General features: G+C 53.9%; 27 protein-coding genes and 7 long non-coding RNA genes across 95 annotated transcripts; 18 read left to right on the top strand and 16 right to left on the bottom strand.

Annotated features, from left to right (window-relative positions):
- The first annotated feature begins 532 nt into the window (after positions 1–532).
- On the top strand, positions 533–28,506 carry LOC116441941. 15 transcript variants are annotated; one of them, XR_004239289.1, is made up of 6 exons: positions 21,996–22,689; positions 23,672–24,906; positions 26,143–26,344; positions 26,579–27,241; positions 27,320–27,504; positions 28,080–28,506. XR_004239289.1 is itself a non-coding variant. In XM_032104456.1 (5 exons), the coding sequence occupies exons 1-5, from the start codon at positions 685–687 to the stop codon at positions 28,101–28,103; spliced, it is 537 nt and encodes a 178-aa protein (XP_031960347.1). In that variant the 5' UTR covers positions 589–684; the 3' UTR covers positions 28,104–28,506. The 15 variants fall into 15 exon arrangements, 5 of the variants coding, with proteins under 5 accessions (XP_031960343.1, XP_031960347.1, XP_031960346.1 ...); XR_004239288.1 differs by having other exon boundaries at positions 27,317–27,504; XM_032104456.1 differs by lacking the exons at positions 21,996–22,689; positions 23,672–24,906; positions 26,143–26,344; positions 26,579–27,241 and adding exons at positions 589–746; positions 5,355–5,446; positions 6,747–6,920.
- A 2,404-nt stretch (positions 28,507–30,910) lies between these two features.
- On the top strand, positions 30,911–59,001 carry KIZ (kizuna centrosomal protein). Of its 2 annotated transcripts, none has more exons than XM_032104407.1 (13): positions 30,911–31,158; positions 32,012–32,074; positions 33,364–33,520; positions 35,480–35,572; positions 38,973–39,300; positions 40,495–40,711; positions 44,110–44,244; positions 44,728–44,892; positions 46,071–46,206; positions 46,907–47,042; positions 50,827–50,926; positions 57,143–57,186; positions 58,760–59,001. In XM_032104407.1, the coding sequence occupies exons 1-13, from the start codon at positions 30,926–30,928 to the stop codon at positions 58,861–58,863; spliced, it is 1,911 nt and encodes a 636-aa protein (XP_031960298.1). In that variant the 5' UTR covers positions 30,911–30,925; the 3' UTR covers positions 58,864–59,001. The 2 variants fall into 2 exon arrangements, with proteins under 2 accessions (XP_031960298.1, XP_031960296.1); XM_032104405.1 differs by having other exon boundaries at positions 46,901–47,042.
- Positions 59,002–62,394: 3,393 nt separating this feature from the next.
- XRN2 (5'-3' exoribonuclease 2) lies at positions 62,395–94,900 on the top strand. The gene is made up of 30 exons (XM_032104374.1): positions 62,395–62,534; positions 66,777–66,904; positions 66,994–67,105; positions 67,390–67,501; positions 68,254–68,312; positions 68,392–68,481; positions 69,466–69,538; positions 69,631–69,681; positions 69,839–69,996; positions 70,386–70,460; positions 70,553–70,686; positions 70,773–70,830; positions 70,920–71,027; positions 71,681–71,725; positions 72,023–72,154; positions 73,169–73,287; positions 75,467–75,602; positions 77,154–77,261; positions 77,348–77,437; positions 77,919–77,991; positions 78,772–78,855; positions 79,495–79,592; positions 79,677–79,756; positions 80,894–80,950; positions 81,505–81,573; positions 81,673–81,807; positions 82,648–82,775; positions 86,370–86,430; positions 90,794–90,932; positions 94,128–94,900. Exons 1-30 carry the CDS (start codon positions 62,460–62,462, stop codon positions 94,188–94,190), a joined length of 2,850 nt encoding a protein of 949 aa, XP_031960265.1. The 5' UTR covers positions 62,395–62,459; the 3' UTR covers positions 94,191–94,900.
- A 2,450-nt stretch (positions 94,901–97,350) lies between these two features.
- On the bottom strand, positions 97,351–98,536 carry NKX2-4 (NK2 homeobox 4). Of its 2 annotated transcripts, XM_032104421.1 has the most exons (3): positions 98,164–98,533; positions 97,572–98,059; positions 97,351–97,538 (listed from the first exon to the last, which is right to left on the bottom strand). In XM_032104421.1, the coding sequence occupies exons 1-3, from the start codon at positions 98,531–98,533 to the stop codon at positions 97,398–97,400; spliced, it is 999 nt and encodes a 332-aa protein (XP_031960312.1). In that variant the 3' UTR covers positions 97,351–97,397. The 2 variants fall into 2 exon arrangements, with proteins under 2 accessions (XP_031960312.1, XP_031960313.1); XM_032104422.1 differs by having other exon boundaries at positions 97,351–98,059; positions 98,164–98,536.
- Positions 98,537–117,652: 19,116 nt separating this feature from the next.
- NKX2-2 (NK2 homeobox 2) lies at positions 117,653–125,545 on the bottom strand. 3 transcript variants are annotated; one of them, XM_032104433.1, is made up of 3 exons: positions 125,335–125,545; positions 118,878–119,638; positions 117,653–118,503 (listed from the first exon to the last, which is right to left on the bottom strand). In XM_032104433.1, exons 2-3 carry the CDS (start codon positions 119,131–119,133, stop codon positions 117,944–117,946), a joined length of 816 nt encoding a protein of 271 aa, XP_031960324.1. In that variant the 5' UTR covers positions 119,134–119,638; positions 125,335–125,545; the 3' UTR covers positions 117,653–117,943. The 3 variants fall into 3 exon arrangements, with proteins under 3 accessions (XP_031960324.1, XP_031960325.1, XP_031960326.1); XM_032104434.1 differs by lacking the exon at positions 125,335–125,545 and adding an exon at positions 125,229–125,320; XM_032104435.1 differs by lacking the exon at positions 125,335–125,545 and having other exon boundaries at positions 117,653–118,092; positions 118,195–118,503; positions 118,878–119,759.
- LOC116441962 lies at positions 119,723–121,540 on the top strand. Its single transcript, XR_004239312.1, has 2 exons — positions 119,723–119,804; positions 120,530–121,540. It is a non-coding gene; the product is annotated as an uncharacterized LOC116441962 (long non-coding RNA).
- A 21,807-nt stretch (positions 125,546–147,352) lies between the features above and the next one.
- Positions 147,353–149,420, top strand: LOC116441958. Its single transcript, XR_004239308.1, has 3 exons — positions 147,353–147,481; positions 147,944–148,026; positions 148,120–149,420. It is a non-coding gene; the product is annotated as an uncharacterized LOC116441958 (long non-coding RNA).
- A 4,321-nt stretch (positions 149,421–153,741) lies between these two features.
- On the top strand, positions 153,742–159,500 carry PAX1 (paired box 1). 2 transcript variants are annotated; one of them, XM_032104420.1, is made up of 5 exons: positions 153,742–153,812; positions 154,598–155,203; positions 156,476–156,621; positions 156,835–157,048; positions 158,916–159,500. In XM_032104420.1, exons 1-5 carry the CDS (start codon positions 153,809–153,811, stop codon positions 159,005–159,007), a joined length of 1,062 nt encoding a protein of 353 aa, XP_031960311.1. In that variant the 5' UTR covers positions 153,742–153,808; the 3' UTR covers positions 159,008–159,500. The 2 variants fall into 2 exon arrangements, with proteins under 2 accessions (XP_031960311.1, XP_031960310.1); XM_032104419.1 differs by lacking the exon at positions 153,742–153,812 and having other exon boundaries at positions 154,452–155,203.
- An 85,947-nt stretch (positions 159,501–245,447) lies between these two features.
- FOXA2 (forkhead box A2) lies at positions 245,448–247,753 on the bottom strand. Its single transcript, XM_032104413.1, has 2 exons — positions 247,667–247,753; positions 245,448–247,194 (listed from the first exon to the last, which is right to left on the bottom strand). The coding sequence occupies exons 1-2, from the start codon at positions 247,751–247,753 to the stop codon at positions 245,941–245,943; spliced, it is 1,341 nt and encodes a 446-aa protein (XP_031960304.1). The 3' UTR covers positions 245,448–245,940.
- Positions 247,754–265,739: 17,986 nt separating this feature from the next.
- SSTR4 (somatostatin receptor 4) lies at positions 265,740–268,306 on the top strand. The gene is made up of 3 exons (XM_032104410.1): positions 265,740–266,083; positions 266,404–266,544; positions 266,942–268,306. The coding sequence occupies exons 1-3, from the start codon at positions 266,011–266,013 to the stop codon at positions 268,204–268,206; spliced, it is 1,479 nt and encodes a 492-aa protein (XP_031960301.1). The 5' UTR covers positions 265,740–266,010; the 3' UTR covers positions 268,207–268,306.
- Positions 268,307–268,874: 568 nt separating this feature from the next.
- Positions 268,875–272,449, bottom strand: THBD (thrombomodulin; the record flags this gene model as incomplete). The annotated part of the gene is made up of 1 exon (XM_032103933.1): positions 268,875–272,449. A coding segment is annotated over one exon (1,761 nt), but the record flags the coding sequence as incomplete, so codon positions are not given.
- Positions 272,450–272,531: 82 nt separating this feature from the next.
- Positions 272,532–273,396, top strand: LOC116441961. Its single transcript, XR_004239311.1, has 2 exons — positions 272,532–272,584; positions 273,170–273,396. It is a non-coding gene; the product is annotated as an uncharacterized LOC116441961 (long non-coding RNA).
- Positions 273,397–275,201: 1,805 nt separating this feature from the next.
- Positions 275,202–279,430, bottom strand: CD93 (CD93 molecule). The gene has a single exon (XM_032104408.1). It carries the CDS (start codon positions 279,025–279,027, stop codon positions 277,282–277,284), a length of 1,746 nt encoding a protein of 581 aa, XP_031960299.1. The 5' UTR covers positions 279,028–279,430; the 3' UTR covers positions 275,202–277,281.
- A 16,805-nt stretch (positions 279,431–296,235) lies between these two features.
- LOC116441920 (GDNF-inducible zinc finger protein 1-like) lies at positions 296,236–305,126 on the top strand. Of its 5 annotated transcripts, none has more exons than XM_032104396.1 (8): positions 296,236–296,254; positions 296,677–296,857; positions 299,061–299,972; positions 300,560–301,423; positions 302,246–302,340; positions 302,880–303,047; positions 303,579–303,736; positions 304,559–305,126. In XM_032104396.1, the coding sequence occupies exons 3-8, from the start codon at positions 299,062–299,064 to the stop codon at positions 304,796–304,798; spliced, it is 2,436 nt and encodes an 811-aa protein (XP_031960287.1). In that variant the 5' UTR covers positions 296,236–296,254; positions 296,677–296,857; position 299,061; the 3' UTR covers positions 304,799–305,126. The 5 variants fall into 5 exon arrangements, with proteins under 5 accessions (XP_031960287.1, XP_031960289.1, XP_031960284.1 ...); XM_032104398.1 differs by lacking the exon at positions 296,236–296,254 and adding an exon at positions 296,294–296,397 and having other exon boundaries at positions 300,560–301,387; XM_032104393.1 differs by lacking the exon at positions 296,236–296,254 and adding an exon at positions 296,294–296,397.
- Positions 305,127–305,240: 114 nt separating this feature from the next.
- On the top strand, positions 305,241–314,935 carry GZF1 (GDNF inducible zinc finger protein 1). Of its 2 annotated transcripts, none has more exons than XM_032104403.1 (6): positions 305,241–305,375; positions 306,577–307,855; positions 311,598–311,692; positions 312,162–312,329; positions 312,900–313,057; positions 313,430–314,935. In XM_032104403.1, the coding sequence occupies exons 2-6, from the start codon at positions 306,591–306,593 to the stop codon at positions 313,739–313,741; spliced, it is 1,998 nt and encodes a 665-aa protein (XP_031960294.1). In that variant the 5' UTR covers positions 305,241–305,375; positions 306,577–306,590; the 3' UTR covers positions 313,742–314,935. The 2 variants fall into 2 exon arrangements, with proteins under 2 accessions (XP_031960294.1, XP_031960295.1); XM_032104404.1 differs by having other exon boundaries at positions 305,242–305,375; positions 306,580–307,855.
- A 478-nt stretch (positions 314,936–315,413) lies between these two features.
- NAPB (NSF attachment protein beta) lies at positions 315,414–323,471 on the bottom strand. 2 transcript variants are annotated; one of them, XM_032104425.1, is made up of 11 exons: positions 323,292–323,471; positions 321,427–321,506; positions 321,014–321,130; positions 320,247–320,293; positions 320,093–320,170; positions 319,396–319,451; positions 319,103–319,187; positions 318,450–318,554; positions 318,155–318,223; positions 317,893–317,943; positions 315,414–317,059 (listed from the first exon to the last, which is right to left on the bottom strand). In XM_032104425.1, exons 1-11 carry the CDS (start codon positions 323,387–323,389, stop codon positions 316,955–316,957), a joined length of 891 nt encoding a protein of 296 aa, XP_031960316.1. In that variant the 5' UTR covers positions 323,390–323,471; the 3' UTR covers positions 315,414–316,954. The 2 variants fall into 2 exon arrangements, with proteins under 2 accessions (XP_031960316.1, XP_031960317.1); XM_032104426.1 differs by lacking the exons at positions 320,247–320,293; positions 321,427–321,506; positions 323,292–323,471 and having other exon boundaries at positions 321,014–321,073.
- A 591-nt stretch (positions 323,472–324,062) lies between these two features.
- Positions 324,063–333,165, top strand: LOC116441912. Its single transcript, XM_032104354.1, has 8 exons — positions 324,063–324,294; positions 324,445–324,660; positions 324,797–324,977; positions 325,121–328,297; positions 328,829–329,071; positions 329,333–329,505; positions 329,765–329,882; positions 330,893–333,165. Exons 1-8 carry the CDS (start codon positions 324,080–324,082, stop codon positions 331,151–331,153), a joined length of 4,584 nt encoding a protein of 1,527 aa, XP_031960245.1. The 5' UTR covers positions 324,063–324,079; the 3' UTR covers positions 331,154–333,165.
- On the bottom strand, positions 332,893–346,054 carry ZC3H6 (zinc finger CCCH-type containing 6). The gene is made up of 12 exons (XM_032104363.1): positions 345,885–346,054; positions 341,936–342,116; positions 341,525–341,650; positions 340,722–340,977; positions 340,384–340,505; positions 340,176–340,292; positions 339,108–339,219; positions 338,473–338,582; positions 337,734–337,987; positions 336,772–337,274; positions 336,139–336,378; positions 332,893–335,310 (listed from the first exon to the last, which is right to left on the bottom strand). The coding sequence occupies exons 1-12, from the start codon at positions 345,974–345,976 to the stop codon at positions 333,809–333,811; spliced, it is 3,615 nt and encodes a 1,204-aa protein (XP_031960254.1). The 5' UTR covers positions 345,977–346,054; the 3' UTR covers positions 332,893–333,808.
- A 2,935-nt stretch (positions 346,055–348,989) lies between these two features.
- On the bottom strand, positions 348,990–354,291 carry FBLN7 (fibulin 7). Its single transcript, XM_032104412.1, has 7 exons — positions 352,959–354,291; positions 352,689–352,859; positions 352,179–352,304; positions 351,959–352,096; positions 351,413–351,550; positions 350,206–350,344; positions 348,990–350,112 (listed from the first exon to the last, which is right to left on the bottom strand). Exons 1-7 carry the CDS (start codon positions 353,227–353,229, stop codon positions 349,740–349,742), a joined length of 1,356 nt encoding a protein of 451 aa, XP_031960303.1. The 5' UTR covers positions 353,230–354,291; the 3' UTR covers positions 348,990–349,739.
- A 1,205-nt stretch (positions 354,292–355,496) lies between these two features.
- On the bottom strand, positions 355,497–372,127 carry MERTK (MER proto-oncogene, tyrosine kinase). 3 transcript variants are annotated; one of them, XM_032104371.1, is made up of 19 exons: positions 371,863–372,127; positions 368,185–368,506; positions 367,972–368,072; positions 367,684–367,857; positions 366,463–366,549; positions 365,775–365,890; positions 363,376–363,559; positions 363,004–363,155; positions 360,683–360,836; positions 360,254–360,407; positions 359,084–359,169; positions 358,896–358,991; positions 358,629–358,709; positions 358,402–358,494; positions 358,196–358,314; positions 357,878–357,987; positions 357,551–357,710; positions 357,127–357,263; positions 355,497–356,034 (listed from the first exon to the last, which is right to left on the bottom strand). In XM_032104371.1, exons 1-19 carry the CDS (start codon positions 371,930–371,932, stop codon positions 355,560–355,562), a joined length of 2,871 nt encoding a protein of 956 aa, XP_031960262.1. In that variant the 5' UTR covers positions 371,933–372,127; the 3' UTR covers positions 355,497–355,559. The 3 variants fall into 3 exon arrangements, with proteins under 3 accessions (XP_031960262.1, XP_031960264.1, XP_031960263.1); XM_032104373.1 differs by having other exon boundaries at positions 360,254–360,374; XM_032104372.1 differs by having other exon boundaries at positions 360,683–360,833.
- A 4,834-nt stretch (positions 372,128–376,961) lies between these two features.
- ANAPC1 (anaphase promoting complex subunit 1) lies at positions 376,962–402,456 on the top strand. Its single transcript, XM_032104353.1, has 47 exons — positions 376,962–377,287; positions 378,073–378,234; positions 378,389–378,440; positions 379,006–379,115; positions 379,288–379,370; positions 380,208–380,281; positions 380,517–380,662; positions 381,291–381,511; positions 382,080–382,289; positions 382,586–382,681; positions 382,926–383,016; positions 383,106–383,171; positions 383,324–383,461; positions 383,791–383,931; positions 384,168–384,228; positions 384,517–384,704; positions 385,107–385,181; positions 385,603–385,868; positions 386,080–386,171; positions 386,474–386,622; positions 387,619–387,697; positions 387,776–387,812; positions 387,903–387,973; positions 388,088–388,266; positions 390,193–390,419; positions 391,598–391,716; positions 392,153–392,424; positions 392,965–393,199; positions 393,922–394,013; positions 394,154–394,288; positions 394,410–394,492; positions 394,610–394,688; positions 394,956–395,030; positions 395,508–395,584; positions 395,777–395,867; positions 395,958–396,011; positions 396,280–396,473; positions 396,693–396,779; positions 397,181–397,298; positions 398,041–398,118; positions 398,374–398,441; positions 399,408–399,546; positions 400,108–400,194; positions 400,654–400,749; positions 400,913–401,111; positions 401,568–401,702; positions 402,175–402,456. The coding sequence occupies exons 1-47, from the start codon at positions 377,075–377,077 to the stop codon at positions 402,288–402,290; spliced, it is 5,856 nt and encodes a 1,951-aa protein (XP_031960244.1). The 5' UTR covers positions 376,962–377,074; the 3' UTR covers positions 402,291–402,456.
- A 1,304-nt stretch (positions 402,457–403,760) lies between these two features.
- Positions 403,761–460,723, top strand: LOC116441940. Of its 15 annotated transcripts, none has more exons than XM_032104447.1 (19): positions 403,780–404,069; positions 408,375–408,594; positions 448,459–448,589; positions 449,975–450,140; positions 450,614–450,693; positions 450,771–450,843; positions 451,932–451,970; positions 452,074–452,115; positions 452,210–452,263; positions 452,357–452,400; positions 452,482–452,521; positions 452,604–452,644; positions 452,754–452,792; positions 454,006–454,128; positions 454,525–454,665; positions 455,701–455,993; positions 456,643–456,847; positions 457,459–457,551; positions 460,596–460,723. In XM_032104447.1, exons 2-12 carry the CDS (start codon positions 408,463–408,465, stop codon positions 452,610–452,612), a joined length of 810 nt encoding a protein of 269 aa, XP_031960338.1. In that variant the 5' UTR covers positions 403,780–404,069; positions 408,375–408,462; the 3' UTR covers positions 452,613–452,644; positions 452,754–452,792; positions 454,006–454,128; positions 454,525–454,665; positions 455,701–455,993; positions 456,643–456,847; positions 457,459–457,551; positions 460,596–460,723. The 15 variants fall into 15 exon arrangements, with proteins under 15 accessions (XP_031960342.1, XP_031960338.1, XP_031960339.1 ...); XM_032104448.1 differs by lacking the exon at positions 460,596–460,723 and adding an exon at positions 457,654–457,900; XM_032104441.1 differs by lacking the exon at positions 460,596–460,723 and having other exon boundaries at positions 454,528–454,665; positions 457,459–457,521.
- LOC116441957 lies at positions 406,435–408,779 on the bottom strand. Its single transcript, XR_004239307.1, has 3 exons — positions 408,526–408,779; positions 408,215–408,298; positions 406,435–406,582 (listed from the first exon to the last, which is right to left on the bottom strand). It is a non-coding gene; the product is annotated as an uncharacterized LOC116441957 (long non-coding RNA).
- On the bottom strand, positions 416,404–427,587 carry BCL2L11 (BCL2 like 11). Its single transcript, XM_032104459.1, has 3 exons — positions 427,137–427,587; positions 422,428–422,540; positions 416,404–419,485 (listed from the first exon to the last, which is right to left on the bottom strand). Exons 1-3 carry the CDS (start codon positions 427,564–427,566, stop codon positions 419,396–419,398), a joined length of 633 nt encoding a protein of 210 aa, XP_031960350.1. The 5' UTR covers positions 427,567–427,587; the 3' UTR covers positions 416,404–419,395.
- LOC116441954 lies at positions 421,225–425,736 on the top strand. The gene is made up of 2 exons (XR_004239304.1): positions 421,225–421,927; positions 422,256–425,736. It is a non-coding gene; the product is annotated as an uncharacterized LOC116441954 (long non-coding RNA).
- On the bottom strand, positions 432,314–495,387 carry BUB1 (BUB1 mitotic checkpoint serine/threonine kinase). 6 transcript variants are annotated; one of them, XM_032104364.1, is made up of 26 exons: positions 491,975–492,008; positions 491,356–491,415; positions 491,081–491,245; positions 443,718–443,862; positions 443,205–443,401; positions 442,692–442,732; positions 442,337–442,431; positions 441,981–442,027; positions 441,688–441,878; positions 441,362–441,510; positions 440,614–440,951; positions 439,890–439,942; positions 439,240–439,380; positions 438,377–438,472; positions 437,975–438,065; positions 437,524–437,599; positions 436,818–436,998; positions 436,261–436,339; positions 435,634–435,857; positions 435,073–435,213; positions 434,394–434,509; positions 433,604–433,765; positions 433,324–433,481; positions 433,064–433,241; positions 432,792–432,898; positions 432,314–432,617 (listed from the first exon to the last, which is right to left on the bottom strand). In XM_032104364.1, exons 1-26 carry the CDS (start codon positions 491,989–491,991, stop codon positions 432,422–432,424), a joined length of 3,444 nt encoding a protein of 1,147 aa, XP_031960255.1. In that variant the 5' UTR covers positions 491,992–492,008; the 3' UTR covers positions 432,314–432,421. The 6 variants fall into 6 exon arrangements, with proteins under 6 accessions (XP_031960255.1, XP_031960258.1, XP_031960257.1 ...); XM_032104367.1 differs by having other exon boundaries at positions 440,614–440,804; XM_032104366.1 differs by lacking the exons at positions 491,356–491,415; positions 491,975–492,008 and adding an exon at positions 495,358–495,387.
- Positions 445,727–448,313, bottom strand: LOC116441953. Of its 2 annotated transcripts, XR_004239303.1 has the most exons (4): positions 448,067–448,313; positions 446,482–446,595; positions 445,988–446,106; positions 445,727–445,818 (listed from the first exon to the last, which is right to left on the bottom strand). It is a non-coding gene; the product is annotated as an uncharacterized LOC116441953 (long non-coding RNA). The 2 variants fall into 2 exon arrangements; XR_004239302.1 differs by lacking the exon at positions 448,067–448,313 and having other exon boundaries at positions 446,482–446,761.
- LOC116441955 lies at positions 459,450–462,578 on the bottom strand. Its single transcript, XR_004239305.1, has 3 exons — positions 462,277–462,578; positions 460,569–460,683; positions 459,450–459,999 (listed from the first exon to the last, which is right to left on the bottom strand). It is a non-coding gene; the product is annotated as an uncharacterized LOC116441955 (long non-coding RNA).
- A 360-nt stretch (positions 495,388–495,747) lies between the features above and the next one.
- Positions 495,748–507,306, bottom strand: LOC116441919 (two pore calcium channel protein 2-like). 12 transcript variants are annotated; one of them, XM_032104383.1, is made up of 21 exons: positions 507,205–507,306; positions 507,009–507,091; positions 506,327–506,441; positions 505,107–505,235; positions 504,781–504,897; positions 503,960–504,078; positions 503,715–503,816; positions 502,945–503,071; positions 501,855–502,056; positions 501,031–501,175; positions 499,792–499,977; positions 499,472–499,536; positions 499,094–499,181; positions 498,790–498,859; positions 498,667–498,706; positions 498,021–498,240; positions 497,706–497,796; positions 497,336–497,423; positions 496,842–496,960; positions 496,352–496,672; positions 495,748–496,230 (listed from the first exon to the last, which is right to left on the bottom strand). In XM_032104383.1, exons 1-21 carry the CDS (start codon positions 507,223–507,225, stop codon positions 496,141–496,143), a joined length of 2,538 nt encoding a protein of 845 aa, XP_031960274.1. In that variant the 5' UTR covers positions 507,226–507,306; the 3' UTR covers positions 495,748–496,140. The 12 variants fall into 12 exon arrangements, 9 of the variants coding, with proteins under 9 accessions (XP_031960274.1, XP_031960276.1, XP_031960280.1 ...); XM_032104385.1 differs by lacking the exon at positions 496,352–496,672 and having other exon boundaries at positions 501,031–501,226; XM_032104389.1 differs by lacking the exons at positions 496,352–496,672; positions 496,842–496,960 and having other exon boundaries at positions 501,031–501,226.
- A 1,381-nt stretch (positions 507,307–508,687) lies between these two features.
- NPHP1 (nephrocystin 1) lies at positions 508,688–522,562 on the top strand. 3 transcript variants are annotated; one of them, XM_032104401.1, is made up of 21 exons: positions 508,688–508,781; positions 509,199–509,263; positions 509,992–510,052; positions 510,526–510,662; positions 511,001–511,190; positions 511,374–511,475; positions 511,961–512,052; positions 512,174–512,213; positions 512,493–512,577; positions 513,156–513,250; positions 513,805–513,933; positions 514,767–514,841; positions 515,112–515,222; positions 516,148–516,230; positions 517,102–517,178; positions 517,457–517,556; positions 517,664–517,776; positions 519,071–519,144; positions 519,250–519,294; positions 520,701–521,004; positions 522,478–522,562. In XM_032104401.1, exons 1-20 carry the CDS (start codon positions 508,713–508,715, stop codon positions 520,977–520,979), a joined length of 2,022 nt encoding a protein of 673 aa, XP_031960292.1. In that variant the 5' UTR covers positions 508,688–508,712; the 3' UTR covers positions 520,980–521,004; positions 522,478–522,562. The 3 variants fall into 3 exon arrangements, with proteins under 3 accessions (XP_031960292.1, XP_031960293.1, XP_031960291.1); XM_032104402.1 differs by lacking the exon at positions 522,478–522,562 and having other exon boundaries at positions 517,460–517,556; positions 520,701–521,032; XM_032104400.1 differs by lacking the exon at positions 522,478–522,562 and having other exon boundaries at positions 520,701–521,032.
- Positions 522,563–522,697: 135 nt separating this feature from the next.
- On the top strand, positions 522,698–525,179 carry MALL (mal, T cell differentiation protein like). Its single transcript, XM_032104463.1, has 4 exons — positions 522,698–522,813; positions 523,824–523,991; positions 524,178–524,306; positions 524,652–525,179. The coding sequence occupies exons 1-4, from the start codon at positions 522,712–522,714 to the stop codon at positions 524,712–524,714; spliced, it is 462 nt and encodes a 153-aa protein (XP_031960354.1). The 5' UTR covers positions 522,698–522,711; the 3' UTR covers positions 524,715–525,179.
- Positions 525,180–525,192: 13 nt separating this feature from the next.
- Positions 525,193–538,640, bottom strand: ASB3 (ankyrin repeat and SOCS box containing 3). Of its 2 annotated transcripts, none has more exons than XM_032104418.1 (10): positions 538,563–538,640; positions 531,822–532,032; positions 531,359–531,520; positions 530,477–530,589; positions 529,982–530,117; positions 529,635–529,812; positions 528,119–528,316; positions 527,155–527,406; positions 526,264–526,397; positions 525,193–525,708 (listed from the first exon to the last, which is right to left on the bottom strand). In XM_032104418.1, exons 2-10 carry the CDS (start codon positions 532,015–532,017, stop codon positions 525,461–525,463), a joined length of 1,617 nt encoding a protein of 538 aa, XP_031960309.1. In that variant the 5' UTR covers positions 532,018–532,032; positions 538,563–538,640; the 3' UTR covers positions 525,193–525,460. The 2 variants fall into 2 exon arrangements, with proteins under 2 accessions (XP_031960309.1, XP_031960308.1); XM_032104417.1 differs by lacking the exon at positions 538,563–538,640 and adding an exon at positions 535,523–535,691.
- CHAC2 (ChaC cation transport regulator homolog 2) lies at positions 532,659–537,408 on the top strand. Its single transcript, XM_032104460.1, has 3 exons — positions 532,659–532,837; positions 534,653–534,688; positions 535,460–537,408. Exons 1-3 carry the CDS (start codon positions 532,703–532,705, stop codon positions 535,841–535,843), a joined length of 555 nt encoding a protein of 184 aa, XP_031960351.1. The 5' UTR covers positions 532,659–532,702; the 3' UTR covers positions 535,844–537,408.
- Positions 538,568–546,786, top strand: ERLEC1 (endoplasmic reticulum lectin 1). The gene is made up of 14 exons (XM_032104409.1): positions 538,568–538,847; positions 539,355–539,459; positions 539,551–539,631; positions 540,057–540,134; positions 540,250–540,313; positions 541,389–541,429; positions 543,128–543,351; positions 544,438–544,567; positions 544,895–545,056; positions 545,338–545,397; positions 545,492–545,616; positions 546,052–546,129; positions 546,315–546,390; positions 546,531–546,786. Exons 1-14 carry the CDS (start codon positions 538,587–538,589, stop codon positions 546,600–546,602), a joined length of 1,557 nt encoding a protein of 518 aa, XP_031960300.1. The 5' UTR covers positions 538,568–538,586; the 3' UTR covers positions 546,603–546,786.
- Positions 546,787–547,090: the final 304 nt, after the last annotated feature.

Raw genomic sequence — 547,090 nt, 5'->3', positions numbered from 1 at the left:
GGGAGAGGGTCTCACGGCAGCGCTGGGCAGGCTTGGGAGGAGTGCGGGGATGGACCTGTGCTTGTGGCGCATGGGGAGAAGGGAAGTAGGGATGGGAGCAGTGTTTTCCCACTCCGTGCGTGAGTGGCGAAAGCGGAACCATCCTGTTTCGTTAGCTGGGTAAAAGAAAGGCGAAAAAAAAGGGAACAAAAAAACCCCCAAAACCCAAAACCCCAACCAAAACCCAACCAAAACCCCAGCCCAAAACCCACATCAAGCAAACGAGGGACACACGAAGCACGCAACCCCTCCAAAGCACCGAGCCAACCTTGCTGGGATTTCATGGAATGCTCGCACCGGTGGCCGCAGACGCGTCCAGCTCCGGTGAGCGGCCGCAGCAGCCGGGAGCGTTGCGGTGCTGCCGCGAGCCCCTCTCTCCCTGCGCCGGCAGAAATTTTATAAACTTCGGCTACTTAAAAAAAAAAAAAAAATCTTTGGGGTCAATTTTCCACTTGTGCCTGTAGCTCTTGAACAAGTACTTTTATGGTTCCTCCTAGCACACAGGATTTATCTGCAGCTCTGTGAAGGGCTTTTACATTTAATCCAGCGCTGAAGTAGTAATTTGTCGCCGGCGCTCCCTAGCAGGCTTTTCTTTTAACTTAGCCGGGATGCGGGCCCTTTGTGCAGGCTAATCTGCGCCGCACAATGCCGGGCACCTCGGCGCTGCACCTCAGATGTCCTCGCCGGCCGAGCGAGGGGACGTGGCGGTGAGTGCCTGGCGGTGGGAAGGGGCTGGGGGGCCGGGGCCGCACCCACCGGCGGCGCGGGGAGCCCCGGCACCGCCGCGCTCCCGTCCCGACCCGCTCGGGAGCTGAGCTCTCTTTCCCACGTGTGCGCACGGAGCCGTCGCCGCACGGAATTCAGAGGAGCTCCTGTGCCTTTTCTGCAAAGCCTCTATATTTTGGGGGGTTTGTTTGCCCCCCCCCCGTCCCCCCCAGTCCACTTGGATAACCACGTTTTTATATCGAATTTAAAGTTCCTCTTGCTTTGGGGATAGAGTGTTCGGGTTTGGTTTTGTTGTGGTTTTTTTTTTCCTGGAGGAGGCAGTGCTTTACAGGCTGTCCTTACGTATTTTTGTGGGGAGGGAGGGGGAAAAAATCGTGGTAAAGGAAGAGAACCTTTTACCAAATCTTTATTTTAATTGAAGCATCACGGTTTTTAGAATAATTTTTAAAGCGAGAGCTTCACCCTTCTGCCTTGCAGATGCCCGTCTTCTTTATTAAAAGTAGTACTGTTCCGATCCCAAGTGATGGATGAATATTTTATTCCAGATACGAAAACATCTCGGGGACGTGTTTGGGCACAGTAGCAGCGCGTGAAATAGTGCCCGACAAATACGAAATAGTCTCTCATAAATAAAGACACAGAAGCCACGGTATTAAAAATGGGAGCAGCTCTCCCTGCCTCCCTTCAATCACGACGTTTCTGAGCTAGACCGGTGTCACAGGAGGCTTTCTGGTGACGGCTCGGGCAAGAAACGCTGCTGTATTCCCATGAATTATGCCCCCCGTACTTCGTACTCTGTCCGGGGGTAACTGGGTCCCTTTCCTGCGTCGGGTAAACGCCGGCGTCCAGCAGCGGCACCTCCCGCTCCTCCGGCGGCGCTGCTAAAAAACTCCCACGCCGCTTTCGGGGGCCGTGTGCCCCAGGCGCGGGCAGGGACAGTGGCCCCTCTGCCCTGCCCGCCGCCCTGGCACGGGCACCCCCGAGTGACACGGCCCGAGGCAGCCGCAGATCTCCCCGCCAGCCGCAGGGAGAGGGGAGCCCGCAGGTAGGGCGGCACGTGGGGAGCTTTATGGGGATGATTTAGTGAATATGAGAACGTATTTTGTGCTCCATTGTTTAGACTCAAGAAGGCATAAAATCTTTAACATCTATTTATCATGTAGCTATTTTAATGTAAACATTTGTCTATTTGGATGAAGTGTTTTCATTATTAAGCTAATTTCCACATGTTTCAGATAGACTGATGAGTTCGAAGCAGAGCACTTGCTGATGAGAAACGAAATTCGGCCGCGGCTCAGCCTGCTGTCAGATACATCTTCATTAGTTTTTGTCATTCACTGATGGCAAATGCTCTATAAATGAGATGACGATCAGGTCCGCCTTGATAACTTGCCTTATCTCATTAGTTTTCACATCAAAGTTAATCAGCAATGTGAATTGTAATTGCTGGAAGAGACAATGCAATAGATCACTCGGCCCTTTTTTTTTTTTTTTTTTTTTTCCTGCGTGGCATCTTGAAACATCGGCAGGCTGGTGTGAGTAGATAGGCTCCGAAGGAAAATGATGTGGAAAGCATAATAAGCAAGCTGCTCGGAATTAATGAGCTTACCCAATAAGAAAAGAATGACCAATCAATGTGAGCTGGGCAAATATAATTTAGGAATAATTGCTTGATTGGTTGTCTATAGTAGGCTGATTTGACCACACACAAGGATTAAGAATTAAGATGTCAAGGCAAAAAAATAATTTGGCAACTGAGGGCATGTAATTTTTTGTTCCCCTCCCTTTATGACTGAAAGCGATTGCTGTTTGATATGTTATTCCCCGGGAATGAAAACATTAGACGGACGCGCGCCGGTGGGTGGGGTTTTTCCTCTCCTTTATGCTCCTTTTATCATACAAGGTCTTTCAAACCTCGCCGGGGATATTGCGGTACGGGACGTTAAAAATGAATAGAGGAGCGGGGGGGCGGGGCGGGGGGGGGGAATAAATAAAACGACAGAAAAGCCCCCAAACGTCTTCTTCGTCTGTGGGCGCCGCACGGAGAGGAGAGGGGGGCTGCGCAGCCGGCGCCGTGCCCGGTGTTTGCGGAGCCCGGCCGCCCCTCGCTCCGGATCCAAATCCGGGGCGCGATTCCTGCGCTACGCACGCTTTCCGTGTAATTTTTCCCCACAGCCATTGGCCAATTAGTAAAGAACCCTTATATTCTTCTATCTAAACTGTGGGGAAGGTTCAGCCAGAAGGTAAATTTGCTTTGATCTACATTACACCTAATTGAGTCACCACCAATGTCTCTATCCCAACATCAAGAAATGTGAAAATGTTAGATTATTTCACTGGGGATTAAACCTAATTTTCGCGTGTTCTGCATTAACCTATTAGGCTGACTCATCTGCATTGCTAATGCGGCTCAGGCAGCTGTCACCGCTAAAGAAAAACATGATCATGCAATCCTTGAACGAATGATTCCAGCTCTGATTAGTGTTAGTGAAGTTAGCTGAGCCCCGGCGATAAGGCAGGAAAATTCCCAGGTTGCCAATAGCTTTGAAAATTATCAGACTCCGGGCAAAATGTAGCCGGCGGCGCGCGGGGCCTCCCTCCGAAGGCGGCATTATTTAAGGCCGTCTCTTTCCGGGCTGCTCGCGGGAACGTGGCCGCTGCGGCTCCTTCCGAGGGGCTGATGCCAGGGGGTACGGATTTAAATGCTAATGGGAGGCGGCCCGGGCGCGGACGGGCCGCCGCGGGTTTTTCCCTGCCTGGCTGCGCTCGGGCTTTAACCGTGATTTCCAGACGGGGAGCGGCGGCGATGCCGGAGCGGCTCCAGCCGGGAGAAGGGGCTCGGGGGGCCAGCGCCAGCCACGGCCCCGGGCTGGGCTCCGCTCTTTGTTCGCGGGGCGCAGGCAGCGCCGGCAGCTCCAGCCAGTCCTCATTCTAGCCATCAGATTTAAATAGGGGGGAAAAGCGGGGGAGGGGGAAAAAAAAGCAACAATGGCCCATCCCCTTGAGACGGGAAAAAATTTAGGAGTGAGTTATCCCCGAGCGGTAGAGCCGGGAGCCAATTTAATCCGATTAGCGCCCGCCGACAATGGATGCTCCTCGCCCATTGTGGACAGAAGCTTTCGCTTTATTTGTTTCCATTAGCCAAGCGTCCAAGATATCGGGAAAGTGGAATTTTGCCCCGACGGCCGACGAAGAAAACAAATTGAGAGAAATCGTCTAAAGTGTCAATATTGATCTTTCGGCCCTGACTGTGTGCGCAGAGGACTCGCTGAGTGCCCAAAGTTCGCGGCTCCCCTTGCTGTGCGCTCCTGGCGCTTCCCCGTGGCAGGGGGTGGTGGCGGCGGCATGGTGGGAGCGCAGGGCAGGAGCTGCCGGGGGGAACGGAGGGGTTTCGGGGCGGAAAAGACTCCGAGCTTTGGCCCACCGAACCACAGCGCGGACAGGGAACGCAGCAGGGCTCGGAACCGGTAGGCTCTGTCCGCTCCTGCAGCTCCCAGCCCCTTGGCGAACGCAGGCGTGGGCAGAGGCTCCTTGTGTGGGGAGAAGCTCCTTTTGGCCCACTCGCCGTGCCTCCTGCCGTGTCCCGGCTCACCGCCCGGTGTGGCCCCGCGACAGCTGTGGCATCGCTCGGCCTCGCCGCGGCTCCCTGCTCCCTGCGTGACCGCGGGGCCCTGCTGCCTGGGCTGCGTGTGGCGCTGCCGGGATTCCCTCCGGCTCAGGTCGGCTTCGTGCTGCCCCTCGAGGGCCCTCCGAGAGCACCGAGCTGCTCACGCTTCCCTCTGGGCCTGCTGGGTCCCGCCGGTGGCGTGGCCAAAGCGGGCGGCTTGCCATGACCAGCCCTGGCTTGCTGCAAGGCCTGCTGCGTTCTCCTCGCTCTCCGGGAGAAGCAGGATGCCCCTCGGTGCTGCCCTGCGCATCCGAACGCCGCAGGCGTCTGTCCCCAAGGGCTCTGGGAATGCCACACCGGAAATGTCCGAGCCCGCCGGGCAGCGAGGGGCAGGATGGAGGTGGACACCGAGGTCAGCCCAGGGTGACCTGTCCCCTCCAGATCAGCACCGCTGGCGTTCGAACACGACCTTCGGAGCCCCAGGGAGTCCAAGGGGAACGGGAGGAGAGGGGCGCATGGCAGCAGGGGAGCACTCCCTGCCCCAAGGGGCCTTCCTGGGGGGCCCCCACCATGGGCGGGCAAGCGCCGGCCGGGGCAGCTCGGGTGGTGCGAACCACAGGATGTGGGGTTTTACCCCCGAGCTCTTTGCTGCCTGGAAAAGCAGGGACCCGCTGAGAAGAGAGCTGTGCTCCCGGCGAAGGTGCCAAACTGCAGGTTGGGAGAGGCGCGTGCTAACATGCCGGGCTCCCGGAGTAGCTACAGACCGGGATCCTGTCCTGATCCGCATCCTCACAGGTCGGGGGGGAGCTTCCCTGAGCACCCATCCCTCTCCCCCCCGGGCGGTGCTGCCCCGTGAGCGACAGCCTTGTCTGGGAAAAAAGGGTCGGGGGGAATGGTTCCCCAGAGCTACGCCACGAAAGGTGCTTCTTATCCTAAAATCGGATTTTTTTTTTTTTCTTTTTTTCCCTCCCCTCCATTCCAGTGAGCGGCTGCAGGTGTCAACTGAGCAAAGTCAGGATCAGCTGCGGTTAGTCCAGAGTACACTCCGTCCACGTGCAGAATGTTCCGGAACAGGTATTATTTCACTTTAAATTCACGTCCCGTCTTATTCCAGAATGTTTTCCCCTTGTGGAGGAGCACTTGGCTGGGGTCTCTGCTTGCTGCCGTGCTAGTGATAAGATGGATTGGCTGATCTAATAGGTCTTTTCAATCTCTGATTTTGAAAGCTAAGATTGGGAAATTAATTTCAGAAAGGTCAAAACAGAGCAAGGCTATCCTGCTGCTGTGTGATGGATCCTATTTTTTTTTTTTAAATCTGCCTATTGAAGGGGAAGGTTAGTTATTCAGCATCCTGCAAAAGAAAGAAATAAATAAAGCGAGCCGAGGCACACAAAAGTGTATAGATCTGCTGACCCATTCGCAATCCGCAGCTAATGAGAGCGCCGGCGAGCGGGAGCGCTGAGAGGCTGCCGAGCCGGGGGCACCGACCCCGCGGGCGGCGAGCGGGGTGTCCCCTCCACCCGCCCCGCGCGTGGCCACAGCCCCGCGGCCGCGGTGGCCTGAGCCTGGGAGGTCTGCTCCCACCCCGAGGAAATCCCAGGGGTGTTCACAAAAAATCCAGCCCGGGGCGCCGGGGGGGACGGAGAGGGGCAGCGGCGTCACGCTCGGGTCGCGGGGAGGTTTGGGGGGTTGTGCCGTGGGTTTTTAGTGTGGAGGCAAACAGAAAGCTGCGAAGGAAAGGTGGGGGGGAAGGGGAAAACCAAGGCTTCACACAGGTGTTTCCCTGGTTTTCACTCGTTTTCTTCCAACAGTAAAATGGAAAGTAAATTGCTTCAGTGGTTTTAAAACCCGGGGAGCTTCCTCTCTCCCCTTCTCTTCTTACGGATGGGTATGTGAGGGTGGGTTTTGGGGAGCAGGGAGAAATCCTCCGGTTTCCATAGCACCCATTACAGCCTGCCCTGTCCCAACAGCCTGGGGAGGTTGTGCCGTGCCTGGGAGCTGCCACCTGCGAGAGCCCAGGTGGCTGCTGTGCCTGGGATGGCCGTGCAGCTCCGCATCCCAGTGGGATCCCGGTGGGGTATCCCCCAGGGGCTGTGGCAGGGAGCGCCGGGGCGAGGGACAGGCCGAGGCAGTTGAGGAACTGAGCTGCAGCCAGTCCAGGCCTTGCTCAGGGCCCCTTTCCCTGATTTAAGGACAGGCTATCATCCTGTGAGCACTAACCTGGCTCTCCTCGGAGCAAACCCAGAGAATTCCACTCTGGAGATGGGATCCTGACTGGAATACCGAGCCACCACAGCGGTAATTAAAAAGGCAGCATTAATCATCTCCGGTGTAATTCGCCCCCGAACCTGTATGAGCCAGTGTCACTTCACAGTTCCCTCCTTACAGACAAACGCGAGACCCACATGGACCCGGGGGTGTCCCAGCCGTCCCTGGAGCTCTCCACTTCCCGCCTCTCCTGTTGCTCTCTGCGGTCAGCTGAGCAACAAAACCGAAACAGGAACCGTGGGTGAAATAACTCTTTCCCAAGGAGGATTCTGCTCCCAAGGTCAGTAGTAAGTGGTAATCATTACTTACACAAACGACTCGATTTCTTTAACACACCAGGCCACACACTGGAGGTGAAGGATAACTGGGGCAATGGGTTGCACGTCTCATTCTGAACACCAGACGCCAAGGAAAACGCTGGGGCGCGCAGACCCGTCTGGGTTATCCTTTACCGGCAAAGAATCCCGAGCAGGTTTGACTGGACACCAGGGCACTTCTGTAAACAGGACTGAGCTCCCCGCAGCAAGGGCTGGGGAAACTGCCAGGCATCACTTGGCCCGCCCTTTCCAAGGTTTCCCTCACCGCTCCTTCCAGAAGCACTGGGGGCAACTCGCACAGGAAGAGGCTTCCATAGTCCCAAACACATCCCGCTTCCCAAAGCCGATACCGGAGTTAGGCGCGGATTCATCCTCTAGCTCCCAGTGGCTCGGGGGCTGCTCGGGGCCGCGCGTGGGGCCGGCCGTGCCCTCGGGGCGTGCGCTCAGCTTTGTAGGGACGCGTGTGTGGTCCCCACACGCACGGACAGGGCGCTGCAGAGCCCCCCGGCCCGGAGCGGCTCCCTGTCCCTGCAGCGGCGTTCCCTCCGAGAGCAGGGGCTGCGGTGGGAGGCAGGAGGCTTCTAACAGCGGTTTTGGCTCTTTACCGCTGCCTAGGCAGGGCTCGTTCCTCCCTGCCTGCGGAGACAGGGCCAGGGCTGCCACTGAGCAGGGTTCTCCCCGCATTTTTGGTCTTTCGGCCTATTTTAAAAGCCCTTCTGTGATAGAGAGGAGCTGGGCAGAGCTCTCGTACCGTGGGATTTCTTCCTGTAACTTTCAGAGGAGTTTTCCCCAAGTCCTCGTATTCCTCCCCTATGAAAGTGCGTCATTCCCTGCAAGAGAATCCGGTACTCAAGCTTAGGGTCAGAAAGGCGCTTGAGGCTTTACTGTCCTTTCTCTTCTTTTTGTGTGTGTTGTGGACTTTTTCAAATTCAGCCGCTGCTGAACTGTACAATTGGAGCGTTTTATTATCGTTAACGTAACACCTTCACATCGAGCGTGCGCTGGCACGGAGAAACACGGTAATTCCTGGCGAGGGAGCCACAAGGGCGTGGCTCTGTTGGCACGGCCCGGGGACGAGCAGCGTGTGGGCCACGAGCTCCCCAAAAGCCATCCTTGCTGCAGCACGTGCTGGCTTGTGGCTTGAGCTGCTCCATCGGGATCCTTCACCCTGGGAGGGTCCCAGCTTTCCTGGGAGCCCTGCCCTGGCTGCGGCCCCCACCCCAGCGCTGCTGTGCGGGCGGTGGGTCCTCAGCCTTCGGCAGATCCCGGGAACGCCGGGGGGAATAGCCATAAACCCCATTTAAATAGGGAGCTGGTGGGAGGGGAGAGGGGAACATTTATTACCATCTAATCCCGCTCAGCTTTTCTACACCATATGTCTGAGCGGCAGAACATGTGAAATGTGTACTAATTACTCTGCCTGTGTCATGTGTGTATATTTTATATGCAGTCCCTGACCTTTTTGTTAATAACTTCACATTATATTCATTGACCTGAAACAAATTGAATTCAGTGGCACTCACTCCAGAATTGAATTACATAGTCTTCTTAATTGGTCTCTTATTTAAATGTGGAAAAGTAACAGTTTACCACCTGTAATTATTTTTTTCCTTAAGAAATTCCTGTGGAGAGCGCCCGTGTGCGTGCCCGTGCACGCGTGCTGGGCTCGCGTCCGGGGGGCAAATTCTCATGGGGACCCCAAGCCCGGCCGGCACCGTGGGGCAGAAAGAGACCCCCCGAAAGTTCCGTCCCTCCGAAGCGAGACCACCCGTGAAAGCGCGTGGAGGCCCCGGCACAAGCTGCCCCGCTGGGGGAAAGGGCAGCCCCGGGCCAGCAGCTCCGCCCAGCCCCCAGGAGCCAGCATTCCCCGCTCTGCCGGGTCCCATCCCGGCGCCGAGCACGGCGAGCCGAGGTGGGAGCGCAGGTGCTGCTCTGGGAATGCCGACCCGCCGTGGGAGAGAGCCCGGCCGGCTGGAGTCTGCGCTCGGCTTTCATCCTTCCGAGGCTGAGTTAATTGCCGAAGCCGCGAGGAGGAGACTTACTCTTTACTTACTATATTTAACTTAAAAATGCAAATGTTATTAGTGTCCCGATCAGCGATAAGAGTGCCTTTGTGCCAGGCTTTAACCTCCATTAGGGGGGATTAGGAGAACGTATCCACATTGGCATTTTCCAAGTGTCACTGTGACAGCACTTGCTGCACAAATGCCTGGCTGTCACACTGAGGTTTATCACCAGGTTTTTTCCTGCGAATGCAGACTAATAAGCCCAGAAATTACAATTGCCTCCCTGCCGAATCTGTGATAGGCGGAAATAATGATATCAGTGCCCTGCTAATCTCCTGCCTCCGCGCTTGGCACCAGCCTATTGAGTCACCTGTCATACGCCGCTTTGATGAGGCGAATTCAATCTCTCAGCTATAATGACAATGGAGCCATTTTAATGTTTGGAAATGATTATGTGAAGGTTTCTCTTTGCTCTGTCTTGGCAAGCAAACCGGGTCAGCGTTCCGGCTGTGTCTCCCGCCGCCGCTAACGACTTGGAAGGAGCCGGCCTGTATTAAGTGAATATGCCAAGTTATTAGAAAGGAGATGCTGAAGGCAGCTGGAGGGGGGAGGAGACTCCCTTTTTATTTCCTTTCTCACAGCGAGCATGAGCCCGAGAAGACGCTTCACACGCACACACGAGCGTCTCCCACGCGTCCGCGGCGCCTGGCGGGCCACGAGAGCTCCGCGCGCGGGCAGCCGCAGGCTCCTCGCCCCAAAACCCACCCGGGAATCGCTGGCTGGCTTTGCACAGCAGGCTGCAGGGAGCTGGCTCAGCCAGCAGACCGAGCTCCCAGACCTGCTGCAGGCCCTGCAGCCTGCTGGTGTGTTGGGAAGGGGGCTGCTGGGGAGCTGCAGCCGGGCCTGGCTGGGCAGCCACGGAGAGGGTCTCCCACACAGGATCCCTGCCTGGCTGCCCCCATCAGTTCAGTTTGTGGCAGAGGCTCCGAATTTCTCCTTCTCTCGGGTGTCTCTGGGTGTGAGACCGGGTCACAGCCCGCCTTTGAACAGCAGCTGAAACACTTGGTTTGTTTATCTGAATATGAAAGGAAAATAACTGCGTTTCCTCAAGCTGCCAGAGCTCCCAAATTCACGGAGGAAGGCACCTCCAGCTGGACGAGGGCTTAAGTCACCTTGGAGGAGCTCAGGGTCTGTCAGAACCTGCTGCTGGAATTTCACAGGTTGGGTACAACCTGGGGACTCTCCATGCTGCCCAAACTTCCAGCTGGATGGGCTCTCCCTGGTGTGTCTCTCTGCCAGGATCCCATGATGGGATGCGGGTGACGTGGCCACGGCCAAGTCCTGCAGAGAGGCTGGCACGTCCTGGCGGGAAGCGACGCTTCCCACACGGTTCTGCCGCCACCGCCCCGAGGGAGCCTCTGGCACTGAGGTGTGGCAGCCCCAGGCTGGGCGGGTGATCTCCGCCACCTTCCCTCCGGCCTCCCCTGCCAGGGCACAAGTTTTCATGGATACGACATTGGTTTTCCGGGGTCTTGACCAAGTCTTGGCCAGGGGAGGGATAAAGCAGCAGAATTTCAGATGTCAAGCTTTTATTAAGGCCAGCGCTTGAGGCCGGCCCTGGATGGGTGCTCTGGGCCGCTCTTCAGCGGGTGAAAGGCAATCGTTGGGCTGGAGAGAGAGGACAGAGCGGAACCCCATTGACCCACGCCGTGCCGGGAGCAGCGCCGAGCCCCTTTCGCCGAGGGCCCTTGCGAAGAAATCTTTTTTATTAGAGCTGAGTGCTGAAATTATTTCAAAGAAGTGATTATCTGCCTAATAACCGTGCCCGCGCGAGCGACTGCCAGGGATAGAATTACGGCAGCGGATTTGGAGAGGGGCTGAGCAGGCGTCGAGCCAGCGGCGGCACGGGCGCACGGGGCCGTCGCCTCGTGCGCGTTTGTAGGGATGCTCCCGGCGGGAGCTTGGCTCTGGTCGCTGTGGCGGGAACGGGATGGGCGGTGGGCTCGATGCCGGGACGCCCTTTGGTTTTGGGTGCATCCTCGCCATCCTGGAAGAGTGTGGCTTGGGCGTCACCCCGCTCCCCTGCCAGCCTCGTGCCTGCATGGCGGGGAGCAGGGTGCCACCAGCGCCACGCAGCCCCACATCCGTCTCCCCTAATTAAGGCAGCCAATCTAATTAGGGCGGCGCCCCGCGCGGCCGCCCCGCGGGGGCGCATCAAAGCCGGCGTGGGGCGCGCGCGCGGGCAGCGCAATTACCCAAGTTAAGAAAACATCCCTGTAATTAGCCAGGCAACTCCGAGCACAAGGAATGGAAATTAGTCACAGCGCAATAAATTAGTCGGTGCATATATTACGTGCCGGGAGCACCCCGGGGGCCTCCTGTTTGCAAGGCTTTGGTTTGCAGCCCCATGCCTCTCAATAAAGCATTCATCCCTAGGTGATTATGTGCCGGCAAAAGGAGTTTTTAACTGAATTACAAATTTTCTTTTCTAATTCTTTTGTAGGCAGAATTGGGATCCCTCACTTTTCTCTCTCTCTCGCTTTTTTTTTTTTTTTTTTTTTTTTTTTTTTTTTTTTTTGAAGGTCCGGGGAGCAAAGCCACTTCCCTCTCCCCCTTCAGCTAATAATTAATTTTCAGCTTTTCAGGGTGCTTCAAGACCCTGCATTGTTTGCTTTAATTAGGAGCGGTAGTTAAGGAACTATTTCAGAATCCCTCCCCAGTTTTGAACTATTTTAGCTGTCGTTTCTTTCCTGGGGGAAGAAAAGGGGAGGGCAAAGCAGGAAATTGGACTGTAGCAGCACATAACATTTGCATCAAAATAATACAGCCGGCAACAGAAAATCACAATCACATCACTCAGAAGGAAGGAACAGAATACAAATTAAAGGAATAATGTAAATTTTTTGCCATTAAGCTTCAATGACCATTTGAAATGGTGCAAGGCACAAAGGTTTTGATGAGCATCATCCAGTTTGATTATTCATACTTGTGCTTCTGCTTGAATTAAAGTAGGAGTGCTAGAGCCTGTTAGAGCAAAATGTTTGAATTGGTAGTGAACTCTCACCTTTACTTGCATCCATTTACTTTTCAAATGAATACCAGATAAGTTAGTGCATTTTATAATCGGCCTGTTTTCCAGTGAGTGCTGTCATTACATACCAATTTCTTTTAGAAGTGCTTCCTAAGAAACATTAAATACTTACAAATAAGGATGTGTCCATCACCGGCAGCAGCCCTCTCCGAGCGGGGCGCCGCGGGCAGGTTGTGCGTCCTCCCTCCCAGGGCCCTGTGTGGCTTCTCCGGCCCTGTGTGGGGCTGCCGGTGGCGTCTGACCCGGGTCGGGGGCTGCCTGTGGGCTCCGGGCAGGGGTCCAGCCCTGCTGCCCACACCCTGCCCGGCCAGGATGGCCTGGCCTGGCTGCTGACAGGGGTCCTGGGATGCTCTGCTCTGCTCTGCTTGTGTCACCCCTGTGACAAACAGGGCAAGGGCCCCAGCCCACGATCCAGAAGCTCCCGGTTTCACAGGGAAGCGCTGCCCCGGGCTCAGGGAAGGCAAAGGCTGAGCCAGGCGCTCCTACTGATGGAGGTGTTGGTGTGCGGGTGCTGCAGAGCCCCGTGCAGGAACATTCCTGCCAGGCTCTCCAGCAGCAGCTATGGGAGGAAAGAGCACGGCCAGGAGCTCTCCCTCCACTCCCAGCCTGCAGCTTTCCCCCCTGAGCAATTGCTGCTTTATCCCGGTTCCAGCACTCGCAGACGTGGGGCACGGATCGCTTGCAGAGCGGACAAACGAGAGGAGAGACCAGTACTGAATGTGGGTTTTCAGGTGAAAATTCACATTCATCCATGTCAATAACTATGGATGCAGGGGAAAAGCAAGGAGCAGTAGGGCCAGGTAGCAGGAGCCAGCCTGGAGAAGCTCCCCTGGGGCCTGGTCTGACCAGTGTGAGGGGCTGGCAGGTTTGCCGGGTGCCCCCAGAGCAAAACCGGCCAGATGTCTGTCTGTGGGCTTAATGGCCTCAAAAGTTGCAGCAGGAGAGATTTAGATTGGCTATTAGGAAAGGTTCCTGCCCCAGAAGGGCTGCTGGGCCCTGGAACAGGCTGGCCTGGGCAGTGGGGGAGTCACCATTCCTGGAGGGGTTTAGCAGGGCCTGTGCGGACGTGACACCTGGGGATGTGGCTTAGCGGTGGCCTTGGCGGTGCTAGGGGAACAGCTGGACTCGATCTTGGAGGGCTTTTCCAACCTAAATGATCCCGTGGGCTCCTGGAAAAGCCAAAAGGCAGCCTCAAAACCAGCGCAGAGAATCCCAGAAAGATTTGGGTTGGAAGGACCTTAAAAGCAGGGACTCCTCCCACTCGCCCAGGCTGCTCCAAGCCCCATCCCAACCCTGGCCTTGGACCCCATTCCGGGGATGGGGCAGCCACGGCTTCTCTGGGCAACCCTGATTTGCTCAGTAATAATTAGGTTACTGCTGGCGCTGCCGCTCAGAGACATCCTCCGGCTCCATGCGCTCGGAGATGTCAGCAGAGCTCCTGTGGGCTGGCAAACACCCGCTGCTGGCCCAGCGGGAGCTGCGGGATGTCTCACCCTGCCCCGCTCCGGGGCTCTATAAAATGCCTTTTATTGAGATGAGGGAGGGGGAAATCAATGCGAGCACACATCAAACCCGAACAAACCTCCGGTTCAGCAATCCCCGAGCAATCCCTCAGGAGCCAATGAAGGCCGGGTTATTTAAATGAGAAAGGCCAGGGATGAATGCCTGCCTTTGTCCGGGCGCTTCCCCAAGGTGATCTGGGTTAAACCCGTGCTCTCAGGGTTAATTATCAGCTGCTTTTCTTTTAAAAATGTTTTTTTCCTTATTGACACAGGGGGGCTGATTTATGTAATATCCATCATAATTCCCAGATTTCTGTAGATTACAAGGTTATCCCCACGCACCGCTCTGCCGGCGGAGGGGCTCCGCGCTGGCCTCCCGCCCCGCTCCGGCCACCCCCGCCCGCCCTCCCGCTCCCTGGCCCCTCTTCATGAGGGATGTTTAAGACGCGGGGGTCCGGGGTGCAATTAAAACCAAATAAAACAAAAAGGCGGCGCGGAAAAGCGCAGCCCTGCGCTTTCCTTCCGCCTTCTCCCCCGCCTGGTGTCCGCGCTGCCGCTCCAGCCCGCCAGGGATGGCTTCGGGGGACCACCAGCCCCGGCCCAGCGGAAGCCCAATCCCGTTTTCGCCCCCATCTGGGGGGAATGGCCCATGGGGTCACCTGTGGGGTCACAGCCCTGCACACGAGCCTGGGGCAGCTATGGGGTCTCTCCTGTCCCCGTCAGTAGTTCGACAAACCAGCTGAGATCCCGACTGGGATCCAGCTCTCCAGAGCAGGTGTCCCGAGCCTGAACACCCCGGTCCTGGGGAAAGGGAGCGATGCCCGACCCCGCCAGTCCCGGAGGTTGGAGACGCCCCAGTAGTGCTGAGGTGGTTTCCCAGTGCCTGGGCACCGGGAACAGGAGCAGGGCTGGGCTGGCAGGCGAGGGGAGCTCCTGGCACACGCGGCACCACGGAGACTTCGGGAAGGAGCGTTTCCTCGGGCCTGGCTGCTCCACGTTACTCGTCTCGCCATACTTATTTTTCCTCCCCCCATCCTCAGGTTTTCTGCCACTGCCCTCCCTGCCCAGTGCTTCAAAGCCACGCTGCCTTTCCAGGCCCTTTTCCATGTCCTTGTTTTCCGGCCTGCATGTGGGCAACCACAGATTTCTGACAAGGCCGAGCGCGTCCCTGCCGCAAACGGCAGCTTTCAGGGATCATTCCACTCGACTGGCTGAGAAGAAAACTGCTCTGGTAGAAACTATGTCATAATAGTTGGGAACTGGATAACAGCACCCCGCTGCCAGGCCTGGTCTATTCTCCTGCGCCAGCATGGGGAATTGGTCTCCACCAAAGCAGAAAATGGAGCTGGCTTTTCGGGAAGGTTTAAAATCCAGAGGCTCTGGAGTCACCAGGTGATTGTTTCAGTAATATTTCTGTGTCCAAGCCAGCACTTTCATTCCAGGCAGTGCTGGTCTGCAAAGCAAACGTCCCACAGGATCCAGCCAGAGCTCCCCACTAAGGTTTGACTTCGGCCTTCAGCTCCCCACGGCAGCATGGCTGCAGGTGGGGGGGAGGGTGCCGCTGCCTCTCAGGAGTGACCGAGTGGTGAAGCCTAAGAGCAGCAGCCTGAGCGATGATGAGAGGAGTGACCCATGCTCTGGATCTGCTCAGAAATCGAGATCTGCCTAGGTTTGCCTTGGAAAGGCAGGAATGAGGGGGCCGCCAGAGAGTGAGGGCTGGGCGTCGCCGGTGAGGGCCTGGCACAGGGTGGCAGAGCCACTGGCGGAGCAGGGCCGGAATAAACCCACGTGCCCGTGTCTGGCTGGCACATGTGGCACTCCAGCCCAGCTGGCACCCCGGGAAGGGTGTCTGGGCAATCTGAGGAGTTGGTTTAACCCCGGGTCTCCCGCTCGCAGCGGGTCCCTCCCGGTGGCTCCTGGCAGCATCCCAGCTGGAGGCCACTGGAGAAGTGACGTTCTTCCATGATCCCACGCCAGCTCTCCTGGATGCTGCAGCCATCCCCGCACAGTTTGCCACCTCTCCCTTTTCCTGGCGCGCTTTGCGCAGCTGGAGTTGGCTCGTGCGATAGATGGACGAGGTTCAAAAAACATGACTCCTCTGAACTTTTTAACCTTACACGGAAGGGAGGAATTCTAAGAGCAATGGGTAAAATTCAATTAACTGAGATGACAGAAAATAATCTACTGAGCGCGTACATCAGGCAATTGGAGGCTTTCATACCTTTCAGAAAGGAAATAACCTATTTCTTCCCTTGTTATCTAATGACACAGGAGTTTATTTCTCTGGAAGCAGTTACAAATCTACCTAATGGGGCCTAAATGCTGTTGCCAGGCAATTAGGGGGTTCATTGTGTGCCTAATTCTTTCATTTCCGCGGCGGTGCGAGGGTGGTGGTGGTGGCGGGCGCGCCGTCCCTGGGCCACGCTTGCACATGGGCACGGGGTGTGCCCCCCGAGCCTTCCCGGCGTGGAGCACACCTCTGGCTCTGGGCGAGCCTGTGTGTGCTCCATGGCTCTGCCCGGGGCACTCCTGGCTTTGTCACGCTGACTTACTCGGTGTCTGATCCCTGAGTTATCCCGCTCCTCTGAGCTGACTGCCTCTAAACGCTCCTGGCGCGAACCCTCCGTGCAGCCCGGGCGGCCTTTGGTTATGAATGAGCGTGGAGACACACGCAGGGGTATTATTTATCTAAAATATATAAGCAGGAGGAGTCTCCATAAATCACAGGCTGCTATTATGCTGGGTTCATGACAGCCATATCTTTGTTTTTCTTTTGCCACGGAAACCCGGAATACATTAAACACGCCAGGCCTTGGAAAGGGACCTTTCAAACCTGTACAGTCGCTCTATTTATCCCATTCCTTTAGCATCCAATATCTGACGTCTCTTCTACAAAATCGATCTTAAAATTAGGATTTAAGCCAGAATTTATGGCAGGAAGCTCCTGTATCTGCCTGTAGGAGTATTGTTGTTTACAACCTGAGGAACGGGGTGGTTAATCCTGGAGGAAGAGCCTTTGGAAAGCTGCTTTACATTGGGCTCTGCTCACATCAGGCCTGCTGGGGAGCACTGGCAGGCATGTAGGCAAGGCTGTGCCTGGACCAGGATGCTGCAGGAGGCCCGGGATGCTGCGGGCGCGTCGCTGCCCTGCGGTGGCACCTCACGAGATGGTTCCAGAAGGCCCCTGCTTGGGCTGCGCTAATCAAGGGCTGTGCCCAACAGTTTACTGCAGCATTTAATTAAACAAATTTACCTTTCGAGGGAAAATCCACGGCAAGCAATTTGGGTTCTGGTGTATCAGAGCCTTTTTTGAGGTTACTAGTGCTTTTAACCACTGTCTAAAGTGCAGGCGGTGTTAATTAGCATATTTAGGATTAAGTAGATTTAGCATGCAGTAATCATTCCCTAATTCAGTAAGAACTATCTCTGGTGAATAGTGGACATTAATGACAGTTGCAAGAGCTTAGATATTACATAATCACTAATTACATTCTGCACAATTAGCGGAGACTCCTCAGCGTGAATGGCTAATGGCTGATTTGTGTCAGCAGCCTGTTCTGGCTGTACAGAAATATAAACAGTCTGCATAATGTTCTGAGGGAATTAGCATAGGGAAGGAGGTTATCTGCAGAGGTGGGAGGCCGGGGGAGCACTGATGGATGGGGTGAGCCTGGAGCCAGCGTCGTGCCTGGACACACGCCTGCCCTTCCTCAGGAATGACCTGAAAATGCCGCCATGCGCTTCGAGGCTCTCAGCTCTTGTGGGCGGAGGGCAGATCTGGCACCCAGGCGCCTCTGAGGGAGTCTGGGGTGTTCCGCTGAGTTCTGAGTGAAGGGGTGCAGAGCCGGCCCCCGCAGCCGAACCCCGAGTCCTTGGAGGCCTCGTGCTCCAAGCTGGGGAGGGAGCAGCTGGGAGTGACACATGGCCAGCCAGGGCAGGAGCGGGGAGCAGCGACCTGGAAGTGCTGCTTGGTTTGTTTGGGGGATTTTTTCCATCACTCTGTCTCCGGAAAATACAAATGTGGCGGTGCCTTGCCCTGCCGCATTCAGCATTTCCTCACCATTAACCATTTCCCAAAAGGATGAAGAGGCTGAGTTTTGCTGCGCGCCCATCACGTGCGCCGAAACTGCCCCTCAGGGAGAGGGCCTTCCCTGGGCAAACCTTTCAGGGATTTGGCGGCGGTGAGGTGGCAGGCAGGGGAACCAACCCGTGCTCCATCGATTCTTAGTGGTGTTTGGATCAGGTCCACGGGTTCTTACGAGCAAATTCAGGCTCCCACGTTTGTTGTGTGATTAAAATGAAGGAAAGCAGTATTAAGCGGAGGGAATTGTTTTGGACAAATCCCAAGCTGGAGACGGGCACTGGGGCCCTATACCTTGAGGTACTGGGTGTTTTAAATTAAGATTGCATGCGGTTTTAAAAGGCATTGTCAGAGCAAAAGCAATTTAACAAAAGGCAATGTATCTGACGGCGACTCTCCTGTCTGCCAAGTGCTCTTCTCCGCGAGCGCATTGTAGGGACGCAGATTACATCTCCTGAATATTTTTGTCTGTCGCTCGGTTCATTTTCATAATAATAACTCGCATCCGTCTCCATCCTTTCATGTTGAAGGGTTGCAAACTATTACACAAACACACCACCCGCTCCTGATGCAGCCGCCTCCCTCCAGGGGACAGCCCGGCGGCTTTCTGCAGCGGGGAACGGGCCGTGGCCGCCCGGGGGGATGCTGACCCCAGCGGCCTCTGCTCGGGGTGGGGACAAGGCGTTCTGGGGAGCCCCTGCCTGCAGCACACCCCACCTTGTGCCTCCAGCACGGACCTACGGGTGCGTGGCTGCTGGGGAAGCACGGCGTGGGTGAGTCCCTGTCCCGCCTGTGCCTGGGGGGGCCCGCAGAGGGGACACGCGGTGCCCAGAGAAGCCGTGGCCGCCCCGTCCCTGGGAGCGTTCCAGGCCGGGTTGGAAGGGGCCTGAAGCAAGCTGGGATAGCGGGAGGTGTCCCTGCCCGTGGCAGGGGGTGGAACGAGCCAGACTTTAGGGTCCTTCCAAGCCAGACCGGTCTGGGATTCCGTGTGTGAACGAAAACATTTCCTTCAGACACATTTCATTCAAAGCCCCCGCAGCCTCAGCGAGGCTGCAGCACGCAAGCAGCTGTGCCCCGTTCCACGCCACCAGGCAGGGATCAGGGAGGCTTTATAACATCTGCAGTGCTGTTTCCCGACAGCTGGGACGTTCAGAGCCGAGGCTGAAAATACTGGCCTTTGGGTGCCTCGTGTAGAGACCCCGCTTTTTCACCTCTGCAGGGCTGGTGGCCGGACCGGTGTGAGGTGGGGGTGAGGCCAGCAGGGTTTCTCCTCGGTGCGCCGGGGAGGAGCAGCTCAACAGGGCGGACGCAGCACGGAGAGCATCGTGTCCAGTTGGGGATCGCTCAAAGCCACGCTCCTCGGTGGCACCGGTGGCTTCTCCGCAGCAGCGACCGCGCGCGGCATGTGCTGCGCCCTGCCCGCCGCCGGCCTCGGAGCCTCCGGGCTCCTCCAGGCCTGGTGCTGGGGGCTGGGGACGAGTTGCAGGCCATGGCGTGGGGCAGCATTTCCCTAAGTGCTGTTTGCCGAGGCTGGTGCTATTCCTTACATTATCGCCAGGACATTTAAATCCCACTGATTGGCATTGTTGTCTCAAAGACGGTGTTTTTCCTGCTGAGAAACTGCATTAGATCGGCGAAACGGAGCTCATTTCCATTCACTCAGCAGTCTCTCTAGAAATGACATGCAGTGCTTGAAACTGTTTATTTCCAAATTCAGGCCTCCTCCGCATCAGTCATCAGCTTCAATTACCAGTTTTCCGGAGCCGAGCCATCAGGCAGTCTGACACGAGGGTCCAACCTAATTCCCACCTTCTCCAAAGTCAAGAGCATAATGTGCAGATGAAAAGGTGGAAAATAGCCTGGACTTCATTAGCATGCAGAGCCCGGCTGTTCATTTGCTTGCTGCGAATGGAAGTTCTGACACTCGGCGCCTTCTGCAATATGAGAAAAGTCCTCTTCAGAGTATATGATGTCCTCGCCAGCCAGCAAAGGTCATCAAAAAGGCAGGCGCTGACCTTGCTCCCTGCTCTTCATGACTAGTTTATTGATTCCAGGAACACCTCATTACATGCCGGATCAACATATTATTGCCATGTTCAGCGGCTGAATTGTTTACAAGTGTCTTTATAACCAGCAAAAAGCCTTCCGGATGATGCATGACTACACTCATTTGGATGTGACCTGCCAATTAGATGTTATCCGATCCGGTGCCGTGTGTCCTGATCCCTGACCGGGCCCGCTGCCCTGCATCAGCGCGGGCCCATTTACTACTTCTTTCGAACGGCTCTTTGGCAAAGTGTCCATTAGCCTGTCAGTCTGTAAATATTTTATTTTTTTTTTTGCCTCGGCGGCAGAGGCGCCGCCAGCGCTCCCGCTCCGTCATTTGCTATGCATGAGGTTGATAATCAGCTGGGGGAGGTGAGGGGGTGTTTTATGGCGCCGTCTGATGGCCCACCCCATTTGCAGTCAGCGTGCGTGGCCAGCGCTCCCGCGCCGCGTGCCGGCCCCGCCACGGGGACCCAGCGTATTTTATTTCGGCGCTGGCACGGCGAGGCTGCTGATTTATTGCGGCAGCGAACCCCCCCGCGGCTCAGCCTTCCCCTGCCCTGCCTCCAAAGGCCCCATAACTTACCACCCAGCAAATGCATTTCCCCCTTCCCCACCTTTTCTGTGCCCTGCATCCTCCCTCGTTAATATATTGTGCTGCGTTATTCATCCCGGCCCGCAGCCGGGCGGCTCGGGGTATTTACACGCCCGGAGACGCGAGAGCCTCAAAAATAAATCACGGGGCACGACTATTATTTTAATCTCTCACTACAGACACTTCTGTGGCTCCATAAAGAAAAGAGTGGCGCGGCAACTCGACGAGCGAGTCCGTAAAGAGACAGCTTCGTGCCAAAAAGCGGCGCCGGGATCGCGGCTTCCAGGCACCCGCCTGCACGGGCTGGGTTTCTGATTCTTCTGCCTCAGCCTTTGCTGGTGGTGGCAGTGGGGCGGCTGAGATACCAAAGGGAACTCCGTGCAGCCCTGGATGTGGCAGTGCCGGGTTGTCCGTGGGGTCTGCGGCCTAGCTGGGATACGATGAAACGTTCACGCACATGGCACCCTCTGCCCGCAGCGCTGCAGACATTAATTAAGTTGCCCAGCGCCCCTTGGCAAGTGTCAGTGCCGAAATCCCCTTGCTGGGGTTAAATCCACGGACCAGAAGGGCTAAAGAGCTGCAAGGGTGAACCCGCGGCCCCAGAAACGCCACATCTCCAGCATCCCACTCTCCAGAGCCAGCATTGCATCTTCCCAATCCCAAAACCCACCGTGCCAGGCCCCAGGCTGCCAAACCACGGGAATGTGTGAGGAGTGAGGGATGCCCGTGCTGGGTGACAGAAAACGGCTTAGGGGTCCAATTCCCTCTTTACAACATGGAGCTTTGGGAACTGGGGGCTGGGAAAAGGGGGGTTTGAATTCCTTAGAACAGCACAATTAGCTTCCAAAATAAAAACTGGAATGTGTTTTTTCAATTAGAGCAGAGGCGGAATAGACTCTCAGGTCAGACCAGCCTGAGGCTCCAGAGACAGCACAGCACGCTGATCTGAATTTTGGAAAGGAGGGGGGAAAGCGTCCGTTTCCTAGCAAATCCCTGGCTCTGGGCAGCCCTGGAGCTGCTGGCATTGAATATTCAGAGGGCTGATTCCCCGTGGTGAGCTCGGAGCCGGTGCTGCAGCCAGGTACCAGCGCGGGCTGGCACAGTGGGAAGGGAGTCTGGGAGCCCAAATCCCAAATGTGGCATCTCCACCTGGGCGCTGGGATCTCCCTGCCCCGGGGCAGGTGCCAGGTCCTGGCCTGTCCCACAGCCCTGGCGTGGGGTCTGGCGTTATTTTCCCTGTGATAAGCCCACAGTGCTTTATCAAGCCCCAGACATCCATCCAAATTTGGCACCTCGTCCCTTCGCTTCTGTTCGTGTCCCTGTTCCGGATTCCTGTTCGTGGTGTAAATTCTCTTTTTATAGGGGAGAAAAAAATCAGCTCTTTATGACGGTGAACAGGAAAGTCGCATGACTATGGAGAGGAGCATTAACCTTTCCTTTAGCTTGGAGGACTTAACAATCTTTTAAAAATCAATTTTTTATTAATTTTGGAGTGATGCTTAATGCCTGAAGGGAGTGAGGCGCAGCGGCATCGCCAGGGGAACTCTTTGCCGCTCTAACTTAAGGTCAGGCCTCCAAGTGCTGCTGGAACCACGGCCCATGCAAACATGGAATCATGGAGTTGTTAAGGTTGGAAAAGCCCTCTAAGATCACTGAGCCCAAGGGTTCCTCCAGTGCTGCCAAGGCCACCATTAAGCCGTGTCCCCGGGTGCCACATCCACACATCCTTTAAACCCCGCCAGGGATGGGGACTCCACCGCTGCCCAGCTCCAGGCTGGCCAAGCACCACGTCTGCCCATACGGCCCATGGGGGGTGAATTAAACTGGTGGTGCTTGGCCAGCCTGGAGCTGGACCTCTGCATCCGTGCGGGTGGGGATGAAGGAGCCACCTCAGTTTCATTGTAAGATTCAGCGTCCCTGGGAGAAAATCAAGATGTCCTTCGTAGGCCGAAATTTAGATTTAGCAGGGCAACCGTCAGCCATTCCTCCTTGGAGACGGGGGCAAGGAGACAGCCAGGAGAACCCGTCCCCTTTCCGGGGGGCTGTGTAGGGAAGGAAGCAGCTGAGGGGCTGTAAATCCTGCGCCCAGCGAGAGCAGTTCATGGGGCCACAGACCTCACACGGCTCCACCTGGAGCCCGGAGCTGGGGGATGGAGCCCGGCCCTGCGGCACGCGTGAGCCTCTCCGCGTGGTGGGCACACACAGGGGAGGGCGGGCTTTCATTAATTACTGGCAATTACTTATTTTACATATTGTTCTCCACGGGGTTTTGCTGCAAGGAGCTGCTGGTATTTTAGGGATGAGCAGGGTGAATCTCTGCCCGCACAGCTGAATCCCTGGGACGGGGCTCTGAAGCCGCTGGAGCAGCCCTCGCCGAGTGTTTCCAAACTGAATAGTCATTGGGTTGGCAGGTAATTCAGAAACTATTTGTATGAGCTGTTTATCAAATTATTAACTGCACAGATGTTGTTTGGTTGAAGAGCAGCTGAACCTTCTCTCTGCCAGCCGCGGAGACAAAGGTCTGCAGGAATAATTGGAGATGTGCATGGAATATTAAATTAATTTACTGCTCTTAATTCTTATGCAAATCCTGACCTCTGATAGAGCCTATCAATTACCCTGCACACAGGGAAAAGAAAGGAGAACAGTTTCTTTCTTTTCTTTGCCCCCCTCTCCTTTTTTTCCCGTTGTTCTCCAGTTTGGGGTTTTGTTTCTTTGTTGTTGTTGTTTTTTTGGGGTTTTTTTTTCCCTTTTGAAAGGGACCTTGGGAAAGGAAATATTTGTGGGAGGAAAAAAAAGCCATTTATTTGTGGGAGAAGCAAAGGGCCAGGATTATTTAATTGAATCTCCCGGTCGCAGCGATGTCCCCTGGGAGACAGGGTGCAGTTTTTAACATTGTGGGGTGCTGGGGGGAGGCCTGGGAATGGAGGCCAGAGCCGGGCTGGAATAGCTCCACGTGCTTCCCTAGGAGGGGCCCCACTCTGCCAGCACCGTGTTGGGTCGCAGTGGGAGAGAGCTGGAGGCCCGGGCTGATCCCCGCTGGGTTTTGGTGGGGTCGGGGGCAGGAAGGGGCCCCTCGCTCCGCTGGGATCTAGCCGGAGCTCGGGTGGGTTATCAGGGAGGGCTTCCTGCCCCGGGAGTGGGGCTGATTCTGCCAGTAATTACCAGGGAAGAAGAAAGGGAATTTGTTGTCACGTCTATTGTGAGATCCCAGGTAAAATGAAGCAGGATTTAATTGGTCCTCGTTAAACAGAGCTGGGTTTCTAATATGGAGAAAGGCCTGGTCCGGGCAGTGTTTAATTGGGGCTGTGCATGCGCTGCTCAGCCAGCGCTTAAAGGAAGACACCGGGCCCTGCTCTTTCATCCCATTTTCTAATAAGGATAAATAAACAGGATGAATAATGCCATCGGTCTCTGCCCCGGCCCCCGCGAGACCCCAGCAGCGCAGTGCTGTTCACCCCAGAGCTGCTCCCTGAGATCCGTGAATCCAACGCGAGTGGGATCCCTCGGCACGGAGCGCCCGGTGCCGCACCGATGGGCTCCATTAGCAGAACCCCCAGTTCCAGCTACGGAGCAGCTCGGGGAATTCCTTGGTTAGTGGCTGTCAGAGGGGAGCCCCAGGAGAGGATGGGCCTCAGGGGGCAGGAGGGGAAAGACGGGAGAAAAGGACAGAAAATAAAATGATGTCTTTCCTTTTTATTTTTCCTTTCTTATTTCTTCCCCCCGTAAATCCCGGGAAGTGCTGGGAGACTGCACTCCCCCTCCCACGCAGCCCACTCGGGTAATTTCATTTATCCTGCAAATCTAATTAGCAATCCGTGGCTGACATTAATACAGATCTAATGAGGCCGGCGATGACCAGATTATCAGGCGAGCGCTGACACAGCCTTAAAGGCACATCGAGCCCTGCCATCGGTGGGACCCGGCAGGGGAAAAACTGCTTTAAAGGGGGAGAAGAAAAAAAAAAAGAAAAAAAAGAAAAAAAGGAAAGAGAGGAAAAAAAAAAAAAAGACGAGGGAGGGGGAGAAAAACACGAGGAAAAACAGTGCGGGTAGGGCTTGGCTGCTTGGCTTATTAAGGGAGTTGGAGCTTTGCTGGATGCAGTTTATCCACCAGCATTGGGCCTCTGTCCCTGCCTCTCCCGAAATACTGTTCTGCAGAGGAGAAAAAGGAGGGGGGGGGGAAAATAAGGAAGGGAAAAAAAAAAAAAAAGAAGAAGAAGCCAGAGCCCAAGGAGTCGCTGTGCAATTTATTCCAAGGGGTGGCTGTTGAGAAGGCGGCAATTTGCGGCGGCCGGGGGTTATTTAGTGCGATATGAAATCAAATGATCCTATTGCTCAAATAACAGTGTCTGGGAGGAGAAGCGAGCGCGCTCCAAAGGTAATTGTCTCCAGATGATATTCCCATTATCCCCCGATCCCGGCCTAAACGCTGCCAGCACCGGACTGGAATCGATACGGGGGGAGGACCGGGAGGATCCCGGGGCCGGGGGGAGCCATTCCCGGCACTGACCCCCCTCGGAAAGGGCGGCAGGGCTTCGGGAAGACCCCAAATTCCCTGTGGCTGCTGCCTATCCGTGCCTCGGCGGGAGCGGCAACACCGGCGGGGGAGCCGAGCCCGGAGCCCAGGTAAGGGACCTGCGGGGGGACGGGGAGAGGAAACCCGGCCCCTTGCCTGCCCCGGCGGGCAGCCGCTCTCCGAGCGGACCCTTCTGCATCGCCTTACCCCAGCCCAGGCTGTCGGTCCGGTGTGACCGCCCGCGGCCCCGGTCCAGCCCCGCCGCGCTCGGTCAGCCGCTGCCCGCGGTCGCTGCCGGCCGCGGTCGGTGCCGTTTGCCCGGAGCCGCTGGAAGAGCAGCCGGACCGGGGCCGGCTTCACTCTCAACGCCCGGGTTGCGGATGGAGCGGCGGCCCCCGCTGCCCGCGGCGCTGCCCGATGGTAAAATCGCCGGAATTCAATGGCTCGAGGAAAACGACGGGGGAAAATCCAAGGGGACGGAAGGCCGTGAGCGAGGGCGGGGGCGAAGCCAGCGGCACCTACCTGGGCGGGGGTCCCCGGGGCGGGGGTCCGGGCTCGGTCCGCGGCCGCTGCGGCGGCGGGGACCGCGCGCTCCGGGTGCGGCACCCCGAGGCGAGTGGCGGCCCCGCAGCCGCTCCCCGAATTCCGTCGGGGCGTCCCCCGCGCCGCCCGTGGGGCGTCCCGGGTTCCGCCCGGAGCTGCGGGTGCTGGGACGGGGCCTTTCCCCTTTCCGCCTTTCTTTGTCAGCCCCTCGCCCGGGCGGGCAGCGCGGCCCCGGCGCTTCGGGCACAGAGAACAAACGCGCTCCTGCCGAAAGAAATGACGGCGGGTACTGGGGGAGCGAGACTCCGGGCTGGGGCGCTCGGGAGCATCCCGGCTGGGGCAGCTCGGTGCTCCCCCGGCTAACAGCGGGAGGTGGCTGTGCTGAACTAGGGGGGACACTGCGGGCAGCGGCAGGAGGAGAACGCTCGGGATCAGGCGCGCCTCTCTCAGGTCAGGTCCTGACGAGAACAGGGCGCAGGTCACCCCCGGGCCGCCGGGAGAGGCTGGCACGGTTTGCGTGTCTGCAAACGGGCAAAACACTCGGGACCTGGAGCCTGGGGGTGAGCCCCAGCCTTCGCCTACTCGCGTGTCCACCCCACGCTGCCTTTCAGCGCTTTTGAGCGCTGTCAGAATGCACTGTTGGAGGGGTTTTGCATCTCTGGCCAAGCCTCTTTGTCAGCTTCAGGTTCCTATTTCTGTTTGGTGTGTTCTGAACGGAGTGCAGGGCCCAGGGGTGCTGAGTTCCGAGCAGATACGGCTTAATTCATTCAATAGTCCTGTGCTTGTTCTCCTGCTTTTTACAGACAAGTGAGCAGTTTATTTGCATGGATCCTTTCATTCACCACCAGAACAATCCTCTGCACAGGACAGGGGGAAGACGGCTAATCAGTCACAGCAAACCAGCACGGTGCTTTGGGGTGGGAAGTGAAAAACACCACGCGCACTCAAACCTGGGTTTCACAGAACTGGAGCACTGGGAGAGGCAGTGCGCGGGAATTGCCCCAGGTGAGACCTGGGCTGCCTGTGCAGGCAGCGCTTCCTCAAAGGCAAGCCAGCTTCCCCAGCACTCCCAGGCCCTGGCACTCAGCTCCAGACCTCCGGCAGAAGTGAGACTGGAACAGAGGCAGCCCCCCAGCAGTGCCCAGGCAGGAGGAGCTCGGGGTCCCCCCCGCCCCCCGCTCTGTGCTTGCTCTCCTCCCGTGCGGCCCTTTTGCTGACCCGCTCGCTTTTATTTCCCAGAGGCACTGCTGACCTCCAGGTGTTCCTGCTGAGACACAGCCAGGGTTTGAGCGCTGGGCTGTGAGGGGGTAGGGGTCCTCCAGGGACCCCGTGCCTGTCACTGTGTCTGCCCCAGGAGCGGCGCCCCGCTGCCGTGCTGCCAGACCCCGGTTCCCGGCCCCACGAACCGCGCGGCTCCCCAGGTGCCTCCCTTTGTTTCAAACCCTTGGAGCCTGGAGCACCTGTTGAACCTGAGGAGGAGCGCATCAAAGTGGCTGACAATTAGGAAACAAACACATACCATTTGAGGCGTTCTTGGGTGGAATCCAGTCGTACATAGATGGGCTTGTTGCTGTCGTCATCATACCGAATATTCTTCACAGTTGTGACATCTGTGCTGCGCAGCAGCGTCCCCGGCACGGCAAACACGGCATTATCTCGCTGTGCCAAGGCTTCGTTAATCAAACCAGACAATGGGCCAGACGCATCCCTTTGAGCCCGGCGCTGGGATCCTCCAGCCTTTTCACCTTGTCCAAATGCAGGCAGCAGCTCGTCAGAACTGATGGCTCTGAACTGTGGGGCTGGCAGGAAAACACGTAATTCAGTCAAAAGAATTCCCAGTTATTTTATATCCTCCCTTTAGTTTTTCGTGACTCGCAGAAGCTAAACTTTTTCAGTCTTTCGGTGGGTACTTGAGATCAATCCAGTCATTTGTTAGAACACTAATGAGGGAGCCTGACAGATGTGTGTCCTTTAAAGCAGCAGCAGCAGCAAGTGCTGAGAGCAAGCAGGATGGAGTGGCCTGGCCGAGCCGTGGCCCCACCGGCGGGAGCTGCGGAGTGGACGGCGCAGGGAACAAACAGCGTGGCCGTGAAGGTGCCGTTCTCCTGAAAGAGGATCCCGGCAGAAACACGGCTTGGTGCAGGGGCCAGCATGCCGAAGGCGAGGTAGGACACTGTGTGCTGGGAACAGGTGTGGGTGCAGTGTGCCCTTTTCCTCACCGCGGCACCACCTGCTCCGGGCACAGGGCAGTCGGGCACGTGGCGTCCTGAGAGCCCCTGGAGGGATGTTCTCTGTCCCACGTCTGTAAGGAGGGGAGCTCGTGGTGCTCGTGTGGCAGGCTCTGCCGTGCGCCGGGTTCTGTCACCCCGGCTCAGGCTGCAGCTGAGTGGGACCCCAACGGGCCCCTGTGGCACTGAGCTTGGCTGTGTGTTGTGAGCCGCTCCTCCCGCTTGCTGCCTGGTCACTGCAGGCCTGAGGGAGACATTCCGAAATACTCTCTCCTGGCACAGAAATATGCCAGAGCTGGTTCAGCTTGAGGAACAGCAGTTACAGTGGCACCGGGCGCTCCCGAGCACGAGGTGTAGGTGCTTTCAGGGAAGAAGGGAGTTGAGTCCTTTGGCTCTGAGTGGGCTGGTTCGAACTCAGCCTCTTGGCTCATATCTCAGAAAACCTAAATTCAGTTCCCATTTCTCCAGGGATGGGGAAGCTCAACACTGTCAATCTCCTCTTTCCTCTTCAGAGACAGCAGCAGACACTTGAATAGAGACTCCTTGTGGTTACAGCCTGGTCACGGGAGTGACCGAGACCCGAAATCTCCCTGACATCCATCCCCTCTGGATGCTTGGCCTTGGAACAGCCTCACTCGGGCCACGCCTGCTCCATTCTGCTCGTGGAGCCTCCTGTGCTGCGTGGGACACTGGAAAAGCACTTGGAGATGGCTGGAGAAGGAGGGAGGCTTCCTGGCAAATGGTCTCTAAACAGGGCCCTTCCCCGTGCCGTGGCTTTTCTGGGGCTCGTTAACATCAGGGGTACGTGCTTGTATCTCAGTTCTCCAGGACTGATTCAAAGCCCACGGGCAGGGACGTGCCTGGGGGCTTTTCAGTTGTGTCACCTGGCTTCGGCTAAGGCCCCCACACTGTTAATAAACATGCCGTACTTGTCACTGCTGCAGTCTCCAGGTTTTTGTTTACTCGGCCGCTGGGTTCTGCGTTCCGGGCTCCTGCTGGAGGAACTCTGTCACCTGCCCCAAGGCAGCGGATCCCAGGGCAGACGTGGCGTGCGCCGCTCGTGCATCAGAAACGAGTAATAACAGGTTTCGAGGAACTGTAACACTTAATAAAAGCGTCTTATTACATTTAAATGTATTAAAATGTAAACATTAAATTCAGCACGTTAATTACTGTTTCCAGGCGCTGCCGCTGACAGGAAATGGATCCTCACAACTGCTCTGCTGAGATCGCTCGCTGCCGTTACTGCCTCTGGTTCCTGGGGTGTTATTAGTGCTCTGCATTTGGGACTCGAGTCATTAACAGCCAGGACTTCACTGGGCATTATGTAAATTCTCTGTTTGCTACACAAACACACAGCTACCAGGGCCTGCGTTACGTGCTTAACTGGGAGAAAGGAAAGCAAATGCTTTTTCAGCTCGGCCCTGACTCGTGGGTGAGCTCACTGTGCTCTCAGGGATCAACCCAGCACCGAGAGGGAAGGCCTCTTCCCAACGCATCCCTGTGTTTCTGCAAATCCCTTTCCAGAGCAGTGTGTGTCCCCCCACCTGCTGCGTGTCCCATGACAGCCCGCCACGGACACCAGCAATTCCTGCTCTGTAAGGAGGTTTTCCCACTTTCCTGGGAGCGAGGGGCATCCCATCCCTGCAGCAGGTATGTGCAGCACGTGGATCCGTTGCCCTGGAAAGCTGGGAAACCCTGCCAGGGGTCTCTGGTAGATGAGAGGCCTGTGGCCAGGTGCCCAGCTCCGTGAGGCCAATCCCACGCCTTTTGGGATACACTTACATGCCAGAGGAAAGCCAGATGCTGAGGGACACGTGGCTGCCTCCCTAAATGGAAAAGAGAGCAAAGCTGTTCAGATCAGCGCGCATCAACCCCTGTGTGGGAATCAAGAGATGCTTTGGTTTGGCAGCTACCGGGGACAAAGCCACCATCTCATTCAAAGTGCGTTTAACGCGACAGAAGGAGGCGGCTCCCTTTGACAGTTCTACAGCTCTTATCAGACTACATCAAAATTAAATTAAAACAATCTAAAAGAAGTGTGAAGTACTGCGGGGAGAACACAAACCAAACACTCCTCTTTGTAGGCTTTCAGGGAAGGGACCGCATCCCTTATCAGGGATGGGAGGATGGAGATTATTCTTGAGTCAATTATGAGCCGGGGAGGGGGGGGGGGGCTGCGGTGAGCACCGAGACACGGAAGAAAGTGGGAAATACGTCGTTGTCGGGGGGCACCGGGCTCAGGCTCCTTAGCTCCTTATTTTTTTGTTAAATAAATAGCAGGATGTGGAGCCCTGCCTGCAGTTCAAGACCCTCGAGCCCCAGCCCGAGGTCCACAGCGGGGAAAAAAGCCCTCCCAGGGCTTTGCCTGGAGAGAAACTGTGCAGCCCGAGGGGTCAGGGACCATCAGCCACCTTTCCACTAAACCCTAAAACTGCAGTTTGGGAATAGGGCTTCCAGCGTGCTCAGGATTTTAGACAGTGCTGGAAGCGCTCAGAAGTTTTTGTGCTCTTTTAGGCGTTCTTTTAGCAAGCACCAATATTTTTGGAAGCAGGCCCAGGAACGCTGGTGGATCACTAAACCCAGTCTAGGAACCCCAAAAGCCCCTGATCCCCCCCAAGTCCCCAGACAGAGCCTCCAGCTCCAGCTGAGCTTTCATATGTTGGTTCTCGGCCAGAAGTTCTAACGAAGGCTAATTACTGTGATGATCTTGCAGTAATTGTACACTGATTGCAGTCCTAATTATGCTTAAGCATTTCACTGCTCTCCGCAATTTTGTCTATTGATGTTTCGCTTCTCCTTCATTTCAATTATTCCCGTGGTATTCAGATTTTATTGGGGCCCTGGAATTTAAGCGCTCATTTGGCAACTTCCTTTCAAAGGGTTCGAAGTTTTTATCTGGAAATGAAAGGCAGGCGTTCTGTTTTCATCCTGCAGCTGGAGATGCGAACGCAGGGCTGGGGGTGACCGTGGCTTCTCCCACCTGAATTTTGGAGAGGTGACAGCACCAGAGGGACACAGCGGCACTCCAGAGGACGAGGAAGCGGGGTTTTTTTTTCCTTGAAAACCATGGAGTACAATAAACTTGGTAAAACCAACTGTAACTGTTCAGCAGCTCCCAGTTATTTTTTGAACTGGCGCTTTGCAAATTTCCCCCCTTTTTAGGGACGCGGATCCTGCCTCGCCCCAGGTGCCCTCCAGCACCGAGTCGGGGGCTCATCTGGGCGAACGGCAACACCCGAGGTAACAAGGTGGTGGCGAGAGACGGGGCAACGATAAAGGACGGCTAAACAACGACAAACGCCTTAAAGGCTTCCGAAGCGCCCCCGGGCGGCGCAGGCCGCGCCCGCCCGTCCCCATGGCAACGAGGGGCGGCACTTCCGGGGTCCCGCGCGGGGCATGGCGGGAGCCGCACGTGGGCGCCGGCGGAAGCCGCGCGGGGCGACCGGGATCGGGATCGGGAACGGGATCGGGATCGGGAACGGGAACGGGATCGGGGAGGGGAACGGGGCCACTGGGACCGCCACCGTGCACCGGCACCACCGGGACGGACACCCCGCGACCGCCGGCCCCGCAGCCGCCCCGCGCCAGGTGAGCCGGGTCCCCCCCCCGCGGCGCGGTTGGGGTTCGGTTCTCGCCCCGGGCGGGGGGATGCTCGCTGGTGGGGAGGGGAGGGGCTTGGGGGAGCTGAGGAATGCCGTGTGCTACCTGCAGGATGGGGGAGCGGGAATGGCATCGGAGCCAACGGGTGCTCGCATCCATCGGCGTCCCCATCCCTTAGGGTACCGGTGTTCTCCGTTTCCGAGGCACGAAAATTGCTTGGAGAAGTGTAAAAACAAGATCTCGAAACTGGCGCTTGCTTGGCTGTCCGTGGTGCAAGGGGAAATTGAAGGGATGAGATCCCGGACGGATCGTGGCTATTAAATTGCCATGTGCACGACGCGAAACCCTAGTCCTGCTCTGGGCGCTGGCAGGATCCATCCCATGGCTAAAACCTTGCTCTCAGGCGGAGCAGCGGGAAGGGCTTTTCCTGGCTCCCCTCCCTGCAGGGAAACTGGGAGGTGCTGTCCGTGTGTCCGTGTGTGTAGGGAGAGCCCAAATGCACGGAGAAGGGTGCCCAGACGTGTTGGGGTGTGTGACGTCCCCTTCACTCCCGCAGCTTCCTGGGGTCTCTGGCTGTTCCAGTGGGTCCCCTGTGGATGTTCAGGCATCTTTTGCCTTTCCAGAAACCCTGTTCCAGCGAGGAACAAAGAGAGGGGTGAAGGCTTGGGAGTTGTTCTGCTTAGTGCTGAGCTGGGCTGGCAGATGAGTCTGTAGCTCCCAGCGGAGCTGAGCTCTCTGCTCAGCAAGGGCTGTGCTCTGCAAAACCCCTTAGTTCTGGCATTCGGAGGCTTCAGGTGGGGAAATGTTTTTATCTTGCTGTGTGTTGTTTGTTTTCTTCCAGTGGAGCCAAAAGGCTGGAATTAGGAAGGCAGCAGATGGAACACACGGTGGCTGATCCATACCTGTAAGCCCATTCAAAAGCTTCTTGGGGGTTATTTCATTTTAGGTACAAGGGTTCTGTTACCTTGGAAAGCCTTTACGATGTTGTCTGGAAGGTCTGTCAGTAATAATACATTTATATTTGTATGTTAGGTATAATGTAAAATTCATGTCTTCAAGTTACTGATGAAATAACTGCAGCAGTAGCATGAGTGCCTCATTCTGTGGACACTAGAATCTTGGGAGCAACGAACGTCTGGGTTGGCTTTATCCTACTTTTACAAAGCCACCACAGCTTAGTCTGTGCTGGAGAATCCCAGGGTCTTAGAAAGTGGAAAGCCTCCAGAAGCCCTGGGGGGTGTTCCAGGTTCTGGTCCTGCTCCTTGGATTCTTTCTGCAGCATCTGTTTAACGGAAGTTGCACGGACAGTCTGTACCAAAAAAAACCCCAACAAACCCAAACCCTAAACAGCAAACCGAAGCAAAAAAAAAATCCTGAAGTCCCAACAGCCAAAGAGGACTGAGCAGTGTCTTCCAGTGCTGCACTCCTTTCCTCAGAGGGGTTCTGTAAAGCTCCAGGGACTGAGGGCTGGGTGCTGCTGGAAGGGGCAGAAAATGCCGATACAAGTTGAGGAGGAAATGTGTGGACAGGCGGGGCAGCATCACAGGTACTTTGTTTCCTGGTGTTACTGGCTTTGGTTTGACCTAACAGGTTTAGGACCGTGGTTCCTCTGAACGTCTTGGGGGCTGTGGGGTGCAGTTTCCCTCCTGGCTGAAGCGGAGAGCTGTGAGCCAGGGGCACTTCTGGGTGCCCATTTCCCTGTGTTGGTGTTAATGCCGGGTGGCTGCCCTGGGGAAAGAGGCCTGGCTGGAAGGGAATCTGTAGGTGGGAGAGAGCTGGGTCTGATGGCTTTCCGGTGCCCCTCTCGGTGGCACTGTGGGCTTAGGCAGCTGTGAAAGCTCAGCCTCGGCGTTCCCGCTCGGATGGCTTGCGGAACATGTTCCTCTGCTACGGCTTCCGTTTTGATTTAACGGGATCGGCGCGACTGGAACGCAGTCCATGTAAAACACGCTTAGAGGAGATCTGTCATGTATTTGCCCCTTCGGAACACCAAAGCCCCTGTGTAAATCTTCAGGGAAGCGGCACGTGTATGCCTATATAAATACAGGTGTGCAGAAGAACGAGTCTCCTCCTTTTGGGGTCTGGGCAGCTCACCCTCGGTGTCGGGGTCTGTGTGTCTGAGGCGGGGCGATTGTGCTGGATGCTTTTGGTTTATTTTCACGCCTCTTCAAGTGCCTGTTGTTCTCCCTGCAGGGTGAGACTGAAGCACCTGAAGCTGCAGAGGCACCTGGCAGCGGTGTCAGCGCGGCAGCAGCTGGCCCTGCGCCGGAACCGGGCCCTGCGCCGGGAGTTCCTGCAGCTGGAGGCTCACATGGAAACCACGGGCTGGGAGAGCATCCGGAAGATGGAAGTAACTTTCTATAAGACTTGATCGGGGGTGTTTGCCGCTGTTATGCAGGAATCTCTTGGTATGTCCTAGAGCTGGAAGCAAACTCCATCAGGGTCCGTGTTTCAGGCTGTAGAACAGACAGGTCTGAAGTACCCCAGACTCAACAGGCTGCTGTAAGAAAAAGCCAAGCCCTGAGGGTTTCTTGAATCGTATTATTATTATTGTTGTTGTTGTTATTATGATGTCATGCTGTTCCCTAAAGTTCAGTTGCAAAGTGATGATTCCAAAATCCCATTTCAAAAATGGGATTGCGACGTCTGCTTGTGGCACTGCCGCACGGAGCCAGGTTTTTGGGGGAGCACAGTCTGGGAGGGAGCTGTGTTCGTTCCTGCTTTCCAAGGGCAGCGGCGCTCCTCGGAAGCATTTGGCTGCGCTTGTTCCTCACACGGCTATAGCCTAGGTAGCGCCTGTTGGATCTGGTGACGTTCCCAGAACATCTTTTCCTGGCTGCAGTGCAGCAGCCCGGAGTTCAGAGCCTGTCCCTGGGGTGTGTGATTCTCTGCCCCTGATTTTTAGTTGTTACCTGAAGCAGAGCAGGAGAGGGGGCTGTGCTGCGGTGCCACCTTTCCCCTGCTGGTCTGAAGGGGTTTTTCTTCCTCAGCTCACCAGCCTGCCCAGTGTCAGGGCCGGTGGCTCTGACCCCTGCTGTGAGTCCCAGTCAGAGTGCCACAGGTGGGGCTGCACGCAGGGTTTTTGTTCAGCCCTCCCATTTTGATGTTCCTGTGCCATCCATTTTATCTTTGCCAAGTTGCGGTTACTTTTTGGAGCTGCTGAACAAATGACATCTCCTCGGTGTTAGTTATGGAGAGCAGGAGAGTTATGGAGCGTGCAATCATTCAATCTATCGTGGGAGTACACAGAAAGAAATTATTGCCGTTTTCTCTCCTCTTTTTCCGTACAGAATGCCCTTTAGGAGCGCTTCATCACAACGCTGTGCACATTTATTATGTGGCTGTAGCTCACAAAACTCCTATTGTTTCTGAAAGATGCACTTTTGCTCCCTGTGTTTGGTCAGTAATTTTTTAGGGTATATATAAATAAATTCGCTGCAGCTTTCAGCCAAATCCGGGAGTTACATCTGAGTTTCTTTCGAGCATCTTGACCCCTCAGGTGGTGAGGTTTTGTTCCTTACGGTTCCACGTTCGGGGGTTTCCCGAGCAGCCTCCTTCCTACCTGGGAGCCGAAGGCGGCGCCGCCGCCGGAGCGAAGGGCAGGGGCGGGCGAGTTAATTGTGTGAAGGGTTTATTCCCACGCCTGTTCCCTGCTGCAGCTCAGCTCCTGGAGTGCTCCTAGCCGGGCTGTCCCAGCGTGCTGCTGGGGGCTGCAGTTCGGATTGCAGGTGGTGCCCAGCCCCACTCCCAGCGCGCTGCCGCCGCTGCCGCTCCGTTAAACCCTGGAGCGGGGAGAGCCGGGTTCGGGGCAGCCAGCACGGAGCCTTCCTTCCCCGCTGGGCTGCTCTCTGCAGCATCTGCCGGGGATTGTTCCTCACGGCAGCCCAGCCGTTGTAAGATGGGGCGTGAAAAACACATTGCGGAGCTCGTTTTCATCCTGAAGCAGCCGAGTCGTTGTCCGGAGGCAGCAGCAGTAATTCGGTGTTACAGATGCCGGTTGGGATGCAATAAATATGAGTCAACAAGTTACTGCTGTTCTGTAGGATTCTGAATGATGAGTAAACGTGTACGAAAGCCCTGCAGCAGGTTGTGTACAGGCCACGCTGCTTGGGCAGGGGAGCGGAAAAGCAAGGAGAAAATGAGATCTCCGCTTTTAAAGACAGCCTGAGTTAAAAAGGCTGCGGGGACTTTGCATTTAAAGGTGCGCGTTTTGCAAAGTGCATTTTGCAAAGTGGTGTCTCTCGGGGTGGGGGGGTGGGGGGTGGTTGTTTGGCCTCCAGTTTTGTGTGACGGATTTGTTCCCGTTTAGGAATGGTACGGAAGGGAAATTAAAAACCTGTTATCCCTTCAAGAGGGCAGCTTGTCAGCAGGAGGTGACAAGGAGGAAGGATCCAGCGAGCAGGTAATGGGGTGGGGAGGGGGGGGTGGAAATGGGCTTCATTGCAGCGCCGTGCTCTCCTCGGAGCTGCGCAGCCTTTCTGTGGGGATGGCGGCGCTGGCACGTGCAGCGCGCGATTGTGTGTAGTGCCCGGGAGAAGGAGAACCACCCGGGTAAAACGTGCGATTATTTCATCCGAAGAGCTGGAATTAAAAAAGCACTCGGACTGTTTACGCACGTCTTCCTGTTGGCTTTTATAATTCCTGCGCCGGGTGGTGTGGAGGTGGTCGTGACCGAGGAGGAAACGTTGCTAATGAGGGATATTTGCGGAACTGCAGCCGGGGAGCCGTGTGCTGTGTTTATAATTTTGTGTGTTCTGACCTTTCCTCAGAAGGAGCAGAAGGAGATTGCATATCTGAGGAACAGACAAAAAGACTGACAAGGAATACTTAAATATCTGCTGCCATATATCTGCAGTAATGCAGGCTCCTAATCCCTCCTCCTATCTCCATATAAATGATACAGTTCAAGACCAGAGCTGTTTTCTCCACTAAACGCAGCAAAGCTCTTTTAGATGAAATGTCTAAAAACATCTTGTAATAACTTGGAGCATGCTGGCAAGAGTAGTCACTTGTGACTGTGTGTGGAAGCCCCTCAGCCAGCCGGCGCCGGAATAGGCAGGACGGGAGCATCACTCCATTATTCCGAGGAGCCAGCAGCACGCGCGTCCCTTAGGCTACAGCATTCATTAAGGAAAGCTTACTGGGCTGAAAGCTGGGAACAGATGATAACGGGATATGATTTTCATATTTAATGCATTCCTTGGAAGAGTGTGTGTGCTGCAGATTGATAGAAGAATCAACTGCTACTTTACTAAAAGACTTTCTAGTTTGCCCTATAGCTACCGATGGAATCATTCAGCCAAGAAATTAACTTTTTCCCCTTTTACCTGCTTTATGTATCTGCTAAGCAGGCTGCTGGCTGCCAGGGAATGTTATTATGCAGTTAAATGTTTGGTATTTAAGACTCTTATCAGAAAAGAAACAGAGGCCACACTATTTTGTTTTTATAGTAGGAGGAAGGTTTTTGGTTTCCTTTCTTCAGTGCATTAGCAGCCGTTAATCTGAGTTTATAGGAAGTTTTCCCCGTAGATTAAAAAGTTAAAAACCTTGAATTTAGAGCATTCTTTAAACTGTAATACACAAAGCAGTGAACCCGAGCAGCCTTGACCCATACAGGCAGGCCTGTGGCAGGGAGCAAACTGCGGTCTGAACCGGGAGGTGTTGTGGGGAAAGGCGGGTTTATTTTGGAATGTGAGCTGTCCAATTAGGGCAGGCGGTGTGGGAGATGGGATTTCCATCCGATGGAGAAGTTGACATCAGTGCTAGGGCATCAAAGGCTCGTGGTGTGACTCGGGGGTTTAAACACTGTGAGCAGGTTTTGGACAGTACGAGAGTGTGGCGTGTGCCCAAAAATGTCACTTTGTGTACAGTAATGGAGTTGATCGTGGACTCCCTTTATTCCCTGTCCTCCTCCTCCTCCTCATCTCCCTCCTAAAATACAGAGGTAACTTCAGCTACACTGTGCATCTTTTGCCATGTCCCTGGGCTGTGCTTCAGCTCTTAATTCTGGTGGTTTTCTTGGCTTCAAATCTGCTGGTTCTCCTGTCCAAAGCACAGGAGTTTGTTCTCAGTGTTGCTGCTCCGAGTCAGTCACAGAGAGCACGCAGTCAGCGCGTGGGATGTCCAGGACGCAGCTCATGGAATGGGTTTTATTTCCCAGCACTGGGATTGGGATGGCTTCCTTCAGGCTGGTTGGGATGCAGTGACTGTGTGATGGCCCCCTCAGAGACAGCGTGGGGGGTCATCTCTGGGCCTCGGGGACCCAGAAGGACAGTCCCAGAACCAGCCTTCTGCAGACGGGCAGTATCCCAATGCTCAAACACCATCAGGAATGTCTGGCATGTTCTGTGGCTGACGTGTGCCCTTTTGGGCTGCCAGCTTCCGGAGGAGTCCTTGAGCTCAGAAGTCCCGCACTGAGGAGCTCCTTCCCGGCTGGCAGAGCTGTACAGCCCCGGCTCCCGGATCCTCTGTGCCGTGATGCACTTCCTTGGAGCCTTCAGAAGATTTTGGACTCGGGCATGCTGGAACCTCCCAGGAGCCTCTTCCCTGGGAAAGGGATCGTTAGGGATATGTGCTGTGCTTGTGCCCGTTCGAAATCCGTTTGTTTTGGGGCACTGCGTCCAGGAGCTGCCAAAGCCACGCAGGACTGGCTGGAGGCATTAGAAGGCACCAAATCCAACGCCCGAGAAGTAATTAGGAGGAACCTGAGAGCAGTGGCGATGGAATAAGTGGTGAATTTAATCTGAGTGGCAAACCTTTACTGCTCCTTAAAATGACTTCATGGCTTTTTGTTCTGCTCCTTGTTACGTGGAATTCGAGCTTTTTTAAGGAACCTTGGCCACAGACCAGACAAGATGCCTTTGTTTCCTTTCAGCTGGGCTTGGCAGCTGACTTTGTGTGGGAGGAAGAGGTCAGGCAGTGAAAGAGAGGGGAGAGGTGTGGAGGTGACTGTAAATTGTCCTGCTGGGATTTGGGGCTGGAGAGGAAGCCCTGCTTAGTGTGAACAATGGCATTACGATGGCTAATTTTGGCTTTGCATAAACCGGCGGTGACCCTGCAGCAGTCGTGGTGGCAGCGGCCACTCCTCCCAAATTGTCCTGATTGAGTAGGCTCGCAGAGAAAGAGAGGCAAGTATTAAAACACTGGGGTTTAGCAGCAGAGCGGTTGTACTCCTGGAGCTGGCTTTGTGCGAGTTCAGCAGTCCTTGGAGGAGAGTGCCATTTAAAATGTGTCTGCTCCGTGTCCCACGTCAGCTGGTGGGAAAGGCGATGTCACTGCCATGGGAAGAGCAGGAGGGAGACGCTGAAACTGAGTCTTGCCTTGTTCCATGATGTGAGGGAAGCTGGACCTGCTGAGTGATTCACACATGGAGCACGATGGTCCCTCTGGGCTCTGTGGCATTGAAGGCAGCTCTAAGCGTTGTGCTTTGGTCCAGGGTCTCCAAAGTCTGTGTAGGATCCCAATCTCAGAGGTCAGACCCTTTGTAAAATCCAGTCACCTTTTAGGTGGGTTTGAGTCCTTGGTGTGTTCGGGTCCTGTTGGGCCGGGCTGGGGGTGCAGGCAGCTCCTGCCACTGGGTGTTTTGGCTCGTGGAGCTTTAACTGAGGCCTGGCCCCTCGTTTCACACTGGGATGCACGGAATGTGTGCCAGGGGTTGTGTAATGTTGATGCCATAGCAAACCCTTGAATTCTGTGGCACCTTTCTCTTCAGAGCCCCGCGTGGCACCTGGAGAAGCTCCGTGTGCCACGCACAGTTTGTGTCCCGTTTGTCTCCTTCAGCCACGTCCCACCGTGTGTTTCAGGTGCTGCAGGCTGGAGAGCAGGCGGGAATTGGCACCAGTACGGCCGAGCCAGGAGAACTGGGCCTTCCAGCAGCAGCCTTGCTGGGCTGCCCCACATCGGCCGCCTCGGCCACGGGAGGCTTGGGCTCCCAGCAGGACCCGCCTGAGCGCTCCACGTCCCCTGAGGGGCTCGGTCCCGAGGCCGGCAGCGCTGCTGGAGAGGGTGAGGAGGGAGCAGCGGGACACGGGGACCTGGCTGCCGGTGAGGAAGGCTCCGAGCAGCTCATCTCAGCTTCTGGCGCCGGAGCAGCGCCCTGCAGGCAGGGACAGCGGCAGGGAAGTGTCCCAGGTACGGCAGTGGGATGTGTCCCTGTCTGCCCCAGCCAGAGCCATGCCCGTGTGCACCTTCTCCTGCACCTCTGGCACTGGCCTTGGAGTGTGGTGGCCCTTATTCCTTTTTTCTCTCTTTGTCTCTTTCTTCCTTTCAACTCCGTTTCCCCCCCAGGCCGCTCACAAAGGGCGTGCTGGGCGCTGATCCTGGTCGGGGGCGCCGTGAGGGAAAGTTTCCTCACTGCTGTGCCCACCGAGGCCCTGGCGTAGTCTGAGCCTCATCTGGAGAGGTTTAATGTGAACCTGCTTCATCAGAGGAGTCACTTCTGGTTCGGGCTGGTTTCCATCTCCCTCAGAGCTGGTGCACAACAGCTGATCCATTTCCAAACTGGGATTCAGCAGTGTGGGTGGGTTTGGAAAACCCCTCGATTCCGCTGCATCCCCATTCCCCAGCAGGCAAAGGAGTTGGGTTTGTTGCACACCCCTGCTCCAGAAATTCAGACGCAAGGCCCTGGTGCGGCTCCTGTGGGGCACAAACCTGAGGTGATTCAGTCCCAGTGAAACCCCATGACAGAGCCAAGCAGGAGTGCTGGGGGCTGTGCAGAGGCTGGTTAATTTAAACCTAAGGTGAATTTTATGGAAAACTGGGCATTTCTGTAGCAATCCCAATTTGTTACGGCACTGGCTGGTCCACTAACTGTTGGCAGTCTGTGAAAAGCCGAGCAGCGCGTCTGTGTCGCCCCAGTTCAGCCTCTCAGAGCCTCCAGGCGAGCATTCCTGCTCAAAGGTTTCCAAAATGGGTGCAGTAGGAGCCTCTTGGGGTGCACTTTTTTTAGCCTAAGAGATGTTTTCTCCGGCTTCTCTGTTTGATTCCTCCAGAGCTGATTTGGTCAGGTAGCTGGTCTCTGTGCCAGCGTGGTTTCTGAGGAATTCATGGTTTGTCCCCAAACCCCGAAGGCTGCAGCCTCCCTGGACTCCCCCTTGTGAGAGGAGCATGGAAGGACAGGGGCCGTGGGCAGGGAAGCCCACAGACAAGGGGAATAGAGGGATGGAGGGATGGAGGGATGGATGCTCCCTCACACAGGGTGAATAGTGTGGGTAAGCTTGGTTTCATTCCCTACGCTGTGATCTACTCCATAGTGCTGCTAGTGTTTTGAGAAGAATAATTACTGGTTTTATATCTTTGATGCATTATTTTTTGTTGTTGTTACAGGGGCAAAGCCTGGCCTGAGCAGCTGGCGGGCTCACAGGGAGGGGAGCAGTGCTGAGCTCCCGGTCCCTGCTGGTGCTGAGGAGGAGGCGAAGCCGAGCATTCCCGACACGCGGCAGGAGCAGGGTGGGGATGCCCAGACTCCGGAGGGCTCCCTGCTGCCACCCCTGAGCCCTCCTGCAGCCCAGGAGGAGCCCTTGGACAGCTCAGCACCACACAGGTACCACTTCCCTGTTTCCTGGATCAGCTGGGCTGGTCGGGGCACCAGAGCTCACACAAAGTTCTCCCCTGTCCTTTAGTACCTTGTCCCTGTGCTGGGCGTTCAGGGGCTTCGGGCACCTCACTGGGGTCAGAGCTGCCAAGCGAAGGATTTGTCATTAAGGTGCAGATGGATGTTCTTTAAATGTACACAAATCTTATTCCAGTGACTCTACTTGGGTAAAACTTCCAGGGGATTGAACTGTTGGAGCATTTTGTTTGGAAATAGAGTCAGAGAGAAGGAGGACAGTGCGCTGCAGACACAGGGCCTGTCCTCTGCTGCCAGGTGACAGCGGCAGGATTTTGTGGCCAGCAAGTGCAGCGCCAGGGCGTCGGCTGTAAGTCCATCCCAGCCGGATTTTCGGCCCCGCAACGCCCTCATGAGACAGGGAAGTGCATCCCTGTCCCGGCAGGGCCGTGCCCGCCGTGAGATGGTCCCCGGGTCTGGCCCGGGTCGCCCTGGAGGGCTGGCAGGGCTTTAGTGGGACATCATGCAGAGGAAACGGCACTTTTAGCCCTGGAGAACAAGTGCTCCTGCAGAATGAATTGTCCTCTTTTGCCAGTTGGTTGGGTTTTCCCGTCTTGGTTGTTTGAGTGTTTAAATCTGGTTAAGGCCTGTTCTCCCCGCGTTCCTGGGCGCCTTGTCCTGGCGGTGCTGACGTCAGTACTGGTTCGGGTGTTAACCGGTGACACCTGAGCAGAAACTGGGGGCCAGCAGCAGACACTTCTGCAACTTTAGCCTTTCCATTTGCATCGGGCTGTTGCTTGCTATGGAAACATCCTCTGATTTACATGTAAATAGCTTCCCCCCAGTTTTCCCTTTGTATCCCACCTGTTAATCACAGCAGAGCGAGAGGAGTCAGAGCTGAGCGCCGGCAGTTTAACCTTGTGTTCCCTCCCCGGCGAGGCCTCGCCTCGCTGTGCAGCGCCTGATGAGACATGGAGCAGCTCTCGAGGCCCGGGGAAATTATACACAAGGTTTGAGCGCCTGCATTGTCCCCGGGGCACGGCTGGAACCGCGGCGCAGAGCTCTCCTCCCATTATGCCAAGCTGAATGCCTCTGCTTCTCAAGGCCGTGGAAGTGGGATCACCACTGCTTGCTGGTGCTGCAGAAAAAATACAGATTTTAATTTGCTTTACCTGAAAATGAAAAGGCAGATCAACCGGCAGGAGTGGAGGAGCAGCCGTTCCCTCGTTGCGCTCACGGCCGCGTGGGCTTTCCAAGGCACCTGGAATGCGGCGTGCATGCCCGAGCCTTGCAAAACAAATGAGCCAAAAATCTTGTGGAAAGGCTTGCAAGCGATTAGCACGTGAATTTCAATTGTACAAGTCACCCAGACCATGGGAATGCAGCTTCCTTTGCTCTGTCACACCACGGATTCACAACATGCGATGTCCCTCCAGCCCCCGTGGTTTTCTCTTGTGAAATTCCTGCGCTGACTGAAGACATGTGCTGAAATTTCCCAAATTCTGTGTATTTGTTGCCTTAAGTTGAAATGCGTGTAGCTTGGGCTCTCCCACTGCAGCAGTGTCGCTGTGGCATCGGAAGGAAGCACTGATCCTACGCTTCTGGTGAATTATCTGAAATGAGTACGAGGGACGGTGTTGAAAAGAGCAGAGACCGTGGCTGACTCCAGAGGCAACGCTAGTCCTTGTTGTGTGCCAGGAAGCCACAAGTTTTCATCTTTGGAGCAAATGCCTCTCCTGTCTTACTGCAGAGATGCCAGTCTGGTTTTTTCAGGAATTTTGGGTTTTTTTCCCTGCAGTGAACTGTTGGCAACAGGGAGGGAGATGTTGTTGGGAAAGGTGATTGAGCAGAAGGTTTGCATCTGGTTGCCGGTCACAGTAGGGTGCTGCAGCTTCGCTGCCTTGGTTATTAAAACCGGTGATGGGTGGGAAGTAGCGTCGGTGTTCCGGCAGCTGCGGGCGGGGGCACCCCTGCCTTCTCACACCCCGCCCCGCGGGAAGAGCCCGGGAGGGGTTTCTGCCAGCAGCCCCCCGGCACACGGGGGCTCGCTGCGCTTGTGAAGGCTCCTGGCCTCCCCTCCCTTGGAGCTGCTGATCCGAGGGGAAAGGCTCCGTGTCCTCTTACCATTCCCTGCAGCACCCGGCCCTTTCTTTGAGGGCTTAAACCCGGGGGGCTGGCGGCGGGGGGGAGAGGGTCTCTGAGAATTAGCGTGGAGAAAGATGATGACTATTTTAAGGCCTGAGCTGAGGGGGTGGAAGAAGGCAGAGCTTATGCCTGTGCTGCTTCAGCTGCATTGAGGAGGACTTAGCACAGATGGATTGTGCATTACAAAATGTAACACATAATTCAAGCTGTCAGCTTAATCAGACTGTTTCCAGGAAGCAACCTGTAAAAGAGAAGGACCTCTTGTTTGCTGACCTCTGATCCGTAGCCTGCTGCAGATTGTCATACATTTTGTTTTTCTTTATGTTGGTGTCCCTTCCTTCCCCTTCCCTTTTTATTATTGTATCCCTCTCGAGTGGCACCCTGGAAGGACCACCCAGCGGGAGGAAAACAATGGGAAACGAGCCGGCCGCTGGAATACAGGGTTTGTAAGGCTGGGGGAAAAGAGAAAGCACTGTTTAACTGCCTATGTGATCTCCCTGGCATTGTTTTGCTTATTAAATGTCTAGGAAACTCGACTAAAGGCACGGCGGCCCCCACTTAATTGTTCGCTGTTGCCCAACACTCGGAGGGAAAACACAGCTTTGGGCACAGCTCAGCACGAGTGTGCAAATGCTGCGAGTTTTTGTGCACAGAGCTTCTCCCTGGAGGCAGAGCGAGCCGGGGTTAGCTGCGGAAACATGTCAGCTCCTGCATGTGGGGAAAAGAAAGAGAACTCTCTTTTGCCCCAGCTGGGGTGTTCATAGCTGGCCGAGACCTGGGCTGGGAGCCCCACAAAGCGGCAGCGGGGACCTGAATAGCCATTTACACCTCTGTCCCGGGATTAGCCTGCGGCATTGTTTCAGTGGTTAAGTCCTCATTTGCATCATTATAGAGGTGCAGCCTCATCAAAACCCCTCTGAGGTCCCAGGGCTGTCCCCATACCTGTAGGTGGTCACCAGATTTGTTTCGCTTGTGGAGGTGAAGGAATTAAAGTGCTCGCCACGGGGGTAATTTCCATGCGGCCGCTCAGCCCGGGCTGATTTTTGGATGGTTTGTTTGCTCGTGTGCTTTTTTATTTTCTTCCCCCCCACCCCCCTTCCTACAGAGCTCAGAAACGTGGTTTTTGCTGTTTGCTTTGGAAAGCTCAAACGAGGCTGTTTGTTTTTCCAGGGGGTGCGATGGGAATGCACTGACAAGCCCCGTCATCACCCCTCGGGTCACTGCCAGCCCTGTCTGTCTGTCCGCAGGTCCGGCGGGATGCTGGCCGAGCTCTCGGAGCTCTGCCGTGCGCTGCAGCTCCTGGAGGACCTGGTGGAGACGACGAGCCCCCAGCACCGCGCGCTGTACCAGGGTCAGCCCTCGGGGACAGCGGAGCTGCCCAGGTGAGTGAGTGGAGCCCGGGTGGCAAGTGGACCGTGCCAGAAAAATGGAGTAAATACAGTAAGAGAGCAAAGGGAATCACCAGAACCGGGGTGTTGTCAAAACCAGTGGCAGAGAGTCCCGGCTGTCCCTCCTCAGCCTCCGGACCCCTAGGTACGAGAACTGGGAGTTGTTGGTAGCTGTACTGACAGTGATGCACAGCCTCCACACACTTGGTGACGGGAGGATTCCTCGGGAGTTAGGAAGAGGGGCCCCAAAAAGGCCTGTCCCCCGGCCTGCCACTGGAGGGGACGTGCTCAGCTTCCCTCTCCCTGGGAGGCTGCACCTGGCACGTCCCAAGTGCTGAGCGCGACCTCCCTGTCCCGTCCCACATCTGTCACCGAGCACCACGGATGTTTGTCCCTCTGGCTGTCCCCTGGCTGTCCCGTCTCCAGCCTGGGATGGGCTGTGCTCACGGGGCCCGTCCCCCCTGCTTTGTGTTGCAGTGCTCACGGTGAGGTCGGCGAGCTGACTCAGGGCGACCTCGAGGTGATCGAGGCCGTGGTGCTCCGGCAGCTCCTGCTCGTGTCCCGGCGCACGTGGAGCGGGAGCCTCCCGCTGGAGAACACCGGCGGGGCCGCGGGCAGAGCAGGGCACGAGGAGTACACCAGGTATGGGAGACACCAGGTATGGGAGACGCAGAACCCGCTGGGGGTGAGGAGCATCCTCCTCTCTGCCCCCGGATCCGTGCCGCCCCTCTGGCACGGAGGCCACTGGGCCCGCACCTCGTGGCACTCGGAATGGGAGCGTTCGGGAGTTAATTTATTTCCCTCCCATTCCCCAGTGGGGACTTCTGCTCCACAGGGCAGCCTGGGGGCCCCCCAGCCCATCCAGTCCGCAGTGTCTCCCACCCCAGGCCCCTCTGGCAGGCAGGGAATTGCAGGAACTCCAGACACCTCTCAGCCAGTCATTGCCGGGACCTGCAATGAGTCTCAGGCACGTAAGGAGGGGAAATGTAATTTTGAGAAGGAAATTACTTTGTGTGAGACAGAAGATGCACGTGGCCTTTAAAAACAACAAAGTGCAGTTATTTAAAATGGGCTTTTTTTTCCCCGTGCATATGCCACAAGGACAAGTGAGAATTACTTTTTTTTTTAGGTCTCTTTAACCCAGAAATGAAAACAATTTCCACTCTGTCTTGCTTAGCTTCTGTCTAGACCTCCCTCCCCGTCGCAGGCTCCGCAGTGCTCAAGTGCTGGCAGGATCGGGGCACTTGTGAGCGCTGCAGAAGGGTCTCTGTGCCGGTACCTGCCTCTCCTGCGAGGCTGATACGCCTGCGAGCACCAATATCTCCTTGTGTCTCCTGAATGGTTTCTTAGGGACAAACACTCATGGAGTTAATTGGAATTCACTGCTCTGAAACTTCACTGGAGCAACAGCAAAAACAAACATCTTTGGCAAACAAAAGGATTGCAGGATTGAGATTTTCTACGTTAAAAGACACCTTCTTTTATTTTTTTTTTTCCTTTCCCCTTTTTATTCTTTCTGAGCAAAAAACAAGCCTGAGGCAGTGGGTGCCCGGCTGTGCCCCAGGGAGTGAGCAAGGCCACGGTGCTGAGACAGGGGTTGTGTCTTTAGATCCTGAGCCTCAGGACAGGGCAGGCATCGTGATGATGATGGTGGTGGTCACTGCTGCCCATCTCCCCCACATTAGCAGAAGTTGCAAGTGGCTTCTTACATTTTCCCCTTTGAACATTTTTAAAAGGGAAAGTGGGAATTAAGGCCCAAATGGGTGGTGGTTTTTGCTGTGGGTGGGGTGTCCCACTGACGGTGCCGGTTTGTTCCCCAGGGACACGGACGCGCTGCGGACTCGCCTGAGCCACCACGGCTTGTTCCTGAAGCAGCGCCAGGTTCGGCTCCCGGAGCAGGTGGCAGAGATGTTTGAGCAGCTGCTGGCTTCGGGAGAGGACGCACAGGACGGCCAGGTGGGCACCAGCACCGCACTGAGACTCCTCAGCACCGCTACGGCTGTGCCCTGGCGGGGTGTGGCTTTCCGGGCAAGGACAGGCAGTCTGTGGTTAATCAGCCCTGGGGCCCCAGGAACAGATGTCCAGTGCTTAATCCCAAAGGAAAAGGGGCTTTTTAAGGTCCCCACCCTTCACCTCAGTGAGGCATTGGAATGAGCTCACCCCTTTGCTCTGGTGTGAACCATCACAAGGCTCCTATCTTTCTGTGACTTTTTATCATTAATGATGTATTTTTACTTTTTTTTAAGCAGAGTGGGGTTCGGTGCTGAAGACAGAGAGCATTTTATAAATGGTGGTGCACTCATGGTTTCTCGAAGCTAATGCAAAAGGTCATAGCCAACTCTTTAAATAAATAAATGAAATTGGCATTCCAGAGGCTGCGAGTGCCTCAGCCTCTTCCTGTGTTGTTAAACAACTGCTCTACCAAACGGTGAGAGAGTTAGGGTAGAACATCAAGTAGATTTTACAGACTCAAGTCCATGTTTCTGTCCCAAAACGGGCCCCAGAGCAGCACCCTAGAAGTAAGGTAATGGAACATCTAACAGAAACACCTTGGAAGCAGATTGCCCCGGGGAGTGCGGATTAGCCTAAATGTGCGTTGGAAAACACTCGAGGGGGACAATAATGGAGCTGTGACTGTTTTTGTTTTGAGTCTCAGGTGGTGCTGGGAGAGGCCCTTCTGGGAGAGCAGCGTCGGGATGGGTCACCTGTCCAGAGCGATGAATCCTCGCTCAGCCTGCCATCGATCCCGACCAACGGCGGGGAAGGAAAGCAGCTGGAAAGCAGAGAACCAGGTAACGGGCGTTCCAGCTCCAGGTGCCTGCTCTGGACATAGGGGTGTTCTGTCCAAATCCCCGGGGGCCTGTGCCATAGCCACTGTGATGGATCTGGGGGGGATTTTCCTAAATATCTCAGTATCCCTTGAGATTCTGGTTCCTTCCCAAACTAAGTAATGCCTGCAGTGGCAGGTTTTTCTGCGGGAGAGGAAAAGGCCAAGCCCTGTGGCCGCTATAAAATGGATCTGTGAGTTCCGTGTGCACGTTTACAAAACATCTCCTGTTTAGGAACTGGGGGATGCATTTGCTGCCTTTCCTGACAAAGCCGGACCACAGAAGGAATTGCCCAAACGAAAGGGTTCGTGCGGGGCCATTTCCCAGCTCAGGAGGTGCCGGTGTGTGGGAGAGCCCAGCTCATTCCTTCACACAGGGAGGGAATACATTATTCCAGTGACGGCAGCTCGCTCACCCTGCTCCTGGAGCACCCCTTCCATCAGAGTCTGCCAGCAGCAGGCAATTAGGCTGCCGTGGTCTTTGCACAGCAAATGCAAACAGGCTGGTCCAGGCTCCGAAATCCACGCCACTCTTGCGTGCAGAGGCGACCGGACTTTGATTTAAGCTAATTTCCTGCAGTGGGTCTGGCACACACCGCCGCCGCCAGGCCTTGCTGCAGGTTGTTTGTTTCCCAAATCCATCGGGTCTTCAATTCCTCAAGACATTTGGTTGGCTTGTCCTTCTGTGAGGAAGCTACAGAGGCAGGGTGGCAAGTTCCCAGTGGGCGCTGCTTTTGAGAGCGGTAATGGATAGTTTAGATCAATAAACAAGAGATAACAAAACTGGGAAATTAAAGGGAGTAGGGCTTAAAAGCAAGCAAACCAGTCTGATGGCTGCCGCTTTGAAATGGTTTCATTACGGCGTGTTCACATCCAGAAGTCACAGGCTGGAGTGAAGATGAGAGCGGGGAAGAAAGCATGGTGGGAAAGATTCCCATTACAGGTGGAAGGGGTGGCTGCATATTAACCTCAGGCCCAGCATTGTCTGGGTTATATAATCACACCCTGGGGCTCAGTGCCGGGGGCGGCTTCAGAGGGAGCAAATTCAGCCGCTCGCACCGAGCGCAGATTAAACGTCAGATCACAGGGTCCACGCTCACGTTGGCAGAAACAAAGGTGGGGAGCAGCAGCGCCTCTTTAATTCCTTGTAATCATGTTCCACATTCACCCTGTGTGAACAGCCTCTCCTTGAGCCCACCGGGGCCCGCTGTCGGTGCTACCGGGGTCAGTCTCCATGGGGAAGATCCAGTAATTATATGGCCAACTACAGAGGTTGCTGGTTCGATTCTTTCCATGAGTAATGGACCAGGGATCATTAGAATAAGCGTGGGGCAGATCCCTGCCGGACGGGAGCCGTGCCTGTGCCAGCCAGGAGCCTCCTCTCTGCCTCCTGTACCAAAGCTCCCCCAGCCACTGCCATCACTGAGACTTCCCGACCTCTCCTGGCTCTCCCACGGAGCAGACGTGCAAGTGCTAATGCTTCCTATGTGTAAAAATGCCAAGAAGCTCCTCAGCCAAGCCCAGTAACTCCAGTTCCAACCCGTCCCTTGCGAGGGAGCTGTCTCTGCCGTTCCTCTGTCTCCAGAAGAGAGGCTTCTCACACCTCACTTGAAAGCCAAGCAGCTCCTTTCAGACACGATTCATCCTCAGCCCTCATCCTCAGCCTGTGCTCCTCTGCGGGCTCCTTGTTCCCCTCCCCTCCTCTCCCTGCCAGGCAGCTGCTCGTTCCCTTTTATCGTCACCATTTGCTGTGGCCCCAGGGCTCTGGAATCGTTCTGGGCCTAAAATAGAAGCCACATCTCTGCATGTTGGCTTTTGGGCTCAAACAACTTGTTTTGAGGGGTTTAGATGAACTGGTATTTGATGTCCATCCGTACGTGATTATTTTGCCGTGTGACTTTTTCTGAGCTTAAGGGATACAGATTTGGGGTGGTTCTTATTTCAGTAGCTGCTGCATTTTTAAAGTGCTGGTTTGAAATACCAGAAGCCTTTTGGGGCTTGATGGACTTCACTGTGAGAGATGTGTGGATACACCTCCAAACAGTCTTCAGGATGGCTCTCCTGGAGATTCGGTTTATTTTTCTTTTACTTCCGTTACATAAAAAGAGAACCAAAACATTTATTTACTTGAATATTCTGTAAATATTCCAGAAGTATTTGTGTTGGTTCTCTAACACCCTGTCTGGAGCTCGTGGAAGGCTGGCTGCGGATAATGGGCTTTAAAGGGATTGTACCTGGTGCACGGCTCGCCCAGAGAGGAGCTGGCTGATAACAGCAATCTCCTGTGATACCAGGCTGTGTGAGGATACAGGGGGAGATCTGGGCTCGTTCTCAGCTCCTCCATGGATGCTTTGTTTTTTATCGGGGCAGACACGTAAAAGCGGCTGTTCCTGAGGTAGGCGAATAATGCGAGATTAAAAAGGATAAAACCCATTATTTCTTGTTTTGCTGGATGGCTGTTTAAGAGTCTCATTTATGAGTAGGAAATTGCTGATTTCATTGAAGGGGCAGGTTTGTTAAATCTTTAACAAAACCAGATTCTCTCTCTCCCCTTCACGCGTGGCTTTGATTTGAGCAGGCGTTGAGGCTGTAGAGGATTTGAATAAAAATGGCGTAACCGCTCCACTCGTTGGGCTCTGCTTTTACAACAGCTGGAACGTCACCCCCAGCCGCTCCCCGGGTATAAAATCTCCAGCGTAGGAATAAGGAGGAAAAGCCCTCTTAAGAAGAAAAAATTAGCCTTTCTTTATATATCATACAGGAGCATGAAAGAGCACGAGCTGGATTCTGCTTCCCTTTTTGGGCCACCTTCAATGAGCCAACCATCCTGCCACCGCTTTTCCCATGCCCACGTGTCCTTCCCGGCGAGGTCCTCCTTTGAGGATTCCGAGGCGCTGCTTGCAGTGCACCAATCAAGGCATTAATAAATCTCACTCAACTTTTTGCTCTGTTGGATATCATCTGATATGTTTGGGATGGAGAAAATTCCTCGGGACAGCACCAGGTTGGACACTGCACTTAAGTCCGGCTGGATGACGCCCTCCGGTAGCTCATGTTGGACACTTAAGTTCCTAAAAGACCTTGGAGTCTTTCTAGAGTTGTGAATTCTGGGTGGAAATTCTTCGCCCGTCTTTAAAGCAGAGGCAGCCTCAATGTGGACAGAAAAACTGAATGGTCCCGGGCTGGGACATTGGTGACAGCAGGGCCTGGTTATCGTTGCAGTGCTATAGATAAAAACATATATATAAAAAATATATATGCAAAGCAGCCTTTTAGAGTGGGATTTGTGCTTGAGCATCGTGTGCTTTGGAAACTAACACAAAGATGAGCAATTGTCTGACTCCAGTGAATGAATCCATTTGCCTCTTTTTTTTTTTTTTTTTTTTTAAATCAATCTTTACAGAATGGAAATGAGATCCACAGAGCAGGGGGAAAGGAAAGAAAGGAAAGTGTGGATAAAAGGTTTTGAAATAGTTGGGTGTTTGGCTGTTTAAGTCATAAAAATCTCAGGATAAGTGTTTAGTTCGATTTTTATTGGATTTGTTATTTTACAGAATTTATTTATTATTGTCTAATAATTCATCTAATTCAAGAGAATGGCTGAAAACAACTGAGGTATCAAATAATATTGACGGAACTGTAACATTCCAAAATAATCTACATTTAAGGGGAAGGAGAACAAAAACAACCTTTCTGATTAATGTAATTGGGAACCTGGAAAGTTCACAGTCCCTGTTTTTCCTGCACAGGCTGGGATCGCAGCCACAACAGTCCCAAAGGAAGTGACAGCCTGGAAGCGCATTCGGGAAGCAGCTCCTTGTCGGATGGAAGCGCTCCTCCCTTCTCCAGGTAAAGCTGTAACACTGGGAATGATTCCATGAGGGAGAAGCCCCGACAGAAAAGGGCTGAAGCTCCCCCGATTTATTGTTTTACCTGGACCGGGGTTAAGGTTGGTGTTTCCGTAATCAAACACTGCAGGTTTGGAACACCTCAGGTCATGAGCTCCTCCTGCGTCCATGACGCGGATTTTTAGGCTGCTGTGGGGGAGGCCAGTCCCAATTCTGCAATTGCTGTTAAACTCATAGAATTTCTGTGATTCAAGCACAGTAAATGCGAGCTGTAAGCCAGCATCGATGACTGGCGCTCCTGCTTTTGTGTGGGACTAATTCTTACCACCTTAGGTTCAATTGTTTTCTCTTTTTATATTTTCTGGAACTTTGAGAATGATGAGCCAAGTTACCCTGCCTTGTGCTATGAAATGCAAGGGTGTTCCTGTAGATGAGTTTCTGAAATGTTACATTTTAGCCCTTCCCTGAGGCCCGGGACAGCAGGAGGAGCAGGACGGGGCCCTGAGGACTTACTCGCAGGATCAGTGCAGCTGAATAAAATGTGTAACTTAAAATTAACTATTTTTTTATTTGAAATAAAAGCTCTCCAAGCTAAACCCCATTGCTGCTGCACTGCTGTGTCACGGTGCCTGTGGCCACTTCTGCCTTGGTTAGATGCTGTACAATTTTTTTTGCCTTTTTTCCCCCTCTTTTTCCAATTTTGACTTGTAACAGATTTCAGATACTTCCCTCTGGTCTCTGTAATTCCGGGCCTCTTCGGTGCTCAGCAGCAGCACAGGGATACGTGCAGGGATACGTGCTGATGCTGCTTTAAAAAGCCACCGTAACAAACCTCTAAGTCAGCGTAAGAGTCAGTTTTTGCAAATGGCTCAGGCCCAGCCTTCCCAGCGCGGGGTTTGGGAGCAGCCCTCGGTGCTGGCTGCCCGGAGTGCGGCACAGGGAGGAGGAAGAGGCAGAGCTGTTTGCAGCCGTGCCGTGCCGTGCCGTGCCGCGCCGCGGCTCCTCGGCGCTGCAGCTCCGCTCCCGGCAGCCACTCCTCGGGCTTTATTGCTTTCACAAGTGGTCTCAAACCCACTACTTGAGAATAAACATCCCTGCGAGCTCGGCCGTGGCACTTTATAAATTCTCCTTTGCCGCGTTTTGTCACTGAGCTGATGAGTGACCTCGGCGCGGACCCCGCCGGACCGGAATAAAAACCGTGGCTCCTCTGATGTCCCCCAGACAATAATTATCATGTGCCAGTTAAGCCCAAACTACAGCTGAGGGATTTTACTTTAAAGCGGAGGCTCGGGCGCAAAAATGCATTTATAGCTCTTTGTCTGGCACCTCATTATGTGTGGGCCTGATTCATTAAGTAATTGGTTTGCAGTTGTTTACATGAGTATTAAGGCTTTCTATTCAGCAGCCTTTGAGATACACATTGTGCAAATGTTGCATGTTATGAATGCGGAATGAGGGGCCGGGGCCCGGCCCTATTGGCTAAACACTGCGCGCTGTTGAAAAGCAAGAGAAAGAGATTGGGTGCTGCTTTGCATAGCAATGACTTTCTTAATAAGCTTTACAGATTGATACACACAAGCTATAAAAGATGCAAAGAGATACTCTTAGCACATTTATCCATGCTCGTTTCACTATTATGGGCCTGGAGAAGGGAAGAATTGAGGGCTTTCATACTCGGGTTTTCAGTGCGTGTCTTCAGTGCATGAGACTTAATAGAATCCGATGTTTATTGTATTATAAATCATGGGGAAGTAGGCAGATCTGCAACAGTTTATTATTAAAGATTCTTTCAATGTAAATCTTTTTCTGCCATTGTATTTCCTACAGCAAAATCATTTTGTGGTTGAGTGGGGATGAAAGGCATAATGTACGACGGAGTGAGTCTTAATAGGAAGCTGCTCTCCGAGTAAAGACCACTTGTTCCCTTTTGTTCGGCGGTGCATGCCAGAGCTTCCTCTTCTCCCGCAAATGCCGCCTGCTCTACCTCCAGCGAGAGAACTGCTTTTCCCTGGCTCCTTTACTTTCCCCGGGGGATATTTCCACGCACGGAGATGCGCCTTTGGGTGGGGTGTTGGGGTGGGTGCTGCAGCAGGAGAGGGGGCGTTAGATTGCACGGTCCTGGCGGGGGAGGAGGTATCAGAAGTCAGGGCCGAGGCTGCCGGCGAGCGCAGGCGGGTGGGCAGCGATGTGTGTGGCATTCCGGGGGGCTGTAGCGATGGATGCAGCCAGTGGAGGTCACTCGCTTTCTGGGAATTCCCCATTTCGGATGCGAGCGTTTTATTTTCCTTTGACTTGTTTGTGCTGTCTCGTTTCCAAGTAATCTGGAGATTAAAGGTGCGTTATCAGCTGAGAACCAAAGCCCGCTTTGGATTTGTCAGGACACCAACACGGTGTAAAGTATTTTAAACTTTAATTAATCTGCTGGGAGGACTCTGGGGGGGGTCTCTGAAGGCCGGTTTTCAGCCCTGTTGCCCAACACAGCTGTAGTGACATGCAAATAGAAGTTGGCAGAGTCGAATTAATCTCTTAATCATTCCTGGGCCCGTTGGCTTTGGCCATCGGGGGGCACTCGGGCTCTGCGCATCCCCCGCTCCCCCCTTCCCGAGCCAGTCCCGGGCACCAAAAACTCCGCTGTGCTCTGAGGAGGCATCCCAGGGCTTCGGGGCTGGCAGTGCTCAGGACACGCACCAACGCCGTTTCCCTTGAAATTCCAGGGAAAGTGGCACCGTGCGGGTCCGGATTCCTGGGACATGCACCCAGAAACCAGCCAGGATCCGATGGTTTTATCTCCCTGATGTACTCCCAGTTGTCAAATGGCTTCTGTAAGAAGCTGGCTGAAAATTCCAGCGGGATTCTCTGCCGCTCCAGCTGTTTGCGTGAGCTTTGTCTCCTTCGGCTGCACCCGCAGCTGCCGCAGAAGCAGCGCTGTTGGGGTGGCGATGCCCTGCCGGGTTTGTGGGGAGAGGCACCAACATCTGCCGGCCGAGCACAGAGGGAACAGTGGGCGTTTTGGCACTGCCCCTGCTCTCCCGCACAGCTTCCTCGCAGCGCTGTGATGCATCTTTGTGCCAGTGGGGGTTTTTTTCTGCAGCGTGGTGAATCTAAACAGAGAGCGGTCTTAGACACAGCTCGATAGAAATCTTTGTGTCCTGACATAAGGGTCATCCTACTCGCAGTGTAATTACTGAAATTCAGTGTTATTACTCCAGCTCTGGCATGATGAATGGACTTTTGAGTTTATACTGCCGATGTAACGCTGTGCAGAATATGTACTGTAGATGCTTGGTTTTCCAGGGCGGGGAAATCCCTTGGCATTTAGGGTATCCCAAATTTTTTGGGTGTCTTTTTCTCTTGACACTAAAACAGAGAAGTTCAACAGGTGCTTTAGCAAAAAGACACTCAGGCCACGGTAAAGGTTTTCTGCTGTTTTCCAGCGAGCCCCCTTGATTAACTTGGTTCTTGTTGTGCTGGCATTTTCCTCTTAATATTAATTTTCTTTATAGAGGGAAAAATATTTTCCTGGAGCTTTTTCATTTCTTACTGTTGCAGCATCTTCGGTACAAAAAGCCTGTTTCATCAGAGAAACGGAGAGATTAAAAGGCCCTTTGAAGTGAAACTGGTTTGGGTTTTTTCTTTGTCAGAGCCTGGGTTCAGTTTGGAATTATTTTCGGGAAGAAGCAAATGTGTAAATGGATATCGGAGGGTCACGGCGGGGGATTAGTGGAGGCGCTGGGACCGGCCTGGCTCCATTTATGCCCCGAAATGTCTCGGCGGAGGTCTGTGCCCATTGTGTGCTCCCACTGCCGGGGGAGCGCTGCCGCAGCCGGGGCTGCGAGCGCAGCTGCTGTGCGGCGCAGAGGTGTGCCGCTGCATCTCCCAGCTTTGCCTAACGCTGCACACCTGATCCTGGACTTCATTCCCTGCAGCGTTTTCCAGGCTTGGCCTGGGGGACCTGCCGTTTCCCCTCTGGCCTTTCCGATGTGCTCGCTCCGTTTTCAGTATCTGCCCAGCGTTTCCCTGTGTGGCAGCTCTCCTGCCGAGCCTTTGCTGCCACCCTGTCCCCATCTCCCTCTCCGGGGATGGCTGTGTTTGGCTCTGGGCTCCTTGGGGAGTGAACCCCATTCCACGCATGGTGGATTAGTCCTGGGGAGATGAACCCCAGGGAACGGATGGTGTTTGGTAGAACACAAACATCTCTCTCCCTGCTCTCCTGCCAGCTTTGATCTTTCTCTTCATGGGAAGCTGGGGTGGGTGGCAGTGGGAAGGTCTCCAGATCTTCCTGCAGCCGCGGTGGTCCTTTCTCCACAGATCCTTCAGCTGGGTCTGGAGGACCAAGCCCTGGAGACCTGGTCAGTTGTCCCTGGTCATCCCTCAGCACCGGACCCAAAGCACTGGCCCGCTGGTGTTTGTTGTGGGGTTGAACCACGGAGAGCAGTGGGACAGACCTGACAAACTTGGTTGTCAAATGGCTTTTGTGAGAAGCTAACTGAAAACCCCAGGAATCCCACGCTCCCTTCCCAGCAGCAGGCCGAGCTGTGGCCGAGGGGAAGCGGTGGCTGCTGCCCCCTGATCGGCTCCTCGGCTGCTTGAAATGGCTCCTGTGCCAGCATCCGCAGGAGGAACCCCCACCAGCTGCAGCTCAGCAACAAGTGCTTCTGTGCTCCACAACACAGGGAAAAACAGCGCAGCCTCTTGAGCACATTTTGATGGGCTGAGCCTGGGATGCTTGGAGCACCTCCTGGGAAGTGCTGAGGGCTAGGAGATCTGGCCAAAGGGAGCGGGTGCTAGGGGTGTTCAGCGTACTGCAGGATCCGCCCGGAGGCCCCGGCTTCAAATCCTCTGGGTAGCCTGTCGAGTGAATGTCTTTGAAAGAGAAGTGAGACTGTGAGGCAGTGCGGGGTTTTGCTCGGAATAAAAGGGAAAGGCGGTGGGATGGCGCACTAAAGGAATGTTGGAGAAACCTTTGAAGCCCACCGGTTTAAGGTTTTTACTGAACAAGGTAATAACGAGTTACAGCACTGTTAGTACTCTGCTAGGGCTGTCACTTGGTACTGGCATTTCTGCCTTGGTGGAACTGGGGCTGTGTTTAATAATCTGGGAACTTCTGTCTGCAAAGCGGGAGCCTTTGGAGAGGAAACGGGATTTAAGCAGTGGGAGCTTTCTCTGGGTGAAAAGGAAAAGTGGCTGCACCACTGGTAGCTGCAGTGTGTGAAGCTTCACGTGTGGCTTTCCAGCTGCAATCCCAAATTCTGACTGAATACTGAGGGTAATGCAAGCAAGGAATCATCCCTGCTTTTTTTTGTCTCCTCCACAAATGCCTCCACAATAGTGGAATATTTGCAGCTCCCCACTTTAGGCACTTTTGTATTGGCTGCCGTGTTTCTAAATGACATGCAGCAAATCAGAGCCATTTCAGAGAGTCCTGTTGTGACCGAGGTCACAGCTTCAAACCGCACCTTGACATTGGCTTATATTTCACTGGTTGGCCCAGTGATGTCCCAAATATCTCCTGTTTGATCTTCCTTATTAAAATCAGCTGAAGCTTTATTTTTGGAGCTTCTTGCAGGACTGCTGCTGTAACAGTTAATTCTCCCCCGTGTTTGCCCCCGTGCGATTATTCCCCAGCCCCAACACAATGCACGCGCTGCACACAAAAGATCAAAATGATTCCAGCTTGTTTGAGAGATTCAAAAGGGCCTGTGATGCTCCAGACACAAGAGCGGCCATTTAGCAGAGCAGGCTCGGGCTGCACACACATCAAGGTAGATCAAAGGCAGCGGAGATTGCACATTTCCATGGGGCCGGGGCGCAGCGCCGGGATCCGGAGGAGCGCGCAGGGAGGAGGCGCAGGGAGCAGCACCGGGGGGGGTTTATTTTTGTTTGGATTTTGTCTCCCCGTACTTTGCGTGCTCTGAAGGGCGGCAGCAGCTCGACAGGGCCCTGCTCCTCTGCACCTTAGCTCGGTGCTGGCGTAAATCAGTGCGGCTAACAGGGAACGATGCCAGGAACAGCTGGACCAGTGTCCCTGCTGCACATGAATTTCTCCACCTTTTAGGTGAAGAAGCGCATGATTAAATAGTTATTTGGGGGGGAGGGAAGTAATTACAGAAGTTCCCGGGTTGTTGTTTTTTTAAACCATTCCGCAGTATTTTTTTTTTAAGTCGCTTACGTTTTTTTAATTGCAGACGTTGTGCTGATTATTTGAAATCTTTTACAGGACTGAATTGCGGAAGGAACCGGTAACTGTCATAAGATCCAAAGGTAAGAGACGAATGTTGCGCTGCGGAAAATTAGTGTCTTTCTAGTGTAATTTATACTGTAGAAGCCCTCCCAGAACCACGTTAGGACCTGTGTAAAGTACAGACGAGGGAAAGCATGGAACGTCCCTGACTCAACGTGGGAGCCAGCAGGGAGCTGAGGAGGACAGATCCAGGGCACAGAGGACGTGTTTGTGGGGCGGGTGGTGTGGAACCCAGAGTCGGGATCTTTGCAGGGTTTAATCAAACGCCACTGAACAGCAGGTGGAGGGAACGTGGAGAAGGAGAAACCTGAGGGTTCCTCAGTATTCCCTGTGACGTGGGTGCAGCTGGATGGTTTTGTCTGTGGCCAGGCTGGTTTTGTTCTGAATTGGTGTCTGGGCCCTGCGTGTTTTCGCTCCCCACACACTCCAGTTTCCCCTTCACCCCCTGCAAGGCCCGCCAGGGCCCACAGCCGCCTCTAACGGAGCCTCCTGCCAGCAGGGCAGCGCTAGCAGCCAGGACCTCCGCCTGGAGCCCTGCTCGGGGTGCCCGGCAGTCTGGAATGGCCTGGTTTTAGAGGCATGGCATGGAACTGAGGTACAGATGCCATCAAGGACGGCTGCTTTGGTGGCACTTGAAAGGCTCTCGCGTCCCCGGCCCCTTTCCTCAGAGCCGTTCGGCGTGGCAGCGAGCGCGGGGCTCGCTCTGATGTTCCCGGTGGAGTGCAGCTCCGCGGCCTGGGGGGCCGGGGATGGAGGATGAAAGATGCAGCTGCTGCATTTGTAGATAAGGTGTTTATGGAGCTGGTGCCGTCAGAGGCACCAAAGTGCCTCAAATGCGAGCCACAGCCTCTGTGAGTGTGACAGCCTTCCTCCTCCTGCTGTCCCTGGCCGAGCCCTGGGCCTCGTCCCGGGCACTGCGGCTCCCACGCTGCCTTTGGACAGCCAGCAGCCTCTGGAATGGGTGGGAACAGAGAGCACGGCTCTGTCAGCCGCTGTGGCCTTCACTGCGTGTGCCACGCATCCCGTTCTGTTCTATCCGTGGGTCAAATGAACTCACATCTCCAGAAATCTCTCAGGCACTCTGAACTGCCGTGGGATTCTGCTGCTGTCAGTGAAAGGGTTTGCTGATTCCCAGAGCCTAAGGTTAAAGCTACAAGATCAGGCCTGCCTGGACCTGATCTGATCTCAAAGTGGTGGTTTTTCACACGTGACGTCATAGCCGTTTTTGTGCCAACTCTGCGATGTCACGGCCTGCTGGTGACTTCATCGCAGGGTCAAGTAGTGGGAGAAAGGGGAAGAGACTAGACAAAGCTGTGATTCAGGCAGCAGCTGGTCAAGTAAATTGCTTGGAGTGGAAATGTTCTGCCCGGCTACCTTGCGGCACAATGGAGTGGGAGCACTGAATGAGGCCGCTGTCCGGGCACAGCCACTTCGCTGCCGGACACCGCGCTGGACACGCACACCTGGGGCCGGGGCTCCCAGCTCCCACTCCTGGGTCGGCCTCGGGGGAGCTGTCCCGTGCTCACGTCCGTGACAAACGGCATCGCCACGGAAAAGGTTTTACAGCTCTGCTTTCTGTCTCCCCACCCGCAGCGTTCTGGGGCGAGTCTGATGACAGCAGCTCCGAGCTTGAGGCTGCTCTGCGCCCACAGACCCACAGCACAGGTTCAGACGACTTTGGTGACTTCTACGATTGAGATTCTGGCACTGGCTCTTGGGAAGAAACAAACTCTTCTTTTCTTTTACACGGTGAGCGTGCCGCGGGCCGAAGCGCTGCTCGTCCCTTCATTGGCAAAGAAAATTAAATACCAAATAAACATGATGGGTCCCATACATCTCGTGTGTGTGCTCTCTCTCTGACGTGCAAGTGTCTTCCTGCCCCCTGACAGTCCCCTCCTGAGGCTCGTCTGCATCCCAGTATTGGGACTGCTCCAGCGCTAGACGGGGTTTGGGAAGAAGCAGACAAGCATTGTGGGTATGCAGACAGGCGCTGCTGGGGCGGGCTGGCACGTTTGATCTTTTATCTTCTTCTGCAACAGATCAAGAAGAAGAAATGCATAAAATGCCCATTTGTAATTCAGCACATTTTGGAACAGAGCAGCATTTACATGCGGCGAGCCCCAGTGCTTTCCTGCTTTTCTCTGCTTTGTGAAATCCGTGGTGGCGTTGCTGCGTGGACATCACAGTAATTGGATGACTCTAGGAGCTTCATGCATTTTTAATTTTCTTCTTTTCATTCCTTTTATCTAAAATTAAGTTCATTAAACATGAGATTTTCTTTGGGAGGGAGAAACCAGGGGACATATTAAAAAAAAGCTGTTCATAATGACGACAAGTTCAAAAGCAGAAAGCAGCACCCCAATTAAGCCATGCTGTGCTGCAGCCCCGCATCTCCCAACACGGGCACCAATCTCTGCACCCCATCCCTCAAAACCCCGCTAGAAATGGGAACAGCGTTCAGTTTAATGCGAGGAACGCGTAGGCTGAGAGCTCAGCAGCACAAAGCGAATTGCAGAAGGCTTGGAACCGAGCAGGAGCCCTGGGCACAGCCGGCTGCTGTGGGTTTCAGTCTGCCGTCAGTGAGGGTGCAGCCTGGAATGTTCTGGGAACCGGGCAGTCTGCTGCACCGAGGATGGAGCTGGGTGAGTCTGTGACCAGGGCTGGCATCCTGGGACACATCCTGGGCTCGACTAAGGGACTAAAGCCGGACTTTACTGAGGGCTTTAACGTCCTTTCCACCACACCAACCCCCCCCGTCCTGTGGGACTGCTGTCCCCAGAGAAAGCCCTGCGCTGTAGGGTGGGCACGTTGCTCAGGGGCTGGGAGGTGCGTGGAGAGGAGGAGCAGCAGCCCTGCTGGACAAGTCCAGCAGCCCGCGCTTCCGAGGAACGTTGCCTGAGCTGCGCGGTTGTCTTTGCAGCTCTAAGCCCTTCCCCAGTGACTCCGGGCTGCCAATGTCAGCCTGCTTTCTGTCTGCTGCATGACACCAGGCTGCGGGGCTTTCCGTCGCCGCAGTCCGGCTCAGCCCCAGCCAGCGGCCCGTGACAGGTGACAGATGGCTGCGGAGCCGTGCGCAGGCGATCTCTGCCTCTCGGCGTCGGAGCGATAGCCGAGTTCCTTCGCAGCGTTATTTATGATACTCTTATTGTGCACAGACTCATTAGATGCAAAACATCCTGCCAGTCAACTTCCCCGTGCTCCTTCACAGCTGTCACGCCGCCAGCCCGGGGCTGATGGCAGGTGACGCTGACGGACAGGGGGACTGGAATCAATACAGCCCCAACAGATTTCCATCGGCACGCCACTCATCCGCGGGAAGTGCCTGAGCGGGAAGCCTTCCCTGCTCCTGCCGCGGGTGCGCCGCGCCGCTCTGTGCTGTGCTCACGGATGCACAGTTTGGGGGCAAGGCCCGGGCTCGCGGCCCGGTGCAGCTGCTGGTGCTCAGACCGACTTTCCAAGGAATTGTCTGTTGCAGTATTAATTTTTCCAGCGCTTGTTTACCCAAGTAATTATAAGATAAGACGACCGCGTTCCGTTTGCATCCGCCAGCCTTCTGTTTCCTTCGGCATTATCAGAAAAAAACTGACTGCTCATCAATACAAACAAAATGTTAATGCTGAGCTGCCGTGCTCCCTACAAAATTCCAGGAGGAGAAGCACGACAAGAGGAAGCTTCAATCAGGGAGCGTTTCGTCAGGAACAGACAAAGGACAATCTTCAGCTGATAACCACAGGTGTGGCGCCACTACAAAGTTGCAGGCAAAATTTATTCAAGTCACAGATTTTATTGAGAGGAACGACAACAGAAAACGGCTTAACAACAGCCAAGTGAGGATAAGAATAATGAGAGACACAATATTGGGTTAATTTGTTCTACAGAGAATTAGCCAGGTACCAAGGTTCCCCTCCGCTCCCCAAACCGGCAGCGTTGACTCGGCAAGCACTGCTGAGATTTTGTTATTTTAGTTAATGACTCCCGGGCCGCTCTTCTCTGTCCTCGGCCCCGTGGCTGCCCTGCTAACTGAGCTGGTGTGCGGGGACGGGACGCGGCGGAGCAAAACCTGCCTCGTGTTAATCCCGTTTAATTCTCGACCGTTTGATTCCATTGCGGCGCCGTCAAACGGCCATGAATTAACAGTATTTGCTTATGCCACGGGCAGAGCGAGGGGACGGGGGCTCTTTGCCTCGTGCCGCTCTCACGGATCACACCGAGCCGTTTCCCACCAGAAACGTCCCCTCAGAAGGCACAGAGCAGCCATGCCCTGAATCGCTCCTGTTGTTGCAAAATGCGGAATATATCGGAATTGTCTGAAGTCAGGATGTTCTTTAATGGACGATCTTTGCGCACTTTCGCGTAGAGACCTAATTAGCGCATCCTTTCCTCAAGGACACCCTGGAGCTACCAAGCTACTACTTTCGAGGACGTAGTAAACCCAGATGTTGAGGCCTGTCTTTGTGTACGTTCCTAACTTGTCGAAACACTCCAATCAATTCCGTGTATCCTATAGCTGAACCATGTTCATTGTCACACTAAAACTCACACCTCCAGGTCAAAAAGAGGTGCAGACCCTTCCCCTGAGCATGAGGAGGAGTTGGCTGGGGTTACGTAACTCATGTGGAAATTACTGATCAATCCTAAAGGAAGGGCTGTGTTTGGGAGGTTTGCAGCTTTGGATTTCTGTGTATAAATAGTGGTGGTGGAAGTCCGGTGGTTGTGCTGGATTTATGGAACACACCGAGCACCTGGCTCACACAGCACTGAAATAAATCATCGATGTCTCTCTTAATTACTGCCTTGTTGGGCAACACTGCTGCGTGTGCGGCCAAAGGAACCCCACACTTGCTTTTTATTAGCAAGGGAGGGTGTTTTTCCTGTCAAACTGCTCGTTTAAGGCTGGCTTTGGAGGGAAGTTGTCACACTTTGTGTCCTGGCTGAGTGTGAGGGCGCCTCAGGAGTTGGCATTCCCTCAGGCTTTGCTTTTCCTCTTGGATATCACTTTTGTGCCCTCAGGCTTTGCTTTTTCCCTCTGGGTGTCCCTTTCGTGCCCCAGGAGCTGCCCAGACACGTTTTGGGGGGGGCCGTCCCCTCACGCCCCCCGCTTCCCCTCAGGCCGCCATTGCCGTGCCCTCAGCCCACACCTAAGATGGCGCCGGCGGCGCCGCGGGCGCGCGCCCCACGTGACCGCGCGTCCCGCCCCCGCCCCTTCCCGGCGTGCCCCGCGCCGCCCCCCGACCCCGGAAGTGCCGCCGGTGCCGCCGGTCCCGCTCGCCGCGGCCCGTCCCGGTCCCGCGCCATGGGGGTCCCGGCCTTCTTCCGCTGGCTCAGCCGCAAGTACCCCTCCATCATCGTCAACTGCGTCGAGGAGAAGGTGAGCCGGCCGCCCGGCACGGCACGGGCCCGCCGGCGGCCGCCCCGGGGCTCGGCGGGGCGGGCGCGGGGGGTCGGGGCCGGTTGGGCCGCAGCGGTGCAGCCCCCGGTGCTGAGTCCCCGCCGGGCCCCCAGGGGCTCCCCCGGGGCTTTTCCAGGGCGGCTCGGTGGGTGGGCGGGCGGGCTGGGGCTTTGTTTGGGTGTTGTTTGGGGTTTGGGGAGGTTTGGGCTCTCGGAGTTCTTTTCCGGAGCTGTAATCCCGGTGGAAGCGGCCGCTGTGCGGGAGGAGTTATCCCAGCCCCTCGCTCCTTCCCGCTGGCGCGCGTGAGCGCTCCTGGGAGGAATGCGCACGTGGAGGAAGTGGGAATGGGCGCTCGGAGCGGGAACCGGGCTTCTCCACTTTCCCCCCTCCAGCCGCTTCGCTGCAATTCCAGCCCTTCCCGGCTCTGCCTTCCTGCGACTTCGGGCCGGAAAAGTGGGATTCGTGGCGTTGGTGAAGCTTGAGTAGGGAACGGGGGGGGGTGCTTTTTGCTGTTTCCTCTCTGTCTCTCACAGTCCCTGCTTTTCCACAACTTTTTTTGGGAATCAGAAGCCGCAGCAAGCTTCGGGAGCGCAGCTGCCTGTCTTGGAACGAGTGAGAAAACGCCAAGGAAGTGGTTTAAAGCAGCCTGAGGGTCTGGAAGCTCCTCAGCCTCCCTGTTTCCAGGCGGATCCTGCTCCAGGGATGGGCAGCACAAGGAGGCAGGGCGGGAAGGGGACTTTGGAGGGGGAGCTGAGCTGTGCCTTGGAGCTGCAGGGGGTTCTTGGGATACCCACAGGCGCTTCCCCGCTTCCTCGGGCTCTCAGCCTCCTGACTCTTGCGTAATCCCCACAGCCGCGTCATTTGCGGGTCTTACTCGTTGTTCTGCAGCTCCCTGCTTTTCCCTGGGGCTTTATTGTTTGGAGAACCGCCCCAAGCCTGGAATGTCACACTGCATCCGAGCAGGTGCTGGCGCTCTGTAACCTGGAGCAGCCTCAGGGCAGGCTTTGTCTCGTTGCTGGTGTGTTCTAGCCCAGGATAAACATCTCCTGGCCGGACAGGGAGCTGGTTGTTCCAAAGGCATCCTCTGAAACCTGGCTTGCCGTAGCAGCAGGAGGAGGTTTCGGTGAAGGCTGTGGCACAGCCTTGCTGCAGGGTCCCACAGGTGCCTTTCCAGGCAGTATTGCAGCTGAGATGATGTTCGTTTACGTGGGTTTTTGTGGGCTGGTTCCTTCAGGCACATCCCTGCAGCCGCGGGAGTGTTGTGCCATCCTGTGGGACACGGTGGGAGGGGACAGGGAGGATGGCAGTGGGGGGGTCTCCCTTGGATTTACTGTGCCCTGAGCATGGCAAGTTCTCCTCCTCAGGGCTAACTCAGGGTGTTTCTGAGAAGGCAAGCTCTGGAGTTCCTGCTTCCCAAACTGCTCCTCCAAATAATTTGTGTTCTCTTTTGTTGGGTTGTACTGGCTGCGTTCTGCCCTTCCCGAACACTGCTTTGCAAAGTTCAGAGCTTGTGCCAGGGCTTCTGCCTCTCTGCTCCTCCTTCCAAGGTGTGCCTCCCCTTGGGGAAACGCCTGGGAAGGAGATGAAGTGTGGGAGCTTCACGGTGGAGGAGATGGGGGAAAAGAGGGCAAAGGGATGGAATTCCATGTGGAGGCTGCGGAGGTGCCCGGCCTGCCTGCAGCAGGATGTTCAGCTCCGTGCTTCCCCAGGGCGCTGCCGTGCTTCGGGTTCAGGCAGCGAAACAGAGGAGGTTTGGCTAAAATTGTCAGTTGCTCTTGTGGTTTTATTGCAGCTGTGATTTCAGCCCCTCTCAGCAAGCTGGGAGGTTTATCTTACCTGTCGCTGCAAGAAGTGAATTTTTAATGGGGGATAATTAAGATCTAAGAATCTGTCTGGAAATTTTTATAGAAAAAGGAGGGGGTTGTGGGCTTTACAGTTTTTTCCCTTAATGCTGAGCTCCAGCAGCGCTGGCTCTGCTGGTCTCTGCACCAGACTCCTGGGTTGTGTCATCCCTGCTGTGAGCTGTCCTGAGGCTCTAGGAAGCCCCCGTGCAGGGGCTATGGTGGTGATCCAGCTCTTCCTGGATAATAACCCTTCCAGACCCGTCACCTGAGAGCAGCCAGCATTTAAGCAGCAGTTACATCCGTAACAGGTCAGGGCAGTTTCCTCTGAGAGCAGATTTGCCCTTTTCGGCACATTTGTGAGTGTTTAGATTTATCTCCCTGTAACCGAAGCTGCTCTCACATTTAGGCCAAACAAAGGTTTGTGTAGCCCTGGTTTTACTGATGGTGTGTCCCCTTTTTTTCGGTCTTTGGTAACTGAGCTTGTAGCAGCCGAAGTTCTTTGTTAAGATAAATGGGGGGACACAACCAATTCCTTGGGTTCGATTTGCCGCCAGTGAAGCGGCAGCTGCTGCTGTCCTCATCCACGTTGCCTTGTTCCAACTCAAGAGCACGTTGCAATTACAGCCAGGACAGCACACGGATAAATCACATTCATTAACATTTTTTTATATTCAAATCTGGTCATAAATCTGAGAGTGGACTAGGACAGCAGGGAGAAGCTGTAGTTTGTCTTACTGTAGATGAATTTAAGCTTCTCTCACGATGTCATCAGCTCCGTGTGTGTTTTAGGATTGCTGTAAATCTCTCTAATCAGAAATTTTGTATCTATCTTTGTAGCTTGTCTCTTTGAAATATTGAAAAGTTGATCCTTGTTCTCTTACCTTGCTAGATTAATCAGATTTAAGAAAAAGAAATAATCTTCTTCTTAAGCTGAGCAGGAAGAATGAGAGGAAGATCTTGAAGATAATAAAAAATCCAGGAGAGAATATTCTTAACCAAATGGACAGGAATTAATAAAGCTGCAACTAAAGTATCATGTTTGAAGATCTGTTTTCAATGGTTTCAATAGAGGCCGTGGATGAGAAGCGAACAGTTTAGTTATATCACAAGAGATATCGCTGCCAGATGCTTCAGCCTTCCAGCAGGCTGCTGCATGAAAACCCCCACGGGTTTGTGAAGGGGGGCTTGTTTCCTGCCTCCCGGGGCTGCCATTCCTTCCGAATCCCCTTTAGCTCGGGGGAGAGCGTGGGGGGGGCATGCAGGAGACCCCGGGGGGTGGCCTGCAGTAAGGTACAATGTTTGCACCCAACACTTAGTTTCTGCTAAAACCACACCACCTGAGAGTGTGTGTGTGTGTCCAGAGAGCTCAGCAGAGGGAGCAAACAGTGCTCGGGGATGTCATCTGCCAGCATAACTGGGCCAAATATAAATACCAGAGAAAGGCTTTGGAGGGTTTAATTTTGGCCTTTTAAGAGGGGGATAAGCTCAGCCAGTCCTGCTGCTGCTTTAAGCAGGAAAATTGTCTGAAGTTGACAGCATGATCTGTAAGTTTTGGGGTTTTTTTCCTTCTGAATCCATGTTAGAGATGTGGGGAACTCACTCAGTGAGTAGCAGGCAGTCTGCAGGCAGAAGTTCAGGGAAGTGCTTGATGTTGGCTCGGCAGCAGCTTCCAAACTCCATGTGATGGGAGAACCGGCGGTATCCCGGTTTTCCCTGTCCCATGCAATCCTGGGACCATAGCCTTCACCTCAGAACACGCCACTCATTTTTAAACTTGGCTTTATGCCCAGCTGCTCAAGAGCCCACTTTGTTCCACCTTTGTGGTGCGTTATGACCCGTTCCAGCCAGAATTCCTCTGAAAACCATCAGGCTTTTCCTTGCTCGGCTCCTGTCACTTCCACACTGTTGGGATTTAATCCAGTGTGTTACAGGTGTGGCTGGTGGTGTTGCCTTGGAAGGGAGAATCAGAGTGTTGCTAACTGCCTTTTGACCAAACTAACCACAAAACCCAGCCACAAACCCAACAGCAGCAAAGGCCCAGACAAAACAAACCTGAAGTTAGGGTGAGGAAACAAAAGTGACCGTGGTTGTTGGGGGTGTTGAAGGATCCACTGCTGAAATAGTTCAGACACGCGGGTGGCTCCGGGTGGTTTGGGAGGAAGGAATACCGAGGGACACGGGAACTTCTCTCGTCAGCAGTGCTTTGTGGTTGAAAGCAGCTGTAGGAAGCGGTGCTGTTTAACAGTGAAGAGTTCCAGGTGATGTGGCTGCTCACTGCGATCTTTTCCTTCTGCGGCCGAAGTAGGCTTTTGTGAACCTGTGTGAGAATAGCTGCTGGTTATTTGTGCTGAAATCCTTGTCCTGACTGCGTCCCCAGGCCAAAGAGTGCAATGGTGTCAAGGTCCCCATCGACACGAGCAAAGCCAACCCCAACGAGGTGGAGTTCGACAACCTCTACCTGGACATGAACGGCATCATTCACCCCTGCACGCACCCAGAGGACAAGTAAGGCGCTTTGTGGGGCTCTTCACAGGTAACGCCTGCCTTCACTGGCGGCGTTTCAGGGGTTAAATCGAGTTTGCTCTGTGTTTTAGGCCGGCGCCCAAAAACGAAGATGAGATGATGGTGGCGATTTTTGAGTACATCGACAGGATCTTCAACATTGTGAGACCCAGGAGACTCCTTTACATGGCCATAGATGGAGTGGTGAGTATGGACACCTTCAGTTCCCAGCCGTAGAATCCTCGTCTCCCCTCAGTACTGCAGAGTTGTGGAGCAGCTTGTGCTGGAGGGGACCTTAAAGATCGCCTGGTTCCGCGTGGGCAGGGGCGCCTTCCACCGGCACAGGTTGCTCCGTCCAGCCTGGCCTTCAGTAGGTCTGATGAGAAATCACCTCTGTCAATAACTTGTAGCCTGAAGCAGCTCTCAGGACAGGAGACATTGTCCGGGTGTCCCAGGTGACCCGAGGTTTTCCATACTTTTCTTTTCAGGCTCCACGTGCCAAAATGAATCAACAGCGGTCGAGGAGATTCAGAGCCTCAAAGGAGGGCATGGAAGCTGCTGAGGAGAAGCAAAAAATCCGACAAGAAATCCTGGCCAAAGGTAGGGCAGTGACCTTCTCAGGGGCTCTCCCACGAGAAGCACCTTGTTTGATCGCCGCGGCAAGGTTTCGAACGGGGCTGCGCATGTGCGTTGCCGGGAAAAGGGGAGAACAAGCCCGGGGAAGGCTGGATCTGTGTTTTCCAAAGTTAAGAACTGAGACAAAACAAAATGTCATCTTTTTCTTCTTCGGTTTCCTGCCTGAAATGAGTTTGTGTTGAGTGCTCTTAATTCCTTTTGAAAATAGATTGAACAGAAGAGCGGGGATAAATGCAGTGGGAAACAACCGAAACCCTTATGGAAGGAAGTACACATTTGTAGGGCTTGATGAAAGGAGGATTGAGGCTTAAAAGCAGGGATCGGATGGAAGTACTCCCGCACAGGGTTAATGAGCTGCCAGCAAGGGGAGTTACTTGACAGTGGAAGCTCTAAATTCACTGAGGAAACAGAAGTCAGAGCAACTTTGAGGGTGGTGGTGACACAGCTGGAGTGAGAGGGGAGTGTGCTGCTGCTGTCTGGGCTTTGAAATCACTTTGCTGAAGTAACAGCGTTCGTAAACGTGGTAACACCTGTAGGGTGGAGGAGATAGTACAGTGGTAAGAGCTGGTTTCGTTTTGTTTTGTGGGAATTTTATTAAACAGACTGGTTTCAGTGAGTTAATTATTCCCAGGGGAGCTGTCTGGGTTTCCTCATGCAAAAATGTTGGCAAGGGTCCATCTGGACGTAACTCAAAAACTCTGTTTCTGTTGCTCCAGGTGGCTTTCTGCCTCCAGAGGAGGTGAAGGAGAGGTTTGACAGCAACTGTATCACCCCGGTGAGTGGCCTGGCCCTGTAGCCAGCGGTTGCCAGGGGCTGAATGAAGGTTTAATTTCTTCCCTCCCAACCCTTTTTAGGGAACCGAGTTTATGGACAATCTCGCTAAATGCCTCCGCTATTACATCGCCGACCGCCTGAACAGCGACCCGGGCTGGAAGAACCTGACAGTAAGTTCGCCACTTTCACCCTTGAGGGAAATGAAGGAGCTCTTTGGGATCCAGCTGAAGAGCAGTAGAAATTGGACAGGTTTGTCTCTTGGCCTGGCTCCGAGCTGTTACTGACAGCAGGCTGATCTGCACGTCCTGCTGGGACTTTGGAGGTCCATTTCGTGCTGATAGCTCCATCTCCCAGCACCATTTGCTGTGATTTCACTGAAGGGCCAAGGTGTGCTGCTGAAAGCCACAATTTCCCTTCGTGGGAGACAGGGCTTGAGGAATACTTTTTCGGCTGTCAGGGAAAGTGTGAAGATACATTGTAGTTGTGGTTTTGGCGCTGTTTTCTCTTTTCTAGTTGCTCCCTCAGCACGGCTGCGTTTTCTCTGTGGCTCTAATGGCAGGCAGTGAAAATAACACACGTCAGCTTTCTGGGCTTGGAGATTCTCCCCTCTTCTTGTCTAACCGCTGCACTCCCCCGGTTCTGTGCACACAAGGAGCAGAGCAGGCAGGAAATGCAGCTGCCTGTGTTATTTTGGCATGAGCTGACCATTCAAGTGCTCTAATGTGAGGGGCGGTTGGCTCTGCTCGATTCCCCCCATCAGATGGGGGTTTGTGGACACTAATGCTCGTCAGGATGGCAGGGAGAGGAGGGGGTGACGAGGTCATGTTCCAGTGCATCAATGAGCTGAATCTGCGAGTTCTGCAGTGCTCGTTTCGTTGCCCTGATGGTTTATCAGGACACGTCCAAGGTGATGTGATTGTTTCAGTGGAATTTGAATCAACGTCAGCTTCAGCCTGGAACTGCCAGAGGAAAGTGAGGGTCTCTTCACTGGTTCCATGCTTGTAAAATAATTTCATCCTAAGTCACGTTATTTTAGTTGAGGCCACAAATTAGAGTTTCAGGTATTCATGAGTCAGGTGCTGTGTTCAGTGCATACGTTACTGGTTTTTTCCTGCGGCATCATTAGTTGCCGACGTGGTTTGGATGTTTTTCAGGTTATTTTGTCGGACGCCAGTGCTCCTGGTGAAGGGGAACATAAAATCATGGATTACATCAGGAGGCAAAGAGGTAAAATTCCAATTAATGTGGACATTTTAAGGTGCGGTCAGTAAGAACTCACTTGGCACGACTTTGACAAAATGCAATTTTCTTTTGTGCAGCACAACCAAACCACGACCCGAACACTCACCACTGTCTGTGTGGGGCTGACGGTGAGTTCCCTCTTGCTTTTGTGGTTTCTGGGTGATCACATCAACGTCTTGGTTGAGGCAGAACCTACTTTGCTTGTAAACTTTTTTCTAAAAAAAGCCCCAAAACTCAATGATGTTTATCCTTCATCACGTTTTATTGTTCTCTCTTGCTCGGTAGCTGATCTGATCATGCTTGGCTTAGCTACACACGAACCAAACTTCACCATCATTAGGGAAGAGTTCAAACCAAATAAACCCAAGCCGTGTGCTCTCTGTAACCAGATGGGGCATGAGGTTAAGGATTGCCAAGGTCTGCCCAGAGAAAAACAAGGAAAGGTAAGAATTTTGCTGTTTCTAGGATTTTTTTAAACTGTAGTGTAGAAGGCGATCCTCAAATCGTTCTTGCTGTTGATTTTGGCTGAAGCATGGTGCGAATTGTTATTGGGAATACCTGGCTTTCCTCTTGGAAGTAAAAACACAAAAGTATCGTGCCAAACCTGACACCCTCCCTTGTGGTGTTTTGTCGTTCGGGGGTTTTCCCACCGAATGAGAAAAAAGGATCAAGAACTAAACGTAGGTGCAGAGCAGCAAGGTACACGCTTGGCACAAGGGCTTGGGAGCTGGTTCTTGGATCCCTGTTAACCCCTCTCTCAGCAAGCCGTGAAAGTGGGGCTGGAGAAGCTCTGGGATGCGCTCGGATCTAACGCGAGTCCCCTCTGTTTTAGCACGATCAGTTCGCCGACACCCTGCCGATGTCGGAACAGGAATTCATCTTCATCCGCCTGTGTGTCCTGCGAGAGGTGAGGTGCAGCAGCCGCTTGCTGTGAATGCCACTTCAGACCCTGGGCTGCGTTTCCTAAGCTCCTTTCTCCTGTGTGCGTGTGTGTTGCAGTATTTGGAGAGAGAGCTCACGATGGCCAGCTTGCCTTTCACCTTTGATTTTGAAAGGAGTGTTGATGACTGGGTCTTCATGTGCTTCTTTGTGGGGAACGACTTCCTCCCTCATCTGCCATCTCTGGAGATCAGGTACATGAGAATGTGTTTTCTTTCCCTGCAAGAACGGCTCCTGTGCTTTTAACTGGCGCCAGTCTCACCCTGTGGTTTGTGTTTAGGGAGGGAGCGATCGATCGCTTGGTTAACATCTATAAAAACGTGGTGCACAAAACCGGGGTGAGAGTCCTTCCTCTTCCTTTAAAAATACCCGCCTGTGTGCTGCAGAGCGGGCTTGTTTCTCACCTCTCTTGTTCTCTGACCTGCAGGGCTACCTCACTGAAAGTGGGTTTGTGAACCTGCAGCGGGTCCAGATGATCATGCTGGCTGTTGGGGAGGTTGAAGACAGTATTTTCAAAAAGAGGAAAGACGACGATGTAATTATTTTGTTGCTGCTCTTACGTTCTTGGAGTTCGGTTTTAATCGCTTACTGTTAGCCAAAGACACTCCTTTAAGAGAATAAGGAGAAAAAAAAAACAAAGCCAGGTTTTGTATTTTCTTTGTTATAATCGCTGGTGAATTCTTCCATGCTCAAAAAATAATCTTGTGCTTCCAGCTGAGCTTCTTTTCCTGGAAATGCCAGTTTGACGTTCAGGTTTTCAGTTGGCCCAGGAATCACAGAATGAAAAAAACCTTTTCTCGAGTTCTCTTTCCCTGTTTCTGAGACTTTAATGTGTCTTTGACACTTTCTTTGGGCAGCTCTGCACTGCAGGCAAGGAGTCTGTGTCCTTTGACACTGCTGTCAGCCCCGAGTAAGGCTACAGCTAAATTTAGCAGATGGTTTAAGCCATTACCAGAGCTCTGGGGCTTTGAGTTCCCAGCTGGTTTTTTTCCCCCATAGATTTTCAGGGTAGGGTTAGGAAATTCCATCCCATTTCTGTTGGGTTTACAGACACAAGAATTGACCTGTGTCTCGTTCAGAACATTCCCTGAAAACCTTGTGGCATGGTCAGTTGAGGATTATAAGGAAACCATTTTCCAAGGAATTTGTGTCCTTGACTGACTTTATTTCACTTTGTTCTTTGTTTAGGATAACTTTAAAAGACGGCAGAAAGAGAAAAGGAAAAGATTGAAGGTAAGTGAACTCCTTACCCAGTGCAGAAACTAGCAACAATTAAAATGTCTACTTTTGTTTCTGGAAGTTGGAACTGCAGGTGTGATCATGGTGTCTTCTGGCCTGCGTGTGAACTATTTTGAAGTTTAAAAATTTTAAATTACGTTGAGTTTTTTTTTCTATTTGGATATTTTAAGAATGGGCCCTTGTGTATTCAGTTCCACGTAATGTTAGTCTGACAGTTGTGGGAGAGCATCACCTCAGTGCTGGGGAGATCACACAGCTCTTTCAGCAGCCTCCTGTGTGTTTATCTTGCAGAGGGATCAGCCTTCCTTTATTCCTGGTGGCCAGTTTTCCCCTCAAGCCCTGGGAAATCGATCCAGCCCACAGGCAATCAGTAACCCTCGACAAGCTGCCTTTGAGATGAGGATGCATGACAGGCAGAACTCTGTGAGTACATGTTCAGAGGTGTTGGCACAGAGAAAGGAAATACTCCAGGCACCTTTTTCTCTGCCCCGTCGGGTTTTCTTGAAAAGCTGACACCTAAAACATTATTCTTCGAGGAAGTGGCTTTTAATGACTGATTTTTCTAAGCCTGCTTGAATAAAATTCTCTTCTTCATTCCTGCTTGGAATGATGCTTTTCCCTGGGGAAAGGAGAGACTCGGATGAAGTTTTGGGCAAGGTGGTGTTAGTGAGGGAAGACAGGGAAGAAGTGCTCTGCTAGAAGTCCTGTTCACTTTAAATAACAATTACGACAAATATTTTCTTTCTGGGTAGAGATCTTCATCCAAGCAGCGACCAAATTAAAAGTTCTTTTCATCACAAAGATGTCTGTTCTGTCTCTGAAGTCAAAGTACAATGTGCTTTTCCAAAGTATAATTTGTGCTGCTCTTCCCTTTTAATCCCGAAACGTTTTTTGCGCCTGAGTCACGCAAATTAGTTCCCTTATGGAACGGGAGACGTTTCTTTTAGGCCCTAATATTAAAATAGGTAAATCTGAGAGGTGTTTGAAAGACCAGCTGTGAAGGAACTCAGAGTATTTCTGGCAGTTCTGAACACCTTAGAAGCACCTTTTTTTTTTTTTTTCACTAGTGCTGCAAAAGGAAGTTGTAGCAGAAGCTGCAGCGGTGCTCCAAAATCGGAATGTATCCGAAATGGCATTTTTAAATCAGTTCATACTGTGTTGTTTACTGCATCCTTTTCTCTCTCCAAACCAGTGGCATCTTTGCCTCTGTGTATCAGTGCCTGCCTTTTAACAGGGATGAGTTTTTCCCTTTTGCTCCTTGACTCGATGGGTTAAGGGGTTGTGCAGCCTTTGCCTGGAGTTTTTTTGGAGCTGAAGAGAAGGCCCGTGATTATCACAGAGCTGTTAATTTTAACTTGAATTTTAAAAGCCTCATAAATCCTCCTCTCCTCTCCCCGCCCCCCTCCCCCTATTTATCTGTAATAATTCTGATCCTAGACAACTTCAGCATCTCCAAACACCAGCCTGACTCCTGATGGCAGCCCGTCCCTGGGAGGAGGAATTAAGCGGAAATCTGAGGATAGCGACAGTGAACCTGAGCCAGAGGATAATATCAGGTGAGGCCATTTTTTGTAGCACTTTGTTAGCAAATTGCTGAGATAGATGCAGCCTAATTAATGCCATTTAGCTCAGTGCAGCAGTGCCTTTGGATGCTTTCCTATGATCTTTTTATCCAGCAGTAATTAATGTGGAGGGTGAGAATATCCAGTAAATTCCGGTGAGATGGGTGAGCTCCGGCTGTTAAACCCAAGTATCCAGATTAGTATGCGTGCAGGTTTGCAGCCTCCAAGCCACTGCTCCCTCCGAGACCGAGCTTGGCGAGACATTCCCTGATTATGTGAGCGGAATGCCGCTGTTCCCTGGAATCTGGCAGCTGCTTAACCCGCGCGTCTCGGACTGCTCGCGTGGGCAGCAGCGTTTGTCCTCACTTCCAGTGGTCTCCTCCATCTCTGGTTTGCAGCAGGCCCGGGTTTGTCTCTGAGTTCTTGCACCGTCTTAGGAAGGCTGAGCCTGGGATGGTCGAGACAGGAATTTTCTGAGCATTAAGTACCAGTGAGCCTGCACTGGTGAAGGGTTTCAGTGAAGCTCTTGCTGTTTGAGTCGAGGGTGAAGGCCCTTGCAGCTGTTCCTGAGAAATGCAGCCACGGGGATTTGGTGTCTGTGCAGTCAGGCCCTGGGTGGACGTGGGAAAACACCCAGGGTTGTTTCCTTGTGGAGTTCTGGTCACAGTCACCACAATGTGTTTGTGACATGTGGCCCATCAGCTTTGCCAATATCACAATTCTAGCTCTCATTCTTATTTTCTTTCCCATGTGTCTGTATCTGAGGGGACTGATTTTTTTTTTTTTTTTTAAATCAAGCAAGCAGAATTTTTATATAAAATCAGGATAACTGTTAATATTCCTTTCCGTCTGAGCGTCAGCAGAGGGTCTGAAAGAAGCTTGAACAGTGTGAATGAACTGTGGTGCTTTACGAGCAGCAGTGGTTCTGACAGGGTTGGTATTGCCAAGGAAGAGGATGTGCTACATTCAACCACAGTTCTTTAAGCTCTTGTAGCTCAGAATATTTTTCATGTCCTTTTCTGAGTGGAAGCTAATTCTATGCTTGGCATTGTAAATAAAAAGAACTGCATAGATGTCCTAGATACGGCCAGGCTGTTTGTGAAAATATGTTCTGTGTTTAGAATGACTTTGAAACCAGAACAAATTGTTGCAGTCGGCTGCAGATGGGTTTTATGTCACAGGAAGGTTTTTTGAATTTATGCGAGTGTCTGTCTGCCAGGCAGCTCAGAGCCCGCAGATGTTCTTGACTGCATCCCTCAAGCCTTCGGTGCCAGGAGCTCTGTCTCTGCTCACCTGCTTCTCTGGAAGCCTTGAAAACATCTCTTGGCTTCTCTGCCTGCCCATCAGTGTGAATCATCTTGGAAGGGTTTACAAAGGGTCCCTGTCCTGAGCAACTGTCTCAAGACAGAAGCGAGGGAAGATCCTCTTCGCAGAGCCAAGGGGATGCGCATCCCGTAAGGAAGCATGACGAGCTCATGGCTCTCTCCTGCAGCTCCACACACAGGAGTTAGGGCTCTGGGAGAGTCTGACCAGTGCCAGCTTGAGGTGACCTCTTGGAGTTGTTTGGAACAGAAGTCTGTTTAAGAAAACAAATCGTTATTAAGGGATTATGTGGTTTAACCAGTTTGGTTCTTTGCTGACGTGATACAGCAGAGCTGCAGGGTGCAGGTGCCCCTGTGTGAACGAGGAACAAGTGTTTGTTCTCCCTGCCCCATCTGTGGACAGACGTGAGGGGGAGCTGTGTGAAGGAAGGACGAGCCGTGGCCGAGGTGGCTGCTGTGATCCCAGCGTCCATCTCTGGCCTGAGAGACTGAAAATCCTGGGCAAAAAGGAGCTCATCTGATGTGAGGCAGCAAGCGCAGGGCGCTGAGCTGCAGAAGTGCCTCTGGTAGTCACAGCTTGTCCAAGCAGCAGCAGAACACGGACATTATTATTACTGATTTGCTTGCCTTTGTATTTGGAGTAGCGGGAAAACACTGTCAGTTCTGCCAACAGTCACATTTTATTCTGTTGCTGCTGAGCATCACTTTTTCTGCATTCATTCAAACTGTATACAAATGGCAACTGAAGTAGCAAGGGGCTTGGTCTTACATTGTAATTCAGACCTGCAGATGTGCATCTGTTAAGGTGTCCGTCCATGGAAACGTGTTATCCGTGCCTGGTTGTGTTGCAGGTTGTGGGAAACCGGTTGGAAGCAGCGCTACTACAAAAACAAATTCGACGTGGACGCGTCAGATGAGAAATTCCGTCGCAAGGTTGTGCAGTCCTACGTGGAAGGGCTTTGCTGGGTTCTCAGATACTACTATCAGGTACCCCAGAGATTGTTGTCTGATTTTGTTTCGGTCTTGGAAAAGCCGTGGGGTTTTGTTGGAGATGTGAAATAAATGTGTGCCCAATTCTGTTTGACTCTGGGGGTTCGAATGCAGTTTCACCGTCCCTGGAGCTGCTGAAGGAGCAGCTGGATGTGGCACACACTGCTCTGATCTGGTTGACAGAGTGGTGATTGGTCACAGGTTGGACTCTGGTCTCAGAGTCTCTCTTTTCCAGCCTCGATGGTTCTGGGATTCAGGTTCTCCCATCAAGTGCCCCACCACTTGTTGGTGCAGCAAGAACTGCTGCTGTTTTCCCTTTCCCAGAAACAGTGACATTGCAGGTGACTAAATGAGGGAACAAAGGACAAAGCCTGTGAAATGTGAAATGCCAGTAAGAATTTGCAAGGGACAGAGTTGTCAGTCTCCTCCGTGGATTGTAATGCTGTTCCATGAAGTGTGTTGCGACTGAAGTAATCTGGATCCGATTTAAATCTTTTGATAATTGAGATGTCAGATTGGCAAGAGATTAGTGGGCCGTGGTGGGGTTTTGTCGCACTGATGGCTAATAAGGAGCTCCGTGCCCTGAAGGCAGAGTCAGTCAGATTGGCTGTGTGACCTGGGAGCACAATGTGCTCCAGCCTGTGCAGTTTGTCTGTCTCAGCAGGAACTCGGAGCTTCCGCATGGGGCTGTGTTAGGAAGCCACTGGGCTGGGGGAGCTCCAAAATAGGGTTGCTCGAGGGTCTTTGTTTGGCTTTTTTTCTTTTCACCACAGTAAAAACTGACTCCAGTAACTGCTGCTGGCTGTCTGTAAAAGTTGTGCCAGAATACATCATGTGCCTTTCCATTCCTACAGAAAGCTGATGATGCAGGGCATGTCCCACTAGTGGGAACATCTGTTTGGAGAGGGGGGAGAAAAAAGGGGAAAAAAGAATGAAAGCAATCCACCTGGCTTTTGAAACATTTGGAGTCTGTCTGAAGGACTGCAGCGAATAATTATAGGCGCTGTAATTTTGTACCAAAAATATCACTGGAGGAGCCTCGTTGACATTTAATTGTTCAGAACTGGAAGTCAGAATAGTAGTGGGCTTTTGTTTCAAGTGATGCTGCTAAGAAAAATAGCTGAGGAGGTGAAAGCTTGACTTAGACCTCCTGGAGCCACGTTTCCTTTACGAGGTGCATGGTGTTCTGGTGTGTTCTGAGTTTGCTTGATTTTCTCCTTCCTGAGGACACGCTGTGTATTCCCCACTGCTCAAGGCAGGAGAACAGAAGGGGAAGAGCAGAGTGCTGCTCCAAGTGTGCGCTAGTGCCGGTCCTGGGGAGGGAAGCACCAGTTAGAACCAGGATGCTTTTCAGCCTGCGGCAGATGCTGGGTGTCTCTGCTCCCCCACGCCGCCCCGGGTTAGCAGCGGGATTTTGCTGTGTGCTGCAAGCTGGGTGCTGCCAGGACAGTACTGCTCCCTGCCCTTTGGTCATGTTTGGTGACCGGCCTGCATGGTTTGAATTTGCTGCTGTGCCTGATTTTGTGTCTTCTCCCCTCCCTGCCCCAGGGCTGTGCATCCTGGAACTGGTATTACCCTTTCCACTACGCTCCCTTTGCCTCGGACTTCGAGGGAATTGCAGACATGCCCTCAGACTTTGAGAAGGGCTCCAAACCGGTAGGGCTCTTGGTTTATCTGTTCGTTCACTGCTGATTTACCCTCCCGTTAGAAGTGTCCCACATCTGCTTGTCTGCTTTCAACAGTTCAAGCCTCTTGAACAGCTGATGGGGGTGTTCCCGGCCGCCAGTGGGAATTTTCTGCCGCCGACGTGGAGGAAGCTCATGACAGACCCGGTGAGAATCCATCTTGTATTCCTATCTGGAAGCTCAGGTCATCTTGCACTGGTGTGAACGTGGCCTGCTGCTTCTCACTTCAGGCAGAGAAAATGCTGCAGAACGGGAGGGCAGGGGTTTGGTAGGTGGCAGTGGTTCTTCAGAAATCCTTAGAAGTGATTTCTTGGAATTCAGATGACATTTCCCAGCTCTCTTACACTTCAGATGGTCTCGTTTCTCACAGAAACCTTCCAAAACTTAGTTGGGGAGCACATAACTTATCCTAATTAGCTCTCCTCCTTATCCTAATTATTCTCTCCTCCCTAATTCCTTATTTTAAATCTCTGAGTAACGCAAATGCCCGTCCTCCTCGCTTTGGGCTTAGATGGCACTTAATGAAAGACGTTTCTGTTATCAGAGATCTTTGTGTTTGGTACCACGTGACATTCTGAACCCGTGCCAGAGTTGGCTTTAAAGGTGATTTTTGCTTTCTCAACTCTAGGAATCAAGCATCATTGACTTCTACCCTGAAGATTTTGCTATCGATTTGAATGGGAAGAAGTACGCTTGGCAAGGTGAAATTTCAGCTCTTTTTTTTTTTTTTTTTAATTCTTAGACATTAGTCTTAAAAACCTTTAAAAATAAAGAGAAATTGGAAAATCATCTCAGTGAGAAAACACTGCAGCGAGTCACAAAGGTAACTTGTGTTACTTGTTGTGGGGACAAGCGTTTTACAGCAGGTGTATTCTGGGAAAAAAAAAAAATCAGCGTTAAGAGCAAATTACAGTTCGGTACCTGGTTTTGGAGTTTGGCAATGATTATTGGTAATTTCTGCAGTTATTCTAGATTTGTTAATTTGTCCTGAACTAGATTAATCATTCTTCTGTTTTCAGGAGCCTCAGTGTGTAATTGTCTTTTGTCTCCTTTGCATTTAATTAATGGATCTTGTTCTGCTCAATCAGTGGCTCATCAGTACTGTGCCAAAAATGCTTTGAGGAATATAGAAATATTTTGGAGCACACAAGGAATGGAGAAAAGAACTACAGCATCTATGCAGCTTTTCCTTTCTTTAGAGAAGGTTAATTTTCAAGGTCTGCCAGATTCTCTGGCTGGGTGTCATTTACACTGCAGGTAAAATTTTAGGTTTTCAGTTTGAGGGCAACAGGTTTTTTGTGAATAAAGGCACAGAAAGATCTGATTTCTGAAGCAAAAGTGCAATTTGAATCAGAATCACTCTGCTGTAGCTGTTTCTTGGCTCAGGAAACCTACCAGAGTGCGCCATCCTGGTGTCTGTTTTTGGGGTTCTTCTGGGTTTTTCCAACAAGCATGAGAGAACACTGGTTTGGTTTTCCCAGGTGTGGCGTTGTTGCCCTTTGTGGACGAGCGGCGCCTCAGAGCTGCCCTGGAGGAAGTGTACCCTGACCTCACTCCTGAAGAGAGTAAGAATTGGGGTGCTTTGTTAAAGAATTGGGGTGCTTTGTTAAAGCATTGGGGTGCTTTGTTAAAGCATTGGGGTGTTTTGTTAAAGCATTGGGGTGTTTTGTTGAAGCATTGGGGTGTTTCGTTGCCACCTATGTATTTCACCCTAAATGAACAAGGTGCACTCGATGTTTGGTTGGGACTCTTCCTCATGGGTGCTGCTGGTAGTTGGAGGGATCCTCAGTGGATTTGCTTTTGTAACTCTGGTTCAGCTTATAAAGGCCAGCATTTGTTTCTCTGTGTGCAGAAATAACATCTGATTCTTGGGGGTAAACTGTGGGAGATGTGTGGGGTTTGGGGCTGGATTTTGTCAGTTCTGTCTGTATCTGCAGTGTTCCTCTGTTCTAAACTCAGCATTTCCCCACTGAACACAAGATTCCTATTATTTTACTGCCTGCCAGCTGTCCTTGTGACCAGGCACGTCCCGCTCTGGGCAGACATTGTCTTTCCTACACTCTCAAGGAGCATTCAAGGCTTCCTCCTAAATCACAATGAAACTCTGCTTTTGTGGAGGTGTCACCAGGGCAGTGGTTGCTGGTTTGCTGCGTTCCTTCTTTCCTTCCCTCTGAACTCCTGCCCCATGCCCATCATTTTTCCAGGCAGAAGGAACAGCCTTGGCGGTGACGTTCTCTTTGTTGGGAAGCACCATCCGCTCTGTGACTTCATTGTGGAACAGTACAAGACCAAAAACACAGAGGTGGGTTGCACTTGTTGCTCGGTGGAAATGGTCAGGTGGCAGGGGTGGTGAAGTGCTTCAGCTGGAGAACTCCCTTCTCCGCAGGCAGTGGATATCCCGCCGGAGCTGTGCCACGGGATCCAGGGAAAGCTCACGCTGAACGACAACGCCGTCCTCCCGGATCAGTGAGTGTGGCCTGCGGGGTGGGTTCCTGCTGCTCAAGGACCTGGCCTGCACTTAGGGCCGTAGAAATATTTGTGTGCCCACGAGGGGTGAATGAAAGCTCCTGCCGAGGCCGCGTGCGTAGTTCCGAGGGTTCACAGCAGGCCTGCGTTACCTCCAGCATGGGGGAGACCCCCAGCAAAACAGTGAAACTCTCCTTCTACGATCCCATCCTTTTAACCTCACAACTCGGCTTTTAAAGCAGCCCCAGATGTCTTTTGAACACGCCAGTGCATTTGTTTATTTGCTGAGGAGTCTTTGTTTGTTTGTCGTTTTGCCAGTGGAAGGCAGATTTTTCGGTGTTTAGTTATTGTTTTAATGAGGTAAACAAGGCCTGGGTAATAAAAGTAGTAGTGCTCTGTGGCCTTGTTCATGTTTTGGCTTCTCTGCTTTTGTGTGGATGCTCATGTGGGCTGATGTGACTCCCCGTTAGTGCACATTGCCTAAAAACCCCAAAACTCTGCTTTTTATATGCCAACCTGCATTACATGAAAGAAAAATCCAGGTAGTGATAGCTTAGATATATTTTGTCCGTGTCAGTTTAGGCTGTAGCACTAAAATCAGGGCTGTTCCCAGCTGCACGTACGAAGAATACCCATATTTTTAGTTTTCTAGAGAATGCATCCAGTTTGAGGAACAATCAGTGTAACCTTCACCTTGTAGGGCACACACTCGTTTCTCTGACCGTGCCCAGAGGCACAAGCAGCTGTTCAGTGCCTCGTTTTTGTTAAGTGCACAAACACTGGCTTGGTCGGACAGAAAATGTACCCCAGGTCCCACTAATAGGCATTTCTCTGTTCTTGTCATGGTTGTGAAAGAATACCAGCGAGTCAGAGTTGTTCTTGGAGGGAACAGGAACAAGAAACCCCTTCTGGCATTGCCTTCCCTAGACAGACCCTAGAGAATCCCCACACAGCAGCTGCGAAACAAGCGGCATCACAGAACAAGGATTCGGTCGCTCCGGTGCTTGCAGAAGCACTTGGTTTAGGGGAAGGGCGAGTTAACTTTGGAATAAGTGTTTTGCAGGCTCAGTTGGCAGAGCAGCAGATGGTGAGAAATGCGTTACATGGTGTTCTGACAGAGGTTTTTCTCTTGGCCAGGGTGGTGGAGTCTCCTGTTCCCATGCTGCGGGACCTTACGCAGAACTCTGCAGTCAGGTCAGTAAACTCTGGGCTTTGATGTGAGGGTGCACAGCATGCAGCACTCAGAGCCCTGAAAACCTGTGTCATTTTTATCTCCAGAGGCACGGCTTGGTTCAAGCAGAACGGCCGTGCAGAGGCGGTAAGAAATGCCGAGTCGTGCCATGTCAGGACGCTGTAGGAAGGATGTCCTAAATGGGGGTGTTGTTACTGGCAGTGATGAGTTAAAGGAAGGGTTCAGCTGTTCCATCTGCCACTGTCAGGAGGCTGGAATTGTTCTGTGCTTCTCCCTGCCTCTCTGTCCCCAGGATTTTTCTCCCTGTCTTTGGAGATGGTATATGAGCAGTCAGGATGCTGCTCTTCATCTTAGGCTGAACTTTCCAGGGAGCCATTACTCTCTTTCCTTGTAGCCTCATTCTTTCTTGGTCCTGGAAACCATGAATTCCAGCTGGAAGAGTGAGGTTATTCTGCTCATCTCTTTGCTTCTAGCTTTCCTGGTGATAAAGCAGCGATTACTGTTTCACTTTGTCCTTGTTATCCAGTGAACCTAACCCTCAAATACTTTCTTCTAGCATCTCCTTCAAAGACCCACAGTTTGCTGAAGACTTTGTTTTCAAGGCTACCGTGTTACCTGGGGCAAAGTAAGTGTCAGCTGCCAGCTTTCGAGTCATTCCAGTCTGATTTATTGCTCTGACTGTTTGCTCCTGGTGAGTGCTTATGAAACTGTTGTTATTGTTAAGGAAACCTGCTCCCGTTCTGAAGCCAGGAGACTGGGAAAAAACCAACAGTGATGGCAGGCCTTGGAGGCCGCAGCTTGGCTTCAACAGGGACAGGAAACCAGTGCACTTGGACCAGTCGGCGTTCAGAACCTTGGGGTAAGGCTGTGGGGTGACCGCTGCCTTGCTGGGGGGACTGCCCTCCTCGTTCCTTTTTAAATTCAAGCAGGAAAGGGACGGGCCTGGAGTGTCCGAGCTTAGGTGCTGGTTTTTCCATGCTGGACACCTCAGGGTGGGATATTTGAATTCAGTATTGCTGAAAACTGAACGGTTTTGCAGGAATGCCTTGCTTGCTTCTTGATGTTTCCCCCGCCGCCCCCTAAATATTTCTAGCTCACTTTCCTGCTGTTTTAGGTTTTTAAAGCTTGTTTGATGAATACTTCCTAGAGGGTACGATGAGGATATTGTGCACAAATGATAATTACGACTGTTAATGAAGACAGGAATGTCTTTTATGCTTTTAAAAACGAAGAAGCTTCAGAAATGAAATGGGTTTCCAGACCGGAGAGTGCAAGGAGCCGTGCATTTATCAGAGCCAGAGAAGGGAATGTTTTAAAGGAGACTGTAATACTGGCAAATAAAGTTAGACTCTGGAGTGTCTCCTTAGGAAGAGAAAATACCTTCTTTATCTTATGCCTCTGGAGGAGCTGCAAGAAGGAAAAGCACCTCCTTTTAGGAAGGAGAAGCGGGGCTGTCCTGGGGCTGCACTTGAGAACCCTCTTGCACGTCACAGTCACAATAAAAGGCACAGCTGTGGCGTTGGAAACCCAAGCATTTCCCTGGGAGCAGCTCCCAAGGCCTGTGTGTGTCGGGACGCGCCTGGGCCCCGATCCACCGGTGCATCCCTGGGCCGTGGGATGGGCTGGGAGGCAGCTGTGCTGGGAGATGGAATCACCACGGCATCCTGACCTGCTCCCTTGCCATTTCTTCCCCTGACAGCCACACGATGCCGAGGGACCGGGGCATGCCAGGCATGTATCCCAACGCCGTGCCGCTCGGAGCTTACGGCAGCCCCTACGCCAGGCCCCTCATGGGCGGGCAGCAGCAGATCCCCAAACTGCTCTCAAGTAAGTGGGCTCTGCTTCCTGCTTCTCACAGCTGGGTTGGTCTAAACGTGATCTATATGTATTTCACTTATTTATCTGTGGTTCAATACGCCGTGGAGAGGAGAACATGGGGAATGGGAAGGCAGAACCGCCAGTCAGGCATTGCAGTTTCAAATTCATCTCCAAAAAGAGAGTATTTATGTGGGTTTGGGGAGTTTTTGAGGAGCTCAGCAGTCCCCGTGCTGCTGTTCCTGCCGAGTCCTGGTGCGCTGTGGGAAACGCTCCAAACTGCTCTGTCTGTCCCACGTCCCTGGAGCCGATCCTGCCCGCGAGGCGCTTCCCGAGCTCTCGTCCCTGTGGCTCCCGAGCCCCTTGTGCTGAACAGGCAGCACTCTGCAGGCAAATGCCCCCCAGTGCCATTGTCTGGCTCAAACTGGGGAGGTTCGGAGCCGCTGGTGGATGAGAAACCCCAGTCCATCTGGTGGCCTCGGAAGACTGTCAGGTGGCTTTCCTTGGCGCACGCCTCCTTCCCCTTCAGAGCGCCGCAGCCGTGTTCTGCAGGTGTGCCTGGCAAACCTCAGAGCAATTGGTTGGGCTCTTCTTCCCTCCTCGTTGTGCTGCTTTTTCCACGGGGCAGAGGTTGCTGTCCTGCTGTTGTCTGGAGCAGCAGGGAGAGGAGCCAGGTGGAGCCGCCTCATGGAGGCTCCTTCACTGCACAGGGCCGCGCTCCCCGGAGCCGCTTCCCGGCGCGCTGCTTGCAGGGACACCGCAGCGCTGCACGCTGCAGACGTGCTCTCTGCCACTTCACTGGGTTGTGTTCCTCCTCCTCTTCTGCTGAGACGCTGAGCTGTCCCAGGAGACTGGACTTAGACTCTAACTAACTTCTCATTTGCGTGGACTGCCGTGTGAAATCTTTGCAACTGATTACGGCAGAGCTTGACACAGAATTTGGAGATTCTTTCAGTGCCTCATTACTTGAGGCTGAGAACAGCTCATGTCCATCAGGAGGATGGATCCAACTGCCTGAGGGCTGCGTAGCTCCCTAGAGCCATTCCCCAAACCCATCCTGCTGCCTGGCGGGAGGGTCAGGCCCCAGCCTGGCCCAACTGGGACTGTCAGTGCTGAGTGAACCACATGTGCCTCAGCTCCTCTTTTACCAGGCAGAGTCAGACCTGCTTAAACCCGTGTTAGGAGAACACCTCCAGGTGGCACGGCCCCAGATTTCTGCTGGGATCAGCCTTTTGGATGTTCACCTGCCTCAAGACTGTAACACATCCTGGGTTACGGTTTGCATGGGTCTGGTGCCCAGCAGGCCTGTGAAGGTGAGGAGTGTCAGCAACTCCCCAAACCTGGCTGCAGGGAGGCTCTTGCTGAGTGGGAGCAGTCTGCCTGCTTCACGAGCACTTGGGCCGGTTTCCCCCAACAGCGTTCTGCCTGGACCCCAAAGGTGTTCCTAGGTCTGGCAGGACAGCCTGTTGCCTTTTGCAGTCCCCCCCGTTCAGCCTCCAAGTGTCTCCATCAAAGCACAGGCACCTTCAGCTAGAAAATCGAGTTAGAAGAAACGGGAAGGCCTCTTGGATAGCACAGTCTCCTGTGTCCGAGTTGTGTTCATCAGCTGTACCATTGCCAGAGAGCCGCTGTTGTGGCGTGGCTGGACTGGGAAGCATCCGGAGCCCACACATCCCCGAAAAACCACAGCTGATGTGGTCAAAATCCCCCACGTTCAGTGGCACTGACGCAGAGCAACTTTCCCCGGGGCGTGTGGTATTTTTCTACGCACGCTGCGGTGAAATCAGCCTCCGGAAGGGCGACGCGGTCAGGCCAGGAGCCACCTCCTCCTCGGGAGCCGGCTGGGGGTGTTCCTCGCCGGTGCTCCCTGATTTGCCTTGGACGTGCCAATTTTCAGCTGATGAATAATTGTCTGCGCTGATAACTTGGGGAGTCAAGTGCGGGGTGGCAGCGCTCTGGGAATGGCGGGTTTGGCTCCTGCAGCACAGGACATCTGATTTATGACTCACGTGGCAGGCAGTAAACTTGTCAATTAGCTGCGTTGGAAAAGTGGTTTTGATTAGTGCAATCAGTAAACACGAAATCTCCTCTTTGATTGCCACCCTGATTAGATAAATTGTTGCTTGAGGAGCTGCTGGAGGAGGCAGTTTCTTTGGCCTTATAGCTCTAGGAAATGCCTATGTTTTGCAGCCTAAAGAAAATGTTAATTGTCATTCCTTCTCCCACTTTGTACCTTTCTGAAGTGCAATTCACCGCTCCAGACTCTCTCCCTCCAAGGTTGTTCTGTCAGCCGCACAAATGAATAGTAATAAGGGGGCTTTAAATGTTTTGATGATGTTTCCACGAAGCCTCGCTTAAACTGAGCTGCAGAAAGGTGTGGTTACAGCAGGAGAGCTGGGCCCTTGCTCGCATGGAGAGGGAGGGTCTGGAAGCAGGATGCTGCCTGTGTTTCCGTGCTGCTGCTGCCTGTGAAACTTGGAAATTATCAGAAACAGAGTGTGTCCGTGTGCCGGCCATTATCCAGCTGCTGGAACCAGCTGTTGGAATTAGGTCACACTTGAAGGCCATTGAAAGCCATCAAAGGTGTCAGTGAAACTGGAGCTTTTGATTGACGCTGGCCCCGAGTGCTGGGGGCTGCCTGGGTGCTATTGAGGAGCTGCTGCTTTTATCCTGTTTGCTGACCAGGTTATTTAGAAGGACAACAAGCGTTTAATTGCGGGCCCTGTTAAAGCAATGTTGGTCCTGCCTCGCCTTTGTGCAGGGCTGGTTTGGGTGGCACAAACAATGGACGAGTGGGTGGTCTCCCGCACGCCAGCGCTGGGGCTCTGGCCAAGGTTTTACCCAGAAAGGCTTAATTCAGTCTGATTCCATTATCTGAGACATCATTAATAGGTTTTTATTAGGGTATTATCACTGGCCACGTTAACTTTTAAATGCACCTTTACTATCTCTGGTGATAATGTATTTATATTTCATTTTAATGAATTCTTTGTCTTTTGCATCCTAAGTAGAACTGTACTTACTTAAACTGTGAGTAAGGCAGAACCGCCGATGTTATTCCATGCTCTGGCCATTGTTTTACTTGCCTTTATGGAATAATTCAGCCCACTCAGAGGGAAACCGGCCCGCCTGTGTTTTGGCTTTGACATCGTTGTTGGTCACAAACACTTGTCCAGGGGCGACACAGTGCTGGGTGCGTATTTTTAATGTACCGATGAACGCACTGCTGAGAGATACAGATATTAAATGGAGTTGTTAGGGTGACAGACAAGGTCTTGCATCTTCAAAAACTCAAGAGGAGGCACCTGGGCAGCATCTAAGCTCTAACCAACGCTAGCTCTGGCAATTAAAATTTGTAATTCTCTATTATGAAGCTTATTGGACGTGCTAAAGCTGAAAAAGTTGCCTTTTCTCGGCGGGCAGCAGGACTCTGTCCAAGGCGGCAGCAGGAAGCCGTGACTTGGGGCGTGTTTGCGCTTGCACGTCCAGTCTGAGCTCTCCTGTTCTGGCTTCCCAACAGCAGCTCTGGGGCACGCAGAGGAGCGGGGCACAGCTCTTGAGCTGTTCTTGCTCTCTCTTATTTGGCCGTCTCGTTTCGCCCTCCAGATCTTCGACCCCAGGAGTCCTGGCGAGGTCCCACGCCCTTGTTCCAGCAGACGCCGCAAAGGTAAGGCAGGAGGGACGGGAAACGTGCCCGGGAGGGTGGACTGGGCTCTGCCAGCCTTGCCAGTGTTTGGTTTTCCCTCCTTTGTTTGGAATATTGTGGTTTAAAATTGTGGAAATGATGCTGCGCGGCAGGTTTTTTGAGTTAATTAATGTCCGTGATTTATTGATGTTTTGAGAGCCCACTCCGTGGTGTTCACCCTTTAAAAGGCTCGAGTACTTTGTATTAAAAAAGACGAGGGAAAAACACTTTCCATTAAAACTCGGGCTTCAAAATTAACTTTACTGTTGGTGCTTTGGTACCGTTCTTGGTTCTTTGGCCTTTATCTTATTGAAGCTTTTGAGGTACTATGAAATTGAACACAGAGAGCTTAAAACTGCATTAGATTTTGGACAGGCTAAACAAATTTCTTTTTAGGAGGGCTGTGGAGCTTAATGAGGCATAACTAATGGTGTTCCACTTTTATCATTCCTGTGCCGCAGCCGCAGCATTAGCACAGACCAGCCATTGATTCTTGCTACAAACCTCTTGAAGTCCTAATCAGCTTCTTTGGTACAAGTTTTTCAGGCCTGACAAGCCCATTGTAGGGCAGTGTCACTGTAGGTCAGTAGTTATTAGTTGCCACTGAAAACAGTTTCTTTAACTACTTAAGGCTGAACTGAATTAAATGCAGAAGGGACTCGGGGAAGGATTATGGAATCTGCAGCCCAATAAGTGCCATCGAATAGAAGGAATGTGACATGGTTTGATAATCAGGGATGTTTTACATGCGTCCCCTCATTGATGGCTTGTGTGTGTCCTTCGGTGGGGTGGGCTCAATAAACCCGGGCTACCTGTGGCAGCCATGAATAATGACATTTATTTTTATGGTTATGGAGGAGGGAGGGAGGGAGGCAGGGAGAGAAGTTTCTGCTCTGAGGCGCAGCCTTTCTCCCTTGGGTTTATTTGCAAATGTTTCGCCATTGAAAATACGGGCTTTGGGGGAATTTAGCGAGCTCTCCACAGTCACTTTCCATGGCAACCATCTTGATCCCCACTGAAGTAAGCCTGGCTCCCTTGTCCTGTGCCTCATCCGTGTGGAATATTGTAAGGCAAGATGCATTCATAATGCAAACTTTAATATTGCTTGGACCATGGGAGTTGCCACTCCCACCCCTTAATTAAAGCCAATTTATATACTTTTATTTGTGAAGGACTGCTGCAGGTCTGTCACTTGTCACCGCCTTCTCTTTGTTACACCGTGGAGGGTTTATGAAAAGCTCTGCCAGCACTGAGGATAAGTAGTTTTGCCGTGTTCTTGGAAGGTTTTGGATTTGGGGAGCAGATCAAACGTGCTTAGAGCTGATGCTGAGCCTCTGTACAGAGGCAAGCGCAGAGACTTAAGCAGAAGGTTAAACACAGAGACACTTGGTGCAGGAAAAAACGTCTGAACCTGTTGAAGGCATTTTGAGCTTCCCGTTCGTTCCCTGAGAGCTGCTGGTTCCCCAAACTGCTGCTCCCCCTCTTGCTGCTGCAGCTCCAGGAGCAGTAGGTACCACGGGGGCAGAGCAGCCAGGGATTTCTGCTCAGGGAAGGGACTGACTGAGGGAGAGGCCAGCCCTGCTCCAGCCCCGGCAGACGGAGGGGCTTGGCAGGGCGCTGGGATATCCCAGATTCACCACATCAGCGAGGGATAAGCAAGGAGCCCTGTCCCCCTGCCAGGAAGGCTCGGAGCCTTTGTGCTGCTTCAGGGATGGAGTGGTGCAGCAGGGGCTAAACCAGCTCTTCCTTCCCAGGCCTGGGGGGGAACAGCCGGGAGTGTAAAGCTGCTTCTCCGTAATCCAGCCAATCCTGTCTCCTGTGGAGGGTTTCTTGCTTTTAAATCTAGTGGTGCACCTTGGTGTGCAGCAGGGAAAGTGAATTTTGAGGTCCCTCCCCGCTGTCCTGACGTTCCTGGGCACTGCAGAGATCCTTTCCTGCTCTCGAGCCAGTCCAGAGTTTACAGAGAGAGATTTGCCAGTGGAAACGTGTCATCTGGTAAAGCAAACCCTTTTGCTTAACCTGTTCATAGAGGAGACATCCAAAGTGGCTGAGGCACGAAGATGGGAATGTTCTTCTGTGTAAATTCTCCTGAATTTAGCTGACCTGGCTGAATGTGTGTGAGTTACCTGACTCTGTGGGTAACTGTGCCAGTGTGAGCTCCTGGGGTGTTCCAAGTGGCACAGTTCCTTTTTTTGTACAGATCTCCACCTGAGGGTGGTTTAAATCGCCAATCAGTGGTGATTTAAATCACCTGAGGGTGATTCACAGCAAATGATGTCAGTGATATTAGTGGTGGTGTGTTCGATTTGTTAAATGTCTCAAATTTTCACTAAGCAGCACTTTAAAAGTTGAAAACTTCGTGCCAAATAAATATCAATGTCAAATGAAATTTGTGCCAAGCTTCCCCATTCCAGGCGTGGAGGAAGTGCTGGCCTGTGACCCTCAGTCATATTTATCACCAGCACTTGTTGTAGAGGCAGAATGATTGTTAGTGAAAGCCCCAGAGCTGGGGCTATATAGGTAATTCCCAGTAGTTTTCCTTATGGCTGAGCAGTGTGTTTTTCCTGGAGACACTGCTGTTTTCTAGGAATCATGTGGGGAAAAAAGTTAGTACTCAAAACACTTAATGAAAAGGAGCAAGTATGAACAAAGTGTGAGCTTAGTTCATTCCACGTATGAACTTGGGAGATCGATTTTGAGTGTTCAGCGTGAAGTGCTCTTAGCTGTAACTACAGCATTGCCCCTTCTGGGGAGGGTCTGGGGAACGTCGTGCACTTCTGGAGTGGAGAGCAGAGCACAGAGCCCGCTGTCACCGCTTAGCCTTTGTGCACGTCCATTTTGATCAGGTGGGAAAGTGCTTTTCCAAACAGGAAAGGAGTTACTTGTTTCCAGAGTTTGGCAGGGGTTCCTTCTGCAGGTCCTGCTGTGCCCAGGTGGAGCAGCTGTCTTTGCAGGCTGTGCTGTGGCACCACAATGCCTTCGCATCCAAAATGCCCGTTTTCGTCCATTTCATCGTCCGCCCGCCCGTCTTGATTCCAGCTCAGCCTCTGCTCCAGCTGCTGGGACGTGTGTTTAAAGGCCTTCCCCTCCCAGCACCTCTCCCTCGGCTCTCACAGCTCCGCTTGCCCCGCTGTAGTGCCGCTGGCTGGGAATCCTGGCCAGGAGAGCCGGGACACCTCCCGGCGCTGATGGGGTGTTTGGTGGGAGTCTGGCTGCCTCGGTAGAGAGTCTCCAGGGCTGAAACCCAGCACAGCTGGCCAGAGGCTCTCTGGAGAGGCACAGAGTGATGTGCAGTGCAGCAGGTAAACCTGGAATGCAGGGCTCGCCATCCCAAATCTGGGATGCAGAGCCTCTGCTCTCTGCTGTCCCCATATCCCTCCAGGCTGGCCCTGCTCTGCTCATCAGAGTCCCTCTTCAGCAGGGCTCAGGAAAGATTAACTGTCTCCACTCTCTGTGTTTTTTCCCTCACAACATCATATTGTCCTGCAGGACCCACCTGCTCCGGATCCTTGAAGCAATTGTCCCTCCCCCGTGCTCAGCTGTAACAACCAGGTCACGGCCGCAGCATTTCCCTAAATATTTTGAATCAAACAGCTTTGGACGTGTTCTACCTGTTGCTTTCTAATTGTCATGTTGGAAGGGGCACTCGAAGGAAATGAAAGCATTTCTTGCTGTGGGTGATCCAGGATGGCAAACTGGGCCATAATGGATGTCGGATCCGCGTTCCCATATAAACTGTACACCAAATGTCAGTCAGCCCGTGCCAATTAGTGCTTACGTTGCTAGGTCACCGTGGTCAATTGAAAACGGCATCAATAGAACTTGAAAAGGTTTCTTCCCGATCAGACCTCCTGACATATTGAGCAGAATAATGGATGGGAAAAAGCAGCCAAGGCCCCTACCCTAGATTCCGAACGCTCGCCGTAAGAATTCATTTGCAACCTGCAATTAACTGGGAAGAATGGACTCCCAGAAAGAGTCTGGGCGTTCAGAGAAGAAAGCCCCCGGCTCCCGTGTGTGGCACATGTTTACTCCTGGGGTGCTGGGGAGCCTTTGGGATCGGCAAATCCGCCCCTGGGATAAAAGGTGCACGGAAGCCTTCCAGGGAATTGGAAAATTCTGCTGCGTGCGGTGCAGCGGCGGTGCAGCTTTCAAGCTGTGACGAAGGAGAAGCGGTCGGCAAAGCGGCCTTTAGGGGGATGTGGGAAGATACTCCCTGCTCCCGGTTTCCCTCTGGCCCGTGGCCGTCCGTGCTCGGCTCTGAGACAGATCCCGGCCTGGGTCTGTGCTGTGGGACTCTCTCCAGGAGCCACGTTCACACTGTGGTGTTTCTTTCCTTGCACAGGGCTGCCGGAGCTGCTCCTCTCCTTGCCTGGAACCGCATGCTGCAATCCCCAAATCAGTTCCAGCCGGCCCAGTACCAGGGGCTGGGACCCATGGGATACCCACAGCGACCCGAGGATCGCATGGACAGGGGCAGACAGGTAGGAAAACAGGGCCCCACTGGGTGCACTGCGTTCTCCTTCCAGGAAGGGCTTCCTTCTCCTGTGGCTGGGGAGAAGGGAGCGTGGCATGGCAAGGCGCTCCTGGGCTGGTTTTAGTGTCACTGTGTCACCACACACACGGATGGGGGACTTCCCAGCCTTGTCCAGCCCCGCTGGATGTACCCCTGGCGCAAGGCCCGTGCCGAGACTGCACCACCAGTGTTCATTAGCACCCATCAAACGTGGTCCCAGGTCACACACTTCCTGCAGCCTGAGGCAAGTATTCCCACCGGCCTTCCTTTCCCATAAGGAAGTCTGCCCACTGTACCTCTGGGGTTCTCCCTGGTGTGTTCAAAATGTACATCCTTACAGCTTCCCAAATTTCTCCCCTCAAGTGTTTACTGGCTTTCTCTGAGCCGAAAAAAGTACTTAATGCAAGTGTTGGATTTTCGTAGCCAGAGGAATAAACACGTGGAAATAGCTCTGTGTGGTTAAAAAGGAAACAAGCGAGCGTGAGGGGAGAACCTCATCCAACATTACAGGTGACTTGGTCAGCAGTTTGTGAGAATGCCACAGAGTGAAATTGCGGCTGGAAAGCAGCAGGTGACTTTGCCTAGGGAGTTTCTGCGGGGGTGCGATGCCAGTAAAACACAAATTGTGTATCCTGTCCTACCAGACTGCCAGGTGCTCACGCTGCTAAATGCTCATTTAAAATAAATTCCGGATACCTAGGTTGAACTCCTAGTTCTGCTGCTGTTTGGGGAAGTCAGGACTGTGGGAGGGTTACCAGGGAGGAGGAGGATGGTGCCAGCCCCATTGCCCCATCCTTTGTCCGCAAAGGAAGGCACAAACCGTTGGAAATGTGCCTTCTGCTGGGGCCTGATTCAGCTCAGGACAAGGCACTTTTTAGTCACTCCTACTTGGAATTTTCTTCCTCCCAGCCTGCCCGGTACCCAGCCATGTGTTACATGGCGCAGCACCAGTACAGACCCTGCCAGCGCTGGTTTTGGCTGCAGGCAGAGCTCAACAACGTGGGTTACAATCACAGGGAAATAACGGGGCCTGACCCTTGGCCCAGCCGGTGGAGCTCTAAAATACATTTTAAAGTTGGGTGAGGTGCATTGATAGGGTCAGTTTTCAGAAATCTTTCATTTTGTGCTGCACACGTTCACCCAAAACCGCAGAGCCAGAGGAATAAATGCCTGATTGCACTAATCCAGGCTGCCGTGCTCCTGGGGAGAAATCGGGGGAGGATCTTTGTGCCGCTGGAGCCTGGGCAGAGTTTAATTAGTCTGGGAAATGGACACTTGATAAAGTCTGTCTGCCGGGGCACACCCTGCTCTGCCTTCATCCCAGGCAGGGTGCACTTGCTAAAGGAATCTGTGCTTAGAGCAGTTCATTGCCAGCCTTAAATCCTGGTGCCCAACAGCTGGAATTGTGAGGGGGAGCAGGAACAGTCTCCCTGCAGGGCTTGCCCTGGGGGCACAGGGAGGGTGTCCCTGTTAGTTCCCGCTTGGAAAGCTGCCTGGGAGCCTTGTGGACATCCACAGCCTGGGGCACGCTGTGGGCTTGCCCAGAACAGAATTGCCCCGGTGGTGGCCTGGACCCACCTGCGGGTGCAGGAGGCACTGAAACCCACCGGTGACAACCCTTTTATTTTTGTTCACCTGCATGAAGAGTTCACGATCAAAGACAAGTCTTTTGGCTCCAGTGAATCTGCTTCCCTAAAAAAATTCCCTTTGCAGTTGTGCTGTTTATCTCCCTGTTAATTTTAAATCTTCGTTGCCGTGCTCTGTTGTTGTTATTTTTAAATGAACTTTCAGATGTCATCATTTCCTCCCAGCTGGAGTGAAATGAGAAGGTACCTGAAAGGGTTTAGGGTGCCAACCTAATCATTGAATCTGGCCTTGCTGCCTGAAAATTTCAAAGCTTTAAAGCCTTGAAAAGGGATTCAAGTGGAAGTGGTGACACGTAGCAGCATAAATAATTATCTTTGGGCCCTTTCACCTCTGAATTCTTTTTTTACAGCATACAGAACATGGTCTGAAAGAGGTTAATAAACGTGCTGCCGCAGAGTGCTCACAAAATTAATGCAGCTGCCATGGATCTGGGGGGCTCCCCGGGAGCAGGGCTTTGCTGCCTCCCAGCTCTCCCAGAGAACCAAAGAATAAACTTGCTGGGCTGCTGCAGGTGTTGGGCAGTTGTGTCCCAGCCTGGAGCAACACACAGCGGAGCGTCCAGAGCTCGCGCAGGCCTCCGCTCTGTCCTTCCCTGCTGCTGGTGTGGAAGGGTTTTTTAAGGGTTATGCAGCCAACTTGTTTCCTTTTTTAACTGGGCAACCAAACCTGGAAACAAACCTTCCCTGCATGGCCTGGCTGCAGGAGGCTCCCTGGCAGGTCAGCCGGCCGGCTCCGTGGTTTCTGTGGTTATCTCGGCTGCCGCAGGCTGGATAAAGGTGGATTTCTCTTTAAAAGAAAGGAAAGGAAGCCCCTTTTTCCCTCCACACCAAAAAAAACCCCGAGTAAAGAGCAAACCAAGCCCGTAGCTGGTGTTGGTGCACCACCTTTAATTAACTTGCTGGTCTCTGCAATGTACCAGGTTTGGAAATCATTTTATGTGCTTTGGGGGGGGGGGGCTCTGAAGTTTTCCAATGGATTTCTTCACCGGATACTTGATGTACCAAATGGCTGGATTAAAGTGCGAATACACAGCTAACTTGGAGTCGTTTCCAAGGTGGGATTTGGGTCTCTTTGGCCTCTTATGGAAGCGAAGGAGCGCTGGAAAACGCCGCTTCTGCAACAAATGCAGCTTTGGTTTTCCCTTGGAGCACTTCTGTGTGAAAGTACTGAGCGTGAGCTGCCCCACGTAGCGCTGTCTGTCCCCGGCTCCAGCACTTGTCCCTTTGCTGCAGACAGAGCGCAGCAGAGGTGCCACAGGTGGTGGCTGGGGGTGGATTTGTTCGGGACTCTGGAGCCGCTGCTGCGCAGCTCCTCTCTGCTCCAGGGCTTCCAGCCCCAGCCCGTGTTCTCGGGAGACTCCGCGGCCGGATGAGGGATGCTCAGCGCTGCCCCTGGCACCCCTCCGTGCGGAGGATGTTTGGTCCCCGTTCCGTGTGGCGCCTCGAGCTCGCTCCACTTGTTTACTTGTGCTGCTAATCCCAAAAATAAACGCTTGCTTTTGTTTGTTTGTTTGCAGGCGTACGGTCCCGGGAGGCCCTACCCGCTCCCACCTCCCGCAGGAAGGTACAGCTGGAATTAGCTCCTGCCTCCTGGGTATTTTTTTAAAAAACATGGAAAACGTCCGAATCTTCTTGCTTTTGTTCTTTCTATTATTTGTGGGGCGAGGGGGGAAAAAAACCTAAGTCGTTGAGCGCCATCCCTGTAGTTTTTAAACCGATGCCTGTTTTAAATGTGCCCATTTCTTACGGATGATTTTTTGGGAGGGACGGGAAAGAGCGGACTGCCGTGGGGCGAGGTGGGAGCGCTGTGTTTGTCCTCCCTACCACGGACCCAAGCTGTGCCGAGCGCTGCCTGCCACTCTGAGCTCCAGACGTCCTCTACTCCGCACACAAGAGCCTGAAAACAGAGCCGGAGTTGGAAAGAATGCCCAGAAATGGGATTTTATGAACTCCCGGGGCAGACCCAGCAGGCAGCCGGCGGCGCTGAAAGGCACGGCCCTCGCTGCTCCTTGTCAGACGCTTCCTTCAGTTCCCCGCAGAGAAGGGGTTTTTCGGACTCTGAAGTAAAACATTTCAACTTCTCCAGCACGTGCCTGTTCCTGGCGTGGGTTTTGTCGTGGCATAACCAGGCGGCGGCCGTGGATTTGTCTATTTGGTACCTAATTTAAAATAGCTGCAAAGGGCAGAGGTTCCAGTCGTTTTTAGCACTCTTTCCAGGGGTTTTCTGTGTGAGTGTACCAAATCAGTAAATATTTTTATTTGCTTTATAAAGTGGCTTTTGAAATTCTGAGTGGTGGCGCGTGGTTGATTTCCAACCCCCTGCAGAGCCTGTTCCTGTCTTTTACCTGCGTGCACACATTCCTGTTGATTCCTTGGAAAATAATTCCACCCAGCCTCTACCCCAGCACTTAAAATCATTATTTGGTATTTAAAAAAAAAAAAAAAAAAAAAGAGGAGAGCATCCAGGTCAGCTTTCCCTTTGGACTTTTTCCATTAAATCCAGGAACTGTGTAAATCAGTAAAGTTCCCGGCCCCGCTCTCACCCTGACTCCTCCTCGGTGCAGGACTCGGTGCTCCCTTCCTTCCAAACGCCCAGGTGTTAATCACCAGCAGCGAGGGAGAAGCCAGACAGCCCCGCGCGTAACCTCGGGAGGAAGAAATCATCAACCTGGATTCGTTATTTTCAAGTGATTGAGGGTGGAGCAGAATCCTTCATTGTGATGCAGCGTTCCCGGGGCTGGGAGCCGCCGGCCTTCTCCCTCGGCCGGGAAAAGGCTGGGGGCTCAAAAAGAGCCAATTTTCTTTTTCCAGCAGGGCAAAACCAGCAGCGAGGGTGAGTTCTCACGGGGAATGGGCTGGAGGAAGGAGTGGGGTGGGCCGGCTGCGTTCCGAAGGCGGATGGACCCGCGGTGCCGGTGGCTTTGTCCCTCGCTCCCCTTTTTTGGGGCGTGAAAACAAGTCTGGATAAACATTTGGGGGGGGCTGCTGTGGGAAAGGCTCATCCCTGCGGGCTGCCCTTTGCCCCGCCCTTCACTCCCTTGCAGTCCGACCCCGAGTGGAGCCAGGCTCGGCCCTGGGAGCGGCGCTGCCCGCTCGGACCCTTGAAGCGATGCCGGAGCAGCACGCTGGCCCGGGGGCTCCGTTCCCTCGGCTCCGTGGGGATGCAGGGCTGGGATGCAGGACCTGAGCGGGGAGCACCACCCCCGCCGCCCTGGGGCTCTGCTCGGGGCCTGGGGGTCACCCTGGGACAGCGTCCCTGTGGAGCTCCCGAGGCTGCTGCAGGTACGGTTTTGTTTTTCCCAAGCTGGAGCTGAGCCTGACGTATCCCCTTGGATCTAACAGAGTTGGAGGGGGAAACCGCTCACCAGGCCGGGCTCAGCCCCACCCCAGCCGCTTCCCGTGGGAGCCAGCAGGGAGAAATTCTCCCTCATGGAAAGGGCAGGCAGCCGTGGGGGTCCCCGTGTGGCACCTGCCGGGAGGGGAAGGAGGTATCTGCCGAGAGCGGTGGGGACCCCCTTCCCCTCCAGGCCCCCGCATGGGGCTCGGGAAGGGGTCTGGGAGCGGGTCCGTGGTCTCCCAGAGCCCCAAATCCCGATTTTCCGCCTCAGAATCGTTCCCTCGCAGCACAGCCGGGAGCGGAGCAGGGCCCGGCGCTGCCCGGGAGCCGCTGGGGAGCCCCGCCGGGGCTGGGGTTCAGCGGGTCCCCCAAGGATGGGGGAGCCTGGCAGAGGCGGCGGAGGGGGGGCGCGGAATTAAACGCTTGGCAGCCGAAAGGCCGGCGGAGAAAAGGGGATTTTGAGGTTGTCCCTCGGTCCGTGCACCGAGAACGAAGCAGCCGACTCGTGAGAACAAGGCTTCCTTTTATTGTTTAAAATAAAATTAAAATAAAAAATAAAAATAAAAGAAGGAAAAATTGCCGGAAAGTCCCGAGGAGCGTTTCCCGACGTGCGGGATTTCCTCGGGAAGCGGCGCGGGGATAAACCCCGCTCCGGCGCGGCGCATCCTCCGGCCCCGGCCGCTGCGGGGCCCGATCCCGGCGGGAAGCGGGGTCCAGCCCCGGGAATCCCCGGGCTCCGCTCGCCTCCGCAGGTCTCCGAGCTCGTCGGGAGCCGAGCCAAGGGCCGGGGGCCGCGGCGGCTCCGCGCGCCCCGTCCGCACACGGACGTTCAGTAACTGAGCGGTGTTTAATAACAACAAGGAGAAAAAGGGAGTTTTTCCCCTTAAATCCGAGCACCGGCGCCCCGGCGCTCTCCTGCCACGGCTCCCGCCTCGAGCTGTGACCCAGTTTACCTCCGAGGGGGATAAGAAGGGAATGGCACTTGGGGGCACCCCCCCGGAATTAATTCTGCCGAGATGAGTGGCGCTTCGGAAGGTTTATTGCGGCGCTGCGCGGGGCTGCCGCGGCACACGCCGGGGCTCCCGGGCTCCGCTGCCGCCGGGGAGCGGGGCCGGGCCGGAGCGGAGCCCCGCGCTGCCCCCGGCCCGTCGGGAGGAGCCCTGGGCGGACGGGACCCGGCGGCGCGGACACGCGCGCACACCGACACCCTCACACACGTTCGCGCTCGCACGCACGCACTCGGCGCTGCCGTCGGGGCCGCTTGTCCAAAAACCGGAGAGACTTAAAAAAAAAAACCCGAAGGGAGGCCGGGAGGGGACCGGGGGCGGGGCGGCCGTCGGCGATCCCCGCGGGCACCGGGCCGGGCCGGGGCGGCCGTCGGGGCTGGGAGCGTCCGGTGCCGGAGGAGCGGGGCTGTCGTGGCGGCGGGGGGACACACGGGACGCACCGATTACCACGTCCTGCCGTAGAGCAGGTTGGGGCTGACCATGCCGCCGTTGTAGTCGACGCCGGCCGAGTCCAGGGGGGCCAGGGGGGCCACGGGGCCGTGCAGCGCCGGCGGGCTGGGCGACAGCTCCTCCAGGTCGGCCGCCTGCCCCAGCGAGCCGGGGTGCGGGTGCCCGGCGGGCGCGGCGGCGGGGGGCGCGGGGGCGGCCTGCCCGGGGCCCGGGGTGCCGCTGCCCGGCGGCGGGCAGGGTTTGCCGTCCTTCACCAGCACCGGCACGGCCACGCGGCGCGGCGAGGGCTGCTGGCACAGCCCGCCGCCGCCTCCGCCGCCGCCGCCGCCGCCGTCGGGGTGCAACTGCTGGGCGGCCGCCTTGTCCTTGGCCTGGCGCTTCATTTTGTAGCGGTGGTTCTGGAACCAGATCTTCACCTGCGTGGGGGTGAGGTGGATGAGGCTGGCCAGGTGCTCCCGCTCCGGCGCCGACAGGTACTTCTGCTGCTTGAAGCGCCGCTCCAGCTCGTAGACCTGCGCCTGCGAGAAGAGCACCCTCCTCTTCCTCCGCGGCGCCGCGTGCAGCGGCACGATGCCCTTGGCGCCCTCGGCGATGCCGCTCAGGCCGCCCATCCCGGCCACGTTCATCCCCGCCGACGGGCCCATGAACCTGGAGACTGAGCGGGACGGGCGGCTCAGCGCCGGCGGCCGCCCCGTCGGGGCCGCGGCTCTCCCCCCGCCCGGCCGCCCCCTCCGCCGCGCCCCCCGCGCCCGCACTTACTGCTGGAGTAGCGGGGGTCGCCGCCGGGCCCGTACCAGCCGCCGCCCGCCGCCGCGCCGCCCCGCATCCCCTCGGGGTAGGCGGGCAGCTCGCCCACGTTGCCCAGCCCGCCGTTGCAGTAGCCCCCGACGGCGCCGTGCGGGAACTGCGAGACGCCGTGGGGCATGTGGTAGGCGGCCGCGCCCGCGGGGACGTGCTGCGGGACGGCGGCGGCGGCGGCGGTGGGCACGGGCGCCTGGCGGTACGGCCCGAGGGGCGCGCCCAGCCCGCCCGCCCCGTCCATGCCGCCGAACTTCTTGTAGCTCTCCTCCATCGGGCTGAGGATGTCGGTGACCGAGAAGGGCGTCGTGTGCTTGGGGCTCAGCGACATGGCGCGGCGGGGCGGGACGCGACGGGGCGGGCCGGGCCGGGCGCTGCCGCCGGCACCGCCGAGCCGTCCGCGGCGGCGGCCACCAGCCCCGGGCGCCGGTAGCTCGCCGGTTCTTTTAGCCCGGCGCCGGGTTTACGCCAGACGCGGGGGGGCGGAGCGGCGGCGGGCGGCCCCGGCCCCTCCCCGCCTCCCGCCGCCCCCCGGCCCCCTCCTCCCGGCCATTGTCCTGCGCCCGTCCGACGGCTCTTAAGCCCGGCCACCCCGGGGGCAGCGCCGGAGCGGCTCCGAGCGGCCCCGGCCCCGCCGCCCTCGCCCGTAAGTACCTGCCCGTTCCCCCGATCCCCTCCCCACGGTGCGCGGCGACCCCCCGGGCAGAGCGTCCCGGGGCAGCGCGGCGGCCCCGGCCCCGACGGCAGGAGCCGGGCAGCCCTCTCCCCTCTCCGGGCCGGGCCCCGGGCCTGCGCCGCTCCCGCCCGGCCCCGGCCCCTCGGAGCCGCCGCCGCGGGGTGCGGGGCCGGCGGGGACCCCCGCGACACCGGGGCCACTTTAGGGCCGGTGCTTCGTTTGCGGTTGTGTTTCGGGGCTTTCTGCGGTCGTTCGTCGTTCGCTCGTTGGTTTTGGCACAACGAAAGGCTCCCCGGGGAGCGGCCGCGCGGCTCCTGCCCCGGGACCCCGCGCCCGTCGGGGGCAGCGCCTGCGGGGCTCCGGCCCGGCCGCGGGGCCGCTCCCGGGGCCGCTCCCGGGGCCGTGGGGGCTGAGCGGGGTCTCCGCCGGGCTGAGAGGCCGGGGCGCTGCCAGACGCCGCGGCCGAAGCTGCCCCCGGCTCCCCGGGCCGGGCACCGCCGCGACGGGGCGGGCGGAGCCTGTGCGCGGGGAGATGCGCTGGGTGCGCAGCCGGCCGCGCCCGGGCCGCGCGGGGGATCCCGCGGGGCTGCGCCTTCCCCAGGAATTGATAAAACTCTAGGTGCGTTCAGTGAGCGGCACCCGCGCCTCCCCGCAGAGCGGGCAGCCGTTCCCGGGCTGCTCCCGGTGTTTGCTCTCCCGTTTTGCTGAGGCCCATTTTGGGGAGCTGGGCTATCCCTCACCCTCCGGGCTGGTCCCTTCCCTTCTCAAACCCCATCTTTTCCCTGATCTCTTCGGTTCTTTCTGGGGGCAGGGCACGTGCAGCTCTGTGGTGATTGTTAAAAATAGGATATGAAAGATCAGAGCGAGCACAATTTTGCGTTTCAAAGTTTGTGCTCCCCGCTGAAACTCTGAGAGCCCGGCGAGGCTCAGGAGTTAAACGGGTCCCGAATCCCCACGCACCGCCATCCGAATCCCCCCTTTCCGCCAGTTCTGTTCAGCTGCAACCTTCCCACCGTTCGGGCAGAATTCCCGGCACCTCCATCCCTTTTCCCGGCACCTCTTTTCCCCTCCCCTGCTCAAAAAAAAAAAAAAAAAAAAAAAAAAAAAAAAAAAAAAAGCCCGTCTCCATCCCTGTGGGAGCAGCACGGGTGGGGACACCGCTGCCCCTCAGGGCACTCCGGGGAGGGACACAGCTCTGTGCCCGGGGTCGGGCCCCCAGCACAGCCCCCGGTGCCCATGGATGGATGTCTGGATGGATGGGCAGGCAGAGCGTGGTGTCCCTGCTTCCCGCCGGGAAGGGAGAGGCCGCTCCTGGTGCTGTAGGGATGATTCCCTGCAAGCCCCTGGGGCAGTCTGGGATCTCACCGAGGCTTCGGTGCTGCTTTGGGGACAAACCAGACAGAGTTAGGCAAAGGGCTGAGAGGGACTGGTCCTGTTCGCGTCAGACCGGCCCTGTAAGCCGGGATTTGGGCATGTGGCACAAGCGGAGGGGTTTGTAGGGGTTCAGGTGCAGCACCAGAGCCTGCGGCCTCTGCTCACACCCCAGGACGCTGCGCTGGGCACCTGGGGCACAGGGAGCAGAATCCAGCGAGTGTGCCCCGGGACAGCAGCCCGGGAAGGGGGAGCCGGGGGAAAAGGACCCCGAACGCCACGGCTGCCCCAGACTCCTGCTGGAGGAGCGATGTGGAGCTTCCCTGCCGACGCGGCTGGGGCAGGCTCTTGAGGGCTGGGGCAGGTCTGGGGGCTGAGCCAGGTCCCTGCCCACTGGGACACCACTCACCCCTACCCTGGGCGCAGAGGCATCCCTGCATCCCTGCCTGAGCCCAAGGGGAAGCACAGCCCGAGGGGAGCTGGTAGAAATGCAGCCAGCAAAACCCCTCATGGCCATTTTGCACCGAAAACACCCCAGAATTCTCCCCACATCGGGAATGTGATGTTCGGGATAAAAAGTGTCGCATAAAAGCATCCCCTCGTTTTGTTGGTGGGTGTAAAGAAGATCCTTTTGATGAGGCAGATGTCTGACCAAAAAAAAAAAAAAAAAAAAGAGAAAAAAAAAAGAAAAAGCCCAATTTGAAACCCTCGTCGCTTATAGAATGTTTTTCTGATTTAACCCTCCATCACCTGGAGGTTCTGTGCAAAACAGGAATTCTTCCTTCCCTGTCCTGGGAAGATCAAGCTGCGGATTCCAAGTGAAGTAGTTTAAAAGCAAATTTAAAAAAAAAAAAAAAAAAAAAAAGAACAAAAAGACGTAGGAAAGGCAGCAGCAAAGCGCCAAGGAGCCAAACTCCTGGGTTTTAATTTCTGGGGGGTGATTTTCCCCCGCTCCCTGATTACCCTCATTCCGCAGAAGGCCGCCCGGCTCGCGGGCCGTGCAGATGTTATTTCCAGGAGTGCAGATGTCATTTCCCAGCCCGGCTTGTCTCCCTGATCATAATGACACATTTGGGGCCCATTTCCACACGCGACTTGTCCTTCGCCGCGCCAGCCCGCGCCGGTGGCGGCGGCGGCGGTGTTGACCCCGGTGAGCCACAATTGACACGGAGACGGAGGCTGGGATGTTTTGGGGGGGGGGGGGGGGGGGGGAGTTTTTCAATAACCTGGTATAAATGCTAATCTATTTCTGGCCCCGAAAGCGATGGTTTCCTCGAAACGCTCGGCGGCAGGCTCTGCGGCGGCAGCTCGCCTCGATTCGGCTCTCACCGATAATTTGCGGAGATTAAAAGGGGCTCGGGAGCGGAGGCTTAAGGAATTGCTTTCCAAAGACGTCGCGAGATTGGAAAAGGAACCCGGGGTTTCCAGCGCACTCTAAAACCATTTCCACGCAAAGCCCGGAATTAGGAGTCTGAAGTGGCACTGAATGGGCTGGTCACAGGCGAGGCGAGGAATTAACCCGGCGCGGGGACACCGCCGCCGCCTCTCCCCCGCCAGGGGAAATCGAGCCCTTCCCGAGGAGCTGCGGGCTGGGATGCCCGGCAGGAATGCCCGGCGGGAATGCCCTGCGGGAATGCCCTGCGGGAGTGCCCGGCAGGAGTGCCCGGCAGGAGTGCCCGGCTGTGGCGCGGCCGCGCCAGGAGAGCTTGGGGCAGGTTTGGGGGGGTTGCCTACCCTAAAGTCAGGTTTAGGGAGGTGTTATCTCCCTGTCTGCCCTCAGGGTCCCCTGCCCCTCTTTCCCTGGTGATGACTGTCATGACATAATGTTTATCCTTGTCCTGCAGGTCTTCCTTACGCTGCTTTTTGGGATAACTCCCCTCCCCCCCCAATAAAGATATTTGTCGGGTGTCACGCACCCTTCCCGGGAATTCCTGCTTGCCGGATGGACGTGTTTTCCCGTGGGGCTCGGGGGGCGGAGCGGGGACAAGCCAGCTTTCCCCCTGCCTGGGGAAGGGGACGTTTCCAGCTGCTGAGCCCCCAGGTAAGCGTCCTGTGTCCTCAGACCCAGCTGGGAGAAGTTGCTGGGATGGGAGCAGAGCCGGTTCCAGCGCGGGCAGCAGGAAGGCAGAATATCCCAGAGCTGCTGTTAAGGTTTCCCTAAGTATTGAGGCGGCAGAAAATACACTCCTGTGGCATCTCCTCCAGCTTTTCCTCGGATAAGGGAGCCCAAATATTTCTCTGGCACCGCAGCACTCCGTGCCTGGATCCCTGATCCCTGCCTGCTCCCGGCTGTCAGCGGCGTGTGCCACCAGCTGCTTTGTGCTGGGCCCACTGCCCCCCTCCCTTTGTTGGGGCCGCGTTTTTCCACGTTGTTTTCCCGGTTTAATTTGTGGGAATAGCAAGGCCAGCTTTCCCTGTCGCTGCGGCGTGGGCAAGGGAACGCTGGGAAAACCTGGGCTCCTGAGTTATTCCCAGGTTCACATTCCCTCCAGGTGCTGCTCCTGCCTCTGGAATGGGAGCCCGTCTGCACGGCACGCAGACGTTTTCCCATGGGGTGTACCTGGCCTGGGCTGCGCTCGGCGTGGGCAGAGGGATCACCGTGGAGTTCCCGCCTGGTTCGGGGTGGAAGGCACCTAAAGGATGCCGGCACCGGATTAGGTTGCCAGGGCTCCGTCCAACCTGGTGTGGAGCACTTCCAGGGTTATCCGAGGTTTCCTGGCAGAGCTGGATTCACGCGAAGCCCCCAGACAAGCACAGGGGTTTTCCTGGGAAAGAGGGAAACTAAAAAGATGGAGAAACCTCCATTTGGGTGAGGTTCAGACATGGTGTGAGGAAGTCATGAAGTAGAGAGACTTCCTGAAGGATAATCTCCGCGACCTTTGAAGTTAGAGCAATGCTCTGCGTACAGCCAGGAGTAACCTCAGCGACTCGGGGCCCTGGAGCACCAAAGCGGGGAGGAATCCCCTCTTTTGGAGGAAAAATCCGTCCCTCCTTTCTGTGCAACCCTGGGCAGCAGGGTTGTGTCTGATGGCTGCAGGACCCGACAGGGGAACAGGGAGTGTGTCACTTCCCAGGGATATGGAGAGCCAGGGGAGGTGGTCCGGTGGTGCAGTTGGGGGTGTGAAATGGGGATCAGCTGGGATTTAGGGATGTTTATCCCCCCGCCAGTGGCAGCTGAGGAGCAGCTTCAGGGCTTGCTCCCTGTCCCTGGAGCAGGAGGAGCCAGAGCCCAGACATGGCAGAGGTGGGATAAACCCAGGATAAACCTGTGGGAGCTGAGGTTCTGCTGTGGGATCGTCCCGAGACAGGGTCTGGCGAAGGGCCCCTCATGCTCCTGGACTTCTCCAGCCCTCCCAGAGCATCCACAGGCAGATGTCGACTCCTCCTGGCCCTGCCGGGTCCGGCCAGCAGCTCCAGCCCGTGCAGGGCTGGGAAAAACGGGGTGGGCATCCTTGAAATGTGACGGAGGGACCCGGGGAGCTGCAGCGCAGCATCCTGTGGTTTGTGGGACGGCCTGGTGTGGAGGCGATCCAGATCCCGGGTGGGGGATGGCCGGAGCTGGGAATAACAAGACCGGGTCAGGAGGAGTCGGTTAAAGTGAATTTATGAAGGATGTGACCCAGAGGGAGACGAGTGGTTCTGCTCTCAAACGAGCTCGCGGCGGTGGGAGGCACCTCCCAGGCTGCCTCCCCAGAAATCCCTGTCGCTGTAGCCACCTTTGCCCGGATCCAAAGCTGCTCCACAGGGAAAGTCCCTCTGGGCCGTGGCAGGCAGGATGGGTGTCCTGCTGATGCCTTCCCAGCGCCGGGAACTGGCTGCTCCATCCCGTGCAGAACTCCGCGGTGCGCGGTCCCTCGCGACTGATGGACGTAACCGAGCCCACCGAGTTTTGGGGCTCTCGCCTGCAGGAGTCAGGGAGAATCCCTGGAAACATCCCGTTGCTGAAGTACTGGAACGCGGCCCTCCTGGAAAAGCAGCGGAGAAGTTTCCCGCTCCGAACAAAGCCCCCGAGCAGATGTTGGAAAGGTGCTGGCCTCTTCCAGATGCTGTTAATGCAAGACTTCTCTAGGTTAAAGAAAGAGGAAGCTGAAGTTAAGGACCTTCTCCCGCCTGCCGCGCGTTTTCTCCTGCTCAAGGCCATCCCTCTTCCCACAGCCCGGGCTCCTGCTCCGGCTCATTGTTCGCTGCCGGCGCTGCCGTGCCGGCGCTGACCCGCCGGTGTCACGGCTCCCCGGCGCTGTTTGTCACCATGGAGTTGGCTCTGCGGGGCAGGAGCGGGGCTCCCATCGCCCACACCGGGCTCAGGCAGCGGCGCTGCCTTCCCCGCCCGGCACAGCCCGGCGCTGGCTCCGGGGCCATCCCGAATGGATGCAGGGCTGTGGGCCTTCGTCCCTCGCTGTGCTCTTTCTCTCCTGAAGGTCTCCTGCGGGCGGACGGGGAAGGGAGTGGGAGCTGAGGGAGCCGAGGATGGGAGGAGGCACGGATGCCTTTAAGTCGTCCCTCTTATTTTCCTGCAGGAATCTGCCCCGCTCCGGAGGCAGGGTTTGAGGTGTCCCGTGGGGAGCTGTCCCCTGCTGGGCTCCAGGTGTGCGGGATACAATTCCCAGTGCCCGCCAGCGCTGGCAACGTCTGCTCAGGGAACCAGGGTGGGGCCGAGAGTTTTCTCGAGGAGTTCTCGGGATTTGGCTCTTGCCAGGAGCCAGCCTTGACGGTTTTGTTTGGTTTGTTCTTAATTTGTGTGGCAGGGCTGGTGCTGGGCTTGCCCCAGGCCCGACCCCTGCTCTGCCTGCCTCGGTGCAGGGGGAAGCTGGCGACTCCGTGCTGCTGGGCCCCTTTTCCACCCCCGGGGAAGGAATTGCTGCCCGTGGGAGGCGAGCGACAGCTCCGGGTCTCTGTGCCAAGCACACCCCTGTCCCCGCCGCGAGGGCGGTGTGGGAGGGGCCGGGAGCGGCCTCGTGGCCACCGGCGGGGCCATCCTCACCAAAACCACGCCAGCGGAAGGTGCCGACGGATGGGGAGCGCTGGGATGGATGTTGTCCCTGGAAAAGAGCAGGGCCTTGGGGCTGGGCGCTCCCCGCGGCGGGACGGGGACGATCCCGGCCTGGCGCGGGCTTGTCCCTGCCCAGCTCCACAGGGGGACGCGACGGGCTACTCCTCATTTCTCCGGGATTCCAGCTGAGCTTCCCGCAGCCTGGGGCTCTGTGGTGTGGATCCCAGAACCACCGAGGCTGGAAAATCCCTCCCAGCCCATCGAGTCCAAGCTGTGCCCGGTCCCACCTCGTCCCCAGCCCGGAGCACTGAGCGCCACCTCCAGCCCTTCCTTGGACACTCCAGGCATGGGGACTCCAAACCTCCCCGGGCACTTCCAAAGGGCCTGACCGCCCTTTCCATGAAGGCATTCCCGCTGCTGCCCAGGCCGGGTGTCCCCCAGTGCCTGGCCCACGGAATGCCCGCGCCCCGCCCCGCTGGAATACCGGCGGCACCTCGGCCGTGCTCGTTCTGGCGTTAAACCGCTAATTAATTATGACATTTGTGCTGCCGCTGCCTCGTTCTGCGCCGCGGCTCTGCAGAGCCCGGCAGGCAGTTAATTAGCTCTCTCTATGCAAAGGATACTGGGGAGAAATAATTGCTTGGGGGATCGTCACGGCCTTCCCTCGGCAAGGCCCTACCTACGAGCCTGCCGGAGCCGCGCTCCGAGAGGTGCCTCTGTCAAAGGGCAATCCTCTGGAAGAGAGATTTGAAGGAAAAGGTTATCTGGGAGATGGCGGCTCGCCGGGTGTTATTTAGTGCTCCTAAGTCCAAGGGAAATCAATTATCTAAACAACTCCCGTCGGGGAATGGGTTTCTTTATTCTTTTCTAAATACGTGCTCATCTTTGCCTGCGCGGGGATGTGTGCAGCCAGCGGGCCTGAGAGCGAGGGAGGAGCCCCGGCCTCCCGCGGCCGCTGCCTGGCCAAGCCCAGGGGCTTCCCCACCTCCCCGGCCACAGACCTGCCAAACCCTTTCAGGGCCTTCACTGGAAGCGCTCCCGGGGTGGTGCTTATGGTGCCTTGCACCTGTGGGCAGATCTCGGTGCTTTTGGGGGGGGCATTTGTCCCCAGGGCCCCCCTCGGAGGGAGGCAGGACCCCGGGGAAGCTGCTCCTCTGCTTTCCCCACGTTTGCTACTGCTGGAACAAGGGGCTCGTTCAGGTGCCTTCAATCCCGAACCATTCCACGGTTCTAATCCAGGTTTGGTTTTTTTTCCCCAGCACACCAGGCACTGCTCTCCCCATTTTGTGCCTTCTCTGACAAGGATGGGCCCGTGACCAGCGCGGGCTCGTCGGGATGAAAGGCGGGTTTTTATCTGGGGGCCGACAGAGGCGACGAGGACACCCGGATAATGAAAGTGGTGTTTGTGCCTGCGGGGATGAACAGGAATTTTCTTAGCCAGATTGGAACCTCCGGCAGGTAACCTGCCCCCCGCTCCCCCTGCGAGGAAGTTGTTTTATTAGCAGACAGTTCCACGGTGAGGCTGCCACAGGAGCGGTGCGGTAATGGAGTTGACATCTATATAATGGAGTTGACATTTTATTCAAAAGGGAGAAGAAAAAGCCTTTAACAAACAGGGGTCCCCCCCTCCCCCTGCCTTTCTTCCCGTGCTTCGCTGCCATCGATCGCGTCGAGCCGCACAAACTTTGAGCGGCCGCCCGTGCTGGCAATTTAATAAAATTCCGTGCAGCGGTGGGTGCTTCAGGGACGGGGGGATAATCAGCCTGCTGGGAACCTCAACTTGGCTGAGGAATCAAGGCAGGGCCTTTGTTCGGCAGCGGAGCGCCACGATCCGAGCCGGCTGCTGGCAGCACGCACGTGGCAACGCCACACGCTGGGTCCCAGCAGGCGCTGGATGCTTCTGGGATCGGGATCTCTTCCTGGAGGATGGGGATTGCTGTCCAGACCACCTCGGGGACGGGCGGCTGCTGCTGCCGCGAGTTCTGGGGTGGTTTGGGTTGGAAAGGAAACCCCTCCCATGCCATCAGGGTCCATCAGGGCAGGTTTGGGACAGGAGGGACAAACAGGCCCAGCTGGGCTTGCGGAGGCGACGGAAGAGGCCAGAACCAGGGGCCCAGAAGGATCCCTGAGGGAAAACACCAGCTCCCAGCTCCCAAAGTGCTCCGGGGAAGGAGAACATTCTTGATTAGCTCAAGTCGAAAGTCCCTTGGTGGCACCTTCCCCCAGTGTGTGATTTCAGTCACATGTCTCCTCTTCCCCCTCCTGACGGCCCGGTTGCTGCAGCCCGGTTGACATTTGTGTTCCTGATGTAATAACCAGGTGCTAAAACACCGAGATTACACTTGGATCAACACATTTGGTTCTTAAACCCCGAAAGTAATTATCTTTTCTCATCTACAGTGGATGGAAATATTATTCCGTTAAGCGGCTCCGAGCGGTGTCACCATTGCCATGGCTCCGTGGATCCTAACCTCAGGTTTTCCCCCCCTGGCTGGAAACTTTCTGGGGAGCTCTGGGTGATCCTGGAGAGTTTGCAGGTGGGAACTGCCTCAAGTAGAATGAAGGTGTTCAAAACCGGGCCTTGAGCATCTCCAGGGATGGACACCTGCAAAAATCACCGTTAAATTCGTCTGGGTTTTCCTTGCAGGAAAACATGTTGCTGGAGCCCGAGCCAGTGAGCGCTCTCCATCTCCTGGTGCAGCTGGCTCGGATCCCTGCAGAGCAGGGCCGCGCCCAGGGCCGCTCGGGCACCCTTTGGAAGGCATTCCCGGGGAGGAAATTGATCGGGAAGTCAGGAGCGGCTTCAGCTCGGGGCTGGGAACCCTTGGGAGAGCTCTGGCCACAATTAAGTGCCTAATGAGGAGAGAGCAGTGATTTCCCAAGTGCAGAGCCACAGATGGGAAGGGAAGGCGTCTCTGTGGCAATTCAGATCCGTCCTGCTCAGAGCTTGGGAATGGCCTCGTGGAGTGACTTCTGTTGCACCGTGGATGCTGGGAATTGTCAGGAACACAAACCTCGGTTCCTCAGGCGCCGCTCAAGGAGTAAGACTGCTCCTCCCGTGCCTCCGTGGCTCGCTGCATCCTCTCCTGCTGGCACTGCTGTCCCCCCTTTGGAATAACAGTTGAAATTGTCTCTTCCCCAGGTGCTGGCTGGAGACCCCACGCGAGTGTTCCAAGGACAAGAGGCTTTCCAGGCAGTTTTCTGGATGCAGAGCCGCCTGAGGAAGGTGCTGGTCCCCCGGGAGGCTGCTCTGGGGCGCCTGCCCTGCTGCTCTGTGTTGTTTTGTGTTCCTCCTCTGTGCCGCTGTGGGTGTGGGCTGGACCGATGTTCTCCCTGCTCCCGTTTTTCCCTCCCCGGGAGCCGCTCCATGCCCGAGCTGGGCCAAACCCGGCTCCCTGTGTGCCTTCTCTGCTCCCACCCTCCCTAACCCCAGAGTTTCCAGGGCAGATCTGGGAGGCACTTGGTGCCCTCTCCGCCCGTTTCCCCCTCGGTTACAGACGACGCTGTCCAGGTTTGCTGGTGGTGTTTTTCTGTTTCACCACCTCTGCGGCCTCTCGGAACTCCTTGTTCCACCTCCAAACGCTGATGAACACGGAGCCTGTCACTGCCAGCCTGGCTTATCCTCCTTGGAGCACCTGAGTCAGAGCCTCCTGAGGGCGCTGGGAGTTCTTCCAGTGGATCTCGACTCGGGGCTCCTCCAGGCTGGCGCTGGCTTTGATGGGCTCGGAGAGCGGCACAGGCGGCACAATGGGATCCTTGTTCCTCTCGAGCCCTCCGGGAGCTGTACCGAGATGCTGAAGTCATCCCAAATAAACGCAGGTGGAACCCTTGTCGTTGTAGGGTGGCGTCTGAAGGGGCACAGGCACAGCTCTGACTGCGATTGCCTCCTGAGCGTGGGCGGCTCAGGAGGCGGAGGGAGCCTGGAGTGGTGGGAGTTATTCCTTGAAATCCGGTGATACGGACAAACGACGTGTCCGAGCAGGTAGCCGGGATAGTTCTAGAGATTTGGGAGCACCGCCGCGGTGTCCATCCCCGAAGATCCCTAAGGCAGCCGCTGGAGGAGTCGAGGGTGGCTTTTCCCCGCTGCTGCCTCCCCCGCTGCAGCCAGGCGGGGCGGATTGAATCTCTCCTCGCACACGGCCGAGCCAGAGCAAGCATCGTGCCGTGGCTGAGCGGCAGCCCAGACAGAGGCGGGCGTCCCGCGGGCCGAGGCAGGAAGCCTCGGGCTGCAGACCCCGAGGCGCGCTAATTTAATTTGATTGTGTGTTTGATGGCTGACTGCAGCGGCCGTGAGGCGCTGACGGCGAGGAGAAAAGCTGCTGCTTGACCTTAAAACCGAGCCGGGGAGAGCAGAGGCCGAGTATTTAGGGGCATCGCTGCTGCTCGCACGGGGCACGGGAGAGGTCCCAGCTATCCCTGCTGGTGGCCGGGGGCAGGACACGTGTGGAATTCTCCCTGCCTGGTGATTAATGGTTGTCACCAGCTAGGGAGCAGGGGAGCAGCAAAGCTCCTCAGCTCCCCCGTGGCTGAGCTGGAGCGGGAAAACCCCACGCCCAGGTAGGTGCTGCTCCCTCAGGGTGTGAGCAGAGCCTGGCTTTGGGACAACGGGGTGGAGTTAAACAGGGATTGCCCCCGGATTCCCGCTCGAACCCCGGCACACTGGCAGCAGCCACGTGGAAAATCCGGGCTAATTCATCGTTTTCTTTATGCCAGTGGTAAAACCCCGACGATGTGTCCGGCCAGACGGCTTCAGGCACGCCGCCGAGCTGATTTATCCCTTTACAGGTGCCGGGGGATCCGGGAGAAAACCCCCACATTTTCCAAAGTCAGAGTCTCCCAAAGGCAAACGAGGTGAGCCGGTGCCCCTGGATCAGCTGGAGGGGCCCCCCCACACACACCCACCAGGATGGACGGATGGACCGATGTGTTCCAGAGGGGCTTTGGACGGGCCAGATTCCAGGCAGGTTTCTGTCAGGCGGGACCTGACACAGCGCTGGGGCTGCTCTTCCACAGCCAGGCGTTTATTATTGGTTTGTCACTCGTGGGTTGCAAACCCTGGGCTCGAGAGGAAGGGAGGAGAATAAAAATTTGTCCTGAGTGCCCTGGACTGCACCGGGGCAAAATGAGTTCCGGTAGTCCCATTCCTCTGACTTTATAGGTGCACTGCGTGATCCATTTAGTGATTTATTTGTCCCAAGACTTTTTATGTGAAGGGAGTTTGGAGTTCCTGTGTGTGGGATGCTCCAGGATGCCCCAGGAAGGGATTGGGCGTGCACTGAGTGACCATTGCTCCTCCTCTCCCTCCCTCCCTCCCTCCCTCCTCACCACAATCAGCTCGGCTTTGCTCTTGGATGGCTCTGGGCTGAGTTTTATTTTCGCCTCTTCCAGAAACCCTCAAGAGAACCAAACTACAAAAAGCTGGGGATGTTTCCAGTGCCTGTTCTCCCGGTAATGCGGAGTTTTAAGTGGCCTCGCTTGAGAGGCATCGATCTCTGTGCTGCCTGAACCCCTCAGCAAACAGCTGCCACCCCAAGTCACCGCTAACACCGGCACCGAATTCCCTTTTGTCCGGGGTTCTCATCCAGCTGTTCCCTAACTCTGAGAGGGACGTGGAAGGCGAGTCCTGCCTTCATCCCTCGCTCCCGCGGGCCAGGAGGCAGTTCTGCCCTTTAAGGCCTTTGGGTATTTGGTGTGTTTAGGACTTGCAGGAGGGGTTTCCATCCTGGCTGCGGTGTGGCGGGAGGAGCTGGGTAAGATGCCTGGCACCGCCAGCACTTCCCACAGGTGTGGAAATCCACGGATCTAGCACAGACGAGAGCACACGGATTGGGACGGTCCCGATGGACGAGCACCCGCGGGGCCGCGGATCCGTGAGGGTGGAGAGGGCAGCAGGGAATTCCCGACACCGTCCCCTGGGAGGAGCTGAGGCGGCACGAGGGAGGGCTGGGGTGGTGGCCCCTGCGTCTGGGGGTTACGTCCGAAATCACTGCCGAGCCCTTCCCTTCCTCACCTGTGACGGGGCTGGTGCGCAGCCAGGGCCTCTCTGCCTGCTGGGGGAGTCCCAAACCCCTCTGGATGCACGCAGGGCAGCATCTCCTGCCTTAGGGCAGAGCAAGGCCAGCTTAGGAGCCACTGGGTTAGTCCTGGGATCCTCCATGGGCCGTGCCCCGCACCTGCCTCAGCCACGGGGCCCCGAACCCCTTTAGCTGGGTTGCAGTGGGATTTTGGGAACACGCCTGGGGAAAGAACCTCAGGGGTCGCCTCCCCGCAGCTCTGTCTGAAATGGTTCAGGCTGATCCCTGCCAGGCCCTCGGAATTCATCACATTCCTGCTCCAAAGGGGAGGAGCAGGATGAGCAGAACCCTGGGCCTGGGCTGCTGCAGCCCCGGGGAGCGCCTGCCCTCCGCAGGGGCTGCACGAGCGAGGGTTGGGAGCTTGGGTTACCTGTGGTGCCCAGAGCTCCCCCGTGGTGTGGCAGAGGACGGAGACGCATCCCGAAGATATGAGGGGTTTAAGGCCATTTGCACCGAAAGTTCACCACTCGGTCTGATTTTGGGTTATCCTGAGTGGTGCTTTATCCCCTTGAGGAGTCAGTGACTTTTTGTGGGAGAACTCTGACTGAAGAGGGGGGAAATAATGACGGGATAACAGCCGGGAAGTTCCACGATGGGGGGAAATCTTCCAGGGACTTTTGTTTTTGGACTCTGGCACAACCAGAGATGAACTCTTTTCCTCCAGGCCCCTCTCCCCTGCAGGGTGTGTGCGTGGGGCGGGAGGAGCAGCTCCATCCCTGCACGTCCAGAGACACAACCACTTCTTAGAGCTGTTTTATTTTCCCTGGAGCTGTTGAGCCTGCTTGGACAGACCCGACAGAGCGATTCGACACAATTTATTTCTTGTGGTTTTTATCTCGTGGAGAACTTTCCCCCCGGACTGGGGCTAAATCCCACGGAACGCAGCAGATCCCGAGGCGGGAGCAAGGCACTCTGCTTGTCCAAGCGAACCTGGAGCTACTCCAGGCAGGTTGGTCTGAGCTCCAGGATTTTTCCAGCAGATCTGGGATGTTTCATACCAAGAGCACGGACGCCACTCCCCCGTGGTTAAATCCCAAATACACCCGTGGAACTCGGGGGCACTGCAGGAACCCCACTCAAACTGCCCAAAGCTTTGTACGACCCAATAAAATACGTTCAGATTTTGATTTTTGTGGCTGGTGAGACTTGCGGGGCCTGCGGGGTTCTCTGAGCCTGCTGGCTGTTTAAATTTCGGGGAGGGAGAGGAGGTGGCGACAACCTGCACCAGCCACGGGCAGGAGAGGGAAAGAGGCAAAGAGGGAGAGAGGGAGAGGGGAACGGAGGGAGGCTGCTGCCTGCAGGGGCCGCGGGGGAGCTCAAGGGAGGGGTCTCTCCCGCGTCTCTCTCACCGGAGAGTTCCCGATTCTCTACGTAATTAACCGCTCATTACCGGTACCGTGCGAAATGCCGCAAATTCGCCAGCACCGAGTTAAACCCAAAATTCCCTGAGGCGTCCCCTGGTGAGGGAGAAGCACAGGTACCCCGTGCCGTGCCCAGGTGCCTCGTTCCCTCTGGGTGTGCAGGCTGCACCGTCCCCAGTGTCCCCAGTGTCCCCAGTGTCCCCGGTGTCCCCGGTGTCCCCGGTGTCCCCAGTGCAGGGAGGCAGCTGCCACCGCCCCTACGGCTCCCTGTGGGGCGGGAGCGCCGGGAAGAGGCCGTGGCTGCGCTGCCCCATCCTCTCCAGCCCTCCGGAATCCCACGCTGTCCTCGCCGTCGGTTTGGTTGTTCTCCCGGTGTGGAAAAGACAACTGAGCACCAAACCCTGCCCGGGCTCTGGGGACGCCCTGTTTGCCCCAAAGGCGGGGTCCTGGGGCTTGGGGGGCTGCCGGGGGCAGGAGGGGTGGCACGAGTCCCTGCTGCCGCCGTGTCCTGCCCCCCGCGGGGGTCAGGGGCCAGATCTCGTCACGCCCCGAGCTCCGCGCTGGATTTCAAAGCGATGCCCCCGGACCCGCCGGTTTAGGGCCGAGGCCGCTCCTCCCGCAGCGGGGCCAGGAGGCGCTGGGGGGGAGCAGGGGGGGGCTGTCCCCTGCCCCCCGGGGCTCTCCCCATCCCTGTCCCGGCCCGTCCCCCCTCTCCGTGTCGGGACCCCCGGGGGCGGGCCCGACGGCGCGTCCCTTATCCGGCAGCGCCGCCGCGCGGCCATTCCGGCGGGGCAGGGGGGCGGGGAGGGGTGGTGGATTTGGGGACAGGGTCCCCAGAGCCTCGGGGCTCCCCCCCTCTGCCATGCCCGGGGGCGCGGAGGGGCAGCGCAGCCTCCGGCCCGTCCAGCGCCGGGCTCCGCGGGGCTCTGCTGCCTCCCCGCGGCCGCTCCGCGGGCTCGGGGGGCCGCGGAAAACACGGCCCTCGGTAGGAAAACCAACCCCATCCCCTTGTGTAGAGCGAAAAACCCCTCCGGGGGTGCTTTTCGGGGAGGTCGGGGGTCGCTGTTTGCGGGGCAGCCCGCGCCCAGGGTCGCGTCTCGCCGCTCCAGCGCCGTCGCGGGGCTCCCCCCGCAGTCCTTCCGCCCCCGCCGGCTCCTTAATGAACCCCGCCGAGGATTGCCCTCGTGCTCGGTAAATATTGGCTCAGCTTCCCCTTGAGCGGCTCCTCGAGCAGCCCCGAAAAACCCACAGCGCTGCCGCCTAAGCCCTACGGTCAACAGGGGACGGGGGGAAGCCACCGCCGGGCTCGGGGGCTCCCGCCCCGCGCGGGGGCCCCGCGGCGTCCCGGAGATCCGGCCGGGCGAGAAAACCGGGAGAGGGGGGGAAAGGAAAGGGAGCGCGGCCTGAAGCTCGGGCTGGGCTCCCACCGCCCGCGGCTGCCCCGGATCGCGACCCGCGGGCCGTGTGGCGACCCAACCCCGTCCCGGCGGCCGAGAGGGGCTGCCCGGGGGCCGGGGGCTCTCCGGGGCTGCGGGGGGGGGGGCGGAGGGGCCGGACCCCGCCCCGGGGAGCCTCGTCCGGGACCCCGGAGCCGCTGCGGGCACCGCAAGGATCCCGCGCAGCGCTGCGCGGCCCCCGCCCCGCCTGGGGCGCGGAGGGTGCCCGGGCTGCGGGCTGCTCCCCGCGCTCTTCCTCCTTGCCCCGCTATTTCCTTTCCCCCCGTTATTTTTCTTTTCCTGCTTTCTCAGGTTCTTTTTTCTTCCTTCGTGTTTTCTTCTTTTGTTTTGTTACCTTTTTCTTTTTCCTCTCTTCTTTTTTTGTTTCTTTTCTTTTTCGTTGTCTCTTTTTCCTTTTCCCTTTAATTTTTCTATTTCATTTCCCCTTTTTCTTTTTCTTTTTTCCCCTATCCATCTTTTTTTTCCTTTTTAAATTTCTTCTTTCTCTCTTCATTTTCACCCCCGTTTTCGTTATTTCCCCCCCTTTTCTTTCCTTCTTTTTTTAGTTAATTAATTTATCCCCCCTATTTCATTTTTTTTTTCCCTTTTAAATTTCTCTCCCTCCCTCTCCCTCCCTCTCTCCCTCCCTCCCTCCCTCCCTCGGCCGGCCCGCCTTGCACAACCAGGAGCGCGGACAAGAAAGGGCCGTTTCTCCGGGGGGCAGCGGGACGTGCCAGCCGGGCTGGCGGTACGGCCGGGCCGCGCAGGGAGGCGGCAGCTGCAGCCCAGCCCGCCCTCAATGCAGCCTTGTTCTGCCCCGGCCTCCGCGCCGCAGCGCGGCCGCGCAGCGCAGCTCCGCGGGCTCCTGCGGGGGGACGCGCTCGGGGCTTTTAGTGCGGGGGGGGGAGGATTTCCTGTGAAATGAGAGAGAAACTTGTCAGCAGGGACGGGAGAAGAGGAGAGTCTCTGTTGGCCTTCAAAGGGAGAGCAGAGAGGGAGGGGAAGAGAGCGGGATTCTTTTTCCTTGCGCCCCCTCTTTCTTTCCCCCCCCCTCTTTTTTTTTTTTTTTTTTTTTTTTTTTTTTTTTTTTTTTTTTTTTCTTTTCCAGAATAGATATAGCACGAATTTTTAATTCGCCTGCCTTTCACGGACAACAATGCTGGGTTTGAAAGCTGGGCACAATTTGGGTTTTGTGAGGGGTCCCCGGCCCAGCTGGCCATATGGGATACAACATGTAGAACATGCCGAACAATGAGCGCGAGTGACAGCCCGAACAAAACGCGGAGGACACCGCTCCCTGACTCCGCGCTCCGCATCAATGCCGAGCCCCAAAAACAGCCACGGCCGAGGCAGGGAAGGCGCAGGGAGGGCTTCCCCCCCTCCCGGACCGTCTCTCCCGGTTTTTCGCCGGCTCCTTTGGCTCCTTTGGCCGCGGCTCGTTAATATGCACGCCTCTAACATGCTCACCTCCCTGCCTCCCCCATTGTGCTGCTCTCTGAAGTCTACTGTATATTGTGCAAAGATAGACTGGCCCGGCGGCACGGCAGATATAAGGCCACGGGGGTTAGGGCCACACAAATGGTTTGATAGACTCGGCACAGCCCGAGGGGAAGGGGAAGGGAAAAAAAAAAAAAAAGACAGAAAAAAAAAAAAAGAAAGTAAAAAAAACCAGAAAAGGAATTGGGAGGAAACAAATTTAAATTTAAAAAAAAAAACAAGTAAGAAGAAAAAAGAAGTGACAATTTTCCGTCTCTCCGCTCCTGGCTCGCACGCCGGGCTTGGAGAAGGGAAAACCGGCGCTCGTCCCTGCGTTCCCCTCGGGTCCGGGACAGCAGCGGAGCTTCCCAGCGTTCGGAAGCGGAACGGCCGCGGCTGCTCCTCCGCTGCGCGGAGCCTCGGTGGTTTGGGGAAAGGAGACAGGGGAAGGAGGGACGGGAGAGGAGGAGAGGGGAGGAAAGAAGTGCGAAAAAGATAAAAAAGCCCCAGCCGAGGCTGCGCGGGGATCCGCGGCCGACGGAGGATGCGCTGGGGCGGAGGGGCGCGCCGGGCTCGGCGGGGCCCGGGAAGAGGTTGATGTTGTTGGAGCGCCGGGATTTGGCAGGATCGGGATGCGGCGGGGCCGGGAGCGACCGTCTCTTTGGCATTGAACTGCCCCGTCCCGGCCGGGCTCAGCCCCGCGGGACGGGGCGGGCGCTGCCCCGGCCCCGCCGCTCCGGACAAAGGCTGCTTGGATTTGTTTTCGTTTTTTGAAGCATCTCGAGCAGCCTAAAAGCCGCAGGGGCGGGCGAAGGAGCCACTGCTCTGCAGAACCCGCTCCGAGCCGGGGCTGCCCCTGCCCGGTCCCGGCCGGGCTCGCTGCCGGTCCCCGTTCCACCCGGCAGAGCCGCCCAGCCCCGCCTCGTCTCTCTCTTGTCCCCTGTCCCTCGTCCTCCGGTTTTTTTTTGAGGGGGACGGGGTGTATCCCGGTGTTAACCCTTTCCCCCGCCCTGCCTGAGCCGCCGGCGCATCCCCGAGGGCTGACGGCGAAGTTTCCGCTGTGCCTGCCGTTCGCAGGGCCCCCAGCCCGGGGAGGGGGCACGGCGGCGATGCCGGTACCCAGATCTCCGCAGCGCTGCGGTGTAGAAAAAGCGCACTCGCAGACAGAAAGCAGGGAAACAGAAATTTCCCCCGCTCCAGTTTGCCGCCGGCGGGATGGAGCCGACTGCTCCCACCAAAAAAATAAAGCCGTTTTCCCCCGAAGGAGAAAGAAAGAAGTCCGGCGGGTGGAAGGGGGTGCGCGGGGCCCTGCTCGGCCGTGTCACCCCCGCGGGGCTGCGCCGGGGGATGCCGAGAGGCGGCCGCGACGAGAAGTCGCACAAAACCCTTCCGTCGTTGTTATCGCTTCCTTCTCTACTATTTTTCCTCGAAAGGCAGCTTTGAAAAAAAATTTAGATTCGTATTAAATGGCGGGGCGGGGTGGCACGGGGAGCCGCTCTCCGGGCGGGGTGGGTTTCAGCGTGCGCGGGGCTCCTTCCTCCGCTCGGGAATAGTTGAGGCGGCCCCCAAACCGGAGAAGAGAGAGCGGAGCGCCCGGGCCGCGGCTCGCGGCAGCGACAGCGACCGCGACAAGGTGTAAAAACACCCCCGCTGGCGGCTGTCGGGGCCGCAAACCGCGCTCGAAGGGCCGCGCTGGAGCTCCCCTTTTGGGGTGCCCGGCGCGGCGGCCGCGCCCCCGTTCCTCACAAAATCACAGGAGCAGCGGGGGGGGGTTTTTTTTTTTATTTTTTTACCCTTTTTTTTTTTTTTTTTTTTTTTGTTGTTGTTGTTGTAATTCTGACGATCTTCCCTCCCCCCCTTTCCCTTTTTCCTCTTTTATTTTAATTGTAGGTAGACAGGACCACTCTGAATGGCGCAAAAAATTTCTGTAAACGACGCACAAAAAACACCTCCCCTCCCTTGCCCCCCGCCTCCCTCCCGAAATGAAACCGAACCCCCCCCCCAAAAAAAAAAAATGGAGGGGAAAAGAAACGGCAGAGGAAAAAAAAACCAAAACCAAACCATAATAATAATAATAATAGCAATAATAATAATAGCAATAATAATAATAATAATAGCGTTTCCCTCTCCATTCCTTCCCCAGCAGTTTCGATTTTTTGTTTGTTTGCTTGTTTATTTTCGGAGCATCAGTCTGTCTCCTCCTCTCTCTCTCTCTCTCTCTCTTTCTCTCTCTCTGTCTCTGTCTGTCTGTCTCTCATCCTCTGTTTGTTATCTCAGGGTTTTCCTCCGTTTTTGGGGCGTGCGCGCGTGCGGGGGGCGCGTGTGCGGGGTGTGCCGCGCTGCCCGGCGGCCCTCACTCACCAAGTCCATTGCTGCGCCGGTACCAAGTGGTGCGCTGTGGGGTACTGGGGGCTGCCGGCCGCGCTGTACTGCGCGTTGTACTGCATGTGCTGCAGGGACTGCGCGCTGTACGCCGAGAACGGGATGCCCGTCTGGAAAGTCGCGGCTGCCAAGTCCTGAGCTTTGAGCGTGTGGCAGGGCTTGCCGTCCCTGACTAAGACCGGCACGGCCACCCGCCGCGGGGAGGGGAGAGGAGTCACTTCCATACCTTTCTCGGCCCGCGCCCGCTTCATCTTGTAGCGGTGGTTCTGGAACCAGATCTTCACCTGCGTGGGGGTGAGGCGGATCAGGCTGGCCAGGTGCTCCCGCTCCGGCGCCGACAGGTACCGCTGCTGCCGGAACCGCCGCTCCAGCTCGTAGGTCTGCGCCTTGGAGAAGAGCACCCTCCTCTTCCTCTTCTTGCCCGCGTCCCCGCCGCCCGCCGCTTCCTTCTCGTTGTCGGGCGACTCGTCGGCCGACGGCTCCGGGGACTTGGCCGAGGGGTCCTGGCCGCCGCCGCCGGCCGCCAGCCCGTGCACTGCGGACAAGCCGTGCCCGGTCAGCGGGGGGACGGGCCGGGCCGGGGGGTGCCCCTCCGCCGGCCCCCGCATCCCTCCCGCCGGCCCCCGCATCACCCTCCCGCCGCTCGGCCGTGTCGGGATGGAGGCCAGCCGTGCAGAGAGGCAACCCCCCCCCCCATCCATCCATCCGTCCATCCATCCGTCCGTCCATCCGTCCGTCCATCCATCCACGGCCCCCCAGCTCCCGCCCCGCCGCCGGGGGCAGCTGGAAGCGGCGCTGCCCCGTTCCCGGCCGGGACGAGCCGCAAGGCCCCCGCCCCCCGCCCCCCATACCCCGTGTCCACCCCCCCATCGCCCCCGGTCCCCGCTGCCCCGTCCTCCCGGCACTCACGGGAGTACTGGATGCCCTCGGCGCTCGCCAGCCAGCGCGTGTAGGGATTATCGCTGTTATCGTAGAAAGGGCCCTTCAAAGGCAGCGTCGGAACAGTGTCCAAGGGGGTTTGTCCCAAAACTCCCGCTTTCCTGGGCGGCTCGGGCGCCTCGCTCTCCTCCTCGCCGCCCTCCGCCGAGCCGTCCTCATCGTTGGTGTCGGGGAGGTCCAAAATGTCCTTCACCGAGAAGCCCGTCTTTGTGTTGGTCAGAGACATGTTCCGGCCAAATTCCGGCTGGGAAAGTTGGAGCCGCAGCTTGGCCGAGCCGCCGGGTCACGGCTGGGCACGCACACGCCGAGCGGCGACAACGACACCGCGCAGGGACACGGGGAGCAAGGAGGGGGCGGGGGGGGGACACGGCACGCGTGGAGGAGGGAAAAAAAAGTAGAATAAGAATATGGATTTATAGAAAAATAAGCGGCGGGGGTTGTGAGGGAGAAGCGGCCGCAGCGACGGGTCTCTGGTTGTTCTGCCACGGGGGAAAATTCCGAGAGCGGGAGTAGCAGCTGGTTTCGGGAATAGTTTGTAACTCCAGGGAAAAAGGGGGAAGAGACGCCAAAGGAAAAAAAAAAAAAAAAAAAGGGAAAAAAAAGAAAGAAAAAAAAAAAAAAGATCACTTCTGGATCTTGTTCAGCCGCGCCGAACCCGCGCCTGCCGCTGGAAAATCCCGAGCCATTGCTGGAGCGAGGAGTCCGTATAAGGCTGGTCCCCACACATGAACCTGCCGAGAGGAGCGAGAAAAAAAACCTACATTAAACCCAGGAAAGGTTGGCCACGTGTGGGCGGGTCTTGGAAGTCAAGTGGATGAAGACAGTGTTTGCAGATGTGAAATTGCGGGTTTTGGGCGAGCTCCGAGCTTCCACCATTGGTGATGAGTGGTATAACGTGTCAGTTAATTACCGGCGCGGGGAGGGCCCTCGGCGCGGGGGGGGCGTGTGGCGGCGCCGGGGGGGAGGGAGGAAGGGAGGGAGGGAGGGAGGGAGGGAGAGAGGGAAGGAGGGAGGGGGCGACTTCCCAGCTTTTTTTAAGGGCACTATTTACATACAAAGAGCTCCGTACCAGCCCGGCGCTCCGCACGCCCCAAAGTGCGTTTTCCACCCGTGTTTTCCTCCGGGCGAGGGGAGAGAGGAAAAAAAAAAAATTAGAGCAATAATAATCATAATAATAATTTGGGAGGGGGGCCTGTGGCCGCAGCTCCGCAGCCGCGCAGCCCGCGCGGGACCGAGGCGGCTCAGATGGCAAGAGCCCAACTTATCTAACCCGCCTAGGTCAATATTTTGGTTGGGGCTTAGGGATGAGCGCTGGAAATTAAACAGCGAGTAATTGATTCTAGTTTGCTCCCAAATTAAGCGAACTGGCAAAACGCGATCGCCAGGCGCGACCCGGCGAGATCCGGGCGGTGATTATTGGGGACGGGGCGGGGGCTGGGGGGGAAGTGTGTGCTTATTTGAAGAGGTCTCATTGATTTTGCCACCTTCTTCCAGGGGAATGAATCCAGCCCGTTGGGATCACTCGATGGGCTGCAGCCCGATGGAGTCGTACAGGACTGAATTCTCTTTTTTTTCCTTTTCTATCTTTTTTTTTTTTTTTCCTTTCTTTCTTTCTTTTTCAGGACCTGGGGAAGGATGGAGACGGGCAAAGAAGGGGGTCCTTCCCTAGGCAAGGCCGGCCCCCCAGGTGTCACCACGCTCGCACACAACCCGCGGAGCCCGCAGCATTCCCGGCCGCGGGTGCGGCCCTGGGGGCTCCCCCTGCCCGGCGCGGGACGCAGAAACCTCCCCCCAGCTTCTCTCTGTCTGCCACCAACTTTGATTTTCATTTCCTTTCTCCCTTCCTTCCTCCTGCTCCCTGCACCCGCCCAGGAGCCTCGGCCGTGCGCACCCTCACGGGGCAGGGCCCGGACCGTCTTCCTTTCCCCCTTCTTTCCTTCCTTCCCCTTCCATCTCTTTCCCTCTCCCGTCCCTTTTCTTTTTCTCTGATTTTCCATCCCTCTGCCTTTCCCGAGCCCTTCCCGGGCCGGGCCGGAGCGCGGGGGTGACGAAGATGCGCGGGGGTGACCGAGATGCGCGGGGCGACGCGGGCCGCGGGGTTTGTGCAATCTGGGAAGGAGCTTCCCCCCAGCGCCCTCATTTCCGGGCGGCAAAAGTTGCCCGAGTTTCCCTCCCCGCGTGGTGGGGGGAAGGAGCCGCAACGCCGCGGGCCGCGCTGGGGAGACGCCGCCTCAGCCTTCCTCCTCCGCGCCCGGCCATGGATCCGCACCTTCCCCTCGTCTCCCTCGCCGCTCCCCCCACTTTTGCTGCCCCAGCCCCCAGCCTGCCTCCCATAAAGTATGTGATGTGGCTGACAATGCCCAGGGATTTTTCCCCCCCCCCCCCCCCTCCTTTTTTTTTTTTTTTAAGCGAGCCCCTGCGCGCATCCTGGGTGGTCGGCCCCGCGCAAACACAAATACAACCCGACGGCTAAGCTGGGGACAATGTCCGCAATGTAGACAAATGTCCGGCTCCTGTTGGAACCCTTTGTCTCGGCGCAGTTTTTGCATTTATTTCAGTGGCGAAATAATACGTGATTGACGCCCTCTTTCAGCGCGCCCTAACTGTTGGGAATAAATCTGAGGTTGTTCCTAGTTGTCATGGTATTCAACCGCGCTCAATGGCTATCTCTTCATCCATTGCGGAGCCCTCCTCGATATCGAGGGAACCCCTTCGGCCCGGCCCCCTCCCGCTCCTCTGCCGGGCACCGCCGATTCCCACTCAGTCTTGGGGTTACCCACGGATTTACGCGGCCCCCCGGCTCGGATGGGGGTTTTATTACGCCGAAGGGGAAAAAAGAGCGAGGAGAGCGGCGATAATCGGGACAGTGGCGGGACGGAGGACCCTGACAGAAGCCGAGCCCGGGGAGGGAAGGGCAGAGCACCCCCGGGGCAGCCAACGCGGGCCGGGCCCCGCGGGGCGGGCCGGGGTTTAATAATAGTAATAATAATAATAATAATAATAATAATGATGATGATGAACACTCCCGAACCTGAACCCATGCACAAACCCCACGCCACGGGCAGAGCGTCCCTCGCGGCGTGGGGCTCTCGGGAGGAGGCCGGACACAGCCCCGGGGGTCGCGGCCGGACACAGCCCCGGGGGTCGCGGCCCCTCCCCACGCTTGGACCTCGCTGGGCTCCGCGGGTGCGGCCCGGGACGCCGTGACGTCACCGGCGGGCGGTGACGTCAGAGCCGCGCGGGCCCTCTGACGCCAGGAGGGGTCGCGGGGCCGGGACGCTGCCCCGCACTGGGGTCGCGCTGCGCGGGGGCAAAACCCGACGGCAGCGCCGCGGCTGTCGCGACAGGGCCTCGGCCCCCCCCCCGGCCGGTCCCACGCGTGGCGGGGAAGCTCCGGCCCTGGGACAGGCGGTGACAAGGCCGGGGGGGCCGCGGCCCTCCCGCCCCGGCCCCCGGAGCCGCGGCGCGTGTGGCGGGGCCGAGCGGCGGCCGTGGGGGACGAGCGGCTCTGCCCGCGGGGCCCGATTCCCTCCCTGCCCGCCTTCACTGGGGGCTCCCCCCCGCCCCTCGCCCGCGGGCTTAGAGCTGGCTCCTCTGTTTTCTAGGAGCGGGGAAGGGGCAGGAGAGGGGACAGGAGAGGGGGCGAGGCCTCCCGAGCCGCTCGCCGCAGTCCCGCGTGGGCCCGGCCGCCGCGGATCCCGGCGGGCAGAGCGGGCTCCCGCCGCGCCGCAGGCGGCCCCTGGGGCCGCTTTTGGGCGGCTTCCTCGCCTTTCTGGCTCCCGGCCGCGGCCCGAGGGTCCCGCTCCCCCGCACGGCGCAGGGGACCCCCTCTGCTCTAAGCCGGCGGCTCCCCGGGTCCTCTCCCTTCTCCGCCGAGCGGATCCTACGCGTGTATCACATACGGCGCAGTATAACTGTGCTGCTACCGAGTGTAATAATGCACATTATAGAGAGAAATGCGGGAAACCGCGCTGGGCAGGAGCCTGTCGCTCTCCCTCCCCTCCCTGCCCGCTCCGAGCTCGTCTCCATTGCCATTCCCACCGCCGCTCCCGACAAGTGGATCAATTTATCGTCTGATGGAGCCAAAGATGCCAGATATTGTTTTCCCTTCGCTCCAGCCCGCAGACAAACAAACGGAGCGGGGCTGCACCTTGCCGCTCGGCCTGGATTAGCGGAGCCCGCACAAAGCCTTTGTTAGGGGACAGGTTGATTTTATCTCCCAGAATGAGATCCACTTGGAACGAACGGGGAAAGGGAAGAGCAGCCCGTGTCCTGGTAACTGTCACGAGGAGTCTCACCTCGGGAGCATCCCTGTAAGTAACACCCTCTTTGTTTTAAAGTGCGGCGGAGGGAAGGACAGCGGCCACATGAAAGGGGACAGCTCTTCCCGGCCGGAAAAATCAAAATCGAAATTTTAAAAATCGGAGTGAAACGATGGCAGTGAAAGAACCCCTCCGGCCCCAAGAGCCGCGCACGGAGGGGTTCAAACCGCATTTTCCAGCGCTGGAGAGAACACTCTGCGGCTCGGCGGCGACTCCGGCTCGGAAGGGACCGGCCACGCCAGGCCGTGGGCACGGAGCCCACGCCACGGGATCGCCTCGCACACCGGCAGCCCGGCCAGGGAGCGAGTGAGAGAGAAAAAAACAAACAAACAAAAAAACCTATTTCCTAAAATCGAGGGTAGCCACCAGAGCCTCCTGAACCCTCCGGCGCTTGCAGGAACTTAATTGTAACGGAGTTTCTGCGGGCTGAAATTCCCGGCTCGTTTCCTGGCTGGAAAAAATGGCATTGGCAAAGGCGTTAAGGATGTTCTGGGGGGAAAGAAAAGGAAAAAAAAAAAGGCGGGGGGGGAAGGGGGGAGAAAAAGGGGGAAGATCGCCCCGCACGCGGGAAGGGAGTCAGCAGCAGCATTCCCAATGGAAGCTTCAGGGAAAGCCCCCACCGCCCCCCAAAATCCCGGCGCCGGCCTGCCTTTCTCCATCGGACAATTAATTCTTCTCCAGGACATAGGAATCTAAATGAGCTTCCCTATTCTCACGATTGCTCTATCTCCTTCCCCCCGACGCTTCAAAGGCGGAGAAATCCTTCCAATTCACCGATATTCCTTATAAATCTGTAGATGTGGATCTGCCCCGCAGCCAGGCTCCCGAGGTGGCGAATTGTCATAGAAATTGGGATTTCCTCCCGCCCCCCCCCCCCCCCCCCCCGCTCCCTGGGGGCCGGCGGGGTTATGGCAGAGCCGGAGGGCACATGTTAGGGCTTTGATAAATGCACTTTAATGAGATTTTGGAAATTATTGCCCACAGCGATGGAGGCAGTGGGCTCCGGGCACAAAGCCGGGAGCCCGCAGCCCCCCGACCCACATTTCGTCTTATTTAATTCCCCCCCGCCCCTGCGCTCGGGGGGAGCCGTAAGCCCGGCCTGGGGCTCCCTTCCCCTTTCCAGTCTATCCTAAACCGGTTTATTGGCCGGACGGACGGGGGTCTCCCCCGCCCGAAGCCCCCCGGCTCTGCCCGACCCGTCTCTATTGATTAAACGTGTCCCGACGAGATTAAGCTTTGTCAGAAATGATTTTTTTCTCCTCGGCAAGGAAACCCCGGCCCGCTCGCCCCGGAGCGAAGGGAGTGCGGCGGCGGGATTTACTCTCTTATCTGGATCCGCTTCCCGCACCCGCCCGCGCTCCGCGGAGGTCTCCGCGCCCCGGTCACCGCCGGGTGCGTGTCGGGGCTGGGGGGTGCGGGGACCCTCCGGGGCGCCCCGCACGGGGCGGGGGGAATCAGCGCTGGCTGGGGACGGGTCCAGCCGCGTGGGCTCGGCTCCAGCAGCCGGGGCAGAGCCAGGGGCACACGCGTGGCACGGGCAGGGAAGGGAAGGGGTGAAGGAGGAGGGGGCCACGCCGGGGCCGGGGGCCGGGGCCGTTCCCTGTCATTCCCGGTCCTCTGGCGGACTCTGCCGTCGCAGCCGAGAAGTGTCCCGCGGCCGGGGCAGGGGGGAGCGCCCCGGGCTGCCCCTCCCCGCGCTGCCCCGGCCCCGCGCCCACCCGCGCCCGCGGCCGTGGCCGTGGCGGTGTCTCAGCCGCGCCGTCGGGGCCGGGGCCGCGTCCCCTCGGCGCTCCGCACCAGCTCCTACCCGCGCGGACCCCTCCCCAAAGCCCCTTCCCACCTGCTGCTCCCGCCCTCGGTGCCCCCTCTGTCCCCTGCGCCCCGGGGCCCACCCGGCCGGGGGCTCCAGCTGGGGTCCCCCCGCTGCCTCTCGGGGCTCACCCGGGCAGGTCCCGACGCGGGGGGCTTGGGGGGGGCCTCGCCGCCCCCCGGGGCTCACCTGGGCGGGGATCCCTCGGCGGCGGTGTCCCCCCGCCGTCCCCGGGGAGTCACCTGGGCAGGGGTCCCCGCGCGGGAGGGTCCCCCCGCCGCCTCCCGGGGCTCACCTGGCCGGGGGTCCCGAGGCGGGGGGTCCCTAGGCGGGGGGGCTCCGGCGGCGGCCCCCCGCCTCCCGCATTGTCTCCGCCGTGTGCCGGGGCCGCTGCTCGTCCCTCCGGCCTCACATCCCCCGCGCCGCTCGCTGCCCTCCCCGGCGGCTGCCGCCGGGCGGAACACCGGCCATACGCTCCGCGGCCATAAATTGGGAAGAAGCGCAAACACGCCGGTTCCTGGGTGGCTCTTTTAAGGCTGAGCCGGCCCCTCTCTCCCCCCGGGGGGCAGAGCCCTCCCCCCGGCCCCCCTTCCCCAAAGGAGCCGCTGGCTGCGGCCCCCGCCGGCCCCCCCGCGCCCACCGCCCCGCCGCTGCGCACCCCCCGCCCGGGCCGGGTCGGGCCGGCCCCGCTGGCCGTGCGCGGATGGCTCGGTAGCCAGGGCGCCGCACAGCCCAGCCGCCAGATGTGGCACGTTATTGATGGGGGGAGGCTCGTTTACATTAGATACGCGGCTGATCCGGCCGCTGATAGCGCCGGTGTGCGGGAGATTAGAGCTGCGCTGCCGCGGCCGCCCCCAGCCGCCTCCCCTGCCCCCCTTCTTTGGGGTCCTTTTTTGGGTTTCAACATCAATTTTTTAAAAATCGTTGCGAAGAAAAGGGGATGGAGTTGGTGACGGAGGCTGGTGCTGCCCAGCTTCCCTGAAGCCAGGGATGAAGAGCGGTCGTGGAATCCTGGGGTATCCTGAGTTGGGGCTCATCGAGTCCGACTCCCGGACAGCCCCAGAAATCACCCCACGTGCCTGAGAGCGTTTTCCAAGCATCCTGAGCTCGGTGCCGCTGCCGCTTCCCAGGCTCCTTGCCGCAGAAGGTATGATCCCACCGTGATTCCAGAGAGGACGGAGAGCTCCCAGCCGGCCGGAAGGGCTTCCTGGGCATCCCACGTCCCTTCCAAAGGGTTCCTGGGTGACGCACAAAAGGCGGGGGGGGGGCACCAGCAGTGGCACCAGCGGCGGGCAGAGGGAAGGCGACAGAACCCCTGCTCCATCCCACCCGAGCCGGATCCCCACCCCGCCCCCCCAGCACCTGCCCCGCTCCTGGAAAGACCTTGGAGTCCCGTGTGAAAGTCGCAGGGGCCGGGGACAGATAGGGCTCAGTGAAATCCCCCGGTCACAGGCAGAGCTGCCCGCAGATAAAGTGATTGATCCCCACCCCGGTCAATAAAGAGCTTGTTCCAGGCAATTAATAACTTCGCCAAGCTTGTTTTGTTGGGACAAAGTGCCCCGATTGCTGGGCGAGGGAATGAAACCGGGGGGGGTGGGGGGGAGAAAATAATCCCGTGGTTTTACGTCGCCCACAATAAAATACCCATTAAATGACGGTGATTTACAGACATATTTATTTGCATGAAGAAGCCTCACTTGCGTAAATCTGCAAAGTCTTTGCTCTCGCAGCATGGAATTCCGGGTGGATGCCCAGGACATGTCTCTGTCTCTCTCTCTCCATCCCTAGGGAACGCTGCACAGAGGGATTGCAGCTCTGCGAGGGTGGTAATAAACCAGCTCCAGCTCCTGCCTCCCCACATCCGGGAAGGAGGGGAAGTGCAGGAAAAGGCAAGGGAGCAAGAGCTGCCTTTGGGGCCCCACAGGTGCTCCTCGGGACAGCTGTCTGTGCTGAGAAGCCCGGGCCGTGCTGGAAACCGGTTCCTATTTTATGAACAAAACCTCCGTATTTTTACGAATTAACCCATTTTCATTTGTTATTTTTACTAGGAGGGCGTTTTGGCGCCTGATGCGTGGATCCCGCCATCCCCCAGAAGCGCTGGACCCAAACCGGCAGGCCCGGGGACAGAGAGAGAAGCGGGTTTCACTCAGCCTTGGAGAGTCAGTCCTTCCTGCTCCCCAAACACCCCGTGTGGAATCTCCTGGAGGGGCTGGCTTTGAGGCGCGAGGTCCGGACCCCAGGCTGGGGAGGTTGGGATCGGCTCCGCCTCGTGGCAGGGTGGTCATTCCCAAGTTTTTGCAGTCACTCGAGCTGGCACCACTTTGTGTCCTGGGATTGGGAGAGGCCTGGGAGCTCTGGGCTTGGAATGCCCAGGCGAGGAGAGACACCCCCCCCAAAACTCCCTGGCTGCAGGGACAGGCTCCCACCCGCCATCCACAGCCCCCTCCCAGGAGTGAGGGAATCCAGAGCTCGAGAAGGCGGCACCAGGACCTGGCAGGGCTTGGGAAGAGCAGGAGCTGGGAACTCTGGGCTGAGGTCCTCATTCCAGCCTGGCTTGCAGAGGGAATTAAACAGGTGCCCAGTCCCCCACAGCAGGGAGTGTGAGGGAGGAGGTGGGAGTGGGACGAGGGGCTGGGAAGGCACCCCCACACCCCACTTTACGACCCCGCTCCGTGTTTGAGGAGCCCAAGCCCCGTCCCTGCCCAGGCCGGGCACACACCTGGGGGTGACAGATGGCCACGGGCTGTCCCCGGGCTGAGCACACAGCGCAACCTGCTGCAGTTCCAGCACCTGGAACAGGGCAGGGAAGGAGGCAACCTGTGCAGAGGGAGACGGGAATCGCCCCGTCCAGCCGGGTTTCGGTTGGAAGCAGGCACCCGCTCCTCGTTTTGTAAAATACGGAATTCAATTTCACCTCATTTCTCCTCATTCTGCTCTTTTCCTGGGTGTTGCCCTGGGACGGAGCAGGAGCAGGTGCTGGTGGGAGCTGCTGTGGGGACACAGCAGCCCCAGGCTGCGGCACCGGCTCGGACAGCCCATGGGAGTGGTGTGGGCTGCTGGGGGCCCTCTGACAACAGCACTTTTGGGGACACCGTGGCCTTGTCTTGTTTCACCTGCCTGAGACATCTCCCAGCATCCCAAGTGGAGGTCCATGTTCCTGGGGAAGCAAAGGGAGGGGGAGGATGTCCTGGTGACACCAACGACTGATTTTCTCCTCCCCTCCTCACTGTCTCCACAGCCAGCCTTGGTCCCTCCATGCGTACCCAACTTTTCGCATGGAATTCGCCGCTCGCTGCAGCGTTGGGCTCGGAATCCCTCCGGAAGTTGCTCTGGGTGGATTTTGCTCCCAGCAGCCTTCCGTGGAAAGCACCTGCTCCGACTCCCCCACGTCCACCCGCACTTACGGATGCCGACTTTTGCCCGGGGCGCTTGGCCCAACTCCTCAAATCTCGCAGGTGAAGCAGATTCCCTGGTGGGAAAAACCAAGCAGGTTGGGAAAGAAAAAAAGGCAACCCAAGTGACAGTGACGCCGTAAACCCTGGGAGCGACGCGGAGCCACCGGCGAGGCGCAGATAAAGGAGCGCTCACGCCGTATCGCGGGCGCCCCATCAATCACGCGTCCGTCTCCCGGCGCCCGGACCCCGGGAGCGGTGGGAATGAGCGGTGGGATCACTGTCAGCCGAGATCAGCCAGGCTGCGGTGGGAACGCTGCTGACACCGCGGCGGTGGCGTCGGCCCCGTCCGGCGGCTTCCTGGGAAGGGAGCAGGCAGGGTTGGAGCCGGTGCTGTCCCCGGTGGAGACAGGGCCACGGGGAGGGGCTAGGATGGATATGAGGGTGGTCAGGAACCGGAGCAGGCTCCCCAGGGAATGGGCACGGCTCCAGCCCAACTCAGGGATGCTCCAGGTGGGAGTGTCAGGGCATCTGTGCAGGGCTGGGAGTGGGAACGGATGATGCCAGTGGGTCCTCCCAGCTCAGGGTATTCCATAGTTCTGTGACACTCTGGGAGATCAGGGTGCTGCTTGGCTCATCTTCCGTCTGGACTTGCCCATCACTGAAGGCTTCCACATGGAAATCCTTGGTGGGAGCAGTGGCAGGAATTCCCTGCGCGCCACAGCAGATCCCAGCGGGAGCAGGCCAGCACTGCCACGTGCTCCAAGGACACTCCTGGGAAGACCCTGCCACATCCCCAGTGACAGCGTGGCAGAGACGCTGCAGGGGCTCCTCAAAGCTGGGCTGGGAGGGCCTCATTCCTTCCCAGGTTCTCCCGCTGCTGTGGGAATTATGGGTGGTAGGAAAAGGGGAGCCCCGGTGGAACAGGGCAGCTCTTCTGGGGTGGGAGGAGGGACGAAATCTGTCCCTGGGGTCCCTGTGCCTCGGAGCCCAAGCCTGAGGGAAATCCCTGCCCCAGCTGTTCTGCCAGGAAAAGGAGAACCTGAGGAGGAGGAGGGAAACAGCCAGGTCTGCCGCTGAGGAATAGGAACAGGACATCCACTTGTGGGAGACACCTGGGGAAGGCACGGAGAGCCAGGGGGCTCTGAGCAGGACCTGGCGCACTCAGGACGACCTGGGAGCACAGTGCCGGAGGTTTCCCTCATCCCTGACCCAGGGGCAGGACCCTCCCTTGCCCCCTGGCCACCCCGTGCCCCCTGAGGGGCTCAGGAGCCCAGCCTGGGCCCGGCTCAGGTTTGGTGCCTCCCCAGCAGCTGCCGGCAGCAGAAGGTGAGGAGGCAGAGGTGGCGGAGCTGTTACACATTAACCGGGACAGCGGCTGCTCCTTCCTCCTCTGTCCTGGAACCATCCCCGGCCCCGGGCTGCCCTGGCTAATGTGTAATCCCAGAGCTCGCTGCTCCTTCCCACCAGGATGTCCCAGTAGCTAGGCTGGCCCGGGGAGCTGCGGCGCGCAGTGGAGAGTATTTGATGTTCTCGGGTTTTATGGATAAATGTTTTTCCAGCGCCCCTGAACGCTTCCTTGTGGGCACAGAGCAGCCCGAGGGACAAAAGCGCCGAGCCCAGCTTGCGCAGAGGCCGTTTTCCCGCTGAAACCTGCTCGTTTTTCCGGAAATGGCGGGAACTGGGCTGCTGGAGCTCGCGCTGCTCCCTCGGGATGCTCGCTCAGCTCGGGGTGTTGGGCGGTTGCTGCTCACCCACACGCTGCGGCACAGCCCTGCCGCAGGAGTAGCTGAAAACCACCTGGACTGGCTCCTCTCCTTGGAGAAACTCGGACTTTTGGGGCTGTGGAGGTGCCCTTAGGGATTTGCACCTCTTTTCACCCCCTCATACTTGAAATCCTGGGATCCAAGCCCAGGGAGGAGTGGGGATGGGATCCTGCGGTCCTGGCAAGAGAAACGTGCCCGTTTTGACTGCTTTCCTCCACCTTTTTTTTTTCTTCCTTTTAAAATAAATTTCGTATTTCTGTTTGATAATGCCCGCCAAGGGTTTGTTTTCCCCTCTCGGCACTGCCAAGCAAACTCTTTTGCCGGGGAGATAGCGCTGCACAGCCCGTTTGTTGCACCAGTAGGTCACATTTGTGCTAAACAGGATGCCGAATGCCGCCTCCGATCCAAAGTTTTCCATCAAAGGCGAAGACCTGAGTCAAGTAATGAATATCAGGAGGGTTCTGCTCTTCAAAGGCAGAGAAAAATTGATTCTTTTTGAGATAAAACTCGCTGTTTAAAAAAAAAAAAAGATTGGAAGTGAAGCTAGATTTCCTTGTCGCCAATGTTATCCACAGCAGTAGCAGGGTCTGGTTTCCTCCCCCCCGGCAGGCTGGGAGCTCACAAAACCCCGATTTGAGTGAGAGACAGAGGAGAAATTGGCTGGATTTGGGATTTTCCAGGCCTTTGAGGGCCTTGGAAATGCTCCTGGCTGGGAGTGTGGAGGGGCTGGTTCTTGGCTTTGCTGAGAGGGGAGCGGCGATGGCAAACCTGGCTCCATCCCCAGGGATCTGCTGGAGACTTTGGGGGGAACAGGGAATTCCATCAGCCTTCAGCTGCTGTGCAGGCAAAGCAAGGCAGGAGGGAGGCCTCAAAACCGAGGAAAATACACGGAAAAGAGGGGGAAGAGAACAACCAGCACCCTGTGAGCTGCATGAGAGATACCCCTGGATCCCTGTGAGTGCCCGAGGCCGGCTTGGACTTGGCTTGGGAGCAGCCTGGGGCAGTGGAGGGTGCCCCATGGCACGGGGTGGCACTGGACGAGATTTAAAGGCCTTTCCAATCCAAACCCCTCTGGGATGATTCCTTGAACTCTGCTCCAGGCCAGGCTTTTCCAGGGAGTGGGGGTGAGCAGGTGAGCTGCTGCAGCTCCTGGCTGGGGGTTAGCTGGGTGCTGAACGCCTGACCTCTGCTGGGCTGAGGGTGATTACTGGGCTGCGCTGGAGGCAGGAGATTCCTGGGCTTCTCCTCACCGTCCTGAAGCCATCTGGGATTTTCCCCCTCCACACCCCAACGCGGTGGAAGGAAACCGAAGGAGCCTGGAGCGCCCGTCGTGCTCCGCCTCTGTAACCTCGGTGGCGATTTCCCGAGCCTCTCTCCCCTTTCACGCCCCACATCTCGTGCTGAACAACTCCTCGGGCTCGGTAATTTCAGGATCAACGAGGGCACTGGCAGTGGGGAGCAGATGACACAGTGGGGAGAGGAGCGCGCAGCCCCAGCTTTGTTCTGTGGCGGGTGTGTGCATCCCTGATCCAAATTAACGCCGGGATCAACTTTCTCCCCGGCTGCTTGGGCTCGGCTTTGCGCCAAAGGCAGAGGCTGGGCCGCGGTGAGTAACTGAGAGCACCCGGAGCTCCACGTGGCCGCAGGGGGGAAAGGGCAGGCTCTCTGGGAAAGGGGGAGGCTGGGGAAGCAGGAGAAGGGGCTGGGCTAAAGCCAGGTTCCCTGCTCCCAGCAGGATGGAGCTGCTGGATGCTTCCACTGGGAGCGGAGGGAGGTCTGTGGATGCGGAATCTTGGTCTTCCTTGGATACAGAGCTGCTCCAAGATCAGGGAGGCTCAAGGGGGTGTTTTATGCCCAGTGGGGACACCCTGTGGGATACAGGTGCTCGCTCTCCGCCCTCCCGCCTTGTCCCTGAACCAGCAAACCGGACGAGGATCGTTATTTGTAAAAAAATAACCCAAAAAGCCCCCGAGGAACCTCAGCAGAGGCATCGCCCTCAGGGGTCACAGCCCAGGCTCGCCTTGGGTCGCCGTGCTTGTGGTTTTTTGTGTTTCCAGTGCTCAGAGCTGCTCCTGAGGCACAGCCACCCCAAACCGGCCCTGAAACCCCCACATTTTGGGGGCTGCAGCCCGGGCTGTTGCTCCCCACCCTCTGCCCCCCCTGGGGAGGTGTCACTCAGGTGAGCAGCAGGGTTAGGAGCAGCATCCCAGGGCTCCTCTCGTCACCCCGCAGGCCGCGGGGCTGCTTGTTATTCACCGAGGCAGGAGCCCGTCTGCAGCCAGGCGAGCCCGAGCAGGAGCTGGCAGCTCGATGGGAGAGGTTCAGCGGCTCCTTCCTCACGTGCTGGCCACCTGGAATATTCTCCTTGAACTTCTCGCCCTGGCTCCCGAAGCCCCGCGTTAACTTCCTGAAGGACACCCGAGGCTGATTTTATTCAGCACGGAGTGGATTCTGGGGCCGTCCGCAGGAGAATAAACGCGAAGACTTCGGCAGCCGAGGACGTGGCAGCACACCGCGGCGCCTCGCTGAGTACGCGGCGAGTCCTCCCTCAACTTCAGCGAAGAGCTTGAAATAAATCTCGTCAGCACGCCAAAACAAAAAAAAAAGAAGAAAAAAAGAAGAAAAAAAGGAAAAAGTGAAGCGAGCGGGTTACCGGGGTGGCAGGGTGTCAAGCGACGCGGCGTTTCGGAATCCTGCTGGATTTGGCCCCTGTGGCACGGCCAGAGAAGTGCCGGTGGGATGAGGGAGCTGCTGGGTGCTGGTGCTCCCGCTGGTGAGCAGTGTGGGGTGTCCCTCGGATTCCTCTGGAGGCCGGGAATTTCTGTGTGGTTGGAGTGGCTTGGGAAAAGGAGTTGTTTTGGGTTTTCTTCCGGGAGGCAGATGCACGATGATGATGCTCCCAAATGATCCAGCGGGAAGTGTTTTCCCTGGTGCTGGGGGGGTGGGATGGTGACCAGCAGAGCCGCCCACGGGTGGATGCTGGCACACGGCGGCCAGAGGCCGCTGTGGGTCACCCGCTGGTGGCACTGGAGCTTCCACCAGCTGGAAGGATGGCTGGAAAACTCGGGATGAGCTCCAGCTCCGGCGGGATGAATGAGCTGGGGCTGGAGGAGCCCACGGCAGGCACAAAGCGGCGGCTCCTTTGTGCCTGCCCGGCTCGGAGCTCTCGGCATCCGCCGCGGGCTGAAGTGGCTCTTGGGCTGTTTAAAGGTTGAGTGCTGCTGCTCCGAGCGACGCGAGGCAGATTCGGTTAAATAAACACGGCAGCTTAGAGAGAAATTGAAGGTGACGCGCAGAGCTGGAGCGGAATTTAATGTTGGCAGCCGCCTTCCGGCGCGGCTCTCCAGCCGCATCCCTCTGGAATGGGCTGGGACGCGTTCCCTGGAATGCTGGGGAGGGGGAGCCCGGCGCTCGGAGGGACCGGGAAGCCGCTCCAGGGGACCTGTGCTGGTGTTGCTGGTAATTCCTGTGCGTTTTCGCATTTTGGGAGGAGGCCGCGCTGCCCTCCCGGGCCCGGTCGCGCTGCAGAGCCCTAAAGAAGCCATCCTGTCCCTCAATCGCTCCGGGCGCTGCTTCAGCGCCCAGCAGATCGTCCGGGGGTCATTCCAGCGGGATCCATCCTCGCCCCCCATGAACAGGTGCTGTCCCGGGGTTGTGTTTGTTTGGGCCGTGAGGGTTTGGATGTGGACAGGGCTTTTCTCGGGGGCTGGGCCCCGGTCTGCGGTTTGCTCGGGGTGTGGAGCAGATCTCCCTCCTGCTCCCTGCCCCGGGAGCACATGGAAGCAGGGAGAGGAGAATCCCAAAGGATGAACCAGAAGCTTGCCTCCCTCTGCAGCGCTTCCCCGCCTCTGGCCCAGGTGAAAAATCCCACTAGGTTTTCCTGGGGGGAGAACTTTCCAACCCCGATAATTGGTGGTGTGGAAGCAGAATTGCCTCTCTGCTCCGAGGTACAGCCCTGGTGCAGCCTGCTCTGTGCAGTGGCCGGGTGCCGGCGGAATTCCGTGGTGGGATTCTCCGGAGTACAGCACAGGGCAGGGATAACGCAGGGAACGGCTGAGGGAGCCTGCTCTCATTCCTTAAGCGCCATGAATGCCTTGCCTGAGGAAGTGTAGGCACAGATCTCGGCCCTTCGGGTGCCTTGGGCGGGAAAACGGAGTTTCGGTCAATCCCAGATTCCCGGAATGACTGCAGTGCAGGGAAAGGGAAGTTTTCATGGAAGTTTTGGGCTTTCCTTCCATCCAGAGCTCATGGATCGCTCCTGCCTGGTGCGTGCTGCTCCTCGGAGCAAAGCCCAGGGCTCTGCTGCTCCTTGCCTTGTGCCAGTGCCTGCCGCTGATGGATTCTGTGTTTTCCAAGCCTCGGGAGTTCTGGTGCGCGGGGAAGGAAGGACCCGCAGGATTCCCTGTCTTGGGAGGGGCGGAGCTGGGGAATCTCTCGGTAACAGTGCCACTAAAAATCCCATTGAAGGAAAAGGCTCGGAGCACCCTGGCACGGTGGAACTGCGGCAGGGGACAGGAGGAACGAGATGAGCTTTAAGCTCCCTTCCAACCCGAACCCTTCCGGGATCCCGCGCCAGGGAGAGGTTTTGGTGCACGGAAAGCGGGCCAGGGCTGGAATTGCTTTGGGAACGCGGCAGCAGAGGGTGGGTGGGACAAGGAGCGGAAGGAAACGTGCAGGAAGAGGGCCGGGGGGCCTCAGGATAACCACACCACGGAGGCGATGCTGCCACACCTGATCTGTCCCTGGTTTGCGACCCCACCCGTGGCACAGAGGGGACAGCAAAGCCCCGTGTGCCTCAGCCCCGCTGCCCCCTCATCCTGGCGACACCCGCGCCCCCACGTCCCCCTCGGCGTGGCCGGGGGCTCCGCACGAGGGCTCTGGCTGCGGGGCCGCGGATGTCGCGATCTGCGCTGACACCGTGTGGCCGCTCCCCGCATCTCGCCCCGGCGCCCGGCGAAGAGGATTTCAGCCCAAACAGCCCCGGAACGTCCCCCGGAGCCACCTCCGAGCGCAGGCAAGCGTCACCCTGCGGAGGCAGGAGATGGCCCTTGTCCCGCTGCCCTGCCGGCCTCGCGCCTGGATCCCTGCATCCTCCCAAACGGGCCGGATTTGGGGCGCTTCCAGTGGCTCCAAATGAGCTGGATTCAGGACTTTTCGCGTGGTTTTAAACTCAGCTTGGTTTAAAACGAAACAGGGTAAATTTAGGTAAGACACCAGAAGGGATTTTGACCGTGGGATTAGTGAGTGCCCAGAGCAGCTGCGGCTGCCCCTGGATCCCTGGAAGTGTCCAGGGCCAGGCTGGAGCACCCTGGGATAGAGGAAGGTGTCCCTGCCCGCGGCAGGGGGGTGGAAAGAAGATGAGCTGCTGCAAAGGTCCCTTGCGTCCCAGATCGTTCCGTGATTCCCCAGAAAGGCCTGCCTGGCCCTCGTCCCTCTGCTCCAGGATATTTCCAGTTCCCCCCGTTCCTGACAGGCAGCTGATGTGGGGAGGACAAGGACCTTTTACCTCCCCTTTGGGCAAGCACGAGGCTCTGGAGAGGAGCCTCGGAATTCAGGGACTCTCGGAAACAGCCCTTTCTCCTCAGCCTTTTCCAGCCGCCGGGATTTGGCAGGGAGGAGCCCGGCTCTGCCCGTTTGGGGGCAGGGCCGCGGATTTTGGGATGCAGGCGGATGGGGCTGGGGGCTGGAGACAGGCAGGGCTGGAAAAGGAGGTTATTCCCGATTTCTCCAGCACAACCCCACGGACACAGGCAGGGAGCTCTTTGCCCAGCGCTCCCAAGCGGGGCAGAATTTTGGGATAAACCTCCCCTGGCCACGCCGGGAGCCCCGGGGGCGCTCGCTGTGCCCGGAGGGTGCCCGTCCCCTGCGGGCCCCGGGGCAGGCGCGGAGCGAGCCGAAGGAAGGCTTGGCGCTCAGGGAATAGCCCCAACAATGGACAATGGGGCCATTTAAGGGACAACAAACAAGTTTCTGCCCTGGGAGTTGGTCCCGTCGGAGTCACGGGGTGAGGCAGGGCATGAATGGGGGCTTGACTCGAGGGCGCCGGGCTTTGCCCCACCGCGGCCGCCGCGGATGCTCGCGCGTTTATTCCTTGTCACAGGATCAGGGCCGGAGGAAGAGCGGGGACAAAAGCAGCGCCTTCGCTGTCCAAAAAAAAAAACCAACAAAAAAACACCCCAGCACAAAACCGAAAAAAAAAACAAAACCAAAAAACCAAACCAAACAAAAAACAAAAAACCAAAGAAAACCACAGAAAATAACCAAACCAAAAAAACCCCCAAACAACAACAACAACAAAAGAGAAGGAAGGAAGGGAGAGAAAGGGATTTCAAATGGGAAAATATGAATATTCCAGGACTGAACCTCTCCCAGCGAGGCTGGCTTGGAGCTGGAGAGCTGGGGAAGCTCCTTTTCCGGGGAATTCAGGGCTCGGAGGGGACGTGGTAGGGTTGGGAAGCTGAAATCTGTGCCCTGTGGATTGGGGGGGTGTCCGTATCCAGCACACCTCTGGGTCAGGAGCCTTTGGCTGGAGCAAATCCTGTGGGGAAAGGGGCTGCAAGGGCAGAAAGTTTGGGATGAAACAGCTGCAGGATCTCCTGCTGCCTCCCTGGGCTCTGCCTCCAGCCCAGCTGGGGTTCGGTAGCAGCTCTGGGCAGGAGCCCTAACGAGGTGACAGGAAGACGGATCCTGCTGGAAACGGGGAACACGAGGGAAAGATCACTTCCTCCCGAATTCCAGGCCTGGCTGCCAGATGGAGCAGGCCCTCGCTCTCCCTGGGAGCACAGCCGGGTGCTCGGGTGAGAGGTGCTGGGGCTCCCGGGCTCCGCCCTGCTGCATTCCCCGGGAACGAGCTGCGAGACTTGGAGAGCCCGCAGGAAAGTTAAAGGGGTTTGTTCCTGCAGTTCGGGAAGCTCAAAATAGAAATAATGCCGGAGGAATAAATAAAGACACTCAACCGGCCAAGCCAAAACTGAGCGAGAGCAGCACTGGGAGGGGAGAGTGGGGGGAAATGTGCTGGACTGGGATGTGCTGCCGGCCCTGCTTCCTCTGGGATTTGGCTTTTTAAGGATTCCAGTCCGGGGTGCTGTAGGCCCGAGGCTGATCCCACAAGCGGCTGCTTCTATCCAAGGGAATCAGCACTGGGAAGGCCTTTGGTGTCCGTGAGCCCCACAGCCCACCTCCCCCCCTCCCCCTCCCTTTGGGATCTGCGCGTGACGCTGCCACGAGATGGGCCTGGACGCCAGCGGGACAATCCGGGGATGCCGCCAGCCCTGGAGCTGCTCCTCCCGCAGCTGCTCCGTGCGGGCGAGAGGTTAATGAGCGCAATTAACAGCAAACGCTCTAATTGCAGCCGTTCAGAGGGAGACTTTCCGAGCATTGGTTGTGCCCAGCGCGCTCCGGCGCCTGTCCCTTCATTAATGGGAATCGAGCTGTAATTAGTCGCTGCCTTATCCCGGCGCTGCCAGGAGGCCTCGGGGATGCGGCATTCCAGGCTGAGGGGTCCCTGGTGGATCCTGCCCTTCCCTCCTCACCTGAGTGAGGCGGAGTTTGGGGTGACTGAAGTAATTTTGAGGTAAAATCGACGGGTTTGGGAGGGAAATCTGCTCCAAGCAAGGTTTGTGGGCACCCACAGCACACAAAGCCTTGACATCGCTCTGGAGCAGCAATTCCATCAGGGATATTGGGATGCAGCTCTCTTCCAGGCGGAATTAGTGCCCGCGTTGTCCAGGGTGGCGCCGCGACACTGCCCCAGAGCTCCAGCCCCGCTCCGGGTGGCACCATTCCTCCAGGTTTATCTCCCCCATGGATCCGAAGCTTTTCCCGATCCATACCAAAGCCCTTCCTTCCCGTGCATCCCACATGAATAATGGATGCTGGTGCAGCTTCCCATAAATCATCGCCGTTCCCTGTGCCACGGCTGCTTCGAGCGCAGACATCTGCATTTCAGACCACGGGGAACACGGAGAATCCATCTTTTCCCTTCTTCCTGGTGGGATCGCGGGCTCGGTGCCCCCAAGGGAAGGGTGACTTCAACCCCATCCTTGGTTTCTGAGGCCGGAGAATGCGCGCTCCTGGCTTTTCCGCGTTGCTGGGACACATCCCGGGGCTGCTGCTCTGGGAGCTTTTTCCATGCGCAGCCGACGCCCAAGGTGTTCCCGGAAAGGCCTCGGGAGCTGGGAAGCTCTTTACTCCCCAATGGAATTTAGGGATTGGAGGGAGGTTGGAGCTGGGTGGTTCCCGGCCTGGGAAGGGGTCGGTAGAGGCCCAAGCCACGCTTCCCTCCTTCCTTGTGGATCCATCCCTCACCGTCGGGAGCAGCTGATCCCTCCCGCCAGCCAGGGCACACCCACCCACACCCCGATCTGCTTTGCAGAACAGATTTTCCAGGGAAAAGCCACAGCATTCCCTTTCCGGCCCATCCTTTGGGGGTCTACAGAGCGCGCCTTCCTTTCCCCTCTGGCGCATGCGCGGGTTCGAGGGATTCTCCCGCTCTTCCCTTTCGCCTCGGCTCGTCTTTTATCAGAAATCGTTCGGAAACTTCTTCTCTTTTTCTGTAATTTATGAGCTTTTATTGCGGCGCCGGCACCGCGCCGAGGAGGCCGCTCTGAAGTGTTCTCGAGGCTCCCATTGTCCCTTATCGCGGGATTGTATCTCGCCGCAATCCATCCGCAGCCATCCTTCGGAGGCGCGGGGCTCTCGCGCGAGGCCGCTTTCATCCAGGCGCTGACAGCTCTTGAACGCTTCATTACTTGGCGGCGGGGCCGGGAATTGTGATCATTAGGCGATTTTTCCAGCCCTAATCTGATTTTATAAACTGTTTCCTTCCAGTGTCTCCAGGCGGCAAACACTAAACGCATCTGTCTGCCGAGATCCTGGCCGATAGCCGCCGCAGGAAAACCCACTCTGGACATCTCGGGGAGGGAGCAGCCCGGATGTTTGTCCTATATTCCCACATCCAGGGGTTATTTAGGCTGGAATTCGCCCGGCAAAAATTCCCCACTCTTAACTCGTGCACAGCTGTAGCCCCTCAGGTGCATTTTGGGTTTGGTGGACTGGCATTTGCACAGTTAAAAAGGGGGAAAAGAGCGGGAAGGTGGAGATGTGTTTCCACATCCCAGAGATGTGTTTCCGAGCGGGTTTTTTGGGAATGAGTGTCCCCTTTCCCCTCACAGCCACCTACATAGTGTGGGTTCCCCAACGGAGACGATGTTTCCCATTTAAAAACTTTGGTTTTTTCCTTTGTAACGATGGAAAACCCAACCTCCATGGTTCCTTTCCCCTCAGAAACTTGGGAGGGGCAGCCAAGCTGCTGCGATGGGGCTGGATCAAGCCAACGTGCCCCTTCGTTAATTCCCTGCTCCTGGAATGTGTGGGACCAGGGGATCCATCAGGATTCCAGCCCTCCCGGCCCAATTTTGGGGTGGAAAGGTCACTGAACGCCAACGTGGCTCCGTCACCTGCTGGGTTTGTGGCAGGGACATCGGGCTGGAGCCTCCCAGGGGCGACCCTTTCCCCGTTTTTTTTTAGAACCAGCCCAAATTCGCTCAGAGCTGGGCAGGGTGGGGAGACTCCCTGGCTGCGTGTCCCTGGGATTCGGCACAGCCTCTCCTGCCCATCCCAGGGATAAGGAGAGCTCCAGAGGTCCCAACCCCATCCCTGTGCCCTCCTGTTCTGCTGTGGCTGTGTCTGCACACATCCCACTCCCCCTTCCAGGGGCGAGAAGAGTGAGGGGGATCCCGGGAAAGCAGAGTTTGGATCCCCAGGCTGCTTTTTAACCCCATATTTACTTCTAGAGGCAGCACTGGGATTAAACAAGGAGCGTGCTGTGTCCATCCCCTCCTCCTTTGCCAGGAGGGGAAGCACGCCCTGCTCCTCCAGCCCCCGTGGAAGGGAGGGAATGCTGGAAATCCGAGTGAAACTCCCCTTTTCCTCTCCCTTTGCCACAAAAGCTGGGCCGGGATGCTCCAGCCCAGCAGAGGGAGGCGGGCAGGAGGGGAGAGGGAAGGAAGGAGGTTTGATGTCTCACTTAGCCCGGCCGCCGCCAGCCCGCAGTGACAGGATCCAATAAAACCGTGTTGATCCAAAGCTTAGTCCGTGGAGCCGCTAATCCCGGGGCAGATGGCAAACAGATAACGGGGACACTCCAATTTCCCCCGCTTTGCTCGGGAAGAGGGAGGCAGATAAGGCAGCGCAGGGTAAACACCCGTTGCTGCTGCCAATGCGGGAGCAAATCCCGCTCCTCTGGAAAGGTTGGAGCGGCATTTCCCTGCGCGGGGCCGAGCTGGGAGCTCGGCGGTGTCACGGCTCCATCGCGGGCGCCGGGAATGCCGTGGGAAGAGGGAGATTGCCATCTCCCGGCGCGTGGAGATGCTGCAGCGCTGCTGGGAGCGGCCTGGCCGGGCTCGCATCCCGTGGGAGCACCCACACCCCACCCTCCGTGCTCTGGGAAGCTCCAGTCCCCTCCCGGGTCTGTTTGTTTTCCCCCCACCGCCAGCTGCCGTCCCTGGGGGGTGCTGTGCAGGGAGAGGGAGGAGATGGAGCCGGATGGAGACATGGATTCCATGAAATGGAGCTCTGGGAAGGCCTTGGAGCGGGAGCATCCCCCAGGGGGCACAGCGGGATGGGGCTGCTCCTCGCGGGATGGAGATCTGGGATCTGGGAGAGTCACATCCCTCAGGGCACAGCGGGATGGGGCTGCTCCTCGCGGGATGGAGATCTGGGATCTGGGAGAGTCACATCCCTCAGGGCACAGCAGGATGGGGCTGCTCCTCGCGGGATGGAGATCTGGGATCTGGGGGAGTCACATCCCTCAGGGCACAGCGGGATGGGGCTGCTCCTCGCGGGATGGAGATCTGGGATCCGGAGCAGTCCCTGAGCTGCTGGAAAATGCCCTGCCTGTCCCTTGCTCCACGGTGACCGTCCCCACGGCTGTCCCCGTCCCTCTCGCTCGGAGGGGACACGGATGGGACAGTGGGGCAGAGCTGAGCATCCAGGTGGATCCAGGAACGCCGAGCTCTGGCCTTGGACGCTGCACCACGGATTTATCCCAGCTCGGGCAGGGCAAATATTTGACGAGCCGCGCTTGTGTGTGTCGGCAGGGACACGGGGACACAGCCGGGATGTCCCCGGGGCTGGGACCTGTCACTTCCCACGGCTTTAACACTTCCCGAGCTTTGCCACGCCGGGATCCGGGCAGGAAGGCCAGGCCGGGCAGGGCTGAGGGTCCCCGAGGGTCCCCGCTCTGGGGTTTGGTGGCACCAGCTGGGAAAGGGGCACCCAAAGGTGTCCTGAGGGCTGGGGCAGGGAATGCCTGGGGCAGGGAATGCCTGAGGAGGGCCCCTTGGCGACAGCTCTGCCGGCTGTCCCCTCCCGAGCTTTTCCCGCTGGGATGAGAGGATCCCCGGTAGCTCTGGGAAGCGGCACTAGAGGGAGCCTCCAGGCTGGCAGCTCATTCCTGCCTCTTCTCCCGGTTTCCCCCCCGCTTCTTTTCCCACTCCCGGGGACTTCCCAGTCGAGGATTCTGACACCTGAGCCGTCCAGGCACATCCTGCTTCCCATTGGAGCCATCCCAAAGCTTCTTCCCAGAAAACCCGCGCAGCCCTGAGCTTCTTTTCCCCTCCAAAACTATCTTTTGAGGAAAATTTACTTTCCTCCCTTAGTTTAAAAACCTAAATCTTTGCTGAAAATGCACGGCTGGGGGGGGGGGGGGGGGGGGGCAGCGCTGACGATCCATCGATGCTTCTAATTTTTCCAAAGAAACCCCTGTGAATTTCATCGCCATTCCCAAATTTCAGGTCTTTACATCTCCAAGAACGACGGCTGATAGGATAAAGGTGCCTCTTTCACCTCTGCTGGGCCGTTTTTCCTTAAATCCAGTAACACCTAAAAAAAAAAAAAATCCCAAAAAACCTTTAAAGTAAAAACCTGTATTTTTACACCTGTAAATATGGATATTTAAAAATTTTAAATACAAAATTTGCATTTAAATTTTAGGTGTTTAAATTACATTTAAATGCAATTTTTTGTTGTTTGTTGGGGTTTTTTTCCTGGAGACTTTTAAAGAAATAAACAACTTTTCTTGCTCATGCTCGAGGCCGGCTTGGACGGGGCTCGGAGCAACCTGGGATCATGGAAGGTGCCCCTGCCCATGGAATGGGGATGAGCTTTAAAACCCCTTCCCACACAAGCTGTTCTGGGATTCTTTGCAGATTATTCTCTGTGTCCTGCTGAACCCAAGGAGCATTTTAGGAATTTAAAGGTATATAACGTCAGGAACACCCTTATGGAGCAGCTCCAGCTCTCCCACACCTTCCAAGGGTCCTGTCGCCAGGAATTTTCACAGGCACACGGCGAGATGCCCTTCCGCACAGGGCATCCGGGTGGGATTTTTCCATGGAAAGGGCCGGGCTCCTCTTGCAGCAGCACTTGTGGCACAACCGGTTCCCCTGGGCGCCGAGATTGGCATCAAGTTTGAAGTTCGGGCGCTGTTGACAGAGACTCTGTCAACACAAAGGTGTTGAAGGACGGGATATTTGTGGAAGAAGTCACCGGGAGGTGAAAGATATCCCCTTCAGGGGGCCTCGTCCTGCTCGGCAGGTCCTGGCTCGCCGGGATTTTCCAGGAGAAGCCAGAGGCAGGGATGTGGTGGCTCCATCTCCTCCCGGGCCAGCGCGGCTGTGCTAACATCCACTCGGGGACGGAGTGGAACCAGAGCCCTCAGAGAGCGGATCCATGCTGGAAAACGGCCTTGGAGGCTCCACCAGAGGGTGTTTGGGAAGCAGACATCCTAAATTAGGGATAGGGAATTGCGGCTCAGCTCAGTGTGGAGATACCACAGGGGCTGGTGGAAAGGGGGATTCCCTGTGTTCTCTCTGGCTCTTTTTCCTTTCCCCCGTTCCAAATACATTATCCGGGGATATTTGCTCACCCTTCCCGGGCTCACCATCCCTCTTTTCCTGCCTCTGGAAGGGCTGTGGGAAGCACCCACAGGCAGGATGCTGGCCAAAGCCTCTCCAAAGAAAATCCCTCTGGACAGAGAGATAAGCAGCTCTGGAGCCTTCTTCCACGTGCTGGCGGCTCCCAGAGGGAGCCCCTTCCTTGGGATAGGGACACAGCTTGGGGTGCTGTCCCACTGGGAGGAAATGGAGATTTTGGGGGTTGAGACTGGCCAGGGGATGGTGAAGAGGGTGGGCACAGAGCCATGGGGGCCAGAATGAGGGATGGATGGATGGAGGGATGGATGGATAGGGAGGGATGGAGGGATGGAGGGATGGATGGATAGGGAGGGATGGAGGGATGGATGGATGGATGGATAGGGAGGGATGGAGGGATGGATGGATGGATAGGGAGGGATGGAGGGATGGAGGGATGGATGGATAGGGAGGGATGGAGGGATGGATGGATGGATAGGGAGGGATGGAGGGATGGATGGATAGGGAGGGATGGATGGATGGATAGGGAGGGATGGAGGGATGGAGGGATGGATGGATAGGGAGGGATGAATGGATGGATGAATGGAGGGATGGAGGGATGGATGAATGGAGGGATGGAGGGATGGATGGATGGAGGGATGGATAGGGATGGAGGGATGGAGGGAGGGATGGATGGGTAGGGAGGGATGGAGGGATGGATGGATGGATAGGGAGGGATGGAGGGATGGATGGATAGGGAGGGATGGATGGATGGATAGGGAGGGATGGAGGGATGGAGGGATGGATGGATGGAGGGATGGATAGGGATGGATGGATGGAGGGATGAATGGAGGGATGGATGGATTGATGGATGGATGGAGGGATGGATGGATGGATGGATTGATGGATGGATGGAGGGAGGGAGGGATGGATGGGGACGGATGGATGGAGGGAGGGATGGATGGATGGAGGGATGGATGGATGGATGGAGGGATGGATGGATGGATGGATGGATGGATGGATGGATGGAGAGGGAGGGAGGGATGGATGGAGGGATGGATGGAGGGATGGATGGATGGATGGATGGAGGGAGGGATGGATGGATGGATGGATGGAGGGAGGGATGGATGGATGGAGGGATGGATGGATGGAGGGAGGGATGGATGGATGGATGGAGGGAGGGATGGATGGATGAATGGAGGGAGGGGTGGATGGATGGATGGATGGATGGAGAGGGAGGGATGGATGGATGGGGAGGGAGGGATGGATGGATGAATGGAGGGAGGGGTGGATGGATGGATGGATGGATGGATGGATGGATGGATGGAGGGAGGGATGGAGGGAGGGATGGAGGGAGGGATGGATGGATGGATGGATGGAGGGGTGGATGGATGGAGGGAGGGATGGAAGGAGGGATGGATGGATGGAAGGAGGGATGGATGGAGGGATGGAGGGATGGATGGATGGATGGATGGATGGAGGGATGGATGGATGGATGGATGGATGGATGGAGGGATGGATGGAGGGATGGATGGATGGGGAGGGATGGATGGATGAATGGAGGGAGGGATGGATGGATGAATGGAGGGAGGGGTGGATGGATGGAGGGAGGGATGGAAGGAGGGATGGATGGATGGAAGGAGGGATGGATGGATGGAAGGAGGGATGGGTGGATGGAAGGAGGGAGGGATGGATGGATGGATGGAGGGATGGAAGGAGGGATGGATGGATGGAAGGAGGGATGGATGGATGGATGGAGGGATGGATGGATGGATGGAAGGAGGGATGGATGGATGGATGGAGGGATGGATGGAGGGATGGATGGAGGGATGGATTGATGGATGGATGGATTGATGGATGGATGGAGGGAGGGATGGAGGGAGGGATGGATGGGGACGGATGGATGGATGGAGGGATGGATGGATGGATGGAGAGGGAGGGAGGGATGGATGGAGGGATGGATGGAGGGATGGATGGATGGATGGATGGATGGAGGGAGGGATGGATGGATGGATGGAGGGAGGGATGGAGGGATGGATGGATGGATGGATGGATGGAGGGAGGGATGGATGGATGGATGGAGGGATGGATGGATGGATGGATGGATGGAGGGATGGATGGATGGATGGAGGGAGGGATGGATGGATGGATGGAGAGGGAGGGATGGATGGATGGAGGGATGGATGGATGGATGGAGGGATGGATGGATGGATGGAGGGATGGATGGAGGGATGGATGGAGAGGGAGGGATGGATGGATGGAGGGATGGATGGAGGGATGGATGGAGGGATGGATGGATGGATGGAGGGAGGGATGGATGGATGGATGGATGGAGGGATGGATGGATGGATGGAGGGAGGGATGGATGGATGGATGGAGAGGGAGGGATGGATGGATGGAGGGATGGATGGATGGATGGAGGGATGGATGGATGGATGGAGGGATGGATGTCCCCTGCCACTCTCAGTCCCCTGGAAAGCTGCAGGAGCCACTCAGACTTTCAATGGAGATGGGAAGGAATCCCAGAGGATTTGAACCATAGGGCTTTTTGAGGAAAACCAACCCTGCTCAGGTTTGTTGGAGGCTTTGTCCATCCCAGGGTGAGGAATTTTCTGCAGGGGAGCAGATCCCGTGGGGATCCCCGGCTCTGGGCCTCCTCTCCATGCTGCTGCTCGGGGGCTGGGCAGAAGGAAGGAACTGGAGGTGTTTTCTCTCTCGGTCACTGGAGCAGAGACAATCCCGGGGCGTTGTGTCCTGCCGAGATAAGGATCAGGCAGCCGCTGTTCTCACCTCAGCCACACCGGGATCGGGTAACCCGGCACAAACGTGGCTTTCAGGCTTTCCTGGGCTCCTCCTTCCTCCAGGTGCCTCCTTTAACTTCCTTCGCCCCTTACTTCTCCCCCCCCCCCCCCCAGTTTTCTGCCAGGATTCTGGGGGAGGATGGCCGCGGCCCCATGGAGCAGCACCCCCTCATACCACAGCTCCTTCCCGGGCAGGCTGAGCCCTGCCACTCCCATTTCCCAGTCCCGCATATCCCACTTAACCCAGTGCGTTTCCTCTCCATCTCACGTCGTCCCCGCAGCAGCCAGGCCTGACCCTCCTCTTGTCTAAGCAGGGCAAGAACCCCATTAAAAACCCCCAAAACCTCCAGGCAGCTGCGAGGAGCGCCGGGGCTGCTCCACGGGGTTGGAGTTTTCCCAGGGATTCACTGGCTGCCATCCCACCGTGCCCCTAATTGCATTGTTTCTGCTGATCCACAAGGAAATTATTTATGGGCACCAGGAGCCTGCCCGGCTTCCAGAGCCTTTCAACTTTACAGGAGTTTTCCATGGCCTTGTTTGCAGGTCCGGGTTATTTTTACCCCACAATTAGTGGGGGTTGCTTTCCCTCCCTCCCTCCCTCCCTTCCTGGCGGGAGTGTTGGGTCTCTCCCTCTCTCCCGGCGGGATGGGATGGGATGGAGAGGAGAGGGGCCAGCTTTGGCCTCAGCTCGTTTCTCCCCGCTCCCCGCAGAAGCAGATCCCGTTTTTCCTCTGCTCTCCCGGCCCTTGGCACGGCTGATGGATTCCCAGCCCCCCTCTCGGAGCGGGGTTCCCAACAGGCACGTCCGTGCCCAAAGCAAACAATCCCCCCGGAATGGTGCTGGAAAGGCACATCCCAACCCCAAGCCTCCATTCCCCGGGAGCAGGAGCTGCTGGAGCGGGGGCTCCATCTCCTCTGGCTCCTTTCTAACGGGAACTTGACACCCAAAGTGATTCCACACCGGGAAATTTGCTCCGAGACGTGGAACTGCCCGGGATAGACCCCACCGCCAGCAGCTTTCCTTCCCATCAGGGGAGTCTCTCCAGGCCGGGCTCTGCTCCCCTTTAGGATCCTCCTGTCCCCCAACCCCTTTTCCAGGCCGCGGGAATGGCTGGGTACCCTCGGGAGGAGGGAACGCGGCCTCATCCCGGTCGCCTCCCGCCTGGAAGTTGTTTTCCGTGCTCGCACGTCGGCGGGTTCGGGCACACAGAGGGTTTTTTTCGGGAAGGGAGCAGCCTGTGTGGCGGGAATGAACCATCTGAGGCTGCTTTGCGCGGCCCTTGGAGCGGGGCCAGGAGCGCAGGCAGGGAAAACGCTGGGAGCCTGCTTTAATTTAGTGGTGTTGAAGTGTTCGGCTGCAATTAAGCAGCTGCAAATTAAACAGAACCAGTCATTAGGGCTGGTGGGACAAGCCCGGCAGACCAGAGGAGATAAATTATTTCCAATGGGGAATGCCAGAGCCGGGATCGGGAGTGGGGATGGTTGCCCTTTTTAGCCGTCGTCTCCTGGTTTCAGGCAGAGGAATTTCATCCCGGGGAAGTGAATCCCCGCGGATGTTGGATCTCGGGGCAGGTAAGGAGAGGGAGAAGGGACGCTCCTGTGCTCTCCCAGTCCCTCCGTCCCAGGGAATTCCTTCCTCTCCCTGCCTGAGCCGGGTTTTAGCTCCCAGCGTTATTCCCTGCTGTTGACGCTCCCTTTCCCTGGATCCAGCTCCTCCCTCACGGAGGGATCCGGCTCCTGTGGGACCAGCGTCGGGTCACTCCCGGGTTTGTTCTGGGGGACAATGACCCGACCCAGGCCGTGTCCTGGGGGAATTCCTGCAGCCCCTGGGCTGCTTTGGAGGAAGGATTTGGGGCAGGAATTGGTGCCTGGATGGAATGAAGGTGGAGAGGGGGAAGAGCGGGATTTTGGGCTGGGAATCCCCCACCTCCCGTGGGGAAATCACGGCTGAGAGGGGAAGGATGGGGCAGGCTCTCCAAAAACTGCTGGCTGGGTTTATCCATGGTGTTTATCTGGATAATTCCTGGATGTCAGCGCTCCCAGGCAACGCAGGGGGTCCACCTGGATCCCTAAAACTCCCAGCATCCTGCAGGATTCTCCTCCAAGCCCAGAGCCAGGTAAGCCCAGAAATGCTCTGTTAAATCCCTCACCTGCCAGCAGGAGCAAGAGTTACTTAAGCCTGGCCTTAAAGTCAAGCCCGGGTTTTTAAGTACGTTCCTGGGATCTGTTGACGTGAGCGGGAAGCGTCTCCCTCGGCTGCAGCGGGATTTTGCCGGCCCGAAATGGAGTCCAGATCTCCCGAAAAAAATACCCCCTGCTCCGGAGCCGCGGAACCACACGGAGCCCCGGGAACGCTCGCTCCCAGAAAAGGATCCAGCCCATTCATCTGCCCGCATCATGTGTGTTAAATTCTCCCGACATCTCCCAGAATTCCAGGAAATAAATGGAAACCAGTGCCCGGGGAGCGGTGCCCCGGGATGAGTGGCAGGAGCATTGTTTGTGCACAGCCTTCCCGAAGGGAGCTCCCCCATTTCCCTCTTGCTGGGACAAGATGTGAAGTTTCGTTCCCATTTTACCCCAATTATCGGCCTGGAATTCTGGCACGGAGCCCTCCTGATAACTCCAATATCCCTGGTGCTTTCCCTATGGGAGCAGAGCTGGGTTTAGGGGGGGAATTCCGCTGTGTTCCCAGTCCATGCTCCCCACCCCGTTCCAAGGCTCCATCCCACCGCTGCTCTCCCAGGAGATCGACACCATTCACCTGATGGAAAACCATTTGAGCTTTTCCCAAATGAAATTTTCCAGCCACTTTCTCTTATCTGGGAAAAAACAAGCAAACAAACCCAAGTCTGAAACCCCAAATCTTTCTCAGCTCGGATTATTTTCGTTGAACCCCACACACCTGAAAAAAACCAAAAAAAACCAAAAACAAAAACAAAAAAAACCACCAAAAAACAAACCGGGAAAATCCCATTTTTCTCCAAAGAGGTTTTTCGCTCCTGGAGAAATCAGTGACAACAAGTTATAAGGCCATAAATAATCGTCTTCTGGTTTATTTGGACGGTCTCCTGCGGATTCAGGGAGGCAGAGCAGGGAGGAAAAGTTCTTTTTTATCCCAGTCATCTTTAATTTTGAGGGCCTCGTGCAAGGAGGAGCTGCCAGGCAGGAGCGGGGAGCAGAGGGAGAAGGACTTCTGGGATGAAGGAATCGGGCGGAGAGGACAAGGCAGCTCTTCGCAGCTTTAAATCCCGTTTTACACCCCCTGTTCCCACACGGGGAGAAATAAGCGGAGTTTTGCTAGGCTTATTCGGGAAGGGGGAGAGGGGAGGAGGGGTTTACGATGGTTGTAGCGTTCTGTGCTGCTCCCCTCGCCCCGCATTCTCACACCGAGCCGAGTTTCTGCGGGGAAATGAGCCCTGAAAAGAGTTCACCCGCCTCGAAATGGCTCCAAACCCTCGGGAAATCCTCCGCAGCCGCACCGCGGAGCTCCGGGATGGCTGGAATGGCACTCTGGGCAGTACTACCAAATCCAGTATTTGTTTGTACGTTCAGCACTGTCAAATTCAGCACTACTGAATTCATATTCAGCCCGACAAAACGTTGGATAAAATCCCTTTCCACCATCAAGGCCAAAGGACCTTGAGGAAAACTATCGGGGGGAGGGAGGTTTCAGGTGTTTTCTTCCTCCCTTTTCTGGCCGAGCAGCAGGGCAGGTTCAGAGCCATCCCTGGGGAAAACAATTAATCCCGCTTTGCAGGCCACCCTCGTGTACATCCCGCCCTTCCTCCAACAAGACCCGCTCAACGAGACGAGAAGATCCTGCACCAGACGGTGCCGGATGGATCCGTGCCCTAAAGCCTGACTCCAGCATTACCAAATCCCACGGGATCTGCTCCCAACTCTTTTCCCGGAGGAGCAGATTCCCTGCTCTTCCCCGCTCCCCGGACGCCCCGTGCCAAGGCCAGCGAGCTCGCGGTGCTATTCCAGCCTCGCCGAGGTGGCCGGGAGCAGGGATCCGTCCCGCCAGGACAACACCGGGGAAGAACGGCTTCAGGAGCCCCCCGGCCCCAGCACATGCGGGGTTTGTTTGCAGAGCTGGGCCGGGGCCCGGGAGCCGATCCCGCCTGGATTTACACCCAGGCCAAGGCTTCAGCGTGGGCTCAGCCTTAAGCGGGACCTTAAGCCCAAGGGAAGTGTTTGGGAGGGGGTTCCGTTTCTCTTTCGGAGCGCTGCGGGAGCCAGGGAATATTCCCCAGGGAGAGAGAGAGCTGCCAGCGCCAGGCTCCGTGGTCCCGGGGGGCTTTTCCGGCCCCAAGGATTCCGTGATTCCGTGATCCCGGGGCATCTGAGGAGGAGACGAGGGCTCCATGCGGGACGGAGCCGCTCGTGTCTCACGGCGCCTCCCGCTCCCGCCAGAGGCTCGAGCCCTGCGCGCTCCCAGCGCCCCTGGACGAGCTCCGGTTTTCCCGGGAATGCCGGCAGGGAGAGGCAGGAGCCTGGCGCTGTCCTGCCGCCACATTCCGTGCGGGATCCCGGCTCTCCAAGCCCTTTCCAGAGGCAGAGGCTGCTCCTGCCGGCCGGCCCCTCCTCGCACGCGGCTCCCAGATGTCCCGAGCAGGATTTGCAGGGAATAACCTCCGATCCCTCCTCCTTCCAGCCCCAGGCTCCGCCGTTAACCGGGATTCTTCCCAAAATACTCGGTGTTTTTAAATACCACCCCCTGGGAGGGAAAGGCGATCCCTGGGCGCGGGCACCTCCAGAGCTGCGGGATGAGGCTGGAGCTGCGCATCCCCGCGCTCCGCTCGGGGCATGGAACGGGATCCCAAAGCCACCGGAACGATTCCCAGGCGGAAAAGGAGGAGAAAATCCCGATAAAGAGAAAAGCAGGACGGCTGCACGCGGTTTATTGCGGATTTTCATCGCTCCGTGTTGCCCTTGCACCGGCAACGTCTCCCACCAGGAATTTCGTATTTAAAGGATCCGCGATCCCGCTCTCGTTTTCACGTTGGGAATCTCCGATCGCGGAACGTACAGGGTGGTTTGGGGGGGGGGGGGGGGGGGTGAGAAAATAAAAATCCCAACGGGAAAACTCCGCGGGGGTTCGGTGTGGTTTTAATCCGGGGGGGGGAGGGGGGTTTACGGAGGAAAATCGCTTTTGACAAATATTATTGTAAATTACTGAACATGTGGCCTTGACAGAGGTGCTCGGAGGGAGCTTCGGAGAAGGATTTTATTCTGCTGAGCCCTCAAGCGCCCTTCCTCAGCAAGCGGGAAGATGTTCTGGGATCATCCAACTCCTTGCTTTTGGGCAAAAGGCTGGAGAAAAAAATCCCGTTGGAATTGATTTTGTGATTAATTCAGGCTTAGGCACCCAGACAGAATTGCACTTACTGGGCGTTTTCAGAGTGCCTGATCCCACAGGATTCTCCAGTTTGGATTGATCCCGATGGAAAAGGAGCTGCATGAACTCCTGGAAGAGCCGCAGCATTCCTGAATCAGTAATTAATAACAACAACAACAACAACAACAATAATAATAACAACAATAGGATGGAAGTATTAGATAATAATATAACGATATGTTATTGTTATTATATAATAATTTAACAGCACCATCTAATAAAATATGATGTTATTTAATTATTTTATAATAAATAATTGGGAATAAATCCTGGCGAAACACCCGGGAATCCCTACTCTTAACTATCCTAACCTCCAGCTGCTGCAGCAGAGGAACATCCTCGACATTCCTATCCCACATCCTTGTTATTTCTATCCGATATTCCTGATATTTCTATTCTTAAATTAAAAAACAAAAAGCCTCCAGAGCTCCCTGCGCCGCTGGATTTCACTCAGCAAAATTAACGATGTAAAATCGCGCCTCTGTCACCCGAGGCTCTGCCCGGCATAAAAACACCCGCAAAATTCCGGCAGCTTTGGCACAAACAGGGAAAATAGGGGTTTTAAAAGACTTTTCCACGCCGGATCGTGTTCAAGCGTGGAAAGAGGGGCTGGAGAAGGGAAAGAGGAGCCGGAGCAGACGGAAACCATCACGGGCAGGGCAGGGCAGGGCAGGGCAGGGAATGGCCCGGGGGGGCAGGTTTGGGGTCCGGGCAGCGCCCGGTGCTGCTGCTGGAGCTCCGCAGGGAGCGGGACAGGGAGCAAATTAATTGGGATGTTCCTGCCACATCTCACCTGAGCGGCCGCGCCTTTCCTTTTCTTCCTTTTCCTCTCTTTCTTTTCCCTTTCCTTTCAATAATTTTCTATTTCCATGTCTTTTTCCTTAGTTCTTTTACTTTACCCCAATTTTAAAAAATTATTATTTTATTTTCTCTTTTTATTCCCCGCCTCCGTTTTCCTTCACCTTCTATCTCTCTTCCCTTCTTACCTTTTTTCCTGCGTCGCTTCCTCCTTATTTTGATTCCCCTCCTTCTCCTAATTCCCTTCCTTCGTTTCCTCTCCATTATTCCTCTCCCTCTTCGTTCCCTTTCCGTTTCCCTCTGCTCCCTTTCCATCCCCGCTGTATCCAGGCGCACATTCCCGCGGGGGCCGCATCCCGGTGGTGTCCCCCGGGTGCGGCGACGCGGGTGGGATCCGGGGAGCAGGTGGAGGATCTTTTCCTACCGGGATCTTTTCCTCCGAAAAGCCTCATCCCCAGGGAGAGGGGGATGCTCCAGCGCCGCGGCTCCTCCTGGGGAAAAAGGCTCCTCCGCCGGCTGCAGGGGACCCCCAGACCTCCCAGAAAACCCATCCCGAGGGATCCGCGGGGCTGGGAGAGCCGCACCTGCCTTCCCCGGCCGCTTCTCGATCGCCGCCTCCCCGCGGGCTGCGGCGGCCGCTCCCCGGGCTGAGCGCGGCGAACTCATCGCGCCGGGGCTGCCACGGGGTGGGCACCGCGGGCGGGGGGCACCCGCGGGACCCCCAGCCCTGGGCGAGGCTCAGCCCCCGTTTAATCGATCCGCTCCCTTTCCCCGGGGCTTCCTCCAGCGCTCGAGCCCCGCTTGGATTCGGTGCCACGGCTCGGGCCCGGGGCTGCCCTTCGTGCCCCCCGCCCGCGCTGGGGGACACGGCGGTGACCGGCCCTGTCCGTCCCCCCCCCCCCCCCGCGAGTCCCCCGCGGGAATGTGCGCCTGGATACAGGGGTCTTTCCACACGCTGCTCCCCCCCCGAACCCCCCACCCTTCCAGTCTTTTGCGGGAAACACTCACGGTCTTCCCACCGAGCTCTCCATGAGGGGGGGGCAAAAAATCCCGGGAATCCCGCGGCCACTCGTCCCATCCGCGTTTGACAGGGCTGCTCTCGGGCGCGACTTTTTGGGGCCGAAACAGACGGATTTGGTGGCCGGTGGCCGGGCAGCAGCGCGGCCGCGGGGGAGCCCCCCGGGGCAGGGCTCCGCGCCCCCCGAAACGCGCCCGTCCCGTCCCGCAGCCCCCGGAAAAGCCCCTGCCCGCGGGTCCCGGGGGGCCGGAGGCGGGGCAGGTGCGTGTCCCTGTCCCGCGGGGGAGCTGCCCGGGGGGGACCCGGGGACCCGCGGGGAGGGGGCGATGGGACCCCCGCGCTGTCCCCGCCGTGCTCTCCCGCGGCCCGGGAGTTGCCTGGGGGGGGGGCCCGGCGGCGGCGGGGCCCCGAGGGGGCGGGCAGAGGGGGGCGGCCCCCCCGGCCCCGCCGGCCGCGGCCATTTAGGAGCGGGCGGGAGCCAATGGGCGGCGGCGCCGCCGCCGTGACGGCCGCGATTGACGTGATTCCCACGTCAAATTGATCCCGAAGAGCGGCGGGGGCTCCCCGCGAGCGGGGCTCGCTCCCGGCGCCGCCAGGACCCCCCGGCCCCGCCGGTCCCCGCACTCTCTATGCCGGGGCTGCGGAGCGGCCGCCCGGCGCTGCCCCCTCCCCGCGCCGGGCCATGGGTGAGTGCGGCCGGCCCCGGACGGGCTCCGGGACGGCTCCGGGACGCGGAGCGGGCCGCCGGGAAGGGGCAGGAGGCGGCCGGGGGTGCCGGGGTGCCGAGCCCGGCCGGGAGGGCTCCGGGCTGCCCCGTGCTCCCCGCGCCTCCCTTCGCTTTCGCTCCGCTCTCTCCCTGCGGCTCCTTCTCCGGTTCCCGTTCTTTCGCCTCCGCTCTGTCTTTTGTCCTACTCTCCTTTTTTCCTGTTCTCTTTTTCCCCCTCCTTGTTCCTGACTTTTCTTTTTCTCTCATTCTTTCCCCGTCTTTCCTCGCCCTTCTTTTTTCGCTGTCACTTTTATCTCTTTTTTTTTCCCCGTCTCTGTTTCTCCTTCCTCTTTCCTCTTTTTTTCTCCTGCCCCTTCTCCCTTCCCGCGGGCTTTTTTCTCTCTCTTTCTCGCTTCCCCTCTCATTCTCGTTTTGCTTTTCCTTTTCCCCTTCCTTTTCTCCCCTTCGTTTTTCTTTCTTCCCTTCCCCCCCCCCCCCCGTTTCTGTCCTTTCATTTTCTTCCCTTCCTTTTCTTTTCTTCTCCTTTTTGCTCCTTCCCCCCCCCCCCCTTCCTTTTTTCGTGCCCCGCTTCTCCCCTTCCCTTTTCCCCTTTCCCTTTCTCCCCTGTTTTCCCTCTCCCCCTGCCCGCCGCAGCGCCATCCCCATCCTGCGGGCCACCGCCGCCGCTCCCGCGCCGTCCCGATCCGTGCCGTTCCATGCCCGCCCGTGCCGCGCCGTGCCATCCCGTGCCCTCCCGCCCCGCAGAGCACACGTACGGCGAGGTGAACCAGCTGGGCGGCGTGTTCGTGAACGGGCGCCCGCTGCCCAACGCCATCCGCCTGCGCATCGTGGAGCTGGCGCAGCTCGGCATCCGGCCCTGCGACATCAGCCGCCAGCTCCGCGTGTCGCACGGCTGCGTCAGCAAGATCCTGGCCCGCTACCACGAGACGGGCTCCATCCTGCCCGGGGCCATCGGCGGCAGCAAGCCGCGGGTCACCACGCCGGCCGTGGTCAAGCACATCCGCGACTACAAGCAGGGCGACCCCGGCATCTTCGCCTGGGAGATCCGCGACCGCCTGCTGGCCGACGGCGTGTGCGACAAGTACAACGTGCCCTCGGTCAGCTCCATCAGCCGCATCCTGCGCAACAAGATCGGCCCGCTGGCCCCCGCCGGGCCGCCGCCGGCCGCGCTGCCCTGCGCGCACATCTATCAGTACCCGTACCCGGCCGCCGCCGCTCCGCCGCCCGCCAAGGCCGCGGGACACCCCGCGGGACACCTCGGGGCCCCCCCCGTGGCCCTGCCCCGCTCGTGGCCCTCGGCGCACTCGGTCACCAACATCCTGGGCATCCGCACCTTCGTGGAGCAGGCGGGTGGGTACCGGCAACCCCGCTTCCCCCCTCCCCCTTTTTTGGGTGTTTTTTTAGTCGGTTTTTTGGGTCGGTTTGGGTTGTTGTTTCTTTTTTTTTTTCCTTCTTTTTTTTTTTTGTCTCTTTGTGTTGGCGGTTTTTTGTTCGGCTCGGTTGGTTTTTTGTCTGTTTGTTTGTTTGGAGGGTTTTGTTGGTTTCGGGCTTTTTATTTGTTTCGGGGCTTTAGTTTGTTTCGTGCTTTTCGGCTCGTTTGGGGATTTTTTTCTTTTTTCGCCTTTTTATTTGTTTCGTGCCTCTTCGCTCGTTTCGTGCCTTTTTGCGTCTTTCCTGCTTTTTTATTGGTTTCAGCTCCTTAGTTTATTTCGGTTTGTTTTTTTTTTTTTCTGATTGTTTCTTTCGTTTTTTGCTGTTTCAAATCTTTTTGTTTATTTCGTGTATTTTCCTATTATTCCCCCCCCCGGCCCCCTTTTCCCCCTTTTTTTCTCCCAAGGGCCTCCCCCCCGCTCCACCAGCCCGTCGGGGCGGCGGGGCCAGATGCGGCCTCGGCTCAGCCACATCTTGAACTTTTTATGAAAAATGTGGAAAATATTTTCCTAGGGGATGATAGATTGCCGACCGCAAATTCGGAGCCCTGAATTTCGCTCCGCAAAGGGGGATTTAAAAAAAAAAAAAAATAATATATATATATATAAAAGTGTATGGAAAGGGTGGGGGAAAGAGGGAAAAATAAGAGGGGAGGAAAAAATCAGAGGGAAAAGGGAAGAGGAGGCAGCTCGGATCCGGCCTCCTGGATTCTCCCGAGGAATTCGGGAATTCTGGGGAGCGGCGGCAGCGCCAAGCTCGAGCCCCGGCGGCTCCAGGGGGGGGACAAGCGGGCCGTGGCAGGGGGTGCGGGTCCTTTTATCCTTCCAAGAGCCCGAGTAAATCAACCGCGCGCGTTTCCCCCCGCGCAATCATTTATCCTTAAAATTCCGATGTCACTTCCCTAAATCCCCTCCGTCAGGAGAGAAATTGGGGCCCCTAAATTATCGGGGACTGGGAATTGCGAGAGGGAGGAGGGAGACGGCGAGGGGGGGCTTGTGGGGGGCCAACCTTCTCCCCGGGCTGTGATCCCGAATTTCGGGATGCTGCAGGGAACGCGGATTCCTGTGCCCCCAGTCCGCGGGTTTTACACAACCGGGCGTTTGGAAAAGCGGGAATTCCCTCTGTTTCACCCCAAAAGCTGCTCGGACGGGCCGGGCGCGGGGCGTTCGGGGCTGACGCTTTGTTCCCCAGGGGCTCTGGCTGGCACCGAGGGGGCCGCGTACCCCACGAAAATGGAGGAGTGGCCCAGCGTGAACAGGAGCGGCTTCCCCGGGCCGGGCCAGGCGGTCAACGGGCTGGACAAGGCTGCCATGGACGGCGACATCAAATACCCGCAGGTGAGGGCTGGGGACACGAGGGGACAGGGAGGCGACAGGAGCGGGGCTGGAATGGGGCAGGGGAGGACAAGGCAGGGGGGGCAGGGAGGTGGGAAAAGAGGTGGGAGGAGAGGACAGGGAGCCCCGTCCGCCCCCGAGCGCGACCCCCCGCGCCGGGCGGGCTGTTCTGAGCCCCCTGTCCCTGTCCCCCCCCGTCCCTGTCCCTGTCCCCAGCCCGGCGCGGGGCTCTCGTCCATGGGCACTTTCCTGCCGGCCTGCGCCTACCCCCCCTCCAGCCAGCCCGGCGTCTACGGCGGCTCCCCCGGCGCCTACATCGCCCCGGGCCCCCCCTGGCAGCCGCAGGGGACCCCCCTGGGCCACCACGGCCACGGCGTGACCGTCCCCGGCGGCGACCTGGCCATGGCCTTCAAGCAGCCCGGCAGGGAAGGTGAGCGGGGACAGCGCGGGGACAGGGCCGGGAGGGAACCCCAGCCTCCGGAGGGGCTGCCCCGCTGCGGGTCTGAATGATCCACCCCATTCTCCCATCCGGCGCTGCCGTGGATCCCCGCCCGTTCTAAGCTGGAATTTCCCTCCTCGCTCGCTGGGAATCGCCAGGGGATGGGGAAGATTCCCGCGCTGTTCATCCCCCCGGGAATGAGGTGGGACAGGGCAGGAGCCTTTCCCCGTGTGTCTCCCCCTCCCCCCCCCCCCCCCCCCCCAGATTAACACCGGGAGCCTTGGAATGACGCGGAAAGGCAGGAGTTGTGCCCGGGAATCATTAACTCCTAGTGATTACCTACTAATTATTAACTGCCGGCAATTATTTAACGATTTGTTCATAGTTATTAGTTATCATAATTAACCGTTATTTTATTTAATTGGTTCCCGCCATTATGAATGAATTATTTCCCGCCGGGAGTCCCACGGGAGCAATTTGGGGCTGTCAAAGGGGCGTTGCTTTTATCTCCTGTTAATTATTTCTCCTCATTAATAGAGCTCGATTCCCTCGTTCTAAAAATCCCGATTTTCCCGGCCCTGGCTATAAAATCCCCGCCGAAATTTCCGTCATTTCCCCCGCGGCATTTCACTTTCTGTTATTTTAATTAATTTGCAGTTAATCCGTCCTTTTTTTTTTTTTTAATGTTGTTTTTTCCGGGGTTTAAAATTTTTGTTTGGTTGTTTGTCTGTTTTGTTTATTTTTAATTATTTTACCATTTCTGACCTGCTGCGAGGTGTAAGGTCGGCTGTGCCGGGGAGGAGCGACTGAGAGTGAAAACAGAGAAATTAAATTTATTATTTAAAGGTTAAAAAAAAAAAAAAAAAAGAGAGAGAGAGAAAGGAAAGGGAGAGAAGTAAGGAAAAAAAATAATGAAGAAAAAAAAAAAAACCAAACCAAAAACGAGAAAGAAGGAAAGGAAAAAAAAAAAATAGGATATAAAACGACCGGAGCCACCTTCGCATACTTAATGTATTTTCGAGATATTTAAAATTATGTTGAGCCTGATTTTCTGATTTCCCAATTCTTAAGCTGTTTTGTCCCCAGACTTTCTCTAAACCTTTGTGTATTTTTGATTTTTGGTGGGGTTTCTTTGCTTTGTTTGCGTGGGGTTTTAAACCGATTTTTATTTTTCTCCTTTAAAGCTTTTTTTTTAAAAAAAAAAAATCCCTTTTTTTTTTTCTTTTGGATCAGTGTTCTGGTTCTGCCACTTATCTGGGACGAGGGAAATATTGGATTATCCGACGAAAGAGCTGGAGGAGGAAGGGTGGGCTGGGCTGGGGGTACCTGCGGCGAGTGGGAAAAGTGGGAAAAGGATGGAAAGAAGGAAGGAAAACCAGCCAAACCCAGCCAGGCAGTTCCAGCCCTTTCCCGATTTCCTGGCTTTTCCCTGAAAACTCTCCCTGCCCATCCCAGTGTCTCCAGCAGCCCCGGGATGAACATCCCGGTCCCCGAAGGTGGAGTTCCCGAGGGCTGAGCTGGGCTGGGATGGTGCTCAGCAGGAATTTCATCGCCCCTGGAACGGTGGCGCGGTCCTGTCCCCTCCTGCTCCCCGGCACCGTCCCCTCCGGGGCCACCCGAGATTTTAGGAATTTTTAGGGATGTGTTCTGTACGTGGCTGGAGCTGGTCGGGGCCACCTGTCCGGGTAGCCCCATGTCCCTGGCAGCGCCACCAGCGCTGTCCCTGTCACTGGGGGGGACACGCCCGCTGTTGGGGGGACCCCGAGCGGCTCTGGGGGCGGTTTTTGGGGTGTCCCCGTGCTCGCAGTCCCTCCATCCCCTGCCTGGTCTGTCCTTCTCCCTCTCCCCCTCCCTGCAGGGCTGGACAGAAAACCCCCGAGCCCCGCGGGGAAAGCTCCGGAGCCCCTGAGCGCCATCCATGGAATCTCCATCCCGACCTCTTCGTCCTAGAGCCGCCGAGCAGCTGCCCAGGGACTCCTGGGATCTTGGGATCAGCTCCTGCAGCCCGGCGTGGGGACAAGGGGCCAGCCCGGGCGGTGACAGGTGACTTTGTGCCACGGCAAATCCCCGGCAGGACATTCCCGGAGGGACGCTTCGCCTCCATTGGATCGGGATGACGGAAGACACTCGAGCCTTCCTTCCTTCTTTTTTATTTTATTTTATTTTATTTTATTCGCCCCCTCCCCCCCTGCTTTCAGTTTTTCCTTCTTTCCCAAATTCCCGAGGACTGTTGGATGCGGCGATTCCCTCCGTCCGCAGGCGCTGCCGGGAGCATTCCCGGCTCTGTCTCAGCCCGGGGGAGCAATTCCTGGCTTCCCCATGGAGCACCCGTGCCGGAGCCCCTTTTCCAGCCCCTTTCCGGCGCCTCTGCCCCGGGACGGAAACGGACCAGGACTTTTTATGGGATATTTTTCTGATAAGGAACCTTAATAAAAAGTGACAACCGCGGGCACGCTGCGGTGGCCCCCCGTCCCTCAGGGCGAGCCCCATCCCTTCTCCAGGGCTCTCCGGGAGCGGGAGGACGCGCTGGGATCCGTCGGAATCGCTGCCAGCCCCGTGCGAGTGCACCGCAGCCCCGCTCCCTGCGCTTCTTCCCGGGATTCTCCCGCGCTCCCGGGGCTCCGTGGCCACCTCCCTCCCACCTCAGCTGGCCCCGGGGGGCTGCCAGTCCGCCCCCCTCCCCCAAGGGACTGTCCCCGTGTCCCCCCCGGCCCGGGCAGCCAGCTGGGACGCGTTCAGGATGGGGTTTCGCATTCCCTGGCTCCTCCAGCCGCTGCCGCTGGCGTCGGTCCCTTCATTGTGTGGGAAGGGGCAGGTCGGGAATATCCTGGCGGGAGAAAACACGCCGGGACTTCTGCGGAGAGGGCGGCTCGGTGGGAGAGAGGGAGGGAGGGAGGGAGGGAGAGAGGGAGGGAGAGAGATGCCAGACGCATCCCACCCGGGGAAAGGATTCTGTCTCCAACCTCGGCGTGGCAAAACTCGGTCCTGCCTCTGCTTAAGCCGGGCTTTGATTCCCGCTGCAGAGCTCGCAGGGAGAGCGGGGAATTTCAAGGAGGCGGGAGCACGGTCCCAGGGCAGGATCTGCAGCCCGGCTGCGGCTGAGTGGGTGTTAGGGGTGTGAGGATGGGGGAGCCACCTGAAGGCGAGGAGGAGCAACCCCGGCCCGTCTCCTGCAGGGCTTATCCATTAAAAGCCGCGTTCCAGCGTGGGGAAGAGCAGCTTTGGGAATGATGAGGGGCAGCAGAACCCTGAAAATGTGGCACTTGCAGCGTGCCGGTTTTCGCTGGGACCCCTCCTTCCTGCATTCCAGACAGGGATATCCCTGAGGATATGGGATGGGGGCTCTGAGACGAGTAAGGCTGGAGTCAGACCCTTACCATTCCATTCCTGCCGGGATGGTGCACGAGCACCTGAGCTATTCCCTTCCAAGATGCCGAGGACCCGCCAAAACCCCGACAAACCGGCTGGATGCTGAGAGTCCCCCACAGCCCCAGGGCAAAGGCGGCCATTCCCGGGCACTCCCGGGGCGGGGTGATTAAAAATTCCATTTCCAGGATTTCCAGCGGAGGAGGGATTCTCTCATTAAACACCCCCAAAATATTTCCCCGTGCCCAGCGGAATTCCCGGGACAGGCAGAGCCACCAAAAACCCCAGCCCGGTGGCCCCAAACCGGCTGGCACCTGTCGGGGGGTGCAGGACATCGTGGCTTGGGGTCCCCAGGGAGGAGGGATGAGGAGAAGCTTTGCTAGGTTGGAAAACCCCGTCGGGACCTGTATTCCCACGGGCGCACAGGGAAAACCCCTGGGGGAATTCAGCGCCCACCTCAGCTGGGAGCAGAGACCCCGAAAAATCCCCCAAATAAATAAAACGGGGTTCTTAGGCAGGGCGAGGTGAGGCGCTGCTCTGCCTCGCCACAAACCAGGCAGCCTGACAGAATCCAGGGAAAACCGGACTTGATGGGGGAAGAACGTTTGGAACCGATGGGAGCGAGGCGAGGGGGTGGAAACGATCGGCTCTGACGCCTCTGCAGCCGCGCTCCTGTCAAAACCCATCCCGTCCCTCGGAACGCGGCGACTCCGAGGGAATGGGGTTCCCGTGCCGGAAAAAAACGGGGCTGGAACTCCATCAGCTCTACCTGCCCCACGTATCTCTAGCACCCTTTGGAGAGCACGGAGCGGGATGGGAAATGTTACTGGAGACTCGCCGGTGGAGCCCGGATTGATTTTCTTCCCGGCGTGTTTGGGATCCTAAGGATTTGAAGCCATCCCTCTGCTGTAGGAACGGGCTGGGGGAAGCGGGGCTCGCAGATGTTTGGCACCAGAGCAGGATCGGCTCTCCCGGGATCCCAGCGCTCCTCGCTCCGAGTTGCGGCCGGAGACGCGGGAAGGGGCTGGAGGGGGGGATCCCCTCGGAGCTCAGGGATGGCCCGGGGAAGATCCAGGCTCATCATCCTGTGGGTGATCCCAGGATCCCAAAGGCTGGGCCCTCACATGCCTGGGCTGGAAAAGAGCCGATCTAAAATTCCCCGAATCGGATCGGTGTCAATCCTTTGAGCTCTTTGGAGCTAAATCCTCCTCCTTCTCGTGCAGGAACTCGGGAAAATCCGTGCCCAGCTCTCCGGAGAAGCTGCAAATCCCCACCTCGTTCGCAGGGTTATAAACCTGCCCACAACTCCTTAAGTTGCGCTTGGAAACGGGAATTTGATTCCCAGCTCCCTCAGGCACTTCATAACGTTCCCTCTTAATGGAGAGTTTTTCATTTTCGGGGAACCCAGCAGGTTTTTACCACTGGAAACCTTCCCCAAAACTTTTCCTCGCCGCTGCCAGCCCACGGCCCGGGAAAATCCCACCTCATTTCCCAGTGAGAGGCTGGAGAAGGGGCTTTTATTCCCTGGAGCTGCCGGGAGAGGTTTGGAACAGGAAGGTTTCGAGGGAAAGCATCAAGGATCGGTCTGGGACGCATGGGATCAGCCATTCCCGGGGATTGAGCGGCCGTGGAGGAGTTTTGACAGAACTCTCTGTAATTTGTAGAAAACTGGGGATGATGAATGGCAGGAAAAAATTCCCCGAGCCCCAGTTAGAGTTTCACTCCACCACCGAGCAGCTCTGTGGGTTCGGGGCTCCTGGCAGAAGCTTCCGATGGATTTTGGAGGAATTTTTTGGGAAGGAAGATCAACGGCAGGGCTGACAAACCTTTTCTTCCTTGTTATTACTGATAGGAATTTAATCATTCCCGTGGGGAAAACCTCCCTCCTCCTTCCCACCCCTCCTCCTGCAGCAGGAATATGAAAGTCCCTTTAATCCCGAAGTTATATGGACCTGGCAAGGACCAGCGAAGCTTTTGCTCCCGGAGATAGCCCCGTTCTGGCACCGTGATCCCAGAAAATGATGTCATGCGGGATTTCTGTGCCAGAGTTTTCCCTTTCTTCTTTGGATTTTGCGGCGATGTCAAAGTTCCTCTCCGGAGCAGGTCTGGTTTTAATATTCCGTATTTACGTTTTTCATTTCGGGGCTGGCTGGAGCCTCCGCCCATCCCAGCCTCGCGGGTGCCGCCGGAAGGAGCGAGGAAGAGGAGCTGGGATGAATTGGTGGGCACCGCTGGATTCCCAAACCTTGGGAGGCGGCCCTAAAAGAGTCCCTGCTTATTTCTCGGGAGCTGCAATTCCCTCTGCTGCGCCCTGCCGCTGCTCCTGTGCCCCTTCCCACAGGGAACACCTCCCTTTGCCAGGAAGGAGCTCGGAGCTGATCCCAAACCTCATGAATCCATGAAAAATCCCTGGGAAGCGCAAGGCCCAAGGTCCCAGAGTACCCATGCCCTGTGGGATTAGAGAGGAGCAGAGTTTCCCAAAGATTTTCCTGATCTCAGGAGGAGACCGGAGTCTCATGGAGATGGATCCACATCCCTTGGGCTGCTCGGTGCTCCCATGGGATAAAGTGGGAATAAATCAGGCAGCTTTGGCCAATCCCAGTTGCCCGAACCTTTTCCTGCAGGAACACTCCGGAGCCAGCAGCGAATTTGTCCTCGGGCTCCCTGGGATTGCCAGAGCCATATTTTAAAGTTGGGAATGGTTGTCAGCAGGCTCCAGGCACGGCCCCCAGAGCTGGTGACTCAAATGTGACAGGAGGTGAGGTCAGGTTGCGGATGAGGCCGCTCCAAAGCCTCTCCCGGAAAACCAGGGATTTGGGGAAAGGGATGAAATGTGCCGAAAGAAAATCCCACCAAAGTGCTGGAAACCTGCTGGAAAGGGAGAACAAAATTCCCTCTGTCAGGAGCTCCATTGCTCTCAGAGTCAGCCGGTGAGCTCTGAAGCCAACGCTCCACCAGCAGCAAAGGGCCCTGTGTCCGTGGGGCTTGGAAGTAGGTCCAGCTTGGATCCTGGGTGAATGCCATCCTGCCAGGACAGCCTGGAGACCTGAAGGGGGAGGTGAGAAACGGCCAAGGAAGCCCATGGAAGGATGGTCAGAATTCCCCAAGTTTCACCTGCCGGGTCAATCCCAAGACGCTTCCAAGGAGTTTTGCAGCTCCAGGAACTTCCCTGCCTCGTGGACATTCCCTTTCCTTCATTCCACCTTGGATGAGGCAGGGCCACTTGGCTCTATCCAGCCTGGGAATCACCTCCAGGAAAAACTCCATGCCAGAACGAGCTCCCAGAGCCAGAACTGCCAAACTCCATCTCGCTCCGGGATTAAATTCCCTCCCGTCTCCCAAGCAATAACAAAACACCAACGTTACGGAAAAGCTGTCAGGAACCCCATTGTTTTCCAAACACCACAGACCCCTCTCCATTTCAAGGAACGAGCAGGATTGCTTTTGGGGCTGGAAGGACTGAGTAAGCACCAAGATTCCCAAACAGAACTCCACTGTCCGAGGGAACAGGGGAGCAGCTGTGGGATAGGAGTGTACCCTGAACGCGGAATTTTAACTCCAAAGAAACCCCAACCCCGAAAAGAGTTAAAGGAACAGCAAACATTTCATCCCGCCTAATGTGAGGTTGGAAAGGGACCGGCTTTTAAGGGAATTGCCCATAACCACAACAATATTTGGGGGCTGAGCAGGGCCTAGATTGGGTGCAGATGTTCCGCTGGCATTCGCATGCATCCCGAAGGAAAAAAATCCCCTTTTTTCCTGGAGTGCCCGGCGCTCTGGAGTCGCTCGAGCTTTACAAACGGATTATGAACACCAATTACCTGCTCTGCCGTAAGGCTGGGCCCACTCTTGGGCCGAGCTTTACAAAGCCCAGGCTCAGGCCTGGCCCGGCTCCTGCTCCTCATCCAGACGTTTTTTAGGAGCAGAATGTGCTGATTTATCCAAATCCCAATTCCTCCGTTAACCCTCCCGCTCCCGTTCCAAGCATCCCACGCCAGCTGAGGCTGGAATATTTTGGGGGATTCTCTGGGCTTTCGTTGCTGTGGAGGAAGGAGGCTGCCTTAACTCTTCCCTTTGCCTTCTCCCATTGATTTTTCCATGGAATTCCCGGGGGCTCAGACTCCGGATGAGGCAAAGAGGGTTGGGGGTCACCTTGACAGCACCAACGTTGTTTCAAACGGGTTGTTTCAAATACTCCCATTCCAAGGCTTTTTCCTGTTATTCCTGCAGGGAATAATGCTGGAGTAATGCAATCCAGAGGAAATATTCCCATTTAAACAGAGCCTGGGCTTTGGGAATGAAGGACCCAGCAAAGACCGGGAAAATCCAGCTTGAGGAACCCTTTTATGGGAGGCATTCTGCAGGGAATGGCTTTGGAGCGGGAGAGGGATTTCTCACTCTATCCACAGTATTAATTCCAAGGGCTGGGAGAGGATTGGAGCCTGGAATGTGCTTCCCAGGTTAATAAATCTCCACAGGTTTATTGCTCGGGATAAAGCCCATTTTCCTCAGCAAATAACCAGGATCATTCGGGGTTAGAGCCATTCCTCAGGAAACGCTTCATAACCAACGTTTTTATGGGTATCCGAGGAAATTCCTGCTCCAAGGAACATGGCCCCGTAACTTTTATCTGCCTTTAAAACAAAATCTGTTATCTTTTACGGCCACTTCCAGAGAGTCCCACTATCACTTTCTATAAAATTCAACAACATTCCTCCTCCAGCCTGGAAAATCAAGACCAGAGCTGGGGGAAAAGTGAAAACGCCTTTTTTTTTTTTTGGGAACATTTTAGGAATTTCGGAGCTATTTCCATTTCAAAGCCTCTGCGCCCGGCTGGGGCCTGGCAGAGCCCCCTCAGACGCTGCCGCCGATTCCTCCAGAATTGCTTCAAAATGGTTTTGGAGGATGAGCTTTCCACAATGTCCTCAGACTCAATCACAATCCTGCTTTTCTTGCTGTGTGCAAAGTTCCGAACAAAAGCATTTTCACCTGGGACCGTGTTCCAGGTGAATCCACGGATCCTTCCCTTAATCATCCCCTCGGTTCTTTGCACAATCCCTGCTGATCCCTCAGGTTTGTGGTGGGATTCAGCCTTGGATCATTCCCGTCACAGGTTTCCTGCTTTTTGGGGAATTTTTGCCAAGAAATTACTCCCTTCTCCAATGCCACCACAAACCAGTGACTTTCTCCCTCTTTTTTCCCCTCACCCCCCCGTTTTTTGGAATAGAAAGAGCCTGATATCCCATTCCCACACAGCTCTGAGCACGGCAGGGATCCCGCTCTCCTCCAGAGCCATTTCTCCATAGCCATTAGCCAATCCTTCACGGAACCACCCCATAAATAAGCAGCCATGGGGAGGGCCCGGGAGCTCATTAAATCCATGGAAGTTTCCTCCGGGAAGCCAGGATTTTACTCTAGTCCTTTGAAAATCTTCAGCAATGGCTCGGGATGGGACACAATTAACAGGAAAGCTCCCGAAATATTCATTTTCCTTGTTGCAATTATCCCACCCAGCCGGAGCCTGGGCCAGCACCCACCAGAGAGAATGGATTGGATCCCTCAGGAATGGGAAGAGGGATTGGAGCCCCGTGTTTGTTTTTTCAGGAAGAGGTTCAGGGATTGCTTCCCAAAATCAGCCTCGGGGAGGGGGAGACTCCCACAAACCTCCCCTGCTCCATGGAAAGGGCTGGAATGGAAGGGCTGCTCCCTCTCCAAGCAATGCTTCCCCCCAAAAATATGGAACGTTGAGCAAGGATAAAAAAATCCAGGCAGTTATTGACGGGAATGAGGATTATCTGTAGGAAAGATTAATCCTTGATTCACTTCGTCCTCCAAAGGTCGCTGCAACCTCCGGAACATCCCGCAAAACCTCGGACTCATCGCTATTGGAAGTGATGGTTCAATATTCCACAGAAAAGATGGAGCCTCCGAGAAAGAGATTGGGGTGGGGGGGGGAGGGGGGGAAGTTTTATGGAATTGTAAAAAATGCGGCGTTTCCCCAGCCAGGAGTGCGATTTATGGAGTGAAAGGCAGGATAGATGGGAAATAGGTCATTGATAAATCAGGAAGCAGCTCAGGCAGGACATGGAAAAATGCTTAAGTGGGATGAATTTTCCCAAATTAAGACAGGCTCTTAAATTTCCTTGGATCCTGGTTAATAAAACTGATATGCTGGATATTCCAGGGGGGATGGATTCCCAAGCGGAACGCGCTCCATCCGCTGGAAAATCTGGTGGGAGACAGCTCCAGGGTCCTCAGCCTTCCACAGGGAGAGGTCAACCTTCCATATAGATAGGCCCTGAGCCCTGGAATTCTCTGCCTGATGGGAAATGAGGGATCCAAAGCACCAGAATGTGCCCGCAGATCCCAGAGATTTCCTGGATTTTCTTCCCTCCAGAGTGGGGCAATCAGGGAATGTTGAGGATGAGAAGGGGGTATGGATGGGAAGATGGGATGGTGATGGTCCATCACAAGACCCTGAAGGAATTCTGGCTAATCCCTGGAATCCTGTGGGAAATTTGCATTAACATGCCCAGGTGCTTGCGGAAGCCCTTCATCCATAAACGCTGGGAAAAGGCAACGGAATTCCAGTTGTCTTAACTGGCAACATCCCAGTTCATATTTTAACTGGTGTCATCCCAGAATTTATTTTAATAGGGATATATATTAACCAGGAATAAAATCAGATTATATTTAAATGTTAATTAATTAATTCATTAATCCAACGTAATTTAACATTTTCCATCATTTTTGGTATGATTGATTTAAGCATTACTGGGGTATTGACTCACCTGCTCCGACTCTTCCCTACGATCTTCCCACTTGCAAGGGAAAAAACATGCCGGGAAAATGGGGAAATGCTTCCTAAAGCTTCCTGGGACCAAAACTGGGATGGGCCGTGCATTCCCGGATTCCAAGGTGTCCCAGGAGCACTGGAGTTAATTAAAGCACCTGGAAGGAGCTTAAAATCCCTTGAAACCCTGGGAAATGCCAACAAGAAGTGCTGGGAGGAGCTGGGATTCGTTATCTCCCGGGATTAAATTCCCCCATTGATCCACATGGGAGCACGGTCGGGATAATCCCTGAATCCCGGAGGGGATAATCCCTGAATCCCGGACCGGTGACACAGGGGCGGAGCTGCCCTTTTAGGGAAGGATGGCTTTCCGCAGGAAACGTTGCCGGCAAAGGGAGCTTGGGAATCACGCTTCGGCTGAGGTGCGTCACTTCCCGCCTGGAATGACGCGGATTCCCGGGAATGGCGGTACCTCCGATCACCACAACGGTGTGCAGGGAATCCCAAATGCAGGGAATGGGAAGGACCTTAAAGCTCTTCCCATTCCATCCCACCACGGACACCTCCCACTGTCCCAGGCTGCTCCAAGCCCCAACGTCCAACCCGGCCTCAGACACTTCCAGGGATCCAGGGGCAGCCACAGCTGCTCTGGGAATTCCATTCCAGTCCCTCCCCACCTTCCCGGGGAAGGATTTTTCCTTAATATCCCATCAAACCCTGTGTCAAGTCCCCTGCCTCTCCACTTCTGTGTGTTGTCCCATCATCCAAGAGGGCTCCTCTCCACCTCCTCATTCCCATCCCAAGGAAGGGACACCGGGATCTCCAGCCACCACAAAGGCTTTGGAAAAGCTGAGCCCATAATGGAAATTTTTGGCCAAAAAACCCCAGCCCATGTGGAATCCCAACGCTTTTTGGGGAAAATCTCCAACCCCAACTGTGTCACTTTGGGTCAACCTGAACCATTCCGAGGGCTTCGTTTGGTTTTCCCGGATAATTGAACTCTTTTGTCCCTTAATTTGGGTCAAACCGGGAATAAACAAATGCTTTTGGGAACAAAAGGTTCTGCTTGAGAAATGTCAAATGTTTCACCGAGCCTGCAGTGAAATGTTTTGACATTCCCTCCAAAAAAGAAAGGGAAAATCCGTGCTTTTCCCGAGCTGGAATCAATAGCTGCGTTTGACCCCAAAGTGTGAAGAGTTTTTCTTTTCTTCTGCAATCCTGTTTTTTAACGGAATTGCTTTCTGTGGCCAAAGGAAAAATACCCTAAGCCGAAGGGTGCTTCTCCTCCAGAATCCCTGTAAAATTCCAGGTGGGATCTCACCAGAATTCCCCCTCCCCTGCTGCGGGATCAGCCCGGGACTGGGGGATTTCTGAGCTGCCAAAAAAAGCGGCCCGTTGGCGACACATTCCCATCTTTTTTTCCCCTCTCCCTGATTTTTTTCCCTGTGCTTGACAAATGGACAGAAATCCCTGGATGAAAGAGAAGGACAGAGGGAGAGAAGGGAAAACAAGGAGAGCTTTAAGGATAACAAACAGAATAAACCTCATCAGGAAATAATCAAAGGGAATGTCCCTTGTTCCAGATGCTGGAATGTTTGGCAAATCCCATGGGAAGGGAAAGGTATCCTGGACTGAGTTGCCTCCCTCGGGATGCTGGAGCTTTCCAAGCTGCAGAGGTGGATTTGGGGCTGGAAAACCCTGCAGGCTCGGAAAGCTGGGAGGCAATTCCCGGTGATTTGGGATATTATCCTGGATCCCAGTGTTTTGCCAGGTACAGCCACAGCAGGTGGGGCTGAGGATGATGATGGGTGTTTTCCTCCCCAGAAAACCCGGATTCAGCCCTTTTCCCTGGAAAACCCTGCTGTGAAGGAGCACCCCCCCCATTCCCAGCCATCCCAGTCTCCCCAGAAAAGCCGGGAGTGTTAATTGGATTTTTCCAAAACTTCATTTTTCCCGACCATGACATCATTTCCTCGCTGCTTTCAGCAGACGGATCCAACAAATGTTTCCTATTTTTCCTCAGGATTCAATCCCGAGATGGGCTCCGGCCTTGGCAGGAATTGAAATTTATGGCATTTAGGGACATTTATTTTCATTTCCAAGGAAAGGCCGAGCTGCACAAACATTTTTCATCCCATTTTTTTCACTCCGCGCGCCGCTTTTCCCTGCCGTAGGAATTATGAGACGTCTGCTTCCAGAGCCAGGGGAAAAAGGGGAAAAAAAAAAAAAACCCTGTTTTTTCAGGGGGAAATGTGTACAATTAATATCAGTTTACACATCTGGAATAACATCAAACATCTGCATCCCAGGGATTCCTCGGGACATAAATCCTGGAAGGGCCATAAAGAGTTGTTTAAGGACCTTGTAACAGCTTTCGTTAAGGAATATTATCCAATATGAAAGATTTGTGGGAGTAAGAGCTCTGGAAGCGCTGCCGGAGCTTCCTTCACCCAGGAAGCAAATTTTCCCAATAAAAACGAAGAAGCTGGAGCAGATTCTTGGCCAGTTCCAATGAAGAGTGGCTGCTCCAGCTTATCCGAGCTGGATAAGCTCTGGAAGAGTTGCTGGTGAAGGAATGTCTAAGCAGGGCTGAAAATCCCAGGATGAAAAAGCAGGAGGTGCTCTTCAATCCCAGAGAAAACACCTGGAAGTGTTCCAGGCCAGGTTGGATGGGGCTTGGAGCAACCTGGGATAGTGGAAGGTGAAACTAGGTGGGATTTAAGGTCCTTTCCAACCCCAACCATTCTGGAATGCTGGGATTGCAACCCCTCCGCGCTGGGAATTCCCATCTCCAGCCAAGGGATTTCCCTCCCCAGCCCCTCCAACCCGGGGCTCTAATCCCACCTCAATTCCTGAGGCTCCAGGCCATCAAATCTGGGATTTACCTTCCGAGGAAAAGCAACTGAAAGCGCTCTCAGGAATCCCCCTGTGTTCCACAGGGTTTATTTCCCTCTTTCCTCCCTTGCAGGATTTGGCTCCCTGAAGGAAGGGGGGTAGGAATTTCAGTGCCAATAAAGTTTTACATCCTTTCCCTAGTATCTACTTTTTTTAACTTGGATTTTGTTTTCCAGCCATGGGGTACCTGACCCTGCAGGGGCGTAAAGGATTTACTGGCAAGTGTTTGGGATGGGGGAAGAAATTCCCCCCTTTTCCCTCCTCGTAAAAGTTTTAATAAAATCAAATTATGGAGCATTTAGAGGGAAATCGATCTTTAATTTTACTGGAATACCGGAATATTGCCAAGCTGGCTCAGCATCTCCAGGAATCAAGGAGCGAGCAGGGGAATAAATGGGTTCAGCCAGGCTGGATTCCCGAATATCCCACTGCCCTGGGGGAGGATGGGAATGCCGGCCCCATCCTGAGCAGGAGCCAGGGAAAGCCTGGGCTGGAGACTGGGATCCGCCAGGGAAAGCTCCTGCCCCTCATCCCCTTCCCATCGTCCGTGTGCCAGCTGTCCAGGGATCAGTATTCCTGGGAGTTGTGCTCCAGAGTTGCCCATCCAAAGTATCTCTGGATTCCTGATCCCTCTCATGGTCCTGGTGGAAGACCAGCATCTCCCAAGGATGATCCCAGCTGCCCTATGGAATCACCCGTCTTTCCCAAATAATTCATGCTGAGCCAAAGCCAGGTGACATCCAGATGATCGTGGGAATGAGGGGCTGGAATTTTCAGCCGCAGGCAGGAAAAGGTGGATAGCTGAGGGGATGGATGGTGGGGAGTAAATCCACCCGGGACAGGGAGATTTTATTCCTCTTTCCTTTAACAAAGAATTCAGGGATTGGGATTCAGGCATTGCAAGGAAGCTCTGCTGCAGAGCCAGGGCTGAGAAGAGTTCCAAGGTATCCCGGAAAAAGGAGGTTCTCTCTTCCAGCCGGGAGAGGAGGCAGAACTCCTGTCAGCAACCACATGGATAGGGAAGATCCAGTGGCAGCTCCAGGCAGGTGGAGACAGGATGGTGGAATCATGGAATGGGTTGGACTGGAAAGGATTTAAAGCCCATCTCACCCCAGTCCTGGCCACGAGAAGATATTCCCATCATCCCACAGTTCTGGGACAGCAGGAATTGGGAATAACCCCCAAACCAAGCGCCGCCCGTGGGTGCTTCAGCCTTCCAACCCAAATTACTTCAGCCATGAAAAAGGGAAAAGCTGATCTGCCTCCTGTTTCCAATCACAGCCTGTTTTGGTTTGGGAAATCCCAGCAAAAGCCATTCCTTATTTATGGACTGCAAACAACTCGCTTGTGTTATGGTCCCGAAGTCATTAGGCATCACATTGGATATTCAGATGGATTAATTCCATATATTCCGTGTATTCCATAAAAACTAGGGGGGTAGCAGAGGGGCCCGACTCCAGGCTGCCTTTGCAGATACTGGCTGCAGATAATCCAAGCTTTTTTTGATTAAAAGGGAGAAGAATTTGAATAGGAATGCATTGTTTGGAATCCATTTCCATCGGGCTCCGGAAGAATTCCTGCTCGGAGATAGATGTGGTTCCACTTAACAGGCGAGGGATTAAAAAAAGCCCCGGGGTTGGGGCTAATTCCTGTCATTATGTATTTTTGGGGAGTATAAATGGATTCGGTGTAATAGGGCTGATTGGAAAATGACCTGGTTGGGATGGGAAAAGGAAAGGGGCTGTTGGAAAACTGTTGGGATTCCGTGGGATGCTGAGGGGCCGCCTCAATCCAAACGCTGATTGGAAAATTGTGGCTTTTCGCAGGCGGGCATTTGACCCATTAAAAGTGGATTGGTTTAATTCCCGATGTTTTCCTCGCGCTGGAATAGCATGAAATGAGCATGTGTCGGGCATTACTCAGGATAAACACGGGGAAAAGGGAGCAGGGGAGGGAAGCAGCGCCTCTAATTGGGAAAAGAAGCCGGAATAACCCAAAGTGATTCCACGTCACACTGGTGGCACCGGGAGGAGGATCCGGCCCCCGGAATGTGGCGATGGAAAAAATCTCGGCTTTATGAGCTCAGCCCATCCAAGAATTGTTCCGCAGGGACCGGGCAGAATGGCTTTGTCTGGCCCGCATTTGCGTTATCCCGGGGACAGGGATCCTCCGGCTTCCCTCAGAGGACTTTTCCACATTCTAATTGTTCGGAAATTGTTCATAAAATTAAGGAGCTTGGAAGCGAACGAGGGAAGCCGGGCGGAGGCGCTCCATGGAAAGAGCCGCGGCCATATGGAATGAGTTAGGCGGGGAAGGCAGCGAGGAGCACAAATGAGTTCAAGAGACATCCCGATTTATTTCTGGAGAAGGGAAAGGCACTGGGAGCATGGAGAGAAGCGGGAGCTGGCTTTAGCAGGGGTTTAGGAAAGGAAGGGAAGCTTGGAGCGAGGACATTTACAGGGAGAGCACTTGGAGGATGTTGTTCCAAGGATTTCATTGCCTTTTGTAGTGTGGGACGATCCCCGAAGCACAGAACCCCAGGGAAAATTCAGCCGGAAAAACGCTTTATCCAGTGGCAGCACGGCTTTTATCCTGCTCCTCTCCCAGCCTTATCCAGCGCCGTGGCCAGGCGCAAATCCTGGGAATTCCCAGCTTGCCACAAAAACCTTCACACTGAGGACTGGGGCATCTCCAGCCATTCCCGGTGTCCAGGAGGCCACTTCCAGTGCGGTGGGAGCTTCCAAAGAAATCCCTGCCACTCTCCCTCCTTGGAGAACAGTGGCACCGGGAAAAAGGGGGAAATGAGCTGGAGGTATCCCAAAATCCCTGGATTGAGTCCAGCGTCCCGCAGGGACCTGCGACGGCTCTGCGGGGGCATCTGGTGGCCAAAAGATTCCCAGGGATTCACCTGGCAGCGGCTCCTCCCGACAGGGCTTGGGAATCCTGAAGGATGGAGTGGGAACAGAATTCCAGCACGTGGGAAGGGATTTATCCCGACCTCAGGAGAAGGCACTGTTGGAATGGTTAACGGGAATACAGAGGGGATCACGGCATCTCCTGAAAATCGGGATGCGTTGGAGCTGCATTAAAGTGGGAGCTGATGCTGCTCCAGGCACTTCCCAGCTTCCAGCCCCATTCCCAAACTGGCTCGTTCCCACTTAGATTCCTCACAAAGTGGAGTAACTGAGGATTTTCAGCCCTTCCAGGTGAATTTGAGTGAATTCCGCTCCCTCCGAAAGTTGCCCGCAATCCCCTTGGAAGGAATCCTAAAAAAATCAAGCAATGACACCTTAAGCTTTAAAATCCTTGGAATGATTTCCTCCCAAGCCTTTCTCCAAACAGCTTAACCTCCCGTTGGAAATGGGAGCCACTGTTTACTCGGGTAAATAAAGCATTTTCCATGGATCTCCCGGCAAACAGATTAAAGGATTATGCTAAAGACCTTTCCAAATTTTCCTATCGGGGTCCCGGAATCTCCGTGTTTGATCGCGACCCTGCTGCCAGGGTGGAAGGGCATTGTTTTCCCATCAGGTGCATCCTAAAAAAGGAGATTTTTTAAGGATTTATTTAGTTTATCCTTCCTGTTCCCCCTTCACACAACATTCAGAGCACGAACGGGACTCAGCCACGAAGAATTCCCGTTAAAATTCCCAGTCTGGGAAGAATTTATTGGATTTCTAATAATAAATAGAACATTAATAAAGCAGAGGAATAAATTTCCCTCCCTGTCAGGGGCGTTTTGGCACTTGGTAATTTGGGTCCATAAATGGCTTTCCAAATGATTAATGGGATGTGGACGTGGAGAAATATTCCTTGGATTTCCAGGAGCCGGGATATTGATGTTGTGGCGTTTGAAGGGCTCCATCCCGAGGAGGGATTGTCCCATTTATAACCCCTCCAGCCAGGAATGAAAGGGCTTTGATGTAAAATATTCCTTAAATGCTCTTCTGGATGGAAAAGCAGCGTTTTCCCCTCATTTCTGGCTGCAGAATTCCTCCCTGGAGCTGTTGGAGTGGTGGTTTCTGGAATGGGCAGAGGAGGAATCTGGATACCAGTGGCTTGGTTTATCTCTGTATTTTAGGATTTGCAGCATTCCCAGTAACTTCGGCTTCCTTTGGAGTAGAGGGAGATTCCAAACAGCTGGGTTCAGCTGGATTTAGCTGTCGGATTATGGAGCTGCGGCTGCCGCATCCCTGGAATTCTTCAAGGCCAGGTTGGATGCGGCTTGGAGCAACCTGGGATAGTAGAAGGCGGATGGGATTTAAAGTGCCTTCCACCCCAAACATTCCTTAGATTCTAGGATTCCCTGCCTTTTGGAAATAGCCAAAAGAAAAAAAAAAAGCATGGACAGAGCAGGGAATGGGGATGGAAAGCCTGGAATGCTGACCTGGAGCAGCTCCATCACAAAACCAATAGGAATATTGGGATGCAATGGTTTGAAAGGAGCCATTCCCACTCCTATCCAGGATTTCCATGAGCAAATTAAAGCCAGGGCATATCCCAAATTATCTGGGATAAACTAGAAGGAAAAAAAAAAGATGGGAGAAAAGGATGTCCATGTTTGGATAGAGTGAAATTCCTCAGTTCACTCCTAATGACACCAGGCTGGTGCCCAGCTCCACACTTTTCCAGGATCCACACGGAATTCCCCCAAAACCGTCCTAATCAGTGGGTTTTCCTCCAGCTCCAGAGATTTTCCAGGCCTGAAATCAACCACCCCTGGGAACGCTCCTCCCTGAGGGCCCTTTCCATATTTTATTCATTATGGACTATATTTATGAATAAAAATATATTTTTATTTCATAAGATTACATTTTCCCTGTATAAAATAACAGGATTAAATCCCCAATGGACCAGATTTTCCATTAAAACTCCCTCCGTTTTCCTGGGTGAAATTATCCCAGCCCAAGATATCTCCCAGAGAAATTTTTATCCTTTAAAATTGATTTAAAAAAATAATTAAAAAAAAAAAAGCTTTGGAGCGTGCAAAACCTGCCCTGAAATAATCAGCTTTTAAGTGGCGTTGGAAGCAGCCCCTAAATCCACGGGAGACAGGATTTTTATTGGAATTTGGATAAAAAGATGGAATGGTTTTTAATCTACGGGAGGTTAAAGTCGCCATCTGAAGTTGGTTTGGGTTTTTTTTTTTTTCATATCCCAGGTTTGTTTTTTTTTTTTCCCCCTCTTTAAACAGATCCCGCTCATTTAAAAATTCATAAATAAGGGAAGGTCGTCAGAGCCCACTCCATAAAATATTTGGGTCACCTTCCAGGGAGCTGCCGGAGCCTTTTCCAGGGTTTTTTGGGCAATATTTTACAGGGCTGTCAGCCTTATTACGGAATGATGGCCACTGGAATTCCTTCGTCCATAAATTCCCCTCACCATGGACATTTCCACCTTCATTAGGAGGAGAAGAAGGAACCGCAGAGGCTTTTGATGAACTGAGGCTGAAGGGGGAAAATTCCAGCAGGGCCGGGTTTGGGATGGTTCGATCCCAGATATTCCAAGCTGGAGAAGCTCAAAGCGTTTGGAAATTTATTGGTCAGGTATTCCAGGGATTTTAGGCTGGACGAAAGCCTGGAGCAGGTCAGGGCTGGGCAGTGCTGGGGAAGTCAGCGGAGCCACTCCGATTTACAGTCCCAGGACAATATTCCAGAGGGCTAGATATCCATGATCATCTATCCATATATCCATGGATTTAGGATCACATTTTGGCATCTTGGGCATTTAAGGCCCGACAGTAAAAAGAATGGAAAAGGAAAACCCAGAAATTCCAAACTCACAGAATTATCCCTAAAATCCAACACCGTCCACTTTTCCCAGGGAGCAAAGAGCCTGAAATTTGAAGAGCTCCCAAATACAAAGCAGGATATCTTGGAGAAGCTGGAATTCCACGGATTATTCCAATTGGCTGTGCCAAAAATAAAGTGCCCTCCTGTGTTCCATCTGTGCTCCCATTTGGCTGGAATCCCACAGTCTGGAGAATCCAACCAAGTGCCCTCTGAATAATTATTTTAAAGTCCATTATTCCAGGTTTTAAAGATAATTTGGAGAAGTTCAGGAGGGGAAGCCTCTGGCAGAGGATGAAAAGCTGGAGGCGGGATGGAAGAGGAGCTGTTATTGCTGGAAAACCAAGGAAAACAAACAATGAAATTCCCACAAAAATAAGTGATGACATTTGCATCCATCACTGGGAATTTGGCCACGGAACTTGTGGCTCTGCTCCAGCCCAGAGCGTGCTCGGGAAGGATGGAGTCCATGATTGGGAAGGATGGAATCCATGGCTCGGGAAGGATGGAGTCCATAGCTTGAGGAGGATGGAATCCTTGGCTCAGGAAGGCTGGGATCCATGGCTGGGGAAGGATGGAGTCCCTGGCTTGGGAAGGATGGAATCCAGGGCTTGGGAAGGATGGAATCCAGACACCTTGGAGGGACCAGGAAGGAACAGGCTGAGCCCCAGATCCCTGTCCTGCTCCATGGAAGGAATAAACCTGGATTAAACTTCCAGGGATGTGAGTGGTGGATGCAGAAATCCCTGGAACTGTTCCAGGACAGGTTGGATAGGGCTTGGAACAACCTGGGATAGTGGAAGTGTCCCTGCTTCCATGGATATGGAATGGGATGGTCCTGAAGGGCCCTTCCAACCCAATCCCAACCTGTGCCAGTGTCTCACGGATGATGGAGAGGGATTCATCCCTAGGGAATGGGGGTTGGAGCTGGGATACATCCAGCCACTTGTCGCTAATTCCTTCCACCGGTGACGGAGGCAAGAATTCCCAGGAAGGGGCTCTGCGGTGGGGCTGGATGAGGAGACCTCTCCACACCCTTTCCAGTCCGATTTGTCAGGGATGCCTCCCGCGCGGAGAGCCAACCTTCTGGAATGTTTGGATAACTCCACAATTCCCCGCCTTGGCAGCCGTTCCCGACTGAAACACCGACAGCTGGATCCCATTTCGCCGGGCTGGGAAGAGGAGAGAGAGGTCGGAAGATGGATGGACGTGAAAGTTGGGATGAAACGAGTCGTTGGAATCGATCGGGAATCGGCCGGAGCTGAATTAAAGTCACTTAAAGCTGATTTAAGGGAGCCTCAGGAACACTCCTGATTTAAGGCCCTGCCTCCGGAGCGGGCTGGATGAGGGACTGGGTTTGTCAAAGCCGAGCCCTTCCAGCCACAATATTCTGGGATTTACGGAGGCACAGGGAAAGCTCTGGGTGCATTTGTAACCACCCACCCCAATCCAGGCCATTCCAATGATCCTGAGGGCCAGACAGGATAATTGGAGCATTCCAGCATTCCAGGAGAAAAATATCCTATTTACTGCCCGGTTTTCCCACTCTTCCTGAAGTTTTCACGCTCCTGCGGATCCTTCAAGTCCTGCTTAAGCTGCAGCTCCAAATCTTCCAAGTCCCACTGGCTACAGATGGAAAAGAGGATTTTCCATCCTAATTCCCTTGGAAAAGCCATCCCTTCTATCCAAGGGATCACCAAACCACTGGGATTTTCCCCAGTTAGACTGGGATATTTGGGTGACATCGAGAGGCAAGGGATACCTTTGGATCTCTTGCACATCCCAGGGAGCCACCGTTCCAAAGGGAAAAAACCCCAGGGATGAAGTGTTGAGACAGGGGAGGGAATTCATCCTTTGCAAGGGGTTTTTAGGGATTTCGGTTTTTTGGGAATAACTTTTGGGTTGTGTTTTGGAACAGGTTCCCAGAGAAGCTGTGGATGTCCCATGCCTGGGAATGTCCAAGGCCAGGCTGGGCAGGGCTTGGAACAACGTGGGACAGTGGAAGGTGTCAGGGTTGGAATGGGATGGGATTTAAGGTGCCTTCCAACCCAAACCAGTCTGCAACTCCATTATTCAAATCCTCCAGTTTGCCACTAAATCCCTAAATTCCCACGGAAATTCCCCCCATCCTACACCCAGAGCCCTCCATGTGCCTCACACTCTGGGAAACCACTTCCACGCCCTGCTCATTCCCAGAAACCTTCTCCATGTTTCCAGGCACCGTCTACCTCGGGATCAGCCCTGGGACCATGTGTCTGGAATATTTCATCGCTCCGGCACAGCTGAAAGCACTCGGTGTTCCCTAGGATTGTCCTTGGAATTGCAGCCTGGGAGGGAACAGCAGTTTGGAGGGAAAGGGATCCCACTGCCGGGGGTTTTACCCTTTGGATCCATTTCGGGAAGATGCTCCACTGTTTTCTGGGATGACTCATCTCCGTGGCTGGTTGGATACAAGCATCCTTCTGGTGTCGGATGCCTGATATTCCCGGCACGGTAATTCCCAGGAATGTCACCTTCCTACGGCTCCAGCCTACAGGACCGTGCCCTCGGATGGTTTCCTGACATCTTGGGATGTACTCCAGCTTTTTTATGCATTTTGTTTATTCTCACTCATTGTCCAGCTACCAAATAATTTAAAAATATTCCCAGGCCTCATCTTAATCCATAAGAAATCCCATCCCACATTTCCTCATCCCTGTGATGCCCAGCACGCCACAACCCACCCTCCTGGCCACACTCCAAGGTGAGGGGCATCTCAAAGGGAATTCACCCCCTCCCAACCACGGATTTAAACTTCCAGAGCAGCAAATCCCTCTCTTTTTCCCTATTTTCCACTGCCCCGCCAGGAATATCCCCAGTCCCACTCAGTGCTGTCAGCACAGTGAACACTCCCGGTGGGATGGAAACGCCGCTCCCATGCCGTGTCCCAGGCAGCTCCCGATTCCCTGGATACCCCGGGAAGGTTCATTAAAGCCGTCTCTGCTTTCCCCTCGTCCCCGTGTCTGTCTCCTGGAAAAGGGCAGGGAAAATCTGTTCCCTTTCCAGACCACACAAGTGCAAAAAGGGGCTGGAAAACAACTCCCTCTGCCCTCTGCCTCCATTTTAACAGCTCTCCAAGGAAAAAAGGTCAGGAGTTCACGGATGGCAGGAAGGACCTACTGGGGACTCGGCTTATCCCAAACATTCACTGCCCCATTCCCGAATTATAACAACCTCCAACAGGTTGAGCTTTCCCCCCTCGGAGCTGGATGAGTTTTCCATCTGGGATGTATTTTTAGTGCCTGGAACTGTCCTCTCCCCGCTCCCAACATGTGTCGGGAGCTGCTCCGCGCTCCCGGATCCCGATAATTATTTTAGCGGCTGTTTGGGAGCACCGGGAAGCCTTGTCGGTTCAGCCCAAATTGATCCCGGTCAATCAAACGCCTGGAACAGGCTGTGGATAAATCCATGATTTCATCACCTCCAGCCCGCCGACCCCCAGGAACGGGAGTGATCTCACTCCACGCGTTGATGTGTCCCGGGAATAAATGAGCTCCCGAGCCGTGCCTCTGGAATAAAAGAAAACAATCGGAATGTGCAGGAAGGAAAACACTGCCCGTGGCGAGCTCTGCTCCCCCGAACCCACGGCTCGGCTGCTTCGGCCATAAATTATCCCTAATAAATCTCCTTGGATGTTTAATGCCATCGGTCCCCTGCCAAAAGCAGGGATTCGGGAACGGGCTGGACGAGGGGCTGAAATTCCTTGGGAATGTGGAAGCCTTTATTTGTTTTCCTTCCAGGCCTTTTAAATATCCCTACGCCATCCCTCAAGCAGATGTCCAGGGAGAGGCTCCTGACCCATTTAAACCTCTTTTTTTTTTTTTTTTTTTTTTTTTTTTGTGGAATAAAGTCCACTTTGGGCTTGGATTTGCTGGCCAGCACCTGGCAAAACTCGGGAATGGGAACGGGGAGCTTTAATGGCTCCGGGGTGTGACTTTTAACGGCCACGCCAAGGAAACGAAGATAAATTAAAGCCTAATTGGGGCCGTTAACGGCTTTCCCAGCCCGCACATCTGGAGCCCAGGAGAATCCTTGGAAAAACGTTACACTCAGCTCCTGTTGCACAGCCTGGCCACCTCCAGACTCGTTCCACGCTTTTTTTAGGGATAAAAATCCATCTTTCAGTGTCCAAAGCCAACATGAGGATGGAGGTTTCGGTTTTAATCCTTGGCAGACCTGCAGCTTTACAGAAACTATCCCAAATCCACCCAACAGTCCCAAATTCCCCTTTCCCAAACTTCCAAGCCGCCCCAGCATGGAAAGGCCGCACGAAGACACTTCCCGCTCCTGAGGCTGGGAATGGAAGAGTAATTCCAATAAATAAATAAATACAGGGAAGTGCTTACAAATATTAGTTGAGCCCTGCTTAGTGTTTCCCACCATAAAATCCCAGTCCCCAGAAAACCAGTGGATAAAAGCGCCTGTGTTATGTCCAGGAATGGACACATCCCTCTTTTCAAGCCAGTCATGGATCTAGCCTGGAATTATCCCGTGGAATTGCTGCAGAATTCTGGGATGCTGCTGCAAATCCATCCATAACCTTGGATCCATCCCCTCCAAGTTGGATTCCTGGCACAGGTGGATGAGAACAGCCCAAATCCTTAAGATTGCAAGGAAAAAGCAGAGCCTTGTAGGATGGGAAATGGGAATAAAAATCTGGGAAAGGAATAAAAGCCGGGGAAAGTCACCTTCCAAAGCCTCTCCAGACATCTTAATTAATTAATGGATGAGTTAGTCAATTAATATTCCCTCACCCTCTTTATTCTCCGGTGGTTTTGGGGCGCCACAGTAAATAAATCCAAGGAAATATCTGGTTCTTGGGAAGCAAAACAGGGCAGCAAAGGATAAACGGGAGCATCTCTGACACTCTGCCAGAGTGGGAAAATTTAGGGACTTTTAGGCCAGGAAATGGAGTTTAGGATAAAATTTGGGATAAGCCCAGTGGACTTATTCCTAGGGCTTGGGATTTGCTCCTCCAAAAGCCATTCTTGGGAAAAAGGAAGATTTTTCTCCATCTCCTCTTACTGCCTCCAGCTCCAAGGACCAAATCTGGACCCTTCAGCATTCCCGAAATTTTTCCAAACTTCCAGAGCCACCAAAAAAATCACAAACCGAGGTTTTGCAGTCCTGTAGTCCATGATTCCTAACAAGAACCCTGGAGAAAAGCCGTGGATTTCCCGGTTCCTCCCCAGCGTTCCTGGCAGGTTTGGGAATGTTCTGTACTTTTGGGACCAGGTCCAGATTAGTTGTGTTGAAATGGAGGAAAACAGGGATTCATCCCAAAACGTGGGGATGGGGAGGAGCAATCCAGGTCTGTCCTTGTTTTTCCTCACTAAACAAAGGACGTGGAGGGGCTGGAGCATGTCCTGGGAAAGGAAAGGAGCTGGGAAGGGGCTGGAGCACCAGGAGGGAGCTGGGAACGCTCAACCTGGAGAAAAGGAGGCTCCAGAGGGACATTCCCACTTCCCACAATCCAGGTGCAGCCAGGTGGGATCAGAATCTGCTCCCAGGGAATAACGGGACAGGAGGGAACAGCCTCAAGTTGCTCCAGGGAAGCTTCAGGTTGGATATTGGGAAAAATTCCTCCAAAAAATTGTCCAGCCCTGGATGTGGCACTTGGGAATGTGATTCCAAGATTCTCCCACCTCATGCCATGGGAATCTTCTCAGCAAACCCAGGCACACCCCAGCTGCCGGAAAATCCGGGAAGAGCTCCAGGCCCCGCTCCCTCATCCCACAGAATTCCTGGCTGGCTCCGTTTGGGGTTAAGGATTGTTGGTTTAGCCCTGGCAGCCCCAGGAGTTCCAAAAGCATCGGCTGCATCCAAGGAAAACACAAGGCAAGCTTGGAATCCAGGCAAGCACAACACTAAAAATAGCAAATCCTGGACCCTTCTCACTCCTCTTCCCATCTTTTATTCGGGGTCTCCAAGTTTTTCCCTCCAGTGCCACATCCCGGGGGTTTGATGCTGTTCAAACTGGTTGTGTGCAAAAAACATGGCCCAAAATCCAGGGACGTGACCCAAAATCCAGGGATTTAATCCAAAACCCACCCAAGGAATTTGCTAAAGTGTCCAAAGCTGGGACTGGGACATTCCCAGGAGTGCTCCAGCACGGGAAGGGGGTGGATTTGTGGGATCGGTGTTTGCACTGGTCTGGGTAATCCCAGTATTCCTGGAAGAGCATCCCAAGAGTCAGGGATGCTGCAGACATCCCCATGGAGCACCGCCACAACTCCCTGTGTCCCTGCTCCATGGAATCTCATGGATGGACCCAGCAAACAGGGACCAATACCCAGCTCCCGGGTGACTCAGGAGCACCTGATCCATCCCTGTCAGCCTTCCAGGCTCCTCCACCTGCAGCTCCTGATGGAATGTGAGCCTTTGAAACAGGCACTGGGACACATCCCGCGCTTCCCGAGAAAATAGGACGGAAGGAATGCGGGAATGAGATATTCCTTGGCTCTGCACTCCCACCTTCCCTCTAAATAACACCTGCTTCCCAGACAAACACAAATCCCTTGGCACGTGGATATTCTTGGGATGGATATCCATCATCCCTCGGAGCCAGGGAAAAGCTCCGGCATCCTTTGGCACTGGCATTCCACAGCTGTGCTCCCCTGCTTCCATCCCATGCCGTTGGATCAGGGTCTGTCTTTCCAGCTCCGTGGAAAGAACCCTTGGAGAGGTGGCAAACGCCAGCCAGAGTCTGGGAAGCAGAACGCCGGAGGAAAAACTCGGAAGGGACCTTAAAGATCCTCTCGTTCCAAGCCCTGCCGTGGACAGGGGCACATTCCACCACCCCAGGTTTTTCCAAGCTCTGTCCCACCTGGAATTGGGCACTTCCAGGGGTGGGGCATCCACAGCTTTTCCAGGGCCTCTCCACCCTGACAGGGAAGAATTCCTTCCCCCTATCCAATTTATTGGATATTTATTGGAACGAGTTAATATTTAATTCCGGCTACGGAAAACCTCAGCCCTTCCCCTCCTCCTTGATCCATCCATTGGTGCTCCCAAATTTTTATGGACAGCAGCCAGGCAAAGGCACCTGCCTGGAATCCTGAGAAACCTCTCCGACAAGGAAAGATCAAAGGCTCCATTTCCCCCCAGAATATTGGGCTCCGCGTGCCAGAGGCGGGAGAGGACGGATTTACAAGGAAAAGGATGAACTCCAGCCAGTGGATTAATGCAGCACTCAATTCCAATGAAATCCCAGAGCGGGAGCCGACACATTCGGGATCACACGTTTGGGAGGGGCTGGAGAAACTGCCAGAAGGAACATCCCGGGAAAACAACGGTGACATGGAAGAATTTGGGAATAGGACTGAAACAAGCTTAGGATGAGGTGTTCTTTGAGCTGTTCCTTGGGAATTTTTATCTGCTCCCAAAGATCTCAGGGAATTCTGGGCTCTGCTCCCCATTTTTCCCGTGTTTTCATTTAAAGGGATCCATCTGGAATGGCGTCCCTTGACCTCGGCACGGCCCGAGGCCAAGCACAGCCCATTCTCCAGCAAAAATCCAATTTTCGAGGAAAATTCCAATTTATTTCCATCCAGATGTTTTATCCTCATTGTCCTTCAAGCAATTCCCTTTTCAGTCATAAAAATTCCAGGAAAATCCAATGGATTTGTTCCCAAATCCCAAGTTTTGTAGCTGAGGCATCCCAAACCTTTTTCCTTTTCAAGGCACTGGGATTATTTTGTCTTTAAATTCCTTAAAAAACCCCAGACATTCCTAAAATTGGGGTTTTAATCCAGCCTATCCTGGGGTTCAGGAAGGACCAAAGATGGCCCATCCCTGGAATGTTCCAGGCCAGGTTGGAGCAACCTGTAATGGCGGAAGGTGTCCTTGCCCATGGAATGGGATGAGCTTTAAGATTCCTTCCAACCCAAACCATTCCAGGATCCCAAGATTTTCCCCAACTTCTCCATCAGTTCTGGGGTAAACCAAAAGCCTCCAGGGGGACACAGCAGGGAGGCAGAGTTTGGATTCGGGAGTGGTTTTTAGTGGGAATGCTCTAAAAAATCCCAAATCCCAGAAGGATCCACCCTCCTCCCTCCCAAATTTTCATCCCTAATCCAGCTTTTTCCATCCTTTATGGAGTTAAGGAGCGCTTTGCCCGTTGGGAGCATTTCTGGAGTGACTGAACATTCCAGCTTCCCACCAGATTTTGTGAAGCTCGGGAGAAGGAGGAAAGCCAAGGTCTCGGCAGGGACACAACCCCGGGAATGCTGGGACTGAGGAGACTGAGATTGATTTACACCCTGCCAGGACCCATTCCAGCTCCGGGAGATCCAGGAGGAGCCGTAAATCAGGGAAAAGCCGGGCACAGCCACCCTCCAGAGTCTGGCACCTGAGAATTCCAAAGGCAGGAAAAACCCCGAGCCCTCACTGCAGTGCTAGGAGCTCGAGGCTGCTCCTGGAGCCGATATAAATCAGTTTTCCCTGCCTCGCTCCAGACAAAATTCCAGCTGCTAGCTTGTTTGGATTTGGATTCCCCCTCCTTCTCCTCATTTTTCCAGCCAAGGCACCCGGAATGAAAAACAGAGCCCGATGTGCCATGGCAGAGCTTCCAGGCATTGCTGCCAGGCAAAGGAAAAGTCCTGGGAATAACCCCCCTTGGATCCCTGGCCCAGGGTGGCAGCGCAATCCCAGATTTTGCTGCAAGGCGAGGAAAAGCCCGTCCCAAACAAAGCCGGGATGGATGCATCCCCCATCCCATTTCCTGTAGCGTGGCGGAATCTCAAATCCCAAAAATCCCATGGAACCAAAGCCACACCAAGGAAACAGGGAAACAGGACAACCTAGATTCTCCTCTGATCCCAGGTGATTTTAACTCTCTGGATTAAACACACCCGGATGTCAAAGCTTGGGAAAAGGGAATTTAACACTCAGATTTCCAATGGATATTCCTGTCCCCAGCTGATGGATGCGGCACCCATTCCCTGTCTTGTATCCCTGATCATTCCCAGTTGGGAAAAACCAAACCGTTCTGAGCGCAGTTTTTTTCAGGAAAGGGGAATATTTACACCTGCATAAATATGGTCATAACACCTGAAAGCAAGGAAAAATCCAGCTTTTTTTAGTGAGATCTAACAGTTCCAGAAGGGAATCAAACAGCCTTGGAATACAGGTTGGAATCCCAAGGGCAGGGAGAATTTAGGGAGGTGGTGGATGCCTGGAAAAGGGGGAAAATCCCATCAAATCCCAGTTTGGAGTTGCCATTCCAGCTGAAAACAAACCCCACTCCCCCCTGCTTTTCCAGCCTCCAGGATCCCAGAAAACTGGAGTAGCTTGGGATAAATCTGTTGTAGCCGAGCGAAAAGGGAAGGAATTCCTTTTCCTCCCGAAAAAGGGAAAAGTTCAGCTCGGGGAAACGTGGAATAAAACCAGGAATTGTTCTGCATTATCTGCAGCATTCCTCCTTTTCCCACCCAGTTCTCCCTTGATTCCTACAGCAACAGCGGAATTCCCACCGCCCATTGGGGGCATCCGAACTGGAAATCATTACCTGGGATTTTGGGAATATTGGGTGAGGGGAAGGAAAAGCTGCCACGGCTTCCTTAGGCGGGGATTTCGGGATGTGTTCTGCATTTTCCCGATTTTCCACACTTTCCTCTGGTCTCCACTTGGGACAGGGGGGAGCACTCCAGAGGCACTGGGAATGGCAAATCCGGAGTGGCAAATCCGGAGTGGGCATGAAAGCGGAGGCACTTAGGAGCTGGGGAATTTCTTTTCTTATAAATCCCAAATTCTGGGAGCCTGATCCTTAAATCCCGGTGCTCCAAGGGGATGGAATGGGGACATCTGGGACAGCTGGAATCCCAACACTGGGATATCCTACGGCTGGGGGTGGAATGGGGACCAACACCCGGATCCAGGATTTTGGGGCTCCTTCGGATGCTCAAGCAGAGACCACTTGGTTATTCCCAGAATTCCCCCTCCAAATCCTCGGACACCTCCAGGGATGAGGACTCCAAACCCATTCCAGTGTTTTTTCTATCCCTCAGCTCCAGGGTTAAAACGATTCCTGGGATTTTATTTCACTGCAATCCCAACGCTTGGCTGGGCTTTTCCTTGGCTTTTTTCCTGCTTCTTTTTTTTTTTTTTTTTTTAATCCAACTGACTGAAAAACCCGGAGAGAAATAAATAACATTCCAAGGCCATCCATCAGCCAGGAATGAGTTCCCTGGAACTCCGATTCCTGCCGGTGGCCGAGGGAAATCAGCGCTTCCCATCAATCCCAAAGTCCATTTTTCAGCTTTAATGAAGACGTCGTTTTCATGGAAGCGGAGGGAACATAAACAACCCGAGCCACGGAAAATGAGGAATGAACTGCCTGGAAAACCTGGAGCTCGTTTGGACTTCTCCAGCTGAACAGGGCCAGAGGCTCCCAAGTTTTTTCGGCTGTGGTTGGGCGTCAGGAAGGTAAAAAAAACACCAGGGAATTTTAGAAATAGAGCTCAGAATGAGCTCCAGGAGCATTTTCCATTGGTTTTCTCCCACTGGATTTGGGAATTAATTGGCCGGGTGGGCAGGGGGCACGGGCACCCACGGAAATCCTTGGAAAGGGAGGGACAGTCCCAGAATTAGGGAACTGTTCAGGTGGGAAAAGCCCTCTGGGATCAGAGCCCAACCTTTTGCCCAATTCCCACATCCAGACACTCCCTGGACACCTCCAGGGAAGGGGACCCATCCCATTCCAATGCTTTACCATCCTTTCCATGAAAAAATTCCTCCTGAATCCAACCCAACCCTCCCCTGGCACAGGCCTGAGGCATTTTCCTCTCATCCTGCCACTTTTTCCCTGGAAGCAGAGAGACCTTATGGATCTGCTCCTGGATGGATGGAAAACACTCCAAGGGAAGCCATTCCACGCTTTTCCTTCCTTCCAGCTGAGGAGCTGAGAATCCCGTGGGATCCCAGCTTGGGAAACCATTCCCACTGCACTGCGGTAGCACAACCCCAAAAGTCCATCATTCCCAGGAAAAAAACCCCAAAATCACCTCAAACATGGAAGCGAAGTTGCCCTGAGATTTCTCGGACAAAGGATTCACCATTCCAAGAATTCCTTGCTTATTTCCTTCACCTAATCCTCATAGGATTAGTGGGAAGGTCACAAAAAAATCTACACCTGGGAATTTTGGGGCTTGGAATTCTTGGATTCCCACCCAACTCCTCCATGGAAAATGGGAATGTGGCTGCCAGAACTTTGTCCGATGTAATTCCCACCATCTTGAACTGGAGGTGGAAAAAAATAAGGAAAAGTATAAGTGGGATACTCAAAATTCCCTAAATTTGGATTGGGATGGGTTTGGTGCCACCCAAGCCAGGAATTCCCGGGAAAAACCTGGAGCTGCCAGTGCTGGTGGGAATGATTTGCGGCAGCTTGGATTCCATGCGGCTCCCACACACTTCCAAGGATTCCCGAATCCTCAGATTACTGCCAGGCGTGGGAGCCTTGCCTTTGAATACAGGGCTGGCTGGAAATAACTGGGATTGGGAGCTCCTAATCCCGGGAGCTGCAGCCCGGAGAGGTCCGTGGGGTCTGGAAGCACCGGAGCCGGAATTCCAAGCCAGGCAGAGCTGTGCTTTCCATCCGGATGCTCCTCATCCTTCTTTTCCCAATCAATTTGTGGATAGAATTCCAGCAGGATCCTGGATCTCCATCGGTGCTTCCCTATTCCCCCTCCTGCCAAGAATTCCAGCTAATTTCGCTTGTCTCTCTTCCCAGTCTCGCTTTTCCCGGCTCCTGGGAGCATTCCCGAGGCAAATATTCCTTCCTAGAAAGCCTCAACCATCCAGGGATTTCACTGCTCCTGTTGGGAAGCTTCATTTCATCCCACGGGAAAAATAATCCCACATTTTCCCTCTCCCGATGGGAGAAAAATGACGGCACAAAGATATTTTTGGGACGACTTTGCCATCCAAGCCTCTTCCCATCCCCGGAATTCCCATCCCTGGACGGGGCTTAGAGCAACCTGGGATCGTGGGAGGTGTCCCTGCCCACCCTCACGGGATGGTCCTTAGGATTCCTGTGCTGGGAATCAGCTCCCTGTGTTGGAATACCAGGAAATAAATGCTGAGGACTGGGAGGAAAAAGTTCCCGGTGCTGCATCAGCCTCCGGAGCAGGAGGAGGAAGGTGTGGAAAATTCAGGAGCTGCTTTATGGCTTCGCACCTCGTAAACGCGGCCGCCGGGAATTTTACGGGAGCCGTGGGGGTTCTGTTCCCTGGGAAAAGGGAATTCCAGACCCACGGTGCTCCGGTGCCTTCCCAATGCAGGATTATTCCAGGGAATCACGGGAATCAAAGAGAAAAATCTGGGTTTTTAACTGATTGGGGGAAACTGGAGTGATTTGGGTTGGGAGGGATCTTAAAGATCACGGAATTCCAAGCATTCCGTGGTTCTTCTGCACTCCTGGCGGGCAGAGCTGTGGAATAAGGGATTCCCTAAAGATAGATCCAGGATGTTCCTGGTGCACCTCAGCCATGTCCAGGCGCTTTCCCGGGATCCCCCTTCCCATTATTCCTTCCCCCCATGCTGGGATCCATCGGAATGTCCCTTTCCAGCGCTGTTCAATCCCAGAAATCCTGTGAACCCACCATCCCGGAGCACCCCTTCCCTGCCCATCCCGAGGGAAAGGCGGACCCAGCCTGGATCCATCCAAGTGGACTTTCCCACCATGCCCTCCCTTCCCTCCCTTTGCTTTTCCATCTCCAACAGGATTTTTGGGAAGAACTGGGATGCTGATGAGTGGGACGGATTAATTAAGTCAAGAAAACACGGGACTCAGCCAAAAAAATTCCCAAATATCCAATTTTAATCCCTGGAAATGAACCACCAGCACCTTCTCCTCCCTTCCCATCTCCCGGGGTTTTGTCCATCACTTCCAACATCTTTTATCCAATTTTTTTCCCCTGCTGTGTTTTTCCAGCAGGGGAAAAAAATTAGGTTTTTTTTTCCCTCAGCTTTTTTAATTCCAACCTAGAAAATTCGGGATGACCTCACTTGCCCAGGAATGTTGTTGTTACCCTTGGAAAAGCTCCTTGCCTGGAGTTGTATATTTGCCTTGGCTACACCCGGCTCGGATCCGACTCGGAATTCCAACCCTCCCAAACGTTCCTGAGCCAGATCCGTCTCCCAGGCATGCCATATATCTCCTGCTTTTCCAAACAGAGATGGATTTCTCCCGGATTTGTTTGGTAAATCCCGGCCCACATTCCCAGCTGGAGCTGTCGGAGTTCCTACTGTTTGCTCCGTGTTGGTGGCCAAGCCTTAATCACCCAGCGCTTCCCGGGAGGCCATAAATCCCGGGAATGAGCCGGCCTTTGTGCGGGATTTGGACAGGGCTGAATTTCGGGATTGTTTGCAGAGGGCCGGGAAAAGCAGAGCCGGGATTTACGATCCTCCGGGGTTGGAGGCTTCCAGCATTCCCGGCCGTGTGAAAACAGATGGATGCACAGAGACTCCGGCACATCCCGCTGGACCTGGAATCCCCAGCGCTGCTTCCAAATGGGAGCCAGATGCCTGGAGAGGTCTTCATTATCCAGCCTTCCCACTTTTCCTTCAGGATTCATCCAGAAGGATTGCCCTTGGAAGGGATCATCCCATTCCAACCCTCCGGGACACTTGGGAATGAGCTCGGAACAGCCCCAGCCCTGCCCATCCCACCCCGATCCCTCCCTTACCCAAAGGGGGCTTTCCTGGTGTATCCCCGGGATATGCAAAGGGATGCACCCAGGTGCTTCCGGAGTCAAACCCCGCTCCCGCTCTTCCCTGGCAAATGGGATCAAGGTGCCTGGAACAGGTGCTTGGAGCCTCCCAGATTTCCTCGTGCCGCCGGAAAACCGGGAACATTTTTGATTGTTGCTCCCAGCAATAAAATCTGGAGGATTTGAACCAACGAATCCCAAGTTTCAGCCCAGCCCTTGGAGCAAAGTGTACCTTCCCAAGGCTGGGAATTCCGCGTTAGGAATTCTTTTAGGGAGCAATGGGTGCCAGAGGCTGCGGCACCCTCTGGGATGTGGCTTTGCTGCCGCGGGAGCAGCATCCCTCCAATCCATCTGGATTTCCTCAATATCCAGGAATAACAGAATTAGGATATTAAAGCCAAGCATTCCAGCCGGATTTAATATTTTAAAGTATCCAGCGATTTCACTGCTCCTGTTGGGAAGCTCCATCTCATCCCAAGGGAAAAAATAATCCCACATTTCCCTCTCCTGATGGGAGAGAACCGACGGCACAAAGCATTTTTTTGGGATAACTTTCCCCATCCTGGGAAAAACGGGACTCCTCTCCAGAAGTGGGAACTCCCCGGGAATGTTTTCTGGCCTCTTAGGAGGAGGATTGGGCATCTCCAGAGCACCCCAAGATGGCGGCGCGCTTTGGCTTTGGGAACTCCCTTTGCTTTTTGGGGGGCTTTTTGGCTTCAGGCTTTTTGGAGAGGTGGCTTTTGGGGGGCAGAGGGGCTTCTGGGTCTTGTGCCTTTGGCTTTTTTGGGGACTGGCTTTTGGGCTGGCTGCTTTTGGAGACGGACCTGCTTTTTTTAGGACTGCGCTGTTGCCCCCGAGGCTTGGCCAGCAGCAGCGCTCTGGGGCAGCTCGGGACTTCCCTGGGAAGCATTTCGCCCCTGTATCTGGAGCGTGTAGCTCCCGCGGTGATTCAAGCTGCATCCTCTCAAGGAATGCTCTGGGGCATTTTGGAGGATTTTTACGGGGTGTGGCCCTCGCTGGGAAGTGCTGCGAGCTGTGTCCTCCCGGGGAGAGCTTTTGGGGGCTTTTACGGTGGGACCCTGCTCGGGGAAGCTGTTCCACCCCTTCTGTGGCAGTGTGCCAAGACAGAATGTGTGAAAAGGTGTGGCCCTGCCGCAAAGCGGCACCTCGGCTGTGTTTTCCGGGCGCTGCTTGGTGCTGAAACACGAGCCCAAAGGCCTGCTTGTGCTGTGGCGGCAGGGCGGCGCGGAAGCCCGTCCTTCCCGCCGTCTCGCCTTCCGGCACAGCTTCAGAGCTCCAGGCGCTCCGTGCCAGGGCTGGAGGCGGCTGGGGAGCACCGGCACGCCGCTCGAGGCGACACAGACCGGGGCAGAGGTCGAGGGCGGAGAGGCGCACAATGGCGGCAGCGCTGCGAGGCGTGCTGGCCGGCGGCGCGCCCCGATGGCGTCATCGCGCAGCGCCGCCGCTTGGCTTGGCGGGCTTGGCGCTGCTGCGAGCTCTCCCTCTTCCGGGGTGTGCGGGAGCGATGGCGCTGCGCGATGACGTCATGGCGCAGACCCGCGGCAGGGGTCGGTCTTGCTGCTGCCGCTCTCTCTCTCTCTTCCGGGTTCTGCGAGGGCGGCGGCGCTGCCCGATGGCGTCATCACGCAGCGCCGCGGCGGGGCTCGGTCTTGCTGCTGCGGGCTCTCTCTCTCTTCCGGGTTCTGGGGGAGCGGCGGCGCTGGCAGATGACGCCATCGGGGCGCGCCGGTGGCCGCCACGCGCCCCGGAGCTGCGGCGCGCCGCCATTGACCGCTGAGGCGCTGCCTTCGACAGCTCCGGGGCTGGGAAGGGAATTCCGCCGGAGCGGAAGATGTCTTTGGTGTTTCCTCAAGCGGGGGACACGGTTCCTGTGGTCCCGGTGTTTCCCTGGCTAGCGGAGAGCGCCGGGCACCGCGGGCTTTGCCTCAGAGAGCTGCGCATTGGGCGCTCTCCCCTCTCTCTCTCTTCTCCCGCCATCCCTTTCCCATTTTCCTTCTTTTCCAGCCCTCTTTCCTCTGGGCCACTCGTTTTCCTTTTCCCTTCTGTTCCCAATAAAGGCTCCTCAGACACAACGTTGGCCCCGTGTGGCTGCATTTCGTTTCTGACCGTCCGCCCCAAAAGAACGCCTCGCTGTTTCCCTCAGCGGAACAGCTGGGAATGGGAATTCTCCCGGGCAGTTGGGTGGCAAAACGGCTTTGGAGTGACTTCTGTCTCTTCCCAGTCTTCCCGGGGGATTTGGAGCTGGATGTGAGGCTGCCGTAGGAAAAAATCCCAATCCAGGGGGATTTTCTGTCCCTCTGCTTCCTCGCCGTGGAAGAGACACAGAAATCCGGGAAAACGGAGGGGGGAAAAGGCAGGAAAAGGAGAAAGAGGGGGGGAAAGGTGGAAATCTCTTTAGGGTTAAGAGTTCCTGGAAAGACGGAGTTTTGGCTAGGAACAACCTGGAAGCACCAGGTGGCATTGGAACTTTGGGGTTGTCCTGAGGGATAACACAAATCCCAAGGAATTCCCAACTGGTGGTTGGGGAATTACAGGAATGGAAAGCTCTGGCAGTCCTTAACTCGGATTTTCCAGCCGTTATTCCATGCAAATCCCACAAGACCCCTTCCCTCCATTTCTTTTCCCATCGGGTTTCCCGTTCCTGCAAGGCTGAGATAAAACCAATCCCAATTTCCTAAAATCCAGGAGATTTATAAATGGTTTAAAATGTCGCCAGGAAATTCCCAGCTTTGGAGGCAATTTCAGCTTTCCTCATTCCTTCGGGGGGAGAGGTTCCATGGAAGTGAAAGGAGCCATTCCCAGATCCCAAAATTATTAAAAACAAGGCTTTAAAATAAAAAATTATTTAGAAATTAAGAAAATTAATAAAATATTGAAAATTATTAAATAATCATTGAGAGTGGGGAGCTCTGAAATTCCCACTGGGATTTATCCCAGCAGTCCCAGGAAGGGAATTTTAGCTCCTACCTGGATGCGAATTTTAATAATGTGGGCAAAATAGGAATTAATTTAAAAATTAGGAATAAATTAATAATACGGCTCTTGGTCTAAATTAAATTGGGGCTTTTTTCTCTGACTAATTGAATTAATTAATTAAAATAATTAAATAATTTAATTTAATTAGTTAATTAACCATGATTGAATTTATCACTTTAAAAATTTATATTATAAAAATAATAGATTTTATTACAACATAATTAATACCCAACAATTTAATAAAATATGCCTAATTAATACTTAAATGTAATTAAAATTAGATTAAATAAAACAAAATTTATTTAAAATGTAATTTAAATTTAATTTTATTTCAGCTTAAATTTAATGAAATTTAATTTAATGAAATTTAATTTAAATGAATTTCAAATTTAATTTCAATTTAATGTCAATTTAATTTAAAATTATTTCCTATTAATGTATGTTTAATTTATATTTAAATTTTTTCTGAAGTTAATTTAAAATTATTTCAAATTAAATTCAAAGTTAATTTTATTTTTTTACTCCAATTTAAAATCATCAATATCCTTTAAAATCAAATTCCTCATTAATTATTTTTTAACTAATATTTCCTTATGTTTTTCCATTTTCCCACGTTTTAAAGGAATTTAAAGATTAACACCCTAAATAATTATTTTTAATTAATTTTCCTTATTTTATTCCGTTTTCCCATGTTTTAAAGCAATTGTAAGTCAAATCCCTTATTAATTATTTTATTAAATTAATATTTTATCCTCCTGGTTTTTAAGGGCTTTTAAGGGCAAACCCTTAAAATTCCAACTATTTCCTGATTTTTCTTATTTTTTCCCCTCTCCCTGCCCATTTTTCCCAGTGATTCCAAACCTTGGGATCCCTCTCCCTCAGCGATTCCAAGCCCCGGGCCCCTCTCCCTTTTCCCTTCTCCTTAACAAATCCTTTATCCAGACCCGCTGCTTCCTGAGAAAAAAAAAAAGGATGGAAAAATAGAAATAATAGAATAATAATAGAATTCCCCTTTTCCTGTCAATAAAAGACGAAGATGACCTTGAAATTTTGCGCCGGAATTATTGGAATATTCCACCTTTTACAAGCGCCTTTAAAATCCATCTTTAGGGTCGGGAGATTGGAACCAGCACTCAGGAATTGTTTTGGGGGGAATTATTGGAATTTTTATGATGAGAAATCAAATCCAGGTGGGTTCCTCCTCAGCCGCCCTCCAGATTTTAATAAAAAGGGAAAGTTCTGGCACATCCCGGACTCTTTTGGGGGGGATTTTTTCATTTCCAGCCGCTCTTTGGTCATGGATAGGACACAGCTTTATGGGGTTGTGCCAGGAATAGGATTGGGAGCGCACTTCCCTATGGATTCGGGAGCTTGGAGTTCGTCACCCTGACATCTGTGAGCTGGGTATCCAAAGGAAGTTTTGGAATCACCTGAAATCCCGCAGGAAAAGGCAATTCCAGGCTGGGAAAGAATATTCTCCTCAGGGAAATGATGTTCCAGGCTGGGAAGGAAAATTCCCCTCAGGAAAGGGATGTTCCAGTCCTAGCAGGAACATTCTCCTCAGGGAATGGATATTCCAGGCCGTGAAGGAATTTTCTCCTCAGGGAATGGATATTCCAGGCCTAGAAGGCGCTGCCCTTCCCGAATCCCTTTCCAGGGAGCGGGAGGATCCTGCCTGACATCCACAAAGGCACTGGGAACATCTGGAGGGAATCAAACCTCCACAAAATCCCTGTTCCCAGAGTCGCCATTCCCATAAAACCGATCCTCTGGGAGCCAGGTGAGATATCGGGGAGGTGTTCATGGATTCTTTTCCCTGCCTGCAGGAATGGGAATTCCGGGGGATATTTTTCCAGCCCGGGAAGGATGCGCTCCCTGGGTTCATCCCATTCCAGGCAAATCCCGGGATGGGCAGCACCTCCTGCATCCCGTGAAATGTTTCGCTTTTGCCTTGGGAATAGCAGGAGAAGAACTCGATATCCAGCAGGAGTTAACAGAGGGAATTCAGGGATGATCCAGTGGCGCTGGAGCTCCGGAACTTCGGCAGCTCCACGGATCAGCTCCGTGAGTTTTCCTCACTGGATAAATCCGGAATTTCAAATGGAGCAAGAGGGGAAAACCCAGCCTGGAGCAGAGGGAAAGTTTATGGAATGATAGGACTCCAGGGCTCTTCCTTTGGGAATGCTGGGGAGATGGGAAAGCTGGGAAAGGCTTCTCCCTGTCCAGCTTTTTGTCCTTTGCAGGGATAAAAGGGATAATTTTGGGAAAATCTGTGTTCGACGGGATGAAAGCCCGCGAGGAATTCCGTGTTCCTGGGAAACACCCTGCCCTGAAGGAAAAAATTCCCCCCCCCCCCGCGCTTTTTTTTTTTTTTTTTTTAACTGAACTAAAACCCGACATTTTCAGAGAATTCCGTGAAAAAGCCTAGGGAAAGACCCACAGAAAGTGGACGAGGAGTAAAGGGAAGACCAGGAATTCCTATTAGAGTGACCACGGATTTCCACGACCTGGCCCAAATCCGGGAATTCCAGCATTTTTTACCTCGCCGGCAGGACCAGTCCTTTCCCGCCCTCAGCCACCTTTTTTCCCCTTGGAAAACCTCATCATTCCTGGGATTTGTGGCCGCTGCCCACCTTTATTCCCGGGCACAAATCCTGGGATGAAGCCGATCCAGAGGCGCCCTCCACCCCGAGCCGTCGCTCTGCCAGAAATTCGGGATTTCAAAAAGCCTGGAAAGGCGGGGGAGCGGGGGGGAAGGCAGCAGCGGCATTCCCGACTTCCACGGCTTTTCCAAAGGCAAAGGATGCCTTAGGCCGCCATCTAGTGACTTTTAGCGAGAGAGCACTTCCAGAGGGAGTTGCGGATGAGTTTGCTCACCCCAGATGTTGGAATTCCCCAAAAAAACATCGCCCAAAGCCGCCGAGGGAGCGGATCGCGGTCCATGGCCTCCCTCTATCCCGCTTCCTCCTCCTAAATCCCGGTTTCCCACTGAGTCTGGGCTCGGGATGAGCTCGGGAAGCCGAAGGATCTCCTGGTTTTCCGGAGAAACCTTGGAATGTCCCTCACGCCATCCATCCCTGTCCCCTCAGCCACGAATCCCTGGATGTGCTTCCCGCCGTTCCCGAACTCCCGGGATGTGGGAGAAAACAGCTGGAGGGAAAAAAAGGCCCAAAAACGAGAATAAAGATTTGGGATAGACTTTTCCTTTAGGAATCGCTTCCCTTTGTTGTTTTAGGAGCTCGGAATTCCGTGGCGCTGAGCACGACAGGCGCCGTTTGCATGATTTTTGGATGGGAATAACGTGGAAAGGAGCAGAGTGGGGAACGCTGGGGTTTTCCCGGGAGGCTCCCCCTGATCCCAAGGCAGCGGCACTCGGTTATTCCAAGGCGCCGCTGGATTCTGCCGCTCCATAAAGCGGCCTTTATTAAAATCCCGGAGTTTTCCGGGATTTATTTGGGACAGGGACGCGTGTCCCCAGCACCCCATAACTCCCGGCACCCTCCGCTCCCGGTGACAGCGCTGGGGGAAAGCGAATTCCTGAGTGGAATGCGCCTCATTCCAATGCTTTATGGGGCGCGGGTGACACGAGGGGTGACACGGGGGTGGCTGCGGCCGCGGGAATTTCCCTTCCCGGGATAATTAAATCCCGGGATCTGCTGTAATGAGGCTCATTAGGACGCCCCATTTAAAGCCCCATTTAAGCCAGGCTTCAAAAAATTCCTCGGGAAAAAAAAAAAAAAAAAAAGCAAAAAAAAAAAAGCAAAAAAAAGCAGGAGCGGCTCCGGAGCCCCAATTAGAGGTGGCTGCTGATGGCCCTTCCCAAAAAGTGCAGGAATGCGTCTCCAAAGGCATCGGGAAAACAGCGGGAATGGGGGGGAAACCAGGCAGAGCTCCCAAACACGGGAATGAGGAGCGGTGGGAATACGGGGAAGGGGCTGGAAGTTGACCAGGGGGATTCCAGCGGGATTCCAATTCCAGTTTGTCCCCAAAACACCGGGAATGGGCGGGATCGGGAGGAGCGGTGGGAATACAGGGAAGGAGCAGGGAGGGGGTGTTCGTTCCCTGGATTCTGGCTGGAAACTGCGTGGATCCACACAGGATCCATCACTCCAAGAAGAATCCCATGGATCAAGCACGTCTCCCCCAAAAAAGGGCTGGAAAAAAAGGAACGCAAAATATTCCACAAAAAAAAACAAACAAAACAAAAAAAAAACAAAAAAAAAAAAAACAAAAAAAAACCCAAAACCCAAAAAACCGTATGGGATTATTCCCACATCGCCCCTGGCGCGGTTAAATCCAAACCCCTGGAATTTCCCTGCGCTCCCGTCGCCGGCGCTGGGATGCAGCAGGAGAGAACGATCCCAGTTTTTGCCAGGAAATTACGGCGGGATCGGGGAACACCTGCTTTCCGCTGGCTAATAATTCCAGGCTCCCGCTGCTCCGTTTGCTCTCCCGCAAATGATTCCTTGTTCTCCGTTGACAAAGATAAATGGTGGGATTAAAATTTATTGGAGGAGTCCTGGCAAACAAGCGGGGAAAGGGGACGGATGGATGTTATTTCCCTCAGGCAGCGCAGCCCAGACAAACGGGATTAGCAGGAATTTGCTGTGGGAATTCGATGCGATCAGGAGCCATTAGCGGCGACGGCGTTGATGGAAATTGCCTTTTTTTTTTTTTTTTTTTTTTCAAAGGAAAATTCCGCTGGCTTTGGATACCTGGCCGAGGAGGGGTTGGTTTGGGGGAAAAGAAGGAAAATTAGGGATCGTCAGTTGGGGTGGGATAGGGAATAAGGTAGGGAGAAACAGTAAGGGAAGGAAATCACGGAATTATTTAGGAAAAAAATCCAGGATCGAATCCAAGCCGTGCCCGATCCCCACCAGAGCTCTGAGTACCACATCCAGGAATTCCCTGGACACCTCCAGGGATGGAGATCCATCCCATTCCAATGCCTGACCTCCCTTTCCGTGGGGAAATTCCTCCCGATGTCCAATCCCGGCCCAGTTTGAAGCCGTTCCCTCCCATCCCATCCCATCCCATCCCTTACTCCGTGGGAGCAGATCCCGGTCCCACCTGGCTGCTCCCTCCTGGCAGGGAGGTGTGGGAAGTGGGAGTGTCCCTCTGGAGTCTCCTTCTCTGCAGGCTGAGCCCCTTTCCCAGGTCCCTCCTGGTATTCCAGCTCCTTCCCAGCTCCATTCCCATCCCTTCCCAGATGATCCGAGTGGAGCTGCCTCCTTATCCCGCTTCATCCAAATGATTCCCACCCTTGACGGAGCCTTTGGATCTCAAAACCATGGAGTTCCGCAGGCAGCGGGATGCTCCCGCGTTAACGACAATCCCTATCCCACTAAATCCTGCGGGAGAGGGGAGTGGGATCAGTGCGGACGGGGCTGTGAGATCCCGGGAATCATCCTCGGGATCTCCTCACATTCAGGTGGGGTTTTTTTGACAACTTCCCAGGCTGTTGTTCCAGGAATTGTTTTGGGACCCCGGGATGGAGACATGCGGATGTCGGGAGCACCTCTGGCCCTCTTTTCCAAAGACTCCCACTTTTCCTGCCCCTTAAGGAGGCACAACACTCGGTTTTTAAGGAATCCATGGTGGGTGTTCCGAAGAGTTTTCCCAGGGAATTCCATTCCCCCCATCCAGTGGGGAAACTGAGGCAGTGTTTTCCCGCTGGAATGCTTGGAGCAGGAGCGATGCCCCTTCCCAGAGGGAGGAAAATTGTGGATCTGCCCCAAAATCACCATGGAAGCGGACAAAAGTCGGGACAGAGGCTCCTGGAAATCCTTGGGATCGATCCGGGCGCCCCCCCGCCTCCCACCCCCGCCGCATCCCGGCACGCTCGGTATCAGCATCCCGCCTTCCCTGAGGGCTTGGAAAACAATCCTGGAAGTAATCCCTTTTGATCTGCTGCTAATCCCAGATAATTGCTTGCAGGCTTGATGGGAAAACGGCGTTTTCTTGGGAAGGGGGGAAGGCGGGGGACGGGAATGGGGAAAAAGCGTGGATTGCGCTCCTGCTGGAGGTGCTTGTTGGAGCAGAGGGAGCTCCATTGTTCCCGGGAATGCGATGCCAGCAGGAATGACAGAGGCCGTGATCCCAAATTAAACCCGTCTGGCGCTGCCATCCCGCACATGGACACGGCATTCCCGTGAAAACAGCCTCTTCCTGAGGCGCTCCAAGCTGGGAAGAATTGGCTCTTTTAGGGAAAGCGGGATAGCGGCTGCACGGAATGCTGAGGGTTAGAGGGAGACGGGATAAATCCATGGATAAATAAACACATGGATGACACTCCCCACGCACACCTCGGGCTCGCCGTGTCCAAGAAATACCCCCCTTTCCCAGGATCCATGGATTTGGGATAGATCCAACCTCCTCAGGCACCGTGACCCCCCCTGCAAGGCCAATTCCGAGCCTGGAGCACTCCATAAATCCCGAATCAGGAGAGCATTCCAAGCACAGTGGCACTTTACCGGGAAGGCTGCCTTTGGATGGGTCACGGTGCTCTCCTGGTGTTCCTCCGGAATCCTGGAATGCTGCTGACCGTGGCCATTCTTCCCGCTTCGCTTCCCAAATCCCAAACAATGCCTTTCCCATTGTTCATTAACCAAACATTCCCACTGGCAGCCGCCGGTGTTGGGATTTATGAGCAACAAGGAAGGTTGTGGCCGTTCCGAGGTGGCAAATCCAGTATTTTTCGTGGAATATCGGCTCTGCGAGGAAGAGCTGGTTTGGGGTGGATTCTTTAGGAAGTGAAATTCCCAGTTAAGGCTTGGAGGGGGTCGCAGAATTCCAGGATGGATTGGGTTGGAAGGCATCTTAAAGGGAATCTTATTCCAACCCCAACACCTTCCCCTACCCCAGATTTCTCCGACCCCACCCAACCTGGCCTTGGACGTTCCAGGGATGGGGCAGCCACACTTTCCGTAGGGATGGATGAGTGAGAGATCCTAAAAAAAGTGGAATTCTATCGTGGAAAAGCAGTCGGAACCTTTGGATGTCAATCCCAAAGTGCTCCCAGCTCCTCTGGAAAACCGGAGCATTCCTGCTCTGCGGCCCTTCGCCCACTGGAGGGAGCATCCGGCAAACCTTTGGATACTCGGGACCCGGGCTGGGAAAGGGTTGGAATTTAAGGAAGGCTGAGGAAAAGACCTCGCTGGATCCGAGGAATATTCAATCCATTAAAAACGGGAGAGAAATGCGATTTGTTTCGTGCGGGGCTGGGATTTCACCCCTTTCCAAGGGTTTTCCAACCAGGAAAACTCTCAGCAGGGAAAATCCATGGAGTTTTCCCTTTATTTAGTGATAACTCGGTCACCAAGAGTTAATTAATTTTTAAATTAAGAGTTATTTTAGTTAAAACTCAGCACTTTAAACAAATAAAATCCATGGAGAGAAAAGGAAATCCACTGAAATCCTGGGTGTCTCCGAGTGGGAATGGGAAAAATTCCAGTACTTTGCAGAGCCACACCTTAAAATCTGCTCCAGTTTTCCCCACGGGGAAGGGAAAAGAGGGAGACGAGGAGCAGCATTCCCTAGTTCCCACCCTGCCGCTCTCCAGGAACTCTTCTGCTGCTCCAGCGGCTCCCAAATTTATGGATCATCCTATAATGTGCACAGGGAAGAGGGAGCAGAGGGAAAAGTTTGGGAATAGTGACCAGGACCTTCATAAATAAAGAGCCTCCATTCCTCTTTTTTATCACTTTTATTGGGAGAGGAACATGGAATATCGGATCCTAAGGAAGTGGTGGGGATCCCCATCCATCCAGCAGCATTCCATTATTTTTGGGGTGGAATTCCAGCTTCCTTTGTCCATCCCACTTTCCTTTGGAGGTTTGGTTTTGGCTGTGGCCAAGCCAAGGGAAAAAAATTCCCCCCAACCTGCTTCAGCCATTATTAGAATTCCAAGGATTTGTGGTTTTCCAGAATAGTGGAATTGTGCCCTCCTGTCATTCCCTGACTCAGGAAAACATTCCCAATCCCAAAGAGCGGGGTTTTTTGTGGTTGAAACATCCACGTTTGGATTTCTTTCTTTGGATTCTTCCAGGTCACTTCTCCCTGGAGACAGTGCTGCCGCCAGATCCAACTCCACTGACACCTTTCCAGGGAATTCATGGCACCGGGATCATGATCCCCAGGGCTGTATAAAGTGGGAATTCTAACACAGCCTGGTTTTATTTGGGATGGGGGATGTTGCCCCAATATCCCCGAAGTGCTTCTTCCCTGGGATTCGCTGGGGATGGAGCCAAGAGGGAATATGCTGGATCCATGAAATGCGCATTCCATGAAATCCAGCTGGAATTCCAGGCTTCCCTTCCCAACCCTCTTCCACTCCACCCCCTCGCCGGGCTCAGAGTTTTGGAGGTGTCCAAGGGATTTCCAAGGGGATCTTTCAGCACCTGGTGATTCCTTGATGGAATCCCCCAGGAAGTTTGGTTGGTTTAGAACCAGCCAAGTCTGATCATGGATAAGGTTCCATTTTCCAAGGATGTGCCAGGAATTACAGAACCATTGGATAATCACTGGATGGGGCCTGGGGCAACCTGGATTAATGGAAGTGTCCCTGTCCATGGAAGAGGGTTGGAATGAGATGGGACTTAAGGTCCTTCCAACCCAAACCATTCCAGGATCTTATAGGACATCTCCAACAGGAAGGGATCCTTAAGCATCGTGGAGTCAGCTCCAAGGAGAATGGTTTCCACTGGATTTGCCTTTTCCATGACCAATCCCACTGGCTGGGATGAGGGAACCCCTTCCCAGCACCCCTCTTTTCCAAGGCTTTTCCCTGTGCAAGCCCAGCCGTGCCCCAGTGTTTTCCCAAGAGGCTCCACAAATATTGAACTCCAGCGAAAAGGAGGAATCCTGAAGTGGGCTGGGATGGCCGTGTTTGCCCAGAGGAGAGGCTGAAAGCCTCTGGAATGCTGTGATTGGATTCCCTGGGAGCTCCTCGGGAGCCGGGAAGGGATGGATAATGGCTCAGCAAACACAGAGAGCACTTGGCCGGGGAGATTCCTGGCTTGTCCCAGGAAACTGAAAGGACAGGGAAAGGTGAGGACCCCGCTCCGCTCTCCAAGGATTCCCTCTCGTCTGGAGGGGGTGGGAGCATTCCTAGCGGAATGAGCCGCTCCCGGCGGGATCTCCGGGGTGAATCCCGCCTGCTTCCGGGGAATTTTGGAATCCATCTCACCTGTGCCAAGGTTTTCCTGGGATGGCCCCCATGGTTCTCCCAGTTGGAGACTGGGAAAGGCACAGCCGGGGCCGGCACTTCCGCTCTCCACGGCCATGGCCCAGGGGACCAATTCCTGGAGTATGGAAGTGCATCCCGGCCCGGGGGATTCCCAGGCACACCAAGCTTTGCCTAAAGGCACAATTCCAAAGGGTTTCCTTTCCTTTCCTTTCCTTTCCTTTCCTTTCCTTTCCTTTCCTTTCCTTTCCTTTCCTTTCCTTTCCTTTCCTTTCCTTTCCTTTCCTTTCCTTTCCTTTCCTTTCCTTTCCTTTCCTTTCCTTTCCTTTCCTTTCCTTTCCTTTCCTTTCCTTTCCTTTCCTTTCCTTTCCTTTCCTTTCCTTTCCTTTCCTTTCCTTTCCTTTCCTTTCCTTTCCTTTCCTTTCCTTTCCTTTCCTTTCCTTTCCTTTCCTTTCCTTTCCTTTCCTTTCCTTTCCTTTCCTTTCCTTTCCTTTCCTTTCCTTTCCTTTCCTTTCCTTTCCTTTCCTTTCCTTTCCTTTCCTTTCCTTTCCTTTCCTTTCCTTTCCTTTCCTTTCCTTTCCTTTCCTCTTTCCTTTCCTCTTTCCTTTCCTCTTTCCTTTCCTCTTTCCTTTCCTCTTTCCTTTCCTCTTTCCTTTCCTCTTTCCTTTCCTCTTTCCTTTCCTCTTTCCTTTCCCCTTTCCTTTCCCCTTTCCTTTCCTTTCCTCTTTCCTTTCCTCTTTCCTTTCCTCTTTCCTTTCCTCTTTCCTTTCCTCTTTCCTTTCCCCTTTCCTTTCCCCTTTCCTTTCCTTTCCTTTCCTTTCCTTTCCTTTCCTTTCCTTTCCTTTCCTTTCCTTAATAATAATAGTAATAATAATTCCCTGCAGTATTTCAGCCCAGGTTGCAGGCAGGAAAATATTAATAATAATTATTAAAACTATCAATAGCAGTTATTATTGTTAATAATAATAATTATTAACAGTGTCTACTAAGTTATTATCTATTATTATTGTTATTATTATTATTATTATTATTACTATCTTATCGAATGTTTCCCTGCAATGTTTCAGCTCAGGTTGCAAGAAGAAAAGAAGAGACTATAAATAGTAATAATTATTAAGATACTAATAATTATTAATAATAATTAATAATAATTATGACAATTTATAGCAGAGTTTAGAATTATTATAAGAATAATATTAATAAATAATAATGATTAATGATAACAAAATATATAATAATAATAAAGTTTCAGGTTGCATGCTGAGAAATAAATAAAGAAATAAAATTAATTAATTACTTAATAAGTTTGTGGCTTTTCAGCTCGGGTTGCAGGCAGGAAAAGTTTGAATTAACGATGTTGGTAATACGAATATCATTAATAATATGAGTATCATTCAAATAGCAATATTATTAAAACATTAATATGGTTAAAACAATAATAGTAATTATAATAAGATTAATATCATTACTATTAATAATAATAACAACTTATCAATTAGCTAATATATTATGAAACATTAATATCGTTTAAACAATAATAAAAATAACGATTATAAGATTAATCGTATTAATAATAATAATAATAGCAATAGTAGTAACAGCTTATCAAACGTTTCCCTGCAATGTTTCAGCTCAGGTTGCAGGCAGAAAAAAAGAAGAAATAGCAATAATAGTAATAATAATAATAATAATAATAATAAAGTTTCAGATTGCAGGCTGAAAAATAAAAATAAAAAAAATTAATTAATTAATTAATTAATAAGTTTCCCTGTGACTTTTCAGCCCAGGTTGCAGGCAGAAAAAAAAGTGAATGAATAATGTTGATATTATGAATATCATTAATAATATGAATATCATTAAAACAATAATAGCGCTAAAAATGATGATGATGACAATAATGATAATGGTAATAATAATAATAATAATAATAATAATAATAATCCAGCATTTCCCTGCAATGTTTCTGCTCAGGTTGCAGGCAGAAAAAAAAAATGAATTAATAATGTTGGTAATATGAATATCATTAATAATGTGAATATAATTAATAATATGAATAGGGATAAAATATTAATATCATTAAAACAATAAAAATTATAATAAGGATATTATTATTATAGCAGTTATTATTATTATTAACATTAATAATATTATTAAATATTATTAATGATATTTTCTGTCAGTAACCTGAATGATATTGATATTAATGTTAATGTTAATATTAATATTAATAATAGTGATAATAATAATAATAATAATAATAATATTTCCCTGCAATTTTCCCACTGTGCTTCCCAGTCCCTGGGCAGAGTCCAAGCTTTCCGCCTGTGGGCTGGGATTCCGGCAGGTGAATTATTGGGAACAGGGTGACGTCCATCGGATTCCGCCAAGTCCCTCCGCTTTCGGCTCCAGCTTGGGAAGCCAATGGAGGAATGGGATGAGGCCGGAGTTCCCCTTGGAACGTTCGGCCCTCCGGGAGACGCCGCTCTCCTCTTGGATCGCTGAGGGCCGGAGGCACCTTCAAAGAGCTGCAGGACGAGGTTTTGTGGGATTATCCCTAAGAACCTGTGGACCTTTGTGCGCCCGGCCTGGAGTTCCTGAAGATGGGCTTCATCCATAACTTACACCCCAATTAATTCCAAGTGCTCCTGGCTTTTTAGCACTGGGATTTGCGGCACACGACCGGCTCTTCTTGGCTTTGTCCCAGTTCCGGCGGATCCTGGCTCCACGTCATGCTTCCCAGAATCCTGATCTTCCCACCCCCCCTTTTCCTAGCTGGGCATTATTTGTTATTATTTTTCCATGTCCCTCTTTTCCCATTTTTCCATGAAATTAAGTGGTGTCATCATCATCATCAACTTCCAGTTAATTTTCTCTGTTCTTCCTTCAGGATATCCCTTGGTTATTCCCAAACTCACTCTTCCCGAGCCCCCTGACAACACAACCCTGCTGTTATTCCCTCCTTTTTTTAAATCCTAACAGGATTATCCCAAAGCCAATTTTTATAATTGCATCCCAGGGAGCGAGCGCGTTCCCTGGGGTACGTTCGGTGATGGGAAGCACGGCGTGGATTGCGTCCTTTCCCAATCAAATTCCAACTCTTGGAATTCCATCAGGGAGGTGTCCCTCAAAACACCCAGAACTGCTCACACAGGAAGGGAAGGTCTGGATTTTTTGGGTGCAAATCTGGATTTTTTGGGGGGAAACCTGGATTTTTTGAGTGCAAATCCGGATTTTTTTTGGCCAAAATCCTGTTCTATCCGTTGGAAACGCGTCGGCCAATTCCACGGCACTTCGTTGTGGGATCATGGAGCAAGGAGAGCTGTGTGTTTGCATTTTGGAAAATGAACCTGGATGCAGTTATTTATCTTCTCCCTTTAATTGTTTGAGCTGTTCCTAATGTCAACTCTGGTAATTTTAAATCAATAGAGGAGGAAAAACTTTCCAAGGGATCGGAAATCCCGAGTAAATTTACTTTGCAAATAGGCTCGGGTAGGTGGGACTACGCCGAGGATCCCCAACTGACACTTCCAGGCAAAAATGCTGGGAATGCTGCGGCGGAGGCTCCGGCATTCCGGAGAACAGAGGACCTGGCTGGGTGGAGGATTGGATTGGAGCTGGAAGCTTCAAGATTGGAATTATGGAAGGAATTCTTCCCTGCAATTCTTCCAATTCCCTGAATGGAATTCCCAGAGAAGCTGTGGCTGCCCCATCCCTGGAAGTGCCCAAGGCCAGGTTGGATGGGATTTGGAGCAACCTGGGATAGTGGAAGGTGTCCATGGCAAGGGGGTTTGGAATGAGATGAGCTTTAAGCTCCCTTCCAATCCAAACCATTCCAAGATTCCATGGTGGATCCAGTGGAACCTAAGAAGTGCTGGATCTGGCAAACAGGGAATCCCATTCCCAAGGAGACTGGCATGAGTTCCTCGGATGGATGGATAGATGGATGGATGGATGGATGGATGGATGGATGGATGGATGGATATATCCCTGATATTCCAGACCCTCTGGCTCTTGACTCCACATCTTTGTCCTCCAGTAGCTGCCTAAAAATAGGATCATCCTGTCAGGACCTGTTTTCCCGATCCGTATCCTGTGTGCTTTGGATGGCTGACAATGACGGATTCCAGGTCTTTCATCTCCTGTTGCTCCACAGCCAAACTTTAATGGGACAGCGTGTCCCGGCGCGTCTTCCCGATTGCCACCGGAGATCGGAATGCGCGGCCGTGGCTTTGGGACTCCCAGGAAAACTTTTTCAATGGATTCTGTCATCATCCCATATAAAATGCCAATTATCCGCAGCGGGAAAGGCCGGCTCGCGCTTTGGAGCTCTCGGTGGAGGTTTAGAGCCGGGCTTAGCTAAGCCTGGGCTGTGGATTAAGGAGGTGAATGCGGTGTTGACTCAGCCCTGCGGGGTGGTGTCCCTTTGTTTTTCCAGGATCCCCCGGCGAGGCTCCGACAAAGGGAACGCTCCGGGTGGAAAGGTAACTCCGGTGATTAATGACACGGACGTGACGTCCTCATCCCGGGTGGTCTGATCCCTTCGGAGTTCAGCAACCTGGGAAGAGAGCTTGGAACAGGGAAAAGCCGGGTAAAACTCATTCTTTGCCCTAACAAAGGAATTCCCGCAGCTGGAATTCGGCAGGAAGTCCCACCTTGCTGGAATTTTGTGGCAACTCCATAAATCCTGGCTGTTCCTTTCATGGCGTGTGGCCAGTCCAAAAAAGAGGTGGAATTGGAATGCTGGGATTGGTTTGGGCTTGTTGGCTGCGTGTGCCAAGTGGATTTTTTGGAATTCAGCGCCGGAGTTTATGGTTCTGGTTGCCAGTGATTATTCCCGATGCTCCAGTGCAGCTCCTGGGGCGGGATGCAGCTTGTCCACTTTGGGTATGGCATTCCCAAAACTTGATCCTAAATCCTGTGGGATCACACGGTTTGGATTTGGGTGATGGCCCTGCTTTCCTTGCACTGGGGATCCCGGATGTCGAACATCCCCTTGGATTTTCCACACCAGAAAAAAGGAGTGAGGTGGGAAACTTCCCCAGATGTCAGCTTTGTCGGTAATAAGCAAATTCCATTGAAATGAGGGTCCTCATTATCCCTAAGTGTGAAACCACCCCACACCCATCCGAAATTCCCTCGGGAAGCAGAGGGAATGAATCCACCACGGATGCTGCTCTCCGTGTGCTCCAGTTCCTTTAGATGGCACCATCCTCCTGCGCTGGATTCCGGCTCGATCAGAATTCCCTGAAAAAGAGGAAAATTCCCTCATTATGGAGCAGACATTGAGGTGGTGCCAGCAACTCTGCAGATTCCATGAGGGAAAAAGGTCAACGCTTCCGATGCTGCCAGCCGGGAGCAGCCACATTCCTCCTTTTTCCAGGTATGGGATGGCTTTGGAACACTGGCAGGATTGGTGGGATTCTGCCAGCTCCGTAGCCAAGGGAAGAACTGGGAACTCAGTTCCCGGGTGGAATGACACAGAGGTTGCTCCAGGGTGGCCTCCACAGAGCCGAGTTTTTCCTCAAACTTTGGGAAAACCTCCTGGGAACAAGAGGATTGAAGAAGGTTTGGACCATCCTGGATGCCGTTGATCCATAGGGATCATCCCCGCTCTGATTCATGGGAATTTTGTCATCGGGAACCCCCTTGGTTCCAAAAAACCAGGGAAACCATAGAGGAATAATCTCCTTTGGGATTCAAAATTCCGGGAAAACGTGGCCAGCAGAGGAGCTGGGAATTCTGGGTGTTTCTCCCAGGAACTTTTTTATTCCTCTCTGGAATTTCTAATTTAAATGCGGCATCCCAAGGGATACGATGGGAATTTTTCCAGCCAGGAGAACGATTCCCTCCATGAAGGAGGATCCATCCCTCCCTTCCCACCAGGAGAAGTCCCCCTTTTCCTTGGCCGCCCTGAGACAAAGCAGGGAATTTCTGGGATCAGCCCAAATCCCTGATTCTCTGGCCTTGTCCTGCCTTTTAGAAGTGCAAATATTCCCTGGAAAGGGTGGGAACAGATCAAGGATGGGCAGGAGCCTTTTTTATCCACTTTGGTTTATTTTCCCTGGATTTTTTTCGGGACAGGCTGGTTTTGGTCTCTCTTCCCAAACTCACCCCAGTTCTGGCACCTGAGGGGGATTGGAGCCATCCCCACCAGGATTTTGGGATGTGCAGCATTCCCTCAATAATTGATGCTGATGGATTAAAAAGGAACACAAATCCTGGGAAACTGTAATGGCAAAACCTTCCCCGACAGGTCTGGGATGTGGATAAGACAGGAATTGATCCCAAACAGGTGCTGTGAATTCCTTTATTTCCCTCCGCCTTTTGTTCCCTCTCCAGCCTTTGTCTGTGCCGAACCCATGGGATCAGTGCTGGGAATGCTCCATCCCGGGATCCTTCCAGCTTTTCCCATATCCAGGGTGGGCACCCACCCTGAATCCCCCTGCTTGTGTCCTGTCGGTCCCGTGCCACGCAGGAAACTCGGATTTTCAGGGATCACCGTGGTTCCCCATGGATTTAGTTACCTGGGAAAATAGGCTTGGCTTCCCTGTGCTTTGGGATGTCAGATCCCATCATTCCTTATTTTTTTGGGAAGTCCTGACTCCTTTCCTTGTTAAATACCCGAAGTAATTCCTTAAAGCAGCATCAAGGAAGAAATCCTTCTTCTTTTCCACACTTCTTTTCCCTTTGGATGGAGCAGGGAATAAAAACACTCGGTGTGGTTGAAAGAGCCTGGGAGGATTTGTGGGCAGGGGAAGAATTCCCATTATCCATTCCATCTTCCCTCGCTAACCAAGTTTTCCCCATTATCCACTCCATCTTCCCTCGCTAATCAAGTTTTCCCCGTTATCCATTCCATTTTCCTCCATTATCCATTGAATTTCCCTCATTATCCATGGAGTTTTCCACCATTATCCACTGGAGCTTCCCTCTTTAACAGCTGAATTTTCCCCCATTATCCATTGAAATTTCTGCCATTATCCACAGAATTTTCCCCATTATCCCTGGAATTTTCCCATTATCCATGGCATTTCCCCCAATATCCATGGAATTTCCCCCATGAGGCACTGACTTTCCCCATTAACCACGACACTTTTCCCTGTTAAAGCTCCATATTGCTTCCCCAAAATCCCAATCCCCAGGGGAGCAGCAGTGCAGAAATTCCCTGTACAACCCCCAGTTCTGTTATTCCCGGGTGCCAGCAAGTAAAGAGCAGGAATAAACTTCAGGAAAGGGGAAAAACTCCGTCCTGGAGCTTAAAAAGATGCCAGGGTATCCAAACATTGTGTTGTGTTCGACCCTCATTTTCCCACTTAAATTTGCCCTTCCCGCCCAGAGTTTGGCTTCTCCCTGGAACGCTGAGCTGTGATTTAGGAAGCCGGCTCCAAAGGGCGGAGCCATTCCTCGGGGCCAATTTTATCCCAATTTTCCCTCGGCGACCCCTCTGTCTCACCCCGCTCCCTGAATTACGCCGGCTTTTCCGACGCCTCCTGCCGGAGTCAATTGTATGTGGCCACCTCCATATTTCATTCCCGCTTTTCCAATGTCTGCACAAGGTCAGGTTGATATTCTCCGGGAATCATCAAGTGACACTCGAGATAAACAGAATGTTTACTCTCTCCATGTGAGCCGGAGCTGATATGGAAATTTATCCGGCGGCGGGAATCGCATTTGCATTCCCGCTCTTGGGCAAACATTCCCGGCTCCAAATCAAACAGCTTTGGGGGCTCGGCCCCCTCTTCCCGCTGCCAGGCCAGGGAGCAGGGAGCAGCGATTTGGATTCAAATGGGAAGAGGGACACGACGGAACGAGCCTCATCCGTAATTGGATCAACTTTGCATCCCAACGCCCTGGCCTTGGATGCTCGGCTGCCCGGAACGCCGGCTCCGGGTGCTCCCGGTGTTTTTCCAGCACCTTTATCTGCTCCAAGCAGGCCATGCTCACCTCTCAGTCATATTTCCTGCTGAGCAAATAAATCCCGCTTTTTCCCATTTTTTTTCCCCCCTTGTATTTGCATGAAAGAAGGGGAATTGATTGACGGCCTCTTCCAGCTGGAAAGCTCGGGATGGGATGGGATGGGATGGGATAGGATGGGATGGGATGGGATGGGATGGGATGGGATAAAACCTTCAGGGCAAGGTGGATTCCCAGATTTGGGATGGAAAGAACCAGTTGGGATGGGATAAATCCAGCAGGGCAAGGTGGATTCCCAGTTTGGGATGGAAAGATCAGGTTGGGATGGGATAAGTCCAGCAGGGCAAGGTGGATTCCCAGTTTGGAATGGAAAGATCAGGATGGGATGGAAAGATCATATTGGGATGGGATAAGTCCAGCAGGGCAAGGTGGATTCCCAGTTTGGAATGGAAAGATCAGGATGGGATGGGATAAATCCAGCAGGGCAAGGTGGATTCCCAAGTTTGGAATGGAAAGATCAGGATGGGATGGAAAGATCATGTTGGGATGGGATAAATCCAGCAGGGCAAGGTGGATTCCCAGATTTGGGATGGAAAGAACCAGTTGTGATGGGATAAGTCCAGCAGGGCAAGGTGGATTCCCAAGTTTGGAATGGAAAGATCAGGACGGGATGGAAAGATCAGGTTGGGATGGGATAAATCTGGCAGGACAAGGTGGATTCCCAGGTTTGGCATGAATGTTGGGCTGTAGGAGGCTCATTCCCAGGAATCCCCCAGGAATAAAGAGCCTTGTGGGCAAGAATTTCTGCCAAGGTCCCCAGATGCAGAGAATGATGGGCATCTTCCCGAAAAATCCCAAAAACAGGGAAGCTGCCCAGCACTGGAGCCTGAGGGAACATAAATTATGGTGGGATTTATGGATCAAAGAAGGAACACAAACTGCTGTGGGATTGACGGATCGAGCTGGGCTGAGACCCCACAACTCGTTGCACTTGTGCCTCCAGAGGAAGCAGGGCACTCCTTTTCCATCCTGATTCCAAAAAAAACCGGGATTTTTTTGGTCCCTTAGACTCGCACGTCCAGAGGGGAAGGGGCACCACTTTTCCAGCCTGATCCCAAAGGAAAACGGGAGGGCTTTTTGTCCCTTACATCCACACATCCAGGGGGGAAGGACACTGCTTTTCCAGCCTGATTCCAAGGAAAATGGGATTTTTTTTTTTTTTTTTTTTTTTTTTTTGGTCCATAAAACTCATGCATCCAGAGGGGAAGGGGCACTGCTTTTCCAGCCTGATCCCAAAGGAAAACCGGGATTTTTGGGGTGCTCACAGACATTTGGGGCACGGCAGAGCCAAGGGGGGAAGCCCAGGCCCAGCAGATTCCGGGCTGAGATTCCCCGGAGTTCAGGGCTGAGATTCCCGGGAGCTGGGCTGAGACTCCCGGGAGCTCTGGGCTTCCCGGGACCAGGGATGAGATTCCCGGGCATTCAGGGCTGAAATTCCCGGGGATCAAGGCCGGGGTCTGTTGGGCAAAGAAAGGAAACGGGCGGTTTGGAGCCGGGAATGGCGGAGCCAGGAACGCTCCAAAAAAACCACGGAACCCGCAGGAAAAAAAAAAAAAAAAACGAAAAGGGAGCGAAAAGCCCTCAAAACAGATCAGTTTAAATCCCCCCCACCCCCCCCCAAAAAAAAGAAAAAAAAAAGCGGGGGGTGGGGGGGGGAAACGCCAACCCCAATTTTCCTTTTCCAGCGGCTCCCTCGGCCGCCGGGAAGTATCCCTGCCATTCCTTGGAGCGCCGGGATGCCACACACATGGTGTTTGTTCACGGCGAGCAAACAGATTGTAAACTGGCTGATAATTTCGCTGCTGACAATGTCATTTACAGCTGTCAGCCCTTTGTGCGCCGTGTTTGCTTTATTCAAATATGAACCCGCCGCCCCTCCCTCCCCGCGCTTCCTTCTGCATTAAAATCCCATCAATTCCCTGCCAGCCCGCCTTATCTAAAATTCATTGGAGCCCAATCACTTGCATGGATGCTTTGGGGTTGCCATGGAGGCGAGAAGTCTAGTGGCGACTTCGGGGGGGGGATTAGGAAGTTGCGCTTGGAAAAACCGTGGAGTGCTGGAGAAGGGAAAATTAAAAAAAAAAAAAAAAAAAAACAACAAACAACCCCCAAAAAACTCCCCTCCAAAACACCCCCCTCCCCCCAAAAAAAACCACCAGAGGGGAAAATCGGTGATTTCGCAGCTGATTTGAAGCCACGAATTCCCGGGAAAATCCCGCCGTCTCTCGCTGCCTCCCAGCCCGCTTCCATAATAAATTCAAGGCCGGCTCCCGGTAGATTGATTTGGATCCAGCTGCTTCCCAGGGCGCTTCCCGCAGGTCGGGAAGCATCTCCCATTGTTAATGGAGGTCATGGCACCGCTGTTAAATAATTCACAGCGGCCTCTCCCCGCCCGCCCGGGCCAGCTGCAGATGTTGCCACCTGTATCCCAAACCTTTGGACATTCTGGGAATACCCCCGTGGTTTGTTGCTCCAGCCGGGAAGGATCCAGCGGGATGGATCCCTGGAGGGGGGGAGGGCGGGATTTGGGTTTAGCTTGGAGCTTCCCGGTGTTGTTGCAGTCGGATTTTTGGGGCTGGAGCTGCTTTTGTGGGATAATTTGGGAGCCAGAGCGCCAATTCCCAAATTGAGGCTGAGTCTTGGATTTTTGGATTGGAGCAGAGAGGGAAAGGAGATGTTTTTCCAGGGAAAAGCAGGGATCAGCCCCCTCCGGAGCGTGACCCACAGGTGACAATTAAAGTCACCTTTTCCCATCCTGCCTCGCTCTCCTTTTTTTCCCCCTCCTGCCTCATCCTCCTTTCCCCCCACCCTGGGATCAAATCCCTGGAGTCAAACCTCAAAGGGAAAAACCCCCGGACTGGTTTGGTGAGTCTGGATTCTTCCCAAAAAGAAAAAAAAAAAAAAAAAAAATAAAAAGGCCTTTTTTATTTACCTTGGGGGTTCTGAAATTCCCGAAGTGCTCTTGGAGCACTGCCTGGAGCTCCCGGGAGGGGCTGGAGCAGGGATGAGATTCCCGGGAGCAGAGGTGACACCATGCCACCCTGGCATTCCCATGGGGAGTGGATTCCTGGCATCAGGGAATGTGATGGAGGTGGGGACGACAAGGATGGTCCCGGGCATTCCCTACGATCCCATCCCCTTCTCCCACGGGATGAGACTCATCCCCTCAACCCGGTGGTGCGTCTGGCCAGATTTTTGGCAAGGGATTCCCTCTCCCCGTGGCTTCCTTCCTCCACGAAGTACATCCCAGCCTGGAGTGACATTGAAGGGAGGGTGGAAATGCCATATCCATGAACCCTGGAGTTCCGTCTCCCGCTGGAAACCTCCCGGTTATCCCACTTTTCCACAAGGACAAGCAGCAAACACACCCTGAACGGGCAACCAGAACTCGTCCAGACGTTCCCCCCCAGATCCAGGAAGGGATGGAAGGATTGGGGGTGCATTTGTGCTTCCCGACCCCATTCCAGGCCCTGGGTATTCCCTGGATAACTCCAAGCCTTCCAAGTGGGATTTCTCTTGGATCCAGCACCCAGCCCAGTGCTGAGGTGACTCCAAAGCTCATCCAGTTTTTCCCTACCACAGCCAGGGCCACTTCCCACTATCCCCAGGTTGTTCCAGGCCCTTCCGAGCTCTCCTTGGGATGGGAATTCCACTCATCTCCCGGGATCAGCCTTCTTGGGACTGACCCTGAAGCGCCTTTTTCCCTGTAATATTCCATATTTAACTGCCATCATTCCCTCTTCCCCCCCCCCCCCCCCCCCCCCCCACCCCCCGTTTCCACAGCTCCTCCACCTCGGGAAGCTTTGGGAATGGCAGACGTTGTTCCCTCGCAACCCTGGCGCATTCCAGGATTTGGAAATCCCCGGCCACGGAGCCGCTGCCGGGTTTTGTTCCCTCGCTGCTGCTCGGGCTCATCTTCCTTTCAAGTCGGGCTCTTTTTTTTCCCCCAAATTACAAAAGGGGAGAAGAAAAAAAAAAAAAAGAAAAGGAAAAAAGTGGGAAGGAGCTTTTCCCTGTCATTTGTCTTGCTGGGTATAAAAGCGGGAATAAAAGAGGGAGAGGAGAGGAAAGTTTTCCTTTGTTTCAGGAATGTCTCATTTCAATTTGAAACCAACCTCAACCTGTGTGTGCTGCTTTCTAAGTTCCAGCTGGGAAAAGGCCTTGGAATTGCGTCAGGGCTGAGGTGTTTTCTGAGCATGGATTGCTGTGTTTTACCCCGGAGCAGGGAAGGCCAGGGGAATCTTGGAATTCTGCTGTTCCCATACAATTCCCTGCTCAAACATCATCTCTTTGGAAAACTGTGGTTTAAAAAAATCCTGGAATTGTTTGGCTTGGAATTGAGCTCATCCAAGTTTCGTTCCGAGGCACACCCCCTGCTTATCCCAGCTTGCTCCAAGCCCTGTCCAACCTGGATTTAAAACTTCCAGGGATGTGGCAGCCACGGCTTTTCTGGGAGAACTCGGTCCCCCCCAGCCTTCCAGGGAAGGATCCCTTCCCAACACCCCTGTGGCAGCGGGAAGCCGTTCCCGCTTATCCCGTCACTCCCTGCCCTTGTCAAAAGTCCCTCTCCAGCCTAATTGCCATCAATGGGATTCGGGATCACCGGGAGATGCCGTGTGGTCCAACAAGCCCCACAACCAAAGCCCAAATCGACTCCCAATGGAGCTCCCTCTTTTTTTTCCCATTATTATTCCCCTTCCCTTTCACTCTTCCCGCTTTCTTTCCCAAACAAAACCGCCGCCGCCGGCTCAGCCGCATGCCGGACAATGCCCCCCGCACAATCCCACCCCACAATTCCAGGCCTCTCCTGGGATATTTACGACACATCCCACAGTTGTCATGTCAACCCCCCAGGCGAGGGCGGCCCTAAATCAAGCTGTCAAGGGGCCGGGAGAATCCCACTATGGAAAAGGACATCCCTGAGTGACACCCGGGAAGCATCTGGCATTTCGGGATCGCCGCCGCCGCCGCTCCCTCTTTTTTGGGTTTGGGAGAGGAGCGGGGCAAGGCAGGAATATCAATGGGATGGTGGGGATGGCTCCCGGTCTTCCTTTTGTTGCCGTGTCAGGTGGTGGTTTTCCTTCAGGAATCCTGGGGTTGGCAGGGCTTCATCCAACGGCCTTGGAGGTTTTCCCCAGCTTATCAAATCCTGGGATTCCAGGTTCGTCGCCACCTCGTCCCTGCCTCCACACAGGAGGCAGCTCCTCTCCATCCTCATCCCGCCCTAGGGAATTTTCCTCCCTCACACCACAGTTTCCGGGATCTTCGGGGTCAGAGAGGGATCCTCCGTCAGGAACTGGAGTGATAGGGATAAGGAGCAATGGTTCAAACAGAGAAAAGGGAAAATCAGATGGGATATCGGGAAAGGAATCCTTCCCCGGGAGGGTTGGGGAAGCCCCGGCAGAGTTTTCCCAGAGAAGCTGTGGCTGCCCCATCCCTGGAATTGCTCCAGGCCGGACGGGGCTTGGAGCAACCTGGATTTATGGCAGGGGGTGGAGATGGATGATCTCCCGAGCCCAGCCATTCCGTGATAACGCAGGAGCTTGGAATTTGATTAAACACCTCAGGCCAACCAAATTCCCGTGCCGTGTTTCCCAAGCCTGGAAATCCATTTATCCTTCCAGCAAGCCAAGCCCGAGGGCTGGAAAACCGGGGGTGGGGGGAGGGGGAAGATTCCCGAGAGATCGTAGCCCGAAACCTCAGGAAAGACTTTAATCCTGACTGCTTTAGACCGGGCTTTAGCTCTCACATCGACCCAGACTTTGCACAACGACTGCTCCGTAAATTCGGTATTTCCCGCCCCGCGGGACCCCTGGGAATGGCGAGGGGCCGGAGCTGCGGCTCCTCCGGGGTTACAACCCCTCGGAAGCTCCTGGGTGGCATCGGCGAGGTGACAGCGGCGCGGGGGGCGCAGCCGGGCAGGTGCCAGGCAATTAGCGAGCCCAGCGGCATTCCCGGGAAAGCTTCCCGGCAGGAAATCGCTGTCCAGCCCTCGCCGCCGCGGCTCGCCCGGTGGCCAGATGGCTCCCGAGGCCGTTCCAGCCGGGAGCGACAGTTTTCCCGGGCTGTAAATGACCCCGCGGCGGCGGCGCGGTTATTCCCGGCTAATTGCCGCGCTGTCCGTCATTATCCTATTCCACGCGGACGCGGGGTCGCGGCATTCCAGGGATCGATGGCTTCAAACGAAAACTGACGGGCGCTGCGCGGGGGTGAAAAATCCCGGGATTTTTGCACCCCGGAGTCGGCAAACAGGCTCCAAAGGGCGGGCGGGGAGCGCTTGCCTTTGTGTCCCGGCCGAGGGCACGGCAGGATCACAGAGCCCATCCCGGCGCTGTTTGCTTTGGGAACAATCGGGAATGGCGGGACGAGAATGGCACCCCCTGACCGTGACTGATTGAATCCCGGCGGGAGCGGGGCCGGGACAAAGCCGGGAGCAGCCGGCAGTGATTGATGGCGCCGTGATCCCAAACGCGACTCCTGAAAGCCCGGACCCGCTGAATTTATCCAGAGGCTGCTTTTCCCCTTGGACAAGGTGCCCTTGGCTGCAGCCTCCAGCTCCGGCGGGGATCTCCGTCACCCCCCTGGGATCCCAGTGTCTCTGCCAGGATCCCTCTATTCCCACTGGAACATTCCCATCTCTGCTGAGACCCCGTTATTCCTGCCAGACTCTCACCATTCCCTCCAGAGTCCTTCCATCCCTTCCAGGACCCCAACATTCCCACCAGGACCCCTCTATCCGTTCCAGTACCCCACCATTCCCACCAGGATCCCTCTATTCCCACTAGGACCCCTCTATCCCTTCCAGAATTCCACCATTCCCTCCAGGACCCCTCTGTCCCTTCCAGGCCTCCCCCATTCCTGCTGGACCTGCACCATTCCCAGAAGTGCTGCCCTGATTCCCGATGTGATTCCAAACAAGTCTGCATAAGCACTGGCACGTATGGACCTGCAATCCCTGGATTTTCCCATTCATTCCCTTAGAAGTCCTTCCAGAGGCTGCTTTCCCCCTTTGGAAAGGTTGGAGCAGCCTGTGGGAACAGTGGGATAGGGAAAGGCAGGAATTTTCCTTTAATATCTCTTTATCTCTCCATGTCTATCCCAGAGGATTTTAGCTCAGAAATCCAGAGGCAAAGCCGGATGGGAAAACCTATCCATGGCTTTTAGGATCAGTCAGGATCCCAAACTTCCAGCTCAGCACCCTGGAGCAGTGGTATCCCCAAAAAAGTCACCTGGGAAAAAGCGCTGGAGAGAAGCTCCACGTCCCTGAGCTGGGAGTGGCATTCCCACCCTCTGCTCCAAGAAATCCTCACTTTGCCATCAGGAATTCCCACAGCAACAACAAATCCCATATCCCAAGGGCTGGAATGGGCATCACAGCAGCGGCTCCGATCCCAAGATCCTGAAAGGCTGAAAAATGAGGATTTGAGCCACGGGCTCCTAGCCCGGGGTTTTTTCCAGCTGCCCCCGGCACAGATTCCAAATTGGCTCCCTCTCCATGCGCTCCAGGCAAATATCCAGGAGTATCCAGGCTCCAGGATACTGCACTCGATTAAGGGGAGCTTGGGAAGTCCATTAAATCCTTTCTTTCGGGATACGATGGAGTGAAACGTCAGGGATTTATTTGCTCCTCCGGGAGTCGGGATTTTGGGATCCAGGTGCCAGCAGGGTGGGCTCCAGCTCTGGAGCGGGAGTCAACGGAAGCAGGATTGAGCAATGGAAATCCAAAGGGAATCCGGCCTTTGGACCTCGCTCCAGCGGGACAATGAATTTTGTGACAAAACCTTTTCCTAAGCTTTGCCTGGAACCTTTTCCCAAGTTTTTCTTGCCAAGCACTTTTCCTGGAGGCATTCCTGGAGCAGCTCCGTGCCCGCTCCCACAGGGAAAAATCCTGGGAGAAAAGAGCTTCACTTCTCTCCTGGAAAAGGAATCTCCTCTAACTGGGATGGGGAAAGAAAGTTCAGGTGGGGGCTGGAGCATCCCAGGGACTGAGCTTCCCAGTGGGAGCATCCCAGTGCCAGGTCCCTGATCTCTGGGGAGAGCCAGGGATGCAGCAGAGCATCCCCATCCCATCCGGACTTAGCCAAGACTGGGATAACCGGAATAATTCCTCTTTCACCCCACTCCCTGGGGAAGCCTCCACGTTCCAGGCTGTGGGGAGGCTGTGGGATGTTCCCAGGGCTGGAACATCCACATCCAGGAGCATCCCAGTGCTGGAACATCCAAATCCAGTAGCATCCCAGGGCTGGAACATCCAAGTGCAGGAGCATCCCAGTCCAGGAGCATCGCAGTCCCTGATCCCTCAGTGGAGTCCGGGATGCAGCAGAACATCCCAATCCCAAGGCAATCCCCGCTGTTTGCACTGGAATAACTCTGCTTTTTTCCCTTTCCTGGGAAGCTGCTGCATTCCAGGCTGTGGTGACAATCCCAGGGCTGGAGCATCCAAGTGCAGGAGCATTCCAGGGCTGGAACATCCCAGAGCTGGAGCATCCCAGGGCTGGAACATCCACATCCAGGAGCATCCCAGGGCTGGCACATCCCAGAGCTGGAGCATCCCAGTCCAGGAGCATTGCAGGGCTGAAACATCCCAGTCCCTGATCCCTCAGTAAAATCCGGGATACAGCAGAGCATCCTCATGCCCAGCTTTCCCCCCTCCCTGGGAAGCCTCCGCATTCCAGGCCGCGTGAGCCGCTCCGGAGGCTCCCGGTGCGCGGCCCAGCATTCCCGGCGCACGATCCCGCAGGATCTGCACACTCGGCCGGGCTGTGTAAACTCTGACATGTGCCTGTCAATCTCGGCCATATTTGCTGACGGCTTTATCCCGGCCTGATTAGTTTCCCGAACAAATTGGAGCGAAGGAAAACATCACCTCCAGTCTGGAAAAGCCAACATTCCGGGGAGTTTTCGGATCTCTCTATTTACATGGACACGGGGTGTTTTCCTAAGGCTCTGGAAGCGATGGTAATTGAGCAGTGCCAGCGTGCGAGGGGAGGCTGATGAGTGGGAAAGGTTTTCCAAACAACGCCGCTGGATTTGGCTGCGGCCTTGGCGGGAATGTTTGTGGAGCGTGCGGCCGGCACAGTGTCAATATTCCCGAATTTCGAGGTGGTGGGAGCGGGACTTTGTTTGGGAAATGGCTCCCTGATATCATCAGCAAGTTTACAAACGGCCCGTGGCCAAACAGAGCCGGAGCTTAAGGAAGCGCCCGCCCAGGACTCCGGGAATGTTTGCTGTTTGCCCAGGGATCCCAAAGAACTTCCATAAATACTGCCCTTATCCCAAATCTTGGGAGGCAGCCCCAGCATGACGTAGCAGCCCTGCCTCTCCCGCTTTTCCAGGGAATCCCCGGGCAGGGCAGGCTCCTGGTGAAGCTGTCTCAGCTGGAATTTTCCTCTGCAATCCCATTATCCAAATATTACCGGGAGGAAACCGCAGCCCAGAATTCCATCCCAAATTCCCATTAACCAAACATTGCCATGAGGAAAGCGCAGCCCAAAATTCCATCCCAAATTCCCATTAACCAAACATTGCCATGAGGAAACCGCAGCCCAAAATTCCATCCCATCCTAAAATTCCATCCCAAATTCCCATTAACCAAACATTGCCATGAGGAAACCGCAGCCCAAAATTCCATCCCATCCCAAAATTCCATCCCAAATTCCCATTAACCAAACATTGCCATGAGGAAAGCGCAGCCCAAAATTCCATCCCATCCCAAAATTCCATCCCAAATTCTCATTAACCAAACATTGCCATGAGGAAACTGCAGCCCAAAATTCCATCCGAACATTGCCGGAAGGAAACAGCATCCCAAAATGCCATCCCAAAGTCCCATTAACCAAAGATTGCTGGGAAGAATCCTCATCCCAAAATTCCATCCAAACACTGCCATGAGGAAACCACAGCCCAAAATTCCATCCCATCCCAAAATTCCATCCCAAATCCCATTATCCAAATATCACCAGGAGGAAACCTCATCCCCAAATCCTATTAACCAAACATTACCAGGAGGACACCCCATCCCAAAATTCCATCCCAAATTCCCACGAACTGCTAGAGGGCCCAAAAAATTGACCTCACTCCTCCTTCCCAGGTGGAAAAAAGGGGGAATTGGAGATCATTCCAGGGAGTGAGGTAGGAAGGGAACGCCGGGGGTTAATAAACAACCCCCGACTCCGGAATTATTGATGGAAGCGGGAATGAGGAGCAGTGACATTTAAAGGAGGAATTTGTGCTCCACAAATCCGAGCGTGACTGACAGAGCCAGAGGCTCCGGAATCAATACAAATAACCCCAACCTTAATTCCTTGATCCCGGGGAAAACAACACATTCCAAGTGCTCCCAGAAACTCGGGATCAGCCGCTGGATGCTATCGACTGCCTGGGAGCAAGGACAATTAGGATGTTCCTTAGGGATGGGGCTTTTCCTGATGTTTTCCTGGCGTTTCCACGGCAGCGGTGTTCTTCCCGTTCCCGAAATGCCAGGCTCGTTATCCAATTCAAAGGGAGATTTCCCGGGATCATGTCCCTTAAGGAATGAGTCCCTTAAGGTGCTTGAGGGAGATGAGGGGAAGGAGAGGTTGGATCTCCCTCTGGATGCGAGAGAATCCAGCCCCTAAACCATGGAAAAACCACATCCCAAGCTGAGGTATCCCATAAATGTTGGGAGTGGGATGATGTGGGATTCTGGGATAACTCCCCATGGACACCTGGATCAAGGTGGGAGGAGGAGAATTATCCCTAAAACAGCATTCCTAGTGCTGGGAATGTCCACCAGTACCACAAATCCTGGGAATCTCCATCAGCACCATCCTCCCTTTAATGTGTATCCACTGAAATTTTGTTTGGAGCTCCCTGGGAGAAGCGTGGCCCGTGTTCCCTTCAGGAATCTGAGATTGTTGGGATTTTCCACCCCCACGCTCCCGAGGCTCTTCCTTCCCGGCTCTGGGCGCTCATTCCCTGTACGAGCATTCCAAGAGCTGGGAGCGTCTCCCTGGCATCCCTGGAACCAGTGGAAAATGCACCTTAATTCCCTGTTCCCACAAAAGCACAGGCACCCCATACCCCCAAACTCCCAAATCCGCCTTTTCCAGCAGCGGGAGGACCCGGAGCGCCTCGGGAGCTTATCCAGCTTTTTCCTGGTGTAAGTACAGTATTTCTCTGGGAATTACGGCTGCTGGAATTCGCCCGGCCTTGTCCTTGCTCCCATAAAAAACACCGGGAGCCGGCGGAAATTATGGGATCAAATCAAGGCTTCCTTTGATTCTGACCCTACGGCCACGAGAGTCCCAGAGGGTCCCGGTTTTTTCCTTCCCACTTTCCCTAATTTATGGCTCATTCCCTCTTTTCCAATCAAGCTGGCCAGGGGCAGCTGCTCCCTATCCCAAGAGCCGCCATAAACCATGGACAACATTCCTGCTGCCCGGTTGCTGTGGATAGAAAGTCCTTTACGGAGAGGGATGTGGATCCGGAGGGTGTCAGCAGCAGCGGGATTGGCTCAATGGATGGAATTTCATCCCCCCTTTTCCGAGGCCTCCCTGAAGGGCTTGGGGGGAACGGGAATGGCAGCGGGGTGGGAATATCCAGAGGGTTCGATATCCCCCCAAAAAAACCATTCCGGGGTTAAATCCAGCTGTTTGTTTAGTGGGAAAAACACCCTTGGGGAGGTGGGAATGGCAGCAGGTGTGAGCCGGGACTGGGAAAATCCAGGAGAACAGCACCGTGTCCCAAAAATTCCTGGATTTGTTCCTATTGCAGGATAAAAAGATAATATTTCCAGCTTTCCCGCCGTTTCCCCCCCTTTTCTGGGACAGGGGAGGACCAGAAAATCCCATGGAGCCACCTCCCAAATTTTTTCCTGGAGAAACAAGCCCCTGGCAACTTGTCTTCCCAAAATCTCCCTCCAAAAATCCTTGGGAATGACCCAGAACTGCTGTTTGCTTCCCAAAACCCATCCCATAAAACCAGGGCTCTGCTTGGATATTTCCAGCTGGGCCTAAATACTTGGGAACGGAATTCCCGGGGATTTGTGGGAGGCAATTTTCAGGGATATTTCCCTGCCGAGCTGGCCAGGATCCAGGGAGAATCCCAGATCCCACAAAAACTCTGGGTGCCTTTAAAATCTTGGCCCCTCCTCATTTTTTTGGAGTCAAATCCAGTGCCTGGAAGGATTTGGGAACGTTGGGGTATTTTTTTCCTGGGAAAACTTAAAATGGGGGATTCTTTAATTGGGAGTTAATTTGGGCAGAACTTTAAAATGAATTTTTGTGGATTTGGGATTTTTAAAATATTCCCTGGATGAAACATTGTGGGATCTGGAAAAACTGGGATATTGGGAATGATGTTTTGAAATAAATTGAAAAACCAGGAGCATTCCCAATATTCCCCGACAGCCCCACCTGCTCTGTTTGGCTTTTCCTTCACTTCCAGACTCCCAGAACTTCATCATTCCCAGGAATCTCCACACAGATTCCTCGCTCTCTTCCCGCTGGAGCCCTAATAACCCGGGAGGAGGAAATTTGGGATCCAGGTGTTGGAGCAGGGACATAACCCCGGCTGAAATTCCTTCCAAAATCCAAACCCAGGAGGGTCAAAAGTTCATCCAGGCCCCAGCAACTCTGGGGAGTTTTTTTCCTGCTTGGAAAAGGGCGATGGAAAGGGAGAAAGAAGAAAAGCGGGAGAAATCCAATAAATGCCGGGGTGGGAAGGGAGAGAGGCCGGCGGTGGGAAAAGCAAACAAGGCGGGAAAAAGGGAACAGGCGGCACGGAAAACCCTGGGATGGAAGGTTGGGAGCGGCCGGGAGAGGGCTGGGAAGTGGGAATATGAGAGGATGGGCATGGGGATATGAGGGGATAGAAGTGGGAATGTGAGGGGCGGGATATGGGAATGTGAGGGGATGGGAGTGGGAATATGAAGGATTGGAAGTGGGAATGTGAGGGGGTGGAAGTGTGAATAGGAAGGACTGGGAAGTAGGATGAGGTTGATATTCCACGTGCATCCCACCTTACAGGCTGGACTTCCTTATTTTTCCCCCTTCCTGTCCTTTTTTTTTAGGAGAAATACCCTGGGATACATCCCAAACCTTCTGCTTTGCCAGGAGTCATCTTGGTCCGCAGAAAAAATGGGATCAAACCTACAAAACCCCTGGAATTTCCCCCTGGATACGGCTGGAGCCAGGATCCAGCTGCCTCAGTGCCCACCATGGGAGGATCCCAAGGAAAACCCTCTGGAGTCACCGGGAATTCGGGAAGGGAGAGGTGGAATTAAAAACTGGATCAGGAGGTGTTTCCCAATGGAATTCCCGCCCTTCCTCTCCATGCCACCCAGCCCAGCATTCCCAGGATAACCGGGAAAACCTCCCTGCTCCCTCCCGGAGCCCTTTCCATGCCTCCAACACTGGCTGCTCCCAGGTTTTCTGGGAAGCGTTCCTGGAATGAGCAGAGCCCGGCCCCGCTCCCGGCCTTCCGCAGTGTCCACATGCAATTCCAAGGCTTTATGGCTCCCCCATGGAGCCTTCCCTTGGAGCTCGATTATCCCGGGAAATGGAGCCTTTATGGACTCCAGCTGGGAAGTGGGACATTAATGATCCCACTTGGCACAGCTCCATATGTTTTCCGCCTTCTCCCGAGATCCCGGTTTTTTATGGTGACATTTATCTCATGGAAATGAGCCTGGGAATGAAGATCCATGGCCCTTCCTGGATATTTGCAGGAATCGCTTCCTGCTGCCACGGATAATCCTGGAAGGGAAAAGGAAAACTGAGTATTCCCTCTCCCCACCTTGCCAGGAATCCAAGAAAATCTGGGATTTTTACATTTTGGGGGAGCTTTTTCCAACTTTTCTCCCATTAAAACACCTCAGCTTTTCCACATCCAGACTCCCTATTCCAAGAAAATTTGCTTCCCAAATGTTAGCGTCTCCAAATGCAAACTTCCTTGGAAGTCACCTCCAGCTTTTCTTCCTAGCAGGAATTCTGCCTCCCACAATGAATCCCGAGGTGCTAATTCCCTGGTTTTATCTGAAAGGATCTTTCCTTGAATTCTTTGGAAGACAATGGACAATCCAGGGGCAAATCCAGGTGGACAAAGGGAATTTGGAGATAAAGGGGAAAGGGAGCCGGGGATGGATGAACCCCCAGGAGGAGAAAACCTGGAGCTGATAAGAATTCCCAGCCTTTCCAGAGCCATTCCAGAGGTGCAGCCAGCAGGATTTGGGGCTTTCCATGGTGCAAATCCATCAGGAACGGGGGAGCACCAGATCTCTCCAGGTTTGGGATCCCTCTGTGGGCTCTGGGAGATATTCAGGATATTTTTGGCTCTTCCACCCGGAAAAGCCTTGGAAGAAGGCAAAGGATCGACCCCTTCCCAAATCCCACTTTTATCCCATTTTTCCCCCGGTGACCTCAGTAAAACCAGCACGTGTTCCTCAATTCCAAGCCTTTCCAAAGCTGTTGACTTCCCAGAAAAGCAGGAAGCAGGGAAAGCTGGGAATTGGCTGCTCCCTCTGCTGCCCAAAAGGCGGGAGGGAGTGTGGGGCGGGAATTCCGTCCAGCTTTAATTCATCCTGGATTTGAGCATATTCCAGGTCACTGATCACACACCCAGTCGGGATCTGCGGAATAAAGGAATTCCTTCCATCCCTTCATTTGCTTTCTCCCTAATAAATCTTCATCCTGATTCCAACGGGATCCCTTCCCTTTTTTTCCCCTTCTTCCTGTCTTTTTTTTTTTGGGGGGGGGGGGGAAATACACCTGGATACAGCCCAAACCCTCCACTTTTCCACACTGGGGTTGGGAATCCAGCTTTGCCAAGGAGTCATCCCTATCCCACAGGAAAAATGGGATCAAACCCACAAAACCCCTGGAATTTCCGTATGGATGCTGGGATGAAGCTCCCTTGGTGTCCAAGGAAAACCCTCTTGGAGGGTCTGGAATGACCAGAAATTCAGGAAAGGAGAGGGAATCATTCCAAGCAGGAAAAGCTGGATCTGCTCCATCTCTCCCAATTCCAAGGGATGTCCCTGTCCCAGAGCAGCCCAGCACGTCCCAGACCCCAGTTTTCCATCTTTTCCCTCCCTGGAAACCAAAAGCAGCGGATCAATGGGACATATTCAGCCCAAAGGAGTGAATGAATCCAGGTTGGATGGGGCTTGGGAATGGCAGAAGTTGCCCTGATCCACGGCAGGGAGTGGGAATGGGATCACCCCTGAGGTCTCTTCCCAGCCAAAAGGTTCTGGGAATTTATCTGGGAAAAATTTCGGAACTAGGGGGAAAATCGGAGGTTAAAATCCTTTATTTGGAGAGGAGGCGAAGGAAGGGTTAAATCCCACGTATTCCAGATGAATCCAGGCACTTGGCTTTCCCAAACACAGAATCAGGGGGACATTCCAGGATGGGAATCCACATGGGATAACTGCAAATGCTTGGGATTTCCCCCCTTGTTGAGAGACTTAAATTCATTCCCAGGAATTCTGGCCTCAATCCCAAAAACCTGCAATCCCTAAAATGCTGAGATCCATTGGAAACAGCATTCCCAAACTGAGGAATATTTCCCTCTTCAAGAAACCCCCCGAAAATTTTCCCAGCCCATTCCTGTGATTTTTTTCCCCGGTTTTTTCGCTGGAAAGCAAAGTTCCAAAGACATCCTGACAGTTTTCCCGCTTTTCCCAGCCTCCCTCCCGTTTCCCCTTGTGTTTAATCCTCCTCATTTGGACAATCTGCATCCCAGTTTCCCGGTTTTGTCCTTCCCTTCCCAGGCGTTCGTTCCCGCCGATCCAAGGGCATCACTCGCTTCCATCTTTCCCGATTTAATGATATTTATCCGTCATCGCCTGGGAGAGGAATTGGCCAGAGCTCAATTTGGCAAAAGAAATCGGGATCGCTTCCAGGATAATCCCACGGAACACATGGAATTTAATGGCCCCTTTTAATGTCCCCATCTGCAGCCGTTGTCCTTGGGATAAACCTGGATGCTGCTTCCCAAATCTCCTTGTGGAATTCCGCTCCCTGTCCCGACTCTCCTCTTGCTCCACCCAGCAGGGCAGGTCGGTTGTTTTTCCAGGATTTTCCGGATGATCCAGCGGCTGGATCGGAGTGATATTTCCTGAAATCCACTGTGTGCTTCTGTCGCGGAGGCAATGGATCACGGAATTCCCACATGGATTGGGATGGAAGGGAGCTTATGGATCATTCACCTTCCTCTATCCCAGGTTGCTCCAAGCCCTGTCCGATGTGGGTTTGAATGTTTCCAGGGATGGGGCTGCCACAGCTTTCCTGGGAAAACTGTTCCAGTGCTTCCCCGCCCTCACAGGGAGGAATTCCTTCCCGATAACCCATCTATCCCTGGCACTGGGAAGCCATTCCCTGTATCCCATCCCTCCATCCCTTATCCCAAAACCCCACCCTGCGTGCACCAAAGACTCAGCCCCATCCCAAAAAAACCCCTTGGACGGTGCTGATGGGAATCCTCCTCCCTTTGGGGGAGTTATCCCCATTTTTGGGGGTGCAAATCCACATTTTCTCCACAGGGATAAAGCTGCCGGAGCCAAGCCCTTCCTGCAGCATCCACGGAGTTATTCCAGCCCAAGGCAGCAAATCCCTCCTTTGGAAAAGCGGGATGCTTCCCTCCAGCCGGGAGAAGCGGCAGCATTCCCATTCCCCATCCCAGTGCTGCTCTTCATTCCCAAGGCTGCTCCCGGGATTTTTGCACCGTTTCTCCCGTCCCATAGTTTGTTTTTTGGGACTTGATCCCGATTTTCCTGCTGTTTGCTCCCCGGGGCTTTATCGCCGCTCGCCGCTATGGTGAGGAGCCGGGATCAATCTTGGAACAGGGAATAAAATCCCGGCAATTCCTCATGGAAGCAAAGAAAGCCACTAGAGGGACCTTCGGGCTGAGCCACGGCGAGGGCACACCCGGATTCTGGGGGGGGGGTCACATCCCCGAATTCCCGTTTTTCCCTCCCCTCCCGCTGCTCCAGGCTTATCCCACAACACCCCGCGGGCGTTCGCTCGGGATCTCCCAATAATTCCCTAAAAAACCCGGGAGCGCCTTTTATTTTCCTATCTAACAACTTCCCTCAGCTTTTTCCACGTGAGGAGCCTTTGGGGGCAGTTTTCCCTTTTTTCCAACTCTTTTTTCCAACCTTTCTCTTCCCTCTCCCTGAACACTGACAGCCTCAAAAAAAAAAAAAAAAATCCCCCCCCCCCCCCCCCCCCCCCCAAAAAAAAAAAACCAGGGAAAATCTCCCGGCAGGAAAACCGGGAGGCAAACACAGGAGTTAATTTGGGCCGGAATAGCTGCGGCTGTTTGTGGTTGTCCCTGACTCCGGAGCACCTGTGTTTGCTCACGAGCTTTTCCCAATCTGCCACAAAATGCCCGGGATTGTCACATGGGCCCGGAGCTTCCCGGCGCCTTGGGAATGAAAAAGCCGCAGCTTTTAGCGGAGTTAATCATTAATGCGCCAGCCTTTGTCCCGTTCCCGAGGCTGCCAGGCCTTTGATATCCCAGATTTTCCAGCGGCGCCCAGAGCCAGGTACTGAGGAGCCTGCCTGGAGCTGGCCTTTCCCTTGGGATTCGCTTCCCGGGGGGATCCGCGCACCCCTGTGCCCATCCATGAGTTTTTCCCAGTTGGCACATCCAACTCTCTGCCCCAACTTCGTTCTTTTTGGGGATAAAAATCCTTTGGGATATTCCCCCCCTGAGCTTTCGGATTCCGAGGAATTGGGGGGTGCCCGGACAGGAATGCGGCTGCTCCCGCTCCCCTCCTGCATCATCGTCCCTTCCCAACTTTCCACCTCCCCTTTTCCCAAATTGTTTGCCCAGAGCCTGGTTGTTCCAGGGTCACCGGGATGGAATGCTCCAAAATGGCTTCATTTCCTTGGAATTCCCCAATAAAATCAGTTTTCCACCATCTTGGAGCAGAATTCCCCCAAAGGAAGGTCCTGTTTTTCCAGGGGCTGTGGGAAGGAAGGGCACAGGGAAGGAAAACTCCACAATGGCTCCACTTCCTTGGAATTCTCGAATAAAATCATTTTGGAGCGGGAGCCCCCCCAGAGGCCAGGAGGTTTCCCATAAAACTGCTGGGAATGTGATTTGTGCTCCCGGAGCTCCGAGGCACAGTCAAACTCCAAGGTTCCTGAACTTTTCCTTGACTCCATCAAACCCTGACAGCTCCTCCACGGAGCTGCCGGGACAGGGATGGAGGGGGAGCTGTGCCAGGGGCTTCCCAAGGCTCTGTTCCCACATTTACGGCATCCAGGGATAGAAATCCAGCTGGATCCCGCAGTATTCCCAGCTGGAGAGCTTCCAATGCCTTCCTGATGATTCAAGGCATTCCCAGGGTTTCCCAGTGCTCTGTTCCCCATTTTTATTCCGCCTAGGAATGGAAATCCAGCTGAATTCCCCCCATATTCCCAGCTGGAGAACTTCCATCCCAACTCCCAGCACAGGTGGAAAGCCCCTCCCACATTTAAGGAGGAATTCAACAATTCCTCCATTTTTTGGCCCCCCTGTTGCTGCCTCTGGGAGCTGGATGGAAAAACTCAGCGGCTCCATGGATTGACACTGCTCCCTCTGGAATGCCTGAGAGGGGAACTCTTGCAAAGTTCTCCAGGGATTCGTCTGGAAGAGTTTTGAGGCCACTTTTGCCCAGGGAATTCTGCCCCTGGATCCCTCCTGATCCTGGCACACCCCAAAGCTACAAGGGAACGTGGGTCCGGCTCCCGATTTTTCAGCTCCGAGAGGAAACTCCCTTCAATGTCTGGGATTTGCTCCCGGTGACTCACGGAGATAAAGCTCCCAAGGTCACTGAAGGAGCCAGGAAACCTGGAATTCTCCCCCAGTGGCTCCCTGCTCAACTGGGACGTGCCTGGACAAGTTCCAAGCAATCCCTGGAGCTGCAGCATCTCCCCAGCAACCTCAGGCTGGAATATCCCGGTTTGTGTGGAATTCAGGGATCAGACCCTGAACTGGGAGCAACTCCGGGGCAGAACTCCTAAAATCCAGGGAAATGTTGGAGTTCCAAATGCAGGCAGAGCTTTGATCCCTTCACCTGTTGGAACACCCAGGGAGGCTCCGCTCTTTTGCAACTCCGACCAAGAATTCCACTTAAACCACTCCAGAGCTGGAGAGCCGGGATTCCAGCCCTTGGAGAACGAGGATCCAGCCCCAGGCCAGACTTCCGAGGGCTCTCCAGGCCTTGGAAATGCCTCTGTGCTCACGTCACGGCTGGAACGCTCCGGGAGCCGCGGCTCCCACACCTCCAGCTCCAATCCCTTGGGATTATTGACTCCTTGAAACCTTGGAAAAGCAGCCAGGGAAAGACATGGACTGAGGAGCCAGGATTTGGGAAGCAGAGCCCAAATTCCAGAGCCCACTGCTACTCCCTCCCACCTCGGAGCAGATTCCAGCTCCCTGAGGATTCCAGCTGGGAAAGGAGGCCAGAGCCCTTTGGAAGGTGGGGGTCCCTGGGATTGGCCACCAGGAAGGTGGGAAGCAGGATTTTCCCTCCTTTTGGCCAAATCCCAGCACTGTGGAGGTGGGAAGAGGCCTCGGGAGGTGGGAAGGAGCCTCTGGATTTCTCCCCACAGCCTCCAGCAGGATGAGGTGTGAAGCCCTTGCTTTGCTCAGTCCTTATGGAATCATGGAATTATGGGAATATTCCGGCTGGAAAAGACCTCGGAGATCATCAAATCCAACCTTTGTCCCTTTCTCACTTTATCTGAGCATGGAGTGACAATTCCAGCTGTTCCTTGGACACCTCCAGGAATGGCGACTCCTCCAGTGTCCCACTCCAAGCTTTTCCATAAAGAAATTCCTGATATCCAGCTGAACCTCTCCTGAGGCCATTCCCTCTTATCCTATCACTTTTTTCCCGAGGGAATATCCAGATTCCCACCTGGCTGCACCCTCCTTCCAGGTGAGGGGTGCAGCTTCCCAGTTTGAATTCCCAGAGGGAAGATTTTCCTTGCTTTCCGGAGGCTTTAGCTGGGGGCTGGATGTGCCTCCACCCTGCGGGATATCCACGAATTTCACACATGGAACCTGGAAGCAGGGGCTGCCCGGGATCATGGATAAATAAATGTGGGATCAGCTTCCCAGGGGGAAAACTCCAGGGTGCTAAAAGGCTCTTTGATCCAGCGGGGAGAAGATAAATGGGATAAATGGGATAAATAAACAGGACCTGCTGGAAGCACATCCACACTGGGAACACGAGTGATTAATTACGGCCTTTTCCAGCCACAGAACTCCAATCCTACTCCTCAAAAAACTCCGGAGGCTCCGAGGGAAAAGCACATTTTAACACCGGCCTCGGAAACTCTTGGAGCGAGCGATCCAAGCTCCTTCCCGAATCCTTGTTTAAATATTTTCCCTGCTCCTTCCCTGCCACAGCCCGCTTGCCGTGTGCATCCCACACCGGAGCCAGGGAGGAAGCGTTCCTGGAAAAATCACAAAGCCACTTTCAGCCGCAGAAATCCCCATCCCGAATCCAAACAGGGAAGCCTCTGTCCCTTGCCAGCCTAGGCTGGGTTTCCGCTCAGAATTAGGCAGGGAAAGGGAAGGGGCCGCTTTTCCAGCTGCGGGGTGGAAATCCTGCTTTTTCCGAGGGGCTCTTTCCAAGCTCCACGCTGACGGGATAGTCAGGACTCCCTGGATGGATGACCACGGAAGGGAATGCTCCGGGGAGCGGGCTGTGGGCACGGAAAATAGGTTTCCATGGAAAAGCTGGGTCACTCCTATAACAGCTCCGTCTGGGAGGGCTGGAAAGGCTCATTCCTGGAGCTGGAATCAGACAGATATTTGCTGGAATACGGGGTTATTCCAGGACGGTTATTCCAGGGAAGGGGGGTGAGGATCTTCAGTTTGCCCCTTGGATCACATCCAACCTGCCAGGAATGTCCTGGGAAGCCCCCTCAGGATCAGCCCCTCGGCTCCAGGGCATGGATCAGCCCCTTCCCAGTGACATTCCCGGTGACCCCGAGCCACTCTGACGTTAATGGGATAATGAGTCTCTAGTGGGGAAATATGGAATTCCAAGGGATGCTCCGGAGGGCTGGGATGGCCCAGGTGTGGCTGCACATCCCATCCTGCACATTCCAGGCATCTCCACTCCATCAGTGGGATGGAATAAACACCTTTGTCCCATGGAGGGGAGGCCGGAAGGAGCCTCCGGCAGCTCCAGGATTGTTTTCCCTTATTAATCAGGAGCTGGACATTCCCAAGGCTCTCCGTCCAACCAGGAGGGAGCAGAGGGTGAGTGGCACAGATCCTGATTTTTCCCAAATAAAGCTCCTTCCTGCTCTCATCCTGGCAACTCCAGTGCCAGCTGTCCCTGCATCCCACAGATCCAGAGCTCATCCCACCCTCCGTGTGTCCCCTCACCGTCATCCCACCAGATCCCACAAGGACAGGCTGGGCTCACTCCCAGGAAACCGAGGAAGCCATGGATCATCCTGATGTGTAGCACCAACATTTTCATGGCAGATCCCTTCCAGAGGGGATATTCCAGAGGCTCAGAGGATATGGAGCTGGTGTCACCTGGAGGTGACACTTGGGACCAAGGTTTGGATGTCGTGGGAAGTATGGATCGACCAAGACATGGATGTGACCAAGGCATGGATATGGTTGGAGTTATGGATGTGGTTGGAGTTATGGATGTGACCAAGGCATAGATGTGACCAAAGCCATGGATGTGACCCAGGTATGGATGTGGTTGGATTACGGATGTGACCAAGGCATGGATGTGACCAAGGTGTGGATGTGGTTGGATTATGGATGTGACCAAAGCCATGGATGTGACCAAGGCATGGATGTGGTCGGATTATGGATGTGACCAAGGCATGGATGTGGTTGGGAGTTATGGATGTGACCAATGGATATTGTTGGAGTCATGGAGAGCAGGCCCATCCAGGAGACTCCAAGATTTTGTTTCAAATCCAACAGAACAGCTCGGAGCCTGTCTGCGGTGGAAAGTCGGGAGCTGGGGACTCCGGCTGCGCTCCCTTCCCGCGGGATCAGCTGGCTCCCTGCTCCCGCTGGGCAAACACGGCCGGATGAGATAAGGGCTGTGTGCACAGCTCTCCGCCAGGAATTCCGAGCCCGACCTCCCTTCCCGACATCCACCTGCTCCCGGCTCCCTCCTGATGTCCCAGCCACGCTGGCCTCAGCCCCTTCACCCTTCCCATTCCCACTGGGAATATTCCATGCTGCTCCCACACTGTGCTGGGGAGATGGTGCTGGGCATGCAGCATCCCAACAGAACTGATGGGATGTGAGAGAACACCCCCAAAGAAAAGACTGTGAAGATGAGCTGGAGGGAGTCAGGATTTTGGGGTTAGGGCGATGGGATGGGTCCCACCAACACGGATCCAGCGGGCTGGGAATGGTAAAACCGAGTTTAACGTTAATACTGGGATTCCTGGGAGATTAATCCCGGAGATAAGCAGGACAACGGTGAGGCTGGAGGGCCCCGTGGCTCAAACAAAGGGATCTGGGAGCAGGAGCAGGGAAAGACGGATGGGTTGTTAAACATTGCCAGCATACCTGGCTGGAGCCATTCCCGGGTCACCGGGAACGGCAGCCGGGATTTGGGGTGGCGGATCCGACCAATTCCAGCCAACTTCCACCCTCTTCCTTATCTCCAGCTCACACAGGGGTGATGTTGGGATTCCAAAGGCACTCCAGGACGTGGAAAACATTCCTGGCTGTCTCAAGGTGTCCAAACCCACCCTGCCCAGCGGGATCTGCCGGGCCAGGGGCTCCCGGTCTTCCCAGCAGAAGGAATTCGGGAGCGTAGCAGTGTCTCTGCACGGGTTTCCCCCTTCCAAACGTTTTCCACAGGGTCCGAGGAGTGCCCACTTGGGCAATTTGGAATTTGCTCCAGCCTCTAAATCAGGGAACTTTCACCCTCCCCAGGTGCTGACCACGGGATCCATCCAGCCTGTGGGATCAATTTTCCCTAAAAACCGGGAAAACTGTGGGATTAAAATTGGCTCCTCCAACAACATCCCCAGGCAGCCTCTTCCCTGTTTTCCCATCAGGCAGAAGCTGTGCCTGGGGAGAAAATCAGGATAGATCCCATCAACTTCTCTGCCTCTCCATCCTCTTCCCTGCTCCTCCATCAAATCCCTTCCCTGCTCTCCGTCAAATCCCTTCCCGGCGCCTCCCGGCAGAGACGAGCCACTAAAGAACGGGATGTCAGGGCCACTCGGCTGCTCCCCCCATCCATTATCCCACTCCAAAGGTCTCACCTATCCAAGAGCCCCATCCATCCCCATTTCCAGGCGGCCGGGGCGGCCCCTCCCCTCCCAGCCCTTGGAGCCCTCTGCTTTCCATCAGATTTTCCAAGACAATGGGCGTCTGGAAGCTCCTTAACTCCTCGGGAAGGGGGGGTTGTGGACACAGCCCTGGTGCTGGGGGGTGGCTCCCGGGAAAAACTCGCTCCTGGGACACCCCTTCCTTCCCAGAAAAGCGGGATCACATCGCCCCAGGCTTTTCCCTGCATTTTGGAGGGAGTTTTCCCAGTGTTTTCACCCGAACTGGATGCTCCTAGAATCCCTGGGATATCCAGGGAAATAATTAATGGGATTTATGGCTCTCTTTGACATCCCAAGTTATAATTTGGGATTGGGAATATGAAATCCTCTGCCAGGGCAGCCAGAGGATTTCCGGAAGCTTGGGATGAGGCCAGGAGCAGAAGATGCCTTGTGGGAACCATCTTTTCCAGGTGGGGACCTTCCTGGGATAACACCAATCCCATCACACAGCATTTCCAGGGAATGCATGGAGGACGTACAGGACCCCCATGGGAACTCCCTCTGCATCCGTCAGGCTGGATCCAGGGAGCTCCAATTCTCCAGGAAACTCGGGATACCAGGAATTCCATGCAGACTATCCAAAAATCCCAAGGAAAAGATTTATTATATTTTTGCAGGTTTTTATTGAAATTATTGCTGACACTGTTGCTATTTTTCTTATTATTCCCACCATTCCCAAAATTATTCTGGGATTGGAGCCCAACATTCTCAGCACAGACGAAGCACGGATTTGGTCTGGGTTTTATCCCCCCTCAGGTGGGATTTGACTCCCAAAAAAGCCACGGGTGTTGGAAGTGCAAGGGGTGGCACGAGGGGCTCTGAGCCCACCCAGCTGGACCTGGAAAACTCTGGGATGGTGGTGGAACGGTGCTGGAATGATCCCTCATTCCAAGGCCTTATCTCATGGCAGAGAACCCGGTGCTGGCACCGCTGCCAGGGGCACTTTATTCCCTTGGAAAGGAAGGCAGCAGAATTCCAGTGCCAAATCCATTGTTCCTGGAACAGGAATGACTCCGGGTCCTGCCAGGTTACAGAGCTCCCATTGTTATTCCGGAGCTCGGCATCAGCCGGCTTTGAAGTAGATGAGGCAGGAACGCTCCTTCCTCTCTGCTCTGCTGCTTTTATTCCTTGATTTTTCCCCCAATTCCATGACTCGTCTTTGATAGGGATTGGAATGAGAGGAAAGAGGGGCTTTAGGGTGGCTTCCAACCCAAATCATTCCGTGATTTAGGCTGGAAGTGGCCGTGGTGGGAAGCTGGGCAGAACTCCCCAGGACCAGGAACGCTGGCTCCGGTTCTGGGAGCTCTGGGGTTTGGGACGAGCTGGACACAGGTGGGAAGCACCAAGTGCCAATGGATTCCAGAGGGTCCAAGTTCTATGGGAATTTCCATGGGACATGGGAATGTGGGATGATGCTCTAGGTGGCTCTTTCCTTTCCGCTTTGCTGCTTTTATTCCTTGATTTTTCCCTCCAGTTCCATGATTTATCTTGGATAGGGATTGGAATGAGAGGACCTTTAGGGCTCGCTTCCAACCAGAATCATTCCGTCATTTAGGCTGGAAGCGGCATGGTGGGAAGTTGGGCAGAATCACCCAGGACCAGAAATGTTGGCTGTGGCTCTGGGCTTTGGATGTTGGGACGAGCTGGACACAGGTGGGAAGCACCAAATGCCAAGGGATTCCAGAGGATCCAAGTGCTTTTGGGAGCTGAAACAGCCAGTCGGGAATCTCCAGTGGGACATGGGAATGCTGGATCATCTCCAGGTGCTCCCTGGCCACCTCTGCCTGCTTTATCCCATCCCTCGAGCCCTTGCATCCCTCGGGAAGGAGCCGCTCCCTCTGGCAGCTCCTTCTCCTGGCTTTGTATCCAATTTAACCGCTGGATTTGAAATGCCAGCGGAGTTAAGAGGAGCTGATTAAAAAGAGGGAGCCTCATCCCAGTTTTTAAACACGGAGTTGCTCGGCCGTATTTACATTCGTGTCAACTTTAATTTAAATCCCGCATAACGATATTTGCTTCCCTAAATTTATTCCCCGGGAACGCCGCGCAAATTACCCGGCACCACTGGCACCTTCTCTTTGTCTCCGCTGGAGTGGCTCGGGAATGAGCTCCGGGAAGTGTCATTCCGCCTCTTTAATGTCTCATTAATTAACCCATCCCGCTTTCGGGATGAGGCTGGAGCTGCTGGAGCCTGGAAAAGGAATTCCAGCTGGATCTGCCTTCAAAATGGGAATTGGGATAGGCTCGGTGATTCTCATCCCTTCCAGCTTGGGATATTCCATGGGAATTCATGGAATTAAGGAGCCCAACCTGGGGAAAGGCATAAACCCCTTTTCCTGATGGATTTTGGGATGGGCCAACCATGGGAAAGGCATAAAACCCTTTTCCTAGTGGATTTTGGGATGGGCCAACCATGGGAATGGAAATCCGGTTGGATCTGCCTTCCTAATGGGAATCGGGATAGGCTTGGTGATGTTCATCCCTTCCAACTTGGGATATTCCGTGGGAATTCACAGAATCAAGGAGCCCAGCCCTCTTCCTGAGGGATTTTGGGATGGGCCATCCTGGGGATGCAGTGTTGGAGTGGGGAATATCCAGGTGCTCTGGGATTTCAGGGATATGTGGGATGAGCTCTGGGCAGCACAGGAACAACAGGAGCCTCCTGCCTTCCAGTCTGACCACCCTGCAAGAAAAAGTGGGAAAAGTGAGAAAAAAAATCACAAAAATCCCATGATTCCTTGGATTTTTGGGGCAGCTGGAAATATCCCTTGGAATGTGGCATTCCTGCCGCTTGCTTGGAATGAGGACAGGATTCCTGGCCCAAAAGGGCTTCCTTGCCCCAAGAGGTTTTCTGTTATCCAAGAGTGTCTTCCCCTTACCCAAGAGTGTTTTCCCTTTCTCCAAGAAGGTTTCTTTTCCCTTTATCCAAGAGTTGCTCCTTGTCCCAAAAGGATTTCCTGGCCATTCCCGAAGATGCCAACCGAGGGGTGTGGCATGAGCCATCCGGGGGCACATGGAGCCTCTTCCCAGAGCCGGGAGCTTGGCTTGGGAATGCCAGTGGAGGCAGCTTTTGCTGGATCCATGGAATCAGGGAAGGGCTGTGCTCTTACCTGGCTGGAGGACGGGGCTCCACAACAAAAGGGATTGAGGCTCCGTGGAAAAGCTGTGGGCCGGAGCCCGGATCTTGGCTCGGGAATGCCAGCGGAGGCAGCTTTTCCTGGATCGGTGGGATAAGGGAATCAGGGAATCAGGGAAGGGCTGCAGCTGTGCCCTTATCTGGCCGGAGGCCGGGGCTCCGCAACAAAAGGGATTGGGGAGCCGGGTGATCCATGGAAAATCCACGGGCCCGGCATTGTGGCCGCCCTTCTGCTGAGCAAATAGTCCAAACTGTTCATTCCCATCTCCCATTCTCTCCCCGGAACGTTGTTTGTGTCCTTGCATTTCATTCCGCGGGAAGATTGCTCCCTGGGCCTGTGAGCAAACAGTCCGGAAAAGAGCCAACTATCCCGGCTTTTCCCTGGAGAACTGGCATTTTTATTCCAGCTCCAAGCTGTCAAAGAGCTGGAGAGTTTCTGTCCGGATCCTGAATTAATTGCTTTAAGCTGGAGCAGCCTCCAAATGGCCGGGAGATGTTTATTAATAACGGTTCTCCCGGTTTTTTCCGGAATTTTTTTTTGTTCCAAGCTGTGCTCTCCCATCCCGTGCCCTCCATTAAGCGCCTGGTCCAAGGAAAAGCTGCTTACGGGGGAATTAGGGAACGGCTCCCGAGGTTTTGGCGGTAGGACTTTGGGGACGCCGGGAAGGAGACGGAGATGGATCAGCGGGAGAAGGAGCGGGATGGCGTTTGACCCAAACATCCTCGGCAATTAACGAGGAAATTAACGCCGGGAAAAAAAAATTCCAGGCGGGGAACGAAACGGATTTGTGTTCAACACAAAACCTCTGAAAGCGTGGCAATCCCGCTTTAAGGAATGAAGGAATAAAGCAATTCCGACGCCGCTGGAAAAGCGGGAGCCAGGAGCGCCTTTGTGTAAATTTCCCACTTGACTTTTCATTATGTACCTGCCCCAAATCCATCTGTATGGATGGGATCAACATGGAATGGGAGAGATAAAAGCCGGAATAAATGTGCTTTGCATATCCCACCGCTGAACCCCCCTCCCCTTTCCCCGGAGCCGCTTTTCCAGGCAGCTGCATTTTCGGGAATAAATCATTTTGCCGAGGGAAGGAGAGGGAAGCGGAGTGGGGCCGCTCAAGTGTTTGCTTGGAATATTGATCCTGTCAAAGGAACGGCGGTTAATGAGTAACCGGGAAAAATATGCCGGATCTGCCTGGGCTCCCGGCCGGAGCATGGATACGGCTCCGGGGCCCCTCTGCGTCTGGGAGCGGAGCCTGGGACGGGGTGGAGCAGAGGGAGAAGGGGGACAGGGCCTGCATCCCACAGGGACACCCTGAATTCCAGGGTGTTTGGAATCTCAGGGTCCCGAATCCAAATCCCAAATCCTCCTGCATCCCAAATCTTACTGAATCCCAAACCTACAATATCCCAAACCCTGCCACAAGCCCATCCCTGCCGTATCCCAAACCTCACTGTATCCCCAGTCCTGCCGCTTCCCAAACCTGCTGCATCCCAAACCCTGCCACACCCTAAACCCTGATGATACATTCCAAACCCTGCCCCATTCCAAACCCTGCCGCATCCCAAACCCTGTGGCATCCAAAGCCTTCTGATTCCCAAACCTTGCCTTGTTGCAGCCCCCTCGCCCATTCCTGCAAACATGGAGAGGATCCCATTGGATCATCCTCTTGCACACCCAGGTGGCTCTTCCCCCGATTCCAAACCTCCCCAATTTCACCTGGATGAAGAATATTCCTGCCTTAAAACCAGCTGAAATTCCTGCCCTATCCATGGGATAATCCGGAGCCTGGAGCGAGCTCCCTGTCCTGCCCAGTTCTCCCTTCTCCCACCCTTTCCTCCTTTTCCATGAATCCCAACACCTCGGAGAGCTGGATAACGCTCCTTTCTCTTTTTTCCCCTTGTGAGGAGAACTGGTGGGATTTATTTTCCCGTCAGGAGCAGGATAGGGAAAAGGTTAAGAGGCACTTCAGGAGATCCACCCCATTCCGGGGCTTTTATTCCTGATCCCGTTTCGGCAGCACCCATCATCCCAAGTGATGAATTCCTTCTCCTCCTCCTTTTCCCTCACGTCTCTGTGCCGGGAAAAGCAGCCCCGCTCCGGCACCTGCTTCCCGCTGGATTTATTCCTTGGAGGATCTTTCCACGTGGGAATGTCTCCCAGTCAGGCAGCTGATTTTTGCCTTTCCCTACGGAAAAGGCCCTTCCCGGTGTTTTTCCTTCTGCCCCTAAAAGTCCACACTGGGAATTTATGGGAGAGGAGGGTGGGCAAGGAGAGGAAACAAAGGGAAAAGCAGCGATGAGCTGGTGACTTCCCAAACCGGAGATTTCCTCTGGATGCTCCCAAAAAACGACTCTGCCGTTGCCTCGACATCTGCCGGGATTTTATGGGTTTGGGAATGATGGTTCTGATCGGAGCCAGGGGGACAGAAGCTCCTGGAAAAGCCCCTTTGGAAGCAATTCCCACCTTCTGTCCCTTTTTCCTGCCCAGGGCTGCTGGATTTGCACCCCCATCCCCCCCCCCCATTCCCAGGGGTGCTTCCAAAATGGATTTGTGCATCCAAACTTCCATCCCTTCCCTGTTTTCCTCCCACCGTGGATCCCGGAGCTCCAAGGTGGGACAACTCAGGAAAGCTTTGGAAAGGTTTGATCAACGCCAATTTTGTGGAATTTTTCCTGCCGGAATTTTTCCTCCTCTCCAAAGCCTTCCCTGTGCTCACCCTTGGGAAACCCCTCAGTGCATCCCCCAAATTTGTGGGAAACGCAGCATTCCCGAGGTGCTGTTATTTTTCCTGCTGCTTCTGTGAAGGCCGGCAGGATCCATATCCCATCCGGGATCCATATCCAGGCCGTGTCCCCATTCCTGCCGGGAATTACTGGAGCGTGACCCAGGTATCGCTGCCGAGGACAGACACAAAGAGGCAATCGGAGATGGGAATCTTGGCCTTTAATAGGGATGAGGACATGGATGAATCCCGATTTATCCCAACTCCTGCTGCCACCGACTCCGTGTCCATTAGCTGAATAAATAAAGGAGAGGGAAGGGAGAGCGGGAGCAGGGAGCAGGGATAAGCAGAGCACTCCAAGGGCTCCCAAATCCCCCAGTAGCACTGCCTTGGGAAGCGCGGCGGGAAGCAGATCTCCACCTTTCCACTCCAGCTGTTTTCCAACAGGCATCAGCAGCATTCCTTGTAATGCTGGTGGGAGGAAAACCCTGTGGAAAAGGACTCCTTGCCAAGGGAGAGCTCCTTGTCCGGCCTTCCCCGGGATCCGGGTGCAGGAATCAGTGGAGTGTCGGGAATTCCCAAAGCACAGCCTCGTCCCAGATGATCCCTGCCTTTCCCACATTTTCCTTGGAAAAGGGGCTCCGTGGTCCAGGGGAAGGGGAGAGGGTGGAGCAGGAATGAGGCGGTATGTGAGGAGGGGGAGCTGCTGGAATGGGGTGGGAAAAGGAGGGAAAGGGGGAAGGAATGAAAGGGGAAAAGGGGGGAAAAGGAGGGAAAGGGGGAAATGGGAAAGGAAAAAAGAAAGGGAAAAGGGGAACGGAAAAAAGAGGGGAAGGGAGGGAAAGAGAAAAGTAAGGGAAAGAAATGGGAAAGGAAAAAGGGAAGGGAAAAGAAGGGAGGGGAAGGGGAAGGGGAAGGGGAAAGGGAAAATGGAAAATCCAGCTGGAGCCATCCCTGCCCCGCTGCCCCCTCAGCCGCCTCCGCCTCATTCCCGGGTTTTAAACACTTTTCCTTTCTCTTTTCCTTTTTTTCCCCCCTATTTTTTTCCTTTCTTTTCCCTGGAATTCCACTCCCAGCTGTCCCTGCAAACAGAGCAGCCCGGGGGGAGCCTCCATCCCTGCATCCCTGCATCCCTCCACCCATCTTTTCCCAAAAAAATCCCCGTCCCGGGCTCGGGGCAGCTTTTCCCGTTCTCCCATTCCCTCTTCCCGCTGGGATCCATCCCTGCCGGGGGCACAATCCCCCTGTCCCCGCCGTCTGGAGCCGATCCTGGGATTTTCCCAGTGTTCCACAGCCTCTGGACACCCCGGAACGGGAGTGCTCCTTCCAGAATATTTGGGGGGGGAAAAGAACCCTGAGTGCGGGGATATTTTTTCCGCTTTTTTCCCCCCTTTCCCCCAATTTTTTCCCGTGTTTGGTTTTTTGCTCCCTTTGATTTTTCTTTTTTGAATTTTTGAATTTTTCTTTTCCTTTCCTCTCTTTTGTTTTTTGCCTTTCCCCCCTTATTTTCCTCTCCTTTTCCTTATTCCCTTTCCCCTATTTTTCTTTTCCTTTTTCTTCTTTCCTTTTCTTTTCCTTTCCCTTCTATTTTTTATCTTCTTTTTCTTTTTCCCATTTCTTTAGTATTAGTAGTAGTATGGTTTATTTTATTTTATTTTTTAAAATTCCCTTTTATTCCCTTTTATTCCCTTTGATTCCCTTTGATTCCCTTTAATACCCTTGTATTTTTATGCCCTTCTATTTATTTTATTTAATTTACTTGCTTTTATTCCAAGAGACCCAACGGCTCCCAAATCCACCTTTCCCACCTTTCCTCGGCTCCAGCGGGATCAATATGGAAACAACACCAAAAAAAAGAAGAAAGAAAGAAAGAAAAAAAAATATCCCGCCAGTTCCTTTCGCTCTTCCCGCATCCCGCGGCTCCGCAATCCCGGCCTTAACATTCCCAGAAATCCGGAGCCGGCGGATTCCCCATCACCCTTTAATGTTTCCTCTCCTGTTCCCTGGAATAAACTTCCAACCCTTCTTTTTTTTTATCCCCTCCTTCCTTTTTCCAGCCCCTTCCCTACCTGGTTTTTGTGGGTTTTTGGGATTAACCGAAGCGGATTTTAACACCCCCCCAAAAAAATCCAGGATTAGGGCAATTTCTGGGAGAAATAGTGGGAACTGCCTTGAGCCTGAGCGGAATTGCAGCTTGGAAAAGGAGGCTCCATCAGTTTCCCGGGAGACGGGATAAGCCCTACTTGGGTGTTCCAGCTCCTTTTAGCCCCACTAATAATTAGTCCCATCCCAGCCCCGAGCTGTCCTGTTTTGTTTTTTTTTTCCTTGGGATCATCCAGAAATGCGCTGGATGCTGTGGGCAGGGAAGGCAGGGCCGGCTCTTCCAGCGTTATCCCGGAAGGCTTGGAGGGGGTTGGAATTTGGGATCCCACCGGGGCTTCCCCGTCCTGTTTGTGCTTGGATGTCCTTGAAGCTATCCCTGAATGTCATGAAGGACCGGGATAATTAAAAAAAAAAAAAAAAAAAAAAAGGAAAAGTCGCTTTTCCTGGAGGGAGAAGTCAGGGGAAAAATCAAAGAAAACTGTGGATAACGGAGGGAAGGGATGCGGCCGGAGCGGGGCCGGTTTGGGAGATCAGGCCCTGCCCGATCCCGCTCGGTATTCCCAAACCGCACCCCAAAAAAAACCACCCTATCCCGGGATTGGACGGGAATGAACGGGAAAACGGAGCGGGGCCACAGCGATCCCGGCCATTGCGGGGAGCTGGGAATGCCCGGGAGGGAAAGAGGGAAAAGCAGCCGGGAGTGGCAGGGCAGGAGCGGGGGGGGACAGGGGGCACGGAGCGCTAATTGAAGCTGGCAGCGTTAATTAGCCGGAGCTCATTAGCGATGTCACCTGTCCCGGTGAGGGGACACGGCCGGGGACAGGGACACGCTGAAATTCCCGGTTTTCCCAGCAAACACTCCCTCGGGAATGTTTGGATCCCGTCTGTTTTGGCCCACTCAGGGTGCAGGAAAGCGGGAGCCACGGGAATGGCACCGGGAGCGGCGCTTCCCGGGAAAAAACCCCTCCCGGGACAAAGGGCTGGGAGGAAAAACAGGGCGGGAAGGGGGAAATCCGCTAAAATTAAAATGGAGCCCCCCAATTTCAGGGAAGCAGCGGGAAGAGGGAGGGAGCCGGGCCCGCACGTCCCGCGCGTGTCCCACGGTTTTTGGGGCTGAACTGGGCAGAATCGGGGCCTCGAGGCGGCTCGCACGCCCCAAAACTCCTCCTGTGCTCCAGGACTGGGAGACAGGATCCCAAAAAACGCGGGGCCTCGGCGGATCCCCCAATTCAGGCTGAATCCATCCCTGAATCCACCCCCGAATCCATCCCTGAACCCATTCCTGAATCCAGCCCTGAACTCATCCCTGAACCCATCCCTGAACCCATCCCGAATCCATCCCCCCCGCGGCCTCCGCGCCGCTCCCCTCGGCCCCGGCGGCTCCGGGGCGAGCCGAGGAGGAGAAGGCTGAGGAAGAAAAGCTGGGAATGAAGCGGGAAGGGCAGGAGAAGCAGGAGAAGGAGCGGCGGGTGTCCCCTACCTGCGCCCCGGCCGCCGGCCCGGCTGTGCGGGAGCCGGGAGCATCCCGGAATTTATTGGAGCTCCAACTGTGCCAGTGTTGACTTTAGCACAAAGCAAAGATTTCGCCGGGCGCGCGGTTAAAAATGAATATTTTACCGCGATATCGATCAGCTCCAGAAAATTCACTTCCAGCGGCGCGGGGGGGGCGGCAGGAAAGGGGCCGCCATGTAAGATCTGTGTAAATTTGCTGAACTCTGACGTGGTGGGGAAAGTTTATCCTCCTGGAATTTGGAGCTCCATCCCCACACCCCACACCCCCTCCCGCCCCCCCACTCGGCGCTCGCCGCTCCTGCTCCTTTTTTTTTTTTTTTTCATTTTTTTTTTTTTTTTCGTTTTTTTTTTTTTTTTTTTGTTTACTGACTTTGTTTATTCACAGCTCACGGTTGCTTAAGCAGGCAGGAGCAGAATGCGCTTGCTGCGAGGTTGGGGCGGCGTGGAGAGAGGGGAAAATGCCAAAGGGAGGAGGGAAAGGGAAGGAATAGCGCCCAGCCGGAGCGTTTTGGGGTTGTTTGCCTTTTTTTTCGGGGTCGTTTCTGGTGAAGGGGAACGGGAAATGAAGGGAGGAAAGGGGGAAAAAGTGGGGAGGGAAGAGGGAGGGGGAACGGGGAGAAGAGATGGAAGCGGGGAGGAAAGAGGGAGGGAAAAAATGAGGGAGAAGAAATGAAAGAGGAGGGGAGGAAAAGAGGGAGGGAAAACGGGGAGAAGAAAGAGAAAGGAAGAGAAGAAATGAAAGGAGGGAGAAAAATGGGAGTGGGGAGGAAGAGAGAGAAAAGAAATGAGAGGAGGGAGAAAAGCGGGAGGAAAAAAGGAGGAGAAGAAAGAAAAGCAGGGGAAGAAAGGAGGGAGAAGAAAGGAGGGAGGAGAAATGGAAGCGGGGAGAAGAAGAGGGAGAAAAAAGGAGCGAGAAGAAATAAAAGTGGGGAGGGAAGAGGGAGAGGAAAGAAAAGGAGGGGAGAAAGGAGGGAGAAAAGGTGAAGGAGGGAAATAAAAAGGGGAGAAAAATAAAAGGAGAACATGACAGGGGGCTAAAAGGCGGAGGGAAATAAAAGAAAGGAGGGAAATAAAAAGGAGACGGGAAAGTAAAAGGAGGAGGAAAAAATACAGGAGGAAAGGGGAGAGAATGAAAAGGAGGGGAGGAAAAATGAGAGGGGCGAGAAAAAACGGGAAAGTAAAGCTGGAGAGAAATGAAGGGGGCGAGGGGAAAAAAAGAGGGGAGAGAAAAATAAAAGGGGGAGAGAAAAATAAAAGGGGGAAAAAACGAAAAGGGGGAGAAGAAATAAAGGAGGGGAAGGAAGAAAAAAGGGGCGGGAAGAGAAAAAAAAATAAAAGAGGGAAAAAGAAGAGAAAAGGGGGGAAAGGAAGAAAAAAGGGGGGGAAAGGAAGGGAAAAGAGGCGAATGCTCCGCGGAGGGAGCGCGATGCGAGCGGGACCGAGCGGGGCCGGGCCCGCGGCCGGCGGCGGGGGCGGGGGGTGTCCTTGTCCCCGGAGCGGCGACACCCCCGCGCCCGTGCCCGCTGGCCGCGGGAGCCTTTTATGTGCTAATGGCAGCCCTTGCACGCCCCGCTCGCCATCGTGTGTGTCCTTGGAGAGATCCCGACACGTTTCAGCCCCGTTTTGTTTTTGGGGAAGTTTCTTTTTTTTTTTTTTTTTTTTTCCCCCCCTTCTCCTCTCCACCCCCCTCTCCGCGCTCCCCTCTCGTTCCCTTTCTCCCCTTTTCTCTCGCCGCGGACAATGCGGATTTTTAAGAAGGATTTGGGTGTTCAGTTGGGAAAGCAACATCGCGGCGTGGCCGGCGCCGCGTGGGAAAAACAACAAGTGGTTGGGAAAGAGGGGGAAAAGGGAATGGAAGGAGAGGAGCCGGGCACCGCAGAGCCCGGGAGGCGTTGAAAATAAAAAGCTCTGCGCGTTTTCCACCTCCCGCGGGAAAGCCGGGATGCCGTCCCGGGAAAGGCAGGCATGCGCTGCTGCCGCCAGTCCGAAATCCCTGCCGCTTAACGCGGCTGGGAGGGTTTTTCCAGGATCGCGGGGCTTTGGGAAAGGGGTCCCTGCTTCCCACCTTGCGGGGCGATGCGGGTTTTCCCTGGCCGGGGTGTCGGAGAGGGATGGGTGGGAACTGTGGGATCCCAGCCGGGATCCTGCCGGGATTCAGGGGTACCGGCGGGGATAGCGGGATCCTGGAAGGGACAGTGGGATCCCGCGGGGATGGAGGGGTCCTGGAATGGATGGAGGGGTCCTGGCGGGGACAGCGGGATCCCGCGGGGATGAAGGAATCCTGCAAGGGACTGCAGGATTCTGCTGGGAATAGCGGGATCCTGCGGGGACGGAGGGGGTCCTGCAAGGGACGATCGTGGCAGAGACACCGGAGATTCCAGCCGGGGTTGGAGGGATCCCGGCGGCGGGGGTGGAGGCATCCTGGCAAGGACGGAGCGATCCCAGCCGGGTTTGGAGAGGACGCAGCCGGGGCCGGCCGGCTCGCGGAGATCCCGGGAACGCCGGCAGGGCCGGCGGCGATGGCAGCCGGGAGCGGCGGGGGTCCCGTCGGGCGGCGGCGGCGGCGGAACAGAGATGCGGGGGAAAAGCACCGCCAACACGACTTTAATGGAGTTCTGCGGCAGCCGCGGCCGCCCGCTACCGGAATACACAGCGCGAAGCCATAAATAAAGCGTACAGAAACGAGAAATTCATCCCATCCAAGTCGTTTACTCTCCCGGGAACATCAAGCGTTTGCTTCAATTACAACGATCTATCCTGCCTCTTTTTTTTTTGTTTGTTTTAATTATTATTATTATTATTTATTTTTTCGTAATTTTTTTCTTTTTTTTTCTTCTTTCCCCCCCGTTGTTGGGTTTTTTTTTTCCCCCTGCCTATTCTTTCTTTTTTTTTTTTTTTTTTTTTTCATTTTTTACAACGTTACGAGACTTTTGGTCCTCGGTTTCCGAACTAGGAATATTCACAAGGAAGGAGGGGTTGCTTTTGCCCCGCGGGGGGTTTATTTTTTGCCCCCATCCCCCCTCGCTCGCACACAAAAAAATAGATATATTTAGACCTCGTGGCGACGACGACAACGAAAAAAATCCAAACAAGCCCCGGAGAACCCCCCCGCGCCCACCCCGCCGAACCAAACCACCCCACGCGGAGCCCCCCACCCCCGGGTGGATTTGGGAAGGGCTGCAGATTCCCGAATGGATGCAAACATCTGGAGCCAACAGAAAAAAAAAAATAGATATATATATATATATGGATATGTACCGTGCTCAGAGTCCACTGCGAGGGGCATGGGGCCGGGGGCGGGGGGGGGGGGGGAAGGGCTTCCCCCTTTTTCCAGGAGCGCCTTCCCGCTTAGGAGGAGTTCATGATGGGCCGGGAATACACGCCTTGGTAGTAGGAAGTCTCTCCGGCCAAAGGCGAGGCCTCCAGGGCGCTTTTGTTCGTGACGGGCGCCATGGCCAGGCCCGCGGGCACGGGCGAGGCGTAGCCCGAGTAGTGCATCACCTGCTCGTAGGCCTTCAGGTCCATTTTGTGCGGGTGGTGGTGCTGGTGGTGCGGGTGGTGGTGCTGCTGCTCCGAGGAGGACATCAGGTTGTTGATGGAGAACGGGTGGTTGAAGGCGTAGTGGTGCTCGGGCTTGAGGTGGCCCTCGTGGGCCAGCCCGGCGTGCGGCGGGGCCAGCAGGTGCTGGGCCGGCGAGGCCGAAGGCTCTCCGGGGCTCAGCCCTTTCAGGTCGGCCAGGGCGCGCTTGTGGTCCTGGCACGGCGAGGAGCTGGCCGGGGACTCGGCGCCCGCGGAGCCGTCGGAGCCCCCCGAGGAGCTGCCCTCGCCCAGGGCTTGGTTGGGGGCTTGGCCCGGGCCTTTCTTGCTGCCGCCGCCGCCAGCGCCAGCGCCGCCGCCGTCCTTGGCCGCCAGCTGCTTCTCGCACTTGAAGCGCTTCTGGCGGCGCAGGTAGCAGCCGTTCTCGAACATGTTCCCCGAGTCCGGGTGCAGCGTCCAGAAGGAGCCCTTGCCCGGCTTGTCCGGCGAGCGCGGCACCTTGAGGAAGCAGTCGTTGAAGGACAGCGAGTGGCGGATGCTGTTCTGCCAGCGCTGCTGGTTCTGGCGGTAGAAGGGGAACAGGTCCATGATCCACTGGTAGATCTCGCTGAGGGTCAGCATCTTGTTGGGGGACTGCTGGATGGCCATGGTGATGAGCGAGATGTAGGAGTAGGGCGGCTTGGCGTGCGTGTAGCTGCGCCGGTAGGTCTTGGGGTCGCGCGAGCGGTTCAGGTTGGACTGGCCGTAGATGGGGCTCATGGAGTTCATGTTGGAGTAGGGCGCCAGGGCGTTCATGGAGCCCGCCTGGCCGCCCATGGGGCTCATGCTGGGGCTCAGGTGGGCGCCCATGGCCGGCACGCCGGCCGAGCCCATGGCCGGCATGGCCCCCGCGCCCGGGGACATGCCCGTCAGCGAGGGGCTCATGCCCGTGTTGGCGTAGGACATGTTCATGGAGGTGGCCGCCGCCGTCATGTTGGCCGTGCTGCTCATGGCCGACATGGTCATGTAGGTGTTCATGCTGTTCATGCCCAGCCCCGCGTTCATGTTGCTCACCGAGGAGTAGCCCTGCGGGGACAAGCGACACAGGGCACGGGGATGGCGCCAGCCCAGCCCAGCCCAGCCCGGAGGCGCCGCAGCCGCGGGGCTCCGCGGAGGGCACGGCAGGAAAGGGTTAAATCCCGGCGCGGGGCGGTGGGGGGGGGGGTTGGGGCGGGGGGGTTGTTTTTCTTCTTAATGAAACCCAAATATATTTTGGGATCTGTGTTAAAAAAGACGCGGTGGCAGAGGGAGCGGCGGAGCCGTCCGGGAAGCGGAGTTGCAGGAAGGGAAAGGGAAAGGGAGAGGGAGAGGGAGCGAGAGAGGGACATCCCTGCCCGGAGAGAGAAAAATACCTGGAGGGGTGGAGGGAAAAACAGGGAAGAGCCGCCCGCACCGCCACCCGCAGCCCGGGACCCCCGCCCGCAGCCCCGAGCCGGTGCCAAAGTTAATCCCGTCCCGGTCACCGGGGGGTTTTGGGGGGCCCCGGCTCCGTGCTTACCTCGGGCTCCCCGTAGTAGTTGCTCCAGTCCGTGTGCTCATGGCCTTCCATTTTCACGGCTCCCAGCATACTGGAAGTGGAGTGCATGGCAGTTTAAAATTTAACAGCCACAACAAACGGCGGCGGAGAGCGACCCAAAAAAAAAAAAAAAAAAAAAAAAAAAAAAAAAGGAAAGGAGAAAAAAAAAAGGAAAAAAAAAAAAGTCCCCAACCCTCCCTCCCCTCCGCCGGAGCCTCTGGAGGAGGAGGAAGAGGAGGGAGGGAGGAAGGGGGGGATGGAGCGGCGCTGGGGCTGGGGTGGGTTTGTTCCGCCGCCGCTCCTTGGGTGGGTTCTCGCAGCGCTCCGCGGCGGAGAGGCGCCCGGAGGCGATGGAGGAGCCGGAGGAGGAGGAGGAGGAGGGAGGAGGGAGGAAGAAGAGGAGGAGGAGGAAGAGGAGGACAAGTGCTGCAGTGACGTGGGTGCCCCAGTGATATAGCACGGAGCGGCCGGGCGAGCCTCCAATCCCCAGGTCCTCGGCTGCCCATTTGAATAATCAGCTCACACCTAGGCGGGAGCGGCTCCTCCGCGGGCCCGCGCACCTCCGCGCGCCCCCGCCCCGCGCCGGGGGACACCGCTGCCACCCCATCCCGATCCCGGGGGACACCGCTGCCACCCCATCCCGATCCCGGGGGACACCGCTGCCACCCCATCCCGATCCCCGGGGACACCGCTGCCACCCCATCCCGATCGCGGGGGGACACCATTCCCACCCCATCCCGCTCCCCGGGGACACCGCTGCCACCCCATCCCGATCGCGGGGGGACACCATTCCCACCCCATCCCGATCCCCGGGGACACCGCTGCCACCCCATCCCGATCCCGGGGGGACACCATTCCCACCCCATCCCGCTCCCCGGGGACACCGCTGCCACCCCATCCCCCTCCCCGGGAGCACCATTCCCACCCCATCCCGCTCCCCGGGGACACCATTCCCAGCCCGCTCCCCGGGCAGCCCCGACGGCAGCGGCTCTCCCGCAGCATTCCCGCCGGGAGCAGCCCCTCTGGAGCGGCTGAGGGTCCCCCCGAAGTCCCCGGTCCCCCTCCCCACGCACCTTTGCTCCCGGGGCTCTGCCTCCCCGGCAGCCCGGGACCCGGCTCTTCCCGGCAGGAAAACCGGGACTAAGCGGAGCGGGGAGAGCAAGGAAAGGGGCGGGCAGCGCCGGCGGGGCCGCGGGGGCCGGCCCGGTGCGGGGTCCCGGCGCGGATCCCGGTGTGGATCCCGGGGCGAGTCCCGGTGCGGGGTCCCGGTATGGATCCCGGTGCGGATCCCGGGGCGAGTCCCGGCGCCGGTGCCGGTGCCGGTCCCCGTACGGATCCCGGTGAGGATCCCGGTGCGAGTCCCGGTGCCGGTCCCGGTACGGATGCCCGTACGGATCCCGGTGAAGATCCCGGTGCCGGTCCCGGTGCGGGGTCCCGGTGCGGGGTCCCGGTGCGCTCCGTCGGGGCAGCGCCGTTGCCGCTGCCAAAGCGCCTGGGAGCGGGGGAAAGCAGGGAAGGAGGAAAAGAGGGAAAGAGGAAGGAAGGAAAGAAGGAAGGAAGGACAGACGGGTGGCCAAAATCACCCCCCCGCGAGTCTAAAGCCCCCCCGCCATCGCGGTGCTGCCGGCGGGGGGGGACCGAGGGCGACAGGGAGGGACCGGGGGGCTTCCCCTCGTTCCCACCGCCCCTTCCCAGTCCGCCGGGAGCATCCCCGGCGCTCCCGAGAAGTATTCCATGAATTCCCACCTTGGACTGGCCACCGTCATGAAAAAAAAACAAACCACCAACCCGACCGCAAACCCGATTTGTTTGCTTGATTGTTTATTTATTAATCTATTTATTTAATTACTTATTTATTGATTGAGCTGGCGCTCCCCGCAGGGGCTCCCCCGGCCCCACATCGCCGAGAGTTCTTAACCCCAAAACCCCCTCAGGATCCTTCCCCTGGGCTCCCGAATCCCTCAGGATCCGTGGCCGAAGGAAAACAGCCCCGTTCGCCTCCTCCTATCGCGATAGCCGCGGCGATAGCCGCAGCCCGCCTCCCTTCCAGGCTTTTTCCGCCGGCATTCGGGGGATTTGGGGGGCGCCCCGAGGGGAGATGCCCCCTCCCCAAGAGGGGGGGGGGACACCCCAAAAAGAGGGAGGGGCCGCCCCGGGCCGCCCCCAGCGCGGGTGCGGGGCGCCCTCTGTCGCCTGCTGTGGGTGGGGGACAGGGAGCGACACCCCGGGGTGGGGGGGACACCCAGGGACCCCCGGCCGGGTCGCTCCGGGGGTGTCCCCCCGCCCCCCCTGCCTGCAGCCCCGCACCGCCCGTGGCCGCGCTGGGAGGAGGTGCTGCTGGTGCCCCCCAAACCCTGGGTTCCCGCTTCCTGCGTTTCCAAGGAGCTTCTCTGCTCATCCGAAGGCTCAGGGAGAGGGGGAATTCTGGGAGAATTCCGCAAAATTTGGGATGTGGCTGCTGGGCACGGTGTGGATGATCAGCTCAGGGATCCTTCCCTCTGCTCCCGGCTGGATGCAGATGTGTTTCGGGTGAGATCCCGCCGGCTTTCTGTCCCCTTTTCCCTCGGCACACGAGCTTTGTCCCGATGGATTCCGGAGAGGCCGGGATGAGCCTTTCCCTGGGCGATTCCCACCCTCCGGCCCGGGCCCCGCAGATGTTGGGGCAGATGTTGGGAGAGACATGAGCGCGTCTGGCACCTCCGCGTGAGGTGACACCATCCCGAGCTCGGCAGCTCCCGCCTGTCCCAATTTCCTGCTTTTCCCTCTTTGCCAGGTGCCGCTTCCCTGCTTTGGCTCCACAGGACATGGAATTTTGTCCCCACTGAAGGTGAGGATTTCCATCAGGGTGCGGACTGGGGGCTGCCCCAATTTCCTCGGATTTTTGATCCTTGAGGACATTCCTACCGTCCCCGACACTTAAATCCCGTTGTCCCTTTGTCTGTCCCACGATTCCCCCACCCTGCTCCGTCCAGGGAGCACATCCCGCTGGGAATGGCGATGCCCATCCCATCCCGTGTGCCCACGGGGACAACTGCAGCCACCACATCCCGCTCCTGCTCCCAGACAAAGCCTTTGTCTCGGGAACACGAGGACACGGAGCAATTCCAACATTTGTATTCAGCAACGCAGGCCTGGAAAAGCGGCTGGATGTGGGATCGACTCCGGAGGCTCCGCTCTCGTATCCAGCCACCTCCCGCTCCCTTCTCTCCTTCCACACGGATCAAATTAACCTCTCCCGAGGAAAAGAAGCAGGAAAACTGACATCTTTCCCATCAAAAGAACATTTTCAGGAACACCAGGACTGCCAAATGTGAAAAAATTTCCACAGCGTCTTACTTAAACGTTCCTGGTTGGAATGAGCGAGTTCCTGGCCATCTCCACCTGATTTCTTCTCTTTGATATTTTACTAATATTTATTTTAAATTTAATTTAGAAATGGCGGCTCTTATTTGCATTGGGAGCCATGGCTGGGGAGGCGGCTCCCGCTTCCCGAGGGATGGCCGGAGTCGGGATGGGCTTTTCCCGCCTCCGTCCCTCGCGGCAACGCCAGAGCCTTCCCTCCAAGACGGATAATTATCCCCCTTCTCCTGATAATTATCATCATTAATAGAGGATAATGAACTCTCCCAATTGTGCTGCTCCTCCGAAAGGAAGGCGGGATTGGGTTTTTCCCTCGAATTCAGGAAATTGGGAGACGGTGGCTCCTGAAGAGCTGCCCTTCAGAAGGATTGTCGGAGACAAAAGGCGACTTGCGGGATTTATTGAGGCCTTTCCCTGATAAGGCATGGAAATTATGGATGAATCAGTGCCTGGAAGCACTTCAGGAAGAGGTGGGAGATGGGATTGAGGCGGGAAGAGGGAAGGGTGAGGGTGGAGCTGGTCAGGGAATCTCCCATTGCTCCTGTGCTGCCTCTCACTGGGTTCATTCCCAGTTTTTCCTGTAGGATCCATCTTCGTAAGGTCAAGAGCTCTGCTGAGCAGGGAGCATTACCAGGAACTTCCAACCAGCTGAACAAACCACTGGAAGATGAGGATGAGGATGAGGATGAGGATGATTCACATTCCTGAAGCTGGGAATGAAGCTGAGCATTCCCACCAAAGCTCTCCAGGAAGAGCACATCCCAAGGCCACATCCAGGTCACCAACTTGGGAACACACACCAGGATCCCGCTCCTGACTTCCCACAAATTCCACACCTTGGGAAAAGCTACTTGATGGATCTGGATGGGGACCACCGAAATTCCCTCTTTTCCCCCACCCACGGAACCTCTAGCGCTGGAACAGGTGCCGGAATTCCGCCGGGAATTCCCACAATTCCACCAGCCAATATTGACGCAACCATTTGAGGAACTCTCCGACCAAGTCCCTCCTAACTGGATTCCACATTTCACGGGGCTGCTTAATTCCGGGAATATTTTCCAAGGCCTTAGCAAGGCCAACGAAGGAAAAGCCAGCAGTGGGCAAAAATTTTGTCTCTTTAATGTCCCAAGGACATCCATCCTCTAAACTCTGGAATGACATCCATCAATCCCGGGATCTCGGGGACAGGCAAACTGGCTTCATCCACAAGGGTTCCTGAGGATCCCGACAGTCGGAATAGATCCCTGCTTCTGGAATTTTCGCTCCCTGTTTTAAGGCTCCCCCCCGGCTCTGTATTACCTGATGTGTGGACGAAGGGAAGGAGCTGCTGGAATAAATTAAAACCCTGGGAAAACCCAGTGGGAATAAAGGCCCATTATTGGGAATGGAGCACTGGCAGTTATCCCGACAGGAATAACGACTTCCTGGGACGGCGTTCCTGGTGCTCCCAGCCCGAGATGGGGATCCTGCGATGGTGGGGTGCGATCACAGCGGGAATGGGAGAAACCCCCTTGGAAGAGCTGAGGAGCCTCTGGAAAAGCTCCGGAGCAAAATCAACAGAGGGCATCTGCCGGCTGTTTGCCGTGGGCCACGTGATGCCCATTCCCGGCTTTCCAGCGGCACGTTTTGCTGGATAAACAAGATGCGCAGGCATCTGGAACGACGGCTGGAGGAGCCGGCTGGCCGCGGAAAACCGGGAGTTAACGGATTCATCCCCGGCTCCCGGGGCACGGGGAGAAGGACGAGCAGGGGCGAGATGCCCAGATCGAGAAAGAAAGGGAAGAAAGTCTTCCTGGCATCCCAGGAAAATCCTGCCATGGACGTTTTCTCCCGGCAGGCAGGGGAGTTTTCACGTGACGGAAATATCCAGGTTTTGGGTTCATCCCGGGAAATATTTTTGATGTTTAATGATCAGTTGCTGAAAACTGAAATGTCCTTGGGTTCCCGAGAAGAAAACAAACAGGGAAAAAAATGGAACCGGGAGCCTCCTCCCAAAACCCCGGGATTTAATAACTCCCTGTTATTTCCTAACAAAAGCCCCGGGATGCTGGAGAGCTTCCAGCCTGGCTGAGGGGCTCCGATTCCCAGCGGGAATTTGCTGCTCAGGAAGGGGGATAAATGGACCCCGAGGAGGGTCCAGCACACCATCCAAGGGGCAGGACGACAGGACCCAATTCCCAAATTCCTTACACATCCCCTAGAAGCAGACTGGCCCCATCCAGCCAGTCCCAGGCATTTGGGATTGGCGGGATTCGGGATGGGTGCCCGAGCAGGGAGATAGGAGCGTGTCCCAGCTTTCTCAGCGCTCCGGGAGGCTGCTTTTCCAAGGAGATCCACGGGCAACAGCCTTTCCGAGGATTCTGACGGACATTTATAGCCCTGTGAGTCATTCCCGGCCTTGTTTAAACCAGTCAGACCTGGCCAAGACCTTGAAAATAGCTCCATTTATCCCATTCCCGCGCTCCGGGTATAAATAGCCGACAGAGCAGCTCCGAGCTCGGCAATCCAGGCACTGCTCATTCCATGTCCCCCCCCACTCCCCCAATCTCCCCTGCCAGGGCACCCCATTTTCCCGGGAATGAGGTGTCCCTGGCAGAGCCGGCAGCAAAAACAGCCGGAGCGGAGATTTCAGCTCCCAAAAAAACCACGGCAGCTTGGGATCGGGCCCTGTCTGGGAGTCTGCGGTTCCGTGACCACTAATAGCAGGCCAGGATCACCCCATAAATCTGCTCGGGGTCGGCACAATCCCGGTTCTGTGCCTCGGGATGAGGGATCGGCAGCGGCGCCGCGGTGACACCGGGACGCTCGGATCCGGCCGCCCTCGGCCTGGCAGTGGCCGGATCACAGTGGGAATTTCGGGGCCGCCCCACCCCAGCACCGCCCTGCAGGTCGCTGCCACCTGCAAGGATATTTTCGCTCCGTTCCACTCTTTTCCGGGGAAAAAATTCCATTTCAAGTCAGGCTTTAAAATCCGGGGAAGCTTTCACTGCGGGATCGGCTTCATTTTGCCGGACAAATGGAAATCCTTTGTTTCCGCCAAAAAATGATTTTCTGACAGGAAAACCCACCTCCGGTTGAGAAGGAGCCTCTGGCACCTGCTCACAGCGATTCCCTTCCCAGTAAAACTCGGAATTCCCGTGTCCTTGGGACCTCGTCCCCTGCGCTGGTGGCACGAGGCAGGCAGCAGGCTGCTGAATCCCGAGCCTTTGGATGCTGAATCCCAGGCCTTTGGCTCCTAAATCCAGTGATTTTGCCTCCCAAATCCAGTGATTTTGGCTCCTAAATCCAGGGATTTTGGGCTGTTAAATACAGTGGCTTTGGCCTGCTTAATCCAGTGCCTTTGGTCTCCTAAATCCAGCATTTTAGGGCCTACTGAATCCAGTGGTTTGGACTGTCAAATCCAGTGCCTTTGGCTACTGAATCCAATGTTTTTGGGGACACTAAACCCAGTGGTTTTGGGCTGCTAAATCCAATGCCTTTGGCCTCTTGAATCCAAGGCTTTTGGGGCTCCTAAATCCAGTCCTTTGGACTGCTAAATCCAGAGGTTTTGTACTCCTAAATCCAGTGGTTTTGGCCTGCTAATTCCAACGTTTTTGGGGCTACTGAATCCAGTGTCTTTGGCCTCCTAAATCCAATGCTTTTGGGGCCGCTAAACCCAGCACCCTTGGGCTGCTGAATCCCGAGCATTCCCAGGGCAGAGCCGTTCTACAGAGGGATGGAAAAGCTCCGGCTCTCTCCAAACATTTCTCCCCCTTTGCTCTGATTTTTTTTCCCCCTCCGAGGAACCACTGCCCAAATCAACACCCGCCCCAGGAACGCTTTTCCGCGGGTCGGACAGCACTTTCTGCTGGAAAAACTTCCAATCAGCTGCATTCCCGAGCTGGGCTTATTTTTCCCAGTTTTCTGAGTGCGTTTTGTTTTGGTGCCAGAGTAAAGAGCTGCAGGGACAGACTCCAGCCCAACCTGCAGCAGCAGCATCCTCCCTGGATTTTGCCAAGGAGACGGGGCTCTGACCTACATTCCCCGCCTGGAAAAAGCCAGGTTATCCCTTCGCATCCCAAAATGCTCCTCCTGGGATACGAAGCTGAGACTCGGAGGGTGAAGGAAAACCGCCCTCTCCCCCAAAAGCAGCCTCCGGGTGTTTTGCAGCTTCCCAGTCCCTTTTCCAGAGGGTGGAACAACCTTAACCAGAGCTTTTTAAAGCTCTCCCACCTTTCCCTCCTCTCTTCCTCCGGCTCCGCGTCCCGGCGGCGGCAGAACAAGACGGCTACAGAGGCCGCTGGAAGCCGGCGGCGCGGAATACACTGGGAGGCCTCTTTTTTTTCCTTGGAAAATATTTCCCTGCCGCAGGCTGCGGTGACAGCAAACATTCCTGCCGGGGCTGGAATCCCTGCGGGATGGCTGGGGCTCCCAGCCCTTCCCTTCCCAGGGTGCGATCCCACTGCCATTCCCGAGGGATCCAGGCCCGGCGCACAAAGGCTTTTTATGCTTGGAGCACCGGCAGTTGTTTTTCCAAGCGGGAGAAGAGGAGCTGGCGTGGCCCCCCGGGAATATCCAGGGGAGCCCTGGCCACTCCGTGTGCCCTCGGCTCACCGGGAAAAAGGGAGGATTGTTAAAAAAACCCCCTCGGATCCGGAGCAGGGAAGTCAGGGCTGCGGTTGTAAATCAACAGAGCTGCTGCTATTTCCAGCTTTTTGGGAGCAGGGATAGAGCCCCCCCCCACACACACACTTCCCGGGCCAGGTGTGTGCCGAGGGATTTTGGGAGCCCGGAATGGTGGCACATGGCACACACCTGGATTTGTTCCTCCAGGGGCGATTCCAGTCCTAGGGAAGCAAAGCCGTGGGACAGGATGCCCTGGAATATCCATAAGGCTTTAATTTTATTCTTTTCATGGAATTCCAAAAGGGGTTGTGTTGGAAGGGAGCTCGAAGCCCATCCCATTCCTTCCTGCCATGGGCAGGGGCACCTTCCACTGTCCCAGGTTGCTCCAACCTGGATTTGGACACTTCCAGGGATGGGGCAGCCACAGCTCCTCTGAGAAAGGCACCGTTCCAGTGCCTCATCACCCTCCCAGGGAAGGATTTGTCCCTAATATCCAACCTGGACCCACCCTCCTCCGGCTTGTCCCCCTTGTCCTCTCACTCCATGCCAAAAGCCCTGAATGATCATGGAAAGGAGATATCCCAAAATGCCAGCAGGAGCTCCTGCTTTCCCTTCTCTTCCCAGCAAGGAAAACCCATTCCCTGGGGCCATGAGGTGATTCCAGCCCCACCCAGGCCTCATCCCACCGGGAAGCAGCCAGGGCTCCGCTTATCTGCAGGAGCAGCCTCCCTGTCTCCATTCCCAACCTTTCCAGCCCCATTTTCCAGCTGATTCAATCTGTGCCCAGGAGACAGAGCTTCCCGAGGTCTCCCGCTGGGAAGGAAATCCACTCTGGAGAGGACACAGCTCATCAATCCCGGCTCCACTTGGGAATGGCCGGGCTGCTCCTTATCTCCAGAGATAGCACTTGGGGGTGTGCTGGGAGTGTCCTCATCCACCGGGATTTACCCGATGGAGCACCTGGAATCTGCTTTATGTTTTGGGATTTATCCCAGCTTTCACTGGGAGGGTGCAGGCGCATCCCAGCTTTCAGGGTGAGGGTGCCAGAGCATCCCAGTTCCCACATGAGCATCCCAATTTCCACTGTGAGCATCCCAATTCCCACATGAGCATCCCAGTTCCCACTGTGAGCATCCCATCTTCCACAGGGAACATCCCAATTTCCACAATGTTAATCCCAATTCCCACAGGGAGCATCCCAATTTCCACAGGGAACATCCCAATTCCCACATGAGCATCCCAGTTTCCACAATGTTAATCCCAATTCTCACATGAGCATCCCAATTTCCACAGGGAGCATCCCGATTCCCACGGGGAGCATCCCAATTTTCCCGACAGAGGTATTGGAGCATGCCAACTTTCACTGGAGCGCACAACTTTCACTCCCGCCTCTTTCCCCCCCCCACCTCCATGACAAAAGACCCCCTCACGGGATAACATTCCCAATCCACAGGGTCCATCCCTGCCCCCTGAGGCATCCCCACATCCCGAACTTCCACTCCTTGACCTTTTCGGCCTGGTGGGGGGGAGGGAAGGGGGGTTTCCCACTGGTTTTCCCAGCTGGCTGGGAAATTGGGATGCAGCCGTGACCCCCTGAGTGCCAATCCCAATCCCTGCTCCCATTAACACCTCATCAGCTCCCGGGGATCCCGGCAAACACGGCGCCGCTCTCCAAGGAAATTCCGCGGGCCTTGTGATGCAGGGCCCCCGGAGCGGGAAGAGGATGAGGAGCGGGAGATTTCCTGGCCCTCGGATGCGCAGCTGCTTCCAGGGCCGGCACCTGGGAGCACAGGGAAGCCAGGATGTGGATTCAGGAAGCATCCCTGCATCCCGCTGCTCCATGGAGGTGCAAATGGGCTCCCCATTATCCCGGCTTCCCGCTGCTCCCACCCTGCGATGCTCCCGCTGTTGGATCAGGAGCGGCGCGGGGGCTCGGCTGGCACCCGGCCTTGGGAAGGGAGGGAAGGAAGGAAGAAAGGAAGGAAGGAAGGAGGGATCCAGGATTTATTCCCCGGAGGGATCCAGGATTTATTCCCGCAGTCGGGAACACGGCGGTGACAAACAGCTCCTCCTTTGTCGGGAATGCTGCGAGGAGCACGCGGAGATAAAGCAGCCTGGCAGCTCCAGGGAGGTCAGGGCTGGGAATTCGGGATGCTCATCCATCCCTGCCCGCGGCGAATGGGATAAAGCTCCGGATGAAAAGTCCGCTGGAGCAGTGGGAATAGGGAAAGGCCCCCGCAGCTCATCCCGCTGCTGCTGGGTGCATCCCGAAGGATCCAACCCCTGCAATCCGCTCCCGCTTCCCGGTGCCACCACCTGCAGGGTCTCCCAGGAAATCCTGATCCACAGGATCGGGACACCCCAGAATTCCTCGCTCTGCCTGAGGGCGTTTTCCAAGCGCTTCCTGACAGGGTTTGCCCTCGGCAAACCTTTGGGGATCCAAAAAGGGGATTTGGGGGAAGGAGTGTTCATGCCGGAGGCGTGTCCACAGGCATGGAGCATGGCACACGCTTCCCACGCCGAGCTCTAAGACATCCCTGTGGAATGTCAGACCTCGCCCTGCCGCAGCCTGTCCTACTTGGAAAACTTCGGAAAAGCGGAATCCACCCTCAGGCCGGCTGGAGTGGGATGCTCAGAATCCCTCAGGATAAATCCCTGCATGGAGCCGGTGGGCATCATTCCCATCATTCGTTCCTATCATTCCCATCCCATAACCCATGACACCTAGGGATGTGGGTATTGCTCCCTGGAAAGGCAAAAAGTCTGGCACCCACTCGGGATTTATCCAGCGGGAGATATGGAAGCTGCAAAGGGGAAATCAACCCCTTTGGAAGCAAACTGGGAGCAATCCCGGTTATCTCCCGGTGCGCCCCGGCTGAGTGATGAAATCAGGGATAATCCCGAGCTCCGGGAAGATAACGCCTTCCCAGTTCCTGAGAATCAGCTCCCAGCGCCGGATTCTCCAGGCTGGAATTGCAGCAAAACTCCCAGAGCTGCCTCGTTCCCAGAGCAGGCAGGGTTTTTTGGGAAGAGCCAGTTTGGGAGCTCGGTGTATCCCACGGAGTGGCAGCGGGGGGAATCCTGCCGGGACCAGCCCCATCTCCTCCCTCCTCCCCGAAGGAATGGTGCCATTCCAGGTGCTGGCGTCATCAGGGAGCTCCGCCCCGCGGCTCCCGGGACAAGGCAAATCCCAAGGCAAATCCCAAGGCTTTCCCATCCGATCCCAGTCTCCTCCTGCAGCGCTTCCACACGGGAAGAGCGGCTCTGCCCGTGGGTTGGTTGGAAAATCCACATTCCAGCCATCCCAAATCCTTGGGGATTCCAGGTCCTGGATGAGCAGAGCCCAAAGTCCGTCTCAAACCGGGCCCTTCATTTTCCAGGGTCATTTTCCGGGAGCTTCCCAGGTTTCAGTTTAAAACATCCAGAAATATTCCCCAGCCACAGAATCCGATGGTTTTGGGAACTGACGGATGCGCAAGGAAAATCACGGAATCCCAGAGCTCTTAAGGCTGGAAAAGTCCAACCATTCCCCCGCCACTAAATCGCATTCCCAAGTTTTAAATCCCTCCAGGAACTGGGATTCCTGGGCAGCTGTGCCAGGGTTTTCCAACCTTTTCCATGAGGAACTTTTCCTTAAAATCCATGGAAAAGAGAAGGTTGTGCCCCATCCCTCCCTCAGATTCCCAGCACTCCACACATTGCCCCCCGTTTTCCCTCCCAAGGATTTATCCCAGGAAAAGCCCCCCGTCCCCTTCCCAGCATTCCCGTTATCCCAGAATTCCGCGGGAGCTGCCGGCGGCCGTGTTTGACTGAAATAATTTTATTTGAACACAATTCCCTGTTTCAACATTTTTAGGGAGCAGGGAGTTATTTAAGATGGATTCAGGTTTAATCAGTTTAATGGGATTTTCCGCTTTTTCATGGAAGCGCTTCCAAATGGTCCTGATTAACTTTCCCGAATCAATACGCTTAAGGGCAAAACACACAATTATCCCGGCAAATGAGCTCCTGCGTGGATCCGCCTTGGATCCGGCCCTGGATTCCCTTCCCCGCCTCGTATTCCCTGAGGGAAGGCGGCAGCACCCCATGGATCCTTTTCCCAGCTGGTATTCCCTGAGGGAAGGCGGCAGCACCCCATGGATCCCTTTCCCAGCTCGTATTCCCTGAGGAAAAGTGAGGGTCAGCCCCGGGATCCCCTTCCCAACTCATTCCCTGAGGAAAATTGAGGATCAGCCCCGTGATCCCCTTCCCAGCCCACATTCCCTGAGGAAAAGGAGCCCCACAACCAGCGGAATTCCAGAGGAAAGCCTCTGGCCCTCGCCTTGCCTTTCACATCCCGGCTCTTCATTCCAACACGATCCAACAGATCCCTGGAAAAGCTGGGTTGGGAGGGATCAGCACTGGTGGTGCTGGCACAGGGACAACCCCGAACTCTCCCACTGGATCCCATATTCCCGTTATGCCAACCCGAGCACGGATTTGGGATCGCATCCGGCTCCGATCCACCCATCCACCCATCCGCAGGCCACGGATCACATCCTGCTTCCCATTTATTCCTGCAGGATCCAATATCCCGTGGCTCCTGCCAGGTTGCAGCGTTTTTCCGAACTTCCCGCGGTGCAGAATTCTTTGGGAAATGTCAGAGTTCCTGGGGATTAAGCGGGAGCCGGAGCAAACAGGAATGACATTATTGTAATTCCTGCAGTATCACGACTCCCGTCCCACATCCCGCTCCTTGCATCATCCTTCCCGTTCCCTGTTCCCGGGTTTCTATTTGTTTATCCCATGGATAAAAGGGAAGAGGAGGAAAAGAGAATTTCCCTCCTTTTTCCTCCCTTTTCCCTTGATTTTCCGCCCTTTTCCTTCCTCTTTCCTTCCTTTTTTCCTTCCTTTTCCCTCCCTTTTTCCTCCGTTTCCCCTCCATTTTTCCTCCCTCTTCCTTCCCTTTGTCCTCCCCTTTTCCCTTCCTTTTTCTTCCCTTTTCCATGCTTTCTTCCCTGCGTGTGGGCGAACTCAGACCCCACTGAAATTCCAGGCTTTTTTAAACATATTTTTTAGGGAAGCATTCCCAGATTTCCACAGCAGATCCCGCCTTGTTGTAAGAATCCGCAGCAGCAATTCCCAGCACATTCCCAGCCGTGGGATACAAGGATCTGAACGTGGAGTTGATATCCGGAAAAGTCAGGGCCCGTTGGAAGAACCGGGATCATCCAATCCCTAAAATCCTGCCCTTCCCGCTGCTCTGGGCACAGGGAACAACCGCTACCGGGAAAAGATGGATTCGCTGCTCTTTTAGGGAATTCTGGCCTCCTCCAGCATATTCCCGGCTCTCCTTTGGGGTTTATCCCTCTCCTTGTCCCTCCGGCTGCTCCAGTTCCCGAAACCAGTGGCAAATTCCTGGTGTTTCTGTGGGATCAGCCAGCTCGCGGGAGGATTCCACAGGGATGGGATCCATCCCTGACCTTCCCGCTTCCCACCGGGATCAGCTCCGTGGCTTGCAGGAAGCGCATCCCAGGGAATCAAAAGCTTGGGAATTGCGGCCCTTCCCGCCCCTCTGGCAGAGGATGAGCACAGGGATACAGGAGGAAAACACTCCCGGAGCTGAATTCCACGGGAAATCCAACCGGACGGCGCTTCCTGAGGGACACTGGGATTCTGGGAAGGGATTGGGAGCGCCGGCGCATTCCCTTGGGAATGCCGCTCCCGGCCCAGTGTGCGCCAGGGAGTTCTCTCCCACCCTGCTGGTGCCGAGCAGGAAAAGCTGGATTTAGGGAAAATCACTCCTGGAAAGGCGGGAAAACCGTGGAAAGAGACAACTGGCAGCTGCCGCCGGGAAAAGGAATGGATTTTCCATGGTTTCCAGCGGGTTTTCCGGCTGTTGGCAGACGGGTTGGAGGTGGCCGCGGCGCGGGAATTTGGGAAGCGCGGGGGGGGGGAGGAGGGGGCGGTTTCCTCATGGGATGAGCAGCTGGGATTCCCGGGAAAAGCCTCCCCCCGCCCGCCATCCCGCTCGGGAGCGATCCAGGAAAAGGGGAGAATCCATGGATTTGAGCGGGGGGAAAGAAATCAGTGCCCGAATAAAAAAGAAGGAGCAGCCGGCTTTCCATAAAAATTCCCGGTGCCTCCGGCCTGGCAGCCGGGAAAACCTCCAGGAGGCCATAGGAAGCGGCAAAGCCTCCGGATCCGGCGCTCCAAAATTCTTATGGAATGAGGGAGTGGGGCGGTGATGCCAGCCTGCATTTAGGCGGATAATGCATCCCCCTGTCCCGGCTCCGTCCTGCTCTTCCCAACAATTCGCGGCAGCAAAGGCACCACGGCCACAGAGGGAGAAACTTGGCAACATCCGGGCATTTCACATCCTTTCCTTTATTCCCCGTGCTCCCAGTATTCCCAGTTCTTTCCTTTCCCATCAGTTTTGGGATACGGAGCACCCCTCAAGGAGATCCACACCTTATTCCCAGCCAAATCCCCGCGGAATTTGCTTCCCAGAGATCCTTCGGCCACTGCCTTTCCCTGTTGGAAATCCAAGCTCATCCGCTACCTTGGGCTCCAGCGGGATTTAGGCAAATTCCAGGCCCTATTCCAATATTAACCGGGATTTCTCATCCCTCCGAACCCGGGAGGAATTTTTCCAGCAGATTTATGGGAAAGAGCCAGAGGGGAATTGCCTCATCATCCCGAAATTCCCTGGGAGCTGAGGATCCTTGTGGCTGGGATCAGACTGGAGCGGGGACAAGGAGAGTTCCTGGAATTCCTCCTGTCTCCATCCTCAGCTTCCCAGGTTCGGGATGCTGTGGAATTGCGGGAATTCTTCCCCTTGCTGGAGCCAGAATAAATCCAGGTCTCTTGCACGGAAGCACCTTCCTATAAGGAATATTCATGTGGGAATATTCCCGTGGGAATATTGCCACCCGTTCCCAGGATTCGGGAGGATTCCTGCAGCCTCCGCCCCTTCCCTGCTTCCTCAGGGGACTTTTCGGGAATACCCTGCCAAGATTTGGGAATGGGGACGAAGCCCAGCACTGTGGGAGCAAAGCCTGGGAATGGTGGATTTGGGAAGGGAAAGACGGGATGCAGCTGGAGCATCCCACATCCCCAGTCCTGCCTGTGCCACGTCTCCCATCCCACGGGAAGCATCGGGAAGAGCCGCTGGAGCTTCCCCGCGTTCCTTGGCCACGGCCCCATCCCAAAGTGGGGCCGCATCCGCTCCTTATCCCGCCCCAAAATCCCGGGATCCCCGAGCTTTGGGACGCCACGGTCGTCCCCCATCCCGGCGTCCCTCTGCCCCATCCCAGTGGGAATTTTTCGGAGGAGCGGACACTGGAGCATTGAGCAGGGCTTGGAATGTGCCGGCGGTGCCAGAGCCCAGGAGCTCCCGGGAAAAGTGCCAGGCCGGGAATAAGGAGCTGCAGTGTGGATCCCAGACTGGATAAACACATCCCAGCTCCCACCTGGCAGCGGGAATGAGGCCCTGACCTCCGGCTCCACTTCCCGCCGGGATAACGCCGCCTCCTCTCCCACCGGGAAAGGGAAACTCAGGCTTTTCCGGGGGGAAAACAGCGGGAAAACACCCTGAGGAGCAGCCATGGATCCGTGGAAGTGACGTCCAGCATCCAAATGCCATACAAATTCCAGGTTTCCCAGATTTTTGGGGGGGATATTTGCTTTAGAAATTCCCAACGTGGATAAATCCCTTTCCCCCCCCTGTCATTCATCCCAGGATTCTCCCAAAATATTTGTCCAACGTATTTATAAACTACAGAGGAATTTTGGGGAATTCCTTTACTTCCCCCAAAAATTCTGATTTTTTTTTTTTTTCTTTTCTCGGAGGGCGGAGGAGCATAAATTCCAAGAGATTTTCCTCCGAGTTAAGAGGGGGGAAAAAAAAAGGGGAAGTCTCAAGTTCTTTTCCCAAAAAACAAGGTCGGGTTGTGGGCAAGAACCTGTTCCCAATCCAGGTTTTTCCCACAGTTCCCCCCAAAAAATTGGGGCTTTGCGAGGGGGGAAAAAAGGTTCCAAAATTGGCTTTTCTGGAATGTGGGAAGGATCCTATTCCCACAGTTCTTGTCTCTCCTGGGAATGACCCGGAGGTTTTCATCGGCGTTAAAAAATTCCAGAGGGTAAGGATTGAACACGTCCCAGCATCCCAAATCCCGGCATTTGGCGGCTCCCAGGAGAGGGCAGCAAACCTCCACGTTTCGGGCTTTCCTCGGGAAAATCGGGAAGGAGCGGGGGCAGGAGGCGGGGAGATCTGGGAGCAGCCCGTGGAAGTGGGGCTGGAATTCGGTGTCCTTTAGGATCCCTTCCAAATGTTCTGGGATCGTGGGGAATTCGTGGATTCCGAGCTGTTGGGGGCTCAGGGAAGATCCGAGGGGTAGAAAAGGAATTCCATGCGAGATTTACCTGGAAAAGGGGAGCGGGACCCTTTAACTGGGAATTTCTCCAGGAAAATCCCACCCCATTTTGGGCTTCCTTAATTCCCAGCATCCACAGGCTCCTCTCCTCTTTTCCCACTTTTTTTCCACAAGTCCCTGGCGTGGATCCGGGATCCAGCCCCGGTGGGGGAGCAGGACAGGGATCCCTGGACAGGGATAATGGGAATAAAGAGGAAAATGAACCGGATTCCAGGATGAGGAGAGCTGAACGCTTCCCTCGGACACCGGGGAAACCACATCCCGCTAAATCCCGGGACGGCTTCCTTGCAATTCCCTGACTTGGAGGCTTCCTGCAGAACCCGGATCTTAAAACCCCCGAAGTGCTGATCCCGAGATCCACAGATTCTTTGGGAAGCACCGAGCGAATCCCGCTTTTCCCTCGGCATCAGAGAAGGCTCCGAGGCTGGGATCGGGGCCAGCTCCTGAGGGTGGGATTGAGGAGAACCCCAAGATTTTTGGGAGCTGGGCTCCACGTGGGTCCCTTCCTCCTGGGGATATCCCAGGATTCTATGGATGCTCCTGGAACGGGAAGAAAGCCGAAGCTTCCTAATCGGAGGCTCCGACCACCTGGAGTTGCCCCGCTGGAGCCAAGGTTATTCCGGCTGCTCCCGACCCAGAGTTTTCCATGGAATTCTGGGATCCCCGCGCGGCTCAGGCCGCTCAGGAGTTTCCTCCTTTACAGCAAAGGAGCCTTCAAGGCTTTCCTGTTGCCCCGGGAGGAGGAGGGGGCTCATGGAATCCGTGGCTGCTTCCATTGTTTCATGCCATGTTTTCCGGTCTCCGGCTGCAACGGGAGCGCCCGGAGCTCCCGGGCTGGCACCCGGGAATTTCTGTGTCAGCACGGCGGGATCCCGGGGTCCTTTATCCCGCTGGAACGCCCCATGGAATTGGGGCTGGGGAGACGGGGTGCCGGCATTCCCTGGATCCCGGATGTTCCCAGCGGGATCGGTGCCAGCTGCACCATTAACCACGGTCAGGGATTCAAGCAGCGAGGAGAGAATCCACCTGTTTTCCCAGGGTTTCCGAGCCCATTCCCAGGAATATTATATGGATATTTATCCCTCTTCCCATCCCGGCAATCAGGCCCCAAAGGGGCTCATTCAGCCGGCTCCAAATTCCCGGAAAGTCCCAAGTGCTGCGATTTTGGGATGACTGGGGCAAGTTTGCTCCGCCGTTCCCTGGCCAGGGTTGGCGTAAATCGGACGAGGGAGCTGGGAATGTTGGAATAAAGGAGGATCTGGGGGGATCTCATTCCCTACCACTCCCTGGCAGGAATCAGGCGGGAATGGGGCTCTGCTCCCAGGGAGTAAAAGACGGGATGAGAGAGAACGGCCTCAGGGGAGGTTTGGGTTGGACATCGGGAAAATTCCTCTCGCTGGGCAGTGGCGGAATCCCTATTCCAGGAGGGATTTAAATCCACGTGGATGTGGCACCTGGGGACCTGGATCGGTGCTGGATTAACATTGGATTCCATGATTTTAGAGGGCTTTTCACGCCTCAGTGATTCCATGGGTCCATGACTCTATTACTCTTCGATTCCATGATTCCACAATTCTATGATTCCGTGACCTGGGCTGAGCTGCTGCCAGGGATTTCTTGGCACAAAGATTCCCTGGATCCCTCTCATCCAAAAAAAAAAAAAAAAAAAGCCCCAAACCCGGGAACTGATTAAAAATAATCCCAAATGGATGGAATTTCCTCCCGTTTTTACAGCCCCGGTTCCAGCGCAGACTCCGATTTGGGATGGAATTCCCGGTGGGTTTGGATGTGGGGCCAGGCTGGGCTGGCCCTCACCTCTCCGCGCCCGGAATCCCGGGATGCGGTGCAGCAGGGAAGGGGATCCAACGGGAAGGATCCGGGGGCCCTGCAGCGCTGGGGATGCGCGCGGGGAAGGCGGGAATGCGCGGCAGGAATGCGGGATGAGGGATGCGTTGCCAAGGCAACCATTCCTCTTCCATCTCCTGCCTCCCCCCGGAGCCGCGGGGGATGCGAGGGCGGGGTGCGGGATTCGGGATGCGGGATTCGGGATGCGGGAAGGGGGGGTGGGGGGGAGCGGGGGAGGATCGGGCTGCGGATCCCGCCCTCCGCAGCGCCGGGAAGGAGCCGCTGGAGCGCGAATGCTCCGGCCGGGAGCCGCAGGACAGCGCAGCCCGGCGGGAGGAGGGCGGAGGGCACTGCGCTGTTTTCCAGCGGAAATCCTGGAGCAGAAAGTTGCGCCGCGTTTATTTTTCCGTGAAAAGCCGATGCCTGCGGCGTAGGGATGCGGGAGAGGGGGAAGATCCCGCGCGTCCATCCCTGCTCTGTCTTTCGCTTTAAAAGGTCCGGATCTTCCCGGTCATCTGATCCAGGTCAAGCAGGACTTTCCGTTGGAGACGGATCCCACCGGAGCATCTTCCCACAGCGGCTGCTTCCCCCCGCCAGGAAGGCGTGAGGGTCCTTCCGTCCCTGGAATACCGAGAGGTAAAATATTCCCGGCTCGCTTTCTCCTTGGCAGGGCGAATGAAATCCTGGGATTTGCGGGGGCTCCTTAAGGTGGATGGCGTTGATTCCTAGGCCGGGTTGGGACTGACTCCCAGGCCGGGTTGGGATTAATCGCCGGGCCGGGTTGGGCTTCCCAGGCCATCCCACCCGGTCTGAGGAGCCCCACGCAGGGTTAATTCCCACCCCACCCCACAGCCCCCGAGATCCCAAAAAACCGGGACGCTCCTACCTGAGGAATGACGTGGAGGTGTCCAGGCAGGGGAGGGGATTGATGGAGGGAGTCGGGGGGTGGCGGAAGGAGATTCCCGATCCAGGGGCAATGTGGGCACCGGGATTTCCGTGCCCTGCAGCCCTCATCCCTGTGCCCTGCCCGCAGGTCGACCCCATTGCCGGTGCTCTCCCGCCCATGGATGCCCTCCCGCCATGAGCACGGACGCCGAGCAGAGAATTCCCCTCTGGAGCATCTCCAGCTGGGCCAGCTCTGAGACGCCCCCCAACAGCAGCGCGGCGGCGGCGGCGGGAGAGGCTCCGGAGCGCGGCGGGAACGCGGCGGGAATGGCGGGAACGGCGGGAATGGCGGGAATGGTGGTGCTGCAGTGCATCTACGGCCTGGTGTGCCTGCTGGGGCTGCTGGGCAACGCGCTGGTCATCTTCGTCATCCTGCGCTACGCCAAGATGAAGACGGCCACCAACATCTACCTGCTCAACCTGGCCATCGCCGACGAGCTCTTCATGCTCAGCGTGCCCTTCGTGGCCACGGCGGCGGCGCTGCGGCGCTGGCCCTTCGGCCGCGCTCTCTGCCGGACCGTGCTGGGCGTGGACGGCCTCAACATGTTCAGCAGCGTCTTCTGCCTCACGGTGCTCAGCCTGGACCGCTACATCGCCGTGGTGCACCCGCTGCGCGCCGCCTCCTACCGCCGCCCACGCGTGGCCAAGCTGGTCAACGGCGGCGTGTGGCTGCTGGCGCTGCTGGTGGCCTCGCCCATCCCGGTGTTCGCCGGCACGGCGGTGACCGGCGACGGCCGGGCGGTGGCCTGCGACCTGCTGTGGCCCAGCCCGGCGTGGGCGGCCGCCTTCGTGGTGTACAGCAGCGCGCTGGGCTTCGTGCTGCCCGTGGTGGCCATGGCGCTGTGCTACCTGCTGCTGGCGGGCAAGATGCGGGTGGTGGCGCAGGGCGTGGGGTGGCGGCAGCGGCGGCGCTCCGAGGGGAAGCTGACGCGCCTGGTGGTCACCGTGGTGGCCGCCTTCGTGGTCTGCTGGCTGCCCTTCTACGTGGTGCAGCTGCTGGAGCTGCTGCTGCCCGGCCGGCTGGACGCCAGCGCGCACAACGCCTCGCTGCTGCTCAGCTACTCCAACAGCTGCGCCAACCCCATCCTCTACGGATTGCTCTCCGAGAATTTCCGGAATTCCTTCCACGGCGTGCTGCGCCGCTGCCGGGATTCCGGCCTGTGCTGCTGCCGCGCCGGCGACGGGGACGGAGGGGACAGCGAGGACGAGGAGGAGCCCCTGGATTACTGCGCCGCGCCCCGCGGCGACAACAAGGGCTGCGTGTGTCCCCCCCTGCCCTGCCAGCAGCACCCCCTGCGCCCCCAGCCCTGCTGCGCGCCCGGAGCCCTCCTGCCCAAAACCACTCCCTTCTAGGGCACCCCGGAATCTGGGAGGAAAGGGGATGGAGAGGGCCCGGAACGCTGCGCCGCTCTCCGAAATAAAAAGCCATAAGACTGGCCTGGGATGGAGCGAATCCCATGGACTGTGTGGTTGTTGCCATTATCCCGGCACCCAGCAGCCTTCAGCGGGGACGCGGAGGATCCCAAAATGTCCGTGAGAGCACGGCCCTCCCGATTAACAAATAATAAATGCACGTTCCTTCCCAAGAGACCGGCAAAAATCCCGAAGCCCATCAGCTCCGCTGCATCTGCAGCAGAAGGACATCCCATCATATGCACCTCTACCCCCGCTCCCCCCCCAAAAAAAAAATTCCCAGGATTTTAGCACCCCCAGGACCAAATTGCCACAAAAGAAACCCCAGGAGAAACAAATTTTGGTGGACCTCATCCCGGGGTGAGGGACAGCACACGGAGGTCCCATGGAATGAGCCACTTCCAGCTTATTTGGGGTTTAACTTTGTCCTTGGAATGTTACCCGTGTCGTCCATTACTTATGGCTCATCCTTTCCATTTGAATCCCGCTGGGGAAGTGACCAGCTGGGAATGTTTTCATCCCAGTGCTGCCCTGAATGCTCCGGGGTTTTCCTGCACTTCTGGAGGAATCTTTGGGAAGGGGAGAAAGAACATTCCCTGAGCAGTTCCTCTGAGCCAGGCTGGCAAAGCTTTATTGGTGTCCACCCAGGATCTCCACGAGGCAATTCCCGTCGCGCGGGGTAAAATTCCAATAAATAAATAAAGATTTACAAACGTGCCGAGGAAGGGAAGGATAAAACGGGGAGTGTCGGGAATTCAGGACTCGGACACCGTAAGGAATTTGTGATAAGATAAAACTCCGCAGTGGGACTCTGCGATAAGAGGGAAGGGGGGGTAGGGGGAGGAGGGAGTTTTTGGGGGTGTGGTGGCAAAACCTGGGATCCAGCCAGGAACGGGCAGGGTTTGGAGCTGGATAACGAGGAGAGAGATCCATGGGAAGCAGATCCTGCAGGTGGGATGACGCCTTTCATCAGTGTCTTCCCACCTTCAACCCTTAACCTTCCCTTCCCTTCCCTTCCTTTGGATATTCTTCCCGAGGGACACCTCTGTATTTTGATATCTCTTTCTGGATAATTACAGATCATCAAAACAGCTCCGTCCTTCCCACTGCAGCCCAACATCCATAGATTTACAGCCCTCATTCCGTGTGGTTTCCCTTTAACCCATCCCAAGGGATCCATGGACACGACCCTCGGTTACCCGGCCTTTGGGATAACGACCTTTTGGGAAAGCTACAATTCCTACAACGCCTCTATTTTGGTTTTCCTGGGAATTTGCAGCCGAGGTTTCACATTCCAGGGGGGGATGCTGCGTGCTGGGAAGTTTATAGGGTGGGAAGGGGGAATGTCGGGGAACAGAACCCCCCGGCTCTGATCCCAGACTCCCAAAACTTCGGCCGCTCCGGGACAATAAATGTTTCACAGGCATGAAGCTGTCAGCGCCCGCTCCGACATTCCCGCTCCAACGGCAGCCGGAGCAGGACCCCCCCCTTTGACTCCCCAGGGAATGACAGAGCTGGAAAAACAGATCCTTCTCCAGAATTGCCCCCAGTCTGTGGCTGGGAATGAGCGGCGAGCTGGATGCCGCCTCGTGGGAATGTTTTGCCTTGGGATAGAGTCAGCCCGGGACGAGGGAAAATCCCGGCGGACGGGAGGGGGGCGGGGTCACAAAAATCCCCCAAATCCAACAATTCAAGGCAACGACGGCGGAAAATCAGGGAAGAAACTGGATGTGGCTCTGCAGCAGCGCAAACCTTTCCCACAAAACCCACCCCGGCAGCCTCGGCGTCCCTGCTTAACCTCCACATCCCGCAAAAATGTAACGAGAGGGAATGGGAGTCAGAGATTTGAGTCCCGCCTTGGTGACACTGAGCCGGGTCCGTGCTGTCACCGGGGGCTTCAGGTGACAAGTGCTTCCCACAGCATCTTTGCTCCTTCTTCCATCACCCCTCAGCTTAAAACAAACCAACCCCATCCCGAAGAAAAGCGGGAGCCTCCCGGCTCGGGAAAACCGTCCAGCCCAGGGGAGGGGCACTGGGGTGGAGGTGTCCTTCCGAAGTCTCCGCCTTGGTAACCCCGTGCCCTCATCCCACGGCTTCAGAGTCCCTTCCACACGGAGCCGCCCCTCCCGGGTTTTTCCTTGCGGTTTTCCCGACCGCCGGCTCGGGAAGAGGAAAGCTGGACGCCGAGGGAGCGGGAACGCAGCAGGAGCGGAGCGGCCTCGGGGCGCTCTGCTTTCCCCGCTCCCCGGCGCCAGCCTTCCATGAGGCGGCTGGGAAGCAGCCAGTATTTCTGGGAGTGGGGTGATCGCAGCTTTTCCCGAATTATCATGGAAAAATTCCAGCCGGGGGTCGGGCGGGGGGTGGAGGGTCGCGGGGGGGCGAGGGGGGGAATAAATGTCACCCAGTTCGCCTCCCGGCGTCCCTACGGCTTCTGTGCGGAGGGGACCGGCTGAAGCCCCAGCTCCTTCTCCTGGGGGCCGCTGTACTTGTAATCCATGGAGCCGTGGGAGCGGCAGCGCTTCCTGGCCAGGTGCAATCCCAGCGCCAGCAGCGCCAGCAGGCTCAGGAGGGCACCCGCGGCGATGGCCACCAGCAGCCCCGGGTGCAGCCGCTCGGCCTTGGGCGGGGGCCGGCTGGGCACGGGCGTGGGCGGGACGGGCTCCGAATCGCCCGAGAACGCTTCGTCGCCGTCCCCGTCCGGGATGGGGAGGCACTCGTTGTCGCGGAGGTACCGGCCGTGGGGACAGTGGCACTGGTAGCTGCCGGGGGTGTTGGTGCAGTTGAACTCGCAGTGACCGCTGTCGCACTCATCCAGGTCCACGCACAGGTCGCTGCCGTCCAGCACGAAGCCCTCAGGACAATCGCAGCTGCCGCCGGCCCCGCACACGGCCGGGCACTCGGTGGCGTTGCAGTACAGGCGACAGGCGGTGGCATCCCGCGGGTCCACGGCGTAGCCGGGGTCGCAAGCGCAGCGGTAGCCGTGGGGCAGCTCCTCGCAGCGCTGCTGGCACGGCGCCTCGAGGCAGGGCGGCCGGGGCTGGCAGCGCCCGTCCACCATCGCGTAGCCGCTGTGACAGCGGCACTCGAAGCCGCCCTGGGTGTTCACGCACTGCTGCTCGCACGGGCCGGGCTCGCTGGCGCAGTCGTCGATGTCCTCGCAGCCGACGCCGTCGGCCGCCAGCCGGTAGCCCACGAAGCACATGCACACGAAGGAGCCGTCGGCCACCACGCAGTGATGGTGGCACGGCGACCCCTCGCAGAGGGAGCGACAGCCGCGCCCGTCCGCGGCCAGCACCGTGCCCTCGGCGCAGGAGCAGCGCGGCCGCCCGCGCTCCTCTCCGCACGTCCCCGCGCAGCCGCCGCCGGCCACCTCGCAGGGCCACGCTCCCGGGATGTCGCGGCTCCAGCGCGGCCCCGCGCTGTCCCCATCCTCGTCGCAGCGCAGCTCCAGCCCGAGCTCAGGGATGAAGGCCACGCTGCGCGGGGGCAGCGCCAGGAACTCCGCTCCGCGGGCGCCGAACGGGGTGGCGTAGGTGACGAGGACGCCCTGCGGGGCGGCCAGGCGGGGACAGCTGCCGCCGTAGCTGTACTGGCAGAGGAAGCCGTCGGCCGCCTCGTCGCAGCGCCGCTCCTCCCAGCGCAGCTCCCGGGACACGGTCACGCAGCGCTCGCCGCAGCGCCGCCCCGACGGCGCCCAGTTGGTGTAGTCGGTGCTGCGGTCGCCGGTGACCCAGCGGAAGCCGCGGAGCCGCTGGCTGGGCTCGGTGCAGGACAAGGACGGCGCCAGCGACAGCCCGAGCCAGAGCCGCCCCGCGCGGTTCTGCAGCAGCAGCGCGATCGCCTCCTCGGCCACGGTGGAGCGCACGGTCATGAGGTGCCCCCCGCCCCGCTCGCAGCCCTCGCTGGCGGCCGAGAAGGGCCGGGCCGCCCAGAACACGGCGAAACACTCGTGCTCCAGGCACTGCGCGCCCGCGGGGAACACGTCCCGCGGCTGGCCCAGCGCCACCGTGCCCAGCAGCAGCAGCGGCAGCAGCGGCCGCATGGCCCGCGGAGGGGGCGGCCGGCGGCGCCCGAGCTGTGCCCGGCCCGCTCGGCCCGGCCGCCCTTTATAGCGGCTCCAGCCGGGGAAGGAAGCGCCCGGGGGCCGGGAGGGAGCGCGGTGAATCCCGGCCAGGCGCTGCCCCCGCCCCGCTCCCCTCCCGCATCCTCCCGGCGGCTCCGCCCCGGCGGGGCCCGCCCGGCAGCGCGGGGGGGGCCGGAGCGGCGGGGGCGGCCCGCGGCATGGGTGCGGGATGCGCAAGGAGCCGGGAAAAACGGCGTGAGCCTTGGGAAAAGGGGGGAACAGCAGCGCGATTTCACGGGAGGGAGCCTGGCGTGGGAGCAGCGCGGGTGGGAATCGTTATCCCGCCGGGATGATCTTCATCCCACTGGGATGTCACCCAGTTGCTTCCACAGGGCTGGCACCGGGGAGGGAGACCACGGCTCAAATCCCGTGTCCGGCTCTGGATCCAGCATGGAAAGAAAAGAGCTTGGAGCGCGTCCAGAGATGGGAATGGCGCTGGGAAGGAGCTGGAGCAGCAGGAGGGAGCTGGGAAAGGGGCTCAGCCCGGAGAAAAGGAGGCTCCAGGGGGGGACCTTTTCCCTCTCCACAGTCCCTGACAGCAGGGCGGAGCCGGGTGCGATTGGGATCCGCCCCCAGGGAATGAGGGACGGGATGAAGGGAAACGGTTTAGGCAGGATTCGGGAAAATTTCTTGGATAAATAATTAACATATAATTCTATCTTTTAATCTATAATCATTTGTAATTTATTTAGTTCTACTACTTGGTATTATTATTATTATTATTAAGAGTTATTTTGACCCCTTTCCCCATCTTCCCTTTTCCCCACGGACACCTCCCAGTGGATATCCCATTCCACAGTTTCTCCTTGGGGGATCCCTCTGTGCTGCCAGAACGGAGGCAGCAGCAACCTAAAAATGCAACCCCGAGCTTCTCCGCTCCACCAAAAGGGGATTTGAGCCTGTTTGTTTACAGAATTCCAACAGCCTCGGCCTCTGGGATGAGCAGCAAATCCCAATTTCCTGGGATCACCTCGAGGAAGTTCCTTTATTAAACTTTATGAAACTTCTTTGCACTTTGTTGACCTTCATTAAACCCTCGGGGTTTGTTCTGTCCTCTCCTAACCCCGGGTGCTTCCCGTACACCCCGTGAGGCTGCGGGGAAAAGGGAAGCTGGGGAAAATAAAATTAATAATAAGTATTAATTATTAACAATTAATAACTTTTTAATTTTTAATTTTAATTTAAATTAATAACAATTTAATTCCAGCTGCAGGGATGAACCTCAGGGAGAAAGCGTCCATGGGGGAGCTTGGAACGAAGAATTTATCCAAGCAGGATGATTCCTGGGAATCTCCTGGGGAGCTGGATAACTCCAGCCTTTCTTGGCTTTAGGAGCACCTGTCGTTCCCACAATTTTCCCTTCAGTTTTGCCAATCCTTCTTCCACTTCTCCTTTTACTACGTCTGTTTTCCGGACAAAACCACCAAGAAAAGAGGGGAAACATCCGGGCAAACCACAGGGAAAGAAGGAAAAGGGAATGTGGTGGAGAGGGGAAAAAAAAAACCCATAAAATTCTGGCTCTGCCGTTTTGTTGTTGTTTTTTTTTTAAGCAACTGCAAACCCAGATAAAAAATTCCTTGTCAAGGCTTTTTCCAGGAAAAAACAGAGCCTTCCCAAACAATGATCCCGCTCTGCCGGCCTTGCCCCACTGACAGCGCTTATCCCTAAAAGATAATCGGGATGGGGTGGGAGGAGTGGGATTAATCACGGTTCAAAAATTCCCTTTATCCCGCTGCTCCGAGGGCTGACTCAGGGTGCCAGCACTGCCCTTCCTGCTGCTTTTCCTCTTCCCAAATCCCATTAATCATGTTTTCCCTGCGGGAGAGGCCTTTCCTTTTGGCTCTGACTCATCCCGGCTGTCCCTGTCACCCCGCTTGGAGCGGGCACTCGGAATGCTTGGCCTGACCCCTGGGTCCGGGGTTTGGTGTCAGCAGGGGGGGATTTTTGGCTTCCTTGCAGGGTTTTGGGATGAGGTTCCTCTGCTGGAATGCTGGCAGTTATCCAGGAGGGAATGGAAAGCAGTGGAATGTAAAATAATGTGAAATATCCTGGGATAATAGGATCTAAAAGAGGTCAATCCTATTATTTGGTCCCAAAAAAGCCCTCGCACAGAGCGCTGCTGAAATCAAAGGAATTGCTCATGGCTTTGGGATCTTGGCCATGGGCTTTGGGATCTTGGCCATGGGCTTGGGACCTTGGTTGCGGGATTGGGACCTTGGTTGCGGGATTGGGACCTTGGTTGCAGGATTGGAACCTTGGCCATGGGATTGGAACCTTGGCAACAGGATTGGGACCGAGGTTGTGGGATTGGAACCTTGGCCATGGGATTGGGACTTTGGTCGTGGGATTGGGACTTTAGTTGTGGGATTGGAACTTTGGCAATGGGATTGGGGCCTTGCTCACAGTTTTAGGAACTTGCTCATGGTCTTAGGATCTTGCCCGTGGGTTGAGGTCCTTCCTCGTGGGCTTGGGACCTTCCTCCTGGTTTTAGGAACTTGGTCATGGGATTAGGATCTTGGTCATGGGCTTGGGACTCTGTTCACATGGTTAGGACCTTGATTGTGGTTTTAGGACCCTTTTTAATGGATTTAGGACCTTTTTTATGGGTTTAGGACCTTCCGCATGGTCTTGGGATCCAACTGATCCCATCCGAATGCTCCCACCCCAGGGCCTTGGCAGGGATGAAATGAATGGCCCCTGCCCAGCACCACCAATCCCGGGAAAGGCTGAGATCACGGGATAAGCCCCAGGAAAGGATTTGGGATCACCACCCACCGCCATGGGGAACACAAGGATTAGGAGCACCAATCCATGGATTTTTAGGAATATCTTTATTAAAACTCACTACAAACATGTTTTTGTTCAGGTTTCCTTGGAATTCTGTCCAGAAAGTGGCACTGGGATAACTTTATCCTGTGAATCCAAGAGTTTCGTTCTGGGAAAACAAGCACTCATCCATGACAAAAGATTCCAAGGAGCAGGATGAACATCCCGTCTCCTGTGGAAGCCAGGGCACCAAATGATCCCACTCTGGTTTGTGGGATTCACCAGCCCCCAGATAACTCCCTAAGGAGGCCACGGATCAGGATGTGGCAGGAAAATCAGGAGACATGAGGTTGGATCCAGGAGGAATTGCACCAGGAGGGAGGAAACACTCCATTCAGGAGAATCCAAACTAAACCTTGGCCCAAATTCCTGTCTTCCCTAGGCTGGATCCACCATCATTCCCCGCTGGAATACACAGAGGTTGGAACAGAAATGGGGATTATCGTTTTTTCGGGAATGAACCGCACACCTCAGGTTTTTCCCAGCTCTAATTCCACCCTCATCCCTCCTTTTCCCTTTTTTGTAGCCTTCTATCCCATAAAACCCCCAAGGCTGTCTCTTCCCACAGATCCCAAGCCGGCATAACTGGATGGGACCATTCATTTTCTTAATCAGTTCAGGTATTCCCAGTGCTTTGCTGCCTCGGGATTTGGGAATTCTCGGCAGGATTTCCAAGAATCCCGCTGCTGCATTCCCCCCTTTCTCCCAACACAGGCAGCACATGGAAAACACTCCCATTGGCTCCATTTCCCTGTTCGCAGCTCACAATGGAGCTGGGAGACAAGAAAAAAGCAGGAAAGGGTTTTCCTCGGCACATGGAATGACAGGATGCGGCTCCCTGCCCACTGCAAACTCCTTTGTGCCCCATTCCCATTCCCGGGGCAACTGGGCTCCGAGGACAAAATAATTCCAACAGAAATTCAGGAAGAGGCTGGAGCCTTCAAATCCCGTGGCTGTTCTTTTCCAGCCCTTCCTCTGGTTTATCCTCATGGATAAAGCACGGAGGAGGTGCTGCTGGATGTGCCCCTCAGGATTTTGGGGAGAATTCCCGCTGGAAAAGGCTGGAAGGAGCTCAAGGAACCTGGGGAAGCACCTGGGGAGTGTTTGGGGAGTTACAAGTTTGACCCGAAATAATCAGCAAATATTCCCATTCCAGGGTGTTCCTTACACAGGGAAAGGGGGAAAACAGGCTCAGCCTGGAGCCAGGAAGGATCCTTCCCAAAAAAACGTGATCCAACAGGAAAAGGCCGGCCTCCCATGCGGCTGGTGGGAAGGAGAGCATTGTTTTCTCTGTTTGGACGTGGATTTGGGCAGGATACTCTGGAAATGAGGAGGTGGTTATTCCAAACACAGCTTTTCCTACTTTTTGGCCATTCCTTGGCTCCATGCTGAGCAGTTTTCCGGGGGTTTAGGGGAGAGATTTTTAATAAACCCCCCCAAAAATAGCCTTTAAACCCCACCCTGGTTGTGCCTGCAGGGGCCTGCTCGAGCTCTGCTGAGGCACATCCCAATTCCAAACCCATTTCCAGGAGAATTCCAAGCCCTTTTCCAGGAGAACTCCAAGCCCTTTTCCAGAAGAGTTTCAAATCCTTTTTCATCCCAATTTCAAACCATTTCCCAGGAGAATTTCCAAACCTTTTCCATCCCAATTTCAAATCATTTCCCAGGAGAATTTCCAAACCCTTTTCCATCCCAATTTCAAACCATTTTCCAGGAGATTATCAAACCCTTTTCCATCCCGATTTCAAGCCCTTTTCCATCCCAATTTCGACCCCTTTTCCCAGAGAATGTGGCAAATCCAAGGCTGGAACGCAGCCATGGAGGGGGGAGCATGGCACAAGGGGCCACAGCAGAATTCCAGGTGAGTTTCCCTTTAGGAGCACGACCCAATAATTCCCAATCTGCCTTTCGGAGCAGCGCTGAGGAGGCAAATCCCACCCCATTCCCTCTCCCCTCTCGTTAACCCTTGGAGCAGCAGGACCGCAAATCCCACCGGAACAGCTGGAGGAGCTCGCTCTGGGCACAGAATTCCCCGCCACCGTTTTACTGGGATTTTTAACCCCTTCCTACCTGCGCTCCCCGCGGCTCTCGGGCTGCTCGGGCACCCAGCAATAATTATCGGCCGCGCTTTTGGCCGCCGGCTTCTCCCTCCTGGCCGCCCTTCTCCTACAAGCCACGAGCGCCAGGGCGAACGCCAGCAGGAGCAGGATGGCCACCAGGCTGCCCACGATGTAATAGAGCAGCAGCCGCGGCCCGTCTGCGCTGTGCTCGTCCGAGCCGCCTCCCGATCCCGCCGTGGGCATTCCCGGAGTCCGCGGGGTGCTCGTGGTCCATGGGACGCGTGTGGTGCGTGGGATGCCGGAGCTCCGCGGGATGTCGGAGGTCTGTGGGATGATGCCGGAGCTCTGAGGGATGATGCTGGAATTCTGCGGGATGCTGCCGGAGCTCTGCGGGATGCTGCTGGAGGTCTGCGGGATGCTGCTTGGGATCACCTCTCCGGGCCTGCAGCCGTGCCCATCCTCATCCCGGCGGGAGCCAGGCGGGCACAGGCACTCGTAGTCGCCGGGGAAGTTGCGGCAGGAGCCGGGACACGGATCCCGCAGGCACTCGTCCACATCCAGGCAGGAATCGCCTCCCGGCTGCCGCTGGAAGCCGGGCCGGCAGGCGCAGCGGAAGGAGCCGGGAATGTTGATGCAGAGCTGCGGGCACGCGTGGGGCTGAGCACACTCGTCCACGTCGTGGCACTGGCGGCCAGCGGGCCCCGCGGGGCGGTAGCCGGGCTGGCAGTGGCACTGGAAGCCGCCGGGAGTGTTGTGGCACCGGTGCTGGCACGGCCCCGACTCGCACTCGTCCACATCCAAGCAGGCGCGTCCGTCGGGTGCCAGGGCGAACCCAGGCTCGCAGCCGCACTCGAAGCCGCTGGGCAGCGTCCGGCAGGATCCCTGGCAGGGACTGGGGTGGCAGGAATCCTCGGGAACGCAGGAGGCCATGTCGGCGGCCAGCGCGTAGCCGGGGTGGCAGGCGCAGCGCGGGGACTCGCCGGCCGCCTCGACGCAGAGCTGCTGGCAGCCGCCGTTGCGGTGGCCGCAGGTGACCGGGCACAGGGGACCCGGCGGGTGCCAGGCGAAGCCGCCCCCGGCCAGCGGCCCCTTGCAGACGGCGAAGGGCGAGCCCCGGCCGCCGTCGCCGCCGCCGTCGCACTGCACCTCGGCCAGCGTGCCGAAGGGCGCGGCGGCCAGGTGGGCGCTGCGCACGCCGAACGGGGTGCTGTAGGTGACCCTGGCGCGCCCCGCCAGCGGCAGCGGCCCGCACATTCCCTGGAAGCTGAACTTGCACAGGAAAGCCGGGAGCGGGCTGCGGCACGGCCGGTCCGTCCAGCCCCCGGCGCCGTGCGGGCCGGGCGGCCGCAGGGCCACGCAGCGGGAGCTCACGCAGGTGACCGCCGGCTCCGCCGCCCACTCCGAGAAGTTGCCCGGCTCCCCTCCGGCCACCCAGGAGAAGCCTCGCAGCGGCTCGTGCGGCCGCACGCAGTGACCCCTGGGCAGGGCGAGCCCGAGCCAGGCCGGGCCGGCCCAGCGGGCCGTGGCCAGCAGCTCCCGCAGCCGCTCGGCCTCGCGGGCGCTGCCCACCGCCGCCAGGTTGCCGCCGTCCCGGCGGCAGCGCTCCTGGGCGCTTTTCCAGGCGCTCTCGTCCCGGTGCAGGGTGTAGCAGGCGCTGCCGGCGCACAGCACCGCCGCCTCCTCGGCCCCGCTGCCCCGCGCCAGCGGCAGCAGCAGCGGCAGCAGCAGCAGCAGCGGCCGGAGCGTGGCCATGCCGCCGGACAAGTGGACAAATGACCGGCGGCGCTCACATCCCGGCGTCCCGCCGAGCTCTCCCGAAACACATCCTGTGCTCCCGGCTTTCCCTATTTATCACCGGAGGCCGCGGCTTCCTGTAGCGGGGAGCCGCTTGTTGGGCTCCCTGGCTTCCCGTTCCCGCCGGCTCCTCGCTCCCATCCCAAAGTTTCGGGAAAAACACGCCGCGCTCCTGCTTTTTTTTGGTGCCGCTTCTGCTTTTTTTTTTTTTTTTTCTTTTTCCCTCCCAAGAATGTGATTTATTCCCTCCGGCCGCAGCGGAGCTTTTTAAGCCCTAATAGGGGCCGGGAGCTTTCGGGCACGTGTTGCTAAAAGGGGAAGGAAAACATCCCGGCTCCGAAGCCGTGGGATCCGTGGATCTCGGCCGCTGAAAAACAGGGAATATTTGGCTGCGCACGCGCGAAGATTCCAGCGCATTTTTCCCCTTTCTTTAAATAGATGGAAGAGCCCTGAAATAGGAGCTGGGCCGTGGGAAGGGCCTGGGAATGCCAGGATGGAGCCAAGCTCGGCCGGGCTCCGCTGCCATTCCATGGATGAGGATTCCTCACGGAATTCCAGGTTCGGCCTGGAAAAGCTCATCCAAGAGCAGGGCAGGGACGATTCCACCGGCCCAGGTTGCTCCAGGCCTTGATGCCGGGATGATCCCAGCTCCCTCCCTGCATTCCCAGGATTTCTCCTGGAGCTTCCCTCTGGCAGCAGCAAATTCAGGATTTAACCCTGGCAGTCTGGGGAATCTTTTCCTGCTTGGCACAGCCATGGATCCACTGCCCATTCCAGGATTCATGGGGTTAGATGGATTTGGAATTCCTCAGGGAATGGCTGTGATCCAACAGAGAAATGAAAACCAGGAATCTCCTCCTTCCCTTCCCTCCTAAATAAAAACGCTGCCAAAAATCCCGATAAGAACTGTGGATTATTCCCAGACCTGCTCATGCACAGCATTCCGGGGAAAGCCCTGGCTGCTGGGATATCTTCTGGAATCTCCCATCCGAGTGAGGGTTCAGGGATCCACAGCCAACGCTCTGAACCCGGAGCATTTTGGGACAACGACTTCCCCCCAGCCCCCCAAAAAAAAACCAACCCTGGGAGGGAGAAAACCCACCTGGATGCTGTTTCTGATTGGATTTATCCAGAATTCCAGAAGCGGGGGGATTTTTTTTTGGACTTGGAATAAGCGAGCTCAGCACAAAAGCTGCCAGGAAAAACATGGATCATGGTTTGTCTTCCCAGCTGATCCCCCAAAATTCCAACAGACAACTTCTTTCCACAACCCAAACCAGCATTTTTTTCTATCCAACCAAGTTTTCCTGGAGAAAAACTGGGAATTACTAACTACAGCTCCTCTGATTTTTCCCCGAACTGGGAAAAATCCCCAGATATTTAAATATCATTTAAATATCATTTAAATATCATTTAAATATTAAAAGTCATTCCAGGATCATTAAGGAATTGGTGGCAATGTTCTTTATTACGATGTGCAAGAAGTCCAGTCGGGAATCCTGTCCCAGGGAAGAACTTCTTGGAATATTCATGGAATATTTGCAAAAATAAAGTTAGAAACCTTTTCCCAGTGCCTTTGTTTCCTCTTTCCCCCCAAAAAATTTTGGAATTTCCCTATTTCCAGGAGTGTCATGGATAGGAAAGCTCCCTCCCATCACCTTCAGGGAGATCTGCACATTCCAAGCTTATGTGGGAATATTTCTGGGAATTTTTGGTGCTGCTTTGATTTTTATGGAATATTCCAAACTCCTTCGATTTTCTTGGCTGTTCCCATTGAAAATGGGAACTTTAAAAGGATTTCCTTTCCCAACCCCCCAGGCTGAACACATCCAGAACCCCCCGTTTTCCAGAAGAATCCAATCCCAACAATCTCCTGGAGAGCGCAATTCCCACCGAAGGGAATATCCCGTAGGATCAATTCAATCCAATTTTTTTTAAATCGGGAATTGGTGAAAAAGAAGGAATTGGTTTTAAAACGTCGTTGTGGGGGAAAAAAAAAAAAGAAGGAAAAGGGCGCGGGATGTGTGACGTCAGCAGCGGCAAATCCCGGGATTGGGATGCGGGACAATGGAGCCGGAGCGGGGGACACCTGCTCGGGAAAAGAATTGGAGGAACTCGGCTCCCTCTGGAGACATCCCAAGGACACGGAGAGGGGGCTGGGAAGCTCCGGGAAGGCGTTTGGAATGGGGCAGCTCCTGTCAGGCGAAATTTTGGGAATTTGGGCAATGTAAGGGAGCAGGAATTCGCGGGGTTTTAATGGGAACAGAATTCCAAGCGCTGGGAAAAGGAATTGCTTTGTTTAGGTTTTCACATCTCTGCTCCTCTGCTCCCAGGAGATCCCACCTGGAATTCTGCATCCAGCTCAGGAAGGACGTGAAGCTGTTGGCTGTTGGAGCAAATCCAGAGGAGGCACTGGGATAATCAGAGGGATGGAGCAGCTCTGCCGCCAGGAAAGACTCCAAGAATTGGGATGGCTCAGCCTGGAAAAGCTTTGGAATGATCCAGGAGCCGAAGGAGCCAAGAAAAATAGGGAGAGATTATTTCCAAGGGATGGAGTGACAGGAGAAGGGGAACAGCTTCCTGCTGCCAGGGAGCAGGTTTGGATGGAATGCTGGGAATAAATCCAGCCCTGGGAGGCTGGGGAGGCCCTGGCACAGATTCCCAGAGAATCTCTGGCTGCTCCATCCCTGGAAGTGTCCCAGGCCAGCTTGGAGCACCCCGGGATAGTGGGAAGTGTCCCTGCCCATGGAATGCGATGAGGAGTTAAGATCCCTTCCAACCGAAACCATTCCATGATTTTCTCTCATGGAGCGGCCGAACACCCACCTGGATGGAACAGAGGAGAGCAAGGAGCAGTTCTCATCCCAAATATCCCGTTCCTTCCAGGAATCTCCCTCCTTTCCATGGAATGAGGGACTTTATTCCTTGGAATCCAGATTCCAGGCTAGCATTTTCCATCCTTCCTTGCCTATATCTGTTTTTCCTGCCCACGTTTTTCCAACATTGGAGCAACTTCCAGGCTAAAGCTGGGGGTGTTCCAAACAACCTGGAGCAGGTCCAGGAATTCCATATCCCTCTGAATAAAGTCCAAGCTAAAATTCCAGGAGCTCCGTGGGGTCTCTGCCAGGTGGGAGGGAGCTGCTCCAGGGGTTCTGAGTGGCTCCAAGGATTCTGCTGGATGCCAAGTCAGGACACGACCCCTGAGTTTTGTCCTGTTTTTCCAGCCCACTGTGTGTTTGAAGCCAGGAATTCCATTTCCATTTCCATTCCATTTCCATTCCATTTCCATTCCCATTTCCATTCCATTTCCATTCCCTTCCCATTTCCATTCCACTTCCATTTCCATTCCCATTCCCATTCCCATTTCTATTCCCTTTCCATTTCCATTTCCATTTCCACTCCATTTCCATTCCCATTCCCATTCCCATTTCCATTCCCATTCCCTTCCCACTTCCATTTCCATTCCCATTCCCATTCCCATTTCCATTCCCATTCCATTTCCATTTCCATTTCCATTTCCATTCCCATTCCCATTCCCATTTCTATTTCCATTTCCATTTCCATTTCCATTTCCACTCCATTCCCATTCCATTTCCATTTCCATTTCCATTCCCATTCCCATTTCCATTCCCATTTCCATTTCTATTCCCTTCCCACTTCCATTTCCATTTCCCTTCCCACTCCCATTCCCATTTCTATTTCCATTTCCATTCCATTTCCATTTCCATTCCCATTTCCATTTCCATTCCCTTCCCATTTCCATTTCCATTTCCATTTCCATTCCCATTCCCATTCCCATTTCCATTTCCATTTCCATTTCCATTTCCATTCCCATTCCCATTCCCATTTCCATTCCCATTCCCATTTCCATTTCCATTCCCATTTCCATTTCCATTTCCATTCCCATTCCATTTCCATTTCCATTTGGAAGCGGTCCCTGGGATTCCCGGGAGGAGAAATTCCCCTGGACCCCAGGAGATCCATGCTTGGAAATTCCTTTGGGATGTAAGTGGGGTGCTCTTCCCAAACTCTCTCCTCCTGGGAGTGGAAGGGCTGGAGCACGGCTGGAATATTAGGCTGGATAGCAGCAGGAAAAGTGGGAATCACATCTCTGGAAGCCTTCCATCCAAGAAGGAAAAGCTCCTCAGATCCCAGTGGGAACAGGACAATCATCCTGGGGAAAATCCTCATCCAAAGGGATCTTTTCCCTCTTCCTTGGTTATCCGAGGGAATTTTTATCAGTCTTGAATTTTTCCCTGTGTTCAGAGCTTTGGAATTGCTGCCTGGATTGTCCTGGGTGGTCTGGGGTGGGAATGTGGGGCGGGAGCAACCTCTCCTCCAGATGGAGAAAACAGGGAATTCAGAGGCTTCCACGTGGATGGAGCCCTCCTCCCACCGGGATATTCTCCAAGGAATATTTCCGGGGGAGCTCTGGAATCGCAGAGGGAGGTGAAGGAGAGGACGGAATTAAATCCCAGCCCACATTCCCCGCTTTTCCTTCCAGCGGGAGATTTCGGGATATTAATGTTGGAATGCCACCAGGACACCTGGAGAGCGCATGCACAAAGAAATCCCGGGATTTCTCCAACCCATCCGGAGGGGCTGCGCTGCGATTTGGAGCTCGGAGCAGCCAGAGCGGGGGAAATGTTGCAGCTCTGCACAATTCCTTCTTATTCCCAGGAAGAGCCGTTAGGGAATTTAGCAGCTCCTTCTGGTCCTGAGGGAAGTCCAACCCATTCCCGTGGAGGGAGTGCCTAAGGAAAGGAAAACTGGGAAAACTCCCGCCCCAAAATACAAAGACAGGGAATTCTGGTGTGGTTTTTCCTGGGATTTGGGTGTCTGTTCCTTGTGGGGAGCTGAAGGCAAAAGGGAGGGAACATCTTTAGGATATTTGGAAGCCTTTTTTCTGGCACGAATTGGGATTGTCCATGGGCATTCCCGCTTTTAGCGCATTCTTCATCAGTTTTCCAGGTCAAATATTTCCGGGACAATTAATAATTAATAATTGATAATCAATAACTAATGATAATAAATGGGACCATATCCATAGGCAGGTGCTGCCTGAATAAACGTGGAATTACCACGGGAAGGAAGCATTCCAGGGGATCCATGAGGAGGTGCTTCCCTCTTTTTTTTCCCCTCTGTTTCATACAGTGTTTTCCATGGGAAACAGGAGCTGTGGGGAGCAGAATTCCCTATTTCCACCTAAAACCGGGACCAGGGCATCCAAGGCGATCCTTTTGTTCCCGTGTGGTGCCAGAGGGAGAATCCCAAAGGAAGCGCTTCCAGATCCAGCCTCGTGATCCCAGGAATGGGGACAGACGGCTCTGGAAAAGGCTCCGGGATCCGGGATGGAGGAATTGGGGAATCCCGTTTTCCTTCGGGATGTTTCGGACACCTCACACACGGATCCAGGAAGGTGTATCCACAGATCCATGGGGTTTTTTCCTAGAGCAGAGGCAGGGAAGCGCTGGGCTCTGGTATTGAATAGAGATCTTTTCCCTTTGGAATGTTTGCTCATCCCACAGAATTCCCTGCCTGTTTGCCCTCCCCCTCCTGTTGGAATTGCTCCGTTTGTGGCACGATCCGAACTTCCAACCTTTCCCAAATTCCCGCAAGCAGCAAATCCAAGGACAGGGTTAAAGTGGGATCTCTCCCCGGCTGCTGCAGCTCCACCTCGCGCGGAGCCAATCGGGCATTTGCGGCCATTCCCAAATGTTATTCCCAGCCGAAGGGGCTGGGAGGGCCGGGAATGACTCAGCCCTGGCACAATGCCGGCACCTCCCAGCTGGATCGGTCCCTGTTTTCCCATTTTCCAGCTGTTTTCACGCCGGCCCGGCCCAGCTGCGCCCCATGGCTTTTCCCGCCGATGTGCAGAATCCCGGGAAGGAGGCGGCGCTGGAATGGGAAGGGAAAGGCAGGGTTGGAAACATTCCAGAGGCTCGGGAAGCGCCGGGTGGTGCCCGGGCAGGGCGGCAACAAGTGGAAGGAAAAGCAGGGTGGGATTTTCCAGAGGGATCAGCGGCTCCTCCAGACCCTTCCCAGCTCTCCCGGGATCATCGCAGCGCCGCGGGATGGGCTTGGAGAGAGGGAGAAAAGGGAAGAAATCCCAAAAAACCCGGGATGCGGCTCCGCAAAGGGGGAAACCCAACCCCGATAAGGAATTCCTCGTTTTCTAAAGGGGTGGGAATGAGATGGGCTCCAAGGTCATTCCAGCCTTGGATTGTTGTTCTCCTGATTCCAATCTTCCCAGAATCCTCTCCCCCTGCTCCCGTCTCCCACCCCGCGATGATCCCATTTGGAATGTGGGATCCCTTTGCTGGATCCTGTCAGGGAACAAATTCCATAAAAAAGAAAGGGATTTATAGATATTGCCATCCACCGGGAATTCCAGAGCCCCCCCCACACCAGGATGAGGCCGCTCCAGCCTCGCTCCCCAAATCCAAGCAGAGATCCCAAAATTCAGAAGGGAGAGGAGCTGAAAGGTCAAAAATTCCTTACAAAATACTTCTGGCAGGAAAACGGCTCGAAGCACGTGGAAACGTGGAGGCCATTCCCGGCGGGAGCTGATCCCAGCAAAGCCCGGCTTGCTCCCACTGGGAGCATCCCCATCCCTGCTTCCCCCTGCCCACCAGGGCCCTTTTCCAGCTCTTTCCCTTCTATCCAGCAGCTCTTCCTCCTTGGAGAAGAGGAGGAGGAGGAGGGATGGATTCTGGGAAGGCCTTGGAGTTTGTGGCTGGGAGGGGAGAAAAATGGGATGTTCCCATGGGAATTCTACTGCTGGATTGGAGGATTATCCCAGATCCCTTTGTTTCCCCATTGGATGCTGACTCCGGGTATCTTTTCCAACTGGGAATTCTCAGTTCCGTATTTTCCCCCTTTTTCCCATTCCTTTGCAAATCCGGAAGGAATTTCTGGGATTCCATCACTTTTGGGATGTGCTTCCGCAGGGAATCGGGTGCTTTGGATCAGGAGCAATTCCACAGGCAGGGAAGTGGCATTGGCTGGTGCATCCATCCTTTTTTGCAAGGAGCTGCTCCAGGTTTTTCCAGGGAATTCGGGATGTGTGGGGAGCCAGCTGGGAAGTGCTGCCGGAGCTTTATTCCCATCAAATCCAGCTGAATCCAGGATAAACAGGGAATTATCCTTAGGGAACATTACTCCACAGCAACCTCATCCCACATCCAAGTATAAACACAAAGCCAGGGATAAGAGGGAGCCCATTCCCACTTTTTGATGGATTTGTTTTCCAGGGCCCAGGGTTCAGGCGGAAGTCCCACTTGAGGTAGGAAAAAGTGGGCCAGGCCTCATTCCCAAAATCCCAGATGCGGGAAAGCTTCGTTGCCACTCCAAAATTTGCATCCCAAGTGCAGCGCATGGATTGGAAGAACAATTCCCTGGTTTTAGCTCACATCCCATGGGATTCAGGCTGTGGATGCTGCAGACCCCAGTGCCAGCAATTCCTGGGCATTCCCTGCCCACTTCCCAAATCCCGAAAAATCCCAGGATCCTCCTTTCCTTTCTCCCTGTGCGTTCAGCTTCAGTGGATTTAAGCGGGAATAAAATTCCTGTTCCCACCTGGGCCAAAAGAAGGAAATATTCCCCGGAATTGCTGATGCTTCGGGCTTTACCTTGAAGATCCCAACTTTCCGACCCCTTTGGCTGTGGAGAAATCCTTGGAAAAGTGCCCCACCCTGCCCTTGGAGCCCCAAAGGTAAAAAATGCTGCTGGCACATTCCAAAGTTGGAATTTCAGAGGAAAATCTGGGATGGGACTGATGTGGCTGCCGGGAGAGCAATCCTGGGCTGGCTCCTTCCCTTCCAGATCCTCGGGAGAATCCAGGAACAAGGAACTGGAGCGGTGTGAAGCCAAATCCTGTGAGGTGCTTCCCGAAATCCCGAGCTGGGATCCCTGTTCCGTACCCATATCCTTGGAGCCCTCCGGGATGCGTGAGCCTGGAATTCCCATGGGAGAGCCTCTGTGGCAGGATCAGCAGCATGCCACATCCTTCTGGGGGCTGCTGGAATGACAGAATTCCCAAAGGGTTCCTGTTCCACCCTCTTCAAGCCCAGGCAGGTTTGACCTCGGCTCCCACGGTTTGTGTGTAACAGATGGATTAAAACTCCTTGGAAAACGGGAGGGAAGGAAAGCCCTGTGCTGTTCCCAGCTGTTGTTCCAACAGTTCCATGGTTTGGATTAGGAAAAACACCAAAAATCCCTTTTTTTCCATGGAGAAGGTTCCCAGTCCTGAGCCAAGCCTGGTGGGATTTCCAGAGCAATTTCAAGCTCTCCTTTTCCATGTTGCTCCAAGTGTTCTTCCCTTTGGATTGGTCCGGTTTAACTCTTTTCCCTCTTCCCGCTGCTATTTATCCAAGGAAATGGGGCTGCTCGGGAATTCAATGGGAGGAAGGCAGGAGCTGCCACCTCCACAGCCAGGGGCTGCAGAGGGGATCCGGAGCTGCTTCGTGACTTTTTCATGGGATGGGGGAATAATCCCGGCTGAGCTGGGATTCTCCCACCACCTCCACTGGAAAACTGATGGACGGCTTGGAAAAAGCTAGGGAATTGGGAAGTTTGAGAAAGAAAGGGGGAAAACAAAAGGAGCTCGAAAATTCCTGGGAAAAGTCAAGCAAGGTTTTGATTCCTTGCTGGGACTCTGGGAAGAAGCAAATCCTGCCCTTTTGGGGGCATTCCCAGGATTTCAGGTTTTCCTGGAATGGGATGGCCTTTGCTCCATGGTGGTGATTTATACAGGAATCAATCCCTGCTCCTGGGCCAGGATACTTGGAGTTCCCGAGCTGGGAAGTTGGGAAGTGGCTGGGATTCAATCCCAAATGTGCTCCCGATCCCTTTGGAGCTGGGATGGGGCTCAGTGGGACAGGGAATTGTCCCTCAGTCTTCCCAGAATCCCAGAGCGGATTACAGCCAGGGAAGCGTCCCCAAATTGTCCCAGAACCCCAGAATCCCAGAATCCCAGACTGGATTCCAACCAGGCAATTGTCCCTAAATCTTCCCAGAGCCCCAGAATTCCAGAATGGATTCTGGCCAGGGAAATTTCTCTAAGTCTTCCCAGAATCCCAGACTGGATTCCAGCCTGGGGCAGAACCTGCAGCTCCCTTTGGATTCGCTCCATAAGAACCGAGGCCGGATTAACAGAATTTATGGATCAAATCCCTGCCTCAAGCCTGGCTTTAAGGCCCATCCCAAGGTTTTCCTGGAGCTGCTTTGGGAAGCCAGGGCGTCGCTCCATGGCCAAGGCGACGGCAGAGCGGGACACGGATCCCGGCGGGATTTGTCCGGAAAGCTCAGCGCTCCCAGCACAATGCCCGACTTCCTGCTGGGAGGGACCCGGCAAGGCAGGAAACCATCAGCACTTTTCCAGAGGCTCCGAGTTCTGCTTCCCTGCTCCCGGCTGCCGGGGGATGAACACCATGATTTGTGCTGGACTCGTGCTGTTGGTAAACCCCCCCTTGGATCCATCCGGCCCTTGGATGCGCCGGAGCTCCTCGCAACCTTCGGGACGAGAGCTCCGCAAATAAAACTTGGGATTGTTGGGAATGTGGGCAATAAAGATAAGAGGCAGGCAGGGTTTTCCGATGGAGAACGTGTCCTGAGACTTTTCCCACCTTATCACAGCTCCACAGGAGCTGGGCGCTGCCGCCAAGGGATGTGCCGGAGCTGGAATTGCCTCCACTGCAATTTCCCTGCCTCAGCAAGGGAAAAGGGGAATGCTAAGCAAGAATTCCCTGCGCTGCCGGGCTGGGAATCACAGCCGGGGGAAAATCTTCCCTTGATCCCATGCCCTGCTCCAAGGGGGTATTTTTCCTACCCAAAACCAGGGAAGAAATGCTTCCTTAGGGATTTAAAAGGGGTTTTCCCTCTTTTCCAGCGTTTCCATAGGATCCTCCTCCGTGCCATGGCTATGGGCATCCAGCACTGGATCTGCCTGTGGAAAGGGAATGCATGGCGCAAAGGGAATTCTGGGGCTTTGATGCAGAGCTGGGAGAGAGGGAACAGTCACCAAAACCATGGATTGGGACCTGTCCTCCATCCCGAGATGGGATTTCACTGGTTAGTTACAGCCAAACTCCCGTGTTGGAAAGGGATCAGGGATCACGCTCCACGTGCTCCCTCCCCTGCCGTAATTCCAAGGGATTCACCTTTCCCGGGAGCCAGCCCAGCTCTCCTGTGGCTGCTCCCGGAGCATCCCTATGGAATTTGGTGAAGGCCAGCATGGAAATGGGAAGAGCCCTGCGGAAAAGCACCTGGATCCTGCCATTGTTATCCCGAAAGGAGCGGAGGGAGAAGGGTGGGGAGGAACCAGGGATGCTCCAAGCGGGGCTGGTGCTTCCAAAGGGATACAATCCTTGGATTCTTGGACACCTGCACAGCCCACTCCCAGCTGGAGGCAGCTTTCTGCTGACCTCACTGGGTAAATATTCCCTCCTGCCTGGTTTTGCAGGGAACGAGGCACTGGATACGCAGGATCGAAGGAAAAAGCCGTGGCAAAAAAACAGGAGCCTGTTCCTAAAGGCTGAGCCCATTCCCCCAGATCCTCCTGGGATTTTCCCAACTGAAATCCAAGCTGGATGCCTTTGGCTCCGGCAGCTCTGGGGTTCCAATTCCTCTTTTTGCCAAGGAATGTGCCATGCCAAGGCTGAGCTTCCTGTGAATTCCTCCCTCTGGAGGTGCTTCATTTCCCTGGAAAACACCCCAGGTTTGGTGCAGTTTTCCCAAAACTCTCTGGAAAAGCAGTTTCTTGGGAAAAGGGGTTAGAGGGAGCAGCCTCCTTCCATCACAGCAAACTCCGGCTCCTGCCAAGATTTCATAGGGAACAGCTGGAAAGGACTGGACAAAACCCAGGGAACAGGGATCCCCGGGAGGGATGTGCCTGCTCCGTCACGGCGTGTGCAATCCACCGTTCTTCCCGCCTGGATGCCCCTTGGGGGTTGCTCAGGGCTGAGGTGATGAATCCATGAGTGTCCCGCATGGGAACCCCTGGGATGTGGCAGCACAGGAATATTCCCAAGCACTGATATCCAGCTGGGATGAGCTTTGGTTTTCTTCCTCTGCTCCATTCCCAACCGCAGGTCCTGCACCTCGTCCTCGGAATTCTGGAATTCTGACCTTCTGCTTCCTTCCCACACTCTCCCATTTTCCAGAGGCACAAAATTCCCAGCCTGCTCCTCACGGCTCAGCCCGCAGGGACCTTGTCCCAGCTCCGGGACCTGTGGGCATCCGAGCCTCATTCTGCAGTTTGAAGCTTTTCTTGGAATTCCAGGCAGATTTTCATCCCCCACGGCTCTGACTGATCATCATTAATATTTGGGAGCGTGATCAGTCCCGATGGAGCTGAGCTGGGATGTGGTTACAGCTGGAGGAAGGAGCAGCTCTGCCCATTCCCACTTCCCAGCGCCTCCCCACCATTCCCAACAATATTTCCCTTTGTTTCCTTCCCTTTTTATTATGGAATTAATGGATTCTTTCCCTTCCACAGGGCAAGGAGGGCTTGGGGCAAAAGCAAAACTCTGGGAAGAGTCCAAAAATCACCAATCTGGGAACTTCCAGCACGGAGCCTTCCTGCCTGCTCCTTCTCCATGCCTAATGACCGTGCTGAGAAGGAATACGGATGGATAAAGGGGATTAATTGGGATTTTAATGAGTTTGGGATGCGTTCCCGACATTCTGCCGGCTTCCCAGGGATGGGGATGGATCTTGGCATGGACCTCCTCCAAGCAGGAGAGCTGAAAGGAGAAAAGATGGAATGGGATGAAGGCAGGTGGGAATTTCTTCATGGAACGGGTTGTCAGGCTTTGGAATTGCCTAGGGAGGTTTGGAATTCCCATCCCTGGAGCAGTCCTGGAACCCTGGAGGTGTCCTGGAATAAGAGATGAAGGAGGTGGGAATTTCTTCATGGAATGGGTTGTCAGCATCAGAACAGCCCAGGAAGGTTTGGAATTCCCATCCCTGGAGGTGCCCGAGGAATGCCTGGACGTGGCACTCCCGGCCTGGGTGACACGCTGGACTCGATGATCCCGGAGGCCTTTTCCAGCCTCAGCAATTCCATAGGATTCTGCGGGACTTAAGGCAACCTCACAGGCTGCAGCTGGGGCCAAGCTTCCCCAACACGCCCTGGGATGACTCATCCCGAAATTCCCCAAAATATTTTGCCAGGTGTTTGTTTCTCCAGGCAGCTGCTCCTTCCACGTTTAGCTATTCCTGGGCCAAGATTCCACATCCAATCTGGGACTAAAAAGGGCATTTTCTTATCCCTGCAGAAGCACCTGGAGGCGGGAGTACTCTCCCTGAAAACACTCGGGTTCAGGCCGCAGATGGAAACCGAAATTCCCATTTTTTTCCCCAAATAATTTGGATTTGCAAGCCACAGTGAGCGCTCGGCACTAAGGAAAAAATAATCACTGATGGAAAAATATTATTGCTGAGAAGACAGATATTTACATTAAAAAAAAAAATTGGGGTAATTCCGGTGGCTGAAAGTCAAGAGGCTTCCGTAGGAGGACGAGAAGTTTGGGATCCTGCGAGGGAATGCTGCTTTCTGGGGATCAACGGAAAAACACGGCCAGCTGTTGGAAAAATATCACTTAATCCGATGCATTTAGATTTATTTTCCTTGTAATTTTCCCCGGTGAACAGCTGGGATCAGCTGGAATTTGTCCGGAATCACCTCCGTGAAATCAGCAGCTCTTTTAGTCGGAGTCTTGGAACAGGAGGGGGGGTGGGTAAACCTGGCAAGAATTCCCTCTTTTCTTGCCATTAGGAATAACTTTGGGGGTTGTTTTCCTGGATTTCTGTTGGCTGGGAGCAAGGTGCTAATCCGGATCCATTCCCTGGGATCCTCTGCATTCCGTACAGCTCTAGCATGGGATATTGAGCTGGAAGGGACCCTGTGGAGAAGGGGGGGGGGAAAAAGGGGGATTTTCCCCCCCCCACTCCCCCTCCTTTTGCTGATGGAATATTTGTTTTATATTGAACTGTAACTAAACCGGAGGCAGCTCCCTTCCAAGCGGGAAAAGCATTCACATCCTGTCCTTTCGCCGGAGACTAAACATCATCCACCTGTTTTCCAGCTCCTGGATGGAGAAACGGGATCTTTAGGATATTCCATGATGCCCCCCAAGACTCAACTGTTTCAAACTCAACCATTTAAAAATCAATGAAAACCAATGGAATTTGGGCTTGACTGGAAGAGTTAAGGAGTTACAAAATACATGGATCAGACCTTCAGTATTCCCTGGAACACGGTAGGAAATCCTTTGCCTCCGTACGCAACTCCAGGGTTTAGCAGGGGTTAAAATTTTAGGGAGAAGAAGAAGTTCGCAAAGTGCCAGCAGCTTAAGAATGTGCGATAAACAAGCGAATGAGCTGTGCCGAGGATCCGTTTCGTGCCAGAAGGAAAACATCACGGACACGCTCCTGGAATCTGGATTTCCATCGCCCTAACACGTCACCTGTCAGGAGCGCGGCGTCGGGATTGCAGGGAGTTAACCCCAAAGCAGCCCAGCTCCCTCTTCCCCTGGACTTGTGGGAACGCATCCTGCGCCAACGCCGCCACGCAGGAATGAGCTCCCCGGAAAAATGAGAGGGAGCGTCCGGAATTCACAGCCCGGAGCCAGAATCCTGGGCGCCTTCATGGCCGGGGCGGTGCTGAGCTGGCTCTGAGCTCCTTCCAGAGAGACCTTCCCAAAACGGGGTCTTGACCTCGGTGGGAGCCCTTCCAGTGATTCCTGGATGTGTCCAAACATCGGGAACACGGAGTTGGTATCCAAACGCTGGCTCCATAATCCAGGGGAACACGGAGGGGGGGAGAGGGCTTTTTATTGATTGATTTGTTTATTTAATTTTGGATTTCATTCTATTTTATGTCATTTACTTATCGCCTTGATCCATTAAAGTCATCAGTTTTCCAGAGCCCCAAGTGTTCAGCCTGGAGAAGAGAAGCTTTGGGATGACTCAGCTGCGGCATTCCAGGACCTGAAGGAGCTACAAACACATGGAAGGAGACTCTTTTCCATGGGATGGAGTGATGGGACAACAGGGAATGGTTTCCCACTGACAAAGGGCAGGGGCAGATGGGATATTGGGAAGGAATTCTTCCCTGTGAGGGTGAGGAGGCTCTGGGATAGAATTCCCAGAGAAGCTGCAGCTGGCCCTGGATCCCTGGAAGTGTCCAAGGCCCGGTTGGACACTGGGGCTTGGAGCAACCTGGGATAGTGGAAGGTGCTCCTGCCCATGGCAGGGGGTGGGACAGGATGGGCTTTGAGGCCTCTTCCAACCCAAACCATTCCATGATCTTGGAATTTGATAGTTGGACTCGATGATCTTAAAGGTCTTCTCCTATTCTCTCTTGGTTTGCTCCGGTGTCCAGGTTTTTCCCACCAGAACCTTGCTGGGAATTAAATTTTGCTGCTTTTCAGGATTCGAAAATCTCCTTTTCCCGACACAACACACACGGGCTTTCCTCAATTCCCGTGGTTTTCAAGTGACACCAGGATCCTGCAAGCATTCTGCCAGGATACCCAGAACTCCTGCTCCTCGAGACTGAACACGAGGGGGGAATCCATGGGATGTTTGATTTGTAGCGCAATCCCGTGCCAGAATTTCTTATGGAGAACAGGACGAGAGGTTGAGCAGTGCTCGCTGCTGACACGTGGAGCTGCTGTGCTTTCCGTCAGGATTTTCTCTGGATTTTGCATTCTTAGCCCCTGCTCAGAGCTCTGTCCCTGATTTGGGGGTGATCCGGAGGTTTGCTTGGCTCCCGGGGAAAGGCTTTTGGAAGCTCCCTCTGCAGAGCCGTCCGTGGTCGATATCCACGGCCGGATTCCTCTGGACTGAAGGGACGAGCAGGGCTGCAGTCCGGGCTGCTCTTTCCGAAGTCTGCAGCATCCTCTGGTGGAGCCCTAAGGAAGGGATGTCCAGCCAGCAGGGAAAACACACCAGGATGTTTCCTTGGGGAGCTCCAACATGTCCCCCAGCTTTGCCGGGAAGAGCCAAAATCGCCCTGGTGCCGCTTCCCGCTGTGCTCCAGGGCGAAGGAGCCTGGGATTCGGGGACATTTCCATCCCTTGCTTTGCTGGAGATGTCCTGGCTGACCTCGAGCCACGAATGCCCGATGGGTCAGGAGCAGAACCTGACTGGCAGAGCTGACTCCCAGTTTTTCCCCCTTTCCCGGCTTTAGTCACCACGATCAAAGCCCGAGGTATTTCTCGACTCCCAATTTTTCCCCCTTTCCCGGCTTTAGTCACCACGATCAAAGCCCGAGGTATTTCTCGACTCCCAATTTTTCCCCCTTTCCCGGCTTTAGTCACCACGATCAAAGCCCGAGGTATTTCTCCACTCTGATCCAAAGGAAGCGCTCAGATAAAATCTGAGCTCCCAGACTCCGATTCTTTCCTGGATTTTGTTGTTTTGGCTTCACAGGTCATTTTATTTCACCATCCCGGCGCCTGGAATGCTCCACTCACCACGGGACACCCGGGACTGGCATCTTCCACAGCTGCCTCCTGCATGTTTCATCCCTCCTGCTGAAATTCCAAAATTTAGGATTGGGAAAGAGCAGCTACGATGCTCTTCCTTCTCTCTCCCCACAGGAGAGCCATGGAGAGTTCCATGGGTTCTAGGGAGCCCCTGAAGTGCATCCAAGCATCTCCGGAGCATCCGGAGAACCTCCTGAGAAACAAGACCGTGTGAAATCCGGCGTTGGGAAAATCCCTCCGGGGATGGACACATGGATACAGCCCAGCAGTGTATCCAGAAATTCCCTCCATCCTTGTGGAATGCAGACTAAATTGGCCAGGAGACTCCCAACTCCTCTGGGTGAGAGCAGCCAAGCACGCCAGTTTTCCGATAAAGGAAAAGCAAACACCACTCCCTCATGCGAAGATACAGGAATATTATCCTGACATTTTCAATATGGATCACTCATATTGCTCCTCGTTCTTCCCGCTCCGAGAGCTGTGTGTGGACAATAGAAACATTCCCTGGCTACAAACAAAATAATCAGGATTGAAACACAGATGTCTGCCTTTCCTGATTTATTTTTTTATGAAGGAATTTGTTATAAACACATATCGCAATATTGGCTTCTCGCAAGTATTAAGGTAGATATTATATAATGTTGGAAATGCTTTAGCTGTGTGGATGTAGTTTTCTTTCTTTTTAGCAAGAATTTAGCAAGTGTGAGCAAGTAAGATAACTTCCAAAGGAACAGAGGATGAGTCCGAGAGCTGCTATCACCACTCTGCCCACGGGGCAAAGAAACCCAAAAACTGCTATCAACCCTGACTGTCTGGGGAATTAAGAGGCCCACTCTACTATCAACCCTCACCTAGCAAGCCCAGGCCCAAGAATTAAAATAAATAAAACCGCAAGGCAGAAGACTACGCATGCTCTAAAAAGGAGGGACCGAGGAGTGGCCATGCAGAACAGCTCCGGGAAAAGTTTTAATATGAATAGAGAACAGGCAGTAAAAATGGTATGAGAAGGACTCACCTCGAGCACCAGGCGTGCTCTTGGCAGAGTGTCAAGGCACCCGGCCGTTATCTCTTTGCTTTATTTTATGTGTCTCTTATTGTCTTTATATTAAGCTCTTTAAATTCTCACAGGAGAGTGAACCTCGTTTTTCACAGAATTTATTTTACATTTCCTCAGGGTATTACAGTCGTCCAACATTTTTACCAGCTGTTAAAACGTGAAGATTAAAACCTGCACTTAAGTGGAAAAAAAAAAAAAAGCTTCAGAGGAGGAATTTATCTTGGAAAAAATATTGAAGTGCTTGGCAGCCCGCTTTAAAATTATTTGATGTGATAAATGACAGGAGTATGGGACTACCAGTGGGAAGAAACAGGGAGAGCCTGTGCTTCTCCTCATCCCAGATCTACCCCACTGCAGTTCAGAGCTTTACACTGCTTTCTAGAAACACCTCTTTTAACTCTGGCACAGATCTCCCAGTATCCACAGTGGGTATCCCAGTATCCACAGTGGGTATCCACACTGGGAGAGGCTGAGGAGCTGCCGCAGCAACCTGGGTGGTATTTAAAGCACCCAAGGAAACATCGCTGAGGTCATTTAACCTCATAAAACCCGGCTTGCTGACAGCGGCAAAACAAATTGTTTCCAAAATGGGTGGTTTTGGGAGCGGTTTTTTGCGGATTCGGGTCGATTTCAGGTTTGGGGATTGTGGGTTTAAAACGTTTTTTTCCAGTTTTGTGGGAACGCCCTGCCCACACTCAAAATGGCGGCGGCGCTGAGGCGCTGAGGCCGCGGCCGCCATGGCGCTTTCGGGCGGGAGCCGGCGGAGGCGGCGGCGGGGTAAGGGCGGGCCGGGGCCGGGAGGGACCCTCGGGATGGAGCCCGGGAGCGCCGGGAATCACTGCCGGGATCGGCGGGAGTCACCCCGGGGGCGGCGGGAGTCACCCCGGGATCGGCGGGAGCGATCCCGGCTGCTGCTGCCCGGCGGGAGGCGATTGCCGGGCGCCGCCGCCTGAGGGAGCGCACAGGTGACCCCTCGTGTCCCCGCGCCCTGAGGGACGTGATCCCGCTTGTGCCGAGCGCTGGGATAAACATTCCCTGTCTCTGCTTTCCTTGCAGCGCTTCCCAGATTTCTGCGCACAGATCAAAATCTTGTGGCTGCACTTAAAACCCAGAAGATGCTGTGCCGGTGGCACAAGGAGCAACGCGGCGCGGCGACATTGCCATAGGATGGTGAGCGTCGGTGCTGCTCCAGCCTGGAATTCCTCGGGGGAGGAGCCTTTCCAGGGGTGTCCCGAAGGTAACGTCGTTAGGGAGAAATCCACGTGCTCTGTGTTTAAAAAACCCCCAAACTTCAAGACTTTCGGAGGAATTTGGCCAGCAGTTTGCTGGGGGGAGAATGGAAACTCTCTGGAGCATAAATTGAGATTTTCTTGGGGTATAAATTGAGATTTTTCTGGAGGATAAATGGAGATTGGGGAGGGTACATGGAGATTTATTCTGGACAATAAATAGGGGTGCTCTGGAGCATTAATGGAGATTTTCAGGTGGATAAAATAGAAATGTTTCTGTCAGGTAAGGGAAGATGCTCCAGAAGATAAATTGAGATTTTTTTTTGTGGGCTTTTTTTTCCCCCCGGAAAATAAATGGAGATCCTCTGAAGAATAAATGGAGTCTCTCTGGAGAATAAATTGAAATTCTCTAAAGGATAAATTGAGGGGTTTTTTTTCCCCTGGAGCATTTCTCTCTAGAGGATAAATGGGGATGCTCTGGATGTTCCTCAGCTTATCCAGACATCTCCAAACAAGCTGGAAACTTGTTCCAATTCCTGACCTGCCTAATTTGATGGATCTTCATCATGCAGGAATTCCTGCGAGGAATTTTCCCAGGGATTAGCACAATTGAGGAACTCCAGCTGTTATTTACGTCCTGCTAATTCTCTTTCTTACCTGTTATCGTGTTGTCTCACTGCTAGAAAGATATTTTTATTATCACAATCTGCCTTTTTAAGACCCTTCTGGTTGTTTATGCCATCAGTATTCCAAGGATTCTCATTTTGATCCCTGCTGGAGCCCTTTGTTGTACGTGCACGTGCAGCTACCGAGAGTTTAAAGGAATCTTTCCTGGGGAAATAAATGAAGGAGGAACTTCCTCTTCCCTCCCCTGAAGAGAAACTTAAGATCTCATTGGAAAGACCTGAGGGAAAAGTCAAGTAGCCAAGGCTTGTGTATCCTTGGCAAAAAACAGGGTGGGTTGCTACGGATAACAGGATTTTATTTTGGGAATATTTAGTCCTATCCTAAAGAAACCTCTTCCTTTTCTGTGCTAATTATTTCATGGAAAAAAAATGACATTAAAATATACAGATACAAATATTTTCTTGGAGATTCAGGCCACTGCTGGGCTTTATTTTTTAAAGGAGTTGTACCAATTCCAGTTGTACCAATTCCAGTTGCACCAATTCCAATTCCTTATCAGGAACTCTGTAATTGAATTGAAATATGGTTTGAGTTTTGCATCAGTTCTGATGCAATTAAAGTGTCTTTGCAATTAATCTCTTGGATTAATTATGCTTTCTGCAAATCTTGCACACGTGCACATTTTGAAAGTATTTATTCCCAAATTGCCAGGGAAAAAGCTGGAAAGAAGTTACAAACAAACCCGTAAAATGGACGAGGGGGAACGGGGTTTTCATTCAAATCCTTGGAGTGAGTGTTCTGGAGATTTAAGGATTCGGCAGCACTTTGGAAAACTAAAGATCGGCTTCCAAAGGGGAACAGAAAACACAAATCTTGGGGGTTTTCTGAAGGAAAAAACAGTGGGAGTTGATGGGTTTGTGGGAAGATGCTGCAGTGCTGGGGGGGCTTTAATCCAGAGGCAGCTGAACTCGGAGCTGATCTTGGAACTTATCTCTCCCATCAGGCTCAGTGTCAGATCCTGGTGTTAGCGGAGCTCCCGCGGGAGCGCGGATCGGGATCTTATCGCAGCTGGGGATCTCGAAGAGGAGCAGCAGGAAATTAGCACGAGCTGCTCTCATTGATTTCTCTGAGCACTGCACAGAAACCAGGCCGTCCTGCTGGAAAACAGGGAGGCAGCAGATGGGCTGGAAGCTCCTGCGGATCTTGGAGCCCAACCTCTGCATGTGCGCTGCTTCCAGTGAGTGTGCTGGTGATGAGCTGTGTCTCTGCATGGGAGTAGCTGGGAGCGTTGCAGAGATCCCCGCTGGCCGTGGGAATTACACAGTAGGAATCTGGATGCGAGCAATCCTTTCCCAGTAGAATTTAGGGCTCCTTTGCCCATAGTCCCTCAATTTCCTGGTGTAGTTGAGGTGGTGGTGATCCATCAAAGGCTGGAGGTCTTCTCCAACCTCAGTGGTTCTACAGTTCCACCTGTGCAGGGTGAACGAGGGAATTAGGGCGCGGAATTCCGCTGGACTTTCCCTGCCGTGCCTGAATGGAAAGAGGGGAAAAAGCATTCCAACGTTTTTCTGTTTCTTCTGGCAGGATGGAGAAGAAGAAAATCCTGATGAAGTCCAAGGTTGCTGCTCCCAACCTGCTGAGGGCTCTGCATTCCCTGTACCGGCTCGGGCACCTCTGCGACGTGACGGTGCTCACCCAGCACCTGGGAATTCAGGAGGAATTCCCGGCTCACAAAGCCGTCCTGGCAGCTTCCAGCAACTACTTCAAGGGGCTTTTCCTGCACCAGGAGATGCTGGACAGCAAGAAGTGCACGGTGACTCTGCAGGACATCTACACCGAGGAGTTCACCTCCTTTCTGGAGTTTGTGTACACGGCAGAGGTGGAGATCGAGGCGGGAAAGCTCCAGCGGATGAAGGAAATAGCAGAACGGCTGGAGTGCCAGGATTTGCTTGACATCTGTGAGGAGGTGAAGGCAGAGGGCAGGAAGGGCTTGGACTTGAGCCTCCACCCAAAAGGGCAGAGGGGTGGAAATGGGGGATCGCAGTGGCCCCGCATCCAGCAAGAGGAGAACCCCAGGAACTCTTCCCAGGTCCTGGCAATTCCCATGCAGAGGAAACTTTGGGATCGGCAGAAACATAAGGAATTGCTGGTGGGCTACGAGCTCATTGGAGGCCAAGCTGGAGGCCTGGAGCAGGAGGCCATGGCTTTTCCAGCCCCAAAATCCAGGCCAGCAAAGCTGCCCCGCTGCAACAAGGCGCCCTCCCCCAGCAGACTGGGTGTGGATATCACCAGCCTGGAGAACAAGGATGGCCGTTCCCTCCGCAGGGGGCAGGAGCGGAAGCGGGAATCCCAGGCGTGTCCCTACTGTGACAAGGCCGGCAGCTCCAAGTGCGGCCTGGCCGGGCACCTCCGGAGCCACACCGGGGACAGGCCCTTCCAGTGCCAGCGCTGCCCCGCCAGCTTTGCCCACAGGGCTGCCTACACCTCCCACCTCAGGTACGGCGTTCCTGGGAATGCGCTTCCTCGGAGTTCCAGGGTAAAGCGTTCCTGGAGCCCTCCCTGCCTTAGTTCCAGATTTCCTTGGATCTGACTTGAAGCGTGTTGAAATCGGGATTTTTCTGTCGGCCTCGCAGTGAGGATGACTGGATTGAGGTCTCTCAGATGGGGAATTTAGGGAGTTTCCCATTGGACTAAGGGGGACTTGTGCAATCAGATTTCTTTGGAATCCTCAGATTCGGGGTTTTAAATAGGAATTTTGTGTTTATCTAGGCATTTGGTCTCTATTTCTCTGGTTTAAATCCATGATTTCGTGGCCTGGGAGGAGAAGTCCATCCTACATTCCTGCTCAGGGTACAATATACAGACCTTAATGAACTGAGGCGCTTTAATTGTCTTTAATTACCCGGTCCAACTCTTCCCCAAATCTCCCTATTTCCAGGCTTTCCAGACCTGCTGGGAATTTCTTAAGTGGTTCAAGGAACAATTCAGAGGAAAGGACTCTTCCCCCGAGGCCCGAATTGAAACAATCAAACAATTAATGAGTTTCAATTAAATTTACTGAAGTTGTGCTCCATTTTTAACAGGAAAATCCATGAGTCTGGGCAAGAGAGGAAGCTCCTGCCTGTCTATTGGATGGTGGTTCCACCCACACACGGCCCAAACCCCACAAGCCGTGACCAAGATCCTGACGGAGAGACTTGGGATGGGACACCAGAAACCTCGGGGTGTGAGGAAGATCCCGGGAATTCATCCATTGCCGAAGCAGGCAGGAGCGAGGAGCAGGAGGAATGGAGGCAGGAATCCCGGGAAGATGAAGGAGGGAATGGAGATGAAGGTGGAATGAGCGTGAAGGGCGAGGAGCAGGGAGACTATGACGCGGGATACTCAGAAGTTGAAGGAAGCAGGGACAACGAGGAATGTTCCGAGGAGAAGGAAAAAGAGGATGAAGCCTCAGCAGAGAAGGACCCTGAACCAGGGTTTAAACTAAAGAAAGCCAATAAAAGCGTGGCCAACAAGAAATCCATCTGCGTGATCCGCTGCGACAAGTGCCAGGAGCAGTTCGCTTCCCGGAAAAAATACGTGGATCACTGCCGGGATGTGCACCAGAGCCTGCCCGGCAAGGCGTACCAGTGCGAGGTGTGCAGCAAGGCCTTCGCCAGCTACGCCAGCTGGAAGGAGCACCGCGCCTGCGTCCACAGCGAGGAGAGGAGCTTCTCCTGCAGCCTCTGCCAGGCCACCTTCAAGAGGAAGCGGGACGTGAGGACGCATTCCGTGCGGAAGCACGAGGGCAGGGCCAAGCGGCCGCTGTGCTCCGTGTGTGGGAAGATCCTGAGCTCCCGCACGGCGCTGGTGTTCCACATGCGGACGCACACCGGCGAGAAGCCCTACGAGTGCGGCGTGTGTCGCTCCAGGTTTGCTCAGCCTTCCCAGCTCAAGATCCATACCAGGTCAGATTCCGGCCCTTCCCGTTCCTCGCCCCCTCGTGTTCAGTGGGATCCGTGATTAATTCCCTTACGCAAAGGCTTTGGCTTCGTATTGCGTTTCCCGTGGTCGGGATTTCGACATGGTTACCCTGTCCAAACTTGCAAGGGATAGCCGTCATTTGGGACAGGCTCTGAAATCCCATGATGGCCCTCAGTGATGAAGTAAGTGAGTCAGGGATCCTGGAGAAGCGGATCCTGAGCCGTGCTCGCTCTTGGAGCAAGGAATTGCCCTGGGATTTTGTCTCCATGTGTAATTCCAAATCCGCACCGCTCAGCTGGAGCTTGACAGGAGGAGTTGCTCCCTGGTCGTGTCTGTGTGGATGTGTCCTCTCCCAGGAGAGGGTGAATCATCCCATGGAATTTTCCATCTTTCTCGGGAGCAAGACTGATGATAGTCCTTTGTCCTGACAGCTCAAAATCAGGAATGATTTTGGACGTCATCCTGTTTGGGTTGGAATAAGTTAAGACCAAACATCAGGCTCAGATTTTTCTGATACTCTGTCATTTTCCGTCATTTTCCCTTCTTCCTCCTTTCCCATGCCCTGAGCTATGACTCCTGGACAAAGAAAGGTGGAGTTTGTAGGGCCTGAAAGTGAGGAAAAGGTAAATTTTGATTGGGAATTTTACTGCTGGAGCATAGCGCCCGTACCTGGAAACACTCCATTTCCCAAGGGAGCAGAACTTCCCTTTCCTGCTGCACTGAAATCCCAAAGGCAGTTTCCAAGGCAGTGTTTTAGGGATGGGGGCCTAATGAGTCACTGATCATTGGTGTTCTGTGCCCCTCAGGTCCCACACGGGGGAGAAGCCCTACGTTTGTGAGGACTGCGGCGCTTCCTTTGCCGACAAAGGAAAACTCACCGGCCACAAGAGGACACACACAGGTGGGAAATGAAGTACTCCAGGTGGCTTCTCTCAGCCCTCTCCTGTTTCACTGCTAGGAGTTGCTGGGATGTGGAGAAAAATGCTCTTGGATACTCACAGAGGAGTATCCAAGAACCAGGAAGGAGTTAGTAGGGATGGAAGGACTTTTAGCCTGGGGAAAAGGAGGCTCCAGAGGGACTTGGTTGCTCTCCATAATTTCCCGATGAGAGCCAGAGGGAATTTGGGCTCTGCTCCCAAGGAACAAGTGATAGGATGCGAGGAAACAGCCTCAAGTGGTGCCAGGGGAGGTTCAGGACATCGGGAAGAATTCCTTCATGGGAAGGGTTGTCAGGCATTGGAACGGGAGGGAGTCCCCATCCCCAGATGTGCTCAGGGAACACCTGGACGTGGCACTGATGGCCAGGGTGGGGATCGGGCCCAGGTTGCACTCGATGACCTCGGAGGTCTTTTCCAGCCTGGATTCTGTGATTTGCAGGCGGGCTCTGAAGGACAGAATTCCTCTGGGAGAATTGCCAACGTGCTGTTTCTGCTCCCTCAGGAGAGCGCCTGTTCCGGTGCGACGTGTGCGGGAAGCACTTTGCCACCAACGAGTACCTCAAGTGCCACAAGCGCTGTCACCTGGGAGCCAAACCCTACAAGTGCGAGGTCTGTGGGAAAACCTTCGGACTCAGAGCCTCCCTGGCCCAGCACAGCAACGTCCACGCAGGTAATTCCCAGGCTGGGAAAAGGAGTGGTGGCTTTGTGCTTCTTCCCAGCGTGGGCGGGGATGTTTCATCCCACAGCTCGCTGAACTGGGGGGATCCCAGAACCAGTGAGGTTGGAAAAGAGCTCCAAGGCCATTGAGTCCAAGCTGTGCCCGATCCCCACCTTGTCACCAGCCCAGAGCACCGAGTGCCGTGTCCAGGCCTTCCTTGGACACCTCCAGGGCTGGGAAATCCATTGGGAAGCAGGGCTTGTCCCGACCCTGGCTCGTGGGAACGTTGTGTGGTATCCTAGAAAACTGAGGCCTGGCTCATGCGGCTGAAGGAATTTGGAATAGAGGATGGCTGTAGCCTTGGCAAATTTGGGAAATACTTATCATGGAATGGTTGGGGTTGGAAGGGATCATCTCATTCCACTGTCCCAGGTTGCTCCAAGCCCCGTCCAACCTTGGACACTTCCAGGGAAGGGGCCAAAGAGCCCGCTGCTATTTCCTAACTGCTCCTAACCCCGTGTTTTCCGGGATCGTTATTCCCAGAGACCCGCCCCTATTTCTGCGAGCAGTGTGGGAAGGCCTTCACCCAGCAGGGAGCGCTCCGGCGGCACCAGCGCATCCACACCGGGGAGAAACCCTACAAGTGCCGGGCCTGCGACAGGACCTTCACCGACATGTCCACCCTGCGCCGGCACGTGGCGGTAGGACATCCCACGGGATCTTCCCGGTCCTCAGTGCCACGCCCAGGGTGCCAGTGTCACGCCGGGAGTGGGAACTCCCAGCCCTCAGCAGGGGCTGCTCTAGGGATGAGTTTTAGGGCAGGAGTGTGAGCCGCCATCTTAAAATCGATTCCTGAGGTTTGCGGGATTTCCCTGCGGCGGCGCAGCAGCTCCCACTGCTGGCTGCCGATCCAGCCGTCTCCCAGTCCTAGGGAAAGGGTCACCATCCCTGGGAGTGACTGGATACGGCACTTCCTGATGGTCGTCGATGGCTGCACTCCATCTCCGAGATCTTGTCCTAAACGATCCCATGAAAGCCTCTGGGGAAGGACCTGGGATTGGAGATGCTTTTTGTGGATTAGCCACAGAGTCTCTGATGCTTTAACCCTCGTTCCCGACCCAGAACACGAGGGTTTATCGGACCTCGTGCCGCACATTAGTAGGAATTCGCACGTTCCCAGCGTTCCGCTGGAAAATGCTGAGCTCGGCTCTTCCCAGAGACCTCCAGGTCCTGGAAGTGACAGCGAAGACAGAACAGGAGGTTCCCTTCCAGTTCCAAGTGCATATTTTGCCTGTGTGCTGAAATTCCAGCTGATTTTGGAAGCGTTCCATGGCAGCAGAGCCAGAAATTCAGCGCTGAGTTGGCAGAAGAGCCTTGCTTGTGTTTGAGTTGAGCCTTGGAGCGCAGGATCGTGGCGTTATCCCAAAATTGTTGGGTTTAGCTCTGGATTCAGTTAAATATTTCCTAGTTAAAAATCAGATCTAATTGTTTTCCTGCCTCACTGCCTTTTTTTTTATTCCCAGATCCACGATCGGAATGCTCACTGGAGAAGCTTCTTGATCGACCTCACACCAAAAAAAGACCACAACTGGTCCAAAATAGAGACTTTCACGGAAGTGCATCCGGGAGGAGATTCCATGCCGGAAGTTTGGTCGGTTGACCACGGGAAGCTTTATAAACCAGAAAGTGCTAAAGCAGCAGCACACGTGGCACCTGGGGCTGGGGACACCGGGGACGCTGATCCCTCCCTTCTCTATTTATAAGCTCAGTTTTAGCCCCAGCAATGGGCGGTTTGAGGCAGAATGGTGGGAATTACCCTTTGGAATGCAGCGAATCGCTCCCAGTGGTCACTGCAGCTGCCTCGGGAGCTGGATTACAGGTGGCAAAGGGGTAATTCCTCATGAGGGTATTTATTCCAGTGAAATGTTTCGATCTGTCCGGACTTTATTTTTCCCAAAGCTGTGGGAGAATCCCACTGGGAATGGGCAGGGCGGGGTGTGTGGGTGTTCATACAAACACAGCGCGGTGCCGCCGCTGTAAATCACCAATGCCTCCTTTAATAAAACCGTCAGTGCCGCCCAGCCCGCCCCTCCTTCATTCGCCCGGATTTCCCTGGGGAAAACGCCGGGATTTGGGACCGCCGGGGGCGGGGGTAGGCCGCGTTGCCTAGCAACGCCCGGCGCGCTTCGCGCGTCACTTCCGGCGCGCCGCCGCCTCAGCCGGGGCGGGCCGGGGTCGTGGCGCGTCAGCGCTTCCGGCCGCGCCCGGGGCTGAGCGGGAGCCGCGGCCGGGAACGGACCGGGAGCGAACTGGGAACAAACCGGGAACGGGTCGGGAACGGTGAGTGCGGGAGCCATGGCGGGCTGGCCCTGCCCGCTGCCTTTTTCTCCCGTCTTTCCCCCTTTATTGCCCCCCTCTTCTCTTTTTCCCCTCCTCTTTCCTCCCCCTTTCTTTTCTTCTCCCCGTCTTTCTCCCCCTTCCCCTCCTTGTTTCCCCCCTTTCCTCCCCTTCTTTCCCCCGCCTCTTCTTTTTCCCCAGCCCAGCATTCCCGTGTGATCCAGGGCCCTTTCCAAAAGGGATTGGAAGTGGGCACTGGGGGTGGTTCTCCATGATTCCAGCAGCAGCCACCTGGGAATCCTCTCCCCGTTCCCCTTTGGGCTGGAGCTTCTTGCCTCTTTCCGGCTAGTTTTGCCTCTGGAAGAGGAGGTATTCCTGGGAAATGAACAGTGCTCAGATGGGAGTTAGAGGGGCAGTTGTGAAATGACACGAGAAGTAGTTAAAAATCATTTTTATTGGGGTAAAAAAGTGGCGTTTTGGTAGCACTGATTGTTTAGAAAGCACTGGGTGAGACATCACTTCATTCCCAGCAAATGGAAAGAAATTCCTTAAATTCCACTAGGAACAGGGTTCAGCTCCACAGATTCCTCAGAGCACCTTCAAATCCATTAGAAATGCAGCTTCTTCTGGGGTCAGACATTTGGGAAAGCACCCCAAAACTTCCGTTCTTTTACAAACTTTGGAGCAGCTTCAGACATTCCCGGGAAATAGGGCCCAGTGGAAGGTTGGAAATGGGCCTTCAAAATGTGCAGGCTGCGAGTCCATTGTGAGGCATTCCTGCCATTTTGGGGGTTTTCAGTGTGTGGATACGATTATCCATCGCGAAAGAGCTTGGGATTTTGTGTGGAGATCATTTCCAGGCAGAGTTTTTGGGATTGCAGTTAACTTTTGCTCAATCTTGCCTTCCTTTTATTGCCTGGTGAGGCCAGCAATCATTCCTTCATTCCAGGTGCCTTAACTTGGATCCAGCTCTGTTTGCTCCATCCCTGTCCCAGCCTCTGACAGTCCAAAGGGTTTCACGGAAACACCAGGGTTGGGATTTAAGCTCAGATTCGCTCCATGGTTTTGTTGAGGAGTCGGAGATCGGTCCAAGGTTGGATGAAACGATCTCGGAGCTCTTTCCAACCTCGGCGATTCCATGAAACTCAAACCCCAGCCGCCGCGAACCTTCGGAATTCCGCTGGCTGACGCGGGCTCTCGTTAGCAGGGAGAAGAAAGATGGAAAGCAATCCTGTTCTGCTGGAATCCAAGTCCTCTCCCATCAACCTGCTGAACGAGATGCAGCAGCTGCGGCTGCTGGGCCACCTGTGCGACGTCACGGTGAGCGTGGAGTACCAGGGCGTCCGCGCGGAATTCCCGGCGCACAAGGCCGTGCTGGCCGCCACCAGCAAGTTCTTCAAGGAGGTTTTTCTCAACGAGAAATCCGTGGATGGCCCCCGGAGCAACGTGTTCCTCAACGAGGTGCAGGTGGTGGATTTCGCCTCCTTCCTGGAATTCGTGTACACGGCGCGCGTGGAGGTGGAGGAGGACAGGGTGCAGCGCATGCTGGAGATCGCCGAGAAGCTCAAGTGCCTGGATCTCTCCGAGACCTGCTTCCAGCTGAAGAAGCAGATGCTGGAATCCGTGCTGCTGGAGCTGCAGAACTTCTCGGAATCGCAGAATTCCGAGGAGGAAAGCGCTGCCCACCCGAGCGCCGCGCCCGCAGCAGAGGCCGAGCGGGACCCTCCGGATTCTTCCATGGCCAGGCCAGGCCACGGAGCATCTCCCGAGGGGCCGGCTGCCAAATCCAAGGAGAAGATGGACAAGAAGAAGGAAGTGCTGAAGGCTCCTTACGCCAAGATCCGCAGGGCGAGCGGGCGGCTGGCCGGCAGGAAGGTGTTCGTGGAGATCCCGAAGAAAAAATACACCCGGAGGCTGCGGGAGCAGCAGCGGAACGCCGAGGAGGAAAAGCAGCCCGAGGGCGAGGAGGGAGAGCAGGAGCAGGAGGAGAACTCCGGCAAACCTGAGGGCTCCTCTGCGGAAAACCTCCCCAAAGGCGAGGAGGACAGGAAGAAGCGCGGCGGCGCCTTCAAGTGCGGCACGTGCGAGAAGGAATTCCTGTACGAGAAGAGCTTCCTGAAGCACATCCAGCAGAGCCACGGCATCGCCTCGGCGCTGGAGTTCCGCTGCGAGACGTGCGCGCAGACCTTCGCCAACCGCTGCAACCTGCGCAGCCACCAGCGGCACGTGCACAGCAGCGAGCGCCGCTTCCCCTGCGAGCTCTGCGCCAAGCGCTTCAAGAGGAAGAAGGACGTCAAGAGGCACATCCTGCAGGTGCACGAGGGCGGCGGGGAGCGCCACCAGTGCCACCAGTGCGGGAAAGGCCTCAGCTCCAGGACAGCGCTGCGGCTCCACGAGAGGACGCACACGGGCCACAAGCCCTACGGCTGCCCCGAGTGCGAGGCCAAGTTCTCGCAGCCTTCGGCGCTGAAAACGCACATGAGGTAGGAGCAGCTTTGCCCGGACTTGGGGCGCAGCCCTGAGCCTCCCAAATCCCTGTTGTCATGTGGGGTGCAGCCCTCAGGGCTTCCCAAATCCCTGTTTCTCCTCATGTGGGATGCAGCCCTCAGTGCCTCCCAAATCCCTGTTTCTCCTCATGTGGGATGCAGCCCTCAGTGCCTCCCAAATCCCTGTTTTCTCCTCATGTGGGGTGCAGCCCTCAGCGCCTCCCAAATCCCTGTTGTCATGTGGGGTGCAGCCCTCAGTGCCTCCCAAATCCCTGTTTTCTCCTCATGTGGGGTGCAGCCCTCAGTGCCTCCCAAATCCCTGTTGTCATGTGGGGTGCAGCCCTCAGAGCCTCCCAAATCCCTTTTTTCTCCTCATGTGGGGTGCAGCCCCCAGAGCCTCCCAAATCCCTGTTTTCTCCTCATGTGGGGTGCAGCCCTCAGAGCCTCCCAAATCCCTGTTTTCTCCTCATGTGGGGTGCAGCCCTCAGTGCCTCCCAAATCCCTGTTGTCATGTGGGGTGCAGCCCTCAGAGCCTCCCAAATCCCTGTTTTCTCCTCATGTGGGGTGCAGCCCTCAGCACCTCCCAAATCCCTGTTTTCTCCTCATGTGGGGTGCAGCCCTCAGAGCCTCCCAAATCCCTGTTTTCTCCTCATGTAGGGTGCAGCCCTCAGTGCCTCCCAAATCCCTGTTGTCATGTGGGGTGCAGCCCTCAGAGCCTCCCAAATCCCTGTTTCTCCTCATGTGGGATGCAGCCCTCAGTGCCTCCCAAATCCCTGTTTCTCCTCATGTGGGGTGCAGCCCTCAGAGCCTCCCAAATCCCTGTTTCTCCTCATGTGGGGTGCAGCCCTCAGTGCCTCCCAAATCCCTGTTTCCTCCTCATGTGGGGTGCAGCCCTCAGTGCCTCCCAAATCCCTGTTTTCTCCCGATGTGGGGTGCAGCCCTCAGCGCCTCCCAAATCCCTGTTTTCTCCTCATGTGGGGTGCAGCCCTCAGCGCCTCCCAAATCCCTGTTGTCATGTGGGGTGCAGCCCTCAGAGCCTCCCAAATCCCTTTTTTCTCCTCATGTGGGGTGCAGCCCCCAGAGCCTCCCAAATCCCTGTTTTCTCCTCATGTGGGGTGCAGCCCTCAGAGCCTCCCAAATCCCTGTTTTCTCCTCATGTGGGGTGCAGCCCTCAGTGCCTCCCAAATCCCTGTTGTCATGTGGGGTGCAGCCCTCAGAGCCTCCCAAATCCCTGTTTTCTCCTCATGTGGGGTGCAGCCCCCAGAGCCTCCCAAATCCCTGTTTTCTCCCGATGTGGGGTGCAGCCCTCAGTGCCTCCCAAATCCCTGTTTCTCCTCATGTGGGGTGCAGCCCTCAGTGCCTCCCAAATCCCTGTTGTCATGTGGGGTGCAGCCCTCAGAGCCTCCCAAATCCCTGTTTCTCCTCATGTGGGGTGCAGCCCTCAGAGCCTCCCAAATCCCTGTTTTCTCCTCATGTGGGGTGCAGCCCTCAGAGCCTCCCAAATCCCTGTTTTCTCCTCATGTGGGGTGCAGCCCTCAGTGCCTCCCAAATCCCTGTTTTCTCCTCATGTGGGGTGCAGCCCTCAGCACCTCCCAAATCCCTGTTTTCTTCTCATGTGGGGTGCAGCCCTCAGCGCCTCCCAAATCCCTGTTTTCTCCTCATGTGGGGTGCAGCCCTCAGCGCCTCCCAAATCCCTGTTGTCATGTGGGGTGCAGCCCTCAGAGCCTCCCAAATCCCTTTTTTCTCCTCATGTGGGGTGCAGCCCCCAGAGCCTCCCAAATCCCTGTTTTCTCCTCATGTGGGGTGCAGCCCTCAGAGCCTCCCAAATCCCTGTTTTCTCCTCATGTGGGGTGCAGCCCTCAGAGCCTCCCAAATCCCTTTTTTCTCCTCATGTGGGGTGCAGCCCCCAGAGCCTCCCAAATCCCTGTTTTCTCCTCATGTGGGGTGCAGCCCTCAGAGCCTCCCAAATCCCTGTTTTCTCCTCATGTGGGGTGCAGCCCTCAGTGCCTCCCAAATCCCTGTTGTCATGTGGGGTGCAGCCCTCAGTGCCTCCCAAATCCCTGTTTCTCCTCATGTGGGATGCAGCCCTCAGTGCCTCCCAAATCCCTGTTTTCTCCTCATGTGGGATGCAGCCCTCAGTGCCTCCCAAATCCCTGTTTTCTCCTCATGTGGGATGCAGCCCTCAGAGCCTCCCAAATCCCTGTTTTCTCCTCATGTGGGGTGCAGCCCTCAGAGCCTCCCAAATCCCTGTTTTCTCCTCATATCCCGTGTGGGCCAGGACTGTGCTGCAGAGAAATGTGGGTGGGATTCCTCCAGCACATCCTTAGACTCAATACAAAGACAAGTGTGGAAATATTTGGGAAGGATGTGGCGGGGTTTTCAATGGGAAAATGCCGGATTTGGGGGCGAAGCAGGGAAAACAATGGATCTGGGAATAGGAGGAGGTGGCGCGTTACTGATGTCACCCACACGGAGCTGATGCGGCACCCGCTGGGTTTTATCTGTCCCAGGGTGGTTTTATCAGGGCAAAAATCATTTCTGAGGGGTTTTCACCCGATTTTATCTCTTATTTTACCTGTCTTAGGGCAAGAATCATCTCTGAGGGGTTTTAATCTGATTTATCTGATTTAATCTGATTTATCTGATTTAATCTGATTTATCAGTTATTTTATCTCCCTCGGGGCATTTTTATGAGGGCAAAAATCATCTCCGAGGGGTTGAACTTGATTTTATCAACTTTATCTTTCCGGGGGCATTTTTATCACAGCAGAATCATCCCTGAGGGGTTTTAGCCTGATTTTATCCCTTATTTTACCTGCCTCAGGGCAGAGCCCTTTTTCATGAGGGCAAACATGATCTCTGAGGGGGTTAACCTGATTTTATCAGTTATTTTATCTGTCCCAGGGCGTTTTTATCAGGGTAAAAATAATTTCTGAGGGACTTTACCCTGATTTTATCAGTTATTTTCTGTGTCTTAGGGCAGGCATTTTGATCAGGGCAAAAAAAATCATCCCTGAGCGGTTGAAGCTGATTTTATCACTTCTTATATCTGTCTCAGGGCATCTTATCAAAGCTAAATCATCTCTGCGTGGTTTGACATGATTTTATCCACTTTATCCTCGTGAGGGCATTTTTATCAGGGCGAGAATCATCTCTGAGGGGGTTTAACCTGATTTTATCGGTTATTTTATCTGTCTTGGGCCAGAGACATTTTTGTGAGGGCAAAAATCATCTCTGAAGGGCTTGAGCCTGATTTTTTTCATGGAAAAGACATTTTTATCAGGGCAAAAATCACCTAGGAAGGGCTTGGGGCTGGTTTTATCCCTTTTTTTCTCTTTCTTGGGGCATTTTTACCAGGGAAAAGTCCTCTCTGAGGGGTTAAACCGGATTTTTTTTTTATGTTCCCAGAGCCCTTTCAGGAATTTTGGACACTGGCGTCTCAGTGCTGCCTTAATTTGGGTGTGCTGGGAATTTCTCCGCCTTTGGGATCTATTTTGCCCCGTGGATGTGCCTCTCCAGGAAACGCAGCCATCCCAACCCCCTGAGGAGCTTTCCCTCACATCCCAAAGGGTTGGGCGCCACAGCCTGGAGAGAATTTTCTAAATCTGGCTGCTTTCCCCCTTGAAAAAATCGGTTTCACCGTAACATTCTTGGATGTGGGCGTTGATCCAGCAGTAAGGATCAGTGGGAATGAGGGAAGGGTTCATCCTGGAGTTGGAACATTCCTTTTTCCTTGCAGGATCCACACGGGGGAGAAGCCCTTTGTGTGTGACGAGTGTGGGGCCCGCTTCACCCAGAACCACATGCTCATCTACCACAGGCGCTGCCACACAGGTGAGGCTGCAAAACTGGGAGAAACCAATCCCAGCCATTCCAGGGAGATGGAAAATGCTGCTTTTTGGCCGTGTTTTTATGGATAAAATGACATCTCGTCGTCTCTTAGGTGGGATTTGCCTGAGAAAGGTTCCCAAGGATGTCCCGTGATTTTAAGCTGAGCGAGGGTTGATTTAAATTGGATTTTGGGAAGAAATTCCTCCCTGTGAGAGCAGTGAGGCCCTGGAACAGTTTCCCCAGAGCAACTGTTGCTGCCCCATCCCTGGAATTGTTCTAGGCCAGGTTGGGAACAAGTTCCAGGCTTGGAGCAACCTGGGATAGAGGAAGGTTTCCCTGCCCATAGAATGGTTTGGAGCTGGGTGACATTTAAATGTCCCCACAGTGAGGCCATGCTCCGGAATTTCTGTGGGATATTTAAGAGCATTCCCAAAGCTCTGCTGGCTTAATCCTCCTTTTCCCCCTTTTTTAGGGGAAAGGCCTTTCATGTGTGAAACCTGTGGGAAGAGCTTTGCCTCCAAGGAATACTTGAAGCACCACAACCGGATCCACACAGGATCCAAGCCCTTCAAGTGTGAGGTTTGCTTCCGGACCTTTGCCCAGCGGAATTCCCTGTACCAGCACATCAAAGTCCACACAGGTAGGATGGATTTGTTCCTTTTCTTGGATCCACCCCTCACCACGGCAATATTCCAGCCAGGAATTCTCAGCCAGGTTTTTTCCCCGCATGCACGCCTTGATGTGTCATGTCCTCCCCTCCTCCCACTAGTCCTGCCTGACAGCAGTTCCCTGGCACGCTTCCGTAGGCCGTGGAGATGCTGGGATCGTTGGGGATGGAGAGCTCTGGTTTAGCTGGGGAAGGAGGAAAACTCCAGACAGGGAGTTTGTGGGGTGTTTGGAGCGATCCCAGGGCTGGGAGCGGCGTGGGGGTGCTTGCTCAGAGACGGGTGAATAAAGAGGAGGAATACCTGGATTCTGGGCAGGACTTGAGCCTGTCACGGAAAACCCATGGGAAATCTGTGGAAAAGCGGAGCGGCAGCACAGCTTTATGGGGCTGGGAGGAAGCTGCTGCCTCCAGCTGGGTCACAATGTGACAACACTGGTACCACCGGGATGTTTTCCCTGGCCGTTCCCTGCCATCCGGGGCTCGCTGGGCGTTCCCGAGCCGCAGCAGCCCGTGCCCAGCCCGCACCCCGTGCCGTGTTCCCAGGGGAGCGGCCGTACTGCTGTGACCAGTGCGGGAAGCAGTTCACGCAGCTGAACGCGCTGCAGCGGCACCACCGCATCCACACCGGCGAGAAGCCCTTCATGTGCAACGCCTGCGGCAGGACCTTCACCGACAAATCCACGCTGCGCCGCCACACCTCGGTACGATCCCGCCCTCCCGGAGCGCCTTCCGGGCCTGCCACAGCCCGTGGGCTGACAGGTCAAGCGTGGGTGGGGCTTCCAGTTCTGGGGGAAGCGGGGATGTTGGGAAGGAATTCTTCCCTGGCACAGTTTTCCCAGAAAACCTGTGGCTTCCACATCCCTGGAAGTGTTCAAAACCAGGTTGGATGGGGCTTGGAGCAATGTGGGATAGTGGGAGGTGTCCCCAGATCACCTTTAAGGTCCCTTCCCACCCAAACCATCCCATGACTCCAAAACAAAGACCTTTCCTACCAGCGTCAAATACAAGCTTGACCCAAACTTTGCCTTGTCATCCTGTATCCAACGTTCTCTCCCCTGGTTATCCCTTTGCAGATCCATGATAAAAACACCCCCTGGAAGTCCTTCCTGGTCATCGTGGAAGGAGCCGCCAAGAACGACGAGGGGCACAAAACGGAGCTTCCCGACGAGGAATACGAGGTGTCCCCCAAAATCCCGGAAAAGCTGCTGGCCTTCCCAGAGAACAGCCCCTACCAGGGCCTGGCAGCCGGCCCGGGAAGCGGGAATTCCGGCACAGACTGTAAGGCCCCGGGAGCACAGGAGTCTCTGCTGGGAGAGCTCAGCGTGCTCCACACGCAGACGGACTCCGGGCAGCCCCAGCTCCATGCCCTGGTGAACATGGAATAACTGGGGACTGCCTCCCGCTCCTTAGGCTGCACCCCTTGTACAGTCCTTGGCCCGAGGGAAGCTGGGGAAGAGTGGATTTCCAGCTTTCCTCTGGAAATTCCTTCCCCAGCTCCATCTCCTGTGGTCGGGCAGGGTGGCACCACGCCGGGGAATTTGTGGGAGTTGATTCCCTGGGAATTCAGGGGGTGGCTCAGGGACCTTGGTGGTGCAGGTTTGTTTTCCAGGGAATTCAGTGCCACATGGACAATCAGGAGAACCGATGTTTCTCCGTGACATTCGCTGCGTTTTCCCCAGTGGAATTTCACCCAGGAAAAGTCTGGCTAAATTTGCTTTTCAGGAAATGCTGGTTTCTCTCTGCTTTTGCCAAAGATCCCAAAGAGTGGGAGCAGCTTTGGAGTTTCATTCCAGGAGTTCGGAGTCTCTGAGCAGCGAGAGGGGCAGGTGGGAGCCAAGTGCTGCTTCCTTGGTTTTAACAATTCCATGGAAGCTGGAGCAGTCTGGCACTTGGATCCTGTCACTTCTCACCTTCCAGCTGCTCCAGCTCCCATGGAATTGGGCACTTAGGAGACCAAAACATCTCCTGGAGAAAAGTCTGGGAAAAGGCTCAGTTCCGAGGCTTTTGCCGCTCCATTTTCGTGGAATAGGATTTGGGGGATTTTCCCTGGGCAGGGAGGGAGCCTCGGAGTGTTGTCTCCTGTTCTTTGGGAACAGCAGCTCGCTGCTACAGTGCAATGCTCCAGACCTCGGGATCGGTTTCCCAGTGTCAAAACCCGCAGCTCTTCCCATTCCTTTCCCCGTTTCTTTGCCTGTTCCTGTAGTATTCCCACCGAGATTCCTCAGCTGAAGCTGGGAGCAGAACTTTGGGAAAGGTAAGCACAATCCAGCCTGGTGAGGTCCAGCAATAAAGACCACAGAGGTATTTTTTGGGATAAAGGGATGGCAGAGGCGTTCTCATGGAATTCAAAGCTAGGAAAAAGGGAACTTTTGTACCGGAGGGCATTTCCAAGAGGATATATTTGAGATATTTATTCCTGCTGGAGCTCAGTTATTCCCAAGGGAATGAAAGGGGTTGTAGATATATTTAAAGGCTGAGCAGTTGGATCCGGAGCCAGGGAATGTTTTGTACTCTGGGAATACACGGAAGTGAGTTGTCTGAGCTGTTCCTATTAAAATATGGAATATGGAGACCTCCCAGTAACTTGGTCATATCCAGTGGGATACTTTGGGATGCTGACAGGCTCGGAAGGTCCACCTGGAGAAGATTCCCTGGAAACCTCAGAAGGGGCCTGCAGGGAAGTGGGATCCAGCAGGAAGTGAGTCTTCAGCAGGAATTGCAGTGACAGGAAAAGAAGGAGGGGAGGGCTTCCCAGTGACAGAGGGGGAATTCTGGTGGGATATTGGGAAGGAACTCTTCCCTCTCAGGGTGGGCAGGCCCTGGGAGAGTTTTCCCAGAGCAGCTGTGGCTGCTCCATCCCTGGAGTGTCCAAGGGGCTTGGAGCAAGCTGGGATAGTGGAAGGTGTCCCTGGAACAGGGTGAGCTTTAAGCTCCTTTCCCACCCAAACCATTCCGTGATTCCGAACAGGAGTTCAGGGAATCACGACTCCTCCCAGCCTCCATCATCCCACCACGCTCCAGCCTTTTGAGTTTCCCAGAAAAACCACTGCTCCCTCCTTCCATCCATGATTTTCACTTTATTCATGAACAGAGTCACACCAAACATGATATTCCTGCTAAGGCCATTTCCTTAAATAAGTTTTCCGAGTAGGGGGTGATGGAAGTGGGGCGGGAATACAGCGGGAGTGGCGGAATTGTCACCTGGGAACCGTCACAATTCACCATGGATACAGCGGAGGACATGCTGGAGCTACTCACACACGGCTACCAGGTGTAGGGATGGAGTAACAGCCCTCCTGCTCCTCCTGGCCTACAACACCCACACAGGGAACGGGAACGCAACCGAGAAACACCGGGAAAAGTGGAGCCTCCCACGCTGTGCTTCCCCTCATCCCGGCTCCCACGGTGCTGGACGCCGGACAAAGCCATTCCGAAGGGAGGGAATGGATGAACTCCGTGTGCTGCCAAGCCTGGAGCTGGGATATCCCTCCTGCCTCCCAAGCCCGGGCTTTTCCATCTCTTTGGGACGTTTGGGATGAACACAAGGACCTGTGGGAAGTACGAGATGGGGAAGGGAGGGAAAACACCAAACCAAGGAGAATTTGGCATGGATCAGGATTTTTGGTTCTCAGAACTTCAGAGCCCAGCGAGCCAAGCTCTATCCAAAGCCCAACATTCCAACCTTTTTCCAGAGGAAAGAGGGGCGGGGGCTGCCTGGAGTCTCCAGAACAGCCCTTAAGTCATGACGTCACTCTTCCCAAAGAGTGACAAATTGCACGAGCTCCCGACGCCTCCGACACATCCATGGAAAACCAGGCAGCTCCATCCTCTCTCCCTAACCACGCATCCATACATTCCTGCAGGAATTTTTCAACCCTTCCCAAGCAAACTGTGCCTTCCCCCGGCACCCGAATTCCCACAAGGCTCCCGTGGGATCAACACCCGTGTGCAGCCGAGGGGTCGGAATTTAGGGATCGTGCCCAGCGCACGCAGAGGGACAGGTACAAAAGCAGATCCTTCCTCGGGTGGAATTCTTTGGGAAGTGGAGGGATGGGATGCACCACGAACTAAAGTGGAAAATCAATCCAAGAAAGATGGAAACCAACCAGGACCTAGGGCCGACCCCGATCCCGGCGCTCCTGGAATGCCTCTGGCGTGGCGGGGGTGTGCGGGATATTGCCAATTCCCAAAGCCTCTGGCTAGCACCGCGTCCAGAGCCCCGAATCCAAGCAGATCCAACACTTGAGAACGGGAAAACAGGAACACAACAGGCTGGAAGCGCTTACTGGTACTGTGCCGGCCTGCATGGAATATTTACATGCTGGAATCAACGGAACAGCGGGAAAACTGGGAGCTGTCAGTGCAGGCACCGGGATGAGTGGGACCAAACCCGAGGAGGAGGAGGAGGAGGAATTCTGCTCCAAGAGCTTCTCCCGCCTCGGATCCGCCCAGAGCGTCACCACAGAGCTAAAGAAACACAGGGAGCCGTGGGAGTGGGAAGCGACGAAAGAAAGCGCGGGATTGGGTCAGGAATGCCCGGGATTGGGTCGGGAATTCCCGAAAAGTCCTCGGCTGGAGGCGGGAAGGGCCCGCGGGCATCACTTGAGGTCGCCGTCGCCCTCGCCCTGGATGGTTTTCTTGATGCGCAGCAGCATCGTGGTGAGCCACTGATCCAGCCGCGAGATGGAGTCGAATTCCTTCACCTGGCACCGGCAAAAACGTGGATCAGGAAAGGGAATGAGGCTGGGATGGGAGCGGCACACGTCTGGGAATAAAGGGGAGGGAAAGGGCGGGGGGAATGCAAAGGACAATGAAGAGAAAGGGGGGAGAAACGAGGGGAAAGAAGGGGGGAAAATAATGGGAAAGGGAGAGGGAAAAACAAGGGGAAAGAGGGGAAAAGCAAGGGGAAAAGGGAAAAATAAGGGGAGAGGGAAAATTAAGGGAAAAGGGGGGAAAATAAGGGGAAAAGGGAGGGGGAAGAATAAGGGGAAAGAAGGGGGAAAATAATGGGAAAGTGGGGGGAAACAAGGGAAAATGAGAGAAAAGGGGAAACAAGGGGAAGGAGGAAAAAGAGGAAGGGCAAAAAAAAGGGGAAAAGGGGAAGAGAGGAAAAAGGGGAAGAAGAGAAAAGGAGGAAGAGGAGAAAGGGAACAAACCAAGGGGAAAGGGGGGAAAAACAAGGGAAAGGAAAAAAAAGGAGAAAAGAAAAATGGGGGAAAGGGAAAGAAAAGGGGGAAGCGGGGGAAACAAGGGAAAGCAGAGGGGAAAAGGGAAAAGACACAGGGCCAAGATCCTGGGAAAAGTCTCTCCAAACCCACCCCGAGCACTTTAAGCTCCTGTCAAACACCAAAGGATCCAGGCGGGATCTCAACTCTCCATGAGAAACCAGGAATGCTGAAGGAGGAAGCTGGGACCTTGCCGGAGCAGCTCCGCTCCCAGCCCCTCTCCGCAGGTTCCCAAATACTGAACAGGGCACAGCTATCCCAAAAAAGAGAGGGCAGAAGCAGCATTCCCAAGGGAATCCGTGAGTACTCACTGCCTCGGTGTAGGCCTCGCTGTTCTGCTCCTCATGGGCTTCCAGCAGTTTCTGGGAAAACACCGGGAAAAATTAGGGAATGCGCTGTTACTCCACGTGCCTGCTGTGGCATCTCATCCCAGGGAACAGAGATCCATGGAAAACACCCACCACAAACACGGCGCTGGGCCAAACCCAGGGAAAAGTGAGGCCAATGTCCTCTAAAAGATTGGGATAGAGGAGAAAAGCCCCAGAAAAGTGGGAAAGCCCCTTGGTTACTCACTTTCAATAGCTTGCATTCCCGGGAATCTGTGAACGCCGGGAACATTTCTTCATATTTCTCCAGCGCAAGCTGGAAGAGAGAAGAGATCCCTTCACGTACCATTCCCGGGTTTTCTCCCAGGATTTGCCTTCCCATCCTCAAACTCCGGGAAGTATCCACCACGTGCCAGTGGCACATCAAGAACTCCAGCCACTGCTGAGGAGGGATCAGGGACTCTGGGGATAACGGTTCCGAGCCCACCGAGCTGCTCCCAGCAGGCTGGTGGGGAGGGCTTGGGAATTCTGGGATAACTGACCTTGGCATTCAGCTCATCCACGATGAAGTGGCACAGGGCAGCTTTGAAGAAATATTCCTTGGCGCTGTACTTGAGCAGAGGGTTATCCATGGTGTTTGTTCCCACCTGGAGAAAAAAACCATGGAAAAAAGGGGCAGGAAAGGAAAGCCTGGATCAAACCAATTCCAATTCCACCCTGAGCCACGGGGCTGGGAATAAAAGGCATGGAAAAAATGCCAAAAGGCTGTTGGGAAGCAAGAAGGTTTCAAGCTCATCCCAAGGGAAGTCAGATGCCACTGGGCTGATCCCTGGTTGACAAGGAAATGGGAAAACAAATCCATTTGGGAAAAAGCTGCTCCGGCATGAACCCCCTGCAAGCACTGCCGGTATTCCCAGGTAAATATCCCACAAAAGGCAGAGCTGATAGATCCAGCAGGGAATTTTCTGCCAAAGGGAGCTGGAAATACATTCCTTTTCTTGGAAACACCGGAAATCACAGATGTGGCACCTGGGGACACTTGGCCATGCCAGGGGAACAGCGGGACTCGGACCTCAGAGAGCTTTTCCAACCTAAGCAGCTCCCTGATTCCAGCAGTTTTGCCAACCCCCCACGTGCCCTTTTCCTTGGGATTTGCCTATGCCCATGGCTGTTCCCATGGGATCTGGCTCCTGACCTGCTCGTAGATCTCGATGGCTTTCTGGTACTGCTCCAGCTGCGCCGCGTACGCCGCCACCTTCAGCAGACACTTGTTGGCTGAGCTGCAACCACATCCCGAAAATCAGGCCCTGAATCCTGGGAATTCACCAGCCCGTGCCCCAGCACCACCCAGCACCCCTTCCCCGAGAGAAAAGCAGGAAGCCACAGCTGGGATTTAGAGGAATTCTCTCGGAATAGGCTGAATTAGAAGTGTGGTGGTTGTGGGATGCATCCCTGCTCCGGCCCTTCCCGCCGATCCCAAGGACTTGCCTGTTGGATTCCTCTCCCTTGTAATAATCCGCGGCCTGCTCGTAGTGCGCGATGGCCTGGGGACAGAAATGTGGGATCAGAAATCCCGGGATAGAGCACCCCAGGGAGCAGCACTGACATGCGGGGAGAGCGATGGGATTCAACGGAGCGGAGCCGAGCAAGGGAATCCTTGCCTGGAAAATCATCCCTAAACCCCACCCGCTTTTATCCTGCAAAACTCCAGCAGGAGATCCGCAGTGGGATTCCTGCCCAGGGAGCCTGGAAATGGGAATGAGGGAATCACTGCTGACGTGGGAAATGAAGAGGGACAGAAAACGGCTCCATGACATTCCCAAAGCGCTCTTCCAATAGGGACACCGAGGTGGGCTCTCACCGGAGCGTTCGGCACAGGGACACACCAAAAGGCTGGGAATGCTCCATGCTGGGAAAAGCACTGACTCCAAGTCAGGCCTGGATTGCACCTACACTGGGAATTCCTGGAGATGGGGATTACTGAGAGCAAGGAAATCCCAGGATGGTTTGGGTTGGGAGGGAAGATTCAGTTCCATTGGGGGAACACCTTCCACTATCCCAGGCTGCTCCAGCTTGGAAACTTCCAGGGATGGGGCAGCCAAGGCTTTCTGGGAAAGCCATGCCGGGGCCTCCAGTGACGTCACTGATGACGTCAGCAGCGATGACGTCCCCGACGTCCCCTCACCTTCTCGATGTCCACCAGCTCGGCCTCGTAGATCTCGGCGATGGTGATGTGGTGCTTGGCGGCGATGGTGAAGCGGCCCTGGGGACGGGAGGGAGGCGGGGTGAGGCGCGGCGTTCCCGGGAGGCCGCGCGGGTTCCCGGGAGCGGGCCCTTACCATGTCCGTGTAGATATCGATGGCTGCGTTTAAGCAGTTGATGGCCTCTGCAGCGTGCGTGAGAGACAACAGCGTCAGCCTCAGCCCGCTCCCAACCCCGTTCCCTGCAGCTGCTCCAGGGACACCGACTCCGCAGGGTGGCTGCAGTGACCTCGGTCCCAGCGCCCCCAGCAATTCCCAAAGGGAGCAAACACCGGGATGACCCAACCCTGAGTTTGGCCTCTGCCTCCCCCAGCGCAGCAAAATTCAAGGGATCAACTCCACAACGCTGCTGTTTTCCAGGGAATTCTGGGTTTTATCCACCCTGAGTTTGTTCCCGTGTCTCCTGGGATAGTGCTGGTGGGAGGTGGGGGATTCGCTTCCAGACCTGTCTAGGGAAAATGGGATTGGAGGCTTTCCCAAAAATCCCAACCAGCTTGAAAGAATCCTAGATCCTCGATTGTCATCCCAGCAAAGGCCAGGATTGGGGAAAGCCTCGGGGACACGGCAGGGATCCCACCAGGATCCAGCCCAGGGACTGCCTGGAGCCATTCCTCAGGAAGCCCTTCCCTAAAGCCAAGCCAAACCAGGACGGAAGCTGCTGGAATTCCCAACGCCCCACAGCATCCCCAATCCCAACAAACACCAAGGATGGTGCTGACCCTCCTGCACCATCCCAAATCTCCTGGAAAAGCAGGAATGCACCTCCGCCACCACTGAGCGTTCAACCACTGGGAACAATCCCGGATTCTGCTGCCGGATTCCGCTGCCGGATTCCGCTGCCTTACCTTGCGGATCCGCTTTTTTGTAGGCATTCCCAGCATCCACGAAGCTGGTGGCGGAGTCATGCTTGCTCTGGAGCTGCATGTGCAGCTTGGCTGCCTGGCAAAAGGCATTTCCTGCCGCTGGAAAAGAAGGAATAGCGATCCCGTGAATCCTGGGAACGAGCGGGAATGTGCCGCTTCCGGGACTCATGGAGATTCAGGGATGAGGGCTTCCCAGCAGGATCACCAGCTGTCATTTTAGAATTCATCCAAGATCCTTCAGCTTATTCCCTCTGCCCACTCTCCCAGCATTTAAGTAGGAATTGCACGGACACAGAGACCATTCCCTATGGAATAACTCACTGGAAGACGTTTGGGCACTCCGGGATCACCTGGGATCAGTGATGCCACCCCCAAATCCCAGGATTTGGACTCACCACTCCAGTTTTTGGCGATCTTGAACATGTTGGCAGCCCTGGTGTACATCTCACACGCCTCCTCCACCCGGGTGTTGCCCCTGGAATACAGCGGGAAAGCTCCTGAGGCCGGCCGGGAACACGGCTCCCGAGCCGAAATCGGGATTGGGAATCTTGGCCTCTCCAGGCTCCCTGAGGCTGATCCCGCCCCCCATGTGAGAGCACTGAAAGGGGAACGCTGGAGTTGGGGGCTCTCCCGGAATTCCGAGATGCCAAAGGTCAGTGTTTTTGGTAAGGGAATGCAGATTTTTTCATGGAACTCCTGGAAAAAAAGAGGTTCCGGGGGGACCTCCTCGCTCTCCCTAAGTCCCTGACAGGAGCCAGGTGGGATCGAGTTCTGCTCCCATGGAAAAAAAGGAACCCCAGAATCCCTAAGGCTGGAAACCCCTCAAGCCCACGAATCCAACATTCCCCCACAATCCACGTCCCCAGGCGCCCCATCCACGCTGCTCTTCAATCCACCTCACAGCTGCGATTATTCCGTTTTCTTTCCCATCCCTTGGGAATTCTGGTGCTTTTCTCCCCTCCCTCTCTCCCTCTGGCAGCCGAGCCCGGTTGGTTTGGAAGCGCAGGCGGGATTTTTGGATCCCTCCTTGCCCTTGGAAGCCGCCTCTGGCACGAGCCGAAGCCAATAGCGGCAGCACCGAGGAATGCTACACCCGGAGAGGCCTCTGGAATGGGCAGGTCCCAGCCTTTTCATCCCAAAAAACTAAAACTAAAGGAATAACAGCGCTTGTGCAAGGTGGTGGAGCAATTCCAGGAGGAGCCCAGGCAGGAAGCAGGCACTGGGAGGCCTGGACATCCCGTTTGCCGGGACGATGCCAAGAGCCGAGTCACCCCCCCATCCTCTCCTTCCTCTTTTTTTTCCCTCCAGCTATTTTTAGCCCTGAAAATTAAAAATTCCCCTCTCGAAATCTCTGCCCGTTCCCTCCAAGGATTTTCAGGAATTTGCCGCCCGGATTACGCCCCTGGAGCAGGCCCTGCCTGATTAATCTGCTGGAATCTGGCCGGGGAGGAATTTCTATTTAAAACTTGGGGGTTTTAGGGCGGCCGCAGCCGATTTTTCCTGGCTGATGGATACAAACCTCCAGGCCTTCGCGGAGCATCGCTCCGGGAATGCTCTTTCCTTAAAGAAACTAAAGAAAAGAGGGACTGAGGTGGCCAAACCATCCCGTTTCCAGACACACCCCCAGGAACAGCGAGGCTCGAGCAGCCAGGCCCAGGGAAAAGGAAGCTCTGCCATTTTCTGGGATAGCGCCGGCCGCAACCCCGGGGTGCCGGTGTTCCTTGGGATTTCGGGAGAGCCCATCCCCGCCAGGGCGAATCCCGGCGGTGCCGGGAGATGATTCCCCCGGGATAAAGCCGGGCCGCGGGCGGAGGACGGGAGCCGCAGAGGCCGAGCGCGCTCGGCACATCCCTGAGGCCATGGGCGGCCAGGAGGGGCTGCTCCGGGGAGAGCGGGCTTTGGATCGGGATGGGAGCGCTCCGTGCGCCCTGACAGGGATAAGGGAGACCCTCACCCACACCGCGGGGCAGGAGCTGGGAAAAAGGGGGAACAGATTGCGAAGGGGAGGATGGACGTGGGGAAGGGGGGCTGGAAATAGGGAAGGGGCGGATGTAGGAGACGGCAGGGGGGCAGGGGCTCGGGGTGGGGGGGGGGATCCAGGAGCTGAAGGGGAGCGGGAGCTGGGAATGGGGGTGCGAAGGGGCTGGAAGGCGGCGGGCAGGAGCTGGAGAGGGGGATCCAGGAGCCGGGAAAGGGGGGAGATGCAGGAGGTTGGCCGGGGGATGCGGAATGCGGGAAGGGTGATGCGGGAGCCGCTCACCCGAAGAGCCCCCGCAGGAAGGAGTGCGAGCCCTTGACGCGCTTCTCGGCCTCGGCCATGAGCTGCACGGCCTCCCGCTCCTTCCCCGCGCTGTCCATGGCTCGCGCTTTCCCTGCTCGTCTCGCCTTCCTCTCCGCTCCTTCCTCCTCCTCCTCCGCCGCGGCACCGGGAGCGCGGCGGGCGCGTGCGCGGGGCGGGGCGCGCGCAGGATGCGGGATGCGGGATCCGGCGGGGATCGGGGATGAGCGGCTCCTCCCGGCGGCTGCGACCCGCGCAGCCGCGGCCCTTGGGTTATTCCCAAAGGGGGATTCCTTCAGGAGCTTCCCCAAGAGACGGCTGTGCTTGATTGCGAGGGAACGGGAGCGCGATCCCAGCTTAGTGCTGCCGCTGGGATCTGGGTCAGGTCAATCCTTATCCCGAAGGTTATTTATGTTACTCCCCGAGTTTCCTGGGAATGACCTCACCTGTAAGGCAGGAGAGCTGAAGCTCAGACTCCCGGGAGGTGGGCTACACTTTCCTGGGAATATTCCACACTAAGGACAGTCAGAAGAAGGGACACCTGTGTCCTGCCCCCGTTACCTGAGCGCACATTTGAGTTGTTCCGAAACGCCCCTGGAAGGAGGGAGCCCCTGTGCGGGTAAAACTGGGATACTCCTGCCTGATCCCTCCCCTGCGCACCCGGGCCGAGGGAATTCCGTAATCCTGAACAACCCGCCGGACTGCAACTCCCGGCGTGCTCCGCGGCGGGCGCGCGGCGCTGACGTCACTTCCCCGCGACCGCTGTCTCCATGGCGACGCTGGCGCATCCTGGCGTCGCTCCCGCGGGAAGGTCCCGCACGGCGTCCCGGCAACGGCGGGAACCGGGGAAGGGACACCCCGCGATCCCCCCGGCTCCGCCGTCCCGGATCCTTCCCTGGGAGGGAATGCCGGCTCCGCAGTGCCGGGAAGACCCTGCGATCCCCCGGGAAAAGAAATCCCGGCTGCGGTGTCGCAGGAATTCCAGGTGAGTGACCCGGTTTCAGGGCTGGGAGAAACTAAAGCCGGGAGCATTTCCCAAGCCGGGAGCTGCCATCCCCATCCAAGCTCGCTGGGAAAACCGGGAACTGTTCCACACTGGATCCCAATTAACCCCAGGGGTTTCCCCCCTTTCCAGGCAGGACAACATGGAGCCTTTTCCTCTCTCTGAGCTGGGGCTTCCGACAGAAAACAAGGCCATCCAGGGAATTCTCTGCCCCATGGCTGTGGAGCTCTGCCACCTCATCCTCGCCCTGGAACGGGAAGATGGGATTTGTCCGGCCTTTCCCAATCTGGGGGAAAAGGCGGAAGAATTAGCCAAAGCCATGGAAGAACTCGCTGCTCTGGCAAGGAGGTGAGGTGGCTGGGAGTCTCCCGGCTGGATCTGGGGGCTGGGAAGAGATGGAGAATGTGGCAGGGAGCCTCCATCCTCCTGGAGAGGTGGCAGTGGGGAATAGAGAGGAGCGCTGAGCCCAGTCCTTCCATTCCAGGCTGTCCGAGGATTCCGGCCAGGAAGGGAGCACGGAGGTGTGTCCCGTGGGTGAATCCCTGGTCCAGGCTGGGAGGGACGTGGTGCTGGCAGCATTCCAGCTCCAGGAGCATCCCGACAGCCCTCGGCACCGGGAGCACCTGGCAGCGGCCACCAGGAGGGTCCTGGTGGAGACAGCAAAGGTGAGGGGGACACTGGGAAGGGACACGAGCCCGGGGGGGAAGCTCCAGCAGATCCATGGAGCAAACCACACCCCCTCCTCCCCCCTCCAGGGATGAAGCGGGAATGGGAATTCCTGACCTTTTCTGCCTTGTTTCCCGGTTAGATCCTTCAGCTGGAAGAGGCTGCAGGGATGAGGAGGATAACTGGGGCTGCCAGCTGGCTCCTGGAATGCCTGAGAGTGCTGCGGGATGCCCGGGACGCTCCAGGGCTGCTGGCGGCATTCCAGGCCTTTTCCGAGGCCGTGCTCCTGCTCAGCCGCCTGGCAGCCGAGCGCCTCCAGGAACTCGGAGACTGTCCTGGCTGGAAGAGCCTGGCACAGACCCTGCAGCTGCTCCACAAATGTGTCCCCCTCATCCGCACAGCCAAGCACAGCGCCCTGACACATTCCAGGGATTGCCAAGCTGACCTCTCCCAAGATTCTGTTTTCCAGCTGACAGAGAGGACCATCGGGGAGCTCCTCTCCCTGCTCATGGAGCCACGGGACAGGAGCGGGATCTTCTCCCGGCACGTGAGCAGGCTCCAGGCTCTCCTCTCCCACCCCGACCCCCTGCGCCTCTCCGAGGGCGGGTTCAGCTCCCACCTGGAAGCGGTCATCCTCCATGGAATGCTGCTGGCAGAGTCAGCCAGGCTGGATCTGCAGCTGGAGCTGGTGGAATGCTGCTGGGTCCTGCTGCAGCTGAGGAGGAGCATCTGCAGCCACATGAGCCAGAGGGAGGAACAGCCAGGACCGATCCAGGGAGAACACAGACTGGAGCGGGAATGTCACAGCCTGAGGGCCGAGCTGGAAAACCTGGAGCGGGCAGTGCTCAGGGCCACGCTGTGCCAAATCCTGGATGGATTCTTCCAGGAGAAGGAGCCGCTGAGGCAGCTGGTTGAAGGTGCCCTTAGCCTTGCTGGTTCTGGATGTTTTCCAGCAGGACCAGGAGGGATTTTAAGGAAGCTCCAGCCCCTCATTGCTGCCTTCTTTGCCCAGGCCCAGCGGATGCTCCGAGCGGCCGATCTGGTCCTGGCCAGGTGCGCCAAGGCCCAAACTGCCAGGGAAATCTGGGAGGGCGTGGAGCACCTGCGGAGCCTCCTGGCCAGCCTCCCTTCCCTGCTCATGGAAACAAGCGGGAATGCCATGGAGCAGCTCCAGGCCCTGCGCTGTGCCTGGGCCAGAGCCACCGACCGCCTCCTGTGCTGCTTTGAGGAGACTGTCAGCATGGGGGAATTCCTTGAGTTATCCATCCTGGAGCTGGCCAAGCACAGGGAATGGTGCGCAGCGGCGCTGGAATGCCGGGATCCCGAGGGATTCTCCTGGCACGCTGCTCGCCTCACAGGCTGGGCCCGCTGGGTGCTTGGAGCCACCACCCGGCACGTGGACAGGGCCACGGATCCCATCTTCAGGAACGGTTTGCTGGTGTGGGTGGAGCGATTGGCCAAGTCCATCCTGGAGCTGGGAGCAGTCACGGCCCTCCTTCCAGGAAGGTTTTCCTGCCTGCAAAGCCGGGATGCCTTTTCCCAGGCAGCGAGCTCCCTGATGGACTCTGCTCTCCGTGTCCAAGCCGGGCTGGATGGGTCCAACCACCCGGAGATCCTCAGCCCGCTCCGGGAGCAAGTGAGGAGCTCCAAGGTGGAAAAGGGGCTGGAGCTCAGCCCATCCTACACTGGGATACGAACCAGTATGGATGAGGCAGTGTTCCAAGGAGGCATCCAAAGTCACCCATCACACCTGGATCCACACCCTGTCATCGCAGCTCTCCTGGGAGCATCCCGAGCCGGTGACATGGACACTGTCCGTGCTGCTTGCTCTGTCCTGCTGGAGCTCGCCGATGGCTGTGTGGAAGCAGCACGGGAGGCGCTGCCCGTGGCCGAGCCCCCCCAGCTCCGGGTGCTGGAGCAGCACCGGGATATCACAGCACTGACCTCACAGATCGTCAGCCTGGCCATGGAAACGGCCCCCAGGCAGCCCCCGGCTCCAGGCAGCCTTCTCCAACTGGCACTCAGGCTCTCGGGAAGGATCCGCCAGACTCGGGAGTGCCTGGCAGCCATGGCGGGCTCTTGGAATGGTCTGGCCCAGCAAGTGCTTGGGTTTATCCTGTCGGGTGACTTTCCAAGAGGGAAGCAGGCTTTGGATGAGACCATGCTGGGTTTAGGAGGTGCAGTGCAGCTGGCAGGAGACATTGCAAGCATGGCCTGCAGTAAGGAAAATCCCAGTCCCTCCGATGTCCGGGAGAGCTTTCTGCAGCTCCAAGACAAGTTCTCCTGTGCTCAGCTGAACACCAAAGTGTTCCTGGAGCAGGCAGCGTCCTTCAGGGAATCCTGTGGGATGGAAAAGGCCACCCTGGAGCTGCACGGAGTCCGGTGGGCCGTTGGCATGTGTGTCCTGCTGGATGCCGTGGATCAGTTTGTGGGCAGGGATGTCCTGTTCCTGAGGGAGCTGAGCAGAGCCGTGAGGAACAAGGTTGGCCCACGGAGCCTTCTGGCTGCCATGGCTGAGAATTCCCTGAGGCTGCAGGAGGCCGCCCGGCTTTCCTACTTATCCTGCCCTGGAGACCGCGGTGCCAGAGAAATCCTGGCACTCCGGGAGGAGATCCAGGTGCTCATGGAAGCACTGCTGGATGTGTCCAACACCCTCCTGCTCTCCGCGCTGCCTGCTGCCAGCTTGGCCATCCGCTTTGAGCTCCTGCGCAGGGATGTGGCCCTCAGGGCCAAAGCATTGTTGCTCCACATGGAAAGGGTCAACATGGAACAGCTGCAGCTCATCCAAGATGTGGTTGGAGCATCCCTGTCCACCCTCTCCCAAGAGGAAAGGGAGAGGAGCAAAGAGGCCTTTGAAGAAAAGGCCACTCGGCTCATGGCTGATGTCCAGTGGGTCAGGAACACCCTCCAGGATGCTCCAGAGGCCGGGGCTCAACTTCCACCGCAGCCCGACCTGCTGTCCGTGGCTGACCACCTCCTGCTCCTCACGGCTGATGTGGTGGGAAGCACCCGGCGGCACTTCTGGAGCCACCAGGACACTGGGAATCCCTGCCAGGACACTGGGAATCCCCGGCTGGACACGGTGGTGTGGTACTGGTCAGCCAAGGCACACTACCTTGTCACGCAGCTCCGGCTTATCCAGGGAATGGACAGGGACATCCTGCGGCGCCTCACAGAATGCCTGCAGCGGGAGCGCTTCCCGGGATCACCCAACGGCACAGCCGGGCTCTCCCCAGCCCCAGAGCCCAGTGAGGCAGCGGGAATTCATCCACGCAGGAGCGGAGAAGCGAGCGGAGCCGTGCGGGAAGTGGGTGAGCTGGTACGGGAGCTCTTTTCCCTGGCAGGGTGCTGGTCAGGGCTGTCCGTCATTCCTGCTGCTCCCAGCACGGAGCAGGAATGTGAGGGATGCTGGCAGGGCCTCTGGAGGTCAGCAGGCTGACCCTGGGCCACTCGGGCAGCTCAGGTTGCTGGCAGCCCTGGATTCCTGGATATCCGATCGACCAGGCTCTCCTGCATGCATCCCAGTCTGCCATTTCGGAGGCAGGGGGGCTGTAGCACCCTCCCTCACCTCCACACATTCCCTCTGGGAATACCAGCAACTCCATTCCCATGGGTGTCAGGAGCTGGGAAAGGCTTTGGCACAGACCCAGGTCCCTCAGCAAAGTGCTTTAGAGCTCTAATTGCGCTGGGAATTAATTGCAAACCGTCAGCTTGCAGGACACCCTATTCCCATTTGAAGGTGGCTCCAAGGGCTTTGGATTTAGGGAGAAGGGCTGGTGGGAAGGTGGAGTGGACCCAGCAGGGAGTGGGCAGCTCTCCCACCAACTTTACTCACCAGCATCTCCTTCAGAAACACCCAGGTGGAGGAGACCACTCAGCATCGCTGCGTCCACACGTTCCAGGCTTGGAATGTGCTCCGTTATTGTCCCGACAGCACCGGGATGGCCCTTCCAGCATCTCCCCTGCAAAGCAGGAGAGAGGGAACTGTGACACGCGGCAGGGTGGCCCCAGCAAGGTGTCCCAGGTCATCCAGGACATGGCCACGAGGATGCTCCACATGGCTCAGTTCCTGCGGAGGAAGGGCCCCATTGCGGTAGGCAGCGTTTCACCCCTTCTGTTTTCCCTTAGGATCATGGCAGCTCCATCCCAAATCCCTGTGTCACCCAGCTCCTGGGAGAGTGGCACCAATTCTGTTTATGCACAATACTCCAAACTCCTTCCTCCTGGTTGGATGTGAGCTTGGCATCCTGTCCTCTCCTCAGGATGTATCTGAGCCTCCTGGACCCTCCCTGTCCTGGAGGAAAAGCTTTTTTTCCTTCTCTCCCCAATCCCACTGACTTTTATCCTGTTCCAGAGCAAGGAGCAGTTTGTTGCCTGTGCCAGGCAGATGGCTGCCGACGGGCAGGTGGTTGTTAAGTTTGGGAACATCCTCACCAAGCACTGCCTGGATCGGAGATGCTCCATGGAGCTGCTCCGCGCTGCCGAGCACACCCAATCCGTCAGCAGCCAGCTCGGCATCGTGGCCAGGTGAGCTGCCAGCAGCTGGGATCGCCTCTCCCAAGGTCATCCAAGAGGGATCCCTTCTCCAAGGAATGGGGGTGGTGGTCACCAGAGGTCCTAGGGGAGGGGGGGTGCTGTCCAAGAGTTGAGGAACAATTTGGGGGCCTCCCTCCCCTCCCTGGATTTTGCTGTTCCAATGACACAGGGGACAAGCTGGGTTTGGAATAACAACGCTGTTGGGATGTCCAATGTCCTTCCAATAAAATCCTTTGGACTGTCTTTGAAGGGTGAAAGCAGTGACTGGGGAGAGCAAGGCCTCCTCTGAGCTGCTGCTGAGCAACGTGCAGAACCTCATCCGAGCGGTCCAGCACGTCCTGAGGGCGGCCGAGGCGGCGTGTGTCAAAGTGAGTCCATCGTGGAATCAGTCCTGGAATTATTTGGGCGGGAAGGGTTGCTCCAAGGCCCATCCAACCTGGCTTTGAACGCTTCCAGGGATCGGGCAGCCACAGCTTCTCTGTGCCAGAGCCTCCCCACCCTCACAGGGAAGGGTGAAGGCTGATGGCAGCAATTCCACGCTGTGGGAGCTCCTCACCCAGGTCCTTCCGTGGGAGCTGGGATCTGGCTGCTGTGGGACTCTAGCTGGAGCAAACATTCCTCCTGGAATGTTTTTATTTTGTGCCTTTCTGTCTCGTCTCCAAAGCCCACCCAGGCATTGACTCTATCCCTGAAGTCACCTTTACCTGGTCCATTTCCCACTTAATTTTTGGATCATAGAGCACCTGTATTTGGAATTAGTCCATGCTATCCCCTTTATTCCCAAAAGCCAAATTCCCCAGTTTCCCATGCAGATGCCATCAACAGCCACCTGATCCGACTGTAAAGTCTGTGGGAGCAGATTTTTCCTGAAAACAACTGGAAAACGAGTGCAACCGCCACCAGCCTCTCCCTGAGGGAGCATTCCCACCTGAATCCCATCCTCCTCTATAATCCTACTGCTTTTCCTGGGATCAGCATCTCTTTTTGAAGGCTTTTTAGAATCCCACAATCAGCCCCAAGGGTGACAAAGCTCTTCCTGTACTTAATTAAACTCAAAACTCCCTCTATTTGTCCATTTTTCACTTTGCTGATGCCAGCCTGGATTAATTCATTAATTAATTTTGACTCTCTAAATTCCCAAGTCCTTTATGACCTGGAAATTTCCCTTTGGAAAATTCCCTGCTTACCAACCAACTGCCCCCTCCTTTCCTTCCCTCTTCCTGCAAGAAGCTTTTGAAGCATTTTGAAGCATTTTGAACCATTTTAAAGTGTTAAGAGGAACCGATGCCGCGTGGATCACGCACACATCGGCACATCCAGACTTTTCCATAATTGAGGACGCACAGGGAGGTATTAAAGCAATTCCTTTGTCCAACAGGGTTTGGGACAAGCCTCAGTTGACCCTGAAGAAGAAGAAGTTGCTGCTTTCTGCCAGCAGTGGAGGAAAAACCTGACACAGCACAGAGCCAAGGAGGCTTTAAATTCCGACCGGGATGAATTAGGGCTCCGGAAAACTCGGGGGGCAAAGGCTGAGCCCACCCTGATGTCTCTGGTGCAAGAACAACCCTCTCAGAGCAGGAATATCCCAAAGCATCCCAGTCCTAGGAAAGGACACACAGTTATGGACAGACACCTGTAAATCCAGAGAGGGGTGCCTTGTCCCCATGGCATTGGCAGCAGAGGAGGAGTATTTTGCAGTGTGAAGGATTCATGCTGGGAGTTCTTCATCGTGGCAGGAAAATCCTGGAACAGGCTCCATGGGGAGGCCAGGAATCTTCTGGTGAGTGTTTTACCCCCAGGTGGTGAGATGGGATGGATGGGGCTCGGAGCATCCTGATCCAGTGGGAGGTGTCCCTGCCCACGGAATGGGATGAGTTTAACGTCCCTTTCCACCCAAACTATTCCAGGATTCTGTGATCCAGAGGTGCTCAGGCTTTCTGCAGCCTTCCAACCTTTCCTCCTTCACATATCCAGGGATACAGCAGTGCGGAGCATTTTGTCTCACCTGCTGCCCCTGATCCTTCCCAAAAGGATGATTTCTTCCCAAAATCCCACTCAGCCCTAGGATTCTCTCCTATCCAGAGTGAACATTCAATCCCCACGATCACCCACCTCACAGCTTCCAGAGTATCCCAGACTGGTGGCACTGCTGCTCCTGTATCCTGGCTCTCCACATCCATCCTTCCCAGCCTCAGGGTCACGAGTTGTCTGATGCTGCTCCATGCTGGAACTCTGCAGGAGAGGTGGAAAGGAGGCTCCCCTGTGGAATACACAATCCAACACCACATGGTGGATGGTGCAGCCATGGTGGCTGCAGCCCATTCCAGCCCACCTTGGTGTTCCCACCTGCATCCCTACCACCTTCCCCATCCAGGAATTCCATTACTTGCGTGCTAGCAAGGAATCTCCTCTGTGTTCTGAGGAAAAGCAGCAGCAGGCACAGCGGAGACTCTGGGAAGCAATCTGCAATGGATAAAGCAGGCAGCAGGGGTGGATGGAGGAGCCAAGCAGCTGGAATGAAGGAAGGAAGGCAGGAAGGCCGGAAGGAATTACACATGGAGACAACAGGCTGTGAGGACTCGCAGGCCTTTGTATCCATGTCCTATATTTCCACAGTTTTTCCCTGCTGGCTTGGTTTTTTGAGGAAAACCTTGACCAGCCACACCAGTGAGAAGACAAAGAAACAATGAACTAATAATAAAGGACTAATGGATTAGCTCAAAATAACAACCCAGTTCCACGTCTACTCTCTACTTTTCCTGCTCAAAAAAAAATCATAAAATTAAAAGAATTCATGCTCTGGGAAATCAGGAAGGCAAATTGAAACCGTGATTGCCTTCGGAGATGCCTCCTCTGCCGTGCAGGAATCACCAGCTTCCCTCACTCGGCTCATCCATGCAAGGCAAAACCCCCGAATGTGGGATAAACACTGCTGCCCCAGTGGAAGCACCACCTGGCCAACAAACAAGAGGAAAAGGTCCATGACCATACTTGGCCAAGAGACAGAAACCCAGAAGAAAAGGCCCACCAAGGAAAAGACTTAAAAGCAGAGAAACATTCCAAAGGGGTGGGAAGCAGACGGTTGATTGAGCAGCCGGCACGTTTTCATGGAAAGCCAGCTCTCCACGTTTCCTCTGGAGAAAAAGCAGCCCCAAAGGCAGGACAAGAGGTTTGGAGGACACCTGTGCTCTCCCACACAAAACCTGGGGAATTCAAGACATGCAGGATGTTCTGTGATGGAAAATGGTGACTGTCTCCAAGAAACCTCAGGACTAGGTAGGGGATTACATTCAAATCCCACACACCATCCCAAAGAAGCTCGGCTTTAGTCCCCCTCATCCCAGCTGCCACCGTACGCACACGGAGTCATCACCAGGATTAACTGTACCCTTTTTAATTGTTTTGTTAAAAATGTCGTCGAGACACCATGAATACAAGTACTGCAGTTACAGCCATACAAAAAAAGCAATACAAATTAAGCAGCTGAATACAAAAATACGTTGAAATACATGAACACCACAATGGAACTCGGAGCACTAAATCCCAATCGTGTAGGTGTGGAAAAAAATTAAATAAAAACCTTTTATTTTTCTCGTATTAGACAACGTAGTTTTCTCCACTTTGAACAGTTGCTTTTGCTAGTTATGTACTTCACAATTTCTTCTATGTACAGCATAGAATAAAATACTTTTAAAAGATATGACATTTTCCATCCTCAATATGTGATATAGTCTCTTTTACACTAATATTGACTGCAGGAATAAAAACTGTCCGTGTCTTACATCAACTCATTGGAAAAGGAGGAGCGACGCTTTCCTTTGAATTCATTTCCGTGGGGTTTTCCATCAGTTCAGGGGTTTGGCAGTCCTGGAATGGCATCTCTCCCGGGAATTCATGTACATAATATTGCTTGGATCTATACAAATGTGGCAATCGGATCTAAGTGGTGGTTGGGAAAGAGGCAGCTCACACATATACAGCTCTGGGAATTTTCCATGACTTATTTACAATGAAAGTGCTTTTCTCAGCTCTAACACGATCCGGGGGGATTGGTTTCCTTTCTACAGGTCAATTATTAGTCTCCCTGAAATTGGAAAGAAGGATTTTCTAGAAAATACCACAGCTTTGCAAACACTCGAGCGTACTGGAGAACTGCGTGTGGTTCGGAGATTAGCAGCTGAAAAGTGGTGGGAATTATAATTTAAAAATAAATAAAGCCAAAAGAGGTAACCCAGGTACAAAACAGCAGAGAACTGCAATATCCACAACGGTAAAAAGACTCCAAAGCCATCTGCTAACAAAACGGGGAAGCGGTTGGATCGAAAGTCTTGAAAACATCTTTTAAGGATTTATCATCTGACTCCCCGTTGGGATCGCTCTCCGGGGCCTGCGTTACCTGTCCGGGCTGCCTCACCTGCCTGGGGTCGCTGTACTGCGGCCGGATTAACCCCGACAGAGCCTGGATCGGGAGATTATGGACGGCAGGAGCAGCGCTGGAGTGCTTAGCCTGAGATTTACTGGTGCTGTTTGCTTTGTCTGAAGCAGCTTCTGCTGATCCTTCCGTGGGTTTTTCCGTGTTGGAGGCAGCCTTCTGCTGGGATGCATCTTCCGTGAGACTCGGCTCGTTTTTGCTGGAATTTTTCAAAATACTCTTTTTCTGGTTCTCTCCGTTCTCTCCCGAACTGGCCGGAGCCGTGTCCGAGGACGAGCTGTGATCCCTGGGATCGTACAAACTGATCCCGCTCAGGATGGAGCCGGGAGTTCCCAGCCTAACGCCGCTGGACGATAATTTGGGCGCGTACGGAGGCAGAGCATCGGGGTCGGATTTCGGAGTCGCGGCTTCCGAGGGCTGGGATGAGCTGGCAGCAGCTCTGGCGAGGCGGGGGTCAAACTTGGCAGGGTGGGAATCCTTCCCGACTCCGTGGTGAGTGTCTGCACTCGACAGTCTGTGGAGTCTGGGATCGACGTTCTTTTGCAAGCGAGGATCCCCCAGTTTGCTGGAGCTACTGGCATGGGAATCTGTGGATGGATCCAAGTAGCCACCCCGGCCCGCAAGGCTGTTTTTGGCCTTGGCAGCGAGCCGGGGATCGGCTGGCATCGCGTTGGGATGCGGATCGTTCTTCAAATTCCGCAGTTTATTCAGTCTCTGGTCGGCAATGAGCGGAGGGAGAGGTAAATTGATGGAAGAGACGGGGTCGGGTTTGGGCAGAGGGATGGGGAGCAAGTCCTCAGGGGCCCACACGATGTGCTTGGCAAAGTTGGGTTTCATCAGGGTCACATCCATCTTAATGTGGCTGAACTGCCGCAGCTGGGAGCGCGGATCCCGTAACGTGACGCCCGGCAGAGGTTCCAAGGGAATGAGGAACGCTCGTTCCCTCAGCTCCCTCTCCGAGTCCTCCTCGTCGTCATCCAGCCCTTTCTGCTTGACCTTCACTCCGGCGTGGGCGTGGTGCAAATCCAGCTTGGCCCCGGCCAGGGAGGAGCCGGGATGGCCGCCCTCGCTGACCTTGTGCATCCGGGGATCGCGGGCCAGCCGGGGATCCAGGGACGCCGACTCCGAAGGCTTCCTGGGATTGGGCCTGGGAGAGGCCCGGAGTCTCGGGTCAGCAGCCTGAGGCCCCACGCCTTTGTCTTTGGCCAGCCTCGGATCCGTGGGCATGCCAAGCATGTGCTGCTCCGTGGAATGTTGTTGCCGATTCCTAAAGTTTTCACTTTGTTTCTTTAAGGTTTTGAGGATTGATTTAACACTGCTCCCCTCTTCCTCCTCACTACTGGAATACCAGTTGACATTGTCATCTAAAAATCAAAGAAATGCCACAAAATTTAGATTATTCCAGCACATAATCCTTAGAGAATCCAACACTCCGTAACAGGGAACTTCCCAGTAAAGTCAAACTGAAAAGATCTGCTATTAAATCATAAAAATCATAACCTCAAATGACAAAAATCCATTTAATCAAAGAACTGCCAGAACAAAAAAAAAACCTGGAGGTAGTGGAGATAGAATGCAGCAGAGCTTGGGAGTCTCTCCGTACTCATCAATATTAATTTGGGAAAATAACCTGCTTTCAAACAATCCTTATCAGTATTAGTAAAAAAACCGTATCTAAAATCTGAGTCTTGATGGGAGAAGGAAAAGTAAAATGGCCCCTTGCAGTGGTCTTTAATCCAGGTAAACTATGAATTTGCTGCCTTATTTAATCCAAATCCCCACCTTTGCAGGAAAGGTCAAGATTCAGGAAGGGAAGAAATCAAGAGTTTTATTTTCAAGGATATGAGAGAGGGAAAAATACTGCTCTAGAGGTGCAATCAAACAACAGGATCTAGGATGCACTTCCAGTCCTGGCTGTGAGAAACAACCCCTCTGGTCCAACAAGGGATTTTCCGAAGTCATTATCAACCAGAGAACCTTTTAAAAGTGCAACTCGATCCAAAAATTACTCACTGGAGCTAGGATGGACTGAGCCTACACTGAGAACAAGCTGGCAAGAAGAGGTGGCAGTACTGAGCTGCTGCTTGGACACTCCCAATACCGGTGAATGTGACACGACGCGCGTCAACGTCAGCGCATTTGCTGACCATGGCCATAAAGCACGATGAAAATTCCAACCAAATCCTGCTCACCTTCATCTTTGCTCATGGCCCTCTGGCCCTGGCTGCTGGCAGAGTCTCCATCGCGTTGGTGCTTCTGGCTGAGCCTCACGTACAGGGCCTTCTGCATGGCCGGCAGGAAATCGGGCACGTTGATGCCCTGGTTGTGGCCCATGTGGCCACCCATGCAGTCCGACTCGCTCCCGCTCGGATGCGACTCCGGAGCCATGAGGTGAGCCTGGTAATCCGTAAACTCTCCGTGCCATGTTCCATCTACGGGACAAAACTCCAGTTAGCAGTTATCCTAGAGAAACGCTGACAGCTATAAACATGGAATCATGGAATGGGTTGGGTTGGAAAGGAGCTTGAAGCCCATCCAAGTTCCTGCCATGGGCAGGGACACCTTCCACTATCCCAGGTTGTTCCAAGCCACATTCAACCTGGTCTTGGACACTTCCAGGGATGGGGCAGCCACAGCTTCTCTGGGAAAACTCTGCCAGGGCCTCCTCACCCTCACAGGGAAGGATTTCTTCCCAATATCCCACCTCAACCTCGAGCAAAACGTGACTTATACAACAAAACTGAGCAGCATCAGCTGAAAAAGCCGGAACGCTGAAGATATTCCAGGAAGTTTCTATCCAAAATTCATCCAGCAGACATCCTTACCTCCGGAATTATTGGCTGGCTGGAAGTTGTGGACAGCTTGGTGGGAATAATAGTTGTCGTAGAAGTCGGCCGGGTTCTGCATGGGCTCGTACTCCCCGGGCATCTGCTGGTACTGCGGCCCCGGGGGACAGTGATTGTCCCGTGGCATGTTCACCATGTGTCCCTGCACTCCAGGGGAATTGTAGGATCCTCCCATCCCGGGTGGGGTGAGGGGTGGCCCGCCCTGCTGCCCCTGCATGGGCATTCCAGTCTGGTTCTGCGGGCCCATGTATCCCGGGGGAACGCCCTGCATGGGGGGGCTCTGCGGCATTCCCGGCCCCGGAGGGCCTCCACAGGGATGGTGCCCAGGAGACCCGGGGTGCATCGGGGGCCCGTTGTGTCCTTGGGACATGCCGGGACCTGGCCCTGGACTTGAGCCTGGATTGTACATGTGCTGGGAATGGGGGTCGTTGCCCTGGAACGGCGGCCGCGGGGGCGACGCGCTGTTATAGAAGGTCGGTGGCCTGGAGGCAGAAGAAAATCAAGGAATCAAATTTGGGACCTACGTACAAACACCAACAGTTGGGCCTCTCCTCCCCCTCCCACTCTTCTTTGACCTGACATTGGATAAAATTCCCAAAGGAGCATTATTTTCCAGCTACATCCATTCCACATTCCTTAACTTGGCCAGAAACACATTTTTTCCAGTATTTGCTCATCTCCATCAGTTTTGCCCAAGAAAAAGCCAACTACAAAAAGACTGGAGCAGGGAATGAACTGTTCCATCTGCAGATGGAGATGCCAAACCAAGAGCCAACTTCTGGAAGGTCAGGCCTAAGTTGCTTTCTATGGAAAACATGGAATAATTCTGGTATCAAGTATCTGGCAGATCCTTAACTTATCCCAGAATCCTGACAGGGACAATGATTAAAGATTAAATGATAAATATCCAGAAGAGTTCTCCCCAGAATTCCAACACTTACTTCTTCCCAATTTTGTGTGCCAAATCCACAGTGGGCTTCACGACGATTTCAAAAAGAGATGGGATTTTCTTATAATCTCCTGAAGGATCTTGGTAATTTTCCATGTCGGACTCGGAAAAGGGATATTGTTCCGGTGGGGTTGGCAGGAGTCCGACCCCCGGGGGGGGTTTGGGAAGAGGAACAATGCCCCGCTTCCGGAGTTCCTCCAGCTCCTTCTCATCTTCATTTTGGGGTTCCTCCTCGTTATTCAAAACCTGGAACAAAGCCATGTGGCAGACATTCCATCAATTTTCCAGTATTCCAGATCGATTTCGTCTTGTGCCTTTTATTGAAATATCATTTCCCTATTTAAATAAACAACTTTCCCGATACCTGCTACAATACTGCTGGACACTGACATCCAGCTCAGAGGATTCTAAACCCATTTTTGGGGGTTGTTTTCCAGGACACCAAATCCCAGCCAGAAAAATCCTTCTCTGTTTCAGGAAGGAACAATTTCCCACCAGTCCGCTTCCTTCAGACAGGAGTGGAAGGAGTTATTCCAAGATTCCTCATGTTTTTAGTGTGGGATTCACACCCCTTTTCTGTTAAGGCACGGTGGGCAGTGGCTGGAGAGCAACACAAATATCTCACATAAACCAAAGCTCAGGATTTCCCAGAGCACATGGGAAATGCTCCTGCATCCCTTCCCCACTCCGAGTGCAGCAATCCCGATATTCCCGGTATCCAGATCACTCACCTTATCCAGCAGCTCCTTGGTTTCCGCAGTCAGGGGAGCGTGAGAGAATTTGCATTTATCTCCTTGATAACACTTTGCTCCTGTGTGGTAGAACTTGCAGGGGAATTCATGTGAGGAAGGAATTAAGGATTCCTAACAGTTTGGGAAGGTTATAAAATCCAGCTGGGATCTATCCCTCAATGCTTCACCAGGAATTCATCTTTATGGTAGGAATTTTGGGAACTAATAACCAACTTACCTCTTACCTCCATTTAAAATTCTCCTAAAAATTGTATTTCTGAGCACTTTGGATTTAATTTTTCCAATTGTGATTAAAAAGGGGAAGGTCTCAGTTCCAGAGGAAAACACCAAAATAATGACAAAGAGGAACAGATCAGAGGTTTTAAAGTGTGCGCAAATGCATCTAAAATTCCTGGGATTTTATTTTTGAAAATGTTACAAATCAGTAATTTTATATTTATTTTTTCCTCTGAAGTGTTTGAGAAAAAGAATAATCTTGTAATTAACCTACACAGTCAGTGGTAGAGTCTCATAGAAAACAGTCACCTTTAAAAATAATTTCTATCAAAAGAAATAGAAATAAAATAATAGAAATTAAAATTTCAGTGAAACTTAGAAGTATTTTTCAAGGATATTGTGCAAATAAATGCAGTTCTCTCCTTTGGTGCAGTAACCCTGGATGTAAAACTTGCAGATTTCCTTTTTCTTTTCAATCTCTGCATCATGATCAAATTTACACTGTTCTCCCTATAAATAAATTGAAAAAAAAAACAAGGAAAAACCATTATCCATCTGAAATGCTAAGTAATTTCATTCTGTAGTAGAAGAACATCCTCCTCAGCTGAATTTAAATTTTTCATCTTTACCAACATTACATTCCATTATAAGCAATAAAAACTGTGAATAGAAGAGGTCTGGACATAGAGAAAATTCCTGGGTTGGAATTCAAAGGAATATGTGGAGTGGTGACAGAAAACAATCCCTGTTCTCTGCCTCCACCTGGGGATTTGCATGAAAAAGGCACTGAAATAATATTTCACTGAATTATTTTCATATATTCTGTTATTCTTTAGGATTATTTTACTGGATAGGGGTTTTGGGTATTTATTTAGGATTGATTTTCCTGGAAAAGACAGCAAGTGCTCTTTCAGTCCCTTCTACAACTGAAGGTGGCAGCAAATACTCGTCTGAGCCAAAGAGATTTAAAGGCAGCAAGAAACACAACATTTCCAATCATTTTCATTTTTATTTCCACCATTTGGGAAAGAAACAGAAAATTCCACCTCTAAATCCCAAGGAACCAAATGAAAGTGAGATGCATTCAGTGGTTAAATTGTTTTCTAACAATCCCACTGTTTAGAGTTTAGCACCGCAAAGCAATTCCTTCCAAGCTCCCAAACTAGCAGGAAATAATTTAATATATTCAGGAATTGTTGCCTATTTAGAGATTCCAGACTCATGGGATTTGATGTCTTTGATACATTATCATTCTCAGGGTAAGTTTAGGATGTTTTTATTGAATATATTAATAAAAATATAGATTTTTAATATAATTTAATGCAGATGTGTAACAGAAGGGGATGTTTTTCATAAATAATTCTATCTAGAAATCCTCAGCACATCAGAAATCAAAATATTGAGTTTCAACACCCAAGTTTGCTTTAAATCAGCTAAAAAGTAATTTAAAAAAGAATTAAATTTACCTTAATGCACCTCCCTTCGAGGAAATATTTACAGATCTGTTTGCCCTTGTGCTCCACTGTGTGCTGGTTGATGAACTCCTGGCTCATATTAACCCATTTCTTCACTGGCTTGCCATCCTGGGGAAAAAAAAAAATCCACATTTTATCAGCTCCTGCTTGGAGCACCGCTGATCCAGATATTGGGAATAAGGACTGGAATTGCAGGTACCTCATGGAAGCCATCGGATCCTTTATTGCCACCTCTGCCCCTCCCACGATCTTTGCGCTTTAGTTTCTTTTGCATTCCACGCCCTCTTCCAATGTTGTAGTTGTTCCCTCGTTGGGAAATGCCTGGAAAACAGGGATGACCTCTTTAAAGGATCACAGAAATTAAGAGAATATGATTCTCTCATGGCATCAAAGAGAGACAAATGGAATGAATTAAATCCCTCTCTTTTGCTGTTGGGAGTGTTATTTCTAACCAGCCCAAGTATTCCAGGAAAACCATCCCTGGCTGCTTCCCTCATCCAGGTCTTCATCCCAAAATGCCACCAAAACTTCCCTTACCTTTCTGGATCCCTTTCATCCCCTGCTTCTTCACTGGCTCCTTTGGGAATGGAGGTCCCAAATCCCCACTGGAAGTCTCTTTAGCTTGTCTGTACTGTTTGAGCTGGTCAGCAAAATCCTCATCCTTTTCCTCCTCGTTGTAATTCCCGAAGTTTTCATCACTGTAATGACTGTAGTCGTCATATTCCTTACTTTTGACATTTTTTTTATGCTGCATTTTCTGGGAACTCATGTAATTCCCTGACACATGTCCATGCTGTAAGGAAAGGCACTGCATTAGGAAGCAATTCCGGATTTCCAAACCCCACCCCTCCAAACTGATCCATTTTTGGGGCTGTTTTACTATTACCAGATTTGCCCAAAAAAACATCAATAATACAGGGAAAAAACAGTTATTCAGGAAAAATTAATAGTTTTAGTTCACAGGCTGGGAAAATCCAGGAAAACTGAGCTCCCAAAAAGCAGAATCAACTTTAGATATTGAAAAGTGGCTTTTCAAGAGTTCTTTCCTCCGAGTCCAGCCTAAATCCAGTGCAGGCAATAAGAAGATTCCTTAATAATAAAGATTCCTTAATTCCTGTTGCCTGATGGAAGAAAAATTGGTATCAGGCTTATCTTCTACCACAGATCCTGCTTTACATCTGGGAATCTCCTCAGGGAAATGAGAACTGGATGTGCTTCCAGAAATCCGGGAGAACGGGCACTGGAATCAAGCCAAACTTCCAAAACCACACTGCTTATATTTGTATTTTTGGAATGTCACCTCAATAAAGACCTCAGGAATGAGCTTCAAAAATTCCCACCTGACTGAAGGAGGAATCATAATCCCTGTAGGAAGAGCTGCTGCTTTTCTTGTGGGGCCTTTCTGTGCGCTCCATGTCGGAGTCGTGGCTGTAGTCGGAACTGTCATCGCTGGAAGGGGAGTTATGCTGGAAAACAGAACAAAAAAGCTGGGAATTTTGAGGGAATCATCTTCTTTCCATAAATACAATGAACACAAAAGTGATACATTTACATTGTGCCTCCTATCCTAAAAACTCTCAAATCCCCCAGGTTCAGCTTCCATGACCTGGGCTTAACTTTGAACATTTAAGACGGGTTTAAGTCTTAATGGTAATAAAACCATTTTAGTTCCTGCTCCAGTCCCCTGGATTCTTGTCCTGGACACCCATGAATCAAATCAGCACTTCCAAAATGTTGGGGGTTTTCCTAACCTTATGCTTGTCCCGTCTTCTCCTTTTGGATTTTTTCTTTTCCTTCTCTTTTTTGCGTTTTTTCCGGGATTTCCGGTGGCCTTTCTCATTTTTCTGTTTATCCTCCCCTTTTGAGCCATGTTCCTTCACATCCTCATAGGCTGCATCATCTATTTCCCCATCTTCCAGCTCTCCATCTTCCCTGGAAGAGGAAAACCAGGAAACCAATAAAATTCCGTGTTATTATCCAGCTCACCTGTTACTGGGAAAAAAGCAGTTAAGAAGTCCGAAGCAACCCCAAGCTGTGATTTTTGGGATAGTTGGATATGCCAGGGAGAAGACACGACTGCTCTGGGACCTGGAATTTCTTGGAATTACATTCATGCAAAAAATCTGGACCATTAATATTCCTGAAACACCTGCAGCTATCCCAAAAAGCCAATTATGTTTTGACAACATCAGTTAAACTCATTCCCTCAAGGACCAATTAAAATATCCTCTTCCATAAAACACCTACTGAAAATGTTCCTTGGGAACAAAGCTGTTCCCATGTCCCAGTTCCTCTGGGAATTACACTCATGGATTCCCACTTCTGGGATGCATCCAGGACTGGAATAACTTTCCAGGTAAACCAATCTCAGTAACACAACCCCTTGGATTGCATGGCAGAGGGAAGATTACAGAAGTCCTCTAATCCCTAAATTCTTTCCACAGCATCCCGGCATTTTCCAAGCACTGAGCTTCAAGAATGTAAAAAAAGGGTGGAAAAGGAAAAAGAAGAAAAAACCCAACAACTGGACAAATATGGATCAAAAATATAATGGTCAAAAATGCACCATTTCTTGGAAAATAAGTTATTTTTCAAGGAGTTCCAAGGCAGGAATTCTCTTCTGGTTTAGCTGCTTTTAGTCCTATTTAAATCCCAAACTGGAGCTGTGCACCAGGAAGGGAGAGCAGAAGCTCCCCCTTTCCCGAGCTCCCTCCCTCTTCCACAACCTCCAGATACTTGGAGCCCGACAAGATATGTGAAAACAATCCCAGAAAACATTCCCACTGTCTGAGTGCATTCCTAGAGCGTCTCCCAAATGGATCGGAAAGGCACAGAAGCCAAATGGTCTTCCAGGGAAAAGCAACCTGATGAAATCACTGGGCAGTTCCACAGATATTTGGGAAGGGAAAATCAAAAACCCCAAATCCTGGTATTGTAATTTCATTTCTACCCTTCAAACCTGGATTTTAGCTCCCCTTCCTTGACCTTGTTTCAGGTCATCCTTAAAAACAGAATTCCTTATGCCCAAAGAAGATTTACTATGGAAGCTCCTTAAGTCCGAGATCGAAACCCAGGATGCATTTTCGGAAATATTCTGGGAATCTTTACCTTCAAACATTATTGAAGCCTTTAAATTTTCACTCCCCATCATTTCACTTAAAAATAATTTTACTTTAGGTTAAAATTCCCTGAGGGCTAAAATTCCCCCAAATTTTGACACTAAGGTGCTGCTATAGAAATTAGGAATTAATAAGGAAAATAACTCCAAATAATAGAGGAATTTCACTGGGAAAATCAAATAAAAGCAGAGGGGTGGCTGAGAGCAGTAAAAAGTGAAAGTAAATTAATTCCAAGCTATTTTCTGGGAAATCTGGCACTGATTTGTGTGTAAATAAATTTACCTCCAACTTTTTCCTTACCCTGCCATGGATTTACCCACACAGAAGCAAGAAATCCTCACTAAATCCTTGCAGGAAAAATCTTTCCAGGACCCCTGTGTTGGAAGGCTCAGACCCTTCACCACCAAAATAATGTCAACAACAGGAATTAACTAAAACTAATTAAAGAATTAAAAACATTCCAGGCTTGAGAAAACTGGATTAAAACAACCTTCCAACTTGGAATATTCAAAGTGTGAACAGAGAGGGCTTTTTGCTGTTTTCTACTGCTCACAAACACCAATAAAATCAAAGACTTTGGATAAACCAGGAGTAAAACAACCTTCCAACTTAGAATATTCTAAGTGTGGCCAGACAGGGATTTTTTAATTATTTTCTAGTAAGGAGTTTATTTATAATTCAACAGATCAGCTCAAACCAAACTATTAGCAGAATTCCTGCTGCACAAATTGATTGGGAATCGAGAGGTTCCCAGTATGGGTATTCCCTGCAGTGAACTGGTTTTACTGGTCCTACATTTGCACAACCTGATGTAACACAAAAACTTGGGAGTTGGGCCTTTTTTGAAGGGAAATAATTTATTTTACGAAGCTAAAGTTTTATAAAAATTACAAATTATGATCTCCCAGGTTATGTTTATTGTTGCTCTTCGCCTCATAAATTAAAACATTATAAAGCAACACCAAATTAAAACTAATTAGGTTGTTAGGTGGCACTTATTGGCTCTATGTCACAATTACCAGTGTCACAACTGGTTGTACTGGTGGGAACAGCTGGTGAGAGGATGAGAACTCCAAGCTGGAAAAACTCTGCTCCCAGCACAGCCCAGAGTCACTCAGGCTTGTCCTCAAGGATTTGAAAACTCCAGATATTTTCAATCCCTGGAACAGTGAAAAGCCACAGCCTGATTCCAGGAACTCCACAGCACAGCTCTGCCCCAGCTCCAGAGATCCCAGCGGATTCCTGGTGTGCACTCGGCTTGGAAACAGAGCATGACACAACTTCCACCCTTTCCCAAGGACATGCAGGAAGGGGAAAACAAGAACCAGCAGCTCTGGGCTCTGCCTTGAACTTGCACTAAACCCCAGGCCCATTTTAGGGATCACTTCTCAAGGACAACCAGGAAGTGGAAAACAAGCCCCAGCAGCTCTGGGCTCTGCCCTGGCCCTTGCGCTAAATCCCAGGAGCATTTCCCAATGATAAGCAGAAAGGGGAAAACAAGAACCAGCAGCTCTGGGCTCTGCCCTGACCCTTGCACTAAATCCCAGGAACATTTTGGGACCACTTCCCAATTTGTACCACAGACCTTGGGACTCTTTCTCCATTGAGGCAACAGTTTTGCATTTACCCACAAGCCTTTTTTTTTTTTTTTTTTTTTTTTTTTTTTTTTTTTTTTTGTCTGTTCATTTGTTTTTTTTCCCAGTGTTTTCCGGTCCTCTGAAGTACCACAAAGGGTTGTGGAGCTATGTGGGGGGAGGCCAAGCTCTGGGGATCCCAATACCCCGGCGTTTTTAACTCCTGCAGCTGTGTCAGGAATGCTCAGGGTAGATGTGGGCTCAAGCACTGGTAACTGCCACCCTGGCACAGTATTTTTGGAACTAGTTAGGAAGGCCAGGGCTGCCTGGAGAAAGGATTTGAATTTCCAGCAGCTGCAGGAGAGAAAAGGAGGGAGGGAAGGAGGGAGGGAGGAACAGAGGTCCTTTCACCAGGAACAGGACTCTGTGTTTCTGCGCATGGGGATTGAGAGGTGGCAAAGATAACGTCAGTCAGCCCTTAATCTGCATAAAAAAGATCCAGTTAAATGTGTAAGGTGGAATCTGGCAAGAAAATGACGTTAAATATGGCTCTAGTGAGAGATTGTGGTATCAACAAAAACAGCCAAAAATAAAAAACCCGCCCAACTCGGAGCACCCTTTCCTGCCTGAGACAGAGAACAATGGTGACATTCAACAGACACCCCCTGGAAAGTACAATTTATGGAAAGAATGGCAAACAGCCCCCCTTCCCAGCCAGAATAAATCAATGAAGATGTAAAAACGCATGCATTCCAAAAGGAAAAATTAAAACCTTGCTAAAAAAATGCACTTTTAATGCAGTGACACCCCCCCTCCCCTCCTTGCATTCCCCACCACCACCACCCCTCTCCAGCCTGAAGGTGACCTGCCCCCCAAAAACATCGTTAACCCCCTCAGGCACATTAACAGAGCATCATCATCATCAGCATCATCATCATCATTACCAGCATCACCCCACTAAGTACCACCATTATGAGAAGCGGAGAGAGAGAAGAATGTTACTCGACCTTTCGTCCCCTGCATGTTGCCTGTCAGAGTCGGGCATGTTTGGGTCAAGAACTGGGTTTGGGGGTTTGGAGAACAGGCTTTCAAAGGCCATTGTGCCTGGCTGTGGTGTGGTGAGGAGGAGGAGGAGGAGGGAGGTGGAGGAAGGCAGGGCCCCGCCGCTGCCCGCGGTGCGGAGCGGCGGGAGGAGGCGGCGGCGGCGGCGGCGCGCACGGCCGCGCTGGGGGCGGCTCGGTGAGGAGGAGGAGGAGGGCCGGGCCCCTCAGTGAGGAGAGATGATGAAGGTTTGCACTCACGGTTACTTAGTGAGACACTAACGGGCACTCAGCGCCCGGGCCCGGCCGCCCCGCGCGGGCGCTGCGGGGAGGCGGTGGCGGCGGCGGCGGCTCGAGCGGCAGCCCCGGGGCACAGGAGAGCGGGAGGACACACACACGGGGGGAGGGAGGTGCTGCTGGCCGGAGATGGCGGCCCTAATTCTTCCTTACAAACATGGCGCCCGCGCGAGGCACTCGCACAAAATGGCGGCGGCGGCTGAGGGAGGAGGAGGAGAACGGCGGCAGCGGCGGCAGCAGCGGCGGCAGCGGCCCCCGGCGCTTTGCCCGCACACGCTCGCTCAGCGCCCGCGGCCCGCACACGCCGCCGCCGCCGCCACAGTATCTTCCGCGCCCGCCGGGGCCGCGATGGCGCCGCGTCCCCTCACGCCGCCGCCGCCCGCCGCGCTCCTCCTCCTCCTCCTCCTCCGCCGCGGCCCTGGGCCCGCCCGCCGCCCGCCGCGCGCCGCCATTGGCCGCGGCCGCGGCGTCTCGCCCGCTCATTGGCTCCTCGCCACGCCCGCCAAGCTCGCCGTGACGTCACGCGACGGCCCCGCCCTCCTCCGCTCCTCTCGGCCGCCGCCGCCGCCGTGCGCGCGCGAAGGGGGCGGGGCCTCGCGGCGCGCGGCGTCACGTGCCCCGCGCCCGTCACGTGACGGCGGCGTCCCCCCGGGAATGGTGGGGGAAAAGGGGGGAAAAAGGAGGGAAAGGGAGGGGAAGGGGGAAAAGGGCGGCGGCTTCCGCCTGGCGGGAACCGGGACGGACACCGGGAGCGGGAACGGGCCCCCCCTCCCGCCGCTGCGTCATGGCCGCCCCCCCACCCCTCACGCACTGTGGGCAGCGCCCCCTGGCGGCGGGTGTGTGTGTGTGAGGGGAACCGGCCCTTGCGCCATTAATTAGTGACGCTCGTAATTAAAGCGAGAGTTTGTGTCCCCGGGGCGGGACAAAAGCGGTTCCTGGAGTCGCTGTCGGGGTCAGGGCGTGACAAAAACCGGGATAAAGTGGTTCAAAGACAGTCATGTAATAAAAATGTGGTGGGCGAAGGGAGGACGCGTCTGTCGGGAGTCGCCTCAATGACGTTTAATTAAACGTTCCCGGGAAAAGTTACATTTTCTCCTTTTCCAGGCTGCCTCCCTGCCTCACAGGGCTTTTCAGGACACGGGGCTCAGCTTTTTCCAGTGCTAGCAATCCAAGGAAAGAATAAAATTCATAAAAACAAGGCCGAACACTCGCATGCATTCCCATGGGATGCCCAGTGGGAGGAGCCTCAGATCCTTAAAGGAAGAACCACCTCCCTTGGGCCTCACACACCTGAGCAGGGCAAGCAGGACCAAAGGTCCGGACCCTCAGGGAAATGAGGTAAATCCAAGGAAAAGGCTGGAAAACAGCATTCCTACAGCTCCGGGACTGAATAAACTCCAGGGATGGGGTGGTGGTGGATGGGGAGCATCACTGGGGCTAATTAGGACTAATTGGCCCCATCAGCACAGATGGAGCCCTGGAGTTGATGCCCACAGGACTCAGCATCATCTCCCCAGGCCATAGGCAAGGAAAAAAAGGATTCCAAGTCTGGAATAAAAGGACGAATCCTAAATTTTTTGGTTAAATGTTCAGGGGTGAGAAATGGGGATTTTGGTACAGCACATCTGGGGCCAGCTGTGCCCACCAAACAGAAGCAGAAGCATTCCAGCTATTTTTTAAGCACCCAAATATTATTATCCCAAATAAAAATTGTGTTTCAAGACCAGAGGAGCCTCTGCAAATTCCAGCCTCGGGAAGTCTGAAAGATGCCGGAGCGGCCGCTCTGGGAAGGGAAAAAGTCTCCTTTAGTCAACTGGAATGGCAGCCAGAGGTTGAGAAAGGCAAAGAGCCGAACTTAAACTTTTCCAGGGCTGGAAGGGAGAAACCAGCTCACCCTGGCCTCGGGAATTAGGAAAGTGTTGTCAGTTTGGGATCGTGCCGCAAGGAAAAGCCTCCGGAGCGCGGTCCAGGCGCCCGTCTCCAGCTGTGTTATCCGGAGAAAGCAGCAGATGGAAACTATTCTGCCCTGTCAGGAGCTTGTCCTCTCCCAGATTCCTGCTTTTCGGCTCCCAGATTTTGTTATCATCCCAAAACTGGGTCATGGCCTGTTGGAGGAGCCAGGCTGGGAAGTGCCAAGGAACGGGAGAAGGGAGAGGGAGGAGAGGGAGAGAAGAAGGAGAGGAGCAGCCATGCTTCCAGAAAAACATTTTCTTCTCATTTTTAGGGGTATTTTTGAAGCACTCTGGAGTTTTCCCTTCCCTCCCCCAGCACAGCCCTGGGATACATTTCCCTGCCCGGCTCCATGTCCAGCCGGAGCTGCCGCCAATCCAAACATCCTCCATCCGCCGACAGCAGCCCTGAATGTCCCTCCTTGTTCTGCCAGAGAGATCCAACCCCTTCCCAAGCTCCCATACCCCCCAAAAATCCAGGGGCTCGATCTCCCAGAGGAGACAGATCCATCTTGGGAAGTCTCTTTCCCTTGGGCAAGGAGTGGGAATGGCTTTAGTGGGTGCAGCTCAGCAGGATGCCAGGGGGTGAGGATTCCCAGGGGAAAGGATGCTCAGGGATGAGGATTCCTGGGGGAAAGGATGCTCCAGGCTGAGAATGCTCAGGGATGAGGATACTCCAGTGGGAATGAGCCCCCTCCCTAACAACATAAAGCAGAAAATAGAACCATGGATAACAGGTTCTGCCCCTCCCAGATCCCAATTCCCCTTGCACTGCTCCAGATGAGCATTCCCCACATCCCCACATAGGTGCTTCACTCCGGTGACATCCTTTACGTCATCCTTTAATTGTACTAAATCCAGCAGAACATGCACAAGCAGGAGGGTGCATCCCCCTGGGAAAAGCTGAATCCCAGCTCTTCCCAGCATTCCTACGCTGGGATGGAGGCTCTGACTGATGGAGCAGGGAATATTCCCACCTCCACATGCAGCTGAAGCTCCGTTGCGAGGAGGATCCATGGGGGATCCCCCTTTGGGAGGTTTAAGGAGCAGGGATAGCCCTGGGATTCCTCCTTTGCCCTGCTTGCCAAGGAGGGCACCCAGGGGGATGTTCATGGAGTTTTCCAGCCCTGATCGATCCCAAGGAATTAAAGCACCAGACCTCAATCCCCACAGGCTGCTGGGGGATTCTCAGCATCCAAAGGGAAGTGGAAGTGTGTTTTTAGGGAGCAGGACTCCGGGCAAGCAAGGGAGGAGCGCAGGGAAGGCCACGAGCCTCCCTCCTCCTGCACGCTCGGCTTCACTGCTTCCAAAAGGGAAAAACGGGAATTCAAGGGGAATCGGGGCTGTGGTTTCCATCCGCTGTGGTAGGACATCGTCCCTCTGGAGCTAGGGGTGAGCACGGGGCTTCCCGCTGCCGTTCCACCTCACTGGGTGGTGTAAATCTACCTCGGCAGGTGTAAATCCACACGGGAAGAAGAACCTGGGGACAGAGGGGAGACGGGCTGGCTGCGGAGCAGCTCCGGCCTGGGATTGCCCCAGGAGCCGCGGGATGCTGAGCAGGGAGCAGGAGGCACCCCTAGAACGCGTAGGGCGAGACGAAGATGGTGATTTTGGACAGGTGCTTGGCCTGGAACACGCGGTCCAGGTACTCGGCCATATCCACGTCCACGTGGATGGTGCGGGGCCCCTGCAGGCTCTGCACCAGGATCAGCTCCCCGGTGTGCCGGTCCGAGCGCTGCACCACGAAGTGCCCGCGGTTGTTCCCGCCCGCGATGCCGAAGCGGAGGCTGTCGGGTCCCGGCCGGCCGGGAGCCGCCGCCGTGGCCATGCGGAACAGCGGCGCCGGAGTCTGGAGCTTGGAGGGAAGCGGGAGGTAGTGGAAGGAGATGGTTTTGGGAGCCTGGTGGCACGAGCGGCTCTCCATGGGGCACGGGTTGCGCTCGCACTGGCTGCGAAAGGAAGAGCAACGGGAGATTTTTGGGAATGCGGCATCCGTGCCCCTCACTGGCGTTGGATCCATGGATTTTGTGCCCCGCACTTACAAGAGGGAGGTTTTGACGTAGGAGACGTTGCCGGCGGCCGGGGGACACTGGGGCGTGACACACTGGAATCCCCCGCCAGTGTTGATGCAGGTGCTCCCGCTCGTGCAGTTATCCTGGGATAAGGAACACTCATCAATATCTGGAAAACAGGGGAGGGAAGTGCAGTCAGGGCCTGGAAATCTCCAACTGAGCTCAGCTTGCCATCAGAAAATAGGCAAAACCACCTTGAAACGGGTCAAACGCAATCCAAAAAATATGGGAGCATCCCAGAATTCCAGCTCCTCTCCCCAGGCTCTGCCCTGGGCCAGCATGGGTTAACAGCAGCCCTTTCCCAGCAGGAAGGCAGCTGCTTTTCCAAACTTTCTGCTCGGTTGTTTGAAAACACCATCCCTTTTTATTTACTGAACCCCCGTGGGACACCTGGCAGAAGCTGGAATGCAGAGGATTTGCTGGGAGCATTAGCGAGATGCCATGGAACACAGGAAAATCAGGGAGCAAAGGGGAAAGTGGGATTTTTCTCACCCTGAACTACAGCCATCAACACTTGGGGCACAAAAAATTCCCTGTTTTTCAGGAGGCTTCCAGCAGTTGTGGCCTCCCACCATCCCCACCTGCTGCCTTCCACTTGCACCCCAATTCCTTTGGGACTGGGGGAGATGCTGCCACCCTCTGAGCTGATCCTGGAATCCTGGGGGTTTAACATTACTTCTGGTTCTTCCCGGGAATTCTCTGCTCCAGGAACATCCCCACAGCCATAGCAGGGTCATCTTCAGGGAGGTGCAGACCCAAAGTGTCGCTCCATCATCCAGAGAGGGAAAGGAGAGGGAAGAGGGAGACGGAAAGGGAGAGGAGAAGAAGAAGGGGAAGGGGAAGAGGAAGGGGAAGAAGGAGAAGGAGAAGAGAGGGAAGGGAGAGGAGCAGCCATGCTTCCAGCATTTTCTTCTAATTTTTAGTGATATTTTTGAAGCACTCTGGAGTTTTCCCTTCCCTTCCCTTCCCCAGCACAATCCTGGGATTCATTTCCCCATCCAGCTCCGCATCCAGCCAGAGCTCCCGCCAATCCAAACATCCTCCATCCGCTGCCATCCCGCAAAGCATCGCTCCATCATCCCCCTCCCCTCCACAGCAAACTCTCCCTTGGAAATGGAGAAAAAAGGGGGGGAAAATGACAAAGCACTTGGGAACCAGTGGATTCCAGCCCCCTCACCTTCGCAGCTCTTGCCGTCGCCCAGCAGGACGTATCCGGCGGGGCAGGAGCAGCGGAAGGAGCCGGGAATGTTGACACAGGCATGGGCGCAGAGCCGGGGTCCCCCTTCCTGCTGGTACACCTCGCACTCGTTGAGGTCTGCGGAGACAGGGATTCACCAGCATCTCACTCCAGCCTCCAGGAAAACCCAGGAGCGAGCGCGGGCTGGAGGAGCGGGCCGTGAGGAGGGTTGGGAACGGGCCGATGGCAGATTCCAGGCAGGGCTGTCACCAGCAGCGTCCCGCAGAGGGCGACACTGGGCCCAGTTTGAGCTCATCCATCCATGGGGGGAAGGGTTTGGAGCCCCCTGAGGGAGTTCGGAGGAGCGGCCGATGGCCCTGAGGGCTGAGTCTCCCCTCGCTGGAGGTATTCCAGAGCCAGCTGGACACAATCCCGTGCCGCGTGCTCTGGGATGGTGGGGCTGAGCCCCTGTGGTCCCTTCCCATGTGACTCGGTGACTCCGTGTGGGGAACAGGCACCGAGCCATCCCTCCCTATCCCGGCTCACCCTGGCAGATCCCGTTGGAAGCCGTGCCGCTCATGTGGAAGCCGGGATCGCAGCTGCACTGCTGGGTCTGGGCGATCTGGGCGCAGCGGGGCTGCCGGCTGAACGCCGGGTCGTCCGTCACGCTCCACGTGGGAGGAGCTGCGGGGAAACGGCGGGATGGGGAGCTGGGATGAGCTGGGGATGAAGTATTCCCATTTATCCCCCAGTAAGGGTCACGCACCGGTCTGAGCCTGGTACTGGCAGGTGGTCCCGGTCCACTGCGGGGGACAGAGGCATTTGAAGTGGCTGAGCCCCTCCAGGCACGTCCCGCCGTTCTGGCAGGGGCTGCTCGAGCAGTGGCTGATCTCTGCGGGAAAAGCAGCCGCGTTCCATGTTACCTCCTTTCGGGAAGCAAGCCTCGGGAATGCTGCGCGCGCCGCGATGCTTTGGTACCCTACGGCACGTCATAGCCAGGACAGCGTTTCCCCTCATCTCTCCTGCTGAGCTGCTGCAGCTGCAACTCCCAGTTTTCCTTAAGACTGAGAAATCCCAACGCACGGGAGCTGCAGCATCCCTGGGATGTTGGCTGGCTGGCACTCGGGGTCATCCCAAAGCCGTGGGAGCTGCAGCATCCCTAGAACTTTTGGGGGACAGCTGCGAACCCTCCCCGCTTGGAGCACCCCAATATCCCCCTGTGTTTCAATAAATCCACTTTTCCAAAGGACATTCCAGGGCAGGGAATGAGCAGTACCTGCACAGTGGGGCTCCTGGCCTGTCCAGCTGCCGTTGGCCTGGCACATCCGTGTGCTGGAGCCCAGGAGCTGGAAGCCTGGATCGCAGGCGAAGTGAACCTCGTGATCCACCAAATATTTGCTGCCGAACTTCCTCCCATCCGCAGGGGCTTGGAGGGCAGGACAGGAGGCTGCGAGACCGTGGGAGGGGGATGAGTTTGGAGCGGGCCCGATGCTTCCAAGCCACCCTTGACCTGTTATTTCCCTGGAATATTGTCCCAAGGACTCACCGGCGGGCGGCTCCGGCGCGGCCTTGGCCAGGGAGGCGTGGATGGTGCTGAGGCGGCTCCTCACGGCGCGCAGCCCCTCGGAGAAGCGCGTCTCCTGCCCCTTCAGCAGCTGCTGCATCTGCCGGATGGCAGCCAGGAGCTGCTGCCTGCTGAGGCAGCTCTGCGGGAACAGGGATGGGGGCGGCGATGGGGACAGCGCTGGGGACCTCCCTGTGCTGCCACTCCGCCCAGGAGCCAACCTGCTGCCCGTGGCACGGGAGCTCCGCAGCATCCGCTGCCCCCTGAGCACACCCTGACTTTGTGTTCCCCCCCCCACTTCCCCCGATCCAGGAGTTTTTTCCACCTAGGCCTGCGCTGCAGGCAGGGCTGGGATGGCTTTGTGGGAGAGATGCTATAACTCATGTTTCATCCTGCTGGAGCTCCAGCCCTGTCCCGCTTCCACATGACAAAAGAAGAGGAAAACAGCTGTCTTGTGAGCTCTGCCGGGGCCAGGAACGCTGGTGGGACTCCTGCCTGCAAACCGATCGCTCCCACGGGACTGACTCATGCCGGAGACGGGCACCGTTATTATGGGATTCCTGTGGAATTGACTTGAAGCCGAGGAAAAAGAGCAAAGCCAGCTCCAGAGTTCCGAAATCCGGGGAGCGCAGTGAGGAGAGAGCACACAGGGACTGGGCTGGGGGCGATGGAATTCCGGGAAAGCGAGCGGAGCTGGTGGGCTCTGCCCCACCTGGTCCAAGGCGTTTCTTCCCCCTTTCCATAACCGCACTGAGGAATGATTCCCGTTTCCAAAGAGCTGCTGAGGGTTGAGGGAGGACAAACACAGCAGCCCGAGCGACGCGCTCGGTGTCCTCTGCTTCCCGGGAGCAGTTTCGGGGGTCCCGGGCTGCGGCGGGGGGATGAGCCGGGCTTTGCTGGCAGCTCTGGGATACCCCGAGCCCAGAGGAAGGCAAGCAAAAGCAAATAGATGCTGGCGCGTCGCTGGCTTTAATAAACAGCTCTTTGTTAGGGCTGGGTTTAACTCCGGGAGCCAGCGCGAGCTCCGGCGGGATGCTGAGCCACGGCAAAGCTGGAAAATCCACCCCAAAAGCCCCAAGCGGGGATTCTTTGCTTCCGGTGTGCTCGGGGGCAGCTTCAGGTGCGGGGTAAGAAGGGCAGAAAGAGCCCGAGAGAAGCCGCGCGCGGTTTAAGCGCGGCTCAAGCGCGGTTTAAGCGCGGCTTGGGGCTTTGCCCACCTGTTTGCCGGGGCAGGAGCGCGGGCAGCGCTGCGGGGCTGTCGAGGCGCACGGGCAGCGGGGAGCGAGCGGGAAGCGGCGAGGAGCCCCGTGCCCCCCCCAAGCCCTCCCGGGGTCCCGGTCCCGCTCACCTGGGCGGCCGGCGCGGCCGGGAGCGGCAGCAGCAGCGGCAGCAGCAGCAGCAGCAGCGGCGGGAGGCGGCCCCGCGCCCCCCGCGGCCCCGCCATGGTGCGGTGCGGCCCCGCCGCTCTCCGGGACCGGCTGCCCCGCGCTCTCCCCGCCCCGCCCGCGCCGCCCCCGCGCTGCCCCGTGCAGGGGACGCGGCGCTTCCCCGCCCCGGCGCCGGGCCGGCCCCGCGCATCCCCCGGGACAGCGGCGGGGCTCTGCCGCCATCCCTCCCCCGGGACAGCGGCGGGGCTCTGCGGGCATCCCTCCCCCGGGACACCGGCCGGGCTCCACGGGCATCCATGCCCAGCGGTCGGGGTGCGGGTGCGTGGCATTTACCCCCAGCAAAGCTGTTCCTGGTGCTGCCAGGACGAGCGGGCACCGTGCGGGAGCCCTCGACAGCCCCCCCGCTCCGGCGGGGCCGGGACCACCCGCGCCGGGCAGGGAAACCCTTTCCCCGCCCTGCACCCCTTCCCCAGCTCGGTACCCCCTTCTCCAGCTCCTGCACCCCCTCCTCAGCCTGGTCCCTCCATTCCCAGCCCAGCTCCCCCCAAGGAGAGGCGAGAGAGGTGCTGGGTTCGGCTCCAGTTGCTGCCCAGCGGCCCCAGCTCCGGAAGCAGCAGAATTCCCCCCAAACGGAGAAGGGGCAGCAGGGAAGGGCCAGGCCACAGCACGGTGGGGGGGGGGTCCAGCCCTCCCGGGACCCCCCTCAGGCTCCTATTTCCCCGCTGCTGCAGCAGGAGCGACGGCTCCTCGGCACAGGGATGGGATGGATGGAAACCCATCAGGGAGAAGAGGATGTGGGAGCACCCGCTGTTCCCATTGGGGCCCCCGCTGCTGTTTTCCACGGGGATTTCTTGCGGTGTGAAATGCCCCAGCAGGCTGTAGAGCTGGAGCCTTGATCATCCTGGGGCTGCCCATCCCAAAAACCTCCACACATGATGGAGAAGCGGGAAAACACCAGGCCCTGCAAGGCCGGCTGCCCCTCAACGTCCGCCCCACCCTGCTCTGCTCCTTCTGGAAAAGATGAATAATTACAGCAAAATAATTCCACTGTTAATTCCAAACCCCTGGGACTTCAGCCCAGGAAAGGGCTCCCAGGCAGAGCCAGCCTCCACCAGGAACACCGTGCAGGAGCTGATAAATAAAAGAGACGAGTGTTTATTAAAATATTCCCTCTGTGTCCTTGCCCTGGTGCCGCTCACACCGTTCCTGGCGGCACTTCCGAGTCCTCCCCGCGGCTCCCGGCCCGCGGCCGCTCCGACGCCGGCAAAGTGCCGGCCTGGCTCCATCGGCTCCCCGGCTGCGAGGCCTGGCAGGGAAGCAGTGGCACGTAGGGCTCCTCTACGGGGCCACCGAGCTGCTCCTCCCCGACGTACCTGGTGGCCCACGGCTCGCTGGGGTGCACATCCACGGCCACCAGCGCCGCCTCCGTGCCGGGGGAGCCGGGCTCCGACGCCTCCCCGGCGTCCAAATCCGAGTCCGCTTGCGGGAAGCCCGAATCCTGCGTGGAGTCTGGGCTCTGCTCGGGAAGGCCGGTGTTGATGTAGATGACGTCCCCGCAAGCCTTGGCGCTGGGCAGGTTTTCCAGCAGCTTCTCCAGCTGGACCTTGAGCTGGGAGAAGGTGGGGCGGGTGGCAGGGTCGGCTCTCCAGCACTCAGACATTATTTCATACCTGGGAATTGGGAGAGGAGCGCGGTTAACAGAGGATCCCAGAATGCCAGCATGGCTTGGGTCGGAAGGGACCGAAAGCTCATCCAGTCCCACCCTCTGCCATGGGGCAGCACTTCCACTATCCCAGGTTGCTCCAAGCCGTTCTTGAACGCTTCCAGGGATAGGGCAGCCACAGCTTCTCCGGGCAGCCTGCACTTCTCTGGATTATGGAAGGTATGGGGACGTATTCCCAGTTTCCCTCCAAGCTGGGCAAGCCTTGAAATTCCCATTAAATCAAAGCGAAACCAGCTCCCTCTGCTCAGGCTGTTTCCCAAGCACATGGATTTATCAGCCCAAGCTGCTTTAGAAGTGTGACAAGTCTCTTCCAGTGCAGCCCTGGGATCTGTTCCCTGGGAACATGCCAGCTCCATGTCTGGGACGCCCAGTCCCTCCCTTGGCAGGTGCCTGCTCCCAGGCTGGATGTCAGGGAGCCCTGGAAGCTCCCAGCATGTCCCTGCCAGCCTCTCTGCCCTGGAGCAGGCTGGATTCTTAGAGGTCCCTGCACTGCTTCCTTCAGGAACAGGCAGTGGAGAGAGGAGCCTTGTAGGAAGCGTTGTACAGCTCTGTTTATCCGGTTTGGATTCAAGGCTCTCAGCCATGGGGGGTTGAACATCTTCAGCTCTAATGGCACTGGAGAAAAACTCGGGAAGGAAGCTTGGGAGAAAGGCCTTTGCTGAGCTGCTCAGAAATTCAGAGGTTTGTGTTTTCCACATTTTCCCTTTCCAGATTTATGGATTTGAGGCGAGGAAGGGCCCTAGAGGGAGTTTTGGGGGATGAAGAGGAGCATCACCAGCCAGGACCTTTCCGCCGAAACAAATCCAAAAAATAAATAACATGCTAAAAGGTCCCATCACTGACTGTTCCTGGTGACCTTGCCAGCCCTACAAACCCATTGCTTCCCCTCAGGATATTTGCTGGGATTTCTGCCTGGAGTTCAGCAGATGCTGACACACGCTCTGCTCTAGGATCTAGCCTTCCTTAGGCATGTCGTGCAAACATTAAGGGGTTTGTTCCTGGGAAAACCCATTTTCCCAGCTGGGATCCCACCACTCACAGCTCATCCAGGCAATCCTCGGGCTTCTTCAGGCGCTGCCCATGGAAGAGGTACTCGTAGATCTCGTGGTTCTGCACCCCTGGGTACGGTGTCATCCCGCGCGTGGCGATCTCCCACATGGTGACACCGAATGCCCACTGCCGGCACAAAGGGAAAGGCCAGAGCTGAGGGGACACTTCCAGGAGGAATGAAAGAACCTTTTCACGGGGAAAGGTCACTGCCTGGCGTCCCAAGGACAATGGGCAGAGCTGTGGTGCTCCCAAACCGGGAATGACCAGGGCGGAGGCGAGCGGCCCACTCAAGGAACCGACTGTGCCGGCAGCAAAAGGGCTCCGACAGGCTCCTGCACTTCCAGGGAATGACACCAACGGGAGCACGGCGTGGCTCAGCCCAGGGGACTGTCCCTCCAGGCACGGGGACCTACCACGTCACTCTTGGTGGTGTAGACACGGTCAGCCAGGGACTCGAGGGCGATCCACTTGACCGGCATCTTGGCGATGCGGCCCTGCCGATAGTAATCGCCGCTGTAGATCTTCTTGGAGAGCCCGAAGTCCGCCACGCACACCGTCATGTCGTCCCGCAGCCTGGGAAAAACGGGCATCAGCACGGTCCCAGGGCCACCTCCCGAGCCACGAGGCCCAGGCTGAGCTCTGTGTCTCGAAACCAAGGGAAGTTTTATTGAAGGGAGCAGAGCTGTGCCGTAAACCCACAAGGTGTTCATCCCATGGGATGGGCAGAGGAAAACACTCACATGCAGTTCCGAGCTGCCAGATCCCTGTGGAGGAAGTTGCGGCTGCTCAGGTATTCCATGCCCAGGGCGATGTCCACCATGAACTTCACCAGGGTCTGCAGGGGCACGAACTGGGGAGGGAAGGTGGGGGTTACGCAGCGTTGATCCGAAAGGCTTCCCTGCGCCGGGCTGCCATCCCAATGGATGAGCCCACGGCAGCACCGGAGCTCTCAGCCCTCAGACCCTGCCATTCATTGAGCCACGAGCCTGCAGGAGCTGCAGGGGGATTCCTTTCCCACCCCGATCCCAGCCGGCTCCTCTGCTCCCGGTGCTCCCTACCTGTGGGGCCATCTCCAGCCGGGAGCGGAGCAGGAAGCTGTGCAGGTCTCCGTACTTCATGAACGGCAGGATCACCATGGGCTTGGGCACCTGCAGGGAGCTCAGCTCGATGCACACCCCTGGGAAACACGGACAACTCACACAGCGCCCTGGGCAAAGGGATCCGGGCCCACCCAAATGGCAGGGCGGGAAGGGACAGCCCCTACCGAGGAGCTTGATGACATTGGGATGGTCAAAGTCCTTCATGCACGCTGCTTCGCTGAGGAACTCTTCGATCTCCCTCTGGGAAAAGTTATCCACTGGGAAGCAGAGAGGAAGAAAGAGCTTTAAAACCCCCAAATGGTGCCAGGATGCTGTTCCTGAGAGATGTACTGGGAATGCTGCTATCCAGTGGGACAAACAGCAAGTCCTGTGGGGCAGGGAGACAACTTACACTTCATGGTCTTCACAGCCACCTTCTGTGGGGCCCCTTCAGGCTGGCTGAGCCGTCCCTCCATCACGGATCCGAACTCCCCTGCACCACGGGAAAGAAGGAGCCCCTTTATCCTTTCAGGACATCACCACATCCCTAAGATCTGGAATGCCCCAAGATGGAGCCACAAAGGCTTGTTCCTCCTCAGTGACAGGAGGAGGACAAGCTGGGCTCAGGGAAGGTTCCCTGCCCGTGGCAGGAGGCTGGAATGAGATGAGTTTTGCTCACCCTCTCCCAGGACCTTCCCCAGGCTCAGGGCGTTTCTGTCCACGACCACATCCTGCAGCTTCTGCTGGAGCTCCCTGCTGACCCCCAGGCTTCCCACTGCAGGAGAGGGGAACAGGAGCTCAGGCACATCTCATCTGCTGCCGTATCCCCCTCCAGCCCCTTCCAGAGGGATAAAAACGGATCCTTACGGGTCAGTTCCACGGCTCTCCGGCAGTAGGACTTCTTGGCCGTGTAGTTCACTGCCAGCTCCGAGTCGTTCCTGCTGAAAGCATTCCTGGGGGGACACAAACACATTTGCTAGGGCCCCTTCAGCTGGATGGAGGAATCAGCGTGGCAGGGGCAGGAGCCTGGGGGATCCGGAGGAAAAGGGGAAATGCACATTCCATTTCCTCTTTCCTGGATCAGCACCACCGCCTGCAAGGTCTGAGCGAAACAACAGCTCCGCAAACAGCGCTGACCCATCAAGGAGTGAGTCACGGAGCTTTTGGGGAGGAAATAGGACACTCATTTCCTAGTCAAGGAGCAGGAATTCTGCTGGAGCCCTGCAGAGTCCAGCTTTGGGAAAAAAAAAACGGGGCATGATGCTCCAGAGCTGGGAAAGCAGGGAAAGAGTGACAACGACCAGTTAGGAAAGGGATCCTTGCTCCAAACTGCGAGCAGTTAAATGCCACTTGGGAAGTCACAAGGAGGAGTGAGGAGTGCTGGGTTATTGCAGGAGAAAACAGCCCTTTGTCCGTGATTTTAAACAATGCCGGGCCATTGAACCCGGCGTGGGATGAGGCAGGAGGGTTTCTCTAGGCCATGGGATATTATGGACTCATAGAATCATGGAGTTGAAAGGAACCCACAGGGATCATCCAGCCCAGCTCCTGGCCCTGCACCTCAACAATCCCACCCTGGGCATCCCTGGGAGCGGTGGCCAAGCACTCCTGGAGCTCTGGCAGCCTCAGGGCTGTGCCCATTCCCTGGGGAGCCTGGGCACTTCCCTTTGGGGGAAGAATCTCTTCCCAAAATCCAGCCTAACCCTCCCCTGCCACAGCTCCAGCCATTCCCTTGGGTCCAGGTCACCCTCTGGTGACCAGTGACATCTCTGCTCTCTCATTTCCGTGCTGAAACACCTCCCCCACAAAGTTGCACAAGTTCACTTCCCTTTAAAAATAGGAATAGTGAGCAAAAGGTGAACTGCTGAGCTAAGAGAGGGAGGGGAAACAAAAATCCACTTGGTCCCTCACCACAGGCATAACAAACATCACTTGTGGTAACAACGTCAGTCCTGGGGACAGAATCCTTGTCCCCAAATCCAGCAGGGGCTGCTGGCCACCCACCCCTGGGAGTTGCCCCGTTTTCCATCCCCTTACCCGTATTTTGTCTCCACGCATCGTTTCTGGATGACCACGGTCAAGCAGAGGATGAATCCGACGGCAATTGTCCCGCAGATAAATCCCAGGGCTATGACAAAGGAGTCGGCATTCCCGGAGGCTGGAGTCGAAGAGGGGGCTGAGGTTATTAATCCTAAGAAAATATCCTGTTAATGGAGCCGGTGAAAGAGTCAGCCTGCAGCACCCGGGGCTTGGGGCAGGAATTCCCAGGGGTTTTCCGCGCAGCCCAAAGGGTTACACGGGAAAAGAGGGAATAAGGAGCGAGGCTTTCCTGCTCCCAAACCAGGACCAGCTCCCCGATCCCTGGCTGACAGGGAAAGCATCCCAAGGAGGATGGAGCCATGCCCAAGGGCCTCATGGAAAGCACACCCTGCCCTTCTCCCAGCATCCCGCCCTGCTCCTCCTTACCGCTGGCAGGGATGAAGATCTCCACGGGAAGGCTGAAGGGTCCCACGCCCCCCTTGGTGATGGCGGCCACACGGACGGAGCAGGAGGCGTTGGTGGCCACCACGGGCAGCACGGCCACGCTGCCGTTCCGCCAGGCCTCGGCAGAGACATTCTGCTGGAGAGAGGAAGGGGAAGAAAATCCTGGGCTGGGGAAGGCAGGGAGAGCTGGGGACTTACTGAGAACCGTCCCCTTGGCAACCCCTGGAGCCGCTTTGCTCTCGCAGCCCGGAGGAAGTGCGGCACCCGGCTATTTAGGGAGAAGAATGGCCCTGTGTGCAAGGGCCGGATGGGATCGGGAACGGAGCTGAGCCGCACTTCCCGTTCAGTCCCAGCCTTTCTGGCCCTCTCTGCTTTGCAGCAGCAGCAGCCAGGGCCAGAAAGAGGCAGGGAAGGATCTGGCAAGGAAGGGAAAGGCTCTGGTCACACGGGTTGTGACCCTCGGCCTCCGCTGCGGCCACTTCAGCCACGGGAGCCCTGTGAGCCCCAGCACCCAGGGATCCGTGTGCTCCTGGTGGGATCCTCCAAGCACTCCAGAAGTAGATCCTAGGGCAGGTATTTCCTGCCTGCGGCTTTTGTGCCCAGCTAATTATATCCCAGCTTTTTACGTGCTTCCCTGGCTGGTGCCATGGCAAGAGGCAGCGTGGCTTGGTAAAAACACCGCAGTCTTTCCCTGCAAATTCCATCCTTTCCTGGATGCTGCTGCTCCCTGCCGATTTCCAGCTGCAAAACAGCTGGCAGCTGCAGCCAGAACATCTGGCAGGCTGCTGTGCCCAGCAGAGCCTGGCTCCTTCCTGAACGTCCCACAGAAGAGCAGGAGCTGCGGGGGATCGGAGGGCGAGGAGAGGGAATGGAGCTGAGGGGGATCGGTGGACAAGGAAAGGGAATCAGCTTCTCAGAGGGAACCAGTTTCTGCTCCCTGTCCCAAAAAAGCCACGGAAAGGGATGTGAAACACCCTGGGAATGTGTCTGCACCTACGGGCAGCGACAGGAGCAGGGACCTCTTGTCACCTCTGCTCCCACATTCCTGCCTTCCTCCTCCTTGTATCCACATGGGATCCTTTCCCTACCACCAGCCTAAAACTGGGATCCTTCCCTATCCCAGAGGGCTCTGCTGTGTCATCTGAGGACAGGCCCAGGCCGTGAGCACAAAGCAGGGCAGACCTGCCAAATCCATGGGATTTTAGGAGTTTTGTGGTAGTTGAGGAATTTCTCCCTGTCCCAATGCCGGAAGCCGTGGCTCCAACAAGGACTGCTGGTTAAAGAGGAAAATAAACCAATTTTGGGGAATTTTCTGGTTGTGGAGAGGCCTGCAGGTGGCCCTGTGACACCGAAATCCAGCTTCTTCCTGACTTTATCCTGCAAAAACTGCTGGTTATTTTGGGGCACTCCAGATTTAGCCTGTGCAGGGCCACAACTCAGGGACCTTTACTTCACGGAATCATCCTCACAGAATCACTTAGGCTGGAGAAAACCTCTGAGATCCCTGAGTCCAACCTTAGAAGGAGCTTTTCGAGTAGTCAGAACTCCAGCCTCGTGCCTCAGACTCATGGAAAAACTGAGAACTGGAAAAAATTTCACTCCATAAGCTGGAAAAACGGACAGAAAACAACAACAATGAAAACAGCAACAACAAATCTCCCAGGGCTTAAAGGGCAAGGCCTGGATTCAGCCTTTTGCTGCAGAGAGACAGCTCCTGTCAGCACTTTTTTTCCGAGTCACAAGACCATGATTTTGTTTCCCTGGCTTCATTCAGGCTGGATCTATACGGAGGAGCAAAAGGAGAACAGAAAGTGCAGCATCCTACAAATAAAGCGGGATGAGTCACTGTTTCCAGCTGGGGTCACTCCGCCAGCCTGGCACGGCGGAACCCAAACCACAGCTGGATCCATCCCTGCTGTTATCCACGGGCTCTGGATGGGATCTTTAGCCCAGAGCCCGGGCCAACCTTGCCCTAGCTGCAAATTCCTGCAGCTGCTTCGCAAATCCTAGAAAAGGCAGGCAGGGTGTGCCAGGTGATTTCATGCAGTCACGGAGAGGCCTTTGGGCCAAGGAGTTCCTCGAGCTCTGAAATGCTGTGCATGGGATAAATCCCAGCTGAGTAAGGAACAGCTCAAAATCCAGGGAATGCAAGGCCAGGAGTGGTTTGAAGCGCACATGAAAGCCCGAGACAGCAAAGAAATGAGCTCCAAAAGAATCCATGGAAGCACCATAACCCATCTGGACATCCCTGCCGGGATTTTTTCCAGGATTTAGCCGTTCTTCCCCATTCCCTGGTGACTCACCATGCCCTCGGAGTTGTGCCACCTGTACCAGATGTGGTAGCCCTGGAGCTCCCCGTGGATCCTCTCCAGGGATGGCTTCACCCAGCGGATCTCCAGCGAGGAGCTGGATTCATTGAAGGACACCGTCACGTTCAGCGGCGGCGTGGTCGGAGCTGCGGGAATCATCGGGAAAGGAGGTGAGGGGATCCAGGAGAATGGATGCAGAAATGTGGGAATCTGATGGAAAACGAGCTGGAGCTCAAGCAGAAAGCCCACGGAAAACGGGGAACTTCCCTTCCCCACCCTGGGAGCAACCAGGACTCCGGAGCAGCATCTCATCCCGAGGCACTGAGGCAGGGAAACCCTTCCCAGTCCTCACTCCCCGTTTCCTACCTCCCTCGGTGGTGCTGGCCGTTATCCAGGGGCTGAACGCCGACCAGCCCACCTCATTCCCGCAGGAAACGCGGATGTTGTACTCTTCCATGGGCTCCAGCTGCTGGATGTGAAACACGTGGGGAGGCACCGAGGTCTGGAAGGGCTGAAGGGAGACGTTGCCTCTTGGAACAACTTCCTTGACCTTGAATTGGAAAATCAGTCCACAAACAGGGATTAGTCAGCAACAACCTGCAGGGAGAGACGTTGGAAAACAGGATCCGGAGCCCTGCCTCCCATCCCAACTCCGCAGGCAACAGTTCCTGCAGGAAAAGCTCATGGCAGGATATTCACAGGGCACAGGGAGAGGGCTCCAGCACGTGTGGAGTTGGGAACATTCCAGGGATGTTGGGAAGGAGGTAGGGATGATCTGCTGTCTCTTGTGGCATGGAGCAAAAGGAGCGCCAAATAAAATAACCAGGCAGCACATCCCAGATAAACAAAATAAAGCCCTTTTTCTGTGCAATGCACCGTTGGAAAATAGGATTTATCTCAGTGGGAGGTCACGGGCCTAATCTCAATCCTTGTCACATTTAGTAGCATGGATGGATTCAACATCCCAAAACCAAGTCCTGCTTTTCACAGAAAGACAAATTGCTGAATGTGGAGCCCCCATGGAGCTGCCCACAGAGCCACTGCAGCTTTCCAGGAAACATCTCATTTTGTGGGAAGCACTACGTGGACTGGGACAGAGGGGGAAAGAGGGAAGAGCAAGGACAAGGACCTCCCAACCCATGTGCACAAGGTCGTGCACTCCTCTGCAAAGCCTCCATCCATGATTTTGGGATGGCAGGAGACCTGTCCTTGTGCTCAATCAAAAGAACCCCCCATGGTATCCCAGGATGGTCTCAGCATCTGTTTCCCAGCCAAAATATAAGAGAACAGCCTTCAGCCTCAGGTTTTCATGGAGAGATTCCCAGAAATATTCTAAGTAGCTCTTTGGGAGACTCTGCAAGCCTGGAGTTGCTGCAGCCACACGCTTGTCCCAGTCACACGCTTCTCAACCAAGCAGCGATCCCGAAGTCGGGATTTGGAGGGGCAGGTTCCCCTCAGCTCCCCATTCCTTAGAAACAATGGGAAGGAGCTGAGGGGTTGCCTGTGTTCTGGAAAAGTCAGGGAATGCCACCTCCATCCCCAAGCTGTCCCCAGGTGCTCTGAGGGAGGCGAGCAGTGACCAGAGGAACACACACGACACCTCCGGGACCAGACATCCTGAGCATCCAGCCAAATCCTCAACTTGTCTTCTCAGAATAAAATCCATCGAATCCATGGATTTTGGTGGAAATCAGGATGTTTGTGAAGTGCACCAGTTGGAATTGGCAGGTGGGCCAGCTGCAGCCCTCGGGAATGAGTCACTGGCTCGGGGGTGGGGGAGGATGCCGGGGATTATCCAAGGGGACAGAAGCAAAAGGGCTGAGTCACAGCTGTGTTTTTGCCAGAATCCCTCTCCTGTTTTCCAAAGGCCACTTCCTACAGACAGACCAGGAATGTTAAGTCATAGGAAATTCCTTGGCTCTCCACCCTGCCTCCCAAGCTCCAGCTGGAAGGCAGCAGCAGGACATGGTGCTAATATTAGCCCTGGTACCTTTCTTCCCTGGAATTCCTTTCACTTTTACCTGGCTTCAAAGGTTGCCTCTCTCCACGTGCTATCCCAGCTGGAGTGGAGATTTTCCAGGATAAAAACTGTATCCATCAGACAGCAAGATGGGCTTGGACTGGGAAAGCCGGCCACGTGCAGCAGGTGGAAAACGCCTGCGGGCTCCACCCACGGAGGTGGCATTCCCTGAGTTGTCCAGGAATGGGGAGCTGAGGGGAACCTGCCCCTCCAGATCCCGGCTTTGGGAATGCTGCTTGGTTGAGAAGGGTTTAACCAGGACAAGTGTGTGGCTGCAGCACCTCCACGCTTGCAGAGTCTCCCGAGGAGCCACTTGGAGCATTTCTGGGAATCTCTCCATGAAAAGGCAGCATAACCTGAGTGCGTTGCCCAGTGGAAAGGGGCTCCAAGAGAGCTGGAGAGGGACTTGGGACAAGGGCATGGAGTGACAGGACAAGCAGGAATGGCTTCCCACTGCCAGAGGGCAAGGTTAGGTGGGATATTGGGAAGGAATTCTTCCCTGTGAGGCCGTGGCACAGGTTGCCCAGAGAAGCTGTGGCTGCCCCATCCCTGGTCTGGACATCCCTGTCCAAGGGATAGCGGAAGGTGTTGGAAGGGAGTTGGAACCGGATGATTTTAAGGGCCTTCCAACCCAAACCAGGATTCCATGAAATCTGTGCAGCTCATGCAAACACCAGCAACTTCCACCTGCCTCGGAGCATCCGTGTGGGGGAGTTGCAGGGATACAGGAATTCTGGATGCCTACCTGGACACTGCAGCTGTTCAAGGCAGAGAAGGCATCGAAGCCCGGCACCCAGGATATCCCGATTCCGTGGGCTGTCCTGTTGAGGACCTGCACGCTGAGGGGAGCCGATGGAATTCCTGCAGGGAGAAGCCAAGGGCAGCCTAAACACAAACATGGCATGGTGGCTTTTCCCTGGAGCTCCCAGGGCTCAGTGTGTGACCCCACATCCGAATTCTGCGGATGCGCCGGACCACCGGATAGGGAAGCACAAAAATGTCACTTTCAGGACTATTTTGGCCATTTCTATATTTGTGACTGCTCTGGGCAGCTTAGAGGCCACGACTTATTTTGGGGAACACCTTCCTCGCGTTGCTGGAGCGACTCCCATCAGGAATGTCTGCAATTTCCACTGTTTCCTATGGAAAATTCCTATGGAGCACCACCCTGGTTGTGAAGGAAGGAAAGGAGCGATGCAGCCCTTCCCGAATCCCACTTTGAAGCTGACAGTTTTGCTTTCAAATTTCATTTCTGGTGCTCCCTCCCCCACCCCGATGCTGGGATGACTGAACTGGGATGACCACACTACAACCAGACCCCACTGGATTTTAACTATAGGATTGAAACCGGGATCTCCCTCAGCTCGTGAAGGAAGAGCGCTGGGAAGTGTGGAGACTTGGACACAGAGGTTTAACAGGGAACGGGAGCTGACCTTTGATGTTGACCTGGCCCGGGCTGGATGCAGTCAGGCCTTTGCTGTTGTGGGCCTCGCAGCTGAACAGCGCCGGCTCGCTGAGTCCTGCCGGGAAAACACAGCCCTGTTCCCTGCATATCCCAAAACCATCCCAACCCCACCAGCTCCCCACCTGCAAACCCTCAGGGTTTCCTTTCTTAGCCTTTTTTTCACTTCCCTCCGTGGCACTTTTGCTGCCAGTGCCCGGGGGTGACCCAGGCAGCAGCTGCCCCACTCCCACACCAGGAGCACGCGCGTGCCGTGGCTGCCAGACCCGGCAGGGACGGGATGTCCCTACGGAGCCCTTGCACAAGCTCCTGAGGAAGGGGTTACTTTCCCTCCAAAAGGGGGAAGGCAGAAAGCAGAAGGGCCCCCACCACGGCCTGGTCAGATGATGGAGCACTGGTCAAGGATTGCTCAAACCCCCCAGCTGATGGCAGAGAAGGACCACTGGAAATACCCCGGGGCGGATTGTCCCGGCCCGCCTGAGGCGACGGATTCCTGTCCCATGCCAAGGTGGACGTGGGGAGTGTAGGCTCATGGCAGCTCGGGCTGCCAGGGCTCCTGGGCCAGGAGCAGCTCTGCTCCAATGACCCAGCCTCTCGGGTGCCAGGCGGATGCGAGGACATCCAAGAGGAATGAGTCACTTCTTCCGGCTTTCACTGCCTTTTAAACGCCACCCGCCGCTGGATGCCAAGACCGGGCAATTATAGCCCAGCTCTTAATTAACCACCAGCCTCCTCCTCACCAGCAAAGCAAGAAATCCCCCATCTTCTGCCTCAAAGTGCAGCAAAACCAAAGTGGGGTTTATGGGACACCAAGGATTGTTCTCCCTGGGTGCCACCAGCTGTCACAGACACACAGCACAGGGGCATCCCAATCTCTTCCAGAGGCACAAAGTGGGGACCACCATTCCAGCAGCCCAGGAGAGCAGCCGGACTCCTGCTGGCACAGTCAGAAGCTGGCAGAAAAATCTGCTGCTTGCTCAGGAAAAGAGTCACTTGAGTATCCTGCCTCTTCCAAGAAAGGGATTTCTGGCAGCAGCCAGAGGGGGTCGGATGGGGCTTCCTACCCCAGAGTGGCCCCAGGGCTGTGCATGGCACGGGAACAGCCCCTCCAAGCAGGGGGATGGCACAAGGCACATTCCCAGCAGTGTGTCCCGTGCAAAGAGACTCCGTGGCAGGGACGCTCCTGGCTCACCTGGCACGGTCAGGACTGACGGGGAGATGTGGGGTTTCTGGTTGAGCTGGGTATTGTTCCGGAACCAGTAGATCTCCACAGGCTCCGGAGGCCCCACAGCCTGGCACGTCAGGTTGAAGGGGCTGTTCCTGGTGACGTTCAGCTGCTTGGGCTGATGGATGAAGTGCGGGAGACCTGCATGGACACGGGGAAGCAAGAGGTTCACAGGGAAGCAAAGGATTCCCCATTTCTGGCTCCCAGCTCCCAGTCACTCAGCCGGGACACAACTCCACAGCTGCTCCAGCTCACCTTCCAGCCGCACCAGGATGGGGTCGGACACCACCTCCACGCCAGAGACGTTGAGTTTGCAGACGTAGGAGCCGTTATCCGAGCGCTGGGCGCCGAGGATGCTGCCGGACAGAACGGACACCACCTCAGGGCTTGTGGCTTCCCATTTTTCCAGGAACCAGCCCTCAGGGCATCCCTCATTCCCACCTGCTCCAGAAGACCAGCGGCACTCACCTGAAGGTGGAGGTCATGGCCACCTCCTCCTCATCGGGGATCTCAAAGTGGCTGCTGGAGATGCGATTCAGCACGTGCAGCTCCCTCCCGTCCTTCCAGAGGGAAATTCCCGGGGCATCGGGCCGGAGCAGCTCCTGAGGCACTTTGATGGAGCAGTTGAAGGTGGCGTCCTTGTGCTCGTTGATGACCACGTGTCGCACCGTGGGGCTGAATCTGAGCTGTCCCACGGAGCTGCCTGCGGGCTCCTCCCTGGTGCTCCGCTGGGAACGCCGGGAATGTGCCCACAGGTACAGCCTCACGCTTCCTTCTCCCTCAGCACCCTCTGCAAGGAACACCGGGCGTTTTCACCACCACCACCGGCAAGTTTTGGAGACCTCGCAGCAAAACAACCCCACTGCTTCCGAGAATAATTAAAGGCGGCTCATTTCCATTCCCCAAAATGTCATCCCAGGATTCTGGACAAGCAGCGCCTCCAAAAAAGTCCTTTTTAAAACAAACAGGAGCAGCCCAAGCTAAAGAAAACACTCAGCCATGTTTCTTTGGGCAGGGGAGAGGCAGGAGCTATTCCTGCTGCATTACACCCCCGGGACTGGAATATAAAAGGATCCCTGGGCAGCAGGAATTTGGGACTTTACTCCAGCAAACCCCTTGCGGGGCCTCATCTGAAGCATTTTCAGCTGGGGCAGAGGAAGAGCTCCCGGCTGGAATTTCGCTGATTTTAGGCTCTGCCAGGAGCCTGTCCCTTCCCAGGACAGGGAGAGCGGGACATGCTCTGAGTCAACTTTTGCTAAGTGCCTCCACTCCACTGCCTTCCCCGGGAAAAGAGCTGCAGATGGATGAAGAAATGCCTTTAGATAGTGTATAGGAGCCAGCTGCTGTTAAGTGCTGCTCTCCCAGGGTCTTCTCCCACATTTTTTCCCAAGGGAAAGCTCTTTTTGAGGACTTCATAGCCCCACCTCCAAATGACCAAATGGCATTTTCCCCCTCCCTCCCAGCACTTCCCACCCAGCCCAGAGAACAGCTCCATACAAAGCAACTCCCTTCCCAAAAAACGTGGATTTCTGAGGATATCAGATCTATGGGATCCACCACGTGGAGGTGGGTTTTCCTGGACCGTTTCTGAGCTTCCTGAGGCTTTCCCAGCCATCAGCAACCCCGAGCTAAGTGGTAAACCTCCCTTTCAGCATTGTGCCGGACAGGAATTTCAACTAAATTAATTCCCTTTTCCAAGAAAGCAAAGCTAAACAACCACTCACAGTTCAGAAGATAAAGAAAGCAGTTTTGATTGAACCTGAGCTCAGCTGAGTTTGGTTTTTGGGCAGGTTTTAGCCCTCAAACATCAAACAACAAGTTTTTAAAAGCTACGTCATCCCTGTTGTGAGTATTGGGGCACGAGCCTGGTGTGTTTTTCCCAGAGCCAAGAAACACAGCTCGATTTTGAGGCTGGATAGATCCCTTTGCTAAATCTCTCCCTGTTTTTAACCCTCAAGAAATGCTGCTTGAGGACAGAAAGCCAGCAGGGTTTCTCGGTGCAGAGGGAAGGGGGAGGCTCTCCCTGCCTCTCCTGCAGCACAATGGGTTTCCCTTTCAGAAAAAAACAAAAAGAGCCGCAGCTTTTCCAACCTGCTTCCCTAAGCCTCCCATCCCAGCACAAACAGAGCCCATGTGACTGCTGCAACACTGCAGGGACAGCCATGGATGTGCAGCCGGCTCTCCAGCAGCTCCCTGAGGATCTGCCACATGCAAACAAGCAGCGACCCCAAATTCCCTTCCCTGCCCTGCTCTTCCCAGAGGTCACTCAGGCTGGAGCCACTCCCTGCCTGGCACAATCCAAGCTCCCGCTGCTGTTTTCATGCTCCATTTGAAATGCTGGAGCAGCTCCCCCGGCACGGACCCCTGGCCGGGGAGGACGTGGATTTGTGCCGTGTCTCGGGATGGTTTCTGCTTCCCTGGGCTGCCTCAAGCTTAAAGGCAAAGAGCAAGGAGGATCTCAGCCTTGTTTTCACACTAATTAAGTGGGACGAGGTGTTTGCTGGCCCAGGAATGAAATATTTTCCTCTCTGACTCATGTGAGTGCAGGAATTCCTCATCTCCAGCACTGCCTTTGGGTACCCCTGAAGTTTGGGATGGGGATATCCTCACGGCACTTTGGAAGGGACTCATCCTGTGTGGCAGGACAGCTCTTACTTGAGTCCAGAGCAGTTAGGCTGGCTCTAAAATCCCAGGCTAAAGCCAGGGAGCTGCAAGCCCGGCGTGCCTGCGTGGGCGCCGGAGCAGCTCCCGTCCTAACCACAGCCAGGCCTCAGGGAAAAGCTGGCGTGGAAATCAAACCACTTGCAAGGGCACTGCTGCTCTCCTGGAACACCTGGAATTGCAGCAAAACTCCAGGGCAAACAGAGGCAGATCTTTCTGCACAGGTCCTGCGTGCCTTTCTCCATGGAGAGAGAAATTTCAGCAGGAAAATCGGGCAGGATACTTCATTGGGGATGAGGAACAACAAGCAGGGATCTGCGCACCCCACGACTGAAACAACAAGGTCTTTACTGCAGTCATGATGCATCCAGGTCTGCCAAAATGCTGCCTGCATCCCTAGCCCTGGAATTCCCACTGCTGGGAGTAATTCACCTGCTGCCAACAGCTTCTGCTCAGGCACTTTTTGAGCAGGAGGAGTAAGGAGGCCCTGCCTGTGGGGTTTCCAACCTCCCCATCCCCTGGGAACTGTGGTGGACCCAGAAGTGTCAGGTTAACATTGGACTCGATGATCTTTTCCAAGCCAAATGGTTTTATGATTGTAATAAATTAATTTCCCCCAGGGCCACACCTGAATCCAAAGAGATTTTCCTCATTCAAACACCTTTTGTACAAACCAGCCCAGGATTCCTGGTTACATCCACAGAGAGTTCCTCTCACTGCAGGCTCCTGCTGTGACAGTCAGGACTTTAACTCCTCCCTGCCCAAAGCAAACACATTCCTGCCTTCCCTGCTAAATTCCATCTGCACGCTGACTCCGAGTCCCCCAGCAGCTCCCAAAGGTCGGGCAGCCCTAATGACAGGATTTTTGAAAGTCCAAAAATTACTTTATCTCCTGATTTCTTTCTGCACATAAAGTTGAAAAGCCACCTGCAAAGCGCCACAAACCGTGGTGATTCTCGAGGATTTTTCCCAGCATCACTACGCAGCTGGCTCATGGCTAATGGGATAAATCCCGGACCGATCTGCCACAGTTTGTGGTGGTGTCCCCGGCAAGCAGAGGCACATCAGGCAGCGAAGTGCTGGGACAGGACCACGCTGCAGAGGCAGAGCTGTATCCTGCTATAGCCAAACTGCGTGTCCCAAGACATTCAAATCATGCCCCGGAACAGCCAGACCCTGTGTCCCAGGACACCCAAACTGTGTGTCCCAGCACAGCCAAAATCATGTGTCCCGAACAGCCAGACCCTGTGTCGCAGGACAGCCAGACCCCCTCCGGGTTGCGATGCGGCCAGAAACCCGTCGGGAGCTCCCCGCGCAGCCTTCCCCCGGGCCCCGCCGGGCGCTCAGCGCGGGGCGCCCACGCCGCAGCCCGGCCCGGAGCAGCGCCCGCGGGGGAAGCGCTCCCCGCGCCCCGGACAAGCCCCGCTCCCCGGCTCCCCGGTGCCAGGGCCGCCCCCGGCTCCCTCCGCGGCCCCGCGGACTCACCGGCCGCTCCGCGGGGCGGGCGCAGGGCCGCCAGCAGCGCCCAGAGCAGCGCCCAGCGCCCGCCGAGCATCGCCCGCCAGCGACGGCACCGCCAGCGCCACCGCCACGCTCCGGCACCGGGACCGGGACTGGCACCACTCCGGCACCGGGAACACGGCTAGCGGCGGCACCGCTCCGCCACCAGCACCGGCACCTCTCCGCCACGGGCAGCGGGCGCAGGACTGGCAGCGGCCCCGCAGCGGGACGGACACCGCTCCGCCGCTCCGCCGCCCCCGGGGGCCGCCAGCGCCCCGCCCCGCCCCGCCCCGCCCCGCCCCGCCCCGGCCCGGCCCGGCCCCGGTCCGCCTCCCGCGGCGGGGGAGGGACAGGGCAGCACCGGCGCTGCCCCAGCGCTGCGCGGCCACCGCTGAGCCCTGTCTGCAGGTGCCACGCGGCTTTTAAACCCCGCCGGGGTGGGGATCCACCACTGCCGCTGGGCAGCTGTGCCAGGGCTGGACAGTCCTTTCTGTGAAGGGATTTTCCCAATGTCCAACCTAAACCTCTCCTGCCACAGCTTGAGGCAGCTTCCTCTTGTCCTGCCACTTGTTACCTGGGAGCAGAAACCGGCTCTCACCTGGCTGCAACTTCCTGTGTCCCATCCCTGGCAGTGTTCAAGGCCGGGCTGGATGGGGCTTGGAGCAACCTGGGCTAGTGGAAGGTGTCCCTGCCCATGGCAGGGAATGGGATGAGGTTTACGGTCCTTCTAACCCAACCCATTCCATGATTCAGACACTTGTAGAGAGTGACAAGGTCCCCCCCGAACCTCCTTTTCTCCAGGACAGGAACGCTCCTTCTCACCTGGGCCACACCAGCAGGACAAGAGGGGACAGGGACAGAACCAAGGAAAGGAGGAAGACCCAGGTGAAACCAACATGAGCCATTAACCCAAGGCAAACCGAGGACATCTCCTGTGCCGTGGGAAGGAAACAAGGGAGTTTCCGGATATTTAGAACCTGCCCAGACACTGGCCTTGCATGGACAAATTTGAGACCAAGGCGTATGGAGGCCGTGAGTGTTTCCCCCACCAGGGGAAGGGACTGGGATTTGGGGAGCCAGCAGCCTGCTGAAGTGGCTGAAAGGCACTGGTATTTCTCTGCACCAACCTTGCTGCTCCCTGAACCTGTGACACAAGTCACTGCCTGCTGCACTCTTCCCAAAGAACAGAACCACACCTAAGCCAGTTGGAAGCCTTTTCCAACTGGGAAGAAAAACTTTCTCAAACTCAGTGAAAAAACCCCAACAAATCACTCCCAGACTTCTTTGACTTGCAAAGCTGCTTATTCACTGCACATTCCCAGGCCTTGGTGACAGGGATTGAGTTTTCCTCCCAGCTTCCCACATCTTGAAGCCATCAGCAGCCACGGAAGGGCTCATGGAGTTGGAGGCCCCAAGGAAAGGGGAGAAGGAAAATGCACTAAAGCTGCTGCAAGAAGTTGGAGCACCTTCCGTGCAGCTCCAGCAGCACTGCTTTTCCTCCAGATGTTGGGCACATTCCCTGTGGATCCAGCATCCCTCAGGGAGCAGGACGAGACCAGGGACAGACATTTGTCCCATGGCTGTCATTTGCGGTCAGCCTCTGGCGCACGGGTGCACTTTGATCTGGCTGCATTCCTCGCTGCTGCTGCTGCTGGCTTTGCAATTTTTGGGAACAAAGCAATGGAAAAGCCTTTGGACTCTGTGGGCTGCAGAGTGGGAATGGCCCCTTGCATCACGATAAAGTCGCCCCACTAACGCGGGGTGGGGAGGAGAAGCAGCTTGTGCAAAAGAGGAGTTAAAAAAGCAAACAACGAGAACATGCAGGAACATAAAGAGGATTTCAGCAGCTCCTAAAAATCCCCTGATTTGGGTCATTTCTTTGCAGCAGGTTGAGTTCCGCTTCAGCTCCAGAGGGTTTGTTGCACAACCTGACATGAGGAAGAGGCTGGAGCACGGAGAGGGAGGAAAAAGACAGAGAGGAGAAATCAGAGAAGAAGCTCTCAGGTGAGGTCTGTGATAGGAAAGGCCTGGAAGCAGCTGGCAGGAGCCAGTCTGACTCCTTTGGCTCTTGGATACCTCGCTGCCATCCTCCTTCCTGCTCCTCACAGCATACGGAATACTGGAGTGGCCTTTTTTGGAGCAAGATGATGGATTTCCAACCTCGGAGCCCAAACCCAACAGTTGCTGGGGGATGTCCACACAAACCACTCGTGGTTTTTGGCCCCAGCCTCACCAGATCTCCCCAAACAGCAGCCCCCTGTTCCCGCTGCCCGGGGCTAGGAATCGGTTGGCATTTGGCCCTAGGAACACCTCCTGGGGCAGCAGGAGAGGGGAAAAGGCAACTGATGTCAAAGCAAGGAGGGAGAACCTTTCCTGGGAACAAAGGCTGCCTGTCTGAGCAGCAGGATCGGCACTGAACCAGCTAAACCAGTTGCTATCCAAGGTTATCCGATCCACCACCGCAGCAGTCCGTGTTTTCCTGCTATGTCCTGCTCCAGAGGGAGAGATCCTTATCCTCACAGCTTCCCCTGCCTGGGTGCGCAGTTAAAACCCTCTCCACAGGGATCCTCAGCTCTCCCTTGGCAGGATCCCAGCATTGCAGGTGCCCGAGTCTGACCCTTTTTTGCAGTTTCACCTCAGAGCATCGACTCCGTTTCCTCACCAGACTTTTGGGAGACCTCGGAGTCAACGCAACCCTTGGGAAATCGGATTGTTTAGCAGAAATGGCATTCGGCAATCAGACTTGTGGGCTTTTATTTGCTGAGGGTATTTTTCCCCCTGACTATTTCTGTGGTTTTATTTTCATTTTGCTAAATTGTTCCTTTATTTCTGCTTCCTCTTTGGGCCTACTTTTATTTCAATTTGCAGGGACTCCTGTTCTTTCAAATGCCAAACTCCTTTGGCAACCCGTCCTTAGCTGAGGGCAGCTGGCCCGTTTGTGCTCAGTGCTAAACCCCAGGCACAGGATGCAGCTCCCAAACAATTTTCAGGGAAAAACGGAACATTTTGTGACGCCACTAAAACGCCTTTTTCTTGCTCTGCCTGCTCTGGGCACTGGGACACACTGCGGCTCTTACCGGGCACATCCTGTCCCTTGGCTCAGCTGGTTCTTCCCAGGACAATTTCTCCTGCTCTGCAAATCATCTTGCAAAAGCAGAGGTTGGACTTGGGATTTTCCCATCCTGCTTCTCCTTTCTGAGAAGTGTTTCTGTCCCAATTTAAACCAAAGAACCCCAAACCCCAGTTTCAAGGTTTTTTTTCGATTCATCCCCAGCTTCTCCCTTCTCCTTTGATTATTGTGAAACTTGAAAACAAATCATTTGCCCTTTCAGTTCCCATCGGGGTGCTCCATACAGGTTTCAGAGGAGGGTTAGACTGGATATTGGGAAGAAATCCCTCCCTGGGAGGCTGAGGAGGCCCTGGCACAGGTTGTCCAGAGACTCTGTGAATGTCTCATCCCTGGAAGTGTCCAAGGCCAGGTTGGACGGGGCACACATCCTATGGGCACAGAAAGGGTTGTAAAGCACTGCAAGAGGCTGCCCAGGGAAGTGGTGGAGTCATCATTCCTGGAATTGTTCAAAAAACGCAAGGACGTGGTTTAGTGGTGAACGTGGTGGTGATGATGGTTGATGGTTGGACTTGATGATCTGAAAGGTCTTTCCCAACCTTCACTCCCATCCAGGAGGGAGAGGGGATGATAAAACCTCCCTCCACTCCAGACAGGAGAACAGCCCCTCCTGTGTGCCAGGAGCCGGGATTTTAGCTGGGATAAGTCAGCAGAGCCCAGACTTACAGAGATTTGTGCTAATCCATGTCATGAGCATGAGGAATGTTGGGAAGAGGGTTGTACACATGCCCAGGGGTGGCTGCAGGAGCCCCATCAGTCCCATGGAGTAGTTTCTTAAGCGCCGTATCAGAGAATCCCAGAATGGACTGGGTTGGAAGGGACCTTAAAGATGATCCAGTCCCACCCCCTGCCACGGACAGGGACACCTTCCACTCTCCCAGGCTGCTCCAAGCCCCATCCAACCTGGCCTTGGACACTGCCAGGGATCCAGGGGCAGCCACAGCTTCTCTGGCCTAATATCCATGTCTCAAACACCGACAGCCATGGAGCCAGCCAGGGGTTGTTGGGAATAAAGGACAAGGACTGTTGGTACTAAATGCCACAGAAAAGAACAAGATGTGACTGGAGAAGGGGCCATGGGGAAGTAGGGCAAGGATTTTCTGGGACAAACATCCTTGTTCCAGTTCACAGAGACACAACAACAAAAAAAAGTGTCAGCACAGAGTTCTTTCTTTGTTTATTTCAGAGCTCCTGTAGGCACTGGAAGAGATCTCCCCGTAGGCTTCTCTTCTCCAGGTGAACACTCTCAGCTCTGGTGGACATCAAGCCTAAGACTGGATCCATCCACATCCCACCTCCTCTGAGTAGTTTAGGAAACAAGGGGGGTTCATTCTGAATCTCATGACTCCACAAAGGGGCTCCCTCACCTTTTCCTCCCTTTTCCATCCTTTTACCCTGGCTTCCATAAAAATCACTCTAAGTGGATTCTGATTGTTCTTTATCATGGAATCCCGGGAAGATCTGGGTGGGAAGGGACCTTAAACACGATCCAGCTCCTTGCCATGGGCAGGGACACCTTCCACTATCCCAGGTTGCTCCAACCTGGCCGGGAACACATCCAGGGATGGGGTAGACACAGCTTCTCTGGGCAACCTGTGCCAGGGCCTCCCCACCCTCCCAGGGAACGATTCCATCCCAATATCCCATCTAAACGTACTCTCCGTCAGTTTAAAGAGAGTCGAGGACAGCCCCAGGCTGGGTGCTGGGCGATCCATGACGGAAGTCACCACGGGAGGACAGCAGTCACCAACCACTGCCGCCCGGCACCGCCGTGCCAGCGCTCGGTGTGTCTGCGGCACTAAAACCGCATTTTGGGGGCGAGTTTCCTCTCAGGACATGCCGGGAGGCGCTGGATTCCCCCCGGGATACGCCGGGAGGAGCAGGACTCCCGCGGGAGCGCCGCGGGCCCCCGTGAGGCGCGGCCATGGCGGCGCCGGCGCGCGCGGGGCAGGGCGGGAGCGCCAAGATGGCCGCGCCCGCGTGAGGGGCCGCCGGTGCCGCTCCCCGCGCGTCCCGGTGCCCGCGGGAGCCGCCGGAGCGTCGCGGAAATAATGTGGATATCGGGGCCCCATGTCGGACCACTGTGACGAGAGGGCGACGATGATTGCGGCCGGCGACCTGCAGGAGTTCGCGCCGCGGGGCCGCGAGCAGAGCCGGCGGCACCCGAGCGCCCTGAGCCTGCAGCTGCGGCGGCTCCAGCCCGCGCCGGAGCTCTGCTCCTCCGACGGCGCCGCAGGGCTCGTGGGCTCCCTCCAAGAGGTCACCATCCACGACCGGCACCGGGTACGAGTCTTCCTGAGCCGAGGGAATCCAGGGGGGTTGGGAGGGAAGGCAACTTAAAGCCCATCCGGTTCCCGCCCGCCGCCGGGGGCTGGGACAGCTTCCACCAGACCAGGTTGCTCCAAGCCTCCTCCAGCCTGGCTTTGACTTCCAGGAACGGGGAAACCTGTGCCAGGGCCTCCCCACCCTCACAGGGAAGAATTCCTTCCCGATATCCCATCCAACCCTGCCCTCTGGCAGTGGGGAGCCGTTCCTCCTTGTCCTGTCACTCCAGACTCGTGTCCAAGTTCCTCTCCAGCTCTCCTGGAGCCCCTTCAGGCTCTAAGGTCTCCCTGGAGCCTTCTCTTCTCCAGGTCAACACCCCCTGTTCTGATGGAGATTGAGCCTAAGATTGGATCCAGCCATATCCCAACTCCTCTCTGAGAATGAGTTTAGGGAGCAAGGAGGTTCACTCTGAATCTCAGAACTCTGCAAAGGGTCTCCTTTCCCCTTTCCTCCCTGGCTTCCGTTGAAATAAATCTGAATGGATCATGATTGTCCTTTACCGTGGAATGCCAGGGTGTTTTGAGTTGGAAGGGATCTTACGGATCATCTCATTCCAGTCCTTGCCATGGGCAGGGACACCTTCCACTATCCCAGGTTGCTCCAAGCCCAGTCCAGCCTGGCCTTGGACACTGCCAGGGATCCAGGGGCAGCCACAGCTTCTCTGGGCCAGCACCTTGTAACAGGCCAAATTCATCACACCTGCGGGTCTTGTGGCTTCTCCTGAAGAAACCCCTGTTTTTCAGGAAAGCTGGCAGCTGAGGAAAGGCATCAGTGATGTTGGGGAAGAGGTGGACTACGACGAGGAGCTGTACGTGGCCAGCAACGTGGTCATCTGGAGCAAGGGCAGCAGAAGCCAAGCGTCCTCCGTGTACAAGGCGTTCACCGTCGACAGCCCCGTCCTGCAGGTACAGAAATGTGGGAAAGGGGCACTGAGGGGGTCCACAGACCTTTTCCAGACGGTGTTTTGGGGTGGGGTTAGCTTGGAGAACACGGGAAGGTGGTGTTGTGTGGGAGCATCAGCTCTCGTTGGAGAATTAATGACGCTGTGTTGGGTTTCAGGCCTTGTGGTGTGACTTCACTATCCCCCAGGAAAAATCAGAAAAAGCTGATGGTGAGTGTCCTGCCTCCTGTGCTGCTGGGCAAATGATCAGAGCTCAGCTCCCTTGGCTTGGAATCGTGGAATTGTTTAGGTTGGAAAAGTCCTCCGAGACCACAAGTACAACTGTTGCCAAGGCCACCACAAAACCACATCCCCAAGTGCCACATCCACGTGGCTTTTATATCCCTGTGCCTGTGTCGGGGCTGGACACCCTTTTGGGGAGGAGATTTTCCTGATATGCAGCCTGAGCATTCCCTGGTGCAACTCGGGGCTGTATCCTCTCCTCCCGTCCCTGTTCCCTGGGAGCAGAGCCCAACACCCCCCGGCTGCCCCCTCCTGTCAGGGAGTCCTGCAGAGCCACAAGGTCCCCCCTGAGCCCCCTTTGCTCCAGGCTGAGTTTCCTTAGCCATTCCTTGTTTTCCAGCCCCTTCCCAGCTCCATTCCCTTCTCTGGACACTCACCAGGAGCTCATTCACCAAGACTTGATATGTCAGAATTTACCTTTTGTGTATTAGGGATGTCTGAAACAGAGAAGCTTCACTGTATAATTGTTCTTTTCCTTCCTTTCCCTTTCCAGTTTCAGGGAGTGAGGAAATAGTGGAGAAATGTATCTGCATTTTGCAGAATTCCTGCATCAACGTGCACAGCATGGAGGGGAAGGATTACATTGCTGCTCTGCCTTTCCAGGTAACTCCTGCCTTGCTTTTTGTCCACAAATGCAATGTTTCTGTACACATTTACATTCCCCAGCTCGCCATTAAAAGCCTGAACATCTTATTTTCCTATAAAACCCTCAAATGTAATCAATACAGCTCGTGGTTGGTTTTTCCCCCCCTATAAATCCCTAATTTTTTCATAGGTTGCAAATGTCTGGCCAACCAAATATGGGTTGTTATTTGAGCGCAGCAGTTCTTCCCACGAGGTGCCTCCAAGCCCACCCAGGTAGGGGATGGGGGATTTGGGTGGTTTCCTGTTGGATAATCTAATAAGGAGCGGAGGGGCTGGAGGGCAGTGGTGAAAGATCCGTGTGTTTGTGATAGGAAAAGGTGAAATCGGGTGGAAAAGGAGGAAGTTGTGGTTTGCCCATCCCTGGAAGTGTTCCAGGACAGCTTGGATGGGGCTTGGAGCAACCTGGGATAGTGGAAGTGTCCCTGCCCATGGCAGGGGGTGGAATGGGATCATTTTAAGGTCCCTTCCTACCCAGACCAGTCTGGGATTTTATTGATGTGATTCTTCCAGCCTTTGTATCCCATCCCAGTGACTCTGAGTGAGCACACTCAAAGCTGAGCGTTAGGAACTGTTTGGGAGTGCTGGGCTTGGGAATAGGGTCTGGGGATAGCCACAGCATGGCTGTCACCAGCCTGATTCCATTAAGGTTTGTCCTGGGATTTGGTTCCAGGGTGGGATGAACAACTGGGAGAGTCACTGAGGGATTGTCATCGAGACATTTTCTCTCAGCTGCAGGATCCCATTCCCTGTTGGCTGGGAATCCCATTCTCTCTTGGCTGAGGATCCCAGCCCCTACTGGGTGAGGATCCCAGCCCCTGTGGAAGCCCTCTGTGGATCCCAAAGGAAGCAGTTGGACAATGCACTGATAAGCAGCTTTAATCCACTCTTTTGGGTTTTCCCTTGGGATTCTCTGGTCCTCAGAAGAGCTGGGATTAGGAACAGAGGTCCTGAAAAGTTCAGTCTACTCAGTCAATCCAACAAGCTTCTGGAGATGGAATCTATGTCCCTGCTGTCACATTCCAGGCTCTGACTTGTCTGGCTTTTCCCTAGGGAGCCTTTGCCGACAATGTTCAGCATGCTGCACCCCTTGGATGAGATCACCCCTCTGGTCTGGAAGTCCGGAGGTAGGTTGGATGTCACGGGAGTCCTCAGGGTGGCAGCAAATCCCAGCATGTCCCTGGAGCATTCCCTGCATCAAAAAATCTGGGAAGAATCACTTCCAAGGATGCAGTTAGAGCTACTGCACGAACAGGGAAGCTGCTCAGGGGAGAAACCCAGACTGTGGAAGGAAGAGAGTACGGGAAATGCTCCTAGTATTGTTCTGGAGCTGATCCTCGGGAATGAATCCGTGTTTTCCAGGCGTGTTTGGATCGTCCCGGGTGCAGTACGTGGCTGACCACACGCTGAGGATCGTGTTCCTCAGCGCTGACCCTTCCATTGTGATGACCTACGACACTGTGCAGAGCTTACACACAGTCTGGGCCCTGAGGAGAGTCAAGCCAGAGGTACCCATGCCCTTGGGGAATAAAAATCCCTGGAAAACAGCCGTGTGCATTTCCGTGCCCTTACGTGTGTTAGGAGCGCCCGGCATTCGGGATCTGTTTCATTTATAAGATGTCTGTTGGGGCTGGTTCTTTTGGTTTTTAAGTAGTTTTTTCCATGGATTTGGCTGGAGCAGGGAGATCATGTGATGGTGATGGATTCTGTTATTCCCATGTTATTCCATACATTGGACCAGAAAGTTTAGGAAAAGCGGGAAGTAACTTAGTGCCATGAAAGCTTTGACAGTGAGGGTGGGGAGGCCCTGGCACTGTTCTCCCAGAGGAGCTCTGGCTGCCCCATACCTGGGGAAGTTTTCCAGGCCACGTTGGAGAAGGCTTGGAGCAACCTGGGATAGGGGAAGGTGTTCCCATGGCAGGGGGTGGGACTGGCTGGGCTTTAAGGTCCCTTCCAACCAAATCCTGTGGTTTTGTGGAAAGCCTTGGAGCAGTTTGTGTGGGAGTGGGCGAGCAGGGTTGGTGGGAATAACTCATAGACTGAGCATGAATTTGTAACACGTAACCGCTGGGAAAAGCTGCTGGAAAAGGCAATCCCTGGCTGTCCATGCCCACATACCGTTGGTTTTCCTCCCAGGAGCAGAGCCTGGTGCTGAAATTCCCAGAGCAGGGGGGCACCCCCCAGCACGTGGCCACGAGCAGCTCCCTGACCGCTCATCTCCGGAGCCTCTCCAAAGGAGACTCCCCTGGGGGCTCCCCTTTCCAGAACTACTCGTCCATCCACAGCCAGAGCAGATCCGGCTCCTCTCCCAACCTGCAATCCCGCTCTCCCACCATCTCCAACATGGCTGCTTTGAGGTGGGCACTCACAGCAAATCCCAAAGGGTGGGAGCTTTGGGATACCGTGGACACGTTTTGCTCTCTGTCTTTCCATCCAAGGCTCAGGTGCCTCTTGTGTTGCAGCAGCACCTGAAATTCCTCTTGGAATGCCCTTCCTATGCTGTTATCCCACCAGCACAGGAAGATAATCCCTGTGCCAGAGCCAAGGAGGCTGCTCTGTCATGGATCAAGGAATGTCTGCTGGAAGTTTGAGTGCCAGGAGTGTTTTGGGGTGGCTTCTCTAAAGAAATTAGAGGGAAGAGGTTGGGGGGGATTTTTGATGGAATGGACCATCTGAAATCCTTTTGAAATCTCTTCTATTGGATTCGGACAGAGATGCCTGGAAAATAAGTGGAGAATTGTTTTCCTGTGCTGGAAAACTAAAGGAAATCAGCAGTGAGCTAGTTCCTGGTTTAGGGTGGGTTTGCTTGGGTTTTAAAGTCAGCGGATGAGCTCCCTGATTTTGGAGATGCACTTTTCAGCTGTAGCAATGTCTGATCTTTCCCTGAGTTTGAAGATCTCATCCATATCCTGTCTCTGCCTGCAGCCGCTCCCATTCCCCAGCCCTGGGAGTCCATTCCTTCTCTGGAGTGCAGAGGTTCAGCTTCTCCAGCAGTGCCCAGTCCCCAAGGAGACCCAGCGTTACCCATTCCCCGAGTTCCGCTTCCAACGACTCCTTCCTCGTGCCGGAGACAGAGCCGATCGTTCCCGAGCTCTGCATCGACCACCTGTGGACAGAAACAGTCCCAAACATGAGGTCAGGTGCTTTTCCTGGGATGGAAGGAGTTTCCATTGTGGGAAGTGGGAAATAAAGTGAAATCCCAGCTTATTTGAGTGGTTTTTCTGCAAATGGAGCCACCTTGGAGTCGATTCCTGGGCTTGCACGCCCTGATTTTTTTGGGAAATGATGCTCCCTAAGTGCCTGGCTCCCTTCCAGAGAATTGGGCACTTGGAGCGTTTTTCCCTGGTGTGTTATTCCAGGATTTCTGCATGGTTTAATGAAGTCTCCAAAGCAAAGCAGATTCTAACCTGGTCCTTGTGTCTCTTTTCCAGAGAGAAGAATTCCCAGGCATCCAAAGTGTTCATTTCCACCGACCTTTGTGGGCAGAAATTCCTGTGCTTTTTAGTGGAATCCCAGCTCCAGCTGAGGTGAGCATTCCCACCCTGGGGACAGGTCAACCAGGAGGAGCGCTCCAGGAATTCCCAGCAGGAAGTACATCAGAGGTTTTAATTAACTAGAAAATTAAACGTTTGGGTAAAGCGGGGAGAAGGAGGAAAGAACCACAAAACCCACCAAAAAAATTCACTGCCCTGTTGGGATTTTGTGTTTTCTTTCTGTAACAACACCCAGGACAAGCCCTTTATGTTTCCTGTTGTTCTCTTTAATCCCTAGGTGTGTAAAATTCCAAGAGAGCAACGATAAATCCCAGCTGATCTTTGGATCTGTCACCAGTATTCCGGCAAAGGACGCGGCTCCGGTGGAGGTACTGTTACCTGTGGCATGTCCTTGTCACCCAGCTGGTGCCTCCTGAGTTAAACACAAGGAGCTAAATGTGCTGCTTGGTTGTTCCAGGGCATTGACACTCTGCTGGTTCTGGAAGGCAGTGGGAATCTGGTGCTTTATTCCGGAGTGGTTCGGGTAAGCAACGCCTGTTCCATCCCTAATTTATGTGCAGTGCTGTAGAGGGAGTTCTGAAGCATCCATGGCATTAATGGAGCAATTAAATACTTTAATGGGGGGTTATTTTCAGAGAAAAGCTTAACTTTTTGTTTCCCTTTTCCACCAAAAAGGTGGGGAAGGTTTTTATTCCCGGGCTTCCTGCTCCATCCCTGACAATGTCCAACCAAATGCCTCGGCCAAGCACTCCCTTGGACAGCGTCAGTACTCCATCCAAGCCTTTGAACAAGCACCTGGGGCCCCTGGAAGAGGTAAGAAATAAGGAAATATTCCTTTTGTTGGAGTGATTGGTGGTTTTTTATCTTCCAAGGTATCTTTTGGAGTTGAATCTCTCCTTCTTGTCCTGTAAATCCCCATAATAAATTGTGTTTAAAGACGATTTCTGTGGTGCTGCCCTGTTTATTTACTTACGTTTGCCATAAAACTTCCAAGGCAGGGATTGGAAGGATTGACAGTTGTTTCCAAGATTCTTGTTAGTACTTCAAACCCAACAATTTTAGCTGTTCTTTGCTCAGACCCACTTTAATCCTGAATTCCAGTGCAGTTTGAACTCTAACCAGTCCTTTTCCCCACATTTCAGAGTGTAATTTTGTCACCAGTTCCGGAATTAAGGGATTCTTCCAAGCTCCACGACTCCCCCTACGTTGAGGACTGCACTTTCCAGCAGCTCGGGACTTTCATCCAAGCTCTGAGGGATCCTGTCCACAACAGAGTAACTTTAGTAGGTATTTCCCTGTCGTGTGGGGCAATGCTTTTGGTAACAAAGATTATTTCAAGATAATTCCCAGACTTCCAGTGTTTCACAGAGCTGCCTCCTGAATTCCACATCTTAGTGCAGCAAACAGCCAGGATTTGGAAATATCTTCATCCACTAAGGAGTTCTGAGTTGATAGAAAAGGGCTCTGGCCACACTTGATGCATTTCCTGATTTATCTCCACTTTTGTTGGATTTTCCAGGAGCTCAGCAATAACACCATGGTTCGGATCAGTATTCCTGAAATCGCCACCTCGGAATTAGGTAGGATTCCAAAGCTTTAGGTGGCTTTTGCTTGGCTTGGGGAAGGGCTGCGATGCCAGTTCAGACATGAGTGGCTTCAGTAATGAGCAAAAAAAAAGGAATTTTTTTCCTGATTTTTCTTCCAAATCAGAGGATTTGTGCTCAACTCAAGGAAGAGCTGTCGGAGTTTTGTGGCTTTATTTAGAGTTAAACGCAGTCCAACGAGAGGAATCTGTGGAGACTTCCACTGCTGATGGAGCAAATCCCAGGAGAGCAGAGCTGATGGATGATTCCCTTCTTTCCCAACAGTGAAAAGATGCCTGCAGGGGGTCAAAGCCATCCTGCCCAAGGAAACAGCTGTGCAGATGTTGGTGAAGTGGTACAATGCCTACAACGCCCCGGGAGGGCCCAGCTACCACTCAGAGTGGAATTTATTTGTCACCTGTCTCATGAACATGATGGGTTACAACACCGAGAGGCTCTGCTGGACACGGAATGTGAGCAAATTCATTCTTCACTTCCAGTTTTCAGGCCTGTTTCGCTCTGTGTTTGTCATGAGAGTCATTTATTATAAGAATAAATGATGAAGGTTTGGCTGCAGCTCACACCTGACACCAATGCATTGAATTTGGTTCATCTCATCCATATTAAATTGATTCTGAGTTTAAACACAGCTCACAACCCAGACTGTTGTTCCTTAAAGAGGATTTTGGATTTCTGGGGTTTTTTCAGCAAATCTAAAAGCACCTCAAGCCACATCATGTCCTACTTGGTTTGAATTTAGATGTTGTGATTCACTCAGGAAACCTGGGGAATTTCACTCCTGAGCTGCTTTTATTTGATTTCCTTTTTCTATTTATTTCTTTTGTTTTTATTTCTTTTTCTTTTATTTCTTGCAGCTCGATTTTGAAGGGTCACTCTCCCCAGTCATTGCTCCAAAGAAGGCAAGGCCGTCAGAAACAGGGTCAGACGAGGTAAAAAAATGGGCTTTTTCCTAAAAAATAACAGGCAGGAGGAGCTGTTTGGGATTGGTTTTTTAAGGCAAACCAGAGGAAACACCCTCATGAGTGTGGAATTTCACCTGACAAACCTTTGGGATAGAAAAGTTTTCTTTTCCAAAGCTGCACCGTGTGACGTTTGTCAGGATTCCCACTTCCAGAGAGAATTAGGATGGATTAAGGAATGAAGGCTTTGATTCCTTTACGGGGAGGATGCACCTTAATCATTGAATCCCTGTGGTTTGCAGGGTTTGTGCAGCACATTTTCCATCCAACAGTTACATTTGGATTGGTTTTTAGGGAAAAGATTCCTCTGTAACAGTGCTTTGGAATTACTTCTCTGGAAGTTACATTCCCCATGGATCCTCTGCCTCTCTTCCCTGTTTCTTTGCTCTAGGACTGGGAATATCTCCTGAGCTCTGACTACCACAGGAATTTCGAGTCTCATCCCGTTGCCAAAGCTCTGCGCCTGGACCCTCTGGAAGTTGCAGCTTCCAAGGATGACTTTCCCCAGAGCCTCAGCTTGGATTCCTCCATGCTCCTTTTCGCCCACATTCCTGCCATTTTCTTTGTTCTCCACCTCATCTACGAGGAGCTCAAACTGAACAGTCTGATGGGAGAAGGGCTCCGCTCCCTCGTGGTTCTCCTGGTTCAGCTGGCCAGGTATTCCCACTGGAAAATCATTCCTTTGGATGGGATTGCCCAAATTGGAGACAGCTTGCCCTGTATTTGAAGAAAAGGAATGTTTAAAACCTTCCCTATTTTTTTCTATGGTTCCAAATTCTTCCCCAGTAGCACCCACTGCCCGGAGGTGGCATCCAGGAAGTTGGAATGGTTTTTTCCCAGTCTGTGACTCCCCTCTCTGTCATTCCAGGGATTTAAAACTGGAAGCTTACATAGATTATTACTACAGGGACTACCCAGCTCTTGTCAAAACCTCCAGGCAGACCTGCATAATCGACCAGGGTGAGTTTAAATCTTTGGATATTCTGTGATTTGTGGATATTCCCTTTGTTTTTAACATTCCCCTCCTTCTGGAGGATTAATCCCTGCTTATTCCTTTTGAGATAGTTTTCCTTCCTTAAATAGATGCCTCGAGTTTTCATTCCTGTCACAAAATCCCATCTGACAGGAGGGACCTGGAACATTTTGGGGGGAAATGCTGGAATTTTTGTTGTCAAAGGAAGTACTGGAGGGTTTTCTTTGGGAATGGTGAGGAATTCTTGTGCCTTTTCCCTGAACTCATGGTCTTTGCTGTTCATGTTAAGTCCAAACAGGTTTCATGCTCCGTCCCACCTTTTTTTCTGCTGAGCCTCCAAGTATCTTCCAGTGGCTGAGTTCCTGCCTGAAGGGAGAGGGAGTGCAGCCTTATCCCTACTTACCAGGGATCTGTGAAAGGAGCAAGCTGGTGGTACTGGTGAGTACTGGGGGACGGGGAATACAGGGGCCATGCCTTGTTCTGTCAGCGCTGCCCTGTGGGCAGGGTTTGCTCCAGCTGCTGAATGTCCTGGAAGCGAAACATCCCTAAAGGAAGGTGAAATAACAGAGGGTGGAATCTACTGGGTGCATTTCCCAGGTGGGAAGGAGGTATTGGAGCTGAGCAGCTTCACTGCTTCTGTGTTTGTCTGTGGTTTGTGCAAAATAAGAACGGAACCTGGAGATATCTGTATTTTGGGAGTGAGAATTCCCCAGTTTCTCCTTGAGCATACCCCACCACCATCAATATTGAGTCCTGTGAGTGGCTGGAAGCACTGATGGTATTCCCTGGACAGCATCACTTCCTCACTCATTGATGGAAAACCCCTTCCAGCTGGGAGCAGAGGTGTTGAGCCTGTGGTGTCTGAGGAGAAAAACTGGGAGAAGAGGCTCTATTTTCCTCCTCCCTCTGCCTGCAGAGCTCAGAGCTGAAAGATCTTCATAAAACCCACAAAATCGTTTTACTTGGATGGGATTTTTCCCAGAATTATCAAAATAGGGTGACTCATTCCTTGGATTTTTCTGGCTGGACCAAATAGCTTTTCTTTTGGAACCTTCACAAAACATCCAAGATGTGGAGGAAACCGAGTGGAGAAGGGTGTCTATAAACAATGTGTGTGCCCTGCAGGGGAAATGGAATGTGAGGAGCACAGGAAGGATAACTGGGAACATGTTTTTCCATTGGGAAGAGACTTACCTTTTTACCTCTGGAGAAATTAGTGAAAATTCAGTTCGTTGTTGCAGGGTGGAATTTTTCCCCCCAAGATGTAAAGCCTACAAGTTTGTTGTTGGTCAGTTGTTTCAGTGTCATTCACAATAAACCCACCCCCCCGCTTCCGTTGCTGAGCTTGTATTCCAGTTATTTCCTGCCTGCTTTTCTGGGAAGGAAAGGAATATCAGGCCCGAAATGACTTTTTTTGGTGTCTCTCCTCCCCAGAGCGTGGCTCTCTATATCCTTGGGGACGAGAGCACCGTGCTGAACGAAGCCTCCCATTATTTGTACAAGATCACATCAGGTAAGGATGTTTTGACTCCATCCTGGGAGTGCCTCGAGCTTGGAAAACATGGAATTAACACAGCCTTGTCTTTCCTAGGCCAACGGAAGCAGCAGATGGACCAGGATGACAATCGGTATGGAGGCTTTTGGTGTTGCTTTATTGAATTGGTGACTTTCTGCTGACTTCTGGATGAGCTTTTATTGGCTTCTCCTTAATTTTCCAGGTGCAGTTTCAAATCCAGCACTTCTGTTTCCAGCCTGGCTGAAAAACTGGTCCTTTGGATGACCAGTGTTGGTAAGAGCGGAACAACAACGTTCCCAAATAACCTTGTGCTTGGATAACAGGAAACACTCTTCGTCTGGCACTGTTAACACTTTTTGGGGGTTTTTTTCCCTCCTTAATTTTAAGGTTTCACCTTGAGGGATCTGGAATCTCTTCCCTTCGGCGTGGCCCTTCCCATCCGAGACGCCATCTACCAGTGCCGGGAGCAGCCAGCCTCGGACTGGCCGGAAGCCGTTTGCCTCCTCATCGGCCGCCAGGATTTGTCCAAACAGGCCTGGGAAGGGAGCCTGCAGAAGGGGAAATCCGTGAGTATGGCCACAAAGGGATTTCCCAATCCCAGAGTTTAGGCAGAGCGCCCGGCTCGGGAATTTCCGGCTTAATTCCCAAATTGAGGGCGACAAAACGGAGAGTTTACATGCACGAGGGTTTGGGTGTGAAAACCAACATGCAGCAGGGATGGATGATCATGGATAGGTGGGAAAACTCAAGAGAAATCAAATTTTTAAATTTAGGCAGAAGTTTTGCCTCCAGAGCTGTTGGATTCCTCCTCCTCCCTTCCATTGGTACTTTCTCCAGAGGCTCTGCCAGCAAACCATAGCAGAAAGAAAAGGAAGTGGATATTTGCCAGTGGCTCCTTGTGTTGGAATGGCTGGCATCTCCCTTTCCTCTGGAAGAGCTGGATTTGGAAATACACTTGCCATACTTGCCATATTTTTTTTTTTCCAAAAAAGAGTTTTAATTATTTATATCCTGGGGTAAAATGATTTAAAAACAAGTGTGGTGTTTTTCCTCTTCCAACATTTCCTTCTGATGGTGGCAATCACCAGCATCTCAAGGAATTGCGTCTCACTGAAGTGTCCTTTGTTGGAAGCCAAAAATCTTCTTAAGGCTGCCATAAAACCCCTTCATGGCAGAAGACTGGAGCCTTTTCCAAAGTCAGGAATTGGGATTTGGAGTCTCAAGTACATCTTGGTTTTTTTCCTGTCTCAACTTTGGAGGGATATTAAAATTATTCCACTTTTCTATAACAAAGGCTTTATGACTAACTGCATACCAAAACTGTAATTAATTTAGCAGAAAGGTTAATTAACTCCAGGTCAAACCCCACGTGCCACCACATGAAAAATCCTTTTTGTTTGCTGCTGGTGAAAGCTGTGCCCAACCGAAACCCTCACGAATCGTCAAAAATGATGATAAAATTGATTTTATCACTGACTTTATAACAATGCCTCGAATCAATGTGACCTTAAAAGGCCAAAGTGAGCTTCAAACCCCAAATTGTTTGTCATTTCTCAGGAGGGCAGGGTGGAGTTTCCTGTTTCAGAACGGACGCTGCTGCTCTGGGTGGTGCAGTTGCATGTTGAGATTGAGCGTGGATTTACCAGAAGAAATTTGGTTTCATTCATCAGCTCTTCATTTACTTGCCTTCCTGGGGCCACGTGTTCCCAGAGAACCACAAGAAGATCTGTTCCCTTTGGGTCCTCTGATCACTGGTGTGTTGTGGATAAACAGGAGAGCAGAGTTTTAGGAGGGCCTTTCATAAATCTTGCATGGAAAAAGGGTTTTCCAAGAGCGCTCTTAAGGTTTGGTGCTTTTCTGGTCATGTGTGGAAGTTCCAAAACCACTCTGGTGCTGTGGTGAACCCCAAGTTGTCTGATAGTGAGGAATTTTGGGATTTTCTGCTGTGCAGGCTGTTTTAATGAGTAACTTGCTTTTCCGAGGTGGTTGTGGAGGGAATCCAAACTGATGTGTGAAAATATGGACGCTTTGAAAAATAACGCAGGGTTTGGAGCAGAATCTGCAGAACAGCAGCTCTGGGTGGGCTGGTCACAAACTGGGCTAATCACAAACTGGAATAATCACAAACTGGGCTGATGGAGTAGGCAGGGAAAGGAAAGCCCTTTCCTATGACTGCTCTGAAACAAGGGAGGGTTTTGAAAAGACAAGCGCTACATCACACATCACCTCCTCACTGTATCTGAGGTGTCATCTCCTCTTGTCTTTGGTTATTTATCCTATTTGGATGTGCAAAAGTACTTGATTTCCATGCCTGGAAATCCTCCAGGCCTGTAAATTCCTGTAAGGAGCATGGGAATGTTGTGACACTCCCATCGGTGTGTCCATCCCTTCTGTGTACAGACCCGTCATTGTGCTGGGTGAGTTCAGGATGTGATGCTGCTACTTCCTGACAGTTTTCCCCCCTGGAATTGCCTTCTCCCTTTCCCATGCAGTCCGTGGGCACGGTGCTGTCCTCAGATATTCCGTCGGCAGCTGAGTCGGAGGAGGACGAGGATGGCATGAACGACATGAACGAGGAGGTGATGTCCCTGATCTGGAGCGAGGACCTGAGGGTGCAGGAGGTGCGGAGGCTCCTCCAGAGCGCCCGGCCCGTCCGGGTCAACGTGGTGCAGATGCCAGAAGCCAGTGACCACGAGTACATCGAGGAGAAGGAAAATAGGTAAGGAATCATGGAAGCATGGAATGGGTTGAGTTGGGATGGGTTGTGATGAGTTCGGTTGAGTTGGGATGGGATGGGATGGGTTGGGTTGAGTTGAGTTGGGTTGGAAGGACCTTAAAGCCCATCTCATTCCAACCTCTGCCATGGCCATGGACACCTTCCGCTAGCCCAAGGTGCTCCAAGCCCCATTCAGTGTGGCCTTGGAACTCTGTCCATTTCCAGCTCTGTTTATTTCCCAGTACTGCATTCAGCTGAAAGGTCATGGGAATAGTTTTGGTCGCTCAGAATCTAATTTTTAAAAAAATCATAATCCAAGTCTTTGGAGCTCTGTGGATATCGAAGCTCTGCTGTGCTGGAGTTGGTCGCTCTTGGGAAGGACACTTAGTGTGAACCCCAAAGAGCACACTGAGGTCCGTTGGGATTGAAGGGACTTTGTAACTCTTTTTTCTGCCCAAAAAATGTAAATTATAAGCAGGACCTACTCTGTAGAGACTAAATCATCCATCCCCTGGCTAAAGCTGGAGAACCCTTTGTGATAGGCTGGTCTTCAGTCAGGGGACCTTGGAATTGCACAGAAAGCGCATTTACTGTCCCATCCCTGTCTCCTTTCAAACCTCCTGTGCCCAGTGGCCTTGATTGTCTCCATCCTCATTCTTTATTCACTTTTTGGGGAGTTAAAAATCTCCTCTTTAAAAGCCAGATGAAAACAAAAAGAATTGAGAACACCATTAGCATGCGAAATGCTCTGAGTCCGACCTAGGGAGCTGAGTAATCTAACGAGTCTAGAAAGTGTTTCCAGACTAAATCGTAGAGAACTGTGATCGGCATTCTTGGAAGCACCTTATCAACTCTGTACTCGGTGTTATCACCACTCATAGCAGGATCCCACAGGGCAACCACCTTTGCTTGGCTTTCTCCTCTCACCTCGCTTCCGACACGGCCGGGAAGCGTCCGTGGAATGGATTTATTGACCCAGCTTTAAGGGGAAAATAGTGCCAGGTTCCGACAGCTGAAAGGTATCTTGGAGGTGAACCTTGTAAGGACCAAAGATTTGGTTCAAAAGGAGAAGGGAAGAGTCACAATCAGGGAAAAATTGTTCCGTCCAGTGCCTGTTTATCTGTAGATTGTTTATATTTGGGAAAACTTTCCGTGTGGTTTTGGATTCACCTCCCCACCAGGTTGCTGCAGCTGTGCCAGCGAACCATGGCTCTCCCAGTTGGACGAGGGATGTTCACCCTGTTCTCCTACCATCCGGTGCCAACGGAGCAGCTGCCCATCCCTAAGCTGAACCTCACTGGTACGTTGGTCAGGGGTTCCTCCCCAGTCCATCCCATAGCAGGATGGGCTTTCTTCCAGTTGTTATCCCATTTTTTCCTGAACTTGCTGTAATTTTTGTAGCATCTTCTCCACCAAGAATTTCACGGCTCAAGTGTGGGTTTTGTGAGGAAGCAGCTCCTTTGGGTTTTGAACGTGCCACCTGAAATGGTGGGAGATCCTTCTGGAATGGTCAGGGCTGGTGTTATCAAACACCGAGACCTTTTATCAGGTGCAGAAGGAGAGACAAGTGGAAAAATGGCCTAAACTGGCCAGTGCTGGGGCCATACAGGATGGAGATCCCGCAAAAGGCTGTCCTGCCATTCCTGAAGACTCTTGGGTTGGGGCTGTTCCCTCACTTGGCACTGGGTGAAGAGCTTGGCTTTTCCCGACTGCTGTTATCCCCTCTCCCATGGCAGGCCGTGCTCCTCCCAGGAACACCACCGTGGATCTGAACAGCGGGAACATCGACGTCCCCCCCAACATGGCCTGCTGGGCCAGCTTCCACAACGGGGTGGCCGCCGGCCTGAAGATCGCTCCTGCTTCCCAGATCGACTCCGCCTGGATCGTCTACAACAAGCCAAAAATCGCCGAGCTGGCCAATGAATACGCGGGGTTCCTCATGGCGCTGGGCCTCAACGGGCACCTCACCAAGCTGGCCACCCTCAACATCCACGACTACCTAACAAAGGTGAGGCCTTCTGGCACATCCAAGAGCCAGATCCCGGTGGGATTGGATTCTTTAAGCAAAACAAGGAATAAAAAACCAAAAGGTTTCTTTGAACCATTGCAATGGAAGTTTCGTGGTGTGGGAGAATGCCTGAGTTGCTTTGTTGTGGTTTGGGTGGTGCATGGTTTGGGTTGGAAGGATCCTTCCTCAATGTGAGGAAGGACTTCTTTCCATGGAAGTGGTGGAGCATTGGAACAGCTGCCCAGGGAGGGCATGGAGTCTCTGGAGAAATTCCAAACCCACATGGACACATTCCTGTGTCACCTGCTCTGAGTGAGCAGTGGGGATGGACTGGATGGTCTCCAGAGGTCCCTTCCAACCCTAAATATTCTGGAATTCCGCCAAATGAGGAGACTTCATTTCCGCTCAAAGATTCCAGCAGTTTTACCACCAGATCCTTCCACCCTGCGCACGGCTCGTTGGCATAGGTGACTGGATCACTGGGACAGGGCTTTTTCCCATTCCTGGATGTGCCTCACTGCTCCTCGTCCCCTTGCCCAGGGCCACGAGATGACGAGTATCGGGCTCCTGCTCGGCGTCTCCGCCGCCAAGCTGGGCACCATGGACATGGCCATCACCCGCCTGCTGAGCATCCACATCCCTGCCCTGCTGCCGCCCACCTCCACCGAGCTGGATGTCCCCCACAATGTCCAGGTGGCTGCCGTGGTCGGGATAGGCCTGGTCTACCAGGGCACTGCCCACAGGCACACTGCCGAGGTGCTGCTGGCTGAGATAGGTGGGTGCCGACGCTGGAAGAACGGGGTGAGGGCTGGGATGGTCGCCGTGTGCTCCAGCGATTTGGGAGTCATAACACTGGCGCCTCCCAGCACAACGTTGTCCTCTCATTTTCCAAACCTCGTGGTCCCTCCTGGGAGCTTGTGCAGCCTAAAAAGGAAAATCCCTGGATTTAGGAGAAGAAACGTAGCAGCATCATTGCTGTCCCCACTTCTTCCACCTGGAACTTTGGTGTCCTGAATTCCCCTGTTTGGAATTCTGAGGGTTTTTAACCACTAGGCCTTAAGAGCTGATTGTGAACAGCAGATTTATGATCTCACTTGTGCTCTCATTCTGAATTAATTTATAACAGCTTTTATTCCTGTTTGTATGGAATTTTACTTGGAGACTGTGTGGTCTGTTAAACGGGGAATGGGATAAATTTTAAGGCTTGGAATTGTTGTGTTTCTGGAAATTGGATATGTGCAATCCTTTTTTAGCAACAGCATTTGGGTTGGTTCAGGATCTTAAAGTATCCTCAGTTAAACCTGGCATTTTCACCCTGGCTCTGAATTCCACCCATAACATTCAGGAGGGAGTTGCCATTTGGGAGTGGATGGATGAACTGCCAGTTCCACTGAGGACTTCCCTAAGGAGGGAGGGATATTTTTTTCTCCTTTCATTAGGAACTAATCAATAAGCTGGAATTTCCAAAGGTGAATTTTGCTGCTTTGGTTTCTCCAGGGCGTCCCCCCGGCCCAGAAATGGAATACTGCACGGACAGAGAGTCCTATTCCCTGGCATCAGGACTGGCCTTGGGAATGGTGTGCCTTGGGGTAAGTCAGCCGCAATTAGGAGGCTCATTATCCATTGGGATGGCATTCCAAGAGCTGGTCCATCCTTGGCTCCCAGCTGCCTGTGGGTTTTTCTCCTAGAGGAAGGCGCTTCCATGCTTTTCCTTCCTTCTGTTCCTTAGCATGGCAGTAACCTGATTGGGATGTCGGACCTCAACGTTCCCGAGCAGCTCTACCAGTACATGGTGGGGGGACACAGGAGATTCCAGGCAGGAATGCACAGGGAGAAGCACAAATCTCCCAGTTACCAAATCAAGGTGCGTGCGTGGTGCCAGCTCTGGCTCATTTAAGTTGGAAGCCTGGGAGGTGTCTCCATGACTTTGGAGACGGGTTCCCTTCCGAGTGAACCTGTAGGAGGTGTTCCCTGTGTTTTCCCAGGAAGGAGACACCATCAACGTGGATGTGACATGTCCAGGTGCCACCCTTGCACTTGCCATGATCTACCTGAAGACCAACAACAGGTATTGATTGGCCTGGGAATTCCTGCAGGGTTCAACTGCCCTGGTGTTGGCTCTGCTGAGGTTTGGAATTGCTGGAATGTGACCTGGAAAACCCTTTTCCTTTGCCTTTCCCTGCAGATCCATTGCTGACTGGCTCAAAGCACCAGATACTATGTATTTGCTGGACTTTGTCAAGCCAGAATTCCTGTTGCTGAGGGTAAGATTTTCCTTGGGTTCATTCCTCAGTCTATTTACATGATGTTTTGGAATTCCAGCCCAACATGCCCATCATCCAGAATCCTTTGCTTCCCAGCCAAACTCACCCCTTCCAACAGTTTCTCCTTGTGGTATGTCACCTTCCTGTCACAGAGATAGAATTTATGGAGAAATAGTTGGAAGACACATTTATGTGCATTTTTACAGCTTTTCCCAATTCCATAGATAAATTTTCTTCCTCACGGTTCGGTTTTCTCCCTTGTTTCAGACCTTGGCTCGATGCCTGATTTTGTGGGATGACATCCTGCCCAATTCCAAGTGGGTCAACAGCAACGTGCCTCAAGTAGGTGTTTGTTTATGGTGTGGTGTGTTTGCTTCCCAATTTTACACCTCCCTGGATTGTTCTCCGTGTGGGCATTTCCGTAGTCACGTGAGGAGCACGAGGAAATGAGCAGGAACCTGACAAGGGTGACTGTTCCATGGGATCCCTGGATTTTAGGAGCACCGGGGGCTGGAAAGGAGAGGATTGAGGAGGGTTGGGATTGTTCCAGACACAAAATGATGCCAGGGAAAGGAAGGGATTTATTTTCCCTGCGTTGCCAGGTGTTGAGCACCAGGAATAACTTCCCAATAGTGAGATCAGTGATATTCCAAGATACTGTATGGAATTTTTAAGGCCAAATGAGCTCAATACCTATGAGAACTCCAGGATGCTGATGGTCTTAGACCTGTCTGGTATCACTTACGAACTCTTGATGGCCAGAGTTTCAATTAATCATCAGTTTTCCTTGGATTCGTTTTCCTTTCCTGCTTTTTGTAGATCATAAGAGAGAACATTATCTCTCTTCATGCAACAGAGCTGCCTTCCTCTGAAGACCTCAGCTTGGAAACGCTGGCGTGAGTAACATCCCAAAAATCTCCTCCTAGGGAATGTCACTGTCCCGTAAAAGAGAGTTTTGTTACATGGGATATCCTTCTATAAAGGATGAGTCTTCCCTTTTGTTTTTAAAGGATAAAGGAGTTTGTGCTGTGTATTCAGATGAGGAGAAGAGGAACATTTAGTCATTTCCTGTTTATGTTGTTCCTTAGGCAAGCTCACGTCTACATCATCGCCGGAGCGTGTTTATCCCTGGGATTTCGCTTTGCCGGGTCGGAAAACCTGGCAGCATTTCAGTGCCTGGTAAGAGGGGGGTTATTTTATTCCCTTCAATTCCCAGGGAGCTGTCACTTACCTTTTGGATCCATATCCGTATCCATCTTTTCTTTCCAGTACAAATATGCCACGGATTTCCTGAAGTGTTTGTCAGCTCCGACAGCGTCCATAGTAAGTTTTTCCAAGTTTTCTTCCAGCAAAAAGATGGCTTTGCGTGACCCTCAGCAAAACCTCAATGGGAAGAGACCCAGCCCTTTTAATTTCCTAGATTACACACAATTTATAGGATGTGACAGGGCTGGGAATCATTTGTAGGACTTTGCTGATTCTCCCTCCTTCCGGGGAATTCAAGCTCCAAGGTACAAAGTGGTGGATCATGCTGCCTGGAATGTGCTGTTGGCCATGGAATTGTGATGGAACCTCTCTGTTGTGCTTGAAGACAGGTCACTATAACCTGGAAACGTGCCTGAGTGTCCTGCTCCTGGCCCTGGCCATGGTCATGGCTGGCTCTGGGAACCTCAAAGTGCTCCAGCTTTGCCGATTCATGCACAAGAAGACCGGGGGAGAGATGAACTACGGCTTCCACCTGGCTCACCACATGGCTTTGGGGCTCCTCTTCCTGGGAGGAGGAAGGTAACTGGCCCTTTCCAAAGGCAGATCTCAGCCCTGATTTCCTCCATTTCCCCTTTTTTTAATACCACATGGATGCATAAAGGTGTCTCCTGTTGGAAAAGAAGGTCTTGTTGTCTTTGTACTCTTTTGGAAATTCCTTTCCTCATCCCACCAAAATATTTTGGCCTCCTGTGTTATTTAGAAGGAAAACTGAAGGATAATGTTGCTTTTTTCCTACAGATACTCCCTGAGCACTTCCAATTCGTCCATTGCTGCTCTCCTCTGTGCTCTGTACCCTCACTTCCCTGTTCACAGCACGGACAATCGGTAAGGCTTTCATGGGGATCCCATTTCCTTCAGCTGAACCATCTGCTTACAAAAGACTGATGATGGATTTTTACCAAAAATCAGTTTTTGGAGGTTCTCCATTAAAAACAGCGTGGGAAACAAGAAATAAGTGCCAGTGGTAGGGATCTCTGATGGTAGGGTCAGTGAGGAAACACCAGCTCTGCTGTGCTCCTGTGATGTGGCTGCTCCAGTTTGCTCAGCTGGAAAGATTTTCATGGAAGATCTGTCCATTTGTGACCCTTAATCACTTTTGGTTCTGCTCCATTAAGCCCTGCTCTGTTAACTAATCAATACCATGGCTACACGAGCTGTATTTGGGTGGGGAGCTGGGGGTCTGGGATCATTCCCAGCCCGTGCTGAGCCCCTGGTTCCCACCCCAGGTACCACCTGCAGGCTCTGCGTCACCTGTACGTGCTGGCGGCCGAGCCAAGGCTCCTCACTCCCGTGGACGTGGATTCCAACACCCCCTGCTACGCCCTCATCGAGGTCACCTACAAGGTAACGTGGCTGGGAGGCCCTGAGGCGCTGTGGGATGACCAAACACTCGGATTTATCCCAGTTTTTGTTGGGGTGGCCTCCAGTCTTGGGTTTGGTTTCAAGTTGTGGTGGGGACGAGGTGAATTCTGCACGAATAAGTGAAGGGTTGGGCTCAACCTTGGTGGCACCTGGAGAGCAGAAGGGAGGACAGGGAGAGTCACCTGAGCCTTCAAACAAGCAAGGAAGGGTGTCCTGGCTCCCTTCCAAGTCCTCCTCCTCTCAAAAGAACTTCCAAAGGCACAGAGGTGGCCATTTGTGTTTTCCAAGCCTTCTCCTAATTCTGAGATGAGCAACTTGGCGTTTCTCCTTGGTGCTTCCATCAGGTGTCCTTCAGGGAAGAGTCCTTTCTGTGGGATTTATTTTATACATGAGAAGGAGGATGCTCAGGAAAGAGTTGTTGGGATTTCTAGGGGGAAGAGGTGTGGCTCTGTGGTTCTGGCACAGAGTTCTCCGTGTTCCCATTAGAGCTTGCTTCCCAAACTTTCCCTTGTCAGCCTTGCCCACCGTTAGGTGTTGATCCTCCATCCATCCATGGGAAATACAGCTTGGGAAATCCATGTTTCCTGACATGAGTCCTGTGTTTAGCTGGGAACAGAACCCCCTGCCTGCTGCCAGAGCAGTTGTTCCCCACAAGATGCCCTTCTCCTTGCTTTTCCCATGGAAATGAGCTTTCCTAACCCGTGGCTCCCGTGGCATTTTGCAGGGCACGCAGTGGTACGGGGAGGCCACCGAGGAGCTGATGGCACCCACGCTTCTCCCAGAGCTCCACCTGCTGAAGCAGGTAAAGGAAATCTGTTTTAATGGAAAATCACCTGGACTTTGGGTCACAGATCTCAAGAGCTGAGATTTGATGATTTTTGATTCTTTAGCCTGACTCTGGACAACGTTGTTGAGAAATTTCACCGTGAGACACACACACCTCCTCCTGAATTTTCTGGGTGGGAAACACTATAAAACAGCCCAGAACAAAACAGTGGAAACCTCTTAATGCAATGATTCTGGTTATATTTAGTAATAAAAATGTTTCTATTGACAGATCAGAGTGAAGGGCCCACGGTACTGGGAATTATTAATAGATTTAAGCAAGGGAACGACTCATCTCCAGTAAGTGTTTTTTTAATGCTCAACTGAATCATGACCTCGTAGTAATCGTATTTCATGGGTTTTTTTAAACCCTCCCACAGCTCAGAAAGAAACCTGGGTTTCATCAAGTCACTGTTGTGCATCTGACAGCACTTTAGGGGGGAGGAAAGAAACTGCAGAGTTGGGTTTCACCCATTGAGGTGAATAATTCATGCAACAAAACAGGGTCCGGGGAAAACCGGATAGTAAAACCCACAGAGATTGGCAGCGGGATAGAGGCACCAGAGAGCAGCTACAACTCATGGTTTTGGTTTGGTTTTGAGTGGTGGTGATGTCACGTTTCCCAGACTGTTGGGGACTGTTACTGCCCTGTGAAATGCTCGCTTTCTCGTGTCACCCCGTGTCACAAAGTGCCGCCCGCCCTCGTGACACACTCGAAACGTGGGGGGCAGCTGTGGGAACCAGAGATTTTACCGGAACACAGGATCTGGGGGGTGGGGGGGAGGGATCATTCTCATCTTTGCACTCCCCAGTTAAGGGGGGGGAGGAACCAGCTGCGTCTTTGCTCAGCAGTGTGGTGCTTTTTGGTCATTTAATTGCCATTGATCAATCCCAGAATCATTTAGGCTGGAAAAGACCTCCAAGATAATGAGTCCAGTCATTGATCCATCACCCTCTTGTCAATTGGAAGGATTAAATTAACCACAATCCATTAGCACAGCATGCTTTGGGTTGGAAGGGATTTAAGGATCATCCCATTCCACCCCCTGCCATGGGCAGGGACACCTTCCACTGTCCCAGGTTGCTCCAAGCCCCGTCCAACCTGGCCTTGGACACTTCCAGGGATCCAGGGGCAGCCACAGCTTCTCTGGGCAACCTGTGCCAGGGTCTCCCCACCCTCACAGGGAACAATTTCTCCCCAATATCCAACCTGAATTTCCTCTGTTTGAACCCGTTCTGTAAATGGGCCCTGTCGTGCCATTCCAGGTCGATCCTTTCCAAGGGTGGCATCCTGTACGTGAAGCTCCGAGCTGGGCAGCTCTCGTACAAGGAGGATCCCATGGGCTGGCGCAGCCTCCTGGCACAGACCGTCACCCACCGCAACTCCGAAGCGCGGGCATTCAAGGTAGCGCTCCCGGGATGGCTTCCTGCTGGGAATGCTGCTGAGGGAGGGAATTCTGGTGGCTTGCATGGGACAGCCGTGTGTAGGTGCATCTGCTGTGGGCAGACACAAGTGTTGGACACGTCCTGCCCATGAAGTGCTTGCTCATGGAGCCATTTAGGTTGGAAAAGCCCTCCAGGGTCATGGAGTCCAGCCTTGAGATCGAGTCAAACCTTTAGATCATTGATTCCAAGTTTTAGGTTGTTGAATCCAACCTTTGGATTATGGAATCCAGCCTTGAGATCATCGAATCCAACTTTTAGATCATTGAATTCAACTTTTAGACGATTGAATCCAACTTTGGGATCATGGAGTCCAACCTTTGGATTGAGTCCAACCTTTAGATCTTTAAATCCAACTTGGAGATCATGGAGTCCAAGCTTTAGATCATGGATTCCAACCTTTGGCGTGGGTTCCAGTCTTCTCCCTCATGTTCTGGGCACTTTGGAAATCACTTGTTGTTATCTTTGTGCTCAAACCCAGTAAGTTCATTTTAGGAATATGTTTTAATCCCTTTTTTTCCAGCCGGAAGCAATTTCCGCTTTCACTTCTGATCCTGCTCTCTTTTCCTTCGCCGATTATTTTTGCAAACCGACTGTGAACATGGGCCAGGTAGGAAGTGTTGGCATGGACCAACAGTTATACCATGGATAAAAAGTAAGGAAAACCTGTGTTAAACCCCAGAGCAGAATTCAGCCCTGCAGGCAGCGGGAACAGGGAATATCCAGCAGGATGCTGGGTAACACAAGGGTGATCCTCTGGTTCCTGTTGCTTTGGTATTGGGATTTTTTGTCCCATTCCTTGAGGAATGTGTTTAACAAATCCAGAGAGCCCTGAACCATTTAGGAGAAATCATGGAAGGTGTTTTATTATTTATTATTTATTACTTATTATTTATTATTTCTTCAAAAATTTGTTAAGGGAGGATGTAAAACCCAGTGTAATGATCCCAAGGAAGAAGTCGGGTGGTATCATTAGTTATCCCAAATTCCTGTGAAGCCACTGCATGGATTACCTTTAATGGAGGCAGGAAGCTGGAATAAATTGTGCCTGACACCTGTCTTTCCTCAGAAACAGGAAATCCTGGATCTTTTCTCCTCCATCCTTTACGAGTGCGTGACCCAGGAGAATCCGGAGATGCTGCCCACGTACATCGCCATCGATCAGGTCGGAGACTCGTGTTCCTGTTGGAAGCAACGCTTTTTCCCGCTTCTTGGGGAGCAAAGAGTGGCCATTCCATGTGCTTTTTCAGAGGAGGGAGGGCAGGGCTTGAGGAGTCACTTCCTCCATGTTTCATTCCTGCTCCAATTCCTGCTCTCCCCGCTGCCAGGCTGTGAGGAGGCTGGAAAGGCGGGAGATGTCCGAGACCTTTGAGCTGTGGCAGATCAAGCTGGTGCTGGAATTCTTCAGCTCCCGGAGCCACCAGGAGAGGATGAGCAGGAATCCAACCCGAGGGCTCTTCATGAACTCGGAATTCCTGCCAGTGATGAAGTGCACCATAGATAACACCTTGGATCAGTGGCTTCAGGGTAGGGAGGAATTTCAATCCAATCCACTGTTGGAATCCTGGAATGGTTTTGGAAGGGACCTTAAAGCCCATCTCATTCCATCCCCTGTTGCTCACCTGGTTCTCGTCTTGATGATCCAGGTTGATTTTATGGAAAACTGATGAGGGAAGGGAAGGCATTGGCACAAACCAACTCGTTTTCAGTCTGGTGTGGAACATTCCCTGGAGAATTGTTTGCCTGAAATGGTGGGAGGTCTTTAGCAGGGAAGGTGAAAATTCCTTCCTCATCTTGCACAGGGAGAATTTTCTGGGAGCAAAAGTGAGCAGTGACCACAGCAGGGTGGCCATGGCAGAAGGAAGGAGGTTGGAGAGCAACCTCCCAGCCCACCTTCTGTGGGGAATGGAGACTTCCAGTGGGATTTATCTGTGCAAATCCTGCTTCCCAAATGTCACCAAGGATATTCCTTGTGCCTTGCAGCCGGAGGGGATGTTTCCCTGCATTCCTACCTGAGCGGGCAGGCTCCAGAGGAATCCCAGCTGAGCATGCTGGCGTGCTTCCTGATTTACCACTCCGTGCCCACGCCGGGGCAGCTGGCAGCTGGAGGCTTGGAAGGTGAGTCTGGGATTGGGATTTGGGGAAATCCTGCATCCTTTCACTGGGCAGCTTTTCCTTGCCCTCCAGCAGCCTGGGAATACACCGGTCCTGAGATTTCTGAGGGAAAAGAAAGGCAGCTCGACCTTCATTTGGGGAGCTGTTCCTTGCTTAGGCTGGGGGTGGGAATGTCACCACATCCATGAGGGATCTGGGGCCTGTCCCAGGAATCCTGTGCCAGCCACAGATTCCTCTGTCTGGGCTTGGAAGATTCCAGTTGCCTGTTACACACCTCTCTTCTGGGTGTTCCTCTTCTTCCTGGCATTTGAGATCCCAGATTTGGGATCTCGTACAAAACTTCACTTTCCGACCAGCACACGGCAAACGGATCCATGGGATGACACCTCCAGAGCTCCTGGGAGCTTCTCCCTCTAATTTTGAGCAAATCTTCCCTCATTTTTACACCTTCTTCCTTTGCTTTGGATGTTTTTAGGGAGCAGGAACTTCTCGGAACTGCTGCTGAAGCTGCGGAGGCTGCATGTGCCGGTGCGGGCGCTCCTGCGCCTGGCTCCGCTGCTCCTCGGGAACCCCCAGGCCATGGTGCTCTAGTCCCACCAAACTTCCCAGAATCTCCTTCTTTTGTACCTTCCCAAACACCAGACTCGACCCCAGCTGTGGCAACCACGACCAGGAGTTATTTATAAATTGTTACAAGGAATTAAAAACCAAAAGAGCTATAAAAGTGAGGTCATAATAAATTTACTTTTGTAACGAAGGCTTGTTTGCAAATGTGTGCTTTTTGTGGGGAATTTGGGGAAGACTTTGGCTGGGAATGGTGCTTTTCCTTGGGTTTAGAACTCCTTTGCTTGTGGTGGATCTTGTTTCCAGACAATGGGGATAATTCCTGATTTAAACACTTTGTGCTCACTTCATCCTCCTGTATCCCCATGGATGAACTTGGAGCCAGGGTTCATTCCCTGTTGGTTCTGGGCAGACCAGATCCTTAATTTGTCACCAAAGAGGTGGAATTACTCCAAAAAAAGCAGCCAGAGGTTGAGGGATTATCAGCCAGAGCCAAAGGCTTGGATTCTGCTTGTTCTGGTTCCAAATGTAACCATTTTGTGTGGGATTTATGCCAATTTCTCCCTGTTTTTTCCCAAATCCTCAAGGATTTTCCAAAGCACCAAGTGGAGGGAGGAGGACAACCAGGAGTGACTAAAAAGAGAGCAAAAGCAGAAAAATTATACAAACCCGATTCCTATAAAAAAGAACAAATGTACTGTGTATTCACTGAGGTTTTCCAGTTGCTTGAGGTGTCCTGAGGGAGGGAGAGCCCGTGACAAACTTCCAACCCTCACCCCCTTTTTTTAAGCTGTTCAGAAGCTGCTCTGATTTCGTAGGGATGTTTTAATTAGTTTAATTAATCTAACAAACCTACTCCACAAGCACCTTCTTTATGTGAATTCAATGAATCCATGAACAGATGGGAAATCACAGGAGCCAGGAGATCTCGTGGGGCGATCCTGGATGTTGCCCTGGGAGGTGGGTGCAGCTCAGGGAAGTTCTTTCCTTCTAAACTGGGGAAATGGGAAGCATGAAGTGCTAATTTCCCAGAGGGAATGACACTGGGCTTTCATGGAATCCTGGAATGGTTTGGGTTGGAAGGGACCTTAAAGACCATGGGCAGGGATGCCTTCCTTAAAGCCCCATCCAACCAGGCCTTGGGCACTGCCAGGGATGAGGAATGGGATTCCCCCTCGACTTTTCCAAGGACAAATGTTCTTTTTTCCCTCCTCAAGACTCTACCCGGACCCCAGAATGAGCCTCCCGAGTTTATCTCAGTCAGGCAAAGAGCCGAAAATCCAAATGCTGGATTTGGGGCGGAAAGCTGAGAAACCTGGAGGTGTCCTAAATCCTCTTGCTGTCCCGGTGGATCCATGGGGTTTGTGCCACATTCCCAGGGTGATGCTTCCTGGTGGCCGGGCAAGCTGGAAGTCGAAGGTGCTTTGACCATGAATGAGATGAAAAACGGCGAGTAAGTTGAAACCAAGAAGCTTTAGCAAATCCCTGCGAGCACCTCGGCGTCGGGATGCTCCCGGTTTCCGCCGGATGCGGGAGAAGCGCCATTCCAGGGTTTGGGCCGGGAGGTGAGCTCGTGGGCGGGGGTGGGCGCGGGAGGCTCTGGCGAGGAGCTCTGGGGCTTCCTGTTTCCTTCCGCAGCTCGAGCAGAATTTGAAAGCAGCGGTGCCGTGAGCTGGACCAATGATCGGGGCACAGCGCGCCCGGGCCGCCCGCGCCCGTTACGGATGCCCGGGGCTGCGCTTCCCGGCTCCACGTGGGAACGCCGGGAACCCCCGGCCCGGGGGCGGCCCGGCCCCGCCACCCACGGTAAGGCGCTCTTCCCTCCGGCCGCTGCCAGGAGTCGCGGGGAAAAAAACCCGTGGAATAAGCGGGAATGTTTGGGATTTCGCGCTGGCTTGCTGCTCGGGGTGTGCGCTTTGCCTCGTCCCGGAGGGATCTGCTGGAGGAGCGCTGGATGCGGTGTGGAGCTGGCAGGAATTTAGGGATGCTCCGGGAGCCGCAGGGAGGGAAGCAGCGCTGCTCGGGCACGGAGAAGGGGGAAGGTGGGATGTGGAGGGTGGATGTGGAGGTTCTCCCTGGTCCTGCACCCGGATAACTCCATTCCCCATCCCTGGAAGTGTCCCGGGGTCAGGTTGGAGGGGGCTCGGAGCAACCTGGGCTAGGGGAATGGGGAATGCCCTGCCCATGACAAGGGGTGGAACGGGATGGGCTTTATGGAACATTCCCACTGCGACCATTCCAGGATTCCATGATAACGGCGGGCAGGAGCCAGCACAGCTGGGAACGGAGGCCGGGCTCCGCTGGCGTCATCCCTCCCCCCACAGTGCTTAGTCACCTTTTTTGGGTTTTTCTGTGCCGCCCTCCCCGCTGGTTCTGTGCTCTCCCTCGGGATTTGGGCTGGGAAAGGCAGCAGCGAGTTCCCCTCCTGCCTCTCCCGCTGTCCCACCACCCGCCATCCCAAACTGCGGTTCCCTGGGGAAGCTCGTGCTTCCCATGGGCTGTCCCGGAGCTGAGGGGCTCTGCCAGGGGTCGAGCAGCCCCGGGCTCCCTGCTTTTCCTGCCCTGGCTCAGCTTTCGCCCTCGGGATCATCCCGCGGCAGCACATTCCCTCTCCGGGGAGGAATTATCCTCATGATCCTCCTTCAGTCCCGGCTGGGCGGCCCCCGGGGCGTCCCGCGGTGGCTGCGGGCAGAGCGCGGCTTCTCCAGCTCACCCCGTCCCGTGGATCGCGGTGCCGGCTGCGCTTCCCGGTGCTTCATTCCCGGCAAGGTCCCACTGCCTGTTCCAACCCGGCCCCATCCCCGCCTTCCCCGCCGAGTTCCCTTTTGTTTTTTGGCTGGGGCTCGCAACTTTTCGGCAACAGTGACCTCTGTCGGCATCGCCACCGGGGCCACCGGCGTGGCCCCGCCGTCACCCGGCTGCATCCCACGCCTCCATCACGATTCCCACCTCTGGCCCCAACGGGACACGGTTCTTTGGGACCGATCCCGCCCTTCCAGCCGCTGCGGAACCCCACGGCAAAGCCCCGGCGGCGTTTCGGGCAGCGGCGGTGGCGGGAGGCGGCGGCGAGCGCTGCTCAGAACCGGGCACCGGTTACCGAGAGGTGTCCCCGGGACAACCCCGGAGCCGAGAACCCGAAAATCCCGGGTTTCAAGGGCGGCCAGACCTCCGTGACTCATGTCAGCAGTGGCGGTGACTAATCCCGGGAGCGCTGGCTGCCCGCGGCCCGGCTCCATGCCCGTTCTAGCGAGGGTTTGCCACGGTCAAACAGCAGCAGTGAAACATCCAGGTGAGCTGACGGGAAAACAGGGAAGGAGCGAGGGCTGCCAGCTCGGTTTGGCCGTCACCTCAGCTCCTGCATCCGTGCCTGTGCCCACTCAGAGAGGCTTTCCCTGCTGGAAAACGCTTCCAGCACCTCTGGAGCGGCCCTTCGGAGCGCGGATCAGCAGCTGCAGGTGGCGGCGAATTTTGGGAGGCCTGTGGGGCCGTGGCGGCGGCCGGGGAGTGACTCAGAGGCGCTTTGGGGCTCTGTGGTTTTGCTTTCATGGTTTTGCTGTGACTTAGCAACTTGTTTGTTCGCTCTGCGGGAAAGCAGGTGCCAGCATGCCGGGCAAGTCACCCGGATCCCGCGGGATTCAGGCCATCCCGAGGGATCCCGGCGCCTTTGAGGGGTTGCGTTGCCATGGGGGACGTGGCTGAACCCCGCAGGTGATGCAGGCGGTGGTGTGAGATCATCCTTTGGCATCTGCATCCTGCAGCAGCTCCATCCCACTGGGAATATCCAGCAGGAGCACTTTCCATCCCTTACTTTTTAGAAGGAAAATGGGATTCTTGACCATGACTCTGGCGTTCCCTCAAGCTTGCAGCCACTCCGGCGGTTTCTGGAGAGCTGCATTTGGAAGCTGGGCTGGCAACCTGGCGCTTTCCAGGGAGATGCTGATGACTGCCAGCACATTTTCCTGTGTTGTTGCAATATCGGGGGAAAGGAGGCGGGAAGGGAGCAGGTTTGAGTGTTTTCTCACCGCAGTGGAAAACACTCCCAGCCCTCCTCCTCACGTTCCTCCTTCCCATGGGATGCTCGTGGCGGGATTTCTTCCAGGAAGGGCATTTCCCACCGCCTTGTGCTCTGCTGGGAGGAGCTCCAGGGGTGTCTGTGGGAAGCACTGGGCAAAGAGGAGCATCCATCTCCTAGGTCTTTGGGGGGAATATCCAAGCATTTAGTGCCTCTGTAGCCTCTGTGGTGCTCCGCCGCCGCCAGAATTCCGCAGTTCCTGGGTTCATTTGGAGGTTTGTGATCCCTGGAGCCCCAGCCAAGGGAGCTGGATGGGAAATGGGTGAAAGCCGCAGATGAGGACAAAAAGGGGCTGCTTTTGGGTGGTTTTCCTCCCTCAGCTGAGCCAGGACTTTGCTCATCCCATGGCAGCTCCCTCAGGCACTGCCGGGTTTTTCCTGGCGCTGCAGTGACGGCGCTGGAAGGGTTAAAGCACCAGTGGGTCCTGAAGACAGGGATTGAGGTTGGAATGCTCAGCTGGACCATGGCACGGCCACGAAGCACTCAGTGCCAAACCCCTCCGGATCCACGCCGCCGCTTCGGCGTCGTAAATCCAAGTTGGATTAGCGTGGATTTGGAAAAGGCTGATTGAAAACTCTGGGGCTCCCCCTTCCCGATGTGTCACCCCCTCCCGGGGCTCCCCCTTCCCGCCGTGTCACCGCTCTCGGGGCTGCTCGTGCCCCTGAGTCATCTCCGAACTCCGGCTGGACCCGGGAGCATGGCCCTGCCCCAAGCCAGGTGTAGGCCACGTTGTTTTCCCGAAATAGAGAAGCTCCAAAAGTACAGGGAACAGAAATGGAGTGGGAAAACCCGGGAGCAGGGACACCAGCAGGGTGGCAGCCACCCCCCTGCAGTGGGAGCGAAGGAAAAGGTCCCTGAGCTGGAAGGGACGGGGCTTGGAGTGGGGTGAGCATCTCTGGAGCTGCTCCCTGGGGAATGGGGATGGTTTCCATCCCTCACAGAGCCAGAGCCTTTCCCACAGGATTTGCTGGGAGGTCACAGCTTCTTTTAGATGGGAATGGGGGGAAAACGGGGCTTTCCGGGCTGGAAGAGTATCCAGGTGCCTGAGAGCTTCGGGATGCATTCCCTGGATGAAAGAGCCTCCCGCTCTGGGGTATCTCATCCCCTTCCCAGCCCCCTTGGCTGTAGTCCCCATGGATTTGGCTCCAGGCCCTGGGAAATGAGACCTTTCCCAGCAAAGGCTCTTTCTGATGAGAAAAATCTCCCTGATCCATTCCCAAAGGGGGAAGTGGGAGAGCCCCTGGGCCATGGGAAAATCTCCTTCCCCACATCCCGACGGGAGGGGGGACAGGGCCGTATAAACCCTCGGCTGGGAGCTGCAGCTGGGAGCTCGGCGAGACGAGGCCAGGTAGGACGTGGGATGGATTTGGGCTGCTCTGAGATTCTTGAGGGATCCCACGGCAGGGGATCCATGGGTGGCTTCAGGAATTGCTGTGTGGAGAATTTGCTCCAGGGGGATGCGCCTGTGCCCGGGAAGTGGGGGGCTCTGAGCAGAGGGAAAGTGAGACTGAATTTAATGGAATTCCTACAGTTTTCCCTGGCTGATGGATTTTTGTCTGTCCCTTGCTCTGCCTGGACCACTCCTGCAGCCCAGGGAAGGATGCCAGAGCCAAGCTTTCCACTGTCATCCCAGTGTTCCTCCCGGCATTCCCATTAATCCTCAATATCTCAGTGTTCATGACATTCCAGCAGAAACTGTGTGGGATGAGGGTTTCCCGGGGAAGTTGATCCTGACCCCTTGCCATTAAATGCCTGTAGAAGGAGAAGTATGGGAAGCACAGCGATGAATCCCTGTGGTGGAGCGTCCTGCCTGGGATCCGAGGGGGCACAAAGCCATGGACAATTCCCACCCTGCGGCACAAAACCCACCGGCACAAACCTGGGAGCCAAGGGGCAGAAATCCCTCTCTTCTCCTGCTTCCAGCATTCCCAGTGCTGCTTCCTCCATAGGTGATTCCCTGTCTCTGGAACAGAAGAAGCAGAAGAGGTTTTTCAAGGAGGATAAACTTAAAAAAGCCTCTTTTTCCTATTTTTCCCCAGGGAATCAGCAGGAGCACGGCTGTCTCGCTGGGATTAGAACTGGAAAGGGGGATCTTGTCCCCTTCCCAATTATTTCAGTCCCCACTTAATGGTGGGAAACAAGTGCAGTCAGCACTTTGGGATTTTTCCACCCATTGCTATGAAAACATACCCAGGCCTGGATGTTCCCTCTCCCCATCTCAGACGCTCCAGAGGATGTGGGGAAGGAGCCGTGGATCCGGTGAGTGTCTCCACGGGATGGAGAAATGTGGGAAAGGCGGAGTGGCTTTGGGATGGGTTCCTTGGGGTGCAAAGCGCCGAGCCGGGGGTGCCAGCTCGGGAATCCCGGGTGCCTGATCCGTGTCCCTGTGCCGGAGCGAGGCTGTGGGTGCCATCAGCACTCCCAGCAGCACCAGTTCGGCTCCTCGGCTGGAACTGGGGCGTGGGGAGCTGAGCAGTTCCTGGAACTGCAGCCCCACCTCAGGGGGGGTTGGGTAACTCGGTGGCAGAGGAGGAAGGGAAACCCCCACGGAGCAGCCCCGAGGCTCCGGCCAGGAATGAGTCAGCAGTGGCTGGGCGGCTGCTGGGGCTGCTGTCGCTGGTGATACTGGTGTCACTGGTGGTACTGGGGCTGCTGGGGCTGGTGCTGCTGGAGAGGCTGATGATACTGGTGGTACTGGTGCTGCTGATGCTGGTGCTGGTTGTGGGGGTGCTACTGGTTTTGCTGCTGCTGAGTGGTGGTACTGGTGCGGCTGGTTCCGGTTGTACTGCTGGTACTGGTGATACTGGTGCTGGTACTGGTGGTGCTGGTGCTGTTACTGGTGGTACCGGTGCTGGTGCTGCTGGTTCTGGTTGTGCTGATGTTATTGGTCTTACTGGTCATACTGGTGCTGCCACTCGATGCCTCCCAGCTGCTCCTCTCCCCCTCCCAGTGCCCACTCCCAGAGCCTTTGGGCAGCTGCTCTTTTGTCCCGCTGGGAATTCCTGGGAATCCCATACAGGGGCAGGAGGTGGATTCTGCCATGTCCATCCCAGCATCCAGGTCCAACCCAGGTCCCTCCGGAGCCCATTCCTGTGGTGTTGGGATTCCAAGGACACCCAGTCCCTTTTTTATGGATTTGGGGCTTTCCAGATGTTTGGAATTTATTTTCTTTTGGAAATGTTTGCCAAATATTTGGGACCAAATCCCAGCATGAAGGTGCCCCTTCCCAGGCTCACTGGGCTCTTCCACACTTTTCTATGGCATTAAAATCAGGCAGGGGAATTTAAGTCAGGAAAGGCAATTAAAATCCAGCAGAGCAATTAATTAAAATCTGTCAGGGCAGTTAAAATCTATCAGGACAATTAAAATTCATCAGGGCAATTAATTAAAATCCAACAGCTCCCACCATTGCCCTGCTTGTTGTACTTAAATAAATCCTATATTTGTATACTCATATAGAAAATTAAATTAATGTAAATATATTTATATTTATATGTAAATGTATTTTTATGTATTTACATATTACGTACAAAGACATTTATTTCTATTTAATTAAAATGATTAAATATATTCACATACGTAAGCTGTTTGTGTGTTTATTGAACGATATGGTGATGAAAACATCGAAATACTTGTTTATTAAATAAAGTTGAGTGATAGAATTATAGATTTATTGAATTAAGTTTAACAATGGAATGTGACATAATAGATGTAATTAATGTAATGCGATAAATATAATGAAATTAATATCATTCATATAATAGTAATGATGCCCTTAGAGGTACAAATTAAGCTGTGGGGGGGTTAATTTAAGAAAAAAGAAAAAAAAAGAGGGAAAAGGATTATTTTTACAAAGGGAAAGGATTGGGAATAAATGGAAGCGTTGGGAATAAATGCAAGGATTTGGAATAAATGGAAGCACGCATGCATTTGACAGGTATTGCCCCCCTGGCAGGTGCGTTTCTTGGTGTTGCATTTTCCAGATTAACTCCTAGGGCCGAATCCCAATCCCTGGGAAAGGTCTGTCTGATTTTCCAGCTGGGTTTCTTGATACTGACTTTTCCAGCTTAATTCTCAGAGGCAAATTCCCAGCCCCTGGGGAAATCCTGTGCTATTTTCCAGGTGGGGCATTTTCAAGGCAACTGTTACCATTTTTCTGGGATAAAACCCTTTCCCCCTCAGGTCAGAGTGATCCCTCTCAAGCATCCGCTCAAAAAATTATGATGGAGCAAAATCGGATCAGCTGCAAATTCCCTTTTCCTCCCCTATTTTTCCATCCAGCTGCCCAAGGGATGCTCAGGGAGCAGCGTTGGCAGGGGGGCAGCCCAGAAATGCTGGAAATTTGACTCAGAGAATATCCCAAGTTGAAATGGACACAAAAGGATCATCAAAATCCAACTCCTAGCCCTGAAATTCCCAGAATTCTGGTTTCTTCAGCCGTGGTGAATGGAGCGAGAAAAGCCTGAGGATTCTGGGGTCTCCCAGTGCTCCATTCTTCCCACACGAGTCAAAGCAAACGGATTCGTCTCGATCTTCCTTCCCTGCACCCCTCAGCAAATATTCCCAGTCCCTTTGACCCCGGCACGGGGAAGGGGATGATCCAAAACCCCAAATTTATCCCCGTCCCCTCCTTTTGCCACCTTTTGGCTCAGGTTCGAGATCGGTGACGTGGAGGGGGGGGGCAGCATTTGACTCGAGCAGCGGTGACACGAAAATAGCGAAGTGGAAATTCAGCCCAGCTCGAGATTCGAAATGAAATCGTTTGAAATTCAAGATTGCATGCCTTGCTGAGGCTGTTCCAGCCCAGCTCCATCCTCTGCCTGGGGCGTGGATGGCTTGGGAAAGGGAGGAGAATCCCAGGAAGGTTTTTGGGGGTGCTTTTGGTCATCGTTTCTCGGCACTAAATAGAGGAAGAATAAGTTTAAAACGAAGCGTGTTTTGTTTTGTCACAGGAAGTGGAGAGAGCTTTGGGAGAGCCCTGAGACATTGACTTGAAATTCTGTGTTTTAGTGTTTCCCTGGCCAAACCAAGCGCGTGGATTGGTGCCTGGCGGAAAAAGAGGGGCACTGGGATGGGGGGAGCGAGGCCGTGGGACCCCCCCCTTTCCCAGTTATCCTGAGGGAGGAGGTTTGGGGCCGCAGGCGTTCGGGGGGGACGGCAGCCCTTCCTGAGGGAGCTGCTGGCTGCTGCTCCGTGCTCCGGGGAGCCCGAAATTGTGGTGTCCGAGCGCCGGGGGGTGCCGGGCCCGGGGGAGCCCCCGCTCCGGGAAACCGTTGGAGCTGTTTCTCGGGCGCCGCCGGGCTCGGGCGCCGCCGGCAGCGGCAGCCTCAGGAAAAGGAGCCGGGTTTCACAATGGCTCAGTCCTCCCCCGGCCGGGCAGCCCCCGCCGAGCCGCCTCCTGCCCTGAAAAACCCCCAAATTGGTTGTCTCCGCGCCGAGGCGTCCCCGGGGCCGCGCGCGGCGCTTCCCTCGCCGGCTCCCCGGGAGAGCCCCGCGCTGCTCCGGAGCGCAGCCCGGGGGCACAGCTCCGAGCCCTCCCTGCAGCCCGAACCCCCCGCGACCCCTCCGCCCGACCCCTCTGCTCCTCCAGAGCCGCTGCTGCTGGCCGGAATCGCCCCCCACGCCGAGCGTGGCGTGCGCCGGGGTGACGCTGCTTGAATTTCAACCAAATTGCCAAATTCCCGCTGCTCCTGCGGTATTAATTTGCTTTTTGGTTTCGCTATTAATGTTGAAGGGCTGCGAGGTCGGTGGCTTTGGCTTTCGGTGGTAATTCACAGCCCCAGTGATTGAATCCTCGCTCCGCTGCCAAAACCAGGGCTCAGCCGGGATATTTGGGATGGGGTTGTGCCCACGGGTGGGAAAACGCTGGGAAACGCTGTTTGGGATCGAGAAAAATCCAACGGGTCGCACACGGCTGAGTTCGGCTTCTCCTGCGAGGGGGAGATGGAATCAATTCCTGTTAAACTGGGGGTGCTCCAGGGGGTGGGCAGGGGCTGGTTTGGTGTCACCCAGCACTGCCCCGGGGTTTGTCCCTGCCTTGGGGACACGAATTTGGGCAAACACTGATTTTGGGGTTAAATCTGCCCTTTTTCTCGTTGTGCTGTGGTTCTGCTGTGCCTGTCCTCGCCGCTGTACCCTCGTGAAAGGTTGCAAGCAGTTTTGGGAACACGTTGTCTGCCTGAAACATGACAGAATCGGCCACAAATTGCAGATGAGACTGATAACAAAAGCCAACAACAGAAAATAGGTAGAAAAACAACACGGTGGAGGCTGAGAGACCACTGAAGGGCTTTTTTGTGTGTTTTTTTAACCGGTTCTCTCACGATGGAAGTGAAAACACATGAAAAGAGAAATGTCTTTTGTTCTCCCACTCGAATTAAGATGCTCCAGCACCAAACCAGGGTTGAACCCCGTGGCTGGAGCTGCTGCCCAGCCCAGGCACTCATAAATCAGCATTTTGGCACCGATGGGGGTGGTCGGATGTGTTTTTGGGGACGTTTATGGTATTTCTTTAACCTTAAAAAATGTGCCCTGCAGCCCAAGGGTAACTCAGCTCATTTTCTCAACCCAGCCTGCTCTACCTGAACGTCTCTGCTCGAATAAATCAGGCTCCAGCTCAGAAATTAGGATGAGGTTTTTGTTTTCGTTCTACTTATTTCATCTTTGTTTTTATAAATAAATACAAATCACTCAAACTGAAACTCGATGGCTTTGGTGATAATCAAAGAGCAGCCCTGGGGAAATTTTTCTTCAGTACCATGTTCTTTCACAGCCCACACTCGGGGTTTCGGAAGGAAAACTTCTTAACCTTTGCAGCAGCAGCACCCGACACTTTCTGAAGTCCCGGCGCTCTCAGACTTGGGGTTCACATCGCGGAGCTGCCTTGGCATCACCTTTATTTTAGGGCCACGTGGAGAGGAGAAATTCTCTCCCCCCCCCAGTCCTTTCTCCCCTCAGTTCACCCCTTTTCCCTCCTTCAAAAAAAACAAAACAAAAAAACAAAAAAATCCCCAAGAAAATGTTGGACTCCCCCCTTGAAGGGCTTGGGGTTTGTTGTTGTTTTTTCGGTTCTGTGGGGCAGCTCTGTTCTCTACCAGCTTTGTACAACATGTTTTAGTAATTGCAGCTCACTTCCTGTATGAGGTTACTTTGTTTATCATAAAACCCCTATTTTTAAACCCATTTCTGCCAATAAGCCATTTGAATGGTAATGGCAGGCGCTCGTGACTGTCCCCTCTGCTCCCGGCTGACAAGGGGACTCCTGCGGCTCCGGGAGGGATGGGCGTTGGAATGTGGGCTGAGGCGCTGCCGTGGCTCTTCCCTCAAATCCCAGGGGGATTATTTGTGTGAAAACCACCAGGATCTCTGCAAACCCTGACTTTTTTAGTGTGGGGTCACACGTGGTGCGAGCATGTGGAGAGGCAGAGCTGCGGCACTCACCATCCTTCCCATCCTTCGGGAATGGCCACCGTGCCATCTCCCAACTTTATTTCCATTAATTACCAGCCGGGAGAACAGTGGCATTGTCAAAAAGCTGTCAGCTCGGCCCACTCTGCCTGTAATTGCAGCGAGACGAGGCGCGGGTTAATTAACGGCCTGCGAGGCCGGGAAGCGCCGGCTCCCAGTGCGTCCTCCTGGGAAAAGGGATGGAGGAGCCTGTCACAAACCCAGCAAGGAGAAATCCATCAACTCCAGGAAGACCAGGCCCTGTGTCCCCACGAGGGCTGTGTGAGGCCCCCTGAGCTCCACAGGACCTGCTTTTGTTGGAACAGCGGTGTCTCCATCAGGGATAACCCCGTTGTCTGGCTTTCCTTGGGTTGCAGGACTTAATTTTTCAAAATTCCATAGAAAAGAGGTTTGGGATGCTTAAAGAAGGGCAGTGGGAAGGTCCCCTTGGTCCAACCATCCCTGAGCTTATCTTACACCCTCTAAAAACCCCGCTAGAGCATCTTTACCATCCCTTTGTTGCTTTTAGGTATCCAAAGCTTCCCATCTCCATCTCTGCCGGGTGTGACCCTGGGAGAGGTCGAGCATCCAAGGACCTGCCAGAAAGGCAGAAAAGCCGCTGGAAAGAGTGAGCTTTGTTGCAATATGAAAATCAAATGCAAAGCTTGGGGGGTATTTTTAGCTGCTTTAGGCTGCACAGGTGTTTGAAAGGTCAGCGGCGAGTCATTGGAAAAAACATAAATATATTTATTTCTATGTGTGGGGAGAGCCTGGTGTCGCTCCCGTGGCTCTGGATGACTGGAATCTCATGCTCAGCTCGGGTTGCTCAGCATTCCCGAGGCCGGCAGGGTTCTGGGAATGCAGGGATGTCCCAGTTTTGCGTGTTCCCACCAGCGTGAGCACCTGGCAGCCGTGCGCGTCCAGCTCCGATGGACACAGGGTGCTGTGGCTTTTTCCATGAGGAAAAGCAGGGAGTTTGCTCCTTTTCAAGGAAGGAAAGCAATTTGTCATCCTTAAAACAGAATTGCGTGGGGGTTTTTAGGAGTTCCTAGAATTTCAAAGTGCAGAAAGGGCCTGGCTCGTGGGGAAGAGCCGATGATGTGGCTTTGGTGGGCCTGGGCTGTGACCACCTTGGGCTGGGCCGTGGCCATCGTGGGCTGTGGCCAACCTGAGTTTGGTGGGCCTGTGACCACCTTGGGCTTGGCATGACCAGCAGGCCACAACTGCCTTTGTCGTGGCTGTGAACACCTTGGACTTGGCCATGGCCACCCTGAACTGGGCCATGGCCAACTCGGGCTACAGCCACGTTGGCCTTGGCCAACCGGAACCGCGACCACCTTGGATTTGGCCATGACCAGTGTAGGCTGTGGCCAACCTGAGCCTGGCCATGGCCAAGCTGGGCCAGGAGCACTTTCAGGGTGACCATGACCCCCTTGGAGCTGGCCATGGCCAACCTGGCCCTGGCACGTGCCGAGGGCAGATCCCACTGGAGGGGCAGCATTTCCCTTTCCATTGTGTCTCCAAGGTCACCAAGTTTGGGCAGGTCACGAGCTCCTCCCAACCTGAGTCACAGCAGGGTCTTGTCCCAGGTGTGACAGCTCATCTGGACACATCCATGGGCTTCCAAATTCCAACAGGACCCAGAGCCATCGGGAGAGTGGGGCCAGCAGCTGCCACAGGCTCGGCTGGGCAATAAGACCTTTTTTTGTGAGTTAAAGAAGCCCCCAAAATAGCACCTGAAACCAATAAACTTCCCTTTCAGGACTTCTGTAATTTGAAACACACTCAAGAACAAAAAAAAGAAAAAAAAAATCCAGAATTTTTTTTAGGTTGTTTATCAAGTAGGACTTGGGGGTTTGTTTTTAAATCCCTTTCAGGTGGTGACTGCTGAGGAGTAAGTGGAGGGATAGGAAGGGCTGGAGGGCCAAATGGGACGGAGGGCCAAGGCAGAAGGAAGGTGGGATGGGAATTTTTAGGAGCAGGTTTAAAATGATAAAACAAAAAAACTGCCATGTGAAATAATAAAAGAGAAAAAGTAGTGATGCTCCAGAATAAAATCAAAATAATGTTCACCAATGCATTAAATAATAAAACAGAAATAAAACAAGGCACAGATGATAAAATAAACCCCAAAACTTCAATATTGGTGAAAACCAGCTGGGGACAAGGAAAGCATGGAAGGTGCCCATCAGCTGGGCTTGAGCCCACAACCACATAAATGTGGGGAAAAGCAAAAAAATTCCAAGAAATCCCCAAATAACTCCTGGCTGGAGCAGCTTTTGGGATTGGGAACACTCAAGGCAGCACCCGACAAAGCCAATTCATTCAAGAGCTGCATTCTGGGTGGCCTGGAGCATCTTGGAGCTGCAGGGTACCAAAATGGAGAGGGAAACATCAAAATGGAGAGGGAAACACCAAAATGGAGAGGGAAACACCAAAATGGAGAGGGAAACACCAAAATGGAGAGGGAAACACCAAAATGGAGAGGGAAACACCATGTCTGGAGGGAGAATGGGTGAAAAATGGGGAAAATTGGTGATAAAGCAACAAATATCCTCTTCTCAGGAGAGCCTCAACCCCCCCTTCCCCCCCCCCCAAAAAAAACCCCCAGCACTCAGGACAAATAGTTGAAAGTTTTTATTCATATAAAACTCATATTAAGAACATAAAAGATTCTTAACAAAACCAAAAAACAACCCCCAAAAAAACAAGGCTCTTGCGATTATTTACAGCAGTATTGCACAAGTAAAGTGGCAATTACCCTGTCCAAAATTCATCAGTGCAAAACACAAGGAAGGCAGGGAAATTGCAGTCAAAAATGCTACATACGCTGGGTCCTGCGACACGATTTAGTGATTCACGGGATGGCTGCTCCAGGAAAACCTGGCTGGAGCAATCCCGGGGGGTGGAGGAGCCAAATTCCCACTGAATTTCACTAATGCTGAAGTCTTTGATGTGCCTAAATCACTCATGGGAAATGGGGGACTTAGGCACTTGGAGCAAAAAGAAGATTAAAATCTCGTTATCCACACCACGATGGCTTTGGAAGGGGATCCAACACTTCTAGCAGGGAGGAAACCAAATCTTCACAGGAACTTAAATAAGCAGGAAATAAATATACAACATTTCTACAAGTTACAGCATTAAACAGTAGAGTGCATTAATTACACTGGGGGGGGGGAAAAACCAAAACCAGAAATAGGACCTACAGTATTTACCGATTCAACTCTAAAAAAGTGTAGGATAAAAAACAGGATTTTTTTTTTTTTTTAAATTTTTTGTAGGTTTTTTTTAAAGTATTTCTAAGCTGTACAAAACTTACAGGAGAGAAAGGAGAGGGAATACATTGCACACAGATATTTGGCTCAGATGATGAAAATAATACGGTGCTCTACTCTAATAAATATTTGGGTATTTACAGTTTGGTGGAAAAGAGGAGAAGCGAGAATGGGATCAATCTGGTTTCCAAGGAAAACTCTTCATCCTTTTGGTGCAACATAGAGCACAGGCTACACTTAAAAATGACCCAGAGCAGGCAGCCAACATGGCCAAAAGGAACATAAATCCCTATTTTATATCATTCTTCTGTTCTGAGGCTTTTCTGGGGGCTTTTCCCCACTAAACCTCACAACTCCACAGGAATCCTGCTTTTTGGGGTTCCTTTTCCTATGACTTTTGGCTGGGAACTCCTCCTGTGGAGAAGGCCCTGGGAGACTTTGCCAATACCTTGAATTTTTTTTCCTTAAAATGAATCTGGTTTTTGTCTCCATGGGAGGATGGGGTAAAGTGCTCTTTGGTGATTCTTTGGTGTACTCCAAGGGACACATTCTGGGATGCCAAAAGTTGGGAGATCCCAAAGCACCATTTCAGCAAGGATGGAACTCAACTGGGAGAAAAAAAACCTTGCTGGGTTTCCCCCGCTCTGCTGCCGAGTTTTATCCGTTTAATGTTCATTTTGCCAGTGGAATTCCATGGAGGCTCCCATGGGAAATCCCTGGGGGCAGCCTACAGTAAAAAAGGGCTGGCTGGGGCAGCACGGCGAGCCAAAGCCAGAGGCAAATCCCAAGGGATGAGGAGCAGGATCTACCCTGGCCAAGCTCCCTCATTATTTGAACCACTCGCTCTCCACCAGTGCAAAGGTTCCCCCCAAAGGGTTCCAAAATGCCCTTCCCAAAACATTCCCTGCTCCTGCAACCGCTGCTCACCGTGCACCTCCAAGGAAAAAAAGGGAATAAAATTGGCAACCGAGGTTAAAACTCCCTCCGTGCTCCTCCTGGAGCAGGAGGGGAGGCCCCGCTCTGACCCACCAGGCACAGCCGTGCAGAGAGGTCCCACTGGGGTCTGTCCATCGTTAATTAACACTAATTATCATCCATGGCACTCAGCAGCTTCTCCCAGCGGGAGGAACCACGCCAGGGGGGGGCTCGGGATGGGGTTTTCCTCCTTTTCTTTTCCTATGGTGCTGGTGAGATGAGAAACAAGCCCGTGGCTTTGGGGAGCACCTGCACCAGCCTGAGGGCAGGGGGATGGTTGTGCATAGATATGGGATGGCCGGAGCAGCCGATCCCCGGAAACATCCGCCAGGAGGCAATGGGAACAGCCCCGTATCCACGGCTCCGGGGGGAAAGGGGAGAGGCCCTGGGCCATGGAGCACCTGGGAAGTTCTCTGGGAGGACACAGAGCAGTCACATCCCCACGGAATGTCCTGGATGGATCCATGTCAGGCTGGCATCCTTCCATCTGCATCCGGGTGCTCATCCCCGTCCAAACACGGAGAGGATCCCAGGAAAACACAATCTTGGAAACCTCTTTTGACAGCCACGACTCACAGCAGGTCCTGCTGCCGTCGCCTCCGGCTGCGGCGTTCCAGGAGCTGCTCCCTGCCTCCAGAATGGTTTATTGCTGGGTTACTCAGTCCCCCTCATCTGATATCAGACACTACAGAAGCATTTTCACACTTTTATAGAAAGAATTTCTTTTAAAAAAGGCAACCTGGTGGTTTGGGGTTTGGTTGGTTGGTTGTGATGGTTTGGACCCTGGAGTTCGACAGCGAAGTCTTGAAATTCAGAGTGGATCAAAAAAATAGAGATATCAAAACCAAAAAAAAAAAAATCAGCAGGAAATAGGCTGATTTGCATGATGCAAATGAAGTTGGATTTGGGGTAGCATTAGGTATTTACAGGTAAGAGAAGTGCTGATTAAATCCCTCTGCCCTTTTTCCAGCCCGGAGACAAAGGGAGAGGCGAGGAATCCGAGTCTCTGCAAGGCAAACTCTGGCGGCTCTGCCCTTCAGCTGGCTCAGGTTTCCCTCTTTCCCGCTGTGGGGCTCATCCCACAGGATTCCAGGAAGGATGACAAAACATTATTCCACATTTTCTCTGAGACTCTTCTGGGAAAAACAGGCTAGAAAATGAATAAAAAGAGTGGAGAGAAACACCGAGGAAACACCACTCTGCCATAAAACGCCACGGTCAGAAAGGGATGTCCACCCTCATCCTGCCACGTGTCCTGGGGGAGAGGCAGGGTGGGAGCCCCACATCCATCCATGTGTCCGTCCTTCCCGGGCTTTCCCAGTGAGGAATTCAGTCCTGGTGGCTCGGGATGCGCCCGGCGCTCACTGGAGCCTCCAGATGAGGCGGATGATGTAACGCAGCAGGCGCAGGATCACGACCTGGGGGTTTCCCACCTGGTGATCCAAGAAACCCTGAAAGGGAGGGAGAAAAACAAAAAAAAAAAAAAAAAAAAAAAAAAGAAAAGAAGAGGAAAACCAAAGTGGTGACTTTAATTCCCAGCAGGCAGCCCCATCCCGTGCTATGAACACCTGGAAAATATTCCAGAGGCACCAAGTGAAGTGTTTAACAAAGATTGAGAATAAACCCCACAACCTTTCACGTTTCAAGTCTTTTTTGGGCTTGGTGCTGCCCTCTCCCATCCATGCTGGCCTTGAGCATGGATTTTGGGATCGGGTGGCACTGCTACAGGGATGTCGCGTGCACTTGGCACAGGAATTGTGCAATGCTGCCAGGAGATTGGAAAACAAGGGGCAGCCAGTCCTGCTGGGACAGTCAGGGGGGTTAAAAACCACAGGGTGGGAGGAAAAAATTCCAAACAAACTAAAAATATCCCTCAGTGAGAAGAGCAGCAGGTTCTCCTCCGCCACCCTGACCCCCAACGTGGCGGAGAACATGGGAAAAGCAAATAAAAGCATCATGAGGCTTAGAGAAGGAGGGAAGAGAAATGCCAAAATCAGGCTTTCTGGAATAAAAAGGTATAAAAATAACTGGGGAGTTGAAACAAGACATTCAAGGTTGGACATCAGGAGGAATTGCTCCATGGAAAAGGTTGTTAAACACTGGAAGGGGCTGCCCAGGGAGGGGGTGGAGTCCCCATTCCTGAAGGTATCCAAGGAATGACTGGATGTAGCACTCGGTGACAAGGTGGGGATGGGTCACAGGTTGGACTCGGTCTTGGAGGAATTTTCCAACTTCTGGGATTCTGGGATTTCCACTTTGCAGCTAGCAGAGCTTGGGGCTCGTGACAGCAGCCAAGGGATGCCCCCTCTTCCAGGAAAAGCCCTGGACCCACAAGCCTTGTTGGGCCAAGGAGCGGCTGGATGGCGAATTGCCCAATTTCCTGGTGTCTTGTCCGAGAAGTGGTCCCGGGGGGAGGCCACGCCCTGGGGAACGTGACTGGGAACGCGCCAGGGAACACCGGGACCCGTCCGACAGCCTCAACCTGCCTAGCGAGTGCGGCTCTGGCAGGGCTGCAGTTCCCCATTTCTAACCTCGGGCTGAAAGGGCAAACCCCAGAGCCAGGCGGGGCTGGCAGGCACGAGTCCTTCCACCTTCCCCTCCGGAGCAGCTGCCAGGGGGAAAAGGGACCTTTCCGCAAAGCGCCTCAGGCACGATAATTAAACAATGGCCTAAAAGCGCTGAAATTTCCCCAGATCTGGCTGCAAGGAGGGAGAATTTGTCACATGCTGACTGCACCAGGTACAAAGTGTTTTTAGGGTCACGCATGACGTCCCCTGCTCGTGTCACCTGAGCAGACAGGACGTGTCCTCCGTGTTCCGCTCCTCGCCCCGGGCCAGCCCCGGGTTGGAATTGCGGCTGCAGTGCTGGGAACAGCCTCGTGCAAACCTGGGGGATGCTCCCTGCACCTCATCCTGCTGCTGCCTGGGAAATTACCCTATTCCCATTAAGTTCACCCCCTTATCCACCTCAGGTTTGTAGGGAGCAGCATGGTGTGCCCAGAGATTTCCAGCACCAAAGGAGCTGGGATACCGCTAGAAGGACATTCCTGCTCCTCACAAAGTGCTCCAAATTTAAGGCACTGCTCTGGGAGGCAGGGAGGAGATGGGAGAAGGGATGAGGGTGGTCGGGCACTGAACAGGCTCCCCAGGGAATGGTCACAGGCCCAAGGCTGCCGGAGCTCCAGGAATGTATGGAAAACGCTCTCGGGCGTGGGATTGTTGGGCCAGGAGTTGGATTTGGATGATCCTTGTGGGTCCCTTCCAGCTCAGGATATCCCATGATGTGGCACTCTGCATTTCCTCCTGCTCTTCTAGATCTGCCTGCTGCTACCCGGTGCCTCCAGCTTTCTGGACAGCCTGATCCCCCCCTTTCATTGGAAAGATGTCCTTTCATCCCAAAAAGCAGCCACTTTGCATCACAAGGGATCAGCCTGGATGGGGGAGGTCGGAAGATGCACATTTTGGATTCTGGATTCAGGATATCAGCTTATCACCATTTTGTTGCAGGTCAGGAATGCCAGAGCGTTTGGATAGAGTGCAGCAGGTGGAGATGATGAGGAAAAAGCAGGATCATGGCAGCTTGACCCCCATTTTGCAGGAAAGCCAACCCTGGGAGCAGTGAGGAAACACTGCAGGAGCAATTTGGGAGCCAAAGAGGATGGATAAGGATCCGGCAGCCGGCATTCCATCACCAACACTGCTCCTGGCTCCTCTTCCCACGGACGAGCCCAAGGGGAGGGAGCAGAATCCACAAGCAGGGACACGCAGCCGTCGGCAACACTCGGCAGCCGAGTCACCCGCAAGCTCCTCTTGCTTCACCCCCTGGGCTGGGCTGCCTTGGGATTGGGCTTTTCCTTGGCATTACTACATCAACTTGGGCTGCAACACCCCAAGGTGAGCGAGTTCATGGGCTTATAAAAACTCTTTCAAAACAGTTTTAGCAAGAGAAATAAGTTCTGGGACTGAGTCTCTTCTCTGCAGCAGCCAGGATTTGGGAGATGGGCTAGGAATCCCACTGAATGCTTCCTTAAAAGCGACAGTGCCAGGCATCGCATCCCCTAAAACCACCCCCAAATTTTCCCTGCCTCTTCCTTTTTAAAAGTTTCCTCATCACCACCAGGTCCAGGCCCAACCCAACGCTTCTGCCCCAAAAACCTCGTGCAAACCTGGTGCCCCAAGGGCTCCAGCCCCAATTTCAAGGTTATTTTTCATTGATTTAAAGGTTAATTTTCATTGACTTGAGGCCGCCGCCGCCGCTGATTTGCCTGGTCTAGGCCCACCCGCGCAGCCTTTTCTCCGTCTGAGTGAACAAAACGCTCACCGCAGAGAGAGTTTCCAGAGATGATTCAGCTTTTCCCTTTGAGAGAAATGGGAAGTGAAGAGGGGAAAGTTACCCTGCGTGGACAATAGGAGGCATTGAACTCGTCCCCGATGCGCCGCAGCTCCTGCGCGATCCAGATTTCCGGCTGCACCTCTTCGGCCGGAGAGTGGGATTGCCACCGGGAAGCTGCGTGGGATGAAACGGGAGAGTTGGAAACCCAGGAACAAGAACAAATTGTAGAGAACTTACTCCACAAAACTCTGTAGTAACCCATCTTGCCACTGTACTCCTATTTTTTATTACTATTATATTTTAATTCCCTTAAATCCAGGCGGCGCATGTGGGGACTCACGGTATACAATGTACAGGCTTTTATTCCTCATTCTTTCCATATTACTATTATTACTACTAGGCTTTTATTTATTCCTTTTTTTACTGTAGGCTTCCCAAAGGAGCATCTACAAACTTTGGTCCCTCTTAAAGAGGGATAAAAGCCAAGATGCCACTCTCCAATTTCCTTCCCTCGCCAAACCTCCTCTTCCTCCTCTTCTTTCTTTCCTTCAGCAGCAACTCCTTCCCTAACCTTAAAATCCCTCTGCCTGGATATTATCATCCAGTTCTAACATTTCTTCCCCAAATCATCCTCAAGTGCCCAACAAGGAAAACCAATGGGTTTGTCACAGGGAGGAGAAAGCCACAGCTGGCTTTCTCCCACACTTCCAGCAAATCCAAGTGCTGGCTTGAAAGAGAAAAGAAGGAGTTAATGTATTAATTATACTGCAGGATACATAATTATTTACATCTCCATCTTAAAAAGTTATTAAACGTGATAAATCCTCCAAATAGCCAGGGAATAAAAAAGGAGACAGGACCACGTACGGTACCAGCACCGCCTCATCCCCCTCCCACGAAGTGCAGGATGTGAGCAGGAATTACAGCCTTAAGGAATATTAAAAAAAAAACCAACCAACAAACAAAAATCCAATGAAAATAAATTTTAAAAAATAAAAATAAAGCAACCCCACACAACCCAAAAAAAAAAAAAAAATTACTGCACAAAACAAAGCAGTGTTTTGGCACGACAGCTTCAGAGGAATCACAAGGGAACAGGAATAGCTTCCAATCTTCCAGATATTCAAAGGCTTAGTGGGGCAGTAAAAAAAAAAAAAAAAAAGAAGAAGAAGAAATTAAATAAAAGCCTGGCTCCAACCTGACTGGAAAATGCATTTCCGAGCCAAGGCAGCGCTGCTTGGCCGGAGGATGTGTTTTGTTTTCACGCTGTAGTAGCGCAGGAGCAGCGCCCGCCGCCTGCCCCGAGCGCTTCTCCTCCCGCCGGTGAATGAACCACGCGCGGCGCTCGCGGTCCTCCCTCCCTCCCTCCGCCCCGGCTCCTCCGGGAAGCCAAACGGGATTCGGCCGGGGCGGAGCGACCTTCCCAAATCCCACCGCCGCCGTCAGCGGGGCCGGCCCAGCCAGGGAAACAAAAACACGCGGCGAGCCGGGGCAGGAAGAGGCGAGGAGCGCCGGGGACGTGAGGAGAACCACGCGGGGGAGCGGCGCTGCTCCTGCTCCATCCTTTCCCCCTGCTCCATCTTTTCCCCCTGCTCCATCCTTCCTTCTGCCCCGGCATCGCGCCCACGGGGCTCCTCCGCCCGAGAGACTCGGGCTGGGCTCGGTGGCTGAGAGCGAAATCGGGCTGAGGTTTTCAGAAAACTTTCTGCGGCGCTGCCGAGCGGCGGCGGCGAAAGGGGCCAGTCATAACTGGTCCCCAAACCAGTCACAGGCGCTTTCGGGGGCGGGGGGACACAGTCATAGCGCGAGCCGGCGCCCGTCACCGTGGGTGACACGGCTGCACCGGGCACGGGGACAGCCCGGGGCCACCAGCACCCCCGGGATGCCGCGTCTGGCTCCAGCCCGTGGGATGCTCCAGCATGGAACTGCTGCAGTTCCGGCTCGGAAGGGCAAAAAAACCAACCCCAAATTGCAACTTCAGCTCCTGCGTTGGTTATCCAACCCCCCCTGAAGGAAATCTTGGAGAGCCGGGAGAAAACAGCAGCGATTCCAAAACAAGAGCATCAGGATATCACCACCAGATTCCCAGCTCAAGGTCTTCCCCTTAAATCCAACTATTTGCACAGGGAGAATCTCCTTTGCAAGCAACAGGAGGTTCATGCTGCTTCTCTCCCCATGAGAATGCGCACCGGGAAAACCCATTCACAGCGCAGCTGCTCCAGACACATTCCCAAAATCTGCATGCAAACAAACACACGCCTTCACACCGAAAATTCAACGGAAGGAAAGGAACCTCTCCCACGGAGAGACACAAAATACCAGACACAGAGTCACCCAACACCCCTCCACAAAGGGTGAGTTTGTCTTGGGTGACTTACACCCCCAGCTGGGAATTCCCCATCTCTGCCAACCTCTTTCCCCAAAAGCAGGATCAGCCTCTTCCTCCAGCACAACCAAATCAACTCACCCCTGCTCCTCTCCTTCCCATCCCCAAAATCATCTTCCTGGATATGCCAGGCTGGCACTGCAACCCTTGCTCCCTCCCATCCCAGAGCATCCCCTCGCTGCTTTTGTCTCATTTCCCAAAAAAAACGGCTTTGGAGGCAGCTGGGTATGCCCCTTCAGCTGTCAGGAAGGCAAAACAGCCCAAAGCATCACTTCCCAAAATATCCACACCAACAACTCTTCCTTACACAACGCAAGGCATTCCCAAGGGCTGCCTCCACGTTTTCTGCCCTCAAGGAAACCTTTGGGGAAGGTTTTATGGGATTTAGAGAAGGACTTCTGAGGCAGAGCATGAGTTTGCCATGCTGGAGCAGCCTTGGAGCAGTTCCCCACTGCCCATGGGAGAGGCCGGGAGCATCCGTCGCTCCTGGTCGCAGGAAGCACCTGTTTATTTTAGTAATAATAATTATTATTATTGCTTATGCTTCCGAGAGAAACTCTCCACCTCGCAGCCTCTGCTCACAACAGATAAAATCAGTGGGTAAAAGCACAACAAAAATAGCCCCTTTGCTTCCTTCCCAAGGGACTGACCCACTTCCATGCGGAAAACTTCATGGCACACCTCCAGCAGGACACTGCCAAGGCACAGGGATTGAGGAGGAGGTGTGCAGGGCAAAGCCATGGGTACTTCCCAAGGAGAGCTGCATGGGAAGTCACAGCCTGGGAGCTGCAGGCCTGGATGGGGATAGAACAGCTCTTGAGGCTCCATGTTCCCAGCTCAATCAACCAGGAGTATCCAGGGATCCTGGTTAAACAGCGCTGAGGATTTTCCATTTGCTTATAGTTGTTTAGGATGATGTCCCTAGCAACACTCACAGAGCAAAGGCACCAATAAAACAGCTGATGAGAACACAGGAATTTGGGGAAAAAAAAAAAAAAAAACACAGGGAAAACTTCAATCTCTCCATGGAAAAAAGAAACCGAAGTCTCGGCTCTCCCGGCAAGGAATTCCGGGAGCATCCCTGCCTGCCCGTGCCAGGGCGAGGTTGTGAAACTTGAATTAAGCTGTAATTACTGCAATAATGTCACAAAATCTTTCCTGAGGGCACATTACAGCCAGGCCTCCGCAGCCAGAGCCACAGCCCAGAGCCGGGAGGGAGCAAAAACACCACCAACCAAAAAAGATGGTGTTTAGATCCCAGAAAGCTTGGAGCTGGTCTTTGTTATCCCCATGCCACGCTCCAACCATGCCCTGGTGGAAGCTAAAAGGTGGAAGTTCAAAGGTTTCCTCCAATTAGAGCAAATTCATCAGGAGAGGGGAATGCTGGACATGCAGGCAGCTCCCGCGGGCAGGTTTTCCCTGCTGGAGAGGCTTCACCTGGCAAAGCCACTTGTAAACACGCCCCCGCCCGCCTGCAGGCCGCTTCCCAGCGGGATTTCGGGATGCATGACCCCAGCACCTCCGCCACTGAGCGATGAGAGAGCCGGCAGCGACGCACGAGCCAGGAGCCACTTGCTTGGCAAAACAGGCTTGGACGAGCAAGCCCTGAGTAGGAAGCTGGACTCAACAACTCCGTCTCCTCCTCCCCTGGCAGCGACTGACCGAGCCCGGAAAAGAATAAACATCATAGTAATAAAAACCCCGGCGCTGGACGCGCGGGAGTTCCCCGGCGCTCTGTTTGCTCGGCGGGCCCGGCCAGCTTCCACAAATCCCAGAGCGCCGGGAGAGCCTCCAGCCTGCGGCACGGCCGGCTCGGGTGCTCCCAAAATCCACAGGGTGGGATGCGGGAGGTGCTGCTGCAGGTGCCTCACATGGCTACCTGCGTTTTCCAGCATTCCAAGGGACGCCGAGGCAGAGAGCAGGACCCCTCATGCACCTACCATCCCCCAGCACTGTGCGCTCGCAGCTTTACACACCCCTCCTGCATTCATACCTGCACACAAACCCCCGGCACTTCACACACCCCCATGAGAATCCGTGTTTTCCACGGCGCTGAGGAAAGCCAAGCCAGGTGAGGAGGAGAAGGCAAGGAAAGCCAAGCCAGCTGAGGGGTGGGAAAACCACTCCGGCACTTTCAACCTACCCTTACACTGTGTATTCATCCTCTACATATCTCCCCCGGCACTCTGCTCTCACACCTTCACACGCCCCCACGAGAACTCGTGTTTTCCATGGTTCTGAGAAAAGCCAAGCCAAGCGAGGAGGGGGAGCGAGGGCAGCCAAGCCAGGTGAGGAGGGGGAGGCGAGGGCAGCCGAACCCGGCGGGGAGGAGAGGCGAGGAAGAGGAGGAGAAGGAGGATGGGGAGCCGCGCCCCACAGCTTACCCATGGCGCTGAGGCAGTGGCTGAGCGCCTGGCACGGCGGGCTGGGGGTCTGCGTGGCCTTATCGCAGCCCAGGGGCGCGGGGCTCCGCTCGGCGTCGAACGAGAAGTACCCGCTGGAGGAGCGCGGCAGCAGCGGCGACCTCCGCACGAAGATGAAGAGCGGCGAGCGGGTGGCGAAGGGGCCGGGGCTGGCGGGCGGGCCCCGCGCCGCGGCGGCCGCGGCCACCGGGCCGGCCCCGGGCAGGGCGGCGGGAGCGCCGGGGCGCAGCTGCGCGCCCGGGCCCGGCCCCTCCGCCGCCGGCAGCCGCCCGCCCTCGCCGTCGCGTCGCGCCTTCACCTCGGGGGGCTGCTTGGCCATCGGGGCTGCCTGTGGGGAGCGGAGCGCGGTGAGCGGCCGAGCGCGCCGGGGCCGGCCCGGCCCCCGCCCCATTGTTCTGCCGAGCCCGAGCGCACCCCCGCCCCGGCCCCAGCCCCGGCCCGCGCCCCCACCCCCGCCCCGCACCCCCGGCCCCGCTCACGGTGCTGCCGCCGCTGAAGCGGCCCCGGCCGCGGCTGCGCTCGGGTGTGCGCGGGAGCGGCCCCAGCCCGCTCCGCCCCGTGTTTACAGCCCCAGCACCGCCCCGGCCTCCCCCGGCCCGGCACCGCCCCGGCCACGGCACCGCCCCGGGCCAGCCACGGCACCGCCCCGCTCCGCCCCGGCCCCAGCCCCCGCCCCGCCCGCGGGGAGCGCCGTGGCGCGGGCGCAGGGAGGCGCCGGGGCACGGCACAGCGTTACGCACACCGGGGTACAGCCTTACACACACACCGGGGCACGGCACAGCCTCACACACACACACACCGGGGCACGGCACAGCCTTACACACACCGGGGCACAGCCTTACACACACACCGGGGCACGGCACAGCCTCACACACACACACACCGGGGCACGGCACAGCCTTACACACACCGGGGCACAGCCTTACACACACATCGGGGCACGGCACAGCCTTACACACACACACACACACACCGGGGCACAGCCTTACACACACCGGGGCACGGCACAGCCTCACACACACACCGGGGCACAGCCTTACACACACACACACACGTGCACTCCCAGCCTTGTACACACACACCCCCACACACAAACACACCCCAGAGTGCTGTGTACTGATACCTCTACCCTTCCCTCCTTGCACCATGCACTCGCACCTTACACACACAATACACACCCCCCTGGGTTCACGCACCCCTACACACACCCCAAGTACTGCGGGTGCTCCCCTTACCTGCACACCCCTTACACACCCCAGGCACGCCTTGTTACACCCCCATGTGCGCACACCCACGTGCTTGCTCTTCACACACACTTTACACACACCTTGCCCACGCACACCCCTGCTCCAGGGCACCTCCTGCACCCCACAAATCCCCCACAGCCCTTCCCGCTGCCACCCCTTGCACACACACAGGCGCTGGGGCATCCCTCAAGGAGCAGCAGCATCTCCAGCCCATGGAGAAACACAGCTGTGGAGAGGAAGAACTATGGAAAGGAAGAAAGACCATGGAGAGGAAGGACCATGGGATGGAAGAAGCCCTATGGAGAGGAAGGACCAAGGAGAGGAAGGACCTGGCCCATCCACCACGGGGGCTGAGTGCTGCTGCTGGAGCGGATGCTGTGGTGGCCACAGGTCCCACATCCCACCCCAGTGTCCCCCACCTACACCATGGGTGGTCCCACATGCTGCTGGAGCATCCCTGGCTGCTCTGGCTGTGTTCCCACCCCCTTCACACCGCTCCAATGGCATGGGAAGGAAAAGGGTCTGCAGGTGTTTTCAGTGCGCAAAAATAATTAGGGAAATTTGTTAGGAAGACTCATTAGGGAAAAATTTGAAGGCAGGGGCCAGCAGAAGAAGGGAGAGGCTCAAGGATCTGGCCATCACCTTTCCACACCGGAAAAGCGAGGGAGAAGCAGGGCTGAAAATCAGGCTTGTTCCTCCTTTCCCAGGCAGCAGTACCCACTGCACAGAGCTGGTGGGGCTTCACAAGGCCCTGCTTCCCTCACACTTCCCTCGGATCTGGGAGCCACCCGAGGCTTTTCCCCTCAGCTGAGGCCTGCAGAGCACCCCGTGGCGCTGGGGCAGAGCGAGGTGGACACTCTGGAGGCGCCAGGGCTGCCGGGACACAGGGCCAGCCGGCAGATGTTGAGTCTATTTTCTCCTCCTGGGTCGCTTTGGTTTCTGTGTGGGCGGCTCACGCGAGCACAAAGGGGATGGGGAACAGCCTGGCCTTTCCATCACCCAACCTTGAGCTGGCCCTTCTCCTCCTGCCTTCAGGTTTTGGAGAGCCAGGACAGGCACCAAGTGCATTTTCCCCCCGTGAATCACGCCTCCAGCCTCCTGGAACAAATCCTTTTTGACGTTATCCTCCTTCCTCTTGTTGTGAGCCATCTCGGAGGAATTTGCACAGAAGTCGATCCTGAAGGTCATTTGTTTTCGGCACTGTGGGCACAGATGGAGAGAGGGGGAGTTGAAACCTGCCCCAGGCCCTGCAGCATCCATCCCCAGCTCCCTGGGAATGCAGTTTGGGAATGCCCCATCCCAGCCCTCCTACGGACCGACCGGTGTGCAGGGAGCTTTCCTGTGTCTCACATGGAAATGAGGAGGGAGAAAGGAGAGGGGTGGAGGAGCATGGTGGGGATCCCATGCTGCTTCAGCATCCCAGCAGTGGCATCTCCCACCCAGCCTTCCCTCTGTGCCATCACAGAATCACTTAGGGTGGAAAAGCCCTCCCAGATCATGGAGCCAAGCCCAATCCCAGCAGGCTGTCCCTGCCACTGGGAAGGGGGCAGGGAGGAGGTTGGAGGAAAGGAGATGGGGCCTGGCTGGAGGGAAAGGACTCCTGACACTGCCATGAAAACCCCCAGGGAAAACCACCCCCAAGCCCTCCTCCCTGCCCAGCAGGTGCTCACCAAACCCATTCTGAACTGAACAAAGCACCAACGGAAAAAAATGACACCTTGCTCTCCTCCTTCTTCTCCAACCATCGTGATAAATGTTACTTCACTCATGCTGCCAGATAAAATCAGGTTTAAGTCTCAAGCACGAGGCTTTGTCTGAGCCAGGCTTGGAGCCTGACCTTTACCGTGCTCCTGATTTCAAACACCAACCCAAAATCAAACCCTTTGTCATCAGTGTGGGGGTGCTTGAACAGCAAAGGTTGGATAGAGATAAGAACAGGTGGGTTTTGTTAAATAAATGTGTATTTTAGTTAAAGAAACCCCCAAACCCTCTCTGTGGGATGTCACTACTCCACACATCTGCAGCGGTGACGGTGACATGGTGATGGACCAAGGGACAAAGAAGGGTCCCATTGTGACCTGAGTGCTCCCTGGGCTGGGCAGGAGGTGGCACTTGGATCCCTGCTGGCACCAGTGAATTTGTGATCTGTTAATGTGCATTTAAAGTTATTTATTGCTCCTATTGCGGTGAGTGACAGCACTTTGGGTCACCCCAAGGACGGGGACCAGGCTGGCTGCTTCGTTAGCGTGCGCCTAATTACTGAGGTGGCTGCAGCTTTTAACAACCTTACGCTTTATCCTTTTTAGTGCCTTCAAAGCCATAATTAAGAAATTTGGCCAGGAATTGAGGGGAGATGGCAGCAGAAAGGGCTTGGCCAGGGCTGAGTGGTGATGGGCCACCACCAGCAAGGGGTGGAGGAGCTGGGAGACAGCCACAGACCCCAGGGGGGGCCCCGGCTGGATGGCAGAGGGTGAAAAATGAGTAAACCTGGGTTTTCTGCAGAAGAAGAGGCAGAGGCACCCACCCACGCGCCAGGAAATCTCTCCTCTCCGTGTGGGTGGTGGAGGCCCCAAGATGAGTTATCTGTAAAGGGCGACTCTGGGGATACCTCGAGATCTTCAGCAGCGTGGAGCCGGCGCGTGCCGGGGAGGAAATATCACCCTGCCAGCTGGGCCCTGGGCTTCACTACTCTTGGGTTTTTGAACAGCTTGGTTTAAATCAAGTAGGAAAGCAGAACCTCCACCCCACCTCCTCATCCCTCCACTGATCCATTTTTACCCCTCACAGGGTGGGGTTTTAACCTTTCTCCTCCCTGCTTCCCATGGGAGGATGGTGGGGTGGGGGCAGGAGCAGGTGGCTGGTGCAGGGGGCTGGTTTAAGGGTGTTTAATGTAAAATAACAGCATTTATTAAGGGCAAAGCTGCAGCTAAAAGCTCCATCGTGCTCATAATGCTCTGAAAAGTGCTCCTCCACATATCCCTCTGCATTATATGAGGAACTAAAAATACATAATTTACAATATAGATCTAAAAACTTGAGCCTGGCAGAGATTTTGGCCTGGCCAGAGAACAGCTGGCTTCGACTCAGCTCGTAAAAAAATGCAACTGAGGGGAGAAAGGGAACAAAAAAGCCACTCCTGCATCCAGTGTTTATGTTTCCACTAGCTCCGAGGTTGCTCCAGCTGATCTGCCTCCTGGTGCAGCTCGCTCCAGCTGAGTCAGGAACCAGCTGCTTCAGATCAAAGCCTGAGGCTTTTCCACGTGCCACGGGAAGCAGGCTGCTTCCAAGGGGAATCCAAGAGGTTCTGCCATCAGGGCAGGGAGAGGAGCCCCAGCTGGAGGGAGAACAGCAAACCCTAGGAGAACCACAACGTATCCCAGCTCTTCCTGACTATCCCAAGCTGTACCAGGTGCCCAGGCTCACCATGGTTTTCAGCTGAACAGTTTAAGCATAGGAAAACCACCCCAGAAACAGAAGCAGAAGGAGGGAGAATAGCAAAGGCTGTTGTCTCCCTCCTGTGGGGAGATGCAAAAATCAAATTAATGCCCTCTCCTTCCTCAGGGGTTGTGCTGCTAAAATATTCCTTTTAAAGGAACACTTTTTCCCCAAACTTCTGCCACGGTACAGGCAAACAAGAGACATTTGTCTTTTGGTTTTCCCCTGAGCTCGAGTAATGATGTGGGGGGAGGTCAGAACTGGAGGTGCCAAGGGAGGGTTCAGTCCTGTCCAACCTAAATCTGACCTGCAAACCTCCATTTCCTCCATCCTAGAAATTCCTAAGGACAGGTGGAGCAGGAAAAGCCCAACCCAAGCACACCCACTGCCTCTCAAACCAACTAACAACTCATTTTAGCATATTTTTCTCCCCAAAAAGCACAGAAAGACGCAAACCATTGTTGGGTCAACCCCAAACCCATTTATTATTTAAAACCAAGTTATTACAAAAAGATTCCAAATCCATAAAACCCCAAGTCCGTGGAAACTGTGCAAACTCAACCCTTATTTCCGTGAGCGTTTGTGCTCGATGAGCAGCACGACGAGTCTGTTCCGAAGGAACTTGATTTCCTTCGCGTAGGACCTGCAAAATAAATCCTTGAGCTTCTGGCGCAGGACTCCGAGGGAAGGCAGGTTGTGGCAGCTGGGAATGTTCAGCAAGCTCTCAAAGAACTCTTTCCACAGGTCAGCATTGGCAAGCCTGCAAAAAAGGACAAAAACCCATCCAAAAAGTGCTAAATTCAGCTGTTAAAATACTCATTTTTGCTCTACTCCCAGTTAGAAAAGCTGTGACAGAACCAGCCTCGAATGTGGTACTAAACGTGGGTTTCTAGGAAACCTAGGCAAAGGTTTGGGGAATATTTTGGACACCTACCTCCTGAAGGATCCCTCAGGCTTCCAGACCCCATTGTCGTCCTTGAGGCGCATGTAGGTCCCGAAGAGCAGGCAGTACACGGTGGCTGCGATCCCAAAGTAGTCTGTCTGAACCAAAACCACACCAGTTCCGTGTCAAAAACACACCCAGAGCACTAAAACGGAGCTGAAAACACCCCGTGGAGAGGGAGAAGCTCTGCAAGATGCTACAGCACTGGTAGAGTCCAATTTTTTGGCGTGCAGGAAGCTCCGAGATTTCAGGCTGTCCCTTACCTGGTAGTTCCATGGTTTGTTTGTCAGCATTTCCACGCACTGGAATCCAGACGTTTCACACCTGGCAGTGAAGGCTGTTCCCTCAGGGAAGAGCTTCATGTCGATGCTCTGTCCCAGGTCAATGAGGGTCAGGCCATGGCAGAGCCCATCAATGTCACACGTGTCGTTGTCCAGGAACCTTCAACCACAACAAGAAACAACCCCCTCAGTGTCTCCAGGCTCCCTTATGGTGACACCTGGTGACAACAGGAGACACTTGCCTTTCTCCCAGGATGAAGTTGTCAGGTTTGATGTCCCCATGGATGATTTTGCAGCTGTGCAGCTCCTCCACCATGTGAAGGATTTTGACAGCAAAGTAGATGACGAGGGCTTGGGGCATCACCTTCTCCGGGAGCTTCTTGTAAATGTTGACGGCATTCTGGAAGTCAGAGACACACAGCATGGATTAAAGAACAACATATCCCCAAAGAAGGCAAATCAAGTGCAGGAAACACTCCAAAAGGGCAGAGATGCTCCAGAGCAGAAGCTGGTGGCACTCACGAGCAGCGTTCCGTAGTTGTGGAGCTCCCCCACCAAAATGCTGCCGTTGGAGAAGAAATGGGCAGAATAGAAGTGGATGTAGAGGTGGCGCACGCTGGGGCTCAGCCTCTCCAGCAGCTGGCTGGCAATGTAGAACTCCCAAGGGTTGGCAGGTTTCTGGACCTAGAAGAAAGAAGGGGATTTCCTGGGAAAATCTGGGAGTGTTAAAAGCTGGAGTTCCTCTCAGGTTGGGTTTTGTTGTTGGTTTTTAATGGCAGATCAGGCATCTTCCCTCTTGAACTTATCCCAGAATGGTTTGGGTTGGGAGGGAACTTAAGATGATCCAGTTGCGCCCCCTGCCATGGCACACTTTCCTCTTTCCCAGGTTGCTCCAAGCCCCAGTGTCCAACTTGGCCTTGGACACTTCCAGGGATGGGGCAGTCACACCTCTGGAAAAGCTGTGCCAGGGCCTCCCCATCCTCACAGTAATTAACCTCAGGATGATAAACTCCATCATTAATCCTCTCAAATCAAGACTTCAATCCCATGCTACAATTCCACACACTCTGTGTATCCCCGATGCTCCTAAGAAAACATAAATCACTTTCTGTCCTGAAAAAGTTTCTCTTCAGGGGTTAAAGAAGGGGTTTAATTTTTTCCTGAAGGACTAAATGTTGGAGAAAAGATCCATAAAAAGATGCCAGAGGCAGATCTGACATGGAAAGGCCAAGGATGTGTGTGAATCCACTCAGGGGGAGGGTCAGACTCCAGAATTATTCCAGGAGAGCTGTTGTGACCCAACACCACTGACCTTGAATATCACTTTCTGATTGTTCCGAGGGTTGCTGGCATCCAGGATGGAAGCTTGATAGACTTGGGCAAAAGCTCCCTCTCCGACCAAGCAATCCATGTGGAATGAGCTGGAGCCTTTAAAAGATTACCATTAAATCCTGCCTGCCAACTCCACAGAGGAAAAACAGGAGAAAAAAGAGAAGAGCACCAGCCTAAATGAATTATTTAATCCTAGATCAAGTCCTTCCCTAAAAATTTCTTCCTGCTAGGAACAGGACAGAGCAGGAGCGCTAGAAGTTACACACACTCAACCCCAGTGTTTCTATTTTTGCCTGACCCCCTGGAAGCAGTCAAATTCCAAAGGGCATGCCCCGAAAAGTAAACACTAATGTTTAAGTCCCACTGGGATGTTGCAATCCCTGTCCTACAGCTTTTGTTGACACAGGCCCGCTGCTGTTCCACACAAAGCTGGAGAGCTGTGGCCCAGTTTACAGGGAAAACTGGGAAAAATGCCTCATCCAAAAGGCTCAAGCTACAAAAGACAAACAGGCCAACTCCAGGCCTAATTCCCAACCTGAGGCTGAGATAATCTGGATATACACACACAAGGAAGCTGAATTCCCACATACTTCCAAGAAATTTTCCCATAAAAAGTTTCAAGAAATGCTTGGCAATGAAGAGTTTGAAGGAGCTCTTACCCAGTGAGAGTTCAGCCTTCAGTTTGATGAATGGAAGAGGAGATTTCCACTCAAAGTAGTTGGCGTAGGTGTGGAGCGGTTTCGGAAGCTCCGACAAGAACTTGCCAACCAATTCCGTGTCCCAAGGGTTCTCAACAAGGACTTCATGGAAAAAAGGGAAGTGTTTAAGCTCTGGGTGGCATTCCAAGGAAGAAGTAACACAAGCTTGGGCTTGAATGAGCATCACTGATTTAAAGAAAATAATAAACAAAAAAAACCCCAGGAGGGATAAGTGAAGCATTCCTTGATTTTCACACTCCAGCTTTTGCACCTGCCCAGAAATCCGGAGTTTCCCAAAGTATTCGAGCCTCAGTGAGCCCAGAACCCGTCAGGATTCCAAGTATTCCTGCACTCTGGGGTATCCATGGCAATGTGCAATCCAGGTACAACCCACACTCATCCCTCCTCACATTCCTTGCAGGTGAGCAGCAACCTCCTTGCAGCAATCATGGAATTGCTCCCTCCAGTGCACAAAGCACTGCCCTTGGAATCCAGGGAAGAAAACCAGGGAATGCTGGGTACCTGCAGGTCTCCCAGTCCGGGCTGTCCTGTCCTGCCCAGCTCCACACAGCCTCTCCTGGCAAGTTCTATCCACTCCAAGGGAGGAGGAATATCCAGTTCTGCTTGGAGCTGTCTCCTCATGCAGTCGTTGGGAAGCAGCTGCAGCAATTCCCTGGATTCCAGTCCCTTGTTTCAGAAGGTTTCCATGAAGCTCTCTCTGTTCAGGGATGTGTTCAAGAACAGGCCTATGGATTTAAACAAAATACAATTAATTATTAATATTAACATAGGATTATATTATTAACCTTCTGCCTTGGTGGTTTAGCACCTTCGGGGAGCAAAAATGTGTCAAATGCCACCATGGCCAACACTGAGGTGAATAAAAGGGAATTTTCTTAGGAAAACTAGATTTGGTCAAGCTGTGTTACCCATTCATGTCCAAGTTCATCAAGAGAAGAAAACAGTGGATTTTTGACCAGTTAGTTTTTAATTTCAGTGAGGCAAAACTTAAATCCTGGAAGGCTTTCTGGGGCGTGGTCACCAAACCCAGGTCCATTTACCCCCAGTGATGGGATGAGTGTTGGGCAGAGGCAGGCTGACACAAATACAGTGGAAAACCTTGGAAAACTCGGACTGGGAGCAGCATACCTTAACTTTTTGGCCTTTGGCTGCCTGTGTAGTTCTCCAGAGAACTCCAAATCCATTTGAGGCAAATTTTCCTCACAAGCTGAACAAAGGGAACAGCAACAAGAGCAAATCAATGTTTATTTCCCCAAAAGCAGGAATATTTTGAGTATTCTCACCCAGCAGCTCTGAAAGCTGCTGCCACAAAAACCAGAACTCAACAAAGCCTCATTTCAAACATCCAAGTTAAAAGCTGGATTTCTCCAGGGAGCATATTCCAAGACTTAAAAGGGGCAGAGCAGCATAGAGGTGCTCCCAGATGGGATTCACCAAATATTTGAATATTCCCAACCCCTTGGAATGGTTCACAGCAGCAGCTGGACACACAAAGCCTCTTGTCCCTCACCACCTCATCTTATCCCAGTTAAAAATCCTTGGAGAGCTGGTGAGCTCCTGTTCCACAGGGAATGTGGACTCAGGAGTGGCAGCAGTGGGAGCCACACTTGGGTGGGATTTGGGCAGAAATGGAGTCATGAGGCACCGAATTCAATGTTTTCCACCCAAAAGAGTCCTTATTTTACCTCTGTCCTCCAAAGGGGGCCTCGAAGGAGCTGCCAGGTAATTAAAGGGTGTGGACATGAGCTGGGCAGCTCGGGCAAAGTCCCTGGTGTTGTCTGGACTGGGAGCCAGGGCTTTGTTTCTGCAGGGGCCATTCCACACCGTGTAATCATCCCGCAGGAATTCCGTGGTTCCCGTTTCTTCCTAGGCAGGGGGAAAAAAAAAAAAAAAAATCGAGATTTAAAATTAAACCATCCAAATGATCCTGAAATAGAACCTAAATCCCATGTTTCCATAGTTTTAGACTAGGTCTGAATGTTGGTAATAATCAAAGCCACAGCAAAATACCAGACCACCCGAAATTGCCATGAGAGCCTGGAAAAGCTAAACCCTGGGAAGGGATCACTTCTATCCAAGTTTTATCCATCTCCTCGGCTATGGAAGCTGCGAGGTGGCTGCTGGAAGATGAAATGTCTCTTCCTCCCCCAAACTGATGCCAAATCCACACATTTGAGAGGTGGAGTTCTCCATCAGTTTTCTGTCGATCAACAATCAAAAAAGCTCATCCTGGTGGCAGGAAATGGGAAAAGGTATCCAGCCTTCAGCTAGGCATCATTCCTAAGGATACTGTGGGACTGGGATAGAGCAGAGGTGAATGCACCCACACTGGCAACCCTCATAAGTGAATAACCCACTCCCAAGGCTAATCCCTGCAGGATCACCACTCACTTCTGCTGCACAGTCGGTCAAGGGACGTTCTCCAAAAGTTCTGGGCTCTTCTGGTTTGTTCTTGTGCTGTGGGATCCTGAAAAATGACCCCAAAAGTTTAGAACAGCTTTTCCCCAGGAGTTTTCCCAGGCACGACAGAGGTTTGTTTGTTTTAACCTGAATTTTTACTTTTATTTTAAGAGCCCCATTTGCAGCGACTCGGAGAAGCTGCAGCAGCTCAGTTATCCCCAAGTTCTCTGGAGAATGAAGAACTTCCAAGCACTGTCCAAACAGGGAAGTTGTGCAATCCCAGAGTAGCAACTCCTGCTTTTCTCCTGCCACTCCAGGCAGCTGCCACAAGTTGTATCTGAGCCAATCCTGGCACAGCCACAGCAAAGTCTCATGGAATGGGATCAATTTGCTCCGTGATTTTTAAGGAGCTGAGCTCAGCTGCTCCTTCTTCCCGCCTTACCTGCTGTTCTCCTTCTCCTCCTCATCCTCAAAGATGGCAAATGCAGGAGTGACAGGGACAACGATGTTGGTTTTCAAACATCCACCAGGCTCTGCAAATAAGAGATAACAGGGGTTATCTTCACCCAATAAAGATTATTTAAACAGCCACATTCTCCCCCCTGTCCAGGCACGTGATGCTCGGGGCTCCATCCAGCTGCACCTGCAGAGTTCCCACTCCAATCGCCTTTCCTATAAACTCTTGGAAAGAAGATTTTTCCAGCCCGAACCCAGTTGTGAAATCTCACTCTTGTAAGCTCCTGGGGTTCAGACTGGCATCACTCTTCCAGCAAGGACTAGTGGGAGGTGACAATGGGAAATAAAGGATGGAATTCCATGGACTGGGAAAATAAAGAGCACACACCTCTTCTTCTGCAAAAGGCTTCAAATTGTTCCTCGCTGTCTTCCAGGGCAGATGGCTCAGGCAAGAATGGTGTTTGGAACATATCCATGAGAACACCTAAGAAAGAAAGAAATAAAAAAGGAATAAATAATAAACAAATAACACTCCCAGAAAAAGAAATTTTCAGAGGTTCTTCCATCGTGTAGTAGTCAAATCAAATGCCAATTAACTCTAACAGCCTTCAATGCTAATTAATAATAATATCCTTATAATTCATCTGCGGTCAATAACCAATTGCTCCTCCCTCTTGCATTTAAACACCCCATAGACAACCGAACAGACACAGGAAGGGCCAATTTGGCCAACACGCACTTGGCCCTTTTTATTTGCTCTCCAAGGTGAAATTCCAAGTTTCCTAAGGGAGCAAATCCGCCTTTAATTTCTTAGATTTTTTTAAAACTTAGATATTTGGAAGACTAACGAATGCCACAGGCTTTTGGGGTTTATCTTTTTGTTTTTATTCAGCTCAGCATCAACCAGAGCTGACTATGAGCTTCCAAATTAGTGTGGTTTAGGTCTTCACCTCCCAAACAGGATTCCCTGACAAAAGCCACTCACTCCCCAAGAAGCCTGGCAGTGATTTATCCAGGAATTGGTGGGATGTGGCTGCTGGGATGTTGCTACAACATCCATTTCTGGTCAGAGGTTTTGGGTCACCCAGACAATATCCCCACAGACAATCAATGATTTAATGTTATTTTCCTCTTTGAATGGTGCACATGCCCATCCCTAGACAGCTCCCTTGGCTAGAAAAGTCTCCATTACCATTTCCAGGGAAGACCCCACTGAATCCAGGGGAAGGAAAACTTTATTCCAGACCTTACCCAAGGCTTCTTTCGTGTGGACCGTGGGCGACGGCTGCACCTTGAAGGGCGTTGTTGTGCCCATTGCTCCTCCCAGTGAGGTGTTGGGGGTGGCTTGGGAAATATTTCCAGAGGCAAAGGAGGAATTCCCAGCTCTGGAGGCTGGAAAAGACAATGGCAAGATCATTCCTGAAGGAGCCTGGGATTGTTTATGAGTATTCCAGCAAAATGTTAGTGAGGGAAATAAACAAGAGGAGCAGCAGCGACGCAGAATTTGGGGAGAGATTTTGGCTTGTTCAGAGGTTTGCATGGCAGATTCCCAAAAGGGAGGCTGCCCTGGAGGGCAAGAGGGACTTGGGACAGCTGGGTGACCTCTGAGGAATCCACCTGCAATTCCCAGGAATGCTCTGTCCCAACACAGAAAGTGAAGAAGAAAGCCAGCGAGGACAAACAGTGATTCCCAACTAGCTCCAAAAGGAACTGCTCAGAACATGGGAACAGGGACTGGATCCACGGAACGGATAGAGAGACCCTGCCCAGACATGCAGGGATGGAGTTTGGGAAGTCAGGAAGCTTTTCCAGGGTTGGAACTGGTGTCCACATGCAGTTAACGATTCCCAGCTGGGAACAGCCGCACCGATGGCATCAATCTCCTTCCAAAGGTTCCTCACCTTCCTTCACATGCACAGCAGGAGTTAATCCAGTGGATCCCTTGTTAGGGGACCTTCAGAAGAAAGAGTCACAACATTACCTTGCAATAAAAGCTATTTAAATCCCATTTTAATCCCTATTTCAAGGAAGTGAGAGGTCCTTTAGAATATTATTAAAGATCACCCCAGAAAGCTTGTCCTACAGCTGCCAATATCCTGGGATGCAGCAGTCTCCTTTAAAAAGGTTAAAATGCATCAAATGCTCTCCTCGGACACAGTTTGCCCCCAGGGAATTCCAGAACATGGGTGAATAACTGTTCCCACCTTGGCCAAGCCCACTGAGCCACCCTTGCTTTGCCAGCCTGGGTTTCTCCCTTTGCACCCCAATTTCATGGCCAAGTCCCACAGCAAAAGTGCAGGAGAGAAATACCAGCACTTTTTAATCTTTCTCTGGAGACCTTGGAGTGGGATCTGCAGGAGCAAAGCTCTTCCTGGGGTTTATTCCAGGCATGCCAGGGCCAGCCAGGCATTATGCACTGACTTTCCTCTTATTGCAATTAAACCACGGGGTAAAAGGAATTAAAAATGGCTATGAGTACCAAGTTTGATCTAAGCTTAATAAACACTGGTTTCAGGTCAGGCTTTTTTTCCAGAAGGGGAAGAAAGGCTTCTTTTTAGCTAATTCCCAGCTCCCAGTGTGGAGCCTGAGGACACAATTGCAGAGGAGGAGCCTGTTCACACTCACAGTTCTCCCGTGCTCCGAGGCAGAGCTGGGTCGGGATGAGCCCGTTCCTGAGTTGGAGCAGCGCTGAAGGGAGGGTGCAGCAAACTCTTCTGGAGCTCTCCAAGCTCTGCCCGAGCTCCAGCTGGGTCCTTCTCCTCTGGTGCTTCCCAGGGGGAGGCAGCTGGAGTGCAGTCACTGAGAGGCTTTGCTGGCTGTGGGGTGGGAGTGGTGGCTGGTGGCACCTGGAACTGGGAGTGCTCCAGCACCAGAGCTTGGGACTTTGGCGCATCCAGCCCTGGAGCAGGTGCCATCCAGTTCCCTGGCACGTGGGATGTGCTGGGCCTCACAGCGGGGGGCACCTTTAGGGATGAGAAATGTTCTGTGACACCCAAATTCCCCCCAAATGCAGCCATTCCCATTTTCCCTGCCAGTTCCACATGGCCAGAAGGTAACAGAACCTTTAGGGATGAGAAGCACCCAAAATCCCCCCCCAAGTACAGCCATTCCTATTTTCCCTGTCAGTTCCATGTGCCCAGAACACAAGGGAACTTCCATCTGCACCTCAAACTAAACTGTGGAGAAACAAAGCCACACTTTGGGGTGAAACCTTTAAAATCTGCACGTTGCAAATTGTGCCAGGTTTCCACACTGGTATGGCAGCCTCAGCCTCCAGACTGGGTTAACAACCAGCACTGGTTCCTACAGCATGGCTGGATTTTGTGCAATAAACCCAGGCAGAGCATTCCTGTCCATCCCAGAACCCACTCACCAGCCTCTGGTTTGGCTCAGCTGCTGGTTCCAGTCTCGTTTCCTCCAGGCTTCTGGAGAGCTGGGTCAGCTGGTCCAGCTTCTGCTGCAGGGCTTGGAGCTCCAGGACTGCCGACTCCTTTTTCTTCATGGAGTCTTTCTTCTCCTCCTCTGAGGATTAAACAACAGTATGAAATGAATATACATGGTCTGTACAACACGCTGATGGCTCACTCTGCCTCCTGGCGCCTCAGGAGAGACACCGCTGATGTGGCATTGAATAGAGGAGCCCAAAGGATGAGCTTAGCCAGGAAACAGCCCTTTGGAGAGCTGGAAAAAGGAGGATACCCAGTTCCTGCTGCCTCCTGAGGAGCTCATATTTCCTGAAGTATCTCTTGGCCCTCAGCTCCTCGAAGGAGAGCTCAGAGCCTTCGCACAGGAGCAGGTTCTTGTCGTACATCGGGACCTGCTCCCACCCCGTGGCACCCGACGGCGCCTTCGGCACAACCTCGGACTTGGAGATGTAGGTCACGTAGTTCCTGGGAGGGAAAGGGAGGAAAGGGCCAGGCTTGGGGGATTTGGCCTGGGAGAGAGCTCATTTTCCCACAGTGGGACTTTCAAAGGACCACCCAACCACTTACACTTCTTTTCCAACAGCACAGGACTGGGAGCCAGCAGCATCCAGACCCTAGAGCAGGGAAATAAAACACCAAAAAATAAAATAAAATTCAAGCAGCACAACTGGCACAGACTCCATTGCTAATATTATTCCTGCAATTCTGGGAATGTGTCAGGCCACTGAGTGTATCCCAGTGCTTCCCAGCTGAGACATTCCTATGGAGATGTGATGCTTGCAGCACAAAAACAGCAAGCAATATCATCTCAATGTCAGTTTTAAGATACACCAGATACACACATTCTATTTTATCCTTATTCAGCCAAGCTCAGCAACCTAAACTCCCCATGAAACATCTTTTGCAAATAATTCGTTATTTACCTGATTTTTGCAGGGATTAGGACTTGAAACACCTTTTGGGGGAGCCATTTGATTTGCAGCATGGGAAGTCTGAAGTGGTTTTACAACAGCAGCATCTGGCACAGGAAACATAATAGAAATATTTCCTACTCATTAATGAGTAAAAATCGTTTGCTCCTTTGTAAATTTTGATTAATTTGAAGCACTGGAAAATTAATAACTTTGAATACATTGCCCTCAAGAATTTTTTTCGGTAAAGAGGGAAAATGAAGTGGTTTCTACAGGGAATTTGTTTTCTTCGGTGACAAAACTCACTCATTGAGGTAAAAAATTTATTTAGTGCAGCTACAGATCAGACAGGACTCTTCATCCTCACCTTGCAAAGGAGGATTCCGAGGATCATAACTCTGCAGGGAGCTAAATTGCAAAAAAACCCTCAGTTATTACCATGAAATCACCTGTCCCTCACCCCTCCCCACCTCCCAGCAATCTTGGATTTCCTTGTACGAAAACACTGAAAACCATGATTTTTACTGTATATGGACATCTCCAGAGCTGCAAAAACTAAAGCCTGCAAGAGGCAGCAGGAGAACAGAATTGGGCATTTGTTTTATGTTGTACATTACATTTTACTTTTGTTTTTTTCCATTTAACTTCCCGGAATTAAATGCTAAACTCCAAGACTCAGCTCAAGGATTTGCTTTGCCCTGGGATATTTTTTAATATGCATCCCAAAACACCCAATAAATATTGAACAGTAAATAAACATTGTTAAGTTTCCACCTCCCTTTACCAAAAATAAGCACACAGGAAAAAGACAATTAACCACACGTTACCCATGGTTAATTATGAGCACTGAATAAAGGAGTAGAAGAAGCCCCAGCATTACCAGTGGAGCTGCTGCAGGTTCTCCCGGGGCTGTGCCTGGTTGAGGAGCCCTTTCTGGAGCACAGCTCCTGCTCCCTGCACGTTGCCTTCCCTCAGGAGCAGCTGAGCCCAGGCCAGATAGAAATCCGAGGTCTTGGCTCCGATTCCCTGCCCGTGCAGGTACTCAAAGTACTGGCAAGGGGAAGAGATGAACTCTGCCTGCACAACACAAATGCACAAAGCCATCAGCACCTCCAAAAACATCCGAGGGAGTTGCAGGCAAAATAAAAAGCATTAGAATTTCTTAGTTATCATCATAGGAAAGCATCATTTTCTAAGCATAAGAGCAGCTAAGACACATCCCTCAAGCTACAGAGCTTAAAAAGCACACTTTGCTCCAGCAAGACTCAGCTATTCTGCAGAGGATCAGAATTCCCAAGGCCTCCTGCTCCTTCCAAAGCTCCTTGCAGTCCCAGAACTGCAGCATGAGTATTTGAGGACAGTTTAATTCCCAAAAAACCGCAGCTGTACCCACCAGCTTGACGCAGTAGCTCACAAACCGCAGGTCCTGGTGGTACCTCTTGTCGCCCACGAACACCTTCACCAGCTCCTCCAGGAGCCCGGGCCAGCGGGTCCGCTTCTCTTGGAGCGGGAGACATTCCTCTGCCCACTGCAGGTACCTGCAAACCATTCCAGAGTCAGCTCCGAGCCAGGGAGGGGGCAACAGCGGGGAAGGGATGGGGCAACAGCGGGGCAGGGATGGGGCACCCCGAGCCCGAGCTCACCTGTCCCACGGCTCCAGAGGGTCGGGCCCTCGGTAATTCCGGATCTGAGCCTCGTAATCCCTGCAGGGAAGAGAGGCCGGCTCAGGCCGGGATCGGAGACGGTGGGAAGCGCCCGGGGCCGGCGGAGGCTCTGCCGCCCCCACGGCCGCGGCATCCGCACAGCTCCGGGGGACGGAGCACGCCCCAACGCCGCTCCCCATCCCGTTCTCCCGTTCCCCCATCCCGTTATCCCGCTCCCCACCCCGTTCTCCCCTTCCCCCATCCCGTTCTCCCGTTCCCCCATCCCGTTCTCCCGCTCCCCCATCCCGTTCTCCCGCTCCCCCATCCCGTTCTCCCGTTCCCCCATCCCGTTCTCCCGCTCCCCCATCCCGTTCTCCCGCTCCCCCATCCCGTTCTCCCGCTCCCCCATCCCGTTCTCCCGCTCCTCCATCCCGTTCTCCCGCTCCCCCACCCTGTTCTCCCGCTCCCCCACCCCGTTCTCCGGCTCCCCCACCCCGTTCTCCCCTTCCCCCATCCCGTTCTCCCGCTCCTCGCTCACCGCCCGGGCCCGTCCATGCCCGCCCGCCCCAACCGCTCCCGCCGATTCAAACTGGCCGCGCGCAGCCCCTGCCGCCTCCCATTGGCCAGTCCTCGGCCCGCCCCGCCTCCCCATTGGCCGCTGGCTCCGTCAATCACGCGACAAACCCCGCCCACAGCACCGCCCTCAGGTGCTGTTCCCATGGCGGCCGCTGCAGGGCGGCCCGGGCGCATCCCCAAGGGAAAAGGAGGCACAAAATGAGGAATTGGGAAGTAAAAGAGGAACGCTGGGCAACGCACGCGAGGAGCAGCCCCCGCTCCTCTCCTCGTCTTCGTTTCCCACCTCCGAGCCCTGCACGTTATCAGGGAGCAGCCCCAACCCTCTCCCCTCATTAACTCGGAGGTATTCCATGGGTTTTCCGAACTGCTGAATTTATTGTGCTGAAGAGCCGCTTCGTTCAGCACACACCGGTCCATAGAGCTGCATAGAAAAGTGCTGCGATACAATTCCAGGTACAAGAAGGGGTTATTCCAGAACATACTGCCCGGGCGCCGTCCCTCTCCGGGCACAGCCGGATACTCCGGCTGCCCCCCGCATTCCAGACGTTTATACGGGACTTTCCATGAGATAAAGCTCCTTCCCAGGACACAGCTGCTTGTTCCCACCGTGGAACCCGGGCCCCACGCGTGGGAGCAGCCAGGGAACACCTGGACAGCCGGGAATCGGCTCCATTCCCTGATCCCCCCCTCAAGCCGCGCTCTCGGAACTCGGGCTCCTGGGAACAGCCGAGGCGGGGGACAAGTTTAGGATCTCTTCAAAGGAAGGGCCTTCGTCCTCCAGGGGTATCTCTGCCTCGAACATGCGCTGCAGCAGAGCATCCACTGTCCTGTATCCTGGTGGGACAAAAGAATTCCCTGTAAGCACCAGATCTGCTCCTCTGGCTACCTTCAAGGTCCCTGTTTTAAAACAGGCAAGAAAATCCCCCAAATCACATTCCCTGCTGTTCCACCCCACCTGCTTGAAGTACTGTGAGCCCTTCTCGAGGATAACGCCATTATCTGGCATTTTAAACCCTTCTATTCCCACACAATGGATACCTGCGGTACAGCAAGAAAGCCAGGAGAAGGAGGAAAAAAGTCATCGAGCGAGCCAGAGCAAAGGAGGATACAGTCACCCCGTGATCCAAGCAGCAGGAATGCAAAGCCCACAGAGGAGGGAGAGAGGAAAACGGGTGTCTTGGCACAGCAGGACCTCGGCCACCAGGGCAGTGTCTCTAGAGGGAGGTTAATGAAAACAAGGGACACACAAGGGCCAAGGTGGGACAGGAGAAGTTGCTACAGAAGTAAAAACAAACAGCAAACATCAAATGTCCACAGTCGTCCCAAAGTCTCCAGGTGGGTTTTGGCTGCTTTTATAGCCCCAATGGAGCAGCAGGACTCGGGAGTTTCTCCCAAGGAAGAGCTGGGACCCTTGGGCCTGGACACCCTGGAGGGTCACACTTACGTTTGGAGACAATTTTAAACAGCAGCCCTTTGCTCTGTGCCTTCGTTCCACCTTCCCCCTCCAGCTCATGCTCTGCACTCTCCATGTTGTCAAGGAGCTGCTCATCCCGGAGCTCATCCCTGCACAGGAAGGGCCAGGAATGACCTGGGAAGGGGGCACACCCTACCCTGGGAGCCCAGCAGCGACGGCTTCCCGGTGGGGCAGGACAAGCACCAGCCATGGGGTTATTTTCCAGCACCTCTCCTGTCCTCTGGGCTGGAAGAGCCACGGGAGGCAGCAAAGCCAACACCAGGGGCCTTCTACTGGCACTTAAACCAGCAGAGGAGCCAGAACTTCAGGACAGGGAAGAGGAATCGCCATTTTTAAGGAAGATCAGCCAGAACTTTGTGACAAGGAAGGGGAATCTCAGCTCACACCTCGACACAGAGGGTGCTTTTCCCTCATCACTGGTGCCAAATTGGCCACATCCACCATGGGTTCATTCGGGGGCTTACTCTTGAACTCCCATTCCCAGCTCCTGGATTTTCTGCTCGATGGCAGTTTCCACTTCACTCTTCTCCAGGGAATATTCCACAAAGAAAGCTTCCAAGATGAACGACACAAAGATACTGAAAGAAACAATGAGCAGAATTAAGGCAGCACTTCCTCACTGGCATTGCCCGTCTCAGTATTCCCAGGCTCATTTCCCTGTGCTCCATCCCCTCCAGGCCAGAGCAGCGCCCAGTGGGGACAAGAATGCAGCAGATCCCTCTAAACACATCCCACCTGCCTGCCATGGGTAACCCTGGGCCCACCAGCAGGACCTTTCTCCTCCTCAGCCCCCGCTCCAAGGCGCAGCAGCCCCAGCTGTGAGCGGCCAGGATGAGGAGGGGGCGGCTCCTGCCAGAGGCCGCTCCCAGAGGGTTCCCCGGGCACAGCTGTGCAGGGAGCTGCTGGTCCAGAGGGGCAATGGGGGCATCCCGAGTGTCCCTCCAGGAACAATGGTCGGAGCACCCGGCAGGAGCTGGGGAGCAGCCAGAGGCACCTGGGCACAGAGCACTGCTCCCAGAAAATGCCCAGGGAAAACCCCTCGTGCCAAGGGGCAGCACCTGAGCAGGCAGGGTAGCATGTGGGGTCCCAGGGAAACATTCCACTTTCCCCTTTCATCTTGGCAGCCCCTTCCCCAGTGCCCCCAGAAAAAAAGGGGGGTTATGAGGAGAAAAGAGATTTAAACGGAGGGAAAAAACTTCCTTTTCCATCATTGTCTGTGTTTAAATTGAGGGGGAATCCCCTTCCTCTGCAATTTTAGGGGTATCACTTGAAGGAAACCCTGCCTTTTCCATGCTTTTAGGGGTATCACTTGACAGGGAATCCCCATTTTCCATTATTCTCCAGTTTAAATAGAAGGGGAAAACCTTGACGATGCTATTTTATGGGCTTGAATTGAGCATAACTCCCCCATTTTCATCATCCTAAGGTTTAAATTGAGGGAAAATCCCTGGTGTCCCTCCTTTATAAGGGTTTGAATTGAGGGAAAAGTCCCCCTTTTTCCATCACTGGAGAGACCTGAAGTAAGGAAAACCCCTCTTTTTCCAGTATTTTAGGGGATTCAGAGGAGAGAACCCATTTATTGCTATGGCATCAATTTAAGTAGAGAGAAACACTCCCTAGTCTCTCATTTTAGGGGGTTCAACTGAAGGAAGCTCCCCCTTCTTCAGCATTTTAAGAATTTAAATCTGTACTTCAGGGCACTTCTAGCTGGGTACTGGCACCCAATCTCTCACAAGGGAGCGAGCCCAGCACTCACAAAACCCTCCTGCTGCCAGAGAGCCCGTTATTTTTTCAGTTTTATTTATAGTGAATACAGCCCTAATTAGAGACCCCAACAGGAGTTACACCATGTATATTATTACTATTCTTCTCCACCCTCCATAGTCCCCATATGGAGTACTACTCAGTAGTTACTAATGAACAATTACAGAACTTAACAAGGAACTATGTGACTCACCTGTCTATACTGCCAAAACAAGAAGCTTTTTTACCCTTTCAGTGGAGGCAGCTGTAGTAAAACAGAAGGCATCTACAGAGCCCTTTACTCACCTGGAATTTAAGGCAGAGCAGCCAAACAGCTGCAGCTCCTCTCAGGGCTTCGATCCCTTATGGCAAAATTGCCTCCTCCCTTTTCCCGGGCGTGGTGGGAGCGAGAGGCGGGCCCGGCCAGGGATATATTAACCCCCAGCCCAGGAGCTCATTGTGTTTGTGGGCTGGGGTGGGGTAAGAGTTCTTCTGTTCTTTTAATGAAGGAGCTCTTTCCGGTTGTCTCAGCTGTTTGTTAGCAGTGCTTTTGGCCTCTAAAGCAACAGAGGCTTTGAAGATACCATGAAGAAGATGGCATTGAGTGTAGGGAGTATTTAAGCTCAAGATTTTGGGTTGAGTGTTCAGGGGTGGTAAGGTGCTTTTGTAATTTCCTTTATTTTTGTTGGTTTTTTTAGGAACACTGCAACTTCTTGAAATTCCAGATTGTGTCAAGTGTGAAATGTCAAATTTTTCAGCAGATTCATTGTGCCACAAAAGGAACCTGCGCTGTGTTAGAGATGATGTCTGAGCTGGAGGCTTCTGATAGGTAAGTTGAGGATTGCAACTGTGAGAGGGAGCATGAGCAGGGTATCAAGTTAGGAAGTGCCAGGAGAGGTTTTGGAAGTAGTGTGGTGGGAAATGGTGTCTATTCAGGGGCCTTCTCAGGCTTTCCTGCAAGCACAGCAGATGCATTTGTGTGTTTTAAGGCACACAGATGCACCCACTGAGCTCACAGAAACACCACATAACTCTTGCTAACCCAGATGTCCATTATAATGATGGCCACAACCTTTGTCTTGGGATGAAGAGGGATGCTCAAGGACACGGGTGCACTTAGGACAGATGGTCAGTAGCTGACTTGTTGGGGGTTGGCTACTAAACTCAGGCATTGATTTTGGCTTTCTTTACTGCAGCTGATGGAGAGGCTAACCCAGCCATCACGGGGCCTTCCGAGACAGCTGAGGTGGACTTGTTTTGTGTCCAGTGTGGATTCATGTCACCAGTCATCCAAAAGCTAAGTTGGGGGCTGGGATCCAGAGATGGGAGGATGGTGGGATGGAAATTCCCAGGAGAGATTTAAAACTTAGCATAGGGGAAAGGGATGCCCTCTAAGGGGCCTCTTAAGCCAGCTGAAAGGAGTGGCTCTATTTGTGATCAGACCATAGGGTGTGCAGGGCAGAGCAGTTCCAGTCTGTGTTGTGTTGTCCAGCGTGTCTTCTGTGTCTTTGTTATCCCTTGGATCAGATCTCGGAGGCCTTTTCCCCTCAGGGGGCTTATTGCAAGTGTCAGCCATCATCTCCAGGTGCTCAAACATTCACTCTTGTCGGCACGATGCCGATCTCGTTTGTTCTTTTACGGTGGGCTTGGCTGTGTCTTGGCATCCCAAATCAGAAGCACCGAGTCAGATGTCTTTTGAGGCCTTGTTCCCGTCTGTACTGCCATCCATCCTTTCCAGCTGTGAGCTGTAATGTCCTGGGGCTTGTAAGATTGTCAGGATATGGGAGCATTCTGAATGTGGCAGTGTCTCACAGCCATCTTGATCATTGTGACTGACTGACAGCTCTTAGAACAGGTCACTGTTCCAGTCTTTTCTTCTGCTCCTTAGAGCCTCCTCTGTCCACGGTTGCCATACCATTGGTCATCTCTTTTGGCATCGTGTCCATCCTTGCTGTTGTTCTTCTTGCTGAGAGCTTTTTAATCATCCTTGTGTCACACTGTAGCATCATGTGTTGTTTGTGTTTGTGTTTGGAACTGCTCTGTCCTGTGGAGTAGAGTGGGGGGTAGGTGGAGTGGGGTATGGGCACCAGGGGACCCGTGGGCAGGATGAGTACCAGCAACAGAGATGAGCATTGATTCCAGCACAGAACTGGGTGCTACTGGAGTTGCTGTATTAGTGATGGAACTGTAAGCATTTTTTTGTGTGTTTTACAGGTGGTCTGCAGCATTCAAACTGCTGGTCCAGTGTGACAGAGACCCTCGGGGAAAGAGGTCACGGTCAAACAGTTTCAGATGGAAACTACCCCAGCAACATGATGCTTTTGGACCCTACGTCAGCATGCATCTTTCTGTTTTGTTTTGCCCCTTCTCCCCCAAGAAGGTTGGTCACTGTTTGGCTTTTCAGGGGTGGTTTAAATGGTGGCTATGTTACCGGGCTGTTCTTTATCTTTTAGGAGTAAAGCCAGATAGCAGCAGTCAAGGTCAAGTGAGCAAGGTGAGGACTGACCGGTGGACAGAACCAGTTGTTATTGCTTGGGTGCCAAATTCTGGTGCAGCTCTAAGCATCCATTTGTGTGCTTTAGGCAGTCTACTTGTATTACACCTATCGGGGCTGAACCCTCTTGCTGACCAGCTGACAGAGCTGGTTTGCCACCCTCGAGCTGCTCTTGGGAGCCCTCTGGAAGTATTACAGGAATCTGTGATGAAGCCTTTACCTTTTCCATTTGGAGGTGCTGTCTGGGTAGCCTTCAGCAATGGTGGAGGATTTGCAGCAAGTCGGGGAGGTGGGGAGGAGGAGCGAGGTCCCACTCAGGTTTCAGCAGTGCCACGGAACCTTGTCTCCTCTTAACTCAGGTGTGCCCTGCGACGACGGCGTCGGCCTCTGAGTGTGGCCGGAGCAGGCGGGCCGAGGTCCCGGGCATTCTTAGGAGCCGGTGAGTAGTGGAATTGTTGGGTTTTGGCTGATGTGCTGTTAGTCTCATGCACTCATGTTTGGTTTTCTTTACTGTAGCCAACTAAGAGAGTATGGCCTACTGAGGGCAGGAACTTCCCAGATGGTGAGGCGGCCGTCTTTTGCACCCGACGTGGATTCACATCCCCAGACGTCCGAGGGATAAGTCGAGGGCTACACCCCACAGAAGAGATGAAAGCAGGGTGCGGGGTCGGGACTCGTCAGGAGGGGTTTTTGAATAAGCTTTGGAGTTGGGGATGTCTGAGAAAGAGCCTCTTAGGCCATGTAAAGGGGAAGTCTCACTTTTGATCACAATGCTGAGGTGCACAGGGCAGAGCAGTCCCGGTGCGTGTTGTGTCACTTGTCTATTGTGTGTTCTGTGTCTTTTGAGCATCTTGTGTTGCAGGTCTTTTGCCTTACCCCTTTGAGGGGGTTATCCAAAATGCCAGGCATCATCCTTAGCATCTCCAACTCCACATTCCTCGGCCCGGTGCCGATACCATCGAACCTTTGACTCGCGAGCTCGGCCGCCCATCGGAATCGCATCTCTCTTTAGAAGAGTTGAGTCGGACGTCTTTTATGGTCTTGTTCTGAGCTGTATCAGCAGCTGTGCTCCACAGTGATCCATTATAGCAGATTAGGACTTGTAAGAATGTGGAGATAGATAGAGGATGCTGATGGTACAGTTCTCAGGCATCCATCTTTGTGGTTTTGCCAGGTGGCTCCTGGAATGAGTCCTTCTGTTGGTGTCTTCTTCTGCCAGGGTTCTTCGAGCCTCATTGGCTCACTGTCGGTCTTGCCTAGGTCATCTCATTCTGCATTCTCTCGGTCCCTGTGGTCATTCTTCTTGCTGAGAGTTTTCTCTCCTTGTTGCATCCCCTCATTTGTCATCTCCTGCATAACAGGCCTCTGTGTGTGCTTGGCTTGGAGCTGCTCTGCCCTGCTGCATAGTCTGGTGTGTAGGTGTAATCAGACTAAGACTGTACTATTAACTTCTCGATCAGCTTGGCCCGTCGAGCCCACGATTTTGCAGTCATCCCACATCTCCAGGTCGACGACCTCATGCGTGTGCTCTGCAGGGGAGTTGCATCCTGGGGACTTGAAATTTGTAATGTAGGGTGCAGTTGGACTCTAGCTGGTATTTCTAGATTGATGCAGGATGGCTGGAGCTGTTAAGTTATCATGCAGCACCTTGACTTGTGTAATAACTTTCTTTCAGAGGCAGATGGATTAAATCCGTGGCAGAGTGCCCCATACCAGGTGAGGGGGTTCCCATGGGAAGGTCAGTTGCTGTTTGTCTTTGCAGGGGCAGAGTAAATGGTGACTACGTTACAGCATTGTTCCATGTCTTTTTATTTTTTAGGAAGTAATGCTGGATATTGGCAGTCAAGGACGATGGAGCAAGGTGAGCAGTGACCGGTGGGCAGAACGAGGTGTTATGGCCTCCGTCTCAATTTTTGGTGCAGCTCTAAGCATCCGTTGTTGTTTGTGTGTTTTAGGTGGTCCACTTGCAGGATGTCCTGGCCCTGGATGCTGGAGGGTGCAAGCCTAAGGTATAGGTGTGGTGTACTTCAGTCGGAGCAGGGAGGCTGTGGTTTCACAGTCTCTCAGCATGTTTCGTGTGGTTTTGCTTTGCTTCTCTGCAGGTGCTGCTGCCGCCCTGGGCGTGCCAAGGGCCAGAGGCGAGCAGGTGAGTTGGCATGTAGGTGGGGTGGCTGATAGGCCAGCGGTCTGTGGCAGCGTGCTGAGCGTGTCCCTTTTCATTGTGCAGGTTTGTCCTGGCCACCTCCAGAGTCAGATCAAGATTTGAGGTGAGCCGGGGCAGTGGTGTGGAGTAGCCCGGGGATGCTCTTCTTGAGGGCAACAGTGACGTTTTCTGTTTTGTTGTCTTAGGTACCGTGAGCAGGTGTGGAGCTGAAGCTTGGAGAGAGCAGGTAAGCGATGAGCCTCGGCAGTTTCGAGGGAGGGGGCCTTGCGGAAGGGGTCTCTTTTGGCGTGTGTTGTCAGAGGCTGAATTTTCTCGTTGTTCTCCATCTTTCGCAGCTGCCAAAGCGGACCGTGGGGAACGTGTTGACATCTGAGGTGCTGATGCATTTTTTCTGTCAAGGATGGATTTTGTCCGTTTGTCTTCAGAAAGCTAAGTGTTGGGAGCGGTGGTTGGGAGAAGGGAAAGGCCTTTGGAGTTCCAGGAGGCAATTGGAAGTTAGCTTAGAGGAGAGGGCTGTTGTGGGAGGGCCCCTTGGAAGTAAAGGGAGAGGGTTTCTCCTCAGCATCACCTGAGCCTTTGCTGGGCAGGGCAGTTCCCACCCATCTCTGTCATCGGCCTTTGAGTCTCGCCATCATCGTGGATCTTTTTGCCCGAGGAGCTCGCCTTCGGATCTGGCACGATCGCCACGGTCTCCATTTTACCTCCTCACTGGCGTAGCCGCCCGCGGGCATCTTGGCCACTTGCTGGTTGGTCACGTTTTGCAACGTCACTTCAGCCTTTGGTGGCAGAGTCCTTCCCTAGGGATCCCTTTGTATCACCTGGCAGTCATTGCCTCCTTCTCTAGGCCTGCCGAGCTTCTCAAGCATCCTCTGAGCAGCTTTGGCACTGGCTTCTTGGAAGGAGTTACGTTTCACTGTCACGTGCTGTTGCCATAGAGCCTTCTTTCCTTCAGCATCGCCAGCCTCTGGCTCATCTTGCTCTAGCAATCTTGTACCCATTGCTGGGCAGGTTCAGCTCGTGTCTGTGTTATGTCATTTGTGTCTATGTTCTGTAGTTTGTGTCCATCCTCTTCTGTGTCACAGGGCTTTGTTACGTCTCGGTGCTTTCTCGGCCTCGTTCTGGGCCGTAGCGGCAGCGGGGATCTCTGCTCGCGTCCTTTCCCGGATCGGGCTCATTCCGGCATCTTTACAGTTCTGCTTTTGGAGACCAGAAGAAGTACACAAGATGTTCTCATCCATCTTCCTTCTCACTTTTGGTAGTATCTTTTTTTCATGGGCCATGGACTTCTCTGGACCCTCCTCACTGTGGTAGTTCCATAGGTTCCATTGCCTCAAAGCATATCGGGTCTAGAATTTATCTTCTGGAGAGTTATCTCAAGTCCTCGTGTCATCTTTGCTTCTATTTGGTGTGCTTACACTTGGAGCTGCCCTGCCCTGGCACGTAGAGTCGTGGCTGGGTTGAACAGTTGTAAAACTTTGTGGTTCATCTCTTGTCTGTGGGGTTTTGTGTAGAAAACTTACGGGCCTGGTGTATGGGCATAACTCTGAGCTGTCAGCTCCTTGTAGACTGCCTCATGTTGTCTTGCAGGTCCCCAAGGCCGATTCCGATCCCTGCAGTCACCGATGCTACCGCTTTTCCCAGAATCTGCCCTTCCATGTCAGGGAGCAGCAGTTGGAAGATGTGTTGAAGCGTCTTCATCAGTGGAGTGTTGTGAGTAAGGGCTGCAGGCAGTGTGTGAGCTGAAGAAGGGGTGTCTGTCTGTGAGAGTGTGTGTCTGTCTGTGTCTGCGTGTGTCAGTCTGTGAGAGTGTGTGTGTTGACTGGTTCTAACCTTGTGTGTGTGATTTTTGCCTTTCAGGTTTTTCAACTAATTTTAAAATGCATAATATTCCTAGTTGTGGGCTTTTTTTTTTTTTCCCCCATCTGGGTTTTGTTTTTCCTTGGTCCCGTCCTGTCTGCGAGGCGATGTTCATCGCCAAGGTTTGGGTGCAGCCAAACAAAGAGCCTCCCTAACAGGGTGGAGAGTACACAGTGGAGGTTAGGAATACAGGGAAAAGGTGCACCAGCCCTTACACCACCCCTAACAGCACCATTTTCCCCCCACCAGCAGCACAATGCAGCAACCCTGGAACCCTCACTGCAGCACAGCTCAGTAACCCTGGTGCTGGGATAACCCTGGAACCCTCAGAGGAGGCCAAGCCCCCCACCAAAAAAGAAGGGATGACAGCTGCAGGCTGGAGAGTGACAGGTATGGGTTGGGGGCTGGGGCGTGTAGAGCAGGAGTGAAGGGTAAAGTAGAGGGGGTTAAAGGTTAGGGGATAAAGGGACAAAAGTCAGGGCAAAGGTTGGGGGGTCAGGATGTCAAAGGTCAAAGTCCAGGGGTCAAAGTTCAAGGTGGTCAAGGTCAAAGTACAGAGGTCACACAAAGAGGATTGGGGTCAAAGGTCATGGGGTCAGGTGTCACAGATCCAAAGGCAAGGGTCAAAGGGCAAAGGTTGGGGGGGTCAAAGGTTAGGGCTCAAGGTGTAAAGGTCAATGGTCAAAAGTCAGGGTCAAAGGCTGGGTCAGCTGGGGGTCAAAGGTCAGGGGTCAAGGATCAAAGGTCAGGCAGTCGGGGTCAAAAGGTCAAAGGTCAGGGGTAAAAGGTTAATGCTCAGGGTCAGGATTTGAGATGTCAGCATGATTTTCCATGGTGTTTCCCAGTTGTGGGTTCAGTTCTCTGTGAGTGCTGGATGGACTCTGGGCTGAGCCAGGTGGGAGGTATGGGTGGTGTTCATGTCCCCAGGAGCTGCTCAAATCCACCTTAAACTCCTGGAATGGTCTGTGCTGGCAAGAACCTTACAGACCATCCTGTTCAGCCCCTTGCCATGGTCAGGGACACCTTCCTGGGGTGTCTGTGCCAGAGTGGTGGAACGGGCAGGACTTACTCCCTGAGCCCAGTCCCGGGCAAGATTGGGGTTCCCATGGGAAGAAGCCTGTGAGCTGCATTTCCGGAGCTGGGAGCCTCCATGCCTGGGAGTGTTTCCAGTACTGCTCTTTGGCTTTTTCCATAACTGGGCATGATGTTTCTCCCCAGAGCAAGGTGGTTTTCCCTGGATTGTTGGGGTTACACACTGGCTGTTTGACAGCTCTGTTGTCTCTTTCTCCTGAATGGAAGAGCGAGGAACAGGGGATGCTCCTGACTGTCCCAGGGATGTGGGAACAGCCCAGTTCCAGTGAGGAATGTGACGCCCAGCTCGTGGCGCGTGCCCTGAGATGGTCTTTGCTGTTGGTTTGTCCTTAGAGCCTGTTGGAGTGCTGGCCTGGATTTGGGAGGAGCCAAGTAGCCTGGAGCAGTGAGGTTTTTCCTGTCAGAAATCCATGCTGGGGATGTTTTCCCTGGCTGTCCAGGGGGAAGGAACAGCTCTGGAGTTTTTGCAGCCACAGGCTAGGGATGCATCCCCTGAAAACCAGTTCAGGATCGTTCATCTGACTCTGTCCCTGACCTGTGGCTTCCAGGGAGCCTTCTGGTCTTCTGGATATTCCCAGGAGAGGATATTTCACCACCTGACTTTTAAGCCAGGAATTCCAAACCCAGTAAGTCGGTCACATTCTATGGGAGCTGCCCCAATGGTGGGATGGCAGAGGGCACACCCCACGCTGCTGTTTGGGACATTCCCGACTGGAACGGGAGCCAGCTGGGCATTTTGGAGCGCTGAGGCCACCAGGGCAGCCTTGAGTGGCATTCCCAGGCAATGCTGAGGCATCCCATGCCTGTGGCACGTGGCAACACATGCCTGATGTGGAGCAGAGAGAGGAAGGGAGAAATTCTGAGTTGATGGGAGGAATGGAATTGGGCTTTCCAGAATGGAATTGGTACAGGTGCTGATGGTATCATGGAATCATGGGGTGGCTTGGAAGGGACACAAAGACCCTCTGGGCTCTGTTATCCCATCCCGTGGCAAAGAACACATCCAAAACTGCCTCCTCACCCTCATGGAATGGCAGTGGGTGTTGGGAGCTCTGGCAGGAGCACCTGGAGACCAGGTAAGAATAGCAATGGCATTGTTTTGGTTGCTGCTGGATGTGGTTTTCTCTTTTCAAGATGTTCCTCTGATTGATGTTTTCACAGTAGTTTTCTAGGCCTCATTTGAGGATAATTCCAATAATTTTGAAGCAGCTGGAAAAGAGCGAGGAAAAAAGGTGAACCTGATCCATTTCTAGTAATTCTGAACTTCCCTTGCAGCACCGTTCCAGGGGAAAGCTGGTGAAAGGATAAAGATGCAGAGGAACAAGTGTTGTAAACCCCCCTGCCTCCTTGACAGAGCAAACCTTTCTGCAATCCCAGTAAATCTCTTGGAGAAACTGTGGGATCATAAGGTTTCCCAGGAAAGAAAAGTTAAGGACAGAGATGAGGAAATAGGCTTCCAATTAACAATGATTTGATGGAGGTAGGAATGATTCTTGTATGTTTGATGCACCCCTTTTTATTCCTGGCATAATTTTAAATGATTTCTTTAAAAAATAATTTAGATTTGGGAATTCAAATTAGAGAGGAAGCGATGCAAAATAAATGCAGGGAGAGATCACAGAATCATCCTGGAATAGCAGAATAGTTTGGGTGGGAAGAGACCTTAAGGATCACCTCATTCCATCCACAGGGTGCTCCAAGCTGCAGCCAGCCTGGCCTTGAACACTTCCAGGGATGGGGCAGCCACGATTTCCCTGGTTTTACAGGCACAAGAGGAAATTTCCAGCAGGAACTGAGGGGTTTCCTTTGCTCTGCCTGGCCCTAGCAGGGCTTTGGGAGGCAGAGGCTGTGGGAACAGGAGCTTTGTCCACTGCCTTGGGGGAGTCTCTGATGTCCCAAAACCCAGCAGAGCAAGTGGTTGTGGTTTAACATCCCATTCAAAGGAGATGCCAGGCCAGGAACGGGAATGGACTGCAGAGCAGGGATGGTGCCCAGCAGAGGGGTGACTGTCCAGGGGGTCCCAGCAGTCCATCCCTGCTGCCCAGGGTTGGGATGAGCAGGCTGGTGAGTGTCCCTGTGCTTGCTCTGCAGGATGAGGAAGCCAGGCCTGCTGAGGAGGAAGATGAGGAAGTGTGTGAGGATGGAGACAGCGGCCACCAAAGGCTGGGGAAGGCACAGATCCAGGTAGGAGACGTTGCCTTGCGAGGAGAGGGACTTGTCTGTCCCGTTGGAATTTGGGGCGTGAGGCCAGTGGAACAAAGGGTTTGATTGCATTTTCTTGCTCAGATTTTCACGTGCCTTAAGAGAGCTTTGTGAAAATGTCATTATCCCTGATTGAGTCTCTGAAAAACAGGGATTGAAGCTTTCAGAAGGGGCCCAACCCTGCCTGCATGTATCCAAGTGCAGCCCCCCCTCCCTGTTTTTGTGTACAGCTGGGATGAGACCTCAGCTGCTGTTACTTGCCAGCTCACAAGTTGTGTAGCTCAGAGCCTCAGCCATGAAGGGCCAGGCTGTGTTTAAAACAGCCCAAGGTGCCAGAGAGCTGGAGTAATTTCCTAGCAGGTAACTTGACTTGGAAGCTGCGTTCTAAAATTTGTCCACATTTAATTGATGTCCCACATGGAGACACCTAAAGAAGCAGAGGTGGGGTGTTCCTAAGAAAAGAACATCCAAATTGTTCAGTGGTAGAGAGCTTAAAATTAAAGTCTGAGTGGAGGTGCCTTTAGGACACTTCCATTCCAGTATCTGAATGGAATTTAAATGAAGTAGCCAAATCCTGACAAGCTTGTATGAACTCCAAAGCCTCTGCAAGTGGTTTACAGCCAGGGAAGGAGATAAGAGTCTGGAGTCTCTCCCCAAAACCTGGCTGCTGGTTTGTTTGGCCAGGCATAGGGATAACTGTGTATTCCCTGGGCTGTCCTTATGGGGAGAGGTTTACTTATGTGCCCTGGGTTTATTCAGTGCATCTTCAAAGTGATGGAAACTGATTTCATTGAAATGCCTGGGCTGCCAAATGTTTTCCCCAGGCAGAGCTCGGAGCCAGCCCAGTGGGAAGGGGTTTAGTGGCCATTTTCCTGCTCCCTTGGGCAGCAGCACTGGAGCACTCGCACCCAACCGTGCCCGAGGTGCCGAGTACTGGCAGGAGGCAAAGCCAGGGCCTGGGCAGGAGGAGCTTGCAGTGCTCCTGGAAGCGCAGACCTGGAGCCGTGGGTTAGAACTGCCAGGAGCTGCTGCCTCACTCAAACCTCGTTTAAAGCTCAGCATCCCTCCTGCTCCCTTGGAATGATTGTTGCTTCTGTTGTTGCTCTTTCCCGATACATTGTGATTATTATTGTAAATTCCCACTCCCTTTCTTCCATAGCCCTTTGCTTCCCAGAGGTGGTGCTTTAGGCAGGCCCCTCCAGCCTGGGAAGGGGCTTTTGGCTCCAGACTCATTCCCAGTCCCCATGAGCAGCTGGACCTGTGCTGTCCCCAGCAGGTGCCTTTCCTTCCTTCCCTGCTGCACTTTGGCTTTTCAAGGGCTCTCTGGGGGGCTGAGGGAGAAGTTCTTTGTCATTCCAGGGCAGCATAAGCCCTGATCCCACTCAAAGCAGGAGGAATCATTTAATCCTTGTTTTTGGATACACCTTTGGTGTTTTCTCTCTTTTGCTGACACTGTGTGGTGAAGCAGCAGCTCCCTGGAATAACTTTTATTTGTAAAACAATGAATTCCCTGCTGGAATCCCAGTCACAGCCCCCCAGATCAAGGTGCAGTTTAAGGCCTTACACCCTGACCAGGACAAGTTCCTGTCCTTAGACATGGAAAACAGGGGAAAACTCAGACTGGATTGGAGCCAGCATCCAGAATGGGGAGAGTGAGGCAGCATGCTTGGCACAGGCTGGGGCTGGTACAGGGGGTGTTCCCCATAGGATGACACCCGTGTGGAGCAGATCCTTCTCTTCCTTTGTCCAAAGTCCCATGGCAAAGGAGCAAATACCCCACAAGTGGGGCCTGGAAGGAAAAACGGTTCTGTTAAAATTAGGAAAAGAATGCACTAAGAAAAAATGGACATCCTTTTAATGTATGAAAAAAAGTAGGGAAAAAGTGTTGAAAAAGAGCTCTTTTATTTGGTACCACCTCTCATTTTTTTATGGATAAAACCCTCTAGTGAGCAATCAGAACAGGAGTGGGAAAGCCAGGAGCCTTTGACTTCCACAGTGGACTTAATTTCCATGCTTAATTTCAACAATTTCTTCTCTCTCTCAGGACAGGAAAACCCACTGAACTTGTCCCATCTTTGCCAAAAGCTTTGGTGTTTGAGCAGCCAAACCCAATGGGCTCTGGCCCCACCAGCCTGTACTGGAGGGCCCCTGGTCCTGCCCGTGGTGTGGGATGAGTCCCCAGCTGTCCCCAGAGGGGGCTGCCCTGGGTTCAGGGACTGTGGGAATTTGCTGCTGCCGCTGCCACCCCACCTGGGGGTGCGTGCTCCTGGCAGCCCTTCCCAGCCCCACACCCGAGCTCCAGCGCTGCCTCCGGGCTGTGTTGGGAGAGTTTGCTGGGAATGTGCCTCATCCCTGGAGTATCCTTTCGTTCCAGAGTGGATGGACGGAGCTTCTGGGCTTGTCAGCTTCAGAGTTTGCTTGCAAAAGTCACTGCAGGGAAGAATGACAAGGAGGTTTGTCAGAGTGGTGCTGTCAGACCCCACCTGCCAGTCTGTGCTTTGGGTTGGAGGTTGTTGTGTATTGGCCCTGCAGGGAATGAATGTCCCCTTCCCACCTCAGCCCAGCAGATCCCAAGGGCTCTTACAGGAATATTTATCCTTTGCTTCCCTTTGGAATAAGTCAATCTCCACCCTGCTGTGAGCAATTCCTTGATTTCTTCTGGAGAAAACCCCACGGCAGAGGCAGTCTGCAAAGGAGCTGTGTTTGGAGCAGAGTGCTGAGGGCTGTGTCTGCCTGTGCTGCCCCAGGCTGGCAATATCCCCATGGAACAGACTGGGCAAATGGGATTAGAGGGAGCACAATCCCTTCAGGGAAGAGGTTTTCTCCTGTGCAGATCAGGCATGGGGCAGGAAGGGAACTTTGGAAATCAGCTGCTCTGACCCCAGAAAGCATCACTCACATCCTTGTGAATGGCATGACCTGTGCTCACCACTCACCCAACCAAAATTGAGAGCAACAGTTGAAATAACTTGAAATAACTTTGAAAGAAAAGAAATCACCTTTTTCTTCTTCTTTCTTTCTTTCAGATGCTGGAATTGCCTCTGTGGATGTGTGCTGAGCTCTCGCTGCAGGGGACTGTCAGGCCCAAATGGCTTTGAGTTCACGTTCTTCTCACTGGGGAATTGGAAATAATTATTAATTAATTGCAAAAACATTTTCTGAAACCTTTCCCCTTCTGTGCCCTGCCATGTGGGACAAGGCTGGAGAGAGGGAGCAGAGGAGCGGCCTCAGGCTGGAGAGGGGCAGGAAAAAGGCACTGTGGGCAAAGGGACCTCCCTGGCATCACCAGTGCACCTGTGAGGAACAGAATGGACACTCTGAGGGCAAATGGAGGTGAGGAGTGGACAGTTGGGGGCAAAATCTGAGTTCATCTACAGGGAAGTAAGTAGGGGATATTTTTGAGGGAAAAGCTGAGGTAATGGGTTCACCCACCTTGGCCCAAGTTGTGTTTGCACAAAGTGGGACCAGAGGTGAAGATCAATCCAAAGCCAACCCTGCTCAGCCTCTAAATCCCAGGATGAATTCTACAAGCTGCCCATTGAGGGACTAAAAATACATCAAAATGGAACCAAAAGCCTTAAGAAGGTGATTGGGAATCCCATTACAGTGTCATCATAGCATTTTTAACAGATCTTTAAGCCTTTTATGACAACGGTGCATTTCTCTGTTGGGATTATTACTCACTCTGGGGGCTCTGGGATTTATTTGTTTTGAACTCCCTCATAGTGGCCCTGACACTGCTCAGGAGCTGGTAGGAAAAGCAGAGTCAGAGCTCCTGGCAAGTGCAGGGTGTTTTCCCCCAGAGCAGATCCAGCTGCTGCCCACCAGCCTGGCCAGGAGGGATCTGCTTTGGCTCCCATCTTCTGCCAGGGAAAAAATGTTTTCAGTTGATTCAGATGAGATCCCAGCAGCCTCATCTCCAGCACTTCCTGGGCAGCCAATCCACTCTCCCTCCCCTCCTGCTCAGCTCCCGCCCCACCGGGGCCAAGGGTGCAGAGGAGAATTTGTCCCGCCAGCAGCAGCTGAAGGACACGAGCACTCACACAGTCCTGGGACTTGGGTTGTCCCTTTGTGGGATGCTGGGATTGAGATAATTCCATACACTTGGCTGCTGAAATTTCCCAGCCCAGGGGCTTTGGCTGCCAGGGCAGCACAAAGATTGTTCCCTGTGTGGTGCCCAGATTTGAGGTTCACTATCAGCTTTGCTAGTTCAGATGAATTATACCCACAGCCCTGAATTCCCTGCTCAGTTCCTGCTGGAATAACTTCACAGTGCCTCACAGCGTGGATATTCCCATGCACAGCTGCTGCTTTAACACCAGCTGTGTCAGGAGCCAGCAGAGGTTCCAGGGAAGCTCAGCAGGGTCAGGGCAAGGACAGCTTCATGTTCCATAGAATTTGCTGTTTGTAACCCTCATCCCCCAGCCCCCCCCCAATGTCCCTGGGGGCACCTGACAGAGTTCCCTGGAATTCAGCTGCCTGCACCCCCCGAGCCCGGGCTCCAGGTGCTATTTTAAAGCAGGAGAAGGCGCTGGCTGGACGCGCTCCCAGCCCCTGCTGAGGCAGCCCCTGTGCCCACGGGAGGACTTGTCTCCCTGCAGGAGCTGATTTCATTCCAGAGCCTCAGGAGTGGCCTCTGGAAGCTCTTTTCCCTCAGGAAACTCAGGGCACATTCCCTGCCTTCAGGGCACCTCCAGTGTGACCCACCTGTGGAAGCTTTCCATCAGTTCTGCACTTCCAGCTGGCTCCCTGAAAAACTCCAAACTTATCCAACTCTAACCTTTCATTTTAAGGCATCTCCAAGGATTATTGCTTGGCATTTCATTTCTGTGGGGGAAGCTTGCCTTGGCTTTAATGCTGCTGAGGGATGATGGCCTCAGGCTGGAAGGGAAGGCATTTTGGGTGGCTGGGACATAGCTGGCAGGAGTGTGGGAGGTCAGCACTGGGAATTGCTGTCTGAGCCCCTCTGCAAACACCCTGTGCCAACATTCCCCAGTGCCAGCTGTTCCTTGGGGCATTTTTGGGGTGTCAGTGGGGTCTGTCGGGGCTGAAGCATCTGCGGATGCCTGTTCAGAGCAGCCCCTGGCCGAGGGGCCGCGGGCAGCCCTTTATCCATGTCCATCCCAGCACTGCCCGGGCAGCCCAGTGCCCGTTCCCGGGATGTGTGTTTGGCACGCTGTGTGCCACGGGCAGGACACTGCAGGCACAGCTCCTCTCTGTAAATCCAAAGCACAAGAGCTGCTGCTTCCCTTCCTGGGCGTCCTAGCCTTCTCCTTCCCCCTGTTCCCTGCCAGCTGGGACACACAGAAGGAGCACCAAGGACCACTCCTGGCAGTGAGCAGGAGTCGCTGAGAGCTCTGTGCAGCTCTGGGCTGGAAAAGCTGGCCCAGCCTCAGCAGCCACTGGGATTTTGGGCTGTGAACACTCACCTGTGGGAAAGGCCCCTCTGCAGGCAGGAGCAGCCCCGACATTCTCCAGAAGAACTTTGGCCGTGGACCAAGTGAACCCTCAGGACTTGCCTTGCTCATTTCTCCCTGGAAAGGGCCATGGAACAAGCACCTTTACAGCTGTTGGGTAAATCCTGGAAAGGGCAGGAAATCAGGGTTATGGGAAGAGTTCAGTGCTGTCACACAACTGCTCACCTGTGTTGTTCCATGATCAGGTGCTGGCCATGGAGCTCTGCCCTGGGGCCATTGCAGGGGCTGGTGTGGAAAGCAGCATTAGCATAAAAGAAGGAGCTGTATTTGCATAGGAATTACCTTGCTGGCACTTGGCATTCCCATCCCAGGCAGGACATTCCCAGGAGCTGAGATTGGCTTGGTTGGAGCAGGGTACTGAGAATGCCCAGGTGTGGGTTCAATCTCCAGATAAGGCGTTCACATAAGGGTTCAACTCGGTAGTCCTTGTGTATCCATTCCCACTCAGGATCTCCTGTGCCCTGGAAATAAAAAATAAACATTTTTCATTGGACTTTTAAAGCCAGAGGTTCTTGCATTAGAGCATGCAAGCCCCAGAGAAAGCGGGGGGGAGGAAGGAGAGCATCAGGTCTCACGCGGCAGTTGCGGGATGAGCAGCTCAAGCAGCAGCGAGCCCCGGCGAGGCCCCGGTCCCGCAGCGGGCGCAGTCAGAGCAGGAGCGGCAGCAGCGGCCTCGGCGCCAGCGGCCGGCCCGGAGCGGCTCGTCCCGCTGCAGCCGCGCTCGTTGGGCGGGGCCGCGGCGGGCGGGAGGCCCCCGGGGGAGCGGCCCCGGGGCAGGGGGAGGCGGGCGCTGCTGTGCGCAGGGGGTGCGGCGGCCCCGGCAGCGCCGGGGCTGGGGGAGCTCCGCGTCCCCGCGGGGGCTGCGGGCGGGGCCGGGCCGGGAGCGCCGGCGCTCCGGTTGCGCCAGGGGGCGCCCCACAGGGCGGGCGGCGCTGAGGGAGCGGCGGCCTCGGGGGGTGCCGGGGCCGGCACGGGCGGTCCCCGCGGCCCGCCCGCTTCCAGGCGCGATCCAGCGGCTGCTGCGGGGAAGCGCCGCCCTCCCGGCGGGCCCGGCACCGGCACGGCCCCGGCTCCCCGCGGCCGCAGCGGGAGCGTAGCCGGAGCTCCGGCGGGAGCCCAGCCCCGCGCTGGCCGCAGCCGGAGCGGCAGCGCCGGGCTCGGCCCCAGCGCCAATCCCGGAGCGGCTCTTACCAGCCGCGGCGATCCCGATCCCTAATGCCATCCCCCGTCCCACCTCAGTTCTCCGACCCTGGCAGCCGCACCCCGCCCGCCGAGAGACAAGCGGCTCTGCCCGGGACCCCCAGCAGACACCGACAGGACCCAGCCCCGAATCCCCGGGCCCGGGTCCCGTTCCCACCTCAGCGCCTCGGGCTCGGCGCAGCGCCGGGAGCAGCCCCCGGTGCCGGGCTCCGCACAGCGCCCCGAACGACGGTCCCGCCGCAGCCCGGGATGAGCAGGATGAGCGTTCACTGCACAAAGCGGAGCGGGCGCGGATCCGCCGGCATTTACGGGCGCGGGCGGGGCGGGGCGGGGCCGGCACAGGTGTGGAGGGCGGGGTCCGCACAGGTGCGCGGGGCCCCAGCGCGGCTGCGCGGGGCGGGGCCGAGGGGATTTAAGCCTCGGGAATCGGCGCCGCCGCCATTTGCTCCCTCGGCGCTCGGTGGGGGAGGCTGTGGCCGGACCGAGCTCTGTATTTCTATATTTCCATATCTCTATGTCTCTGTATTTCTTTTCCTTTATATTTGTGTTTGTTTCTCTTCTTCTAACCCTCTCCGTTCTCCCCCCTCTGCCTCCCCTCCCCCACCCCCTACACCCTCCCCCCCCTACCCCCCCCTCCCTCTCCCCCCTAGCCCTCCCCTCCCTCCCCCCCAGCCCGGTTCCCCCCATCCCCCCTCCCTGTCCCCCTACACACCCCAACCCTGCCCTACCCCTCCACCCTCTCTCCCCTTCTCCGCCGTTCCTTCCCCCCCATCCCGGGTCCCCCCTGCCCCCTCACCCTGCTCCCCTTCCTCTCCCAATTCCCCCCACCTGCCCTCAATCCTCCCCCTCCGTCTCCCACCTTTCCTTCCCCCTCCACCTCCTCCTGTTCCTCTTCCCTCTTTCCCCCTCTGCACCTTGACCCCCCCCTCCTGTGCTCCGTCCTCGTCCTCCCCCCGCCTCCTTTCCTGTCCCCCCACCCCACCTCTCCCTGCACACCCCGAACCCCCCACCTGCGCTCCTTCTTTGACCCCCTCTGCTCCCTTATTCCCGTCCTCTGTCCCGTCTTTCCCCCGCAGCCGCGGGGCTCGGGGCGCCGGAGAATAAAGCCCAGAGGGCCGGAGCCCGGCGCCCCTGCCCTCGCTGGAGCCCCACACGGGCCGGGCCCGCTCGGCGGGTCCCCCGTGCGGTACAAAAACAGCGCCGGGGCTCCGGCTTTCCACACATCACACTGGGGATCCCCTCCTCAGGAGGGGTTCCCGAGGGGGGTGGGTGGGTTTCAGGGAGGGGGGTGTGTTGGGGTAGGGTGGGCCCCCTCCTCAGGAGGGGGTCCCGGGGGGAGTGGGTGGGGTGGGTTTCGGGGAGGGTGGTGGGTTGGGGCGGGCCCCCTCCTGAGGAGGGGGTCCCGGGGGGGTGGGTGGGGTGGGCCCCCTCCGGAGGAGGGGGTCCCGGGAGGGGGTCAGGGTGGGCCCCCTCCGGAGGAGGGGGTCCGGGGGAGGGGGTGGGGCGGAGGGGGGACTTTCCCCCCCTCCAGTCCCCGCCCCCTCTCCCGGAGCCCCCTCCTCCGGACGGGGCTCGCCCCGGCCCCCTCCCCGGGACCCCCTCCTCCGGACCGGGGCCCCGGGGGGAGGGAGGGTGGGGTGGGGGGGGGCGCTGTTGGTTTGGCCTGTGGTCTCTATGTGTGTTCATGGTGCAGAGTGACGTGACCCCCTCTGCTTCCCCCCCACCCCACCCGCCCCCCCCTCCCTCCCCCCCTGGGCCCCGGTCCGGAGGAGGGGGTCCCGGGGAGGGGGCCGGGGCGAGCCCCGTCCGGAGGAGGGGCTCCGGGAGAGGGGGCCGGGGCGAGCCCCGTCCGGAGGAGGGGCTCCGGGAGAGGGGGCGGGGACTGGAGGGGGGGAAAGTCCCCCCTCCGCCCCACCCCCTCCCCCGGACCCCCTCCTCCGGAGGGGGCCCACCCTGACCCCCTCCCGGGACCCCCTCCTCCGGAGGGGGCCCGCCCCACCCACCCCCCCCCGGGACCCCCTCCTCAGGAGGGGGCCCGCCCCAACCCACCACCCTCCCCGAAACCCACCCCACCCACTCCCCCCGGGACCCCCTCCTGAGGAGGGGGCCCACCCTACCCCAACACACCCCCCTCCCTGAAACCCACCACCCCCCTCGGGAACCCCTCCTGAGGAGGGGATCCCCAGTGTGATGTGTGGAAAGCCGGAGCCCCGGCGCTGTTTTTGTACTGCACGAGGGACCCGCCGAGCGGGTCCCCCGTGCGAGGCTCCAGCGAGGGCAGGGGCGCCGGGCTCCGGCCCTCTGGGCTTTATTCTCCGGCGCCCCGAGCCCCGCGGCTGCGGGGGAAAGAGGGAAAGGGGAGGGATGAGATGGGGTAGGGAGAGGAGTCGGGGTGGCTTGGGGAGAACGAGGGGGGAAGGGAAAGGCCGGGTGAGGGGGAGGGATGATGGTCAGAGGAGGGGGAAGAGAGGGGAGTCGGGTTGGGGAGCGGGGTACGGAGAGGGGAGAAAGGAGGGGTGGGGGGGTCGGGGATGCACAGGGGAGCAGGGAGAGAGGGTGGGGGGCGCTGGGGAGAGGGCAGGCGGGGGGCTGGGAGAGACAGGGAGGGTGTGGGGGAGAGAGAAAGAAACTGGGGGGGTAGGAAAGAGGCGATAAGCGGGGGAAGAAGGAGGAGAATAAGGGCAGGAGAAACGGGGAAGAAAGAGGGGGAAGAAAGAGGGGGAGCGGGGGCCTCTCCCGGGCCACGCCGGGGGAGCCCGACCCGGCCGCAGCCTCCCCGAGCTCTGAGGGAGCAAATGGCGGCGGGGGCGATTTCGGGGGCTTAAATCACCTCGGCCCCGCCCTGCGCAGCCGCCCTGGGACCCCGCGCACCTGTGCGGACCCCGCCCCGCGCACCTGAGCCGGGCCCGGGGCCGCCCCTGAAGCCGCGCCCTCGGCCCCGCTCGGCCCCGCCCGGGACCGCCCCAGAGCCCCGGCCCCGCCCGGCCCCGGGGCCCGCCCTGCCCGGCACGGGGGCGGCTCCATCGCTCGGGGCCCCGCCCCTCTCTCCCGGGCCGGACCCGCCCCGCGCACCGGGGCCGCACCGGGGCCGCGCCGGGGCCGCACCGGGGCCGCGCCGGGGCCGCGCCGGGGCCGCGCCGGGGCCGCGCCGGGGCCGCACCGGGGCCGCGCCGGGGCCGCACCGGGGCCGCGGGTCCCGGTCCTGCCGGCGGCCGCTGCGGGTCCCGGGCGGTGCCGCCTCTCCCCCGGCGGGATCGGGGCTGGGATCGGCACCGGGAGGAGCCGCTCCGGGACGGGCGCTGGGGCCGAGCCCGGCGCTGCCGCTCCTGCTCCGGCCGGCTCTCCGCGGGGAGCCGGGGCTGTGCCGGCGCCCGGGCAGCCCCGGGATCCCGAGCCGGGCCCGACGCGCCGGGCCGGGCTCCGCTCTCAGCCCTGAGCCCCTCCCGGAGCCCGCCTTGGGCCCCACGACGCGGCCCCGGGCTCTGCCGCCAGCCCCGGACGCGGCGCTGAGTCGCTGCTCCCGAGCTCTGCGTGGGGCCGGCGAGCCCGGCTTCGGGCTGTGCCTGAGGCAGGACTCGGAGCCCAGAGACACAGACTCGCCCTGGCCCGAAGAGCCCACTTTGAGCATCAAAACACGGCACTTGGGCTTTAATTCAGGGCCAGCAAAACGCAGCACTTCCGTTTCTCTTTGTGAGCCCAAACACACAGGCCTCGCTCTCTTCCTCAAGCCCTGAAAACAGGATTTAGTCACTGTTTCTGAGTCCCAACTCTGGCCATAGGAGCCTGCGCTCAGGACTCTGTAGATCGAGAAATGCTGCTAGCAAGGATTTTCTTGCTATTTTCTGAGACTTTTCTCTCTCACAGAAGAGGTAGCAGAATTATGTAAACAACCAAGCCACCTGCAACCTTGAAAAGTCTTCTTTATGGTACAGTAGAAAAATATTTTGACAATGGATGTTTTAGGATTTTAGCCAATCACCCCCAAGGGGAGGCTGATCCTTTGTCCAATTAGACTGTGAAGAAAGAAGTCTATAAAAGAGTTTGTAAAATAATTAATCAATCTTGCTGCACAATTCCTGCCTGCTGGATCTTCTCTCCTCCTCCTCCTCCCTACGGCTGCGGGACACAGTGATATACCCTAGGGCCTCGGCCTGCGGTAATAGGACTCCACAATGCAGGATTCAGTCTCTGCTTTTAAGCTCTGCGCCTGCTTTTGAGCCCCTGAAACGCAGCACTGGGTCTCTTTTTGTGAGCCCAAAACCGCTCCTGTCCCTCGGGTTCGGAGCCCCCAGAAGTGCCCGGGGCCATGGCTGGACCCCAGCTGGGCACCAGCAGCCGCTCCCTCACCCCCCGTGGGATGGGGAAGAGACCAGAGACAAAATTCCAGCTCAGAACAGTTTAAGAATGGAAACCAAATACAATCATTTGAGATTAATGACAACACATAGTGAGAGCAACAAGAGCAGTGGTAACACTAATGAACAGGAGAGGGAGAAAAACCCCTCCACACCCGCCCTGTTACGATCCGGTTTAAACCCAGAAAAGCAAAGCAAGCTCAGTCTCTGTGCATAAACCAGAAAGAACTCAGAAGGTTCAAAATATCCCCAGAAACGAGATTAAAACCAAACGAGGCTAGATGTTGTTGCCAAAAAAATGGATGTATTTTATTTAATAGAAGAGAGGCAAAGAGAAGGGAAGAGAGAGAAAGAAATAGAAAACAGAAGGGTGCGTGGGGGAACAGGGAGAGGGGTTGGATGGAAGCCCATCACCCATCTGAGGGTGCCAACGACGTCTCGTTGCTCCCCTCCATCCGCTCTGCCGGTGGTGAGGGTCCCCCGTGGGCGCCGTGGCCACGCCGCCACATGCTGCCACAGCCGAAGGGTGCAGAATTCCGTGGGTTAATGCACACTTTGGGCCAGGCGGGAACGCCCACGTGCCTCTCTTGCAGGGGCCGGCTTGACACTGTCCCTTGCAACACTGAGGGTCTGTTGCATCATCTCTGGTGCTCTGCTGCAGGGTCTGGGGGCCCCTGTGCTGGGCCATGTCACCCCTTCTGCTGTGGATGAGCTTCCTCCCCCCGGTGAGGACCCCGCAGCTGGGCTCTGCACAGTGGAGGATGGGCAGTCACTGCGTCTGTGACCACCGGCTTTTCCAAGGTACCCAAAGCCTCTCCTCCCTCCACCCCTTGGTGCGAGCCCGGGCAGCTGATAGCCCTGGGGCCGTGCTCCTCATCTTGGAGGTGTTAAGCCTGAGCTCCATGAATATCCCCAGCCCTGAGCTGTTACTTGATCTTATCTTCATCAGCGAGCAGTGTCAGGCCTCAGGGCCCCATTCAGGGTGTGGGAGTCTTCTGCAGCTTTTGTAGTACAGTTTCAAAAGTCTTTTAAGGAAATGTTTAAGTCATAAAACATAGTATTTCAGTCTTTGAAACCCCTCCCTTTAACGTTATAAATCCAAAATCTAATCCAGAGCACCAGAATCTCCCACTGTGGGGGATTTCCATATTCCTGTTGCTTTCTCTGTGTTCTGTCCTGGGGATTTGTGGACTGAGGGAGGCACTGGCTGCTCCTCTGGCCAAGGGGAAGGCTCCCGTGCTATTCCCATGAAGAGAACACCTGGAATTACTGTCCTGGGAGCCCAGTCCGGTCTTTCCAGTGACTGGGGGGCACCCAGAGGGTCTTTACATGAAATGAAAATGAGACCCCGGCCCAATGCACTGACAGCAGGATTGGACACTCCTGGCCAAGGTGACCAGTCTGTGGGAGTCGGACCGGTGACGATCCAGGGGGGATCTTAAGTTGGATACTTGCAGATTTCATCGTGCAGAAGCTCCAATTCTTTTGGCACCTCTTGTTTAAATGTCTCCCCACTGGAAGAGGTCAATTAATCTTTGTAATGACCTGACTGCCAGAGGCAGGGAAAAACAATCAGCGTTCCCTGAACGCCTCCATCACTTCCATGTCCACCTGCAAGGAGTGGCCGATGGGCAGGAGCCTGCCCAGAACAGGCTCAGAGATGGGGCTTTCAACACAAACCATTCCACCATTCCATGATCTCTGCCTGTATTAATGTTGCACTGTTCCCTCTCAAATTTAAATTCCCAAATTTAGATGATTTATTCAAGGAATCATTTTAAAATTATTCAGGAATAAAAAGGGAAGCATCAAACATATAAGAATCATTCCTACACCCACCAAACCATTCTTAACTGGATGCTTATTCCCTCATCTCTGTCTTTGTTTTGCTTTCCTGGAAAACCTTGTGATCCCAGAGTCTCTCAGAGCAATGTACTGGCATTACTGGAAGGTTTGCTCTGTCAGAGAGCCTGGGGGGTTTACAGCACTTGTTCCTCTGCATCTTTATCCTTTCATCAGCTTTCCCCTGGAACAGTGCTGTGGGAGAAGCTTGGAATTACCAGAAATGGATCAGGTTCACATTTTTTGCCCCACCAGTTTTTATCTGGTTTGAAATTCCTGGAATTACCCTCAAATTTGCCCTAGAACACTGCTGTGAAAGGATCAATGAGAAGAACAGCCTGAAAGCAGAAAACCACCTCCAGCAGCAGCCAGAATGATCCCATTTCTCTTCTTACCTGGTCCTGCCAGAGCTCCCAACAGCCATTCCCTTTCCGAAACAAGAGCTATGGAAGACATTCCTGCTGTCCGTCAGGGTGAGGTGGCAGTTCTGGATGGTCTTTGCTGTGGAACCAGACAACAAACAGAGTGTAAATGATCTTGGTGTGGTCCCTTCCAAGCCAAACCACCCCGTGATTCCATGCGTGGATCAGCACCTGTCCCAGCTCCACTCCAGAAACCTCCTCCCACTAACCCAGAACTTTCCTTTTGCTGCTCAACATCAGGGATTTGCTGCCGAGTGCCTCGGGCAGGGGACGCCTCAGCCTTCCCTGGGACCGCAGCATTCCCTGGGACCGCAGCATTCCCTGCGCTGCCTCAGCACTCCCCCTGCGCTGCTGTTCCACGCCGATCCCGCGGTCCAGCGCCTGTGCGGGCTGCAGTGCCGGGCTCTCCCCACAAGGCGGCAGCACCGGGAGCGAGCAGCCCCGGCCGGTCCCGCTGGCTCGGGGCAGCTGCGCCTTGAACCCGCCCTGAGCCGGCGGGGCCGTGAACACAGCGGGCACAAACCCCACCGGTGCCCTTTATTTCACCCTCAGAGGCACAGGATCGCAGCATTTCCTGGGCTGGAAGGGACCCGCAGGGAGCATCGAGTCCAAATCCTGGCCCTGCACCCCAAGAATCCCACCCTGTGCCCGAGAGCCTTGTCCAGACCCAAACTCTTCCCCCAAGATCCTGAAAACACAGAGGGGCTGGGAGAAGGATGACCATGGAGGATTTTTTAGATAGACCTCCTTGTACGATCGTTATATAATATTATTAGGTAGTCCAGGAACCCATCCCTGTGCCTGGACACCCATCCCTGTGCCAAACACCCATCCCTGTGCCGGAATACCGATCCCCCGCGGCCCCTGCCGTTCGTTCGGGGCTGGCCCCGTTCCCCGTTCACCTCCAAGCCCGGAGCAGCCGCCCCGGTGCCCCCGGCCCGGCCGCGCTGCTCCCCGGGCTCCCCGCCATTGCCGCTCCTGGCGAAGAAGGGCGGAAGTCACCGGGACCGCACCAATGTGGCGATCGGGAAATGGGCGGTTTGACCTTCTCAAGATGGCGGCCGGAAGGACCCCCGCCCCGTCTACTTGGCTGCCTGAATGCTCACGCCTACCCCAGGCGCCGCTGACCCCACAGTCGGTGTCCGCATAGCGGGAAACGCCTCAGAAAAATGCGCATAAAGCGCTGGATTGGCGTCGGCGTCGCGTTCAGGCAGTCGAATAGACGCAGCTGTGGGGGACTTCCTTGCCGCCATCTTGAGGAGGTCAAAAAAAACAGCGTAAACGACCGCCATCTTTAGTGTGGCGGTGACGTAATTTCCGCCCTTCGCCGCCATCTTGGCTGCTGGCAGAAGCCATTTCCGGTCAAGCCGCCATCTTTAGTGTAGTACACTTAAGGCCCCCCCGCTCCTCACAAGGGCTTCTGTCTATTCGGCTGCCTGAATCCGGCCCGGACTCCGACGCCGGCCCCGCGCTTTCCGCGCGATTTTCCGCGGTGCTTTCCGGTGCGAGGACACGGCTGGTGGGGTCAGCGGCACCGGAGGCGGGCGACGGCCCCGCGACCGGCGGCAGGCATCTGCTCGGACGCCTCTCAAGGGGTCCTACCGCGTCCGCCATCTTGAGTGTGGCGGAAGTCTCACCCCCTCTGCAAGGTCCTGGCAGGTGCTAAAAAAGCGTCACTTACCGCCGTCCCGAGAGCGCCGAACTGCGCCTTCCTTTCCGAGCCGCCCCCTTGAGAGCGGCACGCGGGCGGCTCGATTCCGACCGCGCCCGCCCGGTGCTCCCCGCCCGGGTCGCGCTGCGACCGCGCCTCTGCTGCCCGGCAAAACCGGCCCCGCCGGGCCGCCCCCCGCCCTGTCATTCCTCGCGGTCGCCGCCCCGCACGGCGCCCACTCCTCTTCACCGCTCTGGCCGCGCTCACGCACGGCCGTGTCCCTTGGCGCTCCGAACCGCCCTTCGCCCCTCCCCTCCGCTGACAGACCCAGCCCCGCTCGCTCCCGCTCCTTGCCCTTGCCACGCTCGGCAGCCACCGAGGCCGCCGCCCTCTCGCCTCAGCCGGCACCGGGCGGCAGCAGCGCCGCCCAGCTCAGCCCGGGGGCAGGGACAGCAGAGGGAAAAGCCGGCTCTGGGCGCTCTGCAGCTCCTGCAGCCCGAGCGTCTCGGCTCCTGGGGCCAGGCACTTGCTTCTTTCCTTCCTACAGAAAAACGCCGGCTCGTTATTCTCAAAACTTGCTGATCTCTATTCCCAGCTTCTTATACTCCTATATGCAACAGAGTAGAGAGAGAGGGCTGGCTTATTTCAAAATGAATTTACATGTAAATTAGCAGCATTTGTCTATAGCTGGAAAAATGAAGAACTTTTAGTATTTTACACTGTCATACACACATCCCTCCCAATGGATTTTCTGGCAGTTTTGGGCCCCTCTGGGGGAAGACAGCCAGCACTGGCCCCCCTGATTCCCCACTCACCTGCTCCTCCACTGCATCGTGGCTCTCCCTGCGACATTGGGGGGCCCCAAGTGACATTCAGAGCCCCCGAGTCTCCACCCCCTCCCCCAGCCTTTTTTCCTCACCCCCAAAGAATGCACAAAACGAGACAAACTGCCCTGGACGGCAGCACGGCACATTAATAAAGCCATTTCCATGCAAACATCCCCCAGAAAGGGGCTCGGCAGGCACAGCCAAGGGGGGCAGCCCCCAGAAGGCTCGGAGCTCCTCCCCAGCTCCGCTGTCCCGGGCTGGCACGGGGGCAGCGCGCCCCACGACGCTGCCGCGGCTCCCGCTCAGGCTCCGCTCCGCTCCTGCGCTCGGGGCAGGGGCAGGAGCTGTCCCATCCCTTCCCTACCGCGCCGCTGCTGTCCCCGCGAGGCCGCGGCTCCGGGATCCCAACCTGCGCTCACGGACACATCGAGCGCTGCGGTGGGAGCACGGGGGAGAGACCAGGAGAGGCAGAAAGAGGGAGCGGGAGCAGAGGGGACACAGGAGGAAAAGGAAGAGCAGGCTGCAGGACGAAACTGAAAAAAAAACACCACCTGCGATGGGCAGCACGACAGAGAGGGATTAAAAAAGAACAGCGGCAGGGGACGGGACAGAAGGATCCCGTGAGAAACAACGGCACAGGGAGCACGACGGATCCCCCGAGAATAAAAAGGAACAGCAGTGAGGCATGGAGAAGGACAGAGAAAGACGGAGCGGTAAACACACAGCAAAGACAGAGGGATAATACAGAGACAGAGAGGGAAACAAGGACGGAGGGAGGAAATGAGCGCGGCACGGGGGCGTGCGGGGAAGACGGGCAAGGCGCAGCAGAAGGATGGACAAAGAGAGGGATGGGCAGCAGGACAGGGGGCTCCCAAGAGAAGGGTACCGTGAGGGAGAGGGACCGAGCAGCCGATGCAGACAGTGATGCATTTTCCTGGTCTTAAAATCAAGAGTCACACACGGTTAGAAGGGGAAAAGGGATTTTACCTTGGTATTTATTTTAAGGATCCTTAGGTGCACACGCCCAGGTCATATGCACCGAGATGTACCCCGCCGAGTGTGCCCCCAAAGATCGGGTATAACATTATAGGTGTTACTAATTAGCAGATCTATCAAAGATTCCCCAATGAGAGGCTCAAGTGAGCCCCCCTCCCCAAGGAACCTTCCCCTGGATGGTTCTATCTTGGTTTACAGAATATGTTCTGGAGAGGACCTTGGGGGCTGGGGCACACTGATCCCTAGCTACAAAGCTTCTAAAATGTTTTGTCTCTTAGCTTGACAAACAAGTCCAAGAATGTAGGCAAAAAGCACTAAGAATACAGAAGTTGTAGAAAGGTATAACAGGGGTATAAAAGAAAAGGCAAAAATCTTCATGGCATCAACAGGGACAGGCAAAAGGACAGCGAGAGGGACAAAGAAATACAGTCACGCTGCAGCACAAAGGAAAAAGGAGAGCAAGAAAGAAGGAAAGAGAAAGATGCGGGCGGCGAGGGAGACAGAGAGAGACAGAACAGGGAGAGGGATTGAGCAGAATTTATTAAATAAAGGTCAGTATGGATTTCTTAAAAGAACACCAGGACATCCCTATCACAGAACTCTGCTGCCTGCTTCAACTTCACAGCTGTCGGGGAACATTTCTCCCCCCTCTCCTCTCTGCGGTGTTTATTAAATAAAGATTGAGTATTTATTTCTTAAAAGAAAAACAAGAGAGAGTGAAGCAGTGAAAGGGAATGGCATGGGGAGCACACAGGACAAGAAAGCAACACAAAAGACACACTGGACAGAGAGAAGAAAAGAGGTGCAAAGCTGGATGGAAGGGTGAAAGAAAATCAGGAACAAACGCCAGGACTTTAATTAGAGAGGGTGGCTGACGAACCTGCCAGTAAAGCAGCGGCTCGAACAGAAGCTGCTGCTGTCACGGCTCGGCCCGGCACTCACTAATTAACATCTGTCTCCGGGCAGGGCCATGAAGCCCCTGCTGAAACAGGAGGGGAAAGCCGAGGGGATGATGCGCACCGGGTTCGGCGCCGCTCAGCCCCAATCCCAGCCCGTGGCGCCAGTGAACGCACCCCGATCTCCGAACCTTCTCTCAGGGAAATTTCACCTTCGCCCCTTCTCTTCCCCTCCCGGGGTCTCCGTGGGCCCGGAACAAACACCATGAGAGGTTTCTCTGTTGCAGGTTCTTTGGAAATCCTACACTGACTTTGAGAGTGAGCAAGAGGAGTAGAAGACAACCAGGAAACTTTACTGCCAACCAACATCAAACCCCTCACACCGGAGAAGAACGAACAGCTCGTTTTTACGCATCCAAATTCCTTCAAGTTTCAGCATCGTCTGTTTCCCAGCACTGTGAGAACTGCTGGGCACAGCACCACGAGTGAAATGGCCAAATATTCTCCCCACTCAGCCACAATCTAGAAAGAGCCAAAGGGAAAAGAAGGAAGACCAATTAATTCTGACATAAGGAGTCTTGACTATCCCGACACACTGTCACGTGAAAAAACATTCCTGCCCCTCTAACAAATCCCTCTGATACTGGCTCCTTTCAGGATCAATTATTTAAACGCTGTATTAAGGAGCGTAAGGACACAACGCTTGGAATTCTCAACAACGGCTCAGCTCTCGGCTACTCCAAGCACTTTCCCACCCGGGAAGCTGAGCTGTCCCAGATTTAAATGCCACGTTTGATCCAAATCCGACAGAAATCTGATCTTGTTTGGCTACTGAGCTTTCCCAAAACCTGTGCAGTCAAGCCTGGAAATCCTCACTGAAGCCTTGCCATGTCACATTGGGATTTACCCTTGGGAAAACCCCACTCTGAGCACTTGGGTTTCAAAAGGTTGCACCCGATGTTACAGACACAGAATTCCTGTGGGGTTTGGCATTTCCTGCACCTCCAAACACGTGAAAAGAATGAAGTGCAGAGTCCCAAGGCTCCATTATTGCCGTTCTCCTCACATCCCTCTCCTCAGCTGCACGTGGCTTTGTGCCTCCTCTGAAGGGCTGGAAAGGAATTTGGGAACCCCCCCTCAGCTCCTTCGGTTTTCAGCCTTTTCTCTGAGGCGGCCCAAAAGGCAAACAGGAAAAAAAACCCCCAGAAGTGCACAAAATCCCAGCCCCTCCCAAGATGCAGCTCCTCACACCAAACCTTGGGAGAATCCCTGGTGCTTCCAACACCGCTGCAATCCCACCTGGAGCTGAGCCTACAGGGTGCTCTGCCTAATCCACATGCAAGCCTGGATAGCCCAAAGCCTGCGAGAAAAGAGGAGGCAAAGTGAAGGGGAGAGGGGAAAAAACGGAGTTTTGGGTTTTCCCCGTGTTTGCAACAGGATTGAAGGGCAGGATGGAGAGGTTTTGTGGAAAAGAAGTACCAAAGGCTGCTTCATTGCCAGCAATTAATTAGCGCTGCTCAGGTTGAATCCAAGAGGACAAATGCACCAGGATCAAACAGGAGCGGCCGACAGGATGGGTTATGACACAGATCTGTGAAGCTGGAGCCTTCTTTCTTCTCCAGGGCTCTCCCAGAAATTCTCCATGGCCGGACGTGCTCCCGCTCTCCCCGCTGGGGAGGATGGACTTGGATAGCCCGGCTGACTGGTGAGCCTGAAACAAGAAAGTGATGCAGTGATCCAAGTGTTTTTCCAAGGAAATGACATATTCTCTGGACCTGGGATAACCCATATCCCATGGCCTTCTCCAGGAAGGGTCCCAGCTGGATATGGTCTCCCAGAAAGGATTCCATAGGGGCTCACCTTTTGCCTGGAGCTCGGCTGAAGTCCTCAGCAATGCCAGGGAATGTGGCCATTGGAGGCTTTGGGCAGGATTTGGCTCATTTGCCTTTTTAGGCTTTGTTTCCTTCTCTCAGCCTTCCCACTGGATTGTGGTCTCCGAGGAATACGTAAAATCCCATTGGATTCCTGCTCTTTTGGACACTTTTTGGTACCGTTCCTGTACAAAACGAGGCCCCCTGTTCGATGCTTTTCCCCACCGTTCCCCGGCAGTTTTATCTGCCACTGCATTCCCTGCGTTGCTTGGGCTCTTCCCAGGTCTCTGAGCTCCTTCACAAGGCAGGAGATCGATTTGGCCCAGGAACTAAACCCTCCCGAGGAATTGTCTGATGCCATCTCCACATTTGACAGCTGATCCTTGTGCTCAAAGGATCCCTCTTTCTTCCCTCCAGCCAATTCCAAGGCTCATGCCCCCAGCTGGGATCAGTCCCCAGTCTGATCCCTGCACTCTTCCCTGCCGGGATCCTGCTCAGGAATCCATGGGCTACGAATGTAAGAATTCATTCTTCCCACCCCTGCCCACTTCTAATTCCAAAGGATTTGGTGTCTGCCTTACCCGGCTGGAGCCTGCTTCCAACTCTGTTCTTGCTGCTTCTGCTGCTTTCCATTTCCCAGGAATTCCACCGACGGAGCGACAGCGTTTTCCACCTCCTCCAGGATTCCCTCTGTTGCGTTTGGGTGCTGGAAGGATATCAAAACCAGAGCCTCACTATCAGGAATTACATCCCTGGATTTGTTCCTTTCCAAGTGTCACCTCTTCCCAACAAAGCCCTGGGCGTCCAAGGAATATAGAAATTGATGGGCTTACCACTGCTTACTCCTCTGGAATTTCAGAGCTTGGAAAAATGGGCAGCTGGAGCTTTTCCTGGTGCTACCCATGAAGTGTATTTTATCTCAGAGCCCCTGCCCGTGCCTTTGCCTGTATCCACCAAAAATCCACCCATTCATTGCCCAGCTGCTTGCTTCCTCCCTCTTTTCCTGTATCCAACAGAATTTTAACAGGTGAATATTCCCCTCTGCAAGAGCACCTTTCATTCCAAACCTAAGAGCAAACGAATCATTCCCTTGGACCTTCCTTATTGGAATTCCACTGAGAGCAGTGGATGGAAAATGATCCTGTCCTGGTCCCTGCTGCATTCCCGGAGCAGGGATCCTTTCCCTCTTTCTCCCCCACCCCGCGGTGCCCGCCCTGCCTTGCCCCCTTTTCGGGCTTTGTTCCACAGCTTTTGTTTCCACCTCTTGCATCCTTTCCCTCACTCCAGGAGCTCCCAGCAGTTCCACACCCTCTTTTCTCCCATCCTGATCCTTTCTCCAAGAACAGAGCTCTGCATTTCAATTCCCTTCTCTTTTCTCCGACAATTCCCACCAATCCAGACCTAAAGCTGACACAAGGAACACTCAGTGCCCACAAATGCAAATCCAGACCTGGCCATGCCTAAACCAGCAACGCTGAACACGCAATCCTGGACCATCTGCATTAATTCAAAGCTAACCTTTAGGACACAGTTCAGGCTGCAGCACAAAGTCAGTGCAGACAAAGGCTCCACAGGAAACATGAGGTTTCCTGTTTTTTCTGCAGTGGCATTTATGGCTGAGCAGTTCAGAACAAGGCCTGAGCACACAGGACTGGAGAATAAACACACAGCAACAACCCCTGTGCTCGGCAGGGGCCTGGGGCATCCCAGTCCAGGCTACTGGCTTCTTTTCCTTTTCTTCACCGCAATTAACCTGTGACAGGAACTTCTGAATCCATCCAGATAAGGAGACATTTCCTGAAACACATCCTCCATAGAAACAGGAACAGAGAAGCTCACTGCCACATTCAGAAACCCTTCAGCAAAGCACTTGCAAAAGCAAAGGTGCTGAGGGATTACCAGGAGCAGCAGGGAACCCAAGTGAAGGGGGGAAACCGGCCCACGGCAAACAGCTGCCACTGCTTCGCACTCCAGTCGCTCTGCAAGCGCAGCTTCCCTGGAATTTCACCCTCAGCATCTCTTCCAAGCTCCACAGGGGAACGAACAGGTACTCCAACATCTCCTTCCTTTGTACTTTGAGCAGCACAGACCCCCCGGGAGGAACTGGAATCCAAAGGCAGATCTAAACATGGAACTCCCACTTGCCACTCTCTCTACCTTTTCTCCAGCTTGGCCCTGGGCTGGGAAACAAAAGACAACAAACGTTTAAAAACCATCCTTGAGGTGTCTTGAGGATGCCCAGGCCTGGGAGAAAGCCCTTCCCACCAGCCTGCCCAACATAATCAGGTGCAGCTGCATATCCCAAACTGCTCCTGAAATTTGTGCCACATTGATTCAATTACTTGGTTTACTTCTATGGAGTCATTAACTCTAGAAAAAAGGTTTATCGAAATCTGAGCGCTCCAACTAATTCAGTGGACATTTTCCTCAGACAAACAACTAACCCAATGAACTCCCGTGCTGAGAGTTCACTCCCATCTCACGGGCACCGGCCATGTCACAGCCAAAACCTTGCCCGGACCCAGCACAGCGCCCTGGCCCTCCACACACGTGGGCAACTCTCAGGAGCCATGGCACTCAGCAATAGTCCAGCGCTCTCCAGGGGCTTGAGCCAAACGAGCTGCAGCAGCCTGGAAGCTCCCCTGGGAGAGAGAGGAACACAGCGAGTTCTGCACCCACACAACGGAGCAGCTGCCCTGGCCCAGCTCTGCCTCCTCTGCCAGCAGCAGGGTAGGTGCAGCTCTCACCCACCAGGGCTGGCAAGGGGCAAGCGCCTGCGCCCAGCTGGGCACCGATGTGGCGCGGCCCCAGCGCGCTCCGCCAGTGCCCCCCAGGAACAAAGGGACAGCACCAAACAAGACTCACCGACAGCACTCCCAAAAACTCTCCAACACCATTTACTGCTTCTCTCTCTGCAAGGGCCCAACAAGTTCTGGCTCAGGTCTTGTCCCAGGCTCGCCGGTGACCTTGAGAGGAAAAGGTTATGTTCAAATTCAAGCAGGAGTTAAAAACAACAGAGAAGCACAAAACAAGACAAATGATCTTCCACCGCCCTCAGCAGCCTCAATTCAGGAAAGTCAACAGAAACTCAAGAGCGCCACAGGGCAAAGGTCCAGGTGTACCTTTAGATACATTCAAACATCCTGGAGTCCTGGATTTTCCTAGTGCCTCGGTACCCAACGTCAGGGGGGAAAATATCCCAGTTCAGGCTTCCCCAGCCCATCTCCAGGTGTCACCCCCAGCCCTCCCAGTGGCTCCCAGCTCCCAGGCACCCAGCCAGCAGCTCCTCGGTCCTGGGAGGCGTGTGGCACTTCCAGAAGTACACCATGCCTTGGAGCAAGCTGAGCAAACAATTCCAGACCTAAAACCTTCAATCCCTGCAAGTCAAGGCAGACTCACAAATGCCCCAGAATTCGCACCTGCCATGGAAAAGTTAAAAGATCAACGTCTGCCTGAACTGCATTTGCAGGTCCAATTGCACCCATTTTGCTCTGCCTCACGCTCGCAAATTGCCCGGAACGTGCTGTGTACAACAGCCTGGAAACCATGGAAAACTCCTGACACTGGTATCCCGATGCCTCTTGCAGACACCCAGCTCAGGGAAACCTTTGCAGCAAAGCACATCCTAAAGGAGCTGTTTTCCCCGAGGAAGCCCAGCAGCGGCAGCGCTGCCCCAGAGCACAAAGCAGCAGCTCTGCTGGGGAAGAGCATCCTTCAGTTCCTCTGCTGCTCACTTGACCACAGAGCTGTTCCTAGGCCACATTCACCTGCCTGGAGCACCCATGGTCCCGAGTGCCCGGAGCTGGGCTGGCACCGGCACAGGCGGCACGGGCAGGATGGCCCAGGGGCTCAGCACGGCCCCGGCTGCTCCGGGAGTGCCACGGCAAAGATGTGCCTGGTCCCGGCTGGAGCGGGGCAGGAGCGGCGCTGTCGGGGGGAAGGCGGCCCCGGGGGGGTCTGGGCGTGTGCGAGGGGTCAGGAGGGGTCAGGAAGGGTCTGGATGCTGCCGATCCCAAATGTCCGCGCTGGAGAGCAGCAGAGCCCGACGGGCAGCGCTTCAAGGTGGGGGGAGGCTGCTGGGCGGGAAACCTGCGGGATGGGATGGGATGGGATGGGGATGGGATGGGATGGGATGGGATGGGGATGGGGATGGAGGGCGGGGTGGGGTTGGAGAGCATGGATGAGGATGGGATGGGGATAGGATGGGGAGCAGCTCAGCTGTGCTTCCTTGGGCCCGGGGAAGGTTTTGGCAATGATCCCGGATCTCTTCCCAGAATGGGAGTTGCTTCTGAGAAGCAGCCAGCTGCCTCACCAGCACTGCCGGCACTGCCAGCATTCCAGTGCCACCAGCACCACCAGCATCCCTCTGCTGCTGGAGGGACAAGGACCCCTCAGGGAAGAGAAACGACGAATGGTAGGAGCCTGTTGGGAGAGGGAAGGCAGTTGGAGAATGGGACATTCCGCAGGGAAGGAGTGTTTTGAATTGGGAGGAAAGGAGGAGCTGTTTGCAAAATTGTTCATGTGAGGCTTCTCACAAAAGCCACTTCCTCTGTAGCTAAAAACTCCAAGGTAAATGACTCCGGGCATGTGGAGCTCTGACGTAGCCAAAGTCACAACTTCCGATTCTCCTGTGACCCCACCCACCCTGGGAGAGCAACACGAGGACAGGGCACGGAGAGGAGCTGGTGGGACAGCAGTGGCACCTCCTGGTGATCTGGGCACTTTCTCCTTCGTGTTCCTGACCTGGGAGGAGCCGCTTTAGGATACGGATCCCAAAGGAGCAAGGGGTGCCAGGAAGCGCCGCTGATGGGGACAGAGCCCCTGTGCCTGCTGCTGCCCCACACTGAACAGGTCAGTGGAATGTTCTCCTTCCTCCCTGCCCCACCTTCCTCTCCTCCTGCAGCTGCTCTGTTCCTGCCACCCTCTCCCGGTGACTGCAGTGCCCTCCCCAGCTCCTCCCTGCTCTGCCCTGCTCTTCCATTCTGCATCTTGACACCAAAATGGGCCGGAATAAACTTTCTAACACAATGGGAAACAGGAGGAAGCAGGAATTCTTTACCTGTGCAGGACACACAGGGGGATCTCTCCTTGTTCTGTGTGTGGGAAGACTTTACAGCAGGGTTTTATCCATTACAAACACACAGAGGCATTCAAACCTGTTTCCTATCTAATACACAAAAATCACTTTCCTAGAAGGAGTTTCCATGCATTCACCTCCTCCTGGAAGTCTTTTGATGGTCCTGCAGATTCATTAAGAGGGGTCTCTGCTGGTCATATTCACTGAATGCTTCAGTATTAAAGGTGACCTTGCCTTGAGCTATTTTTCTGGGTGTGCACTGTTGCTTCTTGTGACAGAACTGCCCCAGAACCACTGCAGGCCTCCTGATCTATTCCAGCACCGGCTCCAGCCTCATTTCTTGCCCTGCGTGCACACATTTAAATCCTTTAATCTTTTTGACTAGTTGGACTTTTCAGCAACATCAGGGAACTGAAAATGTTTACTCTGTTATTTATCAATCTCCTGCCAAACAGCCCAACCCTCCCTCCTCCCTCTCCCACCCCACCATTCCCACCACCCTGCACATCTCACTTCTCTCCACCGAATCCTTCCCGCTGCAGGGAGCTGCTGAGGAGCCTCTTGGTCCATCCCTGGATTCTCCAAGCACTGACTGCCCATCCACTCTGACCACAGCCGGGGCCACATCCCAGCGCCTGCCCAGCGTCCATCCAGGGAGGTGAGCTCCGTGTTCCCACCTTCTGCCTCACCCACCGAAGGAGATGATCCATGTGAGACAGATGTCACCAGTGTGGCCATACACAGTGTGACACTGCTCATCTGCCTCTGTGGGCTGGCTGGGAACGGGGCTCTCTTCTGCCTCCTCAGATGGAAAGGGCATACTGCCAGCATCTTTGGCATGGCTGTCGCTGATGTACTCTTCCTCCTCTTCGCGGTCCCCTCTGCCCTGCTCTTCCTGCTGAAGATGTGTCCTGCTCTCCTATCCTGCCCCTGATGTACGTGAGATTCCTTTACCTGGTGTCAGCGTTCTCCTGCTACTGGGTGCTCATCTGGCTGACAGCCATCGGCGCCAAAAAGGACATGGAAAAGCTCTGCAAGCTCTGCTGCCGCTGTGACCTTCCCAATCCCATGATGTGGGTGCTGTGGGGCGCTCAGTGCTTGGCCTTCTTCGCTCTCTTAACTGCCATTCCCACAGTGGCTTCCCTGTACCCGTCACACAAGCAGGAGCACTGCTGGGTGGCTCTCATCTCCATTTTCACCGTCATCCTGCTCCTGTTTGCTGCACCCGTGCTCATCACCCGCACAATCGACATTGTTAAAGCCAAGTGTGGCTCCCAGCAGCAGCAACCCGAGAGGTTTGACATCGTTATCTTCCTCCTTGTGCTCTTGGCTCTCCTCCTCAGCCTCTTGAGTTTCCTGCAGCAGCTCGGTTACGTGTCCTCGCAGGCTTTTTTCCTGCTCGCCTGTATCCACAGCACCATCAAACCCTTCATCTACTTCTTGGCAGGGAGGTGCTGGAGCCCCTGCTCCGTGGGGTCCCTCCAGCTCTCGCTCCAGAGGGTCTTTGAGGAATGGAAAGACAAAACTGCCCGCAGCAAGGATACCAACAGGGACACGGGGGTCTGAGCCTGTTGATCCCTTCCCCTGCGCTGCTGAAGGACCCCGGGACAGTGACTGAGGGACTCCTTGAGCCATCGGATTTATAAATATCCAGAGTATCAACCCCCCCCGGCCTGTATTCCTGCAGGAGAAGGGAGCAGGGGCAGTGCCACGGGCAATATGGGAGGGATGCTCTGCAGGGAGCACACTGGAGCATGGATTTCCTCTTCCCTCCCTCCCGGCTCCACGTGTTTCCAAGCAGTGCAGCCGGGCTCAGTCCTGTTCCCTGGCTCTATTCCCCATGGAATGACCCTCACTGCCTCTGGACCCCAGGGAATAAACTCTGTTTCCTTTGGCTCAGCAGATGAATTGCATGGCGTTTTGAGGGATCTCTTTCCCGGAGAGGGTGGGACAGGTTAAGCCCTGGGGACACACCCAGCACGGGGCAGCGGTGATTCCCCAAATCTCTGCCAGGCTGGTGCCTCTGGATGGCAGGAGAGGGCTCAGAATGGCACGGAGCATCCTTCCCCTTCTGGCCGGCAGAGCCGGCCCTGCATTCCCGGTGATGGGAAGAGACACCAGGCAGGGCTGCAGAGCTGGGCAGGGACAGCAACATTCCCTTCCTCTTTAAGTGGGAATTTGTCACATTCCTTAATTCCAGAATTAAATCATTCTGAGTAAAGTGCAGGCTCAGAGGTGAACTCCACTGAACTCTTGTGCCTGTGACCAAAACCCACTGGAAATGTGGAAATTGACGTCACCAGGAGCTTGGACCACTGGATTGCACAGAAATTAGGGGGTTGTGCTGCTGCCCTGCACAATGGGACCGTCCTCTGGTTCCCCAGCATCCATGTCCAAGGAAGCCCTTCAGCACCTCCATCCTGAACCTGGCCACCCTTGAAGAAGGGGCAGTCAATAACTACCTCATGTAAGCACAAGCTAACTACTGGGAGACAGCAAATGTTAGTTCAGACAGAAGATGTTAATTACAAAACCTAAGAAGCCGAATTCACTCTAATCTTGTCAAGATAGAGGTGACAAGGATCATCTCAGAGACTGCTGAATCATTCCTCAAAGGACTACACATGCCCTGGGAGAAAGGTGAAAAGTTCACTGGGAGGATGACTACTGGCCTTCATCAGAAAGACCCCCGAGGAAGAAGAGGAGCCTTCCTCAGTGCGACCACCAGGACACGCAGCGCATGCGTGACCCGCATGCTAATGGTATTAATGACTTCCGAGAAATAATTTGTATAACCACACCTGTCCCAAGGAATGTGATGAATATTCATAATTTAGCCCATAATACTGTGTTGTAGAGAGCACCAGGTGTGTGTGTTTGGAGGAGCGATCCCCACACACCCGGCGCGCCGAATAAAGCAAATACCCACTTCTCTGACTCTGTCTCTGAAGCGTCTCCTGGCCCGGTTGTGGCGTGATTCATCTGGCACCCCAGATGGGACCCTCTCTGCCCGGCTGCCGGATCCAGGGGTAAGCGGACCTCCCAGTCGCGACCCTGAATTTTCAGGGGGAGCTCAGCTGTCCTTTGGCTCACGGCGGGGGCAGACAAGGGCCATCTGCACCAAATTAAGGGATTTGCTGTTCCTTTTAAACACAGAAATACCTGCAGGTCCAGGGTTCGAGTCCCTGAGGGTGGGTTGAAAGTCCCGAGGAAGACTGGGTCCCCCAAAATTAGTCCTGGGCAAGAGGAAAAGTACTTTTAAAGGGGTTGGACCCCACTGTGAAAGGTACCTTTAAGGGGTTGGACCCCGCTGTCGTGTGCTGTTGTACTGCTATTTGTGTTTTGTCTGTTGCTATTCTGCTGCTGTGTGAGTGAGAGTGGATGAGACGTGCTGCCAAAGTACAAAGCGAGTGGGGGGCTCTACCTGCGGTTCCGTACCCCGGCCGCGGGCTCGGCCAGAGAAAAGCGAAGCGTTTGGCAAAGAGTGAATGAGGAGAAATCATATAAAGTGTTGGTTTGGAATTCAACCTTACTGTCCGAAGAGGGGCGGATTTTAGAGGAGAAAGATTTTAGTTACTGAATTGAGAACACCCAGGCCCCAACGCTTTTCTAATATAGCCCCAGCTAATTTCCCTTTTAAAATCCCATGCCTAGTGTGGAAACAGTTGTGAAACTTGGGTTTGGTTTGGTTTTTTTGTACATGTATTAGAAAGTGGTATTGCCTATTAGAAAGAGTGAACAGTGTCCAAGCTGCCAGAGGAGAGAGCTTGGTATCAAATCAGAAAGAGAAGGAATAAAGAACTTGGCAGAAAATGAAGGTGCAGATAATGTTAGAGTAAGGGTAGAGTGGCAGAGAATAGTGAGAAATTTGAGAGGAACTGGTTAAAAAAGTACAGCAAGTGTATGTAAGAAGAGATGAGGAAAAGGCAAAAGCAATGGCAAAGGTGATGGCAGAAGTTGTAAGAATTGTGGACATTGTGATGAATAGGTTTGGGTGTTTAGTTCCCTTTTCTGCTTGGTGTTTTGTGCGGAGCTGTAAGGCTCCTGTTACGTGGTGCTTGCGCAGAGCTGAAAGGCTCCTGTTTGGAGGGGACCCGTGCCCCTGTGCCTTTTGTGTTTTGTTGTGAAAAACCAAAATTGGCAGGTTTCGGTTCTGAGGCGAATCCGGAGCTCCTATCTTGTGGGGAACCCTCCCCTGCCACCGGTCTGTGGTTTATTGTGGAGAACTAGAATTGGCAGATTCTAATCCTGCAGCCAATTCTGCAGGTGCTGCCTTGTGGGGATGGTGTTGTCCCTGTGCAGGCCCAGGCATTTGTCACGCAGCCTCATCTGCGGGGGCTGTAGAGAAACCTATGGGGAGAATGTTTTGCTGTCCTTCCTTGGTTAATTTGTTAGTCACCTCTCTACTCCTGGGGTGGAGTTGGTAAAAAAAAAGAAAAAATTGAGATAAAGAACAATTGGTTACTAAAAGATGATTGATTACTAAAAATGTGATTGGTTATTAAAAAAAAAAAGAGAGAGAGAAGGGGGTTTTAGGCAGTAGCATTGCTTGCTGCCGAACTTGATCTTGTCCAAAAGGAAAATCACTAGAACAAAAGGAGCAAACTGATAAGGCAAACTGCTCCAGGGCGAAAAGCAGAAGCCTACTAAAACCCTGAAGAAAAAAGAGGCAATCCAAATGCCTGATTCACAGACTGCAACTCTTGCAAAACTTTTAAAAGCAGTCTCACTCCCTCCACTGAAGGATCAATTGGAAGAAATCCCACTGAAAACCTGTGGGAGACAACAAAAGTGGTGCAACCAGCACTTCATAGAATAAAAACTAAAACTCCACCTGAATAAGTTAATGCAATTAAACTCTTGTTTCACTCAGACATATTTTTTTTTGGGAAGTTTGTTTCTTTCCTCTTTTCTAGGAATGTCAAATGTCCCAACATCAAAGGTAAAGAAAGCAGTTTGAGAGCAAGGAAACTGCAAGCAGCAAAATCACACCTAAATGTGATAACCATTGCTTCACTGTCACTTTGTGTTAGCCCCAAAAAGTTTTACTTCTTTTTTAGTAATCGGTCTAGTGGGCCAAATTTTTACTTTATAAGAACCTACCAACACATGAGATGGAGCTGTGTGAAAACCAATGAAATTTAAAGTGTCACCATAATTGCTCGCATTGTCAGTTGGTTAATGTTTGTAATTTGTTTGTGTTTTCATTGCAAGTGACTTGGTGAAAGATCAAATAGTAGTTAAAGCATTCTACATATTCTTGAGTTTCATTTTTGTCTAACTTGTTTTGTCTTTTTACTGAAAAATGGTGGGGTTAAGGTCTTATAGATGTATAATTTGTCTCAACCAATATTATCCTGAGAGTTGGTATAAGAATTTATACATATTTGAAATCCTCCAAATATGAACTAACCTTCCCAGTTCTGCCTCAGAAGGCTTCAAAATTATTATAATCTGGCTAAATTTTTTGGATTTTCTAATTAGTAAATTAAAGAATCTTGAAAAAACACAAGCAAATGCTACATGAGAAATGATTAAATCCCCCTTCCTAAACCAAGAGGGATACGGAAAAGCCTTCTACCAGCTCTCAAACTAAAGTGCTGTTCAATCTCATGCCATATGTCTTAAGAGGGTATTTTAACTTTTCCTCACCCCTCCTATTTATAGCACATTCTGCAATCTCAGTTGTAGGTGCAGAATGGGATGAAGGCAATTTATTCACCAAAAAAAAAAAAAAAGCTACTTGAGGTAAAAAAAAAAGAAAACAACAAACTGAGTTTGAAAGAGAATTCATTTCATTTTTAATCCCACCAAAAATAAAGCCACAGTTTGTAGTTTGTGTCAAGATTAAATGACAAGAGTGCTATAATCTGTCTCCTGGAAAACAGAGCATAGCCCTGATATAAAGATATGTTTGCATGAGAACATTTTGTATGAAAATGTTTTGTGTGTTTGTTTTGTATCATAAAAACTAATCCTTCATAATGTATAGAATTAAACAGCAGAGTAGGAATATTATTATAACAAAAACTGTATAAAGAAGCTACAGCCAAAGAAGCCTCCTGAAGATACCTGACTAGGACTTTAAAGTGTAAGTTAAACCACTAAGATTAGATAAAGGGAAGAGAAATATCCATAGATAGTAAAATAACAAATCAAGTGATCCCATTAGTAGGAAATGTTGAAATTCCAAGGAGATCAAAACGGGCTCCCCCAGTGATTATTGAACTACTGGAAGGGGCACAACCAGTGTCAATTAAACAATATACACTAAGGCATGGAACGTGTACATAACCAATAATTACTAAATTTATTGATCAGAGGCTGTTGAGAGAGTGTAGATCTTCCTGCAGTACCCCAATTCTACCAGTACAAAAGCCAAATGAAAGTGATTGATTAGTTCAGGACCTGAGGACACTTTACTCACAAAATTACAAGGTGACTGGGTGTGGTTTTCAGTTTTAGATTTAAAAGATGCTTTCTTTTGTCTGCCATTAGCTGAAAGCAGTCAGGAAATTTTTGCCTTTGAATGGGAAAACCCCAGAACAGGGAGAAAAAGCCAACTTACATAGACTGTATTGCCACAAGGATTCAAAATAGCCCCATGGTATTTAGAGATCAATTAGCCAAGGAACTGGAAGCCTGGACACTGCCACTTGGAGAAGGTACACTCCTGCAGTACATTGATGACCTACTGATAGCAACAAGGACCCGTGAAGACTGCAAGAACTGGACTGTAAGTCTTCTAAATGTTCTGGGACTAAGTGGATATAGAGTCTCCCCTGAAAAGGCTCAGCTAGTCCTCCAGAAAGTTACATATCTGGGGTATGAACTGGCAGGAGGGGAGAGAGCCTTGGGAGACAACAGGAAAGAGGCAATTTGTCAAATGCCCAGGCCAACCACAACCAAAGAACTGAGAACCTTTCTGGGAATGACAGGATGGTGTAGATTATGGATCTACAGCTATGGACTCATTGTGAAACCTTTATACCAACTCCTAAAGGAGACTGGGGGAACTCACCTATGCTGGACACCAGAGACTAATAATGCATTGATAACTCTGAAATGTGAGTTAATGCGAGCTCCAGCACTGGGCATACCAGATGTCACTAAACCTTTTCTGTTGTTCTCACATGAGAGACAAGGACTGGTGCTGGGACTTTTGGCACAGAAGCTGGGACCGTACAAAAGGCCAGTGGCTTATTTCTCCGAGCAGCTGGACGTGGTCAGCCAAGGAGAGCCCACCTGCCTGCGTGCAGTGGCAGCTGTGATCCTGAACATAGAGGAAGCCCTCAAGTTCACACCGGGCCAGCAGAGAACTGTTTTTGTCTCTCACACAGTGTCAGCAGTGCTCACACAGAAAGGAAGTCACTGGTTAACCCCATCTCACTTTGTCAAGTACCAGGCTGTCCTAGCAGAATCTGAGGATGTGAGTATCCAAGTAACCAACGTTTTAAACCCAGCAGCCTACCTCCAGGGCAAGGCTGCTGAGGAGCCTGTACAGCAGGACTGCATTGAAACCATGGAGGCAGTTTACTCCAGCCACCCAGACCTAAAGGACTCTCCACTAGAAAATGCAGACAACTGGTTCACTGATGGGAGCAGTCATGTCAAGGATGTAAGTAAGCAGCTCGCTGGGTGTGCAGTTACAACCACAGACGCTGTCATTGAGGCAAAACCGTTACCCGTGGGGACATCAGCTCAAAAGGCTGAAATAACAGCCCTAACTGGAGCCTTGGCGTTGGCTGAAGGAAAACCTATCAACATTTGGACTGATTCAAGGTATGCTTTTGGGGTGGTACACTGGGGCTATCTGGAAAGAAAGGGGTTTATTAACCTCACAGAAGAAAGAAATCAAGCATGCTACTGAAATCATGCAGTTACTGGAAGCAGTGGTAAAACCTTCCAAAGTGGCTATAATGCATTGTAAGGGACACTCCCAGGGTAACACTGTCCCTGAACTGGGAAATGCTGTGGCAGACAAAACAGCAAAGGCAGTGGCCAGTGGGGTTCAGATCCAAGCCCTTGCTCTAATTCCTTCTAGCATCCTTATAAGTAAAAAACCCCCACCATACAACACTGATGATTTAAATTAGATACAAGAAGACAAGAGACAAATGAGCACAGATGGGTGAGCTAGGATAAAGGGTCTCATAACCATACCCAGGAAACTATTAAAATTATTTATCCAAAGTGAACATTGCATCAGATCACCTTAGATGACACTTCTTGAAAGTTTAAAGAGGTATGAGACAAACTTACAGCCCCCTTTTCGGGCTTTGTTCCACAGCTTTTGTTTCCACCTCTTGCATCCTTTCCCTCACTCCAGGAGCTCCCAGCAGTTCCACACCCTCTTTTCTCCCATCCTGATCCTTTCTCCAAGAACAGAGCTCTGCATTTCAATTCCCTTCTCTTTTCTCCGACAATTCCCACCAATCCAGACCTAAAGCTGACACAAGGAACACTCAGTGCCCACAAATGCAAATCCAGACCTGGCCATGCCTAAACCAGCAACGCTGAACACACAATCCTGGACCATCTGCATTAATTCAAAGCTAACATTTAGGACACACTGAACACTTCAACATTCCCAAGAAATATCCTGTTGCCTTCAGCTCCCAGGGGTTTTTGCTTTGAAGTCATACGGATTTGGGGATCAAGGGATTCCCCTGAAAAAACCTGTGTGGTGCACACTGGAATCCCTGATCCCGTGAATCCAGAGAGTGTTAAAAGCTTAGTCCAACCTGGCCCACCGTCAATTTTTGCCAAATATCCCCCAAATCATCAGGTTAACAGAACCCTGTTCTGATGCTGCATTTTTAGTATTGGAAAGCCAGGAATTACTTTATTCCCAGCACGGGGCTCTGGATATGGGCTTGGGGAGAACAAGACCTTACCAACTTACAGAGCCAGGGCATGACGTTTGGGAACAATCCTGGGCTGCCTGGCAGCAATTCATTGTCCCTCTTGTCGCCCACCTCTTCAGCAGCTCCTCCAGGAGCCCGGGCCAGCGGCTCTGCTTCTCTTGGAGCGGGAGACATTCCTCTGCCCACTGCAGGCACCTGCAAACCATTCCAGAGTCAGCTCCGAGCCAGGGACGGGGCAACAGCGGGGCAGGGATGGGGCAACAGCGGGGCAGGGATGGGGCACCCCGAGCCAGGGCCGAGCTCACCTGTCCCACGGCTCCAGAGGGTCGGGCCCTCGGTAATTCCGGATCTGAGCCTCGTAATTCCTGCAGGGAAGAGAGGCCGGCTCAGGCCGGGATCAGGGAGGGTGGGAAGCGCCCGGGGCGGGCGGAGGCTCTGCCGCCCCCACGGCCGCGGCATCCGCACAGCTCCGGGGGACGGGGCACCCCGATGCCGCTCCCCATCCCGCTATCCCGCTCCCCCATCCTGTTCTCCCGCTCCCCCATCCCGTTCCCCCGCTCCCCATCCCCTTTCCCCGCTCCCCCATCCCGTTCCCCCGCTCCCCCATCCCGTTCCCCCGCTCCCCCACCCCGTTCTCCCGCTCCCCCACCCCGTTCTCCCGCTCCCCCACCCCGTTCCCCCGCTCCCCATCCCCTTTCCCCGCTCCCCCATCCCCTTTCCCCGCTCCCCCATCCCGTTCCCCCGCTCCCCCATCCCGTTCTCCCGCTCCCCCACCCCGTTCTCCCGCTCCCCCACCCCGTTCTCCCGCTCCCCCACCCCGTTCTCCCGCTCCCCCATCCCGTTCTCCCGCTCCTCCACCCCGTTCTCCCGCTCCCCCACCCCGTTCTCCCGTTCCCCCATCCCGTTCTCCCGCTCCTCGCTCACCGCCCGGGCCCGTCCATGCCCGCCCGCCCCAACCGCTCCCGCCGATTCCAACTGGCCGCGCGCAGCCCCTGCCGCCTCGCATTGGCCAGACCTCGGCCCGCCCCGCCTCCCCATTGGCCGCTGGCTCCGTCAATCACGCGGGAAACCCCGCCCACAGGCGCTGTCCCATGGCGGCCGCTGCAGGGCGGCCCGGGCGCATCCCCAAGGGAAAAGGAGGCACAAAATGAGGAATTGGGAAGTCAAAGGGGAAGGCTGCGCAGCGCCCGCGGCGCCCCGAGAGCGAGGAGCAGCTCCCACTCCTCTTCCCATCTTCGTTTCCCATCTCCGAGCCCTGCACGTTATCAGGGAGCAGCCCCAACCCTCTCCCATCATTAACTCGGAGATCTTCCATGGGTTTTCCGAACTGCTGAATTTATTGTGCTGAAGAGCCGCTTCGTTCAGCACACACCGGCCCATAGAGCTGCATAGAAAAGTGCTGTGATACAATTCCAGGCTTCCCCAGCCCATGTCCAGGTGTCACCCCCAGCCCTCCCAGTGGCTCCCAGTTCCCAGGCACCCAGCCAGCAGCCCCTCGGTCCTGGGAGCTGTGGGGCACTTCCAGAAGTACACCATGCCTTGGAACAAGCTGGCCAAACAATTCCAGACCTAAACCCTTCAATCCCTGCAAGTCAAGGCAGACTCCCAAATGCCCAAGAATTCGCACCTGCCATGGAAAAGTTAAAAGATCAACGTCTGCCTGAACTGCATTTGCAGGGTCCAATTGCACCCATTTTGCTCTGCCTCACGCTCGCAAATTGCCCGGAACGTGCTGTGTACAACAGCCTGGAAACCATGGAAAACTCCTGACACTGGTATCCCGATGCCTCTTGCAGACACCCAGCTCAGGGAAACCTTTGCAGCAAAGCACATCCTAAAGGAGCTGTTTTCCCCGAGGAAGCCCAGCAGCGGCAGCGCTGCCCCAGAGCACAAAGCAGCAGCTCTGCTGGGGAAGAGCATCCTTCAGTTCCTCTGCTGCTCACTTGACCACAGAGCTGTTCCTAGGCCACATTCACTGCCCCACCCTGGATGAAATACCTGCACCCCCCCTTCCAAGTGCTCACTGCTCCCTGCTGTTCACATGACCTTTTCTACATCAAAATACCAGGAACAGTGCCCAGACAAATGGAGACCTTTCCAAAAAAAAAAAAAAAAAAGGTAAAAAAACTGGGTTTGCATAAATAAGCACTGAATCTAAAAACTTTTATGTTTCCAGTATTCCAACCATGTCCAGATGTTGAGCAGGGTGCTAAAGAACAACAGAAAAGCAGCAAGAAGAGACAAATCTTCCTTCTCGACCTTCAATATCCTCAACTTCAGGAAAATCACCCAAACTCAACAGCTCTATATAGAAGGGGAAAAAACCCCACGTGTACTTTGAGCTGGTGAGAAGAACAGGAACCTGCAGCAATTAAGGCTGCACAGTCCACAGCAGCGAGAGCTCAGCACACGTCCAGACAGGCAATTCCAGCACCTAAGTTAAAAAAGAAGAAAAAGTTGATTACTTTTTTTTAAAGTTACTCTAAGTTCGTAAAACCAAACCAGCCTTTGCTCTTGATTTTGGCTCACTGATGCACACACACACAAGAAGCCAACGGTCACACAGGGCCCGCTTGCAGAATTCCTGATCCAAACCCTCGCCTTTCCTGCCCAGCACTGAGGGAAATCTGACAGAGGATTCATAAAGAGCCCTCGCTGAGAGCAGTCATCGCCCCAGGCCTTCAGGCTTGGCAAGATCCTGAAGTGAACGGACCCAAATTCAATTCCTAAATCTGAATCTCTGACAAGTCTCGTTAGAAAGACAGCGGACAGTCCATCAGAACACAGAATCAAAAGGCTGCACAAGGAATAACAGAAGCTTTTCCAGGAACAGCACAAGTTCCTTTTCTCCCTCACCGGTCCGGGACCGTGAGACCGAACCTTGGGCCCCAGGAGACAGGAGAGCTGTTATCAACACTCGAACCTCCCAAGCGTTGTTATTGCTCAGAGAGCTGCGCCGGCTCTGAGCTGCTCCCATGCGCCTGCAGGGCTCTGGGGAGGGGCAAGACGACGTCCCACTCCTGCCTGGAGAAATTTCAACGCCCTAAAAAGTCATTTCCCTTCTCTCTCTCTGGCCCATGGCCAAAGCAGCTGTGTAGAACAACCCGGGGGATTTATGGGAGGGCTGATTCTCTCAGGAAAGACCCCAGACCCTGAGGAAACAAAACTACCCCAAATTTCCAGCTGAAAACACGCTGCTTCCTGAACGGGAGCGCACAAAACTCTCGTAAGCATCTTCAGAGATGGCCCATTCATCATCTAGGATGGACAATTCATCAGACCCAGGAAAGGCTTTGTGCAGCCCAACTCCGGGACAAGAAAACATCAGGAATATGCTAAATTGCGAGAAAAAGAGAATTAATTCGGACTCTGCCCAAAAACTGTATAAGAAGGAACCAGCCGAAGCAGCACCCGTGAACCTGGGAGCTCTGGTGCGATAGAGGTCAGATCTGTGCGTCTTCACCCAGCTCCGACCCCAGGCTGAGGCTGCTTTTCTCCATCGTGGCTTTCTGTGTGATCGATCTTTCGGCCGCGGAATAAAATCTATTTCTTTATTAAATTTAATTTGGCTGAATTTCTTTACCTCCCATTCATAACAATGATGGAACATGCGAAAAGCCAACATCACAATCCCATTTATAACAGAGGGATCCGCCGGAGGCACCCGCGGTGCTGCGGTCCTGGCCGCGGAGTGATCTGCCGGAGGGACTATTTGTGATGCGAGGAGGAACCAGTGGTGATGCTGCTCATTGTCCCTCTTGTCGCCCACCTCTTCAGCAGCTCCTCCAGGAGCCCGGGCCAGCGGCTCTGCTTCTTTCGGAGCGGGAGACATTCCTCTGCCCACTGCAGGTACCTGCAAACCATTCCAGAGTCAGCTCCGAGCCAGGGACGGGGCAACAGCGGGGAAGGAATGGGGCACCCCGAGCCAGGGCCGTGCTCAGCCGTCCCACGGCTCCAGCGGCTCGAGCCCTCGGTAATTTCGGATCTGAGCCTCGTAATTCCTGCAGGGAAGAGACCGGGTCAGGCCGGGATCAGAGAGGGTGGGAAGCGCACGGGGCGGGCGGAGGCTCTGCCGCCCCCACGGCCGCGGCATCCGCACAGCTCCGGGGGACGGGGCACCCCCGATGCCGCTCCCCATCCCGCTATCCCCTTCCCCATCCCGTTCTCCCGCTCCCCACCCCGTTCTCCCGCTCCCCCACCCCGTTCTCCCGCTCCCCCACCCCGTTCTCCCGCTCCCCCACCCCGTTCCCCCGCTCCCCCACCCCGTTCCCCCGCTCCCCCACCCCGTTCCCCCGCTCCTCGCTCACCGCCCGGGCCCGTCCATGCCCGCCCGCCCCAACCGCTCCCGCCGATTCCAACTGGCCGCGCGCAGCCGCGTCCCGCCTCCCATTGGCCAGTCCTCGGCCCGCCCCGCCTCCCCATTGGCCGCTGGCTCCGTTAATCACGCGACAAACCCCGCCCACAGCACCGCCCTCAGGTGCTGTTCCCATGGCGGCCGCTGCAGGGCGGCCCGGGCGCATCCCCAAGGGAAAAGGAGGCACAAAATGAGGAATTGGGAAGTAAAAGAGGAACGCTGGGCAACGCACGCGAGGAGCAGCCCCCGCTCCTCTCCTCGTCTTCGTTTCCCACCTCCAAGCCCTGCACGTTATCAGGGAGCAGCCCCAACCCTCTCCCCTCATTAACTCGGAGGTATTCCATGGGTTTTCCGAACTGCTGAATTTATTGTGCTGAAGAGCCGCTTCGTTCAGCACACACCGGTCCATAGAGCTGCATAGAAAAGTGCTGCGATACAATTCCAGGTACAAGAAGGGGTTATTCCAGAACATACTGCCCGGGCGCCGTCCCTCTCCGGGCACAGCCGGATACTCCGGCTGCCCCCCGCATTCCAGACGTTTATACGGGACTTTCCATGAGATAAAGCTCCTTCCCAGGACACAGCTGCTTGTTCCCACCGTGGAACCCGGGCCCCACGCGTGGGAGCAGCCAGGGAACACCTGGACAGCCGGGAATCGGCTCCATTCCCTGATCCCCCCCTCAAGCCGCGCTCTCGGAACTCGGGCTCCTGGGAACAGCCGAGGCGGGGGACAAGTTTAGGATCTCTTCAAAGGAAGGGCCTTCGTCCTCCAGGGGTATCTCTGCCTCGAACATGCGCTGCAGCAGAGCATCCACTGTCCTGTATCCTGGTGGGACAAAAGAATTCCCTGTAAGCACCAGATCTGCTCCTCTGGCTACCTTCAAGGTCCCTGTTTTAAAACAGGCAAGAAAATCCCCCAAATCACATTCCCTGCTGTTCCACCCCACCTGCTTGAAGTACTGTGAGCCCTTCTCGAGGATAACGCCATTATCTGGCATTTTAAACCCTTCTATTCCCACACAATGGATACCTGCGGTACAGCAAGAAAGCCAGGAGAAGGAGGAAAAAAAGTCATCGAGCGAGCCAGAGCAAAGGAGGATACAGTCACCCCGTGATCCAAGCAGCAGGAATGCAAAGCCCACAGAGGAGGGAGAGAGGAAAACGGGTGTCTTGGCACAGCAGGACCTCGGCCACCAGGGCAGTGTCTCCAGAGGGAGGTTAATGAAAACAAGGGACACACAAGGGCCAAGGTGGGACAGGAGAAGCTGCTACAGAAGTAAAAACAAACAGCAAACATCAAATGTCCACAGTCGTCCCAAAGTCTCCAGGTGGGTTTTGGCTGCTTTTATAGCCCCAAGGGAGCAGCAGGACTCGGGAGTTTCTCCCAAGGAACAGCTGGGACCCTTGGGCCTGGACACTCTGGAGGGTCACACTTACGTTTGGAGGCAATTTTGAACAGCAGCCCTTTGCTCTGTGCCTTCGTTCCACCTTCCCCCTCCAGCTCGTGCTCTGCACTCTCCATGTTGTCAAGGAGCTGCTCATCCCGGAGCTCATCCCTGCACAGGAAGGGCCAGGAATGACCTGGGAAGGGGGCACACCCTACCCTGGGAGCCCAGCAGCGACGGCTTCCCGGTGGGGCAGGACAAGCACCAGCCATGGGGTTATTTTCCAGCACCTCTCCTGTCCTCTGGGCTGGAAGAGCCACGGGAGGCAGCAAAGCCAACACCAGGGGCCTTCTACTGGCACTTAAACCAGCAGAGGAGCCAGAACTTCAGGACAGGGAAGAGGAATCGCCATTTTTAAGGAAGATCAGCCAGAACTTTGTGACGAGGAAGGGGAATCTCAGCTCACACCTCGACACAGAGGGTGCTTTTCCCTCATCACTGGTGCCAAATTGGCCACATCCACCATGGGTTCATTCGGGGGCTTACTCTTGAACTCCCATTCCCAGCTCCTGGATTTTCTGCTCGATGGCAGTTTCCACTTCACTCTTCTCCAGGGAATATTCCACAAAGAAAGCTTCCAAGATGAACGACACAAAGATACTGAAAGAAACAATGAGCAGAATTAAGGCAGCACTTCCTCACTGGCATTGCCCGTCTCAGTATTCCCAGGCTCATTTCCCTGTGCTCCATCCCCTCCAGGCCAGAGCAGCGCCCAGTGGGGACAAGAATGCAGCAGATCCCTCTAAACACATCCCACCTGCCTGCCATGGGTGACCCCAGGCCCACCAGCACTGCCCTGGCAGGGGCAGATACCCTTTTTCATCCAAAGAGGATGAAATCATCCCAAAAAACCTACTTGACAATGATTATCACCATCACAATGTGGAAGGCGATGAAGTAAAGCTTGGCAGGCTGAGCTGTCACGTTGGCAAATCCATTGGCAAAGAGTGGAGCGGGAGTTAAGGGAAAAGAGGGAAGGAGGAGCTGAGGGAGGGACCGGGAACCCAACAAAACCCTCTGCGGGCCCATCTCTGCCACCTGTCCATGTGCAGTGCCCGGGGAAGAGCAGAATCTGGGAAGAGGGTGGATCAGAGAACCACCCAGTCTCCCACAAGGACCATCAAGCCCAGTTCCCAAGGTTCCAGCTGGGAATGTGCACTACAAAGGATATCGTGCCACTGGTTGACCACAGTGAGCTCCATGAGGACAATGAAGGATGAGGCAAAGTTGTTGAAGTTGTTCTTGCAGTACTTCCCACGGGCAAAAAGGGAATCCTTGAGAGCTGGATTCCCACATTCCAGAGCATGAGGAGTGTTCGAGTTGGCAGGGAAGTACTGGATTTTCCCATGGAATAACTCCATGCCAATGATAGCGAACACACAATACACAACCTGGGAAGAGAAACCCCATCACCTGCTTCTCCAGCAAGCTGCAAGCCCCAGGGCAAGCTTGGCATCCCAGCAGGTTTTCCAATTTCCACAGGCACAGCAAGGGGCTGGAGGGCAGCACAGAGTCCAAGAGCCCCAAGCCACCCAACAGCAATCACCAGGCAGGAATAATTAGCCAAGAACCACAAATACATGGAAAGGAAACACTCCCAAATCATAACAGAGGCCAATTCTAGGAAATCATTTGAGAACCAGGTTTCTCATTCAGCCTCTTGCCCAAACCATGATTTGATTCCTTATGATGAAAAGCCCAGGCTGCCAGAACACCCCATGGATCCAAGGAGGATGTCCTGATCCAGGAAAAAGCAGGAATGCAGCCCCTCTGCACCTTTTGCTTGCACAACGGCCATGAATCAATCGGACACTTACAGTTCCAAGGGCCTGCCATCCAGGGAATTGCATTGATCCCCTTGGAAACAGTACGAGCATGACATTTCAGACACACTTCTGTGAAACTGGAGTGCTTTGAACCGAGACACCCGGATTTCTTACCAGAGTGAGCCCACCAAAAGTCAGCATGGTCGGGACGATGTTTATCAGGGTGTTCATGATGACCCGGAACCTACAGAGAGCCCACGCTGGTTACTGTCACACCCCGGCCACCACACGCTCCCCACATCCCCAAAAGAAGCCTCCAGAGAGGCTGCAGCCACTGGGCTCATCCCAGGCAGGCTGGGACAAGGCCTTGGGATGCTTTTTGGAGCAGCCATGGTCAGTGCTGGACACTCAGAGCGCTGCCTCTGGCACAGACCAACCCCTCCCCAAAACCCATCTCCCACCCCACTCTCTTCCTCACCTCTGAATGCTGTCAACAATCCGGATCAGCCTGAGGACTCTCAGGATGAACACAATGTCCAGGATCTGCTGGCTGTTGTACTTCATGGCTGAGAAATGAACAAAGATATTTTTATTATGAAAATAAAGCCGGGAAGTGTTAAGATAAAGCTCTTTATTTGTTACTGTTATGTCCTTGTTAAACACTGTAACAGGGAGCTAAAAAAAAAAAAAAAAAAAAGAAAAAAAAGAAAAAAAAGAAGAAGACTGGGTTAGTTCTTAGAAACCCTCCAGAAATTCCTTGTCTGGTCTCAAAGCCTCCCAAGCCTGAGGTGCTGGCAGGAGGCTGGGGAGGACACCAAGATTCCCAAGGCATGCAGGCTGCTCAAGCTGCACTTACTGGACTTGAGGGTGGCATTGAGAATCGTTGCAGTCAGGGCAGCAAAGATGATGAGAGTATCAAACCTGGCACGAGGGAAGGCACTGCTGTTAGATTTTGGGGGACAGGAGTGGGGTTTAAACAAGGAGTGACCCCTGCTCCTCATATCAGAGCCAGGCAGCCCTGGGCCAGCTCAGCCTATGGGCACATGGGAGAGTTTTGTCACATCATCCTCTGATTCATCTTAAACACACCCTGGCACAGGAGTTCAGAGCCTTTCCATCCCTGAGGAGCCGAGCACAGCACTCACCACACTCCACACAAATTTCCAGCCCACTCACCAGTTCCAAAACTGGGTTTTGCCAAAGAACTCCCTGGGTTCGTAAGTGTAGACCTTCAGGAGGATCTCCAGGACATACACAGCAAGGAACACCCACTCTGCGTAGGAAATGTAGGGGCTTTCCTCATCCAGGGCAATGAAGATGGCATTTATCAGGATGATGGCATCATAAGTCCAAACAAAAGCCCTGCAAGAACAAAGAGGTGAGCTTGTCACTCCCAAGAAGGTCAAAGTCACACAGCTATTTCCAAAACATTTTGCCTCCTCTCTCAAAAATTCTTTACCCATCAGTTCTCCCCAAACCTGAGAGTTTGGGGGAGTCATTGCAGAGTTTAGTTTTGCTCTTGAAGTCCAACACAGAATTTGGTTAACAGGTCCGGGGAGGTGATTTTCCCCCATCTACTCAGTACTGGTAAGGCCCCATTTGGAGTCAACTGGGCTCCCCAGTACAAGAGAGACCTGAACACATTAGAAACAGTGGAAGGACAGAACAGTCTGACTCAGGCCACTTCAGGAGAGCCACGGTTGTCCGGCCTGACAGGGAGAAGGGTCAGGAGCAGCTCCTGTGCATAAATACCTGATGGGAAGGTGCGGGGAAGATGGAGCCAGACTCTTCTCAGTGGTATCCAGTGGAAGCACAAGAGACAAGGGGCACAAGTTGAAATACAGGAACTTCCATTTAAACAAAAAAGTTGTTTGTTTGGTTTTTTTTAATTGGGAGTGATCAAGCACTGGAATGGGTTGTAGAGAGGTTTTGGAGCCTTCATCCTTGAGGATACTCTGGACCCAGCTAGCATAGCCCTGAATACCCTACTTTGGCTGACCTTGCTTGGAGCAGGGGGGTTCCACTAGCCCATCCCTAGATGTTCCTTGTAACCTCAGCAAGTCTGGGATTCTGGGAAGGCTCAGAGGTGAAACAGAGCTCTAGAGAACTCCATAACTCCCAGGGCTGACGAGGCAGCAGGACACAGCTCTGCAGCACAGACTGCTGAGGTAGGAGCAGCTCTGAGTGCAGCACTGAGGTCCTTCATGGCAGGACACAAAGCACAGACTACTGCCAGCAAAACCCAGCTCAGCCAGCGGGCCTGGCCGAGGTGCGGCCTCACCCACAGCCAGGGCTGTTCCTCCACACCACCAAAGGCAGGCCAGGAGCAGCGGCAGAGCCCCTGAGGGCGGCCTGGCCACAGCCTGTCCTCCCCAGCAGCACGCCCAGGTAGCCCTGGGCCCTGTCAGAGCTCACCTGTGCCTCACGACGCTGCGCAGGAGCCGGCTGGGAGCAGATCCATACAGGGCCGGCACCCAGCGCGCCAGAGGGTGCCTGCGGATCTTCAGTGTCACCACCTGGATGTTGAGCAGGTCTGCCAGCTGCACGAAGGACTTCTTGTCTGCAGCAGAGTGGCACGGGTCAGCCTGATCCCATGGCAAATAAACAGTGCCTGCTAAATGCAAATCTGAGCCCGCAGGAGGGGCAGCAAAGCCCAGCCCAGAGCGGTATCCACCACAACAGGCTGAACTTGGAATTCAAGCAGCTTCTCTGCCTCATTCCTGGGGAATTGTCTCGAGCCATGGGCCAACAACCACCACAGAACAATTCAAAACGAGGAGACTGACCCATCTCTCCCGATATTCCTGCTCCGGAGGACTGTGGGGGAGCCACATTGCTGGGAGGCATCTGATAACAAGGGAGGCTTTCCACATCCTCTGCTGAGGACAGGAGGCCCCACACACCATGGAGAGCATGGCCTGATGTCAGATGGCCCTGAAGGCCACACAGTGCGTGGGACATGGGCTACAGCACAGGCAGCAGGAACAGCCTTTCAGCACTCCAGGAATCCGGAGGGAAACAGGAAGAGAACGGCCCCAAGGTGCCCAAGGAATGACTGGACGTGGCACTCAGTGCTCTGATCTTGCCGATAAGGTGGGGATCAGTCACAAGTTGGGCTCAGTCATGGAGGTCATTTCCCACCTCAATGATTCTGAGTCTCTCTGGGGCCATTACAGGTCAAAAATCCCAATGCCAAACCCCTCCTAGCCCCTGGCTCCTCCCCAATCCCCACTGCTCACCTACAAACCCTTTCTGCTCGTCATCTGAGATGCGGAGCAGCAGCTCCCGGTGGGAACTGCTGGTGTCAGGAGCCACCAGCTTGACCAGCTGCTTCCACCGGGCTTCCCGAACCACGAACTGCTCTCCCTCCTTTTCCTTCAGGAGGTTGAAGGCCTCGATCATCTTGCGGCGCTTCATGTAGGCGAGTTTACGGATCTCGTTCTAGAGAGAGCATCGGGAGTCAGGCAGCTCCAGGCACCCTTCCCCTTTTGTTTAACAAATAAACTCATTTGCACAGTGCAGAGATGCAAGAAGAGACCCAGGGGAATGACACTGGACACAGCACAGCACAGTTAATGCGGGGGGGTGAGAAATGGTGTTTAACAGGCAGCTGTGGGCTCTCCACACAGAGCTCTGGAAGGATCAACAGATTTCTGGATGCTGGGACAATGCTGAAAAACCGGAAGGAAAGACAAAGGGTAGTGCCAGACAGGAAGGAGGTGACAAAGATCACGGGATCTGCATGGCCACAGAAGCAAAGAGGATGTGTCCACACACGCTTCCCATCCACAAATGAATCCTGCTGAGAGCAGGGGTAGAGATCCTCTTCTGCACATGACTGCAAGCAGCAGAAGACCCAGCTTCCTCAGAAAGGAAGACCCAACCCCCTCATGGGAGCAGCCAGGAGTTGCCAGCTCTCCCCCTTTGATCATAAGTCCCACACTGCCCTTACCCAGTTTGGGTAGAACAAAAATTCTGATTTACTCAGACCTCCCATTTCCAGTTCCTTTGTTCTAAGAGCACATGCAAAGATGTTGTGCAAAAACAGTTCCCTGCATGGAGACAGCAATGCTGAGCTAGGACTAAATCTCCAAGATAATGCAGAATGTGCTGCTTATCTGCTGGAAACACCACAGAGCACACAATTCAATGCCAACAGCAGAATTCCCAACAACTCCACAATACGAAAGGTGGGTCTGTGCTTGTTGTTTGCAGAGCACCAAAGGCAAGAAGCTGTTCCCCCCTTCTCAAAGCTTTCCAAGGGAAAGCCAGAGGTTCCTTACAGAGAACAGCAGGAATCCACTGGTCACAAGCCCCTCCACGCATTACCTTCAGATGTTTTTTGTAGTTGTTGTAGACCACGGCCAGGAAGAGAGACATGAAGATGTAAGTGTTGATGATGACAAAGGCGATGAAGAACAGGGCATACCAGGAGCTGAAGTCAAATGCTGGCATCCTGGAGAAGGGGAGAGGGATTGCTGCTTGCCAGACTGACAAACAGGGAAAGGGAATCCACGAGAAAACAGACTCCCAGATGGATTTCCAAGTGCTGTTTTAGACAGCCAGATCAAACTTATCAGATAATACCCAAGCTAAAAACTGCATTAAGTCAGCTGGAAAGCACTTTTCTTCTGCTGGGTTTTCACCATGGTTTGTCAGGCCCTGACTGAAGGGGTGCAAAAGACAGCACAGAGATGAAATCTCTGCCAGTGTGGCCAAATTTAAGAGCAGACATGAGGTGATGTCTCAGCCATATGATGGTTTTTGGCCTCAGACCCTTGCTGCACTCAGATCTGCTTTTCTACTTGCTCTAGGAGGATAAGCAGCATTTTATTTCTCTGTTTAAATTCCCAGGGTCCCTGTATCATCCCAGTCATGCCCAAGATATTGCCAGCACATAGATGACCAAGCCATTCCTCCCTGTCTCACACTTAACAGCACCTTCCCAGCATGAACCAAAATGGGAACCCAGAACAGATGGGGGTGAAAAGCCCAACACTCACAGAATTTTAACTGTGCCGTGCAAATTAGAGGCTGCACAGAGAGCCCTGAGAACACTATGAGAGAAAGATCTGATCATCTATACATGACATGCATACATGACATCCGGGCTGTTTGCTGTCGTCACCAGCACATAGAGGTCAAACACAATCTCCAGGTAGTTTCTGAAGTAGGGCAAGCCTTCTGCTGTCTGGAGATTCCTAGGAGGAAGAGGACAGCCTGGAGTTAAGCACGAGGATCCCGTGCCCCACCACAGGAGCTGCACCTATCAGCAGTACTTGTGTTCCCTAGGAATTGCTTGGAGTCTGCCCAGAGTATCCCAGGAGCAAAGAAGTATCCATACCTCTCTCCAAAGAGCTTCAAGGCCATGAGGGAGAACATGAGGAGGCTGAACATGAAGAGCAAGAAGACGTAGGTGATCTCGGGCAGCGTGTTGCGGATGCTGCGGAAGGCCCTCCGGATCTGCCAGGGACAGGGGAAGTGCTCAGTGGCAACATGGCACCCCTTTTTCCCCTCACAATCCCACCTGCATCAAACCCCTAAACTGGGGTGCAAGAGCCCCAGGCCTTTCCTCCTCGTTCTCCAGGAGGAATCCTAGAAGGAAAGGCCCCAGCTACACGTCACAGTGAACTCAAGAGCCAAGGGCCAGAGAGCCCCAGGGCACTGCTGAGATGTTCTTGCTGCAGGGAACCAGTCAGGGACAAAAATCCATCACTCCAGGCCACAAATGACATGCTCTGAGCCCAAATGTTGAACTGCTCCCTCCCCAAGGCCTCCACACCACAGTTTATTCACTTGTAAGTCAGGACAACACCAGCCTTGGGCAGCAGGACAAAGATCTCCCCATGATGAGAGGAATCAGAGTCCAAGTCTGGACTATACATTTGAGAACAGCGTGACACTTGTTTACCCAGGAGACTTCCAGAAATCAGTAACCTGGAGCCTGACTCAGGGAGAAACACGGTGGATTTTTCTGTGGTACAGTGTGAATCCACTCTTTTGTCCACCATATTATTGCCTCAGGCCTCTTCTGAAACAAACCTTCTCTCACAGGACCCTAAATTCTGCCATAAAACCTTTCTGCTAAATCCCCTGGATCATGGAAAGCAGCAGGCTGTCCGAAAAAACAGCACCCTGGACATTCCCACCAGACCTTTTCCTTACCTGGCGACTCTCTGCAAAATTGATGAGGAAGATGGGCCTCACAATCCTTGACCATCGGATGCTCCTCACATCATATAGCCTGAGGACCCCATATATGGCCAGGTCTGTCAGGGATAACTGTAGGAAAAAGAAGGAAAACTCCCAGAAGTAATGCTGGAACGTGTCTAGACAGTGAACAGTGTTCACTGATACAGGAGAGGTGCACACACGATGGGTTTGTCAGAGCTGCTTGGTTTGGCCATGGCTCGTGTATGCCAGGTCTGGGATCCCAGGAAAGCAACAGGAGGGGAAAAAAAAAAAAAACACCTCCCCTGGGCCCAACTCACCAGGATTGCCACCATGATGCAGATGTTCTTGGTGTCCTTCCAGAATACATTGTGCAGGGTGACTTTGGCAAAGTGTGTCAGCCGGCCGAGGAACACCAGAAGGCACAACACCTCCAGCACTGACGTGGCCTGCAGAGAGAGCAGGGCTCAGCCAGCACAACCAGGAGCAGCAATATTCCTTTTTGCACGATAAAAAACAGGCAGAGCAATAGTTTCAGGCTTCCTTTTGTGGAATTGCCTGCCAGAGGCAGGTTAAAGCCAGCAAGTCTGTTTGCTTAGGATTCAAGGAGTACATCTTTCACAATCACACTGGCGCAGGGAAAATAAAGGCTGCAGAAAAGTCTGGCCTAAAGTAAAACTTGGCTTCTACTTTCACATGTGACAACTGGACTTGAGTCCCAAAGAAGGCTGGAATTGCTCTCACAGATGGAGAACAGCAGCATGGCTTTGTCCACAGTCACATGGGCCATTGCTGATGGCCACAACAGCTCCTACAGTCCCTGGCCAGCTCCTGTGCCCTTTTTGTCCCCATTTCAAACAAATCACAGAATTATAAAATCACAGATCATTTGGGTTGGAGGGGATTTTAAGGATCATCTCGTTTCAACCTCTGCCATGGGCAGGGGACACCTTCCACTAGCCCAGGTTGCTCCAAGCCCCGTCCAACCTGGCCTTGGACACTTCCAGAGATGGGGCAGCCACAGCTTCTCTGGGTAACCTTCTCTGGACAACCTGTACCAGGGCCTCACCACCCTTACAGGGAAGGATTCCTTCCTAATATCCCATGTAACCCTGCCCTCTGGCAGTGGGAAGCTGTTCCCCCTTGACCAGGCATGCCAGGCCCTTGGAAAGGGTCTCTCTCCATCTTTCTTGTGGGCTCCCTTCAGGTACTGGAAGGCTGCAATTAGGTCATGCCAAAGCTTCTCCAGGCTGAACAATCCCAATTCTCTCAGCCGTTCCTCACAGCAGAGCTGCTCCATCCCTCTGATCAATTTGGTGACCTCCTCTGGACTCATTCCAACTTTCCATATCCTTCCTGTGCTGGGGACCAAGGGCTGGATGCAGGACTCCAGGTGGGGTCTCACCAGAGCAGAGCATCAAAGATACTCCCAAAAACACCAGCATCCATTGTCTCTTGGCACCTCTGACAACCACTTTGAAGCAAGAAGCCCTTGGTGGCTCCAGCAGCTGCATTTGCTGCTCCTACACCACAAACTCACCAGGAAGGGGAGCGGATACACAGCAGGTTCCTCAAACAGGGCAAGGGACAGGTTGAGGAAGATGAAGAAGTAGGTGGCTGTTCGCATCATCCAGTGGTTATAGAGCTGATAAAGCCTGGAGCAAGAAGGCACAGGCACCATAAATAAAGACTTCAGGGCACATCCCAGGGCATCACCAAATGCATCCTGGAAGAATAGCACTTGCTGTCCCAAACAAACATTTTTGCCAGCCAGGAACCTGGCAACTTGTTTTCAACTCAGTCTCAGAACAGATAGATACTATACTGCCTTTCAGTGAAGCATTAAATAGCAGAGTATTTATTATAGAATATTTATTATAGTAAAGAAAACATAACTGTGCAGCCCCCTGGTTCTGCCACTCCAGCACCTTCCACACAGCTGAGGGCTGACCAAACCTCCCAAACTCATCGTTCCCACAGAGGCTTGGAAGATTTTACTTTTTTTTTTTTTCCCCCTCCAGCAAAACACAACTTTTTAATGTCATTCCCCCATCTTCAACATAAAGATGCACTGAGCTCCGTTTTAAGCACTTCAGCTTAAGTACAATTTTTGGCACCCCACCCATCCACCTCTCTTAGCACCACAGACGCTTTTTGGCTGTTGCTGCTTGGCCACGGGTGTGGTTGGCTCTCCACAGGTGTGGGGGCGAAACTCTCCTTACCTGACGGCCTCCGGGGAGGTCTTAAAAGGAATATTCCTGTTGTACTGCGCATCGGAGACAAACGCTGCTGCCAGCAGGAGATCCTGGGGAAAACACAAGCCAGTGTGAGAGGAGCTTCGGGGAAACTCTGCGGAGTCATTGAGGGGAGGGAGAAGGGGGCAAGGGTGCCTGGGGGACCCGCGGGGCGAGGCGGTACCTGCGCTGCCGCCTCGGCCATGGCGCGGGCAGACGCGGCGCCTCCCCGGCCCCGCCGCCTTTAACGGGGCCGTTCCCGCCCCCGCGGCGGCGGAAGCAGGAGGCGGGGCCGGGCACGGGCTGGGGAGCGGGGCCGGGATGGTGCTGGAGGCGCTGCGGCCGCGGGCCGTGCGCTGGGCGCTGCTGGCCGCCTTCGCTGCCGGAGTGGTGGTGGGCTGGCAGGCGGGCCGGGCACGCCGCCGCTTCCTGCGCTGGCGGCAGCGATACCTCCAGCGCCGCCTCGCCGCCGCACAGGAGCAGCTGGAAGCGGCCTGAGCGCCGGGAGCCGCAGCCGGGCTGCCACTGGCCCTGGCAGCGGGCTGCGAGCGGCTCCGCGGCGGCCTCGGTGGGCGCTGCCTCAGCCGGTGGAAAGCGGTGAAGCGCTGCTGGGGAAGGACAGCATCCGTGGAATAGCACGATTTCTGGGGAAGGACGGCATCCCTGGAATTGCAATGCTGCTGGAGAGGACGGCATCCCTGGAATTGCAGTGCTGCTGGAGAGGACGGCATCCGTGGAATAGCAGGAGTTCTGCCCTTCACAAAGCAAGATCCCAAACTGTGTCAGGCTAACCTAACAAAGAACTGAGGATATGCAAGCAACGATACCAAACCTGGAATGGACTGCTCTGGGAGCTTTGGAGTCCCCATCCGTGGAGGTGTTCAAGGAACAAGTGGACGTGGCACTCAGTGCTCTGGGCTGGGTGACAAGGTGGGGACATTGCACTCGATGATCTTGTCCAACCTCAGTAATTCGGTGATGTCCATATTCCAAAGGGTTGTCTGCACTTGTCCGGCTCTAAGCCTGCTACTCTGCCTTTGCCAGGAAGCGCTGGCGACACAATAAACTAGCAAAAGTCATCACATGGTGTTCCTAGGTGTTTGTTTCTGGAATAAATGTGAAAACGTGCCTTACGGGCACGTGTAACAAGTCCCATTATGGGTGTGCGTGGGGACAATTAAGTGGTGAAAGAGCTCATGTGTTGGCTGGGTGAACGAGCAAGTAAAATGAAGGAGTTGGAATTCCTCCAGGCACTTCGGATAAGGAATTGTGAAGGTAGCGGTAGCAAATTCCTTCTTCCCATTGCTAGGGAATTCCGGGAGAAGCAGTGCTGGGGGATTCACTGCAGGCTGCTGGTTTTCAAAGGTATTATGGAGTTCTAAAAGCTCTGGGGGAGAAAAGGCACTGCCCAGCGCCCTTTAAGGCTTGGCCTTGATCTTGGAGCTCATTCCCGAACTTAACGATCCTGCCATCAGACTGCATGGTCTCCAGAGGTGCCTTCCAAACCCAACTGTTCAGTGAGTCCATTACCGGCATCACAAAACGCCAAATCGTTTGTCGGCAGATGAGTGGTGCTGGGGAGGTTTCAGAGCTCCGGCGCTGCCGGGACCGCGTGCTGGGTACGGAGCGCTGCCGGCCCCGCCCCGGGCCCGTCATCCGGCGGCGCCGGGGCTGTCCCGTTGCCCGGTGACGATGTCGGAGCGGCGGGCGCGGGGGCCGCTGCAGCGAGTGCAGCGCCGGAGCCGGGAGCTGCGGGCGCAGGTACCGGGGCTGCGCCGGAGCTGTACTGGGGCAGGTACCGGGACTGCACCGGAGCTGTACTGGGGCAGATACCGGGGCTGCACCGGGGCAGGTACCGGGGCTGCACCGGAGCTGTACTGGGGCAGATACCGGGGCTGCACCGGAGCTGTACTGGGGCAGATACCGGGGCTGCACCGGGGCAGGTACCGGGGCTGCACCGGAGCTGTACTGGGGCAGATACCGGGGCTGCACCGGAGCTGTACTGGGGCAGGTACCGGGGCTGCACCGGGGCAGGTACCGGGGCTGCACCGGAGCTGTACTCGGCAGGTACCGGGGCTGCACCGGAGCTGTACTCGGCAGGTACCGGGGCTGTACCAGGGCCGGTACCGGTCTCGCCCCCCATCCCCGGCCCCTGACCGCCCCCGTCCCCTGTTGCAGGTGGAGGCGCTGCGGGCGGAGAGCGCGGCTGCAGCCCCCGGGCAGCGGGAGGCCCTTGGGCTGAGGTGAGGGGGATCCCGACCCCATCCCGAACCCTATCCCACCCCATCCCTCGCTCCCACCGCCCCGGCCCTGCCCTCACCCTCCCCTCACCCTCCCCTCTCGTACCTCTATGCCTTTCGTACTGTTCGTTCCCTCTGTGCCTTTCCTCTCCTCTCCTAATTGTACAGCTCTCTCCCTGCCCCTTTCACTCCTGTTTTCCAGACTGGCTCTTTCCCAGCCCTCTGAGGCTGAGGAAAGTCTGGAGAAGGGAAGACTGAGAGGGGAATCTCAGCAATCTATAAAAATATCTCCAAGGCAGGTGCCAAGGGGATGGTGCCAGGCTCTTTCCGGTGATGCCCAGCAACAGGATGAGGAGCAATGGCCATAAACTAAAACACAAGATCCACCTCAAATGAGGGAGAATGGCAGAGAACTGGAACAGCTGCCCAGCTCCACACCAGGGAGGGTGTGGAGTCTCCCTCTTTGGAGACATCCCAAACCCACCTGGATGTATTCCCTTGTCACCTGCTCTGGGTGATCCTGCCTGGGCAGTGGGGTTGGACTGGATGATCTCCAGAGGTCCATTCCAACCCCAGCTATTCTGGGATTCTGACAAATGCTGCTGTTTGGGCTTGGAGCTCTCAACCTGCAGGGACACACAGCACCTAAAATGACACCTTTCAGTCATCAGGTGTGGTTGGGGTCAGAGTTTTAAAGAGAATACCATCTGCCTGTCTTGCTTTCAATGCAGATGTACACAGCTGAAGAAATTGGTGGAGGAGAATACAAACGCTCTCTATGCTTTGAAAAAAGTAAGTATGGAGATTAATTTGTGGTTTTCTCTGAAATTCACCACAGAGAGCATTTAAAGAACACCAACCTTCCATTTTAAATGCCTCAGGACAAGAGCAATGCCCAGCACTGCACGGTCCCTGCTTGTCATCTCTCCAATTTATACTTTTTATATCCATTTATATAATTTAAAAACTCACTTTAATGCTTTATTTTGTCCAAGTCCTGCACTTAAAATCTTTGATAAAATATTTTTCAACCCAATGCATTCTTTGGAAGCAGAGAATGCAATTTGAAACTTAACAAAGAATTTCACCTAGGCAGAGTGAAATGCTAAGAAAATTGTCACTAAAGAGGGAGTGACAGTAGCCCAGGAAGGGGAAAGCTTGTAAGGCATGTCTGGAAAACTAAATTTATAGGGGAACTTTTGATTCTTTGAGCAATTTATTGGGGAGCTTTGATTCTTTGGGGCATTTGTTGGGTTCTCTGTCAGGCTGACGAGCCAGCGCCGGTGGGGAATTACAGCCAGAGGAAGGAAGAGGAAGAGAAGCTGTTGCTAAAACTCTCCCAGCAGCTGCAGAAACTCCTTCTTGTCTTGGATCAGGATAACGTGACAAAGAATTATCCAGGGTGAGTAGCTTAAACACACAAATGCAACCTGTTTTTTTTAAAGGATGGCTGGAATGGACCTTGAAAAATCATTATCTCACCCCCTTTATTAGCTGAAAAATAACAGAAGGATAAAAAAAAGAAGTGCTCACGAGAGAAGTCATTTATGACTTGCTGAGATTTTCTAAGGGTGCTGGATAATGGCTGGAATATAAGGTTTGGAGGAGTTTCTTGAGGACAGAGAGTAAAACACAGGAGTGAAGATGCTGTGTCTGGATAAAGTCCTTGCAGAAGCTTGACAGCATTTCAAAAAGTTTGGTGGAAATGATAATAAAAGAAGTTTGATTTGTTTTGAGTAGGGATGAGGAACACCAGAAAGGTCCTCGTGCAGAAGATGGAAATGAAGAGGAGGAGAGTGAAGATGAAGGAAGTGAGGAGGAAGACACTGAAGAAGAAGATGAGGAGAAGATGCTGGATGATCCAAATGTCAGAGAATGTGTTGCTGTTGGAAACTTCGATGCCCAGCAGGAAGGGGATCTCACATTTGTGGTGACTATCTCTCTGTAAAGGGTTTTTACTGCAGATCACTCTGAGTTAAGCAGTAACTATAATGAAATTCTGTGCTTTTGGGATTCAGCCAGTTGTGGGATTTGGGGAGAAATTGGAGTTAGGTCCTTTTTAATTTAAATATTTGGTTGGTTTTTGTCTCTGTCTCTCCCTCCAATGCCAAAGAAAGGTGAAATCCTGCTCATACACGACAAGAAGGCGGATGGCTGGTGGGTAGCTGAAAATTCCAAGGGGGAGAGAGGTCTCGTTCCCAGGACCTACCTTGCGGTTGGTGTGCTGCAACCTCTGTCCTAATCTCACCTCTGCTCTTTTATATAGATTAATGATCCTATATCTGCATAAAATGGGTCACAGTGCAGTGTGTTGTTTGGAAATAATGCCAGTTATTTGGAAACAACTCCATGTTTTTATCCATGGGGATGGAGATACCCATCAAAAGCAGCATTTTTGTGCCTTGTGAAGTCGTGGCAGAGAAGTTACTTGAATATAAAAGTCAGAATCTTTGTCACTAAAGGCCAGCTCTGAAAACCCCACGCTGCTTGGATTAATTTGGGCTTTTAATAATTTATCTGAAATGGGAGTCCATGTAAACGTGGGACAGTTTTCTGCATCACAGACAGAAAATCTTCTCTTATAAACTTATTTCGCTTATTCTAAACTTACACTAACGTGGGCTGTGGTTGGAGAAGGCATTTTTAAGAACAGAGCTGGGAAGAAATCAAGCCATTTGCCATTTTAAATCTGAATTCCAGGTTCCCAAGGCAGAGGAAGAAAGCCAGGAGGAGTCAGAGGAACACATAGAAGTGGTAGATGAAACAGCAGATGGAACTGAAATTAAAAAAAGGTAAATGGAGTGTCTCAGATATGGTTATGAAGCTGCTGCTATTTGAAAACAGACCAATATTTAGTGGTTAAACTTTTGTTCACGTGAGGATTTATTATAAATCCCTCTATTTTTCTTCCAGAACAGATTCCCACTGGAGTGCTGTCCGAGCCATCACAGAGGTAGGTGCCCCTCTTACAGAGGAGCTTCACCTGCCATAATCTTCATTGTTTTGTAGACAAGCTGTGCCTTTTCCCAAACACTGTCTCATATCACAGACCCTTGTTCTTAATTAACATCTGTGTTTTGGGAGTCTCTGTTAGCAAGAAATGCCACAGAAATGCTTCAGAGGAGGTGACTGAGATCCCAAGTTTCTGGTTCTGAACAGAGCTGGAAATTAGGATGAAATTTGCTGTTAAATAGCAGGAACAGTAGTATCCTTTTTTCTTTCTTTTTGCTAGAATGACACTGTGGAGGTACTGACCACCATAGGGGCAGTTCCTGCAGGATTCCGCCCATCCATGCTTTGCCAGCTCTTGGAGGAAGGTAAGGATTTCTCCTGGCAGGATTCTCAGGTGTCTGTGGTGGCTTTCTCACCCTGGTCACCAGCCTGGTGGACTAAAATCAGTATTGCTTAATTTTAATGGGGTATTTGGCTATATTTGACCCATCAAATAATGTATAAAAGAATTCTTTTCCCTTAAATTTCAATTTATCAATATGAAATCCTGACAAATTTCCTCACGATTTTAAAGATTTTCCTCTTTGGAAGATCCTTCCTGTTGACAGTGCAGGAAGTGTTAATTTGTTTTTATTTTATTTTAATCTTCCCTTTTTCTTAAAGGTCTTTTGGAATCTCTTCACTAGATATATTAAAACATCTCATGTTTTGTTAGTCTTTCTATTTAAAGCTGTTTCATCTCCTTTTTTTTAATTAAGTCATTGTGCTTTTGGGATGAAATACTTCAGAACACTTACAAATAGTAAACAGTGCTCATGGGAGATAATACCATAGTTTTGTTTAGTCAAATATTCAACTGGACCTGAATTTGGGGTGTTGTCCATTTTGGGGCAATAAAGATCATTTTTAAAATGAAGTGGTTTTAAATTTCCTCTTGCTGTAGGTGAAGAGTTTCGAGCAAGTTATTATTTGCAGCCTGAGCTTACTCCATCCCAGCTGGCTTTCAAAGACTTGGTGTGGAACTCTGAGAGAAATACTGTGAGTATTGCTGCTAAGGGGGCTCTGATGCCTTTGGGTTTGGGAAGTGTCAGGATCTCTGGATGGGAATTGCTGGCAGGAATTCACATTGGTGGGTGAATATTGCTGGGAAGCACATGGCAGATTTCCATGTCAATCCAGACTCCTTAGCCAGTAGTGTTACCACATCCTACTCTTCAAAAATCAGCCTAAATTGTCATGTTGTATTTCTTTTAAGAGTCACCATAGTTTGTGGGTTGCTTCCCTATCTGGGGTGAGGCAGTGGGTGACTTGTGTGAAGTTTTAAACTGATGGACACAAACTCAATTTGCCTTCTTTCCATTTGGCTAACAAGTATGTCTTAATTTGCACCATTTCTGGAATATTTCTTCTGCTGGGACCTTCTGTCTGTCCCACTGAAACATCCTTAGGGCAGAGCTAAAGGCTGGTGAAGAAATCCTGCTGCTCCCACTGCACAGGGGCTGTGGTTGGGAGAATCACCTCAGTCCATAAACACAAAATGAGACCACGTGCAGAGGGCCTTTAGGTTTCATCCTCCTCCTGCTGTATTTCAGATCCATCCTAGACCCACCAGAGTGTGCCTGATTGTCACTTTATGCAGCTGCAAGATGATCCCACCCCCTGGAACCGGCGTGCGGGTCCTCAGCCGGCATGTCCGGCTCTGCCTCTTCGACGGCAGCCGGGTAAGGAACGTGTCTGCTTCCCAGAAAAGGACTGGAGGAGGTTTGCAACTTCCAGGATCCTTCAGGTTCTGGCTCCTCTGGTATGCAGCTCCTCCAGCTGTCTCACTTAGAGAGAGACACACAACCTGCCTCCCAAGCTGCTTAATTTATGCTCAGATGAGTCTGGTTCGAGCCCACTCACCCAGAAAAATAGAATTTAATGATAAAACAGGCCAGACTGCATTGATGGGCATTGGGCATGGCGAGGCAGGCACACTCAGCCTTGTTTCCCACCCTTGGTACTGCACAAAGCACTTGATCCCTCCCTTTTTGCTGCCTTTGGTTTCTCCCCCTCTGCTTTCCTCCCGTGGTAAGTCAGGTGCAGCCCCAGAATGCCCCTGAGCAGTGTGAGGTGAGCCAGGGAGCTGCTCCTGACTCAGGGTGACAGTCACACCCGGCCCCTGGGGCTCAGGGCTGTACTGGGTGGCCCTGGGAGGGGCTGAGGCGGGAGCTCCATTGCTCTGAGTCCCTAATTTCAGGTCCCCCACCTGCCATTGTGCCTCCTGGCTCCTCTGTGCTCCTGGAGATGAGTGTTTCCCGGGCTGATCTGTCTCCTGGGATGGGCCTGGGAGCAGCTGGGTCAGGGTCACACTGCTCCACGTGCCCTTGGTCCTCTGCTCCTTTGTGGGTGTGCGGAGCAGGTTTTTATAAAACCATAACTTTGATTATCCAGCAGTTTTCTTCCAGATGTCTTTGTTGTGTGCAGTGTTAGATCCATCTGGGATAACCCTGCATTTTCTGAAAGCAGCGGGGCTTTCCAGAAAAACTTGCTTTATCTTTTTTCCCCACCTCAGGTGCTAAGTAACATTCACACAGTGAGAGCTACGTGGCTGCCTAAAAGTCCTCAAACATGGACCTTTTCTCCAAGGGTAGGTGTCACAGCCACTGGCTGTTTACAGCTTCTTCCTTCAGTGTCACTAAAGTGTTCCTTGGTGGCATAGCTGTGCTCCGTGGAAAGACAGTAAGGGGAGCAAGGTTTTGACTGGAATTGGTTCTCTCCTCATTTTTAGATGCAGTGGGATTGGGTCTGAGATCTTGTATGAGTGAGGGATGTGGTTGATAGCCTTTAAAGATCAAGATTTTTTTTCTTAGGTACATTAACTTCTTTTTTTTTTTCCCCCTCCCTCTCTCTGTATCAGGTGATGGGCATCTTACCCAGCCTGCTTGATGGTGACTGTTTTGTCAGGTCCAGCTCCCTGTCTTCAGACATTGGGATATTGTTTGAGCTTGGCATCACTTATAAGTGCAATGTGAGTGTGGGAAGGTGCAGTGGAAATCGCTCCAAGTGCAGGTTTATAAAGGGAACCAGCTGTCCCTAGGTAGAGAATAGGACTAGGGAACATCCCTCATTAGAGAACAGGATTAGAGAATAGGATTATCTGGAAAGACCTACAAGAAAGATGGTGAGAGACTTTTCACAAGGTCATGTAGTGACAGGAGAAGGGGGAATGACTTCCCACTGCCAGAGGGCAGGGATAGATGGGGTATTGGTGAGGAATTCTTCCCTGTGAGAGTGGAGAGGCCCTGGCACAGGCTGCCCAGAGAAGCTGTGGCAGTCCCATCCCTGGAAGTGTCCAAAGCCAGGCTGGACGGGGCTTGGAGCAAGCTGGGATAGTGGAAGGTGCCCCTGCCCATGGCAGGGGGTGGCACAAGATGATCCTTAAAATCCCTTCCAACACAGACCATTCTGGGTTTCTGTGATGCGAGAATATCCCTAAAAGTTCCTCTGACTCATGGATGTGAGTGTCCCTGTACAAACACTGAAATAAATTGTGCCAAAAATCCCATGTCATGGGATCACAATGGACCAGTTGTCTCTTCACTCCTGCAGTTTTCTGTGATTTATTTCAGACTAATGTCCTGTGCAGTTTGAAAACTAAAGTTTTAACTGTTTCAGCAGTATGGACAGTGGTTTCCAGCTCCAGTTTACACAGATAGAGCCTGTCCATTTGGGATATGCTGCTGGAAAGCACAACAGGTAGTAAGACAATAGATGGTAAAGCCAGAAAAACTACCCTCAGAGAAGGCAGATTGTGATTTTTAAGCACACAAGGGTGAAAGAGGAAAAGGGGGATAGCTACAATGATTTTGATGCGGTTATTGTCATTAATCGTGCTTCAGTCACTCGTTCTGGGTCAGCTGCTCAAATAATTTACATTTCTCTTTTTTTTCTAGTCAACAGGTGAAAGAGGAGAGCTGAGCTGTGGCTGGGCCTTTCTGAAGCTTTTCACTTCCAGTGGGATTCCTGTTCCTTCCAAGTGAGTTTGTTGTGTGTTCCTGCTGTCCCTGTATTTACACATAGATGTACCTACATCTATTTTAGAGTAAAGCTCATCTTTCATACTTACACACTGCTGGGGCATGGGGCATCCAGACCAGTCCTTTGTGATTCTGGCTCTTCTTCCTGTGCACTTTGCTGCATTATCCTTTTCCCATGGGAAGATTGGGAGACTGGTTTCCAAGGCCTGGAATCGGGTAGGAGCTGTTGTGAATAAATCTCTCACTGCTCTTGGAGTGTGAATTATATTTTGCAGCTGATTTATTATTAGTGGGTCCAGTCATCTGAAAGAATAATAAATTGTACATTATTTTATTAAATGTAGGAAAACTTTCTGTTCACTGACAGAAATAATTCATTGTAGCTCAGACTTTCAAGACTTGGTTTTAACCAAATATTGGTGTATATGTATGCATTGTGTATATGTATTCTGAATTTATCTGGGTTACAGGGGAAAAGAAATACCCACAGGACACCCGTTCTAAAAAGTCTCTAAATCTCTTCTAAATCTCATTTTTTAAATATTGTTCTACCATTTCATTAAGTAAGCATGGTATTACAGATTAAATTTCATGCTTGCTTCAGCAGTGACTTACTCTTGACAGAACAGGGATTACATTATTCTTTAACAAATTTTAAATATGAAAGATTTAAAATGTTGAAGTGATGATTCCTCAAAACCATTTTAATGAAGCAATTGCTAAATTCCATACAGGAAGAATATTTGGGCTGTGGGAAAGAAACAGTGTTGTTAATGGCTTTTAAAATAATTAACCTCCCAGTATAATTAAATTCCAAAAATAGTTAAATTCCCAATATCATACAGGCTTCAAATTTATCTGTATTAACAGGATGTACGAGCTGGTCCTGAGTGGTGGAACTCCCTACGAGAGAGGTGTTGAGGTTGACCCATCAATATCAAGGAGAGGTGTGGTTTCTTTTCAAAATAATTTAAATAAGACAATGTAATTAATGCTGCATCTCCTTCACAATAGTCCCCAAAGCCTGGCTTGGGTTTGTGTGTTCTATTTTTGCATGTATTTCATTATTTATCTGCTTTTGCCTTGACTGTGGGGAGCTGGGTGGTGCCAGGCGAACTAAATTTGAAAGAGTTCTCAAGCCACTGAAATGTCCATTTTTGTAATGGGCATTTTATGGATGTTGTTCCAAACTGACTGTTTGAATCTGGGGTGTTTATTCCTGCAGCAGGCTCTGGGGTTTTTCAGCAGTTTATGAGCCTCAGGAAACAGCCTGTGCTTCTGGTGAAAGTGAAGTCACCAAGCGTGCACTCAAAAGACATCCTGAAGTGAGTCCTTGTGCTTCCCTAAAATGAAAAAGTATTCCAGATAGCCTAGAGAAATCTGCAGTGTTTGCAATAAACATCTCAACTGCTGTCCTTTATTTTCCCAATAGTTTCCTCCCTGAAACATTAGTTGGGAGCATGTGCTACATCCATCTCCTGGTGTTTTATCGGCAAATCCTTGGAGATGCCCTCCTGAAGGACAGGATGAGCATGCAAAGCACAGGTGAGCACTGGAGGAAGATCAGGTTCATCCAGGGAACGACTCTCTCCAGAGTTCCCTTTGGCAAGAGATGCTTTTGGCACTCAGGCTAAGTCATCCTCTTTATTTTTATTTTTTAATTATTATTTACTTACTGACAGTAGGGAGAGACACAAGTTGGAGAGTTCTGGTTTCAGAATTCAGTGTCTTGCCCTGATTTTGCAACTCTGTATCTTATTCAGCAGAACTAATGATAGGTTATAGCCTTCTCCATTTTAAAGCTGACTTGAAATATGGAAAAATTACATTTCTTAATTCTACTACGTGTGAATTTATATAGGTGAGAACTGCCACATTTACCTGATTTGATCTTCATAATTTAGGGCAGTAGATCAGGCTGATGACCTCTCCTGGAGTTAAACTGCATCCTTTGGATTTTAGACTTCATTTGAAGCGACTGAAAGGCTTTATCCCAGAAGTTGTTCTGGTAGCTGTGCAACTAAAGAAGGTTTCTATTATTTCAAAATCCACCATCACTTTAGGGATAGACAACTGAAAATGTCTGTTCTACGTCCCAGAAGTCATCAGTCCTGGCTCACTTCCCTGAAATATTTTGGCATTAGTAAATGCTTTGTGTTTACTGAACTTCCCATCAGCTTCAAGGTGAAGAAACAAGTGCACATTCGCTATTTGAAATCACAAGAGAAAGAAAATGCTTCAGCCAAAATCCTGCTCTCTGTCACTTGGAATCTTATCCACAGTCTCATTAATTAAAATAATGACAGGAGTAGAGTGATTTCTCATGGAAGTGACCCAAAAAGCACCAGGACACCTGTGCAGTGGGATATGTGCCCCACTGGGTAAATTCACCGTGCACTTGGTCCCTGGTTCTCCTAAAATGCCACACCAGACACACCAGGCTGAGGTAGAACCCAAATGTGTTTATCCATAACATCCAAACCAAGCAGCACAATTGCAGCTGTGTGTAGAAAAGGCAGGTGCAGAAATGAGGGAAAACACCTCTGGCAGGTAAATCAGGAAGGGCTCCTGCTTGCTGGCATTCCCAATAAACCAGCACTGGGGTTTGTGTGTCTCCTCTCCCAGTTTAACTGTCTCTCAGCCACTGAGAATTGGCTGCAGCCAGAGAACAGTTTTTAGGGAGTTCTCCTACCTTCCCTGCTCTGGAGAACTGTTACAGCTCATTTTCCCTTTGGAATAATCTGACGGGAGGGGTTGTGTTGACTACCTGGATGTGCCAATACTTTGAAAACTATCCTGATTCTTCCTTAGCCTTGAATGTGTTTGTGTTCTGTTTCAGACTTAATCTGTAATCCTGTTTTAGCAACTTTCCCTCGACTCCTGGATCAGCCAGACCTGATGGACGCACTTCGGGTATGTTACCTTGCCAGGATTTCCAGGCAAAATTTGATCTTTTTTTTGTCTTGTGAAAAGATAAAGTTCTCCATAGCCTTGGTCTGATTTCACATTTCATTCTAGAGTGCCTGGGCAGACAAAGAAAGAACATTGAAGAGAACTGAGAAGGTAACAAACTACAGGTTTTTCTTTCCATAAATGCAGGGTAATTCCAGCTAGCTGCTCCCTGCCAGTGCAAGTGCTGCTTAGCTTTTCCTCTCACTGTACATCTGTTTAGAAAATAGAGATATGTAAATGCAGTTCTTAACATTTCTCACCCAGATTTATAACAGTAAACCAGGAGCAGGAGGAAAATTAAATTAACTTGTAAATTTTTATTTCAATGTTGTTAGGGGGGAACCTGTTACAGGTACCCAGACTGTGGCTCCCTGTCATGATGTGCTTCCAATACTTGGCTGGTAAAAGCTTTCCATGGATACAAAAGGGGCTGTGTGTGCCTGCAAAATCATCTTCCCTACTCCAAACTCTGAGGTCCAGTCCTCCCACAATCTGCCTGGGAAAAGGCCCCCAAATTCCTCAGATCTCCCTACCCCAGAACAGTTGTAATCCCACATTTTGGCGTGTAGAACTGACCTGGTTGTCCCCAGGCTCACTCACACCTTGTCCTACCCAGTGTCCCCTGGACAGAGAGCAGCTGCAGGGAACTGAATGAGAAAGCCATTGGCTCTCAGTGCTGGATTTCCTGGGAGCAGCAGTGGGATATTTCATTCCCTGTGCAAGCTCCTGAATCGATGTCCAAGGATGGCTCCCCGTTTACGCAAAACAAGCACCGGCTGAGTCAGAGCGTCTCTTTCAGGGCCATTCATTCAAAAGGAAAGCAGATTGCTCACGGAATTGGTAACTCCCCGGGATGCCAGAACCATCCAGTTCTACCTGACTGGCATGTGCCACTCCCACGGGAGGATTGTTGCCTGCTGAATGCTCACCCTTCCCGCGGTCCCGTGAGGCCAAGCTATGAAATGCTCCCTGCCAGGCACAGTGCTCCCGGGGCTGGGACACTCCGGACTTGGATCTTTTCCATGTGTTTGATAATTTACCAGGCTGATCCTTAGTGTCTGGGTTTTCCAGCCTGATCTTTACAGGGGAGCACACCACGCACCAAGAGTGGGACAACAGTGCCCAGGGGCAGCCTCACCTCCTGCTCCAAGGAGTGGGATTGGAGCCACTCTCCACCTAGGACAACAGGGAAATGAGAGGAGTTTGGGCTTCCAGGGCAGGGAGGATGTGACACTGCTTTTAAGAAGAAATACAAATACCCCACGAGTAAAGGGCTCTCGGTGCCTGTGGTTTATGGGAAGGCTGACAGAGTTCAGGGAGCAGGTTCGTTGAAACGCTGGAGAGGCTTATCCAAGATAACGGATGTGTGTTTAGGAAGGTCAAATCTCTTCCCATTGTTTTCCTGGGAACTGGGAGTGAGTTGTTCAGGGTTTTTCCCCTGTGTACAATACTTTGGAGAAGTGCTTGGCAACACCACGTGTTTGCACTGAACTATTTTCAAACACTCTTCTCTGCAGAGAGATCAAGAATTCCTGAAGTCTGCGTTTGTCCTGGTGTACCACGACTCCGTGTTCCCTCTGCTCCACACCACGTTCCTCCCCAGCTACAAATGGGCTGAGGAAGAGGTGGAATTGTCTCGCTGGAAGGTGATCCATGACTTCCTGAAAAGGAGCCGGGAGAACGATGGTGCGCTGGAGTACCTGCTGTCATCAGAAAACACCCACAGGGCCTTTGACATCTCAGAGCTGGCCTATGATTTCTTAGGAGAAGTGAGGGAAAACAATCCAGGAGAATGAGCAATCCAGGCTCTCTAAGGACATGGTAACAATAAAATTAAATTCTTACCAAAGAGATTGTGTAGGATCTGAATTGTAATGGATATTTTAGCACAATTAAGATTTTGAGAGAGACTAAAATTATTTTATCGGTTTGTCTACTGGAAATTGTATTTTAAATTTTTAACTTTGCAGCATTAGACAAGGCTCTGGTTGCCTGTTAGTACCAGTTGCAGCCATGTCAGGTATCATATTTTGCTGAAGCTGAGGTAGCCCTTTTCTCCTCTCGTGCAGCTTCCCATTAATTTCCAGTGTTATTTTAATCAGGGTGAGCAAAAGGCTCTTTGTCCCAGTCCCCCAGCAGACTTGGAGCAGGGAAGGGAAAGAGCAGCAGTCTTTAAGAATGCTGCTGAGCAAGGGCAGCCACCTTAGGGGAAGAATCCTCTCTTGCCCAACCAGTGACCAGCAGGGTGCTCCGTTTTTAGACTGTTTGCCTGTTCTTCTCCCCCACTCAGGAGAAGGCTGGGTTACTCCCAGGAATGTGCCTGACCCAACACAATAACAGGTGGTGGGAATCCTGGGAATGCTGCAGTTCCCCAGGATGATTTCCTCTGTGCTGACCCCTGAGCGCTTTGTAACCACAGGCTCTGTGTGCTGCCCACTCCCAGAGGAAAGTGATTAATCCACTTTCTCTTTAGTGCTGGAGCATCTGGGTGCTTCCTGCAGGGCAGTGGGGACACTGCCACCAAGTCACGCGTGGATTTAAGCCCAGGCCAGGCACAATTTTGTCTGGTGCTATTTAAAAGAAGATCCTTGAAAGCCTCCGCTGCATGGAGCCCGAAACCAGCTCCCACTGGAGTATCTGTAAACTGGAGCCTGCAGAAATACCACAGAACACTTGCCCAGCCTAGGAAGGGCTCAGACAAGAGACATGGATTTGATCTTTGCTCTGTGTTGCGCAAGAGCTTGGTATAGAAGCCAAGGTCCTGAGGCATCACCAGTCTTGCCTACCAGAGCTGGGATATCTCACTGGGACAATGTCCTCTTCCTGCTGTAGCCCACTGCCCGAGTTAATGGGGTCGTTCTGTCCTCTCTGGGCCACCAGGCAGAAGTGCCACCACCCCCAGCCTTTCATCCCACCCCTTATCTGGGAGTTCTAGGGCAAGGCAGAGTGTGCTGGATGAGACAGCAAGTGCTTCCCAAATCCAAAATGCATTTGCCAGGAGGCAGAAGTTCCTGTAGCTCTCCTTCAAACCTTACTGGGCACTTGGGAGCACATTGCCAAACCCTCCTGGTGTGTTTGTAAAAATTGCCTGCTAGTTTCTGAAAGCTTGGATGTGCCTGGAGGGTGTGGAGGGGTCTGACGTGACCACGGAGCAGAAACCTGAACAGAAGGGGGAGGAGACAACAACACTGGAAGCAAAAATATTTCAGGCTTGGAAGCGTGCCAAGGACAATTGTTTGCAGGAAACATTTCTGTCCCGGCAAGGTGTAGGACGTTTTTTCCTTTCCCCCGTAGTTAATGACCTCGCACTGGTGCGCGGTGGGGCCGGGGTCCTGCTCTGTCCCATCCCGGCTGGCAGTGGGATGCACAAAGCCGCCGCAGTCTGCGGCCGGGGCAGCGGCGCGATGCCAGCCCGGGCCGGTTCCTGTGCTTACGTCCCGCGGGCGTGTCCCTTAAATCCCGCACGGGAGCGGCGCGGGGCAGGCGAGCGCCAGCGGAGCCGAGCGGAGCGGTGTCAGCGGAGGAGAGATGGCCTCGGTGGGTCCCTCTGCAGCCTCCACGCAACCCGCCCTGCCCTCGGGACCCGCCGTCTTCAAAACCATCCCCTACGCCTTCATCCTGCCGGAGATTGTGAGTATACCTGGCTCCGCTGCCTCACGGCACCCGCTCCTAGCTAAAATCCCCCCAAACCATCCTGAAGGCACCACTAATGGGAAGTGACATCTTGTCTTTGAGCTTATGCTGAACGCACAAAGGCGGTATTTGTGATTTTAGGAGCAGCTTGAGGACAAGGTACACCAGCTCCATCACAGAGTCTTTGTGAGGGTCACCGGCTGCCGTGGGGTTGGGAGAGGCTGAAGAGCTGCTGGCTCGTCCAGGGCAGAAGCAGCTCTTGTTGTCACATAGAAATGGCTTGAAAATCGAGGGAATTTTGCTCTCTGTATCAAATCATTCCAGGGGTTGAAGGCAATTGGGCGTCTTGTAATGTGTGACATTCCATGATTCTTTCAATTGCTTCTGGGTCCAGAGGGCATCCAGTGGGACTGGCCAAGATAGCAGCTGGTGTACTTTTCCACAGTGCACAGGGCTGGCAACCCACACACCCCGTGCTCCACAGGCACAATCCCTGGCCACGGCGGCAGGTTCAGCTCCCCGCTGCAGTTCCAGGGGTTTCACCCACCGCAGCTGGGATGGCATAGGGCAGCACAGGCTCATCCCGATAAGCCCGTGTGCTGTTTGTGCTCAGTAACTGCTTTGGGTGGATCCAGAGCGAGCGACTCACCCCAGGCTGAGAGGAGACTTCCTCCTGCGGTGATTCCAAGCCTTGGAGATTAACGAGCGGGCAGGGCTGGGTTGAGGCAGCCATTCACTTTTCCCAGATAAAAGCACATTTTCTGGCTTCTCCATCAAATCCCTCGGGGTGAGACACTTCCTTGTGTAGAAGGCAGCAGCAAACCCTTCCCTTTTCTGTGAACAGTCATTTCCCATGACTTCTTGTCGCGCCGGGATGCTCTTGGAAAGATGCAGGGGTTCCGCTGGCTGCTGCAGCTGGCCTGGGAGGGAGATGAGGAGGGAATTAGGGAGGAAAAGGTCTTTTCCTCATCTCACACTCATCGGAGGCGCCTGTTTGTCCCTGGCAGCTCTGCGGGACCTGGGTGTGGATCCTCGTCGCTGCTACCTCCGTCTCCTTGCCGCTGCTGCAGGGATGGGTGATGTACGTGTCCCTCACCTCCTGGCTCATCTCCCTGCTGCTCCTCTTAAGCTACCTCCTCGGCTATCACAGGAACAGCGAGAACTGGAAAGTGCTGGTAAGGAGGGGAAGGAACACGGGCAGATGTTGGCAGCAGTGGTGTGGGCACGGGACCACACCATGGTGACCCACCAGCCCTTTCCTCCTTTTGCCTCGATTGGAAAGTCCAGGGGAGCTCTGCTGTGAAACCACTGCCTGGGAAGGTTCGTCCCTTTGGGGCACTCACGGGTGCCTTATTTTGCAGGACAGTTTGTACCACGGTGCCACGGCCATTCTGTACATGAGCGCCGCAGTCCTGCAGGCCAACGCGACCATCAACTCTGAGCTGGACATCAACGGGCCGCTCAACTACCAACTCAACAGCGCTGCATCGGTGAGTCCAGAGCACCCTGCCAGCTGCAGAACACACAGTTCCCCCTGGGAGAGGCAACAGCACGTGCTAAAGCCACAGCAGAGCCACCCCAAGCCCCACGGTGTCACACTGGGCAGAGCTTCAGCTCCTCACCTGTGTGGGTCGTGCAGCCAGCATCAGCTTCTCAGGGTCCACCAGTTCACGGACAGCCTGGCATGGCTGGATCCTGGGAAAAGCTGAGGTTTTGCCCGTCCTTTGAGGCTCAAGGAGAGCTCTAGGCTGGGAGGCTTCCCCAGGCTGAGAGCACTGGGAGGAGATGGGGTTTGACTCTGCCAGCTGACCCTTCCTCTTCTTCCTCTCGTGCAGTTCTTCGCCTTCCTCACGACCTTCCTGTACATCCTCCACGCCTTCAGCATCTACTACCAGTGATCCTGGCAGCACTGGATTCACCTTTGCAGGACAAGGGCTTTCCCAGTGTGAGGGACCCTGCTGTCTTCCCAAGGTGTCCCTGCCCCAGCCCTGTCACCAGGCCTCAGGAGCAGCAGGTCCTTTTGCACTTCATCACAGGAGGGATGTGCTGGCACACGCTGGTGTGCCTGTGGGACATTTCCTGCCTTGCCTGGGGGCTACGCAAGGGGAGGGAGGGGCGCAGGCCCCAAGCCTCCAACTCTGACATTCTGCCAAATATTGACAACCAAGGGAAGGGAGGAAAAAAAAAAGATCTCTCTTCTTTCAGCAAACAATCTCCTTTCTTATGTTATTTGCCTTTCTCCAGTTCAGCTCCATCCCTCCCCAACACAAATTCTTAACAATGATACAAGATTGTGTTCCTTGACTTTCTGTTGGTTTCATTTGGTAAATGCTGTATTTGGAATAAAGTGTCAACTGACAGATTTTGACTACTCTGTAAGGTGTGTTCACTGAACAAGCTCATTTTACTCCCCAAGAGCTAGAAAAGAAACAGAATATGTTTGCTTAGAAAGCTACAACAGATTTTAAACAAGTAAATCACAGAACTCCTAGGAAATTTCTAGATGTCGTATAAAACTACAGCGTGAAAAGAATGATTACAACAGATATTTACAGCAGTTCTCCACCCGTGTCTCCTGATTCCCATTACAAAACCTGCAGCTGCGGAGTCCAGGCACTGGCACCGCCGTCACCGAGCACTGGTGTTACTGGTGTCCCTCCTCCATATCCTCAGCCTCGGAGTGACTGGAAGGAGCTCCCTCCTCTCTCTGCTCCAGGGAGTCCTCTGCATCTGGGACAGTGTTGGCTCTCAGCACATCCAGGTAGAGCAGGTAGTCCTGGAGGCAGGCTGGCAGCGGCAATTCCCGGATCACACGCTCCGAGCGCAGGCGCTCGCTCCCCAGCAGGGACCGGATCTCCAGGCGGCACAGGTGAGACAGGGAAGGAAGGAAGGCTGGAAAATGAAACCCCAAGTCAAACACAGAGCAGCTCTTACAACACTCATATATTTACTAATCTCAATTGCCCCAAATAACCCCCGCACCTTTTTTTTTTTTTTAACTCCAAAAACATCCTCATTAGTTTCAAACATTCCAAAGGAAGTAGTATTAAATGACATTATCACTTGAACAACTTAAAAATGATTACAGACCCTTTTAAAGAATTTTCTTTGGAAGGAATAATTAACAAAGACACAAAGAATAATTAACAAAGTGCAGTTTTTCAGTCACATAACACGACCTGCTTTTCTGAAGGCTGAACTATGAAAAATTCCTGCACAACCAATTGAAGCTTTTTGCCTGGTCACATTTTGATTACATTTTTTATGGTTTGTATTTAATTACTGTCCAATGCCTACAAAACAGGACAGATGCTTCATTGGAAATACAAATCAAATTAAAAAAATAAAACATAACTAAGTCATATTGTCATCTTCCACTAAATCTCCCCACCTGCAGCCTGGAAGCTGGATACCTGGAGACATCATTTTCCTGTCTGTATTTCTTACCAAAATGGCTCTTGGAAGTCCAAGTGAACTTCTCCCTGTATTGGGAAAGGTGTTGCTCCACAACTGGAGGAAGTCTGCTCCAATTCATGAACTCCAGGATGAAATTAAGGACATCCTCGCTCATGGAGAAAATCCTGCATAACAAAAACTCCCCTAAAATACCTTTTAAAAGTATTTGTGGATTACAGAATAAAAGACCAAAAAGCATCACATGTGATACACAAGGACAGTGAGATTTGTTCAGTCACTGAGCTGCAAACTTCAAGTGTGTTTACTACAGCCTGCAGAAAATACAAATATATCATAACTCTAAATATTAAGTTTAATCATGTAGAGCCCAATTAAATAGAAAATATCACCAAGCTACAAGTTATTTGTATGTAGAAAAACTTCAATAAAAATAACAATTTTAAAAAATCTGACTGGAATTTTTGCCACATTGTGTTAAACAAAACAGTCTCAAACTGCATCCGTTTCCTCTCCTCCCAGCCTTGGCCCAGCATCACTTCCCATTTGTTTCCCATCCCTCCTGAGCTATTTCTCCCATTGGAATTTCTTCTTAGCATGGCTGTATTGAAGTATCACACACACAAAACTTGCAGCTAAATTTGGGGATTAATAAGAGATGTTCAATATAAATTTGGGAAGTGATGCTGTATTGCTACCCTAGAAAAAGGCAATTTCCAGTCTGGCATTCTTCCTAAATAAAACTGTTTTGCTGCCCCCAGACATGACGTGTGAATGATTTATTTCAGACTTTCCACAACCCCTCCCATTCCTGATGGTGGCAACTGATTGTCAAGGGCCATCCTGTGAAAGCCCTCCCTCAGTAGCAACTTTGCACATTAGCAGGAGACCTTTAAGTCAATAAAGGCAAGGCTCCCTGCTTACCAGAACCTGCACATGAAATTCACGGGGTTGAAGCCAGCCAGGAGCAGACAGGGCAGCCACTCCTTGTATTCCTTCTGCACCGTGCTGCTGTAGTGGATGAAGTCCGTTAATTCCTCCTCTGAGGGCAGGGAACAGCCCAGCCTCAGGAAGCGCCGGAACAGAGCAAACTTCTTATGGCACAGGCAGTGTGCCAAGTTAATCCCACGCAGGGTGATCCCGTATTTCAGGAGAACATCAATGAACTGATAGTACCTGTGAGCAGGAGAAGGAACAGTGCATCCCGTGAGTTCTCCCTCAGGAAGCACTTTTTACACCTGTCTCTAATAAAACACTTTAAAATGTTTGTATTAAAATCCTTTTGTCATTACCTGTTGCAACAAGGTAACAGGATAAGGACGGAGATGATGACTGATAATTAGTGTTGCTTTTTAGTGCTTAGATGGCACATTACCTCATAGAAGTGGTGACACGTTATCTGCCTCATTCACAGGACAGTTCAGCAGCCACCTGCTCTGCATCCCTTCCTAATTTATTTATTATAAAGCAACACCAGGACAGAAAGAGAAAAATGGTGTCCAAGGATTTTTAAAGGCAGCTTCCTAGGAGCATGCCACGAACTAAATTCACTACTAACAAACCTCATTAAGGGAAATGGCAGCACCTACACCATAAATAAATTTCAACCCATGTACAAGGAATAATCTGTTAAAATCTGAGAGGATTCAAAAGCCTTTTTTGAAGATGTTTTCCTTAACGACGCAGCACATGAGCCACATTCCAGGACTCCACATTAACGTTCCCAAGGAGGAATATTAATGAGGAGTGCTTGCAAAGGGGGAACACACTGGAATTCTGGAAAAATATTATATGATAGACAGCAATTGAGGGAGAAAGGCAGGAAATTGCATGTCTAAAGTAAGTTAGTTAAAGAGAATATAATTTCAAAATAGAAGAGGTTACTTACTGCTTTTGGAAGATCATACACATGGGGGACCTGCAGTCGAAATCCAGGCATTCCTGAGCATCTGGGCTGAAGCCCTGCTCAAGCAGCATTTCCAGGCATTCCCCGTACCCGCCGTAGAGCGCGGAATACACGGGGCTCACTTTGCCCTCGCCCTTGTCACAAATCCGGTCAGTGATTGGAATCAGCAACTCCAGTATCCTGCAGATATTTAAAACCACTGTTTTCTGATCTTAGGCAAGGATTAATCTTAAACACATGGTCAGCTTTTCACAGGGTCATTGCAGCTTTGGAAGAAAATAGTCGTTTTTCACTCTTGCGTTTGCAGCTTTATAATTCATACACAGACCCCTGGCAAACGTTGTGCTTTGGGATGGATTTAGGATGGAAAAGAAGTATTTGAAACCAAACCAGGGGCAGCTACTTCCTATAATCCAACAATTCTTTTTACAGCAGCACAACACCACCACACATTAAATCCCAACTCCAAGGAAGTTTGGAAGCACACTGGAAATGTGAGTTGCAAATGAAATTAATTCCTAGTTCTACGAAAGAGAAAAATCCTTCTGTTTACAGCTCACACCCCAGGCCACATCACATTAGTGACAAACACAAGTTCCTCTGCTGCTGGAAATTACCGGTGCTGCTTAAGGGTTGCCAGTGATGCATCATCATTTATATATTTAAATGCTGTCACACGTGAGAATCATGGAGTTCCTGAGAGATGCTTCTCCGCAGTGGTCTACTCCCAAAACTTCCTTCCACTCTTGGCTCTCTGCTCTGGAACTGACTTGTACCTCTGAAACTGAGCAAAGCTACAAATGCATCTCTGGAAGGACTAAAGAAACTGTTTTGTGGCTTTGATTTTTCTGGCTGGTTCAGTTAATTTAATTTGCATAGAATTACTTCTGCTACTTAATGGTTAGGAATATAATTGTAATTAGCAGCTGTTCAAGTCATGTATAATGTATAACATTGTTACTTATACTTTTAAAAGGAAAAGTAATATGGCCATGGAGTGAATTGATATCTGGTTCAGCACTGTGGAAAACCCTTTAAACTCTCTAGGATACGGATCAAACCCAGGTTAGATGCTGAATTAAAAATCACATAATCACAGAATGTTTGGGGTTGCAAGGGACTACAAAGGTGATCCAGTTCCACCCCGTGCCATGGGCAGGGACACCTTCCACTATCCCAGGTTGCTCCAAGCCCCATCCAACCTAGCCTGGAACACTTCCAGGGATGGGGCAGCCACAGTTTCTCTGGGCAACCTGTGCCAGGGCCTCATCACCCTCACAGGGAAGCATTTTTCTCTACTATTCTATCTAAACCTACTCCCTGTCAGTGTGGAAGAAACTCCTAAGAGACATTTAAAATACGAAAATAATCAGGACTTCTAAACTACAGATCAGTTTGAACACTCAATTTTTCTCCCTTTTAAGGCTGAACTTCCTCCTTTGGGGATCAGATCTGTGTGACCAGGACCTTCTGTCTGAATGCCTTTGCAAGCACCTACTTTGCATGGCCCATCTCAGCTGCTGCATTAATGGGTAACTGCCAGTTATCCTCGTTGCAGTAGAGGTTTGGGTCTGCCCCTGCTGCCAGCAGCAGCTCCACGCAATCCAGGTGTCCCTCCTGCGCAGCAATCAGCAGGGGAGTGGCCCTGTCCTTGGCCTGGCAGTTGACATCTGCACCTGACACAAAACAAAACCAAAGTCACGTCCATCAGTCATTAATTTTCACAGGATGGCTTCAAACTCAGCAAGTTTTCTGCAGCAAAAAGGAAATAAAACCTCTACTATTCAAACTTGCATTTAGTAAGAGTTGCTAGAAGCAGCAAGGGAAATGAAGGATCGTGGTTACCATGGGACAGAAGCAGCCGCAGACTCTCCAGCCGGCCATACTGAGCAGCCACAAACAGAGGGGTAATTCCAAAGTCATCCCGACAGTCCTTGCTGGCCCCTTTCTCCAGGAGCATTTGCATAATCTCCGTGGAACCCTGAAACAAATATTTATTCTTAACCAGCAGGAAAGCAAGATTACATGATCTGGTTTTTCCCCACACGTTCCAAATAGAAATAATAGAACCCACAATATATTCAATATTCTGAACATGCACTGAAAAATTAACGGTAAAAGAAATTAGACAAGTTCAGATTGATCACTTTTGCTCATTTACATGAAAAACTCATTTGTATGTGTTAGAACCATTAAACCAACATATTTTTAAGTACAAGCATACCACTGCTAGGGTAAGTTAGGAAAAATTAGTGACAAAATGCAATAATCATTAAATAAATAATTAGCCCTCAGAATACACCAGTTACATGGTAATTATATGATCTGCTCACAGGTTACCTGAAAGGAAGCTTGGTGCAAAGAATTCCATCCAGACCAAGAATGAGAACCTTCAACATTTGCTCCATGTTGGAGCAGAAACTTGACAACCTCTGCGTGTCTATTTTCAACAGCTTCCATGGAACATTAGTTAAAAAAAAAATAAAAAGAATTCTTATTGAAGAATTTTCAAAAGAAATAATTTAAGTATTTGGATTTAAGAGCTCAAAATGTCTCACTGCCAACATCCTGAAACAATAATAGTAATTTTTTTAAACTTGCCCATTATATAGTTACTTGTCTTTTATATCTAGATCCCCAAAACAGTGTTGGAGAATGGAAATGATACCAAAATTCCCCCAAACTTGGAAAAGACTCGGAAACAAAGGTAACACGGCACCCATGATGTCTGGGTACAGAGGTGAGTACATAAATAAAAATATTTAATCAGACGATTTAGACCCTCAGGATTCACTGTAACTGAAGTTTTAAGCATTTAATTATGTCAAACATAAATCATAAAAAAATGCTAAAATAATGGACCTTAATTGCCTAACTAGGAATGTCAAAAATAAGTCTTTTTACATAAGAATTAGGGAAGAATTAGAAAAACAAAAAAGACTTGAAACAGCCTCATACAGCCTGTACCTTCTTAAGTTTTTCTGTGCTTGATGCAGAAAACAAATCTGCTTTTGTAATTTTGTTTGAAAACACTGTCTTAAGAAGATACACCGGTAAATAAAAGGTCATTTCCACACCCACTCCACCTCTGAGTCTAAAGCCTGGCATTTAGGCTACAAAAAAATGGAGCGTGGCAGGCAGCAAAGGAGTTGAACCTTGGAGAAACTTGAATTTAAACTGGTGGGTTTAAACTCTTTGGGATTTGAGGAAAGCTCATGTCACCTAGGAAGAGTGGGGTGGTGGCCGATTCAGTGGTGACATTGTTGAGGTCAACCCCAGCTTCCAGGAGAACCCGGAGACATTCCACAGAGCCGTGACGGGCTGAGAGGTGCAGAGCACACAGACCTTCAAACGTCCTTGAGTGGATGTAGTCATCAGATGGAGCTGCAGAGGAGTATAATGACGGGGGGAAAAAGGGATATTTAGCAGCGAATTACAAAACACAATCATTTTAAGAAAATAACACAGTTATTTGAGATGTGTGGCCTATGTAACACCCATGAATGTGCTGTTATCACCTCAAGTATCACCCATTAACTGAACCGCGCCAACTCCTCTTTACCGCAGCTGTGAAACCACACACGAAATCCCCAAACAAGAACAGGATAAATCTATGTAAATTGTATCTTCTATGACAGGGTAATTTAGCAGCAAACCACACGATTTCCCATTAGATTTTCCTTACCTGTATCAATGAGCAGCTTCAGGCAATCACTGGAATTGTGTGCTGCCGCTTCGTGGATGGGCAACCACCTCCTGTTATCCGGGACATCAACGCTGTATCCCCGATTAATTAATTCCTTCAGTATTTCAACGTTTCCTTCTCTGGCTGCAAGGCCCACAGCCGAGCACCGGTCGGAATAAGCTTCCGTGAAATCCATCCCTGGTGTGGAACTCTGCAGGAGGAGGAAAGGAGAGGAGGCAAAAAAAAGAGAGAGATGCGTGTTGGTACAGTATATAAATGAGGGGGGTTTTGTTTGTTGTGCAGAGGATTTGGTTGGTAGGGAGATGGTGGTGTGGGGGGGTAGTTAGCTTGGGGGGGTTGGGGCAGGTGGTTTGTGGATTTTGAGGGGAGATGGCTGTGGGGTTTGAGGCAAGGTGGTTGTTTTGGAGGTGGTTGTTTGGAAGGTGTTTGGGGAGGTGGCTGGGGGTTTAAGCGGAGGTTGTGGAGCTGGAGGAGAGATGGTGTTTTATGGGTTCGAGGGGTAGTTCTTTGTGGGGTCTGGGGGCAGAGGTGGCTGTTTGGGAGGTGGTAGAGGGGTTTGGGGCAAGGTGGTTGTTTGGGGCGATGCGGTTGTTTGTAGGACTGGGGGGCGAGGCGGTTGCTTGGGGAGGTTGTTTGTGGGTTTGGGAGGTGGTCGCTGCTGGGTTTTGGGGGGTGACGGTCGTTTGTGGGGTTGGGGAAGGCGGTCCGGGCCGATGAACATCTCCGCGGCAGCCGCCACAGCGCCGACCCCGCGAGGCTCCGCAGCCGCCCCAGCCCAACCGGGGCCGCCCCGCTGCCGCCGCCGCCTTCACCGGGGGCCGCCCCGCGGCTCTGCGCAGGCCCCGCCGGGCCGGGCCGCCATGTGGGTGTTCGGCTACGGCTCCCTCATCTGGAAGGTGGATTTCCCCTACCAGGAGAAGCTGGTGGGGCGAGTCCGGGGCTACAGCCGGCGCTTCTGGCAGGGCAGCACCGACCACCGCGGGGTGCCGGGCAAGGTGAGCCGGGGGCGGGGGGAGCGCGGCCGCCGCGTCGGGCCCGGGCCCTGCCCCGCGGCCAGAGCTGCCCGCAAGGGCTGCCAAAAACCCCACAAACAACACAATTCCCTTTAAAGATGGCTCAGAAATGCCCAGATTGGTCATTTAGGGCGTTAACCCTCGGTGAGGGGCGGCTGTCAGGCTGTGCACAGGGAATCAGAAAAGCCAGAACTATTGATCTAAGTAACCCCCCACTGTATTTTAACTTATTTTACTCTCATATGAAAATTCGCGGATTAGGAAATACTTACAGTTCTAAAATTCTTCACAGTTTGGAAAAGGAGAAAAGAAAAAACCCAGCAAGAAAAAGAAACTAAAAGTCCAAAGTGAGCATTCCCAATGCCATGTATTTTTAAGTCACAGGGGTGAGGATAAGGTATAACCTGCACCCAGGTAACTCCACTGTAAACCTGGAATACGGCTTTAAAAGAGAAAAGGCATCAGGATTATTTTAAATAGCACAGCTTGCTGCGTGGAAGGTTTCATCCAGGTGTAAATGACACTCGTTAGAACTCAAACACCGTAAAATAACTTGCACAGAGCTCAAAGATAACACAGCTTGAGCCACCCCCGACACACGTTAAAGAACAGCAACGAGGAAAAACAGTTCTTACAAATATACAGTAAATTACATGTTAGCAGTATGTAAAAAATATTTTCAGAGGATTATCCCCAGTAGTGCAAACAGTAATTAATTTCTCTGATCAATAAGTATTTAGTAATTTGTTTCTTAATGTTTGTTTTGGGTAGTTCCAGGCAAGACAAGGACTCTGCAAAGCAATTAACTAAATATGCTGCCTTTCCTTAGGCAAACAGATCCTTGCTCCATCACACAACCCACCTGAACATGAAGTTGTCCTCAGCACTGCCCTTCATATCAAATCAAATTAGATTTAAATGAAATTTAATGTATTTAGGTTACAGTTACAGACACTTCTGGCAAAGACAAGAAAGTTGTTTTCCACCACAGAATGTCTCTTTAATCCATAATTCACAAAAGTCTTTGTGGCCCATTGTGAGTGCACAAGTCAATGGCTATGGAAAAAACCTTCCAAAAGGAACACTTAAGTTATCTGTGATGAATCATGGGAACAGACTCGTTTCGCCTCAGGAAATAGGAATCATTTAGTGTTCTTGTAGCTTTGTTGCCTTGTTTTATCAGTCAGATCAGGAATAAATGGCTCATGCTGGGTGAGAACTAATTTGATGCCAAAAGCAGCAGTTTAAAACTGCAGATGTAGTTCAACATCGGGTTTTATGTTTTAAAGTTTTATGCAACAAATTTCAACTTTTATTTCCAGTATTTACAAACTGGCTTCTTACTTTTTCCTACAAGAATTAACTTACTGGGAAAAACAAGCCATTTACAAAGTATCCTCCCTCTGTCCAGTGAGGCTCCAAGGGCTGCTTGAGGGTAGTTAATTAAATTAATTGTCACTGTTTTAAACAAGAATAGAATTGAGTCTGGACAACACATGTAAAGCAAGGACATTCAAACCCTGCCCATTTCTGACTGCCTTTAGTTTAACTTTTGTGTCACAGGCACTGTCCACACAGAATTTAACACGTTGTCCGTCAAAGCTTCTCTAGACTGTCAAAAGCTACTGTCAGAAAATGTTTATACTGGATCTGGACCTTACTGGAATTGTGCTGGATTAGTGGTCTGAGCCTTTCATTCCTGTTCCTTGCTTTTTTTTCTCATTTTGGTTTGCTTTTTGCTCATGATTTAGGGCAAAAGCCTCTGACTGAATGACAATTTCTTCTTTTAAATTTTAGCCTGGAAGAGTTGTGACCCTTGTTGAAGATGCTGAGGTACAGTACTGCTGTACAGAATGTCCTGTTGCACTTCCACTCTCTTATTCATTTTTGCTTCTCTACAAGCAACTAACTGTTATCTTTAGGGAAAAATTCTCTCAGTGTTTCCCAGAGTTACACCAAGGGCTCTTGATTGTTTCAAATAAACTGGAAGTAGTTTGGCTCTGTTATGACCATAGGGATATTTGAATGTATATTCTGGAATAGTCACTTTGGCTATCCAGTTGTGAGGTGCAGAATTTGATATAAACATATATCAAATATACATGATTTGATATAAACATCGAATGATAAATGTAACTGCTCTAATTTCAGCCTCACAAGGTGTTAACATGATTGTGAAGGTATCTCAGCACACCACACCAGTTCAGGTGTGTAACAGGTGTAGGTGACACTCAGGTCCTTGCCAAACCATCACTAAACAGAAGGGACCTGATCAAAATTCCTTCAAATTGGGCATTCATTAAATTGGTAATTTTCAGACATAAATTTTTTGAGGTCAGGGAGAAACTCTGTGTCCATTTTCCCAGCTCCTTAAGTGGTCTGCACTGAGGCTGTTTACTACTCCAACTATTAACAAAACAAGAAATTGCTCTGTCAGAAAAACCTCAGCATTAGCAGGAAAGAGGATGATCAATTTGCCCTTGTATTTTGGGACTGTTACAAACAGTGCCAAAGCAGCAGAAGGGTACAAAAGTAGCTTTCTGCAAGTTTTGCCTGAATACAATGATGTTCTGAGTATTCTCTTAACCAGTTCTCCTCGGCCAGGGGTGCGTGTGGGGCGTTGCCTACAGATTACCAGCTGGGAAGGAAGGAGAAGTGAAGGCCTACCTGGATTTCCGGGAGAAGGGCGGCTACAGGACTACCACGGTCATCTTCTACCCAAAGGACGCGTCGGTGCCGCCCTTCGACGTGCTGCTGTACATCGGCACCCGCGACAACCCCAACTACCTGGGCCCCGCGCCACTCGAGGACATCGCGCGCCAGATCCTGGGCGCCGCCGGGCCTAGTGGCAGGAACACGGAATACCTGTTTGAGCTCGCCAACTCCATCAGGAGCCTCGTGCCAGAGGATGTGGATGAGCACCTCTTCTCCCTAGAGACACTGGTCAAGGAGCTCTTGAACAAGCGCCAAAGTCTCAACTGTCTATAAAGTAACCTCGTGCTTTTAGCGACCTGGTTCTGTCTTCAGAGGACGGGTTTTGTTGGCCACGGGTGTGTGACAGGGAGGAACGTTCCTCTGTACTGAGCTATCCTCATTAATACTGCATATCTTAATTAATGCTGCATTCAGAATAGGAGTTGGTCACTTAAAACAAAACTACCAAAATCACTCTTTAAGAGTCCAGAGAGAGGGGAGTGAGGAAAGTGGTTTAGGTTTGAATTTGGTGTTTTAGCTTTTCACCCAAAGACTACACCTCAAGACAACCACTTAAACTTCTCTTCATGTTTTATTATTATTTCAGGTTTAAAATAAATATTTAGAATGTTTTTGAGGTCAAAATCAGCATGCAGAGACAAGTCCCATAGATTTAAGTGATAAGTTTCTTGTCATTCCAGACCACAATGCAAGAATTTTAAGTGGTTGTCCTAAATTGCATAGTAGAACATTTAAATCAACATTTAGCTTCTCTGAAATGACGTTATGCCACTGAATTACTCATTTCACCCTTTATATAAATGCAGAGGATAAACCATTTTATTGTCAAAGAAATAATTCCTTCCCTTGGCTGCTGATGTCAAGCCCTGGAAACCAAAGCTCTGGGCACTCTGACTCAAACAAGCCATAACCTATCAGTGACTCGTTTTAATTTTTAATCCTAATCTAAAGAATAACCCCAAAATATCAAAATTAACTAAGAGCATGACTTGAAATCACAACACAGCAAGAATAGAAGCTCTCATCTCTGTTACTTCAGATGCTGTTGTGGCCCCATCTCTTCAAAAATCCCAGCTCCAAGGACAGACTTTAAGCCTGTTTCAGGGATTCACCAACAGAATGTAATTAAGGAAGGAACCCTCTTTCCAGTAACCTTAGGGGTGTGTATGGACATCCCGAGAGGGTTGGGAAGCCCCCAGTGTAGGCCAGTAGGCTTCCTGATGCAATCCATCAGCACAAAGAGTATCCATCCTCACAGGGATTTGTCTCGCTTCTCAAAACTTTTATTTTTATTAACTTTTTAAAAAGTATTATTTTTATATCTTGGTATGAAAGGTCCTGTTTCAAACACCACATACTGTCCTGTTTTCCCATGCAGGGAATGTTTAAGTGTTTAGTAGCAGCCTCGAAGCCTGGATGCTGCATCAGTAATTGCAAAAACATGTGTTTTTCCCCTAAAAAGGTCGACCCTTTCTCTTCTTTACATTTTCCTGGTTTATATTTGTAAAGGTAAAAATGTGCAATGGCACTCTCTGCTTTCTTGAAAATCCTTTTTAAAAATTCTTTCCTCAAAGACTTTTATCCTTCTTCCTTAAAACCGGGCAGGGGATGCTTGTGCTCAGTAATGATCCAGAACCGTCAGGGCCGATTCCCTCTTTAAAACGCTAATTATTTAAATGCTGTGATTCTGTGTAGCTCCACATTCTCTCTCTTTAATTGTCTCCAAGGCTTTGTTGGTCCATTTGCTTCCCAAATCCATAAACATTGCAATAATATATGGTCCAGTCTGTGTGTGTGTGTGTGTATGACTTCAGTGCAATAAAAAGGCATTACAATGACTAATGGGGTTGGAAATCTCCAGAAATATTATGTTTAAAGTGTGTCCATGTGAGGATGGACATCAAGGTGTGTCTTCATTGCACCTCATTATAAAACTGCTGTTGGGGCTGACAATGACAACACACAGGGGCTACTATAAACTGTGGCACATCAGGAGTTAATTAAAGCATGGGAAATATAATAATACATGTATTTGTTCTTGCTGTGTGGGGTTGAAGCCACTGCTCTGCCCCAGCTTTGGTCACCACCAAACACCTCACAGATCTGTTACCTCAAAAATTATAGGCCATTTAGGCTTCATTTTTTTTTCTGACTGGCTATACTCGATCTATATTTGTGAGAATACGGATTCTTAGATCTGTAGGCTTCACTGCACAGCCACACACACAAAGGCGCTGCTAAATCTGTTCCCAAACAGTGTTTGGGGAAACAACAGCCACATCCATGACTGTTAACAGAAGATAATGCAGAGAGGAGGGAAATCCAAACTTAAGGGTTGGACTCCGTGATCTCCAAGGTATTTTCCAAGCAGAATGATTCCATGGCTCTGTAATGAGTGGATTCTCCATAGCACGGCCAATTAATTTCCTGTCTTTCCTTCTTCAACCGTTTCTCTGCTCCGTTTCCCATGGATCAGATGGGACTGGCCTAACCTGCTCTGATGTGAAGGCTGCCGGACCCCTTGGGTTCCCAGGTGTATAGATACATATATGTATATATATACACACACATATACAAGTGTATAGAGAAGCACACACAGAGGAGCCCTTAAAGTGCTTTTACGCTATAACTTCATACCTGCTGGTTATTTTTAACCCTTAGTGCAGCCACTAATGACCAAAGTTAATTACTCGCATCCCATTCCCCCCCACTCATTCCTTCGTTACCCCCCTCCTCTCACTCGCCTCCCTCATTCCCACTCCTCACTCCCACTTTTCTCTCACACTCATTCTCTCAAACTCTTCATTCAAATTCCTCACTCCCTCACACTTCTCCGTCGCTCACTCACTTCCTCACACTCCTCACTCCCACTCTTCACTCACTCCCATTCCTCCCTCCCTTCCCGTACTCACACTCCTTACACCTCCCTCCCTCCCTCCCTCAGTCCCTCACGCTGCTCTCCCGCCCGCTCCGTGCCCGCCCGGCCCCTCACCTGTGGCGGCGGGCGCTGCCCCGGATGCCGCTGGCGGCGGCGGGCGCTGCCCCGGTTGTTGATCGCGGCTGCCGGAAGCCGACGTGGCGGCGGTGCGGTGCGGCCTCGGCGGAGCCGCCGGCCGGCATGAGGGGCTGCGGGCTGCGGCCGCCGAGCCCGGCCCCGGCGCTGTTCTGCGGGCTCCTGGCGGCCGTGGCGGCGGTGGCCGAGGGCGGCCGAGCACTCCCGCAGCTCAGCGACGACATCCCGTTCAGGGTGAACTGGCCCGGCACCGAGCTCAGTCTGGTCGGTACCGGGCCGGGCCGGGGCCCGCGCGGCCGCTCCGCCCGGGGAGCGGTCTGAGCCTCCCCGCCACACAGGGGGGCTCGGGTGGGGCTGCTCCGCCGCCGGAGGGAGCCCGGCAGCTGGGAGAGAATCCCGCGGGATTCTGTGCTGAAAGCGGCTTGGGGAGGGCTGGGGGCTGTAATAAAGGTCTGAAATGGGCGAGCAGGAGTGAGGGGATCATGGAGGGACGCGGGGACCTGGAGGGGATCCATGATATGGTGGGGATCAGGGATTTGGAGGGGATCGGGGATCTGGAGGGGATCGGGAATGTGGCTGGAGGGAGAAGGTCCAAAGCCAAGGCGACAGCAAGCAACTCCCAGTCAGCTTAACCACCAAACCCCAGTCTTGTGGTACCATTAAATCACAGGAAATACTCTGGCGCACCACTCAGAATTCAAGGGTATTTCTAATAAGTAGCATTAAAAAACCCCCCTGCCTGTCTGATCCGTGGGTTGGTTGTTTCCTCAGCCAACGACGGGTGTCCTGTACAAGGAGGACAATTATATCATCATGACCACTGTGGATAAAGAGAAGTACAAGTGTCTCCTGCCATTGATAGCCAGTGGCAACGAGGTGAGTTCAGGCGAGTTGTTTTGTAAATAAAAACTGTAGATGAGTCTTTACATTGTAAGTTTTAATGTCATGAAATATGCTTCTGTTGCAGGAAGAAGAAAAGGACTATAAAGGTCCTACTCCAGGGGAACTGCTGGAGCCTCTCTTTAAGCAAAGCAGCTGTTCCTATAGAGTATGTTACCTCTGTCTTGTTCATTAAATGCCAGTTAAAAGGTTACAGTCCAGTTCATGTCAAGGTTTAGGGTAGTAAATGAGATACTAATAAGAAACAAGGTCTTTACAACTTTATGCCTTAACATTGCTGACAAAATTCTGTGTGATTGAAGATGTCAGGATTCAGATAAATGGGTTGCTGTGGTAGCAGTTAAAAATGTGGATTTTTATTATTTTTTTAATTTATTTTTTCCCTTTGTTTTATCTGTGTAAAAGTCAGGGAAGTTTTCTCTGCTGTGTTTGTTTGGGCAAAACTGAGACCACTGGCTGTGCTCTTGTTTTTGAGGGTGCTCCAGCAGTTTGCTGCAATATTCAACATTTGGGTGGTTTTGTGGTGTGTAAATACATATAAAGATAATTTTTAAAATGTATTTTATTTCTAAGATTGAATCTTACTGGACTTATGAGGTCTGCCATGGAAAACACATCCGTCAGTACCACGAGGAGAAGGAAACAGGGCAGGTAGGCTGCTCACAACCCCTTTCTCCACTGGCATGTTCCTGCTGAACTCCTCCAGCAGACTTGAATGCCCTGGAAAAGCTTGGAAGGTGGTAACTGATGTTTGTTTTGATTGTAGAAAATAAACATCCAGGAATACTACCTGGGGAATATGATAATGAAGAACCCATTGTCAGAACCAGGTGTGTTTTAGATGATTTCATTCTGCTGATGTTAATGATATTTTTGGGTTTTAATTATTCCAGTCTGACCAGTTTGAGAGCTTTTTTTAGGGAGGGAACCTGGTGCAGATCTTTAGAAACACTCAAGTGCCTAGAGTGGGACTTTGGTGGAAATCAGGTTGCTGAGTCCCAAACTCAAAGAACAGTTCAGAATAATTGATTTCTGGAGCACGTTTTGGCTGTAAATTAGTTCGAAGAGGTCTTTCAAATCCACAGACTAAGTGTTCATTCAGAGTTGATGGAAAGAACAGAAACAGAACAGCAAAACATCACCTAGGCTGGGGTGTTTGTTTCATTCCAGGCTGGTGTGTAGAAAATGGGCACCAGTGTTTTCTTGGAAGCAATTAACTGGAATCCTACAGTCTTTTGGGGGGAATGTAGTGCTTTTCATCCCATTCCTGGATCCCCAGCTGCAGCCCTCAGTTAGGGATCTGAGTCCTGGGAAGAAACAGGGCTTCAGAACCTGCCGTGTTTGGCCTGTCTGGGTGAGTGGGTGCAGCGGCTGCGCAGGGGTGCCTCGTTGTGCTGCTGTACAGGGCACAGAATGTTTGATTCGACTCACCAGTTTTGTGGGGCTGGATGCTGACGTGTGATGGTTCTTCAGGTCGCCATAGCTCAGTCTGTCAGGCTGTTGCCCTTCCTGCTTAGCTGCCAGACTATGTGTCCTGTGTCCTTTCCCTGCTTCCTGTCCAGCAGCTCATGCTCCTTCCAAAGCACCTGCCTGTCTCCTGTCCAATTCCCACCCTTCCCAAACAGCTACAGTGACGTGTTCTCCAGCCCTGCCTTGGTGTCAGGGCTGGATTTGGCCCGTCCTACCAACTCCAGGTGGTTTTGTGATGAACTGATGTGTATTTTGCTCTGTTTGCTCTGGGCCTCAGACCAGTGGTTATTTTCTTTCTTTCCTCTTTCGCACCTGCAAGTGGCTCTTGGCAGTGTATAAAGCACCAGCAAATACACAAACCAGAAAAGCTTCCCTGTATAAAATTTCATTCTATTTCAAGTGCACAAACTTACCTCATTCTTAATTATTCCCTAGATCAAGAAGAGAAGGAAAATTCCAAAGACGGTGCAAAAGAGGCAAGTGAAAAACATCCATTTTAACTTCTGCCATCAGTAGTGGAGGCAATTTATGTATGATCATAGAATCCCAGAATGGTCTGTGTTGGAAGGGACCTCAAAGATACCCAGTGCCACCCCCTGCCATGGGCAGGGGCACCTTCCACTATCCCAGGTTGCTCCAACCCTCATCCAGCCTGGCCTTGGACACTTCCAGGGATCCAGGGGCAGCCACAGCTTCTCTGGGCACCCTGTGCCAGGGCCTCCCCACCCTCACAGGGAAGAATTTCTTCCTAATATCCAATCTAATCATAAGATGATGTAATTAGTCTCCTCCCAAAATGAGTATCAAGAAATGAAACTGTTCCTGAACTGCACTTCTCTTGCTCTTAATTATCAGTCCCAGCTCAGAAAATCTGTTTAGTCTTGCTACTCAAATGACTTACTTACACTTAACAAAGCCCTACAGCACAAAATCCCTAAGAGATGGAGCTGACTTGCTGACCCATCCCATAAAACTCTGTGCTTCCCTTTCCCCTTAGAGGACTTCCCCACTTATTTAGGCCCCAAAACTCAATTCTGAGTTGCTGACTCCATAGCAAAACAATAGGAATACCTGAAGCACGCTGGAGTTTGGAATTAGTGAGAGCAGGTTTGACCTTACTGCCAGTTCCCCTTCATTTTCATGCTGAAATGAAGTTTTTGTGTCTGTGCTCCTGGAACAGCCCAGGGTGGTGGTTGTCCAGTGATCTCAGCAATACCCAGGCCTGAGGAGCATTTTGGAGGTTGTGTGGGGGCAGAATGTGACAGCTGTGCCTCTTGGAAAGCCAGGAAAACAAAGTGTTTTCCAGTGCAGCTTTTTTTCCTTCAGCTTCAGAGGAAATTAGGTCTTTTATTGCCTTTTTCTTGGACAGTATCTTTATGATGCACTTGCCATGTCAGGATTTCCTGGAATCTCTTATCAGGAAGGGGCATGTTGGCTCTTTAATCTCATGAATGTCTTCACTCATAGTGGAGCAGTTTCTGGGAGGAGTCAGTGGCCTGGGACAGGGTGACGCGGCTTGAAAGCCAAAGCAGGTGAGGGACAGAAAGGTCCCAGATCCCTGGAGTATCCTGACCCCAGAAGGCACCTCTTGTCTTTTAGCATAGAGCCCTGTCTGTTCAGCTCTGAAAACCGTCAGTAGCTCAAGCAACACGGGTAAAAAAGGGTCAGCTTGTGGGTTTGGGCACTTTGGGAACCCTGGAACTCCAGCTGCTTCCAAGATAAGAGACTTTACCACTTCAGGGAATTAATCTCTTAAAGAGAGAGTTGGATGAAACACAAAGGAACAAACCTGAAGAGAGCTGACTTAAAAGTGTGAAAAAGTGGGATTTACTTTGTGTACACCCTTAACTTTGTTAGCCACAGCCATGGGTGGTGTGGGATCCTCTGAATAAGGAACAGCCTGGAGCTGGGAATGATGAGAGGTGTAGTGCAGGTGCCAGGATGACTTTGCAAGGATGGTTTTGGATTCTTTAGGGTCTGGTGTTGCAGGTGATGAGCCTGGCAGACCCAGTCTGGGTGAACACCAGGACAGGTCTGGATGTTGCAGAAACAGCTACACAGGGTCTGATTTTAACCCAGTCATACTGGCTCTGCACTCAGGAATAACAATTTTTGTTTCAGAAGAGTCTCGGGAGCTTTCCTGTGGTTATGATCTGTTGCCTTCCCTCACCCAGATCCCCACAAAAAACATCGAAGGGCAGATGACGCCCTACTACCCCGTGGAGCTGGGCAATGGCACACCCTGCAGCCTGAGGCAGAACCTGCCCAGGTCCAGCACAGTGATGTACATCTGCCACCCCGAGGCCAAGCACGAGATCCTCTCCGTAGCAGAAGTCACCACCTGTGAATACGAGGTGGTGATCCTGACCCCGCTGCTGTGCAACCACCCCAAGTACAGGTACAGTGCCCAGAACACTTCTGTCTCCTCTTACGTTGTCATTTCTTGAGGGATCATCTTCATGGTATTTGAAGACTGCAGATACCATGTGTGTACACTTTAAAAGTCTACAAAACCAAAAGTACCTTCTCCAGCCATAACCTTAACCTCGATTTTAGCTCCTCCCAACATGAGGAGCTCTCCAGAAGCCATTTCCAAATGGAGAATTCACAATTTCAGTATTATTTTCTAAAAATCAAGTGTAGGGTTCTTGTTTCCTCCCCTTCCCTGAACTGTGCCATGTATCTGAGGGATCCCCTGAGTCTTTGGGCCTTCCAAGGGGTGTAAAGAGAACTGCAAAGGGAATGTGCCATACAGACAAGGGGAGATAATGGATAGGAGTCATGGATTTACACAGATGTTGGAACAAGGGAGTATTTTATCACTGATCTGAAACAGGCCACAGAGTCTGAAGGCAAAATCCTGCATTTTGGAAACACTTGGCAGCTGGAGTTACTAAGTGCTGCTATTGTAAATGTTTGGTCTCCACTGTAAATTTTCTCATGTGGATGAGTTTGGTCATACTCTGTTATCTGCTGCACTTGGCACTGTTGTCTGTTTACTACGTGAGTCTTCTAAGCCTCTGTAGCAGTAGGGAGAAAAACACAGAAAGTGCACAGGCAACTTGTTCTGTTGCTTGATAAAGATACAATCCAGAGCTGCTGCCTCCTTCCCAAGGGCAGGCATGGAAGGGTCCCTGGCCACCAGCAGGAAACTCTTAAAATAAACGCACAGGATCATCATTCCCCCTCTTACGTCACCTTGGTAAATAAGGAAATGTGGAGGTGGCAGCCTGGCAATGCTGCCCAGTGTCACCACAGGGATCACAACCCAAATTTCAAGTCTAATGCCCTTTCTTCCTGTCATGTGTTCCCAAAGCACCCCCAAGCAGTGCCTCAGCCTCCAGGGCTTTCCCTCTACACCTGGCGTCTCGTCCAGGGATGCACCTGCACCACCTGAGCAGCAGCAGATCCAGACACTCAGAGCACTGAACTGATTTCTGTGCTTGAAGATGTAACAGTGACTTGTTCTTACCTTGCTGGGCAGGTTCAGGGCTTCCCCTGTGAATGACATCTTCTGCCAGTCCCTGCCAGGATCCCCACTTAAACCCCACAACCTGGAACAGCTGGAGAAACAGCAGGAAATGCTGAAGATGCCTTTTAGGAGGGTTAAGGAGGTAGGATTTGTTTCATTTTAAATAGAAAAATCTTTGTTTTCCCTGTTCAACACATTTTATAAGATGGTGGCAGTCTTTCATTAAACTTGTTGAAACTTTGGAAGGAAAACAGAGCAAGTGTGGGCTACTAATTTAAAATTTTGTAGCCTCTGTAGCCTACAGTTCACAAATGTGTGAAGGTTTTGACTGGAATTTTCTTTCAGCTAAAATTGACCAGAACAGATTCAGTGTCAAAATTGAATCTGTGCCAAAATTGATTCAGTGTTCAGTAAGTTCATGTAACTTGTAAGACTTTGCAGGGGACTTAATTGTATCCTTTAATTGCAGGAAGAAATGCCTTCAACAAAAGAAGAGAAATTCTCTTCCATCCACAAGCCTGTGGCTGTTGGGAGCCACCAGCTGTTAACAGTGGGGACAACCCACATCTCCAAGCTGACCGACGAGCAGCTCATCAAGGAATTCCTCAGTGGTTCCTACTGCTTCCATGGGGTGAGCAGCAAAGCCATGTGGAATAAAGCTATGTGGAATACATCCTAATTTATGCATTTGTTTAATTTTTATATTGAACTTTTCTGTTGAAATTCAATTGATTTGAGCAGACAGTGAAATGAAAGCAGGTAACGGAATTAGCTGTGATGGATTTTCATAAACTAATAGATACCGAGTTTTACAGCTGAAACAGCTGGTTTAGGGTCTGGGGGGAAAAGGATGGGTTTGTTTTAGGGGTTGTGTTTGGTTCTTTTTAACACTGAGGTTGTTCTTCTCCCCAGGGCGTTGGCTGGTGGAAATACGAATTCTGCTATGGCAAATACGTTCACCAGTACCACGAGGTGTGTTCAAAGAGTTCTGTTAGTTCCTTGAAGTTCCTGTTAAGAAAATACAATCCTCTGGACAGGGTGTAGTGATCAGCTTTTCCTGTTCTAGGATAAAGAAAGTGGCAAGACCTCTGTGGTGGTGGGTACGTGGAGCAAGGAGGAGCACATCGAGTGGTCGAGGAAGAATGCAGCCAGGACCTTCTACCTGCGAGAGGACGGCACCCAGACAGTCAGGTACCAACCAGGCTCTGCCCTGCTCTCACACTTGGGACACAGGGCCCAGTCCTGTGAAATTCGGGTTGTTAACAGATGAAATAAACTGCCAAGAGGAGTATGTTCAGATTCACCCCCCAGTCAACATCACAAGTGAGGAATTCAGCACTTTGGATATGACACAGAGAAAAATCTTCCAACACTGAGCAACACTTTCCTTCTGCAGTAACTGCAATACAGCCTATTGCTGTTCGTAACAGTGTAATAGTTATACAGTATAATATATAGTATAATAGTATAATAATATCTAGTGTAGTATAATAGTGTATCTGTTACTATTGGTTTGTATATTAAACACTCAACCAATGATGAGGTGCTGGATCGCACCACTGAGCTGCCTGCTTAAAAATTGTGTTTAATACTTCCACACTCTTCCATTCTGATCTTTTGTGGCAGGATGGTGTCTCATTTCTATGGAAATGGAGATGTTTGTGACTTGACAGACAAGCCAAGGCAGGTGACTGTGAAGTTGAAGTAAGTGAACTTTTACAAAGTGATGTTTTGTGTCTGTTTCCTGGGTCAGAGGGGAAAGCTGCTGCTGTTGTCACAAAGCTCAGAAGGCAGTATCTGTTAATAAAATGCTGCAGACAGCAGTGAAATACATGTGTTACTTTGTGCTTATTGCCTACCAACCCCCCCAATTTCTCCTCTATTTTCAGATGTAAAGAATCTGATTCCCCTCATGCTGTGACCATTTACATGTTGGAGCCTCATTCTTGCCAATACATCCTTGGGGTACGTACAGACACAGCCTGAGGTCAGGGCTGGGAGTAGAGCACATCTCCGGTTCTATGTTTAAGGTGGCCCCTTTCTCCCAGTGACTCTTCCCAAGATTCCTGCAGTGCTGAGTTCATGGTTTGGTCTCTCTGTTCCAGGTGGAGTCTCCAGTGATCTGTAAAATCCTGGATACAGCAGATGAATACGGGCTCCTCTCAGTGCCCAGCTGAGGACAGCAAAGCCCCCAAGGCCAGATCCTGGCATTCCCATGGGAACAGTGTCTGTGAGCTGACAAAGGCCTCACCAGCACAGCTCTCCAAGCTGAGGGACTTGTGAACCACTTTGTGTATAACTATGTGTATATAAGAGCTTATTGATAAACTTTTAATGATTAAAACCTTGTCTTGCACTTCCTGCCTGGCTCGTGTGTGACACATTCCCCCCTCGTCAGTGGCATCAGTAAGGTGTAAACTCAACTCAGAAAAGGCACAAAAAAACCTGAAGCTTCAAAGGAGGAGTTCAGCTGCAAACAGAAGGAAGAGGTGAAGCCAACACTTCGTGCAGGAGCCACAACACCACTCATGATTCTCCTACTGTTCCTGCTTTCTCCAAACACCAATGTTACCTCACTCTGACTGCTGGGAATTGTATTCTCCTGTCACTGCACCTCACCCCTCTTCAGCTGCTATTTCTGGGCTGCTTCCCAGGACATTCCATT

Source organism: Corvus moneduloides, chromosome 3 (genome assembly GCF_009650955.1).
Source record: "Corvus moneduloides isolate bCorMon1 chromosome 3, bCorMon1.pri, whole genome shotgun sequence".
In the NCBI taxonomy this organism is placed as follows: Eukaryota; Metazoa; Chordata; class Aves; order Passeriformes; family Corvidae; genus Corvus; species Corvus moneduloides.
Note: the sequence above shows the minus strand (reverse complement) of the source record. Positions and strands in the feature narration are given on the sequence as shown.

Bases quoted from the DNA above. Each gene is read 5' to 3' on its own strand.
- BCL2L11 (XM_032104459.1), bottom strand. From the start codon at position 427,566: ATGGGGCGGGGGCCGGGCCGGCCCCGGCGCGCTCGGCCGCTCACCGCG. The intron at 422,541-427,136 runs GTAAGCTGTGGG...CATCCCACGCAG, and splicing joins CCACTGCCTCAGCGCCATGG to CTTCCCGGTGGCAATCCCAC. The intron at 419,486-422,427 runs GTAACTTTCCCC...CCTCCCTTTCAG, and splicing joins CCTCCTATTGTCCACGCAGG to GGTTTCTTGGATCACCAGGT.
- BUB1 (XM_032104364.1), bottom strand. The intron at 443,402-443,717 runs GTGGGTACAGCT...TGTGTTGTGCAG, and splicing joins TGAGCTACTGCGTCAAGCTG to GCAGAGTTCATCTCTTCCCC. The intron at 432,618-432,791 runs GTAGGTGTCCAA...CCTTTTTTGCAG, and splicing joins CCTGAGGGATCCTTCAGGAG to GCTTGCCAATGCTGACCTGT.
- LOC116441920 (XM_032104396.1), top strand. From the start codon at position 299,062: ATGGAGAAGAAGAAAATCCTGATGAAGTCCAAGGTTGCTGCTCCCAAC. The intron at 301,424-302,245 runs GTCAGATTCCGG...TGTGCCCCTCAG, and splicing joins CAGCTCAAGATCCATACCAG to GTCCCACACGGGGGAGAAGC. The intron at 303,048-303,578 runs GTAATTCCCAGG...CGTTATTCCCAG, and splicing joins GCACAGCAACGTCCACGCAG to AGACCCGCCCCTATTTCTGC.
- ASB3 (XM_032104418.1), bottom strand. From the start codon at position 532,017: ATGGATTTCACGGAAGCTTATTCCGACCGGTGCTCGGCTGTGGGCCTT. The intron at 530,590-531,358 runs GTGACATGAGCT...GTTCCATGGAAG, and splicing joins CACCACCCCACTCTTCCTAG to CTGTTGAAAATAGACACGCA. The intron at 530,118-530,476 runs GTAACCTGTGAG...TATTTGTTTCAG, and splicing joins TGCACCAAGCTTCCTTTCAG to GGTTCCACGGAGATTATGCA.
- NPHP1 (XM_032104401.1), top strand. From the start codon at position 508,713: ATGTCGGAGCGGCGGGCGCGGGGGCCGCTGCAGCGAGTGCAGCGCCGG. The intron at 514,842-515,111 runs GTAGGTGTCACA...TCTCTGTATCAG, and splicing joins CATGGACCTTTTCTCCAAGG to GTGATGGGCATCTTACCCAG. The intron at 517,777-519,070 runs GTGAGCACTGGA...GTTCTGTTTCAG, and splicing joins GATGAGCATGCAAAGCACAG to ACTTAATCTGTAATCCTGTT.
- MALL (XM_032104463.1), top strand. From the start codon at position 522,712: ATGGCCTCGGTGGGTCCCTCTGCAGCCTCCACGCAACCCGCCCTGCCC. The intron at 522,814-523,823 runs GTGAGTATACCT...TGTCCCTGGCAG, and splicing joins CCTTCATCCTGCCGGAGATT to CTCTGCGGGACCTGGGTGTG. The intron at 523,992-524,177 runs GTAAGGAGGGGA...CTTATTTTGCAG, and splicing joins GCGAGAACTGGAAAGTGCTG to GACAGTTTGTACCACGGTGC.
- XRN2 (XM_032104374.1), top strand. From the start codon at position 62,460: ATGGGGGTCCCGGCCTTCTTCCGCTGGCTCAGCCGCAAGTACCCCTCC. The intron at 86,431-90,793 runs GTAAGGCAGGAG...TTCCTTGCACAG, and splicing joins TTCCAGCAGACGCCGCAAAG to GGCTGCCGGAGCTGCTCCTC. The intron at 90,933-94,127 runs GTAGGAAAACAG...GTTTGTTTGCAG, and splicing joins GCATGGACAGGGGCAGACAG to GCGTACGGTCCCGGGAGGCC.
- ZC3H6 (XM_032104363.1), bottom strand. From the start codon at position 345,976: ATGGCCTTTGAAAGCCTGTTCTCCAAACCCCCAAACCCAGTTCTTGAC. The intron at 339,220-340,175 runs GTAAATTTAATT...ATTTATTTATAG, and splicing joins TCGAAGGGAGGTGCATTAAG to GGAGAACAGTGTAAATTTGA. The intron at 336,379-336,771 runs GTAAGGATGTCT...TTTGTCCCGTAG, and splicing joins GCCAGCCAATAATTCCGGAG to ATGGAACATGGCACGGAGAG.
- ERLEC1 (XM_032104409.1), top strand. From the start codon at position 538,587: ATGCCGCTGGCGGCGGCGGGCGCTGCCCCGGTTGTTGATCGCGGCTGC. The intron at 541,430-543,127 runs GCAAGTGAAAAA...TCCCTCACCCAG, and splicing joins CCAAAGACGGTGCAAAAGAG to ATCCCCACAAAAAACATCGA. The intron at 543,352-544,437 runs GTACAGTGCCCA...CTTGCTGGGCAG, and splicing joins TGCAACCACCCCAAGTACAG to GTTCAGGGCTTCCCCTGTGA.
- PAX1 (XM_032104419.1), top strand. From the start codon at position 154,549: ATGCCCGCCCGTGCCGCGCCGTGCCATCCCGTGCCCTCCCGCCCCGCA. The intron at 156,622-156,834 runs GTGAGGGCTGGG...CCCTGTCCCCAG, and splicing joins GCGACATCAAATACCCGCAG to CCCGGCGCGGGGCTCTCGTC. The intron at 157,049-158,915 runs GTGAGCGGGGAC...CCCTCCCTGCAG, and splicing joins CAAGCAGCCCGGCAGGGAAG to GGCTGGACAGAAAACCCCCG.
- ANAPC1 (XM_032104353.1), top strand. From the start codon at position 377,075: ATGTCGGACCACTGTGACGAGAGGGCGACGATGATTGCGGCCGGCGAC. The intron at 382,290-382,585 runs GTCAGGTGCTTT...TCTCTTTTCCAG, and splicing joins GAAACAGTCCCAAACATGAG to AGAGAAGAATTCCCAGGCAT. The intron at 394,289-394,409 runs GTGCGTGCGTGG...GTGTTTTCCCAG, and splicing joins CTCCCAGTTACCAAATCAAG to GAAGGAGACACCATCAACGT.
- GZF1 (XM_032104403.1), top strand. From the start codon at position 306,591: ATGGAAAGCAATCCTGTTCTGCTGGAATCCAAGTCCTCTCCCATCAAC. The intron at 311,693-312,161 runs GTGAGGCTGCAA...CCCCTTTTTTAG, and splicing joins CCACAGGCGCTGCCACACAG to GGGAAAGGCCTTTCATGTGT. The intron at 312,330-312,899 runs GTAGGATGGATT...CCGTGTTCCCAG, and splicing joins GCACATCAAAGTCCACACAG to GGGAGCGGCCGTACTGCTGT.
- MERTK (XM_032104371.1), bottom strand. From the start codon at position 371,932: ATGCTCGGCGGGCGCTGGGCGCTGCTCTGGGCGCTGCTGGCGGCCCTG. The intron at 357,988-358,195 runs GTAGGGAGCACC...TTCCCTCCCCAG, and splicing joins GGCTGGAGATGGCCCCACAG to TTCGTGCCCCTGCAGACCCT. The intron at 356,035-357,126 runs GTGAGTGGTGGG...CCCAATTCCCAG, and splicing joins GAGGATTGCCTGGATGAGCT to GTATGAAATAATGTCTGAGT.
- FOXA2 (XM_032104413.1), bottom strand. From the start codon at position 247,753: ATGCACTCCACTTCCAGTATGCTGGGAGCCGTGAAAATGGAAGGCCAT. The intron at 247,195-247,666 runs GTAAGCACGGAG...TTGTCCCCGCAG, and splicing joins ACTACTACGGGGAGCCCGAG to GGCTACTCCTCGGTGAGCAA.
- FBLN7 (XM_032104412.1), bottom strand. From the start codon at position 353,229: ATGCTGCGGAGCTCCCGTGCCACGGGCAGCAGGTTGGCTCCTGGGCGG. The intron at 352,097-352,178 runs GTGCGTGACCCT...GTTTCCCCGCAG, and splicing joins CCAGTACCAGGCTCAGACCG to CTCCTCCCACGTGGAGCGTG. The intron at 350,113-350,205 runs GTAAGTGCGGGG...TTCCTTTCGCAG, and splicing joins TACGTCAAAACCTCCCTCTT to CCAGTGCGAGCGCAACCCGT.
- LOC116441941 (XM_032104452.1), top strand. From the start codon at position 685: ATGCCGGGCACCTCGGCGCTGCACCTCAGATGTCCTCGCCGGCCGAGC. The intron at 5,447-6,746 runs GTATTATTTCAC...GTCACTTCACAG, and splicing joins TGCAGAATGTTCCGGAACAG to TTCCCTCCTTACAGACAAAC. The intron at 6,921-19,354 runs GTCAGTAGTAAG...TTCCAAATTCAG, and splicing joins AGGAGGATTCTGCTCCCAAG to GCCTCCTCCGCATCAGTCAT.
- NAPB (XM_032104425.1), bottom strand. From the start codon at position 323,389: ATGGACAGCGCGGGGAAGGAGCGGGAGGCCGTGCAGCTCATGGCCGAG. The intron at 321,507-323,291 runs GTGAGCGGCTCC...GCTGTATTCCAG, and splicing joins TTCCTGCGGGGGCTCTTCGG to GGGCAACACCCGGGTGGAGG. The intron at 317,060-317,892 runs GTGAGTACTCAC...TGCCGGTGCCAG, and splicing joins GCGAGGCCTACACCGAGGCA to GTGAAGGAATTCGACTCCAT.
- LOC116441919 (XM_032104383.1), bottom strand. From the start codon at position 507,225: ATGGCCGAGGCGGCAGCGCAG. The intron at 498,860-499,093 runs GTGAGGAAGAGA...GGCTCTCTGTAG, and splicing joins ATTGTTGACAGCATTCAGAG to GTTCCGGGTCATCATGAACA. The intron at 497,797-498,020 runs ATATCCTTTGTA...CTCCCGCTCCAC, and splicing joins TGTGGTCAACCAGTGGCACG to TCTTTGCCAATGGATTTGCC.
- KIZ (XM_032104405.1), top strand. From the start codon at position 30,926: ATGGCAACGAGGGGCGGCACTTCCGGGGTCCCGCGCGGGGCATGGCGG. The intron at 40,712-44,109 runs GTACCACTTCCC...GTCTGTCCGCAG, and splicing joins GACAGCTCAGCACCACACAG to GTCCGGCGGGATGCTGGCCG. The intron at 44,893-46,070 runs GTATGGGAGACA...TTTGTTCCCCAG, and splicing joins GGGCACGAGGAGTACACCAG to GGACACGGACGCGCTGCGGA.
- NKX2-2 (XM_032104433.1), bottom strand. From the start codon at position 119,133: ATGTCTCTGACCAACACAAAGACGGGCTTCTCGGTGAAGGACATTTTG. The intron at 118,504-118,877 runs GTGAGTGCCGGG...GCTTGTCCGCAG, and splicing joins CGAGGGCATCCAGTACTCCC to TGCACGGGCTGGCGGCCGGC.
- SSTR4 (XM_032104410.1), top strand. From the start codon at position 266,011: ATGCGTTGCCAAGGCAACCATTCCTCTTCCATCTCCTGCCTCCCCCCG. The intron at 266,084-266,403 runs GTGCGGGATTCG...TCGCTTTAAAAG, and splicing joins GCGGGGGATGCGAGGGCGGG to GTCCGGATCTTCCCGGTCAT. The intron at 266,545-266,941 runs GTAAAATATTCC...CCCTGCCCGCAG, and splicing joins CGTCCCTGGAATACCGAGAG to GTCGACCCCATTGCCGGTGC.
- LOC116441940 (XM_032104447.1), top strand. From the start codon at position 408,463: ATGGTGGGAAACAAGTGCAGTCAGCACTTTGGGATTTTTCCACCCATT. The intron at 408,595-448,458 runs GTGAGTGTCTCC...TGGTTTTTTTAG, and splicing joins GGGAAGGAGCCGTGGATCCG to GAACACTGCAACTTCTTGAA. The intron at 451,971-452,073 runs GTGAGGGGGTTC...TTTATTTTTTAG, and splicing joins GGCAGAGTGCCCCATACCAG to GAAGTAATGCTGGATATTGG.
- LOC116441912 (XM_032104354.1), top strand. From the start codon at position 324,080: ATGGCGACGCTGGCGCATCCTGGCGTCGCTCCCGCGGGAAGGTCCCGC. The intron at 324,661-324,796 runs GTGAGGTGGCTG...CTTCCATTCCAG, and splicing joins CTCGCTGCTCTGGCAAGGAG to GCTGTCCGAGGATTCCGGCC. The intron at 329,072-329,332 runs GTAGGCAGCGTT...ATCCTGTTCCAG, and splicing joins GGAGGAAGGGCCCCATTGCG to AGCAAGGAGCAGTTTGTTGC.
- NKX2-4 (XM_032104422.1), bottom strand. From the start codon at position 98,533: ATGTCGCTGAGCCCCAAGCACACGACGCCCTTCTCGGTCACCGACATC. The intron at 98,060-98,163 runs GTAAGTGCGGGC...CGTCCCGCTCAG, and splicing joins CGACCCCCGCTACTCCAGCA to TCTCCAGGTTCATGGGCCCG.
- CD93 (XM_032104408.1), bottom strand. From the start codon at position 279,027: ATGGCCACGCTCCGGCCGCTGCTGCTGCTGCTGCCGCTGCTGCTGCCG.
- CHAC2 (XM_032104460.1), top strand. From the start codon at position 532,703: ATGTGGGTGTTCGGCTACGGCTCCCTCATCTGGAAGGTGGATTTCCCC. The intron at 532,838-534,652 runs GTGAGCCGGGGG...TTTAAATTTTAG, and splicing joins ACCGCGGGGTGCCGGGCAAG to CCTGGAAGAGTTGTGACCCT. The intron at 534,689-535,459 runs GTACAGTACTGC...CTCCTCGGCCAG, and splicing joins CCCTTGTTGAAGATGCTGAG to GGGTGCGTGTGGGGCGTTGC.